We start from the raw sequence: 532909 nt of genomic DNA, 5'->3' as shown, positions 1-532909 counted from the left end.
AGCTATTATGCTTTCATTACAATATTACGAAGTTAATTTAAATTCTTATAAACTTTGTTCCCGGCAGTTTTCTTCGGAAGTTCGTTTAATTATGTTAATTTTAAATTGTGAGAGGAAATGGTAGCAACGGATTTTAGCACTTTCTGATAAAACGTTTCAGCATTACCTGGAATTTTATATTATTATTACGTTTTGAATAAATTATAATATAGTACAATTATTTTAGATTTATATAAAGGATATGATGAGAAATATGATTGTAACAACGAATTTTAAAACTATTCCAATGTATTATTATGGAGATTATAATTGTGCCTATGTATATATAGATACACCTAGAACATAGAATTACATACCTATATTTCCTACATCGAATTTTTTTCACTATTATGTTAAGAATTTTCTACACATAACAATTGTATTGTATAATAATTTTAACTCCTTTTAATGCTAAAATATCATTTAAATTATTTTCGAAGTTTGTGAAAATTAATAGTACATAATTATTATATTGTTTCCTAACTGTACATTAATACTTATATTGTAAATATATATCTTAATATAATTGTGAGATCTTTATTAGCCAAAGTAACATTTTCAACCAAATCTCTATGTATAATTCTTCATAAGGGCTGTAAATAAAATTATATTTCACATAAAATGTAACTAAAACCTTACTGTATTTATATCAACAATAATTTCCAAAGAAATATTCTTCTAGTCGAGAATAAAATATTTATAAATGATTGTGTTTTTATTTTCATTCCATGTGTTTATGTTTTCTTTTCATGTGTACACCGAATTTATTTTCTACTTGTATTTGTAGTAGGTACCAATATTAATTCTTTGAAATAAATGTCTCTAAACCTAAATACCAAAAATTTTCTCGAAACTGATGAAGTGATGAATCTTTATAAGTATATTGAATAAAATTATAATTTCAATATATCTGTTAACATAATATTGTGTTCTTAACCTAATTAAATATTTCTATAAAAATTAGACCCTGTATAATTTTTTGAATTTAGTTACTATGCTATTCTTGCAATACTATACGATATTTTGATTACCTTGTAACGTAAAACTACTAGTAAAGTATGAAAACAAAACCAGAATAATCTAAGTCAAAGCACAGCTAGATCAATCTGGGCCAAAGCATACAGGTTTTTGGGACAAACGCGAAATCAAAAGTATTGTTCCCATATAGGTAAAATGGAGCACGAAACAAAAGATGGTGGCTGTAACAAAAGCGATGGTAATGAGTTAGAAATAGTAGCTTCAAACGATTGCACTGTGCAGTGACATCGCATGTAACACTGGTGTTGTTGGAGTGTGATGATTTTGTATTTTTGCAATATGCCTAGTTATTACATTGAAGAAATAAACTACTTCAGATGAATAGGTACTGCTATAAGAATGTGATGGTCTTTATTTTTTTGAAACATTTATTTATAATAATTTATAATTAGAAAGATAGGAAACTAGAGATAGGTACGTATTATGAGACACTCATTCCGGGCTCGCATGTGTGTTATCAAGGTAATAAAAAAATCGGTTGATAAATTATAAACAAACTTAACGTCTATAAACGCAGTAAGGATGCTTGCATTAAACGCAGACCAATTAATAAAATAAATATATTCTACAACCATTTACAACTATACCTATAACCATAATATTATAACCAATTCCTTAACAGCATTGTTTTTCTACGGGCACGAGTTAAAACGTCAATTTCGCCATACCCCGTCAACTGGGACACAATGACTGCTATTTTTTCCCAATCCAATCCTATACACTCGCGCGAATTGGAAACTGAACTGCATCTGCTACTCTCCGTGATAGGCGCAGTTCAATTTTGAAAACCGCATATTGAGAATTTTCGTAGCAAAGTAATCAAATCATTGATAGAATGGATAGCCGTCACCGGTTCAGTGGAACTTTTACATTGCTGTTAAAACAACGAAACAACGTATTTGACGTTTCGATTTTGTTCTTCATCTGTGTTGATATGATTAAGGGCTAATTTTTCAATCCTTTGTTAAAACTTATTCTTCGAATAATGTATAAAACTACCATTTTAAAAACGTATTCTAATTGCCCGTATTTGACAGTATACGTAACATTTTAATTTTATCGTGTAATACTTTATTGGACGGATAAGTTGAAAAATCGGCCCTTAAGGATAATAAACCTCGATCTAATGTGTTTTTTGGAAAGCTTATGGTGAGAACATCAAAGTAATATAAAATACCACCTGTGGAATATATTAGTGGCAAATTTATTATATAATAGGTATGCATTGTAACATGACTTAGAAATAAAAACTCCATAATTCCTTTTAAATTAAGTTTATTAATCTATTAAAAATAATTATATCCACTTGTTCTGATTCAATTATCTGTAACGATATTACAATCAATTGAGCACAAAAATATAATATGTCGCTATGTTAGATTTGAACAAATGTATAATTCGACAACAATTACATTTTAAACAATAATATTATAGTTTAAGTAAAAAATCAGACGTACCTTATAATATTGGTACCTATTACATTATAAGCCACACGTATAAACGATACACGCGCACAGCATAATTTATCCAGCCACTAACAATATTGTACATAATACCCTAAGCCACAAAAATATGTTCACATTTCCCAACTAATTCTGGGCTGGAACATTGAAGGCACATTATAAAGGCTTAGGATCTCAACCACGAATAAATTTCCCTCGAGAAACGTATTTCACAACGCTCGGGACAGCCGAATGTGGAAGACGGAAAATTCGCGTTTTTTCAAACTCGATTTTGGCTGAAGTTTTAATTGCAGTCGTGTCAGTTTTAAGATTGGAGACAAAGAAATAAAACGCGGAAAATATTAAGACAATTATTAAAGTAAAATAATGTTATTGTAAATTTAATAAGGGAATCCATTTCACACAAGTTTTACATATTGAAACATCGGCCATTACATATTTTGCAAGAGTGTCCGGAAGAAAAGAAGCATTATTGCGAATATAAATTTACCATACATAACTATACAGGGTGTCCCACTGTTGGTATACTAAGCTCAAAGGAGGTTATAGTTTTGCATACGCTGAGTACGTAAAAAATACTTAAAAAATTCCAAACGCATTTTTTTTTCAAATAGATGAAATCTTAAAACTCTATTTGTACACCCATAACAAGCAACCCGCCCAGCTTTGCCACCAGCACGTGGGCTATCGTTTAAGATTATGTTTTCATAGACAAAATGCTCACATTAGAGGAGCGTTATATGCCGGCTGCGCGAAGCCAGAGAAGAAAACATGGATTTTCAGGAAAAATTGAGCAAAAAATTTTTGACGTAATTTTGTTGTTTAAGTATTTTTTTCATGATCAGTGTATGCAAACCTATAAGTCCCTTCGCGCTTAGTATACCAATAGTGTGACACCCTGTATATTATGTAGATAAAATAATTTACAGTTATTATGAATTTATGATCAGTCAATATGACCAAAATGATCGTCAAAATAATGTCGGTAATGTATTTAAAGATAAATGTATTTAAAGACTCAATAATCTATTTAAAGATTATTCAAAATTTCAGGAAAATACTTTCCTTTTGGAAATGACCGGAGGAAATAACCTTATGAATTACTTAGGGCGGGTTAACTCAATGCTTATGTATATTATGTATATTATGTATATTCTGGGCCTTATTATATAGCTATTATTAGCTGAAGGAGGTCCAGCAGCAGATAAACAATATAAGACAAACCTACAGTGAGAATAAAAACAGTTTAATACAATTGAATGTCAATTTTTCTTACTCTTTGATTATGTTTAACTTCTACTATTATAAGGGTATGTACATTACTTGTACATTAGCATACTTCAAAAAAATCAAACTATTGACATGCAAAATCAATTTATTTTATTTATTAATTTTAAATTTATTTAATCACATTCAATCATATTGTAATCAAAACACAAAATGCAACGTACACAGTTATTCTTTACGTTTACTTCCGTTTTTCAATTCTTGCAACATTAAAGCAATATTTCTATTTAACCAAATCTGCCGTAATACCCAATCCTTGCAATAAATTATAATTTAAATCAAAGCTATTAAAATCCTTTAATAAATCACGAAGGAAAAGCAATGAATAATACCAAAAAATGAGGCTAACAATGAACCCTTATCTGACATAATCGGTTTAAGTTAAAAAATATTAAAGAAGCAAAGAGAAACAAAAAATACGGGTCAGTAAGACTCGGCTCGACGGTTTGTAAAACAGCGTTGAAGTAAATATTATTAGGTTAATTAACGTTTGAATTCAACTTATTTGTTTCTTTTTTTTCATTATTTTGAATTTTGTATGGAATGTTAAGTTTGTTGTGCGTATGAAAGCATGTTCGTTCTATTATTATTCACATAGCAGACACAAGATTTTCTTTACTCATGTGCTACAGGAATAATATTATGATAGTTTAGGCAAAAACTATGGCAGATGACAACATTACATTTTTTAATTATTCTTATATTATATATTATGTATATAACTTTCGTTATTTTGTACGATGTTTTCCTTAATCATGATAACGCTATACCACGAGCATGAAGCTACACGGCCGGGACCCAAACGGGGCACGGCGCAGCGTTGAAACGTTGATGGATAATGTTTCACTATCTGTGCTCCGTGGCTTCACTAGCATTGCTCCGCTCCTGTTGTTCTTAGCGTGATGATATAATATAGCCTATAGCCTTCCTCGATAAATGGGCTATCTAACACAGAAATAATTTTTCAAACAATTATAATATTAGTATAGATTTATAAATCAGATTAGATATAGATTTATTTTTAGGCTCTGGCACGGCCCGGCCCTGGCACAGTGCAGCGTGAACCATGCTTTACTTATTTGTAACAGAGTGTTCTATGTGTATATCTGTGTTATTACTAATTTCAAACTATATACAAGCTCGTAAAAACCGTATAAACCATCAAACAAAAGTTGCGATACACGCAGTACAAACAGATTCGCGTTATTAGGTGGTTACCGTGAAATATGGACAAACAAAATACATTAAAACTTTCGTATTCCTATCAGCATTAATTCTGTTTGCCCATTAGCCGACCTCACTATTAATTTCTATTCAAATAATTCGGACAGGTCTCTAACTATTTGCGTTTTCGTAATGACGGATTACTTAATGTTTAAAGTGGAATAATGGGGTAATTTGGTTTTAATTAATATTCTGTATGCTTCAATAGTTGTCTGGCGATTGAGGCGCGTGTTTTGGGCTGATAATTAAAATAAGTCAAGGTTACCTTCTTGTCCTGTCTTTTGTGGATGTATTACTGGGACATAAAACACGAGTTTACAAGGCAGACGAACTGAAGCGGTAAAGAAGCGCTGGATACAAAACAGTTTTCATTATGTGCCAGACATAACTAAAATAACATTATTAAAAATTTTCGATTTCGCTTTGATTTCGATTTGTGATTGAAATTTTTATATCCAGAAAGTATAGTTTTCTGTAAGTGTGGATGGCCCCGTCGTGTCTCGCGTCCCCGTCATGCCCCCCTCTCCCCTATATAATTTTTTGCAAAACTTATGCATAAATTTACATGAATATAACCATTGTATACAGATAAATATTCATTTATGATATAACATCCATAACAAAACCTATTACTTGTAGCACAAGCCTTTCAAATGGCTAACATAATTTTAAACAAGAGCCTCAACGCAAAGGCAGATTATCAAAGTTTTGCAACTAAACTAGTAGTTAGCGCAAATCTAGTCGGCGAGTCCCCGTAAATCTCAATTTATTCTTAGTTAGGACACTGCCAAGTTACCTAAGTTTCGGTATACATCTTTAATGTTAATTAATGTGGGAACTTTTTATACAATGTTTTTAGAGTTCACGGAATTGAGTGTGTGGATTGAATTATTGCAAATGTATTATTTAAAACAGAATTGATTCACGTTAAAAATTTAGGATAAAATATTTATGTTGCATATAGACTGTTATAATTACGCTTAAAAGGGATTGTAATTGTTATTGAGAAGAAGGAAAATTCAGATTACTAATATTGTATTGTTGGAACCAGATTTTAACCAAATGCATACATTTGGTTAAAATCTGGTTATGAAGTTAATTTTATAAATTGAATACTTCGGTTTTTCCTGCGCCTGTTATAAATGATTGTATTAATAATACAACAAGAAACACAATTGGTTGCCTAAATTATTATAAATAAAAATTAATAGTTACCAATATTTCCAATAAATTCAACAATGAACACCCGAACCAAAAAGCAGTTAAACTAACATCGATAAAAAGACCACATCGCTTAGCAAAATGGTATATGAATCGATAGCTTAGACTTCAATTTATCAATACCGATCTACAGCGCTAATCCTGAATTTTCAGAGTGCACCCAATAAAAATGTTAAGCCGTACGTTTCAATCTGTACGGTATCGTAGCCTGGGGCAGATTTACATGCATACAGAGAGTGCCTTTTATTTGCCCCGTACCAATACAGTGGATCTTTTGAACTGAAAGCACTGCATCATGCATGTATGGCATCTTTTGTTCGATATCGGCTCGGTATCGAATTACAAAGGAAGTCGAATGATAAGGATTGTTTATAGTGTAGTGTATTTTGGTACTTTGGTCCGTTTTGTAGTGGAACGTTTTTTAGAAACGATCTTTTGGACTGTACACATGTACTGTACACATGTACTATACAGGGTGTCCCAAAAAGTAGTGATGAACGGAAGCTGGGAGGTAGAGGACCTAGAGAGCTATCCGAATCACCCCCATGTATGTTATGCGATTTTTCGTATTTTCGGAGTTATGACATTTTTTTCAATTTTTCATCTATCGCTGAGTACGATGAGATTTTTATTTATGGTGACGTGAATTATTGCGCTAGATGCTTGATTTTTTATGTGTGCTAAGCTGAAAGAGAGGCCAATTCAGTATGGTAACATTTACTATCGTTAGATCTTCGAATGGAATAAAAAAAGAATTAAATGCTAAGAAATATGAAATTACCCAGTATGTTCACAACTTCAAGGGCCCATAAAAAAATAAAGTCACATAAAAAAAGTTTTCCATTTGGCTTTTAAAAACTTGCTCTATCTATCAGGTAGCTACCCTAAAAATTTCATTTTATTATTCAGAAGGCTTCAATCGAAAAATTGAAATCTAAATATGGTAAGTGCAAAAATTTTATTAACATGATGATCATTAAAACCAATAAATAGGTGTTTAATTACCAGATTTTTTTTAAATAATCCCGCTGTTGCTCAATGCAAGTGCGACATCACCGTAAAAAGTTGTCTTTTAAATGTCTGAATGCCTTTTATCATTTTTATTATTTCCGGGTTATTTCTTCCAAATTGTGGCATTCTCTCAAGTAGCCGAGGTCTTTTTGGTATCCCCATTGATACAAATCAATGGGGTTTAGGTTGAGGGACCGTGGAGGCCAGGCTTTAAGGCAGGCGTCACCGGCGCATGCGAAGGCTGCAACGACCAATCCATCTTTTAAGATATCTTTGCCCTTTATCCTGGCCTCCACGGTCCCCGGACATAAACCCTATTGATTTTTTTCCGTGGGGATACTACAAAGACGAGAGACTGCCACAATTTGGACGAAATAACCCGGAAATTCATAGTAGCAGAAGAAACCATTAGAAACGATAAAAGGGCATTCAGACATTTAAAAGACAACTTTTTACGGCGATGTCGCACTTGCACTGAGCAACAGCGGCGTCATTTTAAAAATTTCTGGTAATTAAACACCTTTTTATTGGTTTTAATTTGTTTTTATTAATCATCATGTTAATTCAATTTTTGCACTTACCAAATTTAGATTTCAATTTTTCGATTGAAGCCTTCTGAATAATAAAATTAAATTTTCAGGGTAGCTACCTGATAGATAGAGCAAGTTTTTAAAAGCCAAACGGAAAACTTTTTTTAAGTGATTTTATTTTTTTACGGGCCCTTGAAGTGGTGAACATACTGGGTAATTTTATCTTTCTTGGAATTTAATTCTTTTTTTATTCCATTCAAAGATCTAACGATAGTAAATGTTGCCATACTGAATTGGCCTATCTTTCAGCTTAGCACACAAAAAAAATCAAGCATCTTTCGCAATAATTGACGTCATCATAAATAAAAATCTCATCGTACCTACTCAGCGATAGATGAAAAATTGAAAAAAATGTCATAACTCCGAAAATACGAAAAATCGCATAACATACATGGGGGTGATTCAGATAGCCCTCTAGGTCCTCTACCTCCCAGCTTCAGTATATCACTACTTTTTGGGATACCCTGTATATTGTAGCTTGTGTAGTGTATAATACAAGTATATTTATATAACTATGTGGTATCTATGTACAGTAGGTATATTATGTAGTTTATGTAGTATGTAGGCATTTTTTAAATATATTCTTTCTTTTATTTCTTTTTTGCGCTATCCTTATTCTTCTCACATTTCCTTTCCTACCAGGTTGCCTGGCAGAGATTGCTGTGTAGCAATAAGGCCGCCTATTGTGCAAAATTTTTGTACCTCACTAATTTGTACCACATTTCCTATATTGTTTTGTACAATGAAGTGTTATAAATAAATAAATAAATAAATAAATAAATACCTACATACGTTAAATATAAAGTTAAAGACTTGTTTATCTACATTGTACGTATATAGATGATTATAATATTAAATAGGTATGTCGATTCGTCGTAAGTTATTTTAGTAATGTAAAAAATAAACTAGAGCAATTAATATATTTATACCATGTCTCTTTCAATCTTGAGTTAAAATTATGACTTAAAAATTGACTCTATTTTTTAATAAGTTAATGCCTAGTCTTGCTATTACAAAATTTCATCTTTCAGTTACCATAACAACAATGCACATAATTCATATTAAACTACTAGCGGTCCGCCCCAGCTTCGCCCGTGGTACCTACATGTTTAACCTATCCTATCTCTCAAGTTGGATCGAACTGCACATGGTGTGCGAATTTTATTATAATCGGTTAAGTGGTTTAGGAGTCCATTGCGGACAAACATTGTGACACGAGATTTATATATATTAAGATTAGCGACCGTATTTCCTACAACGACTAATGATAACCAGTATTATCAAGACTAAAACCTTAAATAATCCTTCTAAACCTGTCTGAGCCTACCGTTTAGTTAGCAAAGTCCAAAGTCCAAATATAAATGCAGTTCTGTCGTGTCGCCTTGAGATCTTGAATTATTGAATAAGACTGCAAATAGAATGATTGACCAGCCTATTGCGGCAGTCTAAATGCCTACTCCATGGCTAGCTACTAGTTATTATTTTGTGTCCATGGTACAGGTTAAGGAAAAGATAGTAGATTTATTGAATGAAAATCTTAAATTAACTATAACATTAGTTAAACGAAGTAAATGAATGTAAAGTAATATCCTAAAATCAGAAACATTTAAAGACGCATTTCGTTTGAATGCGTTAACAAATTGAAGATAAGGTTAGGGCTGCATTTTTTTGCTGCATTAACTGTGATAATATAGTAGGTATGTAGTTGCTCTATCTGTTATTAATTTTCCCGATGTACCAATTGTTATTATAATATAGCTTAGATTATGATTCTAACTACCTACCATTAGTTTATACAAAATACACCACAATATTATGAATGTAATTTACCTCATTAAATAACTGCAAAGTTCCATACGATTTTCTCGTAAAATTGTCTTTTTTATTTTATACTAGCCGTCCGCCCCGGCTTCGCCCGTGGTACATGTTTACGGTTTCTCTACATAAAAACCATCCTCGTCCTTCAAGGAATATAATAAAAAAAGAATTATCGAAATCGGTTCAGCCGTTCTCGAGTTATGCGCTTACCAACACATTTTGCGATTCATTTTTATATATAAGAAGACTAGCGGTCCGCCCCGGCTTCGCCCGTGGTACGTATTTACGTTTTCTCTACATAAAAACCATCCTCGTACTTCAAGGAATATAATAAAAAAAGAATTATCGAAATCGGTTCAGCCGTTCTCGAGTTATGCGCTTACCAACACATTTTGCGATTCATTTTTATATATAAGAAGATTACTGTTATAGTGATCATTAACTCAAGAGGCGATAAGCCACAATTTGCACAATTTATACCCCGGTTCGGTTAATAAGCGACACATTTTCTGGAATGTTCCATTCAAGCGAGGATCAGGGTGGAAATCACCCCCTATATGTAGATTGTAGGCATATTTAAAGCTTCCAAATCCTTATATGCGGAAGTTTGTTTGTTTGACTTTCTGTCACGTTGCAAAAGAGTGACTTTAAATATGAGTTTTGTGTTTGAAGTGGTTAGGAGGCGAGTGAATAACATATTATTCGTTCTTTAACCAGGCGATTGAAGCCGTGGAAAGTTATTAGTAGTACGTACCTACTAAGTAGTAGAAGGTATATGTAATAATTTATTTCAAGTAGAATTATAATGCTGTTTTATACGAAAAAACTAACGTAACTAATTGGAATGAGAAAATGACCGCAAAAATTTTATTGTTTGGCTTCACATGATTTACAAAGAAAACTGTAATCACTCCTCGTAGAAATTGCTTTACGTAGTTTTCAATTACATATTGTATTATGTATACCTAATTTTACTTTTTTTAATGTAAAAAATGAAATGAAAATGCAGACACAGCCGCAAAAATGCTCAACAAAGTTTAATAAAAATAATAATTCTATTTTCAATGCAGAAATATTTACACCGAATTAGGAAGCATAATAAATAATTCTTTTTTGATAAAAAGCTAAAAACTGCGTTAAAATTGTCAGAACTAAATCAAATTTAAATTGACACATGACAGGCACCATCTTTCAAATAAAAATAATTATCAAAATCGGTTCACCAAGTCGAATGTTCTGAGGTAACAAAGCCAAAAATGCAGACGAATTGAGAGTCTTTCTTCAACCCATAACAACTAAACGTCTATGTTTAATGCTCTTTTACACACAATTTAACAAATTAACTGCGTATAACTGTAACATGCCTACCTTTGCAAAGCATACAGTAAATCCTCTAATTCGAGCGCAGTTCGCGAAACAATTCCCCATGGTATTTTGAGGAAAATCTCTTGAAAATGGTATATTCGGAATTATATGTATGGCCCGTGATTTAGACGCTCAAAAGATTTACATCGCTTATAACTGAGTATTGCTTACGATCGTGGTTATGTGTTGTGGGTTTGAAGTTATTTATAATATGTAAACATATTTCCTAGATGTTGTTCTGAATCATTTGTGTATAAGTATAAAAAATGTTTTTATTTATATCATAGTTCTGTTATTTCAAGGATATTTTCATTTCGAATTGTTAGTATTATGTTTTAAATAACAATATCATAATAATACATAAAGATTTATAATATTTTTTTATGGCCTAAAATAATAAATCTTCGGAATCTAGCCAAACAGATAAATACTTACTAACTAAAATCATTACATTACATTAAGTAATATTTAACAAAAGCCAACGATAATTAATAACCTTTAGTGTTTGTAATCTGACATTTTCTTGAACAATACTTTGAAACATCTTCAAAACGTCGTTTTTCAGTCCTAAATTCTTTGAAATAAAATTACATATATTTTTACTCTATTGTTTAAATGTTGCATCTGTAATAACGAATGTCATAGATAGCTTAGAAGTAAAAAGTTTATGAGCAATATTTTCAACTATTAATGCTTATAATCTTTAAAATAATACACCACTTCACATTTAATACCCAGTCACAGTAAAAGGGTATCCAGCTAGTTAAACAGTTTTAAAGAAATTAAAAAATATTTTATTAAATAAAGTAGAGCAATCACAAAGCAAAGGTTTTGAGCACAATACAAAGGACATTATGAATTCTTTTCTAGAAAAATATAGTTATTCCGGCCGTGTTTACGTTGTTAAACAATAACGCATTGGCAAACATCCCTAGCCAATACGCTATACTGTGGCTATAGAATGGGCGGTTTGTGTTTGATTTTAATGTGTAAGAAAAGTTTTCGCGCCATAAGCACGTATTGTGGGAAATAATGAAATTCTAAGCTGGTGGGTAGTTGGATATTAGCCTGTGTTCAACTGGAATAAATTACTTTATATGGTTAATTTTTTGTGTACCAAATGTCGTTTACCAAACTTTTTATTTATTTATTTATTTATATTTTAGGAGAATCTACAGCTGTATCCTTAAAGATAGTCACATAATATAATACTTACAATAAGCCATTTACAGATTCATGTATGATTTATGTAGGTCATATTAATAAATGCGAATTTAAAATTTTTGTTATAAAGTTATTTACAACAATCCCTTGTAGGTTCTTTACTCCAAGAAACAATAAATATTTTATTATATTTCTGTCTTTTTATTTTAACTTTTACAGTCGTTGTTGAACTCTTTTCTCCGGCTTATCTCGTGAGGTTTTCTCTGACAGATAGCATGTATCACTTATCCTATCACTTATCCTAACAATTTTCTAAAGAATGGATTTCTACATACAAAACGACGCGGTTGGCGCAGTGGTAAAGTAACTGCCTACTGTGCCGACGGTCCCGGGTTCGATCCCCGGTCAGGGCAAATATTTGTGTGATGAACTCAATTATTTGTTCTTGGGTCTGGGTGTTATTATCTATATATGTATTTATTAAATATTATATTTATCGTCGCCTAGTACCCACAACAAAAGCCTTAATTGAGCTTACTGTGGGACTAGGTCGATTTGTGTAATAATGTCCTATAATATTTATTTATTTATTTATTTATTTAAAAAATACAACATTAGTTACTTAAACACACAATCATGTAAGCAATAATAATATTTCCCATAAAAATAAACGATCGTACATGTAATGGCCCCTTCCAAGGGCCTGCGGCGATTCGACTAAACTATTCTATGCATTCGAGATTGATTCTATCATCTCATTGCTTTATTTATTGACATCCCGTGTTTATTCGGGACTGATGGTATTATATGATATTAATACGCAAACAAATCACAATGGCTTTAGGCTAATAACACGTAATCGGTCGTAATTTTATTGTTTTGTATAATAATGTTGAACACGTCTATTGGACTACTATATACGATTAGTTTTCGGATTCGATTGATTTCGATTATATTTCCCTCAACTAAAGTTATTATTCAAATGAGGCGATGTAGTGATAAAAATATCGAGCTAATAAAAGTCAGTGAAAGTATATAAGAACGGGAACATTTCGGCAACATGACACGTGAAACATTACACCAGTGTGGTGCCTGATACCCATTCCTTAAAATAGGAACAAAATTGGACTGATTATATTGAGATGGTTTTTGTAATAAACATATCTTCTTCTTCTTATATATAAAAATGAATCGCAAAATGTGTTGGTAAGCGCATAACTCGAGAACGGCTGAACCGATTTCGATAATTCTTTTTTTATTATATTCCTTGAAGTACAAGGATGGTTCTTATGTAGAGAAAACGTAAATATTATGTACCACGGGCGAAGCCGGGGCGGACCGCTAGTTTAGCATAATAATCTCTATCCAAAATTATAGTTCAAGAGAGCTATGTCCTATATGGACGTCGGACGTGCATGATATTACGAGTATGCCACAGCCTTGCTAGCACATAATTGTAAAAGAAAACAATGTCTCTCTGTATTCATGTTTGTATCCGTTGTTTTTCTTTTAAAGCTTTGTGCATTTTTACTCCACCGCGTCATTAGGAAACTTATGTTTTTCAAGTGTATGTAGGTTATTTCTTTGGCATAATGTGAAATGTAAAAGAGTGTATTTTAAGAGACTAGTTTCACCTTAATTGTGATAGTCGTAACAAAATATTAAGCTCTTAGGATTCTCTATAAAGAATCACGTGATGTTATTTATGTTTTATGTATGTTGTGGGTTAATGTAATGTTTTTGTGATAGTAAAAGTTATGTTTTTGTAAAGCAAAGTCGCTTGCCGCCGCTGTCCGTATGTAGGTTATGCTTAGGTCTTTAGAACTACATAACGGATTTTGATGCAGTTTTTTTATTAGATAGGATTCAAGAGGAAGGGTTTAGAATATAATTAATAAATTTAAAGACAGCGAACGAGGCCGCGGGCGAAAGCTAGTTTATTATAATATTACCTTACCTACCTCTACAAACCTGACACATTTCAAATAATTCGCAACGTCCATCTTTCCATTATAATATGAAAAACCTTTACCAATAAACTACCTAACCCATTTCGCTTGTAAATACAAAAATCCCAAAAGAAGAGTGACGTAGAGATAAGACCCGTCAGAAGCACAAATTTCTTCCAATTTTCACAAAAGGCCGTTATCAGATCACGTTATATTGAATCGGGATAAAGTCTAATAACTTGTACGCGACTTGCTCATATTGAATCCTTTGATATGCCTTTGCTGATAATAATCAAACGTAACCCTATACATGGTATTCTATAATATAAAAATGAATCCTAAATGTGTTGGTAAGCGCATAATTCGAGAACGGGTGGACCGATTTCGTTAATTCTTTTTTATTATATTCCTTGAAGTACGAGGATAGTTTTTACGTAGAGAAAACGTAAATATGTACCACGGGCGAAGCCGGGGCGGACTGCTAGTAGCATATATTATTATGTACTTCATAACTACATACTATAATGTATAGTAAGTATGAAAGGATACTTTCACTTACGCTAGAGCCATGTTTGGTATAGTAATCTCCTATAGATAATGTTTGTCTTGTACTAAGTTAAATGAAAGTATTTCCTTAACAAATTAAAAATAACAAAGTTATTAAGTTTCATTGATTAGCAATTATAATTGTGGCTTTATATATACTAACTGTGCTCCGCGGTTTTACCCGCAGTGCTTCGATCCTGTTGGTCTTAGCGAGATGATATATCACTACATAGTATAAAACAAAGTCGCTTTCTCTGTCCCTATGTCTCTATGTATGCTTAAATTTTTTAAACAACGCTACGGATTTTGATGCGGTTTTTTTTAATAGATAGAGTGATTCAAGAGGAAGGTTTTAGTATATAATTTATTATGTTTTAGACAAAGCGGGCGAAGCTGCGGCTGGAAAGCTAGTAGCTTATATATTCTTCGATAAATAGGCTATCCAACACCGAAAGATCCAAGCATTGAAAAATCGGCCCTAAATCAACCTATGATTAATTATGTACCCATTCATTCAGGTTATTAATAAAAATTATCTTATTTTCTTTTGTTTCATTTCAGTTTACCTTCTTGGTCTTTAACCACGTTCAGCCACAAACACACACTATCTGGTTTCCACAATCACTGAAACTTACCAGACGTTTAGTTTCACCGCATTGCTAACACTTGAAGAGCTAACTTTCATGGCAAATAGTTATGATACAGGGATAACTGATACATATATTTAAATTCTTATTTCACCAGTATTAACTAAAAACTGTTTATATTTTTTTGTTAATTAACGAATAAAATATGTTTTTGAAGTGAAACTTCATTGGGTACGTTGAGAGTAAAATTTCAAGGTCACGGCAATACTGTCTCGTCATGGAGTAAGGTGACGATTCTCTTGACGTCTACCTGACGATCTTGCCTGAAAAGTTTCACTTCTGACACGTGTGCTCGGCATACAAGCTCTTATTTTTTTATAAATTTATCTTATTTTATTTTGTGCTCCGCACGTACCTAGTCATCATCGATAATGCAGATTAAGGCACAAAGATTCAAGAATACCATTACTTTCAAAAATTTATTTTCTTTTCCTTCTAAAATGAGTACATGGTTAACAATACTTTGTCCAAGCAATAACATAAGTACATGATCTTTATAACACAGATATCAAACCAATCTACTTGAAAATTAAAGATTTTTAACGGATTTATTCATTATACTAGCTTCCGCCCGCGGCTTCGCCCGCGTGGTGTTTTGATAAAAAGTAGCCTATGTTCTTTCTCAGGGATTGTCTGTGCCAAATTTCATCAAAATTGGTTGAGATGTAAGCGTAACAGACAGACAGAGTTACTTTCGCATTTATAATATTAGTAGGGATTGTTTTCCCAACGTTTGACCATAATTTCTAAATGTAATACTCGCGTAAAATCAAACACTAGAAAATACTAATCTACTTGAGTTACATTTAAAATACGATATAAAGTATCCCGTAATGATCAAAGCACTACAGTTGCACGCTCTAAAAATCCGTCAAAGTATTAAAAAGTGGAAGCTTATTATTTTCATCAACTGGGCGGAAACATGGACACTGAAACCTTATTTATATTCCTCGTTATATTTTGCACCCGACTGCGCTCGCGTTTAGTTCTGAAAGATAGGTTTTGTGTTCAGTTCTGCGTAGGTAAATTATTGTGGGTTTTCGTTGGAATTTCGGTGTACGAGATTGTTTGACCGTTTTATAATGCGATTCAAGCGTTTGTTTCATTTCAGGGGTTTTGTGTTCTAGGAAGGAAAGTTGTTTTTCGTCATATTTGTAATCATATATTGCATGAAAAAGCTAGTAAATTAAGGTAAATGTTTAAAAGCATCGCAAACAGAATCATTACCTCTTTCGGTTCTCACTAGAAATTGTAATAATGTATGAAATAAAAATTTACTAGAACACAAACTTGTGGATTTAGTAAATTCGAAAAAAATAGAAAAACTTATCAGGTTTTGAATCACATCAAAATATTTCCAAAAAATATATTTTATATAAAATATATGAAAGTAACAAAGCGCCTTAAATAAAGGCACGTTCACATAAAGGTGTAGCGCAACCGCCTCACCGCGGACGCCAACTGCTCGCCGCCTAACGCGATATTTAATTAACGACCCTTTACATAGAGATATGGAAGAGACACTTCATATAATAATGTATATTAAAAACATTGAAGTTTACTATTTAAATATACCATTTGATGAAATGTTCAAATAATTGAAAGACGGTCAATCAGAAGCTGTCCCGGCAAACGTTGTTATGTCTTACTCATGTACTCACTTAGGAGTATGCAAAATAGATGTTGACCGATTCTCAGACCTACCCGATGCACAGAAATCGAGAGAGAGAATCGGTCCAGCCGTTTTGGAGGAGTATAGTAACTAACATTGTAACACTTTATACAAGGTGGACCAAAAGAAGTCATCCGATGTTGTTTGGCTCTCATTTTTTTTTTAAATGAAAAACTTAGATTCTGTTTTTTGATTATGTTTATTTGAACCTTTAAAATTTTATTAGTTAAGTCGAGAATATGATATCGACCAAATGGGCGCCGTCACAATTGATTGTCATACGGGCTCGTTTTAGGGCATTTCTCATCACTTCAGCGAGAACTTCGGGCGACAAATTCTCGCACTCGTGTCTAATGTTGTCCTTGAGGGCTTCCAAGGTCTCAGCCTTGTTCATGTAAACACGGGACTTCAAAAAACCCCACAAAAAAGTCTGGGACGGTAAAATCGGGCGGTCTTGCGGGCCAGTGCAAATCGCCAAAACGAGAGATGAGGCGACCCGGGAAAGCCGCTCTCAGAATATCGGTTGTGGCTCGCGCAGTGTGTGCCGTTGCTCCGTCCTGTGGGAACCACATATTCTCCAGTCCTAATTCGTCCAATTGCGGCAGAAAAAAACTCAGTCAACATGGCCCTATAGCGTGCACTGTGCCCGTAGCATGTTTCCGGCGACAGCTCGACATCCTCGGCAACAGCGGCGATATTCTCGGCAGAATGGGCACTCCGGGGCCGGCCACTCTTGGCAACGTCTCGTGTGGTCCCATACTCTTCAAGGTTGGTGGCCAAACGGCGCAGTGTTTGCGCAGTCGGTGTCGGACGGCCGGGGAATCGGCGACGAACTGTTACGCAAAAAAAATAGACACGATTATTCCGCGTTCTTGGAGACTGTATCGCTCCATGGCTTATTCACTTGTATTCTACATCTGTCTAGTACACAAATGTCAAAATAGATTTGACATTGGCGGCCATTTGCAAAAATGAGAGCATCTTCCAATAGGGTGATTTCTTTTGGCCCACCTTGTACATTAGACATTTTAGAAATCAAAGGCTTTTAGCGGATTTAAACGCGAATTATTTAGTGTATTAAAAACTCTCGTTTACATTTTCCACACATATTATTTTTTTGGTTGATTTTACGTAAATTTGCTTTAAAATGACACCATAATAATTCATTTATAATTAATAATAATTCATTCACTTTACGAACAACCGCCTTATCCATACGCTGTCTAATACTTTCTAAGGGTCCCTTCCAGCATACATTACATCCACTCACGATGTTCTTGAGCAATCTTAGCTCTCGTTGCCTTAATTGTATTTAGTCAATTAGCATACGAAATTTCATTTACCAGCCGTGGTAATTACTCGCGTTATGTACTACATTCGCTGGTGCTTATCTCTTGTATTGACTTACTTTTGCACTGTTTATGATGTACTTTTGATGTCTGTGTTTTTGTAAAAATTGAAGGTGTAATGCTCATATGGTTTTTGTATTTCAAATGAAACTATTTTCAATATAGAATTAAAATGGATATTTAACAAAATTATCAAAGAAAAATAATTATTCCTTCTGGTTTGAACCTTCGAATACGATAGTAGTTTTCAATAAGTATGCGCTTTAAAATAATTTATTTCATAACAAACGAACATCGTAAGCCATAGTTTTTGTTTAATTATTTAAGTAAGGAATATTAAAAACAATTACAATCTGTAGATCGAAGCAGAAAGCATATGAATTTGCAGCAACAAGTATCAAAAACATTACTTACATATACTACAAGTAAAATATTGTCACTCTCTTATAACTAAATTAAAGTACCTACTACAAAAGAATTTTCCAAACTGTCCTATCCACTATAACGTGACGTATCAACTATGTATAAACCGAGAGTGGTAGGCTACTTTTATTCCGGCAAAATTCTCCGTTCCCGGGGTTAGATTTGGATTGTAACTCCATTGACAAAAACTCAGTTATTTTTGCCTTTGACTAACATGTCATCTTTTTATAGTTACCGATTTTTCGTTAACCAATTGGTTTTAGTTCTATAAATCTAAAAATAGGAAATGTAGATAGTAGGTGCCGTTATCTATATCTATACTAATATTATAAAGCTATAGAATTGGTTTGTTTGAAGTGAAAATGAAAATGAAAATAAAAATCGAAAGCGAAAATGAAAATGAAAAATTTTAACTCGCTAATCTCAGGAACTTTTTTCAGTATTAGATAGCCCATTTATTGAGGAAGGCTAAAAGTTAAATAACATCACGCTAAAACCAACAGGAGCTGAGCATTGCGGGTAAAACCGCGGGGCACAGCTAGTATTACATACGCTAAGTCACAAGAGTACAATCAAAGAAATGCTCATGTAAAACTTATAAAACTTATTTTCCTTTTTACTGATGGGCTCTGTTTCCAAGGAATTGGGGAGACATCATATCTTAATAATATCGCCGTAATAATTTTTACGATTTCTGCTAAAATCTTTATCGAGCAAAAAGTAATTCTAAACATTTATGCATAACCTTAGCGTATTCGTACTTTATTCAGCAATCCCACATAACCACTTACATTATAAAAATGTCAACCAACAAACATACATAACCCAAATTAACAAACGCCCACAGAAGAATAAATTGACCATCCCTCAAGTCAAGGCATTTCTCGTCACAATATTTCCCACAAAAAAAATCTGCCATTAAACAGAAGAATTAGTTTTTCAGATCACGTGCTGAGCGTTTTTCGCCCTGATGACTTCGTGTCTCCAGTTTGATTACACACAAACATTACGTTTGTGACATGTGAAAATATATCGTGTGCGGTTATGATTAAAGACCGCTTTTGAATGGCAAATTTAGTTGATTGCATTCTTTATAAGATTTCCTGGAGTTTTACGTAATATGGAGTTGAAATGAAGCCACTTATATAGAAAGTGCCTAGACAGAAATAGAACCAAACCGAATTTAACACAGGCTAATAATACCTACCTATATATTATTATAATTATATTATCGATGTTGCCTTCATATGGTTGAATCTGCTATTTGATGGATTGACTAGCGCGTTCATTGAATGCCTAGGCTGAACGTTAATTTTGCAATTGTTATTCAACGTCCAACTTGACGAGTTGCCCTTTTGTCATTCAATTTTAAGTCGTCATTCAATGAACGCACTAGTCATTCAATCAAATAATAGATTTAATAACCAAGAGGTTAAGTTAGTCATTCGTAATTTAATCCTATGAAGGTTTTTTTACTTTTATCTGGTGCTCGAAACCCTAAAACAGTCAATCCGGACAAAGCTTTAAAACTTCGGTTGTACAAGTGTTCTTCTTTTATTACTAGCACTTACCATCAAAGTAAATACATTTATTTTGACGAAGTTTCTTTCCAAAATAAATAATTGTGTAAAACTGAAGTCACGTTTTTTGTCTTTTTTTGTCTCACAGACTTTCATCCCTACCGGTCAATATCAATGAAGACTAACAGTTGTTAGTCTAGCAGAAGAGATGTATTAAGAAATTATTTCTATGGGAAATATATTGAAAACTGGCGTACTATATAAGCTTTCCTACATACACCATTATATTATATCATATTTATTTATGTAAAAACATAGAACCACGGTTTTTTAAAGTCGCTTAAAGGGGTAGAACTGAAAATATTTCACATTGAAATTACACGCATTATCAGATAAATGAAAAGTTAATAATTTTATAGTAGCAATTATTGCCTTCATATTATAGTTTCAGCGAAGTAAACAGCTAAAAACAAAACAATAACGATATTTTCAACTAAATTTGCGCACTAACTTCTTCTTTAAAATATCGCAAAAACAAGAAACGCTATTAAATTTCTCTTTTTATTTCAATGTAAGGATCGAGGAGATGGGTTCTCGATTAATCCGGCGCATTTCCGTGGACTATTATAAAATCTAGAATGGGAAACACAGTAACGATAACTCGTCGAAAATTAGAATTTTAATCCCCTTTGTTGGAAGAGCCTTGTTTGTTTTTTTTACAATAACGTTGAACGGATTTGTATCTGAAATGTATAGCGAATATCAAAAATTTTATACTGGTTGTTGTGTTTCGAAACTTTTAATATAATATTTACTAGAATATATAATTTAATGCTAGTAACTAAAATTGAATGAAAACATAGAAGTGTTAATTTTTCATGTTTTATTTGTACAAATTATAAGGTATAAAGAATATTAGAATGCCATTTATGTTATTTCGTTCGGGGTAAATAAAATCCAGCGGAGAGACGTATTTACATAGGTAAATATTGCATTATTGTCTATAAAACTTTATTTTGTAGATAATAATGAACGAATATATATTTTATTAATAATATGTTTTAATTTCACACTAAATTTCATAATAACGCAACAACCATGAATACAGTATGTACTTTCCGTATTTTACAATTTTAAACAACGTGTTTACTAAATCACAAACCCCTATTACGGGCTTTATTTATCAAGTCGTTAAAATCAATGCTGGAACAAGCGTATATACTTCAATTTATAGAAGGTATTAAAATTTCATAGCAACCACGAACCCTCTTTAACAAATGCCCTAATTTTGCAACGAGTGCTTGGAGTCGTAAATTTATAATAGCATATCTTTTCGAAGGTTACAACTGGGTTACTTGCTGTGCCTAACAACAGCTTTTTATGCTTAATCAATGTGCACACAAAATTTTCCCTATTTCAGTTCTACGCTTGCAAAATCTTAATATATATAAATCTCGTGTCACAATGTTTGTCCTCAATGGACTCCTACACCACTTAAGGCGTGAATCGGGTAGAATGACCTTTTAATACCGAAAATTAACTCTAGTTATAACCGTTTTTCTTCTTAGATTCTTAATGTACATATCTAAAAAAAATGTATATTAAAGTTTCGAATATGATAAAGGGCATGGTTGTTTTAATTTTTTTATTTTACTATCAGGTTTTTTTGGAAAAAAATCATGAACTGAGGTAGATTTTTGGACTTTAAACCAAAACGCTCAAAAAGTCAATATAACGTCAATTATTGTAGTATTTTTACAGTGTGTTTATGAAATTGAAACACAGGGCATGGTTGTTTTAAATTTTGATTCCATACCCAAATATCATTTTAAATAATTTTTATACGTACTTTTACTACGGTAGATTCGCGCCGGTCCCCCGATCCCGCCTTGTAAATCGTCGTCAAGGTCGCTAGCCCCTATTAACGCCTTAACTGATTATAATAAAATTCGCACACCATGTGCAGTTCGATCCAACTTGAGAGATAGTTTAAACATGTAGGTACCACGGGCGAAGCCGGGGCGGACCGATAGTTTATTATAAATTCAACACTTTGGTTTGACGATCTGCATAATCTTTTTTCAAGAGAAGTTATTTGTAATCTATGGTACATTTATATTGGCAACACCTTTCCTGGCAATCCTTTTTTCCTAACGCACTCTTGCTCAAGATGTAATGGCCGATGTTATAATATTAAAACGTATAATAAGATTACCTGGTTTTCCTTATTAAATTAACAGACATTATGCAATGATCAAATACTTATTGTCACTCATGTGGAGAGAATGCTCCTCATAATTATCGATAGAGACAGCAAAAGGGTAGAAGTAAATAAATGCAGTCAGTAAATATCTGTTTTAATACATTAAAATGTTCAAATATTATATTATGGAGATTGAAAACTGAAAAACTAATTTACTTATGAAAAATTCCATCAAGTAATTTTCCAATACAGAAACTACGTTCATTACAAAATTGCTCTTCACATTGAGGATTCTAATACTTATTTTATGAAATACCGCCATATTTATTTAAAATCTAAAACTTGTGGCTTTAATCTTCGTTTACATTTAGCTGTATCTGAAGCAATTTTATATACCTAAGTAAATGAAGTATAGTTTAATTGTATATACATTGTAGAGTAGCACTTCTGCCCCAAGGTCTCCAAATAACCGGTAGGCAATATCATAAAAATTGTTTATTCTTTGTTGTTATACGTTTTGATAGATCTGTCTGCTGTATGAACTCTGATTTTGATATTTTATTTTATTGCTCTTCGAAATAGGTTACGTAAATAATTGTACTTGCAATTTAAAATAACCTTGCTATTTTAACATAATAGGTAGGTTATTTTTGGACGAAATATCTATGATTTATTTCTAGAATAATCTTTCAGAAGAGGTTAAATTAGAGAACTATTATTCCATTTGTATACAATTCAAGGTGACAATACAATAGAAATAATATAACCTGTGAATATAACCATCAAAACAAAGGGCCAAAAGGCATAACGATTTCAAAAACTAAAGCAGTAAACCGATCCCTTTCTCCATAAACACTCGTCACTCGAATTACGTAGGTATTCCCTGATTCTTTGTAAACTGACCCTCATTACTGAGGAAACCCTTTTTTCTTTCAGACACTAATTTTCGGATGTCTTTGTTCGTGATTATTTCGTAATGGCGTCTCATATCAGTGACAGTGAAAAATTGTTCAGACGATTACAATTATCGATTTCCTGGTTCAAATTATGTATGAGATTTATGTTTCCTAGTTGCTTTGACGCTCCGACAAAATATACAATTTATTTTACCGAGGATTGGTGTTTGTGTCTTACTTTGTTTAGATATATAGGAACACGATTTTTTTTATCACTGTATTTTTGTAGATTCTTAAGGGAACTTTCATTCACTTCGAAGAATCGACATAAATACAGTATTCATATACTTTTAAAACATTGTGTAGTGCAAAAATACTCCTCCTCTTTATAACTGGTGTCGATTAGTGACATCAGTACCTACTTGTACAATACTTATTCCATTAGCAATACAAAGAAAATCAATTACTTTCTGCCAATATAATCAAACGTAACTACAATATCACGTATATTATCTATATATTTTTGAAGAAATAATTCCGCTATCTAGCCTATTTCTACATTCAGAGCGTACGAGGCGACATCACATCGACTCGCCATTGCTCCGAAGGGACTGCTGGCAATTTTCCTGATTTCAACATCGTCTTATGAATGCATATGTCGAACATTGCTTGCCTTGTAATGATCGTGAATGTAGAATTTTATTTTCTATTTTTTAGTCTTCTGACAAAGATATAAACCGTATTTTTAAAACTTATGACACTTAAACTTTTTGTAAAATTTAGAATTATATTATGTACTTACACAAAAACAACGATTTTAAAGTTTAATACGCAATAGATGGGAGAAAAATACGAACTTAAGTAAACGAATAATAAACGAAAAAATGTTGTGTGGTTTTATGAAACCACGGTAAAAGTGAAACTTAGGCACAAAATTATCGTATTTGTACGATAATTATCGTACGGTTCCGAACACTGCTGTATACCTACTCGGCAGCCGACCGTCACGCGACATGCGCTACACAGACCAAAAAGTTTGTGACGATGTAATAAAAGTTTCACTTTAATAATAGTAATAAAAAGACAAGAAAGCAAATTAAATACCTCTTCATTACCACCGAAACCAATTAATTAATCATGTTTTGTTATCCCAAATTGAGTTTAACATCACGATAAAATTGTAGAGAATTCAGTTAACATTATTATTTATCTCTCACAAAAAAACACCAAACTAACAATGGAAAAAATCAACGAGATATTGGCGTTATTTTAACGAAATCATTTTAAACAATAAAATCCGCATCACTCCTGATTTTATTGAACTAGTAATAATATTGAAGTGCAAGCAAAAACAGAAATACAGTATTAAAACCAAAAGCAAGTGGACAACAGCAAAATAAAGTTACACGAGCTTGCAGTCAACATTGCAATGTGTTTAAAATTCGATGCAGTTATAAAATTGTGAACTCGTCTGCCACAGTGAACATATGGTCTCGGACGTGTTTCAAATTGTGCGGGGATTCTAATGGGCACTCTTCATAATGGGCATCGTTGGCCCAAGCAATGATCGTCAATATTTGCCGCCATTACACAACTACTGGGAACTAGGCCCTCTTCACAATGGGCAGCATTGGCCAACAAATGATCGCCTATGTTTGCTGCCATTACAGCGATTACGAATAGAAATCTACAATGACGGTCAATCAAAGATATTTAGGCCTTCTACACTATCGTGAATGTCTACTCGCCCAACACTGCCGATTGTGAAAAGAGCCCATAATAAATAAGTTATTTGAACCCAATATTTCTGTTCTAAAATGGTTAGTCATCGTTTTTGATGGGTTTCACCCCGTTCCTGTTAACGTGAAGGCCTATCTCATCTTACCTCCAATCCTCTAAGGAAATCTACTTTTAACGCTCAATATAAACATAAATTACTTTCTATATTAAATCTATATATATATTCTTAGACTTATAATTTTCTGAAATGTATAACGATCGAGGGATCCCTAAGGTGAAACTAAAAAATTCATACGATCACCTATGGGAGTAGTATCTAATAAAATTATATGTAAGTGCGAGTATATTTATTTTTACCGATGAAATGAGGTAAAACAACTACTTACAAACATTTATTTCGTAATGGAACTTTGTCAAAGTTAGAATTTAGTGAATGAAACAGATACCTCTATTTAAAACATTTTCCAAGTGGCTTCTAAAACCAAGAAAATGTCTGTGTTTCTGAAGCTATAATAAGCAAATTGTTACTACAACTTCGTAGTACTTACCTTGTAATCAAAGAATGTTTGAGACAATTTTAATTTGTTGGATTTTCTTACGTACACTTATTTAAGTACAGTGTAAACAGAAATTGAGTTAAACCACAGGTTAAACGATATTGAAGATATTTATTAGATTAGTTGTCATGGTTACAGTATATTTAATTTTATTCTAAAAGCTTTCTCAATCATTCATATTGAACGGGATCAGATTCAGGCGAGTTTATAAGATTAAATAAGATCAAATATCGGGTTTGCATTTCATCAATATAATGATGTGAGTTTATTGTAATCTGAGTTTAGGTCCTGAAGCTTTGACTAATGAATAATCTTCTTATATATAAAATTCTCATGTCACAATGTTAGTCTGCATACTCCTCCGAAACGGGTGGACCGATTCTCATGAAATTTTCTGTGCATATCGGGTAAGTCTGAGAATCGGCCAACATCTATTTTTCATATGTACCACGGGCGAAGCCGGGCGGACCGCTAGTAATATATACATATTCCCAGTTTTTCTCCTTATTTATAAATATCCTTATTTATTAGAAAATGATAACATGAAATAAACAAAGCCCGAGATGTATTATGTGTCTCTTGAAATGTAATAAAAAGGTTTACCTGTACACTAAGCTACAGCTTACAGAGTATTTCTATATTGAATAGAAAATATCGTCAAGGACAAACACAATTTATACTTACAAACATTTAATTTACACTCCAACTCTAATTTCGCTGAGCCAAAACTCCGATCTTAAATTAAAATATCAACAACTGAAAACCGCAGCGAAATACAGTGCCCGTTGATCGGCGTCGCTATAATTTGTTACCTTAGCATTACAAAATTAAAATTCGCTGAGCGAAACGGGCCGGTCGAATAAATAAGAGATCCTGGCAATCTGCGAACTCTGAAAATCCTTTGCTTAATTATGTGCCTTCCTTGAGACGACTGAAACGTTGATTTAATTACCGCTAAGTATTTTTTTATAGCCGTCTAAGGATTTTTGTCTAGTCCTTTTTTACACTTGACTTAGAGCAGAGGTAATTTGAATACGGGTAGTGATTTAAAATTAACTTTGCGTTGCTACTACGCTTTAGTTCTGACTATTTATTAGTAGTTTTATTCAGGGAGATGTTTATTTAAAATTAAAAATGTATGATGTCTAATTCTCGGTACAAAATTGCGGATAAGATAAAATATTATGTTCAAAATTCCTAAGTTTTCATCGTGATAGAAAAAAGTAATGTTTGCTGCACGTAACTTCTTTTTGCATGAACTAAATGATTTCGTGGAAAGCTTCCAGTAATGTCAAGTAGAAATAGACGATACACGCCTTTTATCCTTTAGAGGACGAGTTTCCAAAATCATTTTTAGAGAAGCTCTAACATACGCTGTAAAAGCAAGCATAGTGCAAAATTTTCAGTTTCTTATACTTACTAGGTAGTTTCGACTTTCCATTAGTGAGACATTCATAAAATATCTCTTTTCATGTACAAATATATTTTTATTTTTATACTAAATGATTAATTCCAAACGGTCTACATTAATTACTAAAGATGCGTATTATTATGTCACTTCATTCAAACATTAGTAACTAACACAAATCTTAATCACACAAGAAAATCGATCCCACAGAAAAACATTTCCATAATAAATTCAAACATTTAAACGATCAACAGTAAATCCGACGAGCCGCGGGACGCGATAAAAAGAATAAGTTGAAATGAGAAAACTTTTTATACGTTTATGAAAACGTTAAGATCTCCCTTATCTTGGATCATATCCGCGAGTTACTGCCTGTTTACACGGTAACTCGATCTGATAGCCCCAACTTTGACTTTTACTTTAATGGCCAGTCGTAATAGATTTTATACTTTTAAAGTTTTATTACCTCATTCCTAGTTGTCAGCCGATGATATGGAATGTTTATGGCTCATAAATTCTTCTATGAAGCGTTACTGATTTGATTGAATAGGTATTTATCGCTCGAATACATACATTTTTGTGAGATTTGTTGAGGCATAAAGTTAAGTGAAAGAATTCACGAACTTCCGAAACTTAAAATAAGGGAAACTTTACTATTTACGTAGAAATATTGTCAACATTTTGAAAACATTCACAATTCTTTTAGAATCACGTGTCTCTAGATTCTTCTGAGTTCTTTACAATACACATGCTTAACAATAGATATTAAGTAGTAATTATCAGCCCGCTATCAAACTTTCCATTAAAACTTATTCGTATGGCATCTCATCTGCAAATTTCTCCAAGGTCACGATCATTATAATCATCAGTATTCCTTAAGAGTTTTATCAATAACGCGACTGGAAATATAATTTCAACTCACAGCTCCTAATTCATCTCCACCATATCGAATATCAATACTTTATATTCAAAGGTTCAATCTACATCGATATCTGTTCAATTACCAATAACATTTTCAGCTGTTTATTCTAAATTAAGCTCTATTGCTATAGTATTAAGTGCTATATCGATGGTGTATAGATGTTTGCATATAGATGAGATAATTGAGTCATCCATCATATAATGCCAAGTGATCACCTGGTGACAGATTGATAGCGGTAGATATATAGGTGTCGTTTAAATCTGATGCTGTCGTATATTGATGAACATTCGAGAAATTTATCGAAAAACCCATAAATTCATGTTACGTTTTACGTACTAATGGCTAGTCACGTGGATTGCGAGGTGGAATGGAATAGATCGAATTATGAGAACAGATGTCTAATAAATAAGGTTGAGTTTTGCGTGCTTTTGGTTTGTGTGTCGTATTACAATTCACTACAAAGATTAAAAATTGTACAGCATAATTAGTACTATTTTAGCGAAGTACTAAATATTATACAATAGGAAAACTTATTCGAATTAAATGACTGTTTCACATTCGAAAACATTAGAATAAATTGATGAACAATAACAATTAAAAATGTATGGAATATAATACCACAACCACAGTATAGAAAGCAAGGTATCTGTTTTAAGGCTAAACCGTCTTTGCCTTTTAAGTTTCTTTCTTTAGTTCTTCTGAACATAATTAAAAATAAATAAATAATAAGGAACCAAAGAAATCGCATTCTCTATTCCCTCAAACATATTGTAACGTAAAATCCAGAAGTGCACAATCAATACATTCAAATATTTTTTTTTCAGAAACTTTTGCTGTAAAAGAGGTTCCTATATCCACTAGCGGTTATTAAACTACATTCAATATCAGTACTTCACTTCTAACATCAAATAAAATGAAAAGCTGACGCGAGTTAAAAAGGGCCATTGCAGCACGTTCGAAATATTAGTTTTTTCCGAACTGAAGATAGGTGAAATCTATTTTAAAATAGGGACACAATTTCAATATTATTCTGTAGTGTTAAATGTAATTTCCCCTAAATATTGTATAATCCATAGCTGTTAATATCAAACCTGCGGAATGCTAATAAATAAATGCTTTTTAAAAATAATTGTATAAAAAAGTTTTTATAAATAATTGTTTAAATGGCAATTTGTGTTCCTAAAAATTTAAAAAACTCAAACATTTATTTATTCAATTAGACTTCTTCTAGCACTTTTGAATCGTCATTACGTCATATTTTTTACATTTATTACCTACTGATTCGGAAAGCTATGGAGAAGAACCGTCAAGAAACTCCATAGGACAATATAATAAACTCAATTATATTAAAAACGTCTGATTCATAAGTAATTTATTGTTTTAATAAATATACCTATATTATAAAGCTTTTTATTTTTTCCCATTTTTCCAGACAGCAAATATTGTCGCAGCCCTCGTCGTTATAACAAATATAGTAATTGAATATAAATCCTACTCCAACTAATATTAAAAATGCGAAAGTTTGTGAGGATATGTGTGTGTGTTTGTTACTCTTTCACGCAAATACTACTGTACCGATTACAATGAAATTTAGCACACATATAGAGGGTAACTTGGATTAACACATAGGGAAAGTTTTATCCCGGAAATTCCACGGGAACGGGAACTATGCGGGTTTTTCTTTGAAAACGCGGGCGAAGGCGCCGGCGGAAAGCTAGTAGTTTTATATATTCATCAATATGTGTATTTTTAAAGCTCAAAGCATACATAGCGACATACAGACAAGGGGAAGCGACTTCGTTAAAACTGTAATGGTTTAAAAAGGATTGTTACCTATACATTATTAATTTTTGTTTAACCAAATGCCATTATTTTTAAGAAAGCTACCATAGTAGGCAATACTTATATTAAATAAAACCATCAAATCTAAACGAATCTTCCACTATGACACGTATACCAAATTGAATTTTGAAACAAACGATAGGCGCCGATCGGATCAGTGCGATTTGGGCTTAATCTCGCTCGCTATCAGAGGGTCACCCGATTGACCCCCTGACCCGTTTAACAAAGGATTTTCTCTTGATTGACGTTATATTTTAGGAAGTTTGCACTGACAGCCTTTGGACACTTAATTAGATAGTTGGGGGACTATTATCTTGTCAAGTTCTCAAATGATAATTAAGATAAGGTCAATTTTGTTTTTTCGTTTTCTTAATATTGATGTGGCATGATAATCATGCAACAAATAAATTTGAGTTACAGATAGGCCAAGTTTTTACTCAAATTACCTAATACTTTTTCCTTATCTAAATCATAAGTTCTACCTTGCCGAGATCGAAAGATATTATGTATGTGTAATAACAGAACAAACAAATAAATATTTAGATTTGATGGCAATCGGCTCGAGAGATTATTTACATGTGACAAAAACACCTACACAATTTAAATGCTTCACATAATTATAGTATATACTATAAATAAAACTTACAAACAACCACAACTAACACAAGATCAATGAAACCTCAAAGCGTTAAATACAGCACACGAAATCTGAACGAGTCCATTCAATTATTCATTGTCATTAGGAGCACTCAACAATTAGCCAAGCTAGAGAATTAATCAGGAACGCTGAGTCAACTGTAGGTTAATTCGAATCGCTCCCCTGGCGACTTTGGACCGTTTGTACTAATCCACACCTTAGTAAATGACTGATAGAGAGAAGTAAAGGACTTGTTTCATTTTTACACAACTTTGATAAATAAGGTTGTGTTATATGATAGTAATTACTGATATAGAGGTGCTGATTTAACAGTAGTTTAATTCCCTGGCGACTTTAGAGCGCTTATACCAATCCACACCTTAGTAAATGACTGATACAAGGAAACTACGATACTTTTAACTACAATTTTTCACCCGAACTAAAGGAGAGTAATGTTTTTTACTAGGCATATTTGTTTAGCGATAAAGCCTGAGAATATCAACATCTACGCTCATATTACTAAGCGATTTGTATTTATGTATGTCAATGTTCAATTTTAAAAGTTATTTTACCTTAAGAATGCTATATTTTACTGAGTAACTTTTTATCTAGTAATTTTATTTAAAAGTGACTTTGATAAAAATTAGTGATGTTCATCACCGTAATTTCCAAGCTACGTGCTAAGTTTACAACCATAGCCAGAAATATTTAACAATAAACATTCCTAACAAGCCCAGTAAACATTACCTCATTACCACCGAGTTTCAAGTAAATAATTTAAATTACATTTTAGATAATGATACGGGAATTAATTTGCAAAGTTTTCTGTTTAAAATGAATCTGCAAAGTATTGACGGGCGGAAGGGAGTACCGCAAGTCTCGTAATGAAATCATTTATTATACTTGAATTTCCAAACTCATTCCTTAAACTTGTTTCTTGTTAACAAAGGAAGGTGAAAATATAAAGTTTCTTTAGTTATTTCAAAATGCTCAAGGTAGTGCGTGCGTTGGAACATTGGGAAGCGATTATTTCATAAATTTACTAGAATAATAATTTCTTAATTAAATTCAATCTTCTTCTAAATAATATTGCAAGCCATTTGCTGCTTAGCTTGTGCAGTGTAGAAAGAACCATTAGAAACGAACTTACGATGAAAATCTTCCATAATAGACATTGTGTAGAGAATCAAATTGATAGTAGTGTCATAATTTAACACAAATTTTCCGAGTATCAAGAGACTCAATAGCGCTCTATATAATATCAAAAATATAATATCCTTTTCCTGTTTTTGTCGAAAACGTTTACAATTTGCTTCATTGAAATTATGAGCCTCTGAAACCCGCGCTACAGTTTCTTCAGTACTACATGGCACATAGCATATATTTAAACGTTTGTGAAGTTAAAAACGTTCTCAAAGTGTATCATGCCAGTTTTGTAAGTTTAGTTTTCCCGTGATGTTTAACCATGTTACACGTGTCACAGCTTCTAAACGTAAAACCACGTTTTCAATTACTGTTTCTGCTTTTGGGATTTACCTGTTTTTTCATGATTTCGTTGTATAATTATTACGACTACGCGAGAGCTTAGAAACATTTCAAGGATGTCTTTTTAATGTTAAAAAAAAAACTTCCATTCTTCGAACTAAAAGAAGGAAGAACCAATTATTTTCTACTAACAATTATATTACAATATATGAGACCTTTATTGTTAAGGATATTTATTTCCTTATTATTCCTATTCTTGGAAAAGAACTTTCCAAACCAAAGAGATTTATTACCATAAAGTCTCTTACAAATATGGCAGGTTTACATAAAAATCTTTTTCCCGTAGCTGTCAAAATATTTCATTACCTCCAATATGCATACAAGGCACTAAAATTATATTGTACTGTGGAAGGCGAATTTATTCTTTCACTGTTACATGGAATCTCCATTATCAGGTTCGGAATATTTTTTTGTGAACTGAATGTGATATAAAATAAAATGGAATATATTTAAGTATTTTTGTTTGTCTTTTTTACGGCTGCTCTTTAACTAACAATGATTGTTTCACACAGTTTTAGCACAATTTGTAACTCAATGGCTATTTATTTATTTATTTATGCTTTATTGTACATACATACCAGGACAGACAAACTTAGACCATAATTTTATACAATAATAACACACGGGTACATATGCACGAAAAGGCGGCCTTATTGCTCAAAAGCAATCTCTTCCAGGCAACCCTGATTGTAAGGAATGTTGAACGAGTACCTACGGTTACGTACGTACGAGTACGGGTACGGTTGACGCAAATTCATGTAGGTGTCAAAGTAATTCCTAAAACTTCAACAAAGCAAAAATAAATGTAAAATCCGCCCAGAGATTGAATAAATTGCTATCTGTTAATCACTAATGTAAAAGCATAAATCATGTCATTACCCTCATATTTCAACATGTATTTATCTATAAAATATGTACATTAAGATATTCATACTATTTTGTCGTAAAAAAATTTTTGACGCTACCGCTCAAGATAAAAAAATACGCCTAAAACCAAAATTTTCTATTTATCCGTATTTAAAATTTATCGAAAACAGAATTTTTTGCATTTATTATACACGCAAATACAAAATTCAATTTTGTTAAACATTATCCATTTTTCATAACAAACGACTTAATTCGATTCTAATAGGGTTTATCCATTAACATTACAATTTCATTTATCAAACACATAATAAATGAGGCAAAAACAATTTCAGAGACATGATCATATAAGGACAAATAATAACCATTGTTTACATGTATTATTAATAAAATGTTCGCGTACAGTAGCCGGGTTAACGAGACTCCCCAAATAAATGCTAATAAGCGAAGCAATCATGCTAATACAATATGACTATTGCAATGTGGTGCGAGGTAAAGAAAAGCGCGTTTTAAACTGCTTTAAAGTGTATCTAGTGATCCGCCCTTTATCCGTACATGTAAATTATGTTGCCTATAGGACTCAAGGATAACATACGTAACCAACGGTGAAAAAATATATAAATCGTTCCTATCGTTTCTGGGATAAGCGCATTCAAGCAAACAAACAAAGAAACTCTTCAGTTTTTTACTTTTAGTTTAGATACAGATTAGTGTTTACGGTCTGTACCTTGTTCTAAATTGTATCTTTGTATAGAAGTTAGTTCTGTGAATATTTATAAAAAAAAATCTGGCAGAGAATAGAAAGCCTATCATCAGCTTCCATGTGAAGATTGATATTCTTATATATCTTCTATAGCGTAACAATAAATATATAAATATGTCGTTTATTGGTTTCTATTAAGGAATCGACATTGAAATCACAAGATTTTTCTAAGAATTTTTCTTTTGTAGTAAGTATCGGAAATGTATTGAGAACTTGAACAGAGTACAATAAATTATATTACATATTCATACTCATATTTTCGTATAACACATTCGTTTATTAACATATTTTTATCAAATATTACAAATTGAAGTAATGGAGTATTTCAATACTTAAATAGTATTGATTCATCATCATCATCATCATCATCAGCCCATATACGTTCCCACTGCTGGGACACGAGCCTCCTATGAGGATACAGGCCATAATCCACCACGCTGGCCAAGTGCATGTTGGCGGATGACACATGTCGTCGAACTTTTTAATTCTTCGACAGGTCGGATTCCTCACGATGTTTTCCTTCACCGTTCGAGCAGTGGTGATGTTACAACAGGTGCAGATAAATTGAAAAATCAATTTATTTCCTGCGCGCTCGCCTGGTCTCGAACCCCGGACTTATCGATTCGAAGTCCGAGGTGTCACCACTGAGCCACCACTGCTCTCTAGTATTGATTATTATTGGCAAATTAAAAACCATTGGATAGAGTTTTAAAATTCATACATTATAATATAAACATACTTTTATCTATTAATTTTTAAATTACTCTTTATTCCAGATTGCTTCTTCCTGTCACATGGGCCAAGCAAATTTCTAATAGTGAACACGTGTGGAGCCAAACTAAGATATTAGTATTCATCGGCCCGAAACTTCAGGTTGCCGTACACTCGCGTAATTAGGCGCATGCTAATCGAATTATTCCGTGTTCTATGTTTTCATGAAGAAACATACTGTTTTGTTATATAAGTGTTTACGAGGTAAAATAATTAAATGGTCATCCTATTTTCCAGTCATATATACATTATATTCAGTTCGGATACAAGTTTTTAGACCAAAATAAACTTCTAACGATTATAGAGACACATTGATAAGGAAAACATTTAATCGAGCGAATCATGTAAAATATAATATGTATTACAAAGTTTAGAACGTCACATTAAGAACAATAATCAAGACCATTGACTAGCTCTTCCTATGTTTTCTAAATCTCTAATCATATAATAGAAGGAACATTGCAATGCTTTTGTTACCTTTTCCGTACTCAATCACAAGATAAATTAATTCTTCATTGACATAATAATATTTTCAACCTTTTTGCCGTGTTTTTCTAAAGTTTTAGCAATCAATAGCCAAATTTCTAGCCACAAACAGAAGACGTAAGGCCAGCTTAACTCCGCTCCATTAGTTTGTAGTGATGCAAATATGCGGGCTCTGGATTTGCATGTAGCAGCCTTAGTGGGCCTGTGCCAAGAGATCAGCCTATTTGAATTTCGGTGATATCGACATATAGCCGTTAGCCGATATATAACTATTCACAGAGAAGATCAATTTTTGTTGGACTAATATTGATAGTCAGATGTGCTCTCGTTACACGAAAACCTTTCATAATCGACCGTATATTCCATACATATTATATTCTTATGCCTGTCTTCAATATTTCTATGTCAATAGAAATAATTGAAATATATAATTGAAATCTATTAATATCATTTCCATAAATAGGTAAGTACTTGAAATTCATTCGATATTATGGGCATTGAATTTTCAGAAATTAACTCGAATGTTTGACCACAACTTTTTACAATTTTTTAACGTGTCGAGATTGTTGTTTGAGTTTGAGTTAGACATATTCTTTCATCCTAACTAGCGTTCATTCAAAACACCAGTAACACGATAACAACCAAAACAATCCCCGATCATTAAAACATCTTGCCCCAAAACAGTAAGCCTTCCAATAATTAGTAAGAAAACAGTTCACTTGTTTCAAATTCCGCAGCAGTCGGCTTAAATTGAATTTAATAAGTTTCCCAGAGCACTTGAACATTGGCCCGATTGTTTCGCGAGACATACATATTAATTTCAGCTTCATTACAATATCAACAGGATGAATAGCGAGGGCCGAGCGTGACGAGTAACACAAGTTATAGGCGTCGTTTGAATTTGTAATAGTTGGAGCTAGCTAGAACGTAGTATCATCTTAAATATGGTATTCATAATATGGTTATGGTTAATCAACATTAAATTTTTTAAATTTTACATTGAATTGTGCATATTTAATACATGGTAGGTACATTGTGTTTATAATCCTTACAAAGCCTTACATGTCTTTCCCTGAGTTTGTTATTCTCTGCTTTACTCCAATTTTTCAAACCTATCAAATAAAACAACATACGAAACGGCTGCTAAATCAATTCAGAAGATAGACCAATGAACCTACAAAATTCAACTCACCATATCCTTCGCTTATCAATTAGAACAACGTTACCAAAAATCGCATACTCCCATAATACATAAACAAGCAGGTATCTCCGTCACCTCCGATATAATTTTATGCATGAATTTCGAGATATATTTTAGTTAGCGCGTGTTCATGCGACGCCAAACTTTGGTTGAAGTTAAATAACGTATTGTTGGATGTTTACTGTTCACAATTATACATAGCTATTAACGCTGCTTTGTTTGGTTAGTTTAATTAATAGTGTTTTGTTTGTTTTAGTATTTTAATAAAGATTTTATAGACTTAGATTCTATGATAGAATAAGAGGAATAAAAATAGGGCCAGTGTCTTGCTGATAAACTCAATGATAGTATTTTCTAGTGTTAGATTTTACGCGAGTATTATACATTTAGAAATTAAAGATTTTTAACGGATTTTAAACACGATTTATTCACTATATTATTTTCCCGACGTTCAACTGATTCTATACTTACATGATACTACAAATGGTTATTATTTTGTATTAGAGTTATGATAGTAAATAAATAATGTAACCTACGCTTTTCAATCATGTCTACCAATAAAAAAGCTGTAATTTGTGTTGTTATAATAATGAACTTGGCTGTTATGCCAAGCGTGGAAGCTTATTTATGTTTTTCTAATTTTATAACTTATTTATAGAAGCAGTTCTAGAGTCGCTTCCCGTTGTCTCTCTGTCCCTATTTATGCTTATATATTTTAAACTATCCAACAGATTTTGATGCAATTTTTTTCATAGATAGAGGACTCTATCTGGTTCAAGAGGAAATTATAACACATCAGCACTCCAATATTATTATTTAAAAATAAAATTATCAGAATTAGTTTCTAATTTAAACTCACCTACCGAATTACACCCATCACTATCAACGAAGCAAAACAGTGAACAACCTCGCTCACATCATTTTTAACACAAGTGATTTCCCCTCAATTTTCAGCCAATTTTGTCGTATAAGGTAATTTTCGGGTAATTTCTAATCCTGGGGTGTGGCGATTAGATTCATAAGCGGAAATAAAGGCGGGACTTGGTTACGTAGCTGGAAATCTTACATGGATAGGCATGATGCAAATACTTCCAAATTATGTGGAGAATTTTGAGGGATTTTGGTACTTAGAGTGGGAAGTTTAAGGGTTATTTCTGTTTGTAATATGTTTGACACTTTGGTAGTTAAATGTAGTCGAATATTATAGTAATAGCTGTGTTTTACCTGAAAATAAAACACATATTAAATACTTACCTATATTTGAAGCTTACTTCATTGAGAAGGTACCTAGCTTTTTCCGCCTATTTTGCCCTCTCTTTCCGTTGTATATATGCTATCTCTCTCGCACACCTCTCCACCAGGTGGCGGGGCGCACGATAATGTGCGGGCGCTGGATGTTTTTTCATTGAGTCGAAATCCACAACAGGTGGACGTTAAGTGTAAGCTTCAAATATAGGTAAGTATTTAATATGTGTTTTATTTTCAGGTAAAACACAGCTATTAAACACTTGACCGTAATTTGAAGCTTACTTCATTGAGACCTGTTTGTTACCCACCTGGTGTACAATGTGACGCCAATGTGAATTTGAATACATAAGTAATTACTTATTTCTTTATTTGAAAGAGTAAGGTGTGCAGATAGTATACCTACTAATAAATCACACAAATTTTTATATTATATAATATATTAACAATCCCAGATGAAAAGTTAATCAAATAAGAACCAAAAAGTTAATCATAATGATTAAAAGTATTAGAACTTATGAGATTGGTTCAAGCGTACCTTAGTTAACCTTTTGGGCTTGAAAAGTTAAAGTTACTACAATTTTCACTATCTTTAGCGTAAATCTGCGAAAGCGCCAGTACCTAACGACTTTCAATTACGCATTTAGATTTTACTTACAAAATGAAGCAACAGCTGATCCCGACGAGGCAAAAATACCTCAAACTCAAACCTTTATTTATTCAATTAGAACTCTGCAGAAGCATCATTGAATCATCTTAACATAGAATTACCAAATGTCTCAACTCACACAGTTTTAACCCAACCTGCTACAAGCGGACAAGAAGAGACCTTGGTCCTTACTTTTGGGGTCAGAAGTAAATTTAAAAGGTCACCCCTTGAATAAGGCAATAAAATAACAAAACAGGTAAATGGTTTAAATTATAATACAGATTTTTAACATCCAACTAAACCGTGCGGTATCTTTTAATGTTTAGAGCCAACGTCGCAATCATAATCTAAACATGGCTGGTACTTTCAGTACAATGCATGAATTATTTATTTAAAACTGATAGGTCATAAACTCTGTACTGGAAACAAATATACTGAACTCAAGAGACTAAAATGATAAAGAGCTTATCTGTGTCCCAAAACTGCAATTACTACAGCTAAGTACGTTACTTTTAATCAATTCAGTTTTAAGATATAATTATGATTTACATCAGAACTTATATACCGAAAGTCTCGGGACTACATAACGTGACTTATTTATAATAGTGTTTGTGCATAACACTAGGCAGTCAACAGCTATACGAACGTCAGATAGGAAAAGAGCCAAATTTATCCAGTCAGTAATAAAGGATTTTAACTATACTTATTATAATTCAACCAACTACTACTAGCTACTCCGTACGTCTTTTGGGTAGACGGAGGCAAATAGGATTTTTATTCCAACTATATCATTTGATATTTTGAAAATGTACTCCACATTTTCATACCGTCAGAGTCATTTTGCAGATTATAGTGGTGCAGCACTGAACACTGTCTATTAGGTGACTGGTGCTGCTGACCGGGCCTTCAGTTCCGCTTTCCAGAATACCTTCACCCTTCTAGGTGCTACTACTACTGAAATAGCGGTACTCTATCGCGTCGTTCAGGTCTCTAACTGACAGGATTTCTCATATTATCGTAACAACCTCGCTCGTTCTAATGCTGGGGCCACACTAACGGGAAATGCCATTAATTAACGCGATAATGGACGTTAACTTTAGGTGTAGCCAGTATTATTTAACAACGGCATTAACATTGCCGTTTGGCGAGGCGATAGCTTTATCGCGAGAATTAACGCAATGAAGCGGTCACACTACGTCCATCTTGCTAGAATTTTAGTAAAATTAACGCTGTTTTTATCGCCAACAATCGGCATTCACGTTGACCGTTCAAGTGTAGCCACTCACTTAACGCCATAAAAATTATCGGAATAATTATCGCGATAAAGGGCATTAGACGTTAGACGTTAGTGTGGCCCCAGCATTACGAGAACAAATTATCGCCAAGGAATTCTGCTGCAGGATAATGGCAAGAGAGATTATAAGCTTAACTATGCATTATTATGCTCGGGAATATGGTGGATTTTGAATACTATCGTCGTCTGAAAGTATCTCCTTTCGATTAACTTCATTAAGGATGCAGATCTGATCCCATCTTTGTTCCGTAGGAATGCTACGACAGTCTAAACGTTACACTGGACAAAGAAAATTGCCCTAAATATAGTCGGTTGTTCCAACATCCGTAATATGGCTAGCCTACCTTGCTAGCCCTTGATTGTAACTGCTACCAATGCAGGCATTGCTCTCGTGTTGTCCACAGTTGTGCGAGTGCAAAAATGAAGAACAGAGCTCGTGGGGAGCTATGTCCAATGAATCTGTGTTAAGATTATGACAGTATAGGACAGTTAGCTGTGGATGCGAAGACAGGACATTACTTTATTCATCCGTAAACACGCGAGGCAGCCACGGACAGCGATATAGCAAGAACTAAACTAGCAAAGTTTAGTTCGCTTACCAGACTTATATTTTAAAAGCCGTATAGTCTGTACCTACTGCATTTCATTTATTGCCCCCCCCCCCCTCAAAGCAAAGAAATGAACAGTCATTTGGCAGAGCTTTCTCGTTAGGGTAGGGGTTCCAAGTAATATCTAATAATAAGAGGCTTTTGTTTAGATAGATTGACTTTCCGTTATTTATCCTCTATCCTATGTAACTCAACAGTCAGTATTCTCAGTATTCGTTGAGTACTTAAACGTTTTACGTAAATAGTTGTATATAACTTTATTATACAATAAAATAATCCTGGTGGGATGACAAGAAACTTGTCTAACAAACGATTATCCTAATCCCTCAGCGATTTATTGTTTGAGCCCTGAAGAAAAATCTCATGGGTGCAATAATGAGGTCAAATGGGTTGAAAAACGAGTCAAATAAATTGCCTACAAGACCGGGCAACTAAAATAGGCCTATGAGAGGTCAAATATACGTAATCAATCGTTTGAAATTTGAAATTTGATTTTGAATCAATCGTCATTTGTTACATTCAATCGCTTTGCGATTAAAAAATCTCTTCCGATGTTTTTATATGAAAATTGGTCGGCTAGTGCCATTGAATGACGATACCAAACATACCGTTGACACAAGGCTTGGTGACAATCCTCGAAACCACCGCCACAAATCATCTGCGAGATGATATTTGATCCGACTCGCCTTCCTTTGTTGTGAATAGGCTTTACATTGGTAAATACGATTTGTTCAATTCCAATTTCCATAATTGGTAAACCAATGGTGGTTTCCTGATTCCTGAAGCGTAAACTTTTAGGATACGAAGTATAAATTTCATGCGCCCATTATTTGACGTCTCTAACCTTTATTGTATTTATTAGGTCATATTACTATACTGCCCACTGTGAAGAAGATTTCAAAACCTTTTTCTACCTACCTTAGAAGAGTGAAGATCCGATACGGTCATATCCAAAACTTCTTTCGTGGGTCCTCATTGACGAAAGCAAATATCTATGATCATTTTAATGATCAATCCTTTGTATATTTGCACCAATCGCCATCAAAGCCCCGCGAGGGCTGATATATATTTGCACCATGTCTCCGTGAGGTACTGTTGTAGTCAAAGCCCCGCGAGGGCTGATATATATTTGCACCATTTCTCCGTGAGGGACGGTTGTAATCAAAGCCCCGCGAGGGCTGATATATATAAAAGATGGTGCAAATGCACCATCTTTTCCGTGAAGGACGGTTGTAATCAAAGCCCCGCGAGGGCCGATATATATTTGCACCATTTCCCTGCGAGCGACAGCTGCGCGAGGGATGTTTGTAACTAGAAATAAGTACGGCCTGCCAAAAAATGCTTAAGAGACACCCTGCGGGGGTGGATTTGACCTGGCTAACCCCTGCGAGGAGTAGTGGCCACATTTATGTATTCTGCTTCGAGCAAGAATACACCTTAGTGCTAATATAAAATTAGCAGTAAATAATCATTTAAATAATATAGCAATTAACAAGGTCCTTTAACTTATTTTCCAATGTTAGCGACAACTGTCCAGGATGAATTAATAAGAATTGATTTGACAATGGTAATTAATTATTATGTTTATATAAAAAAGAACTAACTATTTAATAAATTCATAATTCAAATCAATTCACTAAATTTTAAAATGAACTTCGATTCATATTTATTTTTGTTCATGCAATCGATGTAACATTTAGTTGCTTTATATCCGTTAACATTCCTTACGAACGCAACCATACCGTCGTAGGACGTTATATTTAATTGAACAAAATATTCTCCACTCACCCGCAATTTTTTACTTTTTGTCAAGGTGTACAAGTTTATAATATTATTCTAAAACGTTAGAAGTGAATTGTAAATCCTTTGAAATAAATGTATCTAAATCTAATTTATATTAAGGTATCTCGATAATTATTATACGATAACCCTTTCAGCACAAGTTCAGTAAACCAAAGAATTTAATTGTAAAATTTTGGTACTTACTCGTTTAAACAAAAAAGTTGCATCATTTGAAACATAGGAAACGTAATTTTCAATCAAATTAGCCGTGTGTAATATGTCTATTTTCACATAAAAACGGATCAGAATAATACTCATAAAAGGACACGTATAGACTACGGATAGTTTTGAATGTGTGGTACATTCATGGTACGTATCTACTATACATGAGCGAATCCATCATTATTCAGTTGAGCGGTAACTCCCGTACGATTTATAAAATAATATCACAACATGTTCTGACATGTCGTGACTCGTGACTTCTTGGAGCTGACTCATCTCGTTCGATAATTTTTAGTAATAAACTATTATAGGAATTCCGAACCGTTCCTAGCGATAACGACAATGTAATAAAGTCGTAGCAATGGATTGTATGCCTGTAAAGCTTTGAGTTGGCTCATATCCATACTAAGTAGGTATTAATTGTAATTTTTCCAAGAAAAATTCACTTGTAACCTTGTAATAAAAACACATTATTAAAAATGACATAAATAATTAAAAATATCTATATACAAGAGAGGGTATTTGATATATCTAGTAATATCAAATAATCACAAAAGTAATATTAACGATTCGAGTAAAGCCGAACGGTAACACCGTTAAAATAGCTTTACTCACAGTATTAAAAATTCAAATATTAATTAGTACATATTGCATAATGAAATATTTCAAAAGAAAAGTTACTATTTCAAGTAAAATGTAACGGTTGTATCGTTAATTTTAAATATCTTTATTCATGCTATTAAGTATTTAAGCATATTGAAAAATAAACTATTGCTGAAGGATTCATTAAAAACCTCAGCATTTTAAATAAAGTCCAACGATTATACCGTTGACTTTAAAGATTTTTACTCATTTTTAAGTAAAATATTATTAGAATAGATGTAAAAATAACTCACTGTACCGATCCGACGGGATACACTTTTTAACACTTTTAGCACTTGCTTTAAGCAATACTTAATAGCACCAAGGTTGTAGTCTTGTAGACAACCTTCTCGCGGCGGAAGCTAGACGCCAATGAAAAAACATCCAGCGCCCGCACATTATCGTGCGCCCCGCCACCTGGTGGAGAGGTGTGCGAGAGAGATAGCATATATACAACGGAAAGAGAGGGCAAAATAGGCGGAAAAAGCTAGGTACCTTCTCAATGAAGTAAGCTTCAAATTACGGTCAAGTGTTTAATAACGATGTTTTAGGATTCACTGTTATATTTAATACGAGAGTCGATTAATAGAAGATATAACCAGATGTTAAGGAGAGCTACACGTTGTAAAAATATTTTAACAATATTTTGTACGAATATATTAATTATGAGCGTAGCATTCTAAAATAATTTATAAAGGTTTTCTTAAGGAAAATAAAGTCTGAAAAATAAACCCTAAACAGTAACTAAATTGAAATGCATATAAATATTAATTTACTTCTCAACCATAAAAATACGTTCACAACATTCCAACAGTAAACCGACTTACACCCAATCACACACTAATCTAGTAAGTACCGCAATTCGGATAAAGATTTAAGCTAGGGTTGTCAATCATTACTTTTATCAATACATAACTTTTAGAATGTCCTGGAATTGTTTATCAAAAAGCGTAAACAGAACACACCCAATCCAGTATTGAATTGTAGAACTATGCCCCTAAAACAACTCATTATTATAACCGAGCCGATTGACGATATATTATTAATGCCGCTGTTTACGCAGACTAAATATAATAAGGAATTGGATAACAAACAAATGACATAAACAATCGTAATATTATCATGATCTAATTATAGAGTGGGTACAGTTCGAATTATTAAAATGATCTTTTTTTATATCTTAACGCCATTGCATTGATTCCCTAGCCATAATACTATTATTGCGCAATATGACAACCCTAATCCTAACCCCTTCCCCTCTAAAATTCCATCAGTCATCCGTCAGTACTCATAATCGATTGTCGGAATCGATTCTGGCGCGATTTTCTTCGTGACAGCCCAATCACAGATGATCTGACAGGGGAGACGCGGGCTGATTGTCAACCCTTGGTATTTCGTTCTAATCCTTAAAATAATGGGTTATTTTGAACACGATTGATGAAACAGAATATGAAGACGTTAAAATATTGTCTCTCCTAATATTGTAGAGCTGATGAGTTTGTATGTTTAGCCGATACCTAAGGCTCTATTCTCTTAAAAATTATTTGATAAATAAAGAAATAAATATTCGCTTGTCTTGTGGAAACCAAATGGCTGATAAACATACATATATAACTTTAAATAAATACTTATATCGTTCATCACACAAATATTTGCCCCGGGTGGGAATCGAACCCTCTAGCTTGGAAGGCAGGGCCACTACCAACTAAGCCAACCGGTCAGTCAGTGATATTGATGTTATACTTAGCCTATTGATTGTGCTCAAGTTTTAAGCTATAAAACATCATAAGATCGACAAAAGCACATTACTTGGGAAGGTCTGATACGAATCGACTGCTACACAAACAAAGTTGCGGGTAAAACTTATTGTACTTCACTACAAATTACAAATAATTATAATTACAAATCCTCCGCTGAAATATGACCATGATAACGCAGACTAGCCAACTATGAAGGTAATCATTTTAAAGTGTACAAATGCGCAAATTAAATAATATTTTTTTTTATATTTCAACTAAACGGAACCATCATAATAGCTAAACAGACAAACCACTAGATTAATTAAGCAGTCAAAAATAAATTAGCATTGATATTTAAATCAGCTATTTTCTCACAATCCTCTTGTTCGTTGAAAGGTATTCTTAAATCACACCTCCGGGAAATCATTTTACTTATTTACTCTCTTCATTTTGCTTATCCTATAAAACTAGATTTGTAACTATTTTATTTAAATAAGTGAAGTTCTGAAGACACTTCACTCAAATTTATAGAAACTGACTGAATTTAGATAAAAGTATAGAGATAAAATATTATTTATAGTTTAAGTAAAAAAGGGAAAAGTATAATGACAATTGAATTGGTGGATTTGCTCAACAAAATATTGAACAACAAGTTATAATTGTTTATTCAATGTACTAAATAGCTGCTTGCCCAGGCTCCTGCTGACAATACATTTTTGGACATTATTAAAAACTTATTATACTCTGTCCATTATATTATTTGCTTTTTGACAGCTTCACGCCTATGAAGGATTGTATTGTCTATGTTAAAATGTCATACAAATAATTATCGTTCTTCATGGACAGGTCCCGCCCACTTAGTGATGTCTACACAGAATTATTCAATGATGGGTCGATAGATTATAATAATCGATAGAAATACTCTGTAAAATATATCCGATGCAGAATAACTCTTTTATTATGTTATATAATTTAAACGTAAAGACAACCAAATTGTAAGATAGAAACCAATAAATAATAAAATATTAGTTTAGTTTAGTTTTAACATACAATGCATATATGTGGTCTTATTATTACATATCTTATTAGTACGTTTAATTATTATGTACGTACCTGATTCGATTTATGATAATATTTTTAATTTATAATTGAAATGGTATCACAATCGATAATCTTTTGAACATCACTTCTGGTATCACCCGTCGAGCTGTCAAAAAGCAATTCTTATAGTGGACCTCAGAGGAATAAATTGCTCTGAGTAGTGGACAGACTATAGTCATTCAGTATCACACGTAGTCCAGTCTGTGGGGAAATGTAAAAGCCAGAAATCATATAATTTTAATTTTGTTTAAAAATTGTGCAGCAATCTTTTTTTATTCTTTTTGATGGCCCGGGCTGGTTAATGGTGGCTTCTTCATTATAGTCGCTGAAATTTTCTGTTTCATTGTCTGTATTTTTAGTTTCCAACCATGAAATTTCGTCGATTAAATTTACTTTTTATTGATAACTTTACGAATCGTTCATATCGGATATCTTCTAAGGATTCCTTATCCATGTCCCCTCCGTAAAAAGTTACTAGAAAGCGTGCTCCAGCGTCTTCGATTTCTTCTGGTCATGATGACGAAATTTCATGGTTGGAAACTAAAAATACAGACAATGAAACAGAAAATTTCAGCGACGATAATGAAGAAGCCACCATTAACCAGCCCGGGCCATCAAAGAGAATTAAAAAAATGATAGCTGTACAATTTTTAAACAAAATTAAAATTATATGATTTCTGTAAATATTATTATTTCCGTCGCTTGTAACTTTTTACATTTAAGACTTACAGAATAATCATGTATGAAAAAAATGTAGGTAATTTTGTCTTCTTTGAACCCCTCATAGACACTTTTGTGATTTAGTAAACAATTGAGAAGTTATTTAAAATATACCTAATTTTAGCACCTTTAATTCAAGATGGCGGCTAGCGCCTGGGTCCGTCAAGGTCGAAAACTTGGATTTTGATTAACCTTTCATACCTAAACAATATCGTTTCAAAACATTTTCTACGCCACCTTTTGTAGAGCATAAATACCTACAGACTGGATTAACGTTCATTGATTATTTTTTAATGTTTTAAATCCTCCAATAGACTGCTGCAATAGCGTAAAAACTACTGAATATTGTTCATAGGTAATTTCTCAAACGCAACTGTTTAACAAATAAATTGTAGTTAAGGTTCACAACAGCTGATCAACGTTGGCGTGTCTAAACACGAGTGATATCTATTTTTGGCTCCTCAGTTGACGGCAATTCATAGCCATTGAAAGGTTATTAAATAGAATTGTTGTGCTGAACTTAACAGCTTGAATTTTTAAACTCAAAAGTTTGAAGTTTTCATGATGAATATTTGTTGATATCCGTTTGATATCCACGTCAGACTTACAAGTATAGGATATAGTCCTTCTGAGTACCCGAGTATTATAGAGAATAAAATCATAATAATAATAATAAGTCCTACTGGCTAATGAACCACTTATAATAAGGGAAATAAATCTAGAAAAATAAACCAACTTGAATCTGAATCTATAACAAAATCATAAAGGTTTAAATATCATATGTTTAATATTAATTCAAAATTATTTATGGAGTAAGCTAGTATAATTATAAAGTACTAATATTTTCTAAAGAAATTCATAACATAAAGAAATATTGCCCATAGAAACAAGGCGCTCATTTTGCATACCTATAATAATGGTCATTAAGTGTCTTATTCTTGCTTTAAAAGTCAATTTATTCATTTAATAAAGCTTGTTATGATTTTATTAATTCGTATTAAAATTACAAGGAACCTTTCCATGAGCTGTAATCATCGACAATTTGGTGGTTAATTAAATATTGATATAAAGACCCGATTTCACCATTATTTTCTAAATCAAGCATTAATTAATGAACTGTTAAAATTAACATGTATTTTAACATCGTTGTCAACTCTACAGGTTCCAAGAAGGAAATTTAAAAGACCATTAACAAATCGACAAAGGGCTTGACAACACCGTTCTAATGTTTATTTAGATTAATGTGTATTTGGAGATATTTCATGTACATATCGACCAATTAAAAATAGGTAATATGCAATATTTCAAAAAAGATATTTATGTAACATCCCTGGATAACTGACTTTACAACAAAGGAGGAGGCTCTCAATTCGGCCGGTATTATTTTTTTATCAAAATAAACAGGACATGGTACTGGTATTTTTTTTTAATTTTGAATAGACCAATTACAAAAATTATAAACGTTTTCAATAATAAACTCCAAAAATATTATTATAATGGGAACAATAGGAACGCAGACCCGAAGATTTTAATTAAACGGAGGTTATATTTATGAAGTTCAGAACTTGTCGCCATTTTAATTTGGCAACAGTTGTTTCGGCCCGAACATTTCGTGACGTAATAGGGAATATAACCCGTTACTGTGAATTACGTAAAAACCCTTTGAAGAACGCTGTCGCGAATATTTATTCATTTATAAAAATTAATTCGAAGGTTTTGTTAATTTATTGTTATGGTAATTTTTATTTCAATGTTATTTGAATGCTAAATATTAAATAATAATTATTATAAATACTATAGCTTAAGATTAAGATATAAAAAATCAACTTTAAGTATTTTGTTTTTTTTTTAATTCAATGTAAACTAAATTAAAATACTTACATAATACTTTATTTTTGTCTTGACCAGTGATATACATTTATATACAACCTATTTTAATTTATTACGTTACACACAAATTGTAATTCTTTACTTCTATAAAGCTATACAAATGAGTACTTAGAGCATCTGCTGAAGTCAAGATAAAAGGATAAAGCCCAGACCTTACAACTAGTAAACCAATTTATTCTCCGTCCGCAGCATCCTAATGCGTCCAAAATAGCGCAGACAACTAACTTAGCACTCGAGGTAACTAGCTAATTAATATTTAATTTAGAAAAGTCCAAACTCGGAAGACCTGTCTGCCAACTTCGCAACTAAACAAGAAAACTATTACCAATTATCAGGCGAAGACTTTTATCAATTTAAAACTTTTGCACAAGGCAAACATTACGGCCAGATTTGCGTGGCTTGTGAGTGTGTCGTATGCAATTGTTATAAGGGTGATTATTCTTTGGCTTCGATTGAACTAGTGTGGTTCTGGCTTTCGTGGTTAAGGGTGCGATGGCTCCGCAATTTGCAACGTATTGTTCTTTTTCTATGTTTGTTAGTTGAATGACACGGTTTTTGGTTCCAACAATAGCCCGTTGGTCACTTGGCCTATTTTTCAATTTATTTGCGCTTCCGTGAATATTTTTAACAGCCGCTAGCATTGTTATTGCCTTTTGGCTGTGTTATTGTAGTCAGCGAAATAGATTTGTAGGTTGCGATTTATTGGTACAGTTTAAATATTTTAATGTAGGTCGTTCCGGTCATTGAGTTGGTGTGATTTACTTTATTTTATTTGTGGTGTTCAAATAAAATAAAACATAAGTATTGTCGTTGCGATAAAAACCTGCGTGAATTCAATTGGGTTATACAAAATGTTTTTCTTTTACATTCAAATGCCTGAAAGCTATCCCTAACAAACATAATATGTATTGTACAGTTATGAGTGGTATCATAAGTATCTTTAGTCTAACTCTCTCAGAGATTGTTCGAATAGAATACAGTTGTAAAAACGAGTTACACTTAAGACAACACAATTGAAGCAAACGCAAATATACGCTTTCACAAATCAATTCAACCCCGTCTTGTGGTTAATTAGTACGAATGGATAAATAAAGAGATGACGTCACTCGAACCGTAGACGTGCGGTTAACCGTATATTATATCCTGATGTTCAAGTGAAGCAATGGCAGGTGCGGTCGAAGTGTGGATGGGTTGTTTAAAAATAATTGTACCCGCTGATGCCATGCTACGAAAGCCATGAAACAATTGCTTGCTACAACCAATCGAAATCGTGAATAAAACTTTACGATCAAAATAATTGGGAGCATCTATTGGAACTACTGTCTTCAAGAGGAGAGTGAACAGGTACATTCTAGGGAAGCACGCTCCATCTTAGGCCACATCTCAGCTTACCATCAGGCGAGATTGTGGTCAAGCGCTCCCCTATCGCAGCGTAAAAAAAAAACACCAAGATAATACTTTTCGATTTTGTGTATCTGTCTATTTAGCTATTAGCCCAATGATTGAATTAAAATTTATATAGTTATATCTGATAGGCAATAAAACTTAGACACACTGGTTTTAAAGAGACTTCTGATTACCCCTAAAAACTTACCACAGCCAAAGCCTCGTCAAATATAAAAAAACACACTCGCATTCAACTCTGCAATATCTCACAACTTTAATAACCAAGTTTTCTCCCCGCGGACCCATGAATATTCACAAAGACATATGAATTGGTATGATATATGTGCTATGTAGTTATACCCCTAAATCACTGGCCTTAGTAGCTTTAATTAACACTAATAGCCCTCTTAGTGGTGTCGTATGAAATTAATACTGTCGCCTCGGGATTGTGTTACAAGTGACAAGAACATACTCTATTAACGTCCTGCTTGTTTGCCGTCATAGTGGCTTGGTTTCCTGAATGGCCAGTTGATATGAAAATTTCGGTGGAACACTCTTAGAAAAATAATATGGTAAGCAGCGGAAAGGCTTGTAAATTCTGTCAGGGCAATATATTTGAAAAAAAAATAGGTAGATTTAAAACATAATTGTAATTTGGAAGATATAAAGCACAGAAAATTTTCAATTCTCATTGTAGAACACTTTTTCTTTTCAATCAACTCCGTCAATACACCTTCGTATAGTTACATCTTCAAAGTTTTAGTTCCTCTCCGGTCGTGTTGGTCTTATGAGTCATCGTCATACTTTTTATAGTTTCTTTTATGTGTATGGAACCTTCCGTGAACTTTCCTACCACTTTATTAAAAAGAAAAAATATCCATATCAAAATATGCCAACGTAAATATGCCCTATATACAAACAAAACCCAGGAACCGTTATAAAAAGTAAATTAAATTTGCATAAACATAAAAACTCCATGATTATACCTAGATTAGATACAAATGTAACTGGCTACCCACAAGAGTCCCATAAAACACGCGTTATGGGATAAATCTGGCGTAATACCGCTAAATTAAATATGAGCCCCGAATTAGTATGCTGTTAAAGTGACCCGTTTGTTTACAGGCATACAGGGAAAACATTTATATGAAAACAAACAATGTTTATATTATTGTGCCTCTGTATACATATTATATTTCACGGATTTCATCGAATTTCTTACAGATTTATTAAGTCAGTGGAAGTAATAAAATGTTTTTGTTTAAAAGTAATTTATGCATCAGGTATTCAAATGTCAGAATCACTGAAATAATGATTGAAACTTACTACAATAATTAATTGATGAAAACATTATCCTTAATCCTACAGTGCCTCATGATGTGCCTACATGGTAATAATAATACGTATTACAATAATATTTAAACATCTCCACAGGCTAAAGTTTTGACAACTTCCAGCACCAGAATCCAATCTAGTCACACAGTTACCAAGTTCACCATTAGCCCCAACCCATAGCTGATCTATTCCTCTCCCAGCCACAAAACAATTACAAGGGAATCTCCCACCATTTATTAGTCCGGAAGATCCCATAAAAATAACACTAGACCAATGAATGGTCTTGAGAGGCTCATAAATAAGCCAGCCGCAGCGCAACTAGCAGATAACTGGGGATATATGAAGCTTATAAACTGCTTCTGGGTATACTTATGTTTCGATTTATGCTTCACCTGTGGAAATTCGAGTTTCAATTGAGTTGCATTTTGAGTGTTTCGTCCATTAGAGCGGTGGAAGACGTAATGTCATTGTTTTTGTATTTTATAAGGGGTACAACACACGACTTAAGATGTGTGAAGAATTTTTCTTTAATAATTTTCATACTGTAAATGTTCCACATCAATAACATATTATTATGTAAAATTATTGCGTCAGTGGCTTTTTCACTAATCTTAAGAATCTGTGCAATTTCATGCAATTTTATTCTATAAATATGCACTATGACACATCCCCAAAATACAAATATCAAAAAATATCACCGTTGACACAAATGTAAATTAATTTATTGCATGAGTGCTTCCATCGATGTATCGCAAAAATTAATTCGATTAATTGAAACGCCGTCACTGAAGAGTACTCGTCCACTCGCCATTTTGCCTTTTTAATTTTGGCGGGTTTTATTTTTACGCGGCAAATATTTTAATGACATTATATAAATTGGAAATACTGAACAATATTAAGTACTTGCACATTGAGGTTGATTTATTTATGCTTTTATCTTTTTATACTCAATGCATGCAAAGTAGGTCAAATGGAAGCATGGTAAGTTATATAATATTTTACTACATATATAGAGTCGATTGTCATCGTCTTTTCACTTATAATACCACAAGAGCTTCAAAATTATCGGGTATTTTCCGATAGGTTCGTTGCAAACAAATGAAGGAGTCAAGTTTTTAGTCAAGGTTAAAAAATCACGAGCGCGAAGCGCGAGTGATTTTTCCTGAAAAACTTGACGACTTTATTTGTTTGCAGGGAACCTTGAGGGAAATGCCAGATAATTTTGAAGCTCGTGTGGTATTCGGGAGATTATTTTTCCGTCCCAAATGTCGGCCAATAATTTCACAATTGAATTGAACCTGTCAGTTTGACGTCAACGACCAGAGAAAATTTTCAAAAAATTATCAGTATAATACCATGTAGGTTGTACCACGTGACGTCGAATGGTGCAATTCTATTGGTCGATATTTGGGTCGGAAAAATAATCAAAAGTAATTTTAATTACTGTGTGTACTTAATTCTAAACCATAAAAACCTTTTGCAAGCTTCATAAATATTAGAAAAACTCAGCATTACTCAACCGTTACTTTTATACTCAGCACCAATTATGAATTCAGTTATATTTAAAGGAATTAGCACGTTCTCTCCATTGGCTTCTCAATAAATTTGAACGTTTAATTTCTTCAGATTAATAAAGTCAAAATGCGAATTCTTGACGAACAATGTTTATTTTGTAAAAGTATCCGAGCTATGCGAAGTCTGTTTAAATTAACTTGTCTGAATTTTTTATGTATTTTATACGATATTTCTTCTTTGAAGTGTATAGAAAGAATTTTTAAGATTCTAACACCAAAATAATACGACTACCTACTTTCTTTTTTTACTCTACCTTACTGTATTGTTTGGAAAAAGATCTTTTGTAGTACTGTTTTAATACTGTATTGTAACTAACATTTACTTTGTATTTTCGTTTTCATTGACATTTTTCATATTATGTAGTATTTTAGTCTATCATTAATAGTGAATAGTCGTCGTCGTTATAGTAATAGTGAATAGTAATAGTTAATAGTGTATAGTAATCTAAGCTAAAATAGTACAAAGCTCTTTCTCCTGATAATATTTTGTATCTTATATAGTCACAATCTTAATATAAACTCCTATAATTTATGAGGAAAAATAGAAAGAGGAATAGTCGAGAAACCCAATGGTCCATTTCCATTGAAGCATACTATAACAAGTCATTCAAACAACTGGAACCCAGCGTTCAATCATCAACACAATATGTTACAGCGAAATTTACGGCATTGTCTATTCTGACGCAGCAGTTCAATAATTGACACTGAAACAATGGGAAAACGAAAAATAAATGAAAACATTCGAGAATGTTCGTTGCGAGTATTGAAATAGTGTCCGAATTTATGGGCGAGAGTTTGCAACTTTTGTTAAGTTAAATTGTCAATGCAATATTGTTTGCTGTTATCTATACTTCTATACTAATATTATAAAGAGGAAAGGTTTGTAATTATGTAATTATGTATGTATGGTTTTCACGCATAAACTACTGGACCGATTTCAAAAATTCTTTCACCATTAGAAAGCTGCATATTCACTGAGCAAATTAGGCTAGGTTTTATCCAGGAAATCCCACGGGAACGGGAACTATGCGGGTTTTTCTTTGAAAACGCGGGCGATGCCGCAGGCGGAAAGCTAGTAGTTAATATTATGGTTTTCGGTGACGTTCTTTATGAGCCTTTTCGAGTTTAGAGAGAGATTTTAACAATGAATTAAATTTTAATTCCTTCCTTGTCCCTGACAACAGACTTTCCGACAAAAATGTATAAAAATACTGCTGATTTTTCTGAACAATTTTCCATCATCTTTTACAGAATAATATTACAATTATTATTCCGTTATAATTTTCTTTCGATATTTCTAAGGTCAAATAAAACAAAGGTTAATTTTCAGATTTTTATTCAATACCTAATTACATTAAATTACATTTTATTCTAATATGTGAGTATTATTTCAAGTGGTTGGCAAGGTGATAATAAATTAATTATTTTCAATAAGTACCAAATGCGTGAAAAATGAATGTATGAAAAGCGAATTAAAATAAAACAGACAAAAAATAGAGTTTTGTCGTCACCAAAAAAACAATAAAATGTTACATAATTCAATAGGTAATATGAAAATCTAAGTTTAATTTCCAGTATTACAGATAATTAATAAAAAAGAGTATAATAATGAAATGGGATTTTATCATTAGTTATTTTAACTTATGAATGGTAATATCTATACTAAAAGTATTTGAACTCTGTAATACGGCGTTGAAATAACCTAAGTAAAATTACATTTATACACATGAATGAAAATTAATTACGTTATATGATTGGTTAATGAAAGAAAAACTCAATGTTTATTTAGTCGAATTCATACTAAATGTTTAGTTTGTGTCAGTTATTATTTCTGTGGTGTGTCCTTTAAAATTATTGTATTTATCAGGTGATTTTGAACCATTTTAAACGGACAGATTATAGGTACATTTATCAAGGATCAGTGACTATAATTTTTTTTCATGATTTTATCTTATTAGCGTGTTTTTAGTACCTTAATATTATTCTTTTCATATAAATTACGGAAACCAACATCCATTATGAATTCAACTCTAGTAATATCTACACATTTTAATAGGAAATTTAGCAATGAATTTCTAGTACAAATAGCGCTTTGATGACGACAATTATTAAATCTAATGGTCTAACTTCCTAAAGTAAATGCCGTAAGGCTGTTCCTCTCTGTGTTCCTCTGGTTTGGGCTTTGGCACGTAGGGGTTCTTCAAGGGGTCCGCATTTAGTCTGTAATAATGTTAATTAATTAGAAATTGTCTGAGATATTATTGCGTATAGTTCCGCTATTCAATATATAATTTGAAATTGTAAAAAAATAAATAAATTACAAATTAGAAAAATATGGCAAGTGTATAAAAGTCGTGCGTATTGAAAAATATATTACTTCCAGTCAACCTGAATTATACTTACTACTAATTATATTACTAAACACATCCATACTAATATTATAAATGCGAAAGTAACTCTGTCTGTCTGTCTGTTACTCAATCACGCCTTAACTACTGAACCAATTTGTATGAAATTTTGTATAGAGATATTTTGATACCCGAGAAAGGACATAGAATAGGTTTTATCCCGGAAATCCCACGGGAACGGGAACTATGCGGGTTTTTCTTTAACTGCGCGGGTGATGTCGCGGGTGGAAAGCTAGTATTATATAAGTCAGAGATTAGCTATTATTACTTATAATAGTAAAACTACAATTCAGCATTGTTTCCGACTTAAATACAAACTTCTATCGATCTCTAATGATCAATTAGAAGATACAGGACTGTATTCCTGTGCTCCAAACTGTAAATTAATGTACTTATACAAACTATAAGAGACCTCTACTTAGACATCAGTTTTCTAATCCCCTTTGCAATACCAATACAATATTAAATTAACTGCACTATCATGATTCTTTTTCACTAATGTTATAAATGCGAATGTGTGTTTGTTCGTCTTAATTTCACATCACAATTGAACGGTTTTATGGTATGATTCTGGTGTAGGATAAAACAGCTTTTCGCGATGTAAGCTCGGTACCAACTAGTGCTCTCTTTACATATACTGTATACTAGCAGTCCGCCCCGGCTTCGCCCGTGGTACCTACATGTTTAAACTATCTCTCAAGTTGGATCGAACTGCACATGGTGTGCGAATTTTATTATAATCGGTTAAGTGGTTTAGGAGTCCATTGAGGAAAAACATTGTGACACGAGATTTATATATATTAAGATAAACGAAATCAAGCATTTTTTTTTAAAGAGAGCAAACGAACTGATAGCCCGGTAGCGAGCGATCACCACCGCCCATGAGCCTTCACAATAATCTTTCTGAAGATGTTGCCAACCTTCAATCTTTTAAGAAATAGGCATATTCTTTTTTTATTGATTAAAATAACACCTTGTTGGGAATATAGATGATGGAAGACCGATTCACACAAGTCATAAAAAAACTTGCATTAGAATCACAATACATACTTATAATGGTCGATAGCCTGCGAACAGTCCACATTGTACCACCAATCGCAAGCGAACTTAGCCTGGTCGAACAGCGTCCCGTTGGTGCAGAGGAATGAAGCCCCCTGGTGACCTTCACGACCGTCATGGCACACGTGGTAAGCCTGTGAATAAGGGATGTAAATAAAGAATCTTCTAAAAGATACACAAACACATACACACACACACATACATACAACAGTATACAATAGTGAAACGTATAAAAAATTGGAAAGCTCGTTATTATTAATACTTTATAGTAGACATATTATAGCTGTGGAGTTTTTTTTTTCATTACATTAACACGGTATATAATGAAAAAAAAAACTTTTTGAAAATATTTAATTTCTTTTTACTACAAGTTTTGAACAAAATTATGTAAGCTTAATATTTAATCAATCATTGTATTAACATCAACGGTTAACTCCTAAAGTGATACATAATAAAATATCATTTAAACATAAAGTGAAGTCCCATGTCCCCTAGTGGGGTAAGGGGCAGTTGCATTATACATACATCTCTTTCACTGATCGATTTTCTTTAGGGACAAGTAGGTGATCAGCCTTCTGTGTCCTGCCAGACCGAGACATTCTTTTTTCTTCGTCTCCAACGGGAATCGAACCCAGTACCACGCGCCAACCACTGTACCAAGGAGGCGGTCGCAAAATATAACATAGTTCCCTTTTAATTTTTCACCTGACTGCTTATATTATACTTCGTAACAATAATACTTCAAACTTCAATAAACTTTTAGAAAAAACCTGCTAATAGCTTTCGTCGTCAGGATTAGCCATATTGGATTTGATCGTCGCCTCAATAATCAGAAAATTAGTTCTTTTCAAAGGTTTGAAAACTTAATTAATTTTCTAGACATTGCTATGGAAATTATAAATTCAGTTTACAGGGCTGAAAGACTTACGTTAGCAACAATACCTTCAAACTTATTCAATTTAAACCTAATTGCTTCGGTATAATCATTTTCATTACTTTAAATAAAACATAGAACTTTTTAGTTTATGTTTAAGTTTTTGTTATATTGAAAAAGTTTAGATGTAAATCAATTTTATTGTTAATTATGTTTTAAACATGTTTGTTTTAAATTTAAAGAGTTTCAAATTGTACGGGCCTATCCCGTACTTGTGTATAATTAATAAATGTAAAATAAAAAAATAATTATTAAAATATAAGAAACTTGTAATTAACTGAATATAATAACTATAGAATGGATGAATGAGTCACGCGAGGTACTCTTAATGCCCGTCGACGATGAACTGATTTTAATCATCATCACTACATAGTATAAAACAAAGTCGCTTTCCCTGTCCCTATGTCCCTATGTCCCTTTGTACGCTTAAATCTTTGAAACTACGCAACGGATTTTGATGCGGTTTTTTTTAATAGATAGAGTGATTCAAGAGGAAGGTTTATATGTATAATAACATCCATTAAATAGTGGAGAAGTACTGTTATTTTTGAGGTTTCTAATGTGATATCGTAAAAAATTACATTTTTTCCGCTTACATTGCAAACGCAGGCTGAACCCTACGAGTTTTATCAAAATAATGTACTAAGTATTATACACATTGAAAAGATCTACAGAAAAGTCCGCGATGGTATATTATGTCTATCTCTTATGGATAACCCACAATAACTTTTTTTTGTCATTTACTTTTTACGACAAATAATGGCTAATTTTCGAAGCGATTTTAACCAATACAGCATTAATCCTTAAACAATTAAATACCTTGAATACATTGTTCATTTAATATAGATCTATATGGCCCTTTACACCGTATGATTTAAGTGAATATTTTCGAAGATATTACAGATTTAAAAATTGCGTACGTTAAGGACGTAGCGTTTGCGGCGGTATCGGCCGGCCGCCCGGCTATGTATTTTATACCCGTGCGAAGCCGGAGCGGGCCGCTATGTTTTTATATACAACGTTCACAGTTTTTCTGTAGTGTATTTAGTATCAGCATTGCACCCGTGCGAAGCCGGGGCGGGTCGCTAGTTTAATATAAAGTGTAAAATGTTGGATACAATTTGATTTACGCAATTTGCAAGCAAAGCGCCTTGTTGCACTTTGGACGTGCTTGCTCGTACACAAATTACGAGTTTGGCAATTAATTTAAGATTAAAGATATATTTCAGAGTACAAATTACGCTAATATTTTTACATATTTACTGATGAAAATATCAGTAGTAATTATATCACTTGGGGCTTTTAAATAGTAAATTCAAAATCTTTTTAAATCCAAATGAGTTTGTGTATATAAAACCTCACTAAGGAAAGAAGTCTGATCATTAACATTGATAAAGACAGTGAAATACCAAAAACACATCTTATACCTAGCCGTGAAGGCTCTCGACTTTGTCTTCAATATTTTATTTCTAGGAACGTACATATCAAGTCAACCACTGCCGTAATTACATCAAACAGTCCATTTCTCTTTCGGTACCGATTTAATGCCTTCGGCCTCTCCCATCCCCTTTTTTCACATCAAAGGCTGTTGTCTCCAAAATTCACTCTAATTATACCGCTTTTCACGAATTGGACAACCCCTTCAGAATCGCTGAGATTTTTTATACAATTTCCCCGTAATTGTACAAAGCAACCAAATTCTGTAATTAAAATGCCGACTCGCTAGCTTATACTTTGACTGAATCTTGCAATGATTCAATTTATTTTATATTATCTTATTTTTAAGATTTTTGGATGTTTCAGTCTTGTTGTAAAGCTTTGCAGTCGACTGTTTAAATTTTACTAATAAGTCTTCGTCTCTGTACTAGGTAATGTAAAATTTATGGATTTTATTTCTTATCTCTGGTTATAATTATTGAATGAATAAATCAATGAATCAGAAAGTGCAGCTATTTACTGTATCAGAAGTTATATCACGTAAAAATAATTAGCACTTACTTTTAGATTAAGCCCTAGACCATAGCCCTATATTATATACTAGCAATGCCCTGCGGTTTCACCCGCATAGATAGCGATATCGTTACAGTGAAAAGTCTACTATAGGTCGGACTATAGGTTGATTACTGTGTGTGTGACATGGTTTGATTACTGTCGGCACTTCTATTTACTTTGAAAACGTAAAAAAGTTGTTGTAGTAACATAACTACTGAAGATGGACATATGGTATCGCGGACTTTCTTGTAGATATTGATCCATTCTATAATACCGTAGAACATTTTTTTGTTCTATCTTCAATAGATTCCGCAGCGCACGCGATGACAGAAGTTTTATTGAGGATTTTTTTACACCTTGGGTTACATTATTGCATTTTTGGTAAGGATCCCTAATTTTTTTGAAAATGCAATATAGCCTATGTTGCTCAGTAAAGATGCAGCTTTCTAATGGTGAAAGAATTTTTGAAATCGGTCCAGTAGTTTTTGCGTGAAAACCATACATACATACATACATACATACTTACAAACTTTTCCTCTTTATAATATTAGTATAGATATCTATATTCGTAACATGATTCATGAGCATTGTGCATACATGAAGGTTCGATTGTTATATAATCTACTTCCTTTGGGAGTATAATAATTATTGACTAGAAATTAAAATATACGTGTTCCCAGAGCAGATGGTAATACACGGCTTGGTATTGCCTGTATTATAGTGCAGTACATTACCTGGCACCCAGTCTGGCACCCAGGTGGTAGATCGAGCAGTCGACACCAGGAACGCCGGGCATGTTGCGCAGGTCCTGCGGCTTCTCGTGTTCCCGGAGCGGCTGGTATTGCCTGTAGTGTAGTGTAGTATAGTGTAGTGCAGTACATTACCTGACACCCAGTCTCCACGTTAGCGTACATCCCCGGGTGCACTGGCACGTGTGCACAGGAGAAGCTGGTCTCGGGCACCTGGTGGTAGATAGGGTAGTCGACCCCGGGAACGCCGGGCACGTTGCGCAGGTCCTGCGGCTTTTCGTGTTCCCGGAGCGGCTTGCGGTAGACGACTTGTTGGTATTGCGGGTAGTCCTCGTATTGCTGGAAGGATAAATAAATAATATTATTAGTGAACAAACAAAAATCTGCGAACACACATAAAATATATTATTCGGACGAATCGAAATGAGAAACTTTTTGACGTCGTTTAAGAGGGAAACACAGTGGTAATTAGAAATTGCGGTATAAGAATAATAAAAACCTTCTGCAGTGAAGAAAATATTAATAATGTTTAGTAAACAAAAGTGAGAAAAGAACTTCTTCACTTTCCTTGATTACTTAAAAATCTGTAAAATTATTTGTTTTCGTTTTCAAAAAAATGCAAATTACACATTCAAGATAGAATGATGCATACGTATTAATTATAGATACATTGTCGTGTTAAGCGTCTAAAATATAAGAATCTATTTTTAATCAGCTTTACTTACATAGAGCTTAAATTATTCGTGGACGAGTCTAGCCAATATTGCGACATAAAAGCAAATTAAAACAAAAGATGAAACTTTCCCAAAAGGATGACACGAAAAAACTTACTATTAAACTTATAATAAAGACATTACAAATGACAAAGCATGACCTTAGCAATAACTTCAAAGTCGCAAATATTAAAACGTAATAATCTAAAAACGATCAGCTTTCGTTAACTTCTAAACTTTTTGTCTTCGCAAAATGAACTCTACATACGTGAGATAAGGTGTATATTTGTTTAGTTACACATGGAGGGTATTATGCCGTAGTGAAATGTCACGATTACGTCAGCACATTGACCCAACTCAAGTGAAAGGTGTGTTGAAAAAGTGGATGAAGTTATATCATACGCGAGGCCTTGACTGAGTTATTTTAGTGTTCGTATTACGTATTTTATTTGAAGCTTTTAAAAGCGGAATTTTATCATTTAAATTTCTTTTTGATAGACTTTTTTTCTGCTGAGTGAGCAGTGAGTATTAAATTACTTATGAAAATGTGTTCGACATACCTAATTCTGTATCACATATTTGGAATGATGTTTGTGATAATGTATGGATTATGTATAATGAAAGCAATAATTATTATAAATGATACCAAAAAACGTAAAAGAAATTTACTCAATTAACTTTCAAATAGATGAATATAATCTAGTTATAAAATACCCTAGTAACTAACTTCTTCACTCGGATTATACCACATTATTGTAATGGATGAAAGAATTTTCAAAATTATCGGATTATTAATTTTTATTTGCGGCGTTTTACCCCAAAACTATCATCTATCTATACTAATATTATAAAGCTGGAGGGTTTGTTTGTTTGTTTGTTTGAACGCGCTAATCTCGGGAACTACTGGTCCGATTTGAAAAATTCTTTCTGTGTTAAGTAGCTCATTTATCGAGGAAGGCTATAGGCTATATATCATCACGCTACGACCAACAGGAGCGGAGCCACGGTGGTGAACCACGCGGAGCAGTTAGTACCTAATAAAACTAATGGCAATAATTGCACACACATTCATAGTAATAAAAGTAAATAAATGATCCCAAAATAGCAGCAAAAAGCATAGTCAGTGTAAAATACGAAACAATTCCAACTGAAATCAGACACTAATGGACTTATTTTTGTCTCTAGTTACTTGTTACGGCTTTGTATCTCGCACTAAATCTTTTATATTCTTTTACAACTAAATGAGTTAAATCTTAGGTTTAATGTAATGGGTAGAAAGAGCTATTAACCTCAAAGAACAATAAAAATTAAGTATTGAAAATAAGTAAGGAAAATACTGCGATACTGAAAATTAAAAACTAAATATTATTTACTTATTGTTGCATAAATCGGCTAAAGCAGGTATGGCTATTTTTCGCAATTTGCTCTATATTTAACTGACGATTAATATAAATTCAAAATTTTGCATACATGTAATATGTACACGCACATGTGAACTATGAATGTAGTTATATCAGTCAAAAATACTAAGCTATACAAAACTTGTTATAAAAAAATGCAATTTTACTTTCAATAAAATTAATTAGGACGATGAATAATTTTTTTCCACAATGCCGACCAATTATCCGAATACCTCGTAAACAAAGCATACAAAATCTAGTTTTAAAATTAGAATTTAATACCCTCATTAGTTCGAGTACAAAACCAGTATATTAAATAACTTGTGATTAATTTTAGAACTCAATTTCAATTGAATTAAGGCCATCGTATGTTAGTTGACCCGAATATTATGTAACCAAGTTTTTATGTAACCTCAATTATGGCTTGTCTTGTATTGTTTATGGTCTTGTGTGCGGTTAAAGAATTAAAACGTTTACAAGTTCTAGTCTATAATGACCCTGGATATTTTTAACCAATATTATAACTGTAAGATGAAAATTATAAGTACGTCAAAATTGATTGCGATGAAACTTAGGAAAATGTATGAGGTTTCCAGAAACAAATTTAAAAAAATATAGAGCAACAAATAAGGAATTTCTAACCAATCATGTAAATATACAATATCAACGATATAAAATAATTTCTTAAATAAAACCTAAATCCATAAAATATTATAAATGAAATCCATACTAATATTATAAATGCGAAAGTAACTCTGTCTGTCTGTCTGTTACTCAATCACGCCTTAACTACTGAACCAATTTGCATGAAATTTGGTATAGAGATATTTTGATACCCGAGAAAGGACATAGGATAGGTTTTATCCCGGAAATCCTACGGGAACGGGTTTTTCTTTGAAAACGCGGGCGAAGCGGCGGGCGGAAAGCTAGTAAGTTTATAAAAACTTAACGCGGTCAAATGTTCGACATTTTACAATCCATTCGTCATTAGATATGTATATTCATTTAAAACCATTAATATTTCTTAATATTCTAGTCTACTATTCTTAGTTTTTCAGCAACATAATAATCCTAATTTACGCATCATTTATATGACCATAATATAAGCATATTATAATAGACCTTATGTTCCATATTAAAATTCTACTTAGGGCCATAATAATGACCGCTCTATACTGAGTTATTAATAATACAAGTACAAAGAACAAATCTAAGCCCTAAATCCCTAGCCCTAGATTACAAAAAAGGACCAAGTGAGAGGTTGTCAGGGACACCCAGCGCTTGCGCAGCGCAATCAGAATTTCTTCATCTTAGAAAATTATGCCTTCAAATAAACACCGTTATTAGATAGACAATTTTGTTTGAAATCTAAGAAAACATGTTGAAAGTATTTGAAAATGAGATTTAATATTTGTGTTATTTTTTTTATTTTCTTGACAACTGCTTTAATTTAGACAGTCAATATGATCAATAATATAGCATTTTAAAATAACTTATCGTGCATTTAATTTTTAGTTTCTTTTATTATTATATGTTTTGCAATTTCATATATTTCAATATTGTATCTAAACACCAAAAAGGGGTACATAGCTTTTAAAATGAATATGTACCTATAACATTTTTGAAGTGAAACTTCGTTATCGGGGTTGGAAAAAAATTTAGTGTAACATTTTTTCGTTACGCGTGACATTTTTCCGTTACGCGCCATCTTTGATTCGACGTATTGCTGTAAAGTTGCATATAGTAAATTATTTTTTGAAAAATAAGGTCATAAAGAAGTTTTACTTCTTACGTGTGTACTAGTACACGTACACATTTTTTATCGTACTCAACGGACGATCAAAAATAACCTCTATTCTTCAAAAACTAAGTTTCATATTGCATTGAAATTTTCACTCGAGTAAACAACGAACCACAACTTCAAACCAACAAATATCGCACTTAACTTACTACATACAATTTTATACAAGAACAAACTGCAAGTTTAACTGAAGGATTTTATTATTTTCTCCTGCTAGTTCCTTTGTTTTTCTCTTAACTTTTCTTGCTTTCATATCTGTGGGATATCGCATGCTCTAATTTTTCGAATGTGTTTGTGACTTAATAGTTCGCGCGTAAATATCGTAAATGTTGAATGTAGAAAACATTGTACGCAAGATAAAACGATAGTAGTATTTTTAATGTAATCATCTGTATCTAAACAACAAACATTCTAATAGTAGGTACCTTTTACTCTTGTTACTAGTAGATACAGATTAATTTTGCATTCAGTCAGTCCACCAACAAAATTAATTTGAATTCTGATTATTAACAGGAAAATGGGCAAATGAATTTTTACTATGCGATATCCCTTTTTGCGTTGCTTGTTATATTAAAATTCTCTATATTATAGATTAGGTTTCTAAATCCTTTATGAAGCAATGCATATCACCCCTTAATATCACCCCTTAAACAATAAATCAAACAATCGCTATTATTAAACACAATTGCCGAGTGAAATATAAAGAAAAATAAATAGCACAGCAAAACTCAAATGTCACATCCATATATTTTCTCAATAGAGCGTCTTCCCTATCCATATTTTAGGAAAAATATAAAAAAATGTCGACTTAATGTCAACCCTTTGGTGATAAAACCCTCCTTCTTATCACTGAGTGTGCACAAAGGAGACCCTCAAGGTATGGTAAAATATAACTTTCTTTATATTTTTTAAACGTTTTAGCACCAATAAACCAAACTCGCTAGATGTTACAGTAACTTTTATATGTTTACTTCTCTAATTTATTAAGCCAGGAAAAACTAATAAAACGCAACATTAAAAAAAATTGGAATCAAAGAAAAATAGCATGTACTTATTATATTTAATAGCATTAATAATATCTATTTCGCATTAATAAATTCTAATTTCTATGTTTGAAAAAATATTTAAATTAACTCTACAGAATACATCATATTTAACTACCTCCAAAATAACAAGTTAAAACAGATATTACAACAATAAATTACAAAACGATAAAGATCTCTTAATTTTTCGACTCCGAGAGTCCAATTCGTTTCCAAAGTTTTGATGTAATCGGCGTTAGAACCAGAATTATTGCAATAATGTAACCACACTTATGTCTTTGTCGCGCTGCCCTTAGCACGTCGATATACCATTGCTCCATATACATTGCGTTTATATATTTTGAAGTTGGAATAGGGCCAGAAGAGCGCAGCAAGCAATGTACTGCTTTGACGTGGTAAACCACGGGGCATTGTCTATTAAATTTGACCGAAGCATTCAGCTTCCTCGCGTTCATAAGGGAGTAGGAACTTTCGCAATTTTCCTTCCCTAGAGCTCCCCTTCAGTCCTTCAAAAGCGAATTACCGTTGGTTAAATTTACTCTCATTTTCGTTTGCGTCTGCTTTTTAGTTTTATTTCTTTGATCAAGCTCTTCAAAGTGTAAATTGTTTGAAACTCGGCGCGCGCGAAATTGGTATTCAGGGGTAATCTCTCAAATTTTCACCTCTTCGACGCGGTTTTTTTTACTTCTCGCTCTTATTGACTGCGTTTGTTTCATCTGTGCGACTTTGTCTAATTTTTCACTTTCCTTTATGTGCAAGCTTCCACAGATTGAATTCTTTTGACTTTCCTTTATACAGTTCCGTATATACAGTCTGTTATCAATCCCGATATCTCACAGTAGCTTTGAATGAATTTAACCAGATAATTATATCAATGTGAAGTTGTAAACTGAATGATAGCTATAATACTTTTCCTACGCAAGATTTATAACCCTACTAGAGGTCCGCCCCAGCTTCGCCCGTGGTATATATTTCGCAATAAAAGGTAGCCTATTTCCTTTCTCGGGTATCAAAATATCTCCATACCAAATCAATTGGTGATTGAGTAACAGACAGACAGACAGAGTTACTTTCGCATTTATAATATTAGTATGGATTATACAACACCAATAAAAATAAACCAAAATATATTCTTGCAACAAATCCAAATTTCAGTATTTGGCTCTTAAAACGCATATAATATAGGTCAGAAGAGAGAAAATAAGCACATACCCCATCTTGAGTTAATGGCTTATAAAAAGGAACTCGAAGTTTGGCCAGGGTAACCCGGGATAAATGGTTTGTAAGCTTTCCATTATATGGTGCATTTAGGAATATTAACGAAATGTTTTATATGAAACTAGCTGTGCCCCGCGGTTTAACCCGCATTGCTCCGCTGCTGTTGTTCTTAGCGTGATGATATAATATATTTATTTATATTTATATATTAAATCTTTATTTGCAACCTTATGACTCGAAGCCATCTCTGCCAGGCAACTTTCTTGTTCCTATAGCCTTCCTCGATAAATGGGCTATCTAACACCGAAAGAATTTCAAATCAGATTAGTATAGTTCCGGAGATTAGCGCGTTCAAACCAACAAACAAATTCTTCAGCTTTATAATATTAGTAAGTAATAAGTACAGATACGAATGTTTTCATTCTGGTGCAATATTGAGCAATTTTTCTATATATTACAAAATTTCAAATTATTAAAAAGTTACATAAATAAAGATTGATTGCATATGACATTTTGTTCATTAATCTTCAGAATCGATTGTGATGAAACTTGCACTGTTACTTATATTGCTATTTAAATGTGGGACAAGAAAAAAATATAGTCACGACTTTGTAGTCGTGACTATATTTTTTTCTTGTATAAGGCATTTAATTGTTTAAATGCCTGAAGAAACGATAAAAATATATTATTTTTTTTTAACTATGGAAGCTATAAAAAGCTATTGCAATATTCAATAAATTTATAATTATTATGACCTTATAAATTTACCTACCATGATAAAACCTACTCTTTTTCACAAAGAACTAAATATAAAATTTCGAATAATTACATTCCCGGTTTCTGAAGCGACAAAAGAACCTTCTCATAAAAGTCCAACAAAATATCCCTTCTTCATTTTACGACACGACAAAAGTTGAATTATTATATCCTCGTTTTTCAATTTACACGATCAATTTTAACATTATTTACGTAATAAAAAAATATTGAGAGAACAATTGATATCACATTTTATATTATTGAAATAATATATCTCTATATATAAAAAATACCATAAATAATTTTACTTTTAGGACATCACATTTATATAATTGCCCGTATTAAACCTAAAGGATACCTTTCCCCATTGCTGGAAGCTATAGCTTAATCCCATAAATTGTATGGGTACTAAGTATCTCTATCATATATTATAATGAACTAGCTGTGCCCCGCGGTTCCACCCGCATTGCTCCGCTCCTGTTAGTCTTAGCATGATGATATATAGCCTATAGCCTTCCTCGATAAATGGGCTATCTAACAACGAAATAATTTTTCAAATCGGACCAGTAGTTCCTGAGATTAGCGCGTTCAAACAAACAAACAAAAATCTGCCAGGACTCACTTGTAAATATGCAGCATCAGACACCAGACCGCACAGAAGGGCCCCCGTCAGCGCCCGCAGCACAGCCTTGCCCATTTCCCCACACATGTTGTATCTTTATCTATTTTCTATCTTTTACAATTATCCTGTAGTGCACACTACTCAATAGCTCAATGGAGACTGCTGGCTATAACACCGAACCAGTGGTCAGGTGAAAGGCCGAACAAAATTAGTTGGGCTGGTGGTTAAATTTTGGAGTTCATTTTAATTATTAGACGAGGAAAATAAGGGAAAATATTATTGTAGTTTGTGAAAAGATGGAGATTGAAACAAAGACAAACTATGCTCTTTAAACATACAATAAAATATATTCATATACTATGTAGAAGGGATATCATATGGATTCATTATCTCTCGATAATCTCTGCTAAGAGAACGGACGCTCTATATGAGCTTTCAAAAGAATATGATTATGTAGTTAAAATATAAGTCGATAATTAACTAGAATTTGAAACAGCTGTGTAATTTGCATAGTTAAATATATAACAGAATCACCAAAAATATGCAGAGATCAATAATAACAAATTTCAAACAAATTCATGAAAATGGAAATGAATTCTTGTAAATGCTTTTATACAGGATATTAATTATTAATTTTTATATTTGGTGAATATTCCCTTGAATTTTAAAGTTGAAAGTTAGGTTCCTTTGAACCTTACTTGTAAATTGTAATACAAACAGGCTCACAAATAAGTTACTGAAAAAAAAATAACTGTAATGCAAAATGCATGCTCACAAAGCTATGTTATAGTGTAATTAAATTAGTCATTTATGTGAATTTAAAATTATGAAAAATTCTAATAATTGAAGTTCGGCAAAATAATGGTTGAAATGTAATAATACCTCTATCCATACTAATATTATAAATGCGAAAGTAGCTCTGTCTGTCTGTCTGTTACTCAATCACGCCTAAACTACTGAACCAATTTGCATGAAATTTGGTATGGAGATATTTTGATACCCGAGAAAGGACATAGGCTACCTTTTATTGCGAAATATGTACCACGGGCGAAGCCGAGGCGGACCTCTAGTATAATATAAATTCTCGTGTCACAATGTTATTTAGGTACTATACTTACTCCTATGAAACAGCTTGACTGATTCTCATGAAATTTTATATGCCTATAGGTAGACCGTGGCCGCCTCCTTGGTACAGTGGTTGACGCGTGAGCTTAACACTGAGGGATCCTGGGTTCGATTCCCGGTGGAGACGAAGAAAAAAAATATATCGGTCTGGTAGGACACAGAAGGCTGATCACCTACTTGTCCCTAAAGAAAATCGATCAGAGAAACAGATGTATAACGCGTCTGCCCCTTACCCCACTAGGGGACATGGGACTTCACTTATAGGTAGATCTGAGAATCGGCCAACATCTATTTTTCATATCCCTAAGTGACAAGAGCACGGTAGAACAACATTAGCCGGGAAAAATGGACTCACTTTTTATTTTAAAGTTATGTGGACTATTTTGTTTTCGTATATAAAGGTTTTTAGTTTGATCATAAAACAACTAGAAGGTACAGTACCTTAGGCGAAGTTTGCACTGACGCAACCGGCGCTCGTAATTGTTGCCTATTGGTGAAATATCCCGCATGGACCGCTTTTGTACAGTCAAATGCAAATTAACAATAAGTATTTTTGAAGTGAGAGTTAAATTTCAAGATAGCGTCACGGCAATACCGTTACGTCATGACGTGGAGTAAGGCGACGATTTTGGTATCTTTGAATCAAGCCAAATAAGTTTCACTTCTGACACGTGTGCTCGGCATACGTTTTTTTTTATTTACATAAGGTGATAAGGTGAAATTCAAACCAAACGTAACTTTTAATGTTTATTTTACAGTCGCGTTACTTCATATTTGAACTTTCTGATTATAACTGTCAAAAATAATCATTCTGAACTATAATATTATTATGATTACGGGCATTATGAGCAAATAAGAAATATTCAAGTTAGATAGTGAGCAAAATACTCTGAGAACTGGACTTTTAATAAACATTAATTAATTAAATTTTTATTGAGTCGATAACATAAATTTTCCTAAAAAAAATAACAAAAACCATATACTTAAAGATTGATTGATGGTGTTACCTTGAAACTAACTGCAATCATTTTATTATGCCATTGTTAATAATATGGCATTTAACCTTTAGTTTTTTACTTGAGAGGTCAATTAATAACCCAAACGGACAAGATAAAGCGGCAATCCATCTATTATTATAAATGCCAAAGTTTGGATATTTATTACTGGTCGATAACTAAACTAATTTAGGTAGAAACTTCGGGAATTAATTTTGTGAACGTTTTTATCTATTGGTATATTATTAATGCGATTATAATCAAATAATATCTAGTATTTGTTTTAATACATTAAAATTCACACATTTAACAAATTAAAATTATAATTTGTACCTATTAACATTAAAATTCAAACATTTAACTTAATTAAAATATAATTTGTATTAAAAAAATTAAAAGCAAATGCAAAGATATCTAATTGCTAAGGGACTGATGGTGTTTGTTCACTCATGCTTCTGTTTTAAAAAGAGCGTGCGTACCAAGCACACGAATCACAAGTGAAACTTCTTTGGCAAGATTCAAAGATACCAAAATCGTCGCCTTACTCCATGACGTGACGGTATTTCCATGACGCGACCTTGAAATTATTTATCTCAACTCGCCTAAAGAAGCTTCACTTCAATAAGTTTTTTTTGTGAAAATCAATATAATTAAATAAAATTTCTACACGACTGTACCTCCACCAGCCCGGAACGACATTAGTACTAACATAAACACGATAGTGAAATCTTATGCACTAGAGACTATTAATTCTAATGTCCATTGTTTCACTTTCATTATTATATGAAGATATTACGACACGACATAAATTCTCAAGGTCAAAGAAATTGCTTTAAATCTGAATTAGGTACATGCAACTAGAATTAACCATCATTATTTAGAAAAATGGTACCCAGCAATTGACGTCTTAAGAGAATTTTCAATAAATACTAGACAATAAAAACGAATTAAAATATTGCAAATTCGAAAGTACATTGATAAATTTTTCGCAAATTGGCTAGACCACTTTGAAATAAAAAATCATTTCATTTTCTATGGTGTGGTACTTTTCACTTTTCTGTTTATAACATACTAGCAAACCCGGCGAACTCCGTTTCGCCACCAGAGACACCTTTTCTTTGCTATAAACCTCACGGAGCCCAAGACCTTTCCAACGAATGCAAAACCGTGGAAATCGGTTCGTGCGTTCTGGAGTTATAGCGTTAGGAAGTTATTTTTATAATATAGTAGATAAACTAAATTGAACTGATGAAGGAAATGGTTAAATGGAAGAAAATTTAAACAACTAGCTACACTCAAAAATGGGCAGCAAGAGAAACAAACGGCTCTCCCTGTCAGAAAATCTAGACGATTTTATGTTAGGCTAACTGAACAATCATCACTACATAGTATAAAACAAAGTCGCTTTTTCTGTCCCTATTTCCCTATGTCCCTGTATGCTTAAATCTTTAAAACTACGCAACGGATTTTGATGCGCTTTTTTGTAATAGATAGAGTGATTCAAGAGGAAGGTTATTAGTATATAATTTATTAGGTTTTAGATAAAGCGGGCGAAGCCGCGGGCGGAAAGCTAGTAATCATATAAAATTAATAAACATTTAACATTACCACGAAATTAAAATAAAATCACCAGGAAAATTTGCAAAGAAAAACACTGCCGCCCATAATTAAAAGGAAAATCAAGAACAACATAAAACTCAATATGGTGTAAAGTTTAATGTTAATTAAAAAGTTGTAACTTAGTGTCAAAGACCGTAGAACTAGATAGACCAGTCGTGTCGAAACACACGCTGGGCAGACCTTCACTCCCTTTGTACACCCAGTGGCAACTATATTGACAAACATTAATAAAATTAAGTGTATTTTGATAATCATTATAGCAGAATTAATCATGTAAAATATTAAATATACAAAGTATATTGTGATTTCTTCGTAACATAGATGTAGTATATCTCTAGATAAATTCACGATTCACATTTCAATCATATCCATCGTAGTATAGTGTAATCTTTTACATTAATTACATATTATTTTAAACAGTTAAATTAAAAAAGTGCAGACACAATTTTATCTACAAATTAATAACCAATTAATCACAAATCTATCTACAATCTAAAGTTCGAAACACTGTACCTTTTTCTTGGGCTCCACGTGTAAAATAACTAGAGTATTGCGTAATATCTTTCGGCAGACAGTGTACACTTGCGATACAAATTCACTTGTACCGATTGGCACACGTATTTGAAACCTAAACCTGTTGTACAATTGCTTGATAAGATTGAATTTCTAAATGTAGAACGGTCTCGAGCCTAAATGACGAAAATCGAAGCTACAATAGATAGGTTTGATTGAAATCGAAATTTCCTATAAATCAGAGAAAAAAGCTTATTCAATATTTTTGCATTCAAATCTACTAAGCATTATAACGAGACACCAACAGAGTATATTGCTGCGTCACTTTTCTAGTCTTCTCTAGCTTTTATCTTTAAAAACAATCTGACATCAAACGGAAGAAAAACAACAGATAGATTATTTTTATACATAACTAGCGGTCCGCCCCGGCTTCGCCCGTGGTACATATGAAAAATAGATGTTGGCCGATTCTCAGACTTACCCGATATGCACAGAAAATTTCATGAGAATCGGTCCACCCGTTTCGGAGGAGTATGCAGACTAACATTGTGACACGAGAATTTTATATATAAGACTAGCGGTCCGCCGTCCGCCCCGGCTTCGCCCGTGGTACATATTATGAAAAATAGATGTTGGCCGATTCTCAGACTTACCCGATATGCACAGAAAATTTCATGAGAATCGGTCCACCCGTTTCGGAGGAGTATGCAGACTAACATTGTGACACGAGAATTTTATATATAAGATACATAACTATGTTTATCTGTTAAAATATAACAAAAACAAATTCAATTTACGACAAATTTTCGTGTTGAATCTCCGGCTACTCTGGATACATAAACATTCAGGACTGAAATACACACATGATATACATATGTGTACATAGTATACAGTGTGTACAAGTATATATGTATGTATATATATATATATACTAAGTGAGATACCGAACGTGAACATTACCACTAACTTTCCAACAGTACTGACCAAGAGTATTGTGACCATAGATAATAGATACTAGAAGGTTCTAATTATCAAGAAATTTCCTTTTTTCATAGTAAATAACAACTTGTAGAATGTAGACCAAGGAAAAATACACCATGCACTGGTTAGGTTTTAAACATGGAGCATCAATATAAATATGATTAAGGATTAACAAAAACAAATAGTTTGATTTCATACTTACCTTAACCACTCGACTAGCTACATGTATAAGAGTATACAACTAGCTACATATATGAGAATATTGAAAGAATGATCGAACTCTTGTGTTATCCATTCAATCTAGTGATTGAATGGATAAAACAAGAGTTCGATAATTAAACCAACAACATATAAACTAGTATAGCTTGGTGGTGGAAATTTGAGCTTTTATTTTTACGTATTCTCCTTTGCACGTATCTCTATGAAATATTCGACAAAAATGCATCTTAATATAAAATCACAGATATCATCCCACTATATGCAGAGAATGAACATATACCTACGTGTATTTGGTATATATATTTTCGATATATTATGGAGAATCTATTATCGTGAAAAAGTATAAAAAGTGACGTTTCCAGTAGTATAAGCCGGTGATTAGTGTATAATAGAGCAGAAGGGCAGACGGAAGTTTGTCGAACGGCTAAGTCGACCCGTCTAATAGTTGCTAACGATATCGAAGGGTAGGGAGCTATTCTGGAAGCCAACGACATTTGATGCATTACTTCAGATTTCGTTCGTCGTTTCAGCATTTTCAGAACGTCCACTGTTGGACATAGGCCCCCCCAAAAGATTTCTTGACTTCACATGTATAGAAAACTCATCTGCATCTTGAGTATGATAAAAATTATGTGATGTTGGAAGCCATTTAGGTAATAAAAGTAGTTCGTAAATGTCTGATACCAAAATGTGTTCCTAAAAAAAACATCGTGTGAAATAAAATCAACGTTCATCTTGAAGTTAGAATGCCTTAATTTATACCTTTTTGTTGAATATACAGTTGTATAAAACTCTTGGAAATATCTATAAATATCGATGGTTTTGATAATAGTCCATACGTAGTGAGACGTAACACGTATCGAAGTTGTGAAAATGAGTTAGAAATACTCCCAACGAGTTATTGGCTCTCTGAGTTTCTCTAATTCTTTAAACTGTTCCAGATTATACTGCTTAATACTTTGGTTTTTATTCTGAGGAAAAATACAACACTTGCAAAGAATTTTATAGGATCATTTCCCAATTTTCCGTATTTAAAGTCTAAAGATAGGAATTTTAAATTGGAAATTCCGTAGGACTTCCATTTCCATTAAATAAGATAAGATGCTTACAATAATAATTAAATATCTTAAATATCGGTAATCAAAATTGTTCATTAATTTAATTAAAATTTTATTCGTTAATATATTCATGCAGTAAAATAATATTTCTGTAATAAAATTTAAAAAAGCAACATAAAAACATAACACCAATAGTTTACATTTTGGTTTATTTCCACACCATTTCTATGTAAATTATAAATATCAAACATAAATTTACTAATTAATAAAATAAATTGCGTAAACATTTTCATATCACCCGAAAAAGTCCTAGTTTAAAATATAAAATCATCTAAATTATTCAATAGCAAATGTTAACCGAGCCCAAAGTATTATTAGCAAGGAAACCTTACATTTTCAATAACAATAGGGCAATATTAATAAGACTCGAATATTCTATATACCACAATATTGTTAGTTTAATTAATTGATTTAAACTAAATGTTGTATTTGCTATTTAAACTAAATGTTGTATTTGCTATGTATGCTAATAAGACATCGGAAGGCGGCCACTGAAAATCTATACTAATATTATAAAGCTGAAGAGTTTGTTGTAACGCGCTAATCTCGGGAACTACTGGTCCGATTTGAAAAATTCTTTCGGTGTTAGATAGCTCATTTATCGAGGAAGGCTATAGGCTATATACCATCACGCTACGACCAACAGGAGAGGAGCCACGGGGGTGAAACCGCGCGGAGCGGCTAGTCAGTGATAACACACGAGTGTGTGGCTGGCCTAATAATGGCCTACGTATATATTTTAAGTTCCTTTTTTTTCAACTAAATTTTTTTTTTCATATATCCATAGTAGTTAAATGTAATTTCCTTTCATAATATTAAGCTGAAGAGTTTGTTTGCTTGCTTGCTTAAACGCGCTAATCTCAGTAACCACGAATCCAATTTGAAAATTAATTTTACTGTTAGATAGTCCATTTATCTCGGAAAGTTATAGGTTATAATATCACGCTAACACCAAAAGAAGCGGAGCAATGCAGGTAACCAAAGGGCATTAATTTCAAGATATGATGAAATTGAAGTAAGTACTTATCCATACTTAATATTATAAATGCGAAAGTAACTCTGTCTGTATGTCTGTTACTCAATCACGCCTAAACTACCTACTGAACCAATTTGCATGAAATTTGGTATGGAGATATTTTGATACCAGAGAAAGGACATAGGCTACCTTTTATTGCGAAATATATACCACGGGCGAAGCCGGGGCGGACCTCTAGTTATTTATAAATAGTTTTAAAAATTATTGCACTAATTCTAATTACCAACAAAAATGCACTAAATTAATTTAACCTTGAAATATAAGTATTAGATAATACAAGGAAGGCACAAATTATGCATGTTCTTGAATGTAATGCATTTAATTATAAGCGAAAGTGAATTCAATGACCGCTTAATTACAATTATGTATCAATTATGTGGCCAATTACTCGTACATATTACATTATACGTACATAGTATTATTAAGTACGATGTAATGACATGATTACAGGAATTCTATTGTTATACTTTGTAATTTGGAAATGAAAGAGAAAAGCTATGTAAATAAAATTTAATTGGCTCTTTGTAAAATGTTTATTCCTTAATATAATAATCTCCTTATCTGTGGTTCCAATTTTGATAGGCTGATGATGATGATAATGGTGACGCCTAGATTAGCACACGACAACGAGCTAAGAAAATAGAAAAACATAAGACATATTCGAGTTTGCTTCATATTGCAACTAAGTTAAACATGCGTTCAACGACACTTTTTTGGGGGCCGAGTCACCTCCGTCCGTAGGAGTATACCCTGAACTCTGAAACCCTACACGTGGCCCCCGGGTGGTGCTAAACAGGTGACATGGTGGGAGACAATCGTCGCGGCTAGAATGACCACCCATCAGCTGAAGACGAGTCGCCAAGCGTCCGTGTTCCGACTCGAAGAAGCTGATGTAGCCTTAGTGAAGACGGGTCGAATCAGTTGCGCTCTGACAATCGGGACGATCTGACGCACACTGACGTTTCTGCATCTGGTGGCTAGTCATGGAGGCTAGCGGGATCCGAGGCACGGTGCACCGCTGGCCGACCGCTGGTCAGTAGGGGGCCCAAGTAGCGTGCTAGCCACTCGCGAAAGGCTGCCCCGCCAACCAGCGAAAAATCCCAAGTTGCGCCATAGTGCCGGTTGGCGACCGGACGAGAGGGCCCTATGGACAACTTGGGGGGGCTCGGGCGTCCCCGCAGTCTCCAAACTAGTCCCCAATAATGCGGTTGCTAAGTGTGTGTCTCTGGTCCTGATGTTAAGCGCCTCGATTCACTGCCGTTTTCATACCTTCTTCACTCTCCTATTAAAAAAAACAATATGAAAGCAAGATACAGAAATAAGGTTGCACAGCGGCAGCACTCCCTCTCGCTAAAAGTGGACCTCACCAACATCAGAGGTCTCCACTCAAATCTCGCTGCAGTCCACTTCCACCTTGAGACTCATAAACCCTGTATCTTGTTCCTCACGGAGACGCAGATAAGATGTCCGTCTGACTTGGCGTACCTATCTTATCCCGGCTACACCCTGGAGCATAATTTTAAAGCTCGGTCAGGTGTGTGCGCGTACGTCCGAGACGACATCTGTTGTCGGCGTCTCCGGTATCTTGAAGACCCCCATTTTTCCGTACTATGGATGCTGGTGGACACAGGCCCAGAGAAGCTTCTCTATGCATGTGTCTACCGAGCGCACAGCGGAGACCAGGAGACAATCAGGCTCACAGAGTACCTAAGTGAGGTGGCGGACGCTGCTCAACACAAATACCCTTCCGCTCAGCTTGTGTTACTGGGGGATTTTAATGCCCACCACCAGGAGTGGCTATACCCATACCAGTGCACTGACCTAGCTGGGAGAGAGATGCGTAAACTCTCCATTGCATTAAATCTCACCCAGCTGGTCCAAGGAGCGACGCGGGTTCCTGATGTTGAGAGCCATACAGCCAATTGCTTGGACCTTCTGCTGACAACAGATCCAGACCGTTACTCGGTAGCGATTTCCTCGCCGCTTGGCAGCTCCGATCACTGTCTGGTGAAATCTGTATCTGTCTACTCGCCGCCCGATCCCAGTCCTAGGGGCTCTCGGCGCGTGTGGCAATACAAGTCAGCAGATTGGGATGAGATGCGTTCCTTTTTTGCGTCTTATCCTTGGCGGCCTGTCTGCTTTTCTTCTGAAGACCCTTCGACCTGCGCGGATGCTGTGACTGATGTGTTGCGTCAGGGAATGGAGTACTTTATTCCATTCTCGGACGTAGCCATGTCCGGCAAAGCTCAGCCCTGGTTCAGGGCCGATTGCAGACGTGCTGAAGCGCTAAAGCATGAGGCATATCTGGCTTGGGTTGACGCTCGACACCGCAAAGCGAAGGACGTATCAGAAAAGAAGAAAGCCTTTAACCGTGCCGCCAAGTCCTGCAAGAAGGCTCTACGGAAAGCTCGATTCGACCACGTTAGCCGTATAGGGAACAAACTGGCTTCTTACCCCTCTGGTAGTAAAGCGTTTTGGTCCCTGGCAAAGTCGGTTGAATCGAATTTCTGCCGCCCCTCACTTCCCCCACTGCTGAAACCAGACGGGACGCTGGCTCACACCGCCGTAGAGAAAGCGAACCTATTTGCCACTCTATTTGCGGAAAATTCACGTCTGGATCCCGCCAGCGCAAAACCTCCCAGTCTACCTGGATGCGAGGCGAATATGCAGGAAATTCGCATCCGTCAGACGGAGGTTCTTAAAACGCTGCGGAATCTTGATGTGAATAAAGCCAGTGGCCCTGATGGAATTCCAGCCATAGTTCTAAAAACCTGTGCGCCTGAACTTGCTCCTGTTTTGACACGCCTCTTTCGCCTTTCGATGACGACTGGAAAAGTACCGAAATCTTGGAAGCTTGCCAACGTGCAGCCTGTGCCCAAAAAAGGCAGTCGTGCCGACCCTTCCAACTACAGGCCAATTTCAGTCACGTCCATACTCTGTAAGACTATGGAACGTGTACTGAACAGCCGGCTTCTGGCACACCTAGAAGCGAATGACCTCCTCAGTGACCGTCAGTACGGGTTCCGCCGAAACCGGTCCACTGGGGATCTTCTAGCGTACGCCACCTACATCTGGAGCGAGGCCATCGAGAATCATGGTGAAGCACTTGCTGTCTCCCTTGATATCTCAAAGGCCTTCGATAGGGTCTGGCATGATAGTCTTATTGGCAAGCTTCCATCCTACGGTCTGCCTGCTGGTCTCTGCGCCTGGATCTCAGATTTTCTGAGGGACCGGTCGCTTCGGGTAGTCGTCGACGGCTGCTCGTCCGACCAAATGGCTATAAATGCCGGAGTCCCTCAGGGATCAGTTCTCTCCGCAACACTCTTCCTGCTTCACATCAACGATCTGCTGAAACCCGGTATCTATGGGTACGCAGACGATAGCACTGTTGTTGAGAGATATGTATCCAGCGCGCGAGCCAGTACGGCACAAATTCAGTCTCTACGGGAGGCGATGGTTGATCGCATGAACTTGTCCTTACAGGCGGTCTCCGACTGGGGCGATGCCAATCTGGTCAAGTTCAATGCGGCTAAGACCCAGGCGTGTCTATTCTCCGCTAAACGGAGTCCATTCCACCTGACTCCGAATTTCCAAGGTGTGTCCGTGCCGATAACTAACCACCTTGAGCTTCTTGGTATCACCTTAACGCCCACTCTGAACTTTGGTTCCTTCATTGAATCTAAAGCCCAAGTAGCCTCAAAAAAGCTTGGAATTCTGGCGAAGGTGAGACAGTATTTCAGCCCGGGACAGTTGCTCAACCTTTATCAAGCACAAGTCCGATCGTGCATGGAATACTGCTCTCACCTCTGGGACGGATCCGCCAAGTACCAGCTGGAGGCGCTTGAGGCGATAGAGAGGCGTGCCAAGAGGCTCATAAACGACGATGACCTAGTAGGCAAAAAGCTCCAAAGCCTCGGTCACCGCCGCAGAGTGGCCAGCTTATCGGTCTTCTATCGGATACACTTTGGAGAGTGCGCTGCGGAACTGCACGTTCTCGTTCCGCCATCCCCGTTCTTCCATCGATCGTCGAGGCGCACAGATTCTAGGCATCGCCATACGGTGGACGTTCCATGTACCCGGACTAAGCGGTTCGGTTCCACATTCTTTATCCGGACCGCGAGGGACTGGAACATGCTTCCTGAGTCTGTGTTCCCCGACGAGTACAATATGGGGGTCTTCAAGCGTAGAGTGAACAGGTACCTTCTAGGGAAGCGCGTTCCATCTTAGACCACATCTCAGCTTAACATCAGGCGAGATTGTGGTCAAGCGCTTCCCTATTACCAATAAAAAAAAAAAAAAAAAAAAAAAAAAAGACTAGCCATAGATTATCAAAATTACATCGAAACCATATAGAACATATAACTATCGCCATCTACATTAATTAATTAGCAATAAAAACCACAAATTAGGCCTGCATGTTTTATAATTAACCATACCACATTTATACCTAACAAGTTTATCCTTTACAAACTTTGACATAGATTATGTAAAAAACAGACACAGTATTTAAACCCTAACCCTATTATGCACAGAGCGAGCATCGTTGCGGTGACGTTGCTAAATTACACTGTGGCCAAATGCTCTGTGCAGCGAGCGTGCCTTTCCAGACGTTGCACTCTTTTAACCTAGTCATTTACAGAGATTAAACTACAGATGTGACATTTACACATACTTTATTAATACTGAGCTGCTGTGATCGACCCGTTTTGTAGCTGTTGATGTTGTAGGCTCTTGTTAAAATTACAATTAACATTACATATAAAATCTTTTTTTCATCTCTATGCGCAAAAATATGTGTACAACGTCTTGTGTTATCAGTTTGGCTTGTCTAAATCACCACCATAACCAATTTGAGTAGGCGTTACGAGATTATATGAGAACATAAAAGTATTGTATTAACATTAGGTACATACAGAAAATCCTGTTTCCCCAAGGCATGATACTACACAGAAAATATTTTGTACCACTTTATAAACACAGAAAGGAAAACAAGTAAATATTTGTTAATATCTGCAATATTTCCCGAATAATCTTTGACATGTTAACATAGCATGAGTCGGTAACCGTGACGCTCCATAATATTGCTTCTCAAACTTGAACCTTTCCCAACATAACTTTATCCACAAATAACCCTTGTTGCGTGCAGATAAGATATATTTTCCTGTGTTCTGTTTAATCTTTATCCTTGCTTTACCATTCGGCTTGCAAAGTTCTTTGACACTAGGGAATCACATCTTTTCTACGCGATTCATATCGCGGTTTCAGCACAGGTTATCTCGGTTTTTCTTTAACTGAATATACAATTTACAATAAAATGGTACAGAATATGTAAATTGTATATTCTTTTGAAGTATACAATAAAACACGTATGTAATTGTTTTTCCAGCCTGATAAAAATTGACATTAATTTATTTAATACATTCCAACACCTTCAAAAATTAAATTTAAAAACAGGATCATTCAACCACACACTAACTAGTTAAAAAAGATAATTTATTACGAAGTAACCCGCCAGTATTTACTCAACTTCCCTCTGATTTATACCAATATAGAAAAATCGATGAAACTGCAATCTGGATCATGAATTTTAACTCTTAGCACACAACTGCTTATTATCGTCTGCCAAGGTAATTTGCTTGATTTTACAAACACATCGAATATTCAATCCCTAAAGAGCTTTCATCGTCCCCTATAATGGACAATTTTGTTTCAATTTTAATAGAGAATGTCATCATCGGAACTATTTGCAGGCTAACATAATGAGGTTGCCAGTTAACTATTAAATTTAGTTTATTGCAAATTATACTCTGCTGCATTGTTTTTAGATTGAACTTTCAAGCGTCAGTGTCAATTGTAATTTCATGTGGCAGGCTCAAAATTGCAATAGTGTTTTCAATGTTTAAATTTGATAATTCGTTTTAATGTACCTGCAATGCGTTTATAAATATTAATCACTTATCACACGACGCAGATTAGATATCATAATATGTATAGTGCACAATCATAATATTATGCAGCAAATAATATTTACAGGTTGAACATCCATTAAATAATAAAAACACATTTACGTAGTGGCATACATACCTACGCTAAGTTTGATGTGAAGTAAAATACCAAGATCAATGTTTATTAAAGATTTGAAAAAATACAAATAACTTTAAATTAAAAAATTCTTACATTTTGTAAACGCTAATCTGGAACATAACAGAAGCGTTTGAATTTGTTTCTTTATTTTATGTTCAATGTTTATTCTCCACTCATAAATGTCACAATTATAATTAATAATAAATAATACGCTATATAAATCTGCGTATAAAGTCAACTATCACATCATATTTGGCTTCATCGAGTACTATGTTTACGTTTCCATTCTATTCAAAACAAAGAAAATTTTAATTGAATTTCAAACATATGCAGCGGAAAACAAACATTCAGACATCAATGTTTAAATAACATACAGCGGTAGTGGCATAAAAAGCTATTACTTTACAATAAGGTGCTGTAAACGTGCGAACATACCGACTTTCATTTGTATCGTGAACAAAAACCTAACGTGACCAATATAAGTTGACCCTTCGAGTAGCACCTGTCACCCTTTTTACGCCCGCATTTCTCATACAAGAAGCGGGGAGGGGAGGTCAAATAAGCGTGGGAAAATGCAAGGCGAGGAATTCGAAAAATTCAATTTCCTAACTGTGAATTTAGTAGAGAATGTAAGAAATAACCGGTTTTCAGACGGAACACTCTCTCGGGGAACAGGAAGAATGTAAAACATAGAGAATGGAGTGAAATTACACGTTTTCTCGCTCGTATGTGACTGCTGATTTAGAACTCGCGATTATATACGTCGAACTATCTTGTCTAGCTTTTAAAAATGTTGTGTTCGCTTTTTAAATTAATTTTTACGTAGTTTCTGACTAAATAAATAGGTATGACTTGATTGTTTACGACGATATATAAAGGATGACATTACAAATAAAAATGCGAAATGACTATCATCTCGTGTCATTATTTTTCTTTATAATAGCCACACAAAACTAAATAAAACTATCTTTGTTAATGCAGCATACACCATTAAAAATCTTTTACAGAAAAAAATAACACAAGTATCCTGGCGAGGTAACTAATTTTAAGCTATTGCATAGCTTCTATCGCGGGCCTTGAGCGCGGGGACCGAATCCAGAAATTCCGTAACGAAAAACCTCACGCTCCCCACGGGGACGGGCACGGAGTTGTGGCTTGAAGACATAGCATGCAATAGCTTTACCGAGGCAGTCCTCGAGTGCCACACGTCTTTTTTTATTTTCTTCATTGTACAATAAACACAGTAGATAGCATAATATTAAATCACGATAAATTATTAAATAATAAGACATCATACATATTCTAATATAACAGTATTACTACTATAGAAAATTTTCAATCCACGTTATCGTACATGCATATCGTATCGTATCCGTGTCGTGTAAACGAAGTCAAAGGCATGAAAACAGAAGGGTGTCAATGGAGGGTAACCGATCGGAGACAAAAGATAAAGGGGAGCGTAGTAGCCGTGAAAATAGTCAGGAATTTATTATAATTGAATTTTTCCCACGTTTAACGCTTTTGTTCACGATATTACGATAAACGCCTTTTATGAATAGAACCTTTTACAATACAAAGAGAATATTATCTCATATTGGTTTATAAAAATTTCGAATAATGAATATTTTTCCTGTATTAACATTGTAATACAATTTATATTCGTGCTAATAATATGAGAAATTTATTTTCTATAAAATTAATACTTTATGCGTTGTATATTTTAATTGTATATTTTATGCGTTTAATATGAAGATAATATTTGAACCTAATTTTAATCAAATCATGATTCGTCTAGAAAATATTCTGCCTAATTAAAACATTGTATAGCTAAACGATTAAAGTAGGTAATACGCAGAAGATATGAAGAGCAATAGACTATCTTAATATTATTATGTCTTCCCTTTTTTAAGTATTAACGCAGAATTGTGCTCGGATTGTGGAAATAGTGACAAGTTTTTTTACAAAGAAATTCAACACAATGCGGGGCAAAATGTACGATACATCTGCTCTACTTCTACAGGGAATACTAGTACGATGTTATTTTTTTATTTATTAGGTTTAAATTTAGACGAGCAGTGGTAGCTCACAGATTAAGGCCTTACATCAATCAAAAATATGACGGGTTCGGCACAAGACGAATTTTAGAGCATTGACGAATGTTAGATGAAAATTCGAGCTGAATTATTTTTTAATTTTACTTACGCGTAGTTTATATAATAACTGCTCCAATCTTTGCAGTTGAAGGAAATCTACATCTCCCAAACCGTATTAACCAGCGTAGTGTCTCACCTACAACCTTTAAATTTACTAAAGATATACAAATATTTATTATTTTGTTATCACGTTGAATGAGGTATTAGGAGGAACAAATCCCTTTTTTCATCCACACTGCTCTATAATCCTCCCTTTAAGGACCCTTCGACAACCCATCCGCAACTAATGTTGCGGAAGCTTATGGATTTGTCGCTCACCATCAAACAAAATGCCTTTTCGCTCCTTTTCATTTACAAAAACAAGAAAAATTCGTTCAAAGATGTGTAGTGCGAAAACCATTTTGGAGATTAAATGGTAATATGGGATCAATAATGTATTAGATATATTTTGTTTAATGGTAAGAATAATAAAAAAAAAATCTTACACAAGTTTAACAACGACTAAACGAATGTATAACAAGTTAAATAAGAAACGGCATTCCTTATTCAGGATTTTCAAAGATTTAACAATATTCGATAGATGTGATGCATCTCTATTTTTTCCCATTGCTTTCATCTATTTTTTGAAACGAACAAACATCTTAGTTAACTTATTTTTACAAAACTTCACAATCTAAGGCATCATCTATCAATGATTAAATATCGTTACATTTTGTAACATCTCTACAAATGTATAAAAAAACATCGTTCTCAATCGACCTTAAGAGACTGCCGATCATACATAGCACGTCCGTTACCGCCATTTTGAAGTCACCTAAAAACAAGATGGCGCCCCAACGGTATTTCCAGAAGCCCGCGTTCACCTCGACATACGCGAGCGTACACATGTCAGTCTTGTCTTTAATAAAACAGCTCCCGTCCAATAACGCTGGAATATGTAATGATCGCCGGCTTGTCACGGCGACACTTGAATAATTCAGCCCACTATTTCTTAATATGTTTACCTTGCCTAGAGGCAATTTATATTATTTTTCTATTTGTAGCATTTGTAGGTTCAGGCGTTATGTGTATTTTCAATTTATAATTGAATGTATGGTTCGATATTTGAATCGTTTGTGGCTGGTTTTACAGTTCCTGAATATGTTTTATGAAGGTTAGTAGTCAGTTAAAATTACCGAAATGTATGAAAATTTACGTCAAAAAATTTCAAGTGGATTCAGTGACTATCAGAAATTGGTAAAACCAGCGCACAGTCTTCTTTCTTTATATAAAATTTTGACGATAGCCTTACAAATAGATAAAAATAATATATCGATCGGCAATAGACTGATATTTCAATTGTTTTACAAAAGATGTTCAATACTAAACAGTTTAAATCTTGCTATACTTCATACCAAAGGTATTCTACAAGTGATTAAACGCAACAGTCCATACAAAAATAAGAAACCCTTCAATATAATACACAAACAAGAAAGTTCTATCCAATAGTCAGACCACCAACAAGGACTAATAATAACTAACATTTCCAAGCACTTAACGTAATGCACCAGAAGCACGTCTGCTTATAGTCATATAACCTGCACTTCTTGACACTTATCTTCCAACATTTTAACTGTTATTTTAGTTTAGAAACGGCTTTTATAGAGCCGTGGCGGTTTGAATGCGGTAGAGAATATGTTTATTGCAAACTTAAAGTAGGTGTGTTTGTCAATTTAAATTGGATATTAAATAATTTAGTATTTGTTTATTTATGAATTGAATTAAATACATTATTTCACTTCAGTATTTCTTAGAATATTTTTATCGGTCGACACTCGTCATTCATTGTTTTTATTTCGATGATGATCAGGTTATAAACTGTGACATTTACATGATTCTTTTTTATATCAAACTAGCGGTCCGCCCCGGCTTCGCCCGTGGTACATATTTACATTTTCTCTACATAAGAACCATCCTCGTACTTCAAGGAATATAATAAAAAAAGAATTATCGAAATCGGTTCAGCCGTTCTCAAGTTATGCGCTTACCAACACATTTTGGGATTCATTTTTATATTATAGACTAGCGGTCCGCCCCGGCTTCGCCCGTGGTACATATTTACGTTTTCTCTACATAAAAACCATCCTCGTACTTCAAGGAATATAATAAAAAAAGAATTATCGAAATCGGTTCAGCCGTTCTCGAGTTATGCGCTTACCAACACATTTTGCGATTCATTTTTATATATAAGAAGATTATATTACACTTTTTAATAAACTCGGACTTTTAAATGTTCCAAAATTCGCAATGTTCAATGCTTAGTAAATTACATTTCTACGCATTTATAATTCAACATTCACTTCTACATATTAATCACTTATAATACCACAAGAGCTTCAAAATTATCGGGTATTTTCCGATAGGTTCGTTGCAAACAAATGAAGGAGTCAAGTTTTTAGTCAAGGTTAAAAACTAAGGTTAAAAAATCACGAGCGCGAAGCGCGAGTGATTTTTCCTGAAAAACTTGACGACTTTATTTGTTTGCAGGGAACCTTGAGGGAAATGCCAGATAATTTTGAAGCTCGTGTGGTATTCGGGAGATTATTTTTCCGTCCCAAATGTCGGCCAATAATTTTACAATTGAATTGAACCTGTCAGTTTGACGTCAACAACCATAGAAAATTTTCAAAAAATTATCAGTATAATACCATGCATGGTGCAATTCTATTGGTCGATATTTGGGTCGGAAAAATAATCACAAAGATACATTTTACAGTATAATAAAACTTATTAGCCTATATAAATTGAGGATCAAATTCCTAGAACATAACTGTAAAGCGATGCCACTAGCAATTTTCCCTTATTCATAACTAAGACTGTACAGCCCAACTAAAGATTGCCTTATTCAAAGTGGGATATAACAAATTTAACTTAATTGGGGTTCGAAACGTTCCAGGGCTTAAAGTCAATACGACCGAATTATGAGGTTGCCTAGAATTGTAGATAGTGTAAGCTGTACAAGTATTTTTATTTTATTTCATAGCATGCTACATTAATAGCTGACCCATGCAAGTTCGTCTGCTCTTATAAGGAAATGTTTTGTAACAATTTTCATTACTGCTTCACTCCTATTGGTTGTATATGTAATATATCATTTCTCCATAAACACAATAATAATTATATCGAACACAAAAATAATTTTTCAATTGAAATCAGTAGTTTCTGAGATTAGAGCAGTTTACTAAGCAAACAAACTGTTCCGATTTATATAATATCAATTAGTATAAAATAAAGATAATTCTACGAATATTAAATAAAAAAATATCTTTGATTCTCTTTAAATAAGAATTATTTATTTAAATCAATTTACAGGTAACAAAAATTAAAACATCAATAAACACAGTAATAACAAATCAAAATTCATAAATGCATGCCTCTAGCAATGATGCTTAAATACTCGAAAATAAATGTAACGAAGTTAAAATAAATATCACAACAATTTCTCTGCATTGCGAATATAATATTGCAAGAGATAAAAGCAATAATTGCTGAAATTTATTCATAGTTGATTTTGCAGTAAGAAATAATCCAATTCTGTTTAAACGGAGTGCACTCCGTTTTTATAATCGAAAATGTTTTTGCATTTTAAGATTATGTTTATTCCACGATTACCGACTTGAAGTGTTATTAAGGTCTCTCTCACAATTAGTTATACTTAACTCCATTAAAATAAATATTTATTTTTAATGGTCTAAAGAATGAATAAAGTTCACACAAATCTCAATATGAAAACCTCAACTCCATTTATAAAACCTACATGTGACTACAAATGGCTAGAAATTGCGCACAGCACCACAAAAGTACCACAGATGAAAAAAATCAATTCAACGGAGCGTACATTTAACAATTTGCAATAATACTTCATCACTCGCTCCTATTACATATGACGTTCCATTTCCATTCTCATCAAGGTTTGAAGAATGGAAATATATTTTCATCAAATTTCCGCACGGGCACGCAAAGGCGTGGTCACCTGCAATCAGAGCGTGCCCTTACTGTGCCCGTAATTAGTACCGCAAGTACCCTCATCCTTTGGCTGTGGTGTAAATATAAGCTTTTTATATTAAAGACATATTCTTGAGGTATCATTGTACTTGCATTAAACTATGATTCATTTAATATTTATGTATTTACTTTGTATTTCCTTGTGTTCGATTTTACGCGAGTATTTTAAATGTTGTTTACTTTCTATAAATTTGCGTATGTACTGCCGCTCCAATTGTTATAGAGAGGCTACTGAAAATCGGTTGCACCAGCGTTGCAACGTAAGCTTAGGCTACCTCGTTAGGCTCTACTATTTTCATTTCTTTTTTTGTTCTTAACATATTTGTGTTGTGTTGTTTCTACTGTGGTATCTAATTTTAATTGAATTAACTAAATATGTTTTTTATCAAATCAAAAAACTTAGATTTGTAAAATTGCCGCTTTCGCTTCTACCTCAAAAGTCCCATGTCCACAGCTTGTAATACGGTGACAAAGAAGCCTCAGGACACGAACGAACCTTAATTAAGGGACAAAGGTCAATGTGACGATATGTTGACGCAGTCTCCGATACGATTCCTTCATACTTAATGGGCTCTGTTTTCACTTGCAAAAGCTAAGCATTCTGAAGAGTTTGTACTTCGAAATACTTCTAAAGAAAATTACTCTTCCAGAAACAACGCTTCGACATTGCAACTGTAGTGCGCGTTCAATCAAATAATTTAAGTTTTTTTTTTTTTCAAAATAAGTAAATTATGTATGTTTGTAGTGTAGGCTAAAATTATTGAAGCCACGAGAAAAGCTGTATACATTGAATGCTACGTAGTAATATAATACCATATTACTTTTAACACCACATATAACTTTTAATCACAAAGCATAGACCTTGTACAGTGTTGTTTTTTTATATGTATAAATAATACAGTGTGATTTTCTCGATATATTATCAAAATATATTGAATCGAACATACCAAACTAAATTAAAATAAATGTTTCTGAAAAATATAAACAGTCAATCAGTTATTTTCGAAGCTGATACACGATCACCCAGTCATCCCGCGAGATTTCTGTCAAAGATCAAGTTAACTTCTCAGTAATCTCTTACTGAGAAGTTATAATATGATTCCCCAGTAAGAGATTTTTATCTATACTTAATATTATAAAGCTGAAGAATTTGTTTGTTTGAACGCGCTAATCTCAGAAACTACTGAACGATTTGTAAAATTCTTTCGGTTTTAGATAGCCCATTTATCGAGGAAGGCTATAAGCTATACATATATCATCACGCTAAGACCAACAGGAGTGGAGCACTGTGGGTAAAACCGCAGGCCACAGCTATTTATAAATATGATTCCCGTATAAAATTCAAGGCACTCGAAAATACCGGGAGTTAAGATGTCAAACAGTCTAGTGAACTTAACCTTTGTGTCAACGGCGAAAGGGCAAAGCGATGACGTCACAAAGGACTGACGGAGCCTTTGGTTAATGTGGAGTTTGTGACTGAAATATGAAAGAAATACTAATAGGAATTATATTTATAGATACTATTAAGTGAAAATAAATAAATATTTATAGATAGTAATAAGATAAGACAAGATTAAAATAGTTTTGCAGAAATATACAGCAACATTCACAATTATTTAAAAGTGTAAAATATTAATGAAGCCATTTATTGCTAAAGTTAAATTTCACACATAAATAACAATAAATTTAAGTAAATAATAAATATGTTTAAATATTATTATTTTAATCATCAAATTATTTGTCATACAATATTAAACATTAATCACAACACTATTTCAAGAACTCAAAGTTCATTCAACCGAAATTTTAAGCTAATTCACAAAATTAGTTTCCTCCTACAATTTTATTCCAACAGCGATCCGCTTAAACAAATACAAAATAGTAATTTAGTTGCAAATTTTGTGAAGTTTCGTGTAAACGCAACGCTGTATTATTTAGCCGCCATGCATGCAAATATCGTCTTAGATAACACGCATCCTGATCCTGGCATGCAAATGCAACTAGTCTAGGAGATAGTTAAAAAATATATATATTTATTTACCTTCTATTATAGTTATAAGAAAATTGTACTTAAAAATAATATAAGCTGCGCCACATCTAAGCCCACATCTTAGGTTACCAGCAGAGCAAGGTTAAGAGCTTCCTTATGGTGAAATAAAAAAAATAATTTAGATTAGACTAGCTGTTGCCCGCAGCTTCGCCTGCGTGGAAAAGATAAATTTTCATAGTACAAACTTTCATCCATCCTATTTTACCCCTTTAGGGGATGAATTTTCTAAAATCCTTTCTTAGGGGACGCCTACGTTATGACATCTACCTGCATGCCAAATTTCAGCCCGATATGTCCAGTGGTTTGGGCTGTGCGTTGATAGATCACTATATTAGATAGATACAGTCACCTTTGAGTTTTATATATATAGATTAAATTAGTCATAAAAATTGGGATTATTTGAAGTTGCACATACTGAATTCAAAATTGAATAATAATAAAGAACAAAAAAAGTGGTAAATTCATTCACATATCAACATGTGTTGCAGAAGTTTCGGCAAAACTGGTTTTCAGTGACGATTAGATGAAAAAGTTAAATTGAGGTCCCGTGTCCCCTTGAGGGCTATGGCAAATGCATTTCAAATACTGTGAGAATACATTTTTTATCAACCATATGTAATTACACCCAAAAACAGTTAGGAATACATATTAAACATTTATATTCCGGAAATGAACGAAAATTTAGTTCAAAAGTATCAATAGACTACAATTATTAAAATCTGATGAGTCTCATAATCATTTATTGATAACTACATGGACTTTATAATTGTTTCACCAAATGATACTTATTTATTTTATAATGTCGTAATTTTATAATTTTGCTGATAACTGTGTTATTTATTCTAGCCATTAAATAGGTATAAACTAAAAAAACTAAACCAACTCTTACAGTACATACAAGCCGAGATTTGTGGCATGCCCTCTTGATATCGTGTTTCGGAATTATGATAGGGTGCCGCGTTGGGAATAATAATCTGCGAAACTCGCGGCACGCGGTATGTTATGAAAAAACTATGTAATATAAGTTATCTTCATTTTTAACCGACTTCAGAAAAGATGTTCCCAATATAACCGTTTTTGCACGCCTCATAAGCGAAGCGTTGAGGTGGGTACTACTGTCACTTCGCGCAAAACATCTGATTTTTCAAACTTAAAATGTCTTTATGTATCATACATTGCACTTGTAAGATAATACATACACACACATATTAAGAAAAAACACTATTTTTAACGTTCATGATATTTTTGATGTCATTTTTGTTATTTAAACTAGTTAAAAAACAGTTTAAAAAAGTTCTGTCTTGGACGTCCGTGTGTCTGTATGTGCGGATCCTTTTTCTTGTTAACACGATAGCGACCGAAATACTTTACTAATCGAGTCTTTTTTTTTCTCTTACGCTTGAGTATGCTCAGGAATAGAACCCTTTCATTTTTCAGGGTCTGATTCGATGTGGTTTAATTGTTATTAAATAAACAAAAATAATAATTAATAAATATTTATTAAAAAAAAATTATGAGGCGTGCACTTTTGGATTTTCCAAATTATTTTTTTAATAATTTGATATTTTTTAGATTTAAAGCATTCAAATTCTTTATACGATTTTTATAATTCTTTTTTAATTTGAAAGTGCCGTTTATATTTAGTTTAGTTCTTACAATTTGTAGGCGGTTTAATTTTTTGTTAATAATTTATTACTTGTATCATTGAAGTCTCTAAATTCTAGAGCACGATAATTATCAATGTTAAGTTATATCTAGGCTATGTTAACCAATGGCACAAAGAAACAAATAACTAAGCAATTAGAGCGAGTATAAAATAAATAATAAATCCAAAACATTCGATTCGCATACCAACTATTTGATAGTCGATTTCCCCTGTATCGTGCTCTATTAAATTGGTGAACGAAATATTCGTGGTTTAATTAAAGCCCAATTATTTTGGATGCACTTTAGTGCTGTAAAAGTTGAAAATACCTAGTACGATGTTGAACGTAAATTCCTTTGACTTATGCTTTGTGAGTTGTTCTTTTGTTGCATTCATCTCCCCTTTACACTGTTAATTGACTTATCTCGCTACCAAATTTTAGAACGATTTAGTAATTTTCCCGTTTCTGAACATACAAATTAATTTTTAAACGGTATCAAAGTAGAGTCAGTACTCAGAAAATTATTTTAGTTTAGTCTGCCTCAAAATTAATTATTAAAGTAGAGTCTGTACTCTGAAAATGAATTGACAATTATTTTAGTAAACTATATGAAAATAATCGTATAATTGATTAAATGATTAGTCTGCCTTAAATCACTATTATCTATTTATCATACGACTCACAAATTCCTACATATTTAGTAATTTAACAATATAAGCCTTAAAATTTAAACCTTCCAATTCTTTCATTTATTTCTTGTCAGCACTATTCACCTGAATAGACGAGAACGGTTCAGTAGATTTTGCATAATTGACTAGTATTATACTGCAAAGAGCATCGCTAAATTCCGCATTATAATATTTACAACACTGCTATTAAGCAAGCCAACACCTACTCAAATATAACAAAGGAATCCACTTTAACAGCAACACGTAATCCGACGTACGTACTCATACAAAGTTAAATTTTTCAGGCATTACCAAAAACACCCGGGCATTACCGTAAACAATTCCGTTGAATAAACATTATGTTCACTTACACGCCATTAATCTGTATTCATTTATTCATTTCCCGCAGCTACAGTGCACTCATAGTTAATAATGCAAAATCAATATTGCCTGATTTTCAACACAATTGTAGGTACTGTTGTCCGCACCATTTCGTTGAGTTTCATTATAATCCTATCACGGGCAAAGTCAACTCTCCCGTTGATTAATTACCGACTTTGTATCACGGATTAATTAGCTATCAAGTCGCGTCAATTCAATTAGTTTTCCTAATAATTTAATGGGGGATTTCGCGTGTTAAGTATGAGCTTTTAGTGAAATGTATACTATTTAACATGGACTTTGAATGTTGATAAAGACTTTTAAAGATTTTTTAAAGATTATTTAAAATGTTTACACGATAAAACTTACCATTTCGGTTCGAATAATTTTATTTCCAAGTACCAGATGTACGGTAAATTTGAATATTTTATTTTTATCAATATATTGAATAATTTTCAATATATTGATAAAAATAAAATATTCTTATTATATAGAATACGAAAAGATGGCGAACGTTTTTCCATAAACAAACTATCTATACTATTACTACGTTTAAAAATTAATACACATAAGTTTTTAACTCCATATTATCCTAAATAACAATTCAATTTCAGTATATATTCAACATTACAAGCATTAACTAAGAACACAAGCGGACCTTACCCGCCACAACCAATACAGAAGCCTATAAATTTGATTACCCAAAATAATATAAATGACAGGCCATCCCAAAATCGAAATTGCTCAGTAATGGTTCTAGGGTATTTGTAATTAATTTAAAGCCTACATGCGATACGCAAGATGAACCTTTGGGTATCTTATCCGATAGCTTTGATGTTAAGTACATAACTCTGTGGTTTGGTATAATGTGGGAACTATAGCGAAATACTTCTTAGATATACATTTCCTTATATTATGTAGAATTGCAGAGTATTTTAACCTAAGACTATCGAAATTCTCTGATTAATGGCAATTATTGTTGCTAATAAAGGTGTTTTTGCAAGGGGAAACCGTCTTCCAGTTACTTGAATCATGTAGTATGATGGAATATCTATTTATTACATTCGAGTAGTAGTATCTTCTCATCTTTCTTTATTTAAACTACGGTCTAATTTGTCTTATTTTTGGACACACAATTATAAATAATACAATAAACAATAAATAGTAAATTTCAGTAGGCGTTAAGAAATTATTTTCTGTCCTTTTTACAGTTTGAATATGAAGAAGAAGCGATAAGGCCGCCTTTTTAACTTTATAACATACTAGCGACCCGCCCCGGCTTCGCACGGATGCAATGCTGATACTTAATACACTACAGAAAAACTGTGAACGTTGTATATAAAAACATAGCGGCCCGCTCCGGATTCGCACGGGTATAAAATAGATAGCCGGGCGGCCGGCCGGTACCGCTGCAAACGCTACGTCCCGCAATTTTTAAATCTGTAATATCTTCGAAAATATTCACTTAAATCATACGGTGTAAAGGGCCATATAGATCTATATTAAATGAACAATGTATTCAAGGTATTTAATTAGTTAAGGATTAATGCTGTATTGGTTAAAATCGCATCGAAAATTAGCCATTATTTGTCGTAAAAAGTAAATGACAAAAAAAAGTTATTGTGGGTTATCCATAAGAGATAGACATATACCATCGCGGACTTTTCTGTAGACCTTTTCAATGTGTATAATACTTAGTACATTATTTTGATAAAACTCGTAGGGTTCAGCCTGCGTTTGCAATGTAAGCGGAAAAAATGTAATTTTTTACGACATCACATTAGAAACCTCAAAAATAACAGTACTTCTCCACTATTTAATGGATGTTATTATACATATAAACCTTCCTCTTGAATCACTCTATCTATTAAAAAAAACCGCATCAAAATCCGTTGCGTAGTTTCAAAGATTTAAGCGTACAAAGGGACATAGGGACATAGGGACATAGGGACAGGGAAAGCGACTTTGTTTTATACTATGTAGTGATGATTATAGCCTGTTTCTTTTTTTTATATTCTTTGTATTTACTTGGTGCTGAATAAAGTATAATCACTATTAAATATTTATTATTAAAAATTTCAACAGATTCTACAGTACAAATGTGAATTTATATACATATAAAACAATTAAATTAAATATACATTATCTTTTCGCTTCCACCACACGAGTAATTGATGAGCAGCTGCGATTCAATAATTAATTTATTTAATGTCTCACATAACATGTTCCGATGCTCTGTCAATATCTGGTAATTATCCAGCCAATATATTAGTCTACATGAAACTAACAGGACAGGGAAATTGTTTAAATTTATAAAAAACATCACTTAACATGTTTAATAATTGGGAACTATTTTAATTTCACTTGGGTTCGTGAGATTAATGACTATATTACTTATTCAAGTAAAAATATCAGAATAATAATATTTTTATACTAGTATAGTATTATATTATCTGTGTATCTATTGTATAATATTAATTTCGTGAAATTTTGCCATTGCTGTTTGACGTCAGACACTCACTTAGATGAATTTAAATTGACCTCCTCTTTATCCAACTAAATAAAATATTATATATACAATATGTGCAGATTAAATTACAATCGAACATAAATCTCAAGAACAATTGAAGACGATAGTACTTACCTTGAAGAAGAATATTCAATGAAACATACTCACGTTATTTACGGCTACGTTATTCGATTAGAGTCCATTAGCTGTGTAATCAATAAATCACAATCAGCCCATTCGTGCCAGTAATCATGTTTCATACTGTTTTCGGCCGTTTTCCGTAAATTTTAATAAACTCTAATTATGTGTGATACGAGTTCGAAATATGTTTCAAATATGAAAGCTCGTTGTTTAAACTTTTTGTTTGGAATATGTGAGCCGTAATTGCGTGTGATCGACGGTGAAACCTTAATTAGAATTGACGGACAGCTAATATACCAATTTTATGATAATGGAGAGAAAAGTTAGGCTAGCTAAATTTTGACAAAATTGGGCTGGGTATAAAAATATTGAAGGAATTTTGTCTCAACTCTCAACAGAACAAGACTTAGTAAATAGGCAATACTAGAAGTACACTACAAGATGACAAGTACAAGATATATTCATATAATTAATGAAACGAGATGTCATTTAATTTGTGGAATCTATAATAACCAGTTTATATATAGTTTTATAGCATTCAAATGCTTTATAAATGAGAAATGAAAAAAATCGATCACGAGGCAGGATTTGAACCCACGTCTTTCCGCCATTCCGAGGCTTCACCTAGCCTTTCCAAATACGATACATAAGTAAAGCCATCACTAGAAAGTTAACTGTAAACATTCTAAAGAAACAAACCTGTTACTGAGCTACAAAGTTTTTGATTATTTAAAAGTTATAAGTAAATAACTAGATAAATAGATGAGCTGTCACTTGCACGCAACGACGGTACAGGGAGTAAAGGGAAAATAATACGAGTAAAGTTTTATACAAACGACTGCCACAGTTCCTTTGGCAATCCTTTCAAGAAATCTGTTGCATGGCTCAGGTTGTATATGCACACTGCGGATTGATACATTTTGTAGTTATTTTTTATGAGTACATACATGTTTTGGGAGAATGTACGATTTTTTTTAATATGAAGCTAAAGCAAAGAAGTCGTTTTTTGAAACCTGAAAAATAACACATCAATTGTAGCAATCAGAATTTTTTTTTGTTAATGTATGGTATTCAGACGAAACGACGTGAAGTTTTTTTGTCACACTCATCTATCCAGATTCCAGGTCCCATCATTTTAACAGATAGAAAGTACGAAAATTAATTGTTTTCATATTATTTCAGATCCCTGCTGCTGACATGACAAGTGAAACTACACTGCAACTTCAACCACAAATCCGAGAGAATGCAAAAATAGATAAATTCTTCATATTTTGCTTACTTCACGCACAAATTACTTCAAATTTTCAGCTTACTAAGAATTAACCATCAACAATCATGTTAAGAATAAAAATACTTTACATTTATTCCCTCCTATATTTATAGCACATTCTTCATTCATATAATATAGCTTCTATATTAACATTGTTAAACCTTAATAGAAATCATCTAACAACCTTCTATTTTAACACTGCACATAATAAACTATCTAACATTCATATTAAATATTTATTTGCTTACTAATAAATGAATAAATAAAAATTATTTCTCTTCCACAGTGCGAGACGACCCGCGCTACACACATAGTGCAGGTGACACCCGGGAATTCAATTTGTTTCCTCAACTTGCAGAATCAAGACCTTATACTGCATAAGGGAAACTACGTGAAACTTAATTAAATCTATAGATTCATAACATATGTTAATGGATTATTAATTATATAATTTTCTTGTTACAAAAATACCTAACTCAATACCATAATCAATAGATGAGATATTTTTTTTTAATTTAAAATATTTCTTAAAGCTTTGCATGAATTTCACTCCCTCGATGTCTTTACGAAGCTCATGTATACGCATTACGCATGTATGTGATTTATAAATTATTATAACCGAAAGATATAGATTTTCAACAAACCTAATAGAAATTTTAAATTAATTCATACCAATTTATGACCTTCGTTCACAAACAAATTCACAGTTATTTACTCACTCCCTTCTACTCAAATTTATCAAATCCGGCTGAGACTTAATATAAAAATAATTTTATTTTTGTACAACGGTTTCACAACACAATTTATTCTCATAATCACGTAACATACATTTCAGCCATATTTATTTAATAAATATCCAAACATTATTTTGCACACTATATTGCATATCACAACTCAATAAACAAAAAATATCCTTTTCCAATCGCTAACTCTATCGAAAACTTAACAAAAACATTGCAACCGATAATCCATCATTGAGATAACATAAAGTGATTTACTTGGAGTCGTTAGCGATTTTAACTTTTAAATTAACTGAACCAATGATGTACTGCGGTCGCTGTATTTTGTGTTAATTGCCAAGGGATTAAATAACGCTCATTATCAGCGGAAATTTTTAATGATGTTCCAGTAAATACTTTATATTTTGATATATAAATTACGGTTGAAAGTTTATATCAATGTTTCGAATACCGCATAAAACGGATTCATTCTTTCTAGATATCTATCCTATGGGTATTTAGTGCTAACTAAAACTAATATTAATTACTTTTCTGAAAATATCCTGAATGTAGGGTTAGCTTAAATGAATATGTTTACTTTAGTTATTCAGATAAATAAATAATTTATGTTTTTTTCCTAATAGCACAAATATGATGAATATTAACAATATTAACAAAAATGTACAAAATAAAAACGTAATACATGCGTTACATAACAACAAAAACACCTGGATTTTCATATAAGCAAAACTCCAAAGCTCCTGTACAAAGACGAAGACGTTTAACCAAATACAAATAGCACATAAAACTATCCCACATTTAAAACGTTAAAAACAAATACTCTTAACATTTAAAGTCGCTTGTTTCAAATACTTTTAAGAACCTAAAGTGGCCATATCTTCAAGTTAAAGTTATCCGAACTTTCGAGATTTTTAAACTTATATCATAAAAGAATTTGTTACGGACCATGAATACGAGAGCTGTTCAATTGAAGTTTCACCTGGGGACGCAGTTTATCGGTTTTATATTTTGTTTAATCATTTTACAGCGTGTATCGCTTGTACAGAAAGTTCTTGTTAGAAAATTGTATGAAACAACCGTTAATATAGGTAAATATGTTAAAACTTTTAGCTATTTGTGCTACCTAATACAGAGTTTCTTTCCGACTGTTCTCGGTAGAAACTGTTTTCCAGTCGTAAATTATGATTTTTCTGATTTTGACGATTCAAAAGCGCTTATCGAAACAAAAAATTAACAGTAGAGTTTGCAAAGATGTATGAAAATTTTCAGTGTCTGTGAAAATATTTAAAAATATGTAAAAGCCTTGATATGTTTCGTTTTAATCCTGGCTGGCATTGTTACATATTATTATAAATTACCTTATTTTATATAATAAACGAATCCTAAATCAACATAATAAGGTAGGTACTGTCATAAGTCCTCGACGGGTAAAGCCTAGATTTATATTTTAGCATTCATCCAAAATATTCGTTGTCTATAAAAAAAATAACACGTATTTACTTCATTTATAAAAACAGATCATCGTTAAATTCAAAACTCGAAGCGCCACAGATAAAAAATTGCAATAATAAAATTGTTCGAATTTCAAATTTAGAAAAGCTGGCCAGTAATTGCGCTTTAAAAAGAAAAAATACGTAGGTATCTATAGTCTATACCTCGTCTGGCAATAAGATCCAATGACAATTTGGCGCGGCAACGACACGTGTTGTACAAATGACCACGCGTCTCACGGCAGGTGAGACCGGGACAAAGAGCTTGTTTAAGTTTCGCTTCGCGCGGCGCAAATAGCCAACTTGTAACGGGAGCGAGACTACTGAAAATGGCGACTTGAGCATTTTCTATTGTTTGTTTTTTCGAATTAAATTTTAAAGATGATAATATTTTAAAGTGTAGTGAATACAATGTGAATACAATGTTGAGAAACATGAATCGCAATTAAGACAGAAGGCGGGAAGTGGAATCCGGGACAATTTTCAAGTAATAAAAATAAATTGACCAAATTTAAGATTGTATTCTGTTTGATTTAATCAACAGAATTTTATACTTAATTATTAAAGTAAGCGTATTCTCCAATTTTATATAGCCACAAACAAAAATATGTTTTAATAATCACATTATATCTTTCGATAAAAATACTTTATCTAAATTCAACTGACCGAGTCCGTTTTGTGGTGTAATAAAATGCTCCCAATCAGCTTATTTAACACTAAATTAATAAATGATACGTTTATGATTCTTAGTTTGATATACAAGTTAAAATAAAAAGAGTTTGACAGTTTACGCTGAATGAATGATGCGTTCATGGTTCTTATTTTTACATATAATTTAAGTACTATTTAAAGAATAATTTCGCAAAAAAGTCCGTTGTTCGCAGTTATCCCCTACACCATAACAAGCCAGTCAAGGCGGCCACGTGCGCGGACTGCGAGGCCAATCTAATTTCCTAAAGCTTTGTCCTTCCGTTCATGTTATTCAGAGAGCACGATACGTTTAAATTGTTTTATTCTTTCCTCCTAAGATCTGATAATCTTGCTGCATTGTAATCTAATTGTAGATTTGGATCGTTGTTTATTGAAGAAAATTGTGTGATTCTGATAAATATGCTTTTTGTCCACAATTTTGAATCATTGTAAAGTAATAAAGAAGTAAAATATTAAAAACTAGACATTTTTTCAAATATTACAATAGTATGTTTCTCAATTTTTATTGTATTTATACTATATACATCTTATAAACAAAACAACATAACATAAATTCCTTGTACTTCATCTCCCAATAAAAATGGTCCTTCAATATCATTATAAGAAAATTCCAGAACAAAATAAACAAACTTTACAAATAAACCCTTTTAGCTAAATTCAATAATAACATAAACAAACAATTGATATCTTTAATATCAAGCGGCTCGAATAAATCCGAAGTCAATTGAATGTTTGTACAAGTTTGAATCAAATGGTTTTCCCAGGATAAATCCAACTTAGCAAGGGAAATCTGAGGGACGCGGAAGTGTGGTCTAATGGTGCTGCTACACGAGTTTTAAGATTTGAATGAACATTCGATCATGCAATTTAAGAAAGAAAGAAAGAAAATACATTTGTTTGTACCGATAACACATTACTTAAAAATAATAAAAATTAACTTATTATACATAACTTACTATACATACTTTAATACGGTACGAAATGGATAATATCCACTCAGTGATTTGAGAATCTAACTACATAGTTGTATTAATGATTATAATGAGGCAGTTTCTTTTTTTTTATAGCATACTGAATGATTACTTATAGACTTGCAAAAACTAGTTTTGATTGTAATGTTTTTGTATGAATTTCAAATCTGTATTTCTATTTAGTCGCATTAAAAATTATCGTAGTCATTAGGATATAATAAAAAGGTGCAAATACTGCTTATAATTAATGAAAGCAATCATTGCTGTATCATGACTTTGTTTATTAACTTATATGAGTAATAATTTTGCACATGCTTGATCTCAAATAAATCGTGTAGCAGCGCCTTTAGTTTGTTACACGTAAATGAGGTCCGTTTATGCATACGGAAACTTATTATGAATTGAAAGTTAAATTGTATAAAAACGATTTTATTTGATAATTCTGGAGGGTTCTTCGTTTAAACTTATTTTTGAATCAATTTTCTTTTCGCTTTTAATAATAAATATTGTGGAGTTATGGGAGAGACTGTTTCTTTATGAAGACTTTATTCGTATAGCATTTAAACTAAGTTCGTCTTTGACTTTCCTTTTCGAGGTCACTAACCGTATTAAGAACCTATCTTCTTCACTTCGTATGAAAATCATCATAGACTTAAAAGTATTTTGACCACTGGAATTAAAACGGTAACATATAAAATTTTAAAGACCAATTTCATAGATATAAGCGCGAAAGAATCCTTGCCAATATTCATCCACTCAAATACAACAAGGCATTCGTTTTCTACAAATATCCAACTATAACATAACACTCGTTTTTACCATATCTATACCATAATGCCATATAGAATATTCATTTCCAAAAACCGTGTAATCCATTTCCCGATTAATGCAGCAGTGCAACAAATAATCTCTGTTGGCAGCAAGCACTCCCAGTAGTGTATCTTTACGTAAACATTCCCAAACTCAAACTAAACATATCAGACAGACGGACAAGCTAAACAGTAACCTAATATTTCATTCAGCGACATACAAACATGCTTAATTCAGAGACTAACTAGAATTAAATAAAGCCTCAGTGCAAAAATCCAAGTACATTAATTCAGCTAGCTTTGTACCGAATCCGAGCCATGAGATAACAGGATAATGTGCAGTGACGTCACAAAAACATCTTGCAAAAGCCACTCGGCTCTTTTAAAAGCACCCTACTCGTGTACGCAAATGTACTACCGATTTAATGGTAAGCATGAGATTTAGTTGCGGTTTTGTTACACATAAAATAAATTTCAATTATTTTTCACGATCGAGTTTCCATATTACGGGACAGTTTGTCATCTGTATATCAAATACTAAAAAGGCAAAGGTCATAATTCGGCGAGCTACAACAGTACATTATACCATTTTTGTGCCTTTGTGGATTATCTTCCAGTGACATTAACATTAGGGCTGTTATACGCCTGTAGGGTTCTTTATCAGCCACAACTGCGTGCTATATATATGTAGTTTCGTTCTGTATACGTTTTTAGAGAAACAACTAACTTATATGCCACGTTTGCTTTCCAAATCGGTAGTCAATGGTAAATCGATTATGACGATTCAAAAGTGCTTCTTCTAGATGAAGTCCAATTGAAGAAATGAATGTTCGAATTTAAGTTTATCTTTAATACTATTTTATTTTACGTACTGAAGTGAGACTTGCAAGTCGCTTCGAAGATATTCAGTTCTCATTTGAACCAGTGCCAGGACCCTACTAATGTATTGCTAAACATTCACCATTTTGATAACATGTTACTTACTAATTTAGAGTTCTTCCACATGACATAGCATTTTAATCTTGTCTTCTCATTAGAATTTTATTTGCCACGACTTATTAACTTTTTACTATCTATTATACAGTCCTTCACAAACACGTCTGAAACAAACATTATAAACTCAGAAAGTCCTCAAGCAAAGAGTCGAATACTTTAATGAGGGTTCCGTCATTACAATTACATTTATTCAACTGCCATAGTGCTCACATCTAACGAGAGACATGGCTTGATGAAGTAAAAGAAGACGAGCTTTTACTCATTTGGAATATTTTGGCTGTTCACAGCGGAATTTATATTTTTACGTGATCTTTTTAGGTTAGAATTTTCTATGTTTTGTTGAAGACGAATTAGAATAGAATGAATAATACGTAAGAGAAAAGAGTAATATAGTAGATATTATTTATTTTCAAATGTAAGTGTAGTAGAATGTAGTTTAACATGCATCACGGAGTCTCACGTTGTCTTGTGATACTGCGATCTGTAAAAGCAAATTGAAATAATTTGGAAAATCCAAAAGTGCACGCCTCATAATTTTTTTTTAATAAATATTTATTAATTATTATTTTTGTTTATTTAATAACAATTAAACCACATCGAATCAGACCCTGAAAAATGAAAGGGTTCTATTCCTGAGCATACTCAAGCGTAAGAGAAAAAAAAAGACTCGATTAGTAAAGTATTTCGGTCGCTATCGTGTTAACAAGAAAAAGGATCCGCACATACAGACACACGGACGTCCAAGACAGAACTTTTTTAAACTGTTTTTTAACTAGTTTAAATAACAAAAATGACATCAAAAATATCATGAACGTTAAAAATAGTGTTTTTTCTTAATATGTGTGTGTATGTATTATCTTACAAGTGCAATGTATGATACATAAAGACATTTTAAGTTTGAAAAATCAGATGTTTTGCGCGAAGTGACAGTAGTACCCACCTCAACGCTTCGCTTATGAGGCGTGCAATAGACGTCGTGTGCACGTTTAGATTTCATTCCATTTGTAAGAATGGATTAACGTTAATGTTTATACCACAAATTCTCATTATTTATTTCGGCATTACAAAGCTTAAATGAAATTGTTTACTGTAAAAGGCATCATTGAACGAAATGTGTTCTGTCAATGATCATTCAAAATGATGATCCGCTAGTTTGCATTTGCTGACCACTTGATAACATCGGCCAAACAATATTAATAATTCGCAATTTAAATGCTAGCTTTTAAACACGCAACCGCAAACCGATACCGATACCGACACCGATATCGATATGTACATGCAAGATCGCCAAAAACGAAAAGATTAATGAAATGTCACGAATCGGTGCGACGGCGGTTTCCTTGTCATAAAGCGGTGCAATTGACATTATCCGTTTAATAAGTATTGGAATCATTTAAGCCCCGCATTTAATTACGTAATTTCATTCGCATCAAGCTATCTCTGCTGATGATATTGCGGTCGGAATTCGCGCTTGTTTTAATTAATTGATGCGTTTTCGTTTTTAACTCGCATTTATGTTTATTAGATTGATAGTTAATGCAATTTGTAGATTGCTGTTTGTAAACGATTCAATATTGGTTCGATCGGATGTTTTAAGTGGTTTTGTCCGTTTTGTTTTGTAGTAGAACTTCAGTCTTTTTCATTTGGCTTGATAAAATGTACCTGTGTATACACCTACTGATTAATGTTGTTTATTTTTAATTTTATATTAATGTATTTATTTTTATTACATATATGAATGTTATTTTTTATTATATTCTTTATTTTATAAATTTTTCGACCATCATAATACAAATAAAATTCTATTAGGTATTTTAAAAAGTCGGAAAACCAAATTTCCTTTTCACGCTAAACTCTAACCAATTCATAGACATTTCAACACAACTTACTTTCTAAGAGTGTATAGTTGCTTTAGTTATAAACCTCGACAATAGGTTTTACCGTAAATACCTTGACACCTCCAAACAATTCCCATCTCTTTTAAACGAGCGAAAACTTTTAGGAAATCCAACCTCCTTGTCTCCCTTTAGCTTTTAGTTTGTCAACATGTTAACTAAATAACATTAATAGGTTATTTTTATTAAATAAATTCTATAAAGTAGTTTTGCTAAATTGGAAATGACGGGCGTTACAAATAAAATTAACACTGAGGTTGTATTTTTGTTCTTAGAAGCATTCTTTTTTAATCAACAGTACGTAACTATTGATATTATTTTTTTTTTCTCAAACATATTATTATAATTACCTATACATTATATTAATAAAATTATACGAAACTTAAAATTCATCAATATAAAGTTTTTGATCATTACATTTTATTAATTATTATAGTATAGAGCTTCGACCACATTCGCCAGAAACTAGTTTGTTAAGTATAGGTAATGTTTTAATTAAAGTACATGATAATTGCATAATCAGGAAACGAACAAAAAAGATGTTCCTGAGGAAGATTTATACCTAAATATATCTTTTAATTATTTATTTGCATACTTGCAGAAAAGTATATATTTTTTTGCAAAATATCAAGACTTGATTAACTACTTTAAAATAAAAAGTAAATACACAATTACTTTATAAACAACCCAATATTATGGTTCATGACAATTCAAGTACTCCGTGAAATTGCACAGCAGAAGTAGCCTGTAATGAGTTTCCCAGCGATTTACGAATAAAACCTTTTTACTGAAACTATAATATAAGGCTGTAAATTCGTTTGGTTAACCACTGCGTGTGAGCCAACATGGCTGTCACGTGAATCCTTTTAAAAATACGAATATTCTGCGGTTGGCTTGGCTCAGAGTTTCTGTTAGTCAAGGATGTGTGGTGGCCTATTTTTAAATGGTCCTTTTTAGATCGAGTTTAGAAATATACGCTATAATGTGTTCAGAATAGTACAGTAGATTAATAGTACAGTTGATGATGTAGGTACGGACTGCGGTCATGAAACGATACATAACTATTGTTGGTGTCTTAGCAATTTTATGTTATACGGATAACTTATTTGAAAATTTCATTGTTATTATTTTATAGAAACACACGCCGGAGGATACTTCTGTTTTTTTCCTTAATCTGTCACACTGGTCATGAATCTGGATCTACCTACTATTCTCTATATCTTCTTATATCTATACTATTCTTCTTGTCTATATCTATACTACTCGGCAGGGTACTATAATCCATAATTGAATTATGATGATAATATGAAGAAACAGAAAAATTAATTTAATTTTTATACAATAATCTTTTCGCTCTCACAGTCCCAACCAATGAATAATCACTAAAGATCACGCATTGATTAACCCCAGAAATAGAACGTACGTCTCAATAAAGCCGGTTGATATTCAAAGGCAGCTTGTAAGAATCGAAAATGATAACCCGGCATATTGGCCATGTAGCGAGGCCCTTTGATCCTTCATACATTGAAGCTAATATTGAATACGTGAAAGTAATACCTCAGCGAATTTGTAGACGCTTGCGAATTTCATGGGTATGAATTTTAATGTTGGCTATTTCGTATGAGCGTGATGTTCGATGGAAATTGATCTTATGGATGCTATTGTATCATATTTTATATTATTTTTAGGTTATATAAAAAAAAAGGTTTCACGTCAAGTTAGGTCGTCCCAAATTGAGTAAAGTTATATAGACATTGATTCAGGATGTTATAAAACTAAGATAAAAATAAAATTTAAAAGACATCTTTGTATAAATTTTGAGAGCAACTTTTAGTATAAGTATATTACGAAAATTGTACATAATTATCACAATGAGAGTGTTATTATTTTGACAATTTAATGGGAATCGAACCCAACAGCAACAGAGCCTACTGATGTGCATAACTTAATTAGTTATATTATGTTGAGTGTTAACATATGAATAAATATCTAAAAATAATAGCTAGGCGGAAGTCAACAGAGTGTTTTATGAAAGCATCATACTAAAAAATTCATTGCTCACTTTATCGTGCCGTCTGTTTATACAATATCGTTGCGACATTTTTGTTGGATGTCGTATGATAATGTTCGATTCAGCGACCAGCGCCGTATTCAAATCCTTTTTAGGTGCATTGATAATTATGGATTTTATTAAAAAATGATAAGGGAAAACTGATAAAGAGTCTCAAAATTTTTGAAAATAATTATTTAAAGTATAAACATTATCTTGGCACGCTTTTCGCAAACATTGGCATTGGCGTTAAATAGAGTCTGAATTGCATTTTAAATGTATTTCATTAGTCTTTTATCAATTTATCTCAAGTTCTAAAATTAAGATATTATACCCACATTTTATTAAAAACAAAGATACGAGTATAACCGTAAAAAATGTATGAATTATAATTTTAATACTTGCTCAAAATGTTCAACGAAGTAAAACACACGTTTAAAATGAATATCTATACAGTAATTTGAATTATTAATATTAGAAATGTAGTAACTTCAATACATATTATATCTTAATATATATAAATCTCGTGTCACAATGTTTGTCCTCAATGGACTCTTAAACCACTTAACTGATTATAATAAATTTCGCACACCATGTGCAGTTCGATCCAACTTAATATTTTTGCAACATTTTTCATCGCTGCTCCGCTCCTCTTAGTTTGTTTCTGAAATAAGCCCAAAAAACACACAAACTATTTCACTTTATAATATTCGTCACGATTTCAGTGTCTAATATATAATATAGAGCAGTCAATTATAGATATTCAATAGATCTTGCAATTAACATTTTTGAATGAATTTTTGAAAGGAACAAACATATCGCTTCGACATCGTATAAACGGACTCCAGTATTCACTTCCTCACGTCGTGAATATATTTCCCTCGCGGAGAGTATTTCAAATGTTGTATTACTGCATGACAGTTGGTAAAAAGAGTACACATACGGTATAATCATTTCTGAACGTTTCGAAACGCCCGTATTTAAAATTGATATGCTAAATGATTATAACAATGGTAGTAAAGATGGGGTAAAGCCTTTTAAAATGTTAAAAAAAATGTTAGGCATAAGTTGGACCGCAAATGAAGAAAAGTACTGCATAGGTTTGTATTATTTATTTGTGATGATAGCAATGAATATACCAAAAACCTGGTTCTGATATATAACGAGCTGTAGTGACTAATTTAATAAATAACTCTTTCTTAAAAGCATAGAATTAAATTTCTAATGAATATCATCTAGTCTTTATATCTGGTTAAATATCTAGCCGCATTTTTTCCTATATTTAAGACGATATTTCACCCAATAAGAGCACAAACACAATATAAAATGAATCAATACTGCAGCATGTCCACCTCAGAACCCGTAATAAACCAAAAGTTCCAATCATTAAGACGTCGAATACCTCTAGAATAGTCCAAAATGGCGACCATTAGACGACGACGTGTAGCAGTTACTCTGTACGTATTGTTTGTTCCATTCGAGACACCTTCAGAATTGTAATTAGATGAACGCTTCGATTGCGCTCAAACAGAAGCAGTGTACAGTAAGATTGCATTGATTTCGACGCTATTGAATCGAGCCACTTTGTATGGACCGAAACACAACTGTGGACTTTTGTCTCGGCGTCATTTGCAAATGAATGCTTCTAGTGTGTCAAAGGTTATTTGTGTGAGTAATTTGTGTAAACGAAACTCTGTATTGCCTTTGTTTAAGCGATGATCTTGAAGAAAAAACAGGCAAACAACATTACAGGCAATTTACTTTTGCATATCTATTATAATTTGTTTTTGTATATTATGGCGGCTGAAATTGTCATCTTAACATAGGATCAAACAGTATGTCGTCCTTGGATTCAGTTAAGTTTCACGTAATTTTTAGTCGCAAATACGTTAATTATTTTCCACTATTTCATTTTTATTATAACCAAAATATAATTCTAAATGAAAAGCAATCCAATTGGGCTTGGTTAACAAACTTAAAGAGTAACAATAGTTAGAAATGATTGCATAGTTATAAACTGAAAAGCAATCATGGTCCAGTGTTTACGAGTCGCGTAACAAACACGAAGAGCCGGCACGTTTTCAATTTCAACTTGCGAAATGTTTACTATTTATTAATATTTATTTTTGATGAGATATATAGGGGATTATGTTTAAATTGAAGTTAAATCAACGTGGACTATAATGATTGCATTGAGCGCTTTTCCTGTTAAATATATTTATTTAAATACAAAATACATTGTAATTTTGTATGTATATTTTTGGTCACGTCAGAACTACCTATTTGCTAATACAAAAACCGTTAAAAATCCCCTCATGCAAAAAGTGACTCTACAATCTAACATCACATGAAAATAACGATCTTTAGCTTTAAAAAGAGGCTAGGCAAGTATTAATAATAACAATGATTGTCCTTCCAAACGAGACATTTCTTTACGAGAGTCGTTTTGTTCCGGTTCCAGGCGGTTCTCAATACATCTATCATTTCATACTTTAGTTTTATAGCATTCAAATGCTTTATAAACGATTTTTTTAAGAATATACTCTACGTTCGTCATTTTAAATCAATAAGTCCCTAAACATCCCATATTAAATCTCATGCTATCTATATATTTCAGTTTCCAGACACAGGGGTATCTAAAAAGCCATTTGCCGGTAGCCTAGGGCGTCGGAAGAGAAGTTAATTGCCATCGAGTAGGTATCACAATTCTGGCCAATGGGATGGGCTGGTGATATTGAATCCTATATAATATGACACCCTCGATGAGGGAGTCTTTAACTGCAGACTGCTACTATGTTAACGTAAATTGATTGGTAATTTTGTTAGGGAAGTAATTTTGTGTTGTTTTATTAAACGGTATGAATTGAAGTACTGGTAGGGGGATAAGTTTCTACTGATTAATAAATTGTGGTAGAAAAAAACTGGTGCTAGTATTTAAAAAAATATCAATAATTTATTAAAAAGCGACATCGCTAGTTGCATTTTTACTGTTATAAAAGACTTGCATGAAAGGAGACACGAGGAAAAAGTTCAATGTTATTACACCATTATATTATTAAATCAACTAATTTCGTATAATAATAACAGACACAACTCATTTTTCTTAAATATATAACAAAAAATATGGAATCTAAAGCCAATTCACACATTTAAATGTATGATAAATCTATGCAAATTTAAAACACCACAATATTATGATAATTGAACCATAAAATCTTCCATGCATTTTATAGTGATTCAATAAACACCCCTATCAACATCAACACATCAGCACGCCTTGTTTCGTCCTATTGAAAAATGTTTTGAATAAAGTTTCTTTGAGTTTGAGTTTGAGTTTAGCAAAAATACACACTATGAAATTAATTAATACAAAATAATACCTACTTTCCCGTACAATTTGTATCTTTAACATTATACATGTGTGAAGTCCCATGTCCCCTAGTGGGGTAAGGGGCAGATGCATTATACATCTGTTTCACAGATCGATTTTCTTTAGGGACAAGTAGGTGATCAGCCTGCTGTGTCCTACCAGACCGAGATAAATACAATATTAATTAATATTGTATTAATACACACTACAATATTATTTTATATTATACATACTTAAAAAAAATTTCAACTTAACAAAAAACTCAATGACCAAAAATCGCGGCCGGGAACTACTACAACGTAAAACGTAAGATTATAACCTGTGTTATAACAGTAGATATCGTAATATACCACATATTGTGAACAAAGCAATGCAGGGCGGCTTTATCCGTATACCGTTATTACTCCAATATTTCTAATAGCCGAGCCAATCCGGGTTATCGTTGTCATACCGTGGACTGTGTTCAGTTTTAGGGATCCGGTCATAAAAAGTAGGAGTTATTTAATAAAAAAGAAAACAAAGATACTACTGTCATAGTAACTAAAAGACAATCATATCAAAAATCAAAACATAATTTAATAACTTTTGTTGCTAGATCGAGTTGTTTTTATTGTAGACCTTTTTGATCAATTCTCGACTACGTTATTGCAAAGTTTTATCGCGATATTGAAATTTAAAATCGTCCTTAAATACAGAATAAGTACATCAAAGAAGCACAGGTTGCATTTTAATTGTACTAATGTATATTGTACATTAAATAATTAATTATTGTTATTATTACACCATAATGTAGTAGCGTGCCTTTTCCCTTTCTTATTAATAATGCAACATATTAATCAGAAGTAATTCAAAATTCTATATACCTACAGAACCCCTTTTGATCTCAGCAAATTGCCCTTGACATGTTTTATTATTAAAACTCTCGGCTCGAAACGTGACTTTGTTTGACAATATAGAGGATATAAATTGTACCCGATATAAAGTAGAGAATTTAAGATTGTATATATTTGAGTTAGAATGAATACTTCGCAATAGTATAGTAAATTATTTTAAGAACAGTAGTGAGTCGAAAGTAAGCTATGTATAAGAGATATTAAGACGAAGTTGATTGTCTCCAAAGCGAAATAACATCTACGTGATTATTAATATGTATTATCATTTGCACATTTTTTACTTTAAAGCATCACTCGAAATGCGAGAAAATTGTTGTATGATAATTTCCAAAAATTTTTTTTTTCCCTTTTATAATAATTTCGTATTAAATTAATACCTAAAGGAATAGCCACTACAATGTTCTACGTTATTCGAAATATCTCGACTATATGTATATTGTATATAAAATAAACCCCAACTATTTCAATACCGAAACATTATCGTTCATAATACAGACGTTGTATGGCCAAAATACCTTTAGTCAATTTGTCTGCGAACCCAATCACGTAGGCAATAGCATTGAGATGGAGGAAGGTATGGCCGAATTATGTTGTCTCATCCGTTGAATTAACGACGGGTTTGCGTATTTGCACTGTTTGTTTAATAGATACTTTAATATTGCTTACTGCTTATTATTGCTTATTTTATAATTTATTATTTTATTATTTTAGATGTCGCGAAAATCGTTATAAGATTGATTTCATTTTAACATTTCTATAAAATTCATATTGATACGTTTCCTTTATAAAAAACGATAAAATATTTAAATGCGATGGACAAATCAATGTAATTGTAATTGTCAATGTAATTGATGCATATTTATTTTGTGAGATTTACGAACAAAATTTTATAGATACATGCGTATGTGCTGTATAAATTATATGTATAAGCAACACGATGCTAAATTATTGAGTACTCAACCAAATTTAATGAAATACTCAAAGATATGACGTGAACATCATAATTGTAATTAAAATGTTTGTATAGTTACCTTTATTTTACCATAATAATAAGCTACGAGCCTACGAAATTGGCTCTACGAGTGTGCTACGAAATCCGTAGCGGATTTCGTAACTTCTCACATTCGCATCTACAAAACAAAGCTTAAACTATCTAACGCTCTTATCATACTACAATACATCTGGTATCCATACAATCCCCTTACTCGTCTAGTTGCTCTAAAAACCTATTAAGAAACAATTCAAATACGTTATCCCGAACATCTTGACATCGGCCGTATAATTAACCAGCCAAATCCCACAGATTAGATCGGCCTGGATAAGAAAACGATTGGATTATTCCAGCTACTAAATACAGATACATTTGATAGGATTTAGCCTGTGGTTTTCCGGTTAACGACGTCACTGATCTATGTAATTATCTATGGATGCCTGGAATTGGCTTACCTATTATGTAACAACGTTTTAGTAACGCTATTATTTTTATTACCTAAAAGTTTGGTTTAAAACAATATGTAGAAATCAAAAGGCTTTTACCTAATAACTTTGTTAATATTTATAATATTAACAAAGTTATCATAAAATTACATGAAGTAATCAAAAACTATAGACCGAAGATAAACTTAAAGAAATATGAACACAAAACCTTTTATAACCGCATAAGCAAAAATTACCAACTTCGACGTACCTCCAAAGTATAATCTTAAATGAGCAGAAGTCACGACTTCGCGATTAACATGTCCCCATAAACCTTAAGGATCTTGAAATATTTGCTTAGGCATCGTAAAATGTTGCCCTTGATTTAGGAGTTGTGTAGTCGCAAGGTATAAAGCAGCTAAACGCGGAATATAGAAATACAGTAACATGCGGCGCGGTACTAAAATCGTTTTATGGTGCGTCCTTGGCTGTTGTGTATGAAATCCAAGTTTCTTTTGACAGGTGTACAGGTGACCGGCTTGAGACTGAAAATTTATTACGAAGATATGAGTTTTTATTTCGAGTAGGTTGTAACTCAATTTGTCTGAAGAAAAATAAGGAATAGATTGTGATTCCAATTACCGACTTTTCCTAAAGCTTTTTAAATTTTTTGAAATTTATTACATTATTATTAATCTTAAGATATTTTAAGAACTAATTGAATCATGATAGTATTTAGCAATTACACGGATATAAAACAATACAGATATACCATCAAGATTATATTATCTTAGGATATATGGCACGCTAGGATGTATAAATAAAAACATATTTCGTCAAAATAATAACCCAGCTAAGCCAAGCTTCACGACTCCCATCATATACGCTCATATTCCTGATACCGCACCCAACTTATCCAAGTCTTTAATTTAAATATCCGTTGAACCGCATTTGCCTAAATTTCACTACATTTTATTTCTCCAGAGCCCGCAATCCGTACGCCAAGTGTTTGCGTTTTACGAGCACTATTATGGCAACCCTCTGCATACTTAGTTTTACAGTTGCCATGTATTGCCATGATCTGCCTCTCGATTCTCCCTATCAGGGGTTTTATGCACTTTATCAGGCGAATTGAATCCGTCACGAAGGGATTTCATGTGGAACTTTTGGTAATCAAAATTTAACGGGAATTATAAATTATGACTATTTGTCATTCCATACTTCCGTATATTGTCTGATAGGACCTCGCCTTGCGGTGATATACATCATTATTCTTATTTTTTCTATAGTTTTGATTGCAAAAACATAATTATTCGAAATATTAGAACTATCTAAAATTTATGGTGTGCTATTTATCTTAATTTCTAACGCTCTATATGTCCGATTCTATATTTTTATTTTTCTGGCAATATATTTTTCTTACTTTTCAACGATTATTTTCTCAAAAAAAATATCCACGAGCGGTTGTAGGAATGTAAATTCGAATCTTCGGTATCTTTGTCCGAATTCGTTTTAGCTTAACGAAAAGAGACTTTATATTAAAGGGTATAAGCACTACATTGTATGTGGGGTGAAGTTGGCAGTTTTGAGAGTAAACAATTCGGCTCCTGCCCAAATTTGCGGCTAGCGGTCTGTATGTTTGTTTGCTCAGTAAACATAACGCTGTCTCTGATTTGTATGTATTTCTGTAGTAATTGTTTCTATTGTGAATTTCTCCCGACAAATATTTGCCGAGAAAGTTTTGTATGTTTAAGTTGTTCCTTTATGTTAAAAGGTCGTCCTTAATTTCGTCCTTTGGGTTGTTTAGATAGAAGTATATTGTTTGAATATTAAACAAATGGAAACTAAAAAGCCGCTTTTCATTGTTAGTTAAGTTTCTACACGAGTGTGGAATTAGACATTCCTTTATCTTTGTTCTTGTTTCGTATTAAATATTAAAACCACTGATTCATTCAAAATGGGTTTATTCAATAATAATGGATTTTGTGAGCTTTAAATATCATCATCTTAACTGAGATACTTTAATTCTATCTTCAACGAACTCTCATAAAACCAACGCGCTTGAAATTCAAGGTGTAGGCAGAGATTTTAAGCAGTTGATAAGGAAATACACTGAGTATTGTATGCTCCAGTTATTATAAAATTTGTAATACTGTTTAATACGTATTCTTTTACTTAGCCTCTTTATTTTACCAGATAAAACTAAGACAAGTTATTTATTAAATGTAGTTAGAACACACACAAAAAGGCGGAAATATCGATTTTACGTTATTACTAATTAATAAACATGCACCTGGCAATAATCCCAAAATGAAATTTAAAAAAAAAACAAATAATCATACTGAAACAATTTAATTCACTTACATGTTCTATCTTACACCGTTAAACTTACATAACATAATGAAATAAGCAATTTAATTATCTAATTACGAGCTAGAGCCACGCCTATAATTGCAACCAAGAGGACCATTCATTAATTTGTTGTAAAGTTATATGCACCACAGGTCATAAAACTACAGAGGCATTTATAAAATTGGAATATGTCTCTATTTTGTTACAACTTAGAGCTAATTGTACTCATTAGGATATAAACTACGTACATAGGACACCGTATTAGCTTACCCACGCAACTTCGTTCGCTATTGCATACAATTCAGCCTTTTGTCTACTAAGCTTTCCAAGGGCCTGCTCGGCCTCGCCTGCTTTATAGAAAACTAAACAAATTACATGCTAAAACCTTCCTCAAGAACCACTCTATCTAAAATCTAAAATAAACGATCTTTCTTTCTTTCTTCTCTCTCTCTTAAAATCTGTTGCGTAGTTTTAAAGATTTAAGCATACCTACATAGCATAACATCCGGATATCAAACTACTCTGTACAGACAGATTTAACTCGAACAATTCATAAAGTGAACGATAACCAAGGGACTAATGAATGAAACTTTCAACTAATAAAGATTTGCAACACATACGGACAGAATATTCTCTGATTTATTAGTGCAGATGTTTCACTAGTTTTATAATCACTGCACTGTGGAACTCGTAATTTATGGGACGGTCCACAAATTCAACTTTAAACCTTATTACCTTGAATTAAGATTGTAATTATCTTTATGTTTATTTAAAGTAGTTGTAAATTAACCAAAAAAGCTAGCGTGTCGTAAAATAAATGAAGTTATGAAGACATTAGCGCGGGAAATTATTTTAAATTGCCCTCGTTATGTTAAATAACAATGCAGTGTCGCAAAGCGATAACGCTTGCATTCTACGAATAAATTGTTGCAGAAAAAATAAGTCTCCTTGTGCGCTGAAGTATCATTATTTAAAAGCATAAAATATATTATAGTGATTTCAACGGAGGAAAAAGACGGTTTATTATTCTAATGTATTTAAAAGTAAAAATGTTTCGAGGTAACACGAAGCATAATTGCGATTTTATAGAACTACTAGAAGACTAGATTCACCCGCAATCTTTTGTACATTTTATAAATATCATCATTAAAATATAAAAAAATAATAAAATATAATTAATAAGTAGTAACCTTCATCAATCTAGGAATGTGATTATGAAAGCATTTTATTTACCGTGTTCAATACAAGAAACACTACACTATAAATTGGCCCAAAGAAATCTTTAACAAATAGCCTCACAAAGGAAGAACATTGAGACAAGGCACAAGTTTTAATCTTCCTTTCGTTCAGTTGCTATTTGATTGCGAATAAGCTCGTTTTATTACCAACGATAGCACTTTGTCTCGTAATGAAACGAGTAAATAGTTAAGTGTGCCGCTTTCAGGATATCTTCATTATGAGACTCGTAAAATAGTCGCTTTATAGTTTTAAATAGTGGTACAATGAAATGCGTTTTATTGGTCATGTTATCTGGGGTTTAATGGGATAGTTTTTAAATAATAACAAACACAGTTAATAGGGGTAAATAATGGAAGTTTATTAAAGATTTATATAATATTATAGAAACAAAAAATGACACTGGTCTAGAACTGAATATCTCTGCAAAAACAACTTTTACCAAATCTATCTGAAAAGCATATCAATAGACAATACTTGATTTAAAATATACAAATCGCTGCTGCATATGCACAAAATAAAAACTCCTCTTGCTTCCATATCTTATTAAAACAGTAAATAATGAATTAGGTAAGATTTTCAGATGCAATTAATACTTATTGTTGTATAAGTAACGGCGTTTGAGTTTTTATAACGCAAACAAAAGCAAACTAATTCCTTTAACTACCCAAGTTAATTATGACCATAGAATGTTTTGCGTACTCCATGTTGAATATTCAGGCGATTATAATTATGGACGTTCTCATCACAAGTCGAAAATTAATAGGTCAAAGATAGAAATGATATTCAATTATACATAGTTCACAGTTTATATAGGTTCGTGATGGATTAGATGCAGTCATCCGTAATATAGTGACCGATGGTTAGGCTAATCTTAGCATGGTAGATTAATTTAGTGTATACAGTGGTGTCTATTAAAAGTGTTAGGTTGTGTTTGTAGAGAGTAGAGAAGTGTATTGGTAAATTATGGACTTGTTTGTTTGTAGATTTGACTAAAATATGAAGGGGAATATAATTATATCTTTTATCTATGTGAATGTCTTAAATATAACAACATTAATTAATTAACATAAAATATGTGCATAATCTATACATATAATAAATCTGTAGAAGGGTCAATTCTGTACATTGAAAATATTGAAAAAATAAATAGCAGGGGGTGTTACTGGATCGATACCAAACCCAAATATGTGATTAAAAAAATTTTTGTCTGTCTGTCTGTCTATCTGTCTGTCTATCTGTCTGTCTATCTGTCTGTCTATCTGTCTGTCTGTCTGTATGTGAAGGCATCACGTAAAAACTAACGGTTCGATTTCGATGAAACTTGGTATAATTATACCTTATTATCCTGGGCATAAAATAGGATACTTTTTATCCCGGAAAAATACGTAGAAATAAACAAATCTTAATTTTTCCGCGCGGACGGAGTCGCGGGCGGAAGCTAGTGATAAATATACTTACTACGTTAGTTCTTCATGGCACTAAATTTGTGAATTAAAATTTGCTCACAGTCTTCTAAGGCAGAAAAAGTTCCATCCTCCAAGAAGATCGACGAGTAAAACTCATTAAGATAGAAGTCTAATTTATACAGTGATTTTGTTTAATATATATTTCAAGAAGTTTAGCTCTTACTCTTAGCTAGAGCTAACATTTATATAAGAACATTGTGTTTCTTTTGTTTCAAGAAACTTTCGTAAATGCTAAAACATTAAATTCTCCGCACTACTTTACAGCTGAAGCATGCACTCTCTCGCCGTAGCTTCAAACAAAATACCTTAATGGTCAGTAACTATAATTCTAGCACAGTCATAATAAATATCATACCCATCAACTATGATTCAACGCAGTACACCCACCACTTAAGATATTAGCCATATATCAAGCTGTTACAAGAGAAAATAGTGTGTATTTCCATTGTTTTAAGAAGTAGAACGGCTTGCATTGTTTCCCCGTTCTAAATCCTTTGTGATATGGGTTGTATGAACCGCAAGGAGGCGTGATATAGTGTTATTGAGCGTCCCTTCTGTAATGGATGGTGCAGCGCCTACATCATGACAGATGATCAAACCGAGCTATGTATGAATGTATTATTCACGGTCAAGCAAAAAACTTTTACTACGGCCTTTGGCTGAGACAATCCAGAAGCGAACATAAGTTTTATACAAACTGTTTTAAAAACCTGTAGATGGAAAAACATCGGTCACATTAGAAATAAATATGCAATAAACCTTACACAACAACTTAATTATACTTTTAAAGCCTCTTCTTACCAAATAATACATATTATGTCTTATTTACAAAATTTTAAAGTCAAATAACAATAATATTTCAAAGTAAATTACTGAAGATAAAGCCGGGTCCCAGCGTAGATAATATTATATTTCCCTGCAAATTTATATTCTCAAAGGCCCTTTACAGCCAAAGAAGGCATCTAATGTAGTTAGAATTACTAATAAAGTAAATACCCCAGCTCAATTTTAGTTTCATCAAAGTGGTAGACTTATTAAGAATGTAGAATTACTAACATTATTATATACGAAATAATTACAACATATTTTTCATAAGTCGGAATATAATAAATTAATAACAAAATTATATACGTATATGGTGCTTAAAAACCCTGAAAAATTTAACAAACCTACTTCATTATTGAATAATCCGAAGTATATAAATTATTACACATTTATTTACGACCTTAAAAAGCTGCAAACTTTTTACAACCATCATTATTGAATAATTCGTTAACCAAAAATCCACTAGAACATTCTATAACCTAACAAATTTCACAGTTCAATAGACGTATCCGCGGGTCCTTTCAAAAAGGTTATCCAGTTAGAGTTTTTACCGCCCCAATCAAACTCTTTAAATAGTTTTATCAAAGTGTTTGACGTTGTGAAGGGTAAAAGGCAATGTTTATTAATAAGTCACTCAATAAGTTGGACGGGGGATTAGGCATAATTTGTCGGCTAGTGGGGTGTCCCCATAAATTTTCATCAACGCACCGTCCCAAATGAAGTTATGACGCCGGTTTACATAGTAAATGAAAGCTTAGTGAATGTTTCAGACGATTTTGCGTTTCAAATAAATAGAATTAAAGTGGCTGTTGGATTGAAATAACGATTACCTATCTAAAGGTATAGAGATGAATCTATTTACATTTTTTTCATTTTCCTGAAATTTTACAAATTATTTATTAATTAAATATACTAAGAATTTATACCTTTTAAGTGTGTATTCTTGTCATACAAACTGGTTATTTTGAATAATAAAATAATTGCAATATCATGAAATAACTGGCGTGGCAAAAACTTTGACGTGGATTATGGGCTATGGCCTTATAGACCTTTCTCTGGTTTTATATTTGTTTACAGTGGCAGCAAAAAATGACTAACGAATAACAAAAAGCCTTATACTTTATTTGATTCTATTAAACCAGTGTTTTCGCTGCGGGGTTTGGCTTTTATATGCCTGTTTATCTTTCTGTTTGTTCAGGTGCTCTAGAGCGTGTTAGAAAAAAAAGCTGTTATACAGTAAGTAATGAGGGACTATCGTTTACTTTTTATCTAGTTTGTAAATATTAATCTTGTAATGATCAATTCTTGCGTTAACCTTCAAGTTTTAAGTGACAAGTGAGGAGAGTTTACCGGACTAAATTAAAAAAAAAACTGATAAAACTTTAAATTCATTCTGTCAATATATTATTTTAATCAAACAAAATTCATCAAATTGGATCAAACAGTAATATATCAGGGATGATGAATAAACATAGAAACGCGTCACTATTTGTGCCCATACGACCTGAACATTTAACAAACAATGAATTAGCATATACCATCTACTCGTACACCCTCCAACATACCACTTGGCAATCACGTAAAACAATCTGACGACAAACGCTCTTAACCCTTGCGAACTAAAGCTCACATCCGCGTAAAGCAATTTGAAACCAATCTCCACTATTGAAATTCGTGCGTTCGATTATCCGATTTCGGATTATAACCTGAACATTCGATTGATGGACTTTGATTGTCGCGTGATGTTTGCATCGAGTAGATATTGTTCATAAAATTAAATCGATTCGACTAACAAACGTTCTACTCGGCCGTGTCGAATGGTTCCGATAATCAAATTACAGTTTCAATATTTAGTTAATCGATTGAACCGTTTAGGTAACATATTCTTATTAAATTAAGGATTTTTTGTAGATATTCTTATGCGTCTTGAAATCAGTTATTGGAAAATTAGTTTGGCACAAGTTAGTTCAGATTTATGTAGACGCTGGCATTGTATGATGCACGGTCTAAGAAAAGGCGGCCTTATTTATATAAGACCGCCTTTTCGTACGTATGTGCCTTCGTGTTAGTTTATTTTTTAAATTATTGTATCTTGTTATTCTCTATCTGGTATATATGTATGTACATTGTACAATAAAGAAAAAATAAATAAATAAATATTTAGATTCTGCTAAATATTTAATAGAGAACTAGAGTGTAATAAACAAATATGGATGATTATTACCCTCTTTAAAACGTAGAAATGTAGAGTTTATAAATTATTTATTGTTAGATATTTAATGTACCAGGTAAAGAATTATAGCAAGGTTATAAAAATAACACTATTTTCTAAAAATCCATCTAATTAATATTTCCACCACACACCCCTCACTAATGCATACCATAGAACATGCGCCTATTATTTCATTACCAAGTGCGTGCTAATGAGAAATATAATTGCTCAGAGTAAAGTGGGTCATTAAATTATACATAATTATGACGAATTTATTTTATTAATTAAGAAGCCATGACTGAACACGATCGGAGATATTTTAATTAGATCCGCTGACATTTTCGTTTTTCGTGTGATAAATTGCGCGTTAATCCTCGGATATGTTTTTTTCATTTTGTTGTGGAATGTCGCATATATTAAATTCGTAATAATACTTCTATTTGTTTTGTTTTTACGCCTGAATTGCTAAACTGAATTTGATGAATTTTGTAGATGGAAATATAAGCTTGGACATTATACAATAAAGGAAACTTGAAGGGCTTGACGAACGAAGATTATTAGATATAATATCGCATGTATTAATTCACATTCAATCATTAGATGCTTGTCTTATTTCAAAAGTCTCTAACATTCATACTATGTAAGAAAATCAAGATTCTATAGAGTAAATATTAAGATACATTGGCTTCTGCAAATGTACCTTAATATACCTTTGTAAATCAAATAAAATGTTATTGCAATATTTACATTTATTTCAAAGAATATAAATATTAATAATCCTAGAAATCGTCTTTGTTTGATTAAGAATACGATAATACTGCAAGACCTTTCCAAGACTTTATTTTTAATAATAAAATAACAGAGTTGAAAAATCAACGAGCTTTTAAATTTTCAAACAACTCTATTATATTTAAATTAAATTGACAAAAGATATAACCTAATACAATTACTTAAAACTGAACACCAATAACATTAATTGCCATACAATTTATTTCATACTAGCTTTCTACCCGCCTGTTTTGTCTAAAACCTAATAAATTATATACTAAAACCTTCCTCTTGAATCACTCTATCTACTAAAAAACCGCATCAAAATCCGTTGCATAGTTTTAAAGCTTTAATACATAGGGACATAAGGACAGAGAAAGCGACTTTATACTATGTAGTGATTGCAAGTCTAATTACAATATATTGATTTGTTCATCTTCAACTCATCTTTACAAAATTTTTCATCATAAAACACATCATTCATATTATATTTTAGCGTATCTATAAGCGTTATTAATAGAGTTAGTGCTTTATATAACCCAAAAATAAATCCAAATATATATCACCTATATGTATAATAATGTTCCTACATATCAGGTAGACCGCGTGGTGGTATTAAAACCACGCATGCACCATAAATTGTAACCCGCTGCGCAATAATGGTGAGGTGTTACAACAAACCTCATTTACAGATTGCTCTTAATAGCAGTACTAAGGGTTCTCGATTCTATCTCACAGGGTTTGCGAATCATTTTTTTGTTTATTCATTTATTTTTACACTTCTTATACTAAATAAAAGAAAAAAATGGACACGCATGTTTTAATCATTCTTACTGTTCTGTTTCTTCTTATTTCTTTTATTTGTAATTTCACCTTTTTAATAAGCAAACATTACTTCACCTTTGCAAATAACAACACTTATCATCAAGCGACCCACCTCATAAGTATCCTCTTGCATAATAAAAGCGTAGTTAACCTATTAAATTATATACTAACAATCCTCGAGAATTACTCTATTTATTAAAACAGCATCATTATCAGTTGTGCAGTTTTAAATATCCAAGCATTTTCCGAAACACACAGAAGGCGAAAAGCGGTTTTATTGTTTACTATGTATGATACATACAATTTCATGCAGATTTCACTGATAATATACCTACTTAATTAGAATCCAAGTAATTATTTCACAAAGGACACTATTATACTATGTATAACATTGTATCGAGTTACAATAGTAGGGGTGGTTTCATACATTTTATGTAAAACTTTTAGCGCAGTATACACCACAGCTGGTACTTTCATAAATTCAATTAAAATAATTAAATCTTGTCAATGATACTTTGTTTCTATCGTGAAACATAATTTGAAAATTTTACACAATATTTTAAGTGTAATAATATACTTCTCCTTCACTACAAAAGCTATATGCTTCGGTTCGTTTTCATTGATATCTAAAAACAATTGTTAATACATAAACTCAAATATAAGAAGATTCATTTTCAGTATGTGTTTTCAGTATGTTTATTGTGTTTAACGTAAGATCGACTAATAAAAGAACGAGACAGTTAAAGTAAAGTAATGAAGAAGCTTGGAAAAAGCATAATAAATTTGTAGTCAGCAGATAGAGTAGAGAATATACTACCTTCAAGATATCATATAATTATATACCTATTTATTTACTAACTAGCTAGTTATGTACATTAATAGCTATTAGACGCAGTATCACTATTGTGCCCTCTCTCACCCTCTTAAAGGATTAAAATCCAAACATGCCTGCTTCTGCTTAGTCTCTACGTATTAGTATTAGTATAAACATGCAATAGTAAATTTATAATACATAATAAACACGTATAGATATTAGTTATGTTTTATTGATATATACCTACAAGTATAAATAGAGAGCAATATAATTAAATATATAAAGTTTCAGCCGGCTCTTCTCTGTAGAAACTTTAGCTTTACAAATCGGTGGTAAATGGTGTAAATCTATTTTATGATAATTCAAAAATGTTTCTAGAAGAAGTCTAATTAATTAAACCAAATATTTGACTATACAGATAAATAATTATGATTAAAATTTAATTTTAGCGTAACATTTTTAAATTTTAAAATTAATTAAATTTTCGTTCTATATACTCAATGCTATATTTAAACACCGTCAAAGCGTAAACAAGATTCAATACATACTGATTACATTTTAAATTCACAGCAGAGCTTATTACCTAATTAATTAGTCACAACACGTCTGCTATTGGCGTTCCCGTGTATGTATTGAAACTAGTTATTGCACGCTGCTTCGTCTATTAATATTATATTGTTCACATAATAAACGTATGTATACGTTTACGTATGTATTAGATTTGTTAGATTTTGTCCCAATTTTCTTCCTTATTATAGCCAAAAGGATGACATTGTCGATATAGCTGGGAAGGACTGGGTTTCCTGCGGTAAAGACCGGCACAAGTGGAGGAAGATGGAGGAGGCCTTCACCCAATGTGGGATCCAACACAACAAGTAATATTTATGTAGTAATTGATAATAAATTTCACATCTACTAACACAAATTGTAAAATTGTAAAACTGTCTAATTTAAATTAATATGTTCTACTAACAAAAATTGTAAAATTGTAAAACTGTTGTGTGGAAATAAAAGGCTTTTTTATTTTATTTATTTTATTTATAGCCAAAAGGTATTTGGAGATGTGACTTCCTGTATTAACAACCTAAAGAACAGCAACTTAAAGAAGCAAAAAAACTTCTAAATAAGTCAATATCCGTGTCAGCAATTATTAAATGTGTGTATGTACAACTATTGTTGTTTCATTTATGACCCCAAATTCTACTACGAACCTTTTAATGCCTTCATTCTCGCAAAAATAAGTTTTTTAATCAGCTCTACATTCAAAGAACAAACACTATGAATAATATCAAAGTTTCAATCATGTTTCAATTCAATCTACTTACCCGCCTAACATACGTCAAATAAGATTACAGACTAAAAAAACAGTTGTTATATGTTATCTGTGACCGCATTTTAGTCACGCAACATTTCAAACGTCAAAAATAACATAATCAACACACAATGCATGCAATTCCTTGTCATATAATGACTTCAAAAGTGCAATAACAATAATGCGACTCGTGGAAGTTTATCGTAAAAGCCTTATGTAATAGCTTTTATCGTGTAACAATGTGATAAGGTTTGAAAGGAGGTTTTATTTCAATTTGAATTGTTTTAATAACTTTATGAATAGTGAGTGTATGTTTAAAAAAGCTTGATAAGAATCGAATGATAACGGGCAAAACCTCACGTATATTTTATTCCAGTATTTCATACTGTTTATTATTTAATATGACATACAGCCACAATTGTATACTAAAGTAGGACTACGAATGGTGAGGAATTGAGTCTTTACTCTTTGTCTTTTTAGGGAAATGATAAATTATTCTCTAACAACGTCAATAGAAATTTAGAGTGCCTCGGTATTATGTATGTAAATTTTATCTTGAAACTACTCACATCATGGGATTCGACGATGTATGAGGTCAATTTTGTATGTGTACTGGATTATTTGTCATTGAAGTGGAACGTCTTTAGACGCGTTGAGAGTAAAATTTCAAGGCAATACCGTCACGTCATGGAGTAAGGCGACGATTTGGGCATCTTTGAATCTTGCCAAAGAAGTTTCACTTCTGACACGTGTGCTCAGTACACATGCTCTTTTTTTCTATACGTAGCATGGTCAATTAAAAAAAGAAAGCGAATCGCAGCTTGGCAAACCTTAGAAGTAAAGCGTAGACAGTTTCAGACAAGTGCCTGTAACGATAAACGTACCGATTAAATACACAAAAACTGTGCCTTTTACTGTAAAAGTTTCGGGCCTACACATATCACGATAAAGTATTCAACTACCTATTACGCACTTAACAAAACTCATTACACGAACAAAACAAAGACACTGTTTACAATGCCCGTAGCTCCTTTAATAATAATTATCTAATTACTAAAGAAATTGTTCACACTCGCTGTTTAGACAGTTTGCTCAAAGAGAATAACGACAAAGCGTAATTCCAAATGAAACATTTCAATTACATGTGTTACGAGTTTAGATACGAATTACTTTGATCTCTGCTACTGACTGTGTGCTCGATATCTAGGTTTAGATAAATATAAAAAGTTATGTTATAAACTGTAATAATTATGAGAATGCAAAGGTCTTACGGTAAAATTAGAGAATTCAGTTTTCAACTTGTGCAAGATGATTTGAACGAATTGATTGTTTATTTATCGTTTGCTTTATATGACTGAAAGTATATATTCAATTGTTCATTGCACTCATAAGTAACAACTAACATTTTAATATAACATAAGTCATAACACTACATTAACACCTCTCCCTGAAAACTCTAGGCAACAATAACATAATATAAGAACAAATTTTACACACAAAGATATCCCACGTACGTTGTACGTAAAAAGCAAGGTTCTGAATCTGTAGAGTCGTGTCAGATGTGACAAAGGCATTCGTCAACATAAGAGTGCAAACGAATCAAAAAGCATTTGTCCTACAGTCTACAGAATGTCGAGTTTACCTTTGCTCTTTTAAAGCGTGTACAAATATTAGCTCTAGACCCCATACTGGATTCTGTATGTGTGCTTCTGTATGTCTTGTACACATATTCTTTGGAATTTCGTTCACGAGCGATTTCTGAACGGATAATTTTTCGATTTCAGTGATTTTTTCGAAATTTGATATAGATAAATAACCTTATTTCCATGTCACTTATAAAAAACTATTCGATATCCCAATTAAAGCTTTTGTTTCTTCTTCTTTTTAGACAAATTTCTAAGAACATTGTCTTCACAAATAAATTATTTAAACATCTTATAGTGTGCAAATACGATACTATTTCTATCCGTTCACGGTGTCTCCAATCGAAAAGTCGTGTATATTTTCTAGATTTTAAAAGTATGGTGTCTTAAGTACATCCCCAGTTACTAATTATAATTATTATATTGTTATAGTACGACAACCCTAGAAACTTAATACATTGATAAATAACACATTCTACCGTTTACAAGAAACTACACATATTTTTTTAAAGTTTGTAATGATCACAGATTCCTTCCATTTTATATACACCTACAATGTATCTACCTTATACAATTATTACCTTATAAAGCATTGCGTCTAACCCACACCAATGAAGATAGAATTTTCATATCAGCATTTGAAAAGCTGCCAGCGCAAATAGATAGTCTTCATGGCTAATTTTATTACAGCAATGGTTATGCGGTTTTACAATATTTGCTTCGGCCGTTAACTTTAGGATGCAACGTTGCCAATTTACCAGCACTAAGTGAAATGATGCAGTTGAATTCTTTTTCTTCTTGGTTGTCGGTGGATTTGGAATATGCATATTCGTATTTGTAAAAAGCATAAAAGTGATGATATAAAACCAATTTTAATTTCGTAACACTGTATTGAGAATGTATGTAAATGTGTATTTTTCATTTCATTTCAAGTAAAAACGCTTCACGGGCCTAAGTTCACATAACTGAGCATGACGTAAAAAATTAGGTACAATTAGGTACATTTGATAAATATAAAAGTCTAATCTTACACTATGCTAATCAAATATATCCTAGAAACAATGGTTAATTTACTATATAATCTTAAAAAAAAGCTAGCAAAAATGTAGAAGACACGATAACAATAACACGAAAAAAACTACTACCTATACCAAAATATTTAATTAAATCAAAACATATCAATAAGCATAAGTTTAAAAAAATATACCGGCCGAATTGAGAACCTCCCCTTTTTTTTGAAGTCGGTTAAAAAATCAAGTCTTTATTAAGAGATCAATCAGCCTAAGCGACTGTTTATCAAACACATTTACAGTGCCGTTTATCCGCTTGTAAAACGTAATGCGACAATTATTTCCTCATTCCACGATCACAATATGCCATACCCAGTAAACAGAAGCTTACAAACTAGGTCGGTCGTTATCAGACCATCAGCGTATGAACCATTTTTCAACTGACGTTTTTTGTTAACCATTCACATCAATGCAGGTAATGCATGCAATACTAACTTACTGATTAAACTTCCTAGCTCGACAGCTCTTTGTTTTGCTAACCGAAACATATTGAACTCTTATTACTGAGGAGTACAATTGAAAATCGTTTGAAATTAGTGGTGGTTAGTGTAATGGATCATTCTCATTTGGTTTGGATACATTAAGGAATATAGGTACCTAGATTTCCAAACGTGGCTTCGCCCATGTAGTCAATCCCGTTGTATACATATAATACTTATCTAGCTTCCCGCCCGAAATAGACACAAAAACAGAGTTACTGTTGAATTTATAATTTTAGGTAGGTACTAGTGATTTTCAAAGTCGATCCAAGTCCAAATACATTAATAATTATGTTACATTCTTATAGTTGTCTATTAATCGCACGAAATGATATGCAAGTACTACAACTTCAACGCCTGCCATTGCCACTTGAATGAGAGTTACCTTAATAGTTACATATAAAACTGCATAGATCTTCATTCTGCCCATCGTCACTCAAAACTTGAAAGTCTAAATTGTAACACGATTTGTAAAAATGAAGTTTGACGAAAAGGCTGAAAAGCTTTTCCAATTTGCCGTTTCTACCCAACTCTATTTGTTTAAAGGAATTTATTTTATTTTTAAAGTTTGCTAGGATTCGTTAGGGCTTTTTACTTTCCGGGATCCTACCTAGTTGGTTCAGAGATTTGTGAATATTATTATTGCAACTTATTACAAACACTTAGGTGATATTCGTACGATATATAAGTAATTACCTTCACATAAATTAAATCAATGAATCATTATAGTTATTTTTATCCAAATAAGTTTTAAATACCTTCGTATCTATATAAGAAAACCCTTTTTGACACTATAAAACATAAATATCAGATATGGATCTATAGAAATAACTGTCTCCAAATGAGTATATTACACATCAGTGACCAGTAATTATTTAGAGAGATACTAAATGTACATTTTCCATGAATAACTCTTATTATTATGAGTACCTACATTATACGTATATATATCTTTCATAACATTTACAATTCTCGTACACAGTATCATTTTCTAAAGTTGCTGTCAATATTACACAAGCTTACAATGTACAGACAGTCTCGTTCTAAAACAATATAGCGAGTAAACTGGAAGTTGACGGCACAATATCACAAAGTTTTCCAATAATTGCAGCGCAATAAAACCAGTACAATTAGTTCACTCTTCTATTGAACATTGCCGTTTCTGGAATGTACCTATGGGCTTTACTCTCTGTGAAGTCGTGTATTAAATATATAATTTTACTGTTTAAACATTATCATTAGATTTGATAATAGGTACTTAGACCTTGGGCCTTAGACAAAGTAACAATTAAAAAACGATAACGAAGTTAGAAAAGGCAAAAATGTATGGGATTGACATACGCCGCGTTAGATCACGTGGTCTATCTAATGTCAATCCCATACATTTTTCCTTTTCTAACTTCGTTATCGTTTTTTAATTGTTACTTTGTCTACGGGCCCTTGTCTAGCATGTGATTTCTTTGCTGTAAGATTGAATGCAGTATTCGACCAAGTAGATGAAGAAAAGATTTAGCAATGTAGCCTCAAATAATTTGTGAAAGAAATATACACAAAAATAATATCTGAAACAAAATCAAGCAAGCCCGAAAATTTAGTTAAAAAACTTAAAAATCCCACAACGTCGCCTTTATTAGAAAATTCGTTACACTTTTAATAGAATTAAAAAAGTTCGCAAACTGGAAAGAGCGGGCGATCAAATTACATCAGAGTAACCGAAACACCTAAAACTTTATAAGAGTAAACACGATGCGTTCAGCGGCTATTGAAATTGCCAAGTTATTTAATAAAGCCAGTTTCTAGATAAAGGGAATAGGATTAACGAGGGAACTTCGTTCGTGGAGATTTGTTCAGTGCATTTACGGTGATCACGAACTTTGTATTTACGTATTTGCATGTGGCATTAGCTTGTTATGTAGCTTTGGGGTATCATGAGGGTACACCTTCACTCGATACGACAAAATACACAGTAACAGAGGTCTGTTACGTACGTAGGTACGTATGATGATTTTAGGATATATCGACCTCACGGTGTTTATCTTCGACCGTTATAGCAGTGGTGAATAATGTTTAAGCGGTTATTGCTTGCCCAAGTTCGAGACAAAGTGGTGCTATGTTTCATCTATGTCTCTATTTAGATAGGCATGATCATTTGCAAATGTATTTGGAATACTATAGAGGCAATGGGCTCTAAATATATCCTCAATTCTATGCCTATTTTGTGTGAAAAGGAAGAAAAACAGTAAAAGTTGATACCACCCCTGCTGCTCCATGAAGCTCCACAGTTAGCAATCTTAAAGAACCCAGGTGTCCTTTTCCTGTATTCCTCAACTACCGATGTTGCATTATTTGACGTATTAGATTACAGGCCCGTATAGAAAAAAAAAAAATGGGTCATTTGAACCACCAGGTGACCTATCTAGATCGATATAAGAGCATAAAATAATAAGATTCAGCACTATGCCGTCACTTGTAAGCTGTCCAACTGAGTGCAGATGAGAATTCGAAAGTACAGGTAGACTCGGTAAATTTGGGTAAATGTATATGTGATGTATTATTATACTACATTGAAAAATAAAATTATGTAAAAGAAATGAATATGTTTATTACTTCATTTACCTAACTTCTAAGCTCCTATTCTGTCGCGTTCTTGATGCTTAATACTACGTGGCTTTAGGTTTTTAATAAAATGTTAGGTTAGGCGTAATCACAACTATTTCTAGAGAATTCCTCCTATACCTTGCCTTGACAAGATATGACATGTGAAACTAATTGCTTATATTAGAATTTAATCAACCAAGCTAAGCGTTTATACTATCCCGGTTTCAATTTGAATACCATCAAGTATCAGTTACAAGTTATCGAAATAGTAAGGGCTTACATGAGGCATTAATAAGGTTTCATATCATACTGTCTTCCTTAAATCTTTGATTTAATGGTTTCGTGGACTATTATAGGAGATAATAAAGATAGGCTTTATTTTTATTTTATATATTTTATAGGTATAATATAACAGGATGGATGTTTAAATTTGTATCATGTGGTGGATTTAGGTTTAGGTAGGACCAATTTTTTTGTTACATGACAACAGACAAATTCATGAGCTAGATTTTAAACTCCGTATTTTCAGATATTGATATCATAGCCTATGCAATAGCAGATTTTTTTCAAATTATTTACCGGAACAGTCTCTATATTCAGTCTCTATATTCAGTCTCTATATTCAGTCTCTAAATTCAGTCTCTATATTCAGTCTCTATTTATAATCTGCATATGCAGCATAAGTCATTTTTTTTTAAATAATCAAAATATTCTCCACTCTACGTTTACACACTCTACATATTTCAGAACTCGAAATATATATGGAATCTAGTGCTGAATTAACCTTCATCTTTTCACCAATCTGTTACTACTGCCAATAGATAAATAAATAGATAGTCCAGACCAAGCACCAAGTCTTTATAAATTATATACGCCACCACAAAACGAATTATACCACCAATACTGATTCGCTAACATGCCTCGAGTCCCGCCATACCTCAGCGGAAATTCCTTGAGTGCGAGAGTTCCCGGAGACTCCCAAACTATTCACTATTAACGCGACGCTCAGCCCAACTCGCGCTCATAATTTATAACATCTTAACTACCCGCAACTTTCCTGCTTAATACTTCATTATATGACCTGTCCTAGCTTGCAAGTGATCGGTGTCTTACGCTCTACAAGTAAACTTGTTCTTAGGTCTGCTCTACAATTAAGATCATTCATGAAAAATAATTACGCTATTTCATTTAAATTCGAAAATCTTTACATCAGTCTATAAATTAAGAAGCAGGTTGAAAATTTTCACATGTTAACAAATGTAATTGACCAACATTCCTATCCAAGTCTTACTAAAATACATGTGTAAAATCGTAACACTTATACAAAAAAAAAAGTATTCAAATTCATCTTTGCTTATTTAAATACACCACTGTATATTCTAACAATCTAGTCATATACGTTGCGATATTTTACAACAAATGACAACGCATAATACCATGGCAGCACTTTGATCAAGATGCACATATTTATGTACAACTTATATGGAGTTTAATCCTCAAGCTAAGAGTAAGTCATATACTTACATAACTTGGCTAAGTAATGTGCGAGAGCTTCTGAGCTTGTTTTAATTATTTTCACCCTAAATCGCGTCGAAATCATGCGTTAATTTGCCACTTAGGGAAGTTTACTTTTTAACTTTTACTTTAAATTTAAAAAAATGTCCTGACTGGATAATTAGTTATCGATATGTAAATCAAGCCTTACCGATGTCTCAATATAAATTGAAAAACAAAATTAAAAAAAATATTATGTACTGCTTCGCTATATTATACACACATTGTTATAATCATAGAAATCTAAATAACAAGACACATAGAAGTGCTGTAATGTCATAATTCGTATGAAAACCGCTGTCGCCAAAATCAACACATTCAATCCGAAAGCTAAACAGTACACACAAGTAAACTATGCCTTTTATTGGACAGCTTGATTTTAGTGAAAACTAACTTATCTATTAAATTAAGCTTTTGAATATGTATCCTAACGCACGAATTTACGGTTTATTTTAGAATAACATCCCTAAGTATATGAGACTTTTTGCTCCAATACGAACAAACGTGATAATAAGAATGGTCAACTGTGTCATTCATTGTTATTTCGATTACTATGGTGACACTCGTAATACTTGTAAATATTCTATAATTTTAAGGAAAAACAGCATTATTTCTAAAAAAAAATATTTTCCGATGAAATATTATTCCTTTATAAGTATAATTACAACTTGTGGAAGAATATCCGCAATGGGAATTGCTGAAACACACCATGTATACACTCATACGTCTCCAGAGCAACTGAACAGTGACGAATGCACTGGTGATGTGCAAATCACCTGAGTGGCGACAAGGTCACGCACGCTTACGACTTCTATAGTCTGTCCACTATAAGAATTGCTTTTTGACAGCTCGACGGGTGATACCAGAAGTGATGTTCAAAAGATTATCGATTGTGATACCATTTCAATTATAAATTAAAAATATTATCTTAAATCGAATCAGGTACGTAAATAATAATTACAACGTAAACGTACTAATAAGATATGTAATAATAAGACCACATATCTATGCATTGTATGTTAAAACTAAACTAAACTAATATTTTATTATTTATGGGTTTCTATATTACAATTTGGTTGTCTTTACGTTTAAATTATATAACATAATAGAAGAGTTTTTCTGCATCGGATATATTTTACAGAGTATTTCTATCGATTATTATAATCTATCGACCCATCATTGAATAATTCTGTGTAGACATCACTAAGTGGGCGGGACCTGTCCATGAAGAACGATAATTATTTTGAGATTATTTGTATGACATTTTAACATAGACAATACAATCCTTCATAGGCGTGAAGCTGTCAAAAAGCAAATAATATAATGGACAGAGTATAGTGTCTTGTTATTTAGATTTCTATGGTTATAATAATGTAGTTCACATAACATAAACACATATGTAATATCACAAATTAGTTTAAGACCTAATGTAAAAGAAATAAATAAATAATTTGAATTTTGAATTTGAATAATACTGTAGTTACCTACATATTATTTATATAAAAAAATGAATTTTTATGTTGGTTTTTATGTACTGTAATTTAATATTTTAAAATTTTAATTTTGTATGCCGATTTTATTTTAATATGACGGACATTATTTTTTAAATAGATATATATTTTTTTTAATATTGTTACATAGCATGCCTTCAAGCCACACCTCCGAGCCCGTCGGAGTGGGGAGTGTGAGGTTTTTTCGTTACGGAATTTCTCGATTCGGTCCCCGTGCTCAAGGCCCGCGATAGAAGCTATGCAATAGCTTAAAAACTGCCTCCTACCACATATAATACTTTCACCATTCCATACGTACACAATTCCACTCAGTACTGGCAAGTACAGGCCTGTTGAGCAAATAAATAAATACTGAATTTTATAAAAGCTTTTGAGTATTTAACTTTTATGTATGTACTTTATTGTGAATGCAGTCTATGGATTTTCCCCGAATTTTTGAAACTTTTTAAACATTATGTCTCTTAATATAAATTTCTCATTAATTTTTTACCAATTAACTTATTATTTCTTCATGGAACGAAATGATCATACCCATTTGTTTACTCTAAAATACTCCCATCAAAAATGATACCTGAAAAGATCTTCTTCTTTCTTCTTAGTTCTTCTCCATAGATACTGCTTTCCGAATCGGTGGTAGATGTTAAAATTATGTATTGACGTTTCAAAAGTGCTTCTCGAAGAAGTCTAATTGAATAAATAAAATGTTTGAGTTTGAGTTTGTTCATCGTTATCTTCTTAAAGTAACAATCGACTTCAGTTTCTCAAACGAGTCATCATTCATCAGCCAAAACTAAAAACTGTCCAAAACAGCTAATAAATACAAAACCAATTCAGACACAACAAGCACCAAACATGCTATAATGTTTTCAATCAACAAACTAAAGCAAACAACACATCGCAAGTTGGTTCTTGCAATAATAACGGAATACGGCTGACTTGAATAAAACTTTGATTGGATTCCTCGCGTCGCTATTGGAGCGACGTTCATTAATGTTTCGTCTCGAGATACGAGTACATAATGTACATATATCTTACATTTAACGTCTTACAGTAGCTAGTACTTGTATGAACTATATTCATGGGGTAATCCAAACTTTGGAAAAGAATGCTGCGCGTAAATCACAGAAGAGATCACATCTCAAATGGAAGATAAAAAAGAGATTAAAAGCGATTAACCTAAGAACATAAGAACTCAAAACTTATTAGGTACTTCTTATGGCTTTTTTGCAGTCCTATCCCTATTGATTCTTATTCCCCTTCTTTCATTCAGAAGCTCAAATCTCTAAAACAACATAACGTTACCAACGCGTGGAAAATAATCTCATTGTTCTTTACATCTCAATCCCGATCGATTTCTAATAAAGTAACGGGACAAGGAACTCATCATTTATTACGCCGCTGAAAGATGATGAACAATGGGCAAAGATTAAACGCTAAGTCACGGAAACTTAATACGAGCGGGAAATATCCGTAGTGCCGGCCACCCGGAACAAACTCCGTCCCAATAACAAATAACACAAATGTACAGATTTCTTGAACACAAAGCCGAGGGCTCGACGGAATTTAGATTAAAAATGATCCTAAGTGAAGTGCAACTGAACGTGAAATTTTGCCCGATATTAATTTATTCGAAGCGTATAAGTATAACAATGGACGTCGAAGTTTTACGTTCAAGTATTTTTATTACATTTCACGTGTTCACACGAACATCGTTGGATTTTATTGGTTTACGCTTCACATGCTCTTTGGAAAGCACACGGATCAGAAGGGAATTAATATCGATTTCGGGTTAGCTATTGCTCATTTTATCTACTGAGCCGTGTTCGAAGCAAATCCCTTTCATAGAAAATTTTAAGCTATGCACCGCATTGTTCTGCTTTTAATGAATACCAGCAGTAGATGAATAATATTCCATTAAGTATTTCAATGAATCGTTCTTCCCATAGCTAACAATATATTCATTCATCAAAACGGCTGAACAGTTTTTAAATAATATATTATGTGGTTTGAGAGATTGGTGATGATTTGGTATCTTTGAATCTTTCCAAAGAAGTTTGACTTGTGTGCTCGGCACACGTTCTTTTTTATTTTAAGAAACAGATGCGCTCTACATTTTTAAACTATCGATATCTTAGCAAGTAGGCAGCTATTCAAAATAACAGACAAAAAATAAACATGAGATAAGAAACGTTACAAGACATCCAATATCGAAGTACCTATCCTATTCATCATAGTAATATCCACCCAAAAACATACTCTACAAAACCTTATAAGATTTCAAAAGAAACACTTCATAATTTAGACGTCAGACTTCTTAACTCAGCGTGTGAAAAGCATTTTATTACAATTATATCATACATCATCTCAAATTGTGTTCTTTGTGAGTAATTACAATTTCGTACCAAAGTTCCTTAAACTAAACAATACGACCAACTAACTTCTACATCTATGTATAAGTAAAAAGGAAAATATGTCATGAAAACAGTTCTTGGTAAGTAACTACCAAAAACTGGAAAATAAGTTTTATCATGAAAACAACTACAATTTATACGATACAGATCATTCCGCATTATAACATACGCAAAGTTATTGACGATCAAATTATGCTGTATCGAGCCTTTCAAAATTATGACGTGTAATTTATCCTCAACATATGAAACAGGAAACATTAATATTCAGCGTCGACTCGTAATAAATAAAATGGAAGCAAATGTAGCAAATACATTCGAGATACGTTCATTTGAACGAGTTGAATAAGTATATTGAAATGCTGTGCAATTTTATTACTTGTTTATGAACCACTGGGAGCGGTATGAACTTGCCTGTTTGTTCAGTAATATGACCTCATTGTGTGATTTATGCTTTATTGACATGCTTCAAGCTACTGATATCAATTTTCATTAGTGTTTATTGTTTGTAATATGTGCACGTGCTGGTATATTTGTTTAATGTGCTTCTTTAGTTTAATAGTTTAGGAGTAGAGATGGTAGAGCCTAATTATTTTTAATAAGATGTAAAAACATTTCTATAAGGTCTGGAATAAATGTATGTTATAGTTTAGTAATAGCTTCTTGGTTTAGCAGAACAAAATGATGTTATTAACATAATTAGAAGCCAATAATTTAATTTAACAAGGAAATTTAAAAAAAAATTTTAAATCTGTCCATGAAATTCTTTTAATTTTAGAACATTGATGTAAAAATGTAGGATGATTCTCACGGCTCTCCACTGTATTCATATTGTACAAAGAACAATGTCCATCATTAACCTTTATCCTAAATTAACTGAACAATATCCAATTTTCGGAACCGCAGTGAAATTTAAACCAATCTACCATGAGCATTCGAGCACTGGTCAATGTACGTACGATCTCGTATTTTACAACACTCCAGAGGACCAAATGGGGCCTTACAGGGAAACTCCATTACCCTATTAAGCACAGTTTCAATTAGGTTATTAGCTGGCCTGTTACCCGATACAGCGCTGTAGAGCGCTTCGCGAATTTTTTCAACAAAATTTCGCTGCGATACTTGTAGCGCATTTTAGCTTGATTACTTAATAATGAGATGCGCCATTTTGCTGTTTTTTCGTCACAGGATACGTGTGCTGAATTATTTCATAGAAATACTTTTATATGATATACACCCATTAGACTGTAGCATCAAGTGACTGAAGTTATTATTTTTGTATGGAGTATTAAATGAAACAGAGAGTTATCAAATACCAGTACAAGTACCGTCTTTAATTATAATATTAGTTAAATGTGAGTCATATCCATGTAATCGGTACAAAATATTATTTTACAACAAAACCTGCATTTCGTAAACGCTCTACTACGAGAGAAGTGGGCAAATCAATCAATCTTGGTGCATTTACTCCACGGCTCACTGAGCGTCTCACACTTGCTTACACCCTGTAATTAACCTTTACTAACCAGAAAAAATACGGAGTCTTAAATTTAATTGAGAGGTAAGTATACATTTTTATTATGATGTAACGTATCTATAGTAACAATCTGAAACATTATTACGGTTTTTAACTATTTTTTCCGGTAAGAATAGAACAGATAAACTTGCAGATATTACAAACTTGTATGCTATCTTAAATCCATTTAAACCTAAACGCAATACCACATCTTAGCAGTTCAACACTCCCATAAAACCCTAAATAGAAATTTCAACTCAAATCTTCCAAATGTAACCATCACATCGTTAACATTTAAATCGTTTTATTTTAGTGCAATTTAATCTCGAGTTCGCGTGGAATGTTCCCAACGTACAATATAACTGGGTAAACATTGTACACACAACTATTACAACAAAACAAAAGTGCTAGTTAACGAACGTGAAACAACTTTCCGAAACTATGCAAAATTCGTTAAAAAAATTTAAACAACACGAAAACTTTCTCTACACTGTGTTTTCTGATGCACTAGCTTGAATTACGCAGATACATACTGCTTGGGCATACGCAATACATAAGGATTTTTTTTAACAAATGAAAATGTTGTTATTCTTTTACTAAAAAATCGGAACGGATTTTGCTAAAATGTAAAGGATTAATTTGAAAACAGTCATGGATAGGTATCAATTTGGAAATTGGTCTACATTTTAGTAATATTATTCGTTTAGTATCCGGCAATGGAGATCAATTTGAAAATTGGTGTACATTTTAATGTAATATTATTAAAATGTACAGAAAGAAGTAGAAATAACATTGTTTTTAAACGCTATAAATAAATGTTAATACGGCCAATTAAACAACAAATAGTGGGTCATCTAACTTATATTAGACATTTACAAACACGTTTGCTAGTTTCAAATAGGTACGAAAGCTTTTCAAAATCCATAAAAAGAGCGCAATATTGCACCTAATAAACACCGACACTGAAATAAGGCACGTTTGCAAATTCACCTAGTATTATATCTCTTACGAAAACCGGAATAAAACGAGGACATGTCGCTTGTATTTTTATATAAGGCGAGGAACAGCGCCAACTGTCTAACAAATTCACATTGGGCTACAGCAGAATAGCTTCATTTATGTTACTTGACAAATTATTACGTGGGCTGCTTTGTCTCGTATAGCTTTGTTCATATATAACAATATAACGGGGTCGCTCCAGGAATCTTTCGATAGTTTAGTAACTACGGAAAATTTTCCATCAAATGTCTCTTAATAAATAATTGACCTAGAACACGAGCTGAAAATTCCGTCCTTCAAATCGAGAGTAATTATTACTTTACTGTTCCCTTCTCGAATAATTATTTATAATATAGGGATAATTATTTTTTATTTGTTATACTTAACTGTTTCAGCAGTCATATTATTAAGTAGAAATACTTATAATTAATTAAAGATAGATCTATAAATTCTGAACTTATTTCGAAAATTAGAATTTCTTAAACATACATAGTTTTAAAAGCTTTATTTCATAAGAATTCCTGTTTAGTTTATTCGGTTCATATCGATGTAGAACTCATTTTAGATTTATTTCGTGAACCTTCAAGCATAGATTGTATGAGTTCGAATATTTACCAAATGATGTATTGAATGTTACTAGCTATGCATAAAAAATTACGTATAAAAAAATTACGTCTAAAAATTAACGACTAAAAATACGTATAAAACGCTCGTATAAAAATACACCGGCTAAAAAATTTTCACCTGTCAAAATGTCCACTTAGTATAATTGGATGAAATAACATGATAATCTTGATGGATGCTCAGAATTCTTGAAAACTCGATAAAACAATTTATAAAGGCAAATCTCTGGGCCTAGGAGGATTGGAAGCGTATTGAGTGGGGAAACTCAGTGTGCCCAGGCAGATAACTTTTCCAATTTGACGTTGAATGAGGTGATCGACAAATGTTTGCGAATGTGTCACTTTACGCATGACTGGGTAGAATTGACACGAAATAAATATACTTATGTGGACTACATTGCATGTGTGATTTATAAATATGTAATGTATAAGTATATCCTGGATTCAGTCATTTGTCATGCATGCATCGTCTCATAATATTTACCACGTCTCTTGATTCGAAATCCGTAACGGTGACTGTGATTTGAGTCATTTGTTTACATGTACCTAGGTACTGACTAATGTATCAAGGAGGCGGGACAATCATTCGATCAATGAAACAGAAATTTACCCCACAAAGGACAACATTATTTCTTTGTTTCTTCTGTCTAAATATAATGTCTCACTAGGTATTTGTAAACTCTCCAACAACCGTAGTAAAAAAACATTAAACATCTGCATAAATTACACATAATATAAAACAAGCATGTAATGTAAAGATTAAAATTAAAAACAAAAGTGACAGCAGCATCGCATACATCCGTAGAAGGATTAATTACGGTATTTACATGCAAACTTGCGGCCGAGCGTCCGAGCAAATCAAATTAAATTTCACGCTCGAACCGTTACGTAAACATTTGCTCTTACTCTAATGAGTTCCAAACTTTGCTCCTTTGTAAGATTACGCCAAAAATTGTGAAAAACTTCTGCTTGCGTCCCACGGCGAACGTTTGACGTGGACATAGATTACTTAACTTATAGAGGGATGTTCAAACATGGATTAATTCATTATCTATATACTAGGAGGAAACTTTTCAACTTAATGCCGTTTCTTTTTCGTCTTCATAATGTTTCTGTAATTTTACTGAAATTCTAGAAATATTACCTTTGCCTACTCTGTTTAATCAATTCCTAACCATGAAATATTCGGTGAAGTACCAAGACAAAATAAAAAGCATCGCTGTACAAATAAAAAGCATACGTAAAATAATTATCATAAAATAATTGCACTGCATACAAATACACATGATTGGCAGATCAAATATATTAATAATTTCAGTCGAATAATAAGTTCAAAATAATAATTCGAGTTTGTATAAAGTGCTTGCACAACTTATTGCCAGGACATTAAAACTTTTCAAAAACAGAACGCAATCAAAACGAGCATCAAATAAAATGGCGCCTTTATAATCTATGGGCATAATATCCGACTTCCGTCGTTGCGTGTCCCGCTGAAAGTTCGTCATACTTTTCCATCTGTTTACTTTAGCACGCTTACGAGAATTAAAACTTAGGCTTAAGTTGTTTTTTATTACGAACATTTCCCTTCTTAACTTGGAATGTTTTTCATATTAAAGTTTCGATGGCGTACTACTTTTGCTTTTTACATTTTACATACAACGTCGTCGTCTTTGATTTAAGAAACGGACTCAATTTTTGAAATGGCGAACGTAAAACCATTTTAATTAGTCCGCTCACTTTTTATTTTCATTAATCACGCACAAAATAACCGCGCTTAAATCGATAGCAATTTGGTAAATTCAAAAATAAAATTGGAACGGAACAAATTTTAAATCGGGATTATTCATGAAGCTCGTACTAATTAAAGAGCAGTTTTGTGGACAAAATACAGGAGTCGCACGACGTGTGGCTGCAACAAATTATACAAACATATTTATTCAGTTCTATAATTAGCGTGCACAATTTCCAATGTAACTTTATAAACGCTACGGATAAATAAATTTTGCTGGTAACATTTTTTGCCCATTCGTAATCGTGCATGAGTTTTTGATTATAGAGTAGTAATTATATATAGGAGACCTATTTGATTAAATGTGTTTAAAATAATTAATACATCACGCATTCAATTGTATTATTTTATTCTGATCTCATCAATTTATGCGATCACGTTTTTAATTATAATTTCGTATTGACAAACGTATACTGTATTAATAAAATAAATACAGCAATTACAAGCATGATTGTTACCAAATACAAACGATATTACGAACAATTGCTTTTCTAATGATTTCTATAATTCGTCTTTTTCTCAACAAATGACTCAATTTATAGAATAAGTTACAATTTTTCTCCAACTTCTGCTATTTCGACGTGTAATGGTCGAAAACCGAAATGTCCCAGCAGTAAATTGAAGTAATAATACATTTTGAAAGTTGCCTCTCAGCATTGTACCTTCACACTTTGGAACTAGTTACCACCTGAGCTATTACTCGAATTTTATGACTTCAGAAAACTTCGCGGAAAATTTATCACGAAAAAAGTAGGTCGAATTAAAAATTCGATAATGAAATTTTTCCTTCGTTGAGACGGCGACAAGATGATAATGGTTAGTGTTGTTATTTGACATAAAAATCTGTCGAGATTAATTATAACCTAATTATGTAAGTTAATAATAAAAAGATGACATGACATTACATTTAGTTATTGGTCGCCTCCTCTTAGGTTCACAGTGATTATATTCATATAATGTTGCTCTAATGAATATAGATTTCTCGAATGTTTGTTTTATCACGGTCCGTGCAAGGGAATGCACAGTTGAGGATAGCTATCAAGTGAGATTATTTTTTCATTTCTGTTGACGTTGGCAATATTAGTCTTTGAATCTTCTTTGAATGTTCATTTGGACACAGATCTGTGGACCTTTCATTATATAAAAAAACTTCGTTCCAAAATTAATACACTTTATCTATTACTATAGCATCTATAAAGTAAAACTATTCTAATAAATTTCTTGATCAAACAAATCATATCTAGTTAAATCACAGCTGTTATTTTACTTTCAAGTTTCAACATTACAAAGTTACATTTGCTACTCGCAATAACATATTCAATACAATTAATTACACGGCGATGTAATGATCATTATTTCCCAAACTGAAACTGTCGCATTACGATATTACCATCATTTGTGGCTCACCACAAAAATTCCGGCGAGCTGCATACACACAAATGAATTACGTTAATTTATGAATAAACAGGTGTACCTTTTTACGCTCATTTACTGTACAATGTTACAATTATTTTTAAAATAATATTATTCATTCACTTAACGTGGGAAAATTTTAGTTAAAACAAAGAAAGGTTGCAGTTATTGTTTATGCTGAATGACTCGATTTCACTCAAAGTCACGAACAAACAAAATTATAGAATGTAATTTTTTTTTTAATAAATAATTCAAAGCTAAATCTATTAGACCGGGAGATACTGACAGAAAATTTCGAGTCATTTGTAACAGGATGGCGGTTCTACAGGGTTCTTAGTACGCAATGACAAAAAGAAAAATGATGGTGTGAACGCTGGTACCGGCGGCTTAGTCGCGTGGGCGTTAGTCGAACTCGTCGGAAAATAGCGAAAGTCAAACGATTTGTAACAGTATGGCACTTATTTTTCCTGGAAGTTTGAGGATCAAAGAATATAAATACAAAATTTCAAAGATCTAGGTGTTGGAAATCTTCACTTATATAAATTCATACTAAATTAATTTTTCAAGTATGACAGCACTTTTTCCCCCTACTAGAAGTATGGCAAATATAATAATGGTCACATTTTATCAAATACTCTCCAAAAATCCAAATGCAATACTGGTACAAAAAGTTTGGCGAAATAAATTTTTTTTGCAGATTTTCGGCGGTATGGCGACCATTTGGAATCGTCCGAAAAGTATGGCATGGCGATTTTCGTAAATGGCTGCACGACGATGGTTACCTGTGCAAAAGTTAGCCTGGTACAAATGGTTGAATAATTGTTTTTTTTAAATCAACACATTCGCGTCGGTATGGCGGGCTGTAAGTCACACCGGAAAAGTATGGCATGACACTACCGCCTACTTCTTTTTTATGGGCTATCGGTAAATACTAAAATTTTTGTGTTACAAATCGTTTGACTTTCGCTATTTTTCCGACGAGTTCGGCTAACGCCCACGCGACTAAACCACCGATACCAGCGATCACACCATCATTTTTCTTTTTATCATTGCGTACTAAGACCCCTGTAGAACCGCCATCCTGTTACAAATGACTCGAAATTTTGTGTCAGTATCTCCCGGTCTATATCATTTTATGTTTGAACGAATTTAAGATAAACTCATTCCGTATTAACTATTCCGTAGTTTGTGCGAGAAAATTTACACAAAGAAAGTGACATGAAACTGCTTGCCTGAAAAACGTCAGATTACAACATTTTAAAATATCCGTCTCCATAGAGAAGTTGGTTAAAAACTCAACAGACTCCTAATATAACTTGCAATGTACTAACATCGTAAACAACAAACACACAAACTTGCAAGAAAAGCAGTTAAGAAAACCTTTGTTGCGTAGTAACTTTAAAATTACAGACTAGAAAATGGGGATTTGTTGTTATTTGCACACAGAATGTTATTGTATAAGATGTTTATTTTGTTGTGAATTCGGTCCACGTCGCGGAAATGTAGCGAGATATCATGAAATAGTGTTCTATATACAATGACGTTATAGGTTAAGAGTAGTTTGTAGTAGTTTATCTTTTGGCAGCTTATAAATAGCAGTATATTCTAATTTTGATATTACTGAACTGCCACTAGCAAGCTTTGTTTTTTTTTATTTTATTATTATTTTTGTAACATGAACGACTTATTACCGAGCGTCAAAAGATGTATGTACCTACATAATTGATGCATATATTATATATTAAATTTGGTACTTTATTATTTATGCAAAATGTTTTTTAACATATAAAGCGTAACGACAGTAAAGGGTTCTAAAATATTACGTAGCCATAAAATAAAGGAATAAAACTGACATCCTTTACGGATACGTAGGGGATAGAATCTTCACATATATTACAACAACGTATGAAATACATATATTTCACAGCAACCTTCTACGACGGTCTACTATTCACCGAAACTAGAGCTAGAATCAATTTGTTCACAAGCACAACTCTATATAAATATATCTATATACCAAGACATTTCAACAACTTCCAAAAACCAACTGTAATATTATAAAACATACCGTAACAGGAACGCATATACGTGCGTAGATCATAATTCAACCTTTCGTCTCACTCGCTAGGCCCTCTGGATGTACTGATATTGATATAACGTGGGTCGACAATTACTTAGACAGAGGTTTAAAGTACTGGATATGTCATAAATATCATAGTTATGATTAAAAATGGAATAACCCAAAAGCTAGAAATAAGCTGCTACGTCGCTCTATTTACGTAGACATTCTCGTAGCGCGTAGCTATATCTTGTAGCATTTCATTGAAAGTCATCAAAACAATACAATAAATTATATATAGAAATTAAAAAATTTCCTTTCGTTTTGCAATTTCGTTTGTAATAAGTTTATGCAATGTAATGTAGTATAATATTCGACATTATAAGATATTCTTCTAGGATTATTATTCGTTTATTTGTAGATAGTAATTATTATTGAAATTAATTTCAAGAACTGCATCATTCTTTTAAACTGTCAACCTTTTTCTTATCCAGTGTTCTTATATCCATGGCGTCAATAATATGCGACACAGGCAGAATTTCCCCCGAGCGCGATCCACAACAAGCCACGAAGAAGAATAACCCAAGTGAATGCAAAATGAAAATTATCATACAAATTCCCTTTCTTGTATGAACGGTGCCGTTACTGTCGCGGCGTAAGTATGCAAAAATATGAAACTCCTTTGCCTTTCAGATGTTAACGTGAAATTACGAGTGTATCGTATCGTACGTTAAATTTTTATATGATCGTAATTTGCATTTTTCCGGCCACGATTGTCTTCACTTTGTGGGTGTTTCTTACTGCAAAAATAACATTTTATGTGCGAATATTCCATGTCGTTTTTTCAGACTTTTATTTGTTACGTACCAAGAGACTTGTGAATATTGAACAAAAATCTTTTCTCAGATGTGTGTAACCAGCTTTTATTTTATTAACACGATCTGGCCAAGTATAATATTAAAGTCTAATGCCTTAAAATTGTTTTAGTTTTAGAACATAATATTGGTTTCATTAAAAATATGAACCTACTGTTTTTAATTATATGTTAGAAAATAATTCTTATTCAAAATTATGTATAATGTGTGTACTTTTTTCAGATAGCTAAAAATATATGGTTTTTCCGTATACTTTGAGCCCTAATGATCCCTTTCATTAAAGAAAATAAAACTCAATGGGAGTGTACCCGGACCCCTCAAATAGGTTTCAAATACAAAATACTCCAAAATATAAAAACAAATCACGCTCAAGTTCATTTTGAGTACCTCTACTAAAATCGCTATTTACTTTGAGCCAAGTAACATGTTCAATGTAGCACAGAATGCATATTACCGTAAAAATAAAAAATAATGCACGCCGTCGGAGCGCATAGCATCTACGCCGTGCACGGCAGTGAGCACACGTCAAACGTGAAACGGAACGACATCAAGTGTGCGAGCGCCTGGCGCGGTTGATTTCACGTCAAGTGCGGGAAATGGGCGGGAAATCCGATACGCCACAGATTAAATAGCACATTAACGGATTAGAGTGTTAGACGTATATTATAATATTAATTGAAATTGTGTTGTGATTTAATTTATTTTTTAAGCACGATAGGTATTATAAGTATTTTATCTTATATCTCTTTATAGATTTTATGTTCTAACATGTAACCGCGAGAAATGTGCCTTTGTGGATTCTGATTCTTCAATGCGTTTTTTTTTTTAAGGATAAGGGCTGACTTGGTAAAACTTTTGGTAAAAGCTTAACTTTATAATATACTGTTACAGATTGACATGGTTTAGGTACTATACCTCCAACCCTGCAGAATATTAAGTATGTAGTAATCTTTTTGACGAGTCCAAAAAAAGAAGATATTATTTAAGATTATTTCAAGCGTAGAGTGAACAGAAATAAAAAAAGACAAATTAATTCCAAAACACATTTATTAAAAATAAAAGCAGTTTCCCGAACTACGTATGTTAAACATAGATAAAAAATATTAAAATTTTCAACTTATATCCTATATAAATGCGTTAAAATACAATGGAATTATTACAATTATTATTGAAAATATTAAAATTAGTAGATTCTCACAGATTCAAGGAATTAACTTTGGTTTTATATTACATCTACTTATGAGCTAAGTTAAGTAATAGAGTTGCCAATTTTAGAGGAGAGATTCATACTGGCAACATTACAGTACTTACATCCAAACACTTTTCCATCAATACTAAATACTTTCAAACTTTTTCAATTTTATTAATTTCGACGAGTTCATTAAGTAATGATATTAAAATGTTAAATATTTAGTATTGCTATAAAAAATATTCAATTGTAGCCTACCCTTCGCTAATATTAGATATTATGGCTCATTACAATTTCAATTCGCACGCTCATGTCATATCTATCTTGAGATACGGTCTTATAATCTGGGGTAATGGCGTAAACATCAGGAAAGCGTTCATCTCCCAAAAAAAATGTATACGCGCGATTTGTGGCGTAGGTCCGTACGAATCGTGTAAACCGCTATTTATTAAACTCAAGTTGTTAACTTTGCCGTGCTTATATATTTACGAAATTTGTATTTTTGTAAAAAGACATAAGTATCTTTTTAAGACGGCCCAAGACATATACAGCCACGACCACCGTCATCCAAATCGACTTGTCTATAATAAAACACCCAGGACCACTTTATATACCAAAAATTGTCATGCTATGTGTATTCGTATATTTAATAAACTTCCAGAATCTATAAAAATGTTAAATATCGGTCCTTTTAAGACAAAACTGTATGAGTGGCTAAATAATAAAAATTTTTATAATGTGTCGGATTATTTAAATTTGTGACATTGAATGTTTAATCTTGACTAATGAATATAATATATAATGTGTACCTTTTATGTAAGACAATGAAATAATGTACTTTTTATATAAAATAATGTTGCGGAGCTGATAATATAATTTGCACGCCATTCATGGCTAATGTGTTGATTCGACCTATAATGTAATTTGTTATCTTTGTACCTACACACATTATGCAAATAAAGAGATTTATTTATTTATTTATTTATTTAATTGATTAAAATGTACTGCTAAGTACGAAATTACAAATTACGTAATTTTTTGTTCGAATGTAAAAACCTTAAATGATACAAGGCAATAATTAATGTATAATTTAAGGCAATATTAATAATTTCAATTAAAAAATGTCAAATTCAAAGACAAGGCAATGTATTTACATGGTATTTACTATACCTTAAGTTTTGACATTTGTTACTTCAATATAACAAGGCTGTGCGTTATATTACGTTCAATTACCATACGGCAGTATAAAAAAGCATTAACAATATATATTATTCGACATTTGTATTGCTTACATACATCATGAATTTGAAGACACGTGTTGAAAAAAAATATAACTTTAAAAAAATGGCGCCATTAATTTGACAGTTGTCAATACCAACCGCTAGATGGCGCTGAAATGAAAAAAGTGTTAAAACTCGTCGTGTCTCGCGAGCGCTTCACCAAAGTCCGTGGCTTGAGAACCAACAAAGAGGTCGTATTTGTCTAATATTTCCTCTTTGGTTAGTTTCTCGTCAGCGTCTGAATCCGCTTCGAAAACTAAATGCTTCGCTTCAGCTTCCGCGTGATCGAATTCTGGAGGTGCGATCCAGTCTTTTACTTCGTGCTCGTCCATGAAGCCGTCTTTGTTTAAGTCCCTGCATTATTGCAATTTATTAGAAAATTATTCATAGCAATATAAGTTACATTCTCAGTAATCGTTAAAAAAAATATAAATTTTATATGATAACTACCAGTTTATCAAATTTTTAATTTGGTTAACAGTTGTTTGAAAATAAACTTTCGAGTTTTGTAAGTCTAAATGAATATTAAATTTTACAAACCACAATAAATATCTCTTATAAATTAGAATTTACTTCTTCCTTAATCTTGTACGTACCTATATCCAGTGAACTGTTCACGCTCTTGTTTCACCCAATCTGGTTCATCATCAACGCTCTCGCCTTCCTCTGGCTTGTACATGTCTCCGATGTACTCTTCTAAAGATACCTTGCCGTCCTGTTGGGAAAATATATATGAGAAACCATTATACAGGGTGGAAGGTTAAGATGGGGCATGAAGGGCAGGTACCTTAACCGTTGTAGCTACATGAAAACGTTCTTAGGAGACTATCCTTAAATTCTTGAGAAATTTTAATCTGCATTCACAGATTTTTGAAAAAATGTACGGTTTGCAAGGAAATCGGCAGTTTTCAAAAAAAATTTTTTTGATGCCAATCGATCCAGTTTCTCATAGGGATCAAAACACTCTAAAAGACCAACTGAGGTATGAGTACTAGAAAAGTCACAAATCGCGAAAAACTATTTCCACACATTCACTAAGAAAATAAGACGTGAATCAACAAAAGATGCGCTAATAGAAAACTCCAAAGAGATTTTCAGGCTTCAATATTTTTTGTTTCTGATTATTGAAACACATACTGATAATAAGAAGAAACATTAATTTAATTAAACGGTTGTCAAAGGAAATAAAAAATAACAAAATAATAACAAAAAACAACATTTAAAGTGGTGATAATTCCAGAATTTCTGAAATAATTTACATAAAACTTATGATATGAGATGCTCAAAGTGGTCACCGTTTTGACGTAAACATAGGTTTGTTTGTTTTGAACGACGCGGACGTGTCAAGCTTTTCTTAAATGAGCCACTTTCTGCTAGATTTTTTACAAGATTCGCAATTACCTTTCGCGTCGGTACATGTCGCATTGGATATTTACTCCTGTACCATTCCAATGCAACTGTTGGGTTTTTATTATTTAAAAAGTAAGCCTCTAACAGATCTAAACGTTCCAAATTATTTAAGGACATTTTTAGTGAAGGCAGAGTGACTTTTGGTAACTTTTGTTTTCTATGTGTTATTGTTTACATAAGCCATAAAAATGTGACGTGTTCGTTCGATATTCAAATTTAAATAATTTTTCATCTCGTGCACGAGCTGCCAGCCACCGCCCGCTCATGCCCCGCGTCGCTGGCATGTTATGCAACTGTGCCTTTGTCTTTTTACTTGTTCATGAATGAAAATAGTTTTTCGCGATTTCTGACTTTTCTAGTACTCATACCTCAGTTGGTCTTTTAGAGTGTTTAGATCCCTACGAGAAACTGGATCGATTGGCATCAAAAAAATTTTTTTTGAAAACTGCCGATTTCCTTGCTGACCGTACATTTTTTCAAAAATCTGTGAATGCAGATTAAAATTTCTCAAGAATTTAAGGATAGTCTCCTAAGAACGTTTTCATGTAGCTACAACGGTTAAGGTACCTGCCCTTCATGCCCCATCTTAACCTTCCACCCTGTATATTATACTTCGAATATGTACATATCCATACTTAATATTATAAATGCGAAAGTAACTCTGTCTGTCTGTCTGTTACTCAATCACGCCATAACTTCTGAATCAATTTGCATGAAATTTGGTATAGAGATATTTTGATACCCGAGAAAGGACATAGGCTACCTTTTATTGCGAAATATGTACCACGGGCGAAGCCGGGGCGGACCTCTAGTATATTATATTATGTACTTCTAATATGCACATATAATGTATAAAATATAATATAGCTGAAAAAGTGGACTGTGACTAAAAAAAATAATTATAGTCGTATTTTTAGACGAAGTCAGCTGACAGCAGCTAATGTCGCTTTGTAAAATAATGTTGCCATATTTAAAGTAAAAGTTTTTATAGTCTTCCATTTTTACGCGTTTATTATATTTTTTTTTTTTTTTAATAAATAAGGTAAGAAAAATAGCCAATAAGTTATTAAAAATTCATCTACAAGACGTCATAATCAAAATTTACACAAAATTTAAAATTTTTATATCATGATAGCATCTAACAGTCTGTCTAAACTGCTGAATCTACAAATGAAACCGCAGAACACAACAAGTTATTTTAATACTAGATTTCCGCCCGCGGCTTCGCCCGCGTTTTCAAAGGAAAACCCGCATAGTTCCAGTTCCCGTTCTCGTGGGATTTCCGGGATAAAACCTATCCTATGTGTTAATCCAAGTTACCCTCTATATGTGTGCTAAATTTCATTGTAATCGGTTCAGTAGTTTTTACGTGAAAGAGTAACAAACATCCATACATCCATACATCCATACTTACAAACTTTCGCCTTTATAACAGTAGTAGGATTTTAAAAATACCTTATCCTTGTCAATATCTTCCAGAGTTTCGAGCACAACAACATCCCGCATTCCAGTGTGGTCTTCCGGGTGAAGGAATGACGCGAATTCTGTTCTGTTTAGCGCGTCATCTTGATCGGCGTCTGTAAATAGGAAAATATTTGTACAACTAATGAATGTTTTGAAATATTTTAATCTACTACATAAAAATAAGTCGGGTTTTCCTTCTTGACGCTATAACTCCAGAACGCACGAACTGATTTCCGCGGTTTTGCATTCGTTGGAAAGGTCTCGGGCTCCGTGAGGTTTATAGCAAAGAAAAGGTGTCTCTGGTGGCGAAACGGAGTTCGCCCGGTTTGCTAGTTATATATGAAATTTTAATATAAAAAAATGTATTGTTGTAATAAATGGTAGTTCTATATTTTTGAGAACTTTAAAGAAAACCAATGTGAAAATTGATGAATTTATATATTTTGATTTACAAAAACTTATTATTATTACTAGTGGTCCGCCCCGGCTTCGCCCGTGGTACCTACATGTTTAAACTATCCATCTCTCAAGTTGGATCGAACTGCACATGGTGTGCGAATTTTATTATAATCGGTTAAGTGGTTTAAGAGTCCATTGAGGACAAACATTGTGACACGAGATTTATATATATTAAGATATGAAATTTTAATATAAAAAATGTATTGTTGTAATAAATGGTAATTTCTATATTTATTTTTGAGAACTGAGAGAAAACTAATGTGAATATTGATGAATATATATATTTTGATTCACAAAAACCAATATATTTTTTATTAAGCACATGAAAATTATTTCCATGTAAGCACAATAATTACAGGTCCCTACATCGCTGACACGGGTCGCACGGGAACGTAAATCGCTGATACTAATGCATTCCTTTAGTGCAACGTAATTCTAAGCCTTCATTATATTTATTAGAATTTTACTCATTTATCGTAATCACATTATCTATCAATTCTTAATGGAAATCCATACTAATATTATACAGCTGAAGAGTTTGTTTGTTTGAACGCGCTAATCTCGGGAACTACTGGTCCGATTTAAAAAATTCTTTCGGTGATAGAAAGCTCATTTATCGAGGAAGGTTATAGGCTATTATATCATTACGCTACGACCAACAGGAGTTGAGCCACGGGGCCGAAACCGCGCGGAGCAGCTAGTAAAATATAGTTATTAAAGTAATCACTACATAGTATAAAACCAAGTCGCTTTCTCTGTCCCTATATCCATATGTATGCTTAAATATTTAAAACAACGCAAAGAATTTTGATGCGGTTTTTTTAAATAGATACAAGTGATTCAAGAGGAAGGTTTTAGTATATAATTACATTTTAGACAAAGCGGGCGAAGCCGCGGGCGGAATGCTAGTCATAAATAAATTCGATTCGTTTTATTGGCCTCCATCTGTATGAAACATAATTTTTAAATATTTTCCATATCGATATTTTTATACATACATAGATATGAATTATTACGATTATTATGTTTCTCATTTCCATAATACTCGGGTACCACCAGAAGGACAGTACCCGGATCTTTGGAAGGCTTACGTGGGGACACGGATCCAACACGCAGAGGCCCTTTCGAGAATTTTAATGTGTTGTGGGACACCAGCCGCAGCCTGCCCATGACTGCACTATAGAGATACAGCCCTGGGCAGTCCGCGGCCGATGTAGGACTATTGCAGGGTATGGAAATTTAATGATTGGGCTATGGATTGGGATGCTAAATGGACTGGTACTGAGGACTATGGGAAACTATGGCACCTGCCTTTCTACTAAAAGAAAGTAAAAATATGTTGGCAGGTGGTGACTCGCCCTCTCACTGTATGGGCCCCCGAAATAAGTCGCTGCAATAGTGCGACAAGGGGGCAACATATTGTGAGCAGCTAAGGGTGGAGAGGCGTCCCTGGACTTTAAACTACGATCACGCGCTCCCTGAGGGTCCAGCATCACGTGCCCACTCGCCACTTACGCTTCGCATCCACCCTTCGAGCTAAAAGCTCTCGCGACTCCACTCTGGCCGGCCGGTTAAGGCAAGCCAGAGGTGGGGGTCCTGTCCTCGTCAGGCTTCACTCCGACCGGCCGGTGAAGGCGAGCCGGAGATGAAGACAGGGGCCTCCCCCGGGAGCACTCGGTTCCCGCGGGGTCGCTACTCCCCGACACCCCGCCACAAGGTGTCCTGCGGGTTGACTGATTGCACGGGTGGAATATCTATTGTCACGTAGACAATAGATATTCCAACCGTGGGCGATGGGGTCGTCACATCCCTACGCCCTTACGATTATTATTATTAACTAGTGGTCCGCCCCGGCTTCGCCCGTGTTACATATTTAGTATCCTATGTCCTTCTCCTGGCTTCTAAACTACCTCCCTGCCAATTTTCAGCTAAATCGGTTCAGCCGTTCTTGAGTTATAAGTGGAGTAACTAACACGACTTTCTTTTATATATAGATAGATAGATAACCAAATGAATATAAATATTATATAACAAAAAATTAAAAAAAATATCTCACCAGCATAATGCCATCTTCTGCGATCCCTTTTCAACAGGTTGCTGTATGTAAAACCTTCGGTGTTAGCTTTCAATTCATTTGGACTCATTTCATCCATGAATCCATACACATTTTTCCTGTATGCCTGAAAGAGATTTAATCTATTATTGTAAGTCTATTTTAACTAATATATGAAAAGAAAAAAAACGAATGGGTTTCGAAACTGCGTCACCTATAGGCTTAAAGTTGAAATTTTTATATCATCTATGCCTTCATACAATTTTTTTAACATTTTATCTCATAAATATATCTATCTGAATATATATTAATCTATTAATATCATAATTATTAATCTTGCAACTTTCTGAACCAGATTATTAGACTACCAATAATAAACAATGCCCATTTAAATTAAACGAGTGTAAGATTACATTAAAATAAATTTAAATTATTCAAAAGTAGAAAGAATTTTTAATCAAGAACACAAAAAAAGTTTGCATTCAAAAACAAAAAAACCACTAAAACGAACCTCCCAAGTAACAACATCAGTGTTCTCCGGATTATGCTGTTTCCAATGACGTTCGACATCTTCCTCTATATACCTTTTCTGGGTGTACCTAATCCAGTCCTTCAACTCTACCGGCGTCACGTAACCATCTTTGTCAGAGTCGATTTTGTCAACGATCATTCTAGAACATTCCGGAGATAATGAGGTCAGTGAACTTTGATAAGATTCGGCGGCAGAGTGAATTTGAGTGTTTTAGATGATTAATAGCTAGATGCAAATTGCTAACAGTTTGGCTTCATACAGAGAACAATGCTCTTTTGAGATTAAAAAAAATTACAAAGTATTCTTATGGATTTTTGGAATGATAACATCTTTAGGAGTATTAACACTTAAAAATCCTTCATAAAAAACCATTATTAGTCTTCAATTTATTTTGTCAATAGAGCCCCTAAGAATAAAAATCTAATTTATCAAATTTTTATTCTCCCAAATATCATCTTTTGCATAAAGATTCGAAAATAAACAGTGTTTTAAAGCTAAGCTTTTCAAATGTTATTCCATCTAAATAACCTACATTCAAGTGAAATCTTCACAATACAACAACAGAGTTTCTCCCACACATACTATATCTATTTTTAGCTCAAATCTTACAGAGCTGATTTGAATAACCCACATTACTGTATTATCTTAGTAGTTATCACTTAAGTAAACAAAAGTTAATCATACCGGCAGAAATAACATTACAATTTTTTATAGAAAATTTGCCATAAGTATTTCTAATAATAATCATAATTATAACTAGAAAACATGGCTTAACCAAGATGACAAAAGGTGAAATACCAAAAAGATATTACAAAGTTACCAACATGAGTAAATAAGTATGCAATATTTATTAATGTTAAAAAAAGAAAAACAAGAGCTTTTACCATAAAAACTAAAACATTACAAATAGTTCACCATATTCATATCTAACGCACATAAAAATACAATCAAAATGAGGACCTAATTATTTTAATTAATAATAGAAGAATTGGAATAATATTATTAAAAGAAACTTACCCCAATCTTCTTTTACTCTCTTCAGGAGGTAGCTGATCAAACGTCTTCGCCTGATCCTCACCAAGGAAGGCATCATGGTCAAACTGCTTATTGTGATGCTCGTTCCTATAATGCTCTGCGTCAGAGAGGTGGTCCATCATCCTCTTTGTGTCTTCTGGATTTGGGACTCCCGCAAATACTGCCGTTATGGCCAATGATATGTATAGTGTTGTCAGCATTGTGACTGTAAGAGAAATAATATTTTGTAGATGTAATTCCAATTGGATATTGATAATTAAATAACTTAGCAGTCCAATAGCAATAACAAGAATACATTTGTGGATTTAAGTGAGAAAAAGAAGCCAAATATTGTAAATGGTTGTTAGGATAATTTTTATTAACCTCTCAACCACCGAGTGGCCAGATCCGACCGCGACACAATAGATTTTCTATTGTCTGTGATTCCGGGGCCTGATGGATTAAGCAGCAAATGTCAGTTGCTCATGAATCGTAACTTGAAATATAAATTTACCTACTCATGTATAACTATAGAGAAAGCACTGCAACCAACACTCTATTACTTTTCAGAAATTAATTAACTTATCAACCCTTTTATCTTACTATCCTTTAATGTTTATAATCATTTATCATTAATTTATTTACTTTTAATTTTGTAATTTTTATGTTTTAAAAAATTGACCTACATTCCATGTAAGTTTATACACCCCAGATTTCCTAAAATACACTATAATATTGTAATAATGATGTTGATTAATCCAAAAATGTACATGAATTTACATTAAATTTTTGTGGTCTAATCTAGGAAACTGTAAAGCAACGATAACTTTTAAATGCCGGTATGAATGTACATCGACATACAATTAAAAGCTCATGATATCATTGCGATAATAATATGCGATAAAACAATTACTTACATTCTTGTACTGACCTTTAAACTACACAAAAACTAAAGACACAGTTAAAACTACGAACCTGCGTTGGTGGAATTGGCCACGTCAACAAAGTACACGTAAACTTCCTAGTTACCAGTTTGTTCCCTATTCCCGTTCAAATACTCCCAACTTCAAATAATAGGCGTACGCTCTATGTACCGGCAACAGTTCAATCGCGAGATGAATTTGATACAAAACGTCATAATTTATGTCAATTTATGTCAATCTGTGCAGGATGCAGCATCCAGTATTGCTAGCTAATATGTCATGAATTCCCTCTTTTTTGTCATCTATCACAAAATTCACACAAAAATAATTATTTCACCATCACAATTAAAATTTAAACCAAGATTTAAACCCAGATATTTCAATGAAAATATAATAATTTATTCCCTCTGTGTTCAATCTTGCTAATGTATACTCAGGTTGCAAGATAATTTCTTCTACAGACACTGCAGGGAAAACAAAGTGCGGAAAGTTGGTTAAAATCACAGGTTAAAATCAAAACCTCCAACATAATGAGGTTTCATCCTCAATCATCCCTAATCAGCTTATCAGGCATATTTTCGAAAAATACTAATTACATATTACTATAATTCAACAGATATACAAAATCCATCTTTATAAAAATGTTTTATGGGGTTCTTGTTAATACACAGAAAGGGGTAGCATTTGCTTGAAAAAGTTAGCATTCGTTGTTTTTAAATTTTATCTTACAGATATTCGAGAGCTTGCTTTTTCTCAAAATAACGAACGTATTGGTGTAATTTTTATCGAGACAAAACTACAAGAACGAACGCGCAAGGCGAATAGCGAGTTAACTGTTTACACGTGGATGTTCATTTTTCGCCTCACTGGTCACCACACTTTTCCCGCGAGTAGAGTGTGGAAATGCTCCAAAACTTCAAAAGATTGAGCTTAAGATTTAAAATTCCCAACGAAATATTTTTTACCTATTAAAAAGATTTTTACAAAAGCAACTACAAAACCTTATTATTTGGTACCAAAAATTACGTATCCAGTCTAAAAACATTTTAGAAAAAAATATAATGCTGTCATCTGATTGATTTGATTGAATGTCAAGAACATGACTGTTGTGCTTATTTTGCATACGCGTAATATTATAAGCGGTGCTTAATTATGGTTTAGAGAGGAGCAACGCTGTTTTAATAAATTAAATTTGGCTAGCATTGCATGTGTTCCTCATAAGTGTAGCTAAAACAGGATTGCAAATGTCAATATGTCAGGATCTCGGCCTTAACTTCCAACAGAGAATGGTAGGTGTCTTCGTTTTTGGTTTCAGTGAATGCTGTTTTATAATTTCGATTTACAATTATTTCAACCGGTTTGTGTAATGAAAATGTAAGAAATTTATGTAAGAATTATATGCTGTTCCATTACAAATAGCGTGAGTAATTTATATTTTTAAACATCGTCCGATGTTTATTTATTCCATAAGCATTATTAATTATCACGTAAGGATATCTGCACAATGTTTTAGAATATAGTTATAAATATAAATGTGATATTCCAATTGGAAGTTATAACCTAATAAATGATCTGCAGGGCGCAAACATATCGCAATTGGAGAGAGATATAGGATCAGAGCAGTTTCCGCCGAACGAACATTATTTTGGTTTAGTTAATGTAAGTAATATTTTATCATTACTAGTATTTTCATAGCTTGAAATAAAAATAAAACATTTTGGTAAATAGGTTCTTCGTCAGCTATCTTGATTGCAATAAAGGAAATGGCCTTTAACCTTACATATCTAGTGTTAGTTCGATATATTTATTAATTCATTAATTAATTTTTACATAAATACATACATTTAATTAAATTAAAAGTTCTTGAGAACTGTCTAAAACAATCTCTAGACATCTTATCAGTACAGTATCAGCCTATATTCAACTCTCATAACCTCTTTTCAGTTTGGCAACACTTGCTATAGTAATTCAGTGCTTCAAGCTTTATACTTCTGCCGTCCATTCAGAGAGAAGGTTCTAGAATACAAAGCTAAAAACAAGAGGACCAAGGAGACATTGCTAACATGTCTAGCGGATTTGTTTTATAGTATTGCAACACAGAAGAAAAAAGTTGGTTCCATTGCGCCCAAAAAGTTTATAGCTAGATTAAGGAAAGAGAAAGGTAAGTCGAATATATTTTTTTCTATATACTATCTATACTTAATATTATAAAGCTGAAAAGTTTGTTTGTTTTAACTCGCTAATCTCAGGAACTATCGATCCAATTTGAAAAATTCTTTCGGTTTTAGATAGCCCATTTATTGAGGAAGACTATAAGCTATATATCATCACACTAAGACTAACAAGAGTGGAGTACTGCGGGTAAAACCACAGGGCACAGCTAGTATAATATAAAATTGTCTGAAAATGTCCAATTTGTAAAGGTTGAATACTTAAGTTGCTTTCAAGAAGGATCTTTATTTGTTTAATAAAAATTTTGTATCTTTCTCTTTTAATAAAGTCTTAAGTCTAAACAGAGAACAAAAAAGAGTCATCAGTTGAAACATTATGTAATTTATTCATATTTAGGACTAACTCTTACATATATAATAACTCGCGGTCCGCCCCGGCTTCGCCCGTGGTACCTACATGTTTAAACTATCCTATCTCTCAAGTTGGATCGAACTGCACATGGTGTGCGAATTTTATTATAATCGGTTAAGTGGTTTAGAAGTTCATTGAGGACAAACATTGTGACACGAGATTTATATATATTAAGATTGATTGCCTCGGTAAGTCTAATTTTTTTGTTTGTATATAAAATAATGTGTTTTCTTTGCAGAAGAGTTTGATAATTATATGCAACAGGATGCCCATGAGTTCCTCAACTTCCTCATTAACCATATAAATGAAATTATTTTAGGTAAGTTACTAGTATACTGACATTTTATTAACACTTGCATGTGAATTGATAGAGTGGAAAAGTTTATCTTAGGAAGGTTGTTATGTTATTTCATAATAAAATGTAATGTTAAATGACTATTCATTAATGCTTATAAAATTTTAAATTAGTAAAAAAGTGAAAATTACAAGAAGCTTTATATCTATAAAATACTAGCGGTCCGCCCCGGCTTCACCCGTGGTACATATTTACGTTTTCTCTACCTAAGAACCATCCTCGTACTTCAAGGAATATAATAACAAAAGAATTATCGAAATCGGTCCACCCGTTCAGGCGATGCCTTGACAACGCGAAACGGGTTTCATTTTTATATATATAGATGAATGTTAATTCAAGAAATCTACCAATAACAACCCACACATAAGATTAGATTCAAAGATATGTAATTGGATTGCATTCAAATAATAATTGCTGTGATAACATAAAATGGCTTCTTTGTCTACCGAGACATGAAATGGGATTTAGCTGTATTTCATTTGCTTTTCTTTATAGCAATGTAAGTGTAAAGCCATACAGTTATATTGACGAAATGACATTTTGATTGAAATTGTAATATACTATAATCAACATATAAAAGTAACCTTACTACGTGTCGACGGAAAATAACAAGAATCGCAAATTTATATTATTGTATTATTTTACGCCCACATTTTCCGAGATATTTTATCCCAAATGTAATTTAATTTAAAGTAATTAATACCAAGTTTCGTCTTATTATCAATTTGCATTAAACACATATAATTTATAAAGTTTCATTTTAAAACTGTATGTTGTCTTACCCTTGAACTAGAATATGACCATTGTGGTTTAGTAAAATAATACTCTTATACACATTTTCACTAACAATGACCTATAAACTGGGTCACAAATGACCCAGAGGATATGTATCTTTCCAATAAATTTGTATTTCTGCTATTTTGGTAACTTTTATATTAAAATTAGCTTTCCGCCCACCACAGTCACCTTGCGAATTATTTACTTCACGACGTTTTCTCAGACTTACATAATATTAAAAGATGTGTGAAAATTTTCATAAAAAAGTCAATTGCAAAGCGTCAGTAGAGTTCAGTTACAAACTTATCACAAGCAAAATTTACATCAATTGTAGCGGAACGCAATCAGAGCACGTTAAAACTGCAAAAGACGTCCGGCTCCGGCGAGAGCGTGACGTGCAATGGCTCGGTGCCGCAGAGCGCGGAGCCCACGTGGGTGCACGAGATATTCCAGGGTACCCTCACTAGCGAGACCAGGTGTCTCAACTGCGAAACCGTCAGCAGTAAGGATGAACATTTCTTTGATTTACAGGTAAGTTTTAGGGTGCCAATGCAAATTTTTTAAGAACTTTTGAAATATTTTAAAAGTAAAATTGAATAGTACAATATAATTTTTACATTAAAAATACTGAAAAGAATTATATCAATGTTAAACTTAAATCTTAAGATAGATATAGGACAATGTGGAAGAAGAAAATATTATAATTACTAGGTTTTGAAAAAAGGAAGAAAAATTACTTTTTTAATTGAAATCAATAACTAGCACTACTATCTAAATTAATTCATCAAAATTGCTTTATTGTACATTTAGACTTTCGACTGCTCCGCGATTAATGATATAATCGTTGATAATTTTATTGTGATAAGCCCAAATATCAATCCCAAGAAGTTTTAGATGAATAAGAACAACGCATGATTTCAAAATCTATAAGATATCAATTTACGCGATAGGAAAACTGATGATTGACGTACATTTTCGTAAAATTTTAAGATAACTGTTGCTATCATACGATCAATATCAATTTGTATGCGTAGGACACTTGACTTTTATGTAGACCACGAAGACAAAGGATTTAGTGGGTCATTAAGTAATATAAAGTGCCTACTTTTGCCCATAATTATCTTAGTAGCGCATACTATGATTTGGGTCACAAAGCAATTCGTCTATATGAATCACACATTACCTATTAGTGACTATGGTCTATTTTGTCTTTATCGCCTCTTGTTATTGTTAAGTACAACTGAAATATGCCTATGAACATTTCATAGGTTCTATAATATTTCATTTCGAAAGACTTAGATTGAGTTAAAAATTTGCATTTTTATTAGAATAGTAAAAATTCTATGAAGCGGAATTCGAGCGTCTTTCGCGGCTACTGGTCATTCGAGACCTCACGAAAATTCGATTGCTGAGGTGGGAACCTCATCAATCAAATTTTCTTCTAATCTTTCGATTTTGTGTTTTATGTGCTTAAAATTCGAATCCTACATCATTATTTTTATTTTAATTAAGAATTATTAATGCTATAAAATTTTTCGACAGTTCTAATCGTCAGATATCTATCTATCATAAACATATTTATTTTGATTTTATTTTAATATAGTCTTCATTTATTAACAGTAAATAAACTTCCTCCCCAGGTGGACGTAGATCAGAACACCAGTATTACGCACTGCCTCAAGTGTTTCAGCGACACAGAAACGCTGTGTAACGACAACAAATTCAAATGCGATAACTGTAGCAGCTACCAAGAGGCACAGAAACGTATGCGAGTGAAGAAATTACCGCTAATACTGGCTTTGCACTTGAAACGGTTCAAATATATGGAACAGTACAATAGGCATATTAAGGTGTCCCACAGGGTCGTATTTCCGCTGGAGTTGAGGCTTTTTAATACGGTGAGTTTTTTGCTGTCTGTATGTATGTAGATACTAGATATAATAATCATGTTATCAATAATTGTAACTGTTTATCAGTGAAATAATCTTCTTCTCTTAATTAATGGCTCCACCCAATAAAAACAGTTAAATAATACTAGTAGTCAATTGTAACTCACTCAAAAAAAATACGTCAAATGTACGGAATTTTACTTTCCAGTCCCTCGTACCTCGTACATAATCTTTATATATAAAAATGAATCGCAAAATGTGTTGGTAAGCGCATAACTCGAGAACGGCTGAACCGATTTCGATAATTCTTTTTTTATTATATTCCTTGAAGTACGAGGATGGTTTTAATGTAGAGAAAACGTAAATATGTACCACGGGCGAAGCCGGGGCGGACCGCTAGTAATTCATAAAATTATTTCATGATTAGATACGTAATGTTAAATCAATCTTGTCAATATATCACGTTTGCAATGAAATATTATATCGAAAACTTTCCCAAGTTTGCAGAACTTTTGTAATTTTTTTCTCGACCATACAGCGAAAAAATAATTTAATTGCAATTTTAACAATGTTCCGGACTGCGGACAAGGTTGCAAAATGAGATTTATTGTCGTCCCAATGGACCATTCAATTGACCGAAGTTTGAAAACTTTTGGAATTATTGTTAAATTTTGGATTTCGAATGTCGATTCTGACTGATGTATATTATGACCTCTTATTTCCAGACAGATACGCTGTGAATTGAACTGACTGGGAATTTCTTATTATGGTCGCAATAACCAGCCATGGTTTATTATGGTATTATATGAATTTAATGAATTTGCCAGTCAGTTCAATTCACGGCGTAAACTGACTGGGAATGAGAGGTCATAATACGGTCCTTGTTCATTTTTATCGCATAGCTTTCGAGTTGTACGTACATATTGAATGATAAATATTAAATAACTCTATTACAGTCGGACGACGCAGTGAACCCCGACCGTCTATACGATCTCGTAGCGGTGGTGGTGCACTGCGGGTCGGGGCCCAACCGGGGACATTACATCAGCATTGTGAAGAGCCACGGCTTCTGGCTGCTGTTCGATGACGATATGGTCGATGTGAGTATGAGTGTGAGTGAAAATTAGTGACTGTGAGTGGTGAAAATTAGTACGTGTGAGTGGGCCGATGACCTGGTGGCGGTGGGATGAAGGAAAGGATGGAATGTAAATATAAGTGAGTAAAATTTGTGGAAGCTAGCATATGGGATGTAAAAGTGATATTACTTGATTTAAGTGAGGAAAGAGGTTGGGAACAAGTCCCATGACTAACGATGCAAGGTTTTGTTTGCAGTTTTGAATTATTTTTTATTTACACTATTGAATTGGTCGGATTAATTATTTAAATTTTTAGCGAAGGAATTTGTTAATAAATTAATAATATTATTTTCAGAAAATCGACGCGTCTGCGATTGAAGACTTCTACGGCCTAACATCAGATATACAGAAATCATCAGAAACTGGATATATTTTATTTTATCAGTCTAGAGATGCTAGTTGTTAAGTTTTCACTAAATATAGTATAAATTATTTAACATAGGCACTCAATCATGTTAATATGCCCAGTTTGTTAACGTTGGAGCGGCATATTTATTGTTTATTTGTCTTTATTTAGATTTCATCCATTTGTAAATATAATTCATTTGAAAATAAAAAGAAGTGATTTTAGTTTGTTGTATTATTTTCATAACCCTATTTCTTGCCTCGAGTCTGATGATAAATGACATATTTAAGTAATAATTGAAGTATTTTCTTTTGCCCACGGGTCGTTTGCGGGTTTAATCGCGCGGCACAGGGACATAGTTTAGTATCATGAATGTAATGTTTTTTTATTCTGGCTAATCCTATAAATCTATACTAATATCATAAAGCTGAAGAGTTTGTTTGTTTGAACGCGCTAATCTCAGGAACTACTGGTCCGATTTGAAAAAGGCTTTCGGTGTAAGATAGTCCATTTATCTAGGAAGGCTATAGGCTATATTACAATCAGTGCCGGCGTTAGGGGAGGGCGAGAGGGAGCGATGGCCCAGGGCGACAAATTCTGGGGGGCGCCAAGGTCTGAAGTTGGAGTCTCTTGCCTCTCCTGGAGCAAACCTTCAGAACACATCCAGTGGGCGCCACAATATTTTCGCCCGGGGTGTCAGTGGCCCTTACACCGGCACTGATTATAATATCATCACGCTAAGACCAACAGGAGCGGAGAGCAATGCGAGTAAAACCGCGGGGCACTGGTAGTAAAAATATATACCTAATATTTTATAAACTTGACACTCAGCGCCATCTATTGAGAGAATGTTGTATCATTATAGTATGGATTTAGAGATTTACAGTAAAGCCACAGATAAAATTATAATAATACTACACTAGTAAAGCGAAACCCGTGGGTTCGAATCCCGCCATATTTAAATTAAAAATATCTTCTGTTGCTGATGTGCGTACTAGATTTTTAGATTTTGTACATTGTAATGCACTGTATGCCAATGTACAAACTAAAACATTTCCCATTTCCTAGATGAAAATGTTTATCGGCGAAAAGCCGGCCTATTGCGTTTCTGTTTGTCGTATTTAAATATATTTTTTTGTTTTCTTCGCATTTTTTCGCACTTGCGCTGGTCGGCCTATGTCCCAATTCTGGGAAGTCATATAACAAGTAATAGGTAATATTTAGCTATGTCTTTAGATAAATTTTCCTACAAATATTAATAAGAACATAATAAATCATTATATAGGTAGTACTGTAGTCTAAAGACTGAAAAGCAGTATGTTTGATCTAGTGTCCAGAGCTATCTATACTAATATTATAAAGCTGAAGAGTTTGTTTGTTTGTTTGAACGCGCTAATCTCGGGAACTACTGGTCCGATTTAAAAAATTCTTTCGGTGTTAGAAAGCTCATTTACCGAGGGAGGTTATAGGCTATATATTATCATCACGCTACGACCAACAGGAGCGGAGCCACGGGGGTGAAACCGCGGGGAGCAGCTAGTATAATATAGAAATTGAAATTATTGTAATTTACTAACTGATCAGCAATTATTATAATACACATTTAAATTCCCATGATTGCAAGTGGTGAGAATATGTTATATATTTTAGTGTCAAATTTAGTACCTAAGTAATACTACCAGCCTACTTAGATAAAATAAACATAGTTACCTGACAGTTTATAAATAAAAAATATTCATAACATCAGGTATAATACATATTTTATTATAATATATTTAAGAGGAACTCCAAATAAAAATCTAGTATGCTTAAAAAATATTTATTTTTAGGCTACAAACTCGTAGGGGATGGGAGCAAGTAAGACTGGCTTTTCGCTTCCGTTCACAATGTGAGAAGCCCTGGGGGGTTTGGGCTGCCTTTTGAGGTTGACTGTCTTGCCTGCCGCCTTAGCGTCTTTCAATAGCCTTTCGTTTTCCTTGACACGCTTGAGGAAATCCTCACGGCACTTTGAGTGCTTAACATGTTCAATTCTGATGTTGATTCTCTTGGGGATGATTCTGCCGCGCACCCTCTTGTTAACAATAACTCCGAGGGCGTGGGCTGTTACGTTGTACACACGGCCGGTCTTTCCGTGGTACACTTTGTGTGGCATACCCTTTTGTACTGCACCATTACCCTGAAATAAACAATGTCAATAAGAATCAGCTGAAATTTACAATCGGATTGAAATCCTAACATCGGCCTATGTAGAAATCATCAAGTAAATATCGTATGACTATTATATTTTGAAATAGAATCGAATGATCGAAAAAATGTTTATAAGAAATAAATAAGCAAATATTTGCAAAAATAAATGAACTACACCGTATTTATAACTAGATTTTATACACATCAATGTTTTATCATCATGATTTGCATCCCTTACCCTGATGTCAACGATGTCGCCGACTTTGTATACTTTCATATACGTGGAAAGTGGGATGGTTCCATGTGTGCGGAACTTGCGGGCGAACAAATCCCTGGTACCACGACGATAACCTTTGGAGTTCGTCATTTTGATGCCTGTAACCAGAACAAACCCTTGTTGATCGAGCTATCGCACGTGGCTTCTTGCGATATTTACGCTACGAGAAATATACACAAAAACTATCTGATAAATATGCACAGACAAATATTTTATTAGAAAAACAATGTGAATATGTAAAATAACATTAATTTTATAAATCTATCGAATATTTCAATTTTTCAATAAAATTCACCTTAGCTTGACAGAGCTTGGCTATTGAGAAAGAATAGGTTATGTTGTCTCTGGTACTTTTTAGGCCAAGATTGCCATATACAAATATTTTGTAGAAAATTAGGAAGCTATGCTATTAAAATACAAACAAAATTTTTCCTGTAAGAATATGAAAAAAAATAATTAAATTTTTTTTGTTATTTTAAATACCGGTTTCACGTATGTGTGTGATCCTAATATATTTGTACGTTCATTATTAACATACCGATTTATTATACAATATTGAAATAATTCTAAAGATTTACACTACATTACGTCAATGATAATAACATAATTATTAATAAATTTTATTTATATATTTAATTGCACTACTTCCTTGAAATTATTTTCATATCAACTGAGCAAAATTAAAATATTCACATGGCCATACCGTTACCAACCAAAACCAATATAAACTCATTCCGTTCAGAAATTATATATATTCTAGCAATGTCAATGTAACTAATGATTTTTATCGAGAAAACATTCTTAATTTACAACTAATCTATATTTTATTTCAATATAATTTTTTAAACGTATCAGAAAATTGTAATACATAAGCTTACCAAGAATATTATTCATCGATGTTTAACATCGCCTACAAGTAAAATTGTTTCTGAACGTGTCCTATATGTCATAGCATTCTTGCATCATACATAATCTGTGGCCACATAATTTATAAACACTGTTGATATTAGTGATTTACACAATTTTTTTAACTTATCTTCGATGATTTTAACAATATAAAATATGTAAATGAACTATTTATTTTAAAAGATTTAGCTATTTACATAAAATGAATTCGCCTATTGAGAATATAATTGTGAATTCAAGTCAATATACGCCAGTTTATTTTATTGAAGATCCTGGTGTTAACCAGGTAAATTAAAATATATTGAGATAATCTTTTAATACTGTACCATGCTTACATATTATGATGCAATTTTATATTTATTTTCAGACTGGATCGATAGTTGTTACTGCGAATCAATCAAAACCCATTAGTAATACATTAAAAACGTTTTACGAAAATAGCGGTAAACTGGAAAATAACCTCCTGCAGAGTACAGATACTATTTCGTTTACGAAACCTGAAGGAATCGTTAATAAAACTGATATAAACGTTATTGGAAACAATCTGAAATTAGCAAATTTTTTTTTACCGAAAACGGGAATACAGATCGAAGCTAGTAAACAATACATAGCACCTGTCAACAATGTTGTGCTGAAACCTGTATATGTAGCTAACACGAACACGTCTAGCACTCCTACTGTCAAAAACACTGTCCCTAAACTTGATGTATGCAGTAAAATTGTTAAATTAAAAGACCTACCAAGTATACCAAAACAAAGAACTGGAAAAATAGTGCCAAAGAAAAAACCAAAGGAGGAGTATGTTTTTTGTTTATGTACAATATTTTATTTTATTTAAGTTACACAGAATTAAAACAATCTTTTCTTTTAGTACCACCATAAGCAACAGTAAAACTACATCAGTGCAATTATTAAAACTAGGAGAGACATACCATAGGTAAGTTTTGCATTTATTTTTTATATCTGTCAATATAATCATGTTTTGCATGCCATATTTCCATATGTGCTTCCACACATTGTGACACACACAGATATTCCGCACACACAAAAATATTCAAATTTCAATTTAATTTAAAAAAATTTTTCAGTCTCAATGAGCTGAGCGATGATCAAATGAAGATAGTAAATCATGCCCTGAAAATATTTAGTAATCCTAAGAATACTCCTAAAGAACCAACCTATGATCCTGTAACAAATACCAGGTTTATTTATAAGTAAGTATTGCTATATTAATATAAAATATGAATTATGACATTTCTTTATTGCCATTATTGCCTTCAATATACTCAGCTAATTTACAGAAAAAATAATATAATAATCACACTCTTTATTTGAAAATAAACTACAATATCTTTTTATTATTAGAACAGATTTGTATCTCTTCTACCTGTGGCTTCGCTCCATTTTCTAAAACTTAATAAAGTATATTTTAAAATCGTCCTCTCGAATCACTCTATCTATTAAAGAAACTGTATTTAAATCCGTAGTTTAGTTTTAAAGATCTTAGCATTCACACATACAGGCAGACGCGAGAAGCGACTTTGCTTTATACTATGTAGTAACTTTAGCTATGTTAAAATATGTTTTTCTATATTTTTTAGGGTGGTATCACCAAAAGATCTTACAGTTGTTGGCAAGAATAAAGTGGTAATAAAACAAAAGAAACCGGAGGTAAAAAAGGAAACTGTGAAGAGACAGGAAAAGAAAGAAGCAAAACTGGTACCTGAAGTAATTAATGAACCAATTCCTGTTGAAGTAAGTAAAAAAAAAAAACGAATGTGCCGAGGACACGATTCAGAAGTGAAACTTCTTTGGCAAGATTCAAAGATACCAAAATCTTCGCCTACTTCATGACGTTATGGTATTGCCATGACACTACCTTGAAATTTTACTCACAACATGTCTAAAGAAGTTTCATTTCAATATTTGAAGAAAATGATTCATATTTTGGTTCCATGTGAAAAAGTAGCAAAATAAAAATAAAAAATCTTTTTGTTATTAACATTAATTGTATATTTGCTATAATAACAGGTAACATCTTATTTCTAATATTACATTTAAATTCCAGACCAAAGTTACAAGGAGCGGCAGAAAAGTCAAATTGCCCAAAAATATCTTACCAGAGGAAATACACCAAAAGCCAAAGAAAAAGAGTGGCACTATAGCAAATTGCTTTCAATGCTCATCAGTAAGTACTCATGTTAACTTGTATTAAACTAGTTAAAAAAAAACATGTTATTCTTTCACTAGGATAAAATTAGGTAGGTACTTAAATATATTATTCCTTGCTATTTAGATACTATGCACCCACTTTTAAATAGTTATACAAGTGAATTATTGAATTAAAACAATATTATTGTTTATTTTTTGATAACATTTTAAAATTGAACAAATTACACAGGATCAAAAACAGTTCAGTAGTTTTGAAGTTCAAAACACAAGTAGGGAAATAACTTAAAAGCTATGGTCAATTACGATATAATTTGTGAACCAATATTATACCTACCACATGCAGTTAACTTCACACAGACACAGGAATCCATCTTCGATAATTTTGCTACCCTTTTTTCATGGTCTTCATTCTTTATTTTACCTCAACATTATATTATATACCGGTTGTCTGGAAGAAATCGCTATTTAGCGATAAGACCGCCGTTTGTTATATTGTATCCTAGGCTTGAGACTTAGCCTAGGATATTGTAATTTATCTTGAGCAATAAAGCATAAATAAATAAATAAATTATTTCCTCAGGAATTCAGCAGTCTGTACCGTTTACAACGCCATTACGAACACCACCCCACGCATATACCGGCTCGAATACACTCGAATCTGTTCCACTGTCTTCTAGCCATTATCAAGACTGGTTCCGAGGAAGATAGAGCCAATATATTCTTACAACAGTTGGAACAAGTTATAACGAAGATAAAATCATTAATACCGTGTTTATTAAAAAGCGATGGTGAAGGAAAACTTAGTACAATTAGTGAAGATGTGGGAAGGTATGTTTTATTATTATGATTTTATTAAAAAAAAATTTAATGTGTTGCATTGCATTTCCTAAATAATAATATAACCAATTCAAATGTAAGTCAATATTAAAAAAAATAATAGTCTGCCTGTGGGCTGTGGCCACGCTCGCTGTAAAGTGTTCGAAACGTCAGGAAAATAATATAATGAATAAATCGCGTTTAAAATCCGTTAAAAATCTTTAATTTCTAAATTTGTCTTTACAGATTATTTGGTGTAAGTCCTGGGAAGTACAACTTAAACATTGACGCACTTAGCTGTGTTAAAGACAAAGACGGTCATTGCTTACACAACCCGGCTCCACCAAGTAAACCATCACAAACTTGGAGTAATGAAAACAATGAAGAAACAATAAAAGTGGCAGAAACTGATGATTGCGCAAGGATTAACTCAGCTGAAAAATGGCCAACTGTCAGTAAAAGAATGGAACGCAAGAAACCTGAACAAAACACGGCAAAGAAAATTAAACTCATAGAATCAGAAGTGCCTATAGAACTAGGTGACGACGATATTGCCGCGTTCTTTAGCAATAACCACAAGACTGATATTAGCTCATTGGATAAGACTGTTACAGAGGAAATTGATATAAGTAATCAAAAGAACAACGAAACAAAACATTCAGATACAACTAGTAAACCTCCACACATACAATTTCACAGCACACATTTCGATATCAGATCATCACCAATCAAACCGACGTCAACAGTTTTTAGAAAATTTCAAATAAATCCTGAGAAAATGCCAAAGTTTGATATACAAGAGATACAACCATTAATTAGTCAAGAGAATGAATTTACAGAGACGATCAGCACTGAATCGAATGAGAGTACAAATATACAGAGTGATTTATTTATTGATAATCCAGTGCAATCCGAGGCAAGTTGTAATAATACGCCAGATTTGAATTTTGACACGTCAAAAGAATGGACTGTAAAGTATACGGATGCCGAACATGACACTGGAAGCTTTATGAAGTCTGATAGTTTAATTAATGAAAATACAGATTATTTGAAATCGAATGCCTCAATAGAACCTTCATTAATTCATGTGAAGGATATACCAAAAACTGTAGAAAATGAAATAAGTATAAGTGAGCTACCTATAAGTGATCATTCGTTATCAAATCAAGGATCAGTGTTAAACTTTTTAGATTCATTGGGAACTACTGAGTTATCATACCCAGATACTACAATAAGAAATCACTCTGTTGATTTTCAACTAGATCTATTTTCTTTTAGCAATTAATAGTATTATTAAATAGTAAATAATGAGGTTTATATGATTTGATTTATGTTTATTTTTCTAAGAAATTATTATACATTTTAAAGTATTTGTATTTTTATTTAAGACAATATAACTTAATTTTTAATCTTATTACAGTAAATTAAAAAATTGTTACATTATGTTACCGTAACAACATTAAAGCTCTAAAAAAGGTTTACAAAAGTAACAATTAAGCATTATAGCTATTTTTAACTAAGCCTGTAACACTGGCCTTTCATTTTTAGCTTCGAGACTCTGGTTTGTTAGTGCATATCCTGTGCCTCCCCTTTGTAAAGGAATGATGTCTTTTTCTTTCAATTTATCCCCTGTCAAAGGATGTAGCCAGTCTTTCTTTATTATTTTTTCAACACATTCCATTGTGACTACATGTCCTGTTGTTCTGAAATTCATTTTAATTTTATAGAATAATGTTTTTGTGAAAAATTATTGTGAGCTTACAAAAAATGTTTTATATAAATAGGTAGTTAGTGTATTACCAATACAAGGTTATCATGGGTTTTTATACAAATTAAGAACATTATTTCTCATAACATAAGTAATGCTTTTGTTGATGCAATGTGTTTGCTTTTAATCTTTTAATAATACCAATTTAAGTTCAAACAATATAAATGATTAGTCAGTTCAAATTCGAGTATACAAACTCACCTGATTACAGCACATGGTACTGCATTACTCAATATGTCATGTGTAACAGGACACATGTATCTGTTCTCCTTTGCTATAAGAGATTTCTTATCATCTGGGTCATTTACTAATGTCCACTTAACTTCAATAAGATCCTTCATTTTTAAAGGTTTTTCACTTAATGGACAATATACAGTAGGATCTGGCTTTTTTAACTTTGAGATTTTTGCATCAGGTAATTGTGAGGGCACCCAGAAACTCGGTAGCTGCTTATTCTTACCATTTGCAAGATTTGAGATAGAACTTGTTGGCTGGCCTTCCGATTTAGATCCACTGTTCGTTATATTTTTCTCCCTGTTCATGAATTTGATTAAATTTGCCTCTTTCTCCGCCTCAGCGAGTTCTTTTGGGTTGGCTTTAGTTAACTGCCGCACGAATTTGTTGGAAATATTTATATTTTTAGTTAGCTAGGTAATGTAAGATTGTAATTCCAAAATATTATCGTTAGGAAACTTGTAGTTTTTTAGTTATTAATTTTTAAAGTTAATAATTTTTTGTGCGAAAAAACTGCATTTATCCGTTTTGTTGTGCAAAAAAGCGGACCAAGACGTTCTATTTCACTGTACTGTGACTTTACGCTGCGGCGGGCGGCCGGCGAGTGCCAAAAGCGATTTTAGGGCGATTCCTACTCAAACAAAAAAAAATCTACGTAGGTAGGTTAAAAAACTATTAAACTTTTATTTTTAATATCCAAATAGGTAGCGAGGAGCGAAGCGACGAGCGTGTTAGGTTTACTCTTGAACTGCCGCACGAGCCGAGCGAGCGAAGCGAGCGTGCCGCGGCAGCGGCCGGCGAGTGCCAGAAGCGACTAAAGGGCGATTCCCACTCAAACAAAAAAGACGTGTGGCACTCGGGGACTGCCGCGGCAAAGCTATTGCATAGCATGCCTTCAAGCCGCACCTCCGTGCCCGTCGGAGTGGGGAGCGTGAGGTTTTTCGTTACGCAATTTCTGGATTCGGTCCCCGCGCTCAAGGCCCGCGATAGAAGCTATGCTATTGCATAGCTTCTATCGCGGGCCTTGAAAAGCTATTGCTTTAAAAAAATCTACGTAGGTTAAAAAACTATTAAACTTTTAGTATTCAAATAGGTAGCGAGGAGCGAAGCGACGAGCGTATTAGGTTAACATTTGAACTGCCGCACGAGCCGAGCGAGCGAAGCGAGCGTGCCGCGGCAGCGGCCGGCGAGTGCCAGAAGCGACTTTAGGGCGATTCCCACTCAAATAAAAAAAACTACGTAGGTTTTCACAACTTGTTTGTATTTTATTTATGTATCGTAAAATTTTTGTTACACCAATTCCATACATTTTGAGGTTAGAATAGGAAAATTGATTTTTCTCCAAAACTATTGGTTTCCTAACTTTCCCCTTTTGGTGGGAGGGTCCCCCCCTCCTCCCCCCCATCCCCCACCCACAAAAAACCTATAATTCGTGCGGCAGTTCTCTAAAGAAACCCCGTTCTTTTTTCTCTTCGTCCTCTTTCTTTAATTGTTTCTCATACTGTTTTAACTTACGTGTATACTCGTTCTTCTTAGTTATTATGTATTCAAGAATAGCTTCTTTGTCAAATAAAAATCCGTCTTTAGTTACGACTGGATTTCTACAAGGTTGTAAGGTAAGACTACAACAATCGAAGCTTTTGACCGAGTCCTTACCAACTCTTTCACTTTGAGTGCCATACCCTGATGCTGCAGCATCTTTCTTCTTTTCATGGTAAGTATAAACCGCTCCTGCTGTGCAATTCCTTGCGTGGCGTGTCATTATTATATATTTGTGTTAAAGGTAATTAAACACGGAAACTATACATAAATTTTACGGACAATTTATATTTTTCAATATTCAACAACATCAATATTTTGAGGATTTGTCATTTGATTTGACATTGCCAACTCTAATCACAGTCCACAGATTGGTAAAATCAGGTGCCAGATAAAAAAGAATACGTAAAATCTATATTTATAGATAACACTAAGTTCTTTACTTTATGGTTGTGATGTAAAAATTGTGTAAAACCACGTAAAACCATGGACCAATTTAATTCAGTATGTGGAGTATATTGGTTCATGGTAAATCGTAAAACGGTCTCGTAGTTTTTTTGTAGATATTAAAAATGGTGGAAGACAGGTAATGTTTCTATATTATATACTTTCGCAAAATATGGGGAAACTTGAATTAAATAATACTGGCAACGTTATTTTTTAGTTTCGAGCAAGAAGCTTATATCTAGAATAAGAGCGTTTTCACATTATCCGATCCGATATCGGATATCGGAAGCCGATAGCCGATATCCGATATCGGAGGGAAGTAAAATAATCCCTTTCACACCAACTTGCTAAGTTAGGTGTGAAAGGGACAAAAAAACAACCAGGCGTCATTCAAGGTCATACCTTCCCGTGACAAGTAAACGTTCATAGTGCAATCTCCAGTGTATTATGCTAGCTCTTCACTCTCGTCGAGGTTAGGCGAGGCGAGGTTTAGCGAGGTTAAGCAAGGCGAGACAACACGAGGTTGTATCCATCTTCACTCTCGCCTTCGTTCATTTCTCTCTGTGTCGCGAGCATAATGGACGTGCTCGAAGTGACACGTGCCGCAACTCTATGCGTCTTTGCGTAAATGAATAATTTTGTTAAAGTATATCACACTTATAAAGTTAAATAGCGTTGGAGAAGAAGGCGATGGTGGATAAAATCTATGCATGATATAACATCTATATACTGATTGACTGAACGCGAGAATGTGGACGCCGCACCTCGCCTCGTCTGCTCTCGCGCCTCGCGTCCTTTGACTCGTGCCCAAAAACCGACTCCAGACGGAGACCAGACGAGGCGAGACGAGGCACGGCGATGTGACGCGAGGGCTCCGACTACACTCTTGTGCTCGCGCTCCCTCGCCTAACCTCGACGAGAGTGAAGAGCTAGCGTCAGATTTAGGTTTATTGCTCTGAGGTTTTGAGCCATAACCACCTATTTGACATTTTACAACTCAACTTCAAATTGAAGTTTTCAATTTATGACAGGCCCTCATCGACTTCTAATCATCATCACAATAATAAATTACTGCCTTGAAACTAGTCCTATTTTAATAACGAAACGATTAATAAGTGAGACGGTCGTGTGGTGTTGTATTACAAACGATTCTGTATACTGTTATAGTTTATTTGCGACAACTCTAACTTATTGTATAATGATATCACAACTACGAGTGTTCTAGTGTTTTTATTGAATATTTTACTGTGTTGTGTTAAACCTGTGTGAAGTTAAAATTGTATGTGTAAATAATAATGAACTTATCGTTTGCTGGTTGTGGTTTTCTTGGTATTTATCATGTTGGTGTTGCAGTGTGTCTTAAAAAATATGCTCCACATTTGCTTTTAGGCAATATATCTGGCGCCTCCTTCGGCGCTATATCTGCCTGTTGCTTGCTTTGTGACCTACCAATAGGTAAGTTTGTAGAAAATAAAAAATATTTTGAATCAGAGAAGAAAAGAAATAGTTTTAACTTTTATCACATACTCTGAGTAACATTCTGTATTCAAGTCTTTGTAATAGTAACAAGTTTGCCGGGCATTACGGAAGCCATAAAATAAACATGTATCAAATTTAATGCAGTTATTTGGAAATTGTACAAATTGTAATGTGTGTACAAACATTTAGGTGATTCATTATTATTTGTAGATAATTGTGTGCCCAGGTATATTCTCATATTCATTCTGATGAGTGATTTCATTTCTAACTTAAACATACTAGACTTGAGTTTAGATGCACTTTTGAATCATCAAAATGCACAAAGAGATTGTTTACCTCCAGATTAAAAAGATTATAGTGTATATTTTGTAGTTAAACCCAGTTATGTTTTAAATTCTTCTGCTATTTGATTCTTTGGAAAAATATGAATAATTTGTACGTACTTTCAATTATAAAATTTGTGACTTATTTTTATTATCTGTATAATAATAGTAAAGCTGTAATTTGAGGCAAGTCTTGTTATTACATACTGAACTTCAAATAATTTACTTAAATTATTTTGGTTACAACTTACTTAACAACTCAAGAACAGCTGAGCAGATTTGAATGCTTTTTGTTTTATTGGATTTGTCTCTGCTTGCGTAAAGACAATATGTAAATAACTTGTTAATCAAAAAATTATATTAATAAATGCAAAAAAAGCATATTGTAATATTAATTAATTTCAAGATGAAAAATAAATAAATGTACAGTAGAACTCCAATTATCCTAACTCTGACTATCCGAACCGCCGATTATCCGAATCACAAAAATTGTCCAAAAAAAGTCTAAGTACGCTATTATTCATCCCCCCGCGAAGCCAGTGTTTGCGAAAATGAAGAACATGTGAAAATTTCATGTTTCTTCATTTAATTCAATAAAAAAATAGTGCAATATCAAAACGTAGCTTTTATTCTCTCCAATGGCAATTTTTGAAGTGAAAACTTCTTTAGCGGCGTTGAGCACTTTTTCTGTAATGGGTATAAAATCTTAAACTCGCGTCAGGACACGTGACCTGATCAAAAAAGCGTAAGACGGATGGATATCAAACATGCTCAACGTATATAATCAAGTTTTCACTTCTGCCGGCACTCCCGGAGTGCAACCCGTCTTTTTTTTTTAAATCCGATTATCCGAATATGTGATTATCCGAATGGGTCCCGGTCCCCATTAATTCGGATAATTGGAGTTATAATGTAGTTATTTTTTTTTAATTTACAACTTTACTTTTAGGTTCTTACTATTTATTAACTGCTATCATTAAACCATTTCGACTTTTCAGCCTTGTTCTAGGCACTGTTGAATTTTTGTTGTTTATTTTTTTGTATTTATTTAATCACCACAGCAATTTTTTCAAGGTGAAATTACAAGTGATGTCTTAAGAATAGTGAGAGAAGCGCGGGCCGGGTCTTTAGGCCCCTTCAGTCCCTCGTTTAACATTCAAAATGTACTACTCAATAGTATGCAAAAGTACTTGCCGCTGGACGCCCACAAGATTGTCAGTGGCAAGCTTCACATTTCCCTCACGAGGGTGTACGATGGCAAGAATGTCATTGTATCAGAGTTCGCGACGAGGGAAGACCTCTTGCAGGTGATTATTGGATCCCTTTATTTAATATTTGTAAAAACTAAAAAGTCCCTTCAATAAATGTTACAAATGAGGTTGTAACACTGTTCCAGGATTGAGAACCTTTTGATTGCGAGCCAAAAAAGTATTATTCAGTGTAGACTTCTGATATATAAGTGTTTATTTATTAATTTGTTTCTTTTATGAATTCCAAGATTACACATTTTTTGTCTTCAATCATAGACCTTTTACTTGTGTTTAAGTTTTATGAATAAGGAAGTCAATCATTTAGAAAAAAATAACTTAAAATTTAAATTAAAACAAATGACCATATTTACCAATCAACTCGGAGGCTTATCCCAAAATTCCTTCCAGGCCTTGCTAGCGACATGTTTTGTGCCAGTATTCTCTGGCATGTTGCCGCCCCGTTTCCATGGCATTCGCTATATGGACGGAGGATTCAGTGATAACCTCCCGGTTCTCGATGAGAACACGATCACCGTCAGCCCATTCTGCGGCGAAAGCGATATTTGCCCGAGGGATACTAGCTCGCAATTATTTCACGTAAGTGTAAGCGTGAATGGGAGTTTTAGTTTTACTTTTTTTGTGTGGAAAAAAAGTTTTGTGTTGTCTATGGCTGTTTAATATAAAAGACAAAAAGAAATAAAATTCGAATTTCGAATAAATTTAAGAAACAAATTGAAACAAAATAAGATCTCTAATTTGTATCGCTCATTAAATTAATAATAATTTAACTTTAATAATGATTAATTTTTAGGTAAATTTAGCAAACACAAGTATAGAACTGTCAAAGCAGAATATGAATAGATTCGCGCGGATTCTGTTCCCGCCAAAACCGGAAGTTTTAAGTAATATGTGCAAGCAAGGGTTCGATGATGCTCTACGATTTCTACATAGAAATAACATGATATCGTGTACGAGGTATGTATTCAGCGATGGCGAATAAAAGCTGTAAATAGGTTTTTTTTTATTGTTGGTAAACACAGCCAATTACTGTGTTACGCAGCAGCTGACCCCAATTTTGAAAGAGAAAAGATTGCCGAACCTTAAACGGATCGTTTTTTCCACTTGTTTCTTGTATCTTACGAGTTTTGTTCATTATTTTTTTATTCAAATTATGTTGCCAATCGTTAAAGTAATCTTTCTTACTAAATCCTAATACAGGAACTACAGTTAACGTGTATGTGATAAGACATATTGACGCGACGGACAAACACATGATATTATGTAGTCAAGCCAAGTAAAAAAAATAGGATTCTCTCTGCATATCTGCAGTTCATAACACAAATTCCCAAAAAAATATTAGAAAAAAAGTACAAAAACGTCATTGGTTTCCTCTATTTACAATGTCAATAATTTGAACAGGTGTCTCGCAGTACAATCAACATACCAGTTACAAGATGTTCTAGACGACAGTACTTTTGAATATAACCCCGAATGTGAAGAATGCAAAACCCATAGAGAAGTGAGTAAAATATATTTTTTGTATTTTTTTGTAATTTTGTCTTATGTTTGAAAATTTATTTTTAAACGATTCAACGAGAAAGTCAATCCGGTCCAGACTGGTTTAGTGAAAGTTGATAGATTATGCTGAGCTATTAAAAATTATACCTTATAATTTTCAATATTATTTATGACCATTATATAGGCAGCCGTTATTACATTAGATAATTCATACATCCTATATTTAATTGTTAAAAATTTTTATTTACATACAGTGGTGGTCGTTTAATTAGAAACACGTAACAAGATGAAGTAGTCATCAAATTCATTTAACATTTATGTATTAACGTATTAGAGATTAAGTATTATTTCATATGTAATAGAACACCCGTTTATCTAGTTTTATAAGAAATTGCTTAATTTTAATCAAACGTTAGCTTAAATTAATAAAATTAAACAACTTTAAGTGAAGTCTGATTTCCGAGTATTTTCAGTCTGGACAACAAATTAGAAACAGCATGGTTCAAGTGCTCCAAAGTCAAAACCTGTTGAAATGCCACCAATATTTTTTTCTTCTACACATATTTGCACCATTTTTTAAACATTCTATCTAAAAGTTTCTGAAAATTAATTTGCTTTGCAGTAAAAATGGGTAAAAGTAAGATTTGTGACCCATCAACAAGAAAAATAATTTTAAGCTTACATTTTGACAAAAACTAGAGTTACAGGAAAATTGAAAATCATTTAGAGTGTTCGATAAAAATATATTCAATGCTATAGTTTATTTAAAAGAGCATGGTACTTCTGATCAAGTGCCTAGAAAAGCTCGACCATGAAAAACCACTGCACGCGAGGATAGGCAAATGATTCTTTTGGCAAAGATGGATCCATTTAAAAGTTCAAATTCTATTATTAAATTAGGTTTTTTCCGAAGATGAACCTCGCAATGTGTCGATGAGATCGATTCGCAGGCAGTAAGTCGAGGCAAAATTTATTGGGAGAGACGCCAGAAAAGTACAGCTTCTTACTAGGCAGTACAGGGAACAACGATTTTCATTTACTAAGAAATATTACTAGTGGACAGTCCGCCAGTGAAAATGTTTTATTTTGGGATGAAACTAAAATTAATTTAATCAATTCTGATGGCAAAGGATACGCGCGTCGTTCAGTTAACCAGGCCTTAGATAATAAATAAACAGTTCAGCATGGCGGAGGAAACATTATAGTATGGGCATGTATAGGGTTGTTTTTAGACTGTTATAATCTTTATAGACAACAACGGCTTTACAACGTCGTGGCTTATATTGTATGAGATTTTAAGACGTTTGCAAAAACATATTTTCTAATAGAATTGGAACCATTAAATGGATCCATCTTTGCGAAAAGAATTATTTGCCTATGCTCGCAAGCAGTGGTTTTTCATGGTCGAGCTTTTTTAGGGACTTAATCAGAAGTACCATGCTCTTTTAAATAAACGGTATCATTGAATATCTTTTTATCGAACACTCTAAATGATTTGCAATTTTCCTGTAACTCCAGTTTTTGTCAAAATGTAAATTTAAAATTATTTTTCTTGTTGATGGGTCACAAATCTTACTTTTACCCATTTGTACTGCAAAGCAAATTAATTTTCAGAAACTTTTAGATGGAATGTTTAAAAAACGGTGCAAATATTTGTAGAAGAAAAAAATATTGGCGGCATTTCAACAGGTTTTGACTTTGGAACACTCGAACCGTGCTGTTTCTAATTTGTTGTCCAGACTGAAAATACTCGGAAATCAGACTTCACTTAAAGTTGTTTAATTTTATTAATGTAAGCTAACTTTTGATTAAAATTAAGCAATGTCTTGTAAAACTAGATAAACGGGTGATCTATTACATATGAAATAATGCTTAATCTCTAAAACGTTAATACACAAAAGTAAATAAATTTGATGACTACTTCATCCTGTTACGTGTTTCTAATTAAACGTCCACCACTGTATATTACAAGGTCTGAATAAATTAGTGAATGACGAATTATTATGATTATTATTCTCTATTGAAAAGAAATAATAGCATGTATCAAAAAGTGCTGTTTTCGTTATCTAATAATGACGACTGGGAAGTCTTCTTTCTAGTGATATGTATTAGAAACAATCTTAATCTTAATACTATTATAAAGGCGAAAGTTTGTAAGGATGTATGGATGTATGGATGTATGGATGTTTGTTACTCTTTCACGTAAAAACTACTGAACCGATTACAATGAAATTTAGCACACATATAGAGGGTAACTTGGATTAACACATATGATAGGTTTTATCCCGGAAATCCCACGGGAACGGGAACTATGCGGGTTTTCCTTTGAAAACGCGGGCGAAGCCGCGGGCTGAAATCTAGTATACAATATATTTTTCATCAAACAAGCATGAATATTTTTTTTCAATATTACGAAATGCACGTGAAATCAAATTACGTCATGTTTCATTTGCTTTCGTAAAATGTGTTTTCCTTTTCTATCACGCAATGAAAATATAAAGAAACGCAGAAAATTATTTCAAAATATGTAGTTATTATGAAAGCCAGCGCGCAAGTGGCTTTTTTCTTGATGGTGAATTTACTTTTACAAGAATAAAATTACACAAAATTTTGACAAGATGTGAAAAAAAAATGTTATTTTTTTTAATAATTTCTAAATCTAGCCTAATAAATAAACCGCTTTTAGGATGCGCTAGTAGACGATCTCCCCGACACAGTGATGACGATATTCCAAAACGCGATAGATTCCGCGAACAATGGTATCATTAACTGGGTGATGCAAAACCGCGGTATGAGATGTGTCTCGCTGCTAACACTACCGTACAGGATACCCGTGGATGTTATGTACGCTACATTTACTAAGTGAGTGCATTTTTTTTGTAATTTTTTCTATTTTTTGTGCTAGGTATTATATGTATGTTTAATAAGTAGGTGATTTTTTGTGGTATTTTTTTATTTTTGTACTAGGTAGAAGTATGTAAGGGATTGTGGTATATTTTTATTGTTTTTAAAACAAGGTGTAAGGTATATTTACTTAGTACGTAAGTGTTTATCGTTAGTTTATAATAGCAGAGTATTTAGCTTTGATGCTCTCAAAAGTGTATATTTTTACTACTTTTTTGAGCTGAACTGATCACCTCAATTTTGATCTCTAAAATATTTTTTTCACATATTTTTACATTTTTATGCTTTGTCATTGAATGTAGACTGTTATTGTGTTGTCCATAAACCTTTAGCCACCACCTAAACACCTGAAGAACTGGTGTCAAAGGTCAAATCTATATTTTTTGTTGTTGTATTTTTTCTGATAATTTAGGCTGTAATGTGCTAAGACCGCTTAAAGTGCTAATCGTCTTATAAGTTTTTAACACATGTTGTATCGTTTTACTGTAAAAATAAGTCTAAAAAATAATATTATAAAGGACGCCATTTTGGATTTAGCGCGACGCGAGATTTTACCAGTAATTATGATGAGTTTAAAAGTTAGGCTGGAACTATGTATAACTGAAAAGAGGTTCTAACGTTCCATTTAGCCCAATTTTAACCATTCGGTAGAATAATAAAAATAAAATGTAGAATATGGATTCTGGATAAATAATAATTTGAATGCACAAATGTTGTTTTATCTTTAATTATAATAAGTATATCGTTTAAGGATATATACAGAGCTTATAATTAATCTGCGCAATAAAATGTATTTACGAAAGTGCAAATTGTATAGATATTGCTGATTTCTTATTGAACCAGGATGTTTTTGATTTTGTATGAGTCAGTTTTGTTGTTGATCTGGTGAAAATATGATTTTATTACTAAAGACTAAGTCAATATTATTGTTTTTTTTAGTTAGGTACCTATGTTATTACACGAATCAAATAATAAATTTTCCTTACCAATCGATAAAATTATATTATGATCATGATATCGATAAAAACAGATTTACTAAATTATTATAATTATAAATTATATGGTACCGACTTATTTATTTTTATTTATTTATTACTTAATTGCTCTTAAAAATTACAAATTGAGACTTAATCTAGGATACATTGTAACAAACGGCGGCCTTATCGCTAAATAGCGATTTCTTCCAGACAACCGGTTGTACAGAGTGAAATTAGGTAAAGGATAGGAGTAGGGCAGAGCATAAATAAATATATGAACAAAAATAAAAACAACACTTATGTTAGAAAGCAGAAAAAAATGTATCTTAGATAATAGATAGAGATAAAACTCCACAGCAGCTATTCTTACAGCCTTCCGATCCTCATTGAAAAAAAGCGAAATAACTAAAAATAGGCTACTTTCATAAAAAAATAGCATAAATATAGGATTAATAATGGCGGATTAAATCGAGGGAATAGTTCGGTCATAATAAAACTACAGTTGCAATAAACGACGCTCTATTAAATTCCTTGTCATACATAGAACCAATTATTTACAATGTAGATAAACAGTATATTATTAATATACTTATTTATTGTTAGTATCTCAAAATAAACGTAAACTGCGTGGATATATTTGTTCTATGCAAATGTGATAGGGCAAACAAAGAAACTGTATTGTATAACCTAATGTATGATTAATAATAATTATTATCAGATAAATTGGAGCTATTTTAATTTCATATCGATTGGTAATTACTAATTAGTAATTAAATACATATTGCTCAATATATTGAGGCAAATGTTTTGAAACTTTTTTGTGGCTTAATAGATTTGATGAAATTTTTATCTTGGACTTAGGTAAATGCAATAATTAAAAAAAAAATATCCGCCTTCTTTTACGTGATACTGTCTTTTAGTAATCTTATGCTTATCTACCGTTTTACATTTATTGGAGTACAAAATAAATTAATACGTATAAGAACTCCTACGTAACACAAAGGCTCTAAAATCATAACAATTTTTTTTATTTTGTATATACTTAGGCATTGACGTCGATAATTTTGATATCTCATTATGAGGAGATAAGATTTTCATATTACGCAAAAATAATAATGGAGGAAAAAATAATAAATCCACATTTATATTGCTACCTAAAACGATGATAAGACTACGCCGTGTCGCGAAAAATATTATGAACTGCATGCAAGTGCCATGCCTATTGCATATAGATAATTTGATGTATTTAGACGACCATAAATATACAAGAATATATTATTCCACTATGATATAATTATTAATAGATTCAAGCGAATATATAACGATGTATGTGTCCAGTTACAGAAGCTTGTGCATGACGTATGTTGCTTACACCTTCCCACTTCCCTGTATCAAGATTTGCATTTAAACGTAATTACTATTACTTGTTGGAAATCATACATTTTCCATCTATTTTCAACTTTCTTACAAATGTGCGGACGTATGGCATGCTCTATTTAACTTGTCGGTTTGAATTACGACAGGAATGTTTCATATAGAATTCATTTATTATTGCATAGGTATATGTTGAAAATAAACTCTACAATTCTACTCATGTATCATTATAATATGTAAATATCAAATTGTAGGTAAACTCAAAACTCGACCATTCAAGTTGATAGGTCTTGAATAACTTAGTAATTTAATAACTTCTGACCTTGTACAATATATGTAGAGTCACCTGATTCAGTTAAAAGGAAAACTTCGGGTTCGAGTCCCGATGAGACGGATTAAAAAAGCTGTATTAAATTTTTTAATTGCTTTTGGATTAAGGATATTTAAAGTAGATTTAAATCGATTATGATTAGGTCACATTAAGTGCGTAATAATGAACATTTAATAGCATTTAGATTGGTGGTATTTTCTTAGATACGCACTTTATGAACTACCGTCAAGTTGCATGGTTTTGGTATAATAATATGGTCGCTTTCTAGCTATGTCGGTGGTAAAGTAGAAACGCATGCGCAACAGTACTCAGTGGTGGGCAATGTGCGCGTGATTAGGAGGAGGTGTGTGCGTCACAACAACACCATGACTAGGTTAGTGATTGATTGTTGGCGGGTTGGTGCTTGGTGGTGGTCACTGTTGGTTGACGGTTGATTGTTGATTGTTACGGATCGAGTTTTAGGGCTTTGCGTCGTGGTTATGTTATGGGAGCTACAATTTTAGGGATTGTTATGTTTCGCGGAATAGTTCGAAGTGTGTTCGAATTTTGAAATGAATTTAATTGTAAAATACTGGTTAGTGATTGTTTGTCGATTGGTGGAGGTTGTTTGTGATTGTTATACTTATGTGATAGATGTTCCATTTGTGTAATTTTTCAGATGTTCCACCGCATGTCTATTTTATTTATTTGGCGGATTGCTTTGCTTTGTTTTGAAAATACTTAAATAATATAGGATAGCTTTTTGATTCAAAGTTCGGAAGTGCTGAAAATCAATAGCGGTTTTATCGTACGGATACATTTTTTTTTAAAGTGAAACTTTTATTACATCGTCTCAAACTTTTTGGACTGTGTAGCGCATGTCGCGTGACGGTCGGCTGCCGAGTAGGTATAAAGCAGTGTTCGGAACCGTACGATAATTATCGTACAAATACGATAATTTTGTGCCTAAGTTTCACTTTTACCGTGGTTTTATAAAACCACACAACATTTTTTATATTATAAGAATTTAAAGAATAACAAGATGAATATGAATGTTTGTATCCAATTTCGTTTATGAGGTCAAGTAAATTTTTTTATCATTTCATACGTGGTTGCATTATTTTTATTTCGCTTCAGGGGTCAAGAGTTGGTGTGACGTCTTTCATTATTTTTTTCGGTTTGTAGTACAATTTATAAATTCGTGAATTGTTTTGTTTCATATATATTTTGTTTTGCAATATACTTCCTATTGTAATTGTGAATAAGTTTCAATTATCATCATACAATAAGATCGCGCTATCCATACCAAAGTCAAAAATATCGCGTCACAATGCGTTTACTAACGTATAGTACAATTGCATCTTAAAATAATGATTTATTAAATTAAATATATTTAATTAGTTACTACATTATCATAATTTGCAATGACCTCGAACATGTTGATATAAGAGCATTAGAACCGCCTATTGATAACGTTGCTAGTAATGACACACCGCTTCCTGTTTTTCTATTTAATATCGGTTTATTTTAATTTATAAGACAGTTATGTAGAGAAACAATGAAATTGTTGAAAGTAGTACGGGATGATAATTATGTAGTTATGTATGCTATTATGTTCGTGAGTTCCCCAAGGTTCTTTTTTTGGTCCTTTGCTCTATTTAATATGGAGCAAAGTTCTTCAGTAATTATCTTCATTGAACACGGCTGATATTAATAATTAATAAACTTTTTTATCATAAGATTGAAAAGGAGATTGGTAAATAATTGAATTTCAATAAAATTTATTGATCAGGTTATTTCATTGTTCCTTAATTACTTTCTGTATGTGATTGGAAATAATCTTAAAGATAACGTTATCAGGTAGGTGGATAATGTTTTATAAGCGGTCAAGCTACGAAACATTGTATGATAAATATTTTTAAAGTAAGGAGAAATAAGAATGCCAATGTCAATAACGCAGAAATTGATTGTTATTGAAAATCTTTATGTTAATAAATTCATTCTCTAAGAATTAATATACATCTTATATTTAAATTCCAAATGGCTGTAATCGCTATGGAAATGTTTTCCACGCTAACTTTCAAAACATTATCATGTTTATAAATAAGCTCGAAATCATGTTAACACATTTTCTACAAACATATCAAGGTTCCAACAATTCTAAATGTTTATGGTTAATCGGTTATTTCTAAAAGTACCTGCTATAGTAACATAGTATATTTATCATATTTTAAATTTTCATAGAGTATGTCAGATTTTTTTTTAATAAAGATTTGTCTATTTTTTAAGCATTTTGTCTTGTCGCAATGTGTGTACTCGTCTATGCATTATAAAGGTCATCATGTTTCATGATGTTAATTTATCACGTAATGTTTATATACGTGCTGCACTTTGGATTAATACATTAATCTATTAAGAGATGATTAAACGGTGTGGCCTCTACTGCGCACTTTTCTTCAGTCATCGATAGAATTATTGTTATTGCATATGAAATGTCGATTTCTAAATGGACGCAAGCGTGAACACATATTGGGTATTATTAAATAGTCAATACCTTGATTAAATTCCTTAAACGTTATTGCATGAAACGAAACTAGATAAAAAAGTAGAAGTTCCAACGATTTATGACGTAATATTTTAAACACAAAGGCTTCTGTAGTTTTTTCTATGACACGATTACTTAGAAATTTTCATTAATCCATGAAACTGAAGCAGCGCAACGTTAATAAATAATTATTTATTACTGGATTGAATAAATAAAAGTAGTAACTCCTACAGGAATTGTCTTGCCCTAATAGACCATCTTGAGTCTGAAATCTGATGTTTTCCTGATCCATTCTCGAATAGAAGGAAATAAAACCAAATTTTTCTAAGGTATCATAAGGCAAAAATCGAACGCAACATTACACAGAAATGTGCGAAGACCATAACAGGAGTTCCGTGTAGACAGAAGCAATATACAAACTGTTTCACTGATCTATTTTATGGACAAATTGGTACATCAGCCTTCGATATTCTGCCAGACCTAGACTTTGTAAGTCTCCACAGGGAATTGAGCCCAAGAAACAATCGATTCTAAGCGGTATGTTAAGGAGGCCATTAACGAATATCCACTAAGATAAAACTTTAACGAAGACATGTACGAAGGCTGATTTATTTAACTCCTTATTTCCAGGTTCGTAGCGTGCACTCCAAAGATGAGCAAATCGCTCTGGCGCCTCAGCTGGCGGTTGCTTCGTCAGTTACACGGGTTTATGTACTCGGCTCACGATCGTTCCGAAGTCGCAAGGGTGTACTATAAACTGACCATGGATAGAGATGACCATCGGTTGGATAAGAGGTTAGTAGAATTAATAAGTTTTACGGAGAGCTCTGGGATATTTATAATGGAAGATTTTGAAATATTAATGTGTTGCTCAAGTAACTAATTGTTTTTTGAAAATTGTCTCTGGAAGTCGTAATTAATGTGTCTTTCAGTAAGTCAGGATTTTGTCAGGTCTTCGTTTTTACGTTATTTTATCAAATTGGAAAGACAAATCAAAATGAAACAGAAAAGTTACCCTTATCTCTTGTACTTTCAAATGTATCATTGAGTGCAAATAAAAGATTGTACCAAGGAGTTTCTGTAATACGCATAATTTGTTTTTGAGAGTCACTTTGTTTTGGTCCTTCTTACCTACTTATAAAATGCGCATAATTTCCAAATTGATTAAAATCTTAGTCCATCGGAGTCCGGGTTGACGTATTCACAATGTTCGATGTAGAATCTAATCTATTGACCTTCGCTTGTCAGATAACCTTATCTATATTAATTGCATCGATATCTGGAACTGATTATTATATGTTAATATGATAATTTCGTAAGAAATTCAAATTGGATGCTAAGCTGATACGATTTGACTGATTAATAAAGCAAGTAAAGAAACCAGGTATCATTATTCGAAAAGAAAATCTTATTTATTAAAGGCCTTTTTCCCATGAATGGAACTGTTCCAAATATATTTTTTGTATCTAAGCCTCTCGTAAGCGGTCCTTTAATCGTTCCAAGAAAACATAAGCCTTGCCTTTTAGCTAGCTTATAAAAGTATAATACAGTCGTTCAAGATCATTGTGAAAAGGCGATTGAAAATAGAGTAATTAAAATAATTATCTGACTCATCATTATGACAAAAGAACTTCATTTAAGTATGATAAAATAAAAATTAAATCAAATCGTAAATACCCTCATTTATAATCAGTCGATGTAGGAATAATAGATTAGATATTTCAATTAGCAACAAAAATCACATTACATAACTTCACCTATTATGAATTTCTAGAACAATAGAAGTACAAATGTAAGAAATTATCGTAATCTTATATCGATGCCGGAATAGTGCTGTTATGTGACATTGAAATTTATGACTTATATCATAACCTTAAGATGGAAAGTTTATTGACACGTTTTTATCATATAATCATGTCGTTAACTTCAAACGACCTTTTTGTCTAACTTAGCGGTCAAATGTACTCCCGGAACTGTAGGTTATTGTGCGATAGAAATAATGCCGGAAAATGTATATATGTATGGCGATTAGTGTTCTAATTGATAGTTGAGAGTTTGTTAAGAGGGTATATGAGCTTTTTCTTACATTCCATGTTTCCTGGTATTCTTTTTAAAATGGTTTTTCTGTAGCATCAGACATTGGTCTTGAAATATCATTAAGGTTTTTAAGCTATTGCATAGCTTCTATCGCGTGCCTTGAGCGCGGGGACCGAATCCAGAAATTTAGTAACGAAAAACCTCACGCTCCCCACTCTGACGGGCACGGAGGTGTGGCTTGAAGGCATAGCATGCAATAGCTTTACCGCGGCAGTCCCCGAGTGCCACACGTCTTTTTTTTTAATTATTTTTTGTACATGTTAACTTTTTTGCTAAAATATAGTCAAATGGAATCATGTTTTGATTAAAATTGTGTCAACTTTGGCACAAATTACAGTGGTATCTTTGTTTTCGCAAAAGTTCCCTGATTACGTTTGTTTCCTGTATTATTTGATAAAAAATTCACTGTTGTTTTATTTACATTTTGAAGCTTATCATTCAGTTGCGTATTAACGTATTAATTTTTTTCTGCGAATTTGTGAAATTATCAGGTTTTAGTCATATTATTAATTGATAACTTTAAACCACTTGAGTAGATACCCTTCAAACCTAACTTTTAATAGGATCAAAGCGATAAACTAAAAATAAGCTCTATATTACGTATAAACGATTGTTTCAAATTTTCCCTTAATAATTACAAAAAGTGGTCGCTCTTTTTTGGTTGTATGTATTGTTGTATGCCTTTAATCTTTTTTATCCAGCTAAGGTTCAGTATTCTGTCCTGTTTACGACAAACCTCTTCAAATAACCTGTCAGTTACCATCTAATACTCACTTAATTAAGCTACATATTTCCAAATTATAAAGCATCTTATTACAAAAACCTCATTAGATCTGGTTTAAAGTTTAAACCCAGAATTTTCTGTCATATTAATTTCTACCCTCAAATTTTAAGCCAGCCCAATCATCCTATCTTCAGATTACATCATTTAGTTTATCTCGATCATTAGCTATTTTCCGACAAAATCTCAGATATCCTTCACATCCAGCACACAATACCATTGACGTCACCCACAGCTGCTGTTAACAAGCAGATAGCATGACACAATTACGACAATCAAATAATTGTGCGCAAATGATAACTTATCACTTTCGTTGTTGTTTGAAAGCAGTTGGGCTATTTGATTGCTAATTAGTACGAATAAATTGATTTCATTGGTCGTTGGATGCTTTATTGTTCGATGTTTATTAGTCATGAACTACAATATAATATTATGTTCAATGCTGTTTAAGAAATCTATTTATTGTATTATTCAATGATAGTCTATAAGACATAAGTTGCTATGTTTATTAGGTTTGTTCCTTCAAATTGAATTGATAATGAAAAATAGTAACTATCTCCTTCACAAATGAACATTTCCTTTCATAAAGTAAACAAAAATATAGTTTTATCGAAGTTAATATTATTGCTGTTTGTTTATTTCTCACGAGGATTTGAATGACACAAACAATGAGATAACAGTATTGTGTCGGTACACGTGACTGCTTTTGTGATGAACTTTATAAATTATAAATGTTATTGTGTTAATTATGGGTCTCTCATTTATAGTTATAATAACGTTTTTGAGCACACAGAATGATGATGTGTTGATAATATTGTGTCAATATGTAATTTTGCACTTGATTAATGGATTTAACGAGCTTTTAGAGCTATAAACTGAATACAATCTAAATCAGTTTTACTTATTTCTGCTTGTAGTTGGGTCAAGTTTTAATCAAACTAAACGTATGTTATTATCAATAACTATAGTTAATGAAATAGTAAAGCATAGCATTTTACAAGCAGTTCTAGATGTAATGTCTGGATTAACACTATCATAATAAAGAGTAAGCATTCTATTTTTTGGTTGGATGCAATAAATTTGAAAAGTTCTCTATTAGAGCTATTTCCTAATTGACATAACCTATTTTTTTACCTGGTTAATTTATTATCTATTATATTTTATATTACATTTCAGAATTAAACAGTTACTAATTTACAAACATTAATTATCTATATACTTAAGTATTTATTTAAAATTATATATGTATGTTTATCAGCCATCTGGTTACCATAACACAAGCGAAAGCTTAGTATGGGATCAGATCGTGCCGTGTGTGAAAATTGTCCTGAAATATTTATTTATTTACTAGCGGTCCGCCCCGGCTTCGCCCGTGGTACATATGAAAAATAGATGTTGGCCGATTCTCAGACTTACCCGATATGCACAGAAAATTTCATGAGAATCGGTCCACCCGTTTCGGAGGAGTATGCAGACTAACATTGTGACACGAGAATTTTATATATAAGATTTATTATTTATTTGTTTCAGACGTGCAAGCGAGCTCTGCGTGACGTACGGCGACGTTCCCGCAGACGCGGACACGTTTGAACACATACTCAATGTGACCAATCACAATGATGCGTTGCTTGCGTATTATTACCTCGATGGAGATAATAAGGTGAGTTATTTATATTGTTTTTCAGGCATTGACGTACGTACAATAACAAAACTCTGCCTGCGCGTGTATAAGCAGGGTTTTCTATAGAGCGTCAACACTACAATACGCTTTGCACATTACTAGCACGGACAGACAAATTTTTGTTCTATACTATACTGCTCTATATTAACCTTTCACTTCATTCTTATTGCACGCCTCATTAACGAAGCGTTGAGGTGGGTACTACTGTCACTTCGCGCAAAACATCTGATTTTTCAAACTTAAAATGTCTTTATGTATCATACATTGCACTTGTAAGATAATACATACACACACATATTAAGAAAAAACACTATTTTTGACATTCATGATATTTTTGATGTCATTTTTGTTATTTAAACTAGTTAAAAAACAGTTTAAAAAAGTTCTGTCTTGGACGTCCGTGTGTCTGTATGTGCGGAGGATTTTCTTGTTAACACGATAGCGACCGAAATACTTTACTAATCGAGTCTTTTTTTTTTCTCTTACGCTTGAGTATGCTCAGGAATAGAACCCTTTCATTTTTCAGGGTCTGATTCGATGTGGTTTAATTGTTATTAAATAAACAAAAATAATAATTAATAAATAATTATTAAAAAAAAATTATGAGGCGTGCACTTTTGGATTTTCCAAACTATTTTTTGTTATCTAGAGAAAAGACATATCTAAATATAAGTCCATTATAATAAAATAAATTAAATATTAATTAGTAAACAGAAAATATCTATAAAGTAGATGTACAGCAATCTGCCTCCAATCCAAGGATAACAAGACTTAGAGCTTTATAGACACATTAAAACACTAGAATCCCATAAAATAGGTACAATATAATATTTTCAAAGAGCGTTAAATAAACACTTGTTATCTTTACAAGATGACGTATATCGCACCACTGTCACTTCATAACCTATGACTTTGATATCGATGTGTTTGTTTTGCAATTTTTCGATTATATATCTTGGCTCGTTTATTGGTAGATGCTGTTTGAAATAAATCGATTTAGATACGCTTGTGACGCTAACGTCAATTATATGATAAAAGTATGCCTTTCCTTGTGTAGGTATAAGAAGGAAAAATATTTAAGTAACCTGGTTAAAATGTAAATGAGACATAAAAATACCATTATTCAAAAACAAAAGGAATCATAGAGGTAATTTTTTTTTAAATAGCTACCCTATAAAAACTGTGAAATTTCCTATTGTTAACTCGGTTAATATTTCGAGGAACGGGAATCTTTATTTTCATAAAGTACGGACAACACTTTCCTATATGTAAATTTAAGTATACGGTTTGCGAAATGAATATTATATTCTGTTAACTTCAACGAGCAAAAAAATGGTAATATAATATGATGTCAAATGTTTGTTTATTATTAACTGCATGTTTAATTTTAAGCGTGAGAATTTTAATTACAATTAATTGCTTTTTACACCGAGATAAAGTTATTTACGAAACCTTTTGTGCGCCAATTAATAACATCTCTACAAATACGTAAACACGTGTTATTCATATTGTTTACTGCAACACTTCACTTTGGCACTTTGCTGTTTTTTTGTTTTATTTTTAAACATTCTGCGTAAATTTCAACTTTATTTTTGTACAATAGCACGCAAATATTCTTTGAGTGCAAAAATATCGGTAAAATAAGAAAATCATAAAATAACGAATTCTTACTGCCCTTTTCATACATTTACATATCAACGCCTTTAGATAAAACAAAGTAAGCAGCTATAGGATCTCCAACAACCTGCACGAGTCAGGAAAGCTAACTTTTGTATTAGCACTCTAAAACGTGTACAATTTATCTATCCATACTAATACTATAAAGCTGAAGAGTTTGTTTGAAGGCGCTAATCTCAGGAACTATTGGTCCGATTTGAAAAATTCTTTCGGTGTTGGATAGTCCATTTATCGAGGAAGGCTACCTACAGGCTATATATCATCACGCTAAGACCAACAGAAGCGGAGCCACGCGGGTGAAACCGCGGAGCGCAGCTAGTAGTCAATACAGTTTACTTTCAAAAACATAAATTTACTCAATAATACAAATTAATTTCCGCAGATGAAAATGACGGAAATATACGACGTGACGGACGCGGACACGGACGCGGTGCAGTCGCCCGCAGAGAGAGACCTCAACCATCAGCTGCAGTTCGATAACGACTGGTCCGGCGAGCTCATTGCCGATGGTATGTTACTAAATAAATATTATACGACATTATTACACAAATCTACATTATTATATAAAAATGAATCGCAAAATGTGTTGGTAAGCGCATAACTCGAGAACGGCTGAACCGATTTCGATAATTCTTTTTTTATTATATTCCTTGAAGTACGAAGATGGTTCTTATATAGAGAAAACGTAAATATGTACCACGGGCGAAGCCGGGGCGGACCGCTAGTATTTAATAAATACATAATATATAGATAACACCCAGACCCAAGAACAAATAATTGAGTTCATCACACAAATATTTGTCCTGACCGGGGATCGAACCCGGGACCGTCGGCTCAGTAGGCAGTTACTTTACCACTGCGCCAACCGCGTCGTCGTCGTCGTTACTGTTATCCTATTTGCATAAAAAATAAAGGTTACTCAACTATTAATTCCATTTTTGTATGTATCAATAATAGAGGTGGCATTCTTCCATATAATTATAATACAGGAATAATACGGAAAGCTCCATTCTAACTGTCTCATTATGAAACAGTATAATGCTAATTTCCCTTAACAGAGCTGCCATTTTCCATCTTCTTAAATATTACATGTGTATAATTAATAACGCAAAACCCTCTATCAATCCTGAATTATATACAGGGTAGAATTCCCTGTAATAATCACACAATATTTACATTACCCATTATCGCAAAAATGTAACTTTCCTATTCAAATTCAAATTCAAATTTCATTTATTTACAAGAATGTAGTTACAAAAAAGGTGTTGTTACAATGTTTAGGTGCTAATACATTCTACCCACTAACTGGGTGTGCAAATATTTAAATGGAAATATTTAAATATTTGCACACCCACCATTTATTATTTCATTTATCCCAAACATAATATCGAATGTTTTAAAATTTGAAAAATAGCCAACTAATTCCCTTTTTCTTACCTATCTCGCGTTTAATTACTATAATTACTCCTTTCATTTCCAGAAGAAGCAGACATAGACATAGAAGAGCTAGACCGCAATATATTCTCCGACCCGGAAAGCGAATGGACCCGTAAGTCCTCCATTGATTCCAGTAGCGATGGTGATCAGCCGGAGTCCGATCGACCAATCACGTTCATGCATGCGGAGTAACAGCCAATCAGAAGCAAGCGGACTAATGGCCAATCACAATCAAGCAAGTGGAGAAACGACCAATCACAATCAAGCAAGTGGAGTAACAGCCAATCAGAAGCAAGCAAGCGGATGAATGGCCAATCACAATCAAGCAAGCGTAATAAGGACCAAAAACTGAACACGCGGGATTTGTCGACAAATCAAAGTCAACTAAACATTACAAGCAGAATAACTACCAATCTGTACTAATATTATAAAATTGAAATGTTTGTTTGTTTGAACGCGCTAATCTCAGGAACTGGTCCGATTTGAAAAATTCTTTCGGTGTTGGATAGCCCATTTATCGAGGAAGGCTATAGGCTATAATATATCATCGCGCTAAGACCAACAGAAGTGGAGCCACAGGGGCGAAACCGCGGAGCTAAGCCTGTTATTTATACAGCATGTTTTTGTCGACCAATTACAGTCTAGCAAGCGGAATAACGACCAATCACAATCATGTAAGCAGAATAAATTGCCAACTATACAGTACGCTAATCGACAATTTGGCAAGCTGAAAGAGACTAATATTTACAAAGACTGTGGGTTTTGTCGATTAATCAGAATAATGCAAAGTAATGTATAGGGACCAATAATAATAATTGTTGTCAGGGAAAAGTAAAATTCAAAATGTACGATTATGAAGCTTTAAAAAAATTGTTATTAAGTTGTTGTACTGAAGACTTTTAGCTTCTGTTTCTTTTCCTTCTACTCTAAAAATTTGTTTCAATTTTAGTTCGGTTACTAAAAACATGACACGTTTATTATTGAGGGTCTTAATGTATTTGCTTGCTTGATTAATCCATTAAAAGAATTTATACAAAAATGTAGTTCATTAACTATTTTTTATCACAATTTTCGCGCTTTAATACAGTTTGAATAAAATAAGAAAAACAGTTTTGTTAAGTATCGAAATTTTCATTTCAATTACCCTTTGAGAACTGTGTACCTGAACTTAAGCAAAGCTTAAAAAATAGTTACCTGCAATAAGGGAACTCAAAAAAATAATTGTTAAAATAAAAAAAAAAAAGAAGTATTTATTTTTACAATTATTTAATAAGATATGTAAGTAAAAGTGTATTGTGATAATTTGGTTTTAAGACTTAATTTCTTTATTTGTATATATTTTAATTTTTACGACTTTTATTATGACAAATCATTAAAATGTAGTCTTACAAATCGTCGTTTGATTTTCGATAGTGTTGTTTCTTTCGCACCTATCACTTATAAGAGCGATAGACAAGGTTAGCGCTATACAAAATCGAATTTTATAAAACAGTCTTATTTCAAAATAATATTCAATCGTAAAAGAGGTTATATTATGTTTGGAAATTCTAAATATAAGCTGAACATGAAAAAGTTATTTTTCCTAGTACTTAGTTATCATTTTTCTCATCTTTCCATGAAATACAAATTTTTCATTCAATTTTTCAAAGTATTTCATTTCCTTTGCTCGTGTTTTTACTATAATGTTTAAATCTAGTGTTGTTTTACTTTTAAGTTGCTTTATTATTTAAAAACTAAACATTACGATGCGACTGTATTAAATAAATAAATCATAAATACACTTAAAAGGTTGAACAAAAACTAATTTGTCACGTAACCTAAATATTTATTACATAGAATACCCAATGCAATTACCAAATATTTTTATCTCTTTATAAGAAATATTTATTTGTTTGTTAACATGCTATAAGTATTTTGTTATCATTGTTATCATGTAATGGTGTAGGCTATTGTATCATTTAACACAAACACGTTTGCTTTGGAACTATTTAAATTGTTCTAGAATGTAAAGCTGCCATTTTTAAAAAGAAAAAAATATTTTTTTTTTGGTTCAAAGCATTCGTGTAGTGTTTAAGTCAAAGTGTTTGACATTTTAGTATGTAAGTTTTTTATCGAGTTTATGGTATACCCATGGACGTATAAAAAAAGACGGACGGTATATCGCCTAAACATTGAGTGAAGCCTAGTAATGGCGGCGAAACATCCATGTGTGTGTGCCATGTTGCCATGGCAACAGCTGTCCTGATGACAATGGCGGCTGTATTTTTTTTCTATAAATTTTGCCGTAATAATTTTGTCATTAAAACATAAAAGAAATAACTTGCTTCCCTGTGGAATGTAATCCCTTGTGTTTTGTTATTTAAAATTGTACTATTGCGGCACCATTTAACCGCACAAGACGGCATTTTAAATATTTTTTGTGAAACAGTGACACAGTTAATCAGTCGGTAGTTCACGACGTAATGGCGGCCGACTAGCTTACTATGGTGAGAGTATGTGCGTGTTTATTGTCTTTACACGATCGCTAGCTTACTATGGTGGCTTCACGTTGTTTGTTCGTAATACGGTGTCCGTCTTTTTTTATACGTCCATGGGTATACCATAGACAACAAAATTTAGTAAATTTTCCAAATATTATAAAAAAGTATTTTTTTAACTACGATAGGTTTTCCTAGATAAATATTACGTTAACTGGTACAGTTAAGGAAATATATTTTTTTAATATTTGCGTTACTTTTTGTATTGTTTAATTGGATTGGTATTGAAACTTTTAACTTTATTGTATTGACTGAATGTAAGACGGTTACTAAGTAATACCAATCTAGTTAAATATTTGATATTTACCTTACGAATATTGTGTATTCTTGTTACATATTTTAAGACAGCTTGAAGATAATATTTTTGTATTTTATGACTTTAAGATTTTCTTATACAAGTGTAACGGTCACAAATATAGTACTGAAATATGGGATTTTGTGTTTTATTTATTTACAAATATTACCTATGAGTGTTCAATTACTATGAACACTATTAATCGTACCTCTTTTCAACTCTATGATTGAAATTGGATTGTTAACAAGTCTAGCTGTTTCAAAATATTTCTACACACATTAAACCTACCTACTAGGTAGCAGGATTCAGTACCATAGATTTGTAGGGAAAAAACCATAAATTTAAAAATAAAACTTAACTATTTATCCATTTCTCGTATGATCTAAATGTGCCTTGATGATCCTTATATTTTAAATTGCAATATGTACGCACTGTACAGTCGTTATACAAAGTTTATATTATGTATTTCGTATTAACAATCTGTTGATAATAAAATTTAGCCCAAGTCAATATATCTCATGAAAACTTGACATATAGGTACGAAAAGGAAAAAATTATAATGACGATGTCATCGCCAAAGTTCTAATTTCAAACTAATGTGACTTTGTAATTTTTGAGGCTTGTACCAATTTATCATATTTCTCACCAATTTATCTGTTTCTATGCGATAGGCCTTCCTTATATAGCGAAGGGCGCTTAATTTGATGTATTTTTTTTAATCATGGTCGGCAAAGGTGAAGTTAAAAGCAGTCGAATCTTCCACCAATGTTATTTGAAATGTTGCAAGTTGCAAAATCTTACACCGTTAGCTAATGTAATTCCGACTGGTAATGGAAAGGTGCTGGACTTTTGTGTGGATAGGATTAAATATGCGGAATGGCCTCCCATTCTAAATGCACTCAGTTGCGATTTGAGTCTTCACTCTGTTGCGATTAAATGTCGCCAGCAAGTCAAAACTGGTAATAGTCAAAATGATAGCATACACATTTAGATTTAGATAGATTTAGATTTTAATTAAATTATTGTTTGACTCCAGGCAGTATGTATGTTATTGTCTATTGAGTTCAGCAAGGTAGTGTTGAACTTAGTATTGGCTTAACACTAAAAAAAAATACTGATTTAAAAATTGCTTTAAAATAATTTATTTCATAAGCTCAACAAAGCTTTATTATTATTTTTTACTTTGCAAGTTTTTAAACAACAGCATTGTTTAAAATTAAAAGTAGTCTATCAATATAATATTTTCAAATTGAATACTTAACATCAATCATAATGCACCTGTATGATCACCTTAATGATCTAAGATGTTCACCCTTACCCTTTCTGTAAACAGTCCTAGAACACATAGACTGCGAAAGATTAGCGAAGACAGTGAACAAGCGAGCAGTGATTCTCACAAACTTCATGCTCAGTAACCTTGTGGAAGCGACCTCACAGTTACTCTCAAATACTACTCTACTAAATTCGCTGATGTTAGAGGCTCTGCCTTTGAAGATACCTTATTTGAACCCTATTTGTGAGGTTTCGTATATTATTATGCTCGTAGATGATTTGTTTAATGATTTATGTACACATTCTTTATTCAAATCATTATTTATCAATCATTAAGTATTTATTCAAATTACTTTTCAAGAGTTGTTTTTTTGTATCCACGTAATACGTAAGATATTTTATTCGCTTTCTTTGGTTAACTCCTGAACACAGAATCAAGAGGTCCTGGGCTCGATTCCCAGCGAAGACTTACAAAAAATAAGTGTTTTCTGGCAGGATTCAGAAGGTTGATCATCTAATTGAAAGTTTGAACTCTAATTCTTTATCAAAAGTTGGGCACGAAACAATTATTTAAGCAAAACATTGATCTTCTTAAAATATGTGTCACAGCAAAAATACATTGCAGGCACTTCTAGCGAACAATTCATTGCAACACCTCTATCTACCTCGATGTCTTATCGGTGACGCGGGTTGTTTGGCTCTGTGTAAAGCAGTGCGATGTCTGCCCAATATACTTACGTTGGACCTCAGTGGCTGCGAACTTACACCGCTTGGTGCTGGGTATATTGCCGATTTACTTAAGGTAAAGCATAAGATACATAGGGATAAATTTTTAAAAGTCAAGGCTTAAAAATCTGTTTGAAGAAATAAATTACAAACTTGGCTAAAGAAATAATAACTCAAATCCATCAGTAATTATTTAGCTAGCTCTCAATTGGTAACAGAATTTTTAAAATCGGTCCAGTTGTTTCAGAGCTTATACCACCTGAACAAACAAGAAAGTCTTGCCTCTATACCTTACATTAGTATAGACTGCCCACGACTTCATTACCTACCTTGGATGTCGTTTTTATGAGATAGTAGCGTCTTTTTTTCGCGTCAAACACTTTAAATTTTTCTACTACGTATTATACAGGTTTTTATTCTTAAAGATCTCTAGTTGAATTTCCTTTTATATCCACTAGTACCAAAAGATACACCGCTACAGCGAGAACTGGGTGCACACGTTACGCTACAGATTGCCCGAATTGGACACAATGGCCGGCTTGCGAAGGATCACGCTGTGTGGCAATACACAGCTCGGGGATATAGGGGTGGGCAAGCTGTTTGACGTGTTGGCTGATGATTTATGGATCAAGGGTTAGGATGGTTAAATATATAAATTAGAAAGAAAAGAAAAGATAGTGGTTTTAGAGATTGCAAATAAAACAAAATTGTGTTTTCATTATTTTCACGCGATCTATAAAGGTAGGTATGTTACGCAACTTTGGAAGCTATCGATGATATACGAATTCCTTAAATTCACAAGTAGCTTTTGTAATATTTCGTATTTATCATACCTTGTTCCCGTCCACGCATAACTAAGTTTTTAACGAATTATAGCATTGGACATACAAAACTGCGGTCTATCAGAGGATTGTGCGGCGGCGGCGCTGCAAATGATGCATTCGAATACTACCCTCGTGGTGTTAGACATGAGACATAACTCTATTGCATGTGAATTCCTCTCGAAAATCAGATCAGTGTTGAGAGATAACGAAAGGGGAGCAGCGGGAGCGGTAAATATCTTGTTTATATAATAATCCTTCTAATTTATATACTTAAACGAGAAAATTTGCAAGGATGTATGTTTGTAACTCTGTCACTTGAAAATCCCTGAACGGATTTTGATGATTCATAGCAGTGATGTAACTTATGTACCTAGAATAACACAAAGGCTATATAAATACTATAAACTAAATAATCTATTTGTATATTGTTGAAATTATCACATTTAATTTAATTCTATTCTTGTTTAAAGTATTCTTGGTTGAGTGTAAGTGGAAGTTCAACCGACGCCAGATCGGTGAAATCTATTTCCAAGTGAGTATTATCCTTTAAATTGAAATGCCCTTTTATTTATACCTTAAAAATGCTTTATTTATATATTAAACATGATTTTTAGAAACGGAACAATAAAAGACCGAGTGGCGTCGAACGTAAGAAATGCACCAGGAAAATATGCGACGAAGACAGGGGTAATGAAAAAGGAAAAGTAAGTATTTCCTTCATAAAGTTATCATATTGATTCAATAACAGACCTCAATAAGGCGGTGTTTATATTTTTTTGCTTGCTTTTTTGCAATGCTTAATTCACAGTGTTTATTTATTTATTTATAAATACTTTATTGCACTTAAAGATAACAAATATACAAACATTTAAATATAACTTACACTAAGTACAATTGGCGGTCTTATCGCTTAGAGCGATTTCTTCCAGACAACCTTTGGTACAATAGAGGAATAAATACCAAAATACATAAGTGTTTCTAATAAATAAAGACACTGATACCATAATTTGGAATTATTGACCATATACCTAGTCTTCATCATACGTAAAATTTTCTAGAGATTACACGGAGGTTCTAGAAGAGCAGCTTCAAGAGGAGATATCGCACAGGCAACAGCTGGAGGAACTGAACCTGCAGCTGGTGGAACAGATGAAACAGTTGAAACGTCAGCAGATGCAGCTGTGGGCGAACGGCACGGCTTCTTCTGGTAATTTTAACAATTCATGGCATTGGGAAAAAATAGAAGACAAATGTGGCAAAATATAGAAGACAAACAAAATTATTTGGACAAGTATTTAGGGCAAAATGATAGATAACCCGAAGTATAAGACAGCTGGTTAGATCTAGTTGTAATAAGGGTTTTTTTTCTGTTTAGAGTTATTGCAATATAACTTCGGTATTAAAGTATCAATTATAATAATACTCTCACGTCAGGGTCAGAACAATCGTTCCAAGCCAGTTCTCATTCGGGCGACTTTTCAAGCAGTTCAGAATCGACGAGCTCTGTGCCTATCGATCAAAATACGCTCGCCTATATACAGCAAGCGTTCAAGGATATATATGCATTTATCAAAAACAATCAATGTCACGGGTGAGAAAACAAACATTTGTAAATAGCCAGCATATTTAGCGTTATTTTGCTTTGAGAAAAACTAGAATTCAAATAAAACGCAGTAAATGAGTAGAACCCAATTCCAACGCTTTCTGCTACGCTGTAATTAATGGAGCTACTGAAACACATAATAGAAATAACAACCGATTTAATAGACATTCATGTAGATGAGAATAATCTCAGACATAAATCTAGATTGATCAAATTTAAAATATTTTAACATCTATTTTCGTACTTAAACTAGCATCAAAAAGATTTTTGATAACAGTCAATGCGAAGAATTGAAAAAGAGGGATACAGAATCGTCACAAATGGAAGAATCAGATAGAGAAGAAGAAGAAATTCGCGTCAATGTGATAGCGAAGAAAGCGCAGAGCACACATATGAAAATGGTCGATAACGTCAACAGGAACAAGATGACCAAATCGGCACATTTGTTGAGCGACGTGCAGTATAGGGATATAGTGGAGATGGTAAGATTGATTGATTTGATGATGATTGATTGATTAATTGATCCATTTTAGAGAAAAGTTCCTTACATTTTTTATCAGTGCAGTGTAAAATACAAAGTTTTAAACACGTACATATTGCCATGGGAGACCGTTAAAATTTTCCAATGTTCTTGCATCATGACTGTACACAATCTTTATGTAAAAATTAATTAAATATAATTATTATGTATTATTATAGAAGCCAGAGATGATAGAAAAACAAATGGGAGACACAAAGAACTCGTATACCAACGAACAGAATATCATTAACGAAATTATCGCAGGACAGAAAGATGTGAAAAAGGTAAGAAAAATTAAATACAAGCTTTATTTTATTCCTATTTCCTAGTATAGGTCTTGGCTTTGATTCTATATGAATGGCAATATAATTCAGGAAATAATATCATCCAAATATCTGCAATAGTGTTTACATCAGTAAAACAAACATACAAACTGACAATAGTTTCACAATTCTAATTTTCTGACTTGAATTTTATATACGCTTACTTTTTTTTTATTTGTCAACTAACAAGTAACAACTAACTTTCAAAAAAGCTGCTATTTTTTTAATCAGCTTTTCACAATTAGAAATAAAAATTATTTAAACTTTTTGAGAGTAAAATTAGAAGATCGCGTCATAGCAATACCGTCACGAGTTAGGCGACGATTTTGATGTCTTTGAATCTTGCCAAAGAAGTTTCACTTCTGACACGTGTGCTCGGCACACACCTCTTTTTTTGATCTAGTAATTTTTACTTTTCGTAATAATTTGTAATAATTTCCAGACGCTATACGACAAGTCGAGTCCCGCTAGTAGCACGGTGAGCGACTCGTCCGACACACTCGTGTGTTCCCCGCGACGCGCCATTCACCCGCGGGACGCGTTCGACTCGAGCGACGACGAGTCGTAACTTTTGGATACGGTTTATTTGTTACATGTTTTGTGAGGATTAAAGTTTTGTATTTATTTGGTGTTTTTGTTTTGAATTAATGATGATTTTTACCCTTTTACACCCAGAGGTTATAGATCTTTCAGATTAAAATGTGAAAGAAACAACGTTCTCAAGTAGGACCTATCCGATCCACCCACGGGACGCGTTCGACTCGAGCGACGACGAGTCGTAACTTTTGCATATGGTTTATTTGTTACATGTTTTGCGAAGATTAAAGTTTTGTATTTATTTGGTGGTTTGTCTATTCCTGAACATCAATTTTGTATAAAAACAATTTTATCCCAAGAAACATGTATAATAAATAATTAAATAACCCTACCCAATCATCAAATCGCTGGCACATAAAATTCATTAGGATGCCTTTGTCTCCTTGTACAAAGTGATGAATAATTTTTTTATGCAGTTTGTTTATCATGGTGCATTAGAAACTTGCAATGAAATTTTTAAATGAAACAAACATTCTAAATTAACAGTATATTACACACTAAACTATAAAATTAAATACCTATTCAAGTGCTCTTTTCATCGACTTTCTTCTGTTGTAACTTGGCGAGCATCATTTTCTCTTTGGCTTCAATCTTGGCCTGTTTCTCTCGTTTCTTTTGTTCTTTCTCCCGCTTGGCTAACATTTCTTGGAACCTCTCGTCACGAGGGTCGAGCGTGAAACCAAAATGGCGCCGCACTTCTTCAACTAGCCTTTCTTTCTTTTGCTGTTGCAGAAATTTGAAACAATTTTAATAAAAATAAATGCAAAAAAATAATTATTTTTCAGACACAGTAGAACTCTATTTTACAGCTTTAAATGCTATCAGATACTTGCTATATGTAATATGTAGAATTTAGTCAGATAATAGATAAAAATCAACAATATAAGTCTATTCAATCTTATTGACACTACTGGGCATTAATAAATAAATTTAAATTTGTTAAAATTACATAAACTATTTTAATTAAAGCACTATTTCACTTACCTTAGCGGCCTCAATATCTGCAGCCTTCTTAGCCATTTTATCATTCAATTCCTTCTTCATCTGGTCCAGCTTGGCAAACTTGGCCGCTACATCCTTATCCCTTTGCTCTATCCTTAACTGCTGCTCGCGTTTTCTCTGTGTAGCTGTTTCCATCATTTGTTGTATCGTAAAGGGAAATGCTACGGCTTCATATTCTTGTCTTTCCTGAATGTCTTCTTTGGTTGGCCAGCAAATACCTGGAAGCATTTTGTGACTATTTTGTGAATGATTTTTCGTATGGAATCTTAACAATAATTTTACTATAAATTGCTATTACCGATTAAGCTACCCTAATAGTATAATATAATCATATTATATTAAAGTTTTACGTAAATTATACTTACTGGGATTAATGCCACTGACCGCACCATATTTCCCATACAATTTGCGATTATATTTGACGGTAAGATGTGCTAATATTTTAGGTTCTTCATATGGCCGCCGTTTATGCATTACATTTAGATGAGCAGGTGATAGTCGTGATATATTTCTCTTTTTCTCAATCTCAGCTTCTTTTGCGAGTGCATCTTCAGTATCGTCGAACAAAACTTGTTCATTTTGTTCCACCTCTGGAACAGTTGTTGCCGAACGGAAAATGCTTATAAGACTAGATCTTAGCAGTTTTGGTCTTACACACAAATTCATGATTACTCTTATTTAAAACAATAAATTCAATTTTTTTAGAAATAAACCTTGGAGTTGGAGGTTATGTGTTTTGTGTCATTGTCAAAATCAAAACAAATTGTCAAATATTTTAAAGATAACATAAACGTTTCTAGGTCTATGTACATAAATAATCTGTATAAATGTTTGTCTTTCAAGTTTCACGCAGTTTCACGGCTGTCAAGTGTCAAATTATCAACTGTCATTGGCTGTATTTCTTGCTCTTGGTTTCTCATCGACGTCAACTTTATTGGCTTCGCATATTCAGTGAATCATTTCATATTATTCTGAACAATGGATGATTTCGGCGACAATTTCGTTCAACCCGAAGTCGACCCAGCTGCAGACTTCTTGGCTCGAGAGCAAAACCAACTGGCGGGATTAGAAGATGAGCTAGAAACCAGTGCTCCGCCCCCTATTGCGTCGAGTATAGCTTCCAACGGTCTTGATGATTTTGTTGGTAATTTAATTTGTACTATACATTAAAATGAAGGAATAATTGGAAATTTGTAGATGTGAAAGTTGTACATTTTGCAAGTACCTACCTACTCACATATATTTAATACCTACCTACAAACTATTTACGAAAAGTTATAAATTTCTTCATGGCTCCACCCAATTCAGGGACTTCAGCCTTTGCCAGTGTTTAAATTTTCTTGTCTTTCATAGACAAAGTACAATTTTGATTTTGAATACATAGCATTAATTTGAATATTTTATAGTTATTGTAGTTCACAATCATCCTTGGTAACAATTATTTGTCTAGAATTATTAAACAAATTCAATTAACAACATTGCATATTAAAAACCAATAAAAAAAATGTTGTGTGGTTTTATGAAACCACGGTAAAAGTGAAACTTATCGTACGGTTCCGAACACTGCTTTATACCTACTCGGCAGCCGACCGTCACGCGACATGCGCTACACAGACCAAAAAGTTTGAGACGATGTAATAAAAGTTTCACTTTAAAAATTAAATTAAATATCCAGAAGTACCAAGTGCAGCAGCATTTGAAGCCAATGGTCTGCTCGACGATGATGCAACCCCCGCACCAGCCCCAGCTGCTCCCGCAGTCTCTGTATTCAGACAAGAAAGGGAAGAACCGGAGAAGATTAAGATATGGAGAGAGGAACAGAAGCAGAGATTGGAAGAGAAAGGTACTGGCATGAAATAATTGTCTTAATCTTACGAATATTATAAATGCAAAAGTTTGTGAGGATGTGTGTGTGAACCGATTACAATGAAATTTAACACACATATAGAGGGTAACTTGGATTAACACATAGGATAGGTTTTATCCCTGAAATCCCACGGGACCGGGAATTATGTGGGTTTTTCTAGTGAATATAATAAACCTATTAAATTTTACTCAAAACCTTTTGAATCATGTTATTTCATTATTAAAATGCTGTATGAAGCTCTCTGGGCCATCTTATCGTTTAGTAAAGTGATCGTACAAGATGACCTATATAGCTCCATTATTTTTTTAGTATGGAATGAATACTGCTTTAAGACATCATGGTGTACATACAGATATTTACGTATACAGACATTATCCCCTAGTACACTAAATTTATGTTATTATGTAATGAATTTCTTTTTGAAGTGAAACTTCTTTATCGGAGTTGGACAAAAATTTAGTGTAACATTTTTGCGTTACGCCGTACGCGTGACATTTTTACGTTACGCCGTACGCGTGACATTTTTGCGTTATGCCATACTCGTGACATTTTTAAGGTCATAAAGAAGTTTCACTCTTACGTGTGTACTCTAGTACACGCACACATTTTTTTACTATGGAATGAATACTGTTTAAAGACATCATGGTGTACATACAGATATTTATGAATACAGACATCATGGTATCCCTATTCCCTAGTACACTAAATTTATGTTATTACTTATTATGTAATGAATTTCTTTTTGTCTTTAGATGCTGAGGAGGAAAGAAAGAAGCAAGAAATGTTGAAGGTAGCTAAAAAGGAATTAGAGGATTGGTACAAAACACATGAAGAGCAAATTGCTAAAACTAAGGCAGCTAACAGGTAAAAATCTTATTAAAACACTCTGTAGATAACAAATATTTTTCTAATGCAACTGCTTTGTACACGATTAAAAAAAAATTAAAAATGCTTTTTTATCTGTAGAATCACATTGATTTGATTATATTCCTATTGTAGCATACTGCATGTAAAAATGGCTTTATGCAGTGTTTATCTGTAAAATTTGGCAATTATTGACCTATTTGCAAGTACATTGCAGCATTTTAAATTATATTGTGTATTTTGTATGTATTATAAAGTTGTATATTTTCTTTTCTATGCACTCAGGGAGTCTGCTAAGTAAGTACACTAGAGTGGTATTCACTAACTTGTGTGGGTGGTGGATTTTTTATATATACATATATTTAAGACTTTTTTTATGTACGTCTGTGGGAATAACAGGGTTATGATATTGTCGAATTCATGTTATTTTAGTTTCAATGAAAATTTATGTACTAAGCATCTGTTATTCATTGGGGTATTTGATAATGTATTTGAAATATATATTTCCTAAAATAAAAAGTATTTTAATATCAATGTCATTATTTAAGATACAAGAAAATAAATCCAGATTCCATTAAGTTAGTGAATTCAGTTAACATTACATTAAATACAATTAAGATTAGTCACATAAAATTTATTTCAATTATTTTATTTTGACGTGACAACGTCTTAAATTAGGTTGCGACTGGGAGTCACTTATGAAAAAGTGTGACGCTCGGTAACGTTACGATGAGTCACCGAACGAGAGAGAGGCCCGCCGAATGCCTTGCGTCTCTCTCCCACTCAACTATGATCGAGAAAAAGACGTTGTCACGTAAAATCTTCGCCCGTAAAACCGACTTTACAGGCAACCATTTTTTTTTTCTCTACAAATTTATAAGCAAAATACAAGTCCTTTCAATCTCATTCTTGGGCATTGGTGAAACATTTTCTCTCCTTTATAAAAATCACCAATATTTGGGTATACATTACGAGTGTATCTATTATTTATTTATTTATAAATTAATTAATTAATTACTAGAAACGCAGAGAAAGCTCTAGCCCGTGGTTCTGAGAGTACCGTTGAGGAAGGTAACGAGTGGGCTCGCGTGGCGGAACTTTGTGACTTTGGGCCGAGACGCGGAAGGGATGTGGCTCGTCTCAGGTCCATTGTACTACAGTTGAAGCAGTCGGGAGTCAGCCCTAAGTACCCCCCGCGGGCAACTAAAGTGTAAGTAGATCCTACTACTATTATAAAAGCGAAAGTTTGTAAGTATGGATGTATGGATGTTTGTTACTCTTTCACGTAAAAACTACTGAATGGATTTGAATGAAACTTTACCACAATATAGCTTATACATCAGATTAACATTAGGTTTTATCCCGGAAATCCCACGGGAACGGGAACTATGCGGGTTTTCCTTTGAAAACGCGGGCGAAGCCGCGGGCGGAAATCTAGTACATCATATATGGTAATAGTAATTTTTGTGACTGTTTTCAGTTTCTGGATATGTTGTGTGTAGCTTAACTGAAACTATATGAAACTGTATGAAGTACATTTAAACTTAACTGGCCTTAAATTAGAAAAATCTGAATGTATTGAAATCTTAATTTAATTGCAGTTTAAAAATATAGTTCATTTATGTTACTATAAATATGTATTAACAATTAATTGTCTCCTAAGGGTTTGCTGCTGATTGAGTCAAAGGTCAAAAAAAATAAACTACTAAAATGTAATAAGCATGTTTTAATAACAATGTTTTCTCTTGTTACAGAGCTTGAAGATTTTTATAAATAAGAAAATGTTGTTAGCCTAAATATTTGTCTTTAATCAGTCTCTGAATAAATCACATTGAATTACAACAAAAGTAATAGAAAAACATGTGATGTTTATAGAATAATTATTGTATTGCTTAACAGACTGTTATTTATTAAATTTATTTTTTATTGTTCAATATGGCTAATGTTATTGGAGTATCTTTTTTATTTGGTCAATAATTATAAATAAATATCATTCCAGAGTTAGTTTTGTTTTATTTCATCTCCTTTCAATATAATTGGGTATTATAGAAATTATGTTAAATAGAAATAAATAAGCAATATTTTAAATCATCCATGAAAGATACACTTTTTATAAAAACTAAATAACATCATTTCCCCTAAATAAACAACCCAAATAATATCATTTTGTACCTAGCTTTTCTTATCTGGAACATTCATTTTGAAATATTACTAGAGATGCATCATAACTTTAAATCTCTAGCAATATCAATATGTTTCCTCTTATACACCCTTTCAACTAACTGCAACAATAAATACATTAAACTTATGACTAGAAGGAATGGCCACACACCACACGAGAGATAGCTTTTCAACTGTAATCCCAAGGGTTTGTTCTTATTGAGCAATATCTTATTATAAACTATTTCAGTCCTTCTCGTTATATCCATCCAATTGTACATCTTCCTTACATTTCTATTACATTCAAACGGACAGACAATGTTTCCATTTTTCAAATCGTTCATAGCCAGTTCTATACTTTCAACTATATTTGTAACATTTGGTTCAGATAAATATATCATACTGTCTGGTAATACTTCTGGAATGCCCCCGACTTTTGTTGAAACAACTTTAAGCCCACAAGAGGCAGCTTCAACTATTGCCATACAATATGCTTCTGTTAAAGATGTATTTAAGAATATATCACCTTTGACTAGTACATCCCTTACTTCAGAATGTTTTAAACTACCCAATAGTGTCACACAGTGTTGAAACCCTTTTCTTTCTCTGACTTCTTGTAACAACCACATTTTTGGTCCATCTCCTCCTATTATGAACCTTATGTTTGGATATCTAGGGCACATATCAGCTATTACAGCTGCCATCAAATCCACACCTTTTCTATACACTAATCTAGACACAATTATGATAGTTATAACATTAGGATCTCTTTGACTTGGATCAGGTGTAAATGTGTAAGCATCTACAGCATTTGGTATGACTGATACTTTATGAGCTTTCACTTTAGCCCTTAATACTGTGTTTTCTTTACCTGTGTGAGACACACAGATACAATGATCACATTCACACAAACACATTTGGAGATACTTATTTGTAAGAACTGCTGACATGTCTGCAAAGCCAAAAAGGCTGTGGTCTGTGAATACTGTTTTCAATCCCATTAATTTTCCTATTATAGATACTTCATGTGCTAGTACACTAAAAGCTGAATGTCCATGCACAATTTGAATTCGCTCTCGTATTAGAATATATCGTACTAATGCAATATTACAAATCATAGTAGGTAGTGCACATTGGCTGTAAAACACTCTTATGGGTAAGTAATATACTTTAAGACCTCCTGTTAAATATCGAATTCCAACTCTATCTTCATAGCAATGTGTGATTACGATTACTTTATGTCCTCGTTTTATTAAACATTGCGATAAATTATATATGTGCTCTTCAACTCCGCCGGTATTCGGATAGAAAAAATCTGACGCCATGCATATTATATGCCTTTTGGTTTTTATAATAGGCTCCTGTAATTAAAAAGCTTTTTATCTAATTTACCTACATATTCATATATCATTATTTATTGGCTTGAAACATAATTTCTACTTACTGTTTGGGTAGTCATGTTTGTGAGAGAAAAATGCTAACATCTGTACTTTACGTATACAGTAACCAATCGAGCTAAGATATTATTTAAAAAGACGACAATTCTAGTAAGGAATAATTTTTAAATTTAATTTAACCAAATGATACATCATTCACTAAGCACAGTTGATTATTTTGTTGATAATATTTTAATGTCAATTGTCAAATGTGTCACTTATCACCTGGATTGCGTTCATAAACTTCATAAGCTTTTGATAGTAGGTAGGTACATGACATTGATAGACCATGGTTGTTGAACGTTAACTGCTCCTGTCATATGTCAATAACACATCACCGGACACCTCAGAGGAATAAACCTTATTGCTCTGAGCCGGACACCGTGTTTTGAGTTTTGCCGATTTGATTTCGTCAGAGGTTAGATGCTAAGAAAATCTGTAAATAAATTGAATATCATTAATATATGCATATTTCTATATAATGGACAAAGACAAACAAATCGGTAAAAAATGTAAAAGGTTTTCAGCGAGGTTAAAAACTTCTAAGGGAGTTTTATGCATAGATAAACCATGTTCGGTAGGTCAATGCTTATTTATTATATTGTATGATATTTCGTTCGAATTAGCATTCATAACAGCAACAAAATCAATTTTTAAAAAACGTTCAAACCTCATTAGAAGTTACAGAAATAAATAATGTAATAGTCTGTAATCTGTAGCTTTTTTTCAAATATCAATGTTTATTGTTTAATTTATTTTAGAAAATTGTTCTATGCAATGTAGGACAAGCTACAGGTTTTAGTAAAGAAGAACTATATAAAATGTTGGAACTGTTACCAGACATTAATCTTTTGAAATATATTGCGGAAAAAGGAGAATCACATTCCTATGTCGTTTTCGCTAATACAAAGAGTGCAGAGTTATTTTACAACACATTCAATGGTACAGCAAAAGCGAAAAAGAATGACACATTAATTTATATGAATTATGTTGAAGATGGTAAGTCATTGTCTTTATTTTAAATGGTGTGATTTCAGACCAAATCTTACACTTTTATTATGTTGTTAAATTAATATTTTTCAGTACCAAATGACGAAATAATCTGTACAGCAGACAATCCTAAAGGCCTACAAGTAATACCTGACTTTATATCAGCTGAAGAAGAACAACACTTTTTACAAATATTTGATTGGATAGACGATTCTAATTTAAAGAATCGTCAAGTGAAACATTATGGCTACGAATTTAGATATGGGAGCAATGATGTAGATTTAAATGCTCCTTTGTCAGAAAAAATACCACCAGAGTGTGATATTTTGTGGAAAAGGTTACAGGAACACGGCTTTGACATTGAAGTACCTGACCAGTTAACAGTTAATAAATATAGTCCAGGACAAGGTAAGGATAGAAAAAATTAACATCTCAATATAAAAATGTTTCAATTTATAAACAATAGTCTGATATGCTTTGCTGTTTGATGTTGAATTTATGGCAGTCAAATTTCTCATGCTTTGTTATTTTCAGCTGTAAATTTATTACCACATTATGTATTTCAATTTAATGTATCTATGTGTAGATTTTCAATTGTTTATTATATTACTTTTATTATGTTTTCCCTTCAACTTATATCTGTTTCCTTGCACTTGCAGTAAGTGTCAATATGCTAAACTAGGGGCTGATTTTTCAATCCTTGGTTAAAACTTATTCGTCGAATTATGTATAAAACTACCATTTTAAAAACGTATTCTAATTGCCCGTATTTGACAGTTTACGTGACATTTTAATATTATCGTGTAATACTTTATTGGACGGATAAGTTTTATCCAAGCAATGAAAAATCGGCCTTAACTTGTATATTTTCCAGGCATTCCATCCCATGTTGATCGTCACAGTCCATTTGGAGACACAATCCTGTCTCTATCTTTAGGTTCATCTGTGTTAATGGACTGGAAACATCATAGTGGCAAATATGTTCCAATCGTAGTACCATCTTGCTCCATAATGGTTATGCAAGATGAAGCTAGGTATTATATTGCTTATTACATTGGTTTTGAACATGCAATATATTGCTCATAAGTTTTTGATTTTCATCATTTATTTATTTATTTACATTCACATTTCATAAACAATTTACACAAACAGTTAATACCATAAATTAATTTAAAAAATTATACAATAAAATAGGAGGAACTCCATCTGTGGTAGTATAAACTGTGTATCATTGTTGGTGGATATAATGAATTAAACAACCCTGTAAATAGCAAATTCTCTCTCTTTTAATTTAGTTTTATAGCATTCAAGTAAATAATATATGGGTGGCTGAGTGGTCAGCTGTTGCCACTGTACGGTGATAAGAGGCGGGTTCGAATCTAGCCTCAAGATCGAATTTCTTCCATACTTTCAATGTTTAATAATGTGCACATCACAGAATTTAATAATATTATACACTGTAAAGTACAATCAATGTCGTATCTATCTTCACTAATTGCATACTTTTATAGTATTTTCTAGTGTTTGATTTTACGCGAGTATTATACATTTAGAAATGAAAAACTTTAACAGATTTTAAACGCGATTTATTCATTATATTATTTTCCCGACGTTTCGTGTCCAAAAATAATATACGTAATGAATAAATCGCGTTTAAAATCCGTTAAAACTTTACTACTTTTATGTTTTTTTTTATGGTATAAGAAGGCAAACGAGCCGACGCCTTGCCTGGTGGTAAGCTAAGTGCGTGTTTCAGATATGACTGGCAACACGGCATTCAGCCGCGTACATGGGATCCTATAATTGAAATGAGACAAGACCCAGAAACTTCTAACAATTTTAAAGTTATAACCAGCGACACAATACCCCGTGCTACTAGAATATCTCTGACGTTCAGGAATATGAGGCAGGGGCCTTGCGAGTGTGGTTATAAAGTGCTTTGTGATAGAGGGAGTAAGGAGATTGATGATGTAGTAGCGTCGCATCTTGAGGAACTGCATGTACATCAGGTTTGTAGTTATTGTCTGATTGTTTGGCAATTTGTGTTTAAATAGTATCAAATATGTTTTTGTTTCATTAGTAATTTGTAAAAACTTGTTATAATATAACAGATTTCAGTAAAATGTGGATATCGTCATTTTATAAATTTTCATTTTTACTCGAATTTAAAAAAATTGGTTGTTTGTAAAGTAGGTTTACGATCGAGATGTTTACGTGATAACGTCTTATTGGTGGCAGCGCTCGAGATGAGACGGGAGATCGGTCCGTCTCTCTCTCTCGTTATACCTGCGATCGCGCTCGTGAGGTTTTGGTGTGACACAAGTTTCTGAACATGTCACCCGACTAAAACTATTTTAAAAACGTTATCACGTTAAAAAAGAATAAGAATTCACTAAACATTACATGGATGAAGAAATATTATTCAATTTTACAATTCCGTCTTTATAAGTTACTGAATAATTTATTCAAGTGCCAATAATATTGTGCAGGTTTACGAACAAATTGCAGGCCATTTCAGCACAACTCGGCACAAGCCCTGGCCCAAAGTGCAGGAGTTTATGATGAATACCTCACCAGGGTCCATTGTTTTGGATCTTGGAGCTGGTAATGGCAAGAATATACTCAATAGGAGTGATATTGTACAGGTATGTAAAAAAACGGAGAAAATATCTACATAATATATAATATTTCTTTGATATTTTTATTCCATTTTATGTATTTTAAGTTACCGAATATTGATTAATCTTTCTTAATTTTGAATTGAAAATCTCCATCTCTGGAAATGATTTTATCTCTTTTTGGAGAAATAAGAGCATAGAAAGGACAGGACAGCAAAATCAGTATTACGATTGTTTATGGTCGCTAAGCCAGACCATATGTTCCTTTGCTTGCTCTACTGTGAAATAAAAAAAATATATGTGACCTGTGATCAGATTTGAAAAAAAGACGGGTTGCACTCCGGGAGTGCCGGCAGAAGTGAAAACTTGATTATTAACGTTGAGCATGTTTGATATCCATCCGTCTTACGCTTTTTCGATCAGGTCACGTGTCCTGACGCGAGTTTAAGATTTTATACCCATTACAGAAAAAGTGCTCAACGCCGCTAAAGAAGTTTTCACTTCAAAAAAAAAAACATTTTGACAGATAGCGTGTGAGCGCAGTGCGGGTCTACTCGCCGAGTGCGCGGCGCACACCGCGTCAGTGTGCGGCGCGCAGTGCGTGCGGCTGGACGTGCTGTACGCGCCGCTGGTCGATGCGTGTGCGGACGTAGCGCTGTGCATCGCTGTGGTGCACCACTTTTGTAGCGAGGTACGTATAGTTTTAGAACTATTTATCGGATTTTGGGTAAGATAATGCTACTGCTATACCCCCTATAATTTTGTTTGAATGTTTTATTGTGTAATAATGTTTGTTAAATAAATTTTATAATTCTAATAAAAAAATACTATACTGGCTAACTTAAGTTACATAATTACAAACTTATTAAGTCAGATAATCTTATTGATATAACTTATAGTAATGGGAAAAATAAAGGTGTTTATTACAGCTTCATTGAATAGTTATACACCATTTGACCAACGTTAATGAATGACTAAATGCAGAAGTAAACGTAATATTTTTTATTCCAGGCAAGAAGGAAACAAGCGATTAGTACGATCGCCCGCCTCTTGCGGCCCGGCGGCAGAGCTCTCATCACAGTCTGGGCAAAAGACCAAAAGAAATCCAACTACATCGTCCCAACTAAAGAAAACTCCGACACAAACGTCGTCACAACTGTCGGCGGACTCAATCTACCCGTACACGAAAACCGAACCCAGTTCCAGCACAACGATTTACTCGTTCCGTGGAAATTGAGACAGGTGAACAATAAAAAACTGTCAAATGAAGCGAATACGACGTTTTTGCGGTACTACCACGTGTTCGAAAAGGGTGAATTGGATAAGTTATGTGATCTACCCGATTTAGTAATAGAGGACAGTTTCTATGAAGAAGGGAATTGGTGTGTTATTTGTAAAAAACTGTAAATATGTATTATTTTGTAGAATGTTTATTAAATATATTTTATTTTACCATATGCTCGTCTTTTATTGACAAATGTCTTAAATGAAACGTCATATAAATTTGACTTTGTTTTTTATTACAGTAAACGCATCTACAAAATAAACCATTTTAAAAACATTAACGATACAAGATCAAAGTGTAACAACAACTATTTTAACTAATAACATGATTAAATAAAGCTGATTGCGAAACATATAACTTTCTATAGAGTATTGCAACATTAAAAAAATACAATTGCTTTATCTACATCAAAATAAAAAACTACAAACACATAATTACAAAATATTAATTTTAGTAACGAACGAGACAACATTCTATCTCAGTAAAACAATTATTTTAAGTGCCTTATCATCGATTACACAGGTCAAAATAACGTGTTTACATAATATGTAACAAAATAAAAAACAATCATCGATTCCGATTCCTAAACCTATAAAATTACGGTTTCATCAAAGCCAGTTGCAATAGTGGAATAACAGAAATAGTCGATAAATCCGCTAAAACGGCGTCAACATTTTGTAAAGTGTTCACTTGAAAAATATTCTCTTTTCTAAAGCTTAGTATTGCCAGCGCTAATAATGGCAGTATCTCCAAACAGTCGTAGCCCAAAATGGCATCCCAAAGCAGCAAAAGCTGATCCGGCGGTAAATGGCCGCTGAACGCACGCATTATCCATTTGAAAACCACTCTTATTCTGTAAGAAACAAGTTCTATTAAATAATAGATGTCAATAAAATAAAAATTCTTTTTTTTATTATAGAAATAGAAAGCGTTTTAATTTTGTTTTAATTATTAATTTTGTACTTACGGGTTTACATTTATGTTCCTAAAATGAATCCATAGCAGTGGTTCATTTGCTTCCAACAATCTTTCGTACAATAAGCATAGCGATACAATACCCTAGAAATTAAAATATGTAGGTATAAGTTTTGTGAAACGGAAAAAAGAGACGACCTACTTTTTACAGTTTCAAATCTTTACCTGTGGATGAGTAGAAATATAATGAAGTTTATGCCAATAACGTATGTAAAACGCTCGAAATATGAAGTATAATTGCATGGGGTCATCATACAAATAACAAAACGGTGTTGCTGAAATTAAAGTTGACCATCGATTAAACGCTTGAAAACGCTTGATGTAAAATTTAAAACTTCGCGATAAGAATTCAGACCACATTTTCACAGTATAAAGAATGGTCTCAAATGTGTACAAGAAGTTTCACATCTATTATATTTATTGAGGACGCGGTATAGTAACTTTTTAAACCCTTAACCGACATATTATAAGGTAAAACATGGCAACATATAGAAAATCCAATTTTTAATTTCATATCTAAGTATTTCTATGTGTGTGATAATTAATCTATACTAAAAGCTTACCATACATTGTAAAGCCATGAAATGGTATGATACCACTCGGCGGAAACACAGTAACACTGTCTGCAGAAGTCTGTTTCCCCTTTATAGTGACATTGAGGGGGTTCCCGATACATCCCTTTAGATACTGCATTACCTCACAATCGCGAGAGAAACATAGCATTACCTGAAATTGTAGTGTTACATGGAAAAAGAACACTTTGAACTAGCCACTATTTTTCAAATTTCGTTATAGAACTTTAAACTTAACGATATTTTTAACAGACTTCATAAAAGGATTCGAGGAGATTCTCAATTCGGCCTGTATATTTTTTGCATTTTCATTTTCATTGAAAATATCGATAGCTTGAGAAAATGAGAATATATCTTAACAATTGTGAAAAGCACAATAAATCAAATTTAAGCCCATCAACCCTACATTATATTTTAATGTAGCATTTTCAGTCGTAGTGATGTCTTCGTGATAAAATATAAGTAGAAGGGTAAAAAATGGGCACACCATGTTTTAGTTTAATTATTGCGAATTTATTAAATAAATTAAAGTACTATGAAATGAAATTTCTTACCTGATATAACAAATCTTCGAAAACAAAATATTGATCGTCATTCGAGGCAGTCAGTTGTACGTCTTTGAAAATTAACTTATCGATCATCAAATCGACTTCTAGTACGCTCTTTTTCAATCGGTTGAAATATGACACTTGCTAAAATGTAAGTAAAGTTAGGAAGTTATAGAGTTTTGGGTCCAGAAAGAACTTTGTGTGATAATTCAAAGTGAAATTCACTAAAATCGCAGGAATATATTCCATAAACTTACCTGAGACGAAATCTCAGCACCTAAAACTTGTGTCCACAACTTAGCTCGAAGGCACTGAGGGCTGCCCTTCTTCAAGTACTCCTGGATAACTGGAGCATATCCTAATGCAGCGACTCTTTCACCCAGACTAATCCTTTCTGCCTCCAGTGTTGAAAAACCTGGCACTGAACTGGGCATATTTGCATTTACGCCCAATAACGGTTCTCCGTTCGACCATTCTATGTATATTTTACGCTATAAAATAGGCATTTTTAGTGACAAAATATTAAAAATAAAATAAAAGACGTGTGGCACTCGGGGACTGCCGCGGTAAAGCTATTGCATGCTATGCCTTTAAGCCACACCTCCGTGCCCGTCGGCGGTCGGAGTGGGGAGCGTGAGGTTTTTTCTTTACGCAATTTCTGGATTCGGTCCCCGCGCTCAAGGCCCGCAATAGAAGCTATGCTATAGCTTAAAACTATGGCTTTATTAGAAAAAAAAAACGTTATGAATTAAGAAGCTCTATCGATATTTTGGGAACGTATGTAGATTATTTGGGCAGGAGTTAAAATTGATTCAATTAATTTATTTTAAGCAGACTTATGTCCGATGAACTACCTATGCTTATTATTTTTACTGTTTACTGTTTACTCTGAATAAAATTGTGCTTACCAATTGATCTAAATTTTTAACTTGAAGAGGTAGATGAGCAAATTCCCATTTGGGTTCGTCTCTGTAAGGTTTACAATATTTTCATTTGAAAAATATATGGGTAAGTATCTACTAGATTTTTTAACCTATTTTAATACTTACTCTTTCGTGTATGGAATGTAACCAGATAACGTGAGTAAAACTTCTAAAAAATCTTTGGGCGCATATACAGGTCTGTATTTTGATAAATCTGTAAAATATAGTTGATGAGAAAATTATCTTTTATTCGCGATCGCATAAATTGAAAATAGAGAGATTATTGACTATGTTCTACGTCGGAAATAGTGAAATTAGCATTTCGAGACCGAACTGCGGTTACTTTTATACTCACCACCACCTAATTAAAAAAATAGACTGGCATAGCATATCTAAGGCATCTTACCTATGAGTAGGTACTCTAGCACCTATGTGTTCTGAAAATTCGCCGACAATAATTCCATGAGACTAAGCAGTTAAGTTGAAATTACCTAAGTTATAAGTACTAAGCTCGTTCCACTTCTCAGTTAGCTCTTCCTGTTCGCTCTGCGGCCTCACTTTAGCTAACGACGTCTCCAAATCTGAACACATGGAGTTTAAAGACTTATGGATCCGTTTTTCCCATTGAGCACTAGCTTTAGATAGGGACGTCAATGGATCTAGTTTCTAGAAAAAATTACAAATATACTGACCTGGCCATAATACATTATTCTAATGCGGGTTTCGACGAAAGAATTTTAAAAAAAAGTTTATTTTTTCAGAGCAAGTATAGGTTTTAGGAAAGATAGTAAGAATTATTTTGTAAATACCGAGGAATTTACAACGAAGATATAGGTAGATCAACATATAGAGATAGATAGGCTGAAGAAAGTCCAACTGGATTTCGTTCAAAATCAAAATCTACATCATGATTCAATTAAAAGGTGTACATGGAATGCTACTGTACTATGAAAAGAATTTAATTTATGAAAGAACTAACGTTTTGTTTATTTTGTGTCCGAACCCAATGAAAAACAGTGTTTCTTAGTTTTGTATCCAAGCCTTTTTCTTTCATTGCTTGTTGTAGTGTCTGCTTAAAATCTTCTTTTTTCACATTTGGTAATGATACTAATTTCTACGAATAAAAGCATTTTAATTAAATAATATATTTTTTTTCATAATAATGATCATAAGCTATTGCAAAACTTACTTGAACATCACTATAAAATGATTTATAAATTGAAAGATTTTTTAATTCTTCCGCCAATTTCATAGCTGTGTGATGGATAGCATCTTCTTTGATATTATCCATTTTGCCTTTTAACTAAAATTATAGAGCTGTTACAAATAAAATATAAAGCTTGGACTTTATTTATTTTTTTGAATAAAAGTATTTTCTGTCATTTTATCGCTATGGTAACGATAATTATTGTTTCAGGTGTTTCAGTTGGTTACGAATTTTATTAATGAGTAGCGATCAGGAACTATCGTTTACTATTCGAGTCTTATTAATTTTTACGCATTAAAATCACTTAAAATAGAAAATTTTTCATTTGGACTTTTTCATTAAATGCCCATTGTCCTCATAGTCGTGTCCTGTAATTTTTTCTCAATTTCTTGCTGCTGTCAAATGTCAAATAGTCTCAGCTGATATGTCGTCAACGTCAAAAAAGATACGTCATTGTTTTCGCTCGTAGTGACAGAACTTGGATCAAAATATTTTTGTTTTTGAAATATTGCAGTGAAGAATTTTTTGGCTAAATAATAATCATGGGAAAAATATTTCTGGACCACATTGGTGGGGCTCGTTTATTTCTCTGCGCAGCTTGTGATGTGGTTTTAACGAATCGTTCAGAACTTATAAGCACTAGATTCACTGGTGCTACAGGTACGTCCTTTGTTACGTAGATGAAAGTCGTCATTGAGGAAATTTACATATCGTTGTTAAATAATATACTACTATCAATGTATTGCTGTTGTTTATTAGATATGCTTAAATAGTTAAAAGTAGTATGATAACATTGAAGACGAGATTAGATTCTAATTAAAATTAAAAATTTAATACTTTATATACATGTCAATAGAGCTTTAATCAATGAATTGCAAGTTTTTGAGTGTACTTATACGATTAATGACTGAAATCCACAACTATCGACGTCTAATTTATATAATTATTTATTTGCACAGGTCGTGCTTTCCTCTTTCACAAAGTGGTGAACCTAGTTTACTCTGAGGTGCAAGATCGCGTGATGCTCACTGGGAGACACATGGTACGCGATGTGTCCTGCAAGAACTGCTGCACTAAACTCGGATGGGTGTATGAGTTTGCTACTGAAGAGAATCAGAGGTAGGTACTACCTTTTATTATCTACTAGAGGTCCGCCCCGGCTTCGCCCGTGGTACATATTTCGCAATAAAAGGTAGCCTATGTCCTTTCTCCGGTATCAAAATATCTCCATACCAAATTTCATGCAAATTGGTTCAGTAGATAAGGCGTGATTGAGTAACAGACAGACAGACAGAGTTACTTTTGCATTTATAATATTATTTATTATCTACTAGCTGCGTTTCGTAGTTGCATGCGGATGCACGCGGGTGTCTCCGCTCCTGTTGATCTTAGCGTAATGATATATAGCCTATAGCCTTCCTCATTAAACGGGCTATTTAACACCAAAAGAATTATCAAATCGGACTAGTAGTTCCTTAGATTAGTTCAAGCAAACAAACTATTCAGCTTTATAATATTAAGTATAGATTTACAGTAAATTAGGTCATTCTTATAAGCTTAATAATGACGTTATGTTATGTTTACAGATACAAGGAAGGTAGAGTCATTTTGGAGAGGGCTCTAGTGAATGAAGCAGAAGGATTTGAAGAGATTCAAGTCAACAATGATGATTAAAGATAAATAATTAATATAAAAATACCTAGTATAAATTTATAAATAAGGTGTAGTTTGTAAGAGATGATTTGTACCTAATTATAGAAGTCACTCAAGATTATTACATCAAATTTTGGTTCAATCTTACAAGTTGTTTTGAATAAACAAAATACATTAAAAATGGATAATTATAAAAACAGGTTGTTTATACATCAGCCACATACTCACACATTAAAACAATGATCAATTAGCTTACAAGTGTTTAAGCAATCAAAGATAAGTTTTTATTGTTTTACAGTTTATGCAGAAATATTAGATGTGTATAAGATGATGTTTTTATTAGGTACAAATCAACTCACATGGCATTTAAAGTGATGGCAAATGTACAGAAACATCATTTAAAATATTATATTTTATAGTGTTCAGTAGAACTGTTATTTAACATTGTGTGTAATGTAAAAATAATATTTCATTGTTCAAGATTTAATAAAACAATTCATAGTAATTCAATATCAGTCAATTTTTACTAAAATATGTGGGTATTGTTTTTTCTCATTGTATTCAACAATTTCCAATATTAACAAATTAAGTTTTAACATTTAACAAAATCATAATATTCAACTGCCTACCTTTTGTGTTGCAAGGGATTTTTAATAATAACATTTTTAGGGTTAATTTAATTAAAATATATGTTCTATTTCTATGATCTCTAAGCAATAAATTATTGTATAAATAATTGTTTTTTATTTCAATTTTAACCTGAATATTTTTTATGAGATACGTTTGAAATAAAACAATTCAGTTAATACAATATCACATTTTATTCATTATTATATTATATAACACAACATATATCTTTTGCGGATAACAAAATTTGTTTTTCTATTAATTTTTATGTAAAATTCTTAAGCTCAGCTGTAATATTGGAATACATTATAAATAAAAAATGCCAACAACGTAAAATAACTGTCTTCCAAATAGTGAATGTTTAGGAGATCTCAAAATATCAAATAAAATTTTTTGAGTGTACTTTGCACTTTAATTTTATTAAAGATTCGTCCCAATATAAAATAAAGAAAACATGTTTTTAACATCAATTAAATTCATTGAATTTGAATCAATCACTATTCAAAAGACAAATAATATGCATGATACCAACTACAAATAGAAATAAAAAATATTCCTAAAAATATTGCGCACCTCCACCCATGATATAGGGTGTTACTTCACATAAAAGCACCTCATTTATTACATATAATATAGATAAGAAATAATAAAATTTTAATAATATAGCAAATCATTAGCTGATAGAATAAACAATATTATCAAAGGGATAAAAATTCATTTGTGAGTTAACCAAAGCATAAAAGTTAAATAAATTAATATATATATTCGTAATTTTGAGGTATTTTTTCCAGACACACATATTTTGCCTCACCCTAAAAATGCTACAGATACTAATTGTTAAAAAAATATTTTTCGCACCCATGGACGTATAAAAAAAGACGGACGCCGTATTACGAACAAACAACGTGAAGCCACCATAGTAAGCTAGCGATCGTGTAAAGACAATAAACACGCACACACTCTCACCATAGTAAGCTAGTCGGCCGCCATTACGTCGTGAACTACCGACTGATTAACTGCGTCACTGTTTCACAAAAAATATTTAAAATGCCGTCTTGCGTGGTTAAGGGTGCACTCACACACATCAGTCACCGTCACGGCACGTCACCGGACAGGATTAAAAAAAAATATGTATCAATAGTTCTAGTATGACTCTGTTCCCACACGACAGTCGCCGGCACGAAATCTATCAGTGACGTCACCGGTCAGGCACGTCAAATAATCTTTCCATACATGTATCATACTTTTATCCCCACTCACCCGGTGCCGTCACGTCTCAGTTCAGTCAGCGTCGTGCTACCGTCAATAATTGCTACATGTTCTCTAGCGTGACACACGTCTAATCACTGACTAACCTGATGTATGTGTTCAATGATTCAGTCAAACCGGCGACGTGACTGACGGACAACATGACGGTGACTGGTGTTTGTGGATACGTACACAAACCGTCACCGATCAGTCATCGGTGACTTGACGGTGACTGATGTGTGTGAGTGCACCCTAAATGGTGTCGCAACAGTACAATTTTAAATAACAAAACACGAGGGATTACATTCCACAGGGAAGCAAGTTATTTCTTTTTTGTTTTAATGACAAAATTATTACGGCAAAATTTATAGAAAAAAATACAGCCGCCATTGTCAACAGGACAGCTGTTGCCATGGCAACATGGCACACACACACATGGATGTTTCGCCGCCATTACTAGGCTTCACTCAATGTTTAGGCGATATACCGTCCGTCTTTTTTTATACGTCCATGTTCGCACCTATAAAAGCTTTATCTTAACTACTTTATATTATGTTCATTTGTAAGATGGGATGAGGCAATTTTCCACGTCATTATTTACTTCCAAAACACACTGATTATGATTCCATAATCCTACAAAATTTGCCATTTAAAATCTTTAAACTGAAAGGAAATATACTCTGCCCAATTCAAGAACCAATTCGAGATCACTTTGAAGCCAATCTCCAGACTTCATTTTGTATTACGTTAAAGCAATAATTTGAAACAATGTCAGGTCTCCATTCCTATGTTAATAATATGTATTTTTTTTCTCAATATAGTCAATCACCAACAATTACTTTATTTTATTTTCCCATACTATGCTAAATATTTCTTCTACCGCATAAATTATGAAAAAAATGCACATTTTAATATGCATTCAACACTTATTTATACTTTCAGACGAAAATAAAATATTTCGAAATGGGCTACTTTTATATAAAGCTATATCAACTACTCAGTGCCTCTTTTTTACTCATTACTTAAGAAAAAGCCCATTAAATAGTATTTTATAACTTTCGTTTTCAATTTTAACAAATAATTGTTGACATATAGTAAGACACGTTAAACATAAACGTCTATAACTTATATATTATAACATTGATAAATAAATGATACATCCACCTTTTTATTGCATACTAATTAAGTAAATCTAAAACAATGTATCACTAGAAAAGATTCAAAAGTAAAGTCTAGTCATTTGTTTTATTAGCGCCTTGGACCTTTATGTTCTAAGATCTTATAATATTTTCTATTTATAAAGCTTTTAATAGCGGATTTCCTTACATCACCTACTCTAGGCATCTGTCGGCATCAAATGCGCGGCGAGTCGGGCGCCGGCTCGGGGGCTACCATGCCCACTCGTTGCTTTTCAGTTTCGATAAACTCTAACAAGGCCATATATATAAATTTGTACTGAGCTTCGTTTTGTACCATGCCCGAACGCTGGTCTCTCACCATCTGCACGGTACGGTGAACGTCTATTTCACAGTTGAACCCTTCTTTCCTAATTTGGTCCAAAATCATGTCGATGACGATGAAAGTTCCGGTGCGACCGATACCGGCCGAACAGTGCACGCACACTACGGCCTGCTCGGGAGGCTCCTCTCCCGTCATTATCTGCTGCAATCTAAAGTTCACATCCAGCAATATGTTCAGGACGCGACCGGGCTCCGAGGGTACCCCGTGATCTGGCCAAGCAGTGAAATGAAAATGATAAATTGTTCGCTTAACATCAGGTTCGTCTTTTTTGGTGACAACGAATCGTCTGAGCGTATAATCCTGGGTGGAGGATTCGGATTCGTTATAAATAGTGTACTTTTTAATGACCTCTGTTTTATTAAGCTCAGGCCAATAGCGTTCACATTTCACTTTTCCACGCTCAATTTCTTTCGTTGTCATAATTATGATGCGTACGTCTTCTTGCCATATCATGGACCAAAACTGATAAATCGTAGTCGAGAGACAGCCTTGGGTGGCAATGTACAATTTACTGTAGACATTCTCTGGATCACCATTTACAATGTTTCTCTGAACCTTCTTTGGACCTAATGCGTTTATAATATTTTGTGTTGAACGGAGAATCGCTGGTTCCATTTTCGTAATTTTATAAGTTCCATTTATTTTTCCAGTCTCGCTAGGAGTTTCTTCAGTGATTATGACAGGTGTATGAACAGGTGAAGATTTGTCTTTAATTTTTGATGATCCGTGATGTGTATTCTCATAGGTACCATTAGTATCGTGGGAGTCTGCTGAAGTATCGATAAAATCGGATCGAATATAATTAGCGTTGATGTAATCTGCACCTGGCGGTGCATCTGGAGGAATATCTTTCAAAATAACTCTAGTGTGATCAAATGGAATTATATTTTTGTATCTATTTTTTCTAATATTCTCAGGTTTCGAGCCCTCCATTCTATCGAACAACTGCAGGTTTTCCATCATTTGTAAGGTTTCAAATTCTTCCCAAAAGCCTTGTTTATAAGCCATACTTTCTATTGGACCCTCGTTTTCTTTCTGTAACTGTTTCACGCGCGTGTGGAAGTGTTGTACTTGTATGCGAGTGGCATTGAACGGTTGAATGAGTCTCAGAACGTCGCCTGTGGTCTCCACCAAAGGGTAGTTGCGGTAGTGTTCGATAAGGCTGACAAGATCGTCAAATTGTTGTCCTCCGCCCACGTCATATTTATTGTCGGATCGTCGAATGATGACGTGCGTAACCCGGTCTCTTGTACGCACTGAGAGCACGAAATCACCTGGTTGCCTTTGCGATTCCCTCACTAAAAATGAGCCACTTCTACCGTTTTCTAACATCATTCTCTCTGCCTCCTTGGCGGTAAGCTGTCCGTGATACCATCTCTCGGTTGTGGGATCTGCGCAGTTCAGTGGCGTTTTTAACCGTATTATACTTCCGTTCTTTTCTCGCAACTGGCCCTGATTATCCATGTAGTATTGAACAAGCTCAGATAAAGTGGCAAACTTTTCTCCACCATATAGATCAAGAAACTCGCCATTATTTTGTATTTTTATATGAGTTACCTCTGTGCCCCTTCTTACAGATAATGTGAAGTCACCTTTATTGCTTGTGCTTGGTCTAGCAAGAAAATAGCCATCCCGACCGCGATCTAAGAGTAGTTTTTCTGCATCCACACCATTCAAAGAAGGATGGAACCATCTCCGTGTTATCATCTTATATTTATAAAAAAAAGAAGCGCCAATTCGATACTTACTTATATTAGTTATCAGAAGATTAGTCTTTGTATTTTATTCTTATATCTCGATGCACCCTTAGCACTCATCTGAAATTAAAATAATGTAGTAATTAACCAAATGAATCCCTTAACTCCACATTGTTCTTTATTTTTAAATATATTTATTTTGTATACCTTTATGGCATTCTGTATTAACAACTGATATTCTACTGAGAAGATACCAACTGAATATGTTAAGTGCAAATTGTACACTTAATCTAATCTGTGGAAGCATAGTCATTTGACAAAGAGATGGAAATCAATTAAGTGTAATAGGTAGAAGATCAATATCACTAGAACATTAGGTCATGGGTATTATATGTAAGATCCTCCAAAAAAAGGCTATTAACTATAGCTTGCCACCTTTGCTATATATTGCTTACACCTTAACAAATTACATACTAAAACATTCCATGAGAACCGCTATGTCTGTTTAAAAAAATCATCAAAATCCATTGATAATAAGGATCAAAGCATACATACTTAGACTAGAAAGCCCTGTAAAATTTCCTAGTTTTTTATTTATCCTGTATTATTTAAAACTAGCTTTTTGTATCAAAGATCTCTAGGTTTCTGTATCCAAACAGAAACCTATAGCTATTATAATTATTATAATAATACAGTAAAAGCTCTTTATTCGCGGGCAAAAGGTTCCGTAAATGTGCTGCAAATAGAGAAACTGTGAATATAGAATGGTAATTTGTATGGGGTTATAGGGGATACGTTCCTAGGTGACGAAATAAGGAACCAAATACATAAAGAAATCAGTTTTATTGAAATTTTTGACCATACATATTTATTAATTAACATTTAATTAGGTATTATCTTCAGGTTTAGGCAATGGCTTGGCACTTTTTACTCGTTTTTTAGTCGATATTATAAATTCGTAGTTGTAGTTCAGGCGTTTACTAAGGATAACGATTTATTTTTATTTAGGTAAACACATAAATGTAAGTACCGATGTACCGTTTCGATCCGCTAATAAAGAATTTTGGGTCGCGAATATAGAAATTAGGTCGCATTTTTGCCATCCGTGAATAGTGAAACCGCGAATGAAGGAAGCGCGAATAAGGAGCTTTGACTGTATAAGGTGAGGATCATTGATAATATTCAAATGGATTTACACTTTTAATCAAAGTTTAAATCTCTTCCTCACAGCAAGCTAACCTTTAAGGTTAACATAACAATGATTTAAATTATAATATTTTACTAATACATATCTATCACTTCACATAGATAAAAAAGTTGGGAGTATTAAAATAATTCAATAAAGTAATTTTAAATTTATAATATAACTGCTTCTTTTGAATTTGGAAAAAAGGTTTGTGCTAGCAGGGCACTTAACACTGATCATCTTTAAAGAAAAATCTTTTCTCTACAAGACAATTCACATGTCTTAGTAGTTAAGTATACCAACAATTCTGTTGTGTTTACCATATTTTGAGTTTATACCTTCAATTAATTATTAAAGGTCAATTGTGTAATAAACTCACAATTAATTAACAATAGAAAATCAATTACGACAAAAGTAAATCATTACAAACACATTAGTATTTACAAGACCAAAATAATATTTGTTTGAAATGAATTCAACACTTACATGTGCTTAAAAATGCATAAATAATTTATATAGGTTCTAAAATGGTATAGTTTCATTATAACAGCATTTTTAAATATGAATGCACCATAAAAGGTAAATACGCCGAGTTTATTGATAAGCCCACAAATAAAGATTTTCCTTTTATATATTAATTACCTATATTTGTAAATGCTCCTATTTTAATTTATTGGTTTCAAAATAAAGTTACATAGTAAAAATGGCAGTTTGAACAATACTCAAACATTGTACTCAAACTGTAAATGTACACACTCGAACATACTACAATGTAAATTTTATGTATACATATATATTTAGGGGAACATGTACACAAAGGTATTGGCAAATACGATTACGGTAATTTTGTACAAATAATTTATAGATCATTATTGTGATGTATTTTAACCCTTACCTCATAGAAGGCAACCATGCAGTGTCCAACACACTGTATTCCTTAAAATAGTAGTAAAACGTATCGGAGTGTTGTTGCTATGCTGACTTTAGACTTTTTGTAAACCTTTTTTTCAAGGGCGTATTCACGCGATGTCCACAATAACATAAGAAAATAAAGTGAGGCGTGTAGTAAATTTTAAATCCAGTAGTTCATTATGATAGTTAAATAAAAAAAGCTGAAACTTAATAGTATTTTACAAGGAAAGCCAAAAATTAATTTCATTCCCAGTCCCCAGATAGGCTGCGGAAATGTCACGCAACTTTCGTTTTTTTTGTACTGTCACATTTCAGCTGTCATTACGTGACAGCTAACCGTAGAGTGAGAATGAACTATAGAGACGACATCGGCGTATACCCGAACGAGATGGCGAATCCTTACGTCAATGTTGCCAACTATTACAAAAACTTTTTATCCGAAAAACTGGCAAAATATCTATAAATGTTTGGGTATTTTTTTGTAAGATAGGTTTATGAAGAAAAAGACAGATTTGAAAAGATTTTGTTATTTATTAACTTAACTAGCGACCCGCCCCGGCTTCGCACGGGTGCAATGCTGATACTAAATAGTAAATACACTAGAGAAAAACTGTGAACGTTGTATATAAAAACATAGCGGCCCGCTCCGGCTTCGCACGGGTATAAAATATATAGCCGGGCAATATAATATTAACTTTTGAAATTAACAAAGTAATATTGTTCAACATGATTTTTTATTAACTTTTGAAACATAAAAGTAATATTATAGAACAATGAAATCAATTTCAAACGGAAGAGAATATAGGTAACAAAAATTAGAGGAAAAGTTATTTACGATCGATCTGAGATCGGGATTAAAAAAACTATAACTGTGGAATAAAGTTTAATGGTAAAGTTGTAGGTATTTAACATATTTATTACAACTTTTGCTTTTACACTTCTCGCAATTAACCACAAATATCGAAATATCCCAGTTCATATATTTTTTATAAAAAAACAAGGCTAAAGTTTAGATATCATTTCAATCAATGGTAAATAATAATAGAAAATACAGTAAAATTAGGACAAAAAAGGTCAAGTGCGAGTCGGACTCGCGCACCGAGGGCTTCGAACAAACTTAGGTAATTGTTTTAATATGTTGTATCTTTAAATGTTGCTTGTAGCAATTTTTTCTTTGTCTGTGCTATAGGACGTGGGGAGTACCTTGTAGGTTGTGATTCCCTTGCAAGTAGTTGCTAGTTTCAGAATATGCGGTTTTAATTGCTATTTCTTCTGATTCAAATTCAAATTGAATTTGAATCAGAAGACAGAATAATATGTTATAAAACAGATACGGGAATAATTACGAAAGACAAAAATTTTTTATTACATTATATAAAAAAAAAATATTTTTATTTTTAACTTATAACCCCTTTACTTATGAACGCAAATATTGTAATGTATTCAATTGATATTCACATCAAAAACTTAGCTTTATAGTCATAAGTGTATTTCTCTCACGCATTACTTGTCATTTTAGTGCCTATTTATAATAAAAAAGTACTGGAAATAGTTCAAATTAAAAGCAAATTAAACGAAATACATTTATTTGAAAATGAACAGCAAAATGACGGTAGAAATAAATGGGTAGAGGTTCCGCGATAATGTGCGCGCGAGTAGCAGACGAAAGCGCGCCGCACCGCGGTGAGGAAGGCGCGGGGGGTGGCCTTCCGGATTTTACTCCAACACGGCCTCTCCTGACGGGGCAGCGTCCTCGCTGCCTTCAGTGGCAGCTGCAGCTCGTGTGGAAGGGCCAGCTTCGCAGTCTTCAGCGTTATGATGTGCATCGTAACCTGGAATATACAAAAAAACCGACATTGAAAAAAAAATACTTAAACCAATGCAAATGAGGAAAACTGAACCGGAAAACCGAACCGTGTAACAAACTTTACACAAACATTAACATTTAATATTAAAAAAAACATTTCACGATTTTGGGGAAAATTTTACCCTGTACTGGTATCCCTCATGTTAATCACATGATTATACCATAAATTTGAAACTACGTAAAAACAAATGGCGTCCTGAACAACAAGAACACTTCGTAATTTAGTCGGATAACACAAAAAAATGTTTACGTCTATTTCGATGAAAATATTATATATTTGTAGATAATTTCACATTAGAGTTAATGGAAATGTATCAACTATATCCAGTTCTATAAAACAATATACTTCAAATAAGTTTACTTACGTGTGAAAGGTAATATTTGGTAATCTTCGTTCCGGCCGATTTTTACAACCAATCACACTACAACGCACCATATTTTCACTTAAAGTCGGATTAAAACAGATCACTGTCAATGTTAATTAAACTTTGAAGTCACATAACAGCGAGAAAAAACAGAAAACTAGCAAAACAATGGACTGTAGCCGCTTGTTTGGGACAAACTGCCTTTGTCCCCAACAAAAGAAATCGCATAACATGAGAGAAACAAAAAACAATGTTTCTGTCTCGCTTGCTCTTAGCTTTATAGTCATAAGTGTATTTCTCTCACGCATTACTTGTCATTTTAGTGCCTCCTCTATGGTTCATTCTCACTCTACGCAGCTAACGAATTGAATTAAATTCGTTCAACTTAAAATAAAACGCGTTCGCAAACAATAAAAGAAAAAAGTTTTATTGAAATTCCAAAATACAATGTATAATTTATTGAAACGTGATAAATTTTTTAAATTTATGTATACAGTTAAGTAAAATCTCAAAATTTATAAAGAATATTCTGAATACAAAAGAAAAAAAATCGTGATATGAAATAGGTTCTTGTGTTCTACAGTGTGGAAATTTTCGATGAGCCGGAGGGAAAGTAGGTATAGGTAAACCCTAAGGGTAAACCAGAATCTGATGGCAAATTGGGAAATCAAAATTTTAAGTGTGCAACCCTAGGGAAAATGGACTGAACGATCTTGATACTGCTTATTTTTTATTTTGTTCTCAACATCATTAGTCACATTACATAAGTGAACAATACTGTACTTAATAATGAGATATCCACTTAATATTATGTAGGCACATACTTATATGTATAATATACATATTACTTTTATCTATGTAATACATATTATTATTTACACATACCTATATTTGTATATTCATTATCATTATGCCATGTAAAAATATGGATGTAATGATAATGCAGATCCAAACCAGATTGCTTATAATTTTTTATAAAATAAAATAAAAATAAAATGAAACTATGTTTATTTTCGTAAGTATTAAAGATACACACATTATAAAATTGACTTGGACAGCTTGGACTTGACGAATAGCCGTATTGGAAACTCCTGTAATAAGTTTTCATAAAATTATATTGTAATCAACAAACAATATTATAGTTACCTACTTATAATATTTTTAATTTTAAGTATCAAAACGGGTAAGTCCAATTTACCAATAAAATATTCAAAATTGAAAATTGTGATGTGTTTGACCCTTCTTCATCGAATGTTTTTCTATACACATTATATACAACACCTTTTGCTTGTGATCGCAGCGGCTTTTTCGACATTTTCGAAGATTTTTTAGACAAAATCCTAAAAATTATTCATCAATTGCAAAGAAGACAAATAATTTGACAACCAATTTGATAGTTGTCAAAAAAAATTGCCATATGAAAATCTTTTATTTCTTAAATATAAATATGCCATCAGATTCTGGTAGACCTATACTTGATAAACTGAAGATAGCAAATTTTGCTGAAAGGAAACATTCCTTTATTTTTAAAAAGAACTGTGTTCAAAGATTTTCGAAAATTCATTTGCATCGACCGGGAATCGAATTATCTAAAAAAAAAAAATGGAAAATTATGGGGCAATTTTATTATTAAAGAAATATTAAATAATCTTGAATAATAATAATTTGGGTAGCGGTTTAATTATTTTTTTTTGAATCGTTGAATCGAGTGCCCTAAACAATGCACGTGCATCTTGCACCTTGTTCGAAAGAAATAGGAGTAAAATCAGAGTCATACACAGTCGAAAACAATTCGGGTGGTAGGTGACGGTAGCCTGTCAATCAAAAAATTCAAAAATCCGTCGGTCGTCTTTATATATGTAACTAGCGGTCCGCCCCGGCTTCGCCCGTGGTACTTACGTTTTCTCTACATAAGAACCATGCTCGTACTTCAAGGAATATAATAAAAAAAGAATTATCGAAATCGGTTCAGCCGTTCTCGAGTTATGCGCTTTAACAACACATTTTGCGATTCATTTTTATATATAAGAAGATATAGGTGGTGACCAAGAAGCTTATATCTAATACACTTTAGATTGCACTATGACCATTAAATTGTAACAAGAAAATATGACGTTGAATGACGCCTGTATGTTTTTTTATCCCTTTCACACCTAACTTGGCAAGTTAAGTTTCTTATCTTATCTTATATACAGCTGATGTAGAAGCAATTTATGCGAACAAACTAGCAGATAAAGCCGTTCCGAGTTAGACAAAGATAGAATATACATATATATTTTAAACATGATTTAAACCTTAGCCGAAAAGGGTAAGCGAGCAACTAGACGCAACCAAGCTATTAAGCTGACTCCAAACGGAACGTGTGGATTGAGAATCTACGTAAGTATTATTTAGGGAGACAATTAAGTATATAAAACAATATTTTATAAAAGTAGTTTATTGCCAAAAGATACCTAAAGCACTACGATTGGTCTTCGTTAGAAACAGAAGGCGATTTTGGAGATTTTCCAAAATAACTAGAAATAACTTTTCTAACAGCAAAACGTTTATTTTGCGATGAGCTTTCGCCATGTGGATTTGGTGATTTTTGCCAATGTTCAGCAAAACTTTGACGTCTGAATACTTTGCCTAGTGACTGCCATTTTTGTTCTGGAGCGACATCTTTATCTTCAAAGTTTTCAGTACTGCCAGAAGGTCTATCTCCCTGTATCATAATAAACCGATTTCACGTACTGTATCTTTCTAAAAAGAACAAGTAATGCACAAGGGAAAGGTACTTACGTCATTTGATTTAGTGGACCGTAGTTGATTACGAAAGAAATTGGTTATAGATTTCTTCCAGTTTCTCGGATTTTTAAATGAATTTAGCTCCAAGCTACCTGTGCCTTCAGCAACAATTTTTTTACTTTTCTTACAAACTTTTTCTTCTTCCTCTTTGGATATAATTTCGTTTTGTATAGCTCCTTCAGGACAGAGCATTTCTAGTTAATATTTTTAAAATTTCTTTTCACATAAAATAATCAAAACTACAGAAATAGTGTTGAATATGGTGTTGTGTCATTTGTTATTTCTATTGTCAAAAAAAATAATAATATGAAATTGAATTCCTTTTTCAATTTAATATAGTAAAAAGTTTTTTACCATAAATTTTACTATTATTTTATGAATATAGAAATGGTTTATTTTTTATTTATGTGAAATTAAAGAGAAAATTTTTCTTTTAAACATATATATTTGATAAATGAATATATTTTTAAAACTTTTTTAAAATATTTCAATGAACTGTGTAGAACTGCCCTACTTTTCGCGCGTTTTGGATGTATGTCAATACAACTTTTTTTTAATGCTGTAAATGAAACAAAAGTTTACGCGGGTAAAACAAAAATTTAATTGATTTTAGTAGGTAATTCGGTACATTTTTGAATATCAATTGATAATATTTATAATTAGCTGGCGCCATAAAAAGGGACAAGTTAATTGAACCTAAAATGACGACAACTGCGGTGCCCACCTCCCAGGTATAATTATGTAAAAAATATTCTTATATTTATATAACTTGTATAATTTTTGTATTACATATTTTGTGATAATTTTAGGCAGTTGCTGAATGGGTTCGAGTTTTTCCAAAGCAAGCGACAGAGAATTACACAAGTTCTGTTACATTTATGAAACAACTCACAGTCGTTGCTGTTAGCACCATAACGTTTTTGAAAAATATTCTCCCCGATGATTGTTATATGATAGAAACTTTTGGAGGTATTAAATTAAGAATTTTGAAGAAGAAATGTAAAGACGAGTGGGGCCAGTTTCTAAGTACGGCTTTAATACAAGCCTTCGATGCTTTTGATAAGAAATATGTAAGATTCTAATTCTAATAATTTATACTAATATTATAAAGCTGAAGAGTTTGTTAGTTTTTAAGTTTGTGAGGATGGATGTATACACATGGTGTATGTTTGTTTTTTTTCACGCAAATACTACTGAACCGATCACAATGAAATTTAGCACACATATAGAGGGTAACTTGGATTAACACATAGGATAGGTTTTATCCCGGAAATCTCACGGGAACGGGACTTATGCGGGTTTTTCTTTGAAAACGCGGGTGAAGCCGCGGGCAGAAAGCTAGTAGGCTATATATCATCTCGCTAAAACCAACAGGAGCGGAACCACGCGGGTGAAACCGCAGAGCGCAGCTAGTTAATGATATAGACATATATCTTTATGAGAATTTATAGTAAACTAGCTTTCCGCCCGCGGCTTCGCCCGCGTTTTCAAAGAAAAACCCGTTCCCGTGGGATTTCCGGGATAAAACCTATCCTATGTCCTTTCTTGGGTATCAAAATATCTCTATACCAAATTTCATGCAAATTGGTTCAGTAGTTAAGGCGTGATTGAGTAACAGACAGACAGAGTTACTTTCGCATTTATAATATTACTAGCGGTCCGCCCCGGCTTCGCCCGTGGTACATATTTACGTTTTCTCTACATAAGAACCATCCTCGTACTTCAAGGAATATAATAAAAAAAGAATTATCGAAATCGGTTCAGCCGTTCTCGAGTTATGCGCTTACCAACACATTTTGCGATTCATTTTTATATATAAGAAGAAGAAGAAGATTATTTATTTTTATTCTCTTCGTTTTTGTTGAAAGTGTAAACAACTCAATTCATTCCAGCTTCACCAATTAGCTTTATGTTTTTACGAAGACGAGTGTAAATTGGAGAATTTGGTTGAATATCATATTTTCGAGTATACCTACAACTCTGATGGGGTGACCATGAATGTTCACTCTAAAAACCGGGACAGTACCAAACACACGACTCAGTATTCTTTCGATAATGTTAGGGAGAAAACTATCCAGTTAATTAGAACTTGTGTGGTCATGATGCAATCAAGCGCAACACAGTTTTTGAGGTCTAATGATATTAGCTTGCGCCTTTATTACAATGAAAGTAAGTATTTATAACTTTTATTAGGTAACTACATTCTATGTTTAACTTTTATTTGTATTATAGCTATTTCATCATGCTGAAATTAATTTTGTGAGCGAATATTTTACGTTCTTAAATAAATTAATATTTCACATAATTGTTGCATTGATACGGAATGTTACGAAATTTAAATTAAATCGAAATTTTAAACTGATTTTTTTATTCTAAACTAAATATTTAAAAAAATCTTGTTAAAAAACCCGTTAAATTGGTAAACAAAGACGCACCAGCGGACTACCAAGCGCCAGGTTTCGTGAGTTCGGATGAAGACCACCTAGAGCCAACAATTCACGAGAAACTAAAACTTGGTTGGGTGGAAACGCCATACCATAAAATTGTGGCTCATTCCTTCTTTAAGGAAGCCATGAGGGCCAGCCATGAGGCAAATGTAAGACTTTTTTATTATTTTTTTATATTGGCAGTTGTAAAGCTATTTTTAACACGCTTCTATTTGCTTCACCTGTATTTTTGTATGTAACCGACATGATTATATATCTCTCAGTACCTGACTCTTTTGGAATGCATTTTTAAACTTACAGTTTTGATTCAAACTTTGTAAACTTATCAAGGATTGTTGACAATAGATACCTACAATAATTTCATGAGTTTAAGCGTTTTTTTTTTTAATTTTGAAACTATATTAACTATTCACTTTTAGCCAACACAGAATCCACCAGTGCTAACTAATGAAATGGAACTATCAGGTAAGTGTGTAAACAAACATTACATTTATTTGCACACATAGTTAAATCATAATTTGAGTATTTAATTTATTATTTAATGTACATAACAAATGGTAGATTGTTATACTAGTTTTCAACCTAGTAAATCACTACATAGTATAAAACAAAGTCGCTTTCACTGTCCCTATGTCCCTTTGTATGCTTAAATCTTTAAAACTACGCAACGGATTTTAATCCGGTTTTTTTAAATAGATAGAGTGATTCAAGAGGAAGGTTTTAATATATAATTTATTAAGTTTTAGACATAGCGGGCGAAGCCGCGGGAGGAAATCTAGTTATATACTAAATCCTTCCTTCAAGAACTATTGCACAGAATAGTTAATAGTAGAGACTATTGTATCTGATTGTATTCATTAAAACAGACAACATACATCAACAGCGACTTTGTTTTATACTATGTATACTTTGTTTATATGATTTTTCATAGACATATCTAAAAAAATATAGATTACATTTATTAATACTTCCTCTAGGGTCGGTCCAAATGTCAACACCGGGGTCTGAAGTCCGTTTATGTTGTCCCTGCAACAAGTATGGGCCATATGACACCTATACCCCATCTGAATTGCTAACTTGTCAGTGAGTACTATATTCATAAATAGAAGCATTATAAGTAAATAATATGATTTAAAAATTAAACGATTGTGTGATGAAATAATAGCAAGTAAAATTTAATTAAAATAGCAAGTTAAAATTCATTAAAATAGCAAGTAAAAATTCATTTAAATAGCAAGTAAAAATTCATTAAAATAGCAAGTAAAAATTTATTAAAATGTAATCTTAACTTTACCAACCTGCATTAAATTTTGAATTTTAAATAGTATCACGTGTCGGTTTTAGAAATTTTGTACCTAACTAATACTGAATTAATAATTGTGCCTATTACATTCTATGAATCAGTTTCAGAATTTGACATTTCGTTAAAGTAAATTCTAGTTAACAAATTTAAAAAAAGTCCTTTTGATTGCTAGTCTATATCGCTTTAAGGGAGTCTATATTGCGTTAAGGGAGGAAGGGGGGGGGGGGGAATCTTAAAAAAATGCTTTAAGTAATACTTGAACGTTATTAAGTTTACATAAGGGTCGATTTTTCAATGCTTGGATAAAACTTATTCGTCCGATAAAGTATTACACGATAATATTAAAATGTCACGTAAACTGTAAAATAACGATACGTTTTTAAAATGATAGTTTTATACATTATTCGACGAATAAGTTTTATCCAAGCATTGAAAAATCGGCCCTTAGTATGTTATGTTTAGGTATGTTACGATGCGTTAAGGGAGGGGGGGGGGGCAAAAATCTTAAAAAATTGCTTGAACGTTATTAAGTTTACATAAATGAAATTCTAGCTATACTTGAACGTTATTAAGTTTACATAAATGAAATTCTAGTTACTGTAAGCTCCAGCAACACGCGGCTTGTTTTGGTATTGTTCGTCACTTAGTATCTCGAGTTACGCAACATTGCTGTACCAAATGTTATGATGTTGATCCAAATCGTACTCCCACTGATACTAACTTGGTTTCCTTGAGTATGAGGAAACGGGAGGTAATTATGTTTTTTTTTTAAATATATTTTTTATTTTTTTCTTGTAGCGTTTGTTTTATAAATGTCATAATGGGTATATAGAGTCTAAATTTTATATCAATATTCAATGATGCACCTTTTATCTGATTATGCGTGAAATTAATGATGAATTTTTATTTTCATTTGCTTAAGTGCCTTGCCCTCATTTTATTTTTAAATCTTGTAAATGGTTGCCTGGAAGAAATTGCTATTTAGTGACATGTCCGCATTTTCCTTTACAAAAAACTTAGGGCTTATTTATACTATTATCCTATTTGTATATTTATTCATCCAACTTTAAATTACTTATTTATTTATAGTGCTTATGCATATTCCGACGAACATTGGAGCTATGTTCGGAAGTCCAAACCATTGAAGCTCGGGACTTGATAGACAAGTTTGATATATCCGAGTCCAATGCTGCTAAACTAATGAAGTTGCTTCATTCCAATAAAATCATCCAACAAGATCCACAATCTGAGTAAGTAAATATATTTTTATCATAAGAATGTATATTTTGTTCAGTAATGCATAATTTTTCTAGTAAGGACTACTGGAGTAGATAACTAGAAAAAAAATCCCTAAAAAATATCAAATTACTATCACTATAATATACTTTAACACTTGTTTTCAAAATCAAAAATCAAATTCAAATTTCAAATTTATTTATTTGTTTCACATTTTTTTACACCTCATATAAATTGTAGTAAATCCCTGGTTAACCCACTAGGAAAAACCTGTGCGGGGTTTTAATTCTAACAAAACATTTTTTTTGTCTAATCAAAAGTTTTAGTTCACTTTTTTGATCAAATTCATCTAATTAGGATGATTTTACAAAAAAAATACTTATTTCATAATATATATCACCCTTCCCAGTCTAACAACAGCACAGAAAATAATGAAGAATCATTTAATAAAAGTGATGTCCAATTTCTTCCACAATACCGAGGATAAAATAGTCGATCGACTACTAGCCGAAAGTTTTGCCTCCCAGGAAAGTGTCCCAGATCCCATTTCTGATGCCCTAAATCCCATGGAAAAGATTTCCTTACAAAATGCCTCGAATATATCTCGATACGTCGACAATCCTATAGAAAAAAATATGAATAATGATGCAAATGAATATCTCGAAGTTGTCATGGCTCCGGAAAATAGAGCCGAGAAAAGAAAAATGGAAGATACAGAAAATAAAAGCAGATCTGGCATTAAAAATAAGAAGCTGAAAACTGTACCGAAAGTTGTAAATTAGGCACATGAGCCACTTTTGTTTTTTTCATTTTTTTATATATTGTTCTTAAAGCAGTAAATGTTGATTTTCTTATAATTTTCTAAGAGGAATTTGTTATGTGGAGAAGCACTTTTTAAGTTTTTTTTTATAAATAAAACATTATTTCTATTCTTATTTCTTATTATTTTTAAATTATTAACAACATAACTTATTACTATTTATTATGTCCTGAAATACAACAACCTATTTCTCTCTTTTCTCAATAGAGACTCTAAATATCTATATAATTAATGCCTAATTAATGTTATTTTTAAACTTTTTAATATACACGTATTTTTGTGTCAGTCAGTAATAAATTGCATTAACAAAACTGCGTACATTTCCACCATTTATCGACAACTTAATCAATACATTGTAATGTCCTTTGATCATAAATATTCTTTGAAATAAAGTAACTTGATCTTAAAAATCAGTAAATAAATTAACAAACATGAACACGCCTATAATCAGTACTTACAAACAGATCTTTTAATGTAATGGGCCCTCGTCATAAAGGAGAGCGTTGGCCCAACAAATGATCGTCGATGTTTGTCGCCATTACGGCGATTATGAATAAAAAACATAATGAAGGCCGATCATAGTCATTTGGCCTAAATGTCTATCGCGATTGCCTCTACTCGCCCAATGCATTTTGAAGAGGACCCAATAAAACTTAATCTAATATATATTTTACTAGCTTTCCGCCTGCGGCTTCGCCCGCGTTTTCAAAAAAAAAACCCGCATAGTTCCCGTTCCCGTGGGATTTCCGGGATAAAACCTAGCCTATGTCACTCAGAAATGATGTAGCTTTCCAACAGTGAAAGAATTTTTCAAATCTGCCAAGTAGTTTCGGAGCCTATTCAATTCATACAAACAAACAAACAAACAAAAAATCAAACCTTTCCTCTTTATAATATTTGTATAGATGTATAGATAGGCGAAAGTTTGTAAGGATGTATGGATGTTTGTTACTCTTTCACGTAAAAACTACTGAACCGATTACAATGAAATTTAGCACACATATAGAGGGTAACTTGGATTAACACATAGGGTAGGTTTTATCCCGGAAATCCCACGGGAACGGAAGCGGGTTTTCCTTTGAAAACGCGGGCGAAGCCGCGGGCGGAAATCTAGTAAAGTATAAACTAACAAACATGAACATGGCTATAATCGCCAAAGTTAGTGAACACGTGGCTCCAAAGCCGCGGGTCTGCGTGTGCGTCGATCGGTCTATTGTTCGGTGGAACTGCTGTTCTGTTGAATGCGTCTAACTCGCCGAGTAGACGATGTAACGTGTCGATCTCGCTGGAAAAGACAGACAGACAGATTTTTATGAGGAGTTACTAATTACAATTGTTAATTAATATTTGATACTGCTTTTACTCTTCTCAGCAGAGTTTCAGGTACAGATAAACTAATTCAAGCATGCTCATCAGCAGAAAAATACAAAACTATCTTATAAGTACCCACCCTTTGGCATTTTCTGTGTATAACTTAGAATCACGACAAATATTAAATATACTCTACACAATACAAATTATGTTATGTTTAGAATAAATTCGTTATTTTGACTTAAACTTACATATCAGCGAGATTTCTCAATTCACACGGATCGTCCACAATATTGAAGAGGCAAGGTGCTTCTAGCGGCTTGCAGGGGATGGGCTCAATCGGTTTACACACCACAGTCGAGCCTTGCCTGAATAATATCAACGGTTTTATATAAGAAACATTCCGAATTTCGAATCAGTAATTATACATTTTCTACTACATGAATTTTTTTCCTATTTTTATAATAGACTAATTAAAGTATAGCCGTTTCAACACAAGTCAAATTGACACTAATTCAAAAATTTTATAATCCATACTAATATTATAAATGCGAAAGTAACTCTGTCTGTCTGTCTGTTACTCAATCACGCCTTAACTACTGAACCAATTTGCATGAAATTTGGTATAGATATATTTTGACACCCGAGAAAGGACATAGGATAGGTTTTATCCCGGAAATCCTACGGGAACGGGTTTTTCTTTGAAAACGCGGGTGAAGCCGCGGGCGGAAAGCTAGTAAATAATATAGCTTAATAATTAATTCTTATGTATTCCCCTTAATTAACCCCCTCTTCTATTTACCTCAGTTCCAAGATTTTCTCCTTGTTAGGCATCAAGCCCAACTGAGCTATCGCTCGACCAGCGAAGCCATCTAACACCAAGTCTACGTCATAACTTGCGTTCCGACCGCTCGGCCCGTACCAATAGTCCCACGCCCCGTTATAGGTGGTCCCTGAATTCATTGAAAACACAAAAATATCAAAAAAGACATTATGAAAAACACACACAGGCATACAAAATTTACACGCCAATATCTATTTATTTATTTAAAAACATCACATGCCATTACAGGACAATGTCCAATGCGACACAGATACAATTTTATATTACAAAAGAAACTTAACTAACATAAATACTAAATTAAAATTACATACATAACATCGTGCAAATAACACAATAAAGGAAGAAGGCATTTCGCTTTTTCTTCAGCAAAATAATGATGTTATAGCGAAACATATAAGGTTAAAACTATAAATGTGAGGAATAAGGTCACGTTATGTGCTGATTACAAGATTTTTTATATTTGTACTAGTGGTCCGCCCGGCTTCGCCCGTGGTACCTACATGTTTAAACTATCCTATCTCTCAAGTTGGATTGAACTGCACATGGTGTGCCAATTTTATTATAATCGGTTAAGTGGTTTAGGAGTCCATTGAGGACAAACATTGTGACACGAGATTTATATATATTAAGAAGATTAGTTCAGTAGCACTACAAAAAATGTATGCATCGAAATAAATACCTAAATAAAATCAACATATTATGGGTGTGATCAGATTTAGAGGGTTTACAGAAAAAATTCAACCATGCATGCTCGGACCATAAATTGAATTGAAAGCAATTTTTTGCAACCATCACCATACTAAATACAATACAATGTTCATACTTTCGGTTTCTCATGTAATGAATATGAGAACGTTTAAGACAATAGTCTATTATGCTGTTTTTACCTTTATGCAATTTCCACTGATCGACCGTGATAGATGCACTGCCAAATTGGTCGTCTATGTTATGTAGTATTGTAGTTCTCTCTGATTTCAAATCTTTGGACAACGCCAGCCATTGGTCCACTCCATCTATACCACCTAAGGAACTGTAAAGATTGTGAATTAAACATCAGTATCCTTACAGTATAATATATAGACCGGACTCTCAGTGGAGTTTCGTTTGCAAAAATCGCGGACCTAAATCTGACTTCTGATATATATTGTATAGATCCCAGACATCCTATAGACAGATGTTGCCAACCAGTTTTGTGGTCCCCCTGCCCGCACCCCGATAATTAAATATGGCATACAAAGAAAAAAATAAAAATTTCCAAAACATGCCGTGTGGGGTATCAAATGAAAGAGCTTATTGAGTAGATCACGAATATATAGCATACTATATACATTTCTTACACTTTCTCTAAGATTTTTTAGAAAATTTACGAAAATGGTCCATTTTTGAGTTAACTTTAAACCAATAATATAGATTGAAAACTCATGAATATATTTTTTAAATTATTATTTTAAATAATTAACAATAGTCCATTGTTTACGATTCAATATTTCGTACAGTAAAATAGTTGCATGGGGGAGTGGGGTGAGCATTCAAAGATGGCGAGTATATTTTCAAGTTCATATAGTATATATGTAGTTATTTTCATCAAATCCACCACATAGCTCACTTATATTATATTACGAACTATTGAATCATAAACAATGGACTATTGTTAATTATTTAAAATAATTTAAAAAATATATTCATGAGTTTTCAATCTATAGTGGTTTAAAGTTAACTCAAAAATGGACCATTTTCGTAAATTTTCTAAAAAATCTTAGAGAAAGTGTAAGAAATGTATATAGTATGCTATATATTCGTGATCTACTCAATAAGCTCTTTCATTTGATACCCCACACGGCATGTTTTGGAAATTTTTATTTTTTTCTTTGTATGCCATATTTAATTACCGGTGTGCGGGCAGGGGGACCACAAAACTGGTTGGCAACATCTGTCTATAGGATGTCTGGGACCTATACAATATATATCAGAAGTCAGATTTAGGTCCGCTATTTTTGCAAACGAACATCTCCTTGGAGCCTGCTCTAATACGTACCCATAGTAAGGCACATTTCACAAACCGAAATTAGAGGCACACAGATAATCTAACTTTAATAGCAACATTTTTTTAAGTCTTCTTATTATGTATCTTGCTTAATCCTATTATTCCTATTATAATATTATAAATGTGAAAGTTTGTATGGATGTATGGATGTTTGTTACTCTTTCACGCAAAAACTACTGAACCGATTACAATGAATTTTAGCACACATATAGAGGGTAACTTGGATTAACACATAGGATAGGTTTTATCCCGGAAATCCCACGGGAACGGGAACTATGCGGGTATATCTTTGAAAATGCGGGCGAAGCCGCGGGCGGAAAGATAGTTAAATAATAAAAAATGGGACTAATCTTATTGGATAAAATATAATGGTTCCTCGGTAGATACATACTGTTAAGTTAGAGGATCTAATTGAAAAATGAAAAAAAAAATGAAAAATTTCTTTATTAGTTTCAAAAAATGTTACATAATATAGTTACATATGCTGCATTGAACCCCACACTAGGATCCCCTGTATTGTGAGGCTCAATCTCTTTCATCGTATTACATAAAAAATATTTCAAACTTTACTTGCCATTTTAAGTATTAAGTGTGTGTATATATGCGTGTGTGTATGCGTGCGTGTATATGTGTGTGTGTATGTGTTGATGTTGTATGAGTGTTTATTATAATAGTAAGTTTATATTTTAATCAAGATATTATGCTAACGAGAGTTTCAGTTTCTAAGTAGTCTAGATTAAATAGCCAATTTGTAACATATTTTTTACAGCGGAACTTGGTCATAGGAAAGATATTTAGTTTTTTGTTCATTATGGAGTATAAGTAAGGACCCATGGATATAAACGCCTTGCTACCGAAAGACATATTACAGCAATGTTTCCTCCATACAGGATTTCTTCGAGTGCGCTCGTTCGTTATAATTGTGTTTGGAGCTATTTTATGAAATTGTAGTATTACTGCTAGTATGTATAGCTGACGCACCGTTAGTAAACCAGCCTCTTGATACAATTCTTTGGTTGGATATCTTAGATTCTTTTTAAAGATGATTTTAAGAATTGCTCTTTGCGCGCGCTCAACTTTTATAAGATGACATTTTTTTGCGGAACCCCAAGAAATGAGACAGTAGTTTAAGATAGATTGGCAAAGAGCAAAATAAGTCATTTTGATATCTGCAATTAGTCTTAGTTTTCTAAAAATGTAGGTTAATTTTCTCACACGTGTCTTTACTAAATCAGTTTGGTAAGGTGTCTGTCAATAATCACACCTAGATACTTTATATAGGTAACATTTTCCAGAGCAGTACATTTGCAGTTGGTAGTGTTATTTTGACATCTATGTATTGTTAGGGAAAATTCTTTCGGGGCATTGGTCCTATTGCTTATGTTAAAATTCATAAGTTTGGTTTTACCTATATTGAGGCTAAGCAGGTTGTTGTGGAGCCAGTTGGCAACAGATTGCATTCCGGTTTCTGCAGCGCTATACACTTCCTTCCAAGACCTGCCGTGGAAAATCACCGCGGTATCGTCTGCGTAAGCAAAAATCTTAGCCTGGTTGAGTTTGAGTGAACAGAGTCCATTAACATAGAGAAGAAAGAGCGTAGGACTTAAGACACTGCCCTGGGGAACTCCGTATCTTATTGCAGCGGGAGAGCTATGGTATTCACCCAGGCAAACTCTTTGTTCTCGGTTGGATAGGTATGACGAGAACCAGTCGAGTGCAGTACCCCTAATGCCAAACAACTCCAACTTTCGCAGCAGATCTGGACACCGTGTCAAAAGCTTTGGCAAGATCAAGGAAGACGCCCACACATTTCTCCCCGCCGTCCAGTCTCATAGTTATGAAATCCACCAGATTTGTGACGGCGTCCTCCGTTGACCTGCCATTACGAAATCCATACTGATTTATTGAAAGCATTTCATTTTGTTCCAGGTATTTAAGCAGTCTTTTGTTTATTAGCTTTTCCATTATTTTTGAAACTATTGTTAACAGTGATATAGGTCGGAAATTCGCTAAAGTAGAAGTATCTCCACCTTTGTGTATTGGGCAAACATTTGCTAATTTCATATGAGAGGGAACTATACCAGTGGAAATGCTAAGATTGCAAATGTGTGTAATGGGTGCAGAAAGATCGGATTTAGCAAGTTTGATAACACGGCAATTTATTCCGTCCCATCCGGGAGCGGAGTCATTCTTCAAATTTGAAATTATGTCACTCACTTCTAACTCATTAGTAGGATTTATAAAAAATGACTTATCAGGATTTGTGTGTGATTCATCTAAAGTGGCAGCTAATTGAACTAATTCAGTCTCCGTTTTATTGATTTGCTTCATCGTTTCTTTAGCTAGTTGTTCACCAATATTTACGAAATAATCATTAACTTTGTTCAGGGCTCGAGTAGGATTTTGGTCAGCGCTGAAAATGTCAAAATTAGACGATGTTTTATTGTTTAACTTACAGATATATTTAATTGCATCCCAAGTCTTTTTACTGCTACCTTCAGATTTTTCTAAAAGTCCCTTCTCATATGCGTTCTTTAAGTTTTGTATAGTATTATTGCAATAGTTTCGATAGTCTTTATAGCGTTTTTGAATAATAGGATTGTCTCTGTTTTCTTTTTTCCTTGCTTCTATGTGCAGTCTATCTCTTTTGCGAATGCATTTTAAGAGGTTAAAGGATATCCAGGGTTTTTTAATGCTTTTAGAATTTTTAATAGGTACTTTAAGGGAGTGGTTTTGAATGATATTACTTACTTTTCCTGTAAATTCTTCCAAGGCTTTTGAGGGGTCATTGCAATTAAAGAGTCTGGTCCAATCTATAGTTTTTACATCACTTGTTACACTGTTATAGTCAATTTTTATTTTGTATTTGGGCCCTTTGGTATGCGCTGGCTCGTTGGGATTTTTTTTACTAATACCAACTAAGACTGTGTCGTGATCAGTCAGACCAGATTCGCAGACGATCACTCTTGTCAAATGGTTTGTCTTAATGAGAGCGTGATCAAGACATGTACGGTCATGGGTAGGCAGCTGATGGCCAGGATAAAATCCATGATGTTCAGATACATCAAGATAATCACTGGCACGACTGTCTTGAGTGTGGGTGCCGATATCGATATTCATATCTCCTATTATTATACCTGTAGGCGTCGTGCACCTTTGCAGTATAAATTAATTATTTAAATTATTGTGTATTTAAATTAATGTATTTAAATTATTGTGTATGCTATAAATTATTACGGTCAATTATCGTTTTTGCTATCATCATTATTTATTGCTGAAATATTTCGTACCTAACATTGCCACCCGCAGCACTAAACAGTGTAGGAAGCCAGTCGGATATATGCAGTGGTTGCGAGGCAACCCGCGGTATCGCGCTAAGCAAGGGACTCCACAGTACTCCCGCGCCACGTACTCCACCCTCCCAGAGGGTATTTTTCACCTATAACAAGTGATTTAGTAAGGAAAAGGTAAAAATATGCACACATACCTACATTTAGATGTAAAAAATGACGGTTTATGAAATCTAAGTAGTTAAGATGACCATTTCCACAATAAATAAGACAACAGTATTTATTAATTGTTAAATAAGAATTTAAGAAATAATTGAAATACTAATTTAAATGGAAATGTTGCCCTCCTCAAAAAATAAATTGGATTACGGGCTTCGAATTTCTCCTTTATTTTCAAATTATTTACATTATTAATATGGATTATCAAACATACACCTCTTAACGGGAAGTTGGAAGCCGCGTTTTGATTGAAGCCAGCGGCTGGCCCGCCGTTATCCGTACTGAATATAATAATACTGTCATTGAGCATCCCGTGCTCTTGTAGAGATTGAACCACTCGACCAACTGACTCGTCAAGTTTTGATACCACAGCTGAAATAGGAAAGCCTTAAATTAAAATACCTACAAGTACAATCAATTTCCAAATATGATTTCAGATTTCATTTGTATTTTCAACGTTAATTCAAGGCAATTCAGTCGGATGTAGTTAAATAAAATTTTATTGCATAATGCGTTCTACTACAAATATGTATTCCTTCCCATCTAATTTACTATTATGTATAAACTATCAAGTTTTTATATAGAATATGTTATATATAAAATTCTCGTGTCACAATGTTAGTCTGCATACTCCTCCGAAACGGGTGGACCGATTCTCATGAAATTTTCTGTGCATATCGGGTAAGTCTGAGAATCGGCCAACATCTATTTTTAATATGTACCACGGGCGAAGCCGGGGCGGACCGCTAGTATTATCTACTTCTGTCTTACGCTCGCGGCGTTAGGAAATAACGGTGCCCCAAAAATCATAACATAAAATCATTCCGACAAAAGTAGAAAAACAACCAAAGGAACATGTACACGACTTGCATGTATAAGATTAGTAAAGGTTTATATGGGTATATAACCTGCGTATTTTCTCCTCTGTGGATCTTCTATATAACTGAAGTTAGCTATGAGTCCTTCAGGAGCTCGGATGGGCTCGTAAGGGTTGCCAGTGTGTACCGCTGAGTGAGCTATCATTAAGAACAATGGCTCATTTTTATTGTGGTTCGCTATTATCTGTAAAAAGACACATTTTTTAATTTAGTCTTCCATACCTATTCGAAACAAAAATAAAGAGTAGGATTTATAAGTACTCTATGTTATGAAATAAAACGAAACAAACACAGGCATTAAACAAATCCTATAATTAAATGCTTTTATAATACAAACCCTAAGTGCCTCATTTGTGTAGACGTCTGTTGCGTATTTTCCAAATAAATCATGAGCTACTGCAAAACCTGAAATAAAAATTGTGGGTAGATGTTAATTGATAAAAAGAACATAAGTCAATATCAAAGAAAAGGCTCATGTACGGGGTGTATCTGTTAAAACGAATATGTTAATACAATTACCTCGTCTAAAATCAAATCCCCAAACTCCTTTTTCCTGATTAGTGTGATCATACATATCTATTTTTCCTGTCCAGAAACCTAAGTGGCTATCAAATCTGTAATACATATAATTATATGAACATTATTTTTAAATCCATGTATTATATGTAATTTATTACTAACTAGAGGTCCGCCCCTGCTTCGCCCGTGGTACATATTTCGCAATAAAAGGTAGCCTATGTCCTTTCTCGGGTATCAAAATATCTCCATACCAAATTTCATGCAAATTGGTTCAGTAGTTTAGGCGTGATTGAGTAACAGACAGACAGACAGAGTTACTTTCGCATTTATAATATTAGTATGGATATAAATACACAATTTCACCTCTTAGTGGTCTTTTAATAATTTTTGGAGCGAGTAAGACGCTATACTTATTTACATACCCTCTGTTCAAGGGTAAATATTCCCTTTTGTAGCTACCAAGATGCCATTTGCCAACCAAGTGGTTTTTATAACCCAAAGTTCTTAAGTGCTGAGGTAGAATTGTCTCTGAAAGCGGAAGCCCCCGAGGCTCCATACCATAGATAACGCCATGTTGCATTCCTGTAAAAGATTAGGTACCTACATAACATATAATTCAGCAAGTCATAAAGGCTTATTAGACCACCCAATTTTTAGGGACCCTAACCCTAACTAAGAGTGGTGTAATAAGACTTAGGGAGTTAGTGTCCCGATTTAGGGCGATCGGGTCTGCCCGATCTGCCTAGCTCCCTAAGCGCCCTGCAGATTGGGTAATGTAATAACGTTTAGGGCGGTTAGGGAGCTCAGTTGCCGCGCGACTAGTGCGTGGAGTGGCTGCTTTTGTATGTAAGGTGTCACCAAACTTCCCTACTACAGGTTTATATAACTTAAAAGGGAAGTTCCAAATGTTTGTGATCACACCGCCATGTTAACAAATAAATAAATTGTTTAAATCAATTGTTTATTTCATTGTTTTAAAACTCAACAAGTGTTCAAATTGTTCTGCACCTACTCTAATTAATTCATTAAAACTCCCGGTTCAAGCACGCTTACTATTTGCATATTTGAAAGCTTTTCACGTAACCGCAAATACTCTTTCACTCAGATTTTTCTCTTCTTTTTTTAATATTTGTTATTGCGTCAACGGTTGCCACTGCTACAGCAACTTTTTGAAGTTTCGATACTGACGGCGGCATAATGTAAAATGCAACAATACGTTTATCTCTCTAGACATTCGCGTATAAACTGAGTTAGGGCCCAATTCGCAGAGAAGTGTAATAAGCGCCACACTAACTAGGGAACACGCCCACCCTAGATGCAGGGCCCTTCATATCGGGTAGTGTAATAAGCCTTATACGTAAGTTATCAGTCACTTAGGATAAATCGTAGTCAATGATAACTGGTGAAAGTGGCTGAGGTGAAAATTTAAAAAAAGGAGAGTATTTGGACCTGATGTATTTTTTTTGCAAATAAAAGGGCAGCAAGAAACTTAATTATAGCGACGTCCATATTAAAGATGTGAAATCAAAGTCATTACGTGGGAATGGCCACTCGAAAGGTATTATGCTCGAATTCAATTATTCTCGTATATACCAGTGGGTGTAATTGCATATACGTATCATTATCACATGTTCTGACATAAAAACAGGAAATGAGCGCAACTCTCACTGTCTAATGATGTAGAATTTATTATCAGAGTTAATAGATATTGCTTTACACCGGTTCCGAGAAGATGTTGATCGGCAGATTTATCAGGATTAAACTTGTGATATTTCAACTGATTATAAATACGCTTAATAGATTCCAATTCATATTTTTAAGTACCTAATTGTAAATTGACTTGACATATCGTGCGTGTCTTCGCGATTGTTAGCTATGTTAATAAAACAAAGAAAATATTGGAATTTTGTCTCCAACTATGTAATAATATTGTCTATTCATAAAGGTCAACTAATTTATTGAATAATGCAGAAATAAGATGTGACCATGACAAATTTTTGAACTAACGAAGTAGAGTGCGACGAAGGTTCTTTACAAAAACTTATTGCTTGTCAAGCACTTGTATTTATGACATAGTTATGTTACTTACTTTGAAACAAGTAAATATAATATTGAACTTTTGGAACTGTAGATAGTTTATTTTCGATGGAACCGTTTTCAGTTTTAAAATATTTAGTTAGGATATTTCACTTACCAGTATGAATAGGATATTTCCCGGTCATAAGCGCAGCTCGGGATGGCGTGCAGATCGGGGTAACATAGTAGTTGTGCAGAGAGAGACCAGACGCAAACAGGGCGTCGATGTTTGGAGTCGGAATCTCGTTCGAGCCATGGAAACCTACGTCATTCCAACCCTGAAATATTGAACTATATTTTAGACAATAGTTAAGAGTATCTAACTTCAATTTTTTTTGTGATAATTTTTAAGTAGGTGCCTATATAGGTATATCGTGCCTAGTAATTGTGAAAGATTGTTGCAATAATTATCATAAATGTATATTGTGAATTGCGATAAGCCCCCGTCATTGACTCTTTGATTGTAATTTGTATGTAAATAAAAAAGTAACTAGGTATAGGTACATAGTTATTCCAAATAACATGTTGTTATAACTTTGTAAAGTTTTATCATATGAAATAAAGTAGGTTAGGTAATAATTAATAGTAAATAGGTGCGTATTTCGTTTGAGAATAAGGTGGATAGTTTTACAGTTACAGCGCATGCATTAGATATGGTAATTTAAATGTTACTATATTATTGTGTATGGCACTTAATAATCCAAGTGTCAACGATATATTATGCCGTTATTTCGACCTGAATATTTGCTTAAGAATCTAACAGTGTCTACCGCCCACACACAGGAAGAATCATTAAACGTATAGACCTTGTAGGGATAAGGTTTAAATTTTCATTATAAAATAACTTTCTATATCTACTTGATATACTAGATAACTTTTCTAATATGTACTTATATTTTTTTCGATTATTTTTAATAGATTTAAATTCAACTTTAATGAGGCTTCTTGGTCTCAAGACTCAATCAATTAGTTACTCATTACGATAGGATTACGATTTTCTTATTGATAAATTTAATAAATAAAAACTTTTTCACACGTACCTAATTTTTATTATCAAATGCGGGTACCTTGGTAGGGTGTTTTTAGTACTAACTAGTTAGCTAACGTATGGAGTATACATATTGTAATATAATTTTTGTGGGATAGATACTGTCAATAACCTAAAACAATAAAAAGCTTGTGTTGCTTGAAATAATTACATACTAAGTAGGTATACCTACTCGTATACACTGGTACCTATGAATAGGTGTGAAATTATTCGCGCGTGATTTTTATTGCTACACTGTGAGTAGAGATCTATCTAGGGATCATTTTTATCTAGGTATATAAAACAGTTAACTACTTTTATCTAATAAAACACTAATTAGTACCGATTGTTATTTTGGATAAATAAAATACAATTACCTAGACGTTAGTAAAATCGTTCGTACCTATGTAAATAAAAACAAATATTATTGGAATTAATAGTCTTTCGGAGGAAATTTCTTGTGTTTTGTTCGAGGACATTAAAAATGTGGATACAGCGGCAAAAGTAATCCGTTTACATTTGAAATATGTAAATGTTTTTTACGACCTACGTCCTACATAGATAAACTAAATCTAAATAAGTGAACGGAACGAATGTATGTGGTCTTAATTACCATTATTAACAGTCACCAGTTTTGTAGTGCATATGCGAACTAAAATTAATTTATAAATGGGTATTTATTTAGTGGATACCTGGGTACCTACAAAATTTACAAAAGCTTATTTAGAAACTAAGGTATTTTTGAGTTATGGCTTCCAGTTTTATAAATTTTAACAAAACTATTAATAACGTATTTTACACAGGTAATATAATATATTAAGTGCAACATTTATGATTTATTCATGATCTTATAGGTCGTATAAAAAATTAATTAAAAAAATTAATTGATGAATGCTACAAATATTACAATAATAGTCAATAGTCATGTACAAAATAAAATAATAAAATAGGTACTTACGAAATCATCAGCTAAAATGAAAACAATATTAGGCCGGCACTCACACAAACACGAGCACAGCAAAACACACAATAAAGCACACAACATTCTCGCTCCGAGATCGACGGTATAGTGATTATGTGACCTCAGCGAATTATCAAAAACCGTTGGTCAACGATATCGGGATATGGGATAGGTGTCCCTTCGTCCAGCATACTCACCACAACTCACCATGGAATCCTGATATTTCATGAATGTCAAAAAACTGTTCTGAAATAGTGCTAAATAGTGCCCAAAGGAAAAAAATAGTGCTCTTGTACTTGCGAAGTTATAGCCATAGTTCGATGAGTATGCTGGACGAAGGTTTCGCCCAGCATACTCACCTCCGTCCGGAGAATCTGTATACGCTTCAAACATAATTCATACTTCAAAAAATAGTTCCCAAATAGTGCCAAACGGTGCCCAAAAAGAAAAAACAGTGCTCGAATAACTTCGGAGTTACAGGCTTCGTTCAGTGAGTATGCTGGGCGTAGGTTCTACGCCCAGCATACTCACCTCAGTGCGCGAATATCGAACGAGCTATAGGAACAATTTACGTCTCAAAAAATTGTGCTTGAAATAGTGCCCAATATCAGTCCAATTTTTGCTTGACTTTTGACCTAGAAAACCATTAAATTTGATTGTAAACTTCTACATACATTACATTGAGTACAGTCGAATACAATATTATTAACTTTCTTTCTAACAATTTTTGTCTTGTGTAAATTATTTGTTTTGTTATATTGTCTATGTAAGGGAGTATTTACTTTAGAATCGCAATATTATTAATTACACATTATTTTAATAATACTTTATAATAATATGATTAAGCCTTCGCGCGTCGTATGGGACCCCGGTAGCTAGGAACAATGATTTTATATATTTGTCTAGATCACGGCGCTTGAAGGATATAGATATCAAATGAAGTAAACACGGGAAGTAAATCATGCATGAAAAATAAAGTTGCTGTTATTAATGCTTACATTACAACTGACAAAATTATTCAAAATAATCATTTTCCGGATCAAGGACGGTACCACAACGTTTACGGAATTGACCTGTATTCCTCATGTGATAAAGTTCAATATAGTGTGGCAGTAATGGATGCACGTACGGTCAATAGGTATGGGGCTTACGACGCGCGGCGCCCGCAACGCTGAACATTTTTTTATATGTATATTATATACAATATTAAAACTACAATTTTTTCTATTTACATTGATTATATTATGAATGTTAACAAAAGCTGTGAACTAGTTAACTAGAATTCTGATTACTTTGGCCCTTTAATCCGTCAGTCCTCGGATCACAGACACAATAGAAAATCTATTGTGTCTCGGCCCGATCGGGCCGCTCGGTGGTCAATGGGTTAAATAGTAATAAATAACGTAAGTAATTAAAAATGTTTTTTATTGCTAAACCTTTCATTGATGAAACTATTGGAAAGAGTTTTAAAAATTTGTATAACTATGTCACAGTACTAGTTTTGACTGGTTATAAGTTTTGCCTGCAACATATATACAAAAAGAAACTGTATAATTTCCTTTTTACAATTTTTCAAGATATTAATTTTATTGGCTGCAAATGACTGTTTTTATTCAGACAAACACACAATGCAATGAAGTAATAGACTTCATTTACGCTTAAAGTTTCATTCATTTATTATTATTTATAAAATATATAATAATGCATTTAATCGAAAGTTTTTGACATGTGAGAAAATACCATAATTATTTCCAATAACATGAAGTCTACAATTAGAAAGTTTAATATTTTTGTCCAAAAACATGTGTCGACGACTGTACCCCATTTTACGTTAGTATGTAGAAGTTTACATTAAAATTTAATGGTTTTCTAAGTCAAAAGTCAAGCAAAAATTGGACTGATATTGGGCACTATTTCAAGTACAATTTTTTGAGACGTAAATTATACCTATAGCTCGTTCGATATTCGCGCACTGAGGTGAGTATGCTGGGCGTAGAACCTACGCCCAGCATACTCACTGAACGAAGCCTATAACTCCGAAGTTATTCGAGCACTGTTTTTTCTTTTTGGGCACCGTTTGGCACTATTTGGGAACTATTTTTTTGAAGTATGAATTATGTTTGAAGCGTATACAGATTCTCCGGACGGAGGTGAGTATGCTGGGCGAAACCTTCGTCCAGCATACTCATCGAACTATGGCTATAACTTCGCAAGTACAAGAGCACTATTTTTTTCCTTTGGGCACTATTTAGCACTATTTCAGAACAGTTTTTTGACATTCATGAAATATCAGGATTCCATGGTGAGTTGTGGTGAGTATGCTGGACGAAGGGACACTTCGATAGGCCTATGTACCAGAACCGCTGTGAGGTATAATAATATGTACCGAGAAGGATAAAAGTACTGTGAATATTGCTCTATTAAAAAAGACGGGTTGCACTCGCTAAAGAAGTTTTCACTTCAAAAATAATGGAATATAATGTGAGAACTCAGTTGGACATATTTTTTAGTGTAGTTTCTACAAGGTTTATAGGTAAGTAATGCTCAACTCATCGAGAAAGTTGAAACATACGTTCAATAACTACCTATTTCCTTATTAAACATTTTTATTATTAGATATTTCTGTAATTTATCAGCTGAATCCATTCATAATACTCGTGAAATACTTGGTTAATGGTTCGCGTTGTTAATGCATTCTTTTACAAGTTATTAACCTTTCATTGTACTCAACGAGTAACATTCCATAAAACTGTTTTTTAACCTATTTTAATATTAAATGCGTAAGTTATATCTGTAACTTTTTTATGCATTATTCGTTAAAGGTTTTGGATAAATTTTGCTATGTTGGAAAATTGAAAACATACCTTGATATTTTAATTAAAGATTTACATTCAATTTAAAAGTACTTTTGTCAATTTTTTTGTACATTCGGGACAATAAATACAGCGATGTAAGTGACGCATCTTTTTGTTAATCTTTGACATAGATTTAGGTCGATTTGAATGGGAGTCTATTTCGCAGTACGCACACTCAACACCTTGCATTGGTACACACATAGAATAAATTTAAACAAATATTACCTAATTTAAAAAACGTTATTTGTTCAATATAAAGTGAGTCACACTAGAACAAGATTTCATTGCTCGGTTCTATAGGCTCTATGTTTTTTGATGAAATTAATTTTATATGAATGTTTAGAAATTAAATGGAATAGCAATTGGTTTCCTGTAAAAAAATAAAAAGAGAACCTCAGCCTTTCTAAAGTCGGTTAAATATCGATAACCTGCAGAATGGAATGGGTTCATACCTCATAGGCTTTTGTGTTATAAAAAATATTTGTATTTTTTTATTTCTTCCTAATTTCATTGTCAAAAATAATTTCCGGAATAGATTTGGGTAATTCCGTTCAAATTTTAAGTTAATATTTCTATATTCCGTTTAATAATTCACATTGTTCAATTAAATTATATGCACTTCCTCAAATCAAATGGGTCGATTAGGAAATAAATAAAACATACCATTATAAATAATTTATTTATTAATGTAAATTACAGTCCATTAACTCGTACCTATCACACAGTACATACATAGCTGAATACAAATATTTCGTGTTTTGTTTCTTGGCTATAGAATACTCTTTATACATATTATAATAATAATGAAAACAAAATCATATTTTATCAAATTTATTACAATTATCATATAACACCAGGTTGTACAAATTCGTACATAGTATGAAATCAAAATAAAAAGAAGATTGCCTTCAGAATAAAGAAAACAATGTATATTTTTGGAAAGTTAAACGAACAAAGGTATATAGAGTAAGCATGAAGAAAGGCATCTTTGCACGAATTTGAACAATCCTCTTTCTTTGGGAAATGCATTGAATAACAAAACATAGACAATATTCAGTTAAAACCAAAGAAATACTTCACATACAACCGCTTCTCTCGCTTACCTCAGCTTTAGACGTAGTAAATATACATTCACCTATGATATTACCTATAATATTATAATATACTGACGTACACGCTGTACTTAAAAGCAATAAATGCTATGAAGAAAATAAATTAACAAGAATAATTTATATATATTAAGCTTAAATATTTCAAGACGGTATGGAGAAAATATTATGTTAAAACTATAGTTTAAACAATAAGTGTTGTTTTTAAGACATGTTATCTTCACAACGGTCGGCGAACGACTGACGTAAAACTAGTCAAATGGTCCTAAAGTTTACAAGTAAAATCAGCAACTGTCCAAACTATAGTTTTGAACATATTTTTACTAGCAACATTTAAAAATTAAATCTACTTGAACACACATAAAATATCAATGAATACTTTTCTCGAACGGAGAAGTCAAAAAAATATAATAAATTATGAAGATGTAGTATTTTAATTGGTCTCTGCTAAGTTTTGGAGGTGTTATATCATATTTCGAGAACTTAAAAGAAAATATTAGAATTTGGAATCGATAATTATTTTAAAACCCTGGAATTATGATCTAATTATAGAGGTGGGGATCTAATTATATGTTGATTGAAAATTAAACCAAAGTTTACACATATGTCGTTTTAATAAACCTCGTTTTACCGATCTGTTAAAACGTGAAAAGATTCGACTAGTGGTTAAATTAGTATTTCATCTATTTGTTTTTGTTATTATTTTTAACCACCTCTATCTATCGCCTACCTTGTTCAAGAATCAAAGGGACTTTAGTGTTTCTTTGGTAGACATAAAAATAATTAAATATAATATGCATTTTATTGGAATATCTTAAATACTTCATGCTGTGGAATAGTTATAAAAAATTTAAGACATTTGGTATTAGAATTTTTTTTTTTATTTGTTCAAAAAACTCTACATCGAAAATCCACAAAAATCTATTTATTAAGATAATTATAATATTGCAAGTATATATAAATGATATATATCACTAAATACAGTCTACCAAACAGCTTAAACACCTAAGCAAAGTAACCGCTCCCTTGATTAGGAAAAATTAAATTGCGTTTGAACTAAAATTTAAAACTAATATCGTGCCATCTCACTCTAACGTGTGGATATTACCGCGATAGAGAGAGACGACACGATTATTTTTAATTCGCCATTTTGGTTCACACGTTTGCTACCTAAACATTAATACGCATCGTTTGTTGATAGAAAGACATCAAAAATATGTTTTTTATTGAAGTATTTTCTTAGAAAAATCCTATTTAGTGTGATTGAAAGTGAAAATCTTTAAATCGTATATTAAGATTTTCTTTGAGTGTAAAATATCTACCTAACTTTTCATTGCAACACCATCAAGACATAAATTTAAATGTTTTTTTTTTTATTATTATATTTGATGATATTTCCGACATATTGATCAACAAACGACAGCAGTCCATTGATTTACTCCTTACGTGGTTTCCTCTTCCTGTGACCGTCGCCGCCGCCAGCCGCCTTAAAGATAATTATAAAATAAATAAATAAATATTATAAAAATACCAAATATTTCGTAACAGTAATAATAACAAGATACAGCGCGTAAGTATTATCATATTTACTTCATCTATAATATGTTCTTAGTTTTAAACTTTTTGCGTGTGTGTATTTTATGTTCAATCAAATAGATGGCGCATTTTCTTTCTAAAGAATAGTCTACTATGCGGGGAAAGCCACGGGCAACAGTTATTCACTACATATTATAAAACAAAGTCCTCCGCTTTCTATCTGTTCGCAAAAAATTCAAATTTCGTCGATTTTTACTCTGTTAAAATATGTAGTTCATAGTTCCCAATAAAGGTAGTTTTCAACAAAGCCGCAATAAATATCCAATAACATACCTCAGCGACCTCCTCCACGGCTCCCTCAAGATCCGCCTTCCCTCCCCTCTCCTTGGGCTCCTCCTCCCCGTCCGACTTCCCCTCCCCATCCCCATCTCCATCCCCCTCCCCCTCCCCATCCCCGTGAGGATCATCCTCGACTAGCGCGTCGGTCTTCTTTATTTCCGCGTCTGTGTCTTGCTGCGATTATCAATATAAAAACATTATGTTGTGTACAAGATAATTATGTATGTAGTGGTTTATTAGAATATTTTTTCTGTATGTGCCCTATTTTGGTCAAAATTAATTGTTCATATTATGACAATGACGTATCGAACTGTTATATATCAGAAGCGCCACTGTTTACCATATTATGTTCTTTTATACGTAATTTTATGTTCTTAAATTATAAGTGATTGTATGGTAAAACTTACAGACTTTACTATCAATCGTGAAAGAATACGTTTTTTGACCGTTGACTTCGAATCATGGGAAGTTGGAAATAACTAAGAGAAAATGAATATCTGGAGCACTATCATCTTTATATTATAAGACACTTATTCCACTTACCATATCGTCCAAATAATCTAAAGCTTATGTTAAAATTACATTGTTATTATTAACGCGGCAGAAGCTGTTAACTTGAACCCCAAGTTCTTTTGATACCTATATCAGGAACCAGTCTCACTTCACACTAGATTTACCTTGTATAAGTATTTGTGTTGTAAATAAAATTATATATCTACTATATAAAAATAAGTCGGGTTTTCCTTCCTGACGCTATAACTCGAACGCACGCACGAACCAATTTCCACGGTTTTGCATTCGTTGGAAAGGTCTCGGGCTCCGTGAGGTTTATAGCAAAGAAAAGGTGTCTCTGGTGGCGAAACGGAGTTCACCCGGTTTGCTAGTTATTAATTTAATTATTAAGGGTCGATTTTTCAATGCTTGGATAAAACTTATTCGTCGAACAATGTATAAAACTACCATTTTAAAAACGTATTCTAATTGCCCGTATTTGACAGTTTACGTGACATTTTAATATTATCGTGTAATATTTTATTGGACGGATAAGTTTTATCCAAGCATTGATAAATCGGCCCCAATAGTTATTAATTTAAAATCAGATATCTAGGACCAATATTTACTACTCACCGTCCTAGGTCCACAGCACATATACGCAGTAACTCCGACCACAAGGAAAGACCCCACAATCACGGCCGCATACACCCAGGGATTTTCCCCGGCGAACTTTAGAGCTCGCTCCACTACAGATTCCTGTAATATCTCTAGCTTGATAACTACCACACGAAATAGCATAAAATGTAAAAAAAAATGTGTGCGTGTACTAGTGTACACACGTAAGAAGTGAAACTTCTTTATGACCTCATTTTTCAAAAAATAATTTAGTATATGCAACTTTACAGAAATACGTCGAATCACGCGTGGTAGGGATAAGAAAAAGATGGCGCGTAACGGAAAAATGTCACGCGTAACGAAAAAATGTTACACTAAATTTTTTTCCAACCCCGATAAAGAAGTTTCACTTCAAAAATAATTAGCGATACAAAACATTGTAATACAATGAACAATTAGACTTACAAACTCATTCAAAAATCAGTCTGTGGCAAAACTCTGCCTACGCGTGTATTGGGCAGAGTTTTCTAGTGACGCGTGACTGTAGTGCCACGACATACACAACCAAGAAGCTTATATCTAATACACTGGAGATTTCAGTATGAACTTGTAACAAGAAAATATGACCTTGAATGACGCCTGTATGTTTTTTTATCCCTTTCACACCTATCTTTGTTGGTGGTGAAAGGGATAAAAAAACATACAGGCGTGCAGGCAGTGGGTGTGAAAGGGATAGCTAGTTCTCGGCAAATTCTGACCAATCAACTATCGGAATAAAGTATAGGTATTTCTAGCATATTCTACCTACCCACGCTCATTTATCACCTACCCTTAAATACCACCAAAATATACCAAAGTTTACCACATTCTAGCCTACTTCTTAGCTCTCCTATAATCCCTCGACCCGCCATCAACATCCACGACATTCTAGCACATTCTAGCACATTCTAGAACATTCTAGAACATTCCACCATGTATTTCACCTCTCTAGACCTCCCCAGCAAGTACACGACGTACACAGTGATGGGAACCGCGCAGTACATCGCGTACATCGCCCAATAGCCCGGTTTATACTTGGTAGCCGCTAAGATGCGGCCCCAGAGCGTTTTCTGACCATAATATTCAATCATCATATGCAAATACAAACGTTATTGCTTAATTTGAATCCTTAAATAATTCGATTTGATCGCTGTGACGTCATAATATTATAGCGCTAGAACATTTAATCCTATTTTAGCCTTTTCTTAGAGTGAAATTAATTTTTGTTACTTTAGTCATCACGATTTTGGAATTCGGTTTTTTTTTATTTGGATTATAAAAGAAAAACGATTTTAAATATTGTCTGCATACCTTATAACACTTTTTCGTGTTAGATTGAATATATTTTATACCATTTTATAACAGATCCCTGACAAAGCGAAAAATTTCTCATATTTTATTCTATTTATACACAAGAATTTAATTTTGAACAAATGATTTGTTATTTGCTTAGTAATTTTAAAACTCACTTTATAGATATCGAATATTTCACTATTTACCAATAAGATTAAATAATAATATTAGAAATTCACTCACCGATTGACTAGTAATTCTATCTCTCTTCAATGCGTATGTTTGTTTGGCCCATTCCGCTGCAACGGCTTCGTCGTCCGTGATGATCAGATTGTCGAATAACAGTTGGGGTGACATCGACCAGAGTTCGAATCCGACGGCCGTCTGAAATTTTGAAATATTTATAATTATGTGTCAATAGTTAAAATAATCGTTTTTGAAACATTTTTTTTTTATATTATAGGAAGGCAAACGAGCAGATGCACTGCCTATAGAGACGACCATAACAGAAGTTAGGGATGTTGCCTACCAGAATAGGATTAGGGAGAAAACGGAATTAAATATAAAGCGGAAGCTATCCGTGGATTGGGTAGCAGCGGAAATTCCCGCTATAGCCTATATATATGTATATTATAATTTTGGTGTATATTGACTACTTAGGTTATATTTAACTAATGCTAATAAGCTTGATTTTGCTTTTATGTTTGTCTTCCTTCGACTAGTATTTTACCAACACACTTTTCCACGAATTTTACCAACACCACGATGTGATTTTTAATTTCCATTTTTAATAGGATATCTTTTTTACACATTTATAGTTTTAACAGTTTTATCTTCGTTCTTTAAAAGCAACAATTTATTTTTTCAACATGAGTGTAAAAAAGCTAAACCAAACGCTATGGAATTACCCTGTTAAGTTAAAAATAACCTGTAGTAGGCAAGTTCCCTGATATAGGATTGTGTGATTAAAAATAATCGACTATAGTTACAATATACTCACAATAGTAGTCATCCTGTAGGGTTTGTCGTCGTTAAAGTAGTGCGGGTTGGGAATTCGTCTCGGGGCCCACTTGCCGCGGTACTGCGGGTTGGGGACCAGTGGGGCGCGCCATACACCCTGACACATTTTGTTTTTGTTAATCATTTTCGTGATAAAACCTGTCCCATGTGTTAATCCAATTTACCCTCTATATGTGTGCTAAATTTCATTGTAATCGGTTCAGTAGTATTTGCGTGAAAGAGTAACAAACATACACACACACATCCATCCTCACAAACTTTCGCATTTATAATATTAGTAGGATAGGTTTCAAATGAAAATATAATAGTATAGTTGAATGTATGTAATGTATTGTATAAACTTCAATAAGTTTATGATTTAATCATTAGTAAATCCTATATTATGTAAGAAATAAATAATTAAAAAAAGTTATGCATACGTTTTGTGTACAGGACTTACTGTATAATATAATATCGCGATGCGAATGTGAATCACAATACTATATTACGTCTATTATTCTATAGATCTATCCCTTACACCTAATTAGAAATGAGTACGAAATTTAAATATATTGTGTACATAATATTATGTATTATATTGTAAAATCTAAAAAATATATAATTTTCCATCCATGTGACGTGCATGTATAAACATGTTAAATATTATACTTCGTATTAAATACTTTCAGTCTACACCACGTGGCTTTATATGCACGCACGCTTGTACGTATGTGTCCGTACTTACGCACGCTTGTACGTATGTGTCCGTACTTACGCACGCTTGTACGTGTGTGTCCGTACATACGCACGCTTGTACGTATGTGTCCGTACTTACGCACGCTTGTACGTGTGTGTCCGTACATACGCACGCTTGTACGTATGTGTCCGTACTTACGCACGCTTGTACGTGTGTGTCCGTACATACGCACGCTTGTACGTATGTGTCCGTACTTACGCACGCTTGTACGTATGTGTCCGTACTTACGCACGCTTGTACGTGTGTGTCCGTACATACGCACGCTTGTACGTATGTGTCCGTACTTACGCACGCTTGTACGTGTGTGTCCGTACATACGCACGCTTGTACGTATGTGTCCGTACTTACGCACGCTTGTACGTATGTGACCGTACTTACGCACACTTGTACGTATGTGTCCGTACTTACGCACGCTTGTACGTATGTGCCCGTACTTACGCACGCTTGTACGTATGTGTCCGTACTTACGCACGCTTGTACGTGTGTGTCCGTACTTACGCACGCTTGTACGTATGTGTCCGTACTTACGCACGCTTGTACGTATGTGTCCGTACTTACGCACGCTTGTACGTGTGTGTCCGTACATACGCACGCTTGTACGTATGTGTCCGTACTTACGCACGCTTGTACGTATGTGACCGTACTTACGCACACTTGTACGTATGTGTCCGTACTTACGCACGCTTGTACGTATGTGCCCGTACTTACGCACGCTTGTACGTATGTGTCCGTACTTACGCACGCTTGTACGTGTGTGTCCGTACTTACGCACGCTTGTACGTATGTGTCCGTACTTACGCACGCTTGTACGTATGTGTCCGTACTTACGCACGCTTGTACGTATGTGCCCGTACTTACGCACGCTTGTACGTATGTGTCCGTACTTACGCACGCTTGTACGTGTGTGTCCGTACTTACGCACGCTTGTACGTATGTGTCCATACTTACGCACGCTTGTACGTATGTGTCCGTACTTACGCACGCTTGTACGTATGTGTCCGTACTTACGCACGCTTGTGCGTACTTACGTACGTTTGTTTGTACGTACGTTTGATGAGCCTTCACGTGCATGTGTGTGTGTGTATTTGTTTAAATTGACGTGCGTATATGAACGTGTTTTCGTCTGTCTGTATGTGTATACCTTATAATTAGGATTAGGCACAAGCGGCGGGCTCCAAGCCCCACAGCCAGGTGCAGCGGAACACTTGGGGTTGTCAACGAGAGGCGCTTCCCACTCGCCGTCCATTTCGTCCTCCCAGTCCGATGGCTTCACCGCGTCCGGGTCTGTGCACGGATAAACATACAAGTTTAGCACATAGATGTACAGAAAACAACTATACTAACGATCACGCTAAAAAATTGTCAGAAGTAATCTAGTCAGTGTGTTATCAACTCTATTCTATATTAAAATTGCGTTGCACCTTGACAAGGTAATTAAAAACATTATTTCAACTCAATATTAATTATTGGAAATTTTAAATAAATTATTATATGTTTCAATTTTTTTATGCAAACCGAAACAACTTCATTTAATTAATTCATCCAAATATAAAATTAGATATCCTATATAAATAAATAATTATAAAGTTTAAACTGAATCAAATTCTAATATCCAAAACAAACTTTCAAATGATTACATCATAGGATAATCAATAATTGATATTTAAAATTCACGTGTAACCAAATGATCTATTTGTCTAATAACTTAAACATTTATTCTTGCTTACCAGGAATCATTTCCGGTTCATCATCGAGCCAACCTTCAGGTTTGACAGCATTGGGGTCCACGATTTGAGCCGGTGCTTCTTCGTCCCAGTCTTCTGGTTTAGTGGCTGTTGGGTCTACAATCTGTTATGCCAGAATTTATAAAATAATAATTAGTAAAATATAATATACAATTTTGACGTGATAACGTCTTTAAAATCGTTTTAGTCGGGTGACATGTTCAGAAACTTGTGTCACACCAAAACCTCACGAGCGCGATCGCAGGTATAACGAGAGAGAGACGGACCGATCTCCCGTCTCATCTCGAGCGCTGCCACCAATAAGACGTTATCACGTAAACATCTCGATCATAAACCTACTTTACAAACAACCAATTTTTTTTGTTTAAATGTTGCTATTAAAGTAGGGATCAAATAATATTTTAAATATAGTAGAAGGAAAATAATTAAATCAGGCAGTGATTCGCATGACTGAGCCAATCATAAGGGTGCTTTCCATCAATAAAGTGCGAGGATGCATAGTGAGGAATGTGTTTGTTTAAACCAATCATATCACTTCATTTAGTTTGAAGCATTTAGCCTTTGAATTGATACTATTGGTTCTTTACAAACACATTCCTCGCTACACATCCTCACAGATTGGTGGCCGCACTGAAGTAATATGGATGTCGCCGTCATCTGGTCAAATCTGCTATTTGATTGAATGACTAGTGCGTTAATTGAATGACGACCATCAATTACGTCTTTAAATTATTACAAGACTAGCGGTCCGCCCCGGCTTCGCCCGTGGTACCTACATGTTTAAACTATCCTATCTCTCAAGTTGGATCGAACTGCACATGGTGTGCGAATTTTATTATAATCGGTTAAGTGGTTTAGGAGTCCATTGAGGACAAACATTGTGACACGAGATTTATATATATTAAGAATAGATCTCCGCACGCGGCTTCGCCTGCGTTTTCAAAGGAAAACCCGCATAGTTCCCGTTCCCGTGGGATTTCCGGGATAAAACCTATCCTGTGTGTTAATCCAAGTTACCCTCTATATTATGTGTGCTTAATTTCATTGTAATCGGTTCAGTAGTTTTTACGTGAAAGAGTAACAAACATCCATACATACAAACTTTCGCCTTTATAATACTAGTAGGATTAAGATTAAGATAGCAATAAAATAAATTACCTTTTCCCTCTCATCCCAGTCCTCTGGCTTCTTGTCATTTGGGTCATCGATTTCCTCCGGAGGGTTAACGGGTGGGGTAAAGTCTTCCAAAAGGGAACCAGAGTTCGCTTCCTTACTATCTACATAGATTGTGAACGTGTTGTCTGGACGAATGACTAGTGTGTATAGATGGGGCTCTTTGTCTTTGTATATGTCGTCTAGACGCTGACTGGAGGAATAAATAGAATGTAAGTAAAAACAAGGAAATTGTCGAAGATAGAAAATTAAATTTTTAATGATTTTATAAATTAAAGATTGAATCAACCGTATTTATGAAAAATATTTTATGATATTAAATCACGCATACAAAAAATACATGGATTTCCTAACTTATTTATTAATTTCAAAGTAAATTATCTCTGACTCACGTGGGTTTTTTCGCATGTTTCTCTTCAATAGTACCATTCTTGGGGTTCTTGTGCCTAAAGATAAAGTGCAGCTTATTATCGTTTCCACACTTGTCGGGGCCAAACATAATAGTATATGGTGTTTGGTCGTGGAACTGTTTGAGATCGTTCTTAGTATTCACCCCCTGGGATAGTAGCTTGATGTACGCACCACCGCAGTTCTGGCCTTCCTGTGTAGGTAAATATTTATATGAATGATGTGTGTCATTTTTAGTTATAACTACATATATGTATAGGGCTGACATTTTGACGTGACAACGTCTTATAATTCGATATAGCCGGCTGCACGCACGAAAAAACATGACTCATGCGGCGTTACCTCGCTCTGAGGCGTTCCATGTAAGGCTTGAAGTGCAAGCGAGAGCGCGGAACGAGCGACAAAGAAGCACAATCGGACGTTGTCACGTTCAACTATCGTCAGTGAACCGACTTTACAGACAACCAATTTTTTTAAAACTCGTTTTTGATCTGACAATTTTATTAATTGATTAAAATTGATAAAAAGCATAAAGAGAATTAATATTGTAGAGATGGAAAGGCGAACGATAATGCTACTTGGTATCACATATAATAGACCAGAACTTAATTGGTTGATGGTTATGGCTTCAATAGTTATGACATAAGTAAATACATGAAACATATTCTTAAACTTTTTACATTCATCCAACCGTTTATCCGTTCAATGCTTTACCAGCATTCATAAAAACAAAGAAAGTATTTATAATTTTTTTTTTCGCAAATATTTGTACAAATTATATTTAGCAGGGAGTAATGATCTGTGTTTAAAATGCAGTGTCATATAGTAAAACACATAATAAATAATAAACACGTGGAATATGAACATGGCATACATCCAAAATTAGGATCGGAAATGTATCTTTATAAATACACGTTCACGTCATTGTACTCGTTAATGTTTACGATTCGGAAAATGCGTGTTTTATATATGTACTATTAAAGTGTAACGTTTTTTTAGTGTAAAAGATTTTTCATAGGCATTCAAAACTACTTTAAAAAAAATTACAGCTCCTCAACTAAACAGTTGAACCTATATTGAGGGCCCTTCTACGTCCTTGTTTTACGAGTTGGTTTTCAATGCAAATAAATTGATATCATACTTAAAAAAAGCCGAAATATATAGTAGCGTTTGTTTCATCTAACAAGGTACTTAATGAAATGATTAACAAAAATATCAAAAATATTTTCTAAAAATTTTATTAAACAACTAGCAAACCGGGCGAACTCCGTTTCGCCGCCAGAGACACCTTTTCTTTGCTATAAACCTCACGGAGCCCGAGACCTTTCCAACGAATGCAAAACCGCGGAAATCGGTTCGTGCATTCTGGAGTTATAGAGTCAGGAAGGAAAACCCGACTTATTTTTATACAGTAGATTTTCTATTTTCAAACCATTTATAAAAATTCAAAGTAAGACGCAGTAGGTACATATCTTGTATTTCACATACTTTCTAGAATGTTCTAAGCCGATAAGCCAATTAGCGCCGCGCTAACGTATGAACTATGAATGTACGTAGGCCACGTACGTATATTATGATGAAAGAAAACTGCGACTTACAAAAGAAAATTTGTTCAAAAATAGTTTTTATATTTTGGCGTGTACTGAAATATCTTTGGTTTGAAAAACGCTATAAATAATGCGAAGGAAGTTGTTTTTTGTTTTTTTCGCTGGTTGATCACCTTTTTTCTTCTGTTGGCCGATTTTACTAAGACATAATAAAGCTAAAAAACGACTCGTCAAATTTATATTTATATACTCAATTTACAAACAATGGCAATAGTTGAAAATAAATACATTATACATACCTACATGTAAGGTTAATTAGTTTCTCACATAGAAATCTAAATAACAAGACACATAGAAGTGCTATAATGTCATAATTCGTATGAAAACCGCTGTCGCCAAAATCAACACATTCAAACCGAAAGCTAAACAGTACACACAAGTAAACTATGCCTTTTATTGGACAGCTTGATTTTAGTGAAAACTAACTTATCTATTAAATTAAGCTTTTGAATATGTATCCTAACGCACGAATTTACGGTTTATTTTAGAATAACATCCCTAAGTATATGAGACTTTTTGCTCCAATACGAACAAACGTGATAATAAGAATGGTCGACTGTGTCATTCATAGTTATTTCGATTACTATGGTGACACTCGTAATACTTGTAAATATTCTTTAATTTTAAGGAAAAACGGCATTATTTCTAAAAAAAAATATTTTCCGATGAAATATTATTCCTTTATAAGTATAATTACAACTTGTGGAAGAATTTCCGCAATGGGAATTGCTGAAACACACCATGTATACACTCATAGGTCTCCAGAGCAACTGAACAGTGACGAATGCACTGGTGATGTGCAAATCACCTGAGTGGCGACAAGGTCACGCACGCTTACGACTTCTAGTGTCTTGTTATTTAGATTTCTATGGTTTCTCACATACTTATTACGGAAACTATAATCTTGCATTGGTTAAAAGCGAGAGTCAGTTAATTAATAATGACCCTGAATTCAAGATTAATTTTAACAGTTAACGAAAATTATAAGAAATTATAAAATTAGTTTTAGGGTTCATTTTAAAAAGAGATAATACAATATTTTTATATATATTTATACAATATTTTTATAAATATTGTATAACTACCCAGTACATATTATAAGGTACCAGGTATAATTACCCAGATCCATTTTTACACCCATTTGTTTGGTATTTTTTACTTTTAATTTTAATTTAATACAATGGTAACAACTAACAAATAACATTGAAGTAGCTATCTTTTATTTCATAGGTAATGGTTTGTTTTTTACAGTGTTTATTTATTTTAATATGAAGACATGAAAAACTTAAATTTTTTCCAAACTGTCTTTTTAACATTAATTAATATTGACCCTGAATTAATGAAAAATTACAAAAGATAAACATATAATTCAACAAATTTACAAATATAGTTTGAGCCTTTAGTTTTGAGGATCATTGAAATTTGTACATGGCAACATAAAGGACATAACATTGTGTCTCATCATCTTATAATTACATAAATAATATTTTACTACAGTATTTATAACTTTAAAGTATACTTAATTTAATTCTAATTACAATACCTGCATAGTGACTTCATACTGAACAACAAATGGTTTGTCTTTGAACTCAAACGGTCTGTCCAAGAGCGTAGCGATGGCCGCATGCTTGGCTTCAGTTGTCAAAACTAGACCTAAATCATCCTTGAGAAGTCGGCGGGATGGGGCTTGTATCTGAAAGTATATGTTATTAAAAAAAAAATTGGTAGTCGGTAAAGTCGGTTTACTGACGATAGTTGAACGTGACAACGTCCGATTGTGCTTCTTTGTCGCTCGTTCCGCGCTCTCGCTTGCACTTCAAGCCTTACATGGAACGCCTCAGAGCGAGGTAACGCCGCATGAGTCATGTTTTTTCGTGTGTGCAGCTGGCTCTATCGAATTATAAGACGTTGTCACGTCAATAGTTGTAGAATATTCAATAGGGATCTATGAGAAGTTTAAATATGAAAAGTACATCATATGATTGGTTCCTTAGTTCCGAGGTTCACACATGACGTCATGTAACATCTATATGCTACGGATCCTAAGTTTGAGAAGACTAACAAACAAAAAACAATATTTTGGTCTAGCACAACACTTCTCAATAATAATAGTTAAAAAAAAACTAAAAAACACGCTTTTAGTTAGGTTTTCTATAAAACGCGTGTTTTTTATTTTTTTTAACTATTATTTATTTTATCAAATTAGTGTATTGTCATCGGTCCTAAATAAATCTACAAAGTTTGAACGAAATCTGGCCGTTTAAAGTGGGTCAAAATCGCGCCCAAAGAAGTCGGTTACAAACATACAAGTGAAGCTAATATAAAGCGTGTAATAAAAATATATATGTTTGCGAGTTTGAATTTGATAAAAAATGCATCTGCTTGATACCCTACTATGGAACTTCGGAATTTTTTGTTAAAATTATCTGATATTTGAAAGCTGTTAATGGTAACATGTAAAGTATCTTCTTGTTATTTTTTCCTAAATTAACAAGTCAAAAGCCTTTCTTGAAAGAAAGGGAAAACATAATACAGTAGGCGCGCGATAATCCGGCGCTCGCCAATCCGGCACGCTCAGTAGTCCGGCACTTCGGGACTCAGACAGCCCGCTCTATAATCCGGCATTTTACATAGCTGAACGCCGGATTACTGAACGAAAACGTCATAAATGATGAACCTAATATGTAATTTTAATACTTATTTAATTAATATTTTAATTAATTTATGTATTTTTTTTATAATAAATTCAACTTAGGTACCATTTTAAATATGAAGTCTTATTTCCTATACTAATTCGATAATCCGGCATTTCCGACAATCCGGCATAGAGGAAAAATTGCCGGTGCCGGATTAGCAAGCGCCTACTGTATCATAATTAAAAAACAATAAAAACTCACCTCCCACTGCCCGTCATATTTAGCTATATTCTCGTCAACACCCTGTTTTTTAGCCTCAGATTTCACCCATCTTTTCTTGAAGGCAGCTTCATTGTCAAAGTGCTCAGCTAGATACACTTTCTTTGGGTCAATTTCTGGTGTCTGATAACCATCTTCTTCTACCTGTTTATACATAATTTTATTTATATTAGGGCCGATTTTTCAATGCTTGGATAAAACTTATCTGTCCAATAAAGTATTACACGACAATATTAAAATGTCACGTAAACTGTCAAATATGGGCAATTAGAATACATGTTTCAAATGGTAGTTTTATACATTATTTGACAAATAAGTTTTATCCAAGCATTGAAAAATCGGCCCCTAGACAGTAAAATTATATTTTCAATTAACATAATATAGTTCATGTTCAATTATTTAATAGTGCAATGCAATTTAGTAGTAAAGTTAAATGTTCGCTTATTTTCAAGCATATCATTTTGTATAGAAACTTTCAATATTTTAAGTAAAATTAAAGTGATGTACTAATTGTATACTTACTGACATTCAAAAGAATACTGGAAGGTTATCTATTGTGTATGTTTTTATTTAAATAAAGCTATTTTGTTTAAAATATTATAAAAATAATAAACACTTTGGGTGGTATATGTGTTGCATCTAACTAGTTTAATCAGACTTTTAATTAATAGTATAGGGCATAGGCTCTTTATTAAGTAGTGTTGTTTAATTAACAGTCTGAATGGTATTCAGCAATATCATTTGAATTTGGCTGATTGCCAGCTTTTTTAGGCTATTCCTATAATATTTAACATATAAAACAAATTGTTGTTTTTAATTTTTTGTTTGTCAACAAGTTTTAAATTGACAATTTTGTTAATTTCATAAAAGTTTAAATCCTTGAGACAGTAACAGTAAAGTGTACTCCTCTTTTGTTGAACTATTTAAGCATTGAAATGCCAATAATTTTATGGCCATAATGATAGTCGCCCATAATGCAGTGCTTGGATTGCGGGGCAAGTGGCAGCATGACATTATCAATAACTTGGTTGATCAACTCATTTGCCTCATTAAATGGCTGGATCATTCATGAAGTCAATTAATAGGTGCTGGTATAAAATATACCTAGGCTATCAATATAATCGCTGATTTAAACAATTTGCTGCGACACATACCTGATATAGTCTACTGCTATGTATAGTCTATACTTTGTTAATTAAAACTTCACTTAATGTGCTTGGGTGAGAGTTATTATAGAAAATGAAATAATTTGGGATATCTTATATATCTATCTATCTATTTCTATATCTTCTTAACAAAGTCAATAAACTAAAATACTATAATTATTAATTACTAGGCTAGTCACATATTTTATCCCAGTCTCTAAATTCTAATCATATCATATTGTAAATAATTCTTATCTGATTGTATGTTCTGTAGTTCTGTACCCAAAATGACACTTCAATTTCGAAATATTCAAAGGAAACCTTCGCTTTTTTAGAGGAAATAATATTTCTATGAATTTATTGAGATCGGAAGATCACTAAACATGAATTGTACAGAAAATCAAATTAAATAGTAAAACTGTATGAAAGTAGGTCAAATAAAAACACCTATATCTAACCTCAACAGTAACTCCATCGTCTGCATTTTCGGCCTCAGCATGAGCACACGTTGTTGCAACAAGCACAATAAATGCGCTTGTTAAAATAACTCTAAATAGAGCCATCTGTAATAAATCCGAACTGGTTATAGACAGCCACGAACAAATCGTAATCTAATTAAATAAATAAGCCGAAGTCCAACCGGCGCAGTACATACGTTAAATATAATATGAATTAGAGGCCGGATGAAGGAAGTTCTCAATAAAAACAATTTTAATAAAATAACGAAATGCACTTCCTTGCAGTGATTTTTTTAATTAATTGTAATTGTTAGAATTATGTATATTTTTAAATTACATACCTTGCTCTAAAGGAATCTTTAAACGCACGAACACATAAATCAATTTATTTCAACAATTGTTTATATTTATTAACGTTGAAAGTTGAAACAAACGAAATCTGAAAGCCGCAATAGATCTCAATTCTCAAATAATAAATTGGTTTCAAATTGAATTAAAGCATGCTTGCAGAAGTCAGTTTGTAGAATAAATCTATTTTCATTCGTTGTCCACCTATATTTTTACTCTGTGGTTTGCTTCTATTGGCTGTTTATTTAATACCAAGCCTGTTTTCACCAATAGCGATGGAACAGTTGTCCCGTGTCCGACAATCCGACATTTGTCGGTAAATGTCAGATTCAGTGACAAAGATGATGGTGAGTTTTTTAATTCGTATCTGGCAAGTTTAACAATACATACATAGGGCGTCTTCCGTTATGCACTGCAACCACTGCACAGTGTTATCACTGTAGAAAAATTCGTTCCGTTATGGACTGCCAGTATACTGCCGCAGTACCCTAGGGAAATTTATGACGTCATTAATCGCCGCCATATTCTACTGTGAGCAGTGAGCACTGGCGTTTTCGAGGTAAGGTACTCGCAGTACTTTGATCACGTGATCAGTCCACAGAGCAAGTAATATGATCAGTCAAAACCACTCGGGTGCCTAACGTCTTATACAAAGCTACAGTATAATCAGAAAATTTTAAAGTTCTGTTATTAGTTTGGATTAATAAATAAAACAATGGAAGAATTGCAAAAATTAACTTTATTAGACTGTGTTGAAAATGTTCAATACGAGCTGAAAGTTCTTTTTTATGAAAAAGTACTTACTTTTATTATATTATAAATTCAATTTACAATTAATATTAATTAAAATATTTTTAATTGGACAGTACTCCAAAACAGTTTATTTTTATGTTCTAGAAAACTTTAATACACTCATTTGAATGCTGCGTCAAAAAATGCGGCTGACAGTATACTGGATTGCGTTCCGTTTTAAATCGTTACCGGTATAAGAGCTATTACGCACTGTCGACCAGTCGCCGGCGACTCAGTCGCCGGCGACTGGACTTACTCCTGGACGACTGACGACTAATTGCGCAAGCCCCTATTTAAACTATAGTAAGTCACAGTCGCCGGCGACTGAGTCGCCGGCGACTGGTCGACAGTGCGTAATAGCTCTTACTGGCTATAAAGGAACGGCTTCACAGTATACTGAATTGACGTCACACCTTACAGTGGTCGCAGTGCATAACGGAATACACCCATAATGGAGAATGTTCACTAATTTTGATTATTAGCAATCCATATTCTCTGTCAAAAATAAATAATACTAGTGAAAAAATTACTTCGATACGTCAATTAGTTTCCGATTTAGAAGTAAAACAAGTTGTAAACGCCCGGTGATGGTGTGACGTCACACCACAACACGCTCAATCTGGCTCACTCAGTCCGCTAGCGATCGCGCGCCCGTGCCGTCGAAATTATTAAAAATGTCCAATCTAAATACCAGAAAATAGCTGTGTTTTACCTGAAAATAAAACACATATTAAATACTTACCTATATTTGAAGCTTACTTATTGAGAAGGTACCTAGCTTTTTCCGCCTATTTTCCCTCTCTTTCTCGTTGTATATATGCTATCTCTCTCGCACACGGCACACCTCCCACCAGGTGGCGCGGCCGGCGCACGATAATGTGCAGGCGCTTGATCTTCTTCATTGAGTCGAAATCCTCAACAGGTGGACGTTAAGTGTAAGCTTCAAATATAGGTAAGTATTTAATATGTGTTTTATTTTCAGGTAAAACACAGCTATTAAACACTTGACCGTAATTTGAAGCTTACTTATTGAGACCTGTTTGTTACCCACCTGGTGTACAATATATGGACGCCAATGTGAATTTGAATAGGTACATAAGTAATTACTTATTTCTTTATTTGAAAGAGTAAGGTGTGCAGATAGTATACCAATAAATCACACAAATTTTTATATTATTTATATTAACAATCCCAGATGAAAAGTTAATCAAATAAGAACCAAAAAGTTAATCATAATGATTAAAAGTATTAGAACTTATGAGATTGGTTCAAGCGTACCTTAGTTAACCTTTTGGGCTTGAAAAGTTAAAGTTACTACAATTTTCACTATCTTTAGCGTAAATCTGCGAAAGCGCCAGTAACGACTTTCAATTACGCATTTAGATGTTACTTACAAAATGAAGCAACAGCTGATCCCGACGAGGCAAAAATACCTCAAACTCAAACCTTTATTTATTCAATTAGAACTCTGTAGAAGCACAATTGAATCATCTTAACATAGAATTACCACCTGTCTCAACTCACACAGTTTTAACCCAACCTGCTACAAGCGGACAAGAAGAGAACTTGGTCCTTACTTTTGGGGTCAGAAATAAATTTAAAAGGTCACCCCTTGAATAAGGCAATAAAATATCAAAACAGGTAAACGGTTTTAATTATAATACAGATTTTTAACATCCAACCAAACCGTGCGGTATCTATTAATGTTTAGAGCCAACGCCACCAATCATAATCTAAACATGGCTAGTACTTTCAGTACAATGCATGAATTATTTATTTAAAACTGATAGGTCATAAACTCTGTACTGGAAACAAATATACTGAACTTAAGAGACTAAAATGATAAGGAGCTTATCTGTGTCCCAAAACTGCAATTACTACAGCCAAGTACGTTACTTTTAATCAATTCGGTTTTAAGATATAATTATGATTTACATCAGAACTTATATACCGAAAGCCTCGGGACTACATAACGTGACTTATCTTCTTATTCTTATACTTATATAAAAATGAATCGCAAAATGTGTTGGTAAGCGCATAACTCGAGAACGGCTGAACCGATTTCGATAATTCTTTTTATATTCCTTGAAGTACGAGGATGGTTTTTATGTAGAGAAAACGTAAGTACCACGAGCGAAGCCGGGGCGGACCGCTAGTTTATAATAATAGTGTTTGTGCACAACACTAGGCAGTCAACAGCTATATGAACGTCAGATAGGAAAAGAGCCAAATTTATCCAGTCAGTAACAAAGGATTTTAACTATAGTTACTTTATTCTAATTCAACCAACTGCTACTAGCTACTCCGTATGTCTTTTGGATAGACGGAGGCAAATAGGATTTTTATTCCAACTATATCATTTGATATTTTGAAAATGTACTCCACATTTTCATACCGTCAGAGTCATTTTGCAGATTATAGTGGTGCAGCACTGAACACTGTCTATTAGGTGGCTGATGCTGCTGACCGGGCCTTCAGTTCCGCTTTCCAGAATACCTTCACCCTTCTAGGTGTTACTACTACTGAAATAGCGGTACTCTATCGCGTCGTTCAGGTCTCTAACTGACATAATGGCAAGAGAGATTATAAGCTTAACTATGCATTATTATGTTAAGGAATATGGTGGGTTTTGAATACTATCGTCGTCTGAAAGTATCTCCTTTCGATTAACTGCATTAAGGATGCAGATCTGATCCCATCTTTGTTCCGTAGGAATGCTACGACAGTCTAAACGTTACACTGAACAAAGAAAATTGCCCTGAATATAGTCGGTTGTTCCAACATCCGTAATATGGCTAGCCTAAGGTTAGTTATCCCTTGATTGTGACTGCTACCAATGGAGGCATTGCTCTTGTGTTGTCCACAGTTGTGCGAGTGCAAAAATGAAGAACTGAGCTCGTGGGGAGCTATGTCGAATGAATCTGTGTTAAGATTATGACAGTATAGGACAGTTAGCTGTGGATGCGAAGACAGGACATTACTTTATTCATCCGTAAACACGCGAGGCAGCCACGGACAGCGATATAGCAAGAACTAAACTAGCAAAGTTTAGTTCGCTTACCAGACTTTGTCATGTTTTAAATGCAGTATATCCTCTGAATAGCATTGCATTTATGACTATTGATAAACTTAATTCACCCGTAAACACGAGAAGCAGGCACGGATAGCGATATAGCAAGAACTAAACCAGCAAAGTTTAGTTCGATTACCAGACTTATATTTTAAAAGCCGTATAGCCTGTACATTTCATTTATTGCCCCCCCCCCCCCCTCAAAGCAAAGAAATGAGAAGTCATTTGGCAGAGCTTTCTCGTTAAGGGTAGGGGTTCCAAGTAATATCTAATAATAAGAGGCTTTTGTTTGGAAAGATTGACTTTCCGTTATTTATCCTCTATCCTATGTAACTCAACAGTCAGTATTCTCAGCATTCGTTGAGTACTTAAACGTTTTACGTTAATAGTTGTATATAACTTTATTATACAATATAATAATCCTGGTGGGATGACAAAAAACTTGTCTAACAAACGATTATCCTAATCCCTCAGCGATTTATTGTTTGAGCCCCGAAGAAAAATCTCATGGGTGCAATAATGAGGTCAAATGGGTTGAAAAACGAGTCAAATAAATTGCCTACAAGACCGGGCAACTAAAATAGGCCTATGAGAGGTCAACTATACGTAATCAATCGTCATTTGTTACATTCAATCGCTTTGCGATTAAAAAATCTCTTCCGATGTTTGTATATGAAAATTGGTCGGCTAGTGCCATTTAATTACGATACCAAACATACCGTTGACACAAGGCTTGGTGACAATCCTCGAAACCACCGCCACAAATCATCTGCGAGATGATATTTGATCCGACTCGCCTTCCTTTGTTGTGATTAGGCTTTGCATTGGTAAATACAATTTGTTCAATTCCAATTTCCATAATTGGTAAACCAATGGTGGTTTCCTGATTCCTGAAGCGTAAACTTTTAGGATACGAAGTATCAATTTCATGCGCCCATTATTTGACGTATCTAACCTTTATTGTATTTTATTAGGTCATTTACTATACTGCCCACTGTGAAGTAGATTTCAAAACCTTTTTCTACCTACCTTAGAAGAGTGAAGATCCGATACGGTCATATCCAAAACTTCTTTCGTGGGTCCTCGTTGACAAAAGCAAATATCTATGATCATTTTAATGATCAATCCTTTGTATATTTGCACCAATCGCCATTAAAGCCCCGCGAGGGCTGATATATATTTGCACCATTTCCCCGTGGGGACGGTTGTTATCAAAGCCCCGCGAAGGCTGATATATATTTGCACCATGTCTCCGTGAGGTACTGTTGTAATCAAAGCCCCGCGAGGGCTGATATATATTTGCACCATTTCTCCATGAGGGACGGTTGTAATCAAAGCCCCGCGAGGGCTGATATATATTCGCACCATCTTTTCCGTGAGGGACGATTGTAATCAAAGCCCCGCGAGGGCCGATATATATTTGCACCATTTCCCTGCGAGCGACAGCTGCGCGAGGGATGTTTGTAACTAGAAATAAGTAGGGCCTGCCAAAAAATGCTTAAGAGACACCCTGCGAGGGTGAATTTGACCTGGCTAACCCCTGCGAGGAGTAGTGGCCACATTTATGTATTCTGCTTCGAGCAAGAATACACCTTAGTGCTAATATAAAAATAGCAGTAAATAATCATTTAAATAATATAGCAATTAACAAGGTCCTTTAACTTATTTTCCAATGTTAGCGACATTTAATAAATTCATAATTCAAATCAATTCACTAAATTTTAAAATGAACTTCGATTCATATTTATTTTTGTTCATGCAATCGATGTAACATTTAGTTGCTTTATATCCGTTAACATTCCTTACGAACGCAACCATACCGTCGTAGGACGTTATAATATTTAATTGCACAAAATAATCTCCACTCACCCGCAATTTTTTACTTTTTGTCAAGGTGTACAAGTTTATAATATTATTCTAAAACGTTAGAAGTGAATTGTAAATCCTTTGAAATAAGTGTATCTAAATCTAATTAATTATATTAAGATATCTCGATAATTATTATACGATAACCCTTTCAGCACAAGTTCAGTAAACCAAAGAATTTAATTGTAAAATTTTTGGTACTTACTCGTTTTAACAAAAAAGTTGCATCATTTGAACATAGGAAACGTAATTTTCAATCAAATTAGCCGTGTGTAATATGTCTATTTTCACATAAAAACGGATCAGAATAATACTCATAAAAGGACACGTATAGACTACGGATAGTTTTGAATGTGTGGAACATTCATGGTACGTATCTACTATACATGAGCGAATTCCATCATTATTCAGTTGAGCGGTAACTCCCGTACGATTTATAAAATAATATCACAACGTGTTCTGACATGTCGTGACTTCTTGGAGCTGACTCATCTCGTTCGATAATTTTTAGTAATAAACTATGATAGGAATTCCGAACCGTTCCTAGCGATAACGACAATGTAATAAAGTCGTAGCAATGGATTGTATGCCTGTAAAGCTTTGAGTTGGCTCATATCCATACTAAGTATTAATTGTAATTTTTCCACGAAAAATTCACTTGTACCCTTGTAATAAAAACACATTATTAAAAATGAAATAAAATATTAAAAAATATCTATATACAAGAGAGGGTATTTGATATATCATATCAAATAATCACAAAAGTAATATTAACGATTCGAGTAAAGCCGAACGGTAACACCGTTAAAATAGCTTTACTCACAGTATTAAAAATTCAAATATTAATTAGTACATATTGCATAATGAAATATTTCAAAAGAAAAGTTACTATTTCAAGTAAAATGTAACGGTTGTATCGTTAATTTTAAATATCTTTATTCATGCTATTAAGTATTTAAGCATATTGAAAAATAAACTATTGCTGAAGGATTCATTAAAAACCTCAGCATTTTAAATAAAGTCCAACGATTATACCGTTGACTTTAAAGATTTTTACTCATTTTTAAGTAAAATATTATTAGAATAGATGTAAAAATAACTCACTGTACCGATCCGACGGGATACACTTTTTAACACTTTTAGCACTTGCTTTAAGCAATACTTAATACTTAATAGCACCAAGGTTGTAGTCTTGTAGACAACCTTCTCGCGGCGGAAGCTAGACGCCAATGAAGAAGATCAAGCGCCTGCACATTATCGTGCGCCGGCCGCGCCACCTGGTGGGAGGTGTGCCGTGTGCGAGAGAGATAGCATATATACAACGAGAAAGAGAGGGAAAATAGGCGGAAAAAGCTAGGTACCTTCTCAATAAGTAAGCTTCAAATTACGGTCAAGTGTTTAATCATGTGTTGTTCCTAAATGTAAAAATACAACTACCAATTCACCGGTCCACCGGATAAGTTGTTTTTTATAGTTGCAAAGGACGTAAACAAAAAATGGTCAGAGGTGCAAAACCTATGGTGTCAGAATTTTCCGTGTTCTTACATAGTACTACATATTATAATATTTTGAGAACATTGCAGCTGTTTTGTGTTATCCTTTGTTTTCTATACAAGTTTTAATCTATAGGTACTAGATTGTGCTTCTGCTCTGCTCGTATGGGCTAAGTATAGGTAGATGGCTAGTAAGATTTTTTCTTGTTTTAAGTTGAGAATGATATGGAGAACTATACTAAAATATAAGTTGGTCGGGAGAAGAATTAAACAAAAACAGGGTATAGTTCCACACAAAGTCAAATGTCAACAGGAAAATGAAGATAAACCTCAGAGATCAGCAGTGCAAAAACGCAATCGTATAGAATATTTTGAGAAACTATTAAATAAAGATGAAACTTTGGCATGACTGTTATTTTATTAAACGAATAATAATTAGTAATTACTATTATTGGACTATTAACGAATTTCGCGGATGAAAACCCATCAAAATACTGCGCAAGCTATAACACCTACTACAGCGCTGCCGACTTGATACTAAGCGCGGGGGCGCGGCCGCGCGGCGCGTTGTGACGTGACGTCACAAGCGGTCACGTGACTATTAGCGGGACTCGATATTTTTCGAAACTTTGAATGCGTATAAAATCAAAACTACTTGGTATTTTTGACTACGACAAAAACTAGTGTATTTGTATACATACAGGCTTTACTGAGACACAATTTCAAGGGATTTGGCATACCTAGTAACATTCTTCATTATTGTGAATTTATTGAAATTTGAAATCAATTTATATTTTATACTAGCGGTCCGCCCCGGCTTCACCCGTGGTACATGTTTACGTTTTCTCTCTTACGTTTTCTCTTCTTCATAAAAACCATCCCCGTACTTCAAGGAATATAATAAAAAAAGAATTATCGAAATCGGTTCAGCCGTTCTCGAGTTATGCGCTTACCAACACATTTTGCGATTCATTTTTATATTGGTTAGGGAGCCAGGTGCAAATTTGGTTAACTATTTCCTCTCAAGAGATAATTCGTCAGACGCATGAGAGTATAGTATTATAAAGCCTCGTGAACGTCAGCTGGTGCTCGGTTGGGGGGGTGAGCGATTGTAGCCTCCCACGCACATAGGAAAAAAAATACATTCATTCATTCATTTCCTCTCAGCTAAAAATTTGTCAAATTGTAGCTAACCCAATATCTCAACGAAAAAAAATAGTCAGCTGGTTACAACATGGTGTATTATACGTCAGCTGGTGTCTCGAACATGAAAGTTAAATTTAAAGAAAAATTTATTTTCCGTTATTTCCTCTCAAACAAAAATTTACCTGATGATAGCTTATATGTAACTGTGGATAAATATATATGTCAGCTGGCTGTATCTTGGTGGAAAAACCGTCAGCTGATACGGGAGGCTACAACCGCTCTCCCCCCCAACCGAGCTCCAGCTGACGTTCACGAGGCTTCATAATACTATACTTTGATGCATTTTACTAATTACCGCTTGAGAGGAACTTGGTCATAAAATCTGCTGCTGGCTCCCGGACCATATATAAGACAAGAAGATAATAATATAGATTGCATTGAAATTTTTTATTTTTTCTTATAATATTAAGGGATACAGGTGACTGCGGTATAGGTATTGAGAACTTATTTTTCATCGTTTTAACTATATGAATATACAACTTAGAACTTTATATAAACAAATCAACCTTTTTAATTTTACCCTATTTTACCTATCTAGGTGAATTTTTTTTAGGTACATTCGTATTTCTCAATTTACTTTAATCGAAAAAAGAAATAACGAGAGTTTGATTATAAAGTAAATAATGAATAAATAAAAAAAAGACGTGTGGCACTCGGGGACTGCCGCTGTAAAGCTATTGCTGTATTGCATAGCTGATAGATCTAGCTGTGGCTGATAGCATGCCTTCAAGCCACACCTCCGAGCCCGTCGGAGTGGAGAGCGTGAGGTGTTTTCGTTACGGAATTTCTCGATTCGGTCCCCGCGCTCAAGGCCCGCGATAGAAGCTATGCAATAGCTTAATAAAGTGATATAAAGTAAATACTGAATAAATAAAAAAAGTTATATATCTGTTTATCTTACATATTCCATCAAGCAGCTTTTATCAAATAAATATTTTTGGAAATGGCAAGTATATTAATCCCAATTCGAATGTCAAATCAAATAAAAAAAACATTGTCAAAATTTTATTTGACTTTAGCCCAATCACAAACAGCAAGTTGCGATTTACATTCTGTAAAGATTCATTATTGATTAATGATTTTATTGAAGTATTTAAAAAATTATGAGTATGTAAAATAGTAAAGTGTACGAACATTACCGCTGTGTGAGAAAATCTTTTTGTTGTACTATCATTTAATACATAACATAGAACAATGAATATTTTTAAAAAGTAAAAGGCAAACCTTGTCGCCTGTCGGCTGTTTACTTGTTTGCCGGTTCCTTTACTGACTGGGTTCCATGTAAAATTGATCAGGTTTCGTACAAAAAAGGGTTTATAGCACCAGTGTCTGGTTAGTGTATTTACTTGTTCCTAGGAAGCATTTCAAGGTAAGTAATTTATCTATGAACTCGTCAAAATCAGTGCTATTAATATTTATATTATCTTATCGCATTATAATGGGTACACGACAATTCCTGTGATTTATCTAATATAATTTGGAGATATTGATCTACAATCATTGAACTTTAGTTAGTCATTTCTTGGAAAATCAGACAGTTTATTATTGTTAAGTGCAATTATTATTACGAGCGCTAATAAATTAATTCAATTTTTCAAGTTGCTTCAAACCTAGTATTTTTTTTTATCAAAAATATCTGATACTTATGTTTTTTATAGTACAATTGTGATGCGGCGCAACTTTTTGAGGCTGTTACGGCTACGTAACCTTATTATAATAATAGTAATTGTGGCCACAGTATATATATTGAGAACAAAGGATGTAAACTCAATATCCATTGAGCCTTTGAAGCAGACACTCTTGGGCAGCGGAAAGAAGGATTATTTTGAACCAGCAAGCTTAAAAGTATGTATAAGAAACCATACAAATATAAATGTAATTGATATGCTGTATTATATCCAACTTTTATGGTTTTACGCCTTACCTGCATGAATTAGTTTTTTTAAATCAAGCCTTATTTCTTTGAAAGAAAGAATATACTACTCACTAATAAAAAAAAGTGTATTCATATTGTACAACTATAGTTTTCTTTCTATATGATGAAAATCCTATAAAATATTGAAACATTTGAATAATTGAAAGAAAATCTATTGAATTTGATATTTTTGGTTTTATGGCATTCAAATTTTTTATAAATATTAATATATAAAGAATAGAAAAAATTAGATCACGAGGCAAGACTTGAACCCGCATCCTTTCAAGCCAATCCAGGGCGGATGCCTAACCAACTCGGCCACCCCTGACCCGCTAGAGCGATCAAATTTTTTCTATTCTTTATAAATTTATAGAAAATCTATTTAAAACTAGTGTGATAAAAGATTACTTATCAATATTAAAATTAATTCCAGAAAATAGACTGGCACAATTACAAACAGATAAAATATGAAAGGAAACGAGTGGGTGTGTATTGTTTTATGCTTAATATTATTTCTTTAACATCAAATATTCTAAAAATTTACAATTGATCTCTTAATGTTTCTGACTTACCAATAATATTAAAAAGTTTTAATTTTAAGGTATCGGCGAGCAAGGACTGCCTGCTCATTTATCGAAAAGAGAAACCAATCTGGAGAAAGAGTTATATTCAGTAAATGGATTTAACGGAGCCCTAAGTGATAAGATACCTCTCAATCGCTCCCTACCAGATATAAGGCATCTGGGGTGTCAAAAACGTCTCTATATTGAGTCGTTGCCAACTGTGAGTGTGGTCGTACCATTCCACAATGAGCATTGGAGCACATTGCTTCGAACTGTGGTCAGTGTGCTTAATAGATCACCGGAAAAGCTGATTAAGGAGATATTCTTAGTGGACGATGCTAGTACTAAAGGTAAGTTGTATAAATGTTGTAACTTGTATGTAAGTGCTAAAAAGTAAAATTGTTCAGTATTTAGTGCACAAATGATGTTTGTGTTGAAATAATTTGTTGAATAGTTTGTTTTAGTTTTGTGTGTATGGTATTTTGTTGTATTTATAAAACTATTAAAGATTTCTTTCACAATTACAATACAGTAATTTCTTGTGGATCTGAATATCTTTGTAATATTCAAAATATGTAAATATTTTAAATAGTTTTAGCATGATGTCAATAAAGGCAGGATGTTTCGAACATAAAATTGTTCAAAATATTTGTTCAAGAATTATGTGGGAAATACCATGTACTTACTATTTAATGCACTGATAATGCAAAGATAACATAAATTTTAAAGCAAATTATTATAATTAGTAGTAGTTAGTAATATGTACAATACTAATTTAATGATTTTATTCAAATGTATAGAAAATTGAGAAACATCATATATGAGTCTTATAAGATTGGGTTGGTTAGAAAAATAAGTTTGTTAAAAAAGTTAGAAAAGCATGCGCCAAGGTTTAGCTTACACACTATCATATGTTATTCTAGTTTGTAATCAATGATTCATACAAAATGTAATATTTGTTAAAAATGAATGTTTGAGAAAACACTCAATTTTAATATGATAAGATAAAACTTTATGTCTTATAATTGGTAATGTTTACATTATAAATGAGAAACTTTTAAAGATTGATCGGATTCGAACTTGCGTCTTTCACCAGTTCACGTTGTAAAAATTTTCAATTGTAAAAATTTCTCAATTCTCAATATGTTTCAGATTTCCTGAAAGAAAACTTGGATGAATATCTCATGTATAACTATCGAAAAGTGAAGGTAATTCGTCTTAAAAATCGCAGTGGATTGATAACAGCAAGATTGGCTGGGGCGAAGCAGGCAACGGCTGATGTGCTGCTGTTTTTAGACTCTCATACAGAGGCGAATGTTAATTGGTTACCGCCACTGTTAGGTATAATATGTATGCATATTAATTATCATTAAGAAATATTTGACGATAGACTTTGTGTACTGTTTTACTACATGTTTTAAATATTATGCTGATACAATTTTTTTATATATAAAAGACTCATTTAAAATGTCTTTCTTTAAAAAAGGCTAATAAAAGATAACCATTTATTTTTTTAATGGATTAAATTTTTTCAAAAAATATATTTTTTGTCAAAATATATTTCTTATTCGAAATCGCTAGAATTTTCTGTTTTAAAATATTTTAAGTCGAATTCTCATGAATATTCATATTAACATGTTCACGTTCTTAAAGTTACGATATTTATTACTTCTCTTTTTTAATAAAAAAAAAACTTCCAGAGCCCATAGCGCTTGATCCTCGTACAGTAGTATGTCCATACATAGACGTGATCGCATACGATACCTTCGAATACCGGGCTCAAGATGAAGGGGCTAGGGGAGCGTTTGATTGGGAATTGTATTATAAAAGACTGCCGCTGTTGCCTAGAGATGTGGAAAACATGCCTGAGCCGTTTGAGTAAGTATTTTTAAAGTGAAACTTTTATTACATCGTCTTAAACTTTTTGGTCTGTATAGCGCATGTCGCGTGTATCGCGGCTGCCGAGTAGGTACTCGGCAGCCGACCGACACTCGACATGCGCTACACAAAGCAGTGTTCGGAACCGTTCGAACAGTTTCACTTTTACCCATCGAGATAGTATGTACTACTAGAGGGGTTATTCCAAACAAAAACATTGCGCGCGGCCGATGTGGTGGGGTACGTGTGGAACGAGCGAGGCGTGGCTTCAAGTTCAAAGATTAAGCAATGCGTGCAGATGCGACACATTGTGCAATCTGTTTACTCGGTACTATCTGGTGGTACTGATACTAGGGAATTAATAAAACGAGGATTTTATATTAAACTATGTATTTTAATTTCCTTTAAATAATATCAATTTAGTAAGCTTTTGTCGTTTTGTGTAGTAATCAATAGTTTTATCAGTTTTTGCTTCATGATGTAATCGAATTTTGGAGTATTGGTTTATAATAGCCCTAATTAAATGGATACGATGATTCAATGTTGATGGCGTTTACGTATAAGAAACTCACATTTTGAAAAATCTCACGTGAGATTCGAGGATGGGGGTGGGGTTGAATAAATTCTCACGACATCTCACCAGGGGGAGAGGGAGGTGCAGAAAATTTTAAAAAACACCTCACGTAATTTATGGACGCCCCCTTACTCGATCACAATTTTTGTAACGAATGTGAAAGACGAAACAATAAATACGCAAAGCGGCTTTTACTATAAACGGATCTACATTTAAAAATATACTTTATTTATTGAGTTATAAGGTTGCTTCCATTCTGTTTATTTACATTCTCAAAAACATCAATCGCCGCAGAGGTGGCTTGCGACAAAGGCGGCTTGTGTCAAAGGCCTCGGCGATATCATTTAAGAACATAATATTATGTACTTTAGGCAAACTTGTAATAAGATCTATTTTACTTTCTTATTATTCCATTTGACAAGGATATTGGGTAAGATACCTATTGGAATAATTTTATTATTATGTATGTACTTATTAAATCCGCGAATAAAAAAAATTTTTAGTCGTGAATATAGAAATTGGGTCGCATTTTTTTAATCCGCGAATAGTGAAAACACGAATAAAGGAAGCGCGATTAAGGAACTTTTACTGTATTAGTTTCTGTGAATGTTGTGTTTATTTGTAATTGTTGTGCATAATAATTTATAAATCCTATTGGAACAACTGTTGATTAACCTTTTTTTAATAAATAAAAATAGGTAAATAAATAAATATTACTTAATATAACCTACCGTTTTACTTTGCGTAGTCGGGTAAAAGTATAAATATTTAGGTACTACACCACGGTAATCTTTCCTAGTATATATACATAGTTAAAAAAATCCAGTTACATTTTTTTAACAGACTCATCGATAGTGTCACGTCTGTGCTGTTAGTCTATGAAAAATGGCGCGAAACGCAGAACGCGTGGTGATTTTTCGCAAAATGATAACAATATTAGTAAAATGCATGACTTACTCATAATAAGGAAACTTACTGGTGAAAAGTCACTCCTCGGGCTTTGTTTGTATTATGGGAACTTGTAAAACAATATCTAAGCAAACACGAAGGCATTTTGAACAGAGCAATAACACGTGTTGACGCGGCAAGCGGGGGGCACAGTCCGACACAGACTAAAGAGACTTGTGATTCTTACCTCTAGCTCGTGTTAAAGAGAGTGTAGTAGCGATCGCCTCTCTAGTACGTAGTACATACTATCTCGATGCTTTTACCCTGGTTTCATAAAACCACACAACATTTTTTTGTGATTTTTTGTTTGTTTTAAAGTGTTTTGTGTTGTGCGATGTATATACCAAAAATGTGTGGAATTTTTTGATGTTAGTGTACAATGTTAATGAAATGTTAATTTTTTTTTTAAGTTTTGCCTCAATTTGTTTTAGATTTTCTTTCATAACAATCATCTCTGACAATAAAAATAAACAAAACCAGTAACCAAAAAAATAAAATTACTGCATTCATTTGATGAATAAATGTTTGAATTCAAGTTTAATATTTAAATTGATAAATTTTATTTTGTAGGAGTCCAGTTATGGCCGGAGGGTTATTCGCAATATCACGTCTTTTCTTTTGGGAACTTGGCGGTTACGACCCTGGACTAGACATTTGGGGTGGGGAACAGTATGAATTGAGTTTTAAGGTATACTTTTAAATTTTTAAAATAAAAAATCGGTGTAATGCTTTATTCCTATGTAATATTTAATTTATAGCTATTTTACTTGATCTACCTTACCTATTCAGTTAAATTGACAAAAAATAAAAACGATTACAGTATTTTACCTCAATTCCTATAAGTACGTATTGTATTTCTTTGCTATTCAACCATTGAGTTACTATGTACTACGTACTAGAGAGGAGATCGCTACTACACTATTTGTAACACGAGTTAGAGTCAATCGTCAAAAACCAATTTTTTTTGTTACATTGATTGGTTTTAATGGATAAGTCTATTCATATTTTTTTAATAAGATAAACAATATTTATTTGTTACATTGATTGGTTTGAATTTAGAAGTAATAAGAGGCAGAATATCTACAAAGTGTATGACTCACTAGCCGCCCAGCGCCGCCGCGCGCCGCGCACAAATTTTGTTCGTGGTGTCCTCTCTATAAGTAGTAATAATACCTCAATGTATTCAACTTTCATATTTGATTGCGGTCCTTCAAGTGACGTGATGACCATAATATCAGTAATTTACAAATTACAATGGAAACAATATTTTTTTCTTGTCACGTTTATAAGTGAATGAAGGATTTTTTTTTTACGTAAAAACATAAATTCACAAAAAAACTAAATTCAGTTATCAAAACTAAAACGACCTTTCAGCACATAGATTTTTACCTTACATTTTTAAGCTATTGCATAGCTTCTATCGCGGGCCTTGAGCGCGGGAATCGAATCGAGACATTCCGTAACGAAAAAACCTCACGCTCCCTACGGGGACGGCCGCGGAGGTGTGGCTTGAAGGCATAGCATGCAATAGCTTTACCGCGGCAGTCCCCGAGTGACACACGTCTTTTTTTACATAGGTATAGTTGTAACAACTTTCACCTTAGTGATGACTAAATAATTATTTGCCATACATTTGTCCCCAGATCTGGCAGTGTGGCGGTCGTATGGTAGACGCGCCGTGTTCCCGCGTGGGACACGTGTACCGAAAGTTCGCGCCGTTCCCCAACCCGGGACATGGGGATTTTGTGGGGCGGGTGAGTAAAAACAACAAATAAATAAAAAAAATTTTTTTTTAAGGAAAAAAAAAAGTTTAAGTTTAAGAAAAAGAAAATGTGTGGATAAATAAGAAATCGAATAGAAAATCGTTTTTCTGATTAATATCAGTTTATTGAGGAAAAAAGTATCCAGTATTTATGGTATTAACAATTATAATAATTTATTTTATGTTTGAGTAGAATACAGAAGAATTTGTCTTCGCTTTTTATTTTCAACTAATTTTTAATTTTATATGATTCAGTTTCAAGTTTGAATTTCAAATGCATTTCATTAGCTTAATAATGTAGATAACTTTATGAAAACAAACGAAATTACTAAGTATATTCTCATAGGGAAATTAATTATCATTGCTATGTATCAGTTTTACAAATGAATTGTGAATTATATAACCTAATTTTTCCTAATTTCAGAACTACCGCCGCGTTGCAGAGGTATGGATGGACGAATACGCACAATACTTGTACAAGAGACGACCAAAATACCTAAGTATTGATACTGGGGACATTTCGGTACAGAAAGCTCTGAGGGAGCGGCTTAAGTGTAAATCATTTAAGTGGTTCATGACTCAGGTATGTTGATATATAGCTTTTTGTATCAGTTAAGGTTAGGTTTTCTTTTGTGTGTTTTTTTTAATTGTATTTGTTCTGAATTTTTAGTATAGTTCGGTTTGAGGAATATTTTTTTTTTATAAATCTATATTGTTTTTTCCCTTTTTTTTAAACATGAAATAGCCTGTTTATATTATATTGTATTACAAAAACATGTAACAATTTCCTTTCAGTTAGATGTGTTGTTTTTCCTTATAATTAAGTATTGACATTGTTTTTCAGATTGCTTTCGACTTAACAGTGAAATATCCACCTGTTGAACCTAGTCCGTTTGCTGAAGGCCGCGTGAGTAGATTTTTATACAGTAAATAATTATTATTTATTATGAACTAGCTTTCCGCCCGTGGTTTCGCCCGCGCAGTCAAAGAAAAACCCGCATAGTTCCCGTTCCCTTGGGATTTGTAATTTTCAAATGTAATGCAGCAAAATTTATATTAATCTGTCTAGTATTTGTTTGGCGTCTAGAATGCATGTGCACCACGATCAAATCGTGTCGATTTATGTGGTGTTTCTTCTGTATGCTTAATGTATGTTTATTTTTCTATCAATAAATGGTTAAAAAAAAAAAAATTCCGGGATAAAACCTATCCCACGCCCCGGGGTAAAAAGTAGCCTATGTCCTTTCTCGGGTATAAAAATATCTCTATACCAAATTTCATGCAAATTGGTTCAGTAGTTAAGGCGTGATTGAGTAACAGACAGACAGACAGAGTTACTTTCGCATTTATATTAGTATATTAGTATGGAAAACGGATGTAATGGTGGAAAATGAAACAACGTTTTGGGTTGATCTTTTATTAGGCTAACCTTAAAACAAATACATTAATAATTACAACACATATAATTATTTCAAACATAGTACATAAACTTTTAAGTTTGTTTACATAATATTATGTAAAACATCACATATACTAAATCTACACAACGGAAGGTATCTATTGTAGATAGAAAATTTTACTTGACGAATCCTTTCCTTTATTTTGAAAAGAAAAAAAAAATTTAACGATTTCAAACAATTTGCATGCTAAAATATGTTAAATTATTTTTTTTTAACTGGATTACCTTTAATTATTTAAATAATTACAGATTAGACCATCATCAAACCCGCAACTATGTGTGGACGCACACCACGGCGAACAAATGGACAAGTTACATCTTAAACCGTGCACCGAATCGCCGAAAGCTGAGCAAAACTTCATACTCTCCTGGCATAAGGATATAAGGTGATTGTTTTATCTATAACTAGCTGCGCCCCGCGGTTTCACCCGCGTAGCTCCGCTCCTGTTGGTCTTATAGCGCGATGATAATATCATCGCGCTTTAGGCTATATATGTGTATATAGCCTATAGCAGCCTCGATAAATGGGCTATTTTTTTCAAATCGGACCTGTTCCTGTTCCTGAGATTAGCGCGTTCAAACAAACTCTTCAGCTTTATAATATTATTATAGAACAGGGCTTCCCAAACTTTTTTGTACTGTGACGCTCTTGAGATTTTACCATTATTCTACGACGCCCCTCAACCCAGCCCCCAAAAATACTTAGCAATTTAAGTACCAACCTCAGGTTCAAAACACTATTTGGACATTTATAATTTTTATTAGAAAATAAGAACGAAATCAAAACATAAGCATAAAAATAAAAAGAGATATTTAAGCCAGCAAAGCTACTTGCTTTTCTGAGCATAGCTTCTGAATTCGGGGCTCCAGCTTGGAAATTGCCACTCTCATTTCCTTTTCTACGTCTATTTTTGACCTGTACTTGTTTTTTATTACTGCAACTGCAGAAAAGCCTGTTTCGCAATGAATTCGTGAATTGCAACAATCACATTCATATCCATTCACTATTAAATATTGTAAACAATATATTTACTTAATAGTAGGGGAGGCCAAGAGGGGGATTTTGGGATTTACTCGAGCGCGTCAGATTACTATAAGGGACGGTACCTTAGCTATTCATTAGTACCTCTAGTCAATATGAGCAGTTATGGTTGGTGGGTGCGCTCAGGGGCCCCGCTGGAAAATTTGAATAATCCATAATTCCCTAAGGTTGAGCTCGAATCGTCAGATTAGCGAAATGGGAACTTCTTATATTGTAATTAACCCCCCCATATATTAATCTGACGCGCTCGAATAATATTACTTTAATTTTTTACCCTTTCTTCATAGCGATTAAATCGCCACTTAAATCGTCAGATTAACGTATACTTTTTTTCAGTGACGTCCTGGAGCATGCAAAATATCAATATCTAACGCGCTTGAGTATTTCCAAGCCAATTTTTTTCTTTTTTAAATTAAAAAAAATCAAAAAACCCTTCCCCGCCGCTAAAAGTGAAAACATTATAGGACCATTTTTTCTCGCTATGGTCTAATCTACCAATTCTAATAGGTTCCCGTGACGCTCGAGTAAATCCACATTTAGCATCCTGGCCTCCCCTACATATTATAAAGTTCTATAATATAATGAAATAATCGGATAAGGATCGATTTCTTTATTAAATTTTAAAGGGTACATATATTCCGTAGGTCATAGAATAGGTTGTAAACTGTTATAAAGGATGTCCTGATTGAAAAGAGTTTTCCAAGCTATTACCTACTTATCTAGTAGCTATTCAATAAATATATTTAAAACAATTAATCGCAAAAATATCAAACATTGTTGTTTATAAATATTTCCCCTAAAGTATTGTGAATGTAACAATATGTGAATGTAGCTTGAATATAAACAAAGAAATGATCGATATATCGATTGATTGATCGATTGATTGATTGATTGATTGAATGATTGAATGATTGATTGAATGATTGATGATTGATTGATCGATTGATCGATTGATCAATTATTGATTGATCGATTATTGATTGATTGATCGATCGATTGATTGATTGATTGAATGATCGATTGATCGCATTGATCGATTGATTGATTGAATGATCGATTGATCGTATTGATTGATTGATTTGATTGATCGATCGATATATCGATTGATCGATTGATCAATTATTGATTGATCGATTATTGATAGATCGATTGATTAATCGATTGATCGATCGATGCGCTCTTTGTTATCATCACTAGCCAGATAGAACGCTGCACGTGCACTCTTTGTTACCATCACTAGTCAGATAGAGCGCTGCACCTGCACTCTTTGTTATCATCACTAGTCAGATAGAACGCTGCACGTGCGCTCTTTGTTATCATCACTAGTCAGATAGAACGCTGCACGTGCGCTCTTTGTTATCATCACTAGTCAGAGAGAGCGCTGCGTGTGCGCTCTTTGTTATCATCACTAGTCAGATAGAACGCTGCACGTGCGCTCTTTGTTATCATCACTAGTCAGATAGAACGCTGCACGTGCGCTCTTTGTTATCATCACTAGTCAGATAGAGCGCTGCACCTGCACTCTTTGTTATCATCACTAGTCAGATAGAACGCTGCACGTGCGCTCTTTGTTATCATCACTAGTCAGATAGAACGCTGCACGTGCGCTCTTTGTTATCATCACTAGTCAGAGAGAGCGCTGCGTGTGCGCTCTTTGTTATCATCACTAGTCAGATAGAACGATGCACGTGCGCTCTTTGTTATCATCACTAGTCAGAGAGAGCGCTGCGTGTGCGCTCTTTGTTATCATCACTAGTCAGATAGAGCGCTGCACCTGCACTCTTTGTTATCATCACTAGTCAGATAGAACGCTGCACGTGCGCTCTTTGTTATCATCACTAGTCAGATAGAACGCTGCACGTGCGCTCTTTGTTATCATCACTAGTCAGATAGAACGCTGCACGTGCGCTCTTTGTTATCATCACTAGTCAGATAGAACGCTGCACGTGCGCTCTTTGTTATCATCACTAGTCAGAGAGAGCGCTGCGTGTGCGCTCTTTGTTATCATCACTAGTCAGATAGAGCGCTGCACCTGCACTCTTTGTTATCATCACTAGTCAGATAGAACGCTGCACGTGCGCTCTTTGTTATCATCACTAGTCAGATAGAACGCTGCACGTGCGCTCTTTGTTATCATCACTAGTCAGATAGAACGCTGCACGTGCGCTCTTTGTTATCATCACTAGTCAGATAGAACGCTGCACGTGCGCTCTTTGTTATCATCACTAGTCAGATAGAGCGCTGCACCTGCACTCTTTGTTATCATCACTAGTCAGATAGAACGCTGCACGTGCGCTCTTTGTTATCATCACTAGTCAGATAGAACGCTGCACGTGCGCTCTTTGTTATCATCACTAGTCAGAGAGAGCGCTGCGTGTGCGCTCTTTGTTATCATCACTAGTCAGATAGAACGATGCACGTGCGCTCTTTGTTATCATCACTAGTCAGAGAGAGCGCTGCGTGTGCGCTCTTTGTTATCATCACTAGTCAGATAGAGCGCTGCACCTGCACTCTTTGTTATCATCACTAGTCAGATAGAACGCTGCACGTGCGCTCTTTGTTATCATCACTAGTCAGATAGAACGCTGCACGTGCGCTCTTTGTTATCATCACTAGTCAGATAGAACGCTGCACGTGCGCTCTTTGTTATCATCACTAGTCAGATAGAACGCTGCACGTGCGCTCTTTGTTATCATCACTAGTCAGAGAGAGCGCTGCGTGTGCGCTCTTTGTTATCATCACTAGTCAGATAGAGCGCTGCACCTGCACTCTTTGTTATCATCACTAGTCAGATAGAACGCTGCACGTGCGCTCTTTGTTATCATCACTAGTCAGATAGAACGCTGCACGTGCGCTCTTTGTTATCATCACTAGTCAGATAGAACGCTGCACGTGCGCTCTTTGTTATCATCACTAGTCAGATAGAACGCTGCACGTGCGCTCTTTGTTATCATCACTAGTCAGATAGAACGCTGCACGTGCGCTCTTTGTTATCATCACTAGTCAGATAGAACGCTGCACGTGCGCTCTTTGTTATCATCACTAGTCAGAGAGAGCGCTGCGTGTGCGCTCTTTGTTATCATCACTAGTCAGATAGAGCTCTGCACCTGCACTCTTTGTTATCATCACTAGTCAGATAGAACGCTGCACGTGCGCTCTTTGTTATCATCACTAGTCAGATAGAACGCTGCACGTGCGCTCTTTGTTATCATCACTAGTCAGATAGAACGCTGCAAGTGCGCTCTTTGTTATCATCACTAGTCAGATAGAACGCTGCACGTGCGCTCTTTGTTATCATCACTAGTCAGAGAGAGCGCTGCGTGTGCGCTCTTTGTTATCATCACTAGTCAGATAGAACGATGCACGTGCGCTCTTTGTTATCATCACTAGTCAGAGAGAGCGCTGCGTGTGCGCTCTTTGTTATCATCACTAGTCAGATAGAGCGCTGCACCTGCACTCTTTGTTATCATCACTAGTCAGATAGAACGCTGCACGTGCGCTCTTTGTTATCATCACTAGTCAGATAGAACGCTGCACGTGCGCTCTTTGTTATCATCACTAGTCAGATAGAACGCTGCACGTGCGCTCTTTGTTATCATCACTAGTCAGATAGAACGCTGCACGTGCGCTCTTTGTTATCATCACTAGTCAGAGAGAGCGCTGCGTGTGCGCTCTTTGTTATCATCACTAGTCAGATAGAACGATGCACGTGCGCTCTTTGTTATCATCACTAGTCAGAGAGAGCGCTGCGTGTGCGCTCTTTGTTATCATCACTAGTCAGATAGAGCGCTGCACCTGCACTCTTTGTTATCATCACTAGTCAGATAGAACGCTGCACGTGCGCTCTTTGTTATCATCACTAGTCAGATAGAACGCTGCACGTGCGCTCTTTGTTGTCATCACTAGTCAGATAGAACGCTGCACGTGCGCTCTTTGTTATCATCACTAGTCAGATAGAACGCTGCACGTGCGCTCTTTGTTATCATCACTAGTCAGAGAGAGCGCTGCGTGTGCGCTCTTTGTTATCATCACTAGTCAGATAGAGCGCTGCACCTGCACTCTTTGTTATCATCACTAGTCAGATAGAACGCTGCACGTGCGCTCTTTGTTATCATCACTAGTCAGATAGAACGCTGCACGTGCGCTCTTTGTTATCATCACTAGTCAGATAGAACGCTGCACGTGCGCTCTTTGTTATCATCACTAGTCAGATAGAACGCTGCACGTGCGCTCTTTGTTATCATCACTAGTCAGATAGAACGCTGCACGTGCGCTCTTTGTTATCATCACTAGTCAGATAGAACGCTGCACGTGCGCTCTTTGTTATCATCACTAGTCAGATAGAGCGCTGCACGTGCGCTCTTCTGTCATCACTAGTAAAATAAATGTATTTCCAGATCGAAGTCCCGTTCGATGTGCTGGGACGTCCCGGAGTCGTCCCCGCGCAGCGCCGTGCTGCTGTACGCCTGCCACCTGGGGGGCGGCAACCAGCTGTGGCGGTACCACGCGGTGAGTGTCTGTGTGTTAGCTCTGTGTGTGCGCCGTGCTGCTGTACGCCTGCCACCTGGGGGGCGGCAACCAGCTGTGGCGGTACCACGCGGTGAGTGTCTGTGTGTTAGCTCTGTGTGTGCGCCGTGCTGCTGTACGCCTGCCACCTGGGGGGCGGCAACCAGCTGTGGCGGTACCACGCGGTGAGTGTCTGTGTGTTAGCTCTGTGTGTGCGCCGTGCTGCTGTACGCCTGCCACCTGGGGGGCGGCAACCAGCTGTGGCGGTACCACGCGGTGAGTGTCTGTGTGTTAGCTCTGTGTGTGCGCCGTGCTGCTGTACGCCTGCCACCTGGGGGGCGGCAACCAGCTGTGGCGGTACCACGCGGTGAGTGTCTGTGTGTTAGCTCTGTGTGTGCGCCGTGCTGCTGTACGCCTGCCACCTGGGGGGCGGCAACCAGCTGTGGCGGTACCACGCGGTGAGTGTCTGTGTGTTAGCTCTGTGTGTGCGCCGTGCTGCTGTACGCCTGCCACCTGGGGGGCGGCAACCAGCTGTGGCGGTACCACGCGGTGAGTGTCTGTGTGTTAGCTCTGTGTGAATAGCCCTTTACATAGAACCTTTTTGGTTATACCTCTATTTAAATATATAACACAGTCTGTATCTTCTTAGCTCTACATACTTGACACTTCGTAATTTACTCTACGTTCCTAACTTTACTTTTAACCAATTGCTCACGATTTGTCTGTTAACCTATAGTTTTGACTTCAGAAGAATACATATATTTTATGACATGATTAAAAAAAAAAATATTTTTTTTACTTCATCGTATTATTTTCCCTATTAAACATATACTTATACTCACATCTATCCACAGAGCAAAAAACTCTTAAAACACGGGACGAACGACAATTGTCTCGACTGGGACCGTTCCACCAAGGACCTATTCATTCGACCCTGTGATGGGACCGACACGCAACGTTGGGACGTAGAGCATATAGATTGGGACATGTTGGGGCAATGGGACAGAGTGGCCCAGCCCAGAACTGGGCCAGTTGAGGATTATAGAGAGTGAATTTGTTAAGAATTTGGGGGTATTATTAAAGCAAACGAATTGTCCTGTTTATAAAGTGGGTATAAGAGGGGTGGGAAGGAAGAAACGCTTTCCTAAGTTTTTCAGCATGTTTAGCCGTCACATGTGAATTTATCACAACTATACATAAAATTTCGTTATATAAATAAAATTGACGTAGACGTAAAATGGGACAGAGTGGCCCAGCCCAGAACTGAGCCAGTTGAGGATTATAGAGAGTGAATTTGTTAAGAATTTGGGGGTATTATTAAAAAATTTACTGGGCCATCTTCACACTGGGCAGCGTTGGCACAAAAAAAAAACTCGTATTTTTTAAATTTCTTTCGAATTGTTCTGGTCATGGGGAAAGAAAGTATTAGGAAGGCGGATATCAATGTTTTGTTTTAAGAAACTGGAACATATTTTTAGCAGTATATTTAAAAGAAAAAACATTGCTTAGTGATTTTATAGATTGAGGATAAAATATATAATAGTAGTGTATTTTCAAAATATTTATATGTATTCCTCGCAAAGTGATTATTCTTATGAGATTTTCACGTGATTTTGTGAGTGATAAAGGAAAAAGAAAGGGGTTGGGTAGATTTAAATCTCATCAAGTATTTATTGCCAAAGGTGAAGGGAACTTTGAAATTACTAATTAAGCATCACGTGATAAAAAGACAAATATACTGAAAATCCCAGTTATGTGGTAGTGTTTGGTATTTATTTAATTTGTCTTTGGTTTGTTGTAAAAAAGACATTTTTTTGCTTAGGAAAAGCATGGAAGGGAAAAAGGTTAATGTTGTGTTAGATGAAGAACGTCGCGTTTTTTAGTATGTTTGCCTGATATTATTATATCAATGGTGTAATTGAAAATTTTAAACATAAGAAAGTATTCCATTGTTTGTTAAATGATTGTGTTCTTAATGAATATTAAACACGAATTATTGAGTAGAAGTTGCACATAGGTGCATGTTTATGCAATTACATACAAATAAATAGTTAGATATATTTATACAGTGTGGAAATTTTCGATGGGCCGTGGAGGGAATTTTGCTTGCTCATTTTAGAAAAATTCGCTATCTTCAGTATTTTAAGTACTTTCCCTCCAGGGCCCATCGAAAATTTCCACACTGTATATTAAACGATGTTATCGTAGTATATATTTACTAAATGATAAATAAATTACTATTATTATCACCCAAATACTGTATTTTTTAAAATACTTTAAAATACGTAAATCATGTACTTTAATTGAGGCTTTATCTTTTGAAATTATTTTTTTATAATTATTTTTATTATATTAATTGACATACCATCATCAAGAAAAGGGAATTGTTATAATTAATAATAGATTATCGTTAAAGAAAAAACATTTCCTTTGGCGAATGGTTTGATTATCTTATGGCAATGTTTTGGTTCCTTAAGTTTATGTATTTTGATTGCAGCTTAACGCAAATGTGTTTACAATATTCAGATATATAATGATAAGAGATTCAATTATAATATTATGTAATGCTAGTCTAAAAAAACTTATTTACTTATATACATTTGATTAAAATTGTGAGCATTTATACTTCTTGCCTTTATTTTTATAGTATTTATAGTGTTGATTTAATATTTTGTAAATACATATATAAAAGAGATTATTCGTTATTATCTATAATAATTAATTAAATTATGTCACAAATCTCAATGACGGTAATTTTGTGTGTTAATTATGATATAAAATATTAAATGTAGTAGAATTAAATAGGCAAAAAAACATTATACTTATTTTTTTTTAATAATTATAATAATTATTGATCCTGTATTTCCGACATTTTTTTTTAATTTTATCAAGAAAATCATGTGTGTACAGTTTTATTTGAAATTACTAGCCATTTTTTAAATATTCGACTGATTTTTGTAACGTGAAATTGTATTATTTTTACTGGTATTTTTATAATTAGATGATTGTTATATTGTGAAAATTTAGTCCTAAGTGTTCCTATGGTTAAAAGTTTTTGTATACGATCCAGTTATTTTTTTTATATTTGAAAAACATATCACTGTAAAAGTGCTTTTATAGATGATAAAATTATTTTTATAAATAAATCGTATTATTTCAAAACTTCTCTTTTATTTCTTCTGACCCGAAGTCCGGCGTAGTCCACTTCACTTACTAGGTAATTCACTTAATAAAAATATCAAAAATTACGAAAATAGCTTTTGCCAATGTAATGTAATATGGAAATGATGAACGAATTTTGAACATGTTTCAGTAATTACTTCCCACTACAACACATAAATCCTAAAATAGTATAACATGAAATTTCTAAGGTTCCGAAATAGAAACGAAAAAAACGAAACCGTTACATTCAAGTATACTGTCTCTTAAAGTTGTCAAGCTGAAAAATCAACCTTATAAGCCAACGCAATAAAAAAATACATTTTTACCAACAATAGCACGAACATTCTTATTCATTGATAAATGTGAGAGCAAGACTTTACAGTATAGCTTGTTTATAAAAATACGTAGTACCACCAGTTGCCGCCTGATTATGAGTGGCGCTGCTTTTCATACAAAATCACGGTGAACGGTCGAAGAAATCAGATGACGTTTTGCGACCAGTCGCTAACCTTTTGCCATGCTGTTGCGCGGTGGTCGTTAGCTATAAGGCTGCCGATCAAGCGAAAGGCGACGTTGTCGATTGTTCTATTCTTTAAAAATGTCTCTCTTAGATTCTGTTTTTTATACGTTCAATGCACGTGTATGGTATAAGTTAAGCCTAGTAGAGGCTTCTAAGAATAGAGGCTAATAAAGGTTGATTTTTTTTTCAAAAAGTAAAGTTATTAGCAAGGTTTGTAGAAGGAAAATAAACAGTGTTTTGGGAAATCGATTAGTATTCTATAACTGATCCATATCTCTATCATGAATGTGTAATTTTTTTTTTTTTTTATGTATCCACAATAAACATATTTCATTTCATTTCATTTCATTTCATTTCATTTAATAGCACTATTGTATATTATGTAGCACAGAATCAGCGGCAAAAATGTCCTAATCAAAACTGATATTAATTATGTAATCTAAATGAGGCTGAATTTATTTATAGTATCATCAGATAGGATGACTATTCCTATTGAGAATACATTAAACATATGCTAATAAGCTATTTTGTATAAATGTTTGTTTCTTGTTTGAATATATTTTAAAATCACATTTGAGGACAGTTTTAAGTTCGTGTGTATACTGTATAGGACTGTGTATTTTAATGATAGAACTTCAGTATCAATTATTATGGAGTGCTCTCCAAAATGTTATCTAAAAATCTATAGAAAGTTACTTATATATTTTTAAATTGAATTTTATCATTTTAAATTGCATCAGGATGAAATATATGAATAAATATAGCTTTAAAGACTTCAAAATCGGTTTAGAAGTTTACGAGTCATTTTAACATGTAAGTATCCAATATTCGTATTTACATTAGTCAATTAGTGTAGTATGTGAAATGTGTGTTTTCTATAAACCTAGGGTAACTTGGGTAAGGTACGAAAGAAAACAAAATTACAGTTTATTACTTTTATTACATATTCCATTAGAATACTATATTTATTATTGTACATGCTTACACGCACGCACGAGCTATTGACTTACACAGCTGACTGCAGACTATACACATAACCCGGCTCTACGCCATATCTACAACAGTATAAATTAAATGCGGCAGAGGAATCTACTTATTAAATGCGATCGCATTCTCAAGCTCACTAATATTCTAGAAGCTTAGTCTATGGTAAGGTTGTCGATGACACTAAAGAGTTGCCTGATCGATTTGTTAGCCAGTAAAAAAAGTATAAAATGCTCAAAATCAACAACGTCCTAAATGATTATAAATGCGTTTGTAAGTGTGTGGATATCCAACCGATCGGCAAATTTGACTAAAGCCCCGAAACTGCACCTAGCCTGACGTTAGTTACGATACGTTAGCCTAAACTTATTTAGTTACATAAATAATTCAAGCGTAAAGATATGTACAATTATTTTTTACACGTTACAACTTTTAAGTACCTATTTACAAATTAGAATCTTTATACATTATAAAAAAGATAATACGCTCTATAATATATCACCGCGAAATCAATAACTACATTCACAATAGATATAAATATCATATATATTATTACATTAATTATTAATTATTATAAATAAAAAATTACACCTTATAGTTACTAAATAAAGGATAAGACGTATTACATTACAAAGTATTGCTTCGTTTAGTCACATTTTGCAAAAATATCACCATGTAGCCCCGCTTGCTAAGGAGCGTACGTAGATTAAAAATTTATTTCATTAACTTTTTATATTATTTTTATAAACTTTTCGTAAAAAATATTCCACGCCTATCATTCAGTCATCTAGCATTTAAATGATACATCTAACACAGAGTAGACACCACAATTTAAATGAAACATTTATGGACAAACACTATGAAACTACGCGATTTTATACATTCTTCTTGCTGACTTATGTCGGATTGCAATCAATAATATCATTAGAAACACATAAAAGTATAAGATTATTACATAAAAAAGATTAATACAATTCCCTATTAATAAACATTTGGCAAAATAAAAATAAAAATTGAGTATTTTTGCGCGTAAATCACATAATTTCAGTCTATAATGGCGATAAGTCAACAAGAAGTCACCTCTACACTGATAATATTCTAATATCGATTATTGTACAACACATACATTGTACGTATTCAAGTTTCGACTTACGTTAATTTGTAACGAGACCATGTTAGTAAAATTAACTCGATATAAAATGTACATTAAAATAACTTCAGTGCGTAAACAATCTATTTAGTAGTAGGAAACTGGAAGTGTGTAACGTAAAGTCTAGTAGAGTCTATTATAGGCCTTTCTCTGGGAGAAAATAGTAGAAAATTAGGAAGGCGAATATGAAGTTTTACCTAATAGGGTTATATGGTTCTAGTAAACCGGAACAAAAGTATTCAGACGAGTGAAACGGTTTGATATGAGTTACGAGACGGGACTATCTTACATAGGTTTAATGAATTATAAAACCTAACGCTACATATTTATAATGATAAAATTATTGCTTAAATAGTAATAGTATTGCGAAGTGAAAAGACCTCAGGTCCATCGTTAAAAGGAACCGACTACAAGAATAAAATATTATTTACAATCACTTAAGGGTAAGCGATAGAACGAAATATTTGGCTAAAAATATCATAGGAGTACGCGATACTTCGAAAAAGTAAAGGATCGACGCTAGCGATATAGGTATACAAGATGGGGGCGTAAAACAATAGAAAAGGGTAAAAAATTGTGATCGTAATTGAGTATTATCGTTTCGATATATTATGCTTGTCAGGAGTCGAATCGATTTCGACCCGGTACCCTGTCGCGAGATCTCAAGAGATTCACAAACGAGATTCGAGCGCCGAAACGCGAAGCGGTCCTATCGTCCCCGAGCTTAACTATTCCGTCAATAGAAAACACGCGTAAAAATCCAATCACAAACATTGAGGTATTATTACTAGAGAGGACACCACGAACAAAGTGTCGGCGCGGGGCGGCTAGTGAGTCATACACTTTGTAGATATTCTGCCTCTTATTACTTATAAATTAAAACCAATCAATGTAACAAATAAACATTGTTTATCTTATTAAAAAATATGAATAAACTTATCAATTAAAACCAATTGATGTAACAAAAAAAATTGAATTTGAGACGATTGACTCTAACTCGTGTTAAAAAAATATGTGCGTGTACTAGTGTACACACGTAAGTGAAACTTCTTTATGACCTTAAAAATGTCAAAAATATGGCGTAACGCAAAAATGTCACGCGTACGGCGTAACGCGAAAATGTCACGCGCACGGCGTAACGCAAAAATGTTATACTAAATTTTTGTCCAACCCCGATAAAGAAGTTTCACTTCAAAAAAGTATAGTAGCGATGTCCTCTCTACGTAGTACATGTAACTCAATGATCACAAGCGTTCCGAGGGTATATAAGCTAGGCGGGGGGCGCGCACGCTCAGTGCAGTCACGAGCGGTGCCGCGCGCGGCCGCTCCGCCGGCGCTTGCGGCGCGCGTCTCGCACGAACACGATGTTCGCGGGATCGTCCGCCAGCGCGGGGAACCTGAAATGAAAATGAAATAAATTTATATGTCCATATGTTTTACAATTAATGTACGACAGTGGGTCCCAAACTAAGTGAAATAGTGTCTTGGGACCCTGAGTTGCGCTTCTTGTTATATACATATGTTATGGACAGTAGAAAGTTAACAAGTAGGTAAATTCTAATGTAATGGAAGTTAATACAAGGCCATACATACATATATACATACCTGCCCCCCTAGACAAGTGGCTTTCTATTAGCGTAAAGTTGAATAGAATAGATTATGAATGTATGAGATTGACGTTTAATTACGACGACGACGACGATTGATTACGTTTTCTAAGGGGTTTTCTAGGGGGGCTGGCCATACATATACATACCTGTAAGCTGTGTAGTTTTCAAAATAAATAAATAAATAAATAAATACCTGGCCAGCGAGTGCACATCTCGCGCGATCCACCCGTCCACTACGCCGTGGGAAATAAGCTCCTCCTTCTCCTCCTCGCTCCACACTCCCCTCCCCTCCCACCCTCCCGCCACGAGCGCCTTCTCCCGCTCCCACGCGCGTGTAGCGGCTCGCTTGTGCGCGTGCTTTAGTAGCTTCGCCCGCTCCTGTAGCGGGTCTACTCCGTACCGGAGTACTATCACAGCTTGCGCTGAGCCCTTGCCCACCGCGTGGACGCGCACCTGCAATTATAATTATAAAGTTTAACGTTGGTATTCAATAACATAAAATAGAAAATAATTAATAGCTTCTTATCCACTATTATCTGCAGAAACTACTTTCCGAACGGTAATAAATGGTAAATCTATGTTATTAGGATTCAAAAGTGCTTCTTGAAAAAGTTAAAAGTTTCAGTTAAAAAGTATGAGTTAGAATAATTCTTAGTAGCTAGGAAACTTAAAGCAGCATTATCAAAATTAAAAGAGCATTTCAAAAATTTCAAATACGAGTGAGTTAGTTTGTCGTTAATCTGTTTTTGCAACACTATAATATTAAATTAAACCTTCTCACCTCTAATCCTTGGTCATTAGTTTCATCTTGCGATACATTAAACTTGCCAGACAGCCGTCGTAATTCATCCATATCGTCTCTAATCTTCAATGAATTGTCCTTCACAAAGTAGAAAACGTCCTGATCATGGATACTAAAGTGAACGTCCAAGAAGTAAGAGTTATTAAATACGGTGGTAATAACATCTTCAACTACGCTATTTGCGCCATCAGCTACACTGATGTAAGCTTTGCCGTCTACTCTTGAGATGAGAACTCCTTCACCAAACACTCCTCGTTTGTAAGAAACTCTTGGCAGAAGATTTCTTGTTATGGGCTCCATCTTCAGTAATGGTGTGGGTACAAATTCGATATCCGCCAGTTTATCATTCACCTGAAAATATTAAACAATTTGTTTTGTACTAAATTCAATGAGAAAATTCCAATTACTTAAAATGAAAATCACAGCGAAAGAAAAGAGAGAGTTCAGTTTATGATAGAATAAATCATAATTACCTTTTCAATGATACACTGCAATCCAGACATAACACCGAAGTCAGGCGCAAGTTGAGGAGCGGTTACAGATGTCTTTGGCGTAAAGATCATATCAGTTATATATTTGGATCCCATCATTTTGTTCAAATCGTAGCCGTATAGTGCAAGCCAACTTGATAGGCTGGTCATGTACGGAACATTCTGGTCTCGATTTATCGGGTCGTTGTTTCTAAATCTGTAAATGAATATGTCCGTTGGAAGACTCAGTTTAGTAGCAAGGTGTTCCCAGCTTGGTGTCATCCATTGTCCTACAACCGGATCGTATAAACGGTTCTCAAGGTATATCAGGTTGGTATTGTAGTCTAAAATGCCACCTTGGAAGTCAACGGGTACATAGAAGCCAGGATTAGTGTCTTTGACAATTTTTCCAAATGGACTACGCTTGATTTCCTTAACGATTTCACCGTTAATATCAAACACGACTAAAGGAGAACCGTTGTGGTCAGTTGCGACGTAGAAGCGCTGGTCTTCAGTTTCAATACACGTGAGGAAGTTGCGTTGATCATACAAAAATCGGACAGTCTTTTCTGTTTTCGGATGATGCATGTGAGTTATCAAGTTCGGCGTTTGTGGATTGGTGTAAAAGAATTGCGTGATGTTTTCCTTATCATCCTTCCAAGCGACTAGCCTATTTCTATCGTCATAATAGTACCATACTTGGAACTTATCCCTTTCGAAGGCGTGAACGAATTGTCCTCGAGAATTGTACCTGTACTTTTGTTCAGCGCGACGTATTACAAAGCCTCTACCGTCATAGCTACTGAACTCAATATCGCCATATTGTACTACTCTGTCACCAATATCATAGCCGAGATAACGTTTCTCTCCATGCTCAATAACGCCAATAACATTGCCGTTCTCATCATACACGTATTTCCAATCGTCTTCTGATCCCACAACTTCCATTAAATGTCCATCGTAGTTGTAGCTAATTCGTTCGTTCGATGAAGTGTCGCCAATCATCATCTTTTTCGATTTAATGCGGTTTCTGACGTCATATTCCAATTCGAGTCGGAACACGTCGAAAGCCTTTATGTTCATGAGCACGGTCTTAATTCTACCGTGATCGTCGTAGTCGGTGATCGTAAAGTATTGTTTGCTCGTGTCTTGCATCACAGAACGGTTGAAGGTGTTCCTATAGATTCTTAAGTCACTGACAGCTTCGAGAATACCCAAGTTCTGGTTATATTTCAATCGCAGTTGTGGCATTTCCTTACTGTTGATGTTCATGTCAATTGTAGAAAGCCGCGCGTTGCCATCGTACTGGTATTTGAAATGGGCATTGTTGAGACCGCTCTTCGAGTTGAATTTCATCTTTTCGTCTTTCAGAATACCCGCGTGATATTTATAATCTTGTCTCAGTTCATAATCTGGGTCGGTTATTTCGACATTCTTGACTAGATGACTGTTTTCATGATACACGTAGCGAATAGCCGATGCGCCAGCCAATACCGTCTCTAATTTACCAGAACTATCATAGACGTAGAGAATTTTACCAGATTGGTGCGGGAATATCTTTGCCAATATGTGTCCGTCGTCGTTGTATAGAATTTCATATGGATGCCTGTTCATTGGAGAAAAGTATTGATATTTGAAGTAGCCAAGAGATGTCATCAATGCAAAGGTATGAATGTGTCCTCGAGGTGTAGTGAGGTTTTGCAGTGCACCAGAATCGTCATAGTCAAGGAGATAATCACTGCCTCTTGGTGTCGTCACTTTGAGAGGTAGACTTGTGAACATATCGCGGAAGGAATAAGCCAAAGATGAACCGTCTCCATAACGTATTTCGTGCAATCTGCCTGCTCTGTCATACCCATATGTTTCATTTAGGTCTCCCCATCTCCAACTAGTAAGTCTATTGAATCTATCGTAGTCGAGTTCGACTTCAGAGAATAAACCGCTTCTCGGTCCCCAACGCACTGGCCTGGCCATTCTGTCATAAGTAACATTCAACAATTCTACTTTATCGTCCATAAATATTGCCACTGTAGAAGTATCCCTATCATATTCGAGCGTAAGCAGGTTTTCTCCGTTTACTCTCAACTTTCGACCGATTTGAGCGACCGCTTTGCTACTCTTTCCTTTGTTTGACTGTAATCTTCGCAAGAAATATCTCCATTCGAATCTGTTTGCCAAGTCGCCACCTACTTCAGTTCTTTGTTTAGCTGGTACGGGATAGCTTTCTCCTAATATAGGATCGATTTCTGATAGTATTGTATATGGTACTGTATCGGTTGATATCACATGACCCCAAGGCATACTTGATGAAATGCTACCATCAATAGAAATGATTGTCTTCTTCTCAGCTTCCCCTATTCTCGTATTGACAGAGGAGCCCTTGATCAGAATGGATGTTGGTTTCTTATTATTTTCACTGACTAGGACAGTTGCTCCCTTCAAGCTTAGATCGAATGTTAATGTAATAATTCTTCCTGTAGGCGTTACAGCTGATGTCAATCTACCGAATTCATCATATTTGTAAATGTAACTGCGCCCAGTGCTGTCATATTTAGCTTTGAGTAATCCTGTAGTGCCGTGGTAATCGAATGTCACATTGAAATTATCAGGTGTTCGTAACTCTTGCAGCATTTTCATTCTTGACATTTTGAGCCTACATTTCTGGCCTTTAGTATTTTCAATAGAGTTTACGAGGCTTGAATAGTCGCGTAGTAAGAAAACTTTGTTTCCAGCGGCGTCAGTTACAGTACTGAGTTTACCATTGCTTGTATTGACTGTGTATGTAAATACGTAGTTGTTTTCACCAGTTAGAATATTCTTAGTCATAATGTGTTGGCCGAATCTATTGAAGATGTAAATTTCTTGCGTATCTGGCGAATATATTTCGTACTCCCTAGCACCACTTGCGTCAGGAATACTGGCCATTACGGATCGAATTCTGTAGTTAGCTTGGTCAGCAATATGAACGATACCATCTGGACTGACTGCAACCGCGGAAATCGTATTAAACTTGGAATTAGAAGCCAGGAAATGATCGGCTTCGAAGCAATCGCAGCCTCTTTCTAGACAGTTACATTTCGATTCGGCTCCAGCATAAAGAGATATCTTTCCATCGGTAGTTATCAATCTAACCCTGTTAATTCTTTGAGAATCACTTTCAGCTACATACAAATCACCAGCGGCTCCAAACGCAATACTTTGCGGCATTACAAGAGTAGCATAAGTCGCTAATTCCATATCATACCCAGATAATGGCGAAGGGCAATGTAAGGGCCTTCCGGCAATTACCTTAACTCTGCCATCTGGAGCCATTTGTAGAATCATATGATCGTCAATAATATGTAAGCTGTTATCTAAAGGATTAATTGCCAATTCCGTCGGCCATCTTAAGTGCACTTCTTCGACACTGAGCGTGCCTTCACAAGGTATCGGTTTCCAATGCGCTCTGTGCATGTGATTTCCGATGACAGTTGTGATAATTCCATCTCTATCGACCATTCTGATGTTAGTGCCGTCAGCGAAGAACAGAACATTGTCTATGGAAACGGCTACACCTTTAGGGTAAGCTAGTTTAGCGTCTCTAGCTAGGGCTCCATCACCGCAATGCGCTTCATCACCAGGGAGACATCTTTCACCAGATCCCACGACAGTTTCCCAATTTCTTTCAGGGTCGCTATAGTCATCTGTGTTGCGGACTTTGATGATCTGATGGGATTCTGGGTCCGAGATGTAGAGCGTGCCGTCGAGTGGGGATAGTGCCATGTGGTAGCGGTAGGAGACTCTGGTAGCACTGGAATAAGAAAGATTAATATTAATATTATTATAACACAAGGTTAATGATAATATATATCTTATTTTTTTATACATTTCACAAAAGATAATTTTAAATCGATATTGTTGTGAAAATTTTCGTAAAGGATATAAGAAGATAATAATTATTTTGAATATTATCAGATTAAGGGCCGATTTTTCAATGCTTGGATAAAACTTATCCGTCCAATAAAGTATTACACGATAATATTAAAATGTCACCCGTAAACTGTCAAATAAGGCCAAAGAATACGTTTATAAAATGGTAGTTTTATACATTATTCAAAGGATTGCAAAATCAGTCCTAAATCGAATAAATTTTTGTTTGTTAATTCTTTAATATATCCATTAATAGTGTATTTCTATGGTTTTTAGTAGAAATCTCATATTTTCACTGCTTTGACAATATCGTTTGCTACTACTCACTTCAACTTGACAACAGTGTGCACACTGCCATCAGGTGCCAATTTCCGCACCAAGTTAAAGTCCCCAACGAACAGGCTCCCATCGGGTGCCGCGGCCAAAGCCCCGGGTGCCAGCAGTCTCGCGGGACAGGCCCCGCAGGTGAGTGCCCGCTGTCGCCCGTCACCGAGTGCCGTGATCAGGAGACGCGGCTTGTGTTTCAGGTAGATGTTCGTGCCGTCACCTTTTTGGAGGATACCTGGGGAGACATAATTGTTAGAGAAATGCTAATGTCAAAAAAAAGACGGGTTGCACTGGGGGAGTGCCGGCAGAAGTGAAAACTTGATTATTAACGTTGAGCATGTTTGATATTTTGGAATGGTATCCGTCTTACGCTTTTTCGATCAGGTCACGTGTCCTGACGCGAGTTTAAGATTTTATACCCATTACAGAAACAGTGCTCAACGCCGCTAAAGAAGTTTTCACTTCAAAAAGTCTGCATGACTGAAACGAGTGGATATTTCTGAAGGATATATACAATTTAGTTTGAAATGCCAAGTATCAGTGTTAAAAAATATATCTACATAACAATAATAAGATTTACAAATTAAAAAACTTTTGTTGTTTTAGAAACATCAATCATTATGATAATTTCAATTTTATCCAATTACCTTAAACCTAGATTAGTGCTGTCTTTTATAAAAAAAGTAAACGAATAAAGCAGCAAAGAGGAAGTACAAATCAATACCAATATTGATAGCAAATTACTTTTTTTAAATTTGTATAAATAACAAATATAACACACATCTTACCTTCATGGAAATTGTATCTATGATGAATATCCAAATTCCAACCACCCACATCAGAAATGCTCATATCATGTCCGCTCAATTTCGTCGTCTGTACGTTCCAAATGATATCCTTACAATCTGTGTACTGATAACCGACTTTAACTAAAGCGGTAGTTACTCCATACACTCTTTGCCTGTATACATTCAATCTGTTCCAGGGATATGTGAATTTGATAACTGGGTCTGCTTCAAAGGTTTTTTCAAAGAGGATTCCTTCGATGGTGATCCTTAAGTGTATAAGGGCAAGGGTTGGGGGCACTTTTTCAGGGGTCAGTTGGAGTTGGATAGTGGATAAGTAGCCAGCTGCTCGTGAACTGTGGTAAACGAGGTTCAGACCTGTTCCTGGGATTTGTAGGCTCTCTTGGACCACCTGGAATTGTTTTAAATGTACATTATTAATTTAATTTAAATAATTTATGACTGTGTCAAGTTTGTGAATGACTCGCAACTGTAAACCAATTCTATTGATTGTTCTGTATATATTGTAATTGGTCTAGTAATCCATGAATTATAATTATTTTATTATCATTTCAAGATTTATACGCAATTTCTAAATATGACGTTTTCATTGAATTTTCAAATCAATCATTAAATAACATGATGATGAACGACATGCTCAGAGAAATAAGTTTCTTTCCAGATTGTTTTTTTATTATTTACTGTCCGGATACTGGGTCATAGTAAAGATAAGGTAACTCGTAAGATAAGGTAAACGTGATATTCACCTGCGACTCAGCTAAAATAGCACTTTTATCAGGACAAGCGCCCTGGAAGCCATGTTTCCATGTAGCAAGAACGACCGGCTTCATCAGGTCATAGTCGTGTGCGAGGCAGGCGGCTGGTGGACCTGTACCGCTTTTCTCGTCTGATGTTGTCATCACTACTTCGTCGATTATTACCACCTAAAGGATTTTGAGGTTTTATTATTGTATATAGTATATAGGAAGGATTGTAATAATTAAGAACAGTGGTGGTAGAAAAATTATAAGTAAGTATTTTTTTATAATTGCGATATTTTTGCTATTAGCGCTTCAGGGTAGCCCTTCATTACATATTACATAAGGTAATTATTAATAATAATTAGTTATTGAAGAATTTCTGCAAATACTATTTCCGGCTGTCATGAATTAGTTAAAAATGATCCAATTATAACACAAAAGTTACATCTGCAAAATAATCATATAAATAATTATTCAAGTATAATAAAATTATAGTAATTCAAAACCTAATAAATATATCATTTGGCATTCCAAATGACCTATTAGCGTTTTAGCTTCAAACAGTTAAAATTCATTGTAAAAGTAAAAAGGTCAGCTAAAATTAAGAGCAATATTACTTCATTTTCCTTTGATTGCAGTTTCGCGTGTTAGTTATGTGCAAAAAATTAAATGGCTTCATATGCAGTTTTGGTACGTTATAGAGTTAAATATTTATAACTTCAAATATTGCACTATTTATAAGATTTGAACATGAACAAAGTACAACAGAATTGAAATCAGAAGTAAAGCCAGAAAATACGATTTTCTCGAAAATAAGAGCTCTAAGAAAAAGGAATTTGTTGGCCTATTTAACAGTTAATTTTTGGACAACTTAAAATTCTTAAATTAATGATAAAAGAGTCATTGAACTTCTTTTTAAATAATCAATTACTTCGTGTAATTAATCAAACATACCTCATTCCAAGGCACGAAGACGACCTGTGTAGATCGTTTGAAGGGTGCTCTGCCAAAGTGCAGAGTCACAGCTCCTCCCCCATTGACCAGCAGGTCAAACCAGCCGTCCTCCCGTGTAAGGGTGAACCCTTCCAGAGGGGTGGAAGTCGAAACCCTCACCCCCACAAGCCCTGACCCCAGGGATGTTACCACACGACCACGGATAACCGCTGACCGACTGGAAATTGGACAAATGTGTCAAATCCTGACATTGTGGAGAAGTTTGTCTTTCGGATGCTAAATTTCGAAGGCAGTTATGTTTTAGAAGAATAAAAGAGCTTTTCAATTGCCATAAATCGTTTGTTATTTATAGAGCAGTTCTGTGAAATTCCAATTCCATAATGATAAATAGTTTTATGCGAACAAATAATTTGGTCTGTTTCAATTTGAATTCGTAATGAAGCTTTGGCATTCGTACACGTTAAATGTTAGTAATTAAAATAAACTGAGGCATTTAGCTGTTGCCTGGTTACATTTATCGTTATTAAATTACGATATAAGTTCCAATGGGAACCGCTGATAAATTACTATGAATACGTTAATCTCGTTTCATATAAAATACTTATGGGGAGGTTAACAAAATCATACTTGAACTGATTGTTTTTGGGCATTTAAAGGGGACATGGTATCATTCGTAAAACTAAGGACATATTTACAATGTTACTAACTACATTATAGTTGATGTAACCGTCTACTTGAAGGAAAATTACTTTGTACAAATCCCACCACCGTATTAATATTCACAACTACACACTACATATGGATGTATAATGTATACATAAGAAGCGAACACAAAATTCACAGGACACAGGTAAACCATCGTCATGCACACAAAAATAAAAGCCTATATCGTAGATACATATATAGATATGGTCTAATTCACACACTAGCCTACCTAAAGTTGTTTCTTACCTCGTGTTGAAGTGGTTCCAAAACATACTGGCAGCGAAAAGACGAGAAATAAAATAAGTAAGTTATGTTTGATGCAGTTTCGAGAGGAAATTTTTAGTTAGCCAATTAGTTGAACGAAGTCTCATGCGAACCAGTTTTTCGGTAAATAGCTTGCTACTGAAATGCGTGTTACTGTATGAAATACTTGACCTAATATTTCCGAAATTTCTCTGTAAGTATTGTTTTATATGTGAACTGTTTCTTTTATAATGAAAATTATATGGTGAATAGTGTATTTATATTTTGAAATTTTGTAAACTAAAGACACACATTTAAAGAGCAATGTATTTATAAGTGTTAAGGTTATGTTACAGATCATCTTAGAACATACACAGTTAACATAGAAGAAATAAAAAGAAAAATTGTTAACACTTCCTTAAATAAAACATTAGGATTGACTGGGGCACAACATTGCATATTTTATATAACAGATATTCGATTTTGATTTGATTCGATTCGTCCATTGATACTGTAACACATATTTTAAATTATTAAGGGCCGATTTTTCAATGTTTGGATAAAACTTATCCGACCAATAAAGTATTACACGATAATATTAAAATATCACGTAAACTGTCAAATACGGGCAATTAGAATACGTTTTTAAAATGGTCGTTTTATACATTATTCGACGAATAAGTTTTATCCAAGCATTGAAAAATCGGCTCTAATGAATATCTTCATATGAAGTGCTAAATGTATTACAAGAACTACTTCCATTTCCAGAACTTATATTTATTGTATTTATTACAATATCAATAGACGTACATTCATAACAGATTAGACATGGTGTAATTAGACTACGACACAAAATACTTGATACATTAATCAGTAACTCATCCAACATTGAGACAAATTACCCACAAAAATGTATGAGAAAATATTAATTCGATCCAGTATCATGTCGTAGTGTGAACATGGAACATCGAACATGTATCTCACCTTTCGTTAAACGTTTCTTGTTTCGCGTAGTTTTGCAAACTACCCTCATCTATGAGGAATTTCATTCGTTCGAAGAATGACGCAGTGATCGCTGGCGGTTGCTTTCGGAGTAAAATGTCAGTGGGTTTGGGAGATGAGACGCAAAGTTGGCTTGTCTTGCAGGCCGCTGTTTGACAGCATTCCGGGTCTTCGCAGTCCACTAGGCCGTCTGTTATTTGGGGATACTTAGTTTAGTTATATATATTAGGGTATTGTCAGACATTTTGGATACTTTAAAAAACACAATCACATCTATCCAACTAACAAAAACAGACCTTTATCATTATCCTTAGAATCGTCACAGATCTGTTCCTTCAGCGTGGTACAATCTGGGCCATCCCAGCCATCAAAGCACTTGCACTCCCAATGGCCATCATTCGCCACTCTGCACTGACCATGCCCAGCACAACCTCTAGGACACCCTTCGAGTGTACAATGTCGGCCATTCCAACCAGAGACGCAGAGACAAGTGCCATTCTTGCATTGTCCGTGGTCACTACATCGAGGATCGCAGAGTTTTGAGGTACAATATTCCCCGCTCCAGCCGGGGTCGCACACGCAAGCTTCGCCCACACAGCGCCCGTGAGGACCACAGTCAAGATCGCACACCTCTGGAATGGTAAAATTTAAGGTAACAGTTGAATAACTCAGGCCCCGGAATCACAGACACAATAGAGTGGCCCGATCGGGCCGTTCGGGGCTCAATGGGTTAAGAGAAGTTTGTGGTTGCAGGATTTTTTGGGAGATGGTGAAAGGTGTATAACTTATAACTTCTGAAATCTATTTTCTTCGTAAAAAAATCGAGAAGAAGGTCTCAACTCATAAAAATACGTAAAAGTTGTCACGACATCGACATGATTTTTCAAGTTTTGGTATTTTCAAGGAAAACCACGAGTTGGCAATTTCTTTTTTTCTTTTGTATGTAGTTTTTGACAACTTTTCCTATATGATGTCTATGTATTTAAATGCTGACCAATTTCAAAATTAAACACGTTCAGTGTTAAGCTATTACAATACTGCTGATAGCAATTTATCTAATGCCTGGGCCAATAACAGTTATAATTGCATTACGTATTAACCATATCTGCAACCATTAGATTAGCAGGATCGTGAAGGATTTAGTAACATGTTCGTAAATTATTATTGCTTGTTAATGATTCATTTTCAAATTGGATACTGTTCGTTTAATTTTACACAGATTTGCAATCGCAATGATTATCTGTTAAAGCTTCGAATGTCCGTTCGAGGATTATTAATGACTAAGTGTTCAACTAAAATATTGATGGATTGTGGAGTGCTTTGTAAATAATTCGGGAAGCTAAAAGTTTCCTTTGAAGAAATATTTGTAAATCTACAGATTGAACTCCTATTTAGATGAATTGTATAGCTATCTATCTATGTGTATAATCATAAAAATGAAACAAATTGAACAGTGGCCAATCAATCCAAGCTAAGATGATTATTTGTAGTCACGTATTCACGTATCTTTTTGATTAAATTGTTCACTTCAATTGCATAAATAATATTAATAAGGCTAATAACAATTGGTATTTTAAATCTTTATAATACGAAGAATGAAGCCGTATGTGAATATATTTTCAGTACGCATTCTATCCAATTTAATAGACTACTGCAGATTAAGGCCATTTATATTATTCATACTTATTTAACTATATTTATTTAATTAGTATTAAGTAATTAGGTATAAACAGATTCTTGGTAATAGTGACTCAATGGTCCTGTTTTATGCTAGATTAATTCCGAGGAAAACGTAATCAGCGAAATAGATGTAGAAAGACGTATATTCAGATCTACTTCCTTGCGTTTCTTTGAACGAATTGAGTACATATTTATGTTTTTTTCTGTTTACTTTAAGTCAACTCTTAATAATATTATTGCATAACAAAGTTTAATATTCAAATAAAGAGATGGTGTACTACAAGCTGTTTTATTTGAACTTATATAAGTCCTGTTAAATTACGCAAAATCACACAAATGTTTGCAACAGAAGCCTGCAACAAATTACTTTTAGTCACACAAATATAGCCACCTATTTAACCTGACAAGTCGAATTTAACCGCCCGAATTCAACTAATAGTGATGGTAGTCTAACTCAGGCCCCGGAATTACAGACACAATAGAAAATTTATTGTGTCGTGGCCCGATCGGGCCGTTCGGGGCTCAATGGGTTAACAACACCTTTATGTAACTCAAACTCACCTTTAGAACAATCCTCTCCAGACCATCTCGCATGACAAGTACAAGTCTGTGTTTCCACATCAAAAGTTCCATGACCAGAACAATCAGGTAAGCACTGTAGAGCTTCAGTGTCCATAGTGGCACAGTCTCCCCCCTTCCAGCCCTTCTTGCACACACAAGTACCGTCGATACAGAACCCGTGTCCAGAACATGTGGGGTGCGGACAGTCCACCTCGGCACAGAACTTGCCTGAAAGGAATAGTACTGTTAGAAAAAAGGTACTAAACCCAATGATGAATTATCATTTTTAAAACTAGCGACAATTCGGTATACTTCTCCAACCAGAAGAATTAAATTATAGAGACTTAAACGAACAGTAAAGGCTTCTCATCTTACGAATATGCATGACTTAATATGATTCGAAATAGATTAAAGATTAAGATTTAATTTTATTTATTTTCTCATCACAAATGCACAATCAACACATACATTGTTAATCTATATATCTTAACGCTAACATTTGTGAGATACTGGTGCCTGAACTGGTGTACGAAATATTTTCACCCATATTAAAAATCCTCTCAAAAGTTAAAGTCAATTTCCTGAATCATTTTAATTTATATTTACTACGTCTCTACTGATGATTTGGATTTCGTACAAAAGTCGACTATTATAGTATTACAGAACTTGGCGTCAACATTAAAACAAAACCACATCCCAAACTAACCTTTATACCCCCTGACACAAGAGCACTTTCCGTTCACACAGTGCCCATGCCCGTTACAGTCGGGCACTTCACACTCGTCGTGCCGCAGCGAGCACTCCTTGCCCTTCCAGCCCGGGTTGCACTGACACTCGCCGTTGATGTACTCGCCTCGCTGACTACATAGCACTGGACAGACACCTGGAAAACGAGGTTTATTTATTTATTTACTAGCTTTTTACCCGCGGCATCGCCCGCGCAGTCAAAGAAAAACCCGCATAGTTCCCGTTCCCGTGGGATTTCCGGGATAAAACTATGTCCTTTCTCGGGTATCAAAATATCTCTATACCAAATTTCATGCAAATTGGTTCAGTAGTTAAGGCGTGATTGAGTAACAGACAGACAGACTTGTCTTACTTTCGCATTTATAATATTAGTATGGAAGTATGGATTTAACACTATTGTGCAAGAAATAAAATATACATAAAGGTTACAAAAATAAGATTGAAGAAAGCACAAAGGGCGGCCTTATCACTATGCAGTGATCTCTGCCAGGCAACCACGTTTATGTAGATGTTATAGGGATAGACATGTGTAAAAGTGGTTTATGTGGTTGGTATATTAATAGATACCTGGGAAGGAGGTTTCTTTAGTAGATATTGGGATAGATAAATGTCTGTCCAGGTGGAACTCAAGTTGTGTGTTTTTATTTTTTATAGCAAAACAAGCGAGAAAGGTCTAGCTGATGCAAAGTGGTCACTTCTATATAAATAATAATAGTTATGGAATGAAAATAATGTAGGATTGACACAGACAATTGGTTCTTTGTTATAGCGGCTGAATTTTCTCTAATTTCTGTTACAAATTTTCACTAAAACTATTTCACTAATACATTGCTTAAATAATCGTATTTATCAGAATTCGGGGCGGTGGCTGACTTTTATTTCATAAGTAAGTCGTTTATTTCAAACATTTATTGTGGTTTATGACCTGTGTATTTGATACATCAAATACTTGATTCTTGGTATCAATCTGCGTATGAAAATTTGAATATATTGGTGCAAACATAGAGGTTTATGTATTTTATGTTGGATCGAGTGTTTTTCTAGGAACAATCAAAACCATTAAATGATCGCGAGTTTTCGGCTTTGATGTACGTTATTACTTCTATTCTAATCTACATACTTTTTGGCATAATGCTTATGGGCACATGGTTGTTAATTAAAAATACATGAAATATAAAGAATAAAAAGATAGAAGACTAAATAGGAAGACATACTTTCACTACAATCGTCTCCTCCAAAGCCAGGCTGACATTGGCAGTGTCCCATCAAACATTCTCCCTTCCCAGAGCAGCCATTCGGACAGTTGTGCGTCATATCATCCGCAATTATTGCTATGAAGGAGATCTCTTGCGGGTCGCCGTCGTCATTGTACAGAGACAGGAACCAGTGGCCTTGCTCCATGTAATGCGTCACTTCCTTCTTAATGGACGGCTGTCAAAATTATTAAGTAATGAATAAAAAGTAGTTATGTAAAATTCAAAATGTAGTATAAACTTGCTTTCGATTAAACGTAAATAGGAATAATAAGTGAAATATACATGAAAAACAACAATCGATTTCTTAAATCCAGGATTGTCTTAAAAAAAAAGAATATCGCGTTTCAGTTTAACTCAAGTTCGAAATCGATGCAAAACTCACACGTGTTAGATTACAGATAGTACTTACGTGCGAGGCTCTCGTAGTTCTAGCCTTAAATCCGCTTAGAACTTCCAAAAAGTGATACTGTGTATGTGTGGGTAGAGCGTTTCGTCTCGCGTACACACCTATCGACGCCCCTCTCGGTATCATGTAGTCGAATTTCACGTAAGAGGCTTCTGACTGATAGAACTGCATGTTCCAATAGCTATATGGAGGGATTTCTTTTGATAATTTTTCACCTAAAGTTATTTGTTTGAACGTAGTCCCGTCTGGCGGAAAAGACTGCGCTGGGAATGTTCGCGCACCTATAACATTAAACTTGTGTTGTTATTTGTTCGACTTTGAAGTAAACGAACGGGATGCAAAACCATGCGATAATGTGATGAAGTGATTTCAGTGATAAGGTAATAGAATACGAAAAGAAAAGATAACATGCATTTTACTATATAGCGTTTTGCTAATATTACGGTAAGTACATCCGATCTAAGTATAATTAATAAGCATGCGAATTAGTTTATTAGACACAAAGCACCGACGCCCGGAAATGGTTCTATGATTGTTAGTTAGTTATCGAAACGACGTAAATTTGGACACCTCACCTTCCAATATTAGGATTGGTGGAGGCTTTACTTTTGGACATACGCATGGTACCGGTGCTTCAGTTGTAGAAATACTTTCTGTACTTGTTGGAAAATCTGTAGTCTCATCTGTTGATGTCGAATCGGTTGTAGATGAAAACTGAACTGATTCAGTTGCATTTAGATACTCTGTTGACGTACTATAGTCACTTTCAGTAGAACTAGGTGCAGTACCTTCTTTCATTTGATCGGTTTCGGTTTGACTAGGAGAATCTGTAGTTCCTGTACTGTCTATATTAACAGGAGTAGTTTTCTGTCCATCATCGTCATAGAAATCATCACTTGTGATACTGTCTTCACACACGGGGCATGAACATTCACAACTACCGCCCCAATCTTCTGAATTCACATCTTTTGTTGATTTCGTTCCATCAATTGTGACAGGTTTATTAAAGTTTGTAGGCGCTGTTGGTTCTAAATCGATTGGTGTTATTTTAACAGTGGGAATTTCGTTGGAATCGCCAACAGTAGGTACTCTTACTGTTAAGGAATAAAAAGGTTTATATGAATCACCATTATTGGAATCATCTGATGATAACGTTAAATTAATTAATACATGCTTGCTGTTCACTGGCATGTCTGTTTTAGATTCAGAAGCAACATTAATTGTAGATGATTCATTTGTAGTGATAGGAGCAGAAGTACTACCAGTTGCTGTTGTTATAGTACTTGTTTCAGACGAAGATTCCGAAGTTGTATTATATACACTGATAGTATTAGGTGCACTTTGTGTAGTTTGGGTTAATAAAACATCAGAATTAGTTTGAATTTTATCTACATGTGTCGTAAATATATTAGTTACTTCCGTGGTTACTTCACTCATTAGTAGGGGCGTTGAACTCTGTGTTGTAGCATTAGTGTAATATACAGGTGGAATTGTAGTTCCAATGCTTTTTGATGTTTGAATATCGTAATGATCTTTTTCAAGTTTTTCACTTAAATCATCAGTGTCGATATGTAACTCTTTGTTCAATCTTGAGAGTAACTTTAAATAATGTAGCTTTTGAACACCGTACGAATAAATTGACGGATAGGCGTCGCCTTGCATGTCCTCAGGATCATAGGCTATTGCATCTTTTTCTGATTGTTTTATTTCTGGTGGCATTTCCGTTAATATCTCAGCTTTGTTAGTCACTTTATTAGTTTTTGTCGAGGTTGTAGTAGTGCTTGTGTTATTTATACTGTGTGCAAGTGTTGCAGTATTAGTAACATTATCAATTTTCATTGAAGTGGTATATTCCTCAGTGGTAGATTCTATATCATCTTTCACGTTTATCGATGTGTCATTAGTAACATTAACATTTACACCCATAGCGCCCACATCGCTAGATACAGAAGCTTTAGAAGCGCCCCCGTCTTGCGGTTCAGTACTCCCGTCGGCTGACACACCATGCACTAAGCTAACAGTGGTCGAGGAAGGAGTAGTGATTAGTTCATGCATATCTACAGTGGAAGAATCCGTGGAAGAAACAGAAGATAAAGAAGCATGCTCGTCTACACTTCTACGAGCGCGTGAATGGCCACCCCCTTTACCTGTAGCTGACGACGTCGAGCTCTGGTGCGGTCGTGGCAATGATTTATTACTGGATTCAAGCGTCGTCGCTTTTGACGCTTGGAATTTGTCCACGTCTCCAACGATTACGGAACATGGTTTCGCATTTTCATACGACCAGTTGTCCGTAAAATATGAAGCTGTAAATGAATAATTGAATTATTATTGCTCAATCTTTGGTTAGTGAATACTCTATTAAAACATTTTCATAAGTTAAATAAATTATTATCTAAGCTTCAAGCTTATTTTGAAAAAATATAAAGAACATTAATTTTACCAAAAAATACTAACCTGACATATAAGAAGCAATAGACAATAATAGAACAAATAGCACTATAAACACTATCGCAGTACACTTCCAAGAACATCTTGAAGATAAGCCTTTTCTGAAGTGGAACCTCGAGGCCGCTGGAGGGAAGTGCGTGGCGCGGAGGTTGTTCCTCACGGGAAGCACGGGGACAGGCGCCCCGAACGCTGGATGTCTGTCACTACGATCCATCCTTTCTAGCGTTCCCTTTTCTTGTTTACCTGGACTGCTACACGACGAATTTGATTTATAGTCCATAGACGGATTCTTTTGTATGTCCCCTGAAAAGGTAAAGGCAACCTATGTAATATTGTAGCGATCTTTTGTAATCAATCATACTATCGGAGTAACAGATTTTACTTTCGTATTACAAACATTTTTGCGAGCTTATGTAAATATTTTTTCTTTAAAGCTTAAACTTGTAGACGAAGATTAGAATGCTTTACGTAAGTAAACATGATCTGAATGTCGTTACATTTACATTCTAATTATTCTACTAATGATAAAAATTGAGACTCACACGTGTTCAGTTCACCTGAAGGCACGTAGAAGTTTCCCGAAGGAGTGCGTACAAGACACGAGGGTTCGAAATCACCCAAGTCAGCTGGGTTGCCAGTGATGCGGCCGTTTAGCCGAGACATCGTTGGGTTGCGGGGGGGCACATCGGGAGGGGGCCGGGACCCTTCTAGAAGACAACCTGAGGACAAACAAAACAAACTTTTGATACATTGTTGTGTTTTTGATAAGTCTTGTAATTAAATAATCTGTGTTGATGCTCTTATATAGATAGCATTGTAATTATATAATATGAAATGCAATATATATAAACATATGAATGCAGTTGTAAGTATGGGTTTATTTGATGTTTTATTTTTTTCTTGTTTAGATTGTTTTGTGTTAATAACTACATTATACGTACATAAAATTAGATAGCGCACAGTAATTGACAATGTCCTGTTAATTAATTACACATTATTGGACAAGGCTGGCCCAAATTGATTTTGACCGCAAAATTAGCATGTCGTAATTTAATTAGGGTCAAATTCTTGTAATGGCCCGCAAACAAATAGCGTTTAGAGGTCTATGGAAATGGATCAAAGATCGCGTGTTTCGGCAGTTAGTTAATAAAGGAAATATATTAGATTGGGAGCTATCGGATGGAGAGAGGCGCGGCGACCTCTCCCATCGCTAATATAAGTTAATGGAAAATCGAAGCATTATCCACCCCGCCACCCCCTTCCCGCGCGCAACCAACTTTTGATCCTCGACAAATTTTAAGGATTCCTTCAAGCGTTAATTAATTTATTGTAGCGGCCGATGTAGCCGTAAGAAAACTCAATTAATTTTAAAAGGGTTTTTGTGTTTTTTTCAGCGATCGTTTTCCGCGTCGCGAAAAGAAAGCGAGCTACAATGCGACAGTCCTTTGAAGCCGTCCCTTTTGAACGGTTCGGTTCCTTGTAATTAGAGAGTAATGAATTTACTCCCGAACCCAAAGAAAACGTGCTTTCAATAGACGTACGAATTACATTCACGACGAGAATAACCACGTTTTCATTAAAAAAAGATGTATTCACTTGAAATCTCATTAGCGTACTGAGCGCAGTAAGCCGGGATTAAGCAAGGTCATTTATCTTAGAGCCCTTTGGAGTTCAAACTGTAATAGCAACTAAGTATTCATCCCACCCAGTAGCCAATGAAAAACTAAATCACCTCCCTAACCTAATTTAGGAGGACAAGTATAGTCATTAATACACATGTCAGTCGACGTCCTAGTACAAAATGCGGCCCATTTATATCTCGTCTTGGGGAGCGGGAATTATGGTAATCGGACGAATCGTGTCTTTTGTCTGTAATGGTGGGTAATTACTGAGGCACCTCCCGGGGACACTTCGTTTCTTTAAAGGGCCCAGGAGCATGAGAATTCGACACTCGTTAACCGAATCGTCTCAACTTTAAAAGGGAGCGCGATTTTGAACGTCGCTGCGGGATTTGTCGGTCGAACGAACGTCCTTTTTGGTTTTAGAAATTGGCCACCGCAACGCGAGCACTTTGCCCGATTGTTTACGCAAAATATAGTTTGTTATTCCAGCTTTTTCATCGTTCATTTACCAACTTCTATGCATAAAACTAATATCAGTCGTTCTATCCGTGTAACGGTCCGTTCGTTTTTATATTTTTCGAGCCATCTGCTATACGTTCTCGCGTGAAACCTTTTCCTGCACGGAAAAGCTAAACTCGCTTACTTATTGGAAGATAAAGGGGGTGTGTTTCGGCTCATTTGCGGAGCTCAGTCAGATCAAACGTGATTTCTTATCGACGAAGGGAAAAACAGATGGAGATAGAAATTCTTTATTCCCTAAACCAAATAGGGAATAAGCCAGTTCATTTATTTTATAGTAGTCGCGTTCCTATGTTATGAAAAATATTATTGATTTAATTTATGTTCCTTTTATTTTTTAATATCAATACCACCATTAACTCATATCTATACGCTCTTCTATTATGTACATAGATTTATAGTCAAAGGAATGGCCTGTACGGGCTTGTACATTAGAAAGATATTAAGGTGATGAATTAATTTTTCTAACATTTACGGCCCTTTTCAAACCTTCGTAATTTTTATAATAATAAAGTTGTCGTGATGAAAATTCTTGACCAGAAAGTTCAATAGTAACACAATACGTCTACCGTTTTAGAAACATGATTCCATGATATTTTCTCGATAGAAAAAAAATACAAAGTTCTCATTGTTATTTTTTTATAATCTCTGGCATCTTCAAAATAACAAACGTAAAGTTACGACTTTTTGGATATTAACTATAAAATATACAACCTATACGTCTACCGATTTAGAATTTTGAAATATGCGATGGTTTTGAAATAAACAAGAAATACTTGAAATTAGCGCGCGACCAGCCAATATAGCGAGAGCCGCCCTGTACCTTCCTACCCCGATCGCTGCACGAGTCATTCCCGCTACGGCCGTCACACGGGGAACTTGTGTCGCTCGCGCAATCGTAAAAAAGGGTGACAACACGATAAGACAAAATGAGACAAATGGGGACAATAAAGAAAATAAGAAAAAGAAACATAAAGGTTGGAGAAAAAAGAATGCTTACAATTGGAACAAATTAATGAAGAAGTTGGTTTTATTTTAAATTTGATGATAATTGTATTATAGACGATGTTTGATATGTACCCCTGTTTTAAGTACATAACGAATGTGTAAGATTTTTTTCATTTATAGCATAGATAATCTTTTCAGAAATCCGGAATCCAGAAGGAAAATTAACCCACTGATTGTTCACAATGTGAACCCACTCCTTCGTAAGTACCTTTATTCAGTCAAAAATGTATGTTATCAACGTTCTACTGGTTTTATCGCATGATTCCATTTTTAGCAAAAAGCAACAAAGTGCAAAGAAATAAAAAATCATGGTGAACTTAGTGGAAGTATGGCGGACGTGATATGGAACAGGAGCTCATTGGAGTAGTATTATATTTAAATTAAGAATATATTATATTAATATATAAAAAATTTCAAGAATTACATTTCTTAGTAGGTGGTAGATAAGTATGTTGTATAAAGAATTTGATGTTGCGGGAAATTGCTTAGTACTAAAACAGGTTTATATTCATATTTACATAGTAATGTGAGTTTTCATTTCGAATAATTTTGTGTAAGTATATTAAATTGAGTTCCTGGGTGATCTGGAAACACAATTGGGCCCGGAAGATGGCGCTGCAGTCACTCCTCCTAATCACATGAACCGATTTGGATGAATATTTGTGTGCACATTTCATTGTTGTGGGATGATTGGTTGATTCGTTTTCACATTAGCTAATATTATGTATTTTTGTTGTAAACTTAATTTAATGTTTATAATACATTATTATTGGTATAAATAAGCCAGTGTTCGTCTCACATTGCTGTACCTGCCTACCTACCCTACCAGGGCCTAACTTTGTTCTGGCTATTTTATTTTGATTATTTGTAATGAATAATTACAATTATAATAGAGTGCAAAAAATAAATACATGCGTCAATATATTTTGTGTTTTTTTTTAAACAATTTTTTTATTTAAAAAAATATCATTCCGACCGCGGCTTTGCCCGCTTGGAATTAGGTTATATCGTGAATCCTGTTTTATCCCACAGAAGTGTTCAGTTCGGATAAAAAGTATCCTATGTGTAAATCCAGGCAATTAGCTATATTTTATCAAAATTGGTAATGTAGTCTTGACGTGATTAAGTAACAACTAACAAAAAAATATACAAATTAACATCCAAAGTTTCGCATCAGTTTTACTGTATTAGTGATATCTTCCACTCTTGACTTTGACTGAGAAGAATTAGGGTTTATAACTTCTTTCAGAAATAGTACCTTTCATTTCTGGGCATGATGTAATATCTACGTCAGCATCAAATTCTATCTAAATCAATTCAGTAGTCCGCGTTATTGATTACCATTTCAGAGTAACAATATTTTTTGTTATTTTAAAGATTATTTATAACCTGTATTATTTTGTAATAAAGTAAACATTACGAAATAATAATAATTATTAATAATGTCTAAGTAGTTGTTGGAAAGAAGATTATTTGTTTATAAGCAAGAAAATAAAACCAATAAATCAACAATTGAATAAATGTATAACAATATTATAACTGTATGACGACTCCATACATGTTTGTCCCGAGTCGGCCAGCGGCAGCGCGGCGAGTTTGCAAGAATGACTTCGCGCACACCCGCGTTCGCGATAGCGAGCTATTAGACTCCGCCCGCCAAGCAGTGGATTTTTTTTTGTGTATCGTCTTAAGGGCATACCATCTCACCATACGTGGTCGTTAGTATAGGCCGTACAGAACGTATTCAATCCGGTTAACCTGTCGGGCATATATCTCTTTCAAGTTTCATAACTGCAGACGTTGATGTATGAGACACTAGTATGGAGACTCGGTACTTTGGCCAATCTCAGACCAACATGTGCCGACAATCTTATACTCGTTTGCGTTACCATTTTGAATTCAATACATTAATCAATGTTATGTTACTTGGGACTTGAAGATAAACTGTTTGGTAAAGATTGAAGTGATCATAAAAAGTATGAGGAGATTAATTTACCCTTAAATAGAATTCACTAATTCAACCGATTTTTATACTTATTACTTTTTTTAAGCAAATATCGTTGCATAAAAAAATTGCATGATAACGTTGCATTACATATAATACACAAGTACAATATATAAAACACAGATTAGTCGAGATCCGTGGGTTAACCACATTATTAGCATCCAAGAAAAGTTGTCTCAATAACTATCCAGGTAAAACCGCTCGCTATCCCAAAGTAATTAATATGTAAAACGGAAATGATAAGTTCCCGTTCCCCAATTTCTATTTTAAAGGCATTAAACTTTCCCTGAACGTGCAATATTTATTTGAGAGAAGCGCAGCATTTAGTTGGGAACAATCGGAAACTTGGTCTGACGCTGTGACTCCGTTTTAATTAGCACCCATTCATCGTGAAACAATCGAGTTGAGAACAAATCCATTATAATCGAACTTTTCGATAGTCGAGTGTTGGGCTTAATGCGAATTCGCTATCAATCTCGATCGGTTTATTTGACCTTATTATTCGCAGTTGGTGCTAAAGATTGTTGAGATTTAAATTATTTGCTGTACTCTGATAATTAACGTTTAAGAATGTCTATACATTTATAAAATCAATTTTGTATTTTGAACAAAATGTTTACGTAATAGAAAACGATATTACTGTTAAATTCTTTAAACACGAGTAGATGTAACTATATTTAGTTTACATGCACGCCATTTGGAGTTTCCAGTTTCATCTAGCTGTACCTATTACATACATATGTCCGAAAATTTCAGAAATTGAAACTTGAGGTAAACCACGGAGTAAGTTTGCTGAAATTGGTAAGTTCAGAATTGCTTACGTTGCCACATTCGCTGCATTTGTGTGATTACATTTATATTTATTAATTTTACAATATATGTAGTCTTGTTTAATTAACCACATTGTTAATTGTTTCCTTTCTATCGATATCTTGTATGTACCAATATGTAAAAAAAGGTAAAATATGATTATTATAAATAGTAAATATACCAAGAAATATAAAGCCTAATATAAAATGTTCGAGATATCATAACTTAATCAGTAAATCTCCAAGTAATCTGATATAATTTGGATATTTCGTAATCTACATTTCTGAAGAATATCGAAGGAGAAAATATCAATACCGACGGATTATTTCAAGATATTTTTATCTCAGCGGGAGTTGAGCAATAATTTCCTTAACGTTTTCCACGTCGGAAGTCTTTCGGGGCATTATAGCGAATTCTCTGACATTAGCAAAATTCCCTTGTAACGAGAATAAAATTTTATCTCTGGTTACATGTTAAAGCGATCGCGTACTTACAATATTATTGTACAATATTTGTTGAAAGATTTTCAAGGAAACAATGCTGTTATTGGAATAATAAAATACATTATAAACTTTGTATTGTAATTGTAAAATCAAAGTGAAGTGAGGCAGAATGTACATCCTATAGTTTATCTTATGCATTGTTTGAAACTGTGCCAAAATTTTGCCTGTTTTTACCAGGAATATTCGGTTAAAATATACATCCATTACGATATGATTAACATTTTTACAATACATAAAATGCCATATCATTTGCCGCATCATGCTGTATTTTTTGTTGTTTTATAAGTACTTACTAATATTTCAGTATTAAATTACTTATACATAATTAAATACCTTTTACCATTTGTATCTTATAATCCTATTCAGATTGCTAATCGTATTTGAGGTTAACAACCGCGCCTAATTGCTGCGGTTAGTTGCAGGTGACGTATGTCGCTTAGCTTTTTGATTTTTATTATTATTTAACTAGCAATATACCCCGGTTCTGCTCGGTTAGTTTTAACAGTTACAATGCAAGCAATTGACAAATCCAACTTCGTTTAAAAACGCTTTCGAATCGTCAAAATACAGAAAAATTATTATTTACCAAAATACCATCAAAATCCGTTCAGCCATTCTTAAGTTATAGTTGCTGTAAACGCAACTTTTTAAAATAATATAACGACTTGTAAGTGTATAGGCGGTATAAAACTCTCCAGTTTCAAGTAAAACGCCGCTTAATGATATTACGCTTATATTTAATCGATGGCTTTCAGTTGGCCTGGTTTCCACGATTCCGTTAAATATTCTCTTATCAGTTGACGCGTACACGAATTCGGTCAATGATTTATGTGCCGTTTTGAAATCGTTGCGATTTTCACTCTGAATTATAATGTGACGTCACACGCTTGAATTTAGATGTTCGCTACAAAAACTCAAAGGTTCCAGTCGCTTCGGCGCTGATTTATGTGGTTAAATAGACATCCATTTCATAGTTGGTTGAGCAAGAGATTTGTTATTATTGTACCGTTGTTAGGTGATTTTGGGTTGGTGTATTTTTCCGATTATAGTACAAAGGATCTATGGGAATGTTATTCTTATTCTATATACTTACTATGTGAATGTTTACTGATATAGTTTCCACGATTAATTATAGGGAGGTCGCAATAAATAGCTTGTATTAATCTAACGTAGGTCCAGCATTAAAGACGCATGTAAATCTATATTCTGGGCAATGTATCATGTCAAGCAGCAACCGCTTGCCCGCTGATAAGATTACCAGACAAAGGAAGTCCACCCATATCGCTACCACAACCACCGCTAAACGCAAGCCTTTATGACTCCACTATCCGCGCAATTTCAATTTTAACACAAAGTAATAGAGTCCACATTGTCTCGAGAGGTCTTTATTAAGGCTAACATCAACGTCTCCTTCGTTAAAGGACACTCAGCTTTATTTATGTCGACATACTGCCAACGTTGCCTTATTTGCCATTTCAGCTACAGTAACAACTAGATTTGCACTATCTATTGCTATGAATAGAGTCCGATTTCGCATCGCCACCTCCGTTCACATCCACGTAATGAAGAGGGAAGTTGAACTTTTCGGTTGAGATATTAGGGTGTGTTTTTAAACGTGTTCGTTTTTGTTTCCGGCAACGATAAGGACACGACGTTGCCCAAGTCGGTACGTCACGCGACTGGTGCACTAATTTATGTTGTGATTTAAGATATACCGTGGACGCACCTTGCACTTTGCCCTAAGTTTTTATGGGCTGTTATGGTAATAAACTGTCTGGGCAAACAAAGCGATAGCCCGAATCACCATATTCTTACAAGGACTGTAAATTATATTTTGCATTTATAGCTCGTGTCGCTGTTGAAAATGCTTGCTACGAATATTATTTGCGAAACGAATACAAAATAATATAGAAGAGCTGTTCTCCCTAGCTATCAATAAGATGTTACTAATCCCTTAATCGACTCATTACATTAAGCCCTCATTAAACTTAATTTAAATGAATATTACACGCTAAAATAGAACCTCGTAAATCAGCAATTAATTCTAGTTCGACAAAGAATGCTGTACAATTAGTAGATGCTTAAACAATCGTGGAGGATTTAAAACTACCGAGTTGATAACAAGCAAAAAGCTGCAACCTTACCGCTCGTTAGATGAAAGGCTCCTTCATTAGTGCAAGAAAAAAGCCGAAGAGACTCGGGTTACGTAACGCGCAACATCTGTTACCGGTCAAAACAGTGCGCCTAGCTATTAATCTAGCTATCACATATTTCTTTGTCTGAATCCATTAAATTAATTGTGTTTCGGGGTGTGTATTCGGCTCGTTATCATTGAATCTGCGGTGTGAGACGTGATGGATGCCAGCGTCACACGAAACGGTCGCACGAAATTAGCCGTCCGAAAAGAATGCACTTGATTCCGTGACTGATGTCTGAGATTTGGGGAGGATACATTGCTGTCGTTGGCCTTCGATGAGGGTGATGAAATTGAAAAATTCCTCCTTCATTGCGACGAGCTATATCATTGTCATGGATATCATTTCTTAGCCCGTGTATTCGTGAAACGTTATTAGGCTCGCACGTGTAACTGGGCTAATATAGTCACTTCGGTTCAATAATTTATGAACGGCTGCCGACAGCGTTGTCTATATTTAGTTCCTGTTTTATATTTATTCTAACATTTCCTATTTTATTATACACAGTTAAAATTAGCTTGTATTTTTACAGCTAAGTATTCTACATACAAATTATGATCTATTATAGAGTTTCTACAGTAATTTAAAGGTTCTATACACAATATTAGAAAAACATAAATAGCCTCATTTATTATGAGTTTTTAGCTTATCTATTGAATAGTTTGAACATAACATGTATCGTTGAACTAGAAACTACAAATTAACGTGAGATAAACCATACGCTTATCTAATTTTACATTAAAACAACTATTAATATCCCCTGTGTAATTTTAGTCAGTCATTTCATGTGTGGTTCGATTTTGATCTCACATAGCATGTGTTACGGTTCAGTTTAGAATGCAGGCTTTCGACCTTGTATCTTCGATTTGAAGTTTGAAGCTTTTTGATACAACCTGAGCCGAGATGTGTGATAACGCTTTCATTAACCTTACCCTAGCATTAATTACCATTAATAGAAACAAACAAAACGAACAGATAAATGGGAAGAGATAGGCGTTTAATTGTCTTTCGAGTATCCAGTTGAGGACGATTGGAGATGCCGGGACGGGGTCGATACGATATCGTACCGTACCAGCTTATTGTGTTCTTGCTTATATATTATTTAATATTTTATTGTTTTTTTTTTATACAAACCGATATAACAATTGTCTTTTCTATGTAGTATAGTTTTTATTGTTTCTTAATTCAACACAAACTTAACGTTTTGTAATTTTAATAATAACTCTATTAGTAATTTTGTTTACAACTATTTTGTACCCTTTATACTCAACTAAGACAAGCTTATAATATAGAAACTAATACGTAAACAATGCTTAAATGGTCAAGCTCGAGGCTTTGATCACGTGGTATAGGGCTGAAAACTTTTAAGTAATCCAGGCCATAATCTATTTACTTGCCAAATATCAGCCGAGTACGGTTCGGTACGAGTACGTACTCTTACGAATACGTAAGAGTAGTTTAGTTACAAAAATAATTATATCTAAGAGTAATCTGTAAGATATATAAAATTAGTAATTAATAACTCATCGGTCATTGGTTACGATTATTTTGAACAATGTTATCGTATCGTAACATCTAAAATATCGTCACGGTTCATTTTCTTGCATTTTCTTGCGAAGTTGTTAAATTCAATTGTTATAGACGACGAGAAGATATTTTGTATAATTGATTTAGCAAGTTCGTCGTTAACTCGCGAAATCCAATTGAAATTGTTTCAAAATAAATATACGTTTAATGTTATCTCAACTAGTAACAGATAAATTGATGGCTAAATTTATTATTTATGTCGTATAATGAATTACGCGATATAACAATTGGATTGACAGTAAGTTTATTAATTTGATAAGAACAGGAAGAAGTTTAATAATTAAATTAAATAAAATTACAATATTTAATGATCAATAAAAAGAGAGTATTAATTAACTTTAGTGTTAATTTTGTGTTAAGACTAAGTTTACGATCGTTCAATAAAAACTACACGATTAAATCGTTTTAATAGTTCTTTAACAACTTCCATTATTATTAGAAACACTCGATTTGTTATATCTCATTAAATTTTAGGTTAAAAATGAATTGAAAAGGTTTCATTAGGTAACCTCATTTTTAAAGTGTAGATACAACAAAAGTAAAACGGTCTAAACTACCATAGTTCGTATGCATATTTGCTCAAAGCATACGCCGAGTTTCCCACGGACACGGTCATATTTTTCACTTTTTTCAGCAGAACGACGGCTGATAGAGATTGATGATCGGTCACCCCCACCCTGTGGAGGTCTTACACGATTAAATGGGGATTCGCATATATCCAAATTTAAAGGTTTCTAAGACGTAATGATTATTGTCTCTGTGGTGTCGTTAGGGGTAACTTTTGGTTAACGTCTTTTGGGTATAAATGACGATATAGCAGAGCATTTTTTATAAAAGGAAATATCTCCAATATACTGACAGAACATTACAAGAAATGCAGAATCGAAAATAAATTCAGACTACACACATAATTGTTATGTGTAAATTTATTTCAACTCTGGGCCCTGTTTTTGTTGTAAAACTATAATCATAATTATGCGGCAGTGGGAAATTCACTGGATATAGCTAAGACAATAATTCACTTATCATAAATCAATATGAAGATATTTTTAGCCTTAGTACTTGAGCCTAGTTACTTGAGATTAAACAAACATCAATTCTAAAGAGTCTTTTGAACTATTTGGATGGTATCAAAAGTTTTGTATTGATTTTCTATTCTAGCGTCCCTCAAATTTAAATTAAGCCATGTCATGTTGAAACTGTTATGCTTTGAACTGTCTGCGAGTAAAATACAGGCTCTTCTTAAATTATTTTCTAAGAAAATTTTCTCATAGGCACTCAATGTTTTCGCAGATTCGTCAAGTACTTAGCTAAACATATTAGCAACAAAGTCTCATAATCTATCAATGTCAAGTAAAAAATGGCGCGCGTATCTGTCACCCTTCGCGCGCTTTAGTGATGTGCATATAACAAGTGATGCAGCCTTGATAGTGAAGTGGCCTTAACACCGACTGAGTGGGCCATTCACGCTGCCAACTCAAGACTTGAAAAAACACGCATTTTCTTAGCGTAATTGGCCGTGAACCCTTGTACAGATAACATAACGTACGACGACCCCAGCTTCACCATCGCGTATGCAGAAGTAGACAATGATAAGTAGCGCTAAAGGATTACATTCGCGTGCTATTTTTTAAAGTGTGAGGTTAGGTGTACGTAAACGTTAGGGGAGCGCTCGAATGCGGTAAAATCATATCGGGTATGAAATAAATCAGCAAGTTTCGCCTCGGGACGGCTCACGTTACACCCCGATTCGTTATCTGCATTTTAAAATAAAATGGCGCCGCCCTGGGACTTGATGTGACGTTGACAGGTGCGAGCTGTCACTTTACAGTGATTAAGCGTTCCGTTTACGAAATTTTTATTTGGGTTATGTGTGTTTTGTTAGGATTTTAGACGTGTTTTTATGAATTGGTCTCAAAGTCAATACAAAACAAAGTCTAACGAAACGAAGTTTTTTATTTTTTTCTTTTTCCACGGGTTATACGGATGTTAAACGAAAAGAAATTATGCCAACAATAAAACCTACTTACGCCGTTTCCAAACATCTTAACGCGTCTTTATCCATTTCGCACGTTCATCTTCAGATCCGGGGTCTCAAATACCCATCGTGACCCGAAATATTCGAGGGTCAAGTATACTTGGGTCGCTTTGTACCCAAATAGATAGAAGGCTGTGCATTAGCAAGGGTTCGCTTTCTTCAGAGTTCTTTGCGTTGAGGGTCCGTATAAACGGATGTCATGTTGATTTATATTTGCAATTATTACGCCCTCACGTGTAGTGTCACGATAACATTCTGCAGATTAGATGATTTATTCAAAAATATTAATTATTTCACACTCGAGTATAAATTATGGATAATATTTCACGGCTGCCCCACGTTTTTGTCGGTTACGAATTTGCTTATCTCTTATGATATTAATCAAAATTAAGGTAAGATTACAACGTCCGATTGCGAGCGAAACAACCCATTTAATTTTCTCCAATAAAAAAGTAAATATTGACAAGAGCAATGAAAGAAACTTACTCTCACATGCGTTCTACAAACAGGTTATTACCATAAAAACAATATTCAAACAAATATTACTTTAATAATGAGTACATGAAAGGGAAAATGTTATGTCTACCCGTAGCAACCTGATAAATGGAAATAATCGCGAGCAATATCGATATAAACCTGTCAGAAATATATTATTATTTACTTAAGCGAGTAAATAAATTGTGCCGTATTTGTTCGTATTGTGGTTGTTTGTGTTGTCGGATAGAGGACTAATCGATTAAATATTGTTTGTTTTTACATATTACTGTAATGGTCGTTGTAAATCTTTTGTTATGTTAATATGTTTGTGCAGTTCATTTTGATAAGGGCTCGTTAAATAATGTTATGAATACGATAGTTGGCCTATTTTGATATAGTTTATATTATTCATTTTAAGGAGGAAAAACAGCTTGAATTAAAAAAAAATGCTCCACATAAGCGGTAATTTCATTATGTCAAGTTTTTATAGTCTTTAGAACAATTTTAACTCAATATTTTATATTTAGATCTTCATAGACATTGTCTCTATTCATTTACAAATTGTTGATAATAAAATCGGAAAAGCATTCCTCTAAGTAAATTCTAACATACAGAACTCTAACAGAATTACACTCTCTGCTTTTAAAATGACAAATCGGTGTGCCAACGCAAAAAGGCTGGCGAAATATATTTCAGAGGTCACCCATATAACCGGGTTTCATTTACAAACGGGACCATCTGCCCGCTCTGACCGATTCGATGACAATGCGATGACCCTATATCCATTAGTTTGGATCTAAATCAATACGTCTTGCGAATTTGGCGGGATGTTATTTATCTGTGGGATGATGCTTTTTTTAGACGAAAATAAGGCTGTTTATATTTAGGTTATATTTTATCTATGATTATAACGATTCGATTTTTTTTGCAGTAATAATTTTCATTAATTCTTATAATTTTTTTAAACAAAGATTTATTTATACAATGTTAGGCATCAATTTATGCGTATTTGTTTCTCGTTATATTAATAATATTTACCGGAAAGAATATTTAATTTTAAATGTAGTTACAAATAATTATTAATATAAATCGTTGGTTGATTTCAACCGGGACTGATAAGCGGCTATTGACTGACGAACCAACGGAAATAAGATACAATTTGATATTATTGAATTAAATTCTGTACTCAAAAATATTAATATTAATAATAAATATATTCACATCATTTAATATATAGAACAATCGAGAATATACTTTATTTTAACGAAAATAAAATAGTTAATAGTGTTGTAAATAAACTTTTCAGAGAAATTTCGTTTTAATATTTATAATTATAATTATTATTTAACAAGAACTGAACTCATTTACAAAAACAAGTTCACAAAGGAACACTTTACCTTGTAGATAAAATTTTCGTCGTAAATCAATTTTATGATTTTTTTCAATTCCAAAAAATATTGCCAAATATTTTTGTTATACATATATAAAAACATGCTTACGGAAAAAACGCATCTGCTATTTCTACGTATAAAATTAGTACTTACCTAAATTGTATATGAAAAAACGGAACAAAATCTAATCATTCGCAAAGTCCATAATCCATACGCTATTTATAACCATCGATTGTTGTGCAATTTATAGCAATCACAATCACTCAGCGCATAGCGTAAAGTATCAAAATATTTAGACCAGTTGCTGTTAGCACTAATCTGCTTAGTAATTACATGCCGAATATAGCACCACGTGGTGCGTTAAATCTCATTGTTCGTTGCTATTTCAAACTGTATTTCGACAATCCGGCCAAATTGAATGATATCTTTATCTAGCTACTAAACAGATTTTGCGGGGCTTATAACTTTGGCCGGTTAATGTCTGTGACAACTGGCCAGTTTGTATTATATGTTGTGGTGAAAAAAAAGTGAAATTCCGCGCGCTTTTTTGAAAATGGAATGTTATTGCATCTGTGTAGTTTGCAACTAAAAAGGTTTAATGAATAATAACAAAAGAGGTTATATGACATAGATTATCAGGCAAGAAAATATATAAAAAAAAAATTTCTTAAGCAAAGACTACATGAGATTTTTAGCTGTACGATGAGTACGAAATAAGAATCGACCAGCGCTACTTAAAGTCAACGGTTATACAATAAAATATATGTCTATTACTACATTGTAATACCTTTTATCTCTTGGATAATTAAGCTGTATTCTAAAGATAATAACATTCAACAAGATAAGCTCTTAAGCGTCCATAAACACTCGTAGTGTATTTATAAGCCCACTTTATGCTTCATAGAACGCGTTTTAGTAAAGATATGTACATTTGTATTGTAGTTACTATTTTTCTTATTCAAGATAATACTTGACTAGATAATTCTAGATTCTACTGATGTCAAAGGTAAAGCTAAAATAATAATACAATACTCGATTATCGACTATGTTTACAGTGTATGATTATATTTCAGCGAAATCGGAAGCTTTCGATTATTAAAAGAACAAAAATTAATGTATATCTATATATTGTTATGTATTGGTGAAATATTCATATTACAATATTGGATTAAATAGTACATACTATTTGCTATGAAAATATATACAAATAATACACAATGAACATTGCACCTGCATTTTCAAAACAGCATATTACAATGAAAAACAAAATTGAAAACGCAAAACGAAAGCAAAGAATGAACAAACACCTCACTCAATAAAAAGTCAACAATTAAATTATTTTCGCATGCTCATTATTTAAAATAACGAATCCCTTAATTAAGGGGAAATAAAAGTCAGAGCGGGTTCTTGTTATCCGTTATCTAGTGGCTAAATAAAGGTCTGAATTATGGCGGAGTGTGGATTAAAATGGATTTTTATATAAAATAAAAATGGGCAATGAACGGCTGCGGCGGCCCCGAGGGGTCGGGTCTGCGGAACCCTGCTAAAATGAGATGTTACTCTAAAATTGATATTTTTGATTAGATACTGACTCTTATTTTAATATCTTTTTTGGTGAGGGATTGTCCGGTTATTTTCGGAGATTATTTCCTGTAAAATACTTTATGAAAGAAATGGTTATTAACTTTTCCTAATACATTGTTTTAATAATTTCTTAATGCAATACACTCGTATTAAAAACGACGTACGAGTGTAAAATTACGTAGATAGCATATTAAGCTTTTTGTTTTAAAATATTCAATACCTACTGGCTACATCAAATAAACCATAGACGAGTTTTTACACCCAACAGAAAAACCCCCGGTTGGTTCACATCAAACGAATTTGGTAATTGAGCAAACCTTAAAACGGAACTTCGTCGAACAATAACCGAACTTTAGTATGCATTTCTTAAAGTTATAAAACTTGGGGGAGTTTAACACGTTCGCAGCTGCGTGTTCAGCCCGGGACAATACAGGAATATTCCATCAGAGAAATACCTCCGTTTTTATGTATTCATAAATTTTCACATTGATCAATGTTTTATTCGCGCCTCTATCTCGCCCTTGAGAATTTTTGTATTAGAATACTTTTGTGGTGTAATGTTCAAAGGCGTTGTATGGTAACCCTTTATAATTCAACGAATTCTGTTGCAAACTTTCTTTCTATGTTTTGAAAATTTCGCGATTTTCTTAGTTATGTTACAGTTATTTAAAAGGTTTGTCGATTTTCTAGGAATACTGTTTTGGTTATTTATAAAAGGTTTTTGATGAAACACGATTAGATATTGCCTACAGTAATAAATAAAAAATTGTATATTTAAACAGGTTGAAATGTATAATAACAAAACTAATTGGACAAATTCCCAAAAAAGTGAAGACAATTTTTTCAAACCAAATAATTGTATTCGTTCCTACATTCCCAGGAAACTGTTAAAACAACACTTTTACAGTCATTATGCCATACCATTAAAGCAGCCTCCTTACCTACAGGTAATGTAGGCCAGAACGTGACAGGTGCGCCTAAAAGCCTCCGAGATTGTATGGCTCGAGCGATTGCTTATCCGATCTTGCGAACAAATAAATATACTTAACACGTAACTGCGTAGCCTGTCGTAAAACCTTTGATAGCGTTTGGACAAACGCGTGGAATGGAATGCAATCATGTACGGATTAAAAACAGTTGATTATAGGCAATTGAATGTAGGTATGTTATATTTTTATTTTAAATTTGTTTCGATTTCAATTTTATAAGTACTTTTACAATAACTTAACAATTTTATTTAGCATCCACGAATGTTGTTCTTACCTATGGGTAAGGAATGTTTTAATTTCACGTATTGCATTATTGTGGTTTATTTGATAGATTAAAAATAATACATTCTTTACAAAGAAAATTGCGAATACATCCATTAATACAAAATATGCAAGACAAAAATAAAATTAATGAACAAAATAAATCATAACTATCCGAACGTCCGATGACCACAGAGTATATATATACCGCCCGTAGACAGCATTGTCCGAAAAAATTGCCTACAATCGGCTCCCCGCAGCTAATCCTATTTGCTGGGGCAAATAAATTATATAGAGCGGGTGTAATGAGCGTGGACCGTCCCGGGGAAGGGGCATACGATTTGTCATGTTATGGATAGTTACGTATGTGTTGATCGATTTATTATTGTAGATTTTGTTGTTTGTGGACATAAATTATGTGAAGTGTTAGTAGGCATGTTTTCGTGAGCACGTTTATTTATCGATATTTTTTTAAAATTGTTGTGAAATTACATGTAAATTACGTAACAACAACGTGGTTTCAAACGGCCATTAAAAAAAACAACATACAATATTCGACAAGCGACGCACAAAATCCTAAAAGAGCAAACAGAATATACTAATTAAAAAGTCTGTGGAAAATCAGTGTTCAATATCAAAAAACGAAGCCCAAAAGGGTTTCGCCTTACAAAATATCACGGTAACAATGATTAAAGCAAAGCTAATATTACAAAAATGTCTAGAAACATCTCAATCCGGCCGTCTCAATGTTTACAGTATCGGATGGCTGTCGCCGTAAATATTGATCGATTATGAGTGTCGCAAGTAATAGCGGTATAATAGCAGCCTGTCTTGCCGTCTTGCGTATACTCGTTGATTTTAGATAACCATTTTATAAACGCTCTGGTGTTTGATTAGTCTGTGTGATTTTTGTGCACGTGTCATAAATTTATGAACGTTATTATAATAAGTTATACTTGATAATTTCACATTTTTGTCGTATTTGGTAATTTGGAACATGTACAGTGAATTAAATATTGAAGAACTTCCTGTTATAATTTAGATGGAAATCCAATATGTTAACGATAACATTGAATGAGGAAAAGAAAACAATTAATAAATTCTAACATGCGTGTTTTGCTTTGATGAAAATTGCGGAAGCCAACCCAAAATTACATTATCTACATATACAGTTGAAATAAACCACACCAAAAATTACGTTAAATTAATCGAATCAAACGCAGCCCATTCCGAGTTATCTAATCAAAAAAAAAGTGCGTAAAAAAATTGGCAACAATTTCAATAAAGCCTCAATTTCACGGGCGCGTTGGCTCGAACGCTGGCACAATTTAATAGGACTTCAAAAGGGCTGCTGATTCGTAGCACAATTCTATCAGCTTAGTGGTCTATCCCGGTATTATGTGAAGTTATCGCCCGCCCGAGGGGAGCGGGTGACGCAATAAAAAAATAATATCCCCCTTTATGTAAGCGTAACTAGCTGTTAACGCGATTTTGCACCATCTACACACGTCTTTATCATCATTTTTTGTGTATTCAATTTTATTGTGACACTCGATTTTGTATGCGAAAATTGATTTTAAAGAATGTGGTAAAAATCGCGAAAAATTAAAATACATTTTGATGTCACATCGTGGCTTTCAGACGTTAAAACCGCAAAGCCCTTTGACAATATTTATAGCGTTATGTTTAATTAAAATTAATTCCATATACAGATTTTTGATTCAAAATATAAAACAAATCCCAACGTTAGCTCAAAGCAACTTGTGCACGGGTGCATTTATAATGAAGTTATTAAAAATGCACTCTAAAAGTATGAAATAGAACTGTGAAAAACTTGTTTCAACAACAAAACTTAAAAGAAAAGCTGTATACTAAGCAAAAGTTTAAAAATAACAACGCGGCGGGCATCCATTTTGTCGTGGGCGAAAAAGGCGCGAAAATAGTGCCCTAGGAAAATGGCGCTTGTATATTTATAGTTTCAATTAACGGACTTTGCACGCTTCGCTTGGCGGACTTAAACTCGCTAACTGGTACGTTATTAGAATAAATAAAACAAATTCGCTGCAAAAAAAGGTTTATAAAAGAAAGTTTAAATGCTGAATTTTTGTCAGCGAAATAAATATGCGAGACGTGTGTTCGCGTTTATACTCTGTGGCAATTAAATCCTTGTTCCACAATTTTTATACAAATTTGTTTTGTCAAAAACAGCTTGGGGATTACTACGAATTCGTTAAACTATTTCCATCGGTATACCAATCACAATGTACAGAGTGTAATAAAATTATCAATTTGGTTAAATAAGTGAGGAAAAGCGATAAATTCCGACGGACGTGTAGCATTACAACGTAGGCGTTAACAGACCAAGAAATAAAATTTAAACGCAGTCAATTTAAATGCGTATTAAATGTACATAAAATTTACTGTGACACATAAAAGTCTATGGTCGGAAAATTAATACGTCATTCGAAAGTAAACGACTCATTTGCGCGGCAATAACCAGAATTTAAAGATGTCGATGTAATCCGTTCGACATTATTTAAATGCAATAATTAATTTATAGCTGTTGAATATTTAAATACAGTTAAATTAACACGTATAAATCGTCGTTGATGAGTGTAAACAAAAACTGTATCAATTATCTGTGCTCGAAAAAAACTGTCAGTTGACAGCGAAAAGGGCGGGAAAGTGTCAAAATAAATCGTATAGAATCGAGCAAACACAGCGCGACATACAATTAAAATCAAGCGATTTCGCTTAAAACGCTATTTAGCGGCAATTACGCCGCGTCATCGGCCATTGTCCAGGGCGATTACGCGTTTCGCACAATGGGACCAATCGGGGCCTTAACGAAGCGCAGGGCCGGCGCCGGCACTCCGAAGACGTAATTTGCGGTACAAATTGCAGACGAATTTCGAGCTGCGGCAAGTGCTTGCCGTCGGAGTTGGAATCGATGGGCAATTTGCTGGCGGACAAACAAGATGTCTGCGACGCTGACGTTTTGGATATAATTTACCCAGTTTTGAACGAGTCTTCGCTGTGAATAGGTCAGACAAGATAGTTATGCAAAGGTACTAAAGTTGTATACATAATTTAATAATATTATACCTACATAATTGTATTGTAAAAAGTTTAATCCGTATTTATGAATTTCTGTTCTATTTCATGGTTTTAAATGTTTGAAAACTGTAACTGACCACTAAAATATATTCAATTATATTATAGACTAGCCCAGTCCGTTGGGACAGTAAATCCGATATAAGGTATCAGGCGCCAGACCGACAGCTTTGGATATTCTCTAAGGCATGTGCACGTGTAGCACCGCTTACTTCCTGACCCGGGACTGCTTTTGAAAATTCTACAATAGTAAATTCTCGAATTTAAAGAAGAGACTTATATAAAATACCAATAAAGCTTGCACGAAAAATAAAGTGAATAAATGATATCCCATTAAAAATGTACTCATAACCATCACAAATATGAAATAATAGAGGCTCACCAATCTATTTATTATTTCATCGTGAAAGTTAATCAATGATTTTTACTACAGTCCCTTCTGTATTCAATGTGACAGTCTTCAGTCTATATGAGCTAGCCAATTGACCGTGCTAAACAACACTTAATAAATAAACTCCAATACCCGCGTTATCCAAAGATCATAATAGTTACCTAAAGTACAGGGCCGGTAATTATGCGCTGACAAAAGCGCTCTTTGTACGCGCCTCCAATAATGGCATCAACTTTACTAATTTCGCCATGCCGAGCCCAGCCTTTGTTCTGCTGTCTTTTATAACTAGCTAGTCTATATAAATAGGAATACTAAACTATAACTACGTATAATAAGACGCTTTTGTATTCGCGTCTGTAAGAAAAACGTTGGCGCTGGTAATGTTGGTATTAGTTAGGATTATTTAGAGCAGTTTGATATAGCATTTAAAATGCTATTAACATGGCAATTAACCAAATAAAAATGTTTATTTTTATTCTAATATTATCTAAAGATAAATGAATATGTTCTTAAGGTAAATTAATTGGAGTTTTCTATAAGTATAGCGAAACAATTAAAATAATTAATACTTTATTTATCCAACAAGATTTACTAATTGCTCATTTAATTAACATTTAGATATGTTATATACTAACAAAATGTAATTTAGAATACAAGCTAAAGACAAAACATTACAATTTTCTATCAATTGCTATAAAAACATTTAGTGCATGTGATTAGAAGAAATAAGATCAGACCAATATAATGATCCGATTTTGTTCACATAAGAAATAATAATTTAAAACTTTTGTATAATATATATATATTCCGAAGGCACAGATAATAAATCTGCAATTGAATAAAAATAACATTAACAACAGCACTGTTGCTATAAGAGGGTACTTTCATAAAATCTATGACGTAATACCACCAACAAAAGATAGAACAAGGTGGAATTACTGAACGAACTTCAAATCAATAACTCGGAAATTGTGAAAGTTATATTGTTTTGTTATCAGCGAGTTTGATTATATTTAATGTGAATAAAGGATTAATGCTATTATGATAATGGTGTAGACTTTATTTTATAGAAATTTTTATGAAAAACTAGTTCAAACCGGTGTTCAGGATAAAAGCCTATATTATGTTTTCCAGGTCTGTATTTATCTGCATACAAAACATTAACTTAAGTATAACATGCATGTAGCAAATGCTATATAATTTGATGACAGAGGAACAATATTAACGTCAGAGAGGATAATTTTTGCAGAGGATATTTTTATCTTTATTATCTACAAATTGTAGGAATAAAATATAAACTACTCCACAACCTAGCTACTAAAAAAGTACATCTGTTATAATAGACTACAGGCCCGTGTTGAAAAAATTATGGGTCATTTGACCCACCAGGTGACCTATCTAGAACGATATAAGAGCATAAAATAATAAGATTCAGCACTATGACGTCACTTGTAAGCTGTCCACCTGAGATTTTTTCCTTTTTTCTCCATTATTTTTGTACGGCGTTGTGGAATAATGGATTAAAAGCAGTATAGAAATAGTATGATGCAGATGCCGTAGACCACCATTTTTGTACGGCATCTGTGTCATACTATTTCTATACTGCTTTTAATCCATTGTTCCGCAACGCCGTACAAAAATCATGGAGACAAAGGGAGAAAATCTCTACATGAACATTCGAATTCTCATCTGCACTCAGATGGACAGCTTACAAGTGACGTCATAGTGCTGAATCTTATTATTTTATACTCTTATATCGTTCTAGATAGGTCACCTAGTGGGTCAAATGACCCATAATTTTTTCAACACGGGCCTGTAGTCTATAAGTTTAACACGCATTTTGAAATAACTACGCAATGTAGAAATATTTTTCCTCTTTTTCCCAAGACAGACAACCTTAACTATTATTCGAAGGTCTCAAATGACCGAGCTAAAAAAACAAAATCATTAAAAATGTCTGCTATGACTAAACATCTTTATAATAATAACCCGTAATGGCGTCGAGTGTATTGTGATTCGTCGGAAATTTGCTTTTTACAGCATCCGAGGACTATTAAAGGCTAAATTATACAAATTCTCTCCATTAATTATAAAAATTATAACAGAAAGGGAACAGGCGAGATATTTTATTGTGTCGTTTACTTGAATTATTCGCGATCTCACTTTTAATAGGTACAAGAATAAACAAATGTATCTGAAACTTAACGCAAAATTGTGACGATCTAAACTTTGGATATGAATGTTGCCCGATTACACAAAAACTTCATAATCCACGCTTGGAATTTAAACGGAGGCTTATATTCTGTAAAAGGTAGATTAGCTGCGATGAAGAAAATTTGGAGAAAGTAATCTACGTTAACACAAAAGTACCATAAAACTCTTTGTATATTTTATGTTTAAAAAATACAAGTCTATACAAAAGCCATTTATCGAGATAAAGATTTTTTAAAAGACGTGCATAAGTGCGAGTATGAGAGCTTTCATTGCGCTGAAACTAGCAATATGGCGGAACTAAAATAAGAAAACGATTACACAGCAAGAAATATAATGAAAGTGTGTATTATTTAACAGGAACGTTGTAGCCTGTAGGTAAGCCGGCGTGTGTCGGCGAGCATTATGCTAAATAATACATAGGATCGCGGCATCTACCACGCTGCGATGTCAGATTATAAAAAACAAAGAGGTGAAATGCATTGTTTTAAACGTGATTTAATGGTGAAACGTTTTACCCTTAGTTCGTAGCATTTTTGCGGTGAAATCCTGGAGAATTAAAGCGTTTAAGTTATTCCATGTGGGACGAGATTATCAGATTAATGATATGTTTTTGTTCCTCTTAGTTGTTAGACACATGTATTCTTTTTAAAGCAGAGTCATCTCTAGTAAATAACATACTTGCTTGCATTTAAAAAATTAATTCATGTACTCCTTTTATACTACGGTCGAATATGTAATATTTTCAGCGATATTTTATCTCAGCATCCATATACAAGTTGATGCTGCCTAAGCCATATTACATTGATAATTAAATAGCCACCAAATTAATATATACACAGGTCTCAAATTGTGTCGATCTCAATTAAGATCGCCGCTCGAGCCTCGAGAGACCACAGGACTGGTACAGTACGGAGATGTCGAACTCAGATTCATTAAAATTATTCACGCAATTATAGAACTTATGCTGTTGCAATAATTGTCATTATTACATGCAAAGGTGCGGAAAAGAAACTGATGTTTTACAGCAGTAGTGATAACTCAATATTTGAACAAAAAAAAAACATATTTCTAATAGTATGGAATTAAATGTACACAATGCACTGATAAAAAAATCTGTTAATAGTAAGTGTATAGTATTTTAAACAGAAATAAATAGAAAAGGAATATATAACTAGAAAATGAATGTAATACTAGAACTACAAAAGTATACGAAAAAGTGCCTTGTAACGTATTCGACGTAATTATTCGATGAAGAGCAAAATGATTGAATTGATTAGAGGTCTATATCAATATCTATTATATATAGATAATATATAGATATTATAGCATATGAGAATAGGTCACAGCCTACTTTGTTGATAGGAAAATGCTACGTGGATAACTAAAATATTATATTCAGATACTTTTGGATATTAACGTATGTTTTATTCGTTAATATCCAAAGGTATTTGAATATAATATTTTAGTTATCAATTTCTGTATATATATAAATTTCTGCTCATCACCATGACATTAAAATCCAATAATTCCTTCACAGAAAACAAACTAGGATTTTCAATTAAACAGTCCAATTAAAACCTACAAACACTATGAAATAAATAGTAAATATAGTCTATTTTGCAGTGTGCACTAAAGCCCTAGATTCTTGTAAGCGAGTGGCGGCAGCATTAGGTCAAACCTCTTAAGTTAATTATCTGACCGAGCTGTTTTTCAATTTACACTCGATTCAATAGAAATCGCTTGTTAATAAGACTCACTGTTAATTCTTTTAACTGGACGACTGGACGTGATAATTCTGTTGGTTCGTTTTGTAAAAGAATTAGATGTATTGTGAAGTATTATTTAATTTTAGATTTGTAATAAGTATGTTAGGGAATATTGAGTCACGGGTATTACAGTACGTAGTGTTGATTTATGAGTATGAGTGTTTTTGGAAATAAACTAAAATGTTTAAAATAAAATATTAGACTATGAATACATAATGCACTTGTATACATATAAATATGAATTATTCGATATTCAGTAGGAAAAAACTTGAAATCTAACCCTATCACATAACAGATAACAAGAGGCAAGAAATCAGACACTAGATACTAAAAGGCCAGAATGGACCTATATACATCACGAACAAGGTTAGGCAATTTCGGAGGGTCGTGTTACGTCTAATGCACACTAAAAACCTTTGAAGACGGATTGAGTTCCTTTAAGAAATAATGTAATGTACAGATAAAAAAGTAAATGTACCAAAAAAGTCTGATTTAAATTCGTTCATCTATTTTGTGCCAATATATACGTAGTTTTCCAAAATCAGAAATAATTTGTCTACATGCTTTTCATATCGTAAAAACCTTTCCTTAGAGTAAAAACGTAATAAGCATCAAGTAAATTTATATTTACTACGTAGATTATAGTTTATAGGCAGTCACCCTACGATCAAATATTATTTTTCCACTTTAAAACTAGGCCTTAAAAGCCTATGTTTAACGGTCAGTTACTATCCTAAGGCGGTCGATCGAATGGCGGAAATTACATATAAGCAGGCCGCAAATACATCTGATAAGTGGCTTTCCACGCTACTTGATTGATGCCTTCATTGCGACCCTGGTGTTGCTGCCCTGTGCTGTGATATCGAGTGTTACAACACTTGGAACAAATTATATATATGAAAAAATATGTATAGTTGTTGGAATAACTCAATAGTTAGGTTTTATGTGGGGTATTGCTAAAGCTTTAAAGATTAGGTTGAAATTATTGTCGTACCTACTGTGTGATGTGTAGTTATTGTACTTACGGTTTTATTTATGAGTAAGTTTTCGTGTTTATCCATTGTTATATGTTTAACCCGGCGTCATTGTGGTAGAAAACAGATACGCGAACGTTGAGGTGGGTCAATATTACCCATATATTTTATAGTTGTTATTTTGAAACTTTTTAAGAAAATTAGTATTCTGTGTTATTATTATAGGTTATAGGTATTCTGGTTTTGATAAAATAAAATAAAAAAAATAATTAACCAACGTTTTATTCACTTTAATCAACTTTGACATAAACTCATAAAAATAGGAACAAAATATAGACCTCTTACGTTTTCATGTCATTACTACGCTATTAACCAGTAATTTCGGTTACGAATAGCATTTTTATAAACTTAAGTCTAATATATTAGAAAAAAACTTTAACAAAGATAATTAGAATCTTCATTGTAAATGAAATCAGTACAGAAAGCCAAGATGCGTTCAGGACAAATAAATTTGGGGCAAGCTTGACAAAAATGTTTTGTTTTACTATTTTTATTTCCGGACACACTTAACATATTTTGCGGGAATTGCAGGTGGCTCCTCTGATGATCCACCAATAAATTCTCTGATTTTTTTACCCATTTGTCATTGCTATCGATCAATTTCTGGCGAATTTTCAAATGTTCTAAGACCAGAGCAAGACCTAAGTTTTTCAAAAAATTACGTCGCTTATCGTTTGGTTTGTTTTTATTTATGCGACGTATTATAAGCGCATTAATTCCTATGTGTCGAACATGGCATAAAAATTGTCAGGGGCCACCTTTTGGAGTTACGACTCACATCATATGAGGCGCAAAGTTCATCAGGGACGTCAACCCCATATTTAGCTTTATTGTAAAAGGTATTGAATTCGGGTTTTCGCTTTTCTCCGCTTGAAACACACTCCGCACTCTAACATGATCCTCTTCTTCTACTTCATCATCATAATAAGGTAAGTCTGAGTTAGACAGAGTCTAAACCCGCCATGATACGTGATATTTTCTATTCTATCCGTTTGTAGTACCTATTTTATAATAAGTACCTGTTAGACAAACAAAAACATTAAATTCACAGAAACAAGCAAAAAAAATGTTTGCAGACACCAAGAAATCATACACAACAGTAAAAATCGATAACTTAGCCAAGGCGCGAAATTGTTACATCAATTGTGAGGATGGGTCATATTTACCTTTTTCGAAAATACACGCGTGTAGCTCCCAGTACACTCGACGTCGAAAGGATTTCACTTCCAAAACGTTTAATGTACATTATTAGCTCCAGCTACTACAAAGAACAGCACAATCGTGCACGTAATTACAAAGATATTGTAAATTATAAACAAGCCGGGTCATTTTGACCCAACCTCAATGACGCCGGGTTAAAAAGTGCTTTCTTGGTTTTAAGTGTTTGCCGGAATGCTTATCAACAATTAAAATTACCATATTTTTTATTTCCCGTCTACAATAAATTTAACGGGCAATGCGACTCGCGTCCTACTAAGTTTATAATGAGCGGAATGTTTCTTTAAATAAAAAATTAACACCAATTTCAACCCGATGATTTTGTAATTAGGGGCCGAATCTTAATTAATATGTAAATCAAGGCTTAGTTCGTAGTTAATGGTAAGAAGTCGGTGTTATGTGAGCGAAACACGCTACGCTAGCATGGCCAGAAATACAGCAAATATTTCCACTCAACTTGAATGAAATGTAATTAAAGAAGCGGTGGCGGCGGAAATTTTATTTCGAAATAGTTTGAGTTCGCGAAATTAATTTGGAGCCGCGGAATAAACGTGTTATGTTCGTATTCATGCACATGCGCCATTGACAACATGTTATTAATAATGTTTTGTTGTAAACAAATGATAATCGCGACGATAAAGCTTTACGAAGAATTTGTCGTTGGAATATTTGTGATGAGTCACAATACATCAACACGGGATTTGTAAAGATCAAAAGAAATCTGCCGTTTCATATTAATATTTTGACAAATTGAAACAAAACGAAATGATGTATTACAAATATATTAAGTGTTTATACGTTTTACGACTAAGAAATTCTATATCAAAAACACCAGCGGTCACCAACACCACGTCCGTACATTCTACAACTGCATATTCGCAAACAAACAAGGCATAAAAAACAATCACCATAATCCAGCAGCGAGGGTTTAAAATATTCACTCATTAAAAACTTTTCAACGCGTAATGAAAATCTTATTGGACTGCAGGCGGGTTAAGGGGACAGAAATGGCCCGGGTAAATGTATTACGAATGGATCGCTGCCTTTGATTCGTCACATCAAAGACGATAGCTCTCCGCTAAATCGAATCAGGGAGCTTTGTTTCTAGACGGTAGGTAAATTTATAAAGGATAGATCTCGAGCGTCCTATTGTAAAAATGCTGAGTATTGAGTCGAGTGTGCAAATAGTTGAGGGATGTCTATTGCTATTAACGAATCGAATACTCTATTTAAAGATGTTATAGCATTTCGATTGGAGTCTAGAACACTTATGTTTTATCCTGCTATAAAGTGTTCAAGTTTTTGTTTGTATATTGGGTAAACTGGCAATTAAGACGGTAAACTGCCAATAAAAGAATTTGATATTAAAACAGCTTATAACCATTTCAATGTTATTATTTAATGAGAAAGTATATTTACTTTAATAAGTTTGTCTTGTAAATGCATCGAAATTATTATCAATCAGATATTGACGAAGAAAAAGTTATATCTTCAATGTAACTTGATAAATAGAATCTCAAAGTATATAATTATAACTAAACTACATTACGATCGCAACTATAAGTTCATTAATCAATTCAATAACATCAATTTAGAATGATTACTTTACATTGAACACTCCAATCAACTACACATAATGCACTTGTATTTCCAAGCCATTATGCATTACATCTATAAACATAACCCACCAATAACCAAATAATGCATAATCATTTACACCTCAAACCTGAACTCGATATTCGAGTTAAAAATCCCAGTTTGGGCCATCGCCAAGCGCGTTACGTAACGGGCTGCAGTAATTTTAAGAAGTATATTGGTTTAGTTTTACACGGCGCTTGCCAACCAGGCCAGTATTAACCCGTGGTTTATTGCATTTAACTGGAGGTTATATTTAAGAACGCTACCGAATACAAATTAGCGCTAACGCCCGTTTGTGGTACAGGGAGGTTGGAATGAGTGCAAGCGTACTGTATACTTCAGCTTATAAATACGTACTGTATGTGTTTAATAATTTAATAATACGAATTAACATATTAAATGTGTCTGTGCAAGATCATGTGCTTATGTAACGTTATATACTTTTATTGATAGAAAATTACCAAAAATGTGTAAACTTGAATAAATTTACTAATGTACAGTGTTCAATGAAAATCGCTAAATCAACAAAATAAATAGAGTCGACAAATTATTGAAATATGTACATAATTCAATCTAAGACTTGATTTTATTCTCAATTCCCAAAAATACAAGGACCCAATTTAAGAAATAACAAACAGTAATAAACCTTTTTAGCTTTCGATATCAAATAAACAGCCTGCTTACGTATTCACGCGGCATTGTTTACGAAACGTAAAGATTTAAAGCGTAGCGCCGTAGCACCGTAGCGGCGTAGCAGCGTAGGCTTCACGTAGGCGTCACAATTGTTTTTACAAACTGGCAAGTGTCCAAGGGAGCTACGTGGTCAGTGTACTGATCAGCTGATTACGGCATTGGAACGGTTAGGAGACTGTATTGGTTCTCTAACCAGAATTAACCAGAATCTTGGCAGAGGACTGACTTGCTTGGAATTTCATATGTACGACGTGTTTTGACAATTTTGGTAAATTCTCCGTTCATTCAATTGAATATGATGTGAAAATACGTTTGGTTTGTGTAGAATTCACTTTTTAGTTATTTAATAAATAAATTATATATTAGACAAAGATTTTAATATTGGAAACAACAAAGTTTAAGAGATGTGATTATCATTTGCTTGAATTTGTATTATCGTTTTAAAAGCAACCGAACAAATTCCAATTATATACATTTCCTTCACAAATTACAAAACAAGCTACATATGCTAAGTACCATATATTAGTTATTGAAGATATCTCACAAAACATAAAGCATACGATTCCAAATCCTTGTTCCTCAGAAAACGAGACAAAAGAACAAAATCTCGGGCTGAGAGCTTAACCTATAGCCTCATATTTATATTGAAGGCACTATTTCCGAGGCTTCATTCAAGACCTACTTTCCGTCTTTACATTATGAACGAACTCTGTGAATGCTTTATGCGTCCTGTTTTGAGATCGGCTTTTTATTAATTGCAGCGAGATTTCAAGTACGAGTAATGAAGATAATTACGAGAGATTTTAAGGAATAATTCGGATGGAAAATTGCTTGCACGCCCGGATTATAGTTCGTACTTCAATAAAACATGGCTGAACAAGCTAATAGCGGTTTGAAATAATTCATATTTTTATATTTATAACGTGATTGTACGCTATTTAATTTTGCTGTATTATAGAAAAGTTGGAGCTAACTGAAAATAAATGTGTTTAAAACTTCCTGACATTTAAATGTCTTATGTAAATAAATATAAACCCGTAAGAATTTATTTAAATAAAAAGAAGAAATATTTCTCAATCTCTGAAGTTTTCCGTCTACATTCATTTCGTCGTAGCACTTAGCTACGAATCGCGTAGTCGCGTAGCGCACTCGTAGTATATCTTTTTCTATTCAAGTGCAGTTTACGTAACAGCAAAAGTTGCAGAGTGTTATCCAACTGCTCATGAAAAGATAAATTCTGTTAGTTACGAGGATTTATTTTTGAAACACCAGCTTTATCTTTATTTGTATAACACTGGGTTGGAACTAAATATGGTTTAAATGTTCCGATATTTATTCAAACTGGCTACGAATTGAACTATTATAAAAATAACTTATTGATGCTTAATACATTGAAAATAAAATGATTGATAAATGATTAAATAATACTTTATTTCATTGCTATAATGAATAAAGTTTCCTAGTAATCAATTGAAAATAATTTGTAAAGCTGTAATTGAATCATAAGGATTGAATTTATTTTAGCTTTAATATTGACGATATTTTTGTTAGAGAAATACCACGAGAATTATAATTTATGATTACTACGTTTAAGTAATTTTAAAGGACAGGAAAGTCATAAAATGTAGCTTCTTTTAAACTATAAACTATTGCAAACATCATGAGATTCACAAGACGTTTCCATACATCTAGAAGAATGACATAACTTAATGGCACTAAACCTTGTAATTAGGTCAGGCCACTTAATTAACAAGTGTCATTACGAATGTGCCCGGTGCGGCCGTTGACCCCGTGACGTAAGCACTGACATCTCGGTTTTGAAGAGCCCGAGGCGTGACTCTGCGTTTGTTTCTTTTTAAGGATTCTGTTCTATTAAGATGTATTTTCTAGCTTGCAACAAAGTTGTAAAATTTTAGGGTAGATTTGTAGCTTCAAATTATGTTCATCGTGTTGACAAAATTTGAGTAGCTACCTATCGCTGTATTGTACTGTAGTTAGCAAAGCGGTGCTAATTTTTGTTAGGTAATTTCAAAAACTATTCTATTTTGGTCAGGATTTCAGTGGCAGAAGAAAATGTCATCCTAAGAAGTTTCTCTTTCATTACGAAAGCATATTAACCGTGTACCTTGGACAATGTCGTGGGCACATATGTTTCTATAAAGAAAGTCTCTTTATAAATTTCCGAATGACCTCTAGACATCTAAGTGATAGAAAAAATACCAAAATTAGACGAAGTCTGTCGCCGAATATTTACTTACATAATATGAATGTAATAAAAACATGTGAAATAAAAAATGTATCATAAAATAAGGTATTTCTCAGAATTGCTATTTAGAGGCAAAGTAATTTTATTTATTTCTTCAAGTATAATAAGTGTAGATTTTTTCTTTGTTTTGTAAAAGTATCTTTAATTAAATTTCTTTCAAGATGAAACAATACAATAGTAAAGTATCAACATTTCACAGCTGCACTAAAGTTATCTAACAGTGAAATTCAAATGCAGTGCATAAAAGGTAACAATAGTAGAATAATTTAAACCATAATAATAAATACACGTAACACGGATCGATTTAAAGCGAGGCAATCCCAATAGTAAATTTCGTTCGCGCCATTTCACACGAACGCTGAAATTCCTTTTTTAAATTTACTTAATAATTCACGTGGCGCCATCTGTGCGTGGACCTACATTTCACGGTTTCGAAGTTTTTTTTATTAATTCATCGTTATAAATTGTCGGTAGTTAAGATAAAACAATTTATGTTGCATTTAAATGTAATTAATGAAATTTATTATGAAGTTTTGCTTAACAGAAAATTACGGGCCATTATTTTCATTTGCGAACATAATTCTATTGGATAAATGATGCGGAAAACTGTTTATGTAACGAACAGATACAGGAAATATGTATATTCATTTCATAAGTGCAATTGGCGCTGTAGGTTTCAGCCAATCATGAGTATACGAAAACAAACACATTTGATAAATAGGTGTGTATCATTTCAGATCAGACAAATGAATTATTATGAATTTATTATTCTTCTTGAGTGTGTGTTGACGATTGGTTCTAGATTTTAGGTGGCGAAAGAAGATGAAAATAAACTTGTGCGTATATAGTTTAATAATAAAAATTACAGAGTGCGTTTGGTAGAATTAATTTTAGTGAGGGAGTGTCCTGCTCAGCGGTTGCGTGGCGAGTCCAAGTCGTAGAGGACAGTGGGGTCAATCCGCGGCCAATCGCACGGCGCCGCGACGTGACGCCGCGATGACGCAGTCGCAACGCTCCGTTCCGCACGATTTTGTTGCGGCAACATGCTCCCGGCCTTGGAACGTGCTGGTTCCAACGAACTGTCGACCACGAAGCGAAGAATCAGCTATCTGGTGAAGGAAGCGGACAAATTTTAGTGAACGCCCGACGCACGATGCCGTCTGCAGTACGAATGTCGGCCACTCGTGCTACTCCATCCTTCCCCGGATATGTCGCGTGGATGCGCCCCAAGCTCCACTTCAACGGCGGCAATCGGTCGTCCTTAATGAGAACGAGCGTGTTCTCCTTGAGCTCCCCCTTGTGCTGGTGCCATCTGGTTCGCGTTTGCATCTCGGAGACATACTCTTTGGACCAACGATTCCAAAAGTGCTGGCGTATTTGTTCCACCCTCTGGAACCTCGGGAGACGAAGCTCAGGCACGTCGTATAGCAGCTCAGCCGTTACAGGTGCAGTCAGCGGACGACCAACCAGGAAATGTGCAGGGCTAAGTGGAAGGAAATCATTGGGATCTGTGGAAAGATGGGTCAAAGGACGGGAGTTCAGGACAGCTTCAACCTGGGTCAATACTGTGCTAAACTCCTCGAACGTTAGATGTGCGTTACCTACTACACGTTTGAGATGGTGCTTGCAGCTTTTTACTCCAGCTTCCCACAATCCCCCGAAATGACTAGCGTAAAAGGGTATCATTTTAAAATTAATATTTTGCGAAGTTGCATATGCTTTAATTTCATCAGAACAGGTAGCTAAAAATTTTTTGAACTCATTCATGAGACCGACAAAATTCTTCCCATTGTCAGAAAAGATAGTCACGGGTTTACCTCGCCGCGATATAAAACGTTTCAAAGCTAATAGATATGATTCCGACGATAGATCGCTAACAAGTTCCAAGTGAACCGCGCGTGTAACAAAACATATAAATAAGCATATGTACGATTTTTGTAACTTAGCACCTCTGCCTTTACGATTCAACGTGAACACTGGGCCAGCGTAGTCGACACCACAACGTATAAACGGGTAACCTGGGTCCAGACGCTCCTGCGGTAGATTCCCCATAATAGGCGCGACCGTAGTCGGTTGCAGTCGTGCGCAGCGCATGCACGAATGTACCACCTTCCTAGCGAGGTTTCTGCCGCCGACCGGCCACCACATCTCTCTGATCGTAAACAGTAGAAGCTGTGGCCCGGCGTGGAGTAAACGTTCATGCTCGAACCGAAAAAGCAAAAGTGAAAAATGATGATTAGCTGCGATTAAAATAGGAAATTTTTTATTAAAACTAAAATTTGGCGAATTTTGAATACGCCCACCTACACGAATTAAATTATTATTTGCGTCAAAGAATACATTTAATTTAGAAATTTGATTGTAGCCTGATATATTCGTTATATTTTTATTATTTTTAAGCGCATCGTAAATATCGGGGAACGATTCCTGTTGACTCAACTTTGCTAACGTTAATTCAGCACGATTTAATTCCTCGACTGATAATAAACCTGTCCACTTATTAGTTTTATTTCGCGCGTTATTAATAAAACGTAATACATAAGCAGCTGCGCGTTTAAGTCTATTATATTGTGAAAATCGAGAAAAAATAATTAAATTATCGTTTAAATTATTACTTATGTGACAACAAATATTTGTAGATTTAATTTCCGGTAAATCTGTATTAATTAATTTGGAATGTTTTAAATCGGACAATTCAAAATGTACATTATGTAAAAATAACGGACCCTCCCACCATAAAGATGAGGAGCTAAGCGCTTCTAGACTTTGCCCGCGTGAGACTAAATCGGCTGGATTATCCTTGCCTGCGACGTGACGCCATGGATGTTCCTTGGTCAGCTCGTGAATCTCTGCCGTCCTATTTTGGACATAAGGTTTTAATAAATTAATAGGCATACCTAACCAACCTAAAACGATAGTTGAATCTGTCCAAAATACAATTTTATCAAAATTTGAACGTAGTGATCCAATAAGCTTATAATATAATCGTGCACCTAACAGCGCACCACACAACTCTAATCTAGGTATAGTTGTAGGTTTAGTCGGCGCGATCTTACCCTTCGAACATATCAAGCGCACTGTGACATCAGCTGTTGCATTGATCGTACGAGCGTATGCGCAAGCTCCGTACGCGACCTGTGAAGCATCGGTAAATATATGTAGTTCGGTTCGCACTGGATCAATGCACATAACGTGACGCGGTATTCGTAAACTACTAAGAAAAGATAATCCATTTATAAACTTATCCCATATTAGCGAAATTTCGTTAGGAACCGATTCATCCCACGTCAATTTTAACAACCAACATCTTTGTAATAAATGCTTTGCGATAGTAATAAACGGACTCAATAATCCTAGCGGATCGTATATTTGTGAAGCACACGATAAAATAATACGTTTTGTCACTACTTCACTCTTTTGTATAATTTGCGTGAAATGATAAATATAATCATCGAGACTATTCCATCCGATACCTAAAGTTTTATTGTTACAAGTTTTATTCAGTAAACATAGATCGTGTGTTTGCGATTCATTAACGCTAGGCGTAATTAAATTTAAATTATGACTAAAAATCCATTTTCGTAATTTAATACATGCTGAATCTAAAAGACTACTAGTTTCTTTACAAATATTTTCTAATTCGGATATAGAATTCGATGAAACTATGAGATCGTCAACGTAAAAACAATTATTAATAGTATCGGCTACATACGGAATATTCGAGTGTTTGGCTAATTCCTTTAAACACCTACAACTTAGATACGGTGCGGATGCCGTTCCGTACGTCACGGTGTTGAGTCGGTACACCCTCAGCGGCTCTGAGGGATCATCCCGCCACAAGATCAGCTGCAGGTCACGCTGATCTTCAGCAATATTCAATTGCCTGTAAAATTTCTCAATGTCAGCGCATGCAACATACCTATTCTCGCGAAAACGTAATAAAATAGAAATCAAGTCACCTTGAATAGCAGGTCCAATCATTTGTATGTCGTTTAATGATACGCCGGAACTAGACTTCATACTCGCATCAAAAACTACGCGTAATTTAGTTGTGGTGGCGTGCTTCCTAAACACACCATGATGCGGTAGGAAATAGTGCGGATTCCCATACGTATTGACGAGACTCATATGACCTAAATTAATATACTCCTGTATAAAATCAGAATACATCTTTTTATAATTAGTATTTTGCTGAAGACGTTTCTCTAATGCGTAAAAACGACGTTCAGCTTGTGCGCGTGTATTACCTAATAACTCAGGTGATTGTTTCAACGGAATTGAAACACAGAAACGACCATCGGAAAGTCGACGTGTTGTGCGAATAAAATGTTCCTCACAAGCAATATTATCTTCGCTCGATAATTGCTGTAATTTATTGCTAGGCGCGGATAATTCTTCTAATTCCCAGAAATTCCTAACTAACTTATCGAGTGAATCATCTTCCGTGGATAACGTCGAATAATTACAATTAATATGTGATAATTTTTTATTACTAGTATACGGAAAAGATTTAATTGCACCTGACACTATCCAACCTAATTTGGTGTTTTGAAGGAAAGGACCACTTTTCAGGCGCATTTTTCCTTCGGTTATTAATTCCCAAAATAAATCAGCACCGATCAGTAAATCAATAGGTTGACTTTCGTAAAAATTGGGATCAGCTAACAATAAATTGTGAGGAATATTAAATTGATTTAAATTAACCGTGGTTGTAGGCAATTTTGATGTAATTTGGGGCAAAATCAAACATTGAAAACGGGCAGTGAAGCTCCCGTCGCGCGATTTAATTTCAATGTTACAAGATTGCGAACATTGCGTAATAGAATTACCTACACCGTGAATATGTTGAGTGGACTGTAATATTCGTATATTTAATTTATTTGCAAACGATTGCGTTATAAAGGATCGCTCGCTTCCGCTATCTAGAACTGCGCGTGCGCAATAATACTCACCCGATTCATTATATACTTCAACTATCGCCGTAGACAATATGACAATCTGTTGCGAAGAATTGTCATCCTTTGTATGCATAACGGTTTGTGCGTGATTAATACATTGAAGTTGCATGTGTGCGTTATCTACTGAAACCACTGAAACGGGATGCGTATTAGTAAGCGAGGGGTGCTCGTACGTAGTTAACGTCACTGTATTTTGTTTAATTGGTGATAATTTAATTGCATCACAAAGTAAACTATTGTGCTTTTGTTCACACTTTCTACACGGACCAAAAAGACAAGTACCAACTAAATGACCTGGACGCATACAATTAATGCATAAGTCTTTATCCTTTATGAAACTAAACCTATGTTGCGGGGATAAGTCGAGAAACTTCTGGCATGAATACAGCTGATGCTTTTCGTTACATAGCAAACATGACTTGTAATGGCTGCGCGACTTATTGGATTGCGATTTAGATTGTTTGTTATCCGAAACTATGTTGCAATGAATTTTGGACGATGAATTTTTATTTTGGTAAGTAGAAAATTTATTTGAGTTATTTGACATACTAGGTTTATTGTGATTTACGGATAGTGTAGTTAATAAATCGGCTTTTTCTTTAATAAATTCTAATAAATCGTTTAGTTTAATAATTTTGTCCTTATGTAATTTATAAAATGTGTTTTTAAATTGTTCCCACTCGCGTTCAGTGGTAGGATCTAACTTTGAAACTACGATATAAATAATCAAAGTGTCCCAGTATTCCGTGGGTTCTCCTAAGATTTTAAGAATACGTAAATTTTTTAAAACTGTATCAATTAAATTGTGTAATTGAATAGCCGATTCTCTTGAGACGTTTTGAAGTGAAAATATTGCCTTAATGTGACTTTGCACTATCAATCGCGTGTTATTAAAACGGTGTAATAAAAGCTCCCATGCAACCAGATAATTTTCGGATGAAAATTCAACGTTTTCTATAACGATTTTGGCATCGCCTTTTAAACTCGCCTTTAAATAATGGAATTTTTGAACCGGTGGTATTGTTTTCGAATTGTGAATTAAGGATGAAAACGTGTCGCGAAATTCTACCCAGTGTTCATGTGAACCGTCAAAGCTAGGTACAGAAATAGTCGGTAATTTTACTGAATCGTTATTAAAATTGTTACAGGTCGTATGGTCGTGCGCTAAGGAACAGTCAATGGATTTATTAACAGATCTATCCTCGGAATTATCTGGGTTTACCATGCAGTCCAGCATCGCCAGGACAACATAATATTCCCTCTCAAACTCTACGCGTGATTCTATGAGTTTATCCGTTTCTGACTCCGGGACAAGATCTTCGATTTTACTTTGTACTTGGTTGAAATCGTTCATTAAACTTTGTGCACCTGGTATACGTAATTTTAGTTCTGCCCTTTGATGTGTATCAAGATCCACGTTTTCAAAAGACGAAACATATTTCTTAAAATTCGTTAACCTGCATTTGATTAACCCCCTTTTTTTCCTCAAATCCTTAAGCTCCTTTTGCTCAGAAAGAGACATAATGACTGAAGTAAAAAGCTACAAGTACTTACGTGCCACGTGAAGCAGATTCTTCGGTAGCGTAAAAGCACGTGAGGAGGCAAGCAACACCGAAAGCTCTGGAATATACAAAGCACAGTATCACTCAGATGAAGCTTTACAGGGTTGGATAAATTAGCTGGCCGTCTTACCAAACTGCACTGTAATTTTGCGACTTCCTTGCCGATTGCGTCTCCAAAATCCAGGATGTGATCCGGTGTCGAAGGTCCAGATAATGTTGACGACGAAAGAAGAAGACAATAAACTTGTGCGTATATAGTTTAATAATAAAAATTACAGAGTGCGTTTGGTAGAATTAATTTTAGTGAGGGAGTGTCCTGCTCAGCGGTTGCGTGGCGAGTCCAAGTCGTAGAGGACAGTGGGGTCAATCCGCGGCCAATCGCACGGCGCCGCGACGTGACGCCGCGATGACGCAGTCGCAACGCTCCGTTCCGCACGATTTTGTTGCGGCAACAGTGTGTAAACACCCCTTAACTAGTAAAATTGTTTTACGAATAGTAACATACATTTTAATAACATTTTTCAGCCAACATTAAACTACAAAATCAAAAACTAATTGAACATCCTTCAAAAAATTGCTTACAACGTCCCGCCACGAACTGGATGACGTCATCAGTTATCAAAAGCATCTCTTAATAAATTGTCACTCAAATTAACAAAATCACTGAGTTCAAAGGGCCAGGGGCAGGAGCAGGGCCAGGGGCAGTGGGGTATTGGGGTAGAAACAACGGCACATTGTAATTGCTCCAATTTGTCGGTAGCACAGGCGCTCAGAAGATTGCTAATGACGTCATACCTCTTGCGTGCTGTATTGACGTTTTTATAGCATACGATATCGATACGATAATTCAAAGACATTTCTTAAAAAAATATGAATTCGATTTAGTAATTTCTTTTTCAGGTTTCCAAAGGATTTTCTGACCATACTTATATAAAATATGAGTTTCAAGGTGATAGTAATAATAATTTTGTAATTTACAGTATTTATGTGAATAATGAATGAAATTTACTACTACTACCTAAATTATAGTTCAGTCAATCATATATTTTATTTGTACTTTCTAAAAAAATCAATATACGATCGATTACCAGGTGCGTTTACATATAACTAAGACCTTGTACTTCTAGAAAAGGCAACACTGCTTGCAGCTTTGCCACCCACATTCCAGCATATTGTTTTCCGATTACCGCAACGACGTCGTGTCGTCAGTAACAAACGTCCCCCAGTCTCGGAGACCACAATTAACGTTCGTTTCAAGTTTTCTTGTGAGTGGAAAATAATTGCGATTGAGTTGCGAATTCAGTGCTATCTGACGCTAGCGAGCCCTTAATTGGTGCTTAAATAGCGAATTCGTATTGCGAAAACATTTTAATAGCTACGACTGCGCTGTCATTTGTACGAACCAATTATATTTATTGCTCGTCATCGATCTTATTAACGCCTATTCGTGAGTTAAAATGCAGTGTGAATGGTGTTGAGAGTTCTTGTAATGTGTGAATGTATTCAACATTCATACTGAATATTGATGCTTCATATTTATGTTGTATGGTGAGAGAAAGGGTTCCTTCCAATAGTATCATATCCTATAGTATAACCCAACTATGTACTGTTAGAATCAGATAACGATGTACATCGATAGTGCTGCTTATAAACTAAATATATGGGTTTTACTAGCGGACACATTAGCTATTATTTCTAAAAATATACCTATAAATTCACTTTTGTTTTTTGAAAAAAAGCATAAAATCAACATCAATCTGGCCAAAACCTATAAGTTTGTTTGGATTGCAACAATTTATTCGATATGTCATTTGAATAAAAATATTATCCTCCCGTTAGCAATTCGAGCAACGTAATTGACCTAGTTTTGTCCATTCGGCATTTCGCGTCGAATTCGGCTCGATCGGTCAAAACTGTCTCCCTAAATCTCTACAGTTAGACCAACTTTTTCATTCAATTCCTATATAACATTGAATACAGAAACATCGAACGTTTCTCTACCAAATTCCACGATATTAGGTGCCTCGTTTATTACTTGACAAGGGTTTACAGAACCTAATCATAATTCATTGATATTATCATAATTCGTGTCTAAATGTAAATTCGTACCTTCTTATTATGAGCGAAAGAACTTAATGAATTTATTCTCATTCCTATATTTCGCGAGGATAATTGAAATTTTCTTTATAATACCAAGTTTTTGTAAATAAAATGAGAACTGAAAGTATGGCTATGAGAGCTCTGGCTTTTAATTAGCAAACGGCGTTATCCTCAGAGCGGAGAGATTTGATTGTTGCTTTTTTGAGAGATGAATAAGATATTCGATAATGTCATTTCGTTGTTAATCCCCCGGGTTTTTGCCTTTTGTGGAGGAGATGTAGCAAAGCCATTGGTAATCCGATTTTAATCCAGAATGTTCGTTGTATTTACATTATTTCCCTATTTAACTGTATCACGACAATGAAATAACAAAAATAGAAAATGATTATCTAAAATTTAAAACTTTAACCAAAGTCGGTTTAAAATACATTGTAAATGTATCAATACTACCCAAACAGACAACAAAAAAGCTACTCTAATTATTACAAAATAAAAACATAACATCGACAATATGAAACCTAAAACCGTCTATGCTTTATCAAATTTCAATAGGAACTCAAATAAAGCGTAATTCCCATTCCACAATTATGCTGGTAGCAGGGCAAAGCGCCTCATTAGGGCGCCAAGATTCCGCGGGAAACCAAACCGGTGCGAACAAAGGAAAATATAGTTTATTAACCTTTGATCTGTGAAAATCTCTCCAAATTCTTGATAAGGAGCCGTTGAGGCGTTATTAGAATGTATATTGTCTCAGATATGATACGTAATCAATATTTTAACCTGTTACCGCCTTATTAATAGCAATTCGAGTTGAAGACATTCTTGATCTTTCACGCATATAATATTGAAGCAGTTTGGCAAACTTGCTACGCAGGTAGATTTGGATTGGCAGATTTACGTTTTATCTAGGACATGTGAGCCCAAGCAGCGACAAATTTAATCGTAATTAGAACAATTACAATACTATAAAATATCAAACGATGAATTTCTATTCTGGCAAATAAACATCGAAGTAAATGATACAACTAAAATATAAACTAAAAAATATCCACGAATGTTAAACAACGCTGATTATAACAATAACATCACTCACATTAATAAAAGTTAAATCTCACTACATGCTATCCTTGTCGCGTTCATACGTTAGAGTGAGACAAAAATTTCCTTTAAATTACTCGGAATAGTGCACTTATTGTTAGTACAAAGTATTTTGTGTACGCTTAGTTTGAACTCCGTTTATTATTCTCGGCGTAACGTTAAGTTCGGGCACTATATCTGGTTACATAATTTTACGGAATAAGGAAACATATGCTGTGAAGTTTGTAGGATAAAATTTTTGTTGGAATTTTTTAGATTTTGTCAGTTTATTTTTAGTAAAGAGTATTTAGCTGTGATACGCTGGACGTTGACTGTAGTTATATTTATACTAAATATAGAAGATGATATTAATGGTTATAAAGAGTAGCTCTACTATAGTTTCTTCTCGTTAGTTAAAGAAACAAATTTTGCGTTCGACTTTGTGAATACCGTAATATTACAACTTTATCGCTTTCATAGTAACTTATAAATAGAAATGTTCTTTCAAAGTTTCAGTTTTCAGTTTCTCTGGGAGAAAGCAAATAAAAAATCCACCACAAAACTAATTTTGTGTGACTATAAAGTATAAAGTATTAAATTAATGTTTTTGTTCTTACTTATCTCCAGAAAAGAGACGATTAAGTCTCCATTACGCACAATATAACAAAACAAATAAATAAGCGCAACTCCAAAACGATACAATTGAAAGAAAAATAAAAAATCAGTTGGATTTTTTCACAAGCAAATGTTTTCAACAAATATATTTGCCGTTCAAACAAAAAGTCGGGCGTATGGAGCTGTGATTTTTGTGAAATATTTTTTACTCTTGCTTCCAATTGCAGTCATTTTGTAGCCCACTCGCATTATTGGTGCCCGTTCTACATTTTTTGCGACATATATAAGTTAGTGATGTATCCTTGTGTTTTGTGTAACGTGAGAAATAGGTATACATACAAACTGAAAATGTGATTTCTGTCTATATATATTTTAAGCACTTCAAATACTGTACTATTCACTACTTAAAAAAGAGCGTGTGTGCCGAGTCAAAAGCGAAACTGCTTTGGCAAGTTTCAAAGATCCTAAAATCGTCGGTATTGCCATCACGCCTACAGAAATTTCACTTCAAAAATCTTCAACAATTATGCTACTTAACATCATAATTTTTGTGAACATAAATACGAGATACATTAAGGCAGAATAAAACTCATTAATATCTCGCAAACGAATAAAATAACACACCATAACAATGGGAATCGAATCGGGCACCGTTCGTTTAACAATTAAAGCTCACTTGAACGTCGATTGTTTTAATTAAACGAATTTCAAGAGTAATCGCATATAGTGCCACTTGCTAATGGGATTTTGGATCTTTTTTGTAAAATTACTGATCATTTATTGTATTATTTGTTCTTTTATTGTTTGTCTGTTATAAGGTCTTTTTTGTTGTTTGGTTTGACATCAGTATTAATATTACTAGTGAATAATCAAAAAAAAACAGTGAGTAGCTACTCTTTATACATACATATGTACATATTTATCATGAACAAAATATAATTAAACATTTAATCATAGATATTTATTATAAAAATCCTTTTTCATTTATAAAAATCAAACTGAAATCACTTTATTTGCGGCGAAGAGCGGAAAATAATAATATTATAGAAAAGTTCTTAACGAAGTTATGAGCGGAGTCGTAAGATAAACTAAACTGGACTCATTTCGATACAACTTTTAGTTTTTATTGAAAAACGTATTTAAAATCGTATTCGCGGGGATTTTTTTTCAATTAGCGCCGCGTTAGCTGAACAAAAGTTTTGTTTTATTTGAGCGACTAATAAAAACTACTGTGCATAATTTTATACAATAATTTATACTTTTTGTTTTAAAATAAAATTCTACAGTGAATTGTATGTACCGTAATTGTTTCTTTTTTGTAGTCTAGTTGCGAATAGAATAATATCGATACAATATAATATTTCGATATTTTCATTGCACCTTTTTTATACAAAGTTTTTAACATAAAGTATCTTCTGCCTTTACTGACTTCAAAAATCCCTGTAATAGATCTTATTTTATATTTATAAATTATAATACTGCCATAACATTAACCTTACGAAAAATCCTGCAAAAAAGAAAAACAAAATATTTACACCACTCAAAAACTTTAGCTATAAGCTTGAATACTGCCAACACAGGCTTTACAGAAACACTTATAATAAAACGTGACGATATTTCGCAAAAATCCATAAATCGCGATAATGACTGAGTAATTTTTATCTCTTTAAGTATAAAATAGGAACTCGCGCCATTGTGCCGAAGGTTCCCGAACATCAAGTGTCAGTGAACGATAAAAAATAATGCAAATTCACTTCGTCCCGGGATAATGTCCGATCGTTACATAGATAACAGATTTATAGGTGTTCCCGGGACGCGCGGGAGAAACGCGCTCTATTGTTGCTTGTGAGAAGCTTTATAATAGGCCTATGTGTTTATTGAGGAATCAATACTAATATTATAAAGCTGAAAAGTTTGTTTGTTTGAACGCGCTAATCTCAGGAACTACTGGTCCGATTTGAAAGTTCTTTCGGTGTTAGATAGCCCATTTATCGAGGAAGGTATAGCCTTCCTCGATAAGCGTACGTAGTACTATTATAATATATTCTGTGCTATAGGCTATATCATCACACTAAGACCAACAGGAGCGAAGCCACGCGGGTGAAACTGCGGAGCGCAGCTAAGTATGTGATAAATATCTATTCATAGTAAATAATAAAAAAATTAACAATTTCTTAATTATAAATCAAATGAAATTAAATACCACGTATAGATAAGTAGGTAAATTATCTATAGATAAGTAACGTGGGCTTTGAATATCTTCAAGAAAAATGCCTTATTTTCTAAGTTTATTATATTCTTCGATATGCCATGAGTCATATTAAGCAAACATTGTAGCATGAATATAAGACAAATGATAAACATAAAAAAACTTGTTTCTATTTTGTAATGTTATTATTACAATCTAGTGTGCGACTTAAACGCTCGTGTGTAATTGGCCTTAGCGCTATAAACGACATCACCCTTACTTAGGAAAGTGATTCAGGTGGTCGTTTGGAATCCTTTTTTCGTTTTAACCGTTCTGAGTGAGAATTTATATTGATATTGCCGGTTTAATGTTCCTGGTATTTACTAAATTTTTTCCCATTTTCTTGGAAATTCCGGTAGCTAGGTAATTCGGTTTCGCGGCTATAAAACTTGTTGATCGCTTTTTGTTGTTTGTCCTGAATTTCATGAAATAAATATTTTATTTATGAATGACTACAGGTCATGTACATATACACATAATACCTCAAAGAATTTACTTAGCTTGCTGCTCAAGTATCAGGCGAGCTTCACAAAGTTATATACAAATATCAACGCATCTTTCTATATAAAATATCTAACCTTGTATCGATAAGTTTTTATGTTAAAATTCATCAAATGCATTATGTAACATTCGATAGGTATATCACTTATAGTATGTGACAAAAAATAATCTCCATGTAATTTTCAAAGGCTTTCTTTTTAGAATTTTAACAAAAAGGCTTTCTTATAAATTACCCATACATATAATATTAGGATATCTTTTTGTAGACTTTTAATAAAAGTCTTTGTTATACATTATTATATTCGCAAGATATAATCTCGCTTGAATACCCTTTGAAACTCATTACGCAGTATCTTATGCCGACATCGTGTCTCTCAATAGGCCTCATTTACAAACAACTTTACCAATTTCCTGCAATAATAGCGTCTTTATATTTATGATTAATAGCTTATTTTATATATATATAAGGTATTTTCCCAAGTTTTGGGCGACACAAAACACAATTGAGTTTCTCTGTAAATAAAGTTTTTATTGTAATTAGTTTACATAGTTCACATTTAGTATTCATTAGTTCAATTTCACATTTAGTATTAACACAAGATCGTACCTGTAAATAAAGAAACAACATTTAATGTTTATAATTGTGTCGTTTCTTAATTAAATCACAATAAAGGATCAATAGTAATTTTATCCACAATGACGAGCGCTTTTTGTGAGATCCATAGATTACCTTCAAGTTTTCTTTACCACAGATTAGACTCAAACATAGAATTATAAACTGTTTTGATGTTTCGGTCAGATTGCGCGGGAATTCAAATTAATGAAAAATATATTTTTCATTACATCTCCCTCCCAAAGAGAAAAATAATGAGCTCAACACTCTTCAAGTGCAGTCAGGGGCTGGCGTTAGTTTCGAGATGTGGAAAAAATTTGATTCTGACTTCCTGTGATCCGTGTTTATCCTGTAAATTGACTTTGATATTTTTTCTAAAATTTTGTAGGGCCCAAGTTTTAATACATCAAGCTTCTTCCTATTAAGTCTGTTTCCATTCTCCACAAAAACGGTATCACCAATTTTGAAGTCTATATGTCTGCGATTTTTATCATAAATTGTCTTGTTGTAATCATGTGATCTGATTGTATTTTCAAGAGCTTTTTCCCTGGCCTGGAACAAATTGTATTCTGTCTTCTTTTGCTTCAGCTCATTTGGTAAAATTGTCACATCTGTGCCATAGAGTAGGTATTTTGGAGCATACCCTGTAACAGTGTGTTCTGTTTCGTTGTAATTTTTTACACAGTTGTGGGCTATAGTTGACCAAGCTATTTTTGTTTCACGTTCATTTATCCGGCACCTGATTCTATTGACTAGCGTTTGGTTTAGTCTTTCATTTATGCCATTTGAGAAAGGAGAGTTCACTGCAGTAAAAATTAATGAAATATTCTTTTCATCCAAAAAATTTTTGAACTCCTTTGAATTGATACCTGGGTACTGGTCTGAGAGTATCAATTCAATCTCATCTGTTTCTGCACAGTTGCTTATCAGTTTGATGAAATCATTTGCATTTTGAGTGCTTGATGTTAAAATATATGCATACCTAGTAAAGTGGTCTGATAGCAGGTGTAAGTATCTCTTTGTTGATCTAGAACCTCCAAAACCCCCAATGGTATCAATAGAGCATATCTGAAAAGGTTTTGTAGCAGGACCCAAGTGGGACATCAATCCATATTTATTTTGTCCTCTTGATTTATTTTTTAAACATACTATACAATTTTCACAGATACTTTTTATATTTTTTGACATGTTTTCTGCTGTATACACTGAGCTAATCATTCTTTGCATCTGTTTAATTCCTATGTGACCAAGATCTGTATGGACATTTTTCATAAATTCTAAGCTGAATTTCTCCGATATAATTATTTTCTCTTTTTTGTTTACTTTCTTGTAGTAAACATTGTTCCTTATTTGTAACTTATCTTTTCTGCACTGTATATATTTATTTTTTATTTGATCTTTTAAGATGTCTTCTAGTGTTATTGTGTTAACTATTTTTAACTGTTCATCTTGGTTTTCATTTGCTTCCAACACAGGATTCCTACTGAGGCAGTCCGCTTCCAAATTATCTTTTCCTGGAGCATATTTTATATTAAAATCATACTGTGATAGGTAGTATGTCAAGTCGCCTAATTCTTCATCTGTTCTCGCTTTCAAATTCATATGTTCTAGTGGTTTATGGTCTGAATAAACTGTAAATGATTTTCCTATCAGCCAGTACTGCCAGTATCGCACTGCTTCTTTGATAGCCAAGCACTCTAAATATATCGCTTTTTTTTTCTTTTGGGCTCCATTAAGTTTCTTAGAAAAATAAGCTACTGGTTTTTCTTTTCCATCTAACTGCGTCTGTTTCAAAATAGCTCCAACACCCTGAATAGAAGCATCTGTGTAAATATTAATCGGTAAATCTTTATCAAAAATTTCTAGCACTGGTTGAGAGCATAGGAGACTTTTTATTTTCTCAAATGCTTTCTGACATTCATCAGACCAAATAAATGGTTGATTTTTCCTAAGTAAATTATGCAACGGATCTAATATTATCGCACTTCCTGGTATATATTCATTATAAAAATTGATTTTTCCTAGAAACTGTCTTACATTTTTCTGAGTTTTAGGAGTAGGGAAATTCCTTATCGAAATCAGATTATCTTTCACTGGTTTAATAGAATTATTTTGAATTATATGACCTAGGTATTTTACAGAGTTTGATGCAAATGTACACTTTTTAAATTTTAATCTGAATCCTTCTGTTTTTATGGCTTCAAACAGCTGTGTTAGGTGATGGATATGTTCGTCAAAAGATTTTGAAAATATCAAAATGTCATCTATGTAATTTACAGCAAAATCTGTGAGTCTGTATTTTCTTAGTATGTTACTTAATATCCTTTGGAAAATTGCTGGTGCAGTTTTTAGACCAAACGGGAGACAAGTCCACTGGAAGTGTCCTTCTTGTGTTACAAATCCTGTCTTCTTCCTGTCTTCTATTCTCAAAGGGATAGACCAGAATGCAGAGTTTATGTCAAGTGTTGAATAAAAATTGCAATTTCTTGTCTTAGTTATTAAATCTTCTATTAGCGGAAATGGTTGGGCTTCTGGTACTACAATCTTGTTTAAATCTCTGAAGTCTATACATAGCCTTGATTTTTTATTTTCTTCTTTTTTAAATGCCAATGTGACAGGTGCAGCAAATGGGCTGTAGGATTCTTCTATAAGTGTATTATCCAATAATTTACCTATTTGCTCTTCTATTTCTCTTTTGTCTTCGACAGTGCATCTGTAGGGCCTTTTATTGCAATATGTGTCTACTAACAAATCTATTCTGGCTTCATAGCCGTTAACAGTTCCAACATCATATTTATTCTTTGCAAAAACTGTGTTATATTTATTAATCAATTTATTTATTTCCGCTTTCTGATATTCATTTAAATTGTTAGTATTTATTTCAAAATCCTCTTCTTTTACATTTTCATTAAAATTAATCCTATATTCTTTCTTTATATTTTTGTTTTCTATTATTTCATTAGAAGCTTCTTCCACTTTCTTTTGTTTTTTTCTCTTAGTATTTATTTGTATATTTGTATCAATATCTTCTACTTGTTCTTCATTCAAGTTTAGTTTTTGGGTAATTTTTAAGTCCTCATTTTGTATTAACTTGAACTTCTTTATCATGTCTAATCCAATCAAAAAATCATATTTGAAGTTTTGTTCATCTATAATGTATACTTTGACATTTTCTTCTATTTTAAATATTTTAATTTTTAAGTTTGTCAAACCACTTGCCTTTTTGACACCATTAATTGTTACTAAATTTGCTTTGTTCAAACTGTTTCCTTTGCCTTTTAGTTTTAATAATTTTGAATTAATTAGAGAAACATTTGAACCCGAATCATATATTCCATCAATTGCTAATGTATCATTTATTAACAGTTTGACATTTATTAACGGTGTCACTATTAGTTTTTTTGTTCCGTTTCATGTAATTCTGCTTCTATCACTGAGTTATTTATATGTTTTATGTTTTTCTCTTTTGTTTTATCATCTTCTCTTGTTTTAAACCAACAGGCAGATTCGGGGTGATAGCGAATTCCCTTTTTTAACATTTCACAAATTTTACATGGGGTTTTATCTTCGTTTTTATAGTTGCCTTTTAAGTTTCCATATTTTCTATAGTTAGAATAATTCTTTTTGTTTTCCAAATGTTCAAACTTTCTCAGTTCATTGAAAAGATCTATTGTATCTTTCAATGTTTCCCTATCAATCCTGTTAAGTACATGTTCTGGCAAACCAGCCGCAATAAGGTCTATTAGGGTACCTGAATCCATTGTTTTCCTTATCTCGAGTAAAAGTTTTTCCTTTTTCACTGCATAGTCTAGTAAAGATCCTGATTGATACTTGAACGATAAAGCATACTTGCTAGATGTCCAACCTTTATTGGCATAGGTTTGCAAGAAACTTGATTTCCATTTTGACCATTCGGAGTGTATACTTAACTTTATCATCATGGAAGAATACCAATCAATGCATGATTTTTCTAAAAATAGTCGGAAGATTTCAATTTTTTCTTCATCTTTTATTATATCAAACCTTGTACATTCTTTTTCAAATACATTCATCCACTCATATGCACTTGAGTTTCTTCCGTCAAACTTTTCAATAACAAATCTCTCGGCTAACTTTTTTACGCTTTGTTTTTCTTTGTTTTGTTGATCTTCAACTAATTTTTCTAAAATTTTTATTACAGGATCTTCAGAATACTTTTTACTCTCAAAAGATAATTGTTCTTGGGTACTTTCCTCTAGAAATTGGTCCTGGAAAATCATGTTGCCGTCCTCATCAACATATGTTTTCAAAATATCCTCTGTAGTTTTTATCCAAACATTTCTGGTTTGATATCGTTTTTTTAATGTATTTTTCACAGTGGTGAAGCTTTTCGAGGCTAAGATATGTTTATGAAACGATATTGTTTGATATTCTTCAGGGATTAAGTAGACTCTGTCATCTTGCGTGGCAATTGAGGTTATGGCAATAAAGTTTGACTTTCCATCTGTTGTTGGTTTTACTTGGAACATAAATTTTAATTTTTCCATCTTCTTACAATAAATGTTGTTTTATAAGGTATTTTCCCAAGTTTTGGGCGACACAAAACACAATTGAGTTTCTCTGTAAATAAAGTTTTTATTGTAATTAGTTTACATAGTTCACATTTAGTATTCATTAGTTCAATTTCACATTTAGTATTAACACAAGATCGTACCTGTAAATAAAGAAACAACATTTAATGTTTATAATTGTGTCGTTTCTTAATTAAATCACAATAAAGGATCAATAGTAATTTTATCCACAATGACGAGCGCTTTTTGTGAGATCCATAGATTACCTTCAAGTTTTCTTTACCACAGATTAGACTCAAACATAGAATTATAAACTGTTTTGATGTTTCGGTCAGATTGCGCGGGAATTCAAATTAATGAAAAATATATTTTTCATTACATATATTTTATGAATAAGGGTGAATATTAGTACTATACTAGTATTATACTAGTACTAGTTCAGAGAGCGTACTACAGTATTCAGGAATATATGGACGATAAAAACCCATGGAGGGTTGTCGCGAAAAAACCACAGGACAGTTCTTTGGCATGTTATTATAATATAAAAATTGTAAAATTGTAAAACTGACATGATTTAAAAGAGCAACTATGGAGTTTCTTGCCGGTTCTTCTCCGTAGATACTGCTTTCCGAATCGGTGGTAAATTTTAAAATATGTACCTAATGACGTTTCAAAAGTGCTTCTATAAGAAGTCTAATTGAATAAATAAATGTTTGAGTTTGAGTTTGAGTTTATTGTGATGGTGTTTATATTCTAGTATCAGCGATACAAAAATTTAAGCAAATAGTGTGCAAAGTAATTCAGTTTTTATGAAAAACGTTCTGTTATAGAACGCCTTAGTTGAAGTCGAACGTTAGTTAAGATTACTTAGGCACTAGGTATTTTACGATTTATGAAAGTAATAATTACTTATAAATAAACCAGCAGAAATACATTGTAGAGACGAAAATAGTATACTTCTAAAACTGATGAGAAAAGTTTGCAAGTGCATATATATTTCACTATATCTCCAAAACATTTTTGGAAATAACAAAATTGCCAAGGAAACTTTCACCCCTGTTAACTTGTTTCGAGAATTTAAAAAAAATCCCTCGTTAGTGCACCCTTGGGACACTCGAAGAATTTCTACATTCAGACCACTAAGGAAAGCTTTAGGTTTTCGTAAAATGACGAAGCTAAGCGTAAAGAAGCCCTTTATATACATACCATAGTATTCAAACTCAAACTGAAACATTTATTTATTCAATTAGACTTCTCCTAAAAGCACTTTTGAATCGTCATTACATATTTTTAACATTTACCACCGATTCGGAAAGCAGTGTCTACGGAGAAGAACGGAATTTAATCAATTTAAAGGCAAACATCAAAATATTAACGATATTTTTAATCCCTAAGATTAAACATTGAATTCCTTAACACCAAAACGCATCGTTTACAGTTAAATGTAACCGCATTATTCCCCTTTGCATTTAAATGCGTTTTTAGAATTTAATAACAGTTTAATGAGAAGTTATGGCGCTTGCACGAATTCCGACGTTCCTTCCGCGCGAACTCACAGCATGGCTATTCACTAAAATTAGACGCACCCAGTTATTGGGGTTTGTTTATCAATTCACGAAGGTATGGTTATTGTTAATTTGTTTATCTTTTACTAAGTATCTAATAAGTATATTATTACTAAGTTTGTTTTCTTTGCAAGGAAATAACACAAATTCATAGAGAACTTCGTTATCGTTCAGAATGTTATTACATAATTTAGTAACTTTTTATAAATATTCATGCTCAATACAACTGCATTAACAACAGTAACATATAGTAGTGATAATCCCCTACTTCACGCATGTATCATCTCTCTGAATACAGTCGTTTCTAAAAGAAATCTACACTTTCCAGAGGTCCAGAAAACCCACTGAAATCGAAGAGAATAAAATACTTTGGCATGATAATAACAGACGCTAAACTTCAATCTGCGGTTAACTAATACGACTAATAAAATAGAGCATTAAAGCTAATATAATACGCGAAAATCGTATCAAACAGGATAGTTAACGCTTCAACATCCAAACTGGCTTAAACCGTGAACAACTTGCCTAACTCGATAGTAACTAAACAATCGGTGACGTCGCTCTTTGAGTTTCCTAATACTGGTACTAGTAATAGTACTAGTATATTTCTATTGTAACTAGCCGATGATATACAAGAAACACCTTCATAAAATAATGCTAAATACAAAGAAAAAAAGCTTGTATCGATTTAAACGTATATGAGTAATTGGCCTTATGATATTGCCGTTACATAGCTTAAAAACTATTATTATTAGACTTTATTTTGCGAACTACTCTTTGTAAATCTACGTAATTATATCCTTTTGATCGTGATTAAAATTAGCTACTAGGCACAACTTGGTAAGCCCTCGCAGATCCGAATTGCCGAACTAAAATGAAACGGCTCGCTCCAGCAAAATTACTTCTCAAAGCATAGTCACAGTTTTAGAGCGCAAGTTCTGTACGAAATTGATTATGAAGATATTCAATAGTATCTTCGAGTCGGCAATCATTCAGATTATCGCCGTCCTATGGAATATTCCATTAATTTAATTAATTTCAATATTGTGAGAACTCGGGAGCTATAGAATTGACGTAAATTGAGGATGGAGTTAAGATTATAAACTAAGTGAATTATGATAACGGCCGCCCGCGAATCGGAGTTCTATAAATGTATGTGTGGATTTGGTTTACAATGTGGAACTTTACAGTGCATAGAACTATATTATAATTGGAAAAGACGAAAGTTGTTACGTAGATATGGCACTAGATAGTAAACATGTGAAAAAATAGCCAGTTTTTTTAATGCCGTTGTTATACGAAAAAGATTTTTAGCGATTGCATAGCTTCTATCGCGGGCCTTGAGCGCGGGGACCGAATCCAGAAATTTAGTAACGAAAAACCTCACGCTCCCCTCTCCGACGGGCGCGGAGGTGTGGCTTAAAGGCATAGCATGCAATAGCTTTAACGCGGCAGTCCCCGAGTGCCACACGTCTTTTTTTATTAATATATAAAATGCGGTATACCTAATAGTATGTATATTATCATAATATAGTAGACGACGTGATTTTGTGATTTTGATATCGTTTTTCAACAGGTATTTTCAATATAAACCCTTCAATAGACTAAACAATACATGGAGTGTTTATGTTTATACATTAAAATTAGCTCATAATTTTGTAAAGGGCTGTGAGAGACAGAGGCTGTGCCTAGATGAAATAATAATTTTCAAACTTAAAATATAGGTCATTTCACAATTGAGAAATAGTCGATTGAAACATTATTAAATTGTATTGAAAGTGCTGTCTTTGGTCTATAAAATATTTAGTCACAATCCGTCAAATTGATTTTGTATTTCAACTTTAAGTTCAACTTATACAAAATAATATATTTCAACTGTTATAATATTACACTGCCTATAAAAATCACATTCAAATATAAAGTACAAATATTTCTATTTTTGACACAAAATAAACAAGTTTCGTTTAACTGAATATTTTGGTTAAACTTATTGAATATTTATGACGGATAGCGAGAATTCAGACTCATTTGGTTAATATTTTAAAGTGTCATTATTTATATTTTCAGTGGCAGATTATACATAATTTATTGGTAATTTGTTTGTTGATGATAATGATATTCAATGCAAAAACCTTTGACAGAATCAAAATAACGACCAATAGTTGAAATCTTTTATAAGTTACACTATAGTATTTCTGTTATTATTATTTGTATCATAAATTATTAAACTAATTAATTAATCTGCAAATAAATTGTCGGAATAATTTTACTAATTTAATTTAATCCTACAATTTTTACAAATAATATTACAGCATTTTCTTAAGGAAATATTCGAGAAGGTTCTTTACAAACAATTACAGTTCGTTCTTTCATGTAAAACGAAACGCAAGAAATACTTTTATTTGTACTTGCATTTACCACAACCGAAAAAAAACAAAGTTCATTAAACCCGTCCAAACATTTGGCCCATAAACCATTTGGTACATTTCACAATAGGTTTCACTGTTGCCATGGAAACGATCTGAATCTAGTATAAAGGGAAAAATTGATGACCTAACTGAGGTTCTGTGCTAGTTGCTTTATTTACACGTCACGGGAATGACGTGACGTACCGTGTACAGGTGTGCAGAAATTGATTATTTTTTGCTTTTCGTGTCCATTGGAATGATACGAGGTTAGAAATGTGTGAAGTGGATACAAGTTTTATTCAGAAATTTGCGGTGTTTATGTGTGTGTGATTGAGTAGCATACATACACACTTTATATGATTAAATGAGCTAGCAGGTTAGTTCCGTATTCAATATTGTTTAAGTTAGTGTGATATTATATGAAATATTATTTTAAAAATTAAAAAAAAATTGGTTGTCTGTAAAGTCGGTTTACTGACGATAGTTGAACGTGACAACGTCCGATTGTGCTTCTTTGTCGCTCGTTCCGCGCTCTCGCTCGCACTTCAAGCCTTACATGGAACGCCTCAGAGCGAGGTAACGCCGCATGAGTCATGTTTTTTCGTGCGTGCAGCCGGCGCTATCGAATTATAAGACGTTGTCACGTCAAAATAGAAATAATTACTTACGTTCGTGGTCGGGCCGATCGTATGTAGATCTGAGCATGCCTGTAACAAAAGAAATTACCCTTTAATACCTTTTATAAAATTAAGAATATCTACTTACAACTAAGTCACTGTTTAGTCACAGTTGAATAAAAAATATTCCCAAAATAACTAACCTATAACTATCTATAGCGCGTCAATTAAAAATCTCTAAAACTGAACCTTTTCCCAAATATAGGGCATTGATTTTTAACTCGTTCATTAATTACGTCACAACTCATTCCGAAACCAATTAGTTTGCTTAGCGGGGTGTATCATATTGCGTTGTCATGGCAACCGGTATGGACACGTGCTAATTGCCGAACATTGGAGCTAGCCCGTCGGAACATTTTGTAACGTTTAGCACCTCCTGAGCGTACTGTCGGCTCCAACACATTCTAGACTTGCAATTATTACACTTCGGAATTGGAGTACGCAAGGGTCTTGATTTTGGTTGAGAGTTATTCTGTTATGTAGTGATTTAGTTTATAAATTGATTAATGGTGACGTTAAAAGCTTATAATAATCACAAATGTGTAGACATCGTTTTATAGGAACGTTGTTAGTTAAAAGTAATTTTGTAAGTGTTGAAAGTAAGTATATTACATTTATAAGTTGTTATATAGAAGTTTTAAAAAACAACAACGAATAAACAACCCGCCTGAAAATAAAAATAACGAAATAATTTTTATAAAATAAATATCAAGAAATATAAAATCATAACTTCAAAACGATATTGTACGCGACTGTACTCTCAGTGTACGAGCCAATTGATCGTAATATTTTGTACAAACCAACCGAATGAATGAAACGCAACGTTTGACTTAAAAAAATATAACATAATTCCATTCCGTGAGAACATTTTAAAGCATTTATTTTATATTAAATTTGCTGCATTCAAAGTGGTATTCCAATATAATTTTATTTCATACTAGCTGCGCTCCGCTCCTGTTGGTCTCAGCGTAATGATATAATATAACCTATACTCTTCCTCGATAAATGAGCTAACACCGAAATAATTTTTCAAATCAAACCTGTAGTTCCTGAGATTAGGGCGTTCAAACAAACTAACTCTTCAGCTTTATAATATAAATATAGATAAATATAAATATGTTTGTTTAGATCTGCAGTATTTACGTAGTCTCTTAGAAAAAGCATTTTCTCTGTAGGAGGAGCTGGAGAACTACCTTTTAGCTTTATCTTTTATCTTTTCCGATCTTGGAATTCCGTTGAAACCTCACATCCTATTTTAGGAAAGCAATGCATTTACGACATAGTATTGTGTTGAAACAATGTTTAAAAACACTGTATATGGGTAATCTTTGGAACACTACTAAAATGGTATACGATGCTCAGGAGATTCGAAAAAGGTGGGTAATAAATATAATTTGTAGACGCGTGTTGATTCTTATTCCTTGAAACTTTTATTGTAAATATTAATTTTATACCTTCATTGCTATTTTCGTCGTGTTAAAATGTATAATTAATCGACATTCCTAAAATATTAAGGATTTTTAAAGACTCTTTATTTACCAAACCAACTGCAGTGAAAATCATTACTTCCAAATGCCTGTGTTTATAATTCTTATCATGTACATATATATATAATTTCTATACCACAGAACAGCATGGCAACATGAAATATTTTTTGTTATTATTTGCAAAGTAAACATACGTCTATAAGGAAGCCCCGAGGCTGCTCCCGGATTGTTAGGCTGTATTTATTCAGAATCGGATAAACTTCCAATAAAAACATCTGAAACCAAGTTTCAGTGCTATTTTTACTATAAACATACCGTATTTTGTTTAGCGACTTTTTCATGTAATCCCAAATTGGATTTGGGAGGAATCAAAACGGCCGAGCTGTTAAAAAATACTTGTACTATTTATTTGTATTCGAAATAAGATATCGTGTTACTATAAACTTGTAGAAGAAATGTGAACTCAGATAAAATTACAGATACTATGTATTTATTATTTACAAAAGGTCACTTACATAGTGTATAGAAATATTTCTATTAAGGCAATTGAATAGAAATATTACATTTTACTATTCACATTTAAATAATTGAAAATCTGAATTTTGAAGTTATATTATCTCCATTTAATTCAATATACGAAACCTTATACACGTAACATAGCAGAGTACACTCCATTCTTCAGACGTTAACTTTCGTTAAATAAAATATATCTGTATAATATTGTCATTTAAGTAATTGAATGCAAATGTAGAATGGCCGGTCTATGCGGTCGTGTCAGGTTTTATTCACAAAGCGATACAAATGGTGAAATAAATGGGTCAGGCGCGGACAATAAGAGACCTTTGGAGGTCTGTCGCGTATTCCACTTTAATTTATAGCCGCTTAATCGTATGTATGTTGTATGGTTAATGTATAGGCGTTTGGTTGTGTCGTGTAACGAATTTGATACTGATTTTTTATGCTTAGTACATATTAAGGCTTGCAGCACAAGTTAATGTTTATTGGTGGGTTTTGATCATGTAATAATAAACATGCATTTGAAAGCTTTATAATTTTAAAATGTTGTGTTCTATTTTAGTTAACTTTAAATATGCTAGACTTATCACTATGAGCTGCCAATCATATTTTATTTATTTATTTATCATTCAAATTCAAATTCAAATGATTTATTGTTATTCACAGGTTAAACAGGGTTATTACTTATTACATTGTATGAGGTGATCCGCTGTGATCTGCTATGTGGCGTATAATTTTTAAAAATGTTTTACATATATAATTATCATTATATATTATCATTAATTAATATTAAATACGAACATACTTGGCCAAAGTGGAGTAGATAGTACGATAGTAGGATGTAGTGTGGATAGTAGAACTAAACCAATCAATTGTACTAATTTTTACTATAAATTCAAGTTGGGAGAATTTAGGCTCATTCTTATTAACTTACATATAAAATAAAAAAGCATTTCATTCATAATAAAATATAGCTAAACACAAAGTCGAGCGCGCACAACACCAGCCGCGTCCGGTAATAAATAACGCTGCGACAAAACGTCGTGAGTCAAAGTCGTGAGACGCGCACGTGTCGTGCCACGTCACGATATCGGCGCAATGGATACGTGATTGGAAAAAATGGACAATGCATTGTGTATTGTATGGGGCCTTAATATTTGATAAATAAACTGGCTGTGCCCCGCGGTTTTACTCGCAGTGCTCCGCTCCTGTTGGTCTCATCGTGATTATATTATATAGCCAGCCTTCTTCGATAAACGAGCTATCCAACACTGAAATAATTTTTCAAATCGGACCAGTAGTTCCTGGGATTAGCGCGACAAACAAACTCTTCAGCTTTATAATATTAAATCATAGATAATAATATTTCGAATTTGCATTTTAAGAGTATTTTTAATTAGTAAAGGATACCGTAAATGATTTTATTAATGACAAGCGGTCCGCCCCGGCTTCGCCCGTGGTACATGTTTACGTTTTCTCTACATAAGAACCATCCTCGTACTTCAAGGAATATAATAAAAAAAGAATTATCGAAATCGGTTCAGCCGTTCTCGAGTTATGCGCTTACCAACACATTTTGCGATTCATTTTTATATATAAGATTAAGATAATATTAGGAATTATTTTATAATTATAAAATCACTGATTCCTTTTTTTCTATAAGGAGATTGCACTACTCTTAAAGGAACCCATTAAACATCTTACATGGTAGTTTCTATACAACTACTTCTTATGTATAGGAAGATTTTATAAATAAAATAGACTGACAAAACCACGGGTCAAACTAGTTAATATTAACGATATAATCACATGCGTGGGTGCTGCCCACCTCGTTGCCAAGTATTCCAACCGCTTTGGATTAAATAATAAATCCATTTTATGTAATATTTGTTCTTATTTTCGTATTATTTAGGTCATAATCTTAAGTTGAATCAAATCTGTTAAGACCTTTTTGGAGAGACAATGTCTTTACCGTTATTAGGAACTAGGTTTCCGCCCGCGGCTTCGCCCGCGCAGTCAAAGAAAAACCCGCATAGTTTCCGTTCCCGTGGGATTTCCGGGATTGCGTCATTTTCCCGGGATAAAAAGTAGCCTATGTTCTTTCTCGGGTATCAAAATATCTCCATACCAAATTTCATGAAAATTGGTTCAGTAGTTTAGGCGTGATTGAGTAACAGACAGACAGACAGAGTTACTTTCGCATTTATAATATTAGTATGGATAGAAAACCAAGTTCTTACAGTATACATTCGCTCACTTATTTAATTGAATAAAATATATTATTTTAAAAAAATCTCACAAAACAAATGTTGACATCCGAATTAAAGAAAGCACATAAACGTGCATCAAATTTCGACCTTACGACCTCAACAACAAAATTCATTATCCAAATCACAACTCAAGGACACATGACAACTGTACTTGCAATATTGATTACGCAAGTAATAAAATGCCACTGCTGTATATAGTAACAAGTCCTGGACCTTGTACGCATCCTTGTAAGGTCCCGACCACCCATCGTACGGTTATGTCATGTTTTTTTCATTCGGTCGACGACTTGGTAGCGGTTAAGTGTTGTATGTTTTTGTTGTTTTGATTTATTTGGGTATTAATTATTTTAATATGCTCTGGTACGAATTTAAGTGTTTAGATTTGTTAAAAGTTTCATCGATGTGGTATGAAGTGGAAAACACAGGAGAGACTCAGAATGACAAGATAATTCACAAGGTCAAATTTCAACGACCTATTGACATACCTACAATAATAAACTTGCTATTAACACAATTGTTATTAAATGTATATATTTCTAACTAGCTTTCCGCCCGCGGCTTCGCCTGCGCAGTCAAAGAGAAACCCGCATAGTTCCCGTTCCCGTGGGATTTCCGGGATAAAACCTATCCTATATCCCGGGGTAAAAAGTAGCCTATGTCCTTTCTCGGGTATCAAAATATCTCTATAACAAATTTCATGCAAATTGGTTCAGTAGTTAAGGCGTGATTGAGTAACAGACAGACAGACAGAGTTACTTTCGCATTTATAATATTAGTATGGATTAATGTTTCTTTTCATTAAAATGATCTCCAATACAAAATTGCATCAAATAAACATTTTATAATCAACCAAACATACGGACAAACGCACAAACGATCAATTAAACCAACGCACATTCAATTTATCATCAATTAGAATATTGAAAACTCCCATCTATAATGCAATAAACTTTTTAATTAACTATTCCTCCATTACTATAATGCAAGTCAATATTAATCACAGGTATCCATTACATGTACAAATGGCCCACGAGTCTTATGCAAGACTTTTTATTTAATTGGACAAGCGGCCTTTTGGAGTTTCTTTGTAAATGCCGTATTATAGAGATTTATTTTGATGGTATTGAATTGTGTTATGAATGTAAGACGAAATTTAATTTTACTTTTATTAATATTCTAAACTACACATTTAAATAATATTTAATGTTAAAATTTTGTAAATGTTTAATCCGATTATAGAACTAGTGTCTTACTACACTGCAGCTACTACTAGCAGCTATTAAAATGTTAAAGGCAATTAACTTAGCAGATCTTATTAAATATATTTTTTAAATATTTTGCAACACGTCGAATATGACCAACATAGTCAAACAAACAATATCTCAAACAACTGCACACAATCGATACATCACTTTCGAATCAACGCCTTATTCAACGTCAGGATTAAAAAGTTGCGTCACGAAAATTGCAACAAAATTATCCGCAAAATAAATCTTGAGTACTGCAATTAACTTCGCATCATATAATAAAGGGTTTTCGATAGCTATACATGGTTCTGGCCATAACCAGGTACATATTTGGTTATTGTGATTAAAAGTTGTTTGTTCTGACAAAAAGGGTTTTTTATTATGCAACACCGTGTAATGCGATTCATGGGACGTGATGCTTTTTGGGAATATTGGAAAGATTTTACTTATTTTTTTGTGTTTTTTATATAAGAAGAAAATAATATTTGTATGTGATGGGTTTTATCATAGTTCAATCTATTAGAGGAGATTGAGCAGTTTATATTTTCGTATTAGAGCTAGCGCGCACGAGCAACTTTGTCTCCGCAACTATTTTGTCTCCGCAACTAATTTGTCTCTCCACCCATGGTGTAGTATGAAAGTGCGCGCACGTAGCGACGCAACTCCCCATACAATTGATGGGAGAGACAAAATAGTTGCGGAGACAAAGTTGCTCGTGCGCGCTAGCTCTTACACTTCAATTTTAGATGTCAAATTGTTTAATAGAATACTCAAAAGTAGTCATAGACCTTCTAGTTACCTTTTCGTGAAAATATTGAATCATTAAAACCACAGATTAACCCTAAAACGCTGATGTATGTAAAAGCAATCAGCCGGGCCGTTTCGTCCATCGCCTCGCTAGATCACCGTGATACCACGCGTCAATCCCAATGATATACGACTCTGTCGGCACGTACATTTTTTGCAACACCATAAACTTGCCTGCAAATAAAAGAGGTTTACGCAAAAGGATATTGCCTCAAAAGATTACGATCTTATTGGACCCTCCGTAGTTTTCGTTTACTTGCATGTAAGATGTAAAACGTTTTAAAATTTCATCACATTACTAGCATTAGTTTTTCATAGCCGTGTCGTGTATAGCTTTAAAGTTAAGTACATACTTTTACTTTACAATTTAATTTGTCCTAACAAGGGACATGTTTGTATGTTAACTAGAACATAAATCTATTCAAAACAAAACATACTTAATATCCATTAACTCACTGAGATGTCAACGATAAAACAATTCAAAAGCAACGAACAAAATTAAAGCGAGTATTAAAATATTCACACTATAAATAGCTGGTACTGTTGTAGATTTAACAGATACGAGGTACAATTGTAGCGAGGTATACAGAGGTAGAATGGCACTCACAATCCGTATAAGGCCTGGGCTTGCTTCCATACGGGGCTAGAATGGCCGTACTTACCAAATAAGAGCACGCTCGGACAGCCTGCAGCGAACGGGTTGGTTTCGAAATGCGAAAGTCGATGTTTGTTTTTGTTAAAGTTTATAGTAAAAATACGATTATGGTAAATTTATTTTTGCCGTCAGCTAGTCTGAAGTGCTAACTATTTTGCGGAATAAAATAAATTGCCGGCGTGTCACTTCGCGCTGTATTTCGAAATAAAAATACGATTTTATTTTATACGCAATGTTGGGAATTATTCAGAAAAATACCTATGCTAGTAAAAGTAAACATTAAATTATTACTTTAATATAGAGTAGGCGTTGGTGTGTAGGTATATGTAGACTATACATAACAAGTGATAACTGATAAAAAACAACCGACTTCAAACTTGCACTTGCAACATTTACAAATACAGACAAAAATGCTTATAAAATGAAAACTACTGGGCCTATCCGAATAAAATTTTTATGGGACCAATTCGACACCATCCCGCATCGAACAAAAAAAGAATCACGTAAATCGGTTCAGAAACCTCGGAGTAATCGGTGTACATACATAAAAAAAAACATACCGGCCGAATTCCGCAAAACAATCAATACAACCTAAAAGCTCTTATCTACTACTGTACTTCTAGTTTGAATGGAACACAAAATTACAAAAATTGAATACACGTTTGAACTTATACAAAAGGTATTTCGTAACGCCTGGTGCATACTCACGGATTACGGAATAAGTTAAGCATTTTTTCAGGCGTGCCTCGGAGCGCGTAAGTCATTTATCACCGTCAGGCGTCAGTGTGCCCCCGGCTTTGCTTAGGCCCTGATAACAGCTAAGTGAAACGAAAATACGTTTTATAAATTACACTTGTGGTATTTAGCGGTATTTGTTTAGAGGCATTCTGTGTTTTGATGTTTTTGTTTTAATTTAGGTATTGAAAAGTTCTTAGATCATTGACGGCATATGAGTGATTTAAGGAAAGCATGGAGTATGTTAATTTTGAATTTCTTCGTACATGTAGGACTCAAAGAAAAGCATTCTGTTCCATATTGTTTAACCAAAATAATTATCAACATAATCAAAGTAATATATTAGTCCACTTGCTAGGTTCACGTAGTAGCATTTTAAAATACTTATAACAAAATCTCTACTATGAAATACCACACAGGCTATCACTTCACAACGTCCTTTACAAAACCACCGCCCAGTTTCAAGCAGTACAGATAAAAAAGTCCCCATTTCTACAAATTAAAGTAATGTAAAGTAAAGCCGGCAAATACAGCATTGATATTAGAAGCAACATTGCGCAATGAGTCTCGAGTCTGCGTCTGATCGCTTATCGGCTCCCCAGTGTCTTTCAGCCGTATTCCAACTGGAATCAATCGTGAAATAGTGATGGGACGTTATCGATGTTGTGGAATCACGTTAAAGAACTTGTGAGTCAAAAAAATTGCATGTATGCATTATTCTTAAAGAATCATGAGTCGTAACATGTGAAGTTACCTCTTCTTATTACTACATAATTTAAAACAAAGAAACTTTCTCTGTCCCTATGTCTCTATGTATGCTTAAATCTTAAAAAGTGGGATTGATTTTGATGCGGTTTTTTTAAAGATAAAGTTATGCAAGAGGAAGGTTTTAGTATAAAATTTATTAGGTTTTAAACAAAGCGGGCGAAGCCGCGAGCGGAAACCTAGTTACTTTATAAACTAAGTAATTATTGAGAGAAGTAGTTTCTTGTGTTTCTTAAATTCTGCCCACTTATTAATTAGATAATCTTCGAAGTATTTCCACAATTTATTAATATTCTGTAAGCGTTGCTTTATCATCCTGATTACGCAATAATAGCAGAACGTTCATTATACAATATACCTATGTGTTGAGAATTTTAAACATCGTATTGTTTTCCAACTTTTAAACTTTTTTATAAAACGATATATTATATAATATAGTATTCTTTCACAGATAAATTACAGTATTGATTTTAAAGTCTTAATAACTTTACATAATTACGATTGCAGTTCACTCGGAAAAACCGTAATAAATCATCGATAATCGACTGCGTGTGACAACCCTATTTGCGATTACGCTAGTGTGGGGCGATGGAATACTGACGATTGCATTACCATCTCAAACGTGACGCCGGGGCGCAAAACTTGTGAATTTTTAATTCAAAGCCTAAATACGTCGCATTTCAACCTCATTATTTCCACGCATATTGACGATAATTTTAATCCGGTAAGGCGTTTGATGTTGGATTTTTCGGTCTGACAGTTGTATAAGTTCGAGATCTCTACTGTTTGGACAGCCTTGTTTTACTTTATTTATTCAGAGTGTAAGTATTTAGCAAAATACGAGTCAATAAATGAAATAAATTTCTTATGTATTTCACTCAGATAAAACACAGAAAAACTTATTATAATTTGCCTATGATAAAGTAAACAGGATGTTCCAATTCAGGCCATTTTAATAAATCCGCGCAAACTTGTCGTGCCATCATTTTGGGCACATCTAACGATGTTATAGACAGAAACGACAATTCCTTTTGATCAATCCCGCAATCGTCTCAGAGTACGGCTTATCCGATTTAATTCCGTCGAAATATTGTAATTACACGCTCAAAGTATAAGAAAGTCACGGCAATATAGACTTAGGACGTAAGAAATAGGAGCGGATTTCGTTCAAATAAGATTAAGTATGTATGATCAGATGGTGACTGTTCAGGCCTCTTTGGACTCATATTTTAATATTGCGGAGGGCGTTTTGCTAGATTAAATCCGAATTGAAGAATTCGGCTGTGGAGTGACTGATGATTAGACGTGTGCTTGATAGCTGGATATTGGAAATATATTTTTATTTTACACCCGTATCCGTTATTGTACTGGTTCTATGCATGTGGTTGTCATTAGATCGGATTATTGCGTATTTTTTTATAGATGTAAAGTACAAATAGGGAGGAAGATGAAAAAGCAAAGAAAAAAGAATTTTTAAAACCTTTACAAAATTCTTAAGTTCAAACCTCGAGTTGTAATGAGAGCTCGTTACAACGAGGTTTGAAAAATTATGCCTTATTTTGGGCTATTCATGTAACGTTAGCAAAATAACTGAGCCCTGTAAAAGGCATAAACAAGATATTTTGCATGCAAGATACAGTTCTCACATTTTGTACAACTAAATTTAATTATGCTTGTATTTTTCAAGGATCTGGCCAGTGCTTCTGATCTCTCTTGCTTTTGTTTATAATAAAGTAGACCTTATTTTTAGAGTACTAAACTATAAGTGTAAAATTTTTACCAAGCTACGACCCCACCAGTAATTTCATAGTAAAAAAAATATTTTTTATAATTACATTTAACCGCTACCACTCATCACTTACAGTCAAGAGTTATTAAGGCGTCGGAAACGCTCCTGATATTCAAGGACCTTAAGATTTGCTAATTACGGCCGCTGTTAAAATTAACCGTCCTCGCTCTCATAAAAACCTCCGTCTTATAAGCCATTGTTTTAAGAACATACCCTTTTGAAATTCTTAATTATTACGAAAATTCTGGACGAGGTTTCGCTTTAGGTTTTCCGATTTTACATATGTTTGCGGAGTATATTATGATGTAAGTAATTTCAGTAAGGATAGAAAATATTCTTGACATGTTGTTTTTAGTATCGTGGTCTGCATTTATTGCAAACTTAACGCTTGATGCATTTTTTGTAATTCTTGTGTTCAATCGAGGATAACATGAGTGTACACATTGAAAACACATAAAATTTAAATCAAAATGAATAGTTTTTTTATTGCCTTAACTAAACCCATAGAGCACAGAAAAAACAGACGAACCTCAAACTTGTTCACGATAAAGCGTCACAAATCTAAGAGACAATTTTAATTGCTTTCCATCCACGCATTGTGCATTAACTTGTCACGAAGACACTGACTTGCTTATAAACTTAAATTAAGGCAGGAGATAAATGGGATCTGTCAATATCTTACCATTAATGATTTCCAAAGCGTTTGAGGGTTTTATTTAACGCTGAGTCAGTACTGCACTTAATATTATAGTCTGGTGTAGGATTGAAATGTAATTTTCTTGTAGAGGGATGGATGTAATGGACGACTGCGAATAATTTTCTTCGCTTACGCTTTTAAATAGATACTTAGTTTGTACTTAAGTTTTATGACGGTGCGTGAATAGACAGCTTTATTTAATATAGAGCGGTTTATGGATGTTTCATATTTACGCGGAGTGAGAAGGGTATTTCGATTTGTGCTTTGATATACGTTTACATATTGGATGATTTATAGTATTTTATAGAAGTAATGATATGACTTCAGATGAATCTTTGTTTATTATATTATGTATTATCGTATATTGAAGATCTTCTATTCATATATCATACGTACACAAAATTGGCATTATTAAATTACATAATGTCCTGCCTTGAACTTTTAGGTGAACAAAGTAGTAGGTATATAGGCTTTTAATACTGAACTTAATATGTATTAAAAACTTAATTATATATAGGTAAAATGTAAGTAAACGTTAACCACTCGACAATTATTCAGTATTAATAGTTGGATGGCTAAGTCTGGAGAGGAAGGCGTCGATCGTCTCTAGCACAGGTATGTTCCTAGTTGAGGCGATCGTCGTGTCTAATTTGTTTTGTATTTATGTATTGTTTCGAAATAAACGATTTTTATTTTTTTTTATTAGTTATGATTATAACTATTAACTACTATAATCCCCTGAATGTAACTAAAATACGAAAATGTAATTTCAAAACCTAAAATACCAAAAGAGGTCGTATTCGTTTAAGGTATTAAGGTTAGACCTAGAAAAAAGTAATGGCTCTTTCTACCTTGTCAGGCCACTTAAGCACTTAACCACGTTAGTGATAAAAATATATTTATTTAAGGCGTCGTTTTTTATTATTTTTGTGGTTAATTCTTTATTACTTTAACACTGGCCGCTGTTTGAAAATGTTTATTTTATTTAGTGTCGCTATAAAAAGTAACAAAGTTTGTTTGTACAAAGCTTCTTTGCAGGTTTAGTAATAATCGACTTTGCGAATATAATTTTAGTATTCGCATTAGGTTCGTAACGGCATTTTCATGTATCTTGAAATATTTCTAAACTTTGTATTAGAGAAAAGGGATTTTCACACAACAAACAAATGTCACCGCAAATTATCCTTGGAGTTTATGAAAATCCTGTAAAAGAAAGATGTACCAATTTATTGTGAAGTGAAATTTAAGCAGTTTATAATATCGTGTGCCTTTTGCCATAGTTACAGCCAAACATGGAAACAAACAAATTGACTGGTGTGAAAAATAATGAAGGTAAAATGAAAGCAATTAAAAGTGCAAGGAAACGTTTCCACCACAACCCTCGGTGCCTGGCACCGTCTCCCCTCAGGCTAATAACCTTGCTTAAGTGGTATTGAAAAAAATAGATAAGAGCAATTTCGTATATTGAGTTTTTAATGGCTTTTCGGTTTTAGTTTCAAATGCACTGATGTAACTGTGACGTTTGGTTCTTTCGTTTTGTGTAGGTAACTGTTTAAATGATATCGTTTCGATAAATATATGATCGACGGTGATAAATTATAATGTATCAAGTTAAATATGTTCGTACGAATATTATAATTCACAAAATTATTTAATACATATTTTGTTGAAATGTCAACTTTTAACAGTAAATCAAATAAAATAACACATTTTATCAAAATAACTTATCAAGTAAACATCTCACCTTTACAATTTATCATTCCACGAACGCTGAATAAAACATTCGGAAATAAACACATTTCCTTGACAATTAAGTGGTGAAAAGATTGAAATAAAAGCGTCAAGCGAAGACAGGGCGCGAATCGATACCTTCAGCTATGAATATTGTATTCAACGGAACGTTTGTAACGCTGAAAAAACACTTAAAAATACGTGTTATTTTGTTATTTCTGTAATATCTGTGGCGCATACGTGTGATCGAACAGCTGTTGGTTATTTAACCCGGATTATGTATGAAATACAGTTGAAACGCGCCATTTTTGTAGAAATAAAGAAATCGAGGCAGTCTGCGAGCTGCTCTCAGGATTTAAATCTGACGGCGAATATTTTGGTTGGTACGTGTTTGTAATTATGCTACTAATATTATAAATGCAAAAGTTTGTAAGGATGGATCGATTGTTACTCTTTCACGAAAAATCTACTAAACGGATTTAGACGAAACTTTAAAGTAATATAGGTTCCACATTAGAATAACAAATGAGCTATAGAATATAGCTATAGCTATTTAAACAAGAATATTCTATTTTTGGTGTGTTTGTTTGTAACAATTTAATTAGATTTAAAATATGCTATTTTCCATCAACTAAATATCGTTAAATTCACCTCTATATTCCACAACATAATTAGCATTACACACAGGAAGGGCTATCTTGACCTACACAGCGCTATAGCAAGATTAAAGGCCTAGAGTAGCTCCAGCCAATAATTCCAATTACGTGTAGACCGACGTAATAAGTCAGCGGATGCATTGTCCATTAATTGTGGTAGTAGCTTACTATAGTACGATACGAATTTTGCTTGAATTGTCGTGTTAGACCGGGAGATACTGACACAAAATTTCGAGTCATTTGTAATAGGATGGCGGTTCTACAGGGTTCTTAGTACGCAATGACAAAAAGAAAAATGATGGTGTGAACGCTGGTACCGGCGGCTTAGTCGCGTGGGCGTTAGTCGAACTCGTCGGAAAATAGCGAAAGTCAAACGATTTGTAACAGTATGGCACTTATTTTTCCTGTAAGTTTGAGGATCAACGAATATAAATACAAAATTTCAAAGATCTAGGTGTTGGAAATCTTCACTTATATAAATTAATAATAAATTTATTTTTCAAGTATGACAGCACTTTTTCCCCCTACTAGAAGTATGGCAAATATAATAATGGTCACATTTTATCAAATACTCTCCAAAAAGCCAAATGCAATACTGGTACAAAAAGATAGGCGAAATAAAAAAATTTTGCAGATTTTCGGCGGTATGGCGACCATTTGGAATCGTCCGAAAAGTATGGCATGGCGATTTTCGTAAATGGCTGCACGACGATGGTTACCTGTGCAAAAGTTAGCTTGGTACAAATGGTTGAATAATTGTTTTTTTTTAATCAACACATTCGCGTCGGTATGGCGGGCTGTAAGTCATACCGGAAAAGTATGGCATGACACTACCGCCTACTTCTTTTTTATGGGCTATCGGTAAATTCTAAAATTTTTGTGTTACAAATCGTTTGACTTTCGCTATTTTTCCGACGAGTTCGACTAACGCCCACGCGACTAACCCACCGGTACCAGCGTTCACACCATCATTTTTCTTTTTGTCATTGCGTACTAAGACCCCTGTAGAACCGCCATCCTGTTACAAATGACTCGAAATTTTGTGTCAGTATCTCCCGGTCTATGTATAGATAGGTAATTATTTGTCCAAAAAATTAACACAAATAACAAAACATAGTATGCACTTTGTAACTATCTAATGCGCAGTGAATTTGTGATTGACAGCGCTGATTTTCAGTCAACATGACGCCAATCTTTCGTGAAAGGAGAGAGTTATAAGCCAAGACTGACGCCAGGTCTAATTTACTGTAAATGTTCTGTTATTCAATAAAAAATATGAATAACCTTACCGTATAACCTATTTCTCTTTGTTTAAATGTGCCATGAACATCAATATTATTTATTTGACAAGCTTTCAATTTAAACCCATACAGTCTTAAGAAATAGAGATGTGCTGCATCTATCGACTTGTCGATACAGAGATTGTTTAGTTTTGATTTCGGATTTTTTTTTGTTATTTATAAAATTTTATACATAAGTTTTAAAATTAATTCAAGTCTATCATTATCCGATTCATTCTTATAGAATAGAATCAATAAATAAATAGTAAATTACATATACAGCTTTTCAGTACTCAATCAAACACAAAACAAAGTAAACGAACACACAATACCACACGTAAAATAGTGATGTGCCGTAACGTATCGATCAGTCGATGAATTATTGAGCGGGCGAGCGGAAAATATCGACGCGAACATAAGTCTATTTGCCCGCTGCGGGGTTATTTCAGAAGTGGAACATTGTTTATGGAATTCTTAATACAGTTAGCCGAAGTGACATTTCGCGGTGGAACTGGGAACTATTGTCGTCGCGAAATGAATTGTATCCGTGAAATTGTAGCTAGCGTTTAATTTGTTTGATAGTTGTGAGTTATGGCGATCGCTTTGATACTGGAGCATCTTGCTTTCGTTTTGTGTTTATTTTATGTTGCGTTTAATGGCTCGGTTTTGTAAAATAAATAGAGAAGGCACTGTTAGAAAATTGTTTAACTTATAGTGTTAATATGCTTTTGTGTGTGTGACAGGTCTATCTGAAGATCAAGAGTGTCATGTTTTAATTATTGCTGTGTGCGTGAAACTCTGCGAGAAATGCATAGCATAAGAAATGCATTAGAAGAAAGTTTACACTCATTATAGATAACAAAGAAATTGCTAAACAGTACTAAGCTTAAACTACAATAATTACGTAAATCGTAAATAAACAAAAAAAAAATTTACATGTATTTTTGAAAAAGAGTTTACACGCATTAAATAAAGCCGAATTAATGTACCAATTCTGTGAAGTAATTGGTTATTATAATAATTGGATGTATAATATATCTTAATTTATTTATCATTGGCAAACGAGCGTGCTGATTGAAATTGATCATTGCACATAGCTCGCAATATCTGCTTATTATCTAGTAGTAGCGAAATTAATAACCGATTAACTACTAGCCAAACAAGCTGGCTTTACTTCGGTTCAACGGTTTTCAATCTCGACCATTACGTGATATTATGGCAATGTAAATAATTTAGTTTGTAGGTATGTGAGTAGGTTTAAGAAATGTGGGAACAAAAATATTTAAATAAATTACAAACTTTTCACATGCATCGTATTTAAATTATTAGGAACTATTTTGTCTAAAAAAACTTCAGGTACATTTTAATTTTAAACGTACCATGATACCATGGTGCTCTGTTTAAATGACGACTTATTACAATACTAAGGGCTGATTTTTCAATCCTTGGTTAAAACTTATTCGTCGAATAATGTATTTAAAACTACCATTTTAAAAACGTATTCTAATTGCCCGTATTTGACAGTTTACGTGACATTTTAATATTATCGTGTAATACTTTATTGGACGGATAAGTTTTAACCAAGCATTGAAAAATCGGCCCTAAAAGACAGGCCTGTTCCTGACTGATAGATAATCTTTACTTGTAAGTTGTAATACTAAATTGGAGTCTTGATGATGACTTATATTTAAGAAACATATATACAAATTGTCGGATGTCGATCAATCTATCCACACATACCTGTTACCTTCCACCGTGCAACTTCGTACCAAAAGTAATCTTACTTATAACATAGAGTTAGTAAACGTAATAAAATAGAGATTGCTATCACCGTCGATGGCCAAGCGAGCCAACAAAGACACAAAAGTGACGCTTACAATACAACTAGACAGTTATTACATTCCTGAATAATGGCGTTGTGGTGAACCGAATTTAATCAACGACTTAGCTTGACTTAATGTGGAGGTTATTGCTTTTTGTTAATACGCTCTTTTTAGGTGAAGGATTAAGAATTTTTTGTGGGAACAATGTTTGTAAGGGAGCTCTGTTTGGTTTCAGGCAAATCGAATGCTATACTATAATTTAGTTAGATACTAAATATGATAAAAAAATATTTCTAAAACTAACTCAAGTTTTTTCCGCTTTCAATAATCATGAAAAGGATCTAGTATACTTCTATTATAGCCTCGTGGGTATCATAAGTACCAAACTTAAAACTAAACATAAATAATTCTACGTTACCCGATAAAACGTGTTTTAATCTATTATGAATGTGTACACACGGACATGACAATCTCCATTATTACACCGGCAATTGTCTCGAAAATGCAGCACAAATTCATAAAGTTGTATATTTAATGAAAGCTAAAGACACTCGAACATGTAAATGGCATGTAGGCTCCGCATATCCTTTCCGCATGGCCAGTCCACTTTACAAATGATATCTCTTTAAATATTCATTATCAATACGTCGACCGCTATCCGACTTGGATCTACAATCCCTGTGCATTGCATTAACTATTTAGCTTTGAATTTTGCAAGCGAATATGTTTACGCGATAATGTATTTTATTACAATGCGAATAGGATACATTTAAATTAGTTGATGTGCAATTTGACGAAACCACAAGCATTGTTTCGAATATTTCCTTGAAAAGCACCGAGTACAACCTAATACGTTGATTATCGTATTCATTACTGTATGTACATATTTTATAAGCTCACTGTATCATTGTTTTATGCTTTCTGAGTAAATTAATTAAGAAATTAAAGATGATCTGTTATCATAAATCATATTCAATATTAATCAATTATCAATAAATTCGTATTATTAATTCTATTGAAGTACGTTAAATGTGCATTAACTATTTAAAGGTTAAAATTGTAAATGCTTAATGTACCTTCGTGATGGTGACAGGATTACCCAAATAAATTCATTAGTTCTAGAGATTACCTCATACAAACAAAAGCACTAAAACTTACCCCTTTATAATACTAGTATAGATAAACAAAACCAGTAGCTATTTGTATTCACAGTTAGAACGGCAGTCACGAATGCTTTAAGTTTGATAATTTACGTAGTTTTATCAAAATTTGATAACTTACAAATGGATTAACGACACGTATAATTAATGTATCAGCACAATTAGCCACCCTTTTTGCATTTCAAAGTTTTTCCAATTTGATAACAAACACGAATTAAAGTAAATATTATGAAATACACTAGTATACCTATAAGTACATATTTATTTTTTATTTTTACGTTACAATTTTCTGTGTCTAATTTAATTGTTCACTGAACTTGTTAAGTCAAATTTACAAATACAATATAAAAAAAATTATCGATACTAACAGCGCATCACTAAAATTTACAGAATGCATCACAACCATTTATGGAAGTAGGGCAGTGGTCCCAATTACCGAACGCGACGTCGATAACGTATGCATCGCGTAACAGCTTGAAAAACTGTCTTTAATGTTCTTATTATCGATTCGATATTTTCGTCGACAACACTATGATTACTTCTGATACTTGTGTTTTCTATTGTACACTGTGAAAATGTTATAAAATTATAGCATTAAAGTCATGTAATTAGACATCTTGTCTAACTTTTATACTAAACAGTTGATATTTTTTTGTAATGAATAAAAAACAAATACGAAACTAAATAAATCGGTCATAAAATATTCCAACGCATTGCATTTAAAATGCTTGCAAGTAATTTTCTGCAATTATAAGAAAGTTGGAAAAAGCCAATTATCTTTAAAACTTTAAATTATAATTGGTCATATTATATTCACGGAAGACCAATTCTTTGTTTTTTGTGTTTTATAAATCTTTATTAATTAAATGCGTTCAAATAAGTTGTTTATTCACATTCGATTTAAAATTAAAGGTATACAATATACTCCTCCATTTCTAACATTTACAGTCAAAAACAGGTTGAAACTGTAAAAAAATATATCCAAGGCCACATAAGCCTAATTCCTCATTTGATAATTTCCATATAGTTTAATTACTGCTAAATACGCGACGCGGTCGCGGGAAGCGCGCGAAGCAACCGCCGTTTGACATCAGAATTAATTCGTTACCACGCAAAATTAAATCTAGTACAAGAGCTAGAACAGTGTTCTCACCTCGCAGTTAGTGAATGACTAAACAGGGTGTCCATATTTAATCCGCGCTGTATCGGTTAATGTGCGGTGAACACATGCATTATTCAGAACGCACCAGAACTTGGCGCAGTGTTCCGTTGCGCATAATGACGTCTGACTTGCCGCCATGACGGTGAATGCGCGGGAACTGTTGACATAACGCTGACAGTTGAGCGCGCGAAAGTTTTTTTTTTAATTGAGGACTGATGTTTTTTAATGTTTTAGTGTTGCAATTGCATCGATTGCATATTTGCATATTTTCCGATACTTTTTGCTATAGAAATCTACAATTCATTTATAAATGATTAAAAGCGCACTTAAATTAGTTTTTCAATAAACGTAAGAAAAATAATTTTAAAGCTGAGTAATTGAAAAGCTTTTAAAATCTAGCATTGCTTGTATTTAAAAATGAACGTGGCATTGTTTACATCTAGCGGAACAACGTTTTCTTTATCTAAACAAGAAATAAACGAAACACTACTGGGACTTGGGCCAAGCAAAAAGTCACATTAAATCCGCTAATTTATGATTGACCTATATTCCCAAATCGATACTTATAAACTCTGTGAAATTCAGCGGCCATTTATGTAAAATATCAACAACCACAGTGTGCGTTGTGATGGTTAATAAATTAGCATACATTTAGGTCGATAGTTATATTATGTACTCGATTATTCTGAAACTAGATGTTAACTTTGGAAATTAATTATAAAGCTCAGATGAGGTATCTCTTGTATATAAAAGGGGTATCAGCAGAGCGTGTATTATTTAAGTGATATTTATGATTTCATGAAGCGTTATTTTTGTTAATGGTTTTTTAACAGCTATCAGGGGATATAACTTTGAAGTCGTGTTGAAATAATCATTCAAAATTTTCCGATTTATTATTCATGTTCTAGATTACTTAACTAAGTTTAAGATTACATTAAGTTTGGTTCTTTAATAATATTTTATGTTAAGTAAAGAAACACGGTTTCTATAGAAGGATCGCAACAATTGTTCGACCAGATAAAATAAACAGAGGATTCAAGTTGAAATTTCTAGTATTCCTTGAAATTCTTGCACGCCCGATCGCCTGCCTCCTGGGGTCGATAAATTAAGGTCAACAGGCAGACGGACATCGTTTTTTTACGGTCGATTCACCTGCAATCCACGTATTTAATTTAGCTATGAAGTTGCATCTCCCCCTACGGTGTACCGCAGGGAAATCTAATGATTTAATACGGTTATAAAAAAGTTGTGGGGATTTCCAGCTCCGGGGAGACTTGATTCCGATACTTTTAAATTTTATGTGCTGCTGAATACCGAATTTATAGACGATGTTTACCCACTGAAGACATTAAATTCGCTTCCTTAATCATACGCCGTGAAACAAACGACAACGAACATGTTGTTAATTAAAATAAAAGGAATGACTCGTGTTACTTTATAATTAAACGAGCTAAAGTTATTTCTCAAACGCAATGCTTATACTCACTTAAAACACTAACACGGGCCGTGTCTACAATATTTGTGTTAAATTCTGTACACATTAACTGAATGAACACTGTCGCAGCATACTAACTCAATTTATTTAACGAATGCCATACATTACCTCGCTTCAGAACAATTCACTATAAGCTTTTCGTTTGCCAAGTTTGCGGGTATCCTGAAATGTCAACAGTGACGCCGCGGCGGCCATTCGTCGTTCGGGCGCCGAGCGAAGCGGACGTCTCATATTTATTTTATTAATAAATATGTTAATGTGTCAGGTAAGTGGCGCGGTTCCATTATTCATCAAGGAAGGTAGCTCAGTTGACATAGCCATGGATAGCGCCCATGCAAATTCAATCCGGCGAGATACGACGGGAATTATCATAATTGTAAGTGAGGTTTTTGTTTCTATACCTGCGGGGGAAGTTTAATCCGAAGTTTGCGCGACACTTTTAGTTTTATATAAAGCCGTCATCGCGGTGCCATTTGCAATTCAGATTGTAGGAAAAGGCGGACGAGAATCCGTTGCGCTACAACTTTTGCCGTCGCGGATTTGTTTGAAAAATACACAGGTTTCGTCTTTTTCGGTCGCCGGCGCCGCGCTTTTTAGAGTTACGTAAATTGAATTATCTTTGCCGTGTAAACGGGGGAAGTTTCGCCTGCAAATTAGCCACGCTTTAAATAATTTTTAAGGGAAATAGAAACAATCTCGGCGTGAAATAAAATGTTTCGAAACTTGCAGTAGGTACGTAGGTAAGCGTAAATTGCGGTTGGCCGCAGAAAAGCAAACATCGGGAACAAAGTTTGATGAAATTAAAAGGTAATGAGTTTATATTTTGTGATGGTTAAAATTTTATCCGCTATAGTTTAGCGCGGTTGTTAGTCAGTGTACTAATTGTAGAGCTGTTAGGTATTATTATGAAGCAAAGATAAAGTTAAAAAGGCGTTTGAAACGGAAACACATGAAACGTTTATCGGCATGTCTTTACAGCATCATCAGTAAAGAGGGACGTTAAAGTGGGATCTCGTAAATATTATGTTGGATTGGAAAAGCCTACCGATCCATTTTTATGTCGGATCGCTCTATATTTATGGCTAGGATGTAGAATTGGACATAAAACTGAAGATTTGAAAGTTGTAAATACGATTCTCTCGGATTGGATACGAATATACGTTTCTGATTTCGTTTACAATGTATTTGCAACGTTCTTACTATGATAATTTTAAATTTCACGCATTTTATGCATTTTGTTATGGGGAGTTGAATAAGTTCCTTGGAATCCGTTTTTTTCCATCTTCTCTAATTTACAAATAAGAGAAGTGAAGCCATTTTAAATTCAATTAATTTTACCTATAATAATTACAGATGTGAAAGCTTGTTTTAATCTAGTATTTTGTGTAACCGTACACGTGTCTAATTGTCTGTTTTACCTACCTTTTAAGAAGTTGGTATAACAAAATGTATTAACACAGTTTTTAAAATAAACACATAGGTATTCTATTCCATACTTTATTTTCACTTTTTACGCAGGGTGAGAGGTCAATTCCGAGAGGCTGCCAATCAGAGCGGGCGGCGCAGTTACCATTCTTTGTCTTTACATGTACATACATAGAGACTTGCTGCATTCATCACTCTGTTGCCATAGATACAGGAAGGTTTAGAGGTGACACCGTTTTTGGCACTACTAAGAGTAATCACTTATTGCTGTCTGAGTAATTGTGATGTGTGTTATTTGAAAGTGAGATTGTGAAATGTAGGTAAAATATTTACTGTTAACATTGATTTTATATAGAATAGTTTTAGATAGTTAGTAATCAATGTAAACGCTGGATTTCCTTTAATATTATGGCTTTGAATTTGCAACGCAGATTCACCGATTGTATCTGTAACGCATTTTGTAAGTAATAATACTTGAATTAGAAGGTTCAATTAGAAATAAACATGCTGTATTTATCTTCCTACACACTCCTAATTTATGTGATCAGCAACGCACAACTTTCTCACATTATACACCCCAGTCTCCAATACCCGTAAATAATTGAACAGGCGCGTCTATACATTCCTAACTCTACGCAGCGTAGTGAATGTTTTAACAAATGAAAGACGCGTCGCTAAAATACTTTCAGGCTTCAGCTTACGCACATTTCACACGCTCCCCCAATAGCGTACTTTTATCAAATTGTTTTTTCCTGAAATATTGACGGTATATAAAGCATTCGTGAAAAGTTTTAAAAGTAAGAGTGTATACTCGGAGTGACGTGCTTCATGAAAAGATGTTGAATCTTTTACGTTGATTATTTAGTTTAGAAAGATGTTTCAAAAATAAGCCGTGTAGAAAGTTACATGTAAATACAAATTCAAAAGTTTGTGTAATGAACTTTGGTTGTTCGAAAAATAACTGAATCGATTTTAGTAAAACTTATTACAGATGTAGAATATATAATATATAGTCTAGATACAGATATAGGTAGTATAGGTAAGACTAAGTAGTATGAAAATATCAAACATCAAAGAATACCTGAATACATCCAAATTGAAAAATAAACAAAACTCCTCAACATTAAGGTCTCCATTTGACCTGAAAGTAAACGTGAAATATCTCAAAGAACACCGAAATAACCTAACAAGTTGTTTTCAAAACGTTTTTGTATAAGCAAAGTTTTAATTGGTGGATTAATACGTAGCTCGTTAATAACCTTTCTGTTGAAAACACACGGAAGTATACCCGAGCGTGAACGCTGCTTTTGACCGATTACAGAAAATGTGGCTTTTAAGAAGTAGAAATTTATCAGAACTTTTTTTAATGTTTTCTTAAGTAGTAAGATGTGAATCTGCATTTTACTGGGGGTATAATTTTTTTAAAGTAAATCTTAACCCTATGAGCATTGAATAGCTTCGAGATAGGAAAAGTAGGTAGTTAAAGGAAGAGTCAGTGAAAGTTCTCTGTATCTTTGGAAAATAATCAATTGAATATAGGTAACTAGTGGTCCGCCCCGGCTTCGCCCGTGGTAAATATTTCGCAATAAAAGGTAGCCTATGTCCTTTCTCGGGTATCAAAATATCTCCATACCAAATTTCATGCAAATTGGTTGAGTAGTTTAGGCGTGATTGAGTAACAGACAGACAGACAGAGTTACTTTCGCATTTATAATATTAGTATGGATTAAATTAAAGACTCCGTTATATTTTGTGAATGGTACTTTATATTACACCATTATTATTTAAATCCATAGGTATTACATTAATATCAACCAGATAATTATATAACAAAAAAAAAAAACGCGACGCTCTACCACATTTTGTCGCCCGTACATTAAATGTTATGTTACTTACGAACGAAAACCGTTTAACAAAATTATTCCCGTTTTGTGCAAATATTAAAGCACTGATTGAGTTGAAAACTTGGAGGGAGGGGGGAAGGGAAGGAGGGGGGTTTGCCTTTGATTAGTACGCGGCATTCGGCGTCACTTGAGTAGATAATTGTATGAACGAGCGCTGGTAATGCGTGCTTGTATACTCTGTGGTTACCGTTTGGCAGATTGATTTTTTAATTTCGCAGTTAATTGTCTATGGTTTGTACTTCTTAATTTCCAAAGTTAATTCCATTGTTTAACGTTGATTAAAAATTAAAAGTACTCACAGATCAGTTATACTTCTTTAATATTGTTTGAGTATGCAGAGATTGATTCATACCTGAAAGCAAACAAATTCATGATTAATATTTAATCGAATAGAATAATCAATTTTAAATAAAACCCATTGTATAAATACAATTAGCAGGCCATTAAAACAACCACCAAAGCGTAGGATCCATCGGCCGATAATTACGTATTAATAAACTATAAATTAATTTATTAAAAATTCATTCATTAATTAATAAAAAATTGAAGGTAATGTTCGGGAGCCCGTTTACATTGTTAATTTGGTTCTTGTTATAAATTTCAGATTAAGCTACGGGCAGACGTGTAATCGCGCCGTGTGGAACGACCCTTAATTTATGACATAATTATTCGTACCCGAATGTGGAAGCGATAAAACGTGATAAAACAAGCCGAGCTGCGTACTTTATAATTATATGGGGCTGATGCAGTGGCCAGTGACTGATTATGGAGGCTGCGCGTTTGATAAACATTAAGACTAGTAAGTCCTGATAGATATTGCTTTCTGAGTGTCATACATATGTCAATAGCGTGCATGCATATAATGCTTGATACAATGCATTTATATGTCAATAGCGTTTTTAAAAAGTCAGTCTTGAGTCAGTCATTACGGTATAAACTTTGCTTAGTTTGTGGCTAGATAGCGCTCACTGCGATCAGATGACAATCTCACTTCAAAACATGACTGTTTCTTTAGTTGATTACTACAAACAAAAAAACAATCCACACTATCGTCTTCTATGTATACTTTGTTTGTACTCTGAAGACCGTGCCAATCAAACTTAAAAACATTACAAGAACAAACACTAGCAGCGCATTACACATCCAGTGAAAGGATCGAAATTACCAACAAAGGGAGGACTGGATAAACATGGAAGGGGTACCACATCCGCTAAGAAAACACTTTATTGTCTGCCAATGTGGGGAGAGTCAATCGACAAAATTTTCCAACTTTCGCTATGGCGTAATTTTTAAAACGACTGCCGAAAAGCGTGTTATGTTTTTAGGGTTATGGAGTTTCGTGTTTTCTTGGAAGACGTTTTAGGAATATGTTCAAAAGCGCTTTTAGGATATCCTTAGGAATACATTTTTAAACGTATATTGTTCATTTAACTACACACAGAATCGTCTAAGCTATCCGTTTGACTTTCATTATTCTAATAAGAAAATCTAGGCCACACTGTTATGGTTACAATTGACTAGAAACGATGTAGGTTAGGTTCAATTGCAATCGTCTATATTCGTCCTAGATCAGCGCTATAGTTAAGTATTGAATATCTTTGTGTAGGAATTTCAAGCTCTACAAAAATATGAATATACGGCAAAGATACAACGCTAAACTTTGTCATAATAATGTGTTTAAACATTTTATCGAACATGTTATGTTTCTTAAAAAATGTAAACAGTCACATTCAAATATCACATAACTTCCCATATTAGCCGTAACATATACACAATAAAAGTTGACGTTTACTGCGTCTAATTTTTTTTTTATTTCAGCTTTGTTTTATTGACAGGGGCTGAGATGGGACAATTGAATATAAAGACATTTCATTTTTTCCCGTGTCATGGAAGATTAGATTTGCGCGGGAGATTACAGCTCGCGGAATATATTAAAAACTTTTTCCAAAATCCCATATTTAGCATACGAATTGGTCAATTATTGGAGGAACTGCGAAATTGTATTGAGGGTGAGGTATTTTTTTATTGGAGACATTTCGGAAAATGTTACGAGTGTTATGATGCGTTTAAATTGTATTTACTTATCCACTTTACGATTTTATAAGACTAAATAACATGTTTCTGCATGTGTTTAACTTTCGATATTTATTATTCTGATACAAATAATGTATTGCACGCCTCATAAGCGAAGCGTTGAGGTGGGTACTACTGTCACTTCGCGCAAAACATCTGATTTTTCAAACTTAAAATGTCTTTATGTATCATTCATTGCACTTGTAAGATAATACATACACACACATATTAAGAAAAAACACTATTTTTAACATTCATGATATTTTTGATGTCATTTTTGTTATTTAAACTAGTTAAAAAACAGTTTAAAAAAGTTCTGTCTTGGACGTCCGTGTGTCTGTATGTGCGGAGGATTTTCTTGTTAACACGATAGCGACCGAAATACTTTACTAATCGAGTCTTTTTTTTTCTCTTACGCTTGAGTATGCTCAGGAATAGAACCCTTTCATTTTTCAGGGTCTGATTCGATGTGGTTTAATTGTTATTAAATAAACAAAAATAATAATTAATAAATAATTATTAAAAAAAAATCAATAAGTTAATATTATAAAGATAAATATCGATTTGTAACGAAACTAAACACAAGGTTTAGTTAGGTTAGCTTTCTGCATACTTCGATCGCGTGCACTTTACATTATCGCGATAACTATTCCCGATACAAATTTGCATCCCATATTTCATTCTATTCTATTTATTTTTACAACAAAAGTAGCCCACGTCCTATACCTATCTATAAACAAAAATTCATTAGAAACAATTGAGCAGATCAAGTGAAAAATTAAATGCAAAAGTTCGAAAGATCAAACGTGAAATCTCTTAGGTTTAGATTTTCGAATTTTTTCGCTTCACTCGAAAATGTCGCTTTAAAATGCAGCGCACGATAAAATATTACGAGCACGTGACAGAGTCATACGTTAAATCCAGAAAATAAGCATTTGGGAAGACATCCACTAATTCGGTAATAGAATTGCACCTTGTTAGCACGCGCATCGAATGCATGCATCGTACGTGGTTACGTTGGCGGCAAATTTAGCGGGCACAAGAAATATTAAATTGATAACTTTGAATTGAAAATATTTAATTTTTTTGCTTGTTAGATTGAGCGTATATTTAAAGCCAACAAATAAGCATGTGTGTACGCTTATTGTTAATTGTTTGATTAAGTGATTTTGCTTGATTTTAGTTCATGACAATGTTGATAAAAATATCGTTGGTATTCTTGGAAAAGAGGTTACAAACACGTACAAATACGCCTGTCCAATCTTTCTATATTGTTTCGAAGTTGTGACGAATATAAACTTGGATCATGTTTATCATTATTTATAACCACAATTCAATATAATCCGTAAATACCTACATTACTACTCTTAACACATGATTCACAATAAAACTACAATACGTGACCATCACGAGGAAACGAAGATATCCGTATGATTACGAACCGCTGCTAGTGTGACCGCACAGCGCACGGGCAGCGGATTACGGGTACGGTTACGGTTAGCGCGGGCAGCGGTTATCATTATGTTTGTTTTTTTTATCACATGTTTTTAATTGTTCAGTATGTTGGAAGTAGTAAGGAAGAAAGGCATATACTGCATAGTTTTTTTTGGACTTCGATATTGTGATTAACTATACAAAAAGTATTGTATTGAAACAAACAATTTCTTCAGCTTCTGGACTGAATGATTATAATATAATAGAATGGTTATCGGAAACAATTTGGGTGCGTTATAGTTATTTATCCGGTATCAAAGCTAAGTAGATGGAATACTATAAAAAGCGAGCGGAAATAAACACATAGGGTTGCCACTATTTCCAAGAATACAAAAAGTAAACACAAAATAAAATAATAATACACATTGCTTACACACACATACACACTGCCATATTTATCACACGAATGTAAGAAAGCTCTAACAAAAACATAACATAAACATTTTCTCAATTGTATTCAATCGGTGACAGGTTGCTCTGTTTGTCCAACCTTGGGCGCCATTTCTTTCCCATTTTAATCTATTTAATGTTATCCTAATCCATGTTTTTCCTGCTTTCGCGTTCCTTTTCACCTTGTAACTGTTATGTTCAAGTTAATTCCAACTCCTGCACTCAATTTTGAACTTTAATTACTTTCACAAAAAGAACATTATCAATTCTTAGTTTTAAGCAAAATCAGTAAAAGCGACAGTTCGCGAAGAACCAATATCAAATTAATTATCTCATAAGTTTCCAAGTAATTAATAAATCGACCAACATTTTCAAAGTCCATTAAGAGTTGAATTTTTTAACCTTTTTACATCAATGGCCGCTTTACGAGATTGGGGATAATTATAGAACTTAATCAAGTTATTTAAATTTATGTGACGTGCATCGCGATTTGAGTAAACAAACGAATTTAAAATAAAATTCTGTTCAAACTGTCGCTTGACACGAATGGTTAACGAAAATAAATGTTATCACGTCAGTAATTATAGGGTTTTGAAAAGTAGTTGTTAGTAAATTACTATATTATGTGCGAGATATAGCCAACAACAAATCAGGTGGTTTATGTTTATTTTAGTGATAACAATGACTTGATAAACTCTTCATAATAAATACATGTAATTAGGTCTCTATGCTTATACTACGGAAGTGAAAAGGTTTGGTTGAAGCTTGGTTTTGAAGTTAATTCAATGTATGTACCTATAGAAGTTATTATTTATCAAAGTACTGAGTACCTAACGCTCGAATACTAAGCATAATCTAATCACAACACACTTGTTAGACCTCTATAAAAATAGCGGCAAAATACATTCAGTAATCAGTATAAAATCCAGGAAAGAATAAAACAAAACAGCAAAGGATATCAGAACACAGCATAAAGATATTATCAGAAAAGTCCAGAAGTTTAAAAATGTTTCAAATATAAGGATTTAAAATCGACCATTATATTATCACGGTGCGGTAAGTAAAGTACTATGAAACTGAGCAAGGATAAGAATCTTTCGCAGTCAGCCATCTATGAATGTATAATGACGACCGCCTCGAAAGCTTTTGTCTGTCCATTTTCAGTTCTTCAGTTTTATGTACATTGATGCTTTTTTCTTGGAGATACAAGATGGTAGCTATGTAAACTGCAATGTATAAGCTTGATATAGTGATTTCTCTTTTCTTCTACAAGTTGAGCTTGTCTCAAGTCTGTAATTTGTTATAAAAATTCAAGAATATATTGTTCATAGTATAATCACCTGAGACACATAAAGTGTAAAAATTTCAAATTTACATAACAGCTGTATCTAACATTAAAACGTTCAGCAAATTTTCGTACAAAATTTCAGCTAACTGGCTAACACAACATTAAATAAGGTAAGGTGCATTTACCGGGGGCAATATAAAATTTCCCAATATTTACAGAGGCGATAACTTAGAATTATGGAATTAAAGCCGAACTCGCTAATAACACTCGCATCCCGGTGCCCATTACCGAGCGTTCTACTCCGCGGGATAAATTACTAGGTTATGAATAAATTTCACATAAAACTCGAAAGTGCACCTTGGCGCGATGCTAGAGACGGCGTTATGCGAACCGAGGGTAGTTAGACAAGGAGGGGAGACAGGGACGAGTCGTAATCCGAAAATTTCATTAAGAAGTCTGGCGATTCGAACGGCCCCGATATCTAGGATATTCGGCATCTTATTAAGATGCGGAACGAAATTTCTTCCGCGCCACTAGATGATTTTAATATAGTCCCGTTTTAAGGTGCAATTATGTGAAATCGATGGAACTTCTTGATTACTGAATTCGTTTGGACTGCCATTTCTGCGATCATTTCACTGCATTTCAAATATTTATGCATACTTCAAGCGATAAATGGAAATTGAGATGAGAATTATACTTTTGACTTTTATAATCAATTTTTATGTTATTCAAATGTACCTAGCCAATATCCTACACTACATCTACATTCACAATCAGGGCCAAACTTTATAGCTATAGAAAGTGAAAGAAGTATTTTTTTGTATATAAACTGATTTATAATCAAACGAAAACAAATCATTAGTTAAAATATGGTAGATATTGTTGTAAAAATATTGGTAGAACATACAACCACGGCAATGGTACAAAAAATTAAAATTTTAATTTTATATAAGTAATAAAAGAAATGCGAAACTACAGGGCAAACTCTTGTTACATAAATCTCCTTTTTATTTCCTGTTATCTTCAACAATGCAATTTATTCAGTTTTAAGGAGCAATTACGCAGTATCGATAGCGAACTTCTGTATAACTTTATTCTCCAGATATTTTTCTTACCATTGCCGTATTCTTAACTATTTTCTTATGAAATAGCTTTGAAGAACTAATAATAATTAATAAATGTGTGTTACATACTTCGTCGTTTATATCTAGGTTAGTAAACATTATTATGGAAGGCTCTAGATACCATGTAAGGAAGATAGTGGAACTAATGAATTTTTGATGACTAGAACCAGTTTTATTACAGGTTTTAATGAAAATTTATCTATATGGATTTTTTATATACTATACTAGCTTGGGTTTGATACATAGTAATTTTCAATCTATACTCTATACTAATATTATAAAGCGGAAGAGTTTGTTTGTTTGTTTGAACGCGCTAATCTCGGGAACTACTGGTCCGATTTGAAAAATTCTTTCGGTGTTAGATAGCCCATTTATCGAGGAAGGCGATAGGCTATATATCATCGTGCTAAGACCAACAGGAGCAGAGCAATGCGGGTGAAACCGTGGGGAGCAGCTAGTCATATATAAAATCACTTATTAAGTCATAAACATATAAGTCTTCAGAAGAATAGTATAAGAATTCATAGGATCCTAAAATGTTCTAGAATGTCTTTCACATCAGGTAGGAAATAAGACGTACTTTGGCTACGGCTCGGCCATTAATGTAAAATACGGTAAGAACTACGAATTTATTGTGCTATAAAAGTCTACACACTAGTTTCAAGTGGTCTATTCAAAATTCGGTAGTACTGAATCCGTAGGAATATGTAATAATCGATAACATGTCGATTTTATAGCACTGTTTACAAATTACGCTTACGCATCTAAAATGTAGACTTAAGTGACTTTTTAAAATTATTTTCGATATATAAAATTGTATTTCGTACATTGTTAGTTTGTTGAGAACATTGAACTAAAAAAAAAAATAGTGAATATATGGTTTTTGAATTAGGTATATTTTCGGACAACCACATAATTTTTAACATCACATGATGGAACTAGAAACTCTATATCTACTCATAGTAGATATATTTTCAACCCCAAACAAAGAACCGCTAAATAAAATCTTTCGGGTACAAAAAGCGCCAAATCATACCACAACGTCATACACATTACCATTAATTACGGTCATAAAGTAGAAATTTTTTCGGTTAATCAAAAAACCTGTCGGAGTCAAGGGTGTTCCCCTGTAATCATTAACAAGCGAATTTGCTCGACTGCTCGCCAAAGTTGATTTCGTCAAAATTTAATTCAATTTACAATTAAAACCGTTCTCCGACTTTTTGCGTTTCTAATTAGGGTGATAGATGGGTGCTGTACTAGCTTCTGTTTTTGGTTTTGATTGTTTGAGACGAGCTTTAAAGTATCTATTTATAAGGTATGTAAGTGGTAGTATTTTGAATTGCTTTTAAATTATGCTTTTCATAGGAATAAGAATACAATAAATTGTCACGTGTCTTTATTAGCGATGTTAAAAATTTCATTCATATTAATTAGTGAAGATTTTGAAATTTCATCCAGCAATTTTCCCATTTTTTTTTTAATGAATATAGGGCATACAACAATTTAATAGGCCACAATACATAGTGTTCTTATATGTATATTAGGATAACAGTTCATTTCCATAATATAAGACACTTGAAACAGTATTATTCATGGCCATAATTACTCATTCAAGAGGCATGGCCATATCTCGTCAACTTGTTTCGAGCTTAAGTATTAAATATCTAAATAATAAATAGTAAAATGCATACACACGGACACTCGCATCCTATTACGTGAATTATCATATCAAACGTAAAGCATTCTGCGTTAAAAAAGAAACATAATGCTTCTTCAAACCTTTCACCCTCTTATTAGTAAAAGGGTTAACTACAAACTTTATCCATTAGCTTGTCGAGCGAATTTAAACTTTAAGCCGTTGAGATAAGTGCTCGATGAGCGGCATAATAAAGTTGGGTTTATAACGAGCTTTCGTCGCAATCAAAGGTCCGCTATTTAAATAAATCTAGATTCAAATCCACAATGGGGTTTAGCGGTCACATCTGTGTATATGTACATGGAATCTATTTGTACAACAAAGTATGATAAAAGAGTATTTTTGTCTCTCTTTTGCCGAAAAGAAAGCGTATTTTTCTCTCATTCTAAAACAACCTATTAATTTTGGCTGAATACACATTACACTTCGATAAACTTCTTAACATAAACAGTTGGCATTAACGAACACCTTTCGTCGAAATCAATTAGCAAAAACTATATGTAAAATACTAAATACTCTTACTTTATGACAAAATAAATTACTAACATTTGTTACTTCTCTCGATACCTGTTTGGAGGTAACTTACAATCAATACGATGAAGCTCCTCCAGGTAACGATATCATTCGAGTATCAACCTAAACATATCTTTTAAATCGAAATGCCCCAAACCGCATTACCCCTAATGAGGCACTGTGCTTGCCACTCGGCTGCGAGGAGGCAGTTACTCTCCGTACTACACCGACCATTATGCCCCCTCCATAGTTTTAATCTTCTTTATGGCTCACCCTTTTGAAGTTCGGGTCAGGTATGAGACGTTATGCGATCTTGTGATGGATGGAATAAAAATGGACGGTCGAATTCTTTACGTTTGCTGAATTACAATATTTTCATTTGGTGTACATGTACGAATTATTATTTCTATTCTTTATTACCAACCGTTTTCTTTGCCTACGTAAATTTATTAAGATTAAAATATTATAATGCCCTTATTAGTATTGAATACCTTATGGTCTGCGTATGTATGTTAATAAGTCACATTTATGTAACTTACGAGTATATTGGATATTGTGGACTGTTTTTAAGGTTGTAAGTTTGGAATAAAATCTAGTTCATCCTGTCTCATATAATCATATTAAAGCAGCTATGTCAAACCCATACAAAAACATTGTTTCTTTACAACCACGCTCTCATAAAATTGCCTCTAAAAGAGAATGCTCTCAAAACTCCACATTCCACATAATTTATTAATGATTCGCGAGCATCAGACGTGTGTACTATCAATCAGAGCACAATAAGAGATGATTTTTCGAGCAAAACCGTAGGGTGTGCGCGACATAAAGGCTACAATTAATTTTGGGCGCTTCCCTCCTAAACGTATTAGTCTAATTCACGAACGGTTTCATATTTATCAAGATGTTTTGTTGTGATATATTAATATGAGAGCCTACATCCATCTTCGACAGCCGGTAACAGCCTCACAAAGGTAACTTTGTCAGTGCTCATGGGCGGTGGTGTCACTTCATTAGGTGATCCACCTGCTCAGTTACCTGCTCTTACATAAAAAAAAAAAAAAAAAAAAATATGAGGCTTTGTAAATGTAATTTTATAAACGGAGCTTTCTATTATACTTGCCACTGAGACAAACATTTTATTGTTTCTCTTAAGTTAATTAACTTCACGTTCGATCTTTTTATGCCTACAATGTTATCATTTTTGCAAAAATGTCTAGGCTATTTCGTTTTTTATTTTCTGTATTTAAGATTCAAACTTAAAGAAGTACACACTACATAGCTTGCCAATGTATCCCATAAGTAAACTTTTAAAGAGGGTGATATTGGCAAAGAAAGTTGTATGGGGAACTGTCACACCACAACATTACAACCGGACGAGCGATACCAGACGCACAGCTAGTACATCTTCGAACTACAGTCCAACACATTTTATAATAAAAACAGGAACGTGAAGTTTCGGCCATTAATTCAAAAACTCGCTGTTTCCCACACCTTATACTGCACCCAAGAGTAAACTAGGGCAGAATGGGGTATTAATCTTGGCTCACGAAAAGTATTGTATAGATTACGCGGGACTAAGACGTACGCCCGACTTCGTTCGCTAATCAGCCGAGAGCAAGTAATTGGGTGTTTACTGGGGGATTACATTGATTATCTGCGTCGTATATTTGTAATGAGATATTGTGACTTTTCGTTTCTGTTTGGCTGTAGATTTTGGTATTTTTTGGAACGAAATATTCAATTTTTACCATCGGTGTCGAACTGCAACCTTTTCCTTGAAGGTTTATATGGATATTATTATATTATAGGACATTATATATATGTAACATGTTCATACGATTTATCGTAATGTGGATTAACATAAAGCCTTCTATGCAGATACTGCGTAAAGTGAGTAAAGCGGCATCTTGCATCTACATTATATGATCTAAAAAAAGTTATTCGATATCTATAGTCATATTCAGAGAATAGATAAACTCAGAGATAAGTTGTATCGTCCTATTTTTCATCATTAATACAATTTTAGTTCAATACAGAATCGACTGAGTGTCTGATAAACAGGTAACTAAAACAAAATCGAACATAAAGTTTATTCTATCGTTCTAGGTAGAAGGACTGAAACATACGATATGAATTCTACCAGGTTGAAACCATACAATATAAATTCTCTTAATTTACAATACCCCAATATATTTGGCTAATATCGTGTACCAAAAGGTTAGCTCTAAATTATCTAATGTAATACAAGAGTTGTGAGAGATTAATCAGTCTGCGGTTACATTAAATTGCGACTGTATTGTCTTAAAGGGATACGATTTATGTTATTCTGCATCTGTTTAGAAATGTTTAGTGTTAGGCTTAATGGTATGTGTTAAAAATATTATTGTGTTTATTGTGTTTGTGCCTTGGACTGAATGGAAGGAGAATAGTGAAGTCTTAAAATAGGGAGTATCTTTGAAGGTCCTGCTTTTAGACGTTGTCCTTAATCTTCTGAAAATATAACTCAGTTAACTTATGATTATTGAAAAAACGTATATTTTGATATACGTATTTCCTAATCATAGTAAAGAAAATAGTATGTTTTTAACAACCGACTGAAGAAACTAATGAAGTCGAATTTATTATGTTAATGATTATTTTTGTTGAAATACATTTATTAATACTTCTTCCACAAACCTTGTCTTGTAGACTGACAACCACAGAACAATTAACTGCAACGTACCAATTAAAAAACGCAAAGGGGAAGTGAAATGTTAAAAATAAGATAATCAATAAGTCCTTTGTTTAGGTGAACGCACCGTATGTAGGCCGCTGATAACTCGGCTATTTGTTTAATGCGCCGCCACGCACAGCTCCTAGTGTTTTTTAATGAGTTTATTTTGAAATTCGGAAGAGCTTTTCGCTTATACATATTCATTATTCATATGGAATCACCATATACACCCTTTTGGATGTTAAGGGTTTTTTAATTACATCTCTAAGTCATTTTCTCTTTGTTATAGTTTACATATTCAATCAATTTTGTATTATAAGTAACCATTAGTAAACGATTCGTTCAAAGATTCAACTTGGTGATCGCGTGATATCATTATAGGTACCCATTACATGCTCTGTTTGAAGTACATTGCTGCACAGATATAGAGCTGTATCAATCAGTCAATTATTATTCTAATATAATACGCAATGTAAAACAAACGACAGTCGACCTTCACCTCGTAATATTGGGTCTTGCGTGACCACGCATTAGTCCAAAATGTGATTCAATTCAAGCACGCTCCGTGGGGAACGAACGAATAATAATAAATAATACTAACTAGCTAATCTTTTTCGATAATACCCGATGCCTTCTAATATAGATAAGAAAATTGGATAAAATACAGTTTTCAGAATTATCATGTAATTAAATTGTGGTAAAATGTATTTAGGGTTAAATTTTAATTTATCTTTTTGGTCCTTACTCTTTCATAATTATTTTTACAATTTAAAATGAAACAGGTTTTCCCTCTCGATATTCTAGTCCATAAAACTAACCCCTCAAAACAAAGCTAGCTATATTTCCACTGCCAGATTTGGCAAATTAAACGCAATCAAATTTAACAAGGTGCCATCAAGCCATTTAGAATCGTCAACCGTCCAACGCGTTTACAACTACTATAAACTATCGCGTAGGGGCCAAAACCCTAAGTCCTCGAGAATTAATAGGGTTATTGTGGCAATAAATAGAAGGTGGGTGGTTTGCGGCCGTGGCTAGATAAATCAAGATGGCGGACCGCAAGATGTCCTGTGCAACGCTTACTCTCAACCATGGTGAGCGTAAGTAGCCGAAATGCGGTCTGAAATTGGCCAAATACTATATTGCAACCTGTCTATAGCTTTGCGTATATACCAAAGAGTTTATATATTCCAAAGACGTGTTCAAATTCGAACTGGCTGAAAATAATGAAACAATTACACGTCAAGAATGCTTCATTCGAAATTTAAATGACGCGCGCTTTACGACTTATTTTTTTATTGAGAACATGGATGATCATATTATGGATAGCTAATAACAAAAAGTGAACGGAAAACACAGAATATTTGAAGTAAAGTTCTTCTGGTGATGAAAATATTTTACAGGAGTACCTATTTAATCATTACTCAAACTAAGGAAAGGTAAGAGCAAATCATATTGTAACGTACGAAAGTTTTTAAATAAAATATTGCCAAAGATTGAAACAAATCGACTTTAAAGTGACTTTTCAACTTTTAAAGTTACGGCAAGTTGGATAGTCGCAGAGGGAATGTACATACTACTACTACCTACATTATAGAGAATTTTGTAACATAAATCTCAAAATAAACTCAGTCAATGTATGTATGTGATTTACATTTAACATTGCAACCCTTTTCACACTATTATACTTTTAAATACAAATATAACGTGCTTTTCTTCCATATTGCACTATAAACTTTCAATTATTTTTTTTAAACCATTTATTGATAGAAACAAATTTTGTATGTATTTTCTTATACAATCTATAAAAAATTGAAGAAAATTTTATAAGTTTTCTTTTAGTGTTCTTATACATATAAGAAACTATGACACGACATCTATAGCGACTACCTATTTATTCTAAAACAAGCATCAACTATTATAACTATTAAAACATGTCACCCTTTCACAAACAATTCCTAAACGAAATGTTATATCCCATAAACCACGCTAGAGTCCAGCATTTATATTCTATGGGCTATCACACCCCCACAATAGTCTTAACGAAGTCCACTGCAATTAGTTCCCTCCCGAAATGCCTTCATTAACAATTGTAATACATGGACTGCACTTTACGATACGGGAATCACCTGGGGTGCGAAGGATGTAGTGCGAGAGACGGCGGCCGTTTTCATGAAACGATGTGATATATAAAATATATACTTGATGGTAAGTATTTTTGTATAATTTACGTGATTTTGAAAAAGTAAGAACTACTACAACATTTTTAATACACAATGGATATTGAATAGTAAGTTATTAATCCGCTTAAATATTATATTCGAGTTGAAAATCAAGGATAAAATTGTTGAAATATTGATTTAAAACTTAGCAATCGCTAAACTTGTATATAGGGATTGAAAGTCGAGACATCGTAAATAAGTTGAAAACAAACGCCGAAATTAAGTTTGGATCAAATATTATAAGTACAAAATCTAAGAAGCTTAGCGCTTCTCTCGTTTTATCAGTAACGTAATAATTTTTAGAGGAACTTTTAAGACATAACGAAACAAAATTTAATACATCTCTAACACATCACATAAGCGTAATGATAAAATGCTATCTATATGTAGGTAGGGGTAGGTATCTATAGGTAATGATTTGAAAATACATATAAATATGTAGTGCTGTTTTAAATTTTCATTCGCATTTAATTTTTCCTTCTTTCCTTTATCGTATACTAAATCATCAATATCATATCTTTATGGCAACAGATATAATATCAATCAAAAAAGAAGTCATGGTCTTATATAATTATTATTTTACACAATTATTTCTCACACATCCAACCACGAGCTCCCGCACTATAAAGGCATCGGATTATTCAGGCCGCGTTAATTCAGTCTGTTTTATCGCCGACCCGTGTCCGAAAGAATTGTAATGGGCCGATTTGCATGTCCCACGAGTGTATGTTGTTACGTATCGCTATTGTACTCTTGAAATATCTGAGTGTTGCGGAAAACTATCAGAATGGACGTATGTTATTCAATGTGGAAGATTTTGAGAAAATAGATTTTTGTTGTAAAGGGGGAAGTGAAGAGTATTTTGGGTAATGGAAAATATGGTGAAGGTACGAATGTGTTTCGAAGGTTGAAAGTTATTGTAAGGTTTGATATAGTTAGTGAAATATGTGAATAATTAAATGTATATTAATGTAAGGAAGTAAATACAGTGGAATGGTTAATTGGGATTTCAAGGGATCAAGGAGTAGCTACTATTTAAACAGGAAGGAGGTTTGCTTGACAATTACGATACGATTTTAATCAATTGAAATCAATGGGTACAAATTAATAATATTATATCTCTACTTAATATTATAAAGCCTAAGAGTTTGTTTGTTTGAACGCGCTAATCTCGGGAACTACTGGTCCGATTTGAAAAATTATTTCGGTGTTAGATAGCTCAGTTATCGAGAAATGCTATAGGCTAAATATCATTTCGCTAAGACCAACAGGAGCGGAGCACTGCGGGTAAAACCGCGGAGTACAGCTAGTGTTGTAATAAAAATGTTCAAACATTGTACATATATACATATAACATACATTAATATCAAAATAAAATACTAAGCCCTACATTTGTTTCATAATTTTCCAAAAGGTTTCCCAATAGAATAAGCTCACTTGGCCGTCGTTAAATAACCGAAGCTAAAGACTTAATTAAACCGTACGTATAAAAGTTATAATTAATGGCTCCTCGTTCGACCCTCTGTAATTTAAGGCTTCACCGTGAGCATTCACCTATCTGACCGTTTCTGTCTAGAAATAGCCAAAACTCTGCGAAATACGCAAATATTCAGTTTAAATAAAAGCTAGCAAGGCAAATTGACGCTACATTTTCAAATTACATAATTAAGAAACTTCTTTTATTACGAGAAATCAAGGTTATGATCACTTATTATGTACTTCGTAGTTAAAAGCTTGAATGGTAAATTAATCTGAAGCTATACTGATTTATTTTAAAGTATTAAATTATTACCAAACTTTTGACTTCGTCAAGATTATTTATTAAATGAATCAATATTTAGAGATTATTCAATTTTAAAGCATGATAGTTTCCCGAACATAAACAGTAACAGGTACACAAAAAAACATTATAAAATATAGTAATATTATACTTTTCTGATGAACGCAAAAACATTTTTTTATTCTGTTATCTTTTTCCGCACAATATAATACCCACAATAATACCCATTCCACAACAATTCGACTCAAATTACCTGAATATTAATCTGTCAACGTTAAGATTTCCGCGCCATTTTCTTTGACACATTTCACTGTTCGACGTATCGACAACTCGGTCACGTAATAGCTATGATAAGAATTAAATATACCTTCACATTTGTAGATAAAAATACTTATAATAAAGTAGATTTATGTCTTGTACTATAAAATTATTTGGGAATTTTCTCGGATATTCGATATGTTGCGCCATTTTCTACATAAGAAGCTTGAGATTTATGGACATTGATTCAAAAAGTTATAGTAAACGCCTCATTGATTCACAAAACAAGGGCTCTTTCGTTCTCTAGGGGGTAGTTGGAAAGATACGCTGTATGTATGTACTTGTATAAAACCTAAATCGGCCAAACTTTGTACATTTTCGATTACTTATCTATATAAAGGGCTTACCAAAATTTTTTTGCTATGCACATTTATTATGAATCACTTCTAACTTTTAGATAGCACTTGACAATAAACTAAAATACTATTAAATTAATAGAACTACATTTTACAGTTTACGCTATAATTTATGGTGCCTAAAATATTTCGTATTTTGCGAGTACATTGTATCAGACGGCGAGACAAGTTAGACGGACTTCGTAAATGTGTAAGAAGAGAAACTAATCAAGTATTTTTCAAATAACAATACATATTTTGTTCTTTGTTAGAACGAAAAAGATATCACGAATCGTCCCATTCAAAAGATACAGACAATACATATCAGAGACCAAAAAACAATCAAATTAATTAACTTAAGACGTAATACGTTCCAAGTTGTCCCAAAACAAAACTATTCAGATCCTTTCAGCAGTAATAAAACATTGTTTCGGAAACAGACATGTCTGGAATCCGACACAGGTTCGTAAAACCAATAACAAAGTAAAAGAATTGTTTACACGGCACAATTTGATCAGATGTCCTTTTTTAATCTGGAATTCTTAAAGTTTCCGCAAATAAGCAACTTCAAAGAAACTAAATGTCGCATTTTATACAATTCTTTTGTAGGTATATAGTATCCGCCCCTGGCTCTGCCCGCATGTATCATCAGTGTTTTTTTTTGTCATAGGTACACATAGAAATAAATTTTAAATCAGAATAGTAATATCAAATATTGCAAAGAAGCTATGTATCTATGGACTTTTGAAATGTAGCATTATTGAGCCAAATAAAAACCTGGATTCAGTGATAGATTTAGTACGATTGAGTCGAGATTCAGTAATAAGAGCAACTTCGTTCGCTCAATGAAATCACGAACAACGTAATGTCAGGTGACAGGATAATAATAGCATTATATTTAGTGACGCTATCGTCATGTACGAAGCCTTACCCCGCCATCATCTCCCTAGAAGGGGAAACTTGAGCAACTCCTATAATCCCGGCGATGTGTTCTGTCGCGGCTATTCCCATTGTAGCGGACCAACTTTTTTCTTCACAAACTTTTTCCTTTAATTTTATTTCGGCCTGCAGATTATCTCGCCTTTTATACGATGCGATCTTCACTTTATTACTCTCGAAGTAGTTTCTCGGATTTGAAATAAGTCAGTTTAAGTTTTAATGTGCCTAATGAAGATAAAACTACTTAGACTCGGAGGACTTGAGAACTCTTTAGCGCGGTTATAGGATTTACGTTTCAAATCCGAGCGATTTTGAATTACGCTTAAGTCTAAGCTGTAAAAGGACGGTAAAGTAGCTCTGTTAACGAAAAAATAGCGACAGTTAATTGGCCGCTTTCGACTAAACGATAGAGATTTAAATATCGCTCGCACAGAGAAGTAAAGTAAAAAATATCGTCCACATAATAAATCGTGTCGTTCCCGTCACGTCATAAAATGGCACCCCAACAACAATACAACGTTCACTTTGTAGAACGAATTAGGCTCACTGATTTCGTTATTTTTATTCAGCGCCAAACTTTGTATTGTTTTCCCTTTTCCATTTTTTTCGCTCAAAACTTTATCCGAGATAATATTCGGACTGTGACTCCGAGATTCCTATCTTTTAAATTCATTCGAATACTTTGATGATTTTTCTTTTAACAAGCGCAAATGGATCTTGTTCTGACTAAAAACTTTTCAGCTGAACCATTGTTATAAAACAAAAAAGCGGGCTGGGAACAAATGAACAGTGAATCGTGAGAAATCAAGGGAAGCATAATACGGGGATCCTCACATTCTGCGCGAAGACGATTAACTTTGGTGAAAATAAAATAGCGTGATGAAAATTTTAAAGCAGTTTTCCCGGAAACGAGTGTCTCGTTAGACGAATGGGTAGTGGCCGTGTGTCGGACGCGACCCCCCGCCCGGCGGGTTCCGGCCCCTCGACCCGGGCCTGTCGAACGCACCCGATGCCTTTGTTAAAATTGCGATAAGAAATCGCGATATGTACAGCTATTGGTCCTCAGAGCGGGATCTAGTGCGATCTTTACGACTGGGGATTTTCTTATGGGCACCCGGAAATGTGTTTTTGGTATCCTATAGCTACAGCGAGGGGAACCTTGTAAGTATATTTTATGGAGATATGATCACATATTTTGGGTACTTTAATGCAAAACTTCAAGAAATTACCACAGATAAAAGCTAGATATAGTATATTTTCAAAAAGTAAAAACACAAACTTATGATAGGAACCCTTAGTTGCGGAAAACTAAGTCAAACATTATTAAAAGCTCAGAAATAACTGCGCTCAATGTACAAGCCACACACGATCTTTAATAACAGTCTACTGAACTCCGTTCAAAATTCTTACCGTTAAAAATTTTAATATGAACGCATTGTGATAGCAGTTACATCGCTCGGAGCGACCCGCGCTTTTCCAATAACGGAATTCGTCATTCTGTTTGTCCCACATAGTCTTCAATTTATGTACAAAACACGATGTTTGCTGTTGTGAGCCGAAGCTCCCCAATCCCAGATATTGTGTTTGTCCCGCGTCGTAAAGACTTTTAATAATATCAAGTCTCGATTGGACGAGGGATTTCTCGACTCGACTTATAGACGTTTGCTCTTATTATCTGCACTCTCCATTACGATATTGGTTGGTTAATTGAATTGTTCAGGAACAGTCGTATAATAGTATTTTCTTTGTATCACGCCAATTTAGAAATTGATAAGTCAACATTTGAAATGGTATTTATCTGCAGTTATAACAAGAAGAATTCCAGTGATCAATTCGGAATGTTTTCTATATTATTGCTTATTTGTATTGGTAGGAACGGAAAACTTATTATAAAATATGTAATGATGAATTAATTAACGCAAATTAAGTCTGTCGTTTTTGTTTGAAGTATCTATCATTTGTTGACGATTAAAGAATATCAATTAAAACTTTTCTAAGTTCGTAATTAAAAGCTGTTCAGGGCGCTATTTCGAGACATGAACATTATCAGCAATCAGGAGTACAGAAGTTTTCCAAATAATAAATGGTCCTTCACATCTTAATACAGACGTTGAAAGCGGAGTAAGGTGAGGCGTTCGCTAATCAATGCTCAATAAAGGCGGAGTGCTGTCAACGGCATGAATAGAAATACTAATACGAGTTGCGATTCATCGATGGAAACAAAATGAGTCGACTTGTAGCGAAAGAAATTGGATTTTCCATTGAATTACCGCACAAACAGGTGTAGCGCGGTGAATACGATATGTCAAAGATCACGACAGACTTCTCACATTTTAATGGATAGCCCTATATATTTAATGGTATTGCTCGAGAGTGGATGAAATGTCTTCGGCGACGGTTGAGGAAACGCGATACGCTTTTAGATTATTAATGCGAATAGTTTTGTAATTGAAATGTGTTGTCGAGTCGGCAGATGATGAATGAGGGATTAAGGGTTGCGTTGGCGTAGTTTTAATGAATCTCTAATTATTTTTGAAGCTTCACGGGCCTAGATATATTACATTGTCTATTTTATGTCAACTTTAGTTACACTAATTGGCTGAGTTTATTAAGCTCTATATAATACGTAAAAAGTTGGAGCTGATAAAACTAATTAGTTTGTAGACATTCAATGTCACTATAATTAATTAATTTTGAAGAAATCTGTAAAGACTAATGTTTAAAAATAATGTTCTTAAGAAGCACTTGATTACACTTTACTTTTTTTTTAATTCCAATGAATAGTTAGATACCTATAGTGAACTTTTCATATATATTTTTGCATTCAGGACTTCTTTTTTTAATATCTACTCTACTTATAGGTATAAAAGTTGAAAGCTCTCTAGTAGGACATAAAAAAATCATGCTTATATGCTTCACAACGAAAAAAATTGTATTCCTATTTATAAATGAACATTTCAATATACGAAATAGATAACACACGATAAGGTTAGCGGACGGACGAGCGGAAGTCCTTTGTCTGCGCGTTTCGGACGTCTGGACCTCCATAATGTGCTATCGGATGTGCGCTGATGAGTTGGATTATCCTCAATTTGTTATTGATTAAATTGTCGTTTTTTATATCGTTTAACACCGTGTGTGAGAGGATTAAATGAAATATAATGTAGAGCCTATTATGTTAAATTTTGTAGGGTAATTTTCTATTTTTAACCCTTAATATAAGTCAGGATACAAAAAGAATCCTACTACTATTATAATCTCGATGTAAAACTAAATATTATCTCTTTCTATTCCAAATTTCATCAAAATCCGTTCAGTGGTTTAAGGATGAAGAAGAGACAAACAGAGTTACTTTCGCATTTTTAAATAATATTAGCAGATCCATTAGATAGGCAGACACGATATTTCGAATAAATCATCATTATAGGTAGATACGTAATTAAATTGATGAATTGAAATGAATTCATTCCCAAACGTTGTCAGCGGAATTAGGATTCTTCGCGAACGAGAAAATATATTGAGTCAACGAATGAATGCTATTTTGGGGCCCCATTAACACTAATTGAATTTGAGGCTTATTTATGAAACCTAAAGAAGATTAAACATATCAATAAATAATTAAATATGAAGAGTAGTTAGTGTGTATAGTGTGTAAATGTATCACAGTGAAAATCTACCCTAACTTTAAAAAGAAGAAAAGGTTTGCTTTTTTCGTGGAATTAAATTTAGACAGAGGAAATATTGTTATTACATATAACTTGGAACCTACAAGTAACAGCTCCGTGTGTATTCAAACATATTTTTGTAACAATTTTACCCAACTAGATTGCTATAGTCATTATAAAGTACCATAGTACTATCACACAGTGCAATATTTTAGCAAGACTGCAAGCGAAAAGTGTAATCCACCCAATTTGTCGGGGCCTTAAGAGCACCACGGCCGGCACTGAACAAAATTTACATGCAGATTCCTCGCTATGAGTTCCGCGAGACTCGAGTAATTAAAGCCATGTAATCATCTCCAAATACGAAAGGATATGCCATCAAACCAGTCGGGGCTTTGGAAAAAGCATGAATAAACCCTGTTTCTTATGTCTCATTACTTGGTTATGTAAAGGCAAAGTTAATTGTTATTGCTCATGATTATAAAGACGTGTTTAAAAATAGCATGGATAATGAAATTAATAAATTATGATGCTAATAATATTATGTATCGTAAATTTTGATTTTCTAATAGTAATTGCAAAATTAATTGATTTCATTGCTTTATAGTCCATTATATTTTGTTATTTTTTGTGTAGGTTGGTATCGTCATATTCTGATCAGCAATAACACTTTCAACAAATAATCTTTTTTGATACCTTAATGTAGCATGATTACTAACTGATAACTGATGTAATGTAACTATAGATTCTAGAAACAACATCACTAATCAATAATCAAGTCCAATACAGCTTCATGCATTTAGTTTCCCTACAAACATGCACTCCAGCTCTGATTACTTTTAACTTTTAAACTATTAACTCAAACAGTGTTCACTAATAAAATTTGCGTCCATTTATTTAAATGAAACCGGTTTATACCGGTTAGGTGCGGTAATCCTAACTGAGGTAACTAGGCGGTATCTCGCTTGCACCCCGGGGAGCGACTAGACACTGTAAACTTAATAAAATCATTATATCTTGTACTTGGCAACTTTAGCTTAGAATAAGTTATGGACTTATACGACGATGCGAGAACGGCTTTTTTAACTTAGGTTTATCGGAAGGCTTCAATGAAATGAAGTCATATTATTCGTTGGATAGATTATGTGTTTTTAGTAGAAATGATTTAGATGAATCTATTACCTACCTATGAATTATTATATGCTGCTTCGATATGTAGAGCTGGGTTAAACAAATAGGGAAAGGGAAATCATTGGTTTTGAGCTTAGTTAAACCTGTATTATTTTACCACTTTAATGTTACCTATTAGTTTCTTTCTTGAATAAAATGTGGAATAACTTGTACACAGCGCTGCAACATTAACCTTGGATTGGATTAAAGTATTTGAACTAAAACAGTTGCAACAAAACAACATGTCTGCATGAATGGACCAACGTAATTCGTGTTCAAAATTAATTAACACAAGAAGTCGCCGACTAAAACGCTATATAAATACTAATTTGGCTCTTAACTAGCAACTCCACGTTTGTAACTTCGAGTAAGTTAAAACGACGGAATTAAAACACTAAGTTAAATCACTATGAAGTACACATTACGTAGATCACGCAACCCAGACGGGGGCCAGTTCAACCCTTGCATTAACCAATTTACACCCCGATTTCAGCTCGGTTATAAATTTCATGTAACCGACGTTTCCGGACCTTTTAAAAAGGGGGGGCAAGGAAGTTAGCTCCTATGTCTATGGAGATAAGACGTATAGTCGTGTATTGTCTGAAATCGAAATATGGCCGCCAAATAATTGATCGTTAAAACGCCGTTCGGGATTTTCGATGCGCGATTAAGATGTTGAAGTGTTGTAATATTTACTCGGATCGCGTTTTAATATATTGCGTCGTAAAAAGTGTTATATCCTACTAATATTAGAAACTGTAAAGTTTATTTGTGGATATGAATACATACTCGAATAATTACACAATGAAGTATGTAGTAGTTACCGGTTAGTTACTATGTAGTTACCGGTTTAAGCAAAGGATACTCCTTACCATCCCCCAATATTCTGTCGCTCAATCCAAAATGTCTTACCTGAAACAATACACAACAATATTAATTATGACAATCAACTCCACCCACTATTTAATTCACAGCTTTAATTTATTCTACAGATAGTATCGAAAAATTGAGGCGTTGATTAATCGGCGAAGTTATAAATAATGGCCTTTCACTATAGAACTTATCAAGTAACCTAATAAATGGTTAGCCTTTTCAAAGACTAGCATAGAAGAATTAACTACGATTTAGGACAGCAATTTTATTTATGAATCAACTAAAAACTAAAATCAGAGCTACGAAAATTCGTTCTTAAAAGTAACAAATCCAAGTAACAAGTCCCAATGTTGATTCGATTTAGTCAAATTTATTAACTACTTAGTTGTGATATTAAATTTGCTGGTTAATGTAATGTCCCTATTATACATATAGAAAAGTGTTTGTTGTTGTTTGTACCAAACTGCTCGAAAAACGCTCTACCCATTTTTATGAAATTTATATCTAAATAAAATAAATAAAATAAATCTCGGTATCCTAGAGAGGTTTTACTTTACTACCTCGATATCCCGATATTTGATATTTTAAAAGTCTATAAAATTCGTGCAATCAAACAAAAATCATAGCGAATATACAATTTTTATTACTTGCAAACGCCTAACTGAAACTTTATACGAATACAACAAAACAGTAAAAACTATAAAAAATATTTTATTTATTTATTTTATTTTATTTATTATATTTAATTCAGGTAACAGACAATTGTACAGACCCATAGAATAAATACCTAAATATAAAATTATTGTAACTTGTAAACGTCCAAACGTATTCCTTGTAATTAAAAAATCTCTTTACATACGAACGCAATGTCTTGAATCTTGATTAGTATCTTTTTAAATAACAAAAATTGTTGGAGCTTATCTTTTACTAGGAATAACCTACAGAAATGTCATTCCATTTCTCTCATACAGAGCGATGGCTTTATCCAGGAATCGCGTTAAATCTCGTATTTACTCGAAAACAATTTCACGCGCTACCCCAGTAGCAATTGGGAAAGGCAAACAGAGTACGCAAACGGTACCTATGCAATTATCTAATTATCCAACATGGCCGCCACTTGGCGCGCAAATATTATGACGTCACCGGACTAAGGTCAGGACACGAAATTGTTTTAAAGTTATTTTAACTGGATGGAGCGTAAAGGTGAAGTTTGTTGCATGCTTTTTGACTTGGTCTTTTTAGTATGTTTTGCATTTAATGCATAAAATGCCAAGTTTTCGTATTTATTATTTTTCTAGCATTGAGGTGAAGCGAATGTTTAAAATTGGTTTACATTTTGATAGCGAACCAGATGTTAAGTTTACATAAATGTATATTTGTACTTCCTTTTGAGTTGACTTCAGATTCTTTACCGAAATTTGGGAAAAAAGTAAACGCGCCGGTTTTGTTACTTAATAAAAATATATTATACAAAGTTTCTCCACTGGCAATTTATGAATGAGACAAATTTGGCAAAATCTTTTTGCCATAAAATTCAATTTATTCACATCGCTCGTAAAATTTATTTTCCATTCAATGTAAATGTTTTACAAATTGTAATTTAAAGAAGTGCACGATGTAAGAATTAGACCGCTTTATTTGGGTCAGGCCATTCATGTCTTAATGAAATTCATTAGCTACATAGCACACAATTTCATACAAATGTATGTAAAGTTATAGTTTATTATGTTAATCCTAAGATTGTGACGGTACAAGGGAATTATGATGCAAATTCGGGAACAACGCGAGTCTCGTCTTATGATTTGGGAAACTTTGACACTTGCCAATCCTCTATTTACACGTTATTATTTGTATTGTTAAGACGAACGCGTGTTTGGATTATGACGCCGAATATTGTTTGCTTTGATGATCAAATAGAAACAATAGTTTTGGGTTACGGCTGAATTTTGGTAACGAGAATGGATAAATCAGTGACGAACTGAATTTGAAATGTAAATTAAATAAACACTCTCTTAAATGACTTTAAGGTGATAGTTTTCCTTTTTACGTAGGTACATAGGTAACCTACATTTGTGTATATTACCAAAAGCTCTAGTATCTAGCTACATCTATATACATAAACATAAACATAACAAAACAATTCTCATTACATTAAAATATCCTAATTCAAAAACGTATAAAAGGTGAAGGAGAAATACGAAAAAATGAAACGTAACTGCGTCCCAACCCGTCACGAATTCCACTTGTAATGAATAAAAAAACGCAAAGAAAGAATTAATAAGCAGTGGAAACAATTTTCTCAAGTCGTAATCCGTCACAATACATCACGAAACATCTGTATCTGTTGAAATGACATGGCAATAAAGAAAACGCTCTTAGAAATGACGAATTTATTTCGTATTTAGTTTTCTTGTTTAGTTCAGATTGTCTTGTTATTAATGTTATTTGTTGAAATATTTCAAAGAACACAATTACGATAAAATTAAATTAGAGCTCGAGATATTTTTAGCACTGTTGTTATATTACAACTATTTTTTAAGATAGTTGAATCGATTTGTGACAGTTGTCTCATTAACTTCGTTATATCGAAAACTAGCTGTGCCCTGCGGTTTTACCCGCAGTGCTCCACTCCTGTTGGTCTTAGCGTGATGATATATGGGCCTATAGCCTTCCTCGATAAATGGGCTATCTAACACCGAAAGAATTTTTCAAATCGGACCAGTAGTTCCTGAGATTAGCGTGTTCAAACAAACAAACAAACTTCAGCTTTATAATATTAGTTTAGTTAAGTTTCTTAATTTTAAGGTCCCTTATTACATTACTGCGTAAAATAATAATCTATAATATAAAAATGAATCGCAAAATGTGTTGGTAAGCGCATAACTTGAGAACGGCTAAACCGATTTCGATAATTCTTTTTTTATTACATTCCTTGAAGTACGAGGATGGTTCTTATGTTGAGAAAACGTAAATATGTACCACGGGCGAAGCCGGGGCGGACCGCTAGTACATAATAAAAATTGAGAATATACGTATTTTAAGCGCATAAACACACGATACGAATTTAGCAAACATTACGTAGCGTTTTTATTATCTCAATCCATTTGTATATTACAATATGGAGGATGCTCCGTTTTTTATACATCCTTATTGTTAGAGCATGGGGTCTTGATAGAATGGGAAATATTTATTGTGTTAACTTGTTCAATATTATTTATACGTTTTTCTATTTTCATGTTATGTACTTATTGTGTTTTCTTTTAATTTCGACAAGTATATTATACATTACATTACATTTTGTCATGTAGCGTCAATTTGTATAAAGCAAAAAGCAAGTAAATATAATTTAATTGAATACATTTTCATAACTTTTTAATGCCTTAAACGCAAACCTTGCGGTATAAGTATAGGTACTTTGTATCATTAAATAAAATATTATTTAAATATTGTTCAACCGTGGATCTACAAGGTTTTTATCGTTTCAATAAAATTAGCATTTTAAATATGAAGGAAAATTAATATTAACATTATAATATGTTGGTTCTTTCGGAACCCAACAAAATATGTCCCTTCCCTTTACTATAAATTACTTAATTAAAATATGTTCAACAATACATTGTAAAACTTTATACATTAGTACTGAAAATATCCTGAAAAAAAAACATAAAACTTCACATACATGTCTATCAGACAGTACATGTACTTTACAGGTATAGATAATTTAATAGAGCTCCACCCTTGTGTACAGAAATGACGAGTTAACAAAATTTCACGTGCCTGTGTGCGTGCACACATACACAGGAACAATTGCATGCCTGTCTGTATGGTAATGGGCCTCTATTGGAAATCGTTTATCAATTTTTTGTTCGTCTATTGTGCGTCCTTTTACATTTTATAACACAATGTAATGTGAATATCGATTTTGTGAATTCCTTTCTAAATAGCTTTCAGTTTGAAAATATATTCAGAATTATGAATGGGCATTATATCCTTAAATGTAGTCAAACTGCCCTATCAAAATGGGCCTTTTTAAGATCTATTGCTGACTATAATATGTATAAAAATGTACAAAAATCACATTTATCAAACGAACTTAAGATGTAACAACCTAATTGGATTCAAAATTATGAATGGGCATTTTTACATATTATATAGTAGCCGAATTGTCCTAATTGCCAAAAAGACACTAAAACCACATTAAACAAACCAACTCAGGATATCTCTAATTCGATTCGACAATATTTTCATGATCTAACCACGTTTTCCCAGCGAGGTGATGTCCAACAAGGCGTTAAATGAACGGAGAGGCTGGCCTCAGAGATCGCATTAGTGTAATCGTGAGGACCAAGCTTCACTGGCCGATCTGCTTCATTGCGCTTTACTACACAATAAACTACACTGTAATAGGTTGTATCATTTCTTATGTGTGTGGGATTTTAAGTTATTATAAAAAAATATCTATAGAAAAAATCATTAAGCTGGTATAAGCAATATTTTTACTCTGCAGACTGTGCTGTCAAAATGACATTTCACGCATCGGTCGGCCATGTTTCTGTCTCAGTAAAATAACTGTAGGTATATAACGGGTTATTTTTCTATTTTATTTCAAAGCTAGATTATCAACTATTTGGTTTAAATTAATGACAAAATATGGTTACATTTATGACAAAATTTCTCCTTTTAAACTTGATTAACATGCTTAAAATTCACAGTTAAATAACGACCAATCGTAATTCGTGTGGCCGATAGTAAATGCTATAATATCATCTGTTTAAATGTAATTTCGTACTTTCGCTAAAGATAGGATGAAATTGCGCTTCCATCACGACGTGCCGTCACGACGCTAAGGTGCACGGAAACAATGCTTTTATATTCATTTTAATTTACTTTCTTCCCACAGAAGTAATAAGATATATGAGATATTTTACTATTGGTTAACTTTGATATTTTTACTATAATATATTATAATAAAGAAGTGAAGTTTCTAACTTTGTATGTTTGTGAGGGTAATCTTTGAAAGCTCTAACGTGATCATGAAAATTACAGAATAGACTAAGTGCTTATCTATTCATTTATGACACATTATTGTACAGTACCAGTAATTAAAACATGTAATTTGCACATGGAACATGGGACACATGGAAACATACTTATTTCCGGGTAGACACGGACGAAGCCGAGGCAACCAACTAGTAATATGTAATAATTAATTTCGACTACACTATTGTTTTAAATTAAAGAAAATTTATGTATTAAGAATAATCTTTTATATCATAAAAACACTCATAAGATGTTATAAGAATATCAAAGAAATATGAATATCTATACTTAAGCGACATTTTTTATTACATTGTATTTTTAGAATGTAATAAAAGTATCTTATACAATACATGGTAAATTAATTTTATATTAAACTGTTACTATGCCGAAATATAAATTATCTAATAAAATATCAAAAATAATAGATTTAAATCATTCAATGTATGTAATATTCTATTCTACGTTAAAGTTCTTTCTTTCAGTTGGTTGCCTGGAAGAGATCACTTAAAACGTCAATGCCACATTCTGTGCTGTAGGTATTTTAAAACTGTATTTTATTTTATTGTTAATTGGCATAACAATAAAGTTAAGAAAAATATTTATTTTTTATTCCACTTGTACACAGTTCAAAGTACACGAGTGTTACAGACGTGAGATCGCATCGGCAGAGGCCATTCATCAAAACGGCTCTTTATCTTTAGCTAAGGTTCTCTTTTGAAGTGCTTGTAGCTTTGTTTTAAATATGCTGCTTTAGGAATTTGCTGGGAATTGAGTTAGCGAATTGTGTTATTGGACAAATGTATTTAATACTAGCTTTCCGCCCGCGGCTTCGCCCGCTTTGTCTAAAACATAATAAATTATATACTAAAACCTTCCTCTTGAATCACTCTATCTATTAAAAAAACCGCATCAAAATCCGTTGCGTAGTTTTAAAGATTTAAGCATACCTACATAGGGATATAGGGACAGAGAAAGCGACTTTTTTTATACTATGTAGTGATTATAGATATTGTTGTTCAGATTTCTTTAAGTGAAACATAGTTCACTTAGATTTATTATTTATTGATATGATTTAGTGGTAATACTCTTGGTAGATAAAAAAATGGCCTATGTACCTACTCGGTGAAACTGTATCTTTCTGTGAAATGCTTTTTTTGCCGTCGATTGGTTTATGAATTATGAGGTAAATCGTAACAAACAAAAACGTTTCCTATTAAATATGATATACCTAGTATTATGTTTACATAATTACTAAATATCGTTTTTAATCTACAATATCATCTTTAATTTGAAAATAAACAATACCTCACGTAAAATCACAAGGAAGTTCTACTGTAATTTTATTAAGAGGAAAGTTGATTATTAAAGCAAAACATGAAAAATGTATAAGCCTTGTTCCTTTTACTTCATACTACGCTTATTTCTCCAATTCTAAGTATTTCTACTAATTAATTCATTTAACATTCTGAGAATATTCTGTATGTGCGGAAACACTGTATAAGTTTCAAAAAAGTTTTTTTTTTAATAAATTCATAGAAATACGACTTACTTGCTTATTTTTGCGTTGGGATTTGGTTGGGATACATACAATGCCGTATTCATTTTTCTTAAAAAAAAAAAAAAAAAACAAATAACACGTGTTTCAAAAACATGTAGCATATTATTATATTATATATATATATATATATATATATATATATATATATATATATATATATATATATATTTAGCCTTCATCGTGTATCTAAAGAACATTTCATATACAAAAGCTTAATTTATCGTATTAAATAAAATTTTAGATTGAATGAATTGTATTCATACACCCACTCCCTTCCTACGCAGGATGCCTTTCCTGAACAAAACCATATTTTGATGCGTAATTTTCTTTTATTATTTATACACAAGCTGCCCACCCTGGAATAGCATGTGAATTAATGAAAAACTATATATGTATTAATCGAATAATGTTATATGGATATTTGTGGCGACGTGGCGAGTAATAAACGTACAAAAATACATTGATGTAATTAAAAGGTAATATAATACGAGTAGTCAATTAACTAACGTTCCCATCGCTTTTCAATTGACGATAATTAGGAACTGTACTATAAGCTCAATTGCTTTTAGTTCCGTCTATAAATTCATAAATAAGAAATACAACGCAGCAAAAATATCTTCATTCACTTATAAATTGAACAAACTAAAATAATCCCATCCTTCATCTCCATCATCAACAGTTAACCTGAAAATGCCGACTTGTAAAATTCAACGGGTTAAAGCAAAACGGTCAGTCTAATCTTGCGGAGTGGACGCGAATGTCCAATCTATACGCTATTGAGTCCGCTTGTCCATTATTAGCTCTGAGTGTAGTCGAGAGCCTCGAGAGCCTTAGCATTCCATTTTTGAAATCAATTTCATGTCTATTTTTATTCTTTGTGAGTTCTATATGGCCACGCTCGCAGTTGCGTGTTAGAATGTTACGTAATTGCTACTAATATTAAGTATTTAAGAATCCATACTAATATTATAAATGCGAAAGTAACTCTGTCTGTCTGTCTGTTACTCAATCACGCCTTAACTACTGAACCAATTTGCATGAAATTTGGTATAGAGATATTTTGATACCCGAGAAAGGACCTAGGCCACTTTTTATTGCGAAATATGTACAATAATATTATGTAGTAACTAGTAGTTAATAATATCAAATCTTTTTTATTTCTTACTTTTCCGTTTTTGAAGTCGGTTGTTTTTAACGCAGTTATTTTTATTTAATACTTTTTAGTGTATTTTTCAACGCGAATCAAACGAGCCCAAACTCGATAAAGTTGAGTCAATATATTACTGAGTTCCTATGGCCACCTTCCGATTCCATCATCAAATCAACTTCATGTCATGATAATGTTTCATCGCTATCAAATTTACATACGTATACAAAATTTCAGCTCAATCGGTTACCGGGAAGTGAATCAAAGTTACTTGCTACAAATCAACTTAGTCATCGAATACAGATAAAAATGCTCATAAAATAAAAACTACTGGGCCTATCCGAAAAAAAAATTATGGCACCAATTCGACACCATCCCGCATCGAACAAAAAAAGTATCACGTAAATCGGTTCAGAAACCTCGGAGTAATCGGTGTACATACATAAAAAAAAATATACCGGCCGAATTGATAACCGCCTAAAACCGCATGGAGAGCTTAATTTTCATTAAAGGCTCTAATCGCACGGAAAGCTTAATTTTCACAAAAAACTCTCATCGCACGGAGAGCTTAATTTTCACAAAAAGCTTTCATCGCACGGAAAGCTTAATTTTCACAAAAAGCTCTAATCGCACGGAGAGCTTAATTTTCGCAAAAAGCTCAAATCGCACGGAAAGCTTAATTTTCACAAAAAGCTCTAATCGCATGGAGAGCTTAATTTTCACAAAAAGCTCTAATCGCATGGAGAGCTTAATTTTCACAAAAAGCTCTAATCGCACGGAGAGCTCAATTTTCACAAAAAACTCATCGCACGGAGAGCTTAATTTTCACAAAAAGCTCTCATCGCACGGAGAGCTTAATTTTCACAAAAAACTAATCGCACGGAAAGCTTAATTTTCATAAAAAGCTCTAATCGCACGGAGAGCTTAATTTTCACAAAAAGCTCTATTCGCACGGAAAGCTAAATTTTCACAAAAAAGCTCTAATCGCACGGAGAGCTTAATTTTCACAAAAAAGTAATCGCACGGAGAGCTTAATTTTCACAAAAAGCTCTAATCGCATGGAGAGCTTAATTTTCACAAAAAGCTCGAATCGCACGGAGAGCTTAATTTTCACAAAAAGCTCTATACGCACGGAAAGCTAAATTTTCACAAAAAAGCTCTAATCGCACGGAGAGCTTAATTTTCACAAAAAACTAATCGCACGGAAAGCTTAATTTTCACAAAAAGCTCTAATCGCACGGTGAACTTAATTTTCACAAAAAGCTCTAATCGCACGGAGAGCTTAATTTTCAGAAAAAGCTCTATTCGCACGCAAGCTAAATTTTCACAAAAAAGCTCTTTATCGCACGGAGAGCTTAATTTTCACAAAAAGCTCTAATCGCATGGAGTTTAATTTTCACAAAAGCTCTAATCGCACGGAGAGCTTAATATTCACAAAAAGCTCTTATCGCATGGAGAGCTTAATTTTCACAAAAAGCTCTAATCGCACGGAGGCTTAATTTTCAAAAAAGCTATAATCGCACGGAGAGCTTAATTTTCATTAAAAGCTCTAATCGAACGGAAAGCTTAATTTTCACAAAAAGCTCTAATCGCACGGAGAGCTTAATTTTCACAAAAATCTCTAATCGCACGCAGAGCTTAATTTTCATTCAAGGCTCTTATCGCACGGAGAGCTTAATTTTCACAAGAAGCTCTAATCACACGGAGAGCTTAATTTTAATAAAAAGCTCATATCGCACGGAGAGCTTAATTTTCACAAGAAGCTCTAATCACACGGAGAGCTTAATTTTAATAAAAAGCTCTAATCGCACGGAAAGCTTAATATTCACTAATAAAAAAAAATGTATGCGTGTACTAGAGTACACACGTAAGAAGTGAAACTTCTTTATGACCTTTAAAATACGGCGTAACGCAAAAATGTCACGCGTACGGCGTAACGCAAAAATGTTACACTAAATTTTTGTCCAACCCCGATAAAGAAGTTTCACTTCAATAACTGCGTTAAAAACAACCGACTTCAAAAACGGAACTAAAACCATACTAATATTATAAATGCGAAAGTTACTCTGTCTGTCTGTCTGTTACTCAATCACGCCTTGACTACTGAACCAATTTGCATGAAATTTGGTATAGAGATATTTTGATACCCGAGAAAGGACATAGGCCACTTTTTATTGCGAAATATGTACCACGGGCGAAGCCGGGGCGTACCGCTAGTAGGTTTATAAACGTTCTGTTTTTGAGTGAAAGGGGTTTATAAATTTAGTACATTTTTGGCAAAAGTATCAATTAGATTCCCTGAAAAAAGAAATATACATTAGTGGAAGTAAGCAAAGTTTGGAGTGCGAAATAAATTTATAAATTTGATTGAGATACAACTTTGTAACCTTACTTTTTATACTAAAATCGATATCATTATTCAAGCTGAAGCGCTTACAAGGCATATTACAATGAAGTGATGTTTGAGTTAGTATTTATCACTTACCTACATGTGGTATTACTTAACTAAAGAGCTTTAGCGCGAATGTGACCTAATTCATGACAGAACATGGCTTCAAAGAATAAAGATTGATTTTATGCACCATTTTCGACTTTTTATTCAAGTGTCTATAACGACGCTATAAAGAAAGTGATGAAGTTACTGATGATTGGTTTGACGTGAATTATTAATGTAGTTTCAAATTAGTGAAATAATTTTCAAAAGTATTATTACCTACACATTATTTCGTCCAAACTCAAAAAATATAGATTGGTTTCAACTCCCAATATAGCCTATTCAGCTACCAACATAGCGGTACGATGAAAAAAACATTCCCCAAGCTTATCGGGTGAACGTTTAAAAAATCTAATTACTGAGCAAAATTAGAGTCACAGTAAGAACGCTGCTAGTGACGGCCAGCTGTAATTAAACCTAGAACAGATTTTTTCAGTCCAGAATAGGTTTTAAGTAATGACACGCTCGCTTTTAAGTTTTTCATTTTATCTTCCATTCATTACCACGTCTTTAATAAGACGGTTTTGGGCGCAGTGCGATGCGCAGTTTATTACGTAGTTTGTGATTCTTCATTTGAGAGCTTCTTAAATGAATGTGGTAAGTGTGGATGGTACAAGTCGTAGTTTATAAAATATCGTATTACCTAGGTACAATGTTTATATTTAAAATGCTTTATAAATAACTATAAAAGTGGTTTTTACTTGGTTTTGTTTACGCTACTTACAATTTTAAAGGCATATTTCTATAATTTTGTAAAATTACTGTGACTTTTTGTGAATTTTAACAAAACAATGATTAGATGATTTAAATAATTCTTCAAAAAAACCATAAATAATTTAACATAGCGAACAAGCTTCATAGAACTATTTATAACAGCTATAATATCATATGAAAATACGTAGTTGAGCTATTTATATGCAATGTGATACCACTGAGCTTGAAGTTTTGTAAACAGCAAGCAGAAAATTATAAATTCCATACAATTGTGTACACTAACACGATAGACAAAGTTTTTAACAGATACAAAGTCAGTGCATGAAAGCAACACAATATAATATATAAATAATTATCGTAGCTTCTAGAAATATCGTGCTTAATATGTTCATTTTAAGTAAGAGCGTAGGTTTGATATTATCAGAAGTTGAGGTTAAATATATAATTTATTAACACAGATAATTTCTCTTTTAAATCAAGCCTATTGTAGGTACAAGATCTACAAATGGGAAGGCATAAATCGCGTATTATTCAACGAAAAAGCTGTAATTCCAAAAATATATACCCTAAAGATATCCTCGAGCAATACAATGCCCATAATAAAACGAGTTCAAATTTTCGCCAAGCAAAAGGCCATAATGACTGGTATTATTCAATTTCGATAGACAGGCGCTATTACGTTAAGCCTTTGCAGTCGTGATCGTATCTTACTGCCACCGTTGGCTACTGACTGATTCTACGCCTACCCGCGAAATGGATAGAGACATCTGTGGAGTCGCTATATTTTGTTATTTTAAACTGTGCAAATCATTTAAAAGAGCCATACGTAGGAGCACACAGGTAACATGTATGTTCTTTTGATTGGATGCCTTTTGATCTATCCATTGTAAAAATATATTGCAATTACTTTGCATACATTGATATGAAAATATTTCTTCTTGTTTTCTCTATGTCTATTTCAATATGAAACAGTATATTGTAAACTCTCTTCAAATGGGATGTAAATTTTGCATTCCTTACCATCATATTTTTTAACCACAACGTTGCACGCAATACAGCTAATACCTACGAGACTTGTTTAACATTTTTAAACACGACTCCACAGCACCCCTGTTCCAACCGACGTCCAGTATACCTACCCCAATCGATATAGTGGCTGCAATTATGTTAATGCAGCGCCGTCGGCCAGCGAGATGCAATTGAAAATGTAAACGAAGCGACCTACTCTCGGCTTATGATCGCCTGGTATTGCTTCAGATTAGATGAGGCTTTGCTAAGATTGGATCAAAGATTGTGATTGGAAAAGGACACGTGTTCTCTTCTTTTTATAAAGAACAAATTATTGCAAAGTTGAATTCAATTAATTTTCCAAGCGAATATGTTGTATGATTTTTGTTCAACGCTTTAAGCGTTTTAAAGCATTGTGTAAAATAAAATTTACAAGGCATTCTTTAAGTGTAAATGACGCTTCAATCGGATAGAATAATAGAAGATACCATTTCCTTTTTTTTAATTTTCCCATTTATAATAATATGACAAACGTATCAAATACAAGGAAAAGGTGTAAAATATTCGCGGTAGTTCAACCACTTGTGAAAGCACATTGAATTTTTTGTTTCGTTACCCTTTCATAAACTGTTTCTTTTACTTAAACAAATTCACAAAAATACTCTGCCAGTACAAGATAGCCTACACGTAGTAACGTATGAAAGAACATGTACCTTACGAGTGTAATAAAGACATAATTTATTTATGATGCAGTCACCAGCCTTCCGGGAAATGCCTTGAATGCGCAATTGTGTATTTACATTTTTTCTGATAAACACTTGTAAGTTTGTGTTACTGGTATCCTGTTACTGGATTGGAATATCATTTGACATTGTATAGATATACTAGCTGCTCCGCGCGGTTTCACCCGCGTGGCTCCACTCCTGTTGGTGGTAGCGTGATGATATATAACCCTTTCTCGATAAATGGGCTATCTAACACCGAAATAATTTTTCAAATCCGACCAGTAGTTCCTGAGATTGGTGCGTTCAAACAAACAAACAAACTCTTCAGCTTTATAATATTAGTATAGATAATCCAATAAATAATCTGGGTAAAGTGAAGTTACGTCACTACTTGATACAAAGTGTACCTATTCTACCACTTAATTTTTCGATTAAATAGGTAATAAAATTATTTTTTTTTAATATTATTTATCAATGTAAATTAAATGAGAAAATCAATTGTTACCGTATCAACAATGTTGAGCGATTGAGGGGGATGAGAGCCTTAATTATTAGCGAAAAAGCAAGGGAATATTTTCCCCTCTTGCGATTGAATTTTATGAAGAAAAACGTACTGTTATTTCTATTCTGTAACTGTATCCTTAACTCAGCAGCCAACAGTCTTACCATACATTGTTTAAATCAATTCTACGGCCCATTTTGCATTCCAATAAATATAAAAACTTAAAATGTCGAAATCTCCGCATTTATGCCATTAGGCTCCCATCTCAATACGAAATAACCAAATTCGGTACAGCATTTGGAAGTACCATATCATCCACACTACATTAAACCGGGCCAAATATTTGCGTTTGTAAAAGTTCAAGATACGAGGGGAAGAATTAAGGTTTCGCCATATTTTAAATTTATTTACGCGATGCAAATTATGAAATAGAGATGGGGGAAGCGATTTTTTTTTCTTAATCGAATGGGGGACCATTGTTACCGCTGAGGGGAAGTTATTTGCTTTTTTGAAAGTTGAATTATGCAATTATTGGAGCTGGAGAATCCTTTGAAGGTTGTTTGTTATTCTTGTGGTGTTGATGGTTGTTTTTGCGACCGCTGAATTTCGTATTGCGTCGGTATACAGATGGTCATAGTTTTATTTCCCTTTGGGCCTGCGTGATCTAAATCAATAATGGCGTTTCTTGTTTGCTTATATTTTGTTTTGTGTTAATTAAGTTTATTTGTATTATTCATTTCACAATTATTTTCATATTCATTTTCGTATTTGATAAAGAATCAAATACGAAAATGAATATGAAAATAATTGTCAGAATCAGCAGAGTTTTGGGTAATACCTAATCTTACGGTACGTACGGTAGGTGACTGCACTTTTGTTTTACAATTTACGTAGTAGTAGGTACCTGAGCCTTTTCATCATCTCCTGTTTCTATTTTTCATGTTAATTACGTAAGTTACATTGAAATCATAAGAATTAATATGATGTACCCAAAATCGATACGAACGATCATTGCATAATAAATGGACTTAACACACATCCCATAATAAGCTATCCAACAAAAACTAATCCAAGTACAACTCGTAAAGATAGCTCAATCCCTCGGGCCGTTACAATATTTAGTGCCCTTTGCAACTCTGTCGAAGTAACTTCCACATAATTTACAAGGACTCACCGTAGTTATGGTACGTTATGGCTACAATGACACGGTTCCATGTGCGGGGATGGTTTAACATTTGCTTTTGATATTAAAGTTGATTGAGTGTTAGTTGTATCCGATTTGTGTTATCCCATTAATTCCATCTATTATTATAATATTCGTTAATTTGGAAATATGTTTTGTGTTTAATCAAAGACTTTAACATCATGTTTTTTCTGCACCTGGTTTAAAAATTTTTGGTCAATAACTTTTTTTTAATTCGTAAAATCTTTGTTTATCCTTTATTGGTAAAATTATACATTGCAATAAGGGAACACATTTTTTTATCTTTTAACTATTTATCTTTAAAAGGAATACATTGTATTAAGCAAAAAGAGACCCCTGAATCAACTGCTATTACCATGCTAAGTCCCATCAAAATTTGTGTATCCCGTAAAGCAAATTCATAATATTAATACGAAATTAGATTTCATCGACTCATCCCTCACCATAGAAACAGGAAAACGCAAAACAGTCTGCGGTTCGATTCTCAGTAATTGCATTTATCTGGCTTCATACTACCGTCTATATTGTAGATTGTAAGGGTCTTATTATATTAGTGAAATTAATTATCACTTTTGTACGCATTCTTTAGATAATTTAATCAGTTAAAAATGTTAGCATTTTCATGCGATAACTGCTCACCTTAACGCAAGAGGTTTTTTTATACTTTCAAAGCAACCATGTCTTTCTTGATAGTTTCGGGCTATTTTTTAAATGATAAATAAGAAGGTACTTCCTTTAATTAGAAAGACATAATAAAATTAATTAATTCGGTTTGTAAGTGTTATTAACGTAGATAGAAATTTGACAAAAGTCTCACCAACATCTTGATAATGTTAATTTCTACACTAGATCTTTATAGATATGTATTTTGTATGTGTTTTCATAACAACAATCGTATTGGCCATAGTATAATGTATTGGCGATAGGTTATGTAATGGTGTCGTGGTATGAATAAAATATTTATACATGACCTTGTATAACCTTAACTAGAGTTTTATATGGCACTTGCTGTAAGCATACGTAATTATATTTCACTCATTACGATTCTTTATACGATTGTATAAATGCTATAATAACTGACGTTTAAATCAAACCAGCCGTTAAAAGTGACATTTCTAATGATGATGGCATAACCGGCGATTATATTTTAATCTCCGGTTTATTTATTTTTATGTGAAAAAAATTACTGTTGACTTTACAAGTCGGTTAGAAATAGAATATAAATAGTCAGTTGTTAGTTAGTTTACTAATTACAAGAATTAAACCATAGATAACGTATTTTTCGTTTAGAATTTAGATTGCTATCCAAATGCTATCAAGTTAAAATCATTCGCTGTCAATCCAGATATTTTAAATATTCTGCAGTTTACAATTTTTATCGATGTTTCCATTAAAAAAAATCCTTTTATTACTATTGAATGTCAATTATGCTTCAAGTCGTTTTTCAAACAGATGATTAAATGTACAAAAAAATTAAAATAACAATTCCCGATGGCTACAAATAAAAGGAAATACAATCAAAGGTTGTAATTCATTAATAGGAGAATAAATTTCAGTTATTGACCAACTAATTAATATAATTGAATGCGGTAAAATGAAAATGCAACATTTTTAAAGCCGAGTGGAAAGTTCAAAGAGAAGTAAATAAATTATGACGTTGGGAAGGAAGAAAATATTTTTAAAGTGAAAAGTAGGTGAGTGGCGTTGTTATTTGTTTTGATATAGAGCAGTGAGCCAGCTGTCCACGCTCAATGACCTTATATCGAGAATTGGTTTAGCATATTGAGAAGAGAATAAATTGTATTGAGTCTTTTACTACTCTTTAAGGTAAGGTTAGTGCAAATGTTAAAAGAGGAAGGATCTAGTTTCTATGGTAGGAACAAAAAAAAAAATTCTATGTTTTCACGTATTTTGGGCACATATTTTTATTCAAGTTTAGCATTGCAAAATCTTCCTATTTTATCCATATTTTCTAGGAAATAAAAGTAGGTAGGTAAACCATGTCAATTTCCAATCACCCATCACTTAATTAACCTAAATTTATAAACTCTAAAATCATCAAAATCACATACATTGCTGCATCCAATCGATACACACCAAACAAGCAATGTAAACCAAACGTTAAAACGAGTAACTCGGTCAATCAGCAACTACAGACAACCAATTTAAATAGACCCGTGGCAATATACAAGTAAAGTGATACGCTGGTCACACGTCCGCTGGTCACTGTCACTGTCAACATACTAACAGGATTGCACTCATTTATTCATGAACTACCCTACATTCAAGCTGTAAAATAAACTTTCATCAAACGAGCTAATATTTTTAAAGCGTAATTAGCTATCAATTATAGATTAACGCTGTTGTTTATAGATGTAAGGATAAATAAAAATAGCTATGCGAATTTTGATATTAAGCTTAGATAGAAATTTCTCAAATTTCAAAATATTGTTTCTGTTTTGATTTTATTGTCGTGATAGAGAGAGTGGATAAAAAATGAAGTTTGAGACAAGTCAGAGTGATTACAAATAAAATTTTTACCCCGTACAATTTGCAACTACCCTTCATCATTTAAAATTTAAACTACAAGTTGGTAATTATTTATTACCCACGAGTAGAACTCTATACGAACAAAACTCGAAACATTGAAATATATATCACAATATATATTCCAATAATGAACCATAAAGCAACCCTTACAGAATACACGACATGTATGTATGAAAACTTAGCCAGCATTACATCCAACTTATCTGTTAAGTCTAAGTATGTAGCTAACTTGGACTAACTTGGAAGATATGCATAACATATTCATCGAATGAAACTGTTACTTCACGTTAGCACAGTTAAGATTCCGTTGCATTATTTATTGGAAAAACTTGTACATAAATATATTGTGCGGTGCGCAAAAAAGGACTATATTACATTGATATAGAGTACATTTCGGTGTATATGTTTTTGGGTATTATAATCGTATTGAGAGTTTGCAGCGGTATTTTATTCAGGGGTTTTAGACTGTTGTTGCTCTTAATATTCCATCAGGGCAAGTTTTACAACACTAAAATAATCGACCAAATACTAAGGAAGTCCTTGGTAAAGTGGATAACACGCAGAAACAGGAGTTCTAAGTTCGGTTTTCAGTAAGGATTAAAGGGCAATGAACGATTTTAGATAGCGTTTATAACGGTCATAATTCATACAAACTTTATCCGATAATATATCCGAGATAACTTTAATAGTTTTCATATTATTCATTCAAAATTAAATATTTGTCGTAGAATAAAGTTTAAAGTAGGTATTCGTTTAGCATTTATCACGCAAATAATAAATTAATATCCAAATTTTCGAATCCTAATTAAAATTCGTTCCATCACGCGATTAGACAAATGCAGGAACGATCCCAAAATACAGTTAGTAAGACGTCAAGTGTACTTAAACATAATGAAGATAAATCGCCTTCGAACCACCAAAGTCGAAACTCAAGTGCAACGTTAATATATTTATAAATATAAACTATAGTATAGAGATCAAAAATTCAGTCTGTTTTTAAACAAAACATCCATCTGTATATCAAAGGACTTGAAAGGTTTTAAAATTTAAACTCAAATGCTCAGTTCGAACAACAAAATTATAAGCGAACTTTATTAATGATCTGGTAAACTTGCTTTTGATCTCAGATATTAATGTGCATTTTTATATAATGTGCTTAACGAAATTATATAGAATTCATGATGCAGCTGTTTATGGAAAAGAATAGCTATTTTTCTTAACAGTTTCCTCCGGGATTAAATCATATATTTAGATTAAAGCATGTTTCCAAATTTTAACAGCAACGCTTAAGGCGCTACCCGGCAATTTCGACTATGTTCAACCTCTATAAAGTCTGGTACAACATAAAGCACAATACCAAAAAAAATATATAAAATAGGATGGTCTTTGATCTTTAATTGCTCGCGAGGACTTTTTTCTAAAGTTAATAGATTTCTAGAAAAAAAATGTGCCGTGGTCATCGATTTTTCCGCAAATACTCTATAAACTTCGTAACCTGCTGACTTTATTATCAGTTACACAACATTCCCTGACGAGGATATTTTGTTTCACTGATCAGTATCTTTTTAAATACAAAATGCGAGGAAAAAAGAAGGTGCAGCGGGAGAGGTTTGAGATCCGTCAAGTATGGTCAAGGTTATTAGCGCATGTAAAAGCCTTAATAAAAATAGATTAATGAATTACTATATATAACATTGTAAACATTCACAATAATAGGTTTACAAAGTAAGTAATAACTGATATCTTGAATACTATGTAACCTAGCAAAGATTTCTATATTTCTAATTATGTACTCTCTCTTTTTACTAATTGAAATTGTACAATTATACTGTAACTTAGATATCTTTAAATCTAAGGTTAAGTTAATATTTGATGAAATAATTTTGAACATTTATCTGAATAAATAAACTAAACAATTCAATCAAACACTTCACATCAATAAATTCCCTGAACAAACAAAACACTTCTACCGTTAACAGGATTGTCTCAAATAAATTGAAAATTGACTGCGAAAAGGCAATTTTCAATAAGGTTTATTTAAATCTGCGTCCATATATCAGAGTGAAATGCGTGAAGCCACAATATTACAATATTTATAGCTAAATTGAATCCACACCCGATGTGTTTTGTCAGCACCACGCGCGGTGTTCGCGACATGAGGGCCCATTGTGTAGAAATAGTGACGGTACGTCTATTTATCGATTATTTTAATAATTATCTATATGTTTAGTTTATGTGGTTTTAATAACGAATGCCAGGAACGTTCAGATATTATACTCAGAATTGATGGAATTGATAGGTTCATCTGTAGGTATCTGTGTTGCATAATGCATTGTTGTGGGTAATTTGTTTATGCAAATTAAATTAAGTGACGCCATTTTATGCAATTACGTTACTTCATTAATTAAATAAATTTACATCGTGAAAATAATAGTTAATAATAGCATCTTAAATATTTACATTTATGCGTACATAAAATGCTAAACTATTTTAAAATTTTACGTCGAACCTCTACAATAAAATATAATTTATCGATAAATGCTTAGAATGTACAATGTACATCCCTAGTATAATGATGCATTATACTGCATTGCCAATGGAGGGTCGGGGGTTCCATTGTGCTCTGAGGTGTTGAGCAACTATTTTGGGAGGCGCGTTTACACGAAAAATGGAACATCTTTTTTGTACACACTTGAGGAATGTATCGAACGCTTAGCGTCATTTCCTTTTAAGGATTTTGAAGTTGAATTTTGGATGTAAAACGTTTTTGATTGGATAGAAGCAACGCAGTTTTTATTTTTATTAATGGATATTTATGTAATTTAATTGCCATCTTAAAGTATTTTTCAATGTAATTCCATATGTAATGCAGCCAAATTTATATTAATCTAGTATTTGTTTGACGTCTAGAATGCATGTGTGATGTGCACCAAGATCAAATCGTGTCGATGTATGTGGTGTTTCTTCTGTATGCTTAATGTATGTTTATTTTTCTATCAATAAATGGTTTAAAAAATGCATTTGGATGCTGTTTAATATTTATTACATGATCGAGAGGTGCAAAAGTCGAGTCTCGGTCAGGTTAGGAAAAAAACTTAGGGATCTAGTTCCACTTATTATTTGTACCTATTCATTAAAACAATTCATGAATGCTCTAGTTATATTGATAATATTCCTTATTTCATAAGACAAGCACAATTTCCAACCCACAATAGATTTCCAATAAGGTTATATCTATATTAAAATCAGTAACAAATAATCTTCTAACAAAACAGTTCATAATAATAGAGAATAGCAAGAGCCCTTAGCCCTTACAGGTAAGGCCAAGTATGCAATTGTTACAAATAATTAATAACCTTAATTGAAAATAATTATTCGCTGAAAGATTCTAACTTGGGCTTAATTAAAGTGATCAATATACGTCCTATTGTGAATCTTCGGTTGGTCTAAGAAGTAAATTTCGTTTTGGGTATAATTTATGCATGTATTTGGGTTGGACAATAATTTTGGTTTAATTCTTGTCTATTTTAGAGGCGACTCTTACACTATAACTGTTTTGATGTTTTTTTCCTATCTAAATGTTTTCTTATTAGAAATTATTGTGAATTAAGAAATTTAGAAATTGTTGTAATTTATTGAAATACAAAAACAGATATATACAAAATGTATTTTTAAAAATAGCATCGATCAAAACACACGATGTCTAATTATATTTAGCCATGCAAAATGCAATGCACTATTTTACTGATCATGCTCAAATCTATAAAGGTATTTATATTATTTCTATTCATATTGAGGCCAATTACTATAATTTAAGATTTTCATTGATTTCTTCATTCTAGCCAACACATTTCAACCAAAAACCCTTACAATAAAGCCTTCAAATTCTCAAATAATCGCTTCAATCCCATTACTTGCTCGACGTTATCAGCACCCCGCAGGCCCCGCGTATAACACTTACCGCGTAACAACTTCTTTCCAGAAATTTCTACAGGTATTGTGAGTTCCTTATTATCGGCTTACTTCACCTAACAAGGGACAAATACCTTTACTGTGATCAAACCTTTCGACGTAAACTATTAAGAATCGAGAATATGTAACGTTTGCGAAGTTTTGCATAGATGTTTCGATGTGGTTAGTGGTAAAGTAACTGCCTACTGAGCCGACGGTCCCGGGTTCGATCCCCGGTCAGGGTAAATATTTGTGTGATGAACTCAATTATTTGTTCATGGGTCTGGGTGTTATTATCTATATATGTATTTATAATATTATATTTATCGTCGCCTAGTACCCACAACACAAGCCTTAATTATTGAGCTTACTGTGGGACTAGGTCGATTTGTGTAATAATGTCCTATAATATTTATTTATTATTTATTTATTTATTGATGGCAGCTCTATACTGTAGTGTAGTTTTGGCATGCCTATTTAATGTGGTATTTTTATCCTTGTAAATATGTCATTACATTAAGCACCTACATACATGTGTTGTATACACAAATTATACACTCTGTAAATTATATTTTACTAGCGGCCCGCCCCGGCTTCGCCCGTGGTACAAGTTTAATTTCTCTCCATAAGAACCATCGTCGTACTTCAAGTAATATACATATAACGAACAAGATCACTGAATCCTTTACATTCAAAATCAATTTGTAAAATATGTATTCAAACAAAATTTTATTCCCACATTATAATGAGAGACTTTGAAATATCGATAGTAAATTATGATTTTCAGGCTAAGTGCCGTCCATAGCGTACGTTTTACACCAATTAACTTCATATTGATTAGGTAATGCATAAAACCTAATGCCCGTGTGAATGGACCCTGACTGCGACATACATGTTTTCAGTAATGTATAGGGTAATTCTAATGCTATTAATGTATGCGCTAGGTATTAAAATATGCGTAAAAATTAACTTACATAGAGGTTTTCCTACTATACCTTGTGTGCCTTAACGTTATGTCCCTAAACGGGTAATTTCTACAGAAGTATACATTCTGATCCAATAATATTAAAATAATTTGGAAAATCCAAAAGTGCACGCCTCATAATTTTTTTTTAATAAATATTTATTAATTATTATTTTTGTTTATTTAATAACAATTAAACCACATCGAATCAGACCCTGAAAAATGAAAGGGTTCTATTCCTGAGCATACTCAAGCGTAAGAGAAAAAAAAAGACTCGATTAGTAAAGTATTTCGGTCGCTATCGTGTTAACAAGAAAAAGGATCCGCACATACAGACACACGGACGTCCAAGACAGAACTTTTTTAAACTGTTTTTTAACTAGTTTAAATAACAAAAATGACATCAAAAATATCATGAACGTTAAAAATAGTGTTTTTTCTTAATATGTGTGTGTATGTATTATCTTACAAGTGCAATGTATGATACATAAAGACATTTTAAGTTTGAAAAATCAGATGTTTTGCGCGAAGTGACAGTAGTACCCACCTCAACGCTTCGCTTATGAGGCGTGCAATATAAAATTAGGGCTTTTTCACGTTGCTTGAGGCAAAATATAGTCAACAACTACACTTTGTTTAGCTTAGTAAATTCTTATAATATATATTATAACCCTCAAAAACGGCTCACCCCAAACGAAAAAAAAAATCGCAACACGGTATTTGTGTTAGCAGTACCACATTACTATCACCGATAGATGACGGATTATGAACCTTATTCCAATGCAATAAGGACATCACAAGGTTGCAAGACTATAACTTCTTAGAGAGGCAAAATTGCCTCTTCCTTTATATCTCTTTGCTTTTGTCGCGACATCGCGTTTCCAATGTATTTTATTTCGTATTATTTATTGTGGACCTCGTGTCAATGGAGTCATATAATTAAAGGTAATGTTATGTGGAAAGAATTTATCACGGTATTGTGAAGAATCATTAACGCGGACATTTGGGTCTATTCGATTTTATTTATAAGAAATTGTTCGGGCAGTTGATTTCTTTGTGTATTAGTTATTGAATAGAACATTTAATATAAATAAGTGATAATTATTGACATAAAGATTGTTATTATTAAATATTATACGTGTGAATGTATGTAATACATCTGTTACTACATCATAAAATTGACTAGGGCTAGGCAGATGTTTTTGCAATTCTAACGACAGAGTTTAGCATGTTAGTTTTTGTAAGGGTGAAAACGAATTATAAAATACCTATAAATTTGAATAACCCTAGTAAATCATTTATTTTATAGATCAATATACTGAGTTAAATAAGTTAGAGACGCTGCGGTTGAATAAGTTATAGTTTGCTAATAGCTAAGATCGTTCGATGATCGACATTTGACTTGCTTATTTAATAACAACTCCCACATGCGTTCAAAAGTTAACTCCATGAAACATAATATATTCTAGGCACTAGGTATAACACACAAAAATGATGTAGCACGATACATGAACGAAAAGCTTTGAAATACGGACGAGAAAATGTAACACAATAATAAAAATTGTCTTAGTCTTTATTACTTACTAGAGGTCCGCCCCGGCTTCGCCCGTGGTACATATTTCGCAATAAAAGGTAGCCTATGTCCTTTCTCGGGTATCAAAATATCTCCATACCAAATTTCATGCAAATTGGTTGAGCAGTTTAGGCGTGATTGAGTAACAGACAGACAGACAGAGTTACTTTCGCATTTATAATATTAGTATGGATTACATAACATTTCTATGAAGCGTCATCCACGATTTTTGCCGCGCCAAAATCGATTCCCAAACCAGTCTATTCATACATAGCGTAATCCGGAATTCACGATAAATTTATATACTGAAGGATTTGTTTTAACAGCAGCTTTTAATCTTGTTATGCGCAATTGTGTTTCCCGTATATGGTCCATATTTTGTTATTCAGCCTTTGTCTTGGATAAAATACGAATATCGGTTTAAACTTTAAGGTGTAAAGTGTTAACAATGTAAAGTCGATCTGTTATTTCTATGTTGATAGCCGTTTTTGTATCTACTTAATGCAATGTTTAGTCGCGAACAATTCTAGGAAGTGCGATGAATATGTTCAGTATAACGTTCCTGGGAAAGTGCACATGCTCCCAACTTATATTTGCGACGACATTTACTGCTTTGACTTGAATAATTTATATATTTTCTTGTTTGTTCTTCTAAGATGTTTTATCACCTATTGGACTGCAAATATATTTCTCTTGAACAAATTAAATGTCGTCGTCATTAAGGTAACTTCATTTCAAGTTGATATTTATTATCGATTGTAAAATAAAAAGGGCTTTCAAATATTTGAAAGAGAACTTAATTTAAATACGCATTGTTTAAATAACTAACACGCAATATCTATCTGCATAGCTACGAAAAATCTATAAAGTTAAATCAGGGCTTTACCCTACACTTCAAACAACGGAACAAACTAATAATTAACTTAAAATAATGATTTCCCCAACGGATACGGGAAAAATTAAAAACGGCAACACTCACACATATTTACAAGTTAGATCAGATTTAGGTTCTGAACAAACAGGCCATTGTTTTCCATAAACATACAACGTCGGATTTTAAAATTAACATATTGTTTTGTATTTATTCAACAAATTATAATTCTCTTGGCAATTTGAATGTTAATAATTTATTACTCCTGTTACGAAATTAAAAAGGTCCCATAGGCATCATTATCATACATTAATTGTTTCAAAACATTTCAACGGCTCAAATTTCGGCGCGGTGATTTATCGTCTTTTTATTTAACGTTCCTGGCCATATATGAAAGTTATGTAATAAGATTTATATAATTTTTCAAGCTCTATCTATTGTTGGAGTGTACGAACGTCCAATAAGTTCATCTATAGCAATACAGAATTCCGCGCACAAAACTAACACTAGAGGTACATTTGGAGACAATAGCCCGGGGCCTGGCGAAGACAACAACTATCGACGAACTGAAGAAGCTACCGAAAGGGAAAACTCCGCAGCGACGCTGTTATTTTCATTTAAGTTTGAAAATTGCCAGCGAGGCCGCGGCGTACCGCCAGCACCGCGCAAATTGTACGCGAATAGGGATCGATAATGGGATTCTAGGTGCGATTTTCTTCCGAGATGGGCCACTGTGTAAATCTTCGAGATAGAAAAATTTCGGAAATTGTCTCCGAGATTTATCGTTTGCCGCGTGCGCGAGAAATTGTTTTTTGATTTTACAGCAAGGTATTACGAGTAATATGAGACAGGCCCGCCTTTTGTGCCGGGTAGGTTGGAGCGGGTGTAAAACTTATTGTTTCATTTTCGAGTTATTGCACGGAAAATTATTCACTAAATGGAACGAGTTCTGTTATTTATTACGATTTTAATAAGCGGCCTATTTATTTGATGAACAACGGAAATTTATTTAATTTGTCGCAAGAAAGAAACGACGTAATAAATTTTAATCCCGATTACGCGAAACTCTTTCGTGGTCTTTCAAAATTCAAGATTATTACGCTCCCATTTCTCGGGCCTTTGAGTATTGCGAGGCCAAAAGATTTTTATAAAAAGAAACTTCGTCTACGAAATTATGATTCAATTAGTATTAAAGGATTGGAATCTCAAAGGAGTCGAGTTTTTCGGGTCTGTCGAGTACGACTGATACAAACTCCTTTGTGCTTTCGAGCAGACTAAGCAGGACCCGGCTTCTCGTTTGTCGCATAAAGCTATCGGTACAAATAATAAGCGGAAACATATAAGGAGTACGGACGGGACATAAAGGTTTCACGATAAGCGGAGAGCTGTGGAGTGCACCTTTGGTTTTGAGTTGTTTAATTTGTATTTGCGTCAGGAATCTATATGTTTTTGAGTGACACTCATCAGCTGTTATGTTCTTTGACACAAACGAAATTGCGAGATAACAGGAGCGAGATCGAACAAGAGACTTCATCCGTCATGGGTAATACTGGATATTTGTTACACTCGAAGCCCCAACAGCGTCGCGGATTAAGTGACGAATTATACATTTTTTTACTCTTCACAACCTCGCGATTATTCCGCTCCGTTCGTAACTTTGAGTTATTCGTCTTAAGGATTAAGGGGTGCTTGGAGCGAACGAAATTTCACGGAATTCCCTTGATGGATGAATACGGAAACCTTAATTCCGTAATTCCGGGGTGCAAAATAGTAAAGAAGATGAAAAAGTGCGCGCCGGTGACATTAATGACATCATATTCTTGCCACTTCCGTGGAACAAGTTGATACAAAAAATACACCAAGCATTTCTTACACTCCTTTAAGACAGTGAACATGTTTTCATTGTAAAAAATAGAATAGTCAAGTATTTTTTAAATAAAAATGTCATAGACCATGCAGTCGGCATTGTGTTCAACAATTTGACTTTAACAAAAATGTACAATGTAAAATTAGAAATTTTGTTTTGTTAACGTTAAAATGGCATTTAAAGTTCAAATATAAAGGTGAATTAAAGGGCAGCTGAAACATTTCCGGCATCCAGAGCGTGGTATCCACTAAACGATGTCGCCATATGGAAATTTAAAAGGACATTCATTCATTAAACAGACACATAAAAATTTAACGAAGCGCGTCTACGCTCAAACGAATTTCCTGTTTTCATTGCAACTATTAACGCATTCGAAACACAGATAAATATTTACATCTCACTCTTTCACACTGCAGTAATCAGAGATAGAAAAGGATGCTATAAATCCCTTATTCAGAACGGTACGTGTCCATCTATCTCTCGACAGGCCGGGAACATGCGTTTAATAGAGGCAATTAAAAGTGACACTGGTCCTACCAAAATATTGTCGTATAAAAATGTCATTGGTACTGCGTATCAAATTGTTTTACACCTCCCGTTTACGACCTGTCGCTCGTTTATGGCGGCAATCGATGCGATGTGGACTTTTTAAGGGTCTGTCAAAACTTGAGCTTGAGCGAAGCCTTGAAAATTTCTTTTTTATTAGTTCCATTCATGGTGTAGATAGAGTCGTATAAGACATTGCTTTACGTCTGACATGACCGAACAAAGGTGCTATAAAAATAACGACATAATTATCGAAACTTCACGCCATCTTTACATTTCTTTGGGCTTATAAAATTTCATGTCAACATTCCTCATACAATTTTAATGCAAAACAATATTGAAACATCCCATTGTGAACCTGTTCCTGTGGGATAGCTCCTGGGAAAAAGGTTTTAAAAGCAAAGCAGGAAAAATATTTTATTTCAAAATTCCCAGCGAAACAATGACAATGTTAATTGAAATCCGGATATTCTCTATGCTTTCTGCCAATAATATAACAAAACCTTTTGAGCTTTAATCATTGACTCCGAAGTCAGTCGCAGAAATATCGAAACAACAAAGGTTACGTTCAGTTTCACATGTCAAACGTTATTTGCTCACTGATATTGGTCTTTATTCCAACTTTTTTCAGCTACATGAATTTTATGTTGTTATTTTGATTCCCGGGAACACATCTCTGACGCAAATAACGATTCGGTAAACAAAGATCGTCCTTTTCATTACTTGGTATGTCAAATATCAAATTTGACGTACCTTTTTTGATTAAGGTAAATTACGCTGGGCTTTTATTAGCAAATTCAATTAAACGATGTTAACGAAAGGGTTGGTTTGTAATTGTCGTTTGGAATAAACATAAAGCATCAGTTTTATTGTTTACCGCGCCACTTTTTATAGCACTATTGGGTTACGAATCCATGAAATAAAGCAAATGTTATTTCCCAAATTATTACGGATAGGAGCGATGAATATTATTATGTTAAGTATTGAATTTCTCAAACGTTGTTACTAAATTAGAATATTATTAAAGCAACATTTCACCGAAGTTTCCAAATTACAAATACACCGTAAGTAGGATCCCGTAAGCAACCACAGCCCAGTAATATTAAATGTCCTTAATGGCAAAAGCGCATTCAGCGTAGCTGAGAAGCAACTTAGACACATTATAAAATTAAACGACTTTGCAATCCGATGCAGCGTTGAGGTAGGAGGGGAAAAGTGTTTGCGGGAATACAAAATGAAGCATGTGATTGCTAGCGAATCGTATTATGGTGTTTCAGATATAAATCGCGTCTAGAAGAGAGCGAGTGTCACGTACACTAAATAATGAGCTTCCAAATATTTGTGGAGCTGCTATTTTAGTTTATGTCGCGTGCTTTATATTCAGATTTTAATCTTGACAGAGAAAATGTTTCGCTTATCGTATTATGCAAGGAATATATTATTAACGGAGAGACTTTGGTTCCAGAAAATATTCCGCAGTTAGCCATCTAGTAAATAAATAGGACGAGATAATTTCAAGGGATATGACTCTTCCAGTGAATATGACATTTTTGAAAACAAGACGACGGTGAGGCCTCTCAGCGCTTACGTAATGGATTTTTATCGCGTTACCCTCCATGGAAATTGAATAGGAAAACCGACGGAGTCCCGCTTTTAATTTGCCTACCGTAGACTATAATCGCCGGGGATTTCATTGAATGCAATTAAATTGGAATTCTTGTGCACTCTGGAATGGACCACGATTCGATAGAATTAGTGGGTCATTGTAGTTGTCCGTTTTGTTTCAGCAAAACGGGGACTATTATTGAAATGCCTTTGAATCTATTCTCGACGAGTCTACACTAATTCTAATGGAAGTTATTGTCTCAAGTAATTCAAGTGTTCGAGTATTGTTCGGTTTTTAATTAAACTCTTATTTGATTTTTACGCTGTTTAATGACGATATTTTTCTGCGTTTTACCGTACGTTTTAGTCAAGAGAGTCTAGCATCCGATTCTACTTGCTATACCATATATGTAATTTGTATACCTTATTTGTTTTGTTATCAAAAGTTTAGGAACATTAATTAACTATTGAATACAGCACAGCAAGGATAACCTTTCACAAATATTAGAAGGAAACAATTCGATCCCACCACATGTTTTCGATGGACCAAAAACTTTCCTGACCCTGTTTGTTTACATACAGTTTTTGGGTTCCAATTTAAACTATCGTTGCTTTTATTTGTCGTTTACTGTAACGTTTGTCCTACCGCGGTTAGTTTGGCTCAACCTCCTGTTGGAGCAAAATTTATTCGGCCAATGTTTGGTTCTCCCAAAATTTAGGGATAATTTGTCGAGTGTACAATGAAAGTGGTGTTTAATCTTTAATTTGGGTCGTCCCTACATCGGTGGACTTCATTCTGCCTCGTACGGCAATTTAGATAAGTGATGTTATATTTTGGGGAAATTAAATCATACATTATGCTCTGAAAATTTCCGTCATAATAATATTATGCAACATGTATCAGATATATCGTGGCAGTTTGTTCAATATCGTACTCATGCACGTCACTTGACTTTAATCAATCTCAATTGAGTCTTATAAGATACTCCTTTCTTTTACGCTCTCGTTTTCGTTACAAATTCATTACTTCAATTACTTCGAGAAAATCGCACTATCACATATCAAGCGCACTTATGTTTAGTATTTGTTACCAAGCGAAGTTAAGAGCACATTTACAAAATTAGAAAATAGTTTAAAAAAAATAAATTGTATTATCATGTTCCCATCTAATATTTGGATTAACAATCTATGCAAAAACACTTTGAACTAATAAAATACTTTTAACAGGTAACGCGTACGATTATCACGATTGCCTTCATCTGTTTATCAATTCTAGTTCTTCGATTCTTACCGTTTTGCACCAGCAGTGTGGAGTCCCTCGCGAGAGGCAGCTCGGAGTCCGTGAGGGTCGCGTCTGATGCGTTGTCTGATGCTGAGGTGGGGGTCGTGGGGGTCGGGGACTCGGAGAGACCTCGCCGTGCGCGGCGGCCGCTACCGGAGCTTGAGCCACTGCCCGAGCCGTACGGGTGGAGCCGGCCCAGGCCTGGGGACAAGATACGTTCATGTAAGAAAAATTAAAATAAGCTTAACTTACAGCTCATATTATAATATTAATAAAATTTATGAATTCATAATTATAGCATGTTTGTGATGCGAACCTATAAGATTTTTTATACCTAAAATTTTCAACGTGGCTAGTTTACACAAAAATAAATCAAGTAATAAATGTATTTTTATTTGATTATGGCCCTAAAAGTATTCAAAATTTTAAAAAACAAACTATATGTAAAGCATGCTAATCCCAGTGGAACAACGTTAGCATACTAGCAAAATAAATTTAATATCACCGCTTTCTTAAGCGGAAATCTACAAATCTATGAATTCGTAAAGCATATAATCTTGAAGAGAATTTATTTCCTTTTCAATACAGTTCCATGTGACACTTTAATTTCCACGGCACTACAAAAATGGGTCAAGCGTGAGTTCTGCGTAAATCGAAAAATCACTTTCCTATACGCCGAGAAAACTCAGGTGTATTAAATATGTCGTATATCAAACGGAATCGTATTTGACTGACAGACAACGCAATTCAAATCGATTATTATTAAACGGATTTCATATTTTTCTTTATATATTTAAATACATTTTTTTATTTATTAGTTATAAAACTATCTTCTTACAATTTCACACCTAAAATTAAAAGTCATACTTGAATCAAGTTTCACATAGATGCAACCTTCGTGAAAGACAAGCTACTGTCGTCATAAAAAAAAAACAAAACGGAAATGGGGGATAAAAATTGTATGAAAACAACAGTCGCGCGGAAACGTGGAGTGCACAGTGAAGGGTTAAACGTACTTTTTTTTAGAATAAAAAAAATTCAATATAATTATGACATTTTTTAAACATATTTTACTGCGACATATTTTATGTGATATATCATAAAGTTAGTAAGTAAAATAAAATTACGTATACTTAAAAATAAGGTTGAGACGATAAAAGCTTGAAGTAAATATAATGTAATATTCAATATTGCTAATAGATAGCATATCAAAGAACCACAGAAAGGATATTAATAATAAAACATTTTATTTATGTACAAAAGATATACTAATAATTTTCCTCTATATTGTAAGAAGGTTTTTAGCTGGCTTTGATTTTCTTTGTAAAATTGTGGTTTGTTAATATTTTAGGAGACTTGTGTTTACTCTCTAATGCTTTTTATTTTTGTTCTATTATTGATTTGTTTTAATGCTTTTCCTTGTCAATAACTGTAGCTTTACTATCTTGGTTTAAATAGCATTACATTTCTTTTTCCGACCAAATTTCATATATCTAAATACACTACAATAAGGACGCCAAAACATACCATAAAAACTATAATCTAGAAATATTAATTAAAACATACGATAATAACGTGGCTTCATGAATATTCCAATATTTGTAACAACATCAGCAAACTTTATTAATTTCATACCTAATAAATAGAGGCACGGCCTAATCTCTACTTTAAAATATTCCTTTTAGGCATACGTAATCCACAAGGTGATTAAGTGCGACGTTATCAATACGGGGCCAGCGTCTTAATCTCGTTTCAAAAATATCTCATTACCAACTTCATAAAAGCTTATCCCGGTTCATAAAATTCCTTTTAATCCGAACTCTAATCGTATGAGACCATTAAGGAAAAGTATCAGAAAGGAATAAACCGGCCATGCCGAGACGGCGCGCTGAAACTTTTTAATTTAAGGCAAACATCCCGAGAGGCCCAACTCAAAGGACCCGAAGAAAATAAAATTAGTTCGGACTCTACCTCATTACTGGAGTTAGTAATTGAGTATGCAGGTTGCATGTGAAGTTTTTAAATGTCAACTGGCTTGTCGCAAGCCAATAGTGGAATAGTGCAATAGTGGGTGGAATTGATGTGATATTAGGGCTCAATTATAATGTATAATATAAGAATATCGTGCGGTCACTGACGAACGTTGAAGCTTAGTAATTCGTTGTTGAAGTTGACCAGCTTTATGGGTCTGTTGAAGAGCTAAGAATCGATACCAAAGTAAAGCTTTATACGAAAGGAAAATCAAAATTATCATCATATTTAAACTTTCGAGTAATTGAACTATTGCAACGTAATAAAAAAATAATCGTTGATGATATAGCTCTTATCTATACTAATATTATAAAGCTGAAGAGTTTGTTTGTTTGTTTGTTTGTTTGAACGCGCTAATCTCGGGAACTACTGGTCCGATTTGAAAAATTCTTTCGGTGTTAGATAGCTCATTTATCGAGGAAGGCTATAGGCTATATTCCATCACGCTATGACCAACAGGAGATGAGCCACGGGGGTGAAACCGCGCGGAGCGGCTAGTTAGGTAGGTATAAACGAAAAGCGTATAAATACACCATTTCAATGTAATGTAAGAGAAGTAGGTTATCAACGTAATATCTAGAACTGAATATTAAACTCAGCTGTTTGAGTGAAATATGTAGATTTTATTTTAATAGCAGTTCACATGACGACGTCGGTGAATTTTCCAAGTTCCTGCATTTGAATTCTTTAAAACCATTACGAATGCTCCATACGATATTATTATTGAAATTTGTAACGATCGACTCCAACTGCTTTGAATTTTGTTAAATGTTTTAGTACCTTCTATAAAATTGCGAGCGAAATTTAGACACTACATTTTGGGAAATAAAAACATTGTTCAATTAAATAAACTGCACGCTATATTTAATTTGTTTTGTTTTAACAAAAAAAAATATACCGGCCGAATTGATAACCTCCTCCCATTTTTCGAAGACGGTTAAAAAAATAATAAAGAATATTAAATAACCAGAACTTCGAGATTTTAACTATAATAAATATTTGTATCGTCATCTTTCGATATAAAAATGTCTAAAGAATAATTTATCTCGATTTAAGCTCAAAATGTTGCACATAATTTCACAATGATTACACAAAGCACGACTTACTAATCAAATAGTCTGTAACTAAATATTCACATTTTCTAAACAGCGAAGTTATTCAATGCCATAATTAACAGACTCCTTTGATAAAGCACAATGGGCTTGTTACAGATTTTTGTGTTCACTTCAAGTTTCTAGACGTTTCTCTAATTTGGTTATTTTGGATGGCCAAATAAATACCGATTGTTTAAAATTTCAGAAAAATCTACAACTCGCTATTATAAATCCTTTAAAGTAAGAATTTACAAAAAAATAATTAAAAGATTAGATGATGTAGTGTACCTTAGTGATGTACTAATAAATAAATAAATATATGCATAAAATTTTCTTAAGTACCTGTAATTTGGGTTTTTATTTAGTACCTGATTTAATAGAGTACACAAATTGTTTATTGTTTTTTTGTTAAATATCTGCTCATACATAAAATAATTTATAAAATTTCATACGTCTGATAGAAATGTCGTGATAATCTTTTATATAAAAATGAATCGCAAAATGTGTTGGTAAGCGCATAACTCGAGAACGGCTGAACCGATTTCGATAATTCTTTTTTTATTATATTCCTTGAAGTACGAGGATGGTTCTTATGTAGAGAAAACGTAAACATGTACCACGGGCGAAGCCGGGGCGGACCGCTAGTAATGAATGATTTCCTTACACAAAAAGTAAGTACTTGCCTATCTATAAAAACGTGATCACTTTCACCACAAAATGAATTTTAAACTGAATTAAACTAATCCAAGGTTACCGGATCACACACCACCACTCGCAAATAAATCGCAAACTAACTAACAAACGTGGGTTAAAAATATATAAATAAAAACATTACTGCATCCTGTGATAACGATATCGCAGGATGTCCGTAGTGATAAGGGGCGGTTGTTTCTAATTATTTTAACTTCAATATTTTGCCGGATAATTTTGGAATTGCCTGTTTCGATATTTGGTTATATTCAACAGAAGAAAAAATAATAATGGTCAATGATAACAATAATATTATATACCTACTTTATAGCACCAATATTGTAGAATAGAAGTAATGTTAAAAGACAATTATTTCAACTGTTGAGCCAAAAAGTCGGACTTATCACTACTTAGCGATCTCTGCCAGACTCATAGTTAGTCTGGTAGGACCATGGTAGGTCTTTATTGCAAATGGTTACACGTCATACAGTATGGGGTGTAATATGAAGAATGTTGTTTCGTTAATGTGGGAATGTCAAAACACTACAGTGTTTGAGGAAAATAAATGGTTATATTAAAGAGAGAGATTTATGATACACATATACCGAACACTTATAGGAGACACGGGGCTTCACTGTTCGTCGAAATAAATATCAGAATAAATATGGAATATTGTTAATTCCGCCTCTAAAGAGCTTAAACGTCGATATATTCGCATCGTAAATAAAATAAAAGGAAACACTGCAAAATGTAATTCAACGGACTCATACATATACAATTGGTAAGTCGCTTACGTAACAAAATCACGTCTACATGAGTTACCGAAAATTCACGAAACATTCGACAAATACTAAACCCGGTTTCCGCACGTATTGTTAGCGCTTCGTTACTAAAGAAACTACAATTTGTATATATAAGTAGAAACGAACCAACAAATCTGACACCCTCAGGGGAGGCTGTCACAATCACTCAATGGTAGGCGAAAAAAATGCACGAAATTCCTTTGGATCCAACAAATAGAGGTGTAAATTCGAGCCTTGCTCGAGTTCTCGTGAAAAATTCTGGTTAAAATTATTCGGGTGTCCGTACAGGTGTCCGGAGTTGTGATAGCTGGCTTCTAATTAATGCTACTCCTAATTCCTATCCTACCAATTGTGAGGCGAACGTTAGTTTGGATATATGAAGACTTCTTTTACAAGCTACAAAAGACATGCTTAAAAAGTTACGTTCAAGAACTAGTTAATAGTTAATTTATTTTTAGTTATCGTTGCTAAGGTAAAAGTTATATAGTAGAATAGTGTAGTAAGTATATCGTAAACATATAAAAATTCTATGAAGTAGTGGCGTTTGCAATCTCTGTGTCATAGGCCATTTTATCTCCCGGCTTTTATCGCTTGTTTTGTAACTTATGTGTGGGACACTATTATAGCTGAACTGTGACACGCATTGTTCATATCTAACCGGGGAAATACCAGACTCAGAAGATACGAGCATTTTGAACAATATTGCCGTTGTATCGTTTGAACTGTTTGCACACATTTATCGATGGAATAATTCCTTAAACAGTTCTCAGTTCAATAAACGGAACCTGTGCTTCCATATGTAAATCAATGTGAACCCGCAGACCCTACACCAGATATAATATTCTAAACACGGCGTCCCGCGTTAAAGCAAACGCAGAAATTTGTCACATGAGCGATGGCTCACCTACGTGTTCCGCCGACCAAATCCCAAATATAATCCTCTCGTACACGAATAAAACACACCTTTATTGCTTTAAGGAGAGAAGCTTAAATCCTGCGTGGCTACCTTCGGGGATTTCACATTCAACACTGGCGTACCGAAATTACCGGCCGTTTTATATCTTACCTTTCTAATCAAAAAGGTTATATTCGATTGTCTTCGCCAAGAAGTGTAGTCGGATCGTGTGCCACTGTATGATTTCATGCCAGCAAAAGTAAAGAAGGTTGACAAATAGGTTCGCCGTGCCGATGTTCAGTTTTATTAAAATTAAAACGTTCCATCGTTACATTAATAAGGAGATGTAAGGGCGAAAACCGCGTAACTCCGTTTGAATTTACAACGCGAACACGAGGGATAAGCTGAACATTTTTATTATCATCGCTGTAGTTTATTGCCTCGCGAGCTTAAGCATTAGAAATAATTTTCACTGGGGCGGGTGTACTTAGAAAAAGTCGGGAAAATAGTCGCGCTTAAGACGTATAATCCTGACAGTTTTGCGAAATACCGACTGAATAAGAAAACAAAGAGAAAGATAAATCTGTCAGGCCTCAGCAAAACAGACGAGTCGAAAGGTCCCGTCCACAGTCGTAATTCAATCTTAGTCGCACAATTTCACTGACAATTTATTCGACATGAACTGTAGTTGTCAAATGCTGACGTTCGCGTATCGGCGGAATAAATGATAGACATAAAGGAGGCTGGAGACAACGCCGGGCTCTGTATTGTGATCACGTAGGGACGAGACTCGGCGGAGACGCAATCTTCGAGCAAAGAATTACATTTATCCAAAGAACGGGGAAATCACTAGTAATTCAATGCATAGGGGCGATGAGACACATGCAAATATTAGACATGTCGGCGTTACGGAAAACTTTTTATTGTTTATGTGACATTTTCTGGCAATGCGATGTTCCAACTTTACCAGATTTGTAGATCTTACCCTTTTTCTTGGGAAATTGTGAAATCAGATACAAAACATAAACGTCGTAGTTGTTGAAGTAATTAGACCATGAATTTTATTAACTATGTTGTTACAGACAGCCACAATACAATTTGAGATATGAATAATAATTCTCAAATCTTTGACTTCGTAAATTTATTACAGGCCGCAAAATAGATTCACAATCCACGAATACCTATTTCAAATAATTGTCGGCTTATAAATTGAAATTCGAGTGGAGTAGTATCGTAATACTAACAATGTCAAGGTCGGTATGAAATAAGTTAAGCCTTAAGTTACGGCTTCAAGTATCGTCTGCCCTGGTCGTTACAAACGTGTTTTAACTGAATAAAATTTTATTTTATTTGTATGTTAGGATGATAACAGTCTCGTTCCGCAGGCGAACAAAGGTGAATATTGAACACATAATATTTGGTAAGAACGGTAAACAAACGACAGGAGAAAGTCAATCAAAAATCCTTATTGATCAGTACACAACTACGAGCTAAACCACAAAGGAGCACAAATCATTTCACCATCGAGATAATCGGTTCCAACGACATACAGACGTGTAATCCCAAAGGCGCAATCAGCCACAACGCCAAATAAATAGAGCGATCAACGAAATCATTGCGAATCATCTGGACTTAGATCCAAAAATCCCGACGAGTGTTTGTTTTTGATTTTTGTCTAACGAGACAATGGGGAAATGATGAGCACCGCGCCGTACGTCGCCTTTGGGATTTCACCCCATTCCGACACAGCCACCCTCGTCTGCGCTGATTTACTCAACTTTAAACCTTCCAGCCAATCGAATAAAACTTAAATTTACTCCACCCCGGGCGGGATTTATAGTATTTCGTTCCTCGGACGATCACATATGGCGTCAAACGGGCTACGGCGAGTGACGGTGGCACTCGAGGGATATTGGCCTACCAGAGGGGACAGTATATCACAATGAAAAAGAACTTTGAAGTTTTGAAACGTGGGTCAGGGTTTATTGTTTTTGGATGACGGTTGACTAATTTTAATGAGTCGAATGAGAAGCTCATTAAAAGTTGACTGCCAGTGAATGATGTACTGTGGGTTGTGTGTTTTTTTTTACAGCGATATATCAGTTGAACATATGTATGTAACGAGTGACGTAAATTGTTTTATTTGTACTAGTTCAAATCATGTAATTTGACTAAACAGAATCAAATTTAACCAAACGTTCTATTCTGCTCCATGACGCATATGAATTGGTAATTTCTGCAAATTTAATCAAATCAACATCTTTATTCAAGTATCCCATTAGGAACTGTTGGCACTTTTAATTTTTGTGAAGAGAGGATGCTAATGCCAATACTAGTCCACCGAAATATCAACATTAAATGATACGAAAAAATATTTTATTAACAGGTTAATTAGGTAAACTAGGCTTACCTTTCCCGGGAACGTCTTTCAGGTTATTTAACAGTGCACACGTTAAATAGAAATAAGATATGATTGCCATTATATTCTAAAAGCTGTTTGATGGTTTAACCAGCCTTCTAATTTGTTAGTTAACACAGTTGTGGAATTCACAAACGATTGAGATCCCGAGCACGTATAATAGATAAACGTACTCAAAGATTATTGACATAACAATGATTCGATTACATCACAGAAATGATCCGATCAGGTACCGTTAATTAGACGTTATTTGTCTACCTTTGTATATCCGAGATCAAAGGCGTCTTGAACTTGGCTGATTTATTTAAGTTGTTTCGTATCGATCCGTGCATGACGCTCGCATTTGGAGGGAAGACTCAAAGAAACGGGGTCAACTGTGGATGACATGTAGCCGTTTGTTTGGCTTCGTAAATAAGCATGTCGTCGAAAACACGAAACTTAGACTTGTTTGGATTTTCGGAAGTTTTAATGGATTTTAAGTGCGGTAAATATGTTTACGGAATGTTTATTCCGTGTTTGTTTTTCTAATCTAAACACGGGCATAATTGCTTTCCCTTCTGATGAGCCGGGATTTATAGCAGACCGGGAACTGGTTTCCTTTTAATTGATTTTAATCAGTCGAAGCCCACCTACGGAATCGTTGCAGGCACATGTATCAGATCTACTGCGTTTTAATGAGACATGGGTGGCTTGTAATTAACTCTGCGATACTTTATTATTATTACTTTCAAGTGCGCCATAATATTCCAGAAATGCTGTTTGATATTTTAAATGTCGATTTATGCTGAGATCGTTTTGAAACATCGATTTGAATTTAGATAAGGTTCTAACGTTATCTGTATTTATACGTATTTGAATTAAATGTAGCGTAAGTATTTTAAATGGTGAATTCTTTAATTTCATTGCTTGGTCACTTTAATTTATGTTTATAGTGTAATAGTTGTACCTATTCAATTGGTCAGTTCATTTATTTTCTGTTTCGTAGCAATTAAAAATTATCGAACATAAAAATATATATGTTTTTACCATCCGCATTTTCGCGCAGCAGCTCTGCCGCGCAGTTCGCACTGCCACTTGTCCGCCATTAGCCGCAGATCAAGCCAGTTAACATCCAAATTGTCCATAATTAATATTCATCAACGACGTTTGAAGAATCGATCGGTACATCGTCGTAATTGAACGGGAACAGGCGAATGCGTACATAATTCAAATTAAAGGAGAACTATCGAATTGCACAGTAACAGTAGACCGGAGGTAAATAATTGAAGTAATTGTTTGGGTCAGATCGGGTCAATTAATCATTGGATGCGGTCGCATTACCAATGATGGCCAAAATACGGTAACGTGTTACGGATTTTCTATGGATCACGTACGGGAGTTATTGGTAAGCGGTTGATTCGATCTTTGGGCTTTGTCTATTTGCCTGTATGGACCTGTTACTGGATGGCATTCTCTGATATATTTGATTGTAAGTAAGGTAGATTGTAATATGTGACATCCTATTTATATAACAAGAAATTAGTACATTTTGCGTATAAAAACATCTACGTCTACATCCCAATATCCATCTCAATATTTTCAGAAATTAAATATTAAGTAGATAAGTAATTGTACATTTAAATCCTACAAATAACAATAATGCACCTCGTGGACATGCATATTTCTCATTATAGGTAGGAAAATTTAACACCACTATTTAATTAAGCCATAATAAAAGCGGTAACTGATAATCATTTGTAATAAATAACATAAAATAAATAGCCTCATGTAACGGACGCCACAATATCGCATGGATTTTGCGAAAACTGATGACATTTTAATATTAAAGCTACACTAATGGTTTGACCGATTTAATTCTGTTACCACGTGCTGTTAAGATATTTAGGTTAAACGTGAAGCTGAGCGTTACATCAGCACTTTAATTTTATGCTTTATATAGTGAGAAATTAGCTGATGACAGTGATGAAAATAATGTTGGTATTTCAGTTAAATAATGATGGATATTCATTTAATTCGTGAAATGTAAAAAGTTAAAAGAGTGAAGAATAAAATTATTAAATTGCGTAATCAACGTTTTATTTTTTCTTAAATTAGTCTTTTTGTTGCACTCATTTCAAATCACACCTTTTTAAATTGTCGTAACTCACGACCGGTTCTTAAGCTATTGTTTCAACTAAATGTTGTTTAACACGTTTCTCGTGCACCAAATAAAACGTCTCACTATCAATACCACCCCGGGATACGGCCATAACATAAATCGATGCTATCTCCTAATGCAAGAATTGATTCTAACCCCATAAAGCGATGTGGACCACCGTCAAATCATAGATTCATCCCACAGGACTAACTTAAACGTCAATATCATAACGTGGATGCTATACGAAGCTTTGGTGACGATAAAACTCTGATAGTGCTAACGAAAAATAAAAATACACAACCATTTTAACGTGACCCGCCAGGACGTGTCATGGATAGCCAGCGAGAGATCTATATAAAATGGATGATGCGCAGTGTAGGCGGGAAAGTGCCACTTTGGCGATGTCTTATTTTTACTTTCGGGAATTTATTCTTGTATTGACATAGTTTTAGTGGGACATTTCTGTTCTGTATGGCTTATTCCGATTTTGTTGAATACAGAATGGAATAAGTAATGTTATCAACTAATATTGAGTTCAAAGCAAGTGCGAGTAAATTAATAAGGTCTCAACGTCGGTAACAAATAAAAATTTCTTACGGAATGAAGTGTTGCTTACATTTACTAGAAAAGTAAAAAAAAAAGTATATATGCGCGAATCTTTAGTTTCTAATAATCCAATATAATTACTATAATTCATTGTATTATAATCTAATAGTTAAAGGAGCGCGTCTTAAATATAGGCGACGCCACCGGAAAGTTATAGTATAGACTATAGACCTATCTCTATACAAAGATCACCCACATAAGTAAAAAAAAAATATTTATTTGACGGGCCAGAGCAGAGTGGGTGCAACTCGAACACAAATAAATTAGAATTATAGAATATTATATGATATCATATTCACATCAATTTATAGCCTCAATGGTACTATGGAGTATGCATTACAATCGGAGGTCTCGAATACGAATGGTAGAAAATAATAAAGATGTCCTGATACTAAATGATCATGTAGTAAGGAACAACTCGATCTAGAAAAAATGAACGGTTTAAAACAAATACTAGACATACAAATACAAAGCTAGATAAGTCCATGTGATGATTATACACACTATGTATTACACAAGTAATTCTTCAAATTAATGTCCTGCCATTCCTATTGCGTGTAACTTCTACTATCCTACTTAAATTATACATACAACAATGTTAATCAAACAAAAACAGTTAAATGGATGGTCATACAATTTAGCTCACAGCTAGTTTATAACACACTTCATAACTAATTCAATCCGGACGAATCCGGGCCAATAAATTACACTCCAAATGTCCTAACATACTTTCAAAATAAAGACGTAAAGATAACCAAATCCCAACACGTTGTTTTGGACGAGACAAGAGTTTTTTATAACTGTTTTAGATGCACTCACGATTTTTACGACTCCAGTCAACTGACTGAAAATGTTTCGATGTTAAAATCGTATCGTAAACGGGCCAGACACGATAAAGGATTTCAATTAGTTTTCGAGTTTGATTGTTTTAGTATTGTAATTTCAATTGTTTGGGACGTGGTTGGAATTTGTAATGCTGGTTGATAATAAAAACAACTTTTCAATTCAACTGAATTTTAAGCTTTAGGGTGCACTCACACACATCAGTCACCGTCAAGTCACCGATGACTGATCGGTGACGGTTTGTGTACGTATCCACAAACACCAGTCACCGTCATGTTGTCCGTCAGTCACGTCGCCGGTTTGACTGAATCATTGAACACATACATCAGGTTAGTGAGTGATTAGACGTGTGTCACGCTAGAGAACATGTAGCAATTGACGGTAGCACGACGCTGACTGAACTGAGACGTGACGGCACCGGGTGAGTGGGGATAAAAGTATGATACATGTATGGAAAGATTATTTGACGTGCCTGACCGGGGACGTCACTGATAGATTTCGTGCCGGCGACTGTCGTGTGGGAACAGAGTCATACTAGAACTATTGATACATATTTTTTTTTAATCCTGTCCGGTGACGTGCCGTGACGGTGACTGATGTGTGTGAGTGCACCCTTAGGGTTTTCGACTTTACTACCTACGCAATAAAGATATATAAAGACGTTTCTAGAATAATATTTGGATATATATTTTATATTTGGATAATTATAATAGTTCTCGTGTGATATTTGATACATCTAATAATGTAGTTGTACCTACTGACTACAACCAAAGCATTATTGCCTCGTATTACATGCCTAAAATTTCAAAACCAACATTTTGAAGCACATAAAACCAGGCAGGTGACATCACCCCCTATACGAGCACAGCCATTTTATTGTCCCGATGACAGATTTAGACTATTTGATTGATGCGAGCGTAATGCGTAATTGCCAACATGTGGGTATCAATAAGCACGCTTTGACAATTCCGTTTTGACAGAATAATGGAAGCCGTTAAATGCTAGCTTTTAAGAAATCACAAAACAAATGACTGTGGAAATCGAACGTTCTGGAACAAAATGTAAACGTTAATTCACACGTCACTTCGTGAGTACGTTTTTCCGCGGATTATACTAAAATAAAACATTAAATATTCATGGCTGTCAAATATAGAAGCCATTTAGATAAACGTCAAAATGTCATGAAGGTGGGAAGAAAATGTACATTTAAGAACAAACCAGAAATTACCGCAAGTAAAATTTTAACATACATAATATAACAAGACACCATATTGCATCTAACCAACCTACAATACATGAAAAGCATCCGTTGATTTCCAGTGAATACCCAACCCATCTTTGTTGAATACCTAAATACGGAGCAGAATATTTAATTCAAGCAATAAGACTGGCCATTTCATACATCGCCAGTATCTATACAATTCTCTCTAATACGATAACAATAAAACGGTACTGCGAAGAGCGGAATTGTTTAATCTTCTTACCTGACCGAAGCAACGACGCGAATAGCGGGGAAAGAACAAATAAATACTTCGAGAACATTCTTTAATAACTGTTTAATAGCTTCTTATTTCAACTTATGAGGTGAATGAACATCATTCTGGTAAAATGGTGAATTTATAGTGTCGCACAGTCGAAACTGAAAACGTGGGTATAATTGAATTTAGATCTTCGTGCATATGTTATAGTCAAAGTCCGATACACAGTCTCTTCGCGGAAGGACTGGTTTATCCTAGGTTTGGCCAAAGCCATCAGGCAATCCCCGAAATACATTTCAATTTCGCCCTTTGCCTGAAGTATTTTAGTCAAACCCAGGAGCTCCTAACTTTTCAGTCAAACGTCGAAAGTAAATTATTCTGTTTCGGTTTTGGCCTAGTCAATCCTAGAAGCGACTGCAATTCTTCTAAATTATTAAAACAATTAACATTAAAGTTAATGCCTCACCATGTCAGAAAAATGATTAATTTTTCATTTTAATTGCTTTAGAAATTATTAAAACAATAAACATCAAAATTTTAAAAATGTTATTTTTTTATACTTAATCTTATACAAACTAACCTCCGTATATTCCAAAGCATTTATTTATTTATTTTATACTTTATTGCACATCGTACAAAAGGCGGGCCTAATGCCACACGGCATTCTCTCAAAGCATCTCAAATATAAAAGTGAAAATCACGTAAGCTGACCAATCAGGTGTCAGAACTGGCAGAGTTAAGCGGTTCTTAAGACTTGAAAGCTGCTTAAATGATAAAATGCTTCCAAATATACGAAGATAAGACACTTCATACCTATATCGGAGTTTGACTCGTCAAACCCCGATTTAATAAAATTGTGTTTTGACGTTTGCCTGACCAAATTAGTCTCTCCCAGGTTTGACGAAAATTGTTTAGTCAAAGGCCGAAAATTTACATTTGTTTGGGCTTTGACTAAGTCATTCAGTCTGACCTGAGGATTGAACAGTCCAACCTAGGAGCGCCGGAGCTTCGGAGTTTGCCTATAACACATATATGGAAAATTTTACTGGATTTCAATACAGCGAAACTGAATGTTCTACTAGAGAATAAGGAATAGATACGTAGTACATAGTATGTTTTAGGATTAGGATTCTTAAATAATTGTTTCTATGGTGTTCCTCGCTGATAACCAGCCAGGAGGATACATCATGGCACTTATGTTAAATAAGTAAAAAGCGCCCTTTGGTCGGCAATTGTAAAAGAAAAGGTTACAATAGTGGAATCGAAATTAAGCTATTAATAACCTACTGAAGTGGAACAACGGTCAGCTTTCCAGCAAGTTGATAGTGATATACAAATAACTAGAATTAATTTTACAATAATTATCATTATAGTCGAATTAATTTTACAGCGCAAATATTTGCTGTTCTATAAGTAATCAGTGTCCTTGGTCTATTTTCCCTTATACAAATTAAATTAAGAACTAGGTACGTATCAGTATTCGCACGCTGTGTTTTTGGCAAACAGAAAATTCTTTTTATATATTATCTGACCCTATTTGTTGGGACAAGGACAAGACGAAGGTTACGGTCCTTTGTAGGCTTTAAGAGAAAATAGTATATTGGGTATATTAATAATAGTCAATTAAAACTTTAGACTTAAATCCAAAAAGGGTTAAAGTATTAATGTATTAAAATAGACTTAATCCCGACGTAGTTCAACTAGGTGTGCTCGGATTAATTTAAACAAATAATATGGATTGCCTTGTATCTAATTTTTAAATTAAATATATAGCTGTTCCAAAGCACGAATAAATTCACAAAAGCCTGTCAATACACATCCAATAATCTATCAATAAATGATTGGTCACACAAACCTAGCCCGAACTAGAAACGTTGGACAAAGGTAGCACTGACGTTACGTCAAGTTTCATAAAATATTTTTCAATACCTCGGGAAATTGGTCAAAAATGACTTCCAACAAGATTATCTTTTGCTACCCGCAAAATGCACGATAACTTGCACTCTAACCCGACAGCATAAGGTCAAAGTTCGCTTGGACTTTTGAAATCTTTAATTTCGCCTGCCTCCCGTTCTTGTCTGGTCTGGAAGCGTTATTTATTGAGACCTTATTACCACGGCTTATAGACATTTTTTAAATATTTATTTAAAGTAAAACGTCCACGTATTCTTGTTTAAAATTGCCTTCTGCATTATGGCGTGTAATTTGCTGGTTTCATGTTTAATATCGCTGTTTAAATATGCCACGTTAAGAATTAAATTATATTTTACTGGCATTCCGGGGCAGTTTGTACTATCGTTATTTTTTTGAAAATTTACACTTCAGTAAGAAACTATGCTGAAAAATATAAGCTTATTTGAACTTTAGCTACGATTTGTTGATAGCATGGTTTAAAAGGAGTCTTAAAAATGATCGATTTATTTTTGTGTAAAATTGCACTCTTTAGTACTGTTCCAAAATATATAATTTCGATCTTATAATCTTTACTTAACTCAATCTACTCGTATTCATCACTTCTTAACATCAGCTCGACAAAGCGTATATTTTCAGAAGGGTCTTTGTGTCTACATCAAACACCAAGAACAAATGTCGTCTATCAAAAAGTTGAGTTAAATCATTAATTAGCTTCCTCTATCTATTTTCGTTACTTAACCATCCTGTAACACAATGACTTGATATATTACCGTATAAATGGCTTAGAGAAATGATGTCCTTTCTGACTTCCGCTAGTTTTTATAGATCCTTTATTGTTAGAGTTGAAGAAACTTAAAGAACAGTACGTGATACTAAAGTTTATCTACGGTGTTGTAAATTTGTGGCTGTGTTCTTACTTTGTTGTTTTAATTAAATATATTTACTACCTTTTATTTTCACTACTGTTATTTTGTTAAATTGCCAGTTTTTTAACCTTAATATACATATCATGGTTAATGTTAAGTGCCGCATTTCAATTCGGATAGCCCAGATTCTACGAACCGTATGAAATGCGTAAGTATCAATAAACCGAGAAAATTTAATTTGAGAACTTAGGAGTTCTAGAAATTTCACTACAACATAAACGCGCAAAACTAAGCCAGAATCTAGCATAGAACCATCCTTTCATCTCAGCTAAGTCATTGTTAAAATTACGTAACTTGCTACATTTCACTCTTCCCTTACATCGTGATATAAGTAAGGTCAAGAGAATTTGTTTTAAGCATTAGAAGTATTGTGCCCCAGGGAGCCTGAGCTCAAAGACAAGATTACGAAGTTTTTCCATCTAAAAGTTGCACTATAAATCGTTTGGGGAGACCAACTATTGCCGGCGTTGTTGACAATTTATGGCAGATTTGCATTTTTTGTACGTTATTTAATTTTAGACTAGTCTTACCTTTGGAGAAACTCTTTTGCATATTGTATTGTTAACAGCCTGATCGTGACTTTGTACGTTGAATGTAAATTTATTGAGGCCTAAATGAAACTTATTTTTCTAAAGGAATTCTGTCCAATCTGAGATCTAGTTGTTATCCAGATTAGCTGTTATGTTACGTACTCATAAATAAATATCTTGAATACTATTTATTAAAATTAGCTCCTTAAAATGTGACCAAAAATGCAAATGTATGTATTACAGCTCTAAATCGATTTGTGCCACTCAATAAGCGTCTATATGCACTATTTAGGAAGCAAGAAGGTGCAATTTAAATTTGGTCACCAAATAAGGTTGCAATTTGCCTGCAACCGCAGTCAGACGCCCGACCGCATGCCATGTAACGCGATAAAATCGATTTCGACTACTCCAGATTATACAGTCGATATTCTCTTTTGAGGAGTAATTTATAAGGTGTAATATAGAAATACAAACAAATATTGGAAATACCTACTTATACGAAAGTCTATTTTCGGATCCATGATGCAGTTTTTACGATAAATCGTATTCTATGTTCCTTTCAAAGGATATTGGTATCTTTAAATTGCGCTACACAGTTCCGATGTGAAAACTAAACGAACAGACAATTTTTAGTATTTGTATTAAGGGTTTTGATGACGTCGATTTTTTGATCCTTTTACATGCCGGTTTCGTCAAAATTTTCCTCTATCGATAAGACTATTAGTTAAGTGGATAAAGCGCGATACATTCCAAAAAATCCAGTGAACCTTGAGGGCGACTTATAGACGACCTATACACATCAGAGACTTTAATCACGACAACTTTATATAACTACTTACTACTCCTTGTCGCATTCAATACAGAAGTTCAGAAGTATAGTTTAATCAGATCGCGAAGAAACACGGTTGGTACTATTAGTGCTTTGATAAACAGAATTTCGATTAAAATCTAACCACTTGTGCGAGGTAGCGAGAATTATCTTAAATCAACTCCAGTCTAGACATGACGATACAATGAGACTTGAATTCGTTTACAAGCTCTCTTTGTTAATCGATTTGAAAAAAGTTTTTAATTATCGAGGTAATTGTAAAGGCGAATTACTCGTCGTAATTTATCAATTGGTGAATTCGCTACCCAACTGTGGCTTCGAAATATAGTGGAAAATTTTGTTTTGAACGTGTTTTATATTTGTCTTCGTATTTCTCCAAAGCTATCGAATTGCGATGATTCTTCTTTTAGGAATAAGTTCACAATTAATAAAAATAGGTGATGGTGAGGTAAATAATATGATTTTATTCTACACGTAATAGTTTACCATACATAGATACTTACTATATATTATGTTTATTCACAACAACAAAAACTTGGCACGTGTAGCAAAAAGTACGCATCTTTCATATTTATTTGATCGCAGATTAGATAGAACATTCGGGAAAATAATAGCTTGATTTATTCAGAGGTCCGATAAGGGCACGTGAGATGGGCACCTTAATGGCGGATCCTGGCCGAAACCGACCAAAAACCGAATATACTTTAAATATCCCACGCATTAAATTATCGTGGATTTTTCTGGAGTTATGAAGAACATATTTTCCGAAGGTGCGTTATGAAAGGTTTCCTTCGGTTGCGTATAATTATATGGTGTAATATTTCATTTTACGCCCGAGTTTTTCTCATTTACGCGATTTATATATTTGATTTGAATAATATTCATGAAAATGCATTTGGGTCACTTCGGGTGTGATATATTTCAAACTCAAACTCAAACTCATTTGATGAACGATTCTATGAGTTTCACGTTACAAAAACTTTTTCGTTTTTTTAATAAAAATATAACGTTTGATATGGGTGTCGCCTTAATTAACCTTGTCCTGAGTAATTATCGCTTTATGATTTAAAATAAGGTCAAATATTAGTGAGCTTAATGAAATCATGTTTTTTATTTCACTTTATTATTCATTTTAATTTTTTTGCTCTTGTTTGGAGAAAATGAGGGCTGAACCTAATTTTTATATTTAATGGATAATTCTAGAATCTAGATCTTTAGTCTCTAGATTTTAAGTTTGAGTTTGTTGTATAATCAAACACTTTTTATTATTATTTTTTTATTGTTGTATTGTTGTTTATTGAATGAATCTACATACTTTGATAAATTATCTACGTGCAAGGTGCATGATGCGTCACGTGGGTTATGAAAGCGGACGTCACAAAAGCTAAACTTGTTTCAATAATATACCTTTGTAAGATCATCGCCTAACGTCGCACAACTGTAATAGAAAATATAATTTTATGAATAAAATTTTAAAACCAATGCCTAGATTTCAAGAAGAAGAATTTTCCTAGAAGAATTTTCCTAGAAGGAAATATATAATTTTATTTATAGATCTCTACAATAATATAAAAAAATGTTCATAGAAATTATGTATAACGACTTATTTTTCAGAATACATACTAGTAACCTGCACGAGAGACATAGGTACGTACCTAAATAATTAAGTGAGGATACCTTTGATGTAAACTTAAAAACTAATATTTTTATAAATGTAATATAATCACAAATTAATAAATTACCTATAACTTCTGTACTTTTAGTAACAAATGCCTTAAACATTAGCTTTTATTGATTTGTTTACCTAAGTTATGGAAGTACGGTTTAAGTGTCAACGTCCCCATACGTCGAATACGAAATCAGTACCATTCTATTCTGGAGGAAACAAATGTGAATATCGTTGGGAATCAGCTGCAATCATGCATAGAGACGGAGATAGGAATTGCCATGAGTGCGAGCGGGACAGCCTCAATGCGGACAGCGACGCGGGCGGAATTGTAAATGTGTGAGTTAACGCAGTAACGGCTCAGTTTTAAAGATAAACTTTATATTGAGAAATTTAAATTTATGCAAATATAATATATTATTTATCGGAAAAATGAAGTACATACAAATTTTTGTAGGCGCCATTTTGAAAAAAAGAATCATGAAATTGCTCATGAAAGCTGTTCGCCTGCGATATTTGATTGGAATCGTACTTAATTTAAATTCTGAAATTTAATTAACAGTATTAACGTGGTAAGCAATTAGCAATAACTTATTAAAGAAGATGGACAATTTCATTTAACTAACATGAAAAAGCGCTACAAAGCAATTAAAATTGAATTACAATTAAAACAAAATAGCATGTCAATCGTCATGTTAAATTATTATAAAAATGTATCATGTTCGACAAATATTTGTTTTAAATACAAATTTCAAGAAAATTACCGGCTATAAAAATTCAATCAAGTCAACAATAATTAAGTTATAAAATCAATCACGGTAATTATTCAGCAGCTGTCGACAACTCTGATGAATTTTTCATAGAACCCACTTTCCACTCGATAGTTTATCAAATGGTAGGAAAACTTTGTTAATCAACTTACGAACCGCGCTCTGTTTGGAACATAATCAAACTAGGGTTTCTTTTGAATATTTTCTACGTTAGTTCGCCTTAATAGAATTCTTATTTAACGTTGTTTTCGCTCAATTTAACTTTTAAATTAAACATTACATTTTTTATTTATTTCGTACGTTTATTGACAGATGTATTGTTATTCTATTCAACACTATAAAACCCGTATTTGATATTTGATGGTTAGTTGAAAAATTTAACAAAAAGTGAAATTATCTACCTCAGCTTGTTCCTTTATCTATAAAAACGTAAAATAAATTAAACAGCAAATTATAATTAAATGTATGAAAAATGACGTGTGCTTACTTATATAACTGTAACCGCAGTCATCTCCATTTAATTGCGACTCACCTGAAAAGAAAAACAAAAAATTAATCTATTAGGTCTCACATTCACACAAATTCAATATCAAAAGTCAGAAGTTTTCAATTTTGTACAAATAGTCTTAAAATTCGAGCAGTCTTCAATTAAAAACCAACTTTATATGATACAGACAAAGACTTATAAAAATGTGTTAATAATTATTCAATTTAAATCTATTCATAAACCTCATAACAAGCACAATACACGTTTATTATAGAAAATCCAGCGCTATTTACAGACAAACATAAATACTGAGACCTAAGCTTCATTCATAACGAAGCAATCGTGACTTTTCAATAAAGCGTTCAATTTATTGTTTATCCGTCCATTCCGAGACAGCGACACATGTGCGACACTTCATTACATTTTACAAACATACATTATCACAATTTGATACACAATCATCCTTATTCTAATCGAACAGAGTTCACAATCGCATAAATTTAAATCACGCAAGTGCATAATATTCCTGTCAGTACACAAAACAACGCACAATTTAAATAAGGCTCTTAGTGCGCAAAGAATACAGTTCAAAATTCTTTGCATTATTAATTCACAACTGCATATGCGACGTTGCCGAACGTGTAGTGACACCACATGTTACAAAATTTGAAATAAAAATAAACTGTTATGCATTGTAATAAAGCTCTAAATGGCTGTTTAAATTCGCGAACAATGTTAAGTATCGTCACGCGGTATTAGATTTGAATCTTGACTCAAATGTCTTTTGGTATATTTTATTATCATACGAAATGCGTTAAATTGAAATAAACCTTTTTTACGGCAATTACACTCCAACGTGCAATATTTTAAAATTAAGTTGTTTTTTTAATTATATCAAATTAAAATATTGAAGAAATAGGCAATTTGCATGCGTCGTTTTTTTAGGTAGGTAATTTTTTTTTTGTAGGTTTATTAATCATAGGATAAGCTTGTTCTATATCAACACTATCGATAGCGGCAGAGCCAATTATGCTAGGATAAGTCCTCGACCGAATTTCAAATTTGGGTTGCTGTCGTTATACATATTTGAATACAAACAAAATTAATATATTCCGCGAAGTAAAAATATATTTTGTCATTTATTTAAAAACATTTCGAACAAAGGCGTCACATCATTATAAAAACAAAACTTTTCCCCGGTAATGATGTAAGCCGATACGGTTAGAATCCTTTTAATTTGAGCTTTCAGCTTTTGACCGCGTTTCGAAAAACGCGGGTTAAGTACGAGCGTGAGAAACGCCGCGTTTTTAACCTATATAGGATACCTACAGATTTTTTCATAGCGTGTTTTTAGTGCAATTTGCATTTTAAGTTATAGGTACTAGGAGCGACTTTCATTTGCGTTCCATTTCACGTATCACAACGAAATAGATTCATTTGATAAATCTACATTGTAAGTAGGTAGGTACTTAATAATGCCAAAACAACTATAATTTGTGTATCAGAAAAATAGTCACATAAACGATCTCTGAAATTTTATTGTCTAAATATATTATTTTATTGTATATATATGTATAAATATAAATTCGATCTGAGGTTTGGTGAGTATATAATTTTTTAATTCCATTACACTTCGTTATTTCAAAATAACTAGGCCAAGCCGTATAGAGTATCAAATAAATCACATTTATTTGATAAGGACAAACATCATAAAATATATGAAACTTGTTTTCCTCATATAAAAAGTTAAAGAAACTTCTTTTTGGAGGAAAACCAAATTCTTATAAAATAATACACATCTACTATCTTCTTATTTCTAACGGGATTTATGATAAGTCATTTATTTAATTATTTATGTTTCATATTAAGAAAAAAAAATATACCGGCCGAATTGATAACCTCCTCCTTTTTTTGAAGTCGATTAAAAAATATATTGATCCTTTCTCTTTGCAGGAATTCTTCTATTATTGCACATGCAAATGCTTTAGGGCCTAAAGCATAGTTTAGGGAATACCTATGATTTTTGTCTAGAAACGTATATATGCTGGTATCTACTTATTCATTTGCGTATTTTTATATCTTGCAATATCACAGACTAAAATATTCAGAAAAAAAAACCCAATTTCTAATATTTTAAGCCCCATACCCGACCATTGCCATCACGTTCGCATAACTCGAAAAACTTCTCAACTGACCTTTATAATCTATCTAGGGAGTTTGAAGACCTCATGAAATATGACGGAATCGGGAAATTAATGTTCGGAAAAGATACTCCGTGATTCCAATATTTGATCAGATCACGTACAGGCCACAGTATTTGTAATTAGCGGTAACTGTTATTAACTTAGAAAAATCGTATTATACTTTGGAATAGGATAGTTTTCGGCTCTCGCGTCATGACAATACCGTCACATCATTATGTAGGCATCGATTTTGACACGTCATTCTAGAAAGTTCTATATTATTTATTGGTTGAGACGGTGCATTTTTCGATAAATCAAAGGACAATCGATCTTACAATTTTTAATCTAAACGCGAAAAATCACGCGCGACAGTTTTATATTAAATTTCAAGAACAAAGTAGGGGTAAAAATCGATGCATGTGTTACCTTGGTGAAGGGATGTAATCATAGGGGTACATTCAGACAAGTGCTCCCACGAGATAAGACATGTATTATGAGCCACTCTTTGTTAGGTTATTGCGATTTTTTATACAGTTTCCGCTTATATGGGCCTAATCCTGTTCAAAAATGGCAGTTTATAATACCTAAGCTTGGTTAATTGTTAAACTTTTAGTATACTTGCAACTTAATTAGACTATATTAAATTCAGCAGCATATTGTAGCAAATAAATTGTAGAATAATATACGTATAAGTACATAATATATGAAGTCTTTTTAAATTCAGCAGCAATACGAGAAAGAAAAATTGAACAAGCTCATTTGCCAATGTAGTCACTTAAAACATAAAAAATGTGGTAACCCTGGTTTTTATTGGTTTTTCCTAAGTTCTGAAATATTTGCTTTTTCTTACCAAATACAACAAACAGTTACCCGTACATTCACAATAATTTAAATTTGACCCAATTGAAGTCGGCGATAAAAAAAAATATGAATTACATAAGTACATATTATTATCTTAAAATGTTCATTTATACAAGAGGTTTAATTTTGCACATAAAAATTTGGCGCCATTTTATGACGTAATACTTTATTGGCGGGAAAGCATTACTTTACAAAATAATTTTGAACACAGTCATTAAAATTTGGATCGCATCCAGGGTAATACTCCGGAAACCTGCATTGTTAAAAATAAATAACATATTAATGTACTTTTGGGTTTTATAATTTGTACATTATGTAAAAATTAAATAAATATATTCCTTTGTGAAACGTAATATTATTTTTAAGGAATTTCTGAATACCATATTGTTAGCGTATCGATCATAATTCATAACCTAGCCACCAACAAAAATATTTTTTTGCTTTTGAGTTATCGAACTCAAATGCATTAGTAATACAAATTATTTTTTTGGGACTGAATGAAGTGATTTGAAAGTTATTCAAACTAATAAAAAACTCTATTACACACTGCTGCTCATATTTTACTAAAGTTCATTAAAATCGAACCAATAGGTATCTCGCAGTTATAAAAATACCTAAGTTAGAAAAATCAAGTCAAAAAGAGTGCAAAATAGTAACATACGAAGTTACGCAGAAATTTGATACAAAAATAATCCTCACTTGAATCGAGTGTTAGCTTACAAAGTACGATATATGTTTAATTATAACACGTTGCCATGGTAACCCGATACCAAATAAACCTTTAAGGCGCTTAAACATTGACTTGTAAAAGATATTTGAAGAAATCGCTTTGGAAATTAAGTATGAAATTGTCTGTAACTAATAATTTGTTTGGTATCAATAACACTTCGGATATTTAAGAAGTTTAGAAAATTAAAGACTTACATTTACTTATTAACAGAAGACTAGTAGGTACCTACTTACCTAAATATGCGAAAGATTGTTTTAATTCGCTGGTATATTAAATTTGATAAACTTATATAAGTTCAATGTATTATCAAAGATTAATCCAGATCTGTATCTTGGTCTCATATCATGTTTTAGTATCTTCTTTCATAACAAAATAATTTATTGCAACTGCAGCTGTAGGTTATATTTTCTTGTGGTGTTATTATGGCCAAGTCCCATATTTCATATACCTACTTATTGCAATAATTTCGAATAATCATAAATGCATACCATACCTACTCAATTAACCGTAAACTTATTAGTATTACCATCCATCACACGCAAAATCACTAACACAATTTCAAGACAGTTTCATCAAGAAAAATTGGTTGTCTGTAAAGTCGGTTTACTGACGATAGTTGAACGTGACAACGTCCGATTGTGCTTCTTTGTCGCTCGTTCCGCGCTCTCGCTTACACTTCAAGCCTTACATGGAACGCCTCAGAGCGAGGTAACGCCGCATGAGTCATGTTTTTTCGTGCGAGCATCCGGCTCTATCGAATTATAAGACGTTGTCACGTAAAAAAACACTCAAAACATAAAATCAACCAGCGACGCGCTCGCTCCTAATGACTTGAATATTTCTCATCTGACGTTTAATTAACTATCAAAGGGAAAGCCTCTTCTAATACCCGCCAATAGCTTCCGTTGGAGATCTTGTAATGGCTGAAAATTAACACGGAGTGAGGCTTCTTCGAGTCTACTTCTGAATATATTTTGCTAAAGCCCCTATCTATGGGCATTCTACCGTATAATTCAGAGCATTGCTATAAGTTACTTATCTGTAAGGATATGTTACTACTATTATTCATGGCTAGGAACTTTATTGAAGACGTTTTTACTTTTTTAAGCTTCTTATTAGCTTCACCTGTATGTTTGTAACAGACTCCTTTAGACTCGATTTTGATCAATTTAAAACGAACAGATTGAATTCAAAATTTGTAGACTTATCAATTGGAGACAATAAAATTATTTTTAAATTATTTCAGGTTGTTTCTAATGGTTTACCGTTCGAATACATCAAATCGTAAAAATTGAAATGAAAGACATGTGTTTTTTTCTGTTACGTATTTTACAATTTTGTACAAAAATAATCACAATTGGAAAAATAAGGGTGGTGAAGTAGCTAAACTATTACTATATTCTGAATCATTGCAATTCAGAACATCAACACTAAAATAAAAATCACCGCAAGAAATACATTTTATATTCATCGAAAGTTAAAATTCATCTCGCATAAATACTTGAATACTTTAAACCGTCTGACGCATTGCTGCATTGGGTTAAATGCACATTGACTGGTAAGATTTTAACGGTTTTTTATTTTGAAAATATCTTTTAATTCAAGAAACGTCACGTTCTTATATTTTAAGGATTTACTCTGCCTTTTAATATTTTATCGTCGAGATAGTTCTATGATGATGTTTGATGTGTTATTTATTTAGTTAGGTAAAATGATGTTTTAATTTAATGGTAAAAGGAATTGCATGTTGATTAGAGAATGTCAAAAAGTATTGTATCAAATATAAAGATCAAACGTTTTTCTGCTACCAATGCAGTGAATCCATACACATGATAAATGAAATAAAAGTATCTGTCTAATATAGAAAAACGTTTTATTGAATGCCTTTCAAATCCCTACTACTTAATATTATAAATGCGAAAGTAACTCTGTCTGTCTGTCTGTTACTCAATCACGCCTAAACTACTGAACCAATTTGCATGAAATTTGGTATGGAGATATTTTGATACCCGAGAAAGGACATAGGCTACCTTTTAATGCGAAATATGTACCACGAGCGAAGCCGGGGCGGACTGCTAGTAGAATATAAAATAAAATGCGGTTACCTATACCATCAATACATTCCCAACACGTCCACAAGTAAATTAAAATCGTGAACCGAAGAAAGCTTTGTGAAAGTAGCCTAAATATTTTGACAGAAACTACGGAGATGGGTGAGCGATCGTGCGTAACCGTACGTAATTGGAAATGAGGAATCAAATGTCCACAAAAATTTAGACAATTTGTAAATACACGTTACATTTTCAACAAATTATATTTATAATAATAGGTACATACCGGCTTCAATACAAAGACTACAAAATATTGAATGCAGCGCCATCAATGCACTTTTGAAGTTTCACTTCTTTCACTCGGCACACACGCTCTTTTTTATTGTAATCAGATAAAATTTACCACCGCGACTTTTTTGGAAAGAATCTATGAATTCAAAACATAAGCCTTTTAAAAATAAGTAGTAAAATTAATACCATCACTTTATTTCTTCTATTCTAATGATAAACATCAAGCGTCGTAAATACTGCATTGATTATAACAATGAATAGGTCTGTCCTACATAACTGTCCATTTCCTTATGATGCGAAGCGCTTCACTATAACAAGAATAACAATATTAAATGATTCTTAAACGTTATTAAAAGCCAAGGATCGAACGAAAGCATAAATAAATCTTTCAAACATTTACTACTTTTAATTTAGTAAACCGAGCGATAGCGATCGTAACAACCCGCTACTATCAAGGGGGAAATTTCTAGAAAAATCCAGAAATATCTGGTAAAATAAGAGTAGATTTATGGTCGAATAAAAGTTACAGTTCGCAGTTTATGTTGGCAGTAACGTGCAGGTCCGGTCCGTATAGTTTTTGAATTACATTGATTTAGTGTCGAGGAATATTGCCTGATTGGATTGCAATTTGAAAGAATTGGCTTTTCGCGATCTCGAACCGATTGAGCAGTTAGCGGAATATGTAATTTGGATAAACTTTACATTTTTAATTCTGCGTTTAGAAATCCGTCCTTTATCTCAATTCCTCAACGTAGTGTTCAAAACCTCAGTCAATAGTTAATATTTTATTTTATTTAACACGATTACTATGACCTATACAAATATGCCTTCTGTACAAATATACACTATACAGTATACATTGTACATATATTAATATTTTATGCCACATATAGGTAGAAGAGTAAAGAGTGAATGAAATTGATTAATGAAATAACTTATAAAATTGTTATTATTTTTTCTATTATTCCTACTATTATTACCTTCCTAAATAATTATTACCTTATTACCTTCCTAAATAATTTCACCCAAGAGTTCAATAACCCACACATGCCAATTACTGCAAACATTTTTCCATCTTTGACATCAATTTATACTAAAATCAGTTTCCATCAAACGAATGCACCAATTTGGTTAGGCACACGCTTGTTATTTCTGCCAAGCCAACCGAATGATTCTGATACTGCAATTCGCACAAAGAAAAACCCATGTGATAAGAGCCTATGGCTTCGTGAATTGTATCACTTCGGTTGGTGTTTATTTGAATTAGTAGCTTGTAGAGTATGAATGTTAATGAGTAGCTGACTCGATGTACTAACGAATTGTTTCAGAATTTAATTCATTTTAAAGTTTCTGTTCTGTTATATGATGCAGAGAATAACCGAAAATCATATTTGAGGCACAAGTACATATGTTGTAAAGCCTAATTAGCCTCTATATTGGTTTTGATTGTAATGTGAATTTTAGTTCAATTGAAGTATGTAGCCCCATTTATCATTGCTGACTTTATTCCATCATTTTCTTTTGGTCTAAGTCTCTAAAATAAATTCTCATTGTTAAGTTTAACGTTAGCTACTGTCACTTTAAATTTTTTTTTCATCACTTATACGATAATATCAGTCTTATTATACGATTTTTGTTACACATTCTAGGTAACCTATTTAACCTTGATGCTATCTACAAAGGAACTGAACGCTCGCACCGTGTACAGACGGATTAGTCTGTCTGTTTGTACAGCTTGTTTGTACGCCTTATTGACAACCGTTCAATTTGTCGGGATACCCCGATACAGCCCTAATTAATTTATCTTTTCGAGTTTTGGTAATCAACAATAATTTGATTAACGCGTATTTGAGTTGAGCGGATTCGGGATTAGGTCTAGCTGTAATTACGCGTCGAAATTTTCAAGTATATAAATAAGTTTTTTGGAAGTCTTTGGAACTGTATAAATAGATTGTTTTTATTAAAATGAATGACGTAGTGGTGATATTAGTTCATTGTTCAGTAGATTAAATACGTTGTAATTATTCCTACCCTTGAAAAGCTTCTTGTTAGGTTTCTTTAAAGGTGTTATCATTCCCTAAATACCCTTTAGTATGCCAAAAATACCTACTCATACGTGCCTTAGATATAAAAGAATTCTTAGACGTAAAATTTCCCTTAAAATCGTTTCCAAGTCAAGAAAACATATGTTACGTCTTATTTACTTCATTCAAGTACGATATTCGTCAATTAAGACTGTACGAAGTTAGGGTTTGGAATAGGGGAGATTTTCAATATTATCTATAACTTAAACACCCCTACGCAATAGCTTCAGGGCTCAAGTTGTAGCATTTAGTGTGCGAATGCTACGACGCTACGGTCTACGCCGTAGGCGATTGCTACAGAATAATATACGAGGGTCCAAGTTGCTTAAATTTGTCAGTTATAATAGCTTTAAAATAACATTTTGAATGCAAATAATAATAAATATAGGGGTTGATGTAAGGGTGGATAAAAATAACAAGGTGAGGAAGGTGTGTTGACAAGGTTTTGATGTTATATCTTTAATAATTACTTTTTATCTTATTACGTTTGATCATGTACTTAGACATCAATCGCATAGCAAAAAAAAGTCATTAGAATAGGAGATTACGTTTGTATCTAATAAATTCAAGTAATAAATTATAATGGAACTTTTATTCAATATGATATAAACTATTGACGATAGCTCGTGAATAAGTGGAGTGTGGTGGAGGCAATTTCAACAGTTGGTTATATGACGGTACTTTTAGATTTATGGCTGTAGCAACTGAAACTATTCAACAACTTGAATTTGTAATGTCTACTTGCTATTTATATTTATATCTATAACACGCTTTGGTTGTTAAGATCAGAGGAATTACATTTTCTTGGTTTTATCCTAAATTTTATTTATTTGTTAATATAGGTATGAGTTTAAATGATTGAAAATACAAAATTAATTTAGTACCAAAACGGTTATTTACCTATAGGAAAAACAGAGTAAGCGTTTCTAAAAATAAATGTGTAATAATTTACTTTTCTAATTAATTGACAAACTAACAAATAGGTTGACATATTCTTTGTTATAGAACACAAACAATAGCAGAAACATGAACACTTATAATAGTACAAATATAAATTTTAATTTACAAATGGTATAAGGTGCAGTTAAGCTCCCCAAATTTGACCAAAACGTTAATTCCGCAAAACAATCTCTCTAAATGGACACAATCGTATAACGTCTCATATAAATGAGCCATTTAATCATATCAAGTGAGAGAAATCACCGTCATTAAGGATACCAGGCTTTTTTGTTTTGTTTACCTTAATTCCTGATATAATCTTTGATGTTTTGATCGTAATTTGTTAGGATAATAAGCGCGTTTAACGTTTCATGTTCAATGTAACAGTCGTTATTTTTAATCGCGAAATTAGACTTTCGTATTCAATTGCTATGCTATTTAAAAGCAAAAAAAAGTCATTAGAATAGGAGATTACGTTTGTATCTAATAAATTCAAGTAATAAATTAAAGATGGCGGTATTTTAATGTCATTCATTAATTGTATTATTTAGTAACAATGTTATTCAAACTCAAACATTTATTTATTTAATTAGACTTCTTCTAGAAGCACTTTTGAAACGTCATTACATATTTTAACATTTACAACCGATTCGGAAACCAGTAACTACGGAGAAGAACCGGCAAGAAACTCCATAGTTGCTCTTTTAAATCATGTGTTTTACAATTTAATTTCAACGTAACATCATATATTATTGTTTTGTTTAGTAACTAAGTTATTGCGTAACATCAAGAACCAGCAAGTATTGAAATATAGTTCCTCAAAGTGAGATCTTTTTTCCGTATTCCAGGTAAACAATTCCCGTTCAAAACACTTAGCATTTGAAAGCCAAACAATTCGTCATTTGATATCTACATCCATTGAAAGTGTAGCCAGCAGTCAGGGACGTCGTAAAGAGAAAATGTCAGTATAAATGAGCTAATAAGAATCCCATAATGGGGTCATTTGGCACATAGCGAGCGAGTAAATGTGGTGGAAAGAAAGATGCGTGGACTAGTGTTTTTTAGTACCTTATATTTTGGTTTAAAATGTTGAGTTGGATGTTTTGAACATGTTGTAGACTGTAGTGAGATTCATTAGGCTCTATGAAGAACGTTAAATTGGAAATTACACTTAAATATGCAATCAATTACAAAAATAAGCTTTCCAAATTATTAGGTTTCAACATTTAACAAACACATTCACAGACTGTTTTATTATATTAGAGAAATATATAATAAAGCTTTTATTGAAGTAAATATTGTCCAGATCCAAACAAAAACTATCCAAGTCTAGACGAAGTCTGGTTAACTTGTATCTCGAATGCTTTAGTTACTTGATTATAAGAAGAAAGAAATTACAAGATTCGTTTACGTCATGACTAAAAAAGCTTTTTAATTTAAAGAAGTTTTTTAGCTTTTTAAATTTAAAGTACCTACCTACTTATAGCAGTTCTCTTCAAAGTGCAAATTAATCAATTTGAAGATTGACTTTCATGAAGATAAAAAACTTCTCTTAATTAACATTTTGGCCAGTTCATATACCTAATTAAACTCGACATCATCAACTTTACAAAGTTTTATTAAAATAAAATAAAACGCAGTTCAAATCGACCAAGTCATTCCCAAATTAATCTAAACGGTATCGAACCGAATCAAACAATACAAAGCAGGGACAATTTCCAGTCAGAAAGCTGTTATCTCCCATTCACAGGGGTTTTAATTGGTTTATAAATAACTGGGCCTTCCCTTAACCCTTCGCCTCACGAGTTATGACCTTAGGGTATATTTAACGCGGGAAATCTTAAAACAATGCGCCATTACACTGGGAAACGGTCATGGATGTCCGAGTGTAATTAAATGTTCGTACTTTTGTATTGTTTATAATTTTTAATTCGCTAAAGATCGTGCAGTTTCTTGATATTGTGAAAACTTGCATATGATTTGTAGAGTGGCGGCTAATCTCATGCAGAGTAACCAACTAGACCGGAAGTAGGTATGTACTTTATGATAGCTATTACCTTAGTTACCAACTGCAAAGTTATGAGGTTTATTTGTTGTTAATCTATCCAATGGATAGATTCAGTCTACTAAAAAACTTCCATTTATAATTAGATGCAAGAATATAAAATAAACAAAGATGTAAAAGCAATAATATATCATCACTTACAATATTCACATAGAATACCGCACACCTTCACTTTAACAAACCTCTTCACCTTTACATAAATCCATATTTCTAATCCACAACATCTATTTGCAGTGTGCACGTCAAGAATCTAAAAATATCATGTGAATGGACAGAGAGCTGAATAAACGAAAATAGACCTCGGAGAACTCTTACGACGCCAAAAATAAATCAATTCTGTATGCGCTTTGGTCTAACGCCGTTTATTTTCATCTAGTTCTAGGAATTATAATAAAAACATTGAAGTTTGAAGCACTATTTCTGTCAGTTTTGAGAAATATCACATATCAAGCAATTTTATATGGTTGGACAAACACCACACACTAATCATAAATGTATTTTTTTTTAAGAAAAGAAAAATAATGATCACGAGGCGGGATTTGAACCCGCGTTTTTCGTCGAATCGTGGAAATGGAAAGGTTTTTTTTGATTCTTTAAAATTTCTCATTTGTAATGCAGTTGTATGTTATTTACAACTAAAAGCTAATCATAAGTATTAACCTTAAGATTCAACTGTTTAAAACAAACTTCATACTGTTCTCGTCTATTTTTTTCTTGGTAAACTTATAGGTATGGTATTACAGGTATTAGTCATGAACTAAACCTCACTCAATTTAGATTCTAGGGCCCATAGAGTTGCGTGTTCTAGTAATTTGCTTTACAAATTGACTCGCTGACGTGCTCCCCGTTTGAAAGGTTAAATTTTACCTCACCTTACAAAAACGTGTATGCGAATTATAGTTAATTATGAAGTAATTCTACTTGTCTTGTGTGGATTCACGCTTGCGTTTTCATTTGATTGGTAGGTAAGGGATGTATCGACAGATCGTGTATGTTTCCTTGGTATGAGAAGAATTTGATCATTTTTACAGTACTAAGCAATTCAAATTTGTAATTTTATATTCTTTAGTATAACAAAGGTAAAATTTGCCACATTATGAAATACTCGTACGATAAATAATTGTTTCTCCTTCTGTTACTTTTAAGAATGCACCCTTGAGAAATAATACTGGTTTTTGTGACGAAATACTTAGGGGCGATGCAGCAAATAGTTTGTATCAAGCACGGCAGTTACACGATAAAGTGAGAGGCAAAAAAAAATGAGATTTCATACATAATAATATGCTTAACAATTCTTAATAAATGATATCACAACAGACGTCTTAATGCACTATAAAAGCGGGAAATGATACATTTGCTATTCAAATAAACTGATTGATACAGTCATCAATTTTCATACTCTTAATATTTGATCATTAATAAAAATCAAATACGTTAAGAATCCAGAGAATTGGGGACATAATATTTAAATTACATTTGGAACGTATGCACCCCCTGTCATTAATCAAACGTCATAAGCTATTAAGATGGGGTGGTGAATGATGAAACCAATACGCTGTCTATACGTTTTGTAGAAAAAGAATGGAGGGTGGAATGTGTCAGTGCATCCCCGGTAAGGGATGCGATCATTAAATATTGTTTTGTAATTCATCTGCAGGATTGTAAAGAATATTTCGCTAGATGTCTTACATGTTCGTGAGGGGAAATTATGATTGTATTTCAGTATTTTTTCGGCATATTTGTTTTCTATTATATTATTTCACTACATGTATTAACATTCTAAAGTTATATTGCATTAAAAAACGAAGCTTTAAGAGTAATTTACAGTGTATTCGGCTTTTAGTACCTATATAGTTAAAAAATTGTTGTGAATTTGTTGTTTACAGTACAAATATACATTTCAGGAGGTCATTCTTTTCAAACCATACATAAGTTACTAAAGGTAATTATAAACATACACCTAGAGGGTAAAAAATGTTATTAAAAATGCTTATCAATACCTACTCTCCTTTTCTCTTATATTTAACAACGTGAGATACACGGCACACACACCAATTAAATCAATCAAAACATTTTTAAATCACGTATCAGCAGACGCACCAAAACCACCAGGGAAATGACCATTTCACTACATCTCGCATTCGATCGGATAAAATTTTGCCAAAATTGAATCGGCCGGCCCAGTAGACCGTGAAATTGGTCGGTCAGATATCGTCTTTGGTGTTTGGCCGAATTATGTGCCGTGTTTTCGCTCCTGAATTATACATGGACCGAGATTTAGTGCTTTATATCGAAAGCGAGGTGAGGATTGTTTTTGTAATATATATTATTTATACCTAGTAATGTACAAACAGATCTTAATATTTTTTTAATCTATAGAGATAGTAATTGCTATCTATTATGTCAACATAGTCGCGTCGTGAAAATAATAAATTAATAAGCATTGTTACTTATGTTTGTAGTTTTTGAGTGGTATAAAATACTATAATTCACGTAGTGCCAGATGGTATCAGGCATATGAATAAAATAGCGTCATTATAATAATATTATACTGAAAGAAGTGTTTTTATTACATCACTATTTTAATTCCAATTCTATCTAAGCTAGAGCGATTTCCTATATCAAAAGACAACCTACCCTCCACCAAAATATAAAAGAAAAAATAACCATTTCATTACTAGTAATAGGCCTATTCAACTATTGACTTCAGCAAAATCTTTTGATTCGCCATACATTTTGTCTACTTACCCTAGTCATTATGTATTTTGCTAAGTTCTTTCCCCCGGGTTCGTTTGAATGGCCGTTGGCCGGCATTAATTCATGGGGACCTTTTGTGCAACTAACTAAATGGGAAAAATACGAACTGGAAAGGAAATGGCGTTTTACGAATGCAATCTTGATGAGTAATCGAAATGTTTGTTAAAAGAACTTGTTTTTGTTTATTTATGTTTTTAAGGTAGATTTTTCAGAACTACCATATGTTATAAGTTATTATCCCTACCTAAAACCTTACAAACCTTATTATATCTGAAAAATATTGAAATACTAGATTTCCGCCCGCGGCTTCGCCCGCGTTTGCAAAGGAAAACCCGCATAGTTCCCGTTCCCGTGGGATTTCCGGGATAAAAACTATCCTATGTGTTAATCCAAGTTACCCTCTATATGTGTGCTAAATTTCATTGTAATCGGTTCAGTAGTTTTTACGTGAAAGAGTAACAAACATCCATACATCCTTACAAACTTTCGCCTTTATAATATATATTAGATACCTCTTTAATTAAAAACTAACTATTAGCATACCTACATCCTATAAAATAATATGTACCTACTTAACTTAAATCAAAGTTGACGTGACTTCCATTGAAATGTTATTCTATAAATACCTAAAGCAGATTAGAATGCCAATATATGATCTATAAAAAGATCATACAATGATAAATTCCGCGAACACAGAATTAAATTGCCCGCCCTTTTTGTCTTATTGGAATTAATTTAGAATAATGATGTCACCATACGAGTTCTGAAAATCCGCTTCAATGGAAATTCGCTTTACTCGTGTCGCTATTTAGTTTGTAAGTAAAAGCTAACACCGACAGCAAAAATGATAGAATGTGATACAATTATTGTATTGTATGATTGGATACAGCCTCAAGATTATAGTAAGTACCTAATTAAGATGTTATGGAACATTTCAACATAGATATATATATACATATATCGGTAGATTAAAATATAACCTGCTTCTTACTTAAGCTGTCCGCTATTACGTTAGATAAAAAATAGATGAGTCTTAATTTATTAATACATTAGCGGTCCAGTGTTAGCAACCTGAAGTGAGCTGATTATCGTACCAGGGGCGTAAAATTATCGTACATTAGACGTTTTTGGTTCGAAATTATCGTACTTTTTAGAATAAAGTCAATTACAAATAAAAAAAATAAAAAAAAAAAAAAAAAAAATTTATTAGCAACTTCAAATATAACATTACAATATTGCTCTGCCTTCTGAACTAGGTAATTACCTGTATCTCAGAAGGCAGTGCCTTCCCTTACAAATTCCATATTAGTAAAAAAATATCGAACGACATTTTTTTCTTTCTTGCAATAAATTAATGAAGCTAAAATGAAGTAGTTTTTTCGTAAAATTCTCTGTAATTCTCTGTCATTCTCTATACGTAATTCTTATTTATATTTTTAAAAGGATTATCACGACATGTCTCATGACTCGTTTTGTATACAAGTAGTTACTCCAGGTAAACATAACAAAAAACAAATCCCTTACCTTTTGTCCTATCAAGAGCTTTACTTCCTCTGTCTCATAAATACTTGAGATATGCAAAAACTACAAAGATTTGCCCCGATACGTGCTCTTTAAAGGATCTTCCTGATTATTTCGATACAAAAAAGCGAGGACGCATCTTTACAATTCGATATTGGTTGAATAAAAGTTTATCTGAATTTTTTCGTAGTTCCGATAGATAAGCATATTATTTTTTTTATATTATACCTAATCCGACTAATGTTACAAATGCAAGTCTTTTATAAGGGACGTTTTTGCTGTATCTCTCAAAATTAACTTTCAATGAGAACGATACCACTATACATACGACTACAATAGATACCTACGTATAGATTCATGAAAATATTCCTCCTTAAATTAACAAACGGCAAAACAGTAATAATTTTGAACAATTTACAACACCGCAGTATTTTTTTCCAAAACGCGGGTAGTTGAAAATAAACAACAAAACAATGAAACACATTTTACACAAATAACAGTATCAAAGATTTATACAACGGTGGCTGCGACGCAGTGAACCTCTAAATGAATTTAAACTTTGCCCAAAATCCCAGCTGTTGCCAAAAATTAGCTTAAAAAGCAAGTGAAGCGAACTTCCTAAGCTTTTCACGCGAAAGCGATAGTGGGACGAGCTTTTAAGCTAAAATTATTAAGCTCTGCCAGGTTTGATGGCAGCTATGGCAACTTTTAGTATTTCACCTTTATGAGATAACTTTGAACGTGTACATTGTACGGACTTAGAGATGTCAACGCTATGAAATGATTCTAAGTCTGTTTTGTACTTCTAATTTAAATCTTATATCTCTGGTGAGATCTCTATTCGAAAAAATACTAATTCGCTGTCGCTACTAAATACCTACCGATAAGTATATTTAATACCGCCTTCTTCTTCATATGGTTTCTTCGCAGTTAAAAAACTGCTTCTAAATAACAATTACATATACACATCAGAGCTTTACATGTTTTATCGTACCATTTATGTCTTCATATGAGGATTGTCTCTGTATTGGCAAAGGCAGCAATGACGATAAACATTTAAAAACTATAATACCTTTCCAAATGGTCCAAATGAGTCCTTCTGCACAACAAATAAGCAGATCACAATATACGTCACAATATACGAGTCAATGTATCGCAAAACTCCAAGGGCTCTACGCCCCAGCGATTCCAGGGTCCGCTAGGGCACGATAACAAATGGGCCAGCAAAGAGCACCTGTCTGTATCTAGCCATAGAAAGTTATTTATGGCCCTGGGAGTGATCTTGTCTCGAAATGTTAGTGGTTTTACAAATTTCTGATGTGAAACCTCGAGACATACAAATAAAGTTATAAGAATTTGAAACTTAAATTAGAATCTTTATAACACTCCATTGATAGGGTGATAGTCGATGTGATGATGTTGTCCATAACAAAAGTGAGTACCTAAGTTAAAAGTAATGTGAAATGCTTAATCTATCTGTGTAGAAGAGAGTCAAATAATTCTTATTTCTGAGTTTCACCATCAAGGTTATTACAGGCGGATTGATATTATTACTTTGTCGTGATATACTTTAAACACGTTAAATAAGAGACAAACCCTAAAATTTAAGTCTGTATTACGTATCTTCTTCTTCTTTATATATAAAAATGAATCGCAAAATGTGTTGGTAAGCGCATAACTCGAGAACGGCTGAACCGATTTCGATAATTCTTTTTTTATTATATTCCTTGAAGTACGAGGATGGTTCTTATGTAGAGAAAACGTAAATATGTACCACGGGCGAAGCCGGGGCGGACCGCTAGTAACGTAATAAATCTTTCCTTCATCTTTCACAATGAAACAAATACTCGATACTTTGTATGACATCTAAGTCCTTTGTCAGTTCTCAATTGAACAGTTCAATAGGAAGATATATTTAATAATAAATGAACGTAGAAAATACAATAAGTAGTGCAATAGCTTCAGATGTTATAGTTCTGACAAACGAACAACGCGGTCACTGGGCTGCGAACTGATATTTTGCTCAACTGTCGGTCGAAGATATTTATATAGAATGCGGGGTTTTATTCACAACTTTACTCGTGGATTTGAGAAAACAAAGATGTGCATTATTGATTTAACCAAGTTTGTGATCAAGGAAATATAAAACAGTTGTTGTTGTATGTGTTCCACACATTATTGGTCTGGCAACATTTCAATTTTTTACGTATACCTAAAAACAACAATTAATATACAAAGCAAATAAATCTTACTTTCTTTACTTCTCTTGCTGGCTTACAATATCTTCATGTTTGAGTTTGACTCATATACGCGTATCACATTAAATAACAGCAAGCGTTTTTAAATACCTGACACGCAAATGACGTCACAATTGCGTATAATACTCTTCACACAAGCGTAATGATCCCTGTGAATCAACAAAACAGACCGTTCGAACCGAACAACTGAGTCTAAAGAATATTTGAATACATTTAAAAATCATGCTAATGGAACCCAAAGCTGAGTCCGCAATACTTTTATTATAATCTTTTATTACAGTTCAGAAAGCGCTTGAGTAGGGCTCGTTAAAACTCTTAAAGCCGCTGAAAAGAAATTCTCGAGAGTACATTTATTTGTTCCCTTCATTACTTAATATTTAAATTTACTTTCATAAGCAAGCCTCTGAGGCCTCGGTGCTAAAAGAATTTTCCAATAATCGATGCTTTATTCGGTAAGCAGCGCGATTTATGAAGGAATTCATTGATTAAAACTCTCCGAGAGATCGTATTATGTTTTTGTATTCGCGAAATACTTGCTTGATTTGAGTGTTTTGTGCTTGCGTTTGATGTTACGTGAAAAGCGGTTTAGTCAGCGAATATTTATGTAAGTTTTTCACTATTTAGGAAGCGCTTTATCCAAGATTGATGGATGATATTATATAAGATTCGAATTTCCGTGATATACCTAATCACTATCCTAAATGAATAATATTAATCTGTAGATGAAGTACCAAGTACTAGTTTCAATAGACTTCGAATAAAGCACACAAACATAATATAATTAATAACATGCAAAAACTGCAGCAAATTATAAAACAAATCACATTATATTTCCCATACAAAGATTGAAAGCACAAGCAGTAGTATATTAGCAGAAACATCAATAAATTAGCCGTAAAATAAGTGGGACAATTCTGTTTTTATGTCCCTGTTTACCATTCAGGCCATCGTTGGGGGCCAGTTATTTATTACATGTTTACCGTCTACATATGGGTTAATAACAACACGATTTTGTTACATGTTCATTATTTAAGGAAACATTGTATATACGGTCTAAACCTCGACTTTGTGTGGTTTCTTCTATTGTAATTTGTGCCATGTTTGCAAATCTATATTTAAAAACTAGCTGTGCTCCGCTCCTGTTAACCTTAGCGAGATGATATATACCTACTACCTAGCCTGTAAGCCTTCCTCGATAAATAGGCTATCTATCGCGGAAAATATTATTTCAATTCGGACTAGTAGTTCCCGAGATAGCGCGTTCAAACACATAAACAAACTCTTCAGCTGTATAATATTAGTATAGATTTCAGCAATTTCGGTTAAGTAAAGGTATGACAGATTTCTAAGCTACTACGTAAGTAGTATCTTATGATGAAACATTACAACTCAGATATCTTAATATATATAAATCTCTTGTCACAATTTTTGTCCTCAATGGACTCCTAAACCACTAAACCGATTATAATAAAATTCGCACACCATGTGCAGTTCAATCCAACTTGAGAGATAGGATAGTTTAAACATGTAGGTACCACGGGCGAAGCCTGGGAGGACCACTAGTATATTATATACCTTGATAAGGATGCATGAAATGTGCAGGAATAAAGCTCACTTTATCACAATGTCAAGTTATCAAGTTATAAAACCTCATCCCGATGGTAAAACAAAGCTTACTTCACTTTACAATACTATAAAATACATAACATATCACTTAGTCGTTAACCGCCCTAATCTAAGCTGTAAAGATAACTTAAACGCGTGTTTTTATTACTTCCATACTTTCAAGTGATAGCGGGCTTATCTAAGTTAATGTAATGTTTAAGATAATAAACACATGTTCTTGAATAATAAAGTTGTGATATAACATTTTGGGATTAACAAGCTTTACTACAACTTCATACGAAATTCAAATAAAAAAAATGTGTGCGTGTACTAGTGTACACACGTAAGAAGTGAAACTTCTTTATGACCTTATTTTTCAAAAAATAATTTACTATAATATGCAACTTTACAGAAATACGTCGAATCACGCGTGGTAGGGATAAGAAAAAGATGGCGCGTAACGGAAATTTTTTTTTTTTTTTAATAAATAAATAAATAAATATTATAGGACATTATTATAAATGTCACGCGTAACGAAAAAATGTTACACTAAATTTTTTTCCAACCCCGATAAAGAAGTTTCACTTCAATAATAGTTTAAATACATGCAGTGGCATAGGTAATTTTGCGCAAATCTTGAACAAAGTGAAATTGGGGATTGACTATTGTTAACTATACGAATACACGCGGACGAATCCGTGGGTACAATCTCAGTTTTATCTACTTCGAGTTTGTTTTATGGCTTATATTTATAATAATTATATTTATAATCCATTGTTTGCAAAATGTTTGAATTTGCATACAATAATTCTACGGAAGTACTAAACGGTTATATCAAATTAAAAACAAGGGCCCTTGTTTACCCCCAGTCGATAAAAGTTGGGCCAATTTAAAGTAGGGCCTATAAAACCCCCGTTCTGAGACGTTCGGAAATAAAGCGGGTATATAACGATTCGATAAACGTACGATTTAACTTTTTCAATTAAAACAGTCGGTTCTGACCCTAATATTTTCAGTTCAAATGTATTGGATGATGAACGCAATTTGGGGTACTGCGATTTTGAACGTGTTTGTTTTGGTAATTAATGAAAATTATGTTTTAGATCAATGATCTAAATAATATCGAGCGTAAAGTTTTCATCTAAGTTCAGATCTAATCCAAACTGATGCTATTTTATATGTGTTAACTATTACATATTATATTTATGATTACCTTTATATTTTATAATATAGTCAACGATTCAGACTGTTGTTGTGATAATGTTGTACGTTAGGAAATTGGGTTAAACATCAGTACTTAAATATAAAAGGAGATCGAAAGTTCCCAAACGGATATGAGGATAGTCTCGTAATAAATCAATATAATCAAATTAAGCAACTGTCAAACATTATTAACTTGTCATTATAGTAATGTATGCAGTCGTTAATTACATTAATGGATACATTGCTGCCTGAATACTGTAGTAGGTGACGGTTTGTGTAGGTATAGCGTTAATGTATTTACTACATGGTCATTATACCAAGCTGAAACTAAAATGTAGGTATTTAGCCTTTCAATTTTTAGCTAATAATTCTTTATAGACCTGCTATGGATAGGAATAGAAGTCCTGGGTTCGATGTATATTGGTAAAAAAAAATAGGTAGGTATTTAGTGTTGGTTTTGCAGGGCACAGAATGCTGATCATCTATTTACTAATAAAGGCAATGGATCAATGAAACAGATAAAATGCATCTGTCCCCCAATGTAATCCACAAGGGGACACGGGACTGCAAAATTAATCGTTCAATCGAAATCATATTAGAATTATATTTGATAGTTCTTAATTCGATCATTAACAAATTTACCTTTTATAATAGATAGGTACTTGGCTGAAGTGAAGTGTAAGTTTTAAATTACAATTCCTATAACAAAGTCCATTACATTTGAAAAAGGAAGCCGCAAATTAGAACCGTATTACGCACAAGAATAATAAATGACGCCTTATCTTCTAGAAATATCTATCTCAGGGATAACAAATATTTTTTCCATCCGTCTTCACAATATAAACGAAATACATACGAAGAGAGCTGTATGGAATTGTTTGCAAATTGCTTACCCCACACCCTGTATGAGATCTTATATTTGAGCTTATCAACAGTTGTCGAGAACAAATTGTCTTCGAGGGGTAGGGAACAAATTTTATCGATATGAATTTATATCGATTGTGCACATCCCTTTGTTTCGAATTCTTGGTATGTGTATTTTAAGATTAAGAAACGGGTTTTGATTTTCATATTCCTACTGTTAAATTAATTCTATGATTTACGTCTTAAATCTATGTTACGTTACAATTGAAATAATATAATTCAGTGTACCTGTACATATTTGTTGATATAATGAAATTATTATAATGAACACAATATCATCAGGTCATGCAAAATATTTTAAAGTTATGCGGAATTTGCGAATTGCAACTATACACAAAATAATATGCCTTTAACTCTTCCAACAACTGTAAATTGCATTAGGTTTTATACCATTAAAAATGTACTGACTTTCCTCGTAAAAATTCTAAAATGCACCTTCCACGATGACCTGAATAAATGCGCTAAAAGAGCACGTAAAAGCGACTATACCTGATAAAAAAATTTTATTGCACCATAGGGGAATTGCAACTATGCACCGATGCAGGTAACTCTTGAAAACTAAAAGCTAACCTTGCCCCAATTACTCTGTCCAAGTAAAGTTGACATGCCGCTGGCGGACTATGGGCTACGATTCGCGCCGAAAACACACGATGCGGCCACGAAGTAGCCCGATCAATACCTCTGCCTGACACCCGCCCGTCAATTCCGGGGCAAAAGTCACGCCGGGACACATGATTGCTGACGGTTAAGACCCGTTCCAAAATAGGATCATGCGTTATCACTTAAAAAAGCGGGAAATTCAAAAACAATTCCATTGACAAATTTACCGCGTACTTTTTTTATCCGTAACACAGATAAGTGATGTTACAGTAATTTAATAACAAATTGCAATAACAAACCGTAGATACAAGTACAGTCGTTCCTAGAATCACAGCGGAATAATAACCTAATTTACTAGAGCTCTTGTGATAAAAATGAGTGTCTATTCTTGACTTTTATTTCATTATTACAATCGCAAACAAATGAATATTATTCTGTGGAATTCTTTTAAAACTATATAACTTACAGTGATGCTTTTAAGTTGTTTTTGTTACGTTTTCACTTTTCTGTTTGCTGGCTTTTAAGGTATTGTTATCAATAAATGATGTGGTGACTTACTATTTAAAGTCTGCTAGAATATTTAGTGTTAAATACTGAAAAATATACGTGTAGGTGTATAAAAGGGCACTATATATTACACTAAACCACGTAATCTTGATCTATCCGTCGAATTTCTTTAAAAGCTGTTCTATCCAGTAAAATAAACTTCTGCGTTTATATTTATAGTCTGAGGACTTATATATTACGTAATAAATTATGAAACACGCTATTTATGTTAAAGTAAAATAAAATTTGTCAGCATTAGTTAATTAGGTCACGCGACGGATAACTTCTTTCGAGATTATATTTAGAAAAAGATTTAGGGATATGCATTACGTAATACAACTGACAGGAGTAGCCATTTTGTTTTATAGTCTGTGAATTCTTGTGTTCTAAACACAATTTAGAGTGTAAAAGAATTTTCTTTTTTGGTTTGAATATGGAAATAAATGGGAAGGAATCCGAAAAGGCGGGAACGATAAATGGGTCGAATGTGTTACTCTGTTTTTGTGTTGCGTGTTCTTAAATTTATTTAGGTAATATAGGTGATGCAATTCAATGAAAAGCACTTATACAAATACAAAGCAAAGAAACAGAGATTTTTTCGGTAACGTATAGCCGAAAAGTAAGCAGAAGCTTAGATTTTTTTAAACACATCATAAAACGATAATTTAAAAACCAGATGAAATTGAAATGTAAGAAATGAGTATAAAATAATAAGGACTTATAATTTAAAAACTTTAGCTAGTAATATAACCCTTATAAAATATCATTACGAATATCGTTACTCGAGAAGCTACACTATAAACTACCCCTTGCACCAAAAAATGGGTCACGGGCGTTCCGAGAGGAAGAGGGGCCAAATTAAAAAACCGCCAGAACTAGACCTTTCAGAATAAGGACATCATTATCCCGAAACTGACTCTGAAAAAAAATCCACTCGGTTTCAATGGCGGACGTCATTAGAAAAATTTGGCGCGCTTTTCATTGCTTTGTGGCCGCCATTTGTGAAAATGTGTGTAATAACTTGTCGAGTGTTCTAGACGTACAAAGTTGATGGTGATGTCTTTATTTACGTTTCCTAAGGGAACTTTGTTTATTTATAGATATATTTAGTTGCTTAGTTGTGACGGGTGCTAAGTATCTACCTATAGCATAATTTTAAGACTCAAAACAAAACATTTTCGCTTAGGTAATGTAATGTGATTATTAAAGACTTAAAATGCATCATCCGAAGGAAGTTGATTAAAATCGACTGGTCTGAGCAAAAAATAAATGAAAATCATTAGATTTAAATTCAATATTTTTAACCAGTTCATACAAAAGTCATTAGTTAATTATAACATTACCGTTTATTTTCAGTAGGTACACTCGTTATAATTTGGGACACCTTATAACAAATCCTACTTAGTTCTATAATTTCTTAACATCTAAATACAAATTAAACAATGATCAACAATGTACGGTTTAATTACGTAAGCGCAGTAAACCCCTAAACTAATTTAATAGACTAAAGTTAATATAACTTAATCCTGTGTATCATTAGATTAGGAGATCTTAAGTAGGCTTAAAGTTCACTGAAATCATATTCAATTCGTACGGCTTCTTCTTTAATTAGCTATGAAGTTTAGGTACTGTAAAACCGATTTACCGATTCACAAAATCTCAGTATTTATTTCGTTCTTCTAATTATCTACCTTTGAAGTGAAACTTCTTTAGGCGTGTTGAGAGAAAAATTTCAAGGTCGCGTCATGGTGATACCAACACTTCATGGATGAAGGCGACGATTTTGGTATCTTTAAATGTTGCCAAAGAAGTTTCACTTCTTATACATATGCTTGGCCAACACGCTCTTTTTTAATAGGTAGCCCTGTTTATTGAAATAAATATCTTCTATGATTTTTCATCACAAGTATCAGCTTTAGGTAGAATTCGTTTTTCTTATTCTGATAAATCTCACCTACATTTCCCTGCACGTGTCGCGGTGAAATAGGTATTGTATTCGACAAATCTGTATTGTAATACGAAAACAACAAGAATGTATCATCGCGATACTGGGAAGGAACACTTTGTAGGAGACATACGAAAAGGCAACCTTTATGTATACACTCGTATAGATTTTGATATAATTTTATTTCCTAAACAAAATTTCTAAATGGCAGGAGGATATATATTTTTAATAACGTTAAATTAATGTCTCAACACTTACCTTGCGTATAATGAAATCGTCCTATATCTGTGCCTATACGATGTTTGTTTCTCATAAGGTATTTGCTCTTCTAGTACATTACCATTCAAGACATTGATATCATTAATCACACATGAAATTATAATTAACCTAAGATCACTGTAATCCTGAATTTTTGAAGTAAAAAATCAACACATTTCGCAATTAACCCATATACCTACTATAGAAAAATCGTCCAAAATCCGGCCGCAGTTACGGTATTCCCGTGACGATTGCATCGTAAATTTACGGGGTAAGTTGTGTACTTTAGTGTGGTAAGCTTCAGGCGTGGGGGACACGGGGTGAGATGGCAGCGATATGCTCTTAAGGCTCTATGTTTGATTTTGATACCGCACTATGTAGATAGGTATCTTGTACAATTTACATTCCATATTAATATGACCAGAATCAATTTATGCACAATAGTAAAGTAAGCAGTATTAAGATAAAAGATTAGTTAACTTAAAATCAACGCCATTATTCCCATTCATAACTGAAACACGACTCAAACTTTTCTCCTTAACTAATTAACGCTCATTTATATTAATTCATAGAATTGTTTGTAACAAGGGTCAATTTCAATCGTATTTCGACTCAAATTCTATTGAAACTTCTACTATCAAATCTATTGACTGTCTGAGAAACAGTTACAAAATCAATTCCGCTTAAAATCGCTACCTCTTGTAACTTAAACCACAAAATCTAATGTACACTCGAGGCCAACAAAACACTGGCCGCTCCGCTACGATACGATCATGATCCTAACAATACACATATGTTTGCATGAAGTCAAATATCATGCTGTAAATTATTTATACGGCTCATTCGCTGCTAGTTGTGCTGTTTGATTGTTTTATTCATGTGATTAAGATGAGATTGAAGTTTGTTTAGACTGTACAGTTGAATTTACTGAAAGTAGAGAATTATTGCTGTATAGTTTATCAAATTAGGTACAATTTTATTGGACACATGATTCGTGTCACTTTCCACGTTTAGTTTAAGCGCAAATCACATAATAACGCTATGATTCAGTCCGATTTTGAACACCGAGAGGTCGTAAGCTAATCCAATTACTAAATATATGTCTATAAGAATAGACAGAAATTTTTGAAATTGTTATTTTTCTTCTAGTAAAGGTAGGTACAATCGAACCCGCGACCCTCAAACGTAAATAACCTGACAAACATGCACAGATGCAAACCGTCGAGGAAACGGTAATCCTCTCGAATGACAGGATAAACTTTCCTTCGTGTCACGAATTAGTCGTGTCAATATACAAGCTACTGTTTTTTTAACCGACTCTTCAAAGATGGGTATTGCTATCGTTCTACAGAACGAGAGGAGGGATTTTCTCATGTCACTAACAGATTATAAATACATCGAATATCGATACATGCTAAGTTTATGTTCCATCTACTCACTGCTGTATTTATGTGCGTCATGGCAATATCGTCACGTCATGGAGCTAGGCGAAGATTTTGGTATCTTTTAGTCTCGCCAAGAAGTTTCACTTTTTGTGCCCGTCACGCACGCTCATTTTTTTTTTACAGAATAGACGAGTTCATTCGCTACTTGTAAGACAGTTATTATATTGTAGTATTATTTTTATTACAAAAATAAATAAGAATAAATATGCATCCGAGTTGTGAACCTCTTTTAAAAGTAAATCAATACCTACATTTCACAAGCGTCTATTTTGTTAGTGGGTTATTCTAAATCTGTGGCACAGGATGACAGGTGTAACAGCGTTTCCCTTTCGAGTTGCACAAGATATAGCTGGGATGCTGCGTATTTACGAGATTAGCTAAGAATATTCAGTTACTATTATTTTATAGAATTGCTACACTGTTTGTGACGGCTGACGGTTTGTCTCTCTTTTTCGCAGATTGTAATAACTATAACTGAGATGTAGCTCAGATACTGCGTATTTTCGAGATTAGCTAAGAATATATTCAGTTACTCACTATTATTATATAGAACTGAGCCGATACAGCTATTATAAACGTATCTAAGTTGTGGATGGTGGTTTGTTACTCTTTAACGCATTACCAGCAGAAATACTTTTTTATTGTATAGGAGCAGATACCTGATGGGAAGTGATCAGCCAATATGCACCTACATCGCATCGGCCTTAAGCTCTCTTCTTGAAGGTCCCTAAGTCGTACTCAAAAAAATAAACATATACATTTTAATTTTAATATCTACATAACATAGGCTACATTTTTTCTGGTTGTAGAGAGTGAAACCGCGGACGAAGACTATTTTAAATGCTTTAAAATTCAACACGGAGTCCCGTAGTGAACGCGAGACAAATGCAGTTTCAATCGATATTTCTTTATAAGCATGAATGATCAGTAACCTAGTTTTTAGTAATGAATGGATACTTCGACGAGGTATAGAAATAAATGTCAATTCGGTCGTCGACCTTTAAAGACCTGAAATCTAAAGTTGCAATGCTTATGAATTTTGTACATTTTTAGGGTTCCGTACCTCAAAAGGAAAAAACGGAACCCTTATAGGATCACTTTGTTGTCCGTCTGTCCGTCCGTCCGTCCGTCCGTCCGTCTGTCAAGACCCTTTTTCTCAGGAACGCGTGGAGGTATGAAACTGAAATTTATATCAATTACTCAGGTCTACTGTCCCTTGAAGCTGTGAAAAAATCAAACTTCTAAGCCAACGCAATCAAAAGATACAGCCGTTTATGCCGCAAATTTTCGACACTTGCAAGGGAATCAAAACCTACAGGGTGCTTCCCGTGAACTCAGAATCTTGAAATTTGGTACGAAGCAACGTCTTATAGCATAGATAAAGGAAAAATTACGAAAACCATAAATTTTTATTTACATCACATAATATATATTTTTTAAATAATTTTAAACTTACTACCACGGAACCCTCGGTGCGCGAGTCCGACTCGCACTTGGCCGGTTTTTTAAGTTTGTAATTGCTGTGCCTTATTTACCTATAGGTAGTTATATGAATTATGTAGATTTATTTGTACATGCTCGATTCTAATAATTTCGATAAACATCAATAATAATCACACAAAAGCCAAATTAAGGACTTCAGATTCTAAAAGCGTAACCGCCCAAGGCACGTTCATATTTGTGCTAAAATTCGAACGTTTAAAAAAACCTGCTAGAACACAGCTTCGCTCGGACATTCGGGGCGATATGTCAACCATTTTGACAAAGTGCCGCGGGCTTGTTACTCGACAAAAACATTATTTTAACCAACTAAACGGTACAAATGTACAATGATTTCTGTAGTTAAGGGTTGTAGTCGCAAAATGTGTGCCATATTTCGTGATTCACGTACCAACGTTTTATTTTTAAAATGTTCAAGTTTTATTTTTATCTACGCGATGTACGGTCGATGTCAGTGCTTCGTGCAATTTTATTTCATTGCAAGCACCTGGATAATTTGTATTGAGATTTTGATCAAAGTGATTTTGTAAAATTTTTCTGTTTATCGCTATAGTACGTGAAACAATATTTATTTTAACGATGGCGGCGATTAACCAGAACTTGTACGGTATCGACAGTTTTTAATACGATCTCGAAATCGAAATGATGCATTATTTAACAAATGTTAATACTGAAACATATTTAGTTGAATCATAATAAAAAATACTGACCGAAAAATGAATCCACGACACTAGCGCCGCAGACAAAAGTGGACATTAGTAAAACTATCTTAGCATGTAGGTACATAATACAAATACGATAATAACATTCTCGTCTATAATTAGACTTATTGCAATTGAATAAACTAAATAATATCGCTTGGACTTCTTGTTCCCTGTACATAATGAAAACACTTCCCAACCATTCGCGATATGACGACAAACAAATAAGAGGCCTTTAATTCTGTTAACATTAACACAATTATAATGTTATGTTTATTCGCTTCCAAATTAGCACATAACATTGTCATTTCCCATAATTATGTGAGAGAAAACAAATTACGTTCGAATCCCTGATGGCTTAAGTGTTGTCTTTCAAAACGTGAAACTTTGTTACGTGTTATTTTGTGATAAATTACACTGACAAATGAAGGGGTTTTATAATCTAATTGGAAAATAACTAACATTAGGCGATTCACAATTTTGTGCTGTCTTCATTTACGAATACAAAAAGAACAACATAAATCGTATATTATCTTAGGTGTGATAAATAAACTTTCTCTATGTTACAGAAATCTAAAAAATTAACAATGAATGTTAATTATAGCCAAAGTTTGAAATGAATTAATCTTTAAGCTCATTATAAATCTTAGCATTAAGTTTTATATACTTAAATACTTTCATACAAATATAGTTCAAGTTATTGTGACGTGCGTTAATCTTTTTCACGCAATATAACTTTAAACCAACCGTATAGAAAGTATTGAGACATCATAAAAAATACTAATGATTAATGCTCAAGAAACGTTCAAATCATTAAACTCCGTATTTTAAATGACTTACAATTTATAACAACCAAATGTCCACGACGAGCTAACAAAAAAAAAAAAAGAAAACATGTGTTGTCACAATTGACAAAAAATCCTAAGTTGCGATTGAAAGATGTCGTGATGTTCGAACATTACCAGCTATATTTAACAATGGACTGGATTTAGTTGTACTCTTTACCAAATTTTATGGTCAGTTAGGGACTGTATACATTTGTACGTTTTGTCTAATATTATGAAGAAATACATAGTAGAACTATAAAGGTAACATAAATTATAAAATTATCAGATTAATTCGTTGTTATTTAAAAAACAACTAGGTATGTACTAACTTTATCAAGTAAGATAAGTAGGATCGAATGTAAGAACATAATCTAGAGTCTGGACCTTTTACTAGTCGGTATCCTCAAGTACCTATCAAGTTACAGGTATCAATTATCATGTAAGAAAACTATTCAAAACTATTCGTACCAAATTACATATATTAATATTGAACTTCAAATACTTTCTCTACATTACAATTAGGTAATTCTTTAGTAACAAAAAATCACAACCAATTTCTTCACACATTCAAATAAGTTCACATTCCTAGCAACGGTTAAATGTGTTTAGCCCCCAATACTTCAATAGACTATACACAATATCTCCACACATTCAAATAAGTTTACATTCCTTACAACTGCAACGGTTAAATGTATTTAACTCCCCGATACTTCAATAGAATACATCGGTAACAGAACATTTGTAACTGTCGGCCGCCATTTTCGGATTGAGATGCGTCAACGTAATCCTTTGACATTCCTAAACGTCGCTTTTACGTTGGTTATGTAATGAGTAAGGGCTTTATCGTACTTGTTGTAAATATTAATGAGTCTTACAAGACATTAGGAAATGATTTTCGACTGATAGTGTATGTTTTGAATAGGTTTTGGAGATTAACGTTTGTTTAAATTAGAAGCTGTAAACTAGGTTATTATTTAAAACTGTCATTTCAGAAATCAATATGTTGCTATAAATAATTAAATTCTTAAAAAGTAGCCCAAGTCACTCTTTATTCAGCTATCTGTAAGTGAAAGTCCAGTCAAAATTAGTGCAGCCGTTCCAGAGATTATACGGAACAAACAGACTTACAGACAAAAATTGTAAATATGCGGTTTTGGTATCTTGACCGTGTGCTCCTAGGCATTTAGTAAAAAGCGGTTTTAGCAAACATACACTCCAATTATATTCGTATAGATTATTTCTTATGAAGATTATATTCAGGGGTCTTTCTTGGTTCCGGATGATCGGTGAACAGATGTGGGTGACGTCACACTGTTTAGAAATATGTCAGTAACGTGTTTGTTTTGTTTCGGAACATTTAAATTGCAGATGTTTATGTATTTCAATGTATTGGAATAGGCATGACGAAAGATTTTGAAATCCTCTTCCATAATGTGTGTATACGTTTACTTTACAAGAAAAACCCTATATTTCGGTAATATACTTAAATTTAACGAAGATAAAAGCCATTTTTCAAAAAATATTTATTATCTGTGCCAAAACAGCTCACAGGTGTCATGGCGTAGGCGTGACGTCAAACTTTGGTAAATACGTAATTATTTGTACGCATTGCGAAGAAAATTAAAAAAGTCTTTATGTAATATGTGTTATAGAAACGAATTTCAAAGTTTATGAGTGGTGTGCAGTATTGCAGTATGAATCCACATAAAAATAATGCTCAAAAATGTGTTAGTAATTATTTCAAGCGAGAAATAATAAGAAATGATTGTATAAAGTTGGTGTGGAGAACCCCGAACCACGTATTCGTGAATTCGCAATTGTATTTCTGTTCTGAGTCGATAAAGCATACGTGAAACAATAGAAAATAAATAAAAATGCGTATTCTCAACATATTCATAACAACAAAACACATCTGACGCGAGTTGTTTACTTAAGCGTGACGTCACGCGTGTTTTAGTCAAAATGGCTAACTGCAGAATTTCAATGTTTTATTTTATTGATAATCTCATTAATCTTAATGGTTTTAAGATTTCTAAGTCACTATATTGAATTTATTTATTGTACATTTTCCCTTAAAAACACTAATACGATCATTTATGGATACTGTCGTCATGCCTATTAGCTCGGCTGTGTTGTGTTACGGATTAAACGAAATTATAATAAATATAGAATATTTTATTAACATTACTAAATTAGATTGCGTTTATATTATATTGTGTTTATAACCCCGAATCAATAGGTACCTACAGTTCAAAGAAATAACATAAAATCTTTAAATCGGCAGTTATTTTACATTGCATATAAAATACGTCGCTAATAATTAGTTAAATATTAGGAAATCACAGTCTACGGACATATTACTACAAAAATTACTTACTTAATAAATAAAACATAACATGAAAATAGTATAATATCATACCAACATAATTAACAAAAAACGATCTTCATACCAACTTTTAATATCCGCAACAGAAATATGTTTACACACCTCCCCTGTTTACGCGACGCAATCAAAGACGCTCCATACATAAGCATGTAAATATGTATATGTATGTATATATGTACGTAAATATACTCGAGAATTTTATTTCTTGATTATCTTTGAATCTGGGATTGACGGCTAAATTATTTGCAAGTACGCCTACGTTCTGAGCGTGTTTGATAACTTCAATTTTCGTAGCTTTGTAGGTAGGATTGTGTGAATATTGGTTTTTTATTAATTTGGTGTTGTCATGTAAGGTAGGTATATAGATAATATATATAGGGAGCTCGATTGTTATTAAAAATTATGCTGACGCAACAATGAACACAGAACTTATGATAAAAAAATATCTACATACCTACTTCATTTTGATAATAATAGTTACCTACATAACCACAGAATCTATAGTCAAAATTAATTACTCATAACATGCTAAAAAATCAATTATATCACTTACCGAAACTCAACCAAAAAAATGCGGAAAAGCAAAAAACGTTTTATCACATTCGAAACCCACTATTATTATGATAAAAGAGGTTAGTTATTCACCTTCTATCCGGATAAAGTAAAAGATAGGTACAAAATGGGACATCAATCAGACGTCTGACCCACTGTAAATTGATACCCAAAGCCCTTTTCGATTTATCACTCAATCTACTAGTTCGCGCCAAAACCGTGTGGCAGATTATTTCACGTTATTCGGGCAATGGAAATCTTGTATACAGCCAATTTATTGTTTTTTCGTTAATTATTATTAAATAATCACAAATCACACAACTTTATTTATTATTAAAATAGCATTATTTAAATAAATTAAATGATTACAGTAAAGTTAAAAAGTAGTTAATACTGAAATGAAAGCTAGGTATAATATTACTAATTATTGTTACCAATCATAATTACTAATTAAGATTAAAAATATATTTTGCACCTATAATAAAGAACGTTATAAAAGGCAAATAAACTACATAGCAACAGCACACTCAATATAAAGACGATAATTATTAAAACTTAAAACTTAAAAGTGACATTTCAGAACGCAACATTAGTTCCTTGCAGCGCTCACAGATGGCGCTAGCAATACCGCGGCCTACATCCGTGACTAATCGCGCGCCATTCATTGCATCTTCGTTTGATGCACTCAAGTTATTCTTATGCCATGCATATTCAAAGGACTGTCGTTTCCAAGTTTCAACTGAATACGTTAAATGTTAAAAGCGCATCATTGAAGGAAGCCGTTTTGCCCGATTGTATTGCGTTTTTAGGTTACGTTTTATGCTTCAAGCGGAAAGCGCTTCGCGTTGTATGGGGATTTTTGTATTTTTATTCATTAAGTGTTTAAAATTCTATAGATAAGAACTTGTATAGCGTTCGAATTTTCTCGAAGTAATTACACATTATATTGCTGTAATAGTTTATGCCCCAGCCACACGACTCGACGAGTGGTATGGGAAGTGACGAGGGAAGTAGGCAGGGACGTAGTGTGGCCACGTTACTCGTCATGCCACTCGTCGTGCTCATCGTCCTGCTCACTGCTGTCGGCTTTTGCGCGCGAGTCAAAGGACCGGCAATACGAGTGCGAATTAGGGATGGGCGTCATGGAATCAACGGACTAGTTAAATTAACCTTCTATATGTACACTCAACGATTCGACTAGTCCATCGCTCACCAATGCACTAGTTGAATTCAACGGCTAAACAGTCTTATTGATAAGAATAAATTCTTTTCTTTGAAGTTTTTTAAAAAAAATATTTTTGGTTTACAAGACCAATGTTTTGAATTTAAACTATAAAAACAAACGATAATAAGTTTTTTAGTAATACTTTTTTTAGGGAGTATAATTTTTGTAAGAAAGCATAAATATTTATTAATTGTTTTATTGAGATTAGAATTTATTGTTTTAAGAATTTATTTAATAATAGTTATTTATTTTACACATGGACTAGTCGAAGATTTTAATTAGTTGAATGACTAGTTGATGAACGACATTTAACTATCTAGTCTCGTTGATGAAAAATACGTCGACGACCCATCCCTAGTGAAGAGCGTCGCGATTAATCGCGCGAGTAGAGCAGTGTGTGGCCAGACGGCAATATCGAGGCGAGCGGCAGCGCGATGAGCAGGACGAGGAGCAGCACGAGTAGCAGGACGAGTAGCATAGTGTGGCTGGGGTATTATATTAGAAAGGGGAGATAGTTTAATATTTGGGACTTCGCGGTAGATTATAAATTGTGCACTCTATGCTTAAAAATAAATTTTTCGATCGTAAAGCACTCTCTGATGCTTCGCATCATGAGTCGTGCAAAAGTAAAACCTTTTAATCGGATCAAAAGTACATAAGCGATTACATAACCATAAATGATAACAACAACAACAGTCTCAAATAAACCAAATTACTCCTTTATTACTTACTTCATAAGTGCCCTAAAAAAACGTAAAAGTGACCGGAACGAATGTGCCAATAATCGCTAATTTAATTACCAGTAAAAATGATATAAAACCTACGGGACCAAGTGAATACCGCATAAAAACATAGTCTGTTCGATTGTCGTTAAACGATACAAATGGCTTTTTAACAGTTACTTGTTTGAGATAAATCGTTTATGTATCTAGTATCTACATGCTTTTTATTTACAGTCTACAAACTTATCTAGATTGAAAAAGTAACACCAGTATGCTACCATTTTTAGCAGGCTAAATTATATGATACGATCTACTGAAAATATCATTTTTAATTAGGTAAAACTCAATATGACAACAAAGAACTTAAACATAATATTAAAATCTCATCTCTGTACCAAGTATACACGTCCGATCAGCTGTTTTTTCCCGAAAAAGCATATTTATACATTCTTACAAATTTTCGCGTTTACACTGTGAGTACATACATAATCTATACTAATATTATAATTCTAAAGTGTTTGTTTGTTTGAACGCGCTAATCTCGGGAGCTACTGGTCCGATTTGAAAAATTATTTTCTTATTTAATTTATCGAGGAAGGCGCTCATTTCGCTAAGACCAACAGGAGCGGAGCACTGCGGGTAAAACCGCGGAGCACCACTAGTTGAATAAATAAACGTTTGAGTAGGTATAAGTAAGTAGGTAATTACCGCGTCACACATAGATATAATATAAGCACTATCGAGCTAAAAGGCATTGCCACAGTATTATGAATCGCTATCATTAGCAGAGTGATTAATGCGTAACCCAATTCCCGTAGCCGACAGATGCCCGACACCCGCTTCACTATTATAATTATCAGTATAATTAACGAATAGTGTATCGAATTAGTCCTTTAATTTGTATGTTTATCTCGATTGGCCGATTATGTATTGGTTATTAACGTATTACATTTCATTCGTTGTAAATGTATTAAGATTAACTAAAGAATTGAAAGAAAATAACTTAATATGAATTAAAAAGTGTTATCAGCCTTACCTAGAATAAAATACGTTATTACCACAAAAAAACGAAAAGAAAATCAAGATAACAAAATATCGGTACGAATAATCACAAATTTGCATTAAAGCGATGTAATCAAATTGAAACTTAATTAAATATGACAAAAAAAAACAAAAAAAAGCTCCAAAAAAACACCCTGTATTATTCCGTCCGACATATTATCAGCATAATCAAGCCATTCGCACCTCAATATCATCTACATCTGTGCCAATGAATATATGAATAACATCTGAACTATTTTTCAATTTTCCGCCACAATACATATGCACATTATCATATTGAAGGGATCATGCTAATTTGATTGATGTATAGTTTTACCTTCTATACAAAACCCTCCCCCATAGCTTTGTAAAGCTAGGGGGATAGCTTTTATAATTTAAAACAATACAGAATATATGCAGGCTAACTAACATTCTGTTAAAAGGTTTGAAATTTTTACAAAATCAATTTTATATCTTTGTAGGTATATATATACATATATTATTATTTATTAACGTTTAAAATATTTTCACCATACAAAATTAAAACAACTAATCCTTCAAACAACATGCGCCTCACCTATCCTATATTCCATAACAATTATAAAATCATACAATTAGTGCCCGTTGTTACGTGGGAGTCCCGTATTTATAGTCGTTTGGATGCATGCGTGGTTAAATTAACCGGAAACTATAATGCGGTTAAGACTCCATTCAAGTCTCAAACTTAAACGTGCCACCCTATGGGCTCGTGAGAATCGATTCAATCACCTAAATACGTGGGATAGCAGGTTCATGCAACACTTTTTTAATCGATGTAAATAGACACCGATATAATGTAGCATTAAGTACAAGTAAGTTGATGAAACCTAATCCCAAGCAGTGAAAACGAAGTGATAATAAAATTGGAATAAATAATTGTCAGTACAAACTACAACGCGTAAGACCTTTTTGCTATCATATTATCAAGTCGAAGCATACACTGGCAGTTAAGAATTAAAAATAAAACCAACCAATAAAAAAAATCATTCAAAATTCGAACAATACGTACATAACCAAGAACATTTTGCATTCAAAAAAGTATAAGCACACACTGGCAGTTAAGAATAAAAAATAAATCCCACACAAAAAAAGCTAATTCAAAATTCGAACGTCCCATTTCTCATTCGTTTAAAACATTTAGAGCAGGCTCCAAGGAGATGTTCGTTTGCAAAAATAGCGGACCTAAATCTGACTTCTGATATATATTGTATAGGTCCCAGACATCCTATAGACAGATGTTGCCAACCAGTTTTGTGGTCCCGCTGCCCGCACCCCGGTAATTAAATATGGCATACAAAGAAAAAAATAAACATTTTCAAAACATGCCACGTGGGGTATCAAATGAAAGAGCTTATTGAGTAGATCACGAATATATAGCATACTATAACATTTCTTACACTTTCTCTAAGATTTTTTAGAAAATTTACGAAAATGGTCCATTTTTGAGTTAACTTTAAACCACTATAGATTGAAAACTCATGAATATATTTTTTAAATTATTATTTTAAATAATTAATAATAGTCCATTGTTTATGATTCAATAGCTCGTAATATAATATAAGTGAGCTATGTGGTGGATTTGATGAAAATAACTATATACTATATGAACTTGAAAATATACTCGCCATCTTTGAATGCTCCCCCCACTCCCCCATGCATTTATTTCACTGTACGAAATATTGAATCGTAAACAATGGACTATTGTTAGTTATTTAAAATAATAATTTAAAAAATATATTCATGAGTTTTCAATCTATAGTGGTTTAAAGTTAACTCAAAAATGGACCATTTTCGTAAATTTTCTAAAAAATCTTAGAGAAAGTGTAAGAAATGTATATAGTATGCTATATATTCGTGATCTACTCAATAAGCTCTTTCATTTGATACCCCACACGGCATGTTTTGGAAATTTTTATTTTTTTCTTTGTATGCCATATTTAATTACCGGGGTGCGGGCAGGGGGACCACAAAACTGGTTGGCAACATCTGTCTATAGGATGTCTGGGATCTATACAATATATATCAGAAGTCAGATTTAGGTCCGCGATTTTTGCAAACGAAACTCCACTGAGAGTCCGGTCTAATTAGCATTACCAGTAGCTAAACAATCGATACCAAGTTACCATGACGGTGCAGTTTGCTCCAGTGGGTTCCGTCCGAGACAGTCAAACTTTATCATACAATTGCTTCCAAGTTTCGGACGTGGAATTTTAGATATAAGCAGACAAGACGAGAGTTCAAAATATTTAGATTTATCTTTGGTTTGCAACTTTAATAAGTCTATCGCTGCGGACGGGATATAAATCGGTGCAGATGTAGTTAAAAAGTTTTATTTGATCGAATAAAATGAAAAATCACGAAATCTGTGATCCGTTTCCAAAATGTCTTGCAATCTGTCTGTTTTAATTTCGTACAAACAATAATTTCTTACCTTCCTAATGTATCTACATACACTTTCGAATTAAAATACGTATCCTACACCTTCACATACTTATAGACTTTTTTAAACTATCAAATAAGAAAAATGTATTTTCTAACATACTTCATAACTATTCCCCTATAAATCTTATAATAAGGTCATTCTTATAAGCCGAACTCATAATTTAGTCTACTTATCAAGGGAACTCTAAATAAATGTATATTTTAAAACCAATAAGAAAGGGCGGAACTGTCTTTGATACAACACATAATGGGTACGTGCCAGCATAAGATTGCGGGTGGTCTTCATTTTATATTAGGGGTCCATTGTCACAGATTAAAAAATAACATGGTAAAAATAATGTAAAATCGAATCTTTCGAAATTTATTTTTGACTTGAAATAAAAAAAGATTCTAACAATTTTAATTAATAGTTAAAACAATATTTTACTAAACCTATTTACATAACAAAAAAAAAATTGCTTAATTAGTAGGACTTAAATTCATTTCACATTCGGTTTCCACGAACTTCTCGAAACCGTTTGGATTAATGAACTGTTCATTTTAATGAGCTTGTACAAAACTTACTCATAATAAAAATTATATCAGGAACCACATTCAAATGAGCCGGCACACGCTTGGCTTGTTTGTTTACGTGCAGAGGTGTCATATGAAGTGATTTGTTGACTCAATATTAGCTATCGATTTCAATGGTCAAACATAACTTTTTGTCACCGATAAAATATGGACTTTGGGAATATTTGAAATGTCAGCCTCCGTGATATTTTAGGCGATATTTGGTTATCCTGTATCCATATTGAAATTTGAAAGTTTGTTTTCTCATTCTGTGAAGAATTTTAAAGGGTTTATTATCGTTTAAAGTTATTACCTCTACGCGTATAAATGTAAAATTTCTTACGATATTCGGTCGAATTTAAAAAATTGATGAGGATTATTTTGCATACCTACCTATTGTGATTTTTTTAATAATAAGTACCCTAGGTACTTAAATACAACATTAATTGAAAGATATTTGTGTTATCCAGGTACTGCCGAACTCCTTAAAAATTATTGTTTACAAAAATTTTTTTTTTAGAAAATGTTGTACCTAATCCTATTAATATGACCTACCTATAACCACATACACATGTACAAAATATACACTTATTACTGATTAATACTTACGTAGGAACTTATCTACATTTAAGCCTACTTCCATACATAAAACTATAAGCACAAAAACCACATAAAAACAATAATTGGTTTGATTAATCCTGTGACTCGCTGCACCATAATTGATCTAATTATAACAAACGGTAGTCTATAAGTTAATAGGATTACAATATTGGATCGTATTAATTACCAACTACCTAATAAACAAGGAAAATTATTTCGTCTATTATTTTTTTTTATCTATGGATACTTGAGTGAACATGTACTTTCGTACCTAGTTCTGAATAGGTATAACATAAAATTAACAGAAACTACCTAGGTAGGAAGTTATTAAAATATTATGTTCACCTACAAATAAAACGAAAATAACTAATATAAAGTACCTAGGTATGTAGTTAAATTAAAATATTTTTAACTTACAATACAACTTCGTGACTCTCATAAGTTTTGCTTTTTTACCGATCGAAATTTTTTGCTACGTATCAATAACCAACTGTAATTGAATACTGAGGTAAGAACGCTTTTTTTCAATTACATTCATGTATTATTGTAATAGAACTCGTCAATATTCTATCAATTATTTATCAAGCAAAAAAAAACAAATTTATGAATAGAGCTTAAAATATTGATTTGTTCTCTTCGATACATTGCAAAATTTTCGTAATAAAGGTAGGTAGGTAGGTAGGTTACCTACTTAATACATTATACATATACTTATTATTATTGAAAATAAGTAGAATGTATCTTGGCTATATGTACGTACCTACTCTATCCTTTATAACATCGACACGAAATGTGCAAAATACCTACCAATAAAACACTGATTTCGTAAATGCACACATGCAACATTCTACCATATCAATTTTTTAAATGCTTTCTATTAGTACATTAATCTTAATCTATTAACAAGCAATGCAATTAAAAATAAACATACGATCTAACTAGTTAAAAAAATCAAATCGTTTATAACAATCACACCAAAACGCACAGTGAGAAGAAATCGCGTCATCGTTCTATCAACTGGAGCACCCTTTGGATCCTTAATTGAACTAAATCATCAATTTAACCGATCTCATGTTTATCTTGGTTAAATAAAGAGTTCTTGTTGCTCATTAGCTATCTCCAACACAAACGATTCCAGTCTCAAATAATGTACGTTTGTTTAGCGTTCGTTATAACATCTTTATTTTCAAAGCGTATAACGTAGCGGCTATCTTTGAACTATTTTTGAATACTTCATTGAATAAATATTGATCGTACCCAAACAGAACACATTCATCTCATTAAAAAATAATAATAAAATTTATCAAAACATTGCGCCGGTTTCATATTTGGAACACCGTGACACCTTAACCAGAAGTATACTAAAATCAAATTTGAATTGAATTTTAGTTGCAACACTGCAAATGCGTACGAAATTGTCAATATTGACCTAAAAATGCCTAAAAGTAAATTTTTAGTTATCGCTATCGAAAACTTTAATGTTCATTTAAGTTGATGCTTCTTCAAACAATTCTCGGAAGTAAACATCACGCACATGACAAACATATTAAATTATGGTCCAATAAGAATATCGATTTCTATCAAAACCGCAAGCCAAACACCACGAAAGACGAATAAATCCACATTATAAAATATATATAGAGAAACCGCAAGATTCTTCACAACTTATAAAAAACACTTACGCTGATCGAAGAAGCAGCGATCTAAACCATTCATAACGCACAAAACATCATAGTGCACTTCACAATTTATTCGTCACACAAACTGTTACACTTGGAATTCACAGTGCACTTAATCGGACACAACGTCAGGGCGGGTGCTTCGGGCACCGACACGGAAGTTTGTTACGTGTTGCCGTTACGACGGTCGGCGCGCGACTGAATTGCGCGCGGCGCTCGTGCTGTTGTGGGGTGGTGGGGCGAGGGATGCGTGCGTTCGGAATTCAACTTCCCACGTGCTTTGCGCCGTCCCTTTCTTACAGGACGGGTTAGCTTTTTAAAAGCCGTCGACGCATCGATATGCCTCAAGCGATGCTCGGTAACCTTGTTTATGCGTACTGCAGCTAATAATAACGTGCGAATAACACTCGAAGCGCATTTTGTTGTCGTTTGTTGCGTTTTTTATTGCACTTGCGGTGTGTGTGCGTTGTTTTACTTTCCGCTTGGGTGCCGGCGATGTGCACTTGTTTGTTGTCTTGATTAGCTACCGTTTTATTTGACATTTATGGTCGTTACCGTGTATCTTTTTTCAATTGAGCGTGATTGAAAAATTTACTCGTAGTGTGTAAGTTTTGATTGTGATAATACAAGTCATTGAAATGATAGATACAAGTATGAAGTAACTGCTTCCTTTGCTTTTATTTTAAATGATAAGTTATTAAATTTTATTTTAGTGAATATTCCGTGAAAATTAATTGTTTTAATGAGTATAAAAGTCACTTGGTACCATTTATATGCGTTCCTATTTGTCATCACATGTATCAAAAATTGCAGTACATAACAAAAAAGCCACATTGGAAATTCAATAAAGACCAAAAATAGTTATAATGATTGATACAGGCTACACAAATAGTTAAAAAGACAAAGTGCATCCGCGACAAAAGGGGAGTGACCGAATTAGGAGATATTCTACAAAAAACTTAATGTGTTTCTCAAAAATCTATATCGGTGGTCGTGGAATAGCCAATAGGGTTGGCGATTTACAGTTCTAAATCAGTGGTGTAAGATAAGCTGCCTTTGTGAAAAATAATTATTATTATGGAATTTTTTTATGGTGAGTTATTTTAGTATGTCATAAATTCAGTGTATCTCAATATTTATACTTTCATGTTGAATTAAAAAATAAGTGAAAATCCACGAAAAAATTCAACTGAATGAAAATTTACTAGACCTTTGAACACGCACACGTAGGTTTTATGTAAAAATATTTCCGTGTTAACATTAAATTTTAACCCATCCACCATTTTAAATGCGAAGTTGAATTGTCACCCGTTTTAATATTTAATGAAACGTCAAAGGACTACTGCTCTCTTTCAAATTACTGCTGGAAACAGACATAAAAGAAATATATAATATATATAAAAAACAGAAAATAAAACTAATTATCATCGTCCAGTAATTACAATTATTTTTACGAAGGTCATGACTTTATCCTCGAGCACGCCTACATTGTTCATTAGAATAAAACCTCATCATATTCACTATTCCAAAGTTTATCACTTGACTGACAACCCTGATAGTATCTTATCGTCTGTCACTCACCACAGAGGTTTTACTTTAAACCATTTTAACTCAATACTAAAGATAGTTGACTCATTGTTAAAAATTCCTTGGTGAGATAGTACCATTTTTTTGATTTACGAGCTGTTGGTTACTTTAGGTAGGTAATCTGCGGACGTGATACCTGATAGCACGTAATGGACTTTTTAAGTATTTTTGTGGACAAAAATGTGCCATAGATAATAGATACGAGATCGAGAAATTTGTGGTAAAGAGGAATGGAATGCTTGAAGGTGAAGATTTAGTATTTTCTCCTCCTTAGATTTCTGTATTATAAATTATATTTAAAAATACCGAGCCATATTAAACAACATTAAGTGCTCATTAACACGATAACAATTATTAACTGGCAGTATAAATAAGCAATGATATCTGATATGCGATATTATTAATTATAAAAATAATTGATAAACATTACATTTCCACTTGGTATACAAATAAACAATAAATCGTCGCAAACGTCTGTTTATCAGATACTTAGTTGTATCATCCAAACAAATTGTAATGTATAATCACTCGTTCATGACTATCAAAAAGGCGGAAACTTTAATGGCTCGAAGAAATTTCGGTAAAGCGATATACAGCCAACGAACTCTAAAGTCCTTTAGAACATATTAAACATTATAACGACTCCGTATTCTCAATTAAAGCTCCCACGATGTATGGCGTCATTAGGGATTCCTTGCCGAGTGTTAAGAACATTACAAGGCAGTAATCTAATAAATAAACAGGGGACAAGGGAGACTGTGGGGCTCGAAGGACTTAGGCCTCCGAGCGGGATTGTAGTACATCGCTTTGTGAATTAGAATATTTATGAAGCCGAGCTACGAAGGTGTATTGTTACGCCGCAATGAATTACACTTTTGCTCCGAATATTGTCTAACAAGTGTTGGGATAAATGTATGCTAAATAATATGTTGATACATAGACAGTTGTTGTTTTAGCTTCTGTCAAAAAGGATAGTTTACGTTATCTATGTGTGGTATAAACAATGCGTTGTAATTATTTTAGGACAGCTGGTTATTTAATAAAGAATTTTCCTGTAAATTATCCTTAGTTTTTGATAATAATGAATAATGTTTTATGAGAAAGGTATCTATAATAAAGTGAGTTAAAAATAAAGTATGTATTACCTAACGGAATTTATTCAAAGGAAACGAACCTACATGTAAAATTAAAGTAACACAAACGAATGATTAACATACATTAAAATTTACATTTAAATAATTCAGTAAATAGTAAACTAGATTCGGCAAAAGACCAAACATTTATCCCCTTGCATTGGCATGTACTATTTCAAGTATTTACCGAAGCGCATCAAACGTTCGTCAAACATTCGATTTAACGTCACACATGACCAAATTTAACCCCACACATTACTGCAATAAACTTGACAATAACTTAATTCTGAACTACGCAGGGCGTCCCCAGCGAGCGTCTCTGTCAGGGCTGACAATCGCTTCAGTTTAATGACATTATAGCACTCGATAGGGTACAGGAAGTGAGACACTAACTAAAGTAAATTATGTAGATAATTAATCCGCTGACAGCCCTAGACAGTCTGGCGCGCAAAGCGTAAAAACGTCTCCTTAATAATTTAAACCTTTGAAATAGCACGCGGCCACTTGAGCACGGTAACTGTTAACAGTTCGCACGCAGCGATTATGAAGGTAAAGTGGATTTATAATTTTTTTACGTCTGCTTTTCTTTTCAGTTTTCTCATTTACGCTTCGAACGTCGACGCGAGCGGACGTCACATGCAAGTGTCGCGAGTCGACGTGAAAAATAAGAAACTGCAACGTCAATTCGCATTTCCGGAGAATTTTATATTATACATTTTTCGAGAGTATGGCAATGACGTTGAAATGGAATGTGTCCTTTTGCTTTGATCCTGTTTCGTAGAGATGTAATTTATTTCTACATAATTATTAATTACGAGCAGCTCCCTTCAGCCAGGCTAGTCATCATGTTTGTTAGTTGCTCAATTTTTTTAAGTTACTACCTATATCCTAATCCTAATTGAAGAAAAAATTATAAAAACAAGTTCAGCACGATTTTGAGTCATATTTGATGTAACAAACTTAATTTCTTCACATAATATGATTAGAATAGAGACTATAGTAATGTAGTATTTAAGCGGTAGACAAATAAAAAATTATATTGTGTTCATTGTTTTACGTCAAAGAAAAATTGAACCGTACGATCTTTGGTCCAAAAAAAAAATCTAAGATTGCTGCTTGTAACGAACTTCACTTTTATCAATATAAAATCAAACTCATACTAAAACATTTATTTGTAAAACACACTTTTGGGTATAATCACAGCTGTTTTTTGTATTCCTTTATTAAGGTCCCGTAATTATAATCACACAAAAATTATAACGAATCTTGTTAGCATAAAAGGCTAAACTATTTTTAAGATAACATTTTAAACCAAGCTAAAACCGCTTTAAAATATTCTTTACACCTAGAAACGTTTCCTGAAGAGTCTTGTGGCGTTAAGTGCGATTTAAGTAAAGTACTTATCTTATAAAACTGTAAAATACAGGGAAATTTAATTAAAAGTAAAATGAAAAAATGTGGTTTAATAAAATAGTGAAATACATTTATACATACAAATACTATAAAGCTAAAGAGTTTGTTTATTTGTTGGAACAATGCGCTAATCTCAGGAACGACGGGTCCGATTTTAAAAATTATTTTACTGTTAGATAGGTAGGCCATTTATCGAGGGACGCTATATATAATCACGCTAAGACCAATAGGAGCGAAGCAATGCGGGTAAGACCGCAGGGCACAGGTAGTATAAAATATCCCGCGTTTTCAGACACACTTTTTTAGGTACTCTTTTATCATATCACATCGGTACCCGTAATACAGACTATAGTATAGTATGGGACCAAGGTTTTTCCTATATTTTGTAATTGAGGTTGTGAAATAAAGATATTTTTTTTATATGTATGGATTTCACTTACGTGAATCTTCCCTTAAAACATTGTCTTCCGATAATTACCTGGAACAAAAAAAAAATTGTTTTATATTATGACATATTATGTGCTATGTTATAAAGTTACAATAATAAGTTTATTTGAGTCATTAATATTACACGTTTAATTTGTTGATGTAACAAAATTCCTTGGTAAATATTTATTTCTTTCGAAAGTTCGAGCATAATCGTATTTTCTCCGTATATTCATATCACCACATTCGGTGATGACGCAGATTATGATGAAAAAAATATATCCGAGAAAAAGAATGACATAATATGACATCTGTCAACACACACTTAACTAGCGTGGTTTATGTCTTAAAATCTTTTAGAAAACCAGCCCCTTAACAAAAAAATACAGACTGATGATAATCAGTTGCTTTTCAAAAAAACTAAATGTTATTGCATTGTAAATGCCAGTTATTTTTAAATCATGAAACAGTGAACACATGTATGCATTTTAGATAATTGCTTCTGGCTGTTCGTGGTGTAATTATAATATGTGTACCGCTTATGCTTTGATAATAAAAACTACATGAATGGTAATCGTATTTATTCCTTTTTAGTTGTTATTATGATAATTTATAGCCCTTTTCACTACCTACTTCTGAACGCAGAGTGCGGTTAGATTATCTTTTGGTTAAAAAAATAAATATTATTGAAATAACTTGTAAATATAGAGTCAAAAAGTGTAAGATAAGCTAACAGTGGCTTTTAAATTTTAATAAAAGCAAATTAGGAAGCCTCATAAAATATCATTAATTTTTTTCACTTAACGTCTGATTGCAAACATCAATACACACATTACCTCCATAGGCAAAACCATAAAATATACCTTTTTTAAAGTCGGTTAAATTTCTAACACGGCGCCACCGCTGACAGCCGCTTATTATTGTTACAAAATGTTTATACGCTAATGCCTCTAATGACTTAATAAAAGTGGATTTGTTTATAAAAAAAATATAAAACGGTAAGTACGTAAATGTATGTTGATTGACCATTGTATTAGAGCTTTTAGGTACGCGTTTGAATAATGTAGGGTTACTGTTGTTGTGTTTAAGTTAAATCGACTTATAATTTTATAAATAGTTATCACTACATAGTATAATAATTAATCAAAGTCGCTTTCTCTGTCCCTATGTCCCTTTGTATGCTTAAATCTTTAAAACTACGCAACGGATTTTGATGCGTTTTATTTTAATAGATAGCGTGGTTCTCGAGTAAGGTAGTATATCACTTATTAGATTGTAGACAAAGCTGGCGAAGCTGCGGGCCGAAAGCTAGTAACTTATACGCGTAGTGTATGCGTAGCACAAGAACAGACATTCAATAGTCTGACACCGTAACAGAATAGATATTTATATTATACTAGCGGCCCGCCCCGGCTTCGCCCGTGGTACATATGAAAAATAGATGTTGGCCGATTCTCAGACTTACCCGATATGCACAGAAAATTTCATGCGAATCGGTCCACCAGTTTCGGAGGAGTATGCAGACTAACATTGTGACACGAGAATTTTATATATAAGATATCTGTTATAAGAAATACCTAGAATAGCTTGTAAGTTAGTAACTTTATTTGAAAAAATCCAGTGAGTTGATGTTTATTAACATTTTATTAATATGCAGTAGGTATTTCATTTTTATGGACAACATAGACATATAGAGCCTCTACTTTTTATCAATAACGCATAACTTAGTAAATAGGAAAACAATGATTTTTTATCTTGTTAAAAATAAACTGAATTATACATTAATCCATACTAATGTGAAGTTTTAATACCTTCTGACCTTTCTCAGTGATTAGTCACGCAGAGATTGTAAAAACCGGACGTGCTTCATTGGATTTGAGAGACAAAAACTGTTCGTAATTATGAAAAATCCTTTCATAGACCTGTTTAGCTCAAGATGAAATGGCAGCATTTACACCGAAACGAGCAGTTATTATTTGATAACGTCTCGAATGCTGTTGACTTAATCTGGAAGGAAGGAAAGAAAGAGCCAAATAGTAAATACATTTATAAAAATGATCTGTCTGTATGATTTTTGTAAACCCAACACAATGATTTAATTTTGATATAAAAAGTACCCAGACACTGTAGTTTTATTATTTGTAAAATAAAAACCCATATAACTATAAAAATTACACTATAATAATATATAAAAAATACAATGATTAATTATACACCTTTTCAATATCTATAGATTCGTTTTTCCTAATCATAGAGCACATAATTTAAACTTGATATTCTTGCCATATTCTGTTATTTGTGTTTTTACTTTTTTGTTACAGTTGCGTGGATGCCAACTATTTCAACATAATTAATTATTATTATACGGTGTAATAGACGGCCGCTGTCATACCGAATGATCAAACGCGCCGCAGTTCAAAGTGCTTACAAGATGCTTTGCGACTATAATATAAACCGTATAATTAGTGAGTTGTACAGTTTTAAGGTTATAAAAATAATATGGCGGGAATTTATTGGAAGAAAGTTCTACAAATAAATGTAGGTTATTCAAAAAATTCGTTACACAGTAGGAATTTATAATAAATACTAGTGGTCCGCCCCGGCTTCGCCCGTGGTACCTACATATTTAAACTATCCTATCTCTCAAGTTGGATCGAACTGCACATGGTGTGCGAATTTTATTATAATCGGTTAAGTGGTTTAGGAGTCCATTGAGGACAAACCTTTCAATACACCTATAATACACAGACTAGACGTCTAAAATATAAGAAGATGATGTGAAACTAAAAAGGAAGATAATATTTCTAGGTAGGTCTGACAATCTTTTTAAAACACAATTGAACTTCAAAAATATCACATGCATAACCCTTATATGCACTTACTAACCTTCTAAAACTACACGTAAACAAAAACACACGCAAAGCTTGTATAGTACACTCATAAAGAACAAGCAACCCCCGCATTATCTTGCTAAACTATTTCATCCAAGGAACTTACGATTTAATTAAAACATATACAGATAATAATTACATAAAACAAAACAGGCTGTTGCATACTTTATACATCGTTACCAGTTACCACGTTATAAAATAGTCAGAGACCACTGCTTTATTGCGCTGTAAAAAAGAGTTTTTTTACCCTATTTATAACATACGATACGTTTTTTACGCGTGTTTTAGATTATTTACCTATATAGGATTTAGAAGGTTTGAGAATGAAATTTCGAGGGAAATTTGGTTACTGACATAATATCTTAAAAACAGAACAGAAATGAACTTATTTATCTGTATTTACAAAAAATACGTATCGATACCTAGACCTACAAAACATTTTTAAAACATGTAAACAGGTTTGTTCTATCATTTCAAAATCTATGAAAAATAAACAAAAATGACAGCATACTACGAACGCTATTATAAAACATATCTTTGATATTTCACGTCGAAAAAAAGCTCTACTTTATTTGTATAATTAGCGATACGATATTTATGAATATCGTCAGTCGTAAAGTGTAAACGGACGCAGTGTATTGGCAATAACCGTGATATGCATCCACTGATCTAACAACGATGATAAATTTAATAAAAACACTGACAAAGGTTGTGAAATGCTATATTTTTTACTGCGCCATGTGTCGACTAGATTCTGACAAATTAACTTGTGTGAAATACTAGTTTTGACTCGCGGTTTAATCAATTTTATTTATTATTTAGTAGGTACATATGTATGAAACTTTTCCTGTAATTCGTGAACATTTCTCTTCGCTATGCGATCTCAAACTTGGCGAACTGTAACTTAGTTGTTACAAAAGACACGGTTCTATATCTCGTCTTGGGAGTAATTTCTTTTTATTTATTTTTAACGGTTTCTAATCATGTCCTTCGTAATTTATAATTATTATCATCATCATCTACAGTACTATTTTGGCCGTAGGTGTCGACTTATAAAAAGAGCTTTATAGTTTAAAGGAATAGTAGTAGTGGTTATTGGCTGTCAAGTTTGAGTCCCTAGCTTTCAGAAAACCAAAAATTTATATTAGATATATCTACTTCCTATGATATCATCTAATTAGGGTCATAGAGGATTAACCTCAAAAATTACATTTGTAAATATAGCTTACTACCATAACCAATATCAAATATCTTAAAAACCTCCACCAGCATTCGAACCTTAAGCAACCATTTATTCCAAATGTAAATCAGTTGACTGTTGCTAACCAGCTTTAAAACATAGGATCTCATAAGTCACAAATCAAACCCAACACTTCTAATTTATACGCAATTCATACCAAAGAGCCCTACTATTATAGTATCCAAAGAACAGTACCCATTTCATTCATTTATTAAGATAAAACAAAGCGGTATTTATTTACAAAGCGGAGAGAAATCAACGCCGCCCGCAATCTGGGGTTCGACGGAAAATGTATTTCTTGTATGCGACCAAGTTTGTCTAAGTTGCAAGTTGCAAGTAAGGTTAAGGGTACAGGACATGAGCGAGCGATTTGGTTTTAATTAATCAATTAAAATGATACCTTTTTAACAATAACGTTTCAATAATATAAAACTAATTTTACGGGGAGTGTTCTGAACAACTGTTTCACCTTATTCCGCACAACCCGCAACAAAAAATTTTAGTATTACAATGTAAGATGCTTTGGTACGAAAGTTAATAATTCATGCTAACAGGTATTTTAAATGTAAAGTTACTCTATCTGACCGTCATATTATTGCGTATGATATTGTATTGTTATAGATCAAACTTTGGACACAGTTCCAGTATTGTCACAAAAAAATTCATAATATAACTAGGTGAAATACTAAATAGCCAATTTGTATGGGAAACGGTTGTCGCGTGCTAAAAACGCAGAATCGCGACCCGTAAGCTTATCGATAGAAATATGCATAACTTAATGTATTGCTAACAAAGTAGGTTAGCTGGATAAAATACCAAAATAATTCGACCAAAAGAAACTATTGTTTCAAATAAAAGTGGATATCATATCTTTCATTCTAAATTTATTAACGGGTGCTCATAAAGCAACGATGTCACTTCTTTTCAAAATATCGTCATCTGTCAAAAATAAATTCATTATGGAGTTATAGTTTCAAATTATACATAGTTTTAATCGTTGTTTACATATTTTAAGTGAGCACTATTTACATATTAAAGAGCGGCTACTTAATGATATAAATTAATTATAAAGTATAATTTTTAATAAAACATAGTTTATAATCGAAATTAAAGTATTTTAAGTTTGGTCTATATGTTACCGGAAATGTATGAAATCAAGGAATTGTATACAATTCCTAGGAAATGTGTACAATTCCGATACCATTTAGGAAATGTATAAAATATTGTTTAAAAAACTATTTAATGCATGCATATCCTAGGAAATGTATAATCTTCCTAGGAATTGTATACAATTCCAATATCGTATTAGGAAATGTGTAAAGTAAATGCTTTCTGTAATAAAACACGTTGTTATTTTTTTTTATTATAGCTCTTATTGATACAATCGGGTAACAGTCATACCGTAAAATTGTAATAATATTATGTTCATATTATTATCTTACTAATGAACATTTTAAAAATCAACTATCTAACTTTTAACGTAAATATCACAAAATCAACTTATATATTTTATTCTTATAAAATCAAATTTTCATTTGGCAAGTAATCAGTCCCCTCGTCCCGCTGTCCTCGCGTATATTTGGCGCAGTCGGATTGTATAATCCGCCGTATTACATTAAGGCTAGCTGTTTTAATATGCCGAAAATTCGTCTTTTTCCAAAATTCTACAAAAAGACGGTCGCGAGCCGACGGAGCCCCACTTCGTGGGGCTCCTATTTCTGTGTAGTTTTAAAAAACACGAACCTAACCTAACCCACCCCCTTATACAAACCAAAAATTTCTGATTACGAATTATCGGCATAGTTACTACAAAATGCCGACCGTTTGTAAACGGCCAGATTATATACAATTTGCCTGCGACATATCAATATCTTAAATGTTTTACATTTCCGATAGTTATTTAGGAAATGTATAGATTTCCTAGGAAATGTGTATAAAATATTTTATTTCACACATTTCCGTGCGATTTTAGGAATTATATACATTTCCTAGGAATTGTATACAATGACGGATTACATACATTTCCGGTAACATATACATATAAAAGATATGCTACATGTCGGGAATCCGGAAAACGAGCAGTTATTATTAACTAGGTTTCCGCCCGCGGCTTCGCCCGCGCAGTCAAAGAAAAACCCGCATAGTTCCCGTTCCCGTGGGATTTCCGGGATTGCGTCATTTTCCCTGGATAAAAAGTAGCCTATGTCCTTTCTCGGGTATCAAAATATCTCCATACCAAATTTCATGACAATTGGTTCAGTAGTTTAGGCGTGATTGAGTAACAGACAGAGTTACTTTCGCATTTACAATATTAGTATGGATTAATGTAATAGAATATAAAAAAATATTTCATTAAAGAAACGTAAAAGTCGCTCTCTCAAGCACCAAAAGCTGACCTTAACACCCACCCGCATATTCTCTTTTCTTAGAGGACTTTTCACATAGAACGGGCGGAAACAGAACAATTTACTACTGTAATACAAATCTAAACTTTAGCGTTCTTGAATAAAATAAAACTAGAATTGAATTTCACTACGAAATCAGCATAATTTGTATTTGCTCGACTTTTTTACTTTTATTTCAAACTTGGATGAGGTTTAGGCACGGCGCGCGGATTGTAGGTACCTATAAACTATGAATGTAAAAGTTTGTTTGTATGGAGAGATGTATGGATGAGTGGATGGATGTTTGCTGCTTTAACGCAAAAGTAACTGAGCTGATTTTATTGAAATTAGGTGTAGAGATAAGTTTATGTTTGAGTATGCAAGACATACATTTTAAATAATAATTCGTCACAATCACTTCTTGTATTTTATGTTGCACCACCACGACTCAGTAATAAATTTTCCTTGTCATTTGTGTTGCCTGGTAGAGATCGGTAGCGTGAAGCGAAGTTTATGAAATTGTGTTCAATATGGTGTACCTACAATAAATAATTTTTCATGCATTTAATTCCATTCATTCATTCCTTCATTCATTCATTCATTCATTCATTTAATTCATTAATTAATTTATTCACGATAGTCACGATAGTCGCGAGCAACTCAAAAAATATAAAACTCTACATCACTAAAACAAAAATATTCAATCGCAATTCTATAATATGTAACATACAAAAAACAATAAATAGAAACGCATTAATAAAATTAGTATCCCACCCACACACCCATAAATTCTAATTAATTTACTGTTAACCTACACTTATTAATTATTTCGTTCATGTCGAAACATAAGAAATGAGAGTATAAAACCGTGACAATAATTTATTTTTTCGATATTTTCTGAGAAATTTGTACGTGTGAATATGGCTTGACCATTGGGTCAAATTGTCAATTGTAAAGGCTCGTTCACAAGACCCAATTATGGATATAATTAATTTAATAATGTGTAATAAAACTTGGTAATAGTGTAGGTAATAAAAATATATAGGAAATCTTATAAACAAAAAATATCTTACAGCTTATAGCTCATTTTTTACACAATATATTCATTCAAAGAATAATGTATAAAAAAGTAATGGTATGTACTATGTATTGTACCTAGATTAAAATATATACGCATCTTGAAATAGAAGATTTCTAAAAAACTTAAAGTAGACCGTACACTTCATTCTCATAATTTTTGCAACTAAAAAAATTTCAACAGACTTTATTTGTCAAAAATCACTTCACATGCAAATGACGTGTGTGCCGAGCACACGTGTAAGAAGTGAAACTTCTTTGACAAGATTCAAAGATACCAAAATCGTCACCTTAATCCATGACGTGACGGTACTGTCACTCGACCTTGAAATTTTACTCAACGCGCCTAAAGAAGTTTCACTTCAAAAACGGTATGACATTATAACAGCTGCCTTATAAATACGAAAACAAACATTGTGCAACGAATAAAGAATTACATACACCATCACGTAAGTGAGCCATCTAATCGATTACATGCATGCGTTATATCGATATCTCAAATGTTTCGTAATATTAAATCGATTTGTGTTTATTTGCATATGTTTTTCTCTTAAAATTAGCTTCAAAGTTCAATGTAGACATTTATCTACATCGTCTACATACGTCTTGTGTGTATTTACACATAAGACAAGTTTCTATCAAAATTATTTCAGTATCACTACACAACATAGTATAAAAAAAGTCACTTTCTCTGTCCCTATGTGATATGTTCCTTTGTATGCTTAAATCTTTCAAACTACGAAGCGGATTTTGATGCGGTTTTTTTTAATAGATAGAGTGATTCAAGAAGAAGGTTTTAGTATATAATTGATTAGGTTTAAGTCAAAGTGGGGGAAGCCGCGGGCGGTAAGCTAGTTGAATAATAAAAAAAGGATTATGCAGCTCTACTAATGTAGAGCATTTTTTTTTAATTCTCAGTAATTTTGTGTTGGGTATTGAAAAAGCCGATTTTTGGATCACTTCTTTTACTGTAATAGCTGTGTTTATTATTATAAAATATATCCAATTACGACGTCTGCTGAAAACGTAACAAGTACTTATATACACTTACACATTTACAATTCTATCAATAAAAAAATAAAACTAATTCCTCTAAACAACGTTTTCTAGTTCATCTATTACACAGTTTATTGCATCGTTAGGCGGCGCACGCGCACAGTAACAAGACGCGAAACGGCCATTCAATGGTAAACTCTCATCTGGGTCAGTCGCATTTGTAAGTTAATTCCCTATTGTTTGAGACCTTTGTATTCATAATTTCGTGGAATGAACAAATAGCATCATGTTATTGGTTATTTTGCGGAATCGGAATGTACGATGCATTTTAATGTCCTTTTTATATAGAAGACACAGTGGATTTTAATACTGTGTGTGTCTTTTCGCTTTGTTATGTAGTTAGTGTTGAAACTCAAACGGATAGAGGTAGAATACATTACTGATTTCTATATTATCTATCTTTTAACTCAGGTTGCCTGGAAAAGATCGCTGCTAAATGATAAGGTTGCCTTTTGTACTTTACGACTAGTCCTTACATTTTCTTGTGGTATAGCAATAAGATAAATAAATAAATGATCAATCTATACAAATATTATCTCAGTACTTTTATAAAGAAAGTATGTGTGGATAGATGGATGTATGTTAATCTTTGACGCATTAATGACTGATCTGATCTGGATGAAATTTGGTTCAGAGATAGGTTTGTCTACAATATGTCGAAATACACTACGAAATTAAATTGGTAAAATTAATACAATGCAAAGTATTTCTAGTACGCTGTTTGAACTTTGAAATATTTGGAGTAATTTCGTGCCATAATAATTAGCATGACGCAAAATACTGATTCAAACGTGATTCTTTCAAATGTAAAATAGGTTGATGAATGCTAAATGGTTAATTAAAGAGGGAATATGATCAATAGGCGAAAAATACGCGAGTTGATAAACGATAGATGTACTCAAATAAATAAATATAGAAAACAGTAAACCGACATTAAAAATTTCCGTATATTATTATAAGTACTGAACCAATTTTGAAAAAAATATTGAAATAATAAAAATTATAATCAACCATGTCGCAGAACCATTTTAAATTATAATAAAAATTGTAGTTTATATATCGTTATTAATATTAATATAATACAATATAGATTACCTTATAAGTAAACCCTGCAAATAAAATTCATTAAATATATACCTTATTAGTAAGACAAACAAAAACCCACAAGACAAGAAAACACACCACACAAAAAAATCATAACCAGCATCCTTAGCCCCTACATTTCCAACAATATCAACGTATCTTAATCTCCATTACACTACACCATTAGTTACTACGCTTACGCATTTTCGTCCGTCGCATACCGAGACACTTTAAAACACATTACAACTAAATCTTGTGATAAACGCAACAATACTTCCAACAGGGACGCCTATTAATCAAAATGAAAGATAGTGGACTTCGGTGCATTCATTTATTCACTATCGGCTAGGCTGTTGTCCTAATGGGTAAGTATTCGGACGTGTTAAGATAAATATTACTGTAACATGAGTTGACTGTTGGAGCACCTCCTTATGAGTAAGTTTAGTATTCACCTCGAATGTACATGTTATTTTATATTGTATTGTATAATTTTGCTTTTGGTATTATAATGATAACCTTCTAATTTTACTAAAATGTGTCTTGGATAAATTGAATATAAATCTTATTAGATTTAAATTTAAACCTTATTGCATTTAAATAGAAATTAAAAAGTGCACAAGAAAAAACTTAAGATTTTACCTTAAATATCTATTTCATCTATTCATTTTACAAAAATTCATCGCCACTGTTACGTATAAATATGAACAAAAATTAAAGTATATTATTATTATGAGCCCAAAGCTGATAGCCATGACGGATTCTTACCAATTAGGACGAATGCAGACGTGGGACGCGCCTAAGTAAAAATAATAGTCGATACATTCTTTTCTTTATTACATACATTTCCTACATTTAAACTTGATTTCCAATAACCGCCTTTATTACGTGCATTGAAGATCTATTATTCTATTAAATATTAACGTTAGTTCGACGAAACAGCGTGTAAATTATGAATATTGTTCTAGTATCCTTGTTCTTGTAATATAGTTTTGTTTTAACAAGTTCATCTTTTACTCAAATTCTTATCGGTTGTTATTGATGTACTATGAGAAATGGACTTGAGAATTTTGTATACTCCATACTGGGAAATAAATTTTAATTTGTGATTCAATAGAAAGTTTTTAAAGGTGATCAATTTGTGTGTTTGTTTGTGGTGTGTTTATTGCACGATTATTCCTGTAATTGTAATAAGAATTCGATTCGATATTTTGTATTAAAGTACCTATTATGGGTTGTTTTTTTTTTTGTGTGGTGTCTCTCAATGTTAGCCAGAAGGGCTTCTACATTTTAACGCGGACGCGGGGGTGAACTGAAGGTTCACCCCTATTATGGGTTATATATCTATACTTAATATTATAAAGCTGAAGAGTTTGTTTGTTTGTTTGAACGCGCTAATCTCAGGAACTAAGTACTGGTCAGATTAAAAAAAAATATTTAGGTGTAAGATAGCCCATTTATCGAGAAGGGCTATAGACTATAATATCATCACGCTAAGACAAAATATATGAACGGAGAAATGCGGGTTAAACCGCAGGGCACAGCTAAAAATCCCGCTCTTCTCTATAGAAATTACTTTCGGAACCGATACTCAATAATATCTAGATATATTTTGATTTTCAAGGCGCTTCTTTAAGAAGTCAAGTCGCATAAATACAATTATGAATTTAATTAACTGTTTACATATTTATAGGCCTCAATCATGACTTTCAAAGTTACAGAGTTGTCCTTTATAGCCCATAGCATTAAATCGTGACCTAGAAAGTTCTTCAATTTCGACTTCGTAAATTAATTAGGAGAAAATATAAACAAATTTTAGTTGCCAACTTTGATAGACTCTTTTGTTTCAATGTTTTTCGATCAATAAATCGAAAGTAAAAAAATTGTCAACTGAATTAAATTATTTTGAACTGGTTTTCAAGCTTTGTGATTCGGTGATCATGATGATGATATTATACAATCGTCCACGACCGCGACGTTGCGTGATTTATTTATTTATTATTTATTTATTTAACACTTTATTGTGCAAAAAACAAAATATACATAAAGGTTACAAAAATAAGATTAAAAAGCACAAAGGGCGGCCTTATCACTATGCAGTGATCTCTGCCAGGCAACCACGGGGAGAAAGGCAAAGAAGCGCAAAATGTTGTAAGACAAAATAAAAACATATGTTTATAGTTTAAAAAGTAGCATTTTCCAACAATAAGATAAACTAATAAGACATTCTTAGTTAGAATAAAATCTTCAGACCTCCTTATTACAAAGATTTTAAGATGTAACAACTAGACCGCGCAAAATCTATTCTGTTTAATAATACATTGTCTCTTTTGTAATAAATGAAGTTCTCATACGAAACAAAACTTGAGCTCGCTCAGAGCCGACGAACTGAAAGTCATTAAAATTATCGTCTGAACTTACTTTACCTATAATAATTAGGGTTGCCACATTTGAAAAAGGATGGTAAAAAATTAAATGTTTTTTTTTTATTTTAGTTACTAATTATATAGTAAACTGTTTAGCTTCTTGCGTCAAGTTCAGATAACTGACAGATCCTAATTTAAGCTTATAAAAATCAATCAGATATCTCATTCATCTCCCCTTGTGGCGCAGATACATTTCACATCTGTTTCTCTGATTATCCTTACGGACAAATACATAGCCATTCTTGCCTTGCCAAATCAAGACTTTATTTCAAAATATAAATCATGACACTTAAGAGTGTTATAAAAAGTAATTAAGTTTATCAAAAAAGTTTCAGACAACCCCAAAAAAGTTTAACACCAAAAAATTACATAAAAATTTGAAAAAAATCTAATCACAGGCAGCCCTACATGCAGTTATGAACCCGCTAAAAGAACCCTTGTTCAAACTACTCGGAAGCAGTTTGACCTACTTCTGTTATCATTACTTTATATCTAGTTACGGAGATTGGATCCCTAACTTCGTAGTTTTGAACAAAATCATCCTATCAGATGCTAAGTGGCCAAGAAATGGCGGGATCTTTACTTTTATAAAGTTGTAAGTTAGCTTGAAGGCCTAATCAACCTGTGTAAGTAGGTTAGATAATGTGGGAACAGCGGTTCGGATATGTCACATCCTATATTCGTATAGATAATAAAATATAGATTCTTGTTGCGATAATGTGATCTATATAATAAAAATGAATCGCCAAATGTGTTGCCGTAAAACTCGAGAACGGCTCGACCAATTCGGTTAACGTTCTTGTTGAGGCCCAAGGAAGGTGCTTATCGAGAAAATTCACGAAAAATGGGCCATAGAATAGAATAATGTTTGTCGGGATAGCTAGTTAAAGATATTTTTAAAGAAATTTGGAAGAAAAATTATACAAAAGGTTAAAATTGCATTTCGACCACCTACTGAATACAGCCACCTACTGAGTCAGTACCTAAGTAGAAATTACATTGCAAAATGTTTATGTATCAAAAATATCATAATAACTCATTAAATTGCACGCAAACCCTTTTCAAGTCCTACGTCTTATTCCTCCATACTTAGTTAAATAGTTATCTAGAATGTGCTCGCTATCTTATCTCGAGGCAATTAGGCACACAATCGCTTGCAAATAATTCATTATCAGCGGTTGGTACACGTTAATTAGACCCCGTGTTTTGAGCGAGTGGGCGCGCATGGACCCCACAGATACCAGTTAAGGAGGAGCTGGTATTTAAGACTTTTTACCTACAGCTGTGCTCTGTATAATGTTTTGGCTAGGTTATCCGCAGCTTTTTATAGGGTAAGTTGGTAATAACGGTGTCATATTGCTGTTCGTTATATTTAAATTTACATTCATTTACAACGTTTTTCGTTTTTTTATGTGACGAAAGGGATTGTGGATTTGTCCAAGATTAATCGGAGCATTTTATTAATAGCATTACAGTCCACTATGACGATTAATGTTTTGACTCTCCTTATTTTCTATTATCTTCTTTCCAAGTCAGACAGATAAATATGAAATTAAAAGTTAATTTGTTGTTTTATATTTTATACAAATATATTTATATTGAACCGACATAGAAATTACAAGATTAACAAGAAAATTACTTATAATATCAATAATACAAAATTGTATTATAGAAACAAAAGCTTCTCCTTAACATCAACGATAATGAAACACCTTAATCGATATATAAAATATTTTTATCAACTTGTGAATTATTCGTTTTAATTAAATAGTTAAGTAGGAGGCTGGTTTGTACAAGAAGATAACTAAGAAAAGGTAATCCTAACTAATTAATTTGTAGAAATTAATAGAAAATTAATTATTTAATTGGTATTTAAGGAGCAATAATCATTACTTATATACATTTTTCGTAGAAGAATAGGCAATCCTATACTATGATGTTTCGAAACACATGTAATTTAAGTACCCTACCTAGATAGAATTAAAAAAAAATAGTAATACCTCATAACATAAATTTTTGATCACATTATTTTTCCAAGTTGAATAATTGAACGTCACTTAAACGAAATAAAAAATATTAGATATAACCTAGAAGTATTATGCTCTACATAATTATGCATATTTCGTCGATTAAATATTTGCTAAAAGTTATTTTTAGTAGTGGAGATCTTAAAACCGCAATTAATACAATGTAGCAGAACTTTTTCTATGTACAAAGCCTCGCCATACAAATACCCATAAAACTAAATTAACCATAACGTCCCTATAAAATTTGGAAAGCACAATCTGTACATGAGAAAGCAAAAGAAGTGAAGCCTCTGTCAGGAAGGTTATCGATAGTATCTCGGTTCGGTTCCCGGGCTAAACAATTAGACGCTATTAGACGTATCGATCTGCTATCGTACGGTTCGTTACTCGTGGATGTGTGTTACACCGATGGTTAAAATATAAAGCGATTTTATTTGGATGTGTAAAGTTTGAGTTATGGAAACACTAATCATATAAATAGTATGGATTTTAGTAGAGACTTTGTGTAAGAAAATATATCTGTTACTATTATATCGTAATTAGGATACGGGGTAAAAAAAAGTTACATATAAATGGCTTGGTATTATTAATAAAAAAACGTTTTGTTTAATAATTCAAATAGATCTGAACCCGGTTGGAAGCAATATTACGATATTTGGGTAGACCGTAGAAGTATAAATTTTCACCATATAAATTTTCAGTTATAGAATTATACTTATCTAAGTTAATTTTGTGTTACAAATTAGTTAAAAATCAATGACAACGTATGCTGAGTACTTATCCAATAAGCTATGTAAATAAAATTGTTATTTTTGTTATATGTATATGTTATCTTTATGGTTTTTGGCATGTTCAATTATGTAAAATGTATTTGTTATTGATAAATAAAAAAAAAATGTATAATGTAATGTGTAGTATTAATTTGCATTTTTTACTTACCAAATTCTAATAAACGAATCATAAGGACCCATTAGTAATTTTAAATCGAAATGAAATACCAATGTTACACTGCGGTGCAATAGCGGTCCATCAGAACGGTAAAGCGAGGTTACATAGTTCACGAGATATTATCAAATAACGTTTTTGATACAGCGAGGCGTTCGAGTGCTCTGTCGATCTGTCAGGGTAAGCGACGGTGAGCGCGGTCGGGAAGTGGATGGGAATAGTGATGTCCTTTGGCTATAATTTGGATTGTTTAATGCGTTGGTTAGGAAACAATGGTTTGTTTTTCATGTTGATTAAATTAAGTAATGGAAATAAAACTTGAGGAATATTTTTTATGTAAGATAAAAAAAGAGCGTGTGTGCCGAGCACATGTCAGAAGTGAAACTTCTTTGGCAAGATTCAAAGATACCAAAATCGTCTTACTCCATGACGTGACGGTATTGCCATAACGCGACCTTAAAGTTTTACTTTTTTAATAATAGTACCTACTTAACTGAAGTTTTGCTCCAAATTACAACGATTTCTTCAAATTTAATTTTTCTTTATAACCTATCGAGTCGGGTAACGAAAGGAAGCACTAAAAAGGTAACAATCATAAAGTTGTTACAATGAAAAGTTTAAGTAAATTTTTCCTGAAGTCAGGTTTTTATATTTTTTTCCATAATTCAAGTTTTCACGTCAATTATATAAATGTCTATGTATTGGATTTAAATGCAGTTAAAAATTTTCGTATCCATCCCAGTTCAATCCATTACTTGGCTCATACAAAAACAAGATTTAATTCTAACTCCATTTACAGTCAATAAATCTAAAACAAAATTTTCAGCGACCGTAAAAACGTTTGCGAATAAAAATTTGCATACGCGTTCACGAATTTATTATTCAATCCGAATACAGAAATCAATTTTATACCGTTGATATCATTTTATGTGCGATTTATTTTGTCACAATAAACATAACTCTTCTATACAGTATACACATCAAATATTATGTGATCATTTCTTAGTTAATCTATGATAGTTTTGTAGAAATCGCTCATGAACGATAAACCCATCCGTTGTATTATATCAATATTTAATTTAATAGCTTTTATGTACAATAAAGAATATTCATTCAAATTATTGTTTTCTTTGGCTATAATAATAATTCCAAGCTTTTGCTCTACTTGCTCGGAGGAGACTTCTTTTCTGTGGTAGTGCATTTAACGCTACTATTTATAGAATAGAAGAGAAATATGTTAATAAATATGGCCATAAAGATACTGGCTACATTTAATCGTAAAAATAAACCTTGCTAGTGACATAGGATGGTAATCTATACTAATATTATAAAGCTGAAGAGTTTGTTTGTTTGTTTGTTTGTTTGTTTGAACGCGCTAATCTCAGGATCTACTGGTCCGATTTGAAAAATTCTTTCGGTGTTAGATAGCCCATTTATCGAGAAAGGTTATAGGCTATATATCATCACACTAAGACCAACAGGAGCGGGCCCACGCGGGTGAAACCGCGGGGCGCAGCTAGTATAGCTATAAAATGATTGCAGCGTGATAAAAAACTGCACGCTAGAGAAGCCGCGGCTCTGAAGCCAGTATCGATACACAAGTGCCTATATTATATGAAGTATTCAATGAATTAATTCCATAAATATCCGCGTACAGATATTTTGACATGAATCCGTGTAAACAACGTTATATCAGCGCCAATAAATTATTTCTGCATTTTTAAAGCCGGCGCATTGAGACCGGAGAGCAAATCGAATTAAATTATATTGACTTATCATTAAAGTTCAATTTACTACACAATGCCATGAACCAGTTTGAGATATTTTTTAATCAATTGTATTCATGTTTAATGCGTTAAATTAAGTTAACGTTTGTAGAGTTGAATGAAGACTGTTCTTGTTATAAAGAGCACAATAAGGTCGCTTGTTAAAAATTCCACAATCTTCTAACATTTCTTACCTATTAGTTCTACTGCACGTAACGCGATACAACATACATTCGACAAATCTACATTGTAACACGAAAACAACGATATATTAATTATCATTGCAAACTCAAATGTTTTTTTTAAATCAATTAGACTTCGTTTTATATCGTCTAAATACAGAAAAATAGTAATTTACCGCCGGTTCGGAAAGCACTGTTTTTGCAATGAACGTGATATCCATAAATATGTTATTTTATGAATAATGCCATTTCAGTCTCAAGTTAGACCTCAGAAGAAGTTAGAACTCTTGTTAAACGTAGCTAAACTGAAGAGATTGAGTATTACATATTATCAAATAAGAAGAAGTAGGTACCTACACATTTGATACAGTTTTTAAAGACGCTTAAAAAATAACAAGAATAAATTCCATAAGTGGTAATAAATATAATAACTAAAAGGTTGTTATCGTAACAGCATCGAGGCGTACCATCGATTAGGAAACAATAATTAAGCTTTTTAATAGCATAAATTATAACATTACAATCATATTCTGTTTGACAGCTCAGAGCGTGGTAATTGTAGGTTTAAAAAGGTAGCGGAGGGTCATATGCGGAGCGGATTGTGTTTTTTTGTCATTTTTTTGTGAATTCGGACTTAGGTTGTATTTCTGTCTTATAAGAGATAATTTTATTTGCTGATTTTAAAGTACGTATTTTAGAATTGATTTTAGTTGTTTTATTTAATAGTCAATTTCACAGAAAGCTGCTTTACCTATCACTGTATAAATAACATGATAGATTCAGGCATGACTATTTTAAATATTATGTGAAATGGTTCCACCTTGATAAACCAAAGTAAATCCACACAAGAGATAGAGTGTGTTAGGTAAAGGCAGAGATGATTTCAAAATATATGTATAGAGCTGATAAAATACCTTTATTGTATACTAGCGACCCGCCCCGGCTTCGCACGGGTGCAATGCTGATACTAAATACACTACAGAAAAACTTTTAACGTTGTATATAAAAACATAGCGGCCCGGCCGGCCGGTATCGCCGCAAACGGTACGCCCCGCAATTTTTAAATCTGTAATATCTTCGAAAATATTCACTTAAATCATACGGTGTAAAGGGCCATATAGATCTACATTAAATGAACAATGTATTCAAGGTATTTAATTGGTTAAGGATTAATGCTGTATTGGTTAAAATCGCTTCGAAAATTAGCCATTATTTGTCGTAAAAAGTAAATGACAAAAAAAAGTTATTGTGGGTTATCCATAAGAGATAGACATATGCCATCGCGGACTTTTCTGTAGACCTTTTCAATGTGTACAATACTTAGTACATTATTTTGATAAAACTCGTAGGGTTCAGCCTGCGTTTGCAATGTAAGCGGATAAAATGTAATTATTTACGACATCACATTAGAAACCTCAAAAATAACAGTACTTCTCCACTATTTAATGGATGTTATTATACATATAAACCTTCCTCTTGAATCACTCTATCTATTAAAAAAAACCGCATCAAAATCCGTTGCGTAGTTTCAAAGATTTAAGCGTACAAAGGGACATAGGGACATAGGGAAATAGGGACAGAGAATGCGACTTTGTTTTATACTATGTAGTGATTTGCGCCACGCTGTAGCGAATCGCTGTCGCCTGTGAAACGTAACGTACTCACAGACATAATTACAGTGTCTGTAATAACATTAGCTGCTTCAAATAAAAAATAAACAAAGGTTTAATTTGATGAACTTGCCTGTTTATTTATAGGCTTTGTACAATGTACATGCTTAGTTAACACCAAAAGTTGTGTTTTGGGAAAATAATTGAAAATAAACAGCTGTTTTTAATAGTAACCTTATTAGTATGTATGTAACTATGACATTGAAACAAAATACAATTCTTAAATGAGGTTCATTTGTTTTTATGTGACAAGTATAAAACTCGTATTATTATAGACTTGTAATTAGTAATTACCTCACAAACTATTTTCAATATCCATTGTTTATAAATTCGGCCAATATCTATATCAACATATCAACTACATAATATATCTAGCATCAACCCTACAAGATACTCAATAACCAGGAATCGAATATGCACCCGTGACCAAAAACGGCGTCCAAAATCCACACGACACATAAATTGTAATCACCAAACATTCGTGTTTGAGTCCAACTGTATTGCTTAAACATTACACTTTACACTGCATTCAGCTTTTGATCTGGACAATCAAATTTGAGCCTTATTTATAGTAGCACAAAGGTGATTATCAATGGTGTTGTATGCTAATGTTTTGAGTGGTAATGAGATGCGATTCTGATGCTGCGTTAGTGATGTACGGTAATATTGGAATGGACGCTTTTATTCACGAGAACGCCTTTGTGTATGTCCTATTTTTGTTTTAACTAAGGCACTTTGTCCGCTTTGTGAATATGTGGAATCGGAACGGTTGGTTTTTATTTGTTAGGTTGTAAAACATAGTACTTGCTCTATTTTTACAATTATATAACCATAACAAGAGTATTGAATATGTATAAATAAAAATATTTTAAACTACATCTCTATCTAATCTATACAAATATAACAATGCAGAACAATAACTGAGAGTTAGAAGAATTCTGTCCTAAACTTTTCTACTGGAAATATTCCTAGTCATTAATGCTTACATCATCATCACTACATAGTATAAAACAAAGTCGCTTTCTCTGTCCCTATGTCCCTATGTCCCTATGTATGCTTAAATCTTGAAAACTGCGCAACGGATTTTGATGCGGTTTTTTTTAATAGATAGAGTGATTCAAGAGGAAGATTTTAGTACATATATAATTTATTATGTTTTAGACAAAGCGGGCGAAGCCGCGGGCGGAAAGCTAGTAAAGTATATACTTAGAAAATATATACCAATATCATTATACCGAAACCACCGTCGAACGGTCGAAGTAATAAAAAACAGTCGAAATTCATTATTCCCTGTCCAAACAAATTAGTCGTGCACGCTCTCACTGCACCCTGTTTTAATCTTTCAACCCCCAAAGAGGGAATCGAGACGTCTTACTCAAAACGCAATCACGGACAAGAAAACCGCATTATACTTTTATAAAAATGACGCTATCTCCGCCGACAAGGTGTTGGGGCTACAAATAATTTATTTCTCTCCGCAACAGACAATATAAGCCGCGGGAAAAATAACCAAACTACCCACTTATACGGACGGACGTCCGAAAGCGAACCTTCTTGCGCCGGGCGAAACTCAAAAGTCAACCGTTGCACTGCCGCTCTGGGGCCGTTTCGACGCCACCGCATAGTTTCTGCAAAGGGGTATAAATTTCGCGCCCGGCCTGGCTTGGGGAGCGTCGCGTCGACCTTATTTAATTTCATAATAAATTGCAATAATTGCATTAGTCGGGTCGTCGAGGATATAAATCAGGCGATACGGAGGTCGCTTGTCAAGCAGTAAAAATGACGGGCTATCGCTTGTTTCGGTGCGTTGCCCCGACGTCGTAAACTTGAAAATATGTCGTCGCGGGGAAATAATAGCGATTCTATCAATGCGTTTCGCGTTTGCTGAGTGCATTACTCTCCAATACTCGCTATGAATCACAACAACGGCTATTATTGTCGAGTTATGCGCTGATATGATATTTGCCAGCGTTCATTCATTATGGTTAATATCTACTTCCTTTGTATTTCTGAACTATAATAATATAAAGACATTTTATAATTACTTTTAACATCGCAACAAGAGTATCATAATTGTAATCATTCATTCATGAATATCATAAGATTATTGTAATTAAAAATATTGTTTGGAATATGCCGTTTTGCAACATCAAAGCATATTTCCTACTTAAGCTATTTAACA

The 532909-nt window shown here is 33.4% G+C and overlaps 22 protein-coding genes across 34 annotated transcripts; 8 read left to right on the top strand and 14 right to left on the bottom strand.

Moving 5' to 3' along the window:
- Positions 1–53667: 53667 nt before the first annotated feature.
- Positions 53668–67214, bottom strand: LOC149482036 (U-scoloptoxin(01)-Cw1a-like). The gene is made up of 4 exons (XM_089703742.1): positions 67044–67214; positions 59626–59829; positions 55807–55949; positions 53668–54568 (listed from the first exon to the last, which is right to left on the bottom strand). The coding sequence occupies exons 1-4, from the start codon at positions 67128–67130 to the stop codon at positions 54463–54465; spliced, it is 540 nt and encodes a 179-aa protein (XP_089559868.1). The 5' UTR covers positions 67131–67214; the 3' UTR covers positions 53668–54462.
- A 78419-nt stretch (positions 67215–145633) lies between these two features.
- Positions 145634–153821, bottom strand: scf (Calumenin B scf). Of its 2 annotated transcripts, none has more exons than XM_089704301.1 (7): positions 153606–153620; positions 152692–152914; positions 151654–151813; positions 151146–151269; positions 148622–148743; positions 146353–146471; positions 145634–146110 (listed from the first exon to the last, which is right to left on the bottom strand). In XM_089704301.1, the coding sequence occupies exons 2-7, from the start codon at positions 152907–152909 to the stop codon at positions 145885–145887; spliced, it is 969 nt and encodes a 322-aa protein (XP_089560427.1). In that variant the 5' UTR covers positions 152910–152914; positions 153606–153620; the 3' UTR covers positions 145634–145884. The 2 variants fall into 2 exon arrangements, with proteins under 2 accessions (XP_089560427.1, XP_089560426.1); XM_089704300.1 differs by lacking the exon at positions 153606–153620 and adding an exon at positions 153664–153821 and having other exon boundaries at positions 145645–146110.
- Positions 153822–154690: 869 nt separating this feature from the next.
- Positions 154691–160921, top strand: Usp12-46 (Ubiquitin-specific protease 12/46). The gene is made up of 8 exons (XM_089703990.1): positions 154691–154900; positions 155190–155270; positions 155556–155772; positions 156433–156513; positions 157661–157857; positions 158967–159224; positions 160172–160315; positions 160647–160921. The coding sequence occupies exons 1-8, from the start codon at positions 154856–154858 to the stop codon at positions 160755–160757; spliced, it is 1134 nt and encodes a 377-aa protein (XP_089560116.1). The 5' UTR covers positions 154691–154855; the 3' UTR covers positions 160758–160921.
- A 1581-nt stretch (positions 160922–162502) lies between these two features.
- RpL21 (ribosomal protein L21) lies at positions 162503–163592 on the bottom strand. The gene is made up of 3 exons (XM_089704070.1): positions 163457–163592; positions 163123–163259; positions 162503–162873 (listed from the first exon to the last, which is right to left on the bottom strand). The coding sequence occupies exons 2-3, from the start codon at positions 163249–163251 to the stop codon at positions 162523–162525; spliced, it is 480 nt and encodes a 159-aa protein (XP_089560196.1). The 5' UTR covers positions 163252–163259; positions 163457–163592; the 3' UTR covers positions 162503–162522.
- A 484-nt stretch (positions 163593–164076) lies between these two features.
- Positions 164077–168445, top strand: LOC149482032 (uncharacterized). The gene is made up of 8 exons (XM_089704508.1): positions 164077–164353; positions 164435–164865; positions 164939–165004; positions 165156–165281; positions 165669–165822; positions 166136–166255; positions 166820–167067; positions 167302–168445. Exons 1-8 carry the CDS (start codon positions 164270–164272, stop codon positions 168338–168340), a joined length of 2268 nt encoding a protein of 755 aa, XP_089560634.1. The 5' UTR covers positions 164077–164269; the 3' UTR covers positions 168341–168445.
- Positions 168364–170954, bottom strand: LOC149482031 (nitric oxide synthase-interacting protein homolog). Its single transcript, XM_089704509.1, has 3 exons — positions 170513–170954; positions 169025–169418; positions 168364–168758 (listed from the first exon to the last, which is right to left on the bottom strand). Exons 1-3 carry the CDS (start codon positions 170817–170819, stop codon positions 168572–168574), a joined length of 888 nt encoding a protein of 295 aa, XP_089560635.1. The 5' UTR covers positions 170820–170954; the 3' UTR covers positions 168364–168571.
- Positions 170955–172068: 1114 nt separating this feature from the next.
- On the top strand, positions 172069–198675 carry LOC149482030 (1-acylglycerol-3-phosphate O-acyltransferase Pnpla3-like). Of its 2 annotated transcripts, XM_089704281.1 has the most exons (18): positions 172069–172498; positions 173920–174152; positions 174504–174692; positions 174907–175070; positions 175515–175614; positions 178300–178475; positions 184354–184518; positions 188132–188261; positions 190342–190468; positions 191440–191565; positions 195562–195749; positions 196126–196302; positions 196685–196859; positions 197103–197278; positions 197521–197582; positions 197665–197754; positions 198109–198257; positions 198485–198675. In XM_089704281.1, exons 1-18 carry the CDS (start codon positions 172339–172341, stop codon positions 198643–198645), a joined length of 2748 nt encoding a protein of 915 aa, XP_089560407.1. In that variant the 5' UTR covers positions 172069–172338; the 3' UTR covers positions 198646–198675. The 2 variants fall into 2 exon arrangements, with proteins under 2 accessions (XP_089560407.1, XP_089560406.1); XM_089704280.1 differs by lacking the exons at positions 195562–195749; positions 196126–196302; positions 196685–196859; ... (3 more) ...; positions 198109–198257; positions 198485–198675 and adding an exon at positions 181468–181572 and having other exon boundaries at positions 172077–172498; positions 191440–193519.
- A 1890-nt stretch (positions 198676–200565) lies between these two features.
- On the bottom strand, positions 200566–201859 carry CRIF (growth arrest and DNA damage-inducible proteins-interacting protein CRIF). Its single transcript, XM_089704304.1, has 3 exons — positions 201461–201859; positions 201078–201313; positions 200566–200816 (listed from the first exon to the last, which is right to left on the bottom strand). The coding sequence occupies exons 1-3, from the start codon at positions 201759–201761 to the stop codon at positions 200616–200618; spliced, it is 738 nt and encodes a 245-aa protein (XP_089560430.1). The 5' UTR covers positions 201762–201859; the 3' UTR covers positions 200566–200615.
- A 127-nt stretch (positions 201860–201986) lies between these two features.
- Clc (clathrin light chain) lies at positions 201987–205830 on the top strand. 3 transcript variants are annotated; one of them, XM_089704305.1, is made up of 6 exons: positions 201987–202239; positions 202771–202938; positions 203715–203826; positions 204112–204123; positions 204848–205036; positions 205581–205830. In XM_089704305.1, exons 1-6 carry the CDS (start codon positions 202074–202076, stop codon positions 205585–205587), a joined length of 654 nt encoding a protein of 217 aa, XP_089560431.1. In that variant the 5' UTR covers positions 201987–202073; the 3' UTR covers positions 205588–205830. The 3 variants fall into 3 exon arrangements, with proteins under 3 accessions (XP_089560431.1, XP_089560432.1, XP_089560433.1); XM_089704306.1 differs by lacking the exon at positions 204112–204123 and having other exon boundaries at positions 201989–202239; XM_089704307.1 differs by lacking the exons at positions 204112–204123; positions 205581–205830 and having other exon boundaries at positions 201989–202239; positions 204848–205040.
- Positions 205193–249507, bottom strand: LOC149482020 (arylsulfatase I-like). 2 transcript variants are annotated; one of them, XR_016316727.1, is made up of 13 exons: positions 249376–249507; positions 247509–247668; positions 245737–245896; positions 245315–245409; positions 245133–245200; positions 244826–244979; positions 244132–244289; positions 243699–243847; positions 239252–239394; positions 238323–238473; positions 237772–237888; positions 237272–237494; positions 205193–205212 (listed from the first exon to the last, which is right to left on the bottom strand). XR_016316727.1 is itself a non-coding variant. In XM_089704282.1 (12 exons), the coding sequence occupies exons 1-12, from the start codon at positions 249460–249462 to the stop codon at positions 237335–237337; spliced, it is 1602 nt and encodes a 533-aa protein (XP_089560408.1). In that variant the 5' UTR covers positions 249463–249507; the 3' UTR covers positions 237129–237334. The 2 variants fall into 2 exon arrangements, 1 of the variants encoding a protein (XP_089560408.1); XM_089704282.1 differs by lacking the exon at positions 205193–205212 and having other exon boundaries at positions 237129–237494.
- PIG-A (phosphatidylinositol glycan anchor biosynthesis class A) lies at positions 205820–207624 on the bottom strand. Of its 2 annotated transcripts, none has more exons than XM_089704289.1 (2): positions 207431–207624; positions 205820–207361 (listed from the first exon to the last, which is right to left on the bottom strand). In XM_089704289.1, the coding sequence occupies exon 2, from the start codon at positions 207309–207311 to the stop codon at positions 206049–206051; it is 1263 nt and encodes a 420-aa protein (XP_089560415.1). In that variant the 5' UTR covers positions 207312–207361; positions 207431–207624; the 3' UTR covers positions 205820–206048. The 2 variants fall into 2 exon arrangements, with proteins under 2 accessions (XP_089560415.1, XP_089560414.1); XM_089704288.1 differs by having other exon boundaries at positions 205820–207347.
- Positions 207810–212487, top strand: LOC149482026 (tRNA (carboxymethyluridine(34)-5-O)-methyltransferase alkbh8). Of its 2 annotated transcripts, none has more exons than XM_089704483.1 (8): positions 207810–207999; positions 208206–208421; positions 208506–208820; positions 209287–209446; positions 210169–210421; positions 210902–211057; positions 211557–211721; positions 212042–212487. In XM_089704483.1, the coding sequence occupies exons 1-8, from the start codon at positions 207993–207995 to the stop codon at positions 212435–212437; spliced, it is 1668 nt and encodes a 555-aa protein (XP_089560609.1). In that variant the 5' UTR covers positions 207810–207992; the 3' UTR covers positions 212438–212487. The 2 variants fall into 2 exon arrangements, with proteins under 2 accessions (XP_089560609.1, XP_089560608.1); XM_089704482.1 differs by having other exon boundaries at positions 208184–208421.
- LOC149482025 (TBC1 domain family member 19) lies at positions 212530–216915 on the bottom strand. Its single transcript, XM_089704484.1, has 11 exons — positions 216523–216915; positions 216313–216447; positions 215825–215999; positions 215460–215547; positions 215319–215379; positions 214668–214901; positions 214417–214554; positions 213854–214016; positions 213456–213565; positions 213283–213374; positions 212530–213168 (listed from the first exon to the last, which is right to left on the bottom strand). Exons 1-11 carry the CDS (start codon positions 216622–216624, stop codon positions 212913–212915), a joined length of 1554 nt encoding a protein of 517 aa, XP_089560610.1. The 5' UTR covers positions 216625–216915; the 3' UTR covers positions 212530–212912.
- Ype (yippee zinc finger protein) lies at positions 216979–218929 on the top strand. The gene is made up of 3 exons (XM_089704485.1): positions 216979–217200; positions 217500–217659; positions 218127–218929. The coding sequence occupies exons 1-3, from the start codon at positions 217083–217085 to the stop codon at positions 218212–218214; spliced, it is 366 nt and encodes a 121-aa protein (XP_089560611.1). The 5' UTR covers positions 216979–217082; the 3' UTR covers positions 218215–218929.
- On the bottom strand, positions 220588–225675 carry csw (protein tyrosine phosphatase non-receptor type corkscrew). The gene is made up of 2 exons (XM_089704275.1): positions 225368–225675; positions 220588–223406 (listed from the first exon to the last, which is right to left on the bottom strand). Exon 2 carries the CDS (start codon positions 223294–223296, stop codon positions 221422–221424), a length of 1875 nt encoding a protein of 624 aa, XP_089560401.1. The 5' UTR covers positions 223297–223406; positions 225368–225675; the 3' UTR covers positions 220588–221421.
- On the top strand, positions 229849–236414 carry LOC149482021 (uncharacterized). 2 transcript variants are annotated; one of them, XM_089704285.1, is made up of 9 exons: positions 229849–229995; positions 231213–231473; positions 232296–232572; positions 232833–232999; positions 233270–233315; positions 233828–233933; positions 234748–234904; positions 235243–235403; positions 235799–236414. In XM_089704285.1, exons 2-9 carry the CDS (start codon positions 231282–231284, stop codon positions 236169–236171), a joined length of 1479 nt encoding a protein of 492 aa, XP_089560411.1. In that variant the 5' UTR covers positions 229849–229995; positions 231213–231281; the 3' UTR covers positions 236172–236414. The 2 variants fall into 2 exon arrangements, with proteins under 2 accessions (XP_089560411.1, XP_089560410.1); XM_089704284.1 differs by lacking the exon at positions 229849–229995 and adding an exon at positions 230748–231134.
- On the bottom strand, positions 229989–230749 carry LOC149482022 (uncharacterized). The gene is made up of 2 exons (XM_089704310.1): positions 230398–230749; positions 229989–230320 (listed from the first exon to the last, which is right to left on the bottom strand). Exons 1-2 carry the CDS (start codon positions 230593–230595, stop codon positions 230078–230080), a joined length of 441 nt encoding a protein of 146 aa, XP_089560436.1. The 5' UTR covers positions 230596–230749; the 3' UTR covers positions 229989–230077.
- Positions 249508–252898: 3391 nt separating the features above from the next.
- On the bottom strand, positions 252899–269384 carry Cnx99A (Calnexin 99A). 2 transcript variants are annotated; one of them, XR_016316726.1, is made up of 14 exons: positions 269208–269384; positions 268867–268971; positions 267246–267407; positions 265892–266041; positions 262726–262934; positions 262319–262526; positions 261143–261263; positions 260557–260699; positions 258660–258776; positions 257903–258043; positions 256346–256468; positions 255212–255391; positions 253945–254828; positions 252899–253904 (listed from the first exon to the last, which is right to left on the bottom strand). XR_016316726.1 is itself a non-coding variant. In XM_089704279.1 (13 exons), exons 2-13 carry the CDS (start codon positions 268969–268971, stop codon positions 254778–254780), a joined length of 1710 nt encoding a protein of 569 aa, XP_089560405.1. In that variant the 5' UTR covers positions 269208–269384; the 3' UTR covers positions 252899–254777. The 2 variants fall into 2 exon arrangements, 1 of the variants encoding a protein (XP_089560405.1); XM_089704279.1 differs by having other exon boundaries at positions 252899–254828.
- A 9248-nt stretch (positions 269385–278632) lies between these two features.
- LOC149482018 (N-acetylgalactosaminyltransferase 6-like) lies at positions 278633–295450 on the top strand. Of its 2 annotated transcripts, none has more exons than XR_016316741.1 (13): positions 278633–279010; positions 279300–279486; positions 279990–280041; positions 280158–280469; positions 281272–281460; positions 281820–281997; positions 284090–284207; positions 285163–285273; positions 285706–285864; positions 286126–286188; positions 286990–287126; positions 292180–292837; positions 293143–293281. XR_016316741.1 is itself a non-coding variant. In XM_089704414.1 (13 exons), exons 2-13 carry the CDS (start codon positions 279310–279312, stop codon positions 293338–293340), a joined length of 1806 nt encoding a protein of 601 aa, XP_089560540.1. In that variant the 5' UTR covers positions 278634–279010; positions 279300–279309; the 3' UTR covers positions 293341–295450. The 2 variants fall into 2 exon arrangements, 1 of the variants encoding a protein (XP_089560540.1); XM_089704414.1 differs by having other exon boundaries at positions 278634–279010; positions 292180–292291; positions 293143–295450.
- A 1440-nt stretch (positions 295451–296890) lies between these two features.
- Ten-m (teneurin transmembrane protein Ten-m) lies at positions 296891–507611 on the bottom strand. Of its 3 annotated transcripts, none has more exons than XM_089704261.1 (21): positions 507428–507611; positions 466893–466937; positions 446784–446975; positions 370962–371000; positions 317316–317492; positions 316780–317076; positions 314898–316628; positions 314326–314603; positions 313875–314091; positions 312620–312796; positions 311914–312141; positions 309969–310304; positions 309655–309862; positions 307723–307939; positions 306775–306951; positions 306011–306419; positions 305223–305457; positions 300990–304776; positions 300496–300867; positions 299908–300167; positions 296891–299501 (listed from the first exon to the last, which is right to left on the bottom strand). In XM_089704261.1, the coding sequence occupies exons 1-21, from the start codon at positions 507459–507461 to the stop codon at positions 299405–299407; spliced, it is 9513 nt and encodes a 3170-aa protein (XP_089560387.1). In that variant the 5' UTR covers positions 507462–507611; the 3' UTR covers positions 296891–299404. The 3 variants fall into 3 exon arrangements, with proteins under 3 accessions (XP_089560387.1, XP_089560390.1, XP_089560389.1); XM_089704264.1 differs by having other exon boundaries at positions 316470–316628; XM_089704263.1 differs by lacking the exons at positions 466893–466937; positions 507428–507611 and adding an exon at positions 450579–450670.
- Positions 348917–353549, bottom strand: LOC149482017 (uncharacterized). The gene is made up of 3 exons (XM_089704278.1): positions 352056–353549; positions 351153–351979; positions 348917–350953 (listed from the first exon to the last, which is right to left on the bottom strand). Exons 2-3 carry the CDS (start codon positions 351161–351163, stop codon positions 349198–349200), a joined length of 1767 nt encoding a protein of 588 aa, XP_089560404.1. The 5' UTR covers positions 351164–351979; positions 352056–353549; the 3' UTR covers positions 348917–349197.
- Positions 365163–366706, bottom strand: LOC149482016 (uncharacterized). Its single transcript, XM_089704419.1, has 2 exons — positions 366464–366706; positions 365163–366369 (listed from the first exon to the last, which is right to left on the bottom strand). The coding sequence occupies exon 2, from the start codon at positions 366294–366296 to the stop codon at positions 365163–365165; it is 1134 nt and encodes a 377-aa protein (XP_089560545.1). The 5' UTR covers positions 366297–366369; positions 366464–366706.
- Positions 507612–532909: the final 25298 nt, after the last annotated feature.

The sequence above is a fragment of the Colias philodice genome, chromosome 15 (assembly GCF_061535455.1).
Source record: "Colias philodice isolate Cphi_HAF_F1 chromosome 15, ilColPhil1 Martin Lab GWU primary, whole genome shotgun sequence".
NCBI classification, from domain to species: domain Eukaryota; kingdom Metazoa; phylum Arthropoda; class Insecta; order Lepidoptera; family Pieridae; genus Colias; species Colias philodice.
Note: the sequence above shows the minus strand (reverse complement) of the source record. Positions and strands in the feature narration are given on the sequence as shown.

Excerpts from the sequence above, each read along its gene's own strand:
- LOC149482030 (XM_089704281.1), top strand. The coding sequence starts at position 172,339 with ATGAACTTATCGTTTGCTGGTTGTGGTTTTCTTGGTATTTATCATGTT. Across the intron at positions 191,566-195,561 it reads GCCGGAGTCCGATCGACCAA|TCCTAGAACACATAGACTGC; the intron begins TCACGTTCATGC and ends TTCTGTAAACAG. Across the intron at positions 196,303-196,684 it reads ATATTGCCGATTTACTTAAG|TACCAAAAGATACACCGCTA; the intron begins GTAAAGCATAAG and ends TATATCCACTAG.
- LOC149482021 (XM_089704284.1), top strand. The coding sequence starts at position 231,105 with ATGACGACAACTGCGGTGCCCACCTCCCAG. Across the intron at positions 231,135-231,212 it reads CTGCGGTGCCCACCTCCCAG|GCAGTTGCTGAATGGGTTCG; the intron begins GTATAATTATGT and ends TGATAATTTTAG. Across the intron at positions 231,474-232,295 it reads ATGCTTTTGATAAGAAATAT|CTTCACCAATTAGCTTTATG; the intron begins GTAAGATTCTAA and ends AATTCATTCCAG.
- Ten-m (XM_089704261.1), bottom strand. The coding sequence starts at position 507,461 with ATGAATGGTTTAGATCGCTGCTTCTTCGATCAGC. Across the intron at positions 306,420-306,774 it reads CTATTTTAGCTGAGTCGCAG|GTGGTCCAAGAGAGCCTACA; the intron begins GTGAATATCACG and ends AAACAATTCCAG. Across the intron at positions 300,868-300,989 it reads TGCAGTGTATCATTGAAAAG|GTGAATGATAAACTGGCGGA; the intron begins GTAATTATGATT and ends TAATATTTTCAG.
- scf (XM_089704300.1), bottom strand. The coding sequence starts at position 152,909 with ATGCTGACAACACTATACATATCATTGGCCATAACGGCAGTATTTGCG. Across the intron at positions 151,814-152,691 it reads GAGAGTAAAAGAAGATTGGG|AATGATCGTTGACAAAATCG; the intron begins GTAAGTTTCTTT and ends GGAATGTTCTAG. Across the intron at positions 148,744-151,145 it reads CAGAAGATGGCATTATGCTG|ACGCCGATCAAGATGACGCG; the intron begins GTGAGATATTTT and ends TCCTATTTACAG.
- LOC149482026 (XM_089704482.1), top strand. The coding sequence starts at position 207,904 with ATGGACAAAGACAAACAAATCGGTAAAAAATGTAAAAGGTTTTCAGCG. Across the intron at positions 208,000-208,183 it reads GCATAGATAAACCATGTTCG|AAAATTGTTCTATGCAATGT; the intron begins GTAGGTCAATGC and ends AATTTATTTTAG. Across the intron at positions 211,058-211,556 it reads ATAGGAGTGATATTGTACAG|ATAGCGTGTGAGCGCAGTGC; the intron begins GTATGTAAAAAA and ends ACATTTTGACAG.
- Usp12-46 (XM_089703990.1), top strand. The coding sequence starts at position 154,856 with ATGTCAATATGTCAGGATCTCGGCCTTAACTTCCAACAGAGAATG. Across the intron at positions 155,773-156,432 it reads TAGATTAAGGAAAGAGAAAG|AAGAGTTTGATAATTATATG; the intron begins GTAAGTCGAATA and ends TTTTCTTTGCAG. Across the intron at positions 159,225-160,171 it reads AGTTGAGGCTTTTTAATACG|TCGGACGACGCAGTGAACCC; the intron begins GTGAGTTTTTTG and ends ACTCTATTACAG.
- Clc (XM_089704305.1), top strand. The coding sequence starts at position 202,074 with ATGGATGATTTCGGCGACAATTTCGTTCAACCCGAAGTCGACCCAGCT. Across the intron at positions 202,240-202,770 it reads CGGTCTTGATGATTTTGTTG|AAGTACCAAGTGCAGCAGCA; the intron begins GTAATTTAATTT and ends TTAAATATCCAG. Across the intron at positions 202,939-203,714 it reads GCAGAGATTGGAAGAGAAAG|ATGCTGAGGAGGAAAGAAAG; the intron begins GTACTGGCATGA and ends TTTTGTCTTTAG.
- Ype (XM_089704485.1), top strand. The coding sequence starts at position 217,083 with ATGGGAAAAATATTTCTGGACCACATTGGTGGGGCTCGTTTATTTCTC. Across the intron at positions 217,201-217,499 it reads TAGATTCACTGGTGCTACAG|GTCGTGCTTTCCTCTTTCAC; the intron begins GTACGTCCTTTG and ends TTATTTGCACAG. Across the intron at positions 217,660-218,126 it reads GCTACTGAAGAGAATCAGAG|ATACAAGGAAGGTAGAGTCA; the intron begins GTAGGTACTACC and ends TTATGTTTACAG.
- LOC149482020 (XM_089704282.1), bottom strand. The coding sequence starts at position 249,462 with ATGTTGTGTGCTTTATTGTGTGTTTTGCTGTGCTCGTGTTTGTGTGAG. Across the intron at positions 243,848-244,131 it reads CCAACTTCCCGTTAAGAGGT|GTGAAAAATACCCTCTGGGA; the intron begins GTATGTTTGATA and ends CACTTGTTATAG. Across the intron at positions 237,889-238,322 it reads GAGAAAATCTTGGAACTGAG|GCAAGGCTCGACTGTGGTGT; the intron begins GTAAATAGAAGA and ends GATATTATTCAG.
- LOC149482016 (XM_089704419.1), bottom strand. The coding sequence starts at position 366,296 with ATGGAAAAATTAAAATTTATGTTCCAAGTAAAACCAACAACAGATGGA.
- Cnx99A (XM_089704279.1), bottom strand. The coding sequence starts at position 268,971 with ATGGCTCTATTTAGAGTTATTTTAACAAGCGCATTTATTGTGCTTGTT. Across the intron at positions 262,527-262,725 it reads AAACATGCGAAAAAACCCAC|TCAGCGTCTAGACGACATAT; the intron begins GTGAGTCAGAGA and ends TTATTCCTCCAG. Across the intron at positions 258,777-260,556 it reads TGCCTAATCCTAATTATAAG|GGTGTATGGCGCGCCCCACT; the intron begins GTATACACATAC and ends AAAATGTGTCAG.
- LOC149482025 (XM_089704484.1), bottom strand. The coding sequence starts at position 216,624 with ATGGATAATATCAAAGAAGATGCTATCCATCACACAGCTATGAAATTG. Across the intron at positions 215,380-215,459 it reads TACATTCCATACACGAAAGA|AGACGAACCCAAATGGGAAT; the intron begins GTAAGTATTAAA and ends TAAACCTTACAG. Across the intron at positions 213,169-213,282 it reads AGGAACATAAATGTAAACCC|AATAAGAGTGGTTTTCAAAT; the intron begins GTAAGTACAAAA and ends TGTTTCTTACAG.
- RpL21 (XM_089704070.1), bottom strand. The coding sequence starts at position 163,251 with ATGACGAACTCCAAAGGTTATCGTCGTGGTACCAGGGATTTGTTCGCC. Across the intron at positions 162,874-163,122 it reads GCGACATCGTTGACATCAGG|GGTAATGGTGCAGTACAAAA; the intron begins GTAAGGGATGCA and ends TGTTTATTTCAG.
- csw (XM_089704275.1), bottom strand. The coding sequence starts at position 223,296 with ATGATAACACGGAGATGGTTCCATCCTTCTTTGAATGGTGTGGATGCA.
- LOC149482022 (XM_089704310.1), bottom strand. The coding sequence starts at position 230,595 with ATGCTCTGTCCTGAAGGAGCTATACAAAACGAAATTATATCCAAAGAG. Across the intron at positions 230,321-230,397 it reads GGTCCACTAAATCAAATGAC|GGAGATAGACCTTCTGGCAG; the intron begins GTAAGTACCTTT and ends ATTATGATACAG.
- LOC149482018 (XM_089704414.1), top strand. The coding sequence starts at position 279,310 with ATGCGGCGCAACTTTTTGAGGCTGTTACGGCTACGTAACCTTATTATA. Across the intron at positions 279,487-279,989 it reads TTGAACCAGCAAGCTTAAAA|AAAATAGACTGGCACAATTA; the intron begins GTATGTATAAGA and ends AATTAATTCCAG. Across the intron at positions 280,470-281,271 it reads GGACGATGCTAGTACTAAAG|ATTTCCTGAAAGAAAACTTG; the intron begins GTAAGTTGTATA and ends AATATGTTTCAG.
- CRIF (XM_089704304.1), bottom strand. The coding sequence starts at position 201,761 with ATGAATTTGTGTGTAAGACCAAAACTGCTAAGATCTAGTCTTATAAGC. Across the intron at positions 201,314-201,460 it reads GGTCAGTGGCATTAATCCCA|GTATTTGCTGGCCAACCAAA; the intron begins GTAAGTATAATT and ends AAATGCTTCCAG. Across the intron at positions 200,817-201,077 it reads CAGATATTGAGGCCGCTAAG|CAAAAGAAAGAAAGGCTAGT; the intron begins GTAAGTGAAATA and ends TTTCTGCAACAG.
- LOC149482036 (XM_089703742.1), bottom strand. The coding sequence starts at position 67,130 with ATGTGTGGGGAAATGGGCAAGGCTGTGCTGCGGGCGCTGACGGGGGCC. Across the intron at positions 55,950-59,625 it reads ACGTGGAGACTGGGTGTCAG|GCTTACCACGTGTGCCATGA; the intron begins GTAATGTACTGC and ends CCTTATTCACAG. Across the intron at positions 54,569-55,806 it reads CAGGCTATCGACCATTATAA|ACTAAATGCGGACCCCTTGA; the intron begins GTATGTATTGTG and ends ACATTATTACAG.
- LOC149482031 (XM_089704509.1), bottom strand. The coding sequence starts at position 170,819 with ATGACACGCCACGCAAGGAATTGCACAGCAGGAGCGGTTTATACTTAC. Across the intron at positions 169,419-170,512 it reads CGAAGAGAAAAAAGAACGGG|CCAACCCAAAAGAACTCGCT; the intron begins GTTTCTTTAGAG and ends AGTTAACTAAAG. Across the intron at positions 168,759-169,024 it reads GTACCATGTGCTGTAATCAG|AACAACAGGACATGTAGTCA; the intron begins GTGAGTTTGTAT and ends AATGAATTTCAG.
- LOC149482032 (XM_089704508.1), top strand. The coding sequence starts at position 164,270 with ATGAATTCGCCTATTGAGAATATAATTGTGAATTCAAGTCAATATACG. Across the intron at positions 164,866-164,938 it reads AAGAAAAAACCAAAGGAGGA|TACCACCATAAGCAACAGTA; the intron begins GTATGTTTTTTG and ends CTTTTCTTTTAG. Across the intron at positions 166,256-166,819 it reads ATTGCTTTCAATGCTCATCA|GAATTCAGCAGTCTGTACCG; the intron begins GTAAGTACTCAT and ends TTATTTCCTCAG.